The following is a 480,289-nucleotide window of genomic DNA, read 5'->3' as shown; positions in this document are numbered from 1 at the left end:
CCCGTTGACGGCAAGTTGAAGTCCCCCATGACCAAAAGTCTGGGAGTCTCAACTGCCGTCGCTGAGATTAGCTCGAGGAGCTCGGGCAGGGCTGCTGATGCATAGCGAGGAGCCAAGTATACAATCAGCAAGCCCCACTGCCTCCCTGGGCCCCAGTTCACACCAAGGGACTCACACCCGGGTATCTGAGGGACAGTGAACTCCCTCGGCTCTAAACATTCCCACATAACCACCGCCACCCCACCACCCTTGCCCAGGGCCCGGGGCTAATGGAATGCCCGGAAACCTGGTGGGCACATTTCCACGAGGGGTAAACCACCCTCGTGGCCCAACCAGAGTATGTCTGTGCGTCACCTGTCTTTATTCCCACATCTGGTTCTGCTAATTAGGTGAGCTTGTAGGGATCCAAGATAACCAGCTACTGAGATCATGGTAATTTCCTACACATGTCTTTACATAGCCTTACCTCTCATTCCTACAAATATCTGAATAATGGAGCTTTCGGTTAGCATTTTTAATTGATTAAACAGTGCAGTTCTACTTCAACTGGGCCTCCTTCCAATAATGAGGATAGGATAGGATAGACAATAGCACTTAAGACTTATATACCACTCAGTGGTGGGTTTCAAATTTTTTTAGAACCTCTTCTGTAGGTGTGGCCTGCTTTGTGGGAATGGCATGCCGACCATGTGACCGGGTGAGAGTGGCTTGGCAGTCATGTGACTGGGTGGGCGTGGCCAACTTGTAAAATGTGGTGAAACTCACTTAACAATGCTCTTGCTTAGCAACCAAAATGTTGGCTCAGAAACTCTGGCATTTGAAGCACACAAGTCTTAAAGCTGTCAAGTTACAAGACCCCTAACCCTTTAAAAAAAACCCCACAGGGGTGTTCAAACCTGACAGGTTTAAGACTTGTGGACTTCAACTCCCCGAATTCCTCCTCCAGTCATGTTGGCTCAGGAACTCTGGCATTGAAGTGTGCAAGTCTTAAAGCTGTCAAGTTACAAGACCCTTGCACCCCTAACCCTTTAGGAAAAAAAACCCCAGGGGTGTTCAAACTTGACAGCTTTATGACTGTAAGGTTTAGATAGGACTCTTAGAGGCGTGCGGGGCGATTGGTGAGCCAGCCAATCAGTGAGCAGTGGGCGGGGCAAGCATGGTGCGGACGGCGGGGGGAGGGAGCTGGCACAGTAGATTTGTGGAACCTCTTCTATAGAAGAGGTTAGAACTGGTAGGAACCCACCCCTGATACCACTTCACAATGCTTAACAGCCCTCTCTAAGCAGGGGGTCGCAGGGTCGCAGCCCACTAGTGAGCCATGAACTATTTGCAACCAAGCTGCAGAAATGGTGGGCGTGCACATGCATGCTCATCCCCACTTGTGTGAGCAATGGGCAAGCATATGCACGCACACTCCATTTGCGTGATCAACGGGCATGCATGCACACCACTTGCGCAAATTCAGCTGCATGTGCATGTGCTTGTTGACTATCCCCTCTCCCCGGTTTTTTTTTTCCCCAGTATCTTCCCAGGTATTGATGTTAGGCTGATTGATCTATAGTTTCCTAGGTCTGGGTTGTTGTTGTTGTTGAAGATGGGAACCATATCAGCTGTTTTCCAATCCTCTGGTAGTTCCCTGGTGCTCCAGGATTTTTTAAAGATATGGTACAGTGGTTCTGAGATAACATCTGCCAGCTCCTTCAGAACTCTGGGAAGTAATCCATCAGGTCCCAATTATTTATATTAATCAAGATCAGCTTGGTATTCTCTTACTATTCTCTTATTTTAATTTTTACTTCTATTCTTATTTTAATTTTTATTTCTAGTTTGTAATTACAGAAATTACAATTTTTTTTGTAAAAGATAAGGCAATTTTTTAATTTCTTTTACAGTTACGTTTTGGTAGGTTGGGTTATAGAGTTTCTTTGCATGAAGACTGATGCAAAGAATGTGTTAAGCTGCTCTGCTTTCTCTCTAGTGCCCGTTACTTCCTTGCCATCTTCTCTCTTTAGTGGACCGACTGGTTTGTTCCCTTATATGTGAAAAGAAACTTTCAACATATAGTTTTCATCAGTTCAATTTGATTAGAAAATATTTTTGAAAATATCTCCTGAAACCAAAGATGGAGGGGAAAAAACATAGAAAAAGACTGGAGTATATATTCTAAAAAAATAATATTTCCACTCAGTTTCTTACATCATCTGAGAATATTTATTCCATTGCTTTCACAATCTTCTTTAGTTGTCTCTTATATCTTCTGAACAGGAATTACCACTCAAGCCAGCTTAGCCTAGTGGTTCCTTCACAGCCTATTGATTGTTGTTCAACTACTATCTTATAGCAGTTTGAGTCCCAGGGGCGCTGTCTGGCTTTTTGGTCTCATCTTAATCAAAATAGATTTTTGAAAATATCTCCTGAAACCTAAAACCAAGAAAAAATATTTTTTAAAAAATATTCCAATCTTACCTGATCTGAGAAAATTTATCCCGTAGTCTGTACAATACTTGCTAAGTCATCTCTTATATCTTTTGAAATTGCCACCTGAGTCAGCTTAGCCTAGAGGTTCCTTTGCAATGTGGATAATTTTTTTTTATCAATTTCTAATTCTTAGCAGATCAAATCCTGTGGCTGCTGCTCTGCCTGGCTTTTGATTGTAATACATTTTTGAAAATATCTCCTAAAACCAGAAAAAGAATAAATATCAGAATGGAAAAGGGCTGAAACATATACTCTGAAAATAAAATTTCCAGTCCAGCTTTTCCATTGTTTGTGAATCTCTACATTTTTATTAGCTTACAAGCCTTGTTGAGTTGTCTCTTATATCTTCTGAACAGGAAGTAACACTTGAGCCAGCTTAGCCTAGCGGTTCCTTCGCAATCTGAGTAATTGTCATACAACTGCTACACAGCAGTTCGAGTCCCGCGGGCGCTGCCTGGCTTTTTGATTCTAACACATTTTTGAAAATTCCTTCTAAACCTAAAGAGAATAAAAATCAGGATGGAGAAGTGCTGGAGCATACACTAAAATAAATTTTCTGGTCCAGCTTTTAAATCATTTGTGAATCTTCGCTTCTTTACACTATTGTCTGTATGAACTTTGTTGAGTCAGCTCATATATCTTCTGAACAGGAAGTGCTCCTCGAGCCAGCTTAGCCCAGCGGTTCCTTCACAATTCTGTGATTTGTATTCATCTACTAGTTCCTAGCAGTTCAAGTCTCGCAAGGGTCTAGCTTTTTAATCTGCTCAATTTGAAGAAACTACATTTTAATATACCTCCGAAAAATCTGAGACAGCTTTAAAATCAGAATGAAAATGGGCTGAAGCAGACTCTCAAAAACTAGAATTTCCAGTTCAGTATTTACATTCTTCCAGAACAGAGTCTTTGTGCAATCAGTTCCTCTGTCTTTTGAATCGACCATTGAAGCAGCACAACCTAGTGGTTTCTTTGCATTTCTACTGTGTATTTAACTTGCATTCAGGCAATAAAAAAAGATGCAAATCCTAATTTTTTTTAATGGTTCATTTTCTAGGGCTTTGACGCCTCTACTTGATTAATGAACATTCAAAAATATACCCATTAAAGTCCAAGAAAGCATAAAAATTCAATTGGTATATAAAGAACCATACTTTAAAGATAAAATTAATGATTGTCCAACTGCTACACTATCTCACAATGTTCATCTCCTGTTTTCACACTTCTCAGTCATCTTTTGTACCTTTTAAAGAGATAGTATGTCGGAGGCTACAGTATTTATTTCTTTTGCAGGAAAATGAAGTTTCTTTGTTTAGTCGAAATGGGTTTAAAATACTAACAATTAATAATTCAAGTCTGGGGAGTGCTATCTGTAGTTTTTAATACCCACAACCTTATTAGATTTTTTTTTCTATCCTCTAAACCTCTATCTATTGGATTCCAATGCTAAAATGAGTACGTTTCTTCATTTCAAAGACAAAGAATCAAGAGTGCTTTCATTTTTTAGCCAAAGCAAAGGACTTTTTTTTTTTAAAAAGCGGAAGATGGGGGCGTGTTCCATACAACCTTCCTAAACTTTGTGGATGGGAACTGATGCAACTCTGCAGGAAGCTTTTGTTTGTGCATGTTTTTTGGTCACTATCTGTAGTTTTTAATACCCACAACCTTATTAGATTTTTTTTTCCTAAGCAAAGGACTTTTTAAAAAAAAAAAAGCGGAAGGGGGGGCGTGTTCCATACAACCTTCCTAAACTTTGTGGATGGGAACTGATGCAACTCTGCAGGAAGCTTTTGTTTGTGCATGTTTTTTGGTCACTACTACAGTGCACCCATCACAATGTATTTGCAGGATTCCAAACAGCTGCTCTTCCACTATTTTTGCTGACCACCTCCTTCCTCCTCCCACTGCCAAGATCTAGCAGAGAGGGTGTGCGCCGAGCCCCTTCTATTAAACAATGTGGGTTGAACTCAAGAGCTACACCATGTTTATGGCAGTGCATTCCCTGAGAACCAGCCCCCACCCCAGCCCATTTTCTCATACCTATTGACAGGTAACAAAAGGAGTCACAACCTTGCATTGGAGAGATCTGTTTGAATATGCTTATAATCCCTTGAAAACAGGGACTCATAATTTTCTTTTATTTTTAAATATTTTTTTTTATTTTCAAACAAACATAAACACACAAAACATATAACATAAAAACCTCTTCAACTACATACAGTGTGTCGATTGGTTATCTTTCTGCGTCCTTTCCATAGTCATGACTTGAGCTTTATCAAAAATCACATATTGTCAATCAAATATCTTTGTATACATTATTATTGCACTTCATTTGTTTAATTATCACTATTGTTTCACCATTTTAAACAAGACATTCTAAATATGTATCCATTTGTGTTTTAATGATTCATTATATCATCTTCAATATATCCAATAATAAAGATTTTTTTTGTATCCTATTCTAAATCATTCTATTATTTTAGCATTAATAATCATTCTCTAATAGTTTTCAATTCCATGTTTTTTCCATTATTAGTATCATCAATCTAAGATACATTTATACAAATTATTATAATTGTTAAACATCCATTAAGCATAGCTATTATTGCATCCTTTTTATATGAGGCATATTAAATTTGAGGTAAATTTATATTATGACTCCTAATTTTCTTGCCATCGCTCTTCCCTTTGGTGTAACCTCAATGCACTTACCTGCCCTAAGCATCCAAATCCACCAACATGAACACAATGCAAACTATAAATTAAAATCATTGCAACAATATAACTAAAAGGTTGAATGTGGACTTTGTCTGTACCTCCTCAAGGGCGGCAATGCAGGAACCCTACTTTAACAAAGAGATCGCTGCAATTTCAAAAATTGAGACAGCAATTCCACACACTCAGTTCTCGACACGGAGCTGGAGCTCTCATGCACTCGTGACACAGAGCGGCGGTGTCACTTCTCAAGTTTTGCCCCCCCTCCTCCGATTCCCACAAATACACTCAAACACCACACTTCCACTAAAGTTCCACCTTTTATTTAAAAATGTATAATTTCTGTACCCCATTTGAAGCTACCTTTCAGGAGCAGATTCCTTGCTCCTCAATGCACTAACTCCTTTCCATGCAGGGACACCCCGACTCGGATCGGAACTCTCATATTCTTTGCACGCTTACCATACTGCAACGAGCAGCTGGGAATTTTAAAAGAACCACTTATTTGTGTGAAAGACAATGGGTGTGTTCATGCTACATGCATGCTAAATCCTGGTTTGTCTTGTCTATTCAGTACTGAATAAAATACAATTGGCTAAGCTTCAAATAATAAAATAAGCTATAAACACAAGTATATTGGATGGGCAGTAACAGATTCAAACTCAACCCCTCCAAGACGGAGTGGCTGTGGTTACCGGCACCCCGGTTCAACCAGTGGGTTCCATCACTGGCCATTGGGGGCGAACAGCTGGCCCCCGTGGAGCGGGCGTGCAATTTCGGCGTCCTCCTGGATGCCCGGCTGTCAATGGATGACCATGTGACGGCCGTGGCAAAGGGGGCGTTCCACCAGGTTCGCTTGGTGCGCCAATTGCGCCCCCTATTGGACCGGGGCGCCCTGCGCACAGTCACCCATGCACTGGTGACGTCCCGACTGGACTATTGCAATGCTCTCTACATGGCGCTTCCCTTGAGATGCACCCGAAGGCTGCAGTTGGTCCAGAACGCGGCCGCACGGGCAATTATGGGAGGTACCAGATACTCCCATGTAACACCTCTCCTGCGCGGGCTGCACTGGCTACCTGTGGCTTTTCGGGTGCGTTTCAAGGTATTGACTATCATCTTTAAAGCGCTCCATGGCTCAGGACCTAGCTGCCTGCGGGATCGCATCCTGCCCCATACATCCCTGCGGCCGATTCGCTCTCACAGGGAGGGACTCCTCCGGGTGCCATCCACTAGGCAGTGCCAGCGGGTGACGCCCAGGAGTAGGGCCTTCTCTGTGATGGGCCCAACCCTCTGGAATGACCTCCCCCCGAGATTAGAATAACGACCGATCTCGGCTCCTTCCGTAACAAACTAAAGACCCACCTGTTTAATTTAGCTGGCCTGGCCTAACTGTAGCTTTTGTGTCCCTCTAGCCTGTATTTTAAATTTTAAATGTTTAGGGATAGATTTTATAGGTTGTTTTAATTTTTAACTATAATGTACAGCCTATCATATAATTTGTTTTAATGGGTATTTATAATTATTTAAGTTTGTATATTGTTTTATTGTGGTCTGTACACCGCCCCGAGTCCCTTTGGGGAGAGGGGGCGGTCTATAAATTAAATAAAATTAAAATTAATTAAATTAAATATTGGTTGGATTTGTATAGTGTGTGAAGCCATAGCCATCCAAACAAACCACATTATGGTTTCGTGATTATAGCTTTCATGAAGACATTGTTTGATTCTGCATTTTTAATATAGAATTGACAAAAAATAAAATATCTGTAGGTTTTAGAAATCAATCATGGCAGTTTGTGTCCAAAAAATCTGTCTGCTCTCGCAGAGTTTATTTGGCTTTTTCATATAGTTTTTACAAGCAAAGCACAGAGCAACAACACATTGTTTTGGTTTACTCCCCCAAATCTTCCCTAGTGAATCAAGAATGCTGTTCAGGCCAAGGTTAACTCCTGCCTATGCTCTGGTGAGATAGTGGGCTAAAAGATAACAGACTACTCGAGACCATAGCTGAAATGAGTATGTCTGTGTGTCACCTGTCTTTATTCCCACATCTGGTTCTGCTAATTAGGTGAGCTTGTAGGTATCCAAGATAACCAGCTACTGAGATCATGGTAATTTCCTACACATGTCTTTACATAGCCTTACCTCTCATTCCTACAAATATCTGAATAATGGAGCTTTCGGTTAGCATTTTTAATTGATTAAACAGTGCAGTTCTACTTCAACTGGGCCTCCTTCCAATAATGAGGATAGGATAGGATAGGATAGACAATAGCCCTTAAGACTTAGATACCACTCAGTGGTGGGTTTCAAATTTTTTTAGAACCTCTTCTGTAGGTGTGGCCTGCTTTGTGGGAATGGCATGCCGACCATGTGACCGGGTGAGAGTGGCTTGGCAGTCATGTGACTGGGTGGGCATGGCCAACTTATAAAATGTGGTGAAACTCACTTAACAATGCTCTTGCTTAGCAACCAAAATGTTGGCTCAGAAACTCTGGCATTTGAAGCACGCAAGTCTTAAAGCTGTCAAGTTACAAGACCCCTAACCCTTTAGAAAAACCCCCGCAGGGGTGTTCAAACCTGACAGGTTTAAGACTTGTGGACTTCAACTCCCAGAATTCCTCCTCCAGTCATGTTGACTCAGGAACTCTGGCATTGAAGTGTGCAAGTCTTAAAGCTGTCAAGTTACAAGACCCTTGCACCCCTAACCCTTTAGGAAAAAAAAACCCAGGGGTGTTCAAACGTGACAGCTTTATGACTTTAAGGTTTAGATAGGACTCTTAGAGGCAGGTGGCGCGATTGGTGAGCCAGCCAATCAGTGAGCAGTGGGCGGGGCAAGCATGGTGCGGACAGCAGGGGGAGGGAGCTGGCACAGTAGATTTGTGGAACCTCTTCTATAGAAGAGGTTAGAACTGGCAGGAACCCACCCCTGATACCACTTCACAATGCTTAACAGCCCTCTCTAAGCAGGGGGTCGCAGGGTCGCAGCCCACTAGTGAGCCATGAACTATTTGCAACCAAGCTGCAGAAATGGTGGGCATGCACATGCATGCTCATCCCCACTTGTGTGAGCAATGGGCAAGCATATGCACGCACACTCCATTTGCGTGATCAACGGGCATGCATGCGCACCACTTGCGCAAATTCAGCTGCATGTGCACGTGCTTGTTGACTATCCCCTCTCCCCGTTTTTCCCCCCCCCAGTATCTTCCCAGATATTGATGTTAGGCTGATTGATCTATAGTTTCCTAGGTCTGGGTTGCTGTTGTTTTTGAAGATGGGAACCATATCAGCTGTTTTCCAATCCTCTGGTAGTTCCCTGGTACTCCAGGATTTTTTAAAGATATGGTACAATGGTTCTGAGATAACATCTGCCAGCTCCTTCAGAACTCTGGGAAGTAATCCATCAGGTCCCAATTATTTATGTTAATCAAGATCAGCTTGGTATTCTCTTACTATTCTCTTATTTTAATTTTTACTTCTATTCTTATTTTAATTTTTATTTCTAGTTTGTAATTACAGAAATTACAAAATTTCTGTAAAAGATAAGGCAATGTTTTATTTCTTTTACAGTTAAGTTTTGGTAGGTTGGCTTATAGAGTTTCTTTGCATGAAGACTGATGCAAAGAATGTGTTAAGCAGCTCTGCTTTCTCTCTGGTGCCTGTTACTTCCTTGCCATCTTCTCTCTTTAGTGGACCAACTAGTTTGTTCCCTTTTTTCTTGTTATTTATATGTGAAAAGAAACTTTCAACATATATTTTTCATCAGTTCAATTTGATTAGAAAATATTTTTGAAAATATCTCCTGAAACCGAAGATGGAGGGGAAAAAACCTTGAAAAAGACTGGAGTATATATTCTAAAAAAATAATATTTCCACTCAGTTTCTTACATCATCTGAGAATATTTATTCCATTGCTTTCACAATCTTCTTTAGTTGTCTCTTATATCTTCTGAACAGGAATTACCACTCAAGCCAGCTTAGCCTAGTGGTTCCTTCACGGCCTATTGATTGTTGTTCAACTACTATCTTATAGCAGTTTGAGTCCCAGGGGCGCTGTCTGGCTTTTTGGTCTCATCTTAATCAAAATAGATTTTTGAAAATATCTCCTGAAACCTAAACCCAAGAAAAAATATTTTTTTAAAATATTCCAATCTTACATCATCTGAGAAAATTTATCCCGTAGTCTGTACAATACTTACTAAGTCATCTCTTATATCTTTTGAAATTGCCACCTGAGTCAGCTTAGCCTAGAGCAGTGGTGGGCAACCCGTGGCTCGGGAGCCACATGCGGCTCTTTACACCCTTTAATGCGGCTCTTCTGTGTGCCGGGTGCCCACTCCCTTCCCTCCTCTCGGGCTTCGGAGGGAAGCTTCTGCAAAAGCCCGGGCGAGTGACAACCAATTTTGGTCCTATGACTGCAGAATGCTGCAAAATACCATAAATGCAGGCCAGTTGTTGAGTGTTTCAAATGTGATTGGAACACTCAACAAGGTGACCACAGTGTGTGTGTGTGTGTGTGTGTGTGAGTGAGAAAGACAGAGAGAGAGAGGAACAGAGAGAGGGAGTGAGGGAGGGAATCAGAGAGAGACTGACAGACAGACACACACACAGACAGACAGAGAGAGACAGAGAGGGGGAGGGAGGGAGAGAAAGATAGACAGACAGAGAGACACACACAAAGTGAGTGATTAAGTGAATGAGTGAGAGACAGACACACCCACATACACAGAGTGACAGAGAGAGAGGAAGGGAGGGGAGAGAGACAGAGGGAGAGACAGAGACAGACACACACACACACAGAGTGAGTGAGAGACAGACAGACACACACACACACAGAGTGACAGAGATGGGGGAGGGAGGGAGAGAGAGACAAAGAGCCAGAGAGAGAGAGAGAAAGAAAAAGAAAAAAAGAAAGAAAGTGGGAGAGAGAGATGAAATTAAAAACAACAACATACAAACCTGACTTACTCAAACTATCCAAGGAAATGCAAGGCCAATGTTCACATTAGTGGTTATGACTTTGTCAGTCAATGTCAGGATGTAATTTTCTCTACATTGTAAGGCAAATTTTACGGAATTTAACGTTATCGATAAATAATATCGTTCTAAAGTTTTTGTTTTATTAGTTGTGTTATTTGTATCCTCCCGACCTATGTGGATACTTGCATGCAGAATATTCTCAATAAAAACTTATTGAAACTAAAAACAGTGTACCATCCTATGTATTTTCGGTTTTAAAAATGTGGCTCTCAAAGTAAATTTCAATCGTGGTTTTGGCGAGATTTGGCTCAGTTGAAAAAAAAGGTTGCCCACCACTGGCCTAGAGGTTCCTTTGCAATGTGGATAATTTTTTTTTTATCAATTTCTAATTCTTAGCAGATCAAATCCTGTGGCTGCTGTGCCTGGGTTTTGATTGTAATACATTTTTGAAAATATCTCCTATAACCAGAAAAAGAATAAATATCAGAATGGAAAAGGGCTGAAACATATACTCTGAAAATATTAGTTTATTAGCTTACAATCCTTGTTGTGTCGTCTCTTATATATTCTGAACAGGAAGTAACACTTGAGCCAGCTTAGCCTAGCAGTTCCTTCGCAATCTGGGTAATTGTCATACAACTGCTACACAGCAGTTCGAGTCCTGCGGGTGCTGCCTGGCTTTTTTCCCCCCAATTTTTTTTATTTTTTATTTACAAAACAAACATAACACATAACAATCTTCCTTCTTTACATACTGTAGAAAGTGTATCAGTTGGTTACAAAAGGCTGTCGTGCATCTCTTCCACCGTCATCAAATATAGTTCATATTAACTCTAATATTTTAACTCAAATGTTTATACATATTACCATCATCATACCTCCACTTTTATTTAACTATAATTGTTTAAACATCCTCCATCATAAAATATACCAAAATTTAGTACATAACCACATATTGGCATTTCATTTACTATTTCTAAAATCCTCCATTAACACTGAATCCTTATATCCTATTCTAGCTCAACATCCATAATATTTAATAACAAAGTTTTCTAATCCTTCTTTCCAAATCACTGTTTACAATTTACATCCAGTTTCCTTATATTATACCCATACATATATATAGATTATCATTATCCTTTCTTTATTTGGCTATGTCCTGTATCATAACATTTCCCCCCTAATAATCAAAACGTAACTGTGTCTAATTTAGTTTTTATTTTTATTTTTATTATTACTACTACTACTACTACTACTACTACTACTATTATTATTATTATTATTATTATTATTATTATTATTATTATTATTATTATTATTATTATTATTATTATTAACCTTTATATATAATCAAAAATGATTTCTGACCTTCCCTTCATGGGTATCATTCAATATTCATATCCAATTATTGCCTATCATAATACTACACATTGTATACATTATCATCATTATTGATTTTTTATTTAACTATACCTATTGTCACTGAATTTCACTAAGTTTAGCTAGTCTGAAATCCTCCATTAACACTAAGTTATATCCTATTCTAGCTAAACATTTGTTATCCATTAATAACAAAATTTTCTAATCCTCCTGCCTGGCTTTTTGATTCTAACACATTTTTGAAAATTCTTTCTAAAACTAAAGAGAATAAAAATCAGGATGGAGAAGTGCTGGAGCATACACTAAATTCTAACACACTTTTGAAAATGCCTCCTAAATCCAGAAAGAATTTAAAAATCAGAATGGAAAAGGGCTGAAACATATACTCTGAAAATAAAATTTCCAGTCCAGCTTTTCCGTCGTTTGTGAATCTCTACATGTTTATTAGTTTACAATCCTTGTTGAGTCGTCTCTTATATCTTCTGAACAGGAAGTAATACTCGAGCCAGCTTAGCCTAGCGGTTCCTTCGCAATCTGAGTAATTGTCATACAACTGCTACACAGCAGTTCGAGTCCCGCGGGCGCTGCCTGGCTTTTTGATTCTAACACGTTTTTGAAAATTCCTTCCAAAACTAAAGAGAATAAAAATCAGGATGGAGAAGTGCTGGAGCATACACTAAAATAAATTTTCTGGTCCAGCTTTTAAATCATTTGTGAATCTTCGCTTCTTTACACTATTGTCTGTATGAACTTTGTTGAGTCAGCTCATATATCTTCTGAACAGGAAGTGCTCCTCGAGCCAGCTTAGCCCAGCGGTTCCTTCACAATTCTGTGATTTGTATTCATCTACTAGTTCCTAGCAGTTCAAGTCTCGCAAGGGTCTAGCTTTTTAATCTGCTCAATTTGAAGAAACTACATTTTAATATACCTCCGAAAAATCTGAGACAGCTTTAAAATCAGAATGAAAATGGGCTGAAGCAGACTCTCAAAAACTAGAATTTCCAGTTCAGTATTTACATTCTTCCAGAACAGAGTCTTTGTGCAATCAGTTCCTCTGTCTTTTGAATCGACCATTGAAGCAGCACAACCTAGTGGTTTCTTTGCATTTCTACTGTGTATTTAACTTGCATTCAGGCAATAAAAAAAGATGCAAATCCTAATTTTTTTTAATGGTTCATTTTCCAGGGCTTTGACGCCTCTACTTGATTAATGAACATTCAAAAATATACCCATTAAAGTCCAAGAAAGCATAAAAATTCAATTGGTATATAAAGAACCATACTTTAAAGATAAAATTAATGATTGTCCAACTGCTACACTATCTCACAATGTTCATCTCCTGTTTTCACACTTCTCGGTCATCTTTTGTACCTTTTAAAGAGATAGTATGTCGGAGGCTACAGTATTTATTTCTTTTGCAGGAAAATGAAGTTTCTTTGTTTAGTCGAAATGGGTTTAAAATACTAACAATTAATAATTCAAGTCTGGGGAGTGCTATCTGTAGTTTTTAATACCCACAACCTTATTAGATTTTTTTTTCTATCCTCTAAACCTCTATCTATTGGATTCCAATGCTAAAATGAATACGTTTCTTCATTTCAAAGACAAAGAATCAAGAGTGCTTTCATTTTTTAGCCAAAGCAAAGGACTTTTTTTTTTTAAAAAGCGGAAGATGGGGGCGTGTTCCATACAACCTTCCTAAACTTTGTGGATGGGAACTGATGCAACTCTGCAGGAAGCTTTTGTTTGTGCATGTTTTTTGATCACTACTACAGTGCACCCATCACAATGTATTTGCAGGATTCCAAACAGCTGCTCTTCCACTATTTTTGCTGACCACCTCCTTCCTCCTCCCACTGCCAAGATCTAGCAGAGAGGGTGTGCACTGAGCCCCTTCTATTAAACAATGTGGGTTGAACTCAAGAGCTACACCATGTTTATGGCAGTGCATTCCCTGAGAACCAGCCCCCACCCCAGCCCATTTTCTCATACCTATTGACAGGTAACAAAAGGAGTCACAACCTTGCATTGGAGAGATCTGTTTGAATATGCTTATAATCCCTTGAAAACAGGGACTCATAATTTTCTTTTTTTTAAAATATTTTTTTTTATTTTCGAACAAACAAACACACAAATCATATAACATAAAAACCTCTTCAACTACATACAGTGTGTCGATTGGTTATCTTTCTGCGTCCTTTCCATAGTCATGACTTGAGCTTTATCAAAAATCACATATTGTCAATCAAATATCTTTGTATACATTATTATTGCACTTCATTTGTTTAATTATCACTATTGTTTCACCATTTTAAACAAGACATTCTAAATATGTATCCATTTGTGTTTTAATGATTCATTATATCATCTTCAATATATCCAATAATAAAGAATTTTTTTTGTATCCTATTCTAAATCATTCTATTATTTTAGCATTAATAATCATTCTCTAATAGTTTTCAATTCCATGTTTTTTCCATTAGTATCATCAATCTAAGATACATTTATACAAATTATTATAATTGTTAAACATCCATTAAGCATAGCTATTATTGCATCCTTTTTATATGAGGCATATTAAATTTGAGGTAAATTTATATTATGACTCCTAATTTTCTTGCCATCGCTCTTCCCTTTGGTGTAACCTCAATGTACTTAACTGCCCTAAGCATCCAAATCCACCAACATGAACACAATGCAAACTATAAACTAAAATCATTGCAACAATATAACTAAAAGGTTGAATGTGGACTTTGTCTGTACCTCCTCAAGGGCGGCAATGCAGGAACCCTACTTTAACAAAGAGATCGCTGCAATTTCAAAAATTGAGACAGCAATTCCACACACTCAGTTCTCGACACGGAGCTGGAGCTCTCATGCACTCGTGACACAGAGCGGCGGTGTCACTTCGCAAGTTTTGCCCCCCTCCTCCGATTCCCACAATTCCGCCCACAGTTAAGATGGCGGCGGGAATCCCGGGCTGCGTGAGACGCTTTCTCCGGATGCCCTGCAACCGGCATTGGAGCGCTTTCCAAGCTCGCTCGGCCGCCTCCTTGTCCTCCGCGCACGTGCGCCAGATGTTCCTCCAGTTCTTCCAGGAGCGGCACGGGCATCAAATCGTTCCCTCGGCTTCTGTGAGGCCGCGAAACGATCCCGGGCTGCTGTTCGTGAACGCGGGAATGAACCAGGTACGTTCCCAAAACAGGGCGCGGAACCAACAGGCTTCGCAGAAGGGTTCCGCCGTTGACGGCTCTGATCGGATGCTATCTCCTTCCCTTTTTCCCGGAATTTCTTTTCTTTTCTTTTTTCTTGGTGTAAATGCCGCTGCTACGGTGCCGTCGTTTTACATCTTTCTCGCTGCTAAAAGAAAAAAGAAAAAGAAATGCGTATTTGCTCATAAAGCTGCATTGCATTTTACAACATTTTAGACTTCTATAATGTTTTTTCTGGAAATGTAAAAAGGAGAAAAAAATGTTCAGCTGAAGGAAATATGCAGTGGGAATAAGAAGCATCCTAATGCAACTGAGAACTGCAGTTGGGATATTTCCAAAAGAACTTCTATGTTCTTTTCTCTAGCACCCTTTGTCTTGAGAACTTGATTTAAAATGTTTTTAGATAAAAATAAAGTAAGCTTCATATACCATTATGCATGATATTGTGATTCATATTATCTAACATTATTTAATATAAATTTGCTTTTCAAGAGCACCACTGGAACCAGCATGATGGGTAGCTAGGTTAATGGACTGGATTCAGAGAGTTGTTGCTTCAAGTCACCATTTGATTAGATCAGTGTTAAACTAAAATAATGCCCTGCTCTCAGATATTCTGAGCACACTGTGTGCGTATGTGAGACTGACAATACATACTTGCATGACATGTTATGTTGCACTTTGGCTTTCAGTGTCATTCAGACATATACTATAAGCTAAAATGCGGTTGAGAAATTTACCAAATGGCCCAGTGTATATCCACATCTGAACTAATGATGGATCTATAAGTAAGGAGCCGTTGCTGCTCTAAAAAATGTAGTGTCAGAGAATAAACAGAGAGCAGCATCTTTCAATTTATTTTTCTGCATTCATGGGTTTGGAGGAACATTATTATTTTGAAAGAAAGGGATGGGAAAAGAGTGACCTTCTTACATCCTATGCATGGTGACTGTTTCTTATTTGATCATTGCAAACATTGTTTAAATTATAACAACATGATTCCAGGAAGTCACAGATTCCACAAAAGAAAGAGTATCTGGAATAGTAAAACTATTAAAATGTGGCTCGCTGAGTTTGCTGTACTTAACTAGGAAATGTTTGCTAGCTGATTCCCTTAATCATGGTTAGTACTAAGGTTGGTTTATTGGGTGATAAGATAATGTTCCTTCCCACTAAAGCAGTGTTTCTCAACCTGAGGTTTGGGACCCCTTTGGGGGTCGAACGACCCTTTCACAGGGGTCGCCTAAGACCATTGGAAAACACATATTTTCGATGGTCTTAGGAACCAAGACACCAATTTTATGGTTGGGGGTCACCACAACATGAGGAACTGTATTAAAGGGTTGCGGCATTGGGAAAGTTGAGAAGCACTGCACTAGAGCAATCCTTCTCTTAGTGTGAGCCGAATAACTTGTGAAGTTTCCTTTCTAATTTGTCTTTTAATTTCCAGTTCAAACCAATCTTCCTGGGCACAGCAGATCCTCGAAGTGAGCTTAAATGTTACCGCCGAATTGTGAACACCCAGAAGTGTGTGCGGGCAGGTGGAAAGCACAATGATTTGGAGGACGTGGGTCGAGATGTTTATCATCATACTTTCTTTGAAATGCTCGGGAACTGGTCCTTTGGTGATTATTTCAAAGTAAGGCATTGTTACACTTGCTTTCAAAAATGGCCTATTTGTAATTAATTTAATTTGTAACTAAATGAGACCTAAGCATGATCCAGAGTTATCTTTTTTTCTTTGTGACATATTTGTTTCTAAACTGCGCCATAAATTGGAACAGTAAAACAATTATAATCTCTATGGCTTCTCAGTGCAAAGGATTTTCTGCATGTGGAAATAGTATTTTTTGAGAAAGAACTTAGTTGATCACGCTATTCTGATTTGTCCACTTTACACAAATATGATACTTTACACAAACATGAGGCATAAGTCATGTCAAGGAAACCATTTAATTTGCTGTTTGCACTCATATTGACTTGATGAGACTTCTGTACTCCCACTTCTGATCTAAATACTTTAAATCAGTTGTCTTCTGTCTGTGGATTACAGTGTGTTGGAGTGTAGCATCCATCATTTTTAGATAGCATGGCTTCGCTGATGACACATGCTGAAGGTTGTAATCCACCACATCCAGAGGACACTAGTCTGGCAAAACATTATTTAAATAACTATAGAAATAAACAGCCAAAAGGACCTTACAGAATTCTAATCTGCCATTAATGACGCTAATTGTTTATCTGTCTATATTGTATCTTCAAAGAATTTAGAGTATCCTGCCCAATATCTTAGAGAAGAGAGTAATCTATCTGAGGTTATCCAGTTGCAAGACACTGGGAAAAGATCTCACCAAATCACTTTGGTCCCATATTTTCATTTTATTTGCTCACCAAGTTGGCCTTGATTTGTGCTACATGCAGTTAATATCACACTTTATAGTCTGTTCCCTCCGGAGCATCTGGAGTTGTTTTCTTACCCAAACACTTAACTATTATTTTTCATTGCTTCCATACTTTTTTATTTTAGGAGGAAGCATGTAAGATGGCATGGGAGCTCCTGACACAAGTCTATGAAATTCCAAAGGATCAGCTTTATGTCACTTATTTTGGAGGTGATGTCTCACTTGGTCTAAGTGCCGATGAAGAGTGTAGGGATATATGGCTTACACTTGGGTAAGTAATTTTTTTTTAAAAAATGAATGTAAATAAATTTTAGAAACTTTGCGTTTTTCTTATCATGGTCCAAAAGCAAACAACATATACTTTCAAATGATATAAATCATATAAATAACCTAAACAATAGTTTATATTAAGTGGTAACTAAATGACTTTTAAAAGCTATTTCCATGATAGATATTTTGCCAATGTCTTAAAAGAATTAACAGATGGATCATTAATAGCGCAAGCAGCTAAAGCATGACCTGATGAATACTATTAATTCTATACACCAGTGAGTATGCAGTTGACACTGAAGAAACACAAATAAAATTCAGTTTGCGAGTTCAAACGTAAGCATGTATGGCATTCATATGGGGGTGGGGGTGGAATATATAGTCATTGTCATCTTAATGGATAATATCACTTTGCATCATTGTGAAGAGTCTTTTTTGTGATGCATGCACACTATACAAATATTGGGGAATTGTATCTTGACGAGGAATAAGGATTTCAACAATTTTGTTCTCATAGCCTATAGGTTAAATTTGTATTTGTATAAATGCAGCTGGGTACCATATAACAACTGGCTCAAAACTTTGGCCTTAAAAGGTTTGATCACTGCTGGGACAATGTAATGAGCATTAGAGGTTACATACATAATCATGGGATTTGTATTCATTTCTCATATTTCGTTAGTTCTGCAGGTAGAAGATTGAAAGCAGATATCCAATAACCTACTCTATGAATCTTCTATTAATGTTCCATCTGGAAGCAATCTTAAAGTATTCACCAGAACCTTCATTTTTGAGTAATTAATTCCCAGGAATTCTTTAGAATAATAGAGTGAAAAGACTTGGAGGCATGTTTGTAAACCTACTGCAGTATGGAAATAATGGTAGCAACAGTTATAATATGGTAACGACAATGGGCTAGGAAAGAGACTTTGGTCAGTGCAGTACCTGAAATAGTTTATAGCCTTGTTTTATGCCTCACATGGTTTTATCTTATTTTTTTACCCCCAATTTGCTCAAGCATTGCATAATCCTGATCTTTAGTCATGCCAAGAAGACCAAAGCCACTGCGTGCAGCAAGCATGAACTGAATACCATAATATTTTTTATCTTGTTCAGTAGCATTGATCACTACAGGCCATGATTGTAACATGGGAGGAGGAATGGATTGTATGTATCATATTGTGCCATACAATGGTTTATTTGGCTTAACATGTGTTGGGAAACCAGCCTCTGATTTGTAAAGATGATGTGTGATTTAGCAGAATGAGTGAACCATGCCTAAGTTACTAGTAGAGTTCACCTACTCACAGCAAAGAGGCAGGTTGGAAACAAAGATTTCCCATTTTGAAATTGCTGAGTTCCAGCCCATGAAGTTCATAGTTCCAGGCATTTGGAGAAAAGAAGGAAAATAGGAATTTACTGTTTCCGCTCACCAGCTGCTCTGATTGTTTGTTTGTTCTTTTTTTATCGTTGTTCTTTGTTTGTTTTTCAGTATACCCCCTAGCCACGTTCTTCCTTTTCACCTGAAAGATAACTTCTGGGAGATGGGTGACACTGGACCCTGTGGGCCCTGCACAGAAATCCATTATGATCATATAGGTGGTGGAAGAAATGCAGCAGCGCTCGTGAATCAGGGCAGTCCTGATGTGGTGGAGATCTGGAACCTCGTTTTCATACAGTACAACAGGTATATTATCGTGTTACTGTTAAGCGTTTTATATAAATGCCATAGCTTGACTTCTTAGCAAAAAACATTTTGGATATGCAGATTTGGTTAAGTTGGGTAGCTGTATAATTTTTTAAACAAATATTCACAGGTTTTACACCAATCAGTACTGTTTTATCAGTCCAATTAATTATATTACATATGTATTTCCTCCCTGTCATTCCCCCCAATTATATTGTAATTTATCAGCTGAATGACTGCACTGATTTTATGTGGATTGGCAAGGTCTCTGCAAGTCTTCAAGTACCCATTTTGCCCCATCATCTACAAAATAATTTTAAAAGCCTTTTTCTTTTTTACCCTACCGCTCTGTGTACTGTCCCTGGTGAGTGAACTTTCTGCATTAATATTTTGATACTGTCAGAGCGAGCAACCTTCAGCTCAAAGCCCCCGTCACAGCTTGTGTCCTTACTCATTTACTCATGCTACTTGCTCTGGCTTTGGTTTTGCTCACCTAACAGATTATTTCTATAGAATGATAGTAAAGGGTTATCCTAATCTATGATAATTTTGCATAATCTCCCACTAATCTTGGTCATCTAGTCTGTCCTTATCAGTTTTCCTGATGCGTTTCTCCAATTACAGTTCAATCACTTGCAGCATTGCCATTCCCCACCCTTTAGCAAAACAAGTCTTGGCCTCTAATTAATGTTTACCATTTTTCCTTGGTTGGTTAACTGATACAATTCTAGAGAGGCCAATGGGATTTTACGCCATCTGCCTCAGCATCATGTGGACACCGGAATGGGCTTAGAAAGGTTGATGACAATTCTTCAGAACAAACGCTCCAATTATGACACTGACCTCTTCACCCCAATCCTGGATGCTATCCATAAGGTGATGATCATCTTGGTGTAGTTCTAATGAGACTTTGAAGTTTTGTATGTACAGTCAATCTAGTAGGCTCCAGTTAGGAACTAGGAAGGACTATGATTGCATTGACTTACATTGATTTGAAATGTATCTAAAGAGCATCTTCATGGACCTTGCTACTCCACTTCACACCCCTTTCCCAACCCAGATCATGCCTATCATACACAATTGTGCTCCTGTCTGGACCTGTGCTATGCTTCTTGCACACTTTCTGAGCCATGTTGTGCTCCTTGCGCTCCTTATGCACATCCCTCGTGCAGGGGTGTGCAAAAAGCACACTGCTTTTTGCACACCCCTACCACATCTCTTGTGCACCCCCTTACATTCCATCCTCAACCCTTTTGTGTATCTTCCCCAACCCTCCTCTATACTCCCACATACTCCCTTGTTCCCTCCCCCACTGGCAGCAGCCACTTTCCTGCCTATCACTCTGGACTTAAAACTTCCTACCGATTTCCTCACTGGCTTTGATTGTGAGAAGCCAGTTGGAAGCTTTCTCACATAACAACCCTTCAGTTAACAAAGCAACTGGGACTGCTGTCACTAAGCAATGCAATTGTCCTTTACAATCATATTGTTTAGCAACAGCCATTCTGGTCCCAACTGCTGTCATAATCCTCAAGTGAGAGAAAGACAGATGTGACAGAATCACCCTGGTACAACCCTGTCTTCTTGGAGTAAGAACAGGAATCTCGGGTCCACTAGATTTTAGATGTCTGTGATCACTAGGCAGTGTTTATGGGATTTAGAATTCAACAAAATCATGAGGCTCACCAATATGAATATTGTGGATATGCTAGAATATTTATTTCTCAAGAGATTAAAAATTGCTGCATCTCCTTTTTTGGCAGTAGCCTTAAAAGAGCCAGAAGAATGACTTAAATAGTTTGCTGGCTGTTCAAACTGAGAGACCAGCTCTGATAGCAGTAGAATCTTTCTTTTCTGAGTGGAAAAGTGCAGCTTTCAAGGACTATAAAAAAAATCCTAATGTGGCTCTTATTATATTTAGGAATAGCTTTCCTATCCCCCTCTTATCTCTCAGTTCTACTTTTCTGCAGTAGTCATTTACATGTCTACACAGAAGTAAATGCCACTGAATTTAGTAAGGCCTAAAACTGCAACATTAAACCCCAGGAAACTTAGGCATTGTTGCTGTGTGTGCAGTGTTTCAAAGTTGGTTCAGAAGAAGTTCAAACATAACACCCCTCTGTAAACTATTAAAATAGGCAAATATTTTCTCAGGATCTTTTCAGAAGATAGGTGATAGAATGTTAAAAGACACAGAGGCTGTTGAATGAACTTACAAATGCATTAGACTTCCCAAATACGTTTTGTGCGTTGTATGGGGATGGGGGAATAGGCCCATGTTAGTTTGGTGAAATATTTTTGGTCTGCCCTTTTTAAAAAAAATATCCCATAAACATTTAAAGAACATTCTGTTTAAACTTTTAAGGAGAAAAAAATAAGGAAAAATAAGAAAATAAGTGAAACTTAAGAGTAATTAAATAGAACGTGCATATTCTTGTGTGACTTTTTCAGTGCCTTCTATTACCTTTCAGGGCTGCGGTGGACCTGGTTACCAAGGCTTGGTTGGTGACATTGACCCAGGGGGAGTGAACATGGCATACAGAGTGATGGCAGATCACGTGCGGGCCCTGTCTGTGTGCATTGCGGATGGGATATTCCCAGGGATGGCTGGTGCCGAGTAAGGAGAAAGTCCAATGAGGGGAAGAACAGTTGGGAGTGAGTGATTAGAGAATATTTGGGTTGATGTTGTCAGAGAGAAAGTTACACAGAGAGAGGAAGCAGGGCGGGACAAATGGAAACTAAAATTTTGAATGATTTCAAAAGATTAGTGGAGGAAAGAGTGACTGCAGCACATATGAAATGCATGCATAAAGTATATTATATGGAGCATACCAAGGACATAGCTGTAAAACCAACAAGATAAATACTAAGAGAATCTTGGTGGGAATTTTAAGCAAGTATTCAGATGTTTTTCTGGAAAAGTAAAATTGCCTACTCACTCAAAATGCTAATTTCTTTTTGAAACATTTGTTCCCTGCAGGCTTGTTCTACGTCAGATTTTGCGCAGGGCTGTACGGTTTTCTTCTGAGGTTCTCCATGCTTCACCTGGGTTCTTGGCGAGTTTGGTTCCTGTCGTAGTAGAAATTCTGGTAACTTAGAATTTGATTTCTTATGTCAAGACACTTTTCTAACGCTGCATTGGTTGCCTTATCAGATGGTACTACCTTAGTTGCTAGAAATATGGGAGATATAACAAAGTCAAAGAGCAGATTTTTTTAATGCAGGTGTTAAAACTACCTAATTGTCCTACACATGAATTTCAATATTAGAAGAAATAGTACGTGATCCAGCAGTTCTTCTATTCCAGTGAGACATATCACACCACTTCTGCTATCTAGAAAATGTGCAGAAGTAACTGGATTATCAAAGGATTTGGAATCAGGAAAGAGCTACGTTTGCAGAATTTCATGTTTCTTGACTGAAAGGCAGCTCTTATGGAAATGTTTCTGTCCAATAATAGAAAGGGCCTGAAAGGCCTTTTGGGATATTTGTGTTAAGTCAACACAATGCTTTAGTGCTGCTTATCACTCACGTTTATCCTATTCAGAAATTTTATTTTTGCATATAATTGGGGGGGGGGGATCTAAATTATATAATTCCTGACATGAGACTAACAAAACAAAATTCCTAATTTCAGAAGCAAAGAATTTCATATAATGTATATTAGGGATGGGGAGAAGTGGGAGTTGCACTAGTAATGACTTATAATGAGTTGATGTTTCCTTTGCAGGGAGACGCTTATCCAGAACTAAAGAGGGATCCAGAGAAGGTAATCAACTACTGCTGCTGCATTCAAAGTTGTGTTGATCTCTAAATTATTACACATTGCTTGAAATAGTGGAATTATTTCCTTAGCCATTCCCTCTTAATGAGCATACTATACCAGCTTCCAGTTTTCGATGCATTTTCCCCCATCTTATTTTGAATAGTGGAAGAATGGAGGTGAGATTGGGCTTCACTGCTGACTCCTGAGCAATTAAGCTGATACAGCATGCACTTTAAAGGTCAATCCAACAGTTGAGCTCTGTGCCACACATGAGCAAATGCAAGCGGGAGACTTGCCCTTATGACATGAATTAAGTTATAAGCCAGCGGCCCATCTAGAGCCAGAGATCTGAGGCAAAATGTGCTGTCTCTGTTTTTGCTTTGAAAGATGTACTCCGCTTTTCCAGTACTTTTTTTTTACCCAGTGAATAGTGCAAGCAATAACTGACATGTACTGTATACTATCTGAAGAAAGAAAGTTTCAGTTAATTTTGTAAAACCTTTTCTGAGAAGAAACCTTCATTTAAAAACCATTAAAATATTTGATATATAACCCTATGCATTTTTCTTACACTGCTTACTAAGCATCTATGTATGTTAAAGAAAAACATATAAATAAAAGTAAAAACATTTTTGATATATAACTTGGATTGCACAAAGTTTGTTCATAAAAAAGCAGTAGAAAATATGTCTAAACTTTACAAAATTATCCTTTTGAATGCAAAGAACATTCCTCGTTAAAAGGATGTTGCTGCCGCTAACAGATTGGGAATTATGTGTTATGTCAGATTGAAAGTTGGGCGTAGGGGTTCAACCTATCCCTAAAACTACTGTGTCAAAAATATTTCACCAAATGTGACACTAAGAACATAAGTGCAAAGAAAAATGGGTATGTATATTGTAATGATGTCCATTCTATCTTCAAGTAAGAATTGCATCCTACTTTGTGGCCTCAGTTCCAAAAATATTCCCATGGCATACCTATGTTGCCATAGTTAATTATGGTTGATGGTGGTCTTTTGTGGACTAGTTGCATCTAAAAACCTAGACCAATGTCAACTGGGTGTGCAATCTGGATTTCATTTTCTAAAGCAGGTGCCTTTTTTCTTCTACGTATTTCTTACTCTTTCCTTTTGGATCTTAGGATTGCAGGGAGAGTAGAATTCTACAAAAGTGAGGAGCATGTACTACGTTGTCTTAGTGAGCAAGATACCTTGGAAGAGCTTGGCTATTCAAATTTTTAATTTGCCTCTTCATCTTTTATTCAACACTTGTAATAAATTGCTTTCTAAGCGATTGGTTCATTTATTTTTTGTGCCTCTTCTTTATCTCCCTGCAGATTATGAATATTATCAATGAAAACGAGGCAGCATTTTTCTCTTCTCTCTTGCAAGGACGCCGAGTTATAAACCGAACTCTCCAGAAATTGAATCATTCCAAAGTCTTCCCAGGCAAGGATCTCATTTCCCCACAAACAACCACTTCTAGCTGCCAAAGTACAACATATAGTGTAATGCGATAAATGCCTTGTTTGTAGAGCCTCCCTCCCTGGCTTTGACCTATCCCTTGCTTTTGACCATGTTTGCATGAAAGAGTGATATTCTGGCTGGTCAATGGGAATTAATGTGCAACTTTCTGATGTCTTATCTCCGTAATCACAGTCCATGGTTATCCTATGGTTGAGGGTTTTTTTTACGGTTTCAAGTTAGGACGCATTAAAAATGGCAGATGCTGCATTATAGTATGACATGCTTAAACATAGGAAAGTTGCTGAAGTTGCTCATATTTTTCCTGCAGGCGAGGTAGCCTGGTCTCTCTATAGAAATTTGGGTTTCCCCCAGGATCTCATTAAATTGATGCTTGAAGAAAAAGGAGTACAGCTAGACATTGCTACTTTTGATCGTCTGGCTCAGGAACATGCCAAAGTAAGGCCCACATACGGCTTTTTATGAATTATCCTAATTGATCACCTTTTTTTCTCAGACCAATGCCTTAAAATGGTACTTTTAGAGAAATCTAAGGCAAGAATAGGCAACCCATGGCTATTCCCAACAGCCCCTATGGTGGATGGCGAAGAATATTGGGAATTTAGCAACATCTGGAAGACTACAAGGAGTTCACTCCAGTTGTTTGAGGTTCACTGAAGATGCCCCTCTGTTAGCTGAAACCATAATGCATAATAAGAGATTAAGTATATTGTTGACATCTGTTTTTATTTTGATCTGTTTTTTCCCGAATGGAATAGCCTTATTTTTTTTTCTCTAAAAGGTGTGTAGGCGCAAACTGAATTGGACTGAAATTTCATAGTAACCATTTAATTCCACCTCCCCAGCACTTGATTTAAAAGGGAGCAAAGTTTCTCAAAAACCTAAACTTGATCCTAGATTGGGATAGTCTTCTAAAAATGCTACAGTCTTCAGAATTCTGTGAACAGATTTTATTAAAATGATATGTCTCATTCTTTTGTTTATTCTCTCTGTGTTTTTCCTCCCATCTCCATCTCTGCAGCTCAATGCTAAGTTTCAACAGCAACAGCAGCCCCAGAGTGCTGAGAAGCAGCTGGATGTGCTTTCATTGGCCCACTTGCAACAGCGGAATGTGCCTATTACTGATGATTCCCCCAAATATGACTATAAACGTGTACAAGATGGGAAATATGGTAAGGCTTAACCCTCCTTGGTGAAGACCAGACATACTTTATTTTCCAGTAAGGAGATAAATGTTTTTGTTAGAGTAGGATAACTGGGCTCATTACCTGATTTGAAAAGTCAATAACAGCATAATTGTGAGTTTTACAAAAACACACTCAGGCAGCCATTTCTTATTTATTATTGCATCTATATAGCGATCTTGGATAATGAGGAGGGGGAGAGTTCTCTTTGAGGGGTCAGGTGGCTACATCTTTGCTACCTGAACTTCAAAGGTCAGTAGATCTGTTGTCATGGTGATTTCATCAAAACAACGAGGGTGACATTTTTTTTTCCTTTTTATTTCCTTTTTATATTTATTTTTTCTCCCACGTGGTATAAGTGGGAGAATGGCAACAGCAGACTTTAAGGAAACAAATTGTTCTATTTCCACCCTTAAAACCTGCCTCAGATCATGGAGTAAAAATAATTGTTTTTGAGGCTAATTTCAGCATTTCTTTCTGGTTTTGTGAGGTAGTAAGGATGGAAAGGGGGATGATTTGCATCCCTAAGACTTCCTAGCTGTGTTCCATCCGAAATCTGCGTCACAGTGAAAAAAGAATCCCAGCCACCTGTCCCTCTGACAACAATTTGAAGCCATTTGGAAGCAGGCAGGGCCTTCAGAAACTTTGAAGTCCCTGGTTGCCTCCAAATGAATATAGGCTATGTGAATCTCATACAAGAGAATCACATAGTCTATATTTTGGTACTGGCTTCCGGCAGTTGATGCCAAGACAGTAAGAGGCTCTGCTTTGTCCACTCCTCATATTAGGAAGCATCTCCTCTCTAATCAGGTGAGCTCTATATACCCAAATCCCACTTGTTGCCTTTGGAAACCATGGAGAATATTAACCTCCTTCCTCCAGGTTGTTTTTTGCATGTAGGATTCTCTGAGGGAAGAGAGGAGGAGAACCATTTTGGCCTTTTAGTTAAGAACCAAAATATTTTCAATCAGGTCTTATTCGCCAATCACTATGAGAGTTGTCTGATGGAGGAATGAGACAATTGGATTCCAGTGTAGGAAAGGAGCCTATTTTTAGCAACTTGCAGCAAGTTCCATGCTGTCACTAAATCATTCATAACAGTAAAAACTTTGAAGAAGTATTGCCAGCCAGAATAGACTAAATAATCTAAATAATAGAATAATTAGGCTAAATAATCCAGTAATCCCCAAATTTGTCTAATCTCCAAGTTTTCCTATATGCTGTCCTCTTTTGTAGAACAATGAGAGTTTAACTCTCCTGAATTTGGAGTTGGGGAATTGAACTTGAAGGAAGAAAATCTATCATAGCACATGCATTGAATGGATGCATATTTAAATCCATGTAATACAGTTAAAGCCAGTAATATATCCTTGTCATTACCTATGTAGGGAACTGTGAGTGGTATCTCCACACCCATTAATCTTTGTACTTCTTAGATTTTTCACATACCCAACTTCAAGTATTTGGTGGAAGCTGCAATTTTTTGTGAAGTCTCCAGCAGTACATTACACAACATGGCAAGATCTTTCATGAGAACATGCTATTGTTATTCGGTTGCTAAGTTGTATTTGACTCTTCAAGACCCTGTGGATCACAGCATGCCAGACCCCTTGTCCTCCAAAGTTTGCCCAAAGAGAAGTAACTTGTCCCATATATAACAATATCATTTTAATATGTTTGTGTTCTTGGATGCCGCCCTGTGTCTATCCAAAATACTTGGCTTTAAAATAATTTAGTTGAGCATTAGTCAGATCAGTGCTACATGATTGGTTGATTGTCTTGTTGTTCAGGTGGCTGCACTGAATAGGCCAACTTGTAGAAATGGAGTCTAGGACCTTTTTCTTGCTCTTTGCAGTGTTCAAGCCATGCCAAGCCACTGTCTTAGCATTATACAGAGATCAGACTCTTCAAGAGGAAGTTTCAGGAAAACAGCACTGTGGGGTCCTGCTAGACAGGACTTGCTTCTACGCTGAGCAGGGTGGCCAGGCGTCTGATCAAGGCTATATGACGAGTGGCAGACAGCAGGTAAGCTTTTTCCCAGGCAGAGCTGAAATTATTCCCTGATAACTGTGGGAATGAGCTTCCTTGAAATGTATTAACCATCTTGGTTGCTGTCTCCAAGCTACAACACTAGTTTATTCCTTATCCACATCTTCTTGCTTCTCTTTCAGTCTTTTACTGTAGCAAATATAAGCAAAAGGGAAGAAAAAATCTCACGACTTATTTGTATTAAATGCAGAAGGTTTACCTCTACTGATCTTAATCTGTACTTTTCCCACTGTTAATTTAGGAGCTTAGTTGATTGATAAATAGCATTTGTTAACAACTAAGATACTTGAATGTCCTGTAGAAGAATGGACGAACCTGCTGCACAAAATCATGAAGTGTCTATGTTAACAGTTGTGTCTTTTTCCTACTTTTGAGGATGTACTTTTCCCTGTTGAAACAGTACAAGTATTTGGTGGCTATGTGATCCATGAAGTCTTCGTTTCAGAAAGCCTGAAGGTTGGGGACCAAGTACACCTCTTTGTGGATGAGGTAACAATCTTTGCTGGGCAATTCCCATAAAACACTTGGGTCAACAGGGTCTTTATAAACATACCATACTAACAGCTTCTATTGGGTGGGAAGTTAGAAAAACACATTGCACCCTGGGCATGACCAACATTTCAACAGACTAAGATATAGGATATTCTATGTTAGTTTTTACCATTGTTGATTTTGCCTTAACTGTCATCCTTCCAAGTAATCAACTCAAGACAGTCAAGACTCTGTTTGCTCAGGTTCAAGAAGCCCTTTATTGAGTGCATCATATCGAGATTTAGAAAGGTGAAGCTAGCTCTGAATGATTCCAGCACTTAGGGATAATTAAAATAATAAAATTTCCCCACATACACCCTGTATCTTTTAGATCACCAATCAATTCAGCCAGAGGTTCCCACTCAGTTCCAACAGGTATCCGTTCATACCCCGGCTGGTAGATGTTTTGACTAGAAGCTGAGGCACTACATTCCTAAGCTCCCCCATCCCTCCTCCTGTGAATGGCAACCAAGAAACGAAGCAGGAATCAGCATGATAAAGAATGGCTTCAGCTGAAGTCGTTTTGCAGGTTGACATTAACACTATATTCCTTTCAACCAACTCACAAAGATTAACAAATGCAGATGTTTTTACAGAATCCACAACCCTGTGGGTTCCCTAATGATTCTCAAATATGTGACCTATTTAAATAAGCAAGGCTAAGATATGCAAATTTTAAAAAAATCAGCGGAGTAAGTTTGTTATAGTAAGGCAAATTCCATTGTTTTGGCTGCTTAGGCCAGGAGTGTCCAAACTTGGGAACTTTAAGACTTGTGGACTGGCTGGCTGGGGAATTCTGGGAGTTGAAGTCCACAAGTCTTAAATTTCCCAAGTTTGGACACCCCTGGCTTAGGCAGTTCTTTGAGAGACTTTAGCAAATTATTTAATAACTGTTTAATTATCAGGAGCATTATTTGGAGCATCAAAGAGTTTAATCACTATCCTGCAGTGAATATCTTAGAAAACAAGTATGGTGACCTTCTGATATTGGGTGAATTTATATACGAATAATACACAGTCTCTTTTGGACAAAAAGAACAGCTATGAAGTTGGTGTTTTAGTACAAACAGTATAAAAGAACATAGAGATGACCTTGGTGAAGGAGTGGGTGAACCTGTTAAGGGAGGAGAAATGGCAATTCATTCCTGAGGAGGTGAAGGGCATAGAAACTAAAAAACAATCATGCATTGATTTTTTTTGGTACAGGACAAACAGACAGACCCAAACTAATAGTGTAGCTTTCAGGATTCTGTCATCATGTCTATAATAGAGTAGCATTCCCGGTATCCCTGCAGTATCTGTTTCTTGACCTCACCTTACCTCAAAAGAACTAACAAACAAGTATGTTTCTTTGGGTATGGGGGGTCTTCAGATATTGCTGAACTATCAGTTTCAGCATCCTTCATTGCCCTTTAATTGGAGCTGCTAGGGCTTCTTGCTCAACAACATCTGTAAGGCCAGAAGTTCTTGACTAGTTCATTCAAGAACATTAGTGAAGGAAGGGCTATAGAAGTTATAAACAGCGAAATTATAATCATACACTTAATTTGTATCTCCAGAGGAAATAGATATTGGATAACAAAACGGGGGGGGGGGGGGAACCTGCTGAGAACATTCCTAGACAGTATGGTTCAGGGGTGTCAAACTTGCATCGTCACGGCGGTATCACGTGACATATCGGGACTTTTTTCCTCTCCGCTAAACCGGGCAGGGGCAGAGCCAGCACATGACGCATCTGACCCGCAGGCCATGAGTTTGACACCCCTGGTATAGTTAGTGCTTTGGTAGGTAAATTAAGAATCTGCATAGCTTTGTATATACAGTCATGTGTTCAAAATGATTTCATTATGCGTTAAAAACTTTTTTTCTTTTTCATTGCCAATATGTTCAGTTTTATTATAATGTTTTGCAATACGAGCGCCCTGCATTGCTTTTGTTTTCAGGCCCAGAGGCTGGCTTCCATGAGGAACCACACAGCTACCCACTTGTTAAATTTTGCACTCCGCCAAGTCTTGGGAGACTGCACAGAACAGCAGGGATCCAGTGTGACTGCTGAGCATCTGCGATTTTTTGTCAACACCAAGGTGCCTGGTATCCCCAAAGTACTCCACATTTAGAGCAGGGAAGATAAGAAAACTTGGAACATACCTAGAGATGAGCTGCAAAAGTTAGTTCAACACCTACTATCTTGTTCCCTAACACAGGGATTCCCAACCCCCAGACTGTAGCCAGTTCAGAACTGGGCCATGCAAGTGGCGGGTGGGTGAGCACGCACACCGAAAGCGTGAGCAGTGGGTCCATATGCCCACTGCTCGTGTAGATGGAGCTGCATAAATGCACACATCTGCCACTCACACGGAACAATCCCCTCTCCCCCTCCCCACCAGTCCACCAAGCTGAAAAGGTTGGGGATTGCTGTCCTAGCATATGAGGAGTGAGGCAGCCTTTGGACTTCCATCATTGTTAGCAATCCTGGTATTGAAACAGTGTTTTTATTTAAAAATGTGTTTGCTGGCCATCTCGCCACACGTATTCTCCTCCTTCCTGCAACACTGACTTAATGGCTGCCACAAGCTATATAAATTCTGTTAGACTTTGTCATTCTTTACCATGACAAAATACGTTTCCTGCCCAGGCAGGGGGTTGGACTAGAAGACCTCCAAGATCCCTTCCAACTCTGCTATTGTATTGTATTGTACCATGGAGGAAAATTTGATTAATGAGTAATTTGATATAGACAATAAAGGAGAGATAGGATCAGCAATGGGAAGAGTGAATGTCTTGTAATACGGGTTTTTGCCAGTTCAAGGATGGATAGGCCCCAGCATTGAGGAAAGGCCCTAAAATAACAGTGTGAGGGAATTGTGAGCTATACAGGACCAAATTCAATGTATAAATGGAGGCAATTTAGTTTTGGAGCATTTAAATATAGACTAATGTCTTAATGTGTAACATGCACAACATACCATATTTTTCAGAGTATAAGGCGCACCTTTTTTCTTCAAAAAAGAGGCTGAAAATCTGGATGCATCTTACACATCGAATACAGCATTTTTTGCCTCCCGAAGCCTGCCCCTTCACCAAAATGGCCGTGCATACCCTTATGGAGGCTTTCAGAGATCTCCTGGGTGCTGGGGAGGGCAGAAATGAGCACAAAATGGGCCGATTTTTGCCCCCCCCCCAGCCCCCAGAAGCATTCTATAAGCCTCAATAAGGGTATGCATGCAATTTTTTTGACAAAAAACAGGCCCATTTTCGCAAAAACCAGGCCATTCCCCCAAGAGCACTCTGCAAGCCCCCCCAGGCTATTCATGCCCTTTATTTGAAAAAAATGGGCCAGTTTTTCGGAGGTTTGCAGAGTGCAAAAACTTTTTTTCCTTTTGTCTTAAGGTTTGTCAGCGATTTCCTTCTCCAGCACATGGATAAGTACACCTGGAAACATCTACCTACCTACCTACTCTCTCTCTCTCCCTACTGTATTTCTCTCTCTCTCTCTATCCCCCTCTATCTATCTACTCTCTCTCTCTCCCTATCTACCTACTGTATTTCTCTCTTTCTCTCTATCCCTTTATCTACCTACCTACCTAACTACTCTCTCTCTCTCCCTACCTATCTACTGTATTTCTATCCCTCTACCTACCTACCTACCTACCTACTGTATTTCTCTTTCTTTCTCTTCCTCTCTATCCCTCTATCTACCTACCTACCTTTTTTTTTTTAATTTGCCTCTTCAAAACCTTGGTGCGTCTTATACTCTGAAAAATAATATAACCCATCAGTTGACATCTAATCCTAATTGCTATTGTGAATACTTGGTGTTTTCACACTAAAAGCCTAATAATGTAAGTTTTGTTAGCATTCTCTTACACAGAATTTGTGTACATTGGCAAACAAATCTTGTATGTAGTTTGATTCAAGAACTATTGATTCCAGTTTTTAGATGAGAACTCTGAGGCTTAAAAATCTAGCAAGTGTTAACACCTAAACTGAATCTTGGAAACTAATCATCCACTCTTTTGGATTCTACAATACATTAATCTTCATGCTGTGTAATTCTGCATCTTTTTGATGAAGTATATTTTTTTCACCAGCTCCCCATAAAAACAGAGACTCTGCAAGAGGTAGAAAGTTTGGTCCAAGAGATGATCAAAAGGAATGAAACTGTTTATACAGGGAAAGCTCCTCTCAATCAGACCAGTGATGTTCTAGGACTCCGGAAACTGGATACGGTAATTTGACAATGACTAACACAAAAAGTCTTAAATAGCTAAAAGCAGACCCAAAGTGGTCTCAGCCAGGGTAGGCATTTTGTTCTGGAGACATTTGGAATCATTCCTGGGCAAAAACTTACGTTCTTGAATGTATTTTGAATCAAAATGTCTAACAATTATAAATATATGCATTTTAAAAGTGGGTCCAAAATTACAAAGTATTCTCTCCGTTTGTATTGCATTTAATGCATATAATTTCTCCAATAACTTTTTACTAAATTCTACTGTGGGTTAACATACAAGATGGTCCTTTGAAATTAAAATCCTGACCTATAAAGAACTGTTAGATGGTTTTTATCTCTAATTTAACAAGGTTTTTTTTTACCTCGGGATAGATCAAAGGATGTGTCTGTGAGTGTTAGTAATTAATTTTTTGGTACATTTGAAATAAAATGTTAATAAAAACCCTAGAAAAACATGGAATACATTTTAGAACATTATATCATACTCTTCAATGATTAAACTAGGTTTGTACAGAGAATATAATCATATTCATCTGAAGTTGTATTTCCTGCATGATCAGGACTTGCAGTTACGCAGAATTCCCATTTATGCCTTGCCTGTAACTGTTTTCAGCCAAACACATTCATTGTCTTCTTATGCAAAGTTGGGAGAAGCATGTGTGAGTGACCCCTCTATGTCTGTTAGTCTATAACTCCCAAATAGGCCTTAGGGAGCATAAGTGCTGCAAAATATAAAATAGCCAGTATTGTTCAAATAGCCAGTATTGTGTAGTTATTTATGCTTTCTCTATAGGTTCCTGCTTCGGAATCCTATTTCCATCTAGTACTTGTTCCTTCCCTCTTTGGTTTAGTTCCCAGCCACAAAATACTGAGCATTCTGAAAAATAGAACATTTGAAATCGGTGGAATTTGAGAATCTCAGAAACCGGTAGCCAAACATTTGGCTGTTACTGAAAATATATCAGGTTCAACCATTTTCCACTTGTTAGTAATATCTTTCCCATCCAGCATCAATTGTTCAGGAGCATTAGTGGCCACAGCACATGATCTAAACCCTGTCCTTTGGTATATGCATGTGATGCTGGCACAAACAAAGGTGGCAGGGCTCAGATTGTGCTGATATACTGTCTGTTTAAGAAATATGGGCAAATGAGTGGAGATAGTGCGTGCAGACCTTCCCACCGATTGGTCTTTGCCACGTTCTCAAGGGTGCTGCCATCTTCCACATAATTATGTCCATGTAATAGTTGCACTCACCAGTTGCACGGCCAATATTGCCATGTCATGTAGTCTTCTCCGAAATCTTTCAGGTGTATCCCGATCTGGTTCGTGTAGTGTCAGTAGGTATCCCAGTTGAAAAGGTCTTGGCTGAGGATTCTGAACATGCAATGAATACCTCGGTGGAGCTGTGCTGTGGAGCGTAAGTATTTTTGTCCCATTTCTTTTAAATTGAGATGCTCTGCACATGCCTTGACGTTGTGCGTGTAAAATGGGTTTCCTCAAAAATTCCAGTCCGCTTCCCAGTTTCAGTGGGAAGACCAATGTCTCTATAATTTTTGCAGTCTGCCACAGCGCTCTGCTTCATCTTAAACTGCCAGGGGTCTTGGTTGGCAGCTCCCGCGTGCGTTTTGGTAGTGAGACTCTTACCTGGGGAACCATCATTAGCAATATAACATTGTAACTTATTGCCAAAGAGACGGGTAGTTTAAAAATTCTGTCAAAATACAGATTTTAGTTTTTGTTTTTCTTCTTCCTTCTTGGTTATTTATTGCAAGCACTTGAAGTTCAGCACAGATGAACTATTTATTGACCAAATCTGATAGGGTGGTTTGGCTTTAGAAGTTGGGAGCAATGTTCTATCTAAGCGCACGTGGCAGGAAAACACCGCACAGCAGTTTCTAACTGTCACGCAGTGCCGTGTATTTGCCGGACATGGACTGCAAAGCGGCCGCAGAATCGAGATTGAAACCCCCTCCAGCTAAACCTTTCCTACAGCACGTACCTTGCCTTTTGTTGTTTTGATCATGAACGGTCTGTACACCGCCCCGAGTCCCTACGGGGAGAGGGGGCGGTCTATAAATTAAATAAACCTGAAACCTGAAACCTGCCGACTTCAGGATTCTCCCTAATCAGTGTGGGTCAAAAAGAAAATTTTTGCTGGGGGGGGGGAGCTCCTTGGCCTCCGTCTCTTTTTCTCCCTCCTCGTTTCTCGGGGCTCCACCAGTGGGGGAGCAGAGCCCAGCACCAGGCTTTGGGCCAACATGATTGATGCCCTCTTTCCCTGTTCCTCTTAGTTTTGGTGGGTGAGTCTTGGGGAGGGAGGAGGAAAAGTGACTCCGGAAAGGGATAATACCGGTATGCACTGAGAGGGAGGGGGAGATTTTAGTGGGTGCAAGATTGTGCTTTTTGCAAGACGGAGGGTGACGGTTTGGAGCCCTCAATAAACTAATTTCTCTGCGCTCATTAAGCCGATACAGGTATTGTGACGAGACGTGTGTGGTGCCAAAAAAAGGAAGGTGGAATGAGCTGGGGGGAGAGAGAATGAGTGCCAGTCTTGCTCGCGAGCCATATTGTCTTTGATAGGAGTCTCTCTCTCTTTAATCCCTACTGGGACCAGATAAGTCATGATTTTGTACTGGGCATAGCACACTTCACGCTCAGAAACCCTTTTTTCCTTTTTAATGATGGCACAGTTGCTTTTTTTTTTTTAAAGGAATCGACCCTATACACCTTAAGACTCGTGCATTATGGGCACATGGTTTTTCTAACACGAGAATGTAGGAAATCCTTAGGGAAAAAAAATGTTGTGCTAAGTGCCAGGACCGTCCTTTCTCTTACTCTGAATTTAAAAATCGGATCTAGATCTTTGCTTTGTGTGTGTGTTGAAAGAGAGACCTTTGTTTTCTTAAGCTGTTTTTCCCAACTGTCGAAGAGGTAGATTATAGAATTCTTTGGATAGCTTATTACCCCCTGCCCTGTCCCTCCTTAGTAATGAATTAAAAACATTTACCTTGAGTTTTCACATTTCAGTAAAACAGTAAAAAAAGGGGTATTTGCAACGGCTCCTTTAAGAGGTTAGAGTATATAAATATTGTGAACTTTCCAGTTGAAAGATTTTTAGGAGTGGGGGAGGGAATGTTATCTTTTTTGTTCCTGCTGTGTTTTGGGAAGTGTCTCCCCCAGTATGGAATACTCAGTTTTTCTGCACAACATGCAAAATACTAATTACTATCAATTACTTAAATGTCTTTAAAAAGCATAACCACATATTTATTTGCCAACTGCAAATAATTGCAAGATGTACTGAGTGTCAAGACAAATATTGAAATTAGGAGATACAAGCAACAGTAATAGCTTTAGAATAATTGGTCATCCTCTGCTGAAGCTAGCAGATATAAATATGAACTATTATTCATAGATACTAGGAAAATGTCCCTTCATGAAAAATTACTTTTTCAGTCAACTCTGCCTGGCATTAGTTGGGGGAACAGAAATATTAGTTGGCCAACTCTAAAAGAGAGCACCACAAAGAATTTAAAAGATTTTTAAGAGAGCTGGGTTTTTCATTTATATTACATGTATGAACAGAATTAATACAAATTGCAGATACCAATCAAAAGTAAAGAAAAAAAGGATGAAATAAGGCTCATTTTAAAAAACTCTTATGAAAATAAAAGCAATATACCAAGAAGGTGGCATACTGGTTGTGATTTGATCTCTTGGGGGGATCCAGCGGATCCCCTATACAAGTATTTTAATATTGCAAACTTGCAGTATTATAAGTGATACTGATATTATATAACACTTTTTAATTAAGCGGGTACCTTGAATAAACATAACTTTGAGTTTCAAATAACACTGATTTCGTTGTTGTCTTGGGTGACATCTATGAAAAAAATCCAGGTGCTCAGGCATTAAAATGTGCCGCTCAAACACTATACTTTTCCACTCACACTGAAAAAAAATTAAAGGGAACATTGGTTGGGAGATGTCCTTCTTTTAGCCATGGCTCACATGAGGGGGAACATTGGAGGCTATCTTGTCTCTACCATTTACTGTTCCTTTAATAGGCTTATACCAGGGGTGTCCAAACTTGGCAACTTTAAGACTTGTGGACTTCAACTCCCAGAATTCCCCAGCCAGCTGGCTTCCAACCCGGGCACAGCACGGAGACGGCCTTGGTCGCATTGGTTGATGATCTCTGGAGGGCCAGAGATAGGGGCTGTTCCTCTATCCTGGTCCTATTAGATCTCTCGGCGGCGTTCGATACCATCGACCATGGTATCCTGTTGCACCGGCTAGAGGGGCTGGGAGTCAGGGGCACCGTTCTATGGTGGTTTGGCTCCTACCTCTCTGACCGGACGCAACGTGTGTTGGCAGGGGAGCAGAGATCGACCCGGAGGCCACTCACATGTGGGGTCCCACAGGGGTCGGTGCTCTCGCCTCTCCTGTTCAACACTTACATGAAACCCCTGGGCGAGATCATCCGTGGTTTTGGGGTGGGATATCATCTGTATGCTGATGATACTCAGCTATACATTTCCACCCCGAACCACCCCAATGAGGCCGTCGAAATGATGTCCCGGTGTTTGGAGGCCGTACGGGTCTGGATGGATGACAACCGACTAAAACTCAACCCTTCCAAGACGGAGTGGCTGTGGCTTCCGGCCTCCCGGTTCAACCAGTTGCTTCCATCTCTGGCCATTGGGGGCGTGCAACCGGCCCCCATGGAACAGGTGCGCAATTTGGGCGTCCTCCTAGATGCCCGGCTGTCCATGGATGAGCATGTAACAGCCGTGGCAAGGGGGGCGTTCCATCAGGTTCGCCTGATGCGCCAATTGCGCCCCTTATTGGACCGGGATGCCCTACGCACAGTCACCCATGCGCTAGTGACGTCTCGCCTGGACTACTGCAATGCTCTCTACATGGGGCTTCCCTTGAGATGCACTCGGAGACTGCAGTTGGTCCAGAACGCGGCCGCGCGGGTGATTATGGGGAGGACTAGATACTCCCCTGTAACACCTCTCCTGCGCGAGCTGCACTGGCTTCCTGTAGTCTTCCGAGTGCGTTTCAAGGTTTTGATTATGATCTTTAAAGCGCTTCATGGCACAGGACCTAGTTACATGCAGGATCGCATCCTGCCCCATACATCCCTACGACCAATCCGCTCACACAGAGAGGGACTTCTTCGGGTGCCGTCCGCCAAACAGTGTCGGGGGGCGACACCCAGGAGCAGAGCCTTCTCTGTGATGGGCCCAGCCCTATGGAATGACCTCCCCCGTGACATCAGGACTACTTCCGATCTCCACTCCTTCCGTGTACAGTTGAAGACCCACCTCTTTCAATTATCTGGCCTGGCTCAACCGTAAATTTTTCTTACTCCTCCTGACAGTTCTTTTAAATTTTTAAATTTTAAATTGTGTTTTTACAATCGGGGTATTTTAATGGTGACTTTTAATTGTCCAATGTGATGTAATTTGTTACCTCCTCCGTGCATGTATGTCCTGTATATATGTATGTTTATGTGTTTGTATACATGTTTTATGTTCTATATACTCCATTGTACGCCGCCCCGAGTCCTGTCTGGAAAGGGAGCGGCTAATAAATTTAAATTTATTTATTTATTTATTATTGAAGTCCACAAGTCTTAAAGTTGCCAAGTTTGGACACCCCTGGCTTATACCAAGGGCCTTTATATGTACTGAGATGGGTTTTGGATTTCTGACTCCTTCCAAAAAACATAGCCTGTTTGCCGGTCTTTCTCTCCTCTCCAGACACCTTCTGCAAACAGGAGATGTACAAGATTTCACCATCATTTCGGAGCGGCAGATGGTTAAAGGAATCAGCCATATTGTTGCAGTGACAGGAGAGCAAGCCAGACAAGTAAGACCTCAGTGAAATAGCTGCGGGACTTTCACAAAAGATAAGAGATGCTGATACTGTTTAAACTGGCCCCAGGATCTGCTGTCTTCCTTTTCTCTCCCTTTGATCTGAAACATTTGTATTGTCTGGAGAGGGGTGGCTGGAGGAGGCCCTTTCCAATGCTCATGGTATCTACTCATCTGTTCTCCAGCCCCTTAGCTAGAAGTGCTGCTGAGGCCTCTGCATTTGACTTAGGAGACCTTATTTATTATTATTATTATTATTATTATTATTATTATTATTATTATTATTATTATTATTATTAGATTAGATTTGTTAGCCGCTCCCTCTCCTCGAAGGGACTCGGGGCGGCGTACAATCAAAGATATATATTTTATGTTACATGGAGGAGGTATAAAAACTCATAACACAATATTACATTTCATAAAATAATACAATAATAATAGAATTAAAATAACCTCAAAAACTACCTTAAGATTTAAAAAATTGCCAGGAGGATTAGAGAATAGAGTTGTAGTTAAGCCAGGCCAGCTAGTTGGAACAGGTGGGTCTTGAGTTTCTTGCGGAAGGAGCGGAGATCAGTTGTAGTCCTAATGTCGGGGGGGAGGTCATTCCAGAGGGCTGGCCCCATCACAGAGAAGGCCCTACTCCTGGGCGCCGCCCGCTGGCATTGCTTAGTGGACGGCACTCGGAGGAGTCCCTCTCTGTGGGAGTGAATTGGCCGCAGGGATGTATGGGGTAGGATGCAACCTCTCTGCAAACCCTCACCAATTCCATTCCCTTTCCTCAAATGCAGAAGGGTGGAATTGCAAGGTGAATTGACTCAATTGGTGCACAATTGGAAGACTGGAAGAGCAGGTTTGGCATAAATCATCCCTGAGAAGGTCCCTTTGTGTGTGATTGTGAATAGTCAGCACTGACTTGATGGCACACAATTCAACCAAAGCTAATATCAAAGGAAACTACCAGGAGAAGTCTCTAACTAACTTTCCACAGCTTGTTTTAGACTTTTCCCCAACACTTCATCCACATATCAAAGGAAGATGCAAAGGCCAAAGTAGGAACGTACTGTGTGTAGGCAGACAATCTTTCTCGGTGTCTCTTTCCAAGTTAGAAAAGATTCCACGTTATAAACCAGTATTTGGAATTGGGTTACAAAACGGACAGGGAGTCAAAAGAGTTTGTTAATCACAATCATGATATGCAGATGCAACCCAATTCCAGATAGCAATATTGCAGTTGAACTAATTAAACTGTCCACATCCATGGCCTTTGATTTGATTTGTCCTCCACTGCTCTCTTGTAATCTACTGGGAAACCTGCAATTGGTGTTTGGAGAAATCTAACTAGATTTGTTTCAAATTCGAGATGGAATAAGATTTCTTAATACGATATTAATGTCATAACCATTCTAAGCAGATAGAATAATAGCTAGGGCCAGTTCCTCTCCTCTTTGCCCATGCTTTGTCTTTCTCCATACTTAAGCAGGGGAAGAACAAAATACACATGAAGTGGAGCTGTTTAAGGAACACCTTCTGCCCAGTGGTGGGATTCAGCCAGTTCACCCCTATTCGGGAGAACCGGTTGTTAACTTTCTAAGCAGTTCGGAGAACCGGTTGTTGGAAGAAACCTCATTTTGTTTTTTTCCCACTTTACAGCGCTAATCCTGTAAGGAAGGCATGAAGGAAACATTCTGGTGTTGTTTCAAGCCTAATCTTTATTTTCCTGCTTACAGAAACTGCCTCTCCGGTTAACCCTCATTACATTGTAACAGCTAAGGAGAAGCGCCCATCGACGTGAGTGATGTTGAGTTGGCCACGCCCACCCAGTCACATGACCACTGAGCCACGCCTGCCCAGCTGGTCATTAGGGCAGAGAATGACCATTGTCTTACCTGAAGGGTCCTTTTCAGGGCGCTGCAACGGAGAGTCCAAAGAAGGGGTTAAACACAGCCAATCTGCCCAGAACTGAATTGAAACTTTAAGCCACGCCTCTGGTGCCGACTCTCCCCAGATTTATTCAATGAAGACGTGGAACAGTTGCGCGCTGAAACTTCAACTGGAAGTCTAATATGGAACAAGTCAAAAATAGTCCAACAACAATAACAGAAACAACAAACAACACTGTGACTTCACAAACACCAGCGGAGAATAGACCCCAGGGCGGGGTGGACTCTCCGTTGCAGCGCCCTGAAAAGGACCCTTCAGGTAAGACAATGGTCATTTTCCAGGGCGCTGCTCTGGAGAGTCCAAAGAAGGGACATGCCCAAGCTAACTGTCACTAGGGCGGGAAGGCTCAGCCATCAGGGTCGCTCCGCTGGTATGGATGCCCTGAAGAACACGCCTCCCAAAGGCCCCTTCCGCCGATGCAAAACTGTCCAGTTTGTAATTTCGGACAAATGGAGACAGAGAAGTCCAGGTGGCCGCCTTGCAGATCTCTTCAATCGGTGCCTGTGTAGACCAGGCAGCTGTGGTGGCGGCGCTTCTAGTCGAATGTGCTGTGATATTGCGAGGCACAGGAACGGACTGTAAAACGTGGGCAAGCGCAATGCAGGCTCGCAGCCATCCGCCGATGGTAGATGAAGAGACCTTCTTGCCTTGAGAAGCTGGTTGAAAGGAGACGAATAGAGATTCGGATTTCCGAAAACTGGCTGTGCGCTTGATGTATCTGCGAATAGTCCTGCGCACATCCAGCATGTGCCAGCGCTTTTCCCTCGGGTGCCGAGGATGCGGACAAAAATCCGGAAGGACCACCTCCTGCGCCCGATGAAACCAGGAATTGACCTTCGGAATGAAGGAAGGGTCCAGCCTCAGGATTACTCTGTCGTTACGAATGAGACACAAGTCCTCTCTGACTGACAAGGCAGCCAGTTCCGATATGCGACGAGCAGACGTGATAGCGACCAGAAAAACCATCTTGAATGTGAGGTGTCTGAGACTGGCCGTCTTAATGGGCTCAAACGGGGGCCCGATGAGGGACCGCAACACTACATTGAGATCCCAAGATGGGTATCTGTGGACCACTGGGGGTCTCAGGTTGGTCGCTCCCGAGGAAACTGCGGATGGTCGGATTCCGGCCAAGAGATGCGTAGCCCTCAACTGAGAGGATGGTTGACAGGGCTGCCGCCTGGCGCCTCAGGGTGTTAGGTGCCAGGCCCTTGTCCAAACCTTCCTGCAGGAAGTCCAGGATGACAGGAACCGAAGCAAGGGGCGCAGACGTACCATGAGCCGTGCACCAGCTGGCGAAGGATTTCCAAGTGGCGTCGTAGATGCGCGTCGTGGACTGCCGTCGTGACGCTTGGATGGTGCCAATCACCTTGTCTGACAACTTGCCTCTGCTTAGGAGATCCCTCTCAAGTGCCAGACGGCCAGCTGCAGCCACTGGGGTTCTGGATGTTGAAGGGGCCCCTGGCTGAGAGAGATGTCCTGTGGAGGAATCCGCCACGGTGGTGTGATCGAAAGACTCACCAAGTCTGCAAACCAGGTTCTCCTGGGCCAGTACGGTGCTACCAGCAGCACCTCCGCCTCCTCTGCTAGGATCTTCCTGATGACTCTGGGAAGAAGAGGTAGCGGGGGAAAAGCATAAAGCAGACCTTTCGGCCACGGGCCGTGCAGCGCGTTGACTCCTTCCGCCCTCGGGTCGTGGAACCTTGTGAAGAACTGCGGAAGATGCGCGTTGGCCGCGGTGGCGAACAGGTCCACCAGCGGGAGGCCGAACCTCTGGGACAGTTGCTGGAACAGCAGCGGATGTAGACGCCACTCCGAGTGGTCGACTGTGGATCTGCTCAGCCAGTCCGCCTGGGTGTTGCTCGTGCCCGAGATGTGCTCCGCCTGAAGAGAAAGGAGATACCTCTCCGCCCATCGACCCAAGAGCTCCGCCTCCTTCATCAGGGATCTGGAGCGCGTTCCCCCCTGTCGATTGATGTGCGCCTTGGTGGCGACATTGTCTGTCATGATGCGCACGTGGTGGCCCTGAACGGTGCTCTGGAAGCGCTTCAGCGCAAGCCTGACTGCCCTCAGCTCCAGCCAGTTGATGCTGTGAGCGGCTTCGGAAGGGGACCACCTGCCCTGTGCGAGCTGGTTGTGGCAGTGGGCCCCCCAACCGAACAGGCTGGCATCCGTTGTGATGGTGAGCCTGACTGGCTCCTTGAATGGCGACCCCTTTAACAGGGCCGGAGACAACCACCACTTTAGAGAGCGACGTACCTCTGCTGGAACTGGAATCAGTCTTGTTGAGCTGCTTTCGTTTGTTCTTTGATATGGGAGCAGGAGCCACTGAAGGGGACGGGAGTGAAGTCTCGCCCAAGGCACGATTGACAGGCAGTGGAGTCTGACCGGACGTGACCGTAGAAAAGCCGCCATGGCTGCGAGAACCTTTGTGAATGTCCTGGGTGCTGATGACAGGCCGAATGGCATTGCCCGGTACTGGTAATGGAGGCCCGCGTAAGAGAACCTCGGGAACTTGCGGTGGGCTTTGCGGATAGGGATGTGGAGGTAGGCCTCTTTGAGGTCTATGGACGTTAGTATATCGCCTGGCCTGATGCACCCCAAGATGGACTGGAGGGACTGCATCTTGAACCTGCGATATGTCACGTGGTGATTGAACCTCTTTAGATCTAATATCCCCCTCCACCCTCCTGAGTTTTTGGGGACCAGAAACAGGATGGAGTAAAACCCTCTTCCTTCCTGGCCTGCTGGGACAGGTTCTATGGCCCTGATCTCCTTGAGGTGCCTTATCTCCTGTTCCGTGAGGGATCTTTTGACTAACCCTGAGGGAACTGGACACCGGAAGAAGTGGCGGGGAGGGGGGGACCAGAATTCTAAAGTGAGACCCATGCGGACCGTTTGAAGAACCCACTGGTCCGACGTGGTCTGCTCCCATTTGGCGTGGAACAACTGCAACCGCCCTCCTATGGGAGCTGACCTGTGATGGTCATTTATACCTCCTAAAGGGTCGGGAGCCGGAGCCCCCCCGAAATGGCCGCTTGGAGAAGGGCTGCTGGCGACCTCTGTCTCGAAAGGACTGACGGTCCTGAGACCGCTCACCCTGCTGGGGATACGCCCGATGATAGGGGGCGGAGCTGGTGGAGGGCTCATTGTTCCGAAAGGCCTGCCTCCTGTAAGAGCCAGGACCTTTACGATCAGGCTTTTTGGTGACTGATGGCATCACTTTCTTTTTGTCCTTCTTTTCCACAAGGACTGGATCAAGGACCTCACCAAACAGCTTGTCCCCTTTAAAGGGGGCAGTAACAAGCTTCCATTTGGAGCGCATATCCACATTCCAGTGCCTAAGCCACAGGAGGCGTCTGGAAGTAACATTAGACGCTAGGGCACGCGAGGCAAACTTAGCAGCATTCAGAGTGGCATCAGCAGTGTACTCTGTGACTGCCATGATTTTATTGATATCCTGCCTGACTTTAACGTCCTTGGCAGGTATCTTCCTCAACAACTGCCTCAGCCACAGGAGAGCCGCCCTGGAGAAAAAGGAGGCTGAAGCGGAGGACTTAATGGCCCATGCAGCTGTCTGATGGGTCTTGTGACAAGCAGTTTCGGTTCTCTTGTCCTCAGCCTTGAGCCCCTCCAACAGGTCAGGAGGGAGCACAGGAGAGGAGGTAAGAGCCGCTACAGGGGGATCGATAGGAGGGAGCTTGAGCAGCTCCTCCAGGCTGGCATCCACCGTATATAGCTTCTTGTCATGGCTGCTGGGGGTAGCCATGGTAGCTGGCTGCGCCCACTGTCTTTGAACTAAATTGAGGAACATCTTGGGTACAGGAACTATTTCCTGGACCGAAATGGGTTCCTCAAAGAGATCCCCAGATAGATCATCAGGGTCTACAACCACCTGAGCTGGGGGGGTGGACCCCATGTGAGTTGAGATCTTAGCCTTATCTAAAATGGTTTTGAAATTATCCAAATTAAATAAGCCTGAAAAGGCCGGCTTTTTGGCGGGGCTTGCCTCATCCCCAGAGAATTCAGCTTCCTGCCTAGGAAGAAATTCCTCTTCTTCCTCCCAGTCTGACTCATCGGAGGCCACTGAAGAATGCAGGGACGGAGGTGGAAGGCTAGGAGTCATCTCTCTGGAATCCTCCTGGGGTTGCAAATGGTGGGTCTTGCGAGTGCGCTTGCCACCTTTTCGCATGCCTGCCTCAATGCCCTGGGAAATGGCCCTGTTAATTATTTCCTGCATTTCAGTGGATAGGTTAGGCCCTTGGGCCTCAATGGGGCGAACCCTTTGAGTGGGCCCGGGGATCGGCTGTTGAGGGGCTAAGGGCCCCATTGGAGCTGGTCCCTCCTCCATATCAGAGGGACAGGCAAAGAGATCAGCCTGATCAGCCATGGAATGGCCTGGAGAAGTTGCCATGGCCAGGGAATCCCCTTCCTCTTCACTATCAGAATGGGGCCTCCCTGGGCTGGAGGAATTTCCCTGGAGGGCTCCCCAGGAGACACCGAAAGGGAAGATTGGGCCTGCTGTTGGGCTTGGAAGACTGTTTTTCTAAGGCCTTCTGTCGCCTTAATGCATCTTTGTCTAGGCCTGAGCCCTGCTTGGGGCCATGCCTGGAGTAAGGCTTACTCCCTCTAATGGCCTCCCTGGCAGCTTTCCCGGCCTGTCTTACAGGGGCTCTGGAAGAGACACCCTCAGAAGTCTCAGGGGCCTGATCTGCCATGGTAACAATCACTGGTTGGGACAGTAGGGGGATGGGAAAACCACCACTCACCACCTCCAGAAAGCCCACCGCAGCACGATGCTCCTGAGGAGACAGAGAAACTGCAAGGCCTGAAGTAGCTTGGAATCTTTTAGGCGCGAGCAGAATTCGCTCCCAGCACCTGCAGGAGAGTAAAGGAGGCGACCCAGCAGGCCACGATCCCACGCCGCTATCCCTTGCTTGGATTGGGGCCCAGGTCGCCGGTCACACCGGGCAAGTCTGACTCCACGCGGCTCCTGCAAAGAGCCAGGCACCAGGCAGCTGCGGCAAAAAACTTTTAAAAGTAAAGCCGGAAGATTGCGCAATCCAAAATGGCGGCCGGAACTCACCGGAGCTTTTCGCACCAAATTTAAAGAGGGAAGAAGCCAAAATGGCTGCCCTGGAAGCCCACGCAGCAATTTGACTTGCTAGAAGCACAAATTGCAACGGAGGGCTTCCAGTGGGAATCGGCCCCCAGTAGGGGTGTCCCAACAGCGCTGGTGTCGGCACTCCGACCCACACGCTTCCCCCAACAGCTGCCTGCGGCTTCTAGGAGCCAGAGCAAAGCCCCGGACTCCAGGAGAGCCAAAAGGGTGAGAAAAACCCAATTAAAAAGGGAAAAAAACAAACTTAAATTTAAACTCACCAGCCTGCTCTAAAAATCCTTAAATATGCTGTTTTAAAAATTATTCCTCCTCTGGAGAGTCCAAGGAATCAATCTTAGAACTGGATAAATCTTAAAGCACGTCTACTGGGCTAGCTGAATTGAAAAAATCTGGGGAGAGTCGGCACCAGAGGCGTGGCTTAAAGTTTCAATTCAGTTCTGGGCAGATTGGCTGTGTTTAACCCCTTCTTTGGACTCTCCAGAGCAGCGCCCTGGAAAACCGATTGTTAAATTACTTGAATCCCACCACTACTTCTGCTCCTTTTTTCCGTCATGCGGTAGATTTTTATAGACGAGATGGTAGAAATTGGACAAGAGTAGCTTTTAAAAATAAAGACTATTTCTTTTCTTCAGTTGTCATCTCCCCCATTCAGCTTTATCCAGAACTCCTGAGGCTTTTAGTCTGTGCAAGTGCTTACTTTAGTTTAACTATAACTGTCCCACCAACATACATACCTCTGAGAGCAATCTCCTTTCCTCCTCTCATTACTTTCACCTCCCCCTCTCCTTGGAATGCATCATATCTGTTAATGAGATTTATGGCTTTTTTTTCTCATCACCAGCAACCCACTTTATGCTCTCCTGAACAAGCAGCCCTTTCCAGGGGTCCAGCAAACAAATAAGGCACCATTGATACAGTACCTCTGTTTTTATAGGCTCAGGATATTGGCCAGTTCTTGGACAAAGAAGTGGATTCACTTGCTAGCCAAGTGAAATTGGGAGGAGCCTCTGTTAATGAAGCGTGGCAAATCCGCAAGGACGTTGGTCATCTGACTGATGTGAGTAGTACCTGCCTCAGAATTCATGGGAGGTTTTTTTCAGTACTGTCACATGACCTTATTCTCACATTCTTCTTATTCTCTCATTCTCCTAGTCGTCAAGTAAGCTTATATTATCTGATACTTGTTGAATGAATGGAAATATTAGTATTAGTCTTTGACAGTGCAAATGTTTACTGAAGATTGGCCTTCCCCCCTATTTGAGGTCAATATGTTCAGCATAGATACACATGTCATTAATCTGGAAGAGCCCTGGTGGTGCAGTAAAGTGTAGCACTGCAGGCAAATTCTGCCGACAGCCTGAAGTTCAATCCTGACAAGGTTCAAGGTTGATTCAACTTTCCATCCTTCCAAGAACAGTAAAATGAGGAGCCAAATTGTTTGGGGTAATCAAATAACCCTTACATTGCAAATTGCCCAGAGTGCTGTAAAGTGCTTTGAGGCGGAATATAAGTGTAAATTTTATTGCTATTGCTAACCTGCTTGAAGGGCTTCATTTTTTCTCTCTAATTGACCATCATCCTATTTCCCTTCCTTTGATTTCAGTAAAATGACTGGCCAGTAATATAAGCATGGAGCAGCATGCGGGAACTCTTGACACAAACAGCCGACAGCTTTATAGGATCCACTAAAGACATTTTTATATCAATGTACATCAGGCTGGCTGGGGAATTCTGGGAGTTGAAGTCCATAAGTCTTAAAGTTCCCAAGTTTGGACACCCCTGATGTACATCATGCCAAAATATCTGTTTGAGAGCAAAATCAGGGTTCACTCAAACAAATTCTGTCCTTTTAACTACAGAATTTAAAAAAAAAAAACAAATCTCCTGCCTTCAGTTGCATTACTAGAAAATTCTTTCCTTCTCCCATCTGAAAAAGAATCGAAGAAATGGAAAGGCATAATGGAATTGATTTGTTTTACAGAGGGTGGATACTACAAAGATGCCTCAGTGGCAGAAAAGGAAATTGCAGGCTACTCTCAAAACACTGCAGCAAGCAGCCAACAACGCCCATAGGAAAATGGAAATCAGACTGGTAAGGATCTAGCAGTTCTTCATTTTACCAGGCATGACAGAATTTCATAGTAAGCTATAAAAAATTAAATAAGCAAAGAGCCATAATCAGCTATGAGGCCCAATATGCTCAATAAAAACTGAATGTTAAACCCAATTGTGACAAATTCTGAGCTGGAGGTTTATTATGTTGACTTCAGATTGACAAATATTGTAATTACACATATGTATAGAAATACATTTTTAATAAATGAGTAAGAAGTGTAGCAAGTGACACCATTCCTAAATGAAGCCACATCCTTCCATGATATATAAACTATCATACTTTGAATAACTCAGGGGACTGATCCAAGAGAAAGTCCATGGCAGAATGCATAGCATTCTCCACCATTGATCAGGTTGGCTGGAACGTCTGAGAATTGCAGTTAACCAACAGGTAGCTTCAGCTACTATATAGAAACAGAAGGAAAAATGTTGATGAGATACTTGTTGTGGGGGAAGGTGAGTAATCTACTAGAATGAATTCTGAGCCTGGTTTATCAGGATTCAGCTTGTGACAGTTTTGTGAGAAAGAAAACAAGAGCTCAAGAACAGATTAATAGTTTTTTTTAATAAAGCATCCTCTAGAGATGAGGAGTCCTTTTTTATACTTAATTTCATGATTAGTTTGTAAAGAAAAAACAACTGCTTTCCATGATTATCCAACTTTAAAAATATTAGTGAGGAAATAGATCACTGGTGCACTACACTACTCTATTCTGGTGTAATATGGCACTGTTAATTATATATATATATATATACGCATATGTATACATATGTGTTATATGTATATAAAAACCAGAAAATATGGATGTTTTATAGCAACTGTTTTATTTTATACATAACATAAATTCAAAGGCGTATGCTCTTGCAGCGCGGTTTCCTGTTTGTTTGTTTTTTAATTGCTATTTTTAAAGTAGTAATTAATACAGATGTCACTGTGATATTTCATTGTCAGCATCACCTCTCTTATGATATGCATGTTATGTCTGTTACCCAACCATTGTTAATGCATTTTGTACATTCATTACTAGGCTGCAGAGAAGGTGCAAGGCTTGCTGACAAAGTATTCCAATGAGCCAGTCATCATTGATACTATTTCTGCTGAGTCACCCTATGTAAGTTTTAACAACTGTGGATTTCTCTTAGAAAGCAGCATACCATGCTGAAGTTGTTTTGGCAATCAGCAGATTAAACTGGCTTCCTCAAGTGTTAAGCAGCTTAGAGCAGAGGAAGGATCACATCTGAACTGCTCAAATAGTTTGAGTGGGCTGGTTGGTTCTGAACCCTTTAATGATTAGTTTCCTCCTACTTTTACAATTCTAGAGTGATGTAAACTGAAAATCTTCCTTTTGCACCTAACTGTTGTTAATTTCTCCTCCGTCCAGGGTATCTCGCACTGCTTTATAACATGATACAATTTAAAATATTGAAGATTTCTTCTGCTTCTTAAATTCCCTGATTAAAACAAGTAAGGTTTTGAAAGTGGAGTTTATTTTTATCTCTTGATTCTGTCCTAGATCTTGATGAAAGCAGTCAATCAATTGTGTAACAAAGTACCAGGGGCTTCTGTGATGTTGCTTAGCTCACAAGCAGCAGGCCAGGTGTGCTGCGCTTGTCAGGTATCCAAGGTAGGTGGAATTTCCTGTGATTCTGCAGTTTCCATTATTCTGAAATGATACAAGCAAAATCTTCACATTCTTTGAATGAGAACAAATTTTGAAATTTGTTTTTTCATTAGAACGCTTTTTCAAAATTTTCTCTTAATGTCCCTTTTTTTAACTGGTCATTAGGGTCAGTAAAAATCATGACACAGAGAAATTTTTAATTTTCATTTTTTTAAATGGCCCTAGTAAAGTACTAGAATGATGGTTTGGTGTAGAGCAGGGGTGTCCAAACTTGGCAACTTTAAGACTTGTGGACTTCAACTCCCAGAATTCCCCAGCCAGCAGAGCTGGTGTAGACACCCCTGGTGTAGAGGTTAACACATCAGGCTAGAAACCATGAGGCTGTGTATTCTAGTCCTACCCTAGGCACAAAGGATGACCTGGCCTGAAGGTACACAAACACACAGTAAAAATAGTTCATTTTTCTCTCTTTTGAACAAAAAGTAACATCTCTCAGTAGAATTACATCACCATCATGCCTAAACAATTTTATAAAAATGAATTAGTAGCTGTGCAACATTTTATATACGAGGTTAAGTGGTAGACAAACATTTCAGCTTATCATTCCATTTCAGACTTTCACTTTTGGTTACATGTAGGAATCACATGTTGGAGATTATTGTTGTTTTGAACTTACATGGTGATGGAATTTGGCCAAACAAGTCGGAGATGCTAATTAAGGCAGGACTAACATAAGAAAAGATGATCAGAAGAAATGATATTAAAAGAATGGTGGGCACTCTCAATATCCTGTCACTAATAATGAATTAATGAATTATTTCTTAATTAGCTTCTCTTTTGCTCATCTAAAATAATTATCCAAAGGATGTCCTCTTCTAAACAACCGTATTAATTTACAATATTTTAGTTATCAATGGGTACTGCTTTCAGAAATACGTGAAATCTGATCGTTGAACGAACTAATATGTGAAAAAATATCAGTGGTAGTTGATTTATATCAGAGTTTTTCTCTTAGTGATTACCGTATTTTTAGTAGTATAAGACGCACCAAGATTTTGAAGAGGCAAATTAAAGTTTTTTGCACTCTGCAGACCTCCCCAAAATGGTCCATTTTTCGCGAAAATGAGCCCGTTTTTTGTAAAAAAAAAAAGGGGGGGGCACGCATAGCCTTTAGGAGGCTTGTAGAGTGTTCCTGGGGGCTGGGGGGGGGAACGAGCAAAAAAGGCCCATTTTCACTCATTTTTGCCCTCCCTAGCCCCCAGGAGTACTCTGGAAGTCTCCTAAAGGCTATGCATGGCTATTTTTGCAAAGGGGGCAGGGTTTCAGGAGGCAAAAAATGCTGTATTCAGTGTATAAGACGCACCCAGATTTTCACCATCTTTTTTTAGGGAAAAAGGTGCGTCTTATACTTTAAAAAATATGGTAATTAGATTGCCTTTATATACCAATAGTCCTTGACGTACTACCATTTGTTTAACAACTGTTCAAAGGTACGACGGTGCTGAAAAAAGCAACTTATGAGAGTCACAGCATCCCTGGGGTCACATGATCAAATTCATGCATTTGGCAATTAGCATGCATTTATGAAGATTGCAGCATCCCAGAGTCACATGATCATCATTTATAGTCTTCCTAGGGGGCTTCCAACATAATATATGGGGAAAGTCGAATTTGCTTAAAGACCCCACGATTAATAACCATGGCAATAAAATAATAAAAAGTGACTCAATGACATCATTTAGCGACAGAAATTCTGTTCCCAAATGTGGGCATAAGCTACCTTAAATCAATCCACGCTTGATTTCCCTTAATGTCTAACAAAGATTGCAAATTATCAAATTGTTGTCATTTCTATATAAAATGGACAAAAGTTGTTTTTTAATGCAGTCTCCATTTAATTCAACAATATTTTCTTGCCACCGACCATATACTACCAATACCCCCCCCTTCTATTTTTAGATATAGGCAGGATATATAGATTAGGCAGGATGGATAGGCAGACAGACAGACATCCTACATATCCTGCCTAATATATCTATATCTTGCCTAAGGCTGAGTGAGTGAAATTGGCCCAAATACTTAGTTTTCCAGTCAAACCCACACATATACTTCCTCTACTTTTCTACCATGTAGATATACAGTGGGGCAAAAAAGTATTTAGTCAGCCATCAATTGTGCAAGTTCTCCCACTTAAAAAGATGAGAGAGGCCTGTAATTGGCATCATAGGTAGACCTATGAGAGACAAAATGTAAAACAATCAATCACATTGGCTGATTTGGAAAGAATTTATTTGCAAATTATGGTGGAAAATAAGTATTTGGTCACCTACAAACAAACAAGATTTCTGGGTCTCACAGACCTGTACCTTCTTCTTTAAGAGGCTCCTCTGTCCTGCACTCATTACCTATATCAATGGCACCTGTTTGAACTTGTTATCAGCATAAAAGACACCTGTCCACAACCTCAGTCACACTCCAAACTCCACTATGGTGAAGACCAAAGAGCTGTTGAAGGACACCAGAAACAAAATTGTAGACCTGCACCAGGCTGGAAGACTGAATCTGCAATAGGCAAGCAGCTTGGTGTGCACAAATCAACTGTGGGAGCAATAATTAGGAAATGGAAGACATACAAGACCATTGATAATCTCCCTCGATCTAGGGCTCCACGCAAGATCTCACCCCGTGGGGTCAAAATGAACACAAGAACGGTGAGCAAAAATCCCAGGACCACACGGGGGGGACCTAGTGAATGACCTGCAGAGAGCTGGGACCAACGTAACAAAGGCTACCATCAGTAACACACTACGCCGCTAGAGACTCAGATCCTGCAGTGCCAGACGTGTCCCCCTGCTTAAGCCAGTACATGTCCGGGCCCGTCTGAAGTTTGCTAGAGCACATTTGGATGATCCAGAAGAGGATTGGGAGAATGTCATATGGTCAGATGAAACCAAAATAGAACTATTTGGTAGAAACACAACTTGTCGTGTTTGGAGGACAGAGAATGCTGAGTTGCATCCACTGTGAAGCATGGGGTTGGCAACATCATGCTTGGGGGCTGTTTCTCTGCAAAGGGACCAGGACGACTGATCCGTGTACAGGACAGAATGAATGGGGCCATGTATCGTGAGATTTTGAGTGCAAACCTCCTTCCATCAGCAAGGGCATTGAAGATGAAACGTGGCTGGGTCTTTCAACATGACAATGATCCCAAACATACCACCTGGGCAACGGAGTGGCTTCGTAAGAAGCATTTCAAGGTCCTGGAGTGGCCTAGCCAGTCTCCAGATCTCAACCCCATAGAAACCTTTGGAGGAAGTTGAAAGTCCGTGTTACCCAGCGACAGCCCCAAAACATCACTGCTCTAGAGGAGATCTGCATGGAGGAATGGGCTAACATACCAGCAACAGTGTGTGCCAACCTTGTGAAGACTTACAGGAAACGTTTGACCTCTGTCATTGCCAACAAAGGATATATAACAAAGTATTGAGATGAACTTTTGATACTGACCAAATACTTATTTTCCACCATAATTTGCAAATAAATTCTTTCCAAATCAGCCAATGTGATTGTTTGGTTTTTTTTTTAATATTTTGTCTCATAGTTGGTGTCTACCTATGATGCCAATTACAGGCCTCTCTCATCTTTTTAAATGAGAGAACTTGCATAATTAGTGGCTGACTAAATACTTTTTTGCCCCACTGTAATTTGCAATTATTCACTCCATTTTTCCATATTCCTGACTAACAGCTCTATTTTGGTTTTTATTACCTTAATTTTCAGAATTTTATTCCTTGTTCCCTCATACAACCTAATATTCATAAGAAATCATGTAGGCTCTCAACTGACAACAAAATATCATCTACATACAAAAGTACATGTAGTCCATAATTCAGGACTATTCATATTATCATACACTTTCTCTAAATCAGTTAATGCACCGCGCAGTTCTTTTTTCACATGAATACATTTCTCAATTACCTGCTGCAGAGCAAAAACCCAGTCTTCATTCTTGGCAGTTCATCTATCTATGTTCTATTAATTTGTTCCCCTTCTCATAGAGTTCATTATCAAAGGCTTCTGCAGCTGACTGGGCTCTCGCTGTCTGCACTCAAATGGGAGGCAAAGCAGAAGGTTCTGGAGTTGTAGCGAAAGGCATGGGGAAGACCGATGATGTACAGATGGTACTGGCGGCAGCCCGGGAATATGCAAAGAATGTATTTTGATGCTTGGTTGTGAGGAACTTGGATGTTTGCTTGAATGACAGTGAACCCTAATGAGATTTGTACATTATGGTCCTGCAACCTTTTGGATTCTTCTGTACTACTGGACTGGTAGAATGAGCTGCTTTGGCTAGCCAATAACTTCTTTCATGAAATACAATTTACACATGATGTAAAGAACAACAACAGAGTATCCTTTGACCAGTCATGTGAGGACAAGGCAAGTCAACCATACATGTAAATATAATCAACCTCTCAGAATAGCTGCTAAGAAAGAAATAACTATATTTCTTTGACAATAAAAGATATAAGTTGGTTGGCTGTAAGAGCATGTATTTTTTTTATTCAATAGAACAAAAAGTTAGTATGCTGTCTCATTGGAACCATTTTCCTGACTATGCAATGGAACAAATTATTTCCAGGCAAGTATGCTATCTAGCCTTTCTCTGGCTGGTTGTACAAATTTTGCAAGTAAGAATTACTTTGAAGGGAGCTTTTGCTGTTTAAAGCGCTTCACACAAATAATTCTGACGCAAACCACTCTGAACTTCTTATATCCAGATTCATCCTGCCAGGGTTTGCTAATCATGCCTGGTTTAATTTTAAGTAGGTCACATTTACCACTTTTTTTCAACTCATTTTTTTACCCTATCCTTATCCTTTTTATATTGCTCCAAAATCAAGACAATTTGTTAACCTTACAATATTTTTTGGGTACAGAGGGTGGAGAACTTGTGGTTTTCAGAAAAACACTTGTAACAGACCAATTGATGAACAAAAATATCAAATTTGAGCTCACCCTTCATGAAGTCTCGTAGTACGAAACCCTTTAAAGCCTCAATTGAAGAACTGCTCTCTTGCCATTTGATGGAAAGTATCAGCTGAGGCTTTCCTATAGACTCAGGGTCTAGCCATGAAATGTTTTTAATAAGAAAAGACTGATGCTGCAAATTCATAATGGGAGTTAATGAATCCTTCCTGGAAAAACCACAACCTCTTATTTTCAGTTTCCAATCTTCCTAAAAGCGTTCCTGGTGATATTTTGGCAATCAGAGGATTTTGAGTTTTCTTAACTAAATGGTACATTTCTGTTAAATTACCCCTATCAACAACAGAGAAGGAAAATACATACATGTATGTGTGTCCTTAATTGCAATCAAGCACTGTCCCAATACATGTTTAACTAGCAAACCTATAGAATGTTTTACAATGTAGAGTCTTGGGAACTATATGAAGGCACCTTTCTTCCTTGCATCAATCAGCACTGGTACATTGGAAGTGAAGGTAACTCAAACCCATTGGGTTTGTTCATACTTCTGAAAACAGCAGAGCTAATGTTCAGGATGTCTTTGTTTGGATTCTGTAAAGCAAAACAAAAAAAAATGTTTGCATTAGTGTAACCTTCCATCAGTGTCATCAATAAAGGTAAAGGTTCCCCTTGCACGTATGTGCTAGTCATTACCGACTCTATGGGGCGGTGCTCATCTCCGTTTCAAAGCTGAAGAGCCAGCACTGTCCGAAGACATCTCTTTGGTCATGTGGCCGGCATGACTAAACGCCAAAGGCGCATGGAGCGCTGTTACCTTCCCACCAAAAGTGGTCCCTATTTTTCTACTTGCCTTTTTACATTCTTTCGAACTGCTAGGTTTGCAGAAATTGGGACAATAATGGGAGCTCACTCTAATATGCAGTGTAGGTATTCTAACCGCCAAACTGCCAACCTTTCTGATCGACAAGCTCAACGTCTTAGCCACTGAGGCCATCACGTCCCTCTATAGCAGTGTTTCTCAAACTTTTTTTAACCATGCCCCCTTAAGACACAATTTGATTTGCCACTGCCCCCTAAAGATTATTTAATTGTATAATATACAAAATTTGCGCCTACTTGCAAATGCTTGTAACATAAAGCTTCTTGCTTTGTTTTGTAAAGTGCCTCCAGCTGCATGCAAATTTGTGAACGGCTTTGCAAGCGGATTGGAGGTTTATGTTACATTGCCAAAAGCAAGTGGTTGCATTTTTTTATGTTTGCGTGTGGCTATGCAAGCAGTTGCAAGAAAAGACGTTTTATGTTACAGGAATGTTTGCAAGTGCTTGCTATATCCTAGTTTGCAAGCAGCTTAGCTTTTATGTTACGAGCCCCAGAAACAATAGGCCAGCTTTATGACTGAACTCTATTAATTTATAACAAGATATTGAAGCACGGATGTTGTAATCTTGTACATCGACTTATACGAAATATTTATTTTAATTCTATATCAATAACAATAGTTCTAATGGTTAGAACGACCATAGAGGTGGTCAAACACTCACCTTATGTTAGGATGGCTGATAGTACTATTAATTTGAAAATCCGTCGATTAACAACATCATCCTGGTGGAAAAAGCCATAGAGTTATCAATAGAATTTTACAATATTTCTATGGAAATCTATTCATAACTCTATGACTTTTTTCCACCGGGTATATGACTCAAATTTCTGAAAAATCCCAGTAAAAATATATTCATAGAAATATCAATAGAATACCACAGAAATTTGATGAAATTCTATTCATAACTCTATGGTAGTAATTACTGGGCATCTCCGACGTCTGACACACAAATGACGATCTGTAACGTGATTGGCTGTTCAGACAGAAGGGGAGGACGTATCCGAAACTGGCATTTTCGCTCGTCAGATGTGCCAAGGACGCCTAAACTCAGACCCAGCAACCCCAACAGCACAGCCATAGAAATTTAAATAGAATACCGTAGAAATTTGATCACCTTTCTATGAGATTCTATTGAAATTTCTATTCCTTGTGCTACTGGGGAAGCCTCCATTCCTGGCGCAGTGAAAGGAGGCTGACTCACACAGCAGTCACTGCGCGCGGCAAACACTAGACCCCCAGTAGCACAGCCATAGAAATTTGAATAGGATATCATAGAAATTTGATCAGCATTCTATGGGATTTTATTGAATTTTCTATTCCTTGCGCTACTGGGGACGCAATGTTAGACCCAAGACTGACTAAGGAAGTGCACATTCGCTCGTATGAAAGCCATGTTTCCAACAGCAACAATCGGTGTTGCAGGTTTGCCCGCGTGCTGCGCGCAATGACTGCTGTGTGAGTCCGCCTAGCCACAGAACAAGTAATAAATAGAATTTGTTCAACGCCTCCTTCTGTACGTTCAACGCCCCCATGTAAGGCGGAACTTCCTACCGCCCCCTTGCACTTCTTTAACGCCCCCCAAGGTGGCAGTACGGACCACTTTGAGAAACACTGCTCTATAGTATCATCAATATGATACTATTAAAAAAGAAAACAATTTTCACATAAAAGCTGTGTCTATCTTGTCTATTATGTCCCTAAGTACCGTATTTTCTGGAGTACAAGATGCACCGGAGTATAAAACGCACCAAGATTTTGAAGACGCAAATTTAAAAAAAAAGTTTTTGCCTTCTGCAGACATCCCAAGAACGACCCTTTTTTGGGAAACCCCCCCCCCTTTTAAAGGGCATGTATAGCCTTTAGGAGGTTTGCACTGTGTTCCTGGGGGGTGGAGGTGGGCAAAAACAAGCAAAAAATGGCCTGTTTTTCACTCATTTCTGCCCTGCCCAGCCCCCAGGAGCACTCTGAAAGACTCCTAAAGGCTATGCACGGCCATTTTGGTGAAGGGGCGGAGTTTCGGGAGACAAAAAAATGCTGCATTCAGTGTATAAGATGCACCAGATTTTCAGCCTCTTTTTTGAGGGAAAAAGTTGTGTCTTGTACTCCGAAAAATATGGTATTTATTGAATTTATTTGCTCCCCATCTTGTAACAAAATGACTCACGTGCATCATTTAGATGTACATTTATACGCCATAATGCTAGTTTAACATTTTCTATTTATGTTCCAGCTAAACAGTATGTCAATAGTGTTTTGCTGATTTTTCAATTAAACCATGGTCCAGAATTTCAAGAAATTACCGTTAGCATTAGAAATCCTTTACAGTATATTATTTCATACTTTTTAAAGACTTCCATGAAATCTAATAATAACAACAACTTCTTGACTAAATAATAGTGGTATGCTATTAACAACAAACATTTTGCAATAGGCCTTAAGCTACCTACAGGTAAAATAAAAACTTAATGTAATTATCAGTAGAGGAACATGTTAATTTGGATTGTGGTTCAATTTGCTGGTACTTTTTCCATGGTACCTAGCCATTTCCGTGGAATTTTTTTCCGGTGATGCACTTAATAGTTTTATTTTAGACAAGCAGTACTTTGAACACTGCCCTCATTGGCCGGGAAATCATCTCTTGCCAAATATTAGAGAAAATGCAATGTTCAAATCACTTTAGTAATGAGAAAACCCTGTTCCTGTAGATGTGATAAAACTACTTTCATCATCTCTAACCTAGTTTTTTAAGGGAGTTGGAATCCATCAACTTTAGAGGATATATTCCATAACTTTATGTCAGCCAAAAATTTATATAAGATGGACGGCTATATAAATATTTTAAATAAATAAACAAACCTGTTTTAAAGCTCCACCACCACAGATTCTAAATTATTTAAGTCTATGTAGCAGCAAAGAGTACCATGCCCCATACACACCTGTACTATAAGGCCTTCACTGATGGAGAAAGAGTATATAAAACCATCCTGCGACTTGCTTTCGTTGTCGTCTTTGGGCTGCTGGAGTGGTGGCAGCCGAAGAGAACATGGCGATTCATTAAGCTTGGCCTGTCTCTTCTGCAGCAACAGCTGATTTCTCAGCACTAGACGAAATAAAAAATATCAGTTACAAAGCTATTTTTGTTTAACCTACACGGAAAGCATTGTACCCATGTTGCACCAAGTTTCAATGAGGGGACCTGAAATGTACCATCAGAATGCTGACGGAAACACTAAAAGGGAGTGAACATGGGTAAAAGTTGTAAAGTCCAATATGACTTTATCCTGTACAAGGGATTGTGGAAACTGATTTTTTGCTGTTTGGTAGGTTATTGAGAAATTTAAATATAGGCAAGTTTACTGGGCATTTCTTGATTTAGAGAAAGTATGCGGAAAATTGAATCGGCCTGAATTGTGCAATACTTTGCATGTTTATGTAGCTGGGTGCTACTACAGGACAGAGCAGCAGATAATGGAAATAAAGCATATGTGACAATAAATGCAACCCCTAATGAATTGTTCAGCATTGTCTCCTGGGTTGTTCAGTATATTTATGGATTTGTTTGTAAGGTATACTTGTGGCGAAGATAGATGTTACGTAGGTTGGGGATGTAAATATCAGACCGGACCAGGTGAACCGGTAGTGGCGGCAGCGGCAGGCTCCACTCACCCGCCCAGATGCTTCTGCGCATGTGCAGAAGTGCCGCTGGTGCCCAAGCATGAGCAAACCGGTAGCACTAGGATTTGCAACCTACCTCTGGTAAATATATGTGTATTCTTACTTGCAGATAAAGCTCACATTGATTTGCAGTGAATGTTAACTTCTACAATTCAAGAAGGACTATGGATTTTAAGGTTAATGTGATGCTTTAGTTGTGGTGAGGAAAATGGAGACGAATTCTAATTTAAACATACTGTAATATGGTTTATTTAGGAAGGAGACAGCACCATCGCTATGTGTTTATGCTTTTTTCCTTGATTTCCACATGACAACAGACCTACCTGGAACTCTTTGTGCACTTGCCACAGATCTCTTGAGCCAGTGTTTTTGAAAGGCAGCCCAATATGGCATTAGCATGCTGGAGACTGAATCCTTCAGGCTGTCAAATAAACTTGGAGGTGGAATCTCCTTTTGGAGGGCCTGCTCAGCTGCCCGGATAGCTTTGCCCAGTCTCTTATTATCTACAGCCTCCTGCAGGGCAAGTCACAGACATTTAGCATTCTGCATGACAAGATTATCCCTGGAACTATAGCTCTTTCTTCCTTCTTTTCCTCTCCAGTCACACAGTCAGACACAGATCTAATTATTTGGAGGTCAACTGTATGATCTCCTATTATTTTCCTGCAATTTTGACCTCTGTTGGGATGGAATCTGGTTTCCCTGCTAGAATTACTAAAGCAGCAGTAAATGATCAGCCAGGACATTCTCTAGATAAAAGAAGCTGAAATAAATTTAGCTAGTGGGAGGCAGATGATGGCATTTCATTATTTTGGAATTGCTTCTTTGGCAATTCCAGGAATACTGACTGCTAGATTGTTAGGCTTCTCTGCATCTTGGAATATTTTCTCTGAAACTTTTGGTGCTATTGTTTTAACTCCTAGTCTCTTTTGGCTTTGTACAGACTCCTGGGCAGTATCCGTGATGCTAATTCCTTTCACAAATACTTATGTGATTAACATTTATGTGTAAAAAAATATATTACCTCCATTCCTTTAACCCCTCAGAGCAGCCTGCAAGCAACAGTTAAATATCATAATATGTCAAACATTAAAAGGTCTAGTGAATAGATCTGTTTTGCAGGATGGCTTCCCCTGTTTCAATTAAATACCAAGGAAAATAGAATGAAATCTATTTTCCAGTGAAGCATTTTCTGTATTGGTGTACTATTCTCTGCTCTTGAGAAATTGTTGGACAATTTCATTTCTTTTGGAAACCTTTGAAGAAAATATTCTCTGCCAGAAATTTTGGCGGAGTGTTTTAAAGATCATAATGTCCGTCCATGGGTATTTCTCTTTAATACCAACAGTGTAGCAATCAAGACAATTTGTCCTTTATCATAGATCAGGGGTGTCAAAGTGGTGCCCCACAGGCCAGATGCGTCAAGCTTAGACCACACCCATCCCAGCTCCGCAAATGGGAAAAAATGTCGTGAAACATCATGTGATCACATCACGCCGCAAGTTTGACACCCAAGCCATAGATAGTATGAGCACTTTTACATGGAAGTGAGATAATCATTTACATCCATGGTGGTAAGAAATGATTGGCAAAAATACAAAGAAACTATTTTAAATTTGCTTCCCTATACTAATCAATTCTTACCAACCAACCTATTAAATAGGTCACTCGACCTGGCGAATAAAAATACCATTGACATTATGGGCTCTTACCTGTAGCCGAGGCTCAATCTGAGACGCAAGGAAACACCCACGTATCACAAGAACCTTTTTCTTCAGAAGAGTCATGTCAGGCCGGTCATGATGAGCATTTTTAAATTTCTGCACTTCCAGTAGAAAATGCAAGCCACTCTCCAGCACAGGTGTGCCATATACCTGGAGGTGTTTAATGAAATGGAGCATCTCCACAGTGGGCCAGCCTTCGGCAGCCTCTTTTAGAGACTGCCAAAAAGAGTCTTTGTCTTCCCTTGTAGGTTTTGCTGTGGCTGCTGATGCATCTTGTGCTTCCCTGTTCCTTATATGCCTAAGAGCTACTTTTCCAGCTATCACATTTAGGAATGGTTCCAGCTTGCACCAACGTTCTTCTGTAATCTGAGATGGCACCAGTCCATATTTCTTCAACCCTTCACTCATTTCATCCCAAAACTGCTCAAAAGTAGGAACAACCAGGGAACGTAATAAGAGTTGGATTTCATTCCAGTTGGCATCAGTAATTTCTCCCTGGGCCACTTCTTCCTTTATTCTTTTCTTCAGTTCTTTGGGGAAGGGCATACTAGATCTCAAAACCCCCAGCTTGTTCCACATATCTAGAAATTTGGCTGCACAATTCACTTTTTTTTCAGGTGCTGGGACTTCCAAACAGGCCTCCATTTCCTGTAGCAGTCCTAAAACCATCTGAAGCTCTACATTCTGCATTTTGCAAGCTGCCTTCTTGTACACATTTAAGATAACTGGGTTGCTAAGAAAATCTGGCACATTTTGAGGGGTGGGTGAGTCCTGAAGAACTGGCGATTTTTCCCTACTTCCCTGGTCTGTACTGCTTATGCTGGGGGATTTGGAAACCACCCCTGTGGGAGATTTGGAAAGCACCTTCTTTTTACCCCCTTTCCTATGTAACCCTCTTTCTTTTGAGCCATGAATATAGGTGTTTGGTTTCTGCTTCTTTAACCTGTAGGCAGAATGGCATATAAATAAAAGCTAGTACACCACTTCTCACAGAATTTCCTCTTACAGAAAGAGATACAAATATTCAGTTAAAATATTGCCATTGAATGAAACCATATTATTGATGTACAAAGAAAACATTCATGTTTAAGAATAAATAACACAAATGTCCTAAATGCAATGACTTCTGGCTTTTGCAAAATAAATTCTGGCTTAAAAACTTTTAAATTTTATGTATTATTTGGTAAAGGGTGAAACAGCAGCAGAAGGCAAAGGACAAAAGAAAACACGTCTGAGAAATCAGTCTGGGCAGAGAGGCAGAAGCTGGGATGTATGTAAGCCCTATTCTTTCAACTCTAGAAGTCGCCAAGGTCAAAACCAATTTCATTTGCAGATTCCTTTCCTCTATAACCACGAGGGCTAGAAATTAAAACTCATTATTTCAAAACTGGAACAATTAAATTCTGAATTGTGCTAATTGTTTGTTGTACTTTAGTTTCGACTTGGTAGTACCAATTGAGTTATTGCAAAGAACTAACCTCTGAACTTCCAAATCTTGTTCCAATTGCTGACTGTCCACTTCCTTCAACATCCTAGTCATACCTTTAGAAATTAACTCCAACTACTAATTTACTTTTGAAATAACAGTACAATCTTATGGCCATCTCCGTAGAAATCCTCCTGAGTTAAATTACATATTCAAGTGCTACACAATAAACCACAATATATAAAATATGTTTTAAAACTTTGATATAATTTGAAGATATGCCACCATATGGGCTACCCAAGGCTACCAAAGTAACCTTTCATTTCCACAAAGGTTTTGAATACCTCCCAATTCTGTCCTGATTGCTTCTATGGTCTTTGCTTTCAGAATTTTTGACATCCGAATGAGATATTGGTACACAGTATCTGTAAGAAAGAAAAATAGTTAAGAATATATTTAAGTTATTATTGGAGGGTTTACAAATTATTTGTAATGAGTTTTCTTTCTTGACCAAGTTATGTCTCATGTAATTTGTGAGATTAAAGAACTCTTAAAATCTCCATTAACATAACAAACATCACTACCAACCTGCCTTCCATCGAGGACCTGTTCACTGCACAAGTCAAAAAAAGGGCTGTGAAAATATTTACAGACCCCTCGCATCTTGGCCATAAATTGTTTCAACTCCTACCCTCAAAACAACGCTATAGAGCACTGCACACCAAGACAACTTGACACAAGAACAGTTTTTTCACGAACAATATCACTCTGCCAAACAAATAATTCCCTCAACATTGTCAAACTATTCACCAAGGCTGCATTACTATTACGATTAGTCTTCTCATTGTTCCTATCACCCATCTCCTCCCACTTATGACTGTATGACTGTAGCTTTGTTGCTTGTATCCTTGCGATTTATATTGATATTGTTTCCTGATTGCTTATTTGTATCCTATGACTCATTAAGTGTTGTACCTTATGATTCTTGACAAATGTATCTTGTCTTTTTATGTACACAGAGAGCATATGCACCAAAGACAAATTCCTTCTATGTCCAATCACACTTGGCCAATAAAGAATTCCATTCTATTCCATTCCATTCCATTCTGTTCTATTCTAAAAAAAACATTTGGACTTGGCCATTGTCTGCACAATATTACATAAAGATTCAATTTATAATGTTGCAGGTGCATAATCTTTGAAATATTTGCCATCAGAAAATGCATACAATTTTCAGAAAATTCAGAATAGGACATCTTGGCACTCACTCAAGGAAAGTTGTGACTTCATGGCGAACATAATGGAGCCACATTTCACCCAGAATAGGCAGCACATATTGAATCATGGGTTGAAAAGCAGAAAATGTCAAGTCTCCATTGCCGGTGGAAAGAATTTTCTCAAGATGTTGGATGTAGTCTAGCATACTGGAACTAAGCTCTGCAGAGAAAGGAGATTCAGAGCACAAGACTCCACCTTCAAAGAGTTTGTTCATAGGCCAAGTGCCCCCAAATAATTAGTAAATGAATAAATCTAATAAATGCTGAAAATAAAAAGTGAGCAAAACGTTTGTTATGAAATAGGATATTTATGTATACAGCATGATTCACACCATAGCAGCTTACAAGTAGGCTTTAATGGTGTTTCCAAACACAAAACAATCTGTTTAATCAATAGGACAGAATTAAGGTTACCAAGAATAACAATCGATTACTGTAGAACTAATATCAGTCTCTACAGCCAGGATATCCTGTACCCAACCTACAGAAAGGGTGTTCCAACAATATATTATATATCTTACTTTCTCCAGTCATAAAAGACTCATACTACTATCACTGAAACTCATTTTTTTATTCTAATCTAGTGTAGGAACAACATATTTAAATCAACGTTGCCCATCTATCTGTTTCTCTTTCTGTCTCAGCTTCAAAAATACTAGATGACATGGCATTAAGAACATCGATTTCACATTCTAAAGACATCTGCCCCCATAGTCAAGCACCTACATTCTGGGTAGTGATTGTAGGCTTTTTGCAAAGGGGACTAGTATGATTAAATCAGATTCCTTCACATTCGCCCTTCCAATACAGCTCACCTGAATTGCATTCTGTGTAAGTGGCCAGAAACATATGAAAAATCTGCCATGCTAAATTCTGTACTTCAGATGGGTTTGCTTGGTTCTCCTGTGCATTTTCATAACATTTTAGCTTCTTCCACAGCAACAGATGATTAATCTTTTGTGGATCCTCAAACCTGGAGAGGTAATATGAAAGGTATCTACTTCAGCATAAAGTGAACTGTAAGACTTCTGACTAACCAAAAAAGGGATGTAAAAGCCAGCCGATCAGCATAAGCATCATACTTTTTTCAGAAGATTTTCACAATCAAATACCCACCTATGGGTTACAAATAAAGCACAATAATGAAATATGGGACACCAAAAGCAGCTGAGAAACTCACCGGGTCAAGTAGTGAAGGAAACCATCCCCATCTCCCAGATCGCACATCAATGCCTCAAGAAATCGAATGGTTGTCAGTGTTTCAAAGGAGTCTTTAAGAGAGCCTAACAGTCTGTTTGACCCAGTTCCTTTTCTGCTTTTCCTAAATGATGAAACCAAAGTTGAATTTTCAGGCTCTTTCTGCTATAGAGGACACGAGATCAGAACTGCATTCAGATTTTCCTAAACTATTCTAAGACCTGTTTAAGAATAAAGCAGAATTACCAATCTGTGTCATTAAAACCAAAAGGTTTGCTATCATTTCCCAAAAGAAGCAACCTTGATCCTCTAGAGCAGTGATGGTGAACTTTTTTGGCTCACGTGCCAAAAGCAGAGGGAGCTCAGGGGGGTCGTGCGTGGGGGTTCCACACTCATAATGCTATGCACACTTCCCACCCTGCATGCATGTGTGCACTCCCAGTGCTCCCCCTGCTTTTGGCGCACTTTTTTCACCCTCCCCGTGCTCCAGAGGCTTTCTAGGAGCCTGGGGAGGGCGAAAACAGCCTCCCACACACACACCCGGAGGCCCTCGGGAGGCTTCAGGAGCTTCCTTGAAGCCTCGAGCGTGAAAAACAGCCTTACGAGTCAATCAGAAGTCCGTTCCCAAACTTCTGGTTTGCCCATAGGGCCAGTTTTTTGCACCTCAAAAACGGCCTCAAAAGAAGGCCAAAGTGAGCTGGTCAGCAAGCGCATGCGCGCTGGAACTGACAGGGCAACGCCTTGCGTGCCCTAACAAATGGCTCTGCGTGCCACCTGTGGCACACGTGTCATAGGTTCGCCATCACGGCTCTAGAGCAAGTGTGTCCAACCTTGGCAACTTTAAAGACTTCTGGATTTCAACACCCCAAATTCCCCAGCTAGCATGGGATTTGAATTCCGCAAGTGTTAAAGTTGCCAAGGATAGATACCCCTGCTCTAGAGTATTTCTTTCTTCTTGGTTTATTTCTATACTGATTTTCCTCCTGGAGAAATGGTTGACAAGAAACAGCTACAGGTGAAACCATCATGCCACTATCAAAGTTTAGGGAAACATAAATTTTCTTGACAGCTGCCACAGCATTGTAATAGAAATTTAAACAGTGCCTATATAGCCTCCTTTCGGCATTTCTACTAACAATTGGAGAGGACAGAGCAAGCTTTTCATTTGTCAGTTACTGAATATTGTTAAGTTTTTCTGCCAAGAAGTTGGCCATTGTGATATTATTTTCATTTGCACTGAATATTATTATGTATTCATTAGATTTACATTCCAAATTTGCACAAAGCAGCATAGATAGCACTTTTGCGGTTGTTGTTCTTTTGTACAGCATCAACCTTTTGAGGCAGGCTTCACTAAGAAATAATGATCAGCGCAAAATTAGCAAGTGAGTTTCCTCAGGATAGGATGCTTAAGGATAAACTACATCATACTACAACAAAGACTTTGTAATGTGCACACACCCACACCCAGATCATTTAAATAAGCACACAAATGTAGACATTAACTACAGATCCTGAGCAGTTATAATAATAATAATAATAATAAATTTGGATTTATTAGCCGCTCCCTTTCCAAGTAGGACTCGGGGCGGCGTACAATGGAGCATAAAACATAAAGAATATATAACAGCACCAAACGTACATACATACACAACACACATACATACACGGAGGAGGAAGCAAATTACATCAATAGACAGTTAAAAATCAGCTTTAAAATACCCCAATTGTAAAAACCCAATAAAAATTAATATTTAAGAACAATTTAAAAAACAGTTTGGAGGAATGGGAAAATTACGATTGCGATTGAGCCAGGCCGGATAATTGAAAGAGGTGGGTCTTCAGCTGTACACGGAAGGAGCGGAGATCGGAAGTAATCCTGATGTCACGGGGGAGGTCATTCCATAGGGCTGGGCCCATCACAGAGAAGGCTCTGCTCCTGGGTGTCGCCCCCCGGCACTGTTTGGCGGACGGCACCCGGAGAAGTCCCTCTCTGTGTGAGCGAATTGGTCGTAGGGATGTGTGGGGCAGGATGCGATCCTGCATATAACTAGGCCCTGTGCCATGGAGCGCTTTAAAGATCATAATCAAAACCTTGAAACGCACTCGGTAGACCACAGGCAGCCAGTGCAGCTCGCGCAGGAGAGGTGTTACAGGGGAGTATCTAGTCCTCCCCATAATCACCCGCGCGGCCGCGTTCTGGACCAACTGTAGTCTCCGAGTGCATCTCAAGGGAAGCCCCATGTAGAGAGCATTGCAGTAATCCAGGCGAGACGTCACTAGCGCATGGGTGACTGTGCGTAGGGCATCCCGGTCCAATAAGGGGCGCAATTGGCGCATCAGGCGGACCTGATGGAACGCCCCCCTTGCCACGGCTGTTACATGGTTATCCATGGACAGCCGGGTATCTAGGAGGACGCCCAAATTGCGCACCTGTTCCATGGGGGCTAGTTGGACGCCCCCGATGGCCAGAGATGGAAGCACCTGGTTGAACCGGGAGGCCGGAAGCCACAGCCACTCCGTCTTGGAAGGGTTGAGTTTTAGTCGGTTGCCATCCATCCAGACCCGTACGGCCTCCAGACACCGGGACATCATTTCGACGGCCTCATTGGGGTGGTTCGGAGTGGAAATGTATAGCTGAGTATCATCAGCATACAGATGATATCCCACTCCAAAACCACGGATGATCTCGCCCAGCGGTTTCATATATGTGTTGAACAGGAGAGGCGAGAGCACCGATCCCTGTGGCACTCCACATGTGAGTGGCCTCCGGGTCGAACTCTGCTCCCCTGTCAACACACGTTGCGTCCGACCAGAGAGGTAGGAGCCAAACCACCGTAAAACGGTGCCCCTGACTCTCAGCCCCTCTAGCCGGTGCAACAGGATACCATGGTCGATGGTATCGAACGCCGCCGAGAGATCTAATAGGACCAGGATAGAGGAACAACCCCTATCTCTGGCCCTCCAGAGATCATCGACCAATGCGACCAAGGCCGTCTCCGTGCTGTGCCTGGGTCGGAAGCCGGACTGGCGCGGGTCTAGATAATCATTTTCCTCCAGGTGACGTGGGAACTGCTGTGCTACCACACTCTCTACAACCTTCGCTAAAAAAGGAAGGTTGGAGACTGGACGATAATTGACTAGGTCCGTTGGGTCCAGGGAAGGCTTCTTGAGCAGGGGCCTCACCACCGCCTCTTTCAAGGCGGCCGGTAGAGACCCCTCACCCAACGAGGCGTTCACCAGGCCCAGGAGCCAGTCGCGCGTAACCTCCCAGGATGCCAGTACAAGCCAGGAGGGACACGGGTCCAATAAACATGTGGTGGGTCGCAGACGTCCACGCAACCTGTCCAAATCCTCGATGGCAACCGAGTCAAACTCCTCCCAAAGCGGTCCCTCAAGACTCGCAACGGGCGTCTCTACTGAACCACTGAAAGGGGTCCATCCCATCCGGATTTGAGCGACTTTGTCCTGTAGATAATTCCCAAACTCCTCTGCTCTGCCCTGTAGAGGGGCTTCCCGTGGTCTCTCAAACAAGAGGGAACGGGTCACCCGAAACAGGGCGGCAGGGCGGTTATCTGCAGACGCAATAAGAGCGGCGCAATGTTGACGTTTGGCCGCTCTTAATGCCACAAGGTACGTCTTCAAATAGGCTCGTGCCTGTGCTCGGTCAAATTCGGAGCGGGAGGATCTCCAACGACTCTCTAGGCGTCTCTTGTGGCGTTTCATCACCCTTAGCTCCTCGGTAAACCAAGGTGCCAGGGTGGTTCGTCGCCGCAGGAGAGGCCGCAAAGGCGCCACCCGGTCTAGGGCCCCGGTAGCCGCACTATTCCATGTGACTACCAGGTCCTCCACTCGGGGGCGGGTCAGGTCCACAGGAGGTGGCCCAAGTTCCGTCTGGAACCTATCTGGTTCCATCAGGCGCTTGGGGCGGAACCATCTAATACCTTCCAGTTCCGCCTTCCGTTAAGGGCAATTAGTTGATTATTTATTTTAGCAATAGCATTTAGATTTGTATACCACTTCATGGTGCTTTACAGCCCTTTCTAAGCAGTTTACAGAGTCAGCCTATTGCTCCAACAATCTGGGTCCTCATTTTACTGACCTCGGAAGGATGCACTCAACCTACAGCTGGTGTGAGAATCGAACTGCTGATCTGCTATCAGCCGGCAGTCAGCAGGAGTAGCCTGCAATACTGCATTCTAACCACTGTGCCACCACAGCTCTAATTTTAATTTTATTACAAATTTAATATATAATGATATACTAAATTAAACGATTAGGCTGCAAGGGGAAGAAAGCCATTGGCATGATCACAATAAAATAACCATCATTATTAAAAAAATAACACAAACTAGCACTTCTGTTTTATGGACCGGTGCTCACATCGTTCTCCACTCTTTGTTTCTTTTCATGTAGTTCACCATGTCCTTTTGGTCGCCTATAGCAGGAAGCACTGTGGCCATAGGCAAAGAAAACGGGAAACCGCCACTCCAGAGAAGCTCCTCTTCAATAGGCACCTCTGACCTGGGTTCAAACCTATAAAAGTACTAAATTGAACTAACAAGGTATTTTAGATTAAATCAATATTTATAATGTTGGTTGAATGAAGAAAATTGGGGGAGGGGGGGGTTACTGAACTCCACGACAGAGTAAGCAAGAACAAAACATGGGACCAACTGTGTATTACACAGTTAATGCTTTAAGGCCATTTTAAAATGTTCTGTTTAGGTCATAATGTTTTTATTTATGCCTATAGCCCAACTCCAAAAGCAAAGTGATCCATCTTAGCACAAACCTTAACTGCCTGATTCTCTGATAGTGAATTAGAAATCGGGAAACCCAGTAAGAACGCAATCGTCTTAAGGCATCATATTGTTTCCTGCTCAAGGAAGCAAAAGCTGTCTCCTCTTCCCCTATACTTTCCTCGAGGTGTTCCTGGAGATGAAGAGAAAACATGTAGTATGCATAAAATAGAAACTAAGGCCACTTTACACATACATATATATATATTGTGCGATTGTGATTGCTGCCACTTCTGAAATTACTGCAGTAAAGTATCTGGCACATACAACTTTGTAAAAGAAGAATCCAGAACAAACTGGATGGACCCTCTCTTATTTAAAAAGTAAGCCTAATCTACTACTACATCATGGGATTAATATTTATCTTCTTAAATATGCCAGATTAAAAAGAAAATGAAAACAATAGCTACATGTTAACTATCTTCTAAATACTGTATTAAATTGATTCCCAGTGTAATCCTTTCATAATTGTTGGAAGTCCCTATTGTAAAGTGAAAAACAAGTCCTTTGACAGCCATGTAGCAAAGTACTAGGATGGAAGACATTCCCAAGAAACCTAGGCAATAGAAGGATTCCATGATTATTCTGATTCATGGGGGGGGGGGGGGATATCACAGGACAGAACCTACAATTCAATTATGCAAGAGATTTCTGCACAGGAAAGCTACAGGAGGAAAAGAACAAAACTCTGAGCCCTGCTTTCTTAGCTGGCTTAGCTAGGTTTCTGATTACTTAAGCTATAACCTGGACAAAGGGACTTGCATTCCAACTGTATTACTCACTTGAAAAGCAGGAGGGACGGCCAGCCTATACTTGGCTTGAATATCCCTGCCAAAAGAAGAGCAGCAGCATAAACTCCACTTGCATTGGACTATTTCCCTGCTTGCTACTGTATAAAAATATATTTATATTTTAGTTTATTTATTTATTTTAAAAAAAGAGGACGGGCAGTATTTCATACATGATGCTAGCACTGCACCTTACATTCTGATCATGTAACATAGTTTATAAGATTATTCCCTCTACTCTTAAAAGAAGGTAAGAATCTGCCAGAACAAGCCCACAAGTTTGCAATTCATGAAGATCAGTTAGTGCACCTCACCCTCCACCATCTCCTCCAAATTATTTGTCCCCATATTTCAGGCTTCTCAAATATCCCAAGGAATAAAAGAACAAGCTGGATGTTTTGTATTGTACAGCATACATAGCCGCAGTATATCACCCAGTTATATATATATATATAAAAGTGAACTCTAGATTGTACAGATTGCAGCTATCCTCTTCTTAGAAGCTCAAATCAACAGAACCAGAGAGAAGGAATAATATTTCTCCTCTTTGTGCCTTATTACCGTTTCACATGGAGAAAGCAAATGAATAAGCAGCAGCAACCAGGAGCTACAGCAAGGCCAGAATGAAGTAATGAAGGAGGCATTAATTAATAGATACTCATCAATGACATGATGCTGGCATCTGTGCAGGAACTAGATTGAACAAGTGCTTATAAAAACCCATGTCTCTTGTTTTTAGTCCATTAATTAGTTTAAATCATGATAAAAGTAACCTCTGAGGACTGAGAAAGATATTCAAGATGACATTGCTGGGCTTCCAAATGGTCTCCTATTTACTTCCTCATAATTAAGAAAAACAGACAAAATTATGCAATCAGGGTTTCTTTTTCTTCCTCTAAAATTTTAATGGAATGAAGTTTTGCTTTTAGGTCTATACCAGGGGTTGGCAAAAGGTGACTTACAAGTTCACTCATGACAATGCATGGTATTTGCAAACTTCAGACTAGAGTTTAAATGATAAAATTTTGAAACGGCAGTCTTCTTAGACTTGCTTAATCTTTATTTAAATTAAAATCCTGCAAGACCTCACAAAGTTGCTGTTAGGGTCCTGAATAACAACCCCATGGCAATCAAAACTCTGAGGCATAGAGCTTCCTCAAAGCATAATTTTATTTGGGGTGTCATATTGGCACAGCTGGTGAAAACCTGACTCTGAAGGACCCAGGGTTTTCCTCACCCAAATCAAAACCCAATGTTCTTGTCCCCCCCAAGGTCACATGTCCATCACATGGTCCAATCAGGTCACAGTCCCAACTCCGGCTGGCTTTGGTCCACTCCCTTCCAACACCTGGTAGAGCATCCTTGGCTCCCATGGGAAAGAATGCTACTTTGGCTACACATCACCAAAGCTATCTCTATCTCCCCCCACCCTCGCATTCCCACAGCTCCACCAGGCCTTGCTGTGGCAGCCCTGAAGATGTTCCCAAAATGGTTTCAGGGCTGACAGTTGCAAGAATTGGCTTATATTTAAGAAAACTCATTGGTGTGTCGACCTAAAAGGTTTGCCTTCCTACTATCAAATGTTGCCATGAAGATAATTTGCTTTCCATACATACATATACACACACATACACACACACACACACACACACCTTACTGGTATGGCTGAAGAGAGCTAAATAGCTTGAAATAGATCTATATTAGTCTCCCTTTATTTATTTATCAGCACAAATACAACACAAATATAAAAAGGCAACATTAAAAATATGGTTTTCTGCCTGGATGGTCTCCTGTAGTGAGCCGATAGACAAAAAGGGGAAGTAGTGAGTTCCCTCCCATATTTGGGCATACCAGGAGTTGTAACACACACACACACACACACACACACACACACAATTACTGCAACTCCATAAGCTTTGATTAGCTCTGCAGATAAATTACAGGTATGATCTGTGGTTCGCCCTAACATTCTATTAGCATTTTTGGAAGTAATTCAAAAGGTTTAAATACTCCCCTCTTTAATCCACTATTTCTGATCAGATAAAACATGTTCAAAATTAATGAGGTTTTTATTTCACTTTATTTCAAATCAAAAGCATTATCACATAACACCACCATTCCAAACTAGGGCCCAGTAATAAATCTCAGCACATTACTTTGCACATCTTAATTAAGTAGCTAAGCTCAGATTTAGCTAAAATCTCCCAAGCATGAGAGGTACTGCAGCTAAATGAGAATCTTTACTGCAGTTAGAATGGAATTGTTAAGCCACCGATTTCCTTCTGTCAATATAGGGTACAATTCTTTTTTTTTTATCCATGGCAGTTTAAGGCTATTGCTGCTTTTCATCACCCTTCTCACATTTCAAAGAAATCTTTACCCTACATTTCATGGCCTTAAATGGTTATTGATTGTTGACATAACTGATATTTCTGCTACCATTGATAGATCTTTCCTTATGTCCATGATTAACATTAATCCATCACTATTAGTTTGAGAAATACACTACAATGGCATTCTCACCGAAAGGCACTGGAAAAGAACAGCTGTGTTTCATGTGATGAAACTGTGGCCTCCAAGTGCCTGGTGCAATCCATGATATCTTCACAATCAATCCAGAAGTTTAACAGATGGCTTCCTAATGTGTTATGGAGGAATTCCATAAAGTCCTCCATACCAGCTCTCTGCATTGTAAAAAATAGAGGAAGAATAAAAACAATGCGAATGGAGGTACTTGAACAAGGAAATCTCAGCAACGGCTATAGTACATATCTGAAGATAGGCAAAATAGTTTAAACATGCTTTTAAAAACCTCCTGTAGGGCCTTTATTGATTGAATGATATTTTTATCCTACCTTTATTATGTTTTATAAATAATTTGAGGTGGCAAAAATACATAATACACTTTCCTCCTCTTATTTTCCACACAACTACTTCATGAGGTAGAGTAGACAAAGAATGCTTTAAGGACTGAGTACTAAAGACATGTTCACATGGATACAGCAACTTTCAAGGCCTAGGACTGTGATGGCGAACCTATGGCACGTGTGCCGAAAGTGCCACGCGAACCCATGTCGCCTGGCATGCAGGGCCTTGTCTATTTGTCTTCCGGGTTTCTGGTGTGCATGTGAGCCCGACAATCAGCTGTCCTTTGTGCATGTGGCAGTGCCAAAAGTGGTGTGCACATGCGCACCGTCCAGCTGTTTGTCAGGGGCGCATTTGTGCCAGAACCCGGACGTTCGGCTTTTCCAGAGTGCGATCCCTTCACGCACGTCACAATGCTGAAAACCGGCCTGCGCATGTGCGCTGGCCAGCTGATCATTGGGCACGCATGCACACTAGAACCCAGAAGTTTGGCTTTTCTGGAGCGCAGCCCCAACATTTCCATGCAATGTTTTTGGTGGTGCCGAAAAAGTTCCCCATCACTGACCTAGGAGATTGGAGTTAATCCAGAGCAATTGCTTGTTGTTGGGAAAGATGTGTGCTACAATAAAGCATTGTGTAGTTATCTGCTACACCAGACATCCAGCACCAGTCCACGGCATGCCAGAAATTGGGCTACGCAAACAAGCAAAGCCCCATCCACGGGATGCAGGTAGCACACAAAACTATGTCCCCACTGGTCTGTGGAAAAACCTGTTTGCACAGAACCAGTCCCTGGTGCCCAAAAGGTTGGGGCCACTGTGCTACACTGCGGTATATCAAATCCTCAGAAAGCAAAGAATTCTCAAAAGCATAGAAACCATTTAAAGTAAATATTTCTTTAGTTAAGTATTTCAGCAGGATGCAATGTTACCCACAGTTCCTAAGACATCTTCTTTAAGTTGCTGCAAAGCAGCACTTCCAGAACCCGAAGGAAAACACTTGTCCTGTTGCTCTTCCTTTGAAATAATTGTTTCTGTCAGGTCAAATTGTAAAACCTGCCGGCGTCCTGAGAATGGCTTCTCATAATTACTGGAGGAAAATATAAATCAGGAAGTCAAAAATACATAACTGATAGGGAAAACTTTTTTTTTTTTTTTGCAGATTATAATGATGACGTATTACTGTTTCTATGGACCTGCAGCACTGTCATGCTTGAACTCTGATCTTGGTCATCTCCCAGTTGGATTTCTGCAATATGCTCTACCTGCGTGTGCCCTTGAAGTCTACTTGGAAATTTCAACTGTTCCAGAATGTGGCAGTGCGCACAGTAACGGCAACACCTATGTAACACTTCCATTGCATGAGCTTGTAGTTACTTTCCGGGGATAGTGCAAGGTACTGTCATCGTTTTAAAAAGCTCTATATGGCTCAGAGCCAAGCCACTTATGAGGCCACCTTTCCCTAAGGACATCTACTTGTCCTACCAGGGAAGAGAGGAAGTTCAGCACTCCCCCACTCTTTTATCCTTACGGACTTAGCACTTCCAAGAGTTGGTAGATTAGATAATGGTATGTTTGCACGGACTGGTGCCAGGTTTTTTTTTAATGTTTTATGCTTTAATTGTGTTTTATGGTTTTTAAAATGATTTTATCGGGAGCCATCCAATGTTGTCTCAAAGATGGGTGGCTATGTTTTCCAAAGGAGATGGGTGATTAATAAATATGATAGAGAGACAGAGAGACAGACGGACGGACGGACGGGCGGGCGGGCGGGCGGGCGGGCAGGCAGGCAGGCAGGATAGATAGCAGGCAGGTAGGCAGAGGTAATTTCCTACAAAACCGAAAATTGATGCTTTTTTCCAGATTGTGTATTTATATTGTCTCCCATTAAAGTCACCAATTACATAGATGGTGAGAGCATATTAGTGAAGTCAGATAAATATAAACATAAACCAAAAGGCAGCAGTCTGTTATTTCTAGTTACATAGCAAAATCAATACTCTTAAAATCATTTAGCAGTCTTAAGAAAGATGAGTCGTAAAACCATTTAACATGTCCACATTCACATATATTAAATTTTAAGTAGCAATCACGAGATAAGAAAATATAAGTATCTTATCGTGGCATCTTTAGCAATCAGACTCACCTATTGTTATGAAACTCAATGACCTCTTGATTAGATTCAGTTTTGCTCTGATGAACTGGAGATATCACTTTTTCACCAGCATTTGTCCAACTACTTCCTACAATACAGACACATATTAGAACCAAGATCAAACGTTTGATCTACGAAAAGGAAAAAGAGATTCCAGTTCTTTACAAAGAGGTAGAAGTTAACCCTGAATTCTATATAATTGAAAATGACTTTATAGACTTTGGGAGTTTTGTTGTCAAGCAACACTAGCTCTCCCACAAAGCTATGCTTATGTATTTGGAAACATGTAAGACTGCAATGTACACCACAGCAATAAAAAATAGTAAGACAAACAAATTAAAGGCAAGGGATTAGAAAAACGAAGCTAAAACTAAGTTACTCCAATACAATTCACTAAATCTCTCTCCCTACCTTTCTATACTTCCAATCCTTTATTCTATTAACTCTAACTCATACATTGTCTTTTGTTCTTTAAACTTTTCACCTCTCTCTTTTGGAGGATTTCATCAACTCTGTCCAACTATGATTTTCTTGATCTTCTCCTTTCTTTAATCTCATTAACTTCCTTCATGGATTTATTTTGGTATTTGATCCTAATTCATTCTATTTGACCAAACCTTTCTTAATATACCAGTATTTCTTTCATACAGATCATTTACTATTGTACAGTACAATTGTTTGAAACACTGCTGATAATTCAGTGTTTCTCAGGAAAACACATTGAGATATCAACAGTACCTCATAATACAAATCCTATCCTGATAAGTGCTCTCCTTAGAACCTATAATTATTGTATTCTGGGAGCACCTAATTCTGGAACTCAATAAAATGAGAGTAAACTTGCTGGATCAGACTAGGGAGTTATCTAGATCTGTATCCTTTTCTCTATATGGGAAGCCCATAAACTGGCTGTGAACACAATACAATACAATAGTAGAGTTGGAAGGGACCTTGGAGGTCTTCTAGTCCAACCCCCTGCCTAGGCAGGAAACCCTATACCGTTTCAGACAGATGGCTATCCAACATCTTCTTAAAGACTTCCAGTGATGGGGCATTCACAACTTCTGGTGGCAAGCTGTTCCACTGATTAATTAGCATCAATAGCATCTGGCTGCCCATTATTCATGGCAACATGGTCTGTTTTAAGAAGAGCCTCCAATACTTTCAAACTTGCTATAGCATTCTTACCATTTCTCTTTTCTATACCAGTGTCTGGCCTGAGTCTTGAGAGCTGGAGTCTGTTTGGATGTTCTTCAAACTGGGATTGGCCAAAGCTCAAAATGTCAGAGAGCTCCAAGAAAACATCAAGGGACATTTGGCCAGATGATTTTGCAAAACGGCCTGCAGGAAAGGATAAAAGATCAGAGTCTCCAAAGTTCTTTTAAGAGTAAATTATTGGATAATCTATATAAAACAGAAAGGAATGTAAAAAAATTAATGAGGTGGCAGAAAGGTTGCAGCTTTCCATGTCCTCCCAAAATATGTTTTGGAATGTCCTACAGTTACTTAGATCATATTTTGCATTGAAAGTAATAGTGAAGAAATCTGCATTCTTTTTGTATTAATGAAACTTTGCTTACTTAATAGTTTCCATTATATTTTAGCAAAATATCTTGAACTAGCTGAAGTGTAACTTTTAGCTTTTAATTAGAATAAGCCATTTCACAAACCATCATCCAACTCTTTAACTAGCATGGACAATTAACAATAAACTAAATGGGCCCCGCCTCTACTGCATTTTGCATTTTCTCCATTTTCCAGTTTTCTTCAGGATTTGAGCTAATTTACTACAAACAATAAGGCTGAAAGCACATTTATCACCCCATTGGCTTCAATTAACTTGGTGTTTTGACACATGACATAATCATTCCTGCTCTGAAAAAGGTGTATTCATATTAGAATGTCAACATTTATTAATAAACCTGGTGTCAGTATAATAACAATATATTTTAAATGGGGGGCACAGTGACCTCACAGTTAAGATGCAGAACTTTTTGACTTGAAGGTTGGATGTTCAAGACATAGGTATGACGTGAAGGGGTGAGCTCTCGTTACTTGCCCCAGCTTCTGCCTACCTAGCAGTTCAAAAGCATGCAAATACAAGTAGATAAATAGGTATCACTTCAGTGGGAAAGTAACACCATTCTGTGCACCTTGGCATGTGGGTGTGCACACATACACACATGCATAGATGCATAGATACACAGTATATTTCTAATTAGTACATAATGCCATAATCGTCACTGTGTCTGTGAATGGACATGTATGAAAGATGGAGTAAGAGAGTTGAACTTAGGTCAAAGATGCTTGCTCAGGAAGACTTCCGTATGCAGCATGTGGAAAAGTATCACTATGAAGAGTTCAAGGTCACAGGTTGTAGTATCCCAGAGAATTGATCTTCCCATATGAAGTGAATGAAGCAATGACAATGAAGTACTGAAAAGTACCAAGGTCTGACCAGCAAAGAAAAGACCAAGGTAGGACCAGTGAGGTTTTGATGTTGGTCATACCTTTTTGGAGAGTATAAACCTGGCTGGGAACTGGCTCCTTCACGTGGAATAAAAAATTCCAAGTGGACTTTCCTACACCTTTCTTTTGGAATTCAAACACAGCATGGTCATCTAGATTTTCAATTAGGAAAATATGTATAGGTATATAAATATGAGAGAGAGTGGCTTTTAGAAAGCGAGAAAGTAAATAAAAGGCTAAACTTTAATTTGATTTCATATGCCCGAAAGCTGGGACAAAAAATAACCCTAAGTGCTGAGTGTGACAATCAGGTGTCTTTAGCCCAAGACTATCCATAGCACTATGCATGCAAAGGAACTAGGAAGTAATTTAGATAGGTTGGCAAGATCCCCTTTAGATGATGCAGGGTTAGTTTACAGGTAGACTTACCTAGATAGGCTGGGGTGCTACGTGTTTGACTAGGACATCTGAGCAAGTCATCCCTCTGCATACCAGGTGATGCCTGATTTGTTGATGGAAAACTCGGGATGCTGGAAACGGCGGTACTATCAGACTGACGACTGTAACCACGAATGGCATAGCGATTCACTGGGTAGTTCTCATCCAGCGGACATACCAGCAGCTTTGCTAATTTGTATTCCAAATAATAGACAGTCCTAGCAAGAGATTCAAAGTGAAGAGTCTGGGTCCTGAGGCATCCTTCTCAGTCCTCTTTTACAAAATTCAGACTGCAAAATTCAGTCCTGAAAATTTCTGTTTATATACAGCTGCACTCCCTGACTTTCCATCCCAGATGTTTCAGAAAAAGTTGTGATTACTCATAGCAACAAAGATTTGAATTGCAGAGTCTAATACTTTTCTGAAACCAATAATGCTGCCCATTAAGTGAGTGTTTAGTTTCAACACTAGTCATTTTTATTGTTCAATAATCTGAATAAGCTATGGCTAAATAAATAGCTGCCATTGTTGTTTCTCTGAGAAACAACTGATCAGTAAAATAAGTAGATTACCTACCCAATAATATTTAACAATCTCAAGGTTTCTTATTCACTCCATTTTTGTTGTGTGTAAAGATTTGTCCTCATACACAAAGGAATTTAACTAATCCACAAATACTCTGAGACTTAAGAACTCAACAGAAAGTCAGTAACAGATACTCTGACCCAGGAGGCTAAGACATGCGTAAAGGTCTAGTACTCAACCTTTGAAATGGGAGAAAGCGCTCCTGAGCTAACCAGCTTAGGGCCCTTTCTCTCTCTACATCCGTTGCTCCATAACATGAAGAACTTGGTTCATCTGGCAAATGACTGGGAGATTCCAAGAGGAAGCCATCTAGCTCCTGCAGCCTTCCTGTAAGTCGGTCATATTGCAATCTAAGAGGAAAAGCCTATGTAAAACACAGTTTAAAAAATTAGTTTGAAAGGCACATTTCAGATACAAAAGATAGGTAGAAAAAAAAGTATTCTGCTATATGATCTAAGACAAGTATAAATGAGAACATAGTCACAGGAATTCCAGTTTATATATCTGGAAAATGTTTTCAGAAAATACATTCTTTGTTTAGAAAATTTCTATGTTCTTTGATTCCAAGAACGTCTTCACAAAAAATGCAATTAATAAGGGAGAATTAGGTTTTCCCAATTAGAAACTGTATCATCAAGCTTACCTACTGTCAAGCATTAAATATTGGCAGCCAATTATTAGTGTTAATTTTCCAATTTGGGCAACTTTGAAATATACATATAGCAACTTTATTTGGATGGACAGTATTAAGATTTAAATAGACTAAAGCTCTAGTATCTCTAGAAACAATTACATCAGTTAGAAAACTAAAAAATGGAATCTCTTAAAAAAAATTCCCCATGCTAAGTTGACTCCATGGGGAAATCCAAGTTTAAAAACGGGGGGAAAGGATAATATGGAAAAATTGGATATAAGTGATTACGTTGACTGTGGACCAACTAATAGGAGAAAAAATGATTTTAAACACACTTTGTGTTAAAGAGATAATATCATCTGTCAGATATAACCCAATGGCAATATTTACAGTCATAACATTTGTTAACAACATTGTTTAAACCAGCAGTCTTTTCAACTTCTAAGACATTTGAAGATAGTTGAAAAACTTATTGAATCCTTTAAAACTAAAAAACGCTACCATTACTTTTTATAGATATATGTTATCAATAAATCAATTTAATATGCAGATACTAAGAAACACCTTGTGGTAAGATGGGTGGCCAATGAATTTTAATAAATAAATAAATAAATAATATAAATGAGTGAGTGAGTGGAAGAATTAGAAGTTCCCATATTGTCTAGACCAGGAGTGTCAAACTCGTGTCATCACATTGTTGTCAGGTGACACATCATTTTTCCCCTTTCTCTAAAATGGGGGTGGGGATGGCCAGCATGTGACGCATCCGGTCTGCAGACCGCAAGTTTGACACCTCTGGTCTCTAGACAATGGGAAAGTGTTCTAACTTCTATAACAGTGATGGCGAACCTTTTTGGCACCGAGGGCCAAAAAAAGAGAGAGTGCATGCATGCATAGCACCGAGTGCCGAAAAGGGAGCACTTCACACGCACTTGTCTAGGCTGCAACAAGGAAGAGGAGCTGTCCAGGGGGCATGTGTGTGCCAGATAATGAACTTCCAGTTTCTGGCACGCAGATGTGTGCCAGCCAGCCAGCAAATCTTCTAGTTACTGCCGGAAGCATTGATCAGCTGGCCAGCGTGCATGCTCACACTGGAAAATTCCAGCATGTTTCCGGTTTCCGGCACTGCTGCACACACAAAGGCCAGCTGATTGTCACATGCACATGCACACCAAAAAACCAGGAGAGGAATGGGCAACGCCATGCGTGCCAAGCAACATGGTTCCACGTGCCACTTTGGACACACGTGCCATAGGTTCGCCATCACGGTTCTATAGCAACAAGATCAATGGATTTTACATTATGACTTATACAATAAAAATACTTAAAATTTATCGGTATGTCCTTCTGACCAAAAACAATATTCTAAGCCCAGATAGCAGCAGGCAAAATAGTGAATTCTACTCACAGGCAGAGCTAGGAAAGCATTAAAAAAATCCAAAAAGATGTCATCATAAGTCAACCGTTCTTCTAGAAGCTCATATTCTAAAATAAACAAATCAAAGTCTTATGAACAGTAAATTTAAGTTTACAGCCTGCAAAGATTTCCGCAACTTTGCAAGTATTATTGATGTCCGTAAGAAATATCACATCTCAAAAGTTGCAGAGATAATTTAATCAAAGCTCGTTCTAGCCAATGTTCAGGGCACTTTAAACCTAAAAATTAAGCATTCTCAAATATCAATTTGCAGGAACAGATTAAGTATTTATCAGCTTTAAATGGCAAAAACTACTTGGAAGGATTGATAGCTGTTTGTAGGATCCATCCATCTATCCAGAATCAACTCAACCATAATTTACAGTTAAATTAACCCAATTATATCAGTTTACACAACACTCTGAGGCATAAACTAACCACATGACCTGATTACTACAGTAGTTTAAAATGTAATTGTTAGGTATGTGTGGTCTTTTGAAAATCAGGAAGTTTGCAGGTATTATGTAGAATAAATAACCTCTTTGCTGCCTTTGGGGGCCAACTGGAACGACCTTCCTGCAGGAACTGAAGAATCTGGACATGAGGATTTTGTTCAAGCACCACCAAGCGCATAAAGTTGTGTGTGGTTAAAATTACATTTTAAGCACATTACAGTCTTTCCAATATTTTTAAGGCGGTTCTAGTATTCGTTAAGAAATTTTAACAGAGTAACTTCAAAAAAAAAAGAGATTCTTTTTATAAAAAATTGAGATAAACATTTTGAATACTCCCACGAAGAAAGTGAGAATAGAGCAATCCATCCGTCTCGCTAAGCAAAAAAAATAAAAAATCCAGTAAAAGTAAATAGTAACAAGCGCTGCAGCAATGCACGGGGAAAGCGATGATTCTTCTCTATAGCAACAGAATTTATTCGCTTTCAAATAGCAGGGCGGATTTGGCCAGGCGTCTGTTTCGTGCCTTCCCTCGTCCAAGATTATTCACTGAATTTCATGCCTGAGCCAAGATTTAAAAAGAAAACTTTTCCCGCGTCTAAGCAGCTGACCGCGCTGGTTCACTTTAACACACTAGCAGACAGGTCAATTCCTCCCATTTGCTTGTATACCACCTTTGGTCTGCAGGGGTTAAACTGAGAGTGTGTCTAGCTACGGTAGAAAAAGTTGGGGATATTTTTTTTTTCGGCTTGAGTTTTCTTTCCGTTCCTTTCCCGCGCAACTCGAGAATCGGCCCCGCGTCCCGTTCTCCCGCCTGGAGCGAAGGTCGCCTTTCCGGACGGCCACGCGAAAACTCCGGTCCAGGGCGAACCCCGCCAGCGCGCTTTGGTAGTCAAGGGCCCGCAGGTGAGGGGAGGGCGAAAAGACCCCGGATGAAGACGCTTCGCAGCGTCCAAGAACGCAGCCGAGGGAAAGGGCTTGGCTGTTGCCTTGCGAGGCAAAATGGGGGCGGGGGGATTTAATAGCATCTGGGGTCTTCCCTTCCCCTCCGCGAATCGAGGAATTCGCCAACGGAGCTATGTCCCGGGATCTAGAAGAGAACGCTTTTCTTTTGGATTTCCCTAGTTTTCTTCAAAGTCAACCCCCCCCCCCCAATACACGCACCTCCCGCCAGAACCCATTTGCAAACCAGAACCTCTTTCGCAAGCGATTTCTTTTGCATAATAAGAATACTGGAATTATAGAAGGGTGTAATCCGCTTTTATGATGCAGCTCCCTATTTGCTTGCTTAAGAAATTATGGAGAGAAATATCCAATCTCCTGCCCATCCAGGTAATAAATAAGGTCAGAGGGAGTCCCAACTCAGAAGAGTCAAAAAGGAAGACCTGAATCTTTTTTTTAATTTTTTTGTTAAGATTCTCCCACTGCTGTGGAAGAAAGAGCTGGAGCATGCAAATCCCCAAGAGTTTGCATTTGGAGTTAAAGAATAAATAAGAGAAGTTTAAGACCGATGGGACAACTTAGTTTGGGGTGTTGTGTGAACCTTGCTCCTGTACTAGCTTATAATTCAGTGGCCAAGCAGGATGCGCACATACAGCCAATAATACAGAAAGAACTTCAGCAGTAATGCCATGAAGCCTGATCATAGCAGTGTGCCTTTTAATGTATTAATTTTTGGTCCTGGAAATACCACATTTTTGGAAGTAACCACCTTCTACCCAGAAGCAGCAGGAAAATATGGACAGAGCACTCTCCATTTGACAGAGTATCTGTGACTATTTGCTGTTGATAAATGGTCATCCAAGAAGACCCTAAGTCATCTGTATTGTGGTAACCTGGCTAAACAGTTCAGTAGGAAATAAAAACAATTGCAGTTCCTAAAAACATGCATGTCCTCTTCTTTTGATCAAAGGGCTCTTCTGCACAGCAACCTTAAGCTATTTGTCTCCTGTGCTGAAAATGAATATTAAAGATGAAATTAACTAGCTGGAAATGAATTAAGAAATTGCTCTTAAATTTTTTCTCCATTTGTCAAAGATGCTGGTCAAGTATTCTGTTCAGATGGCAAGTTACTGTGAAATAAGTACCAACTTCTTTTCTTTCTATGGTTTTCTTTGAGGAGGTTATATATGTGGCCCTCTCTGTTGACTCCCCTTTGTACTTGATACTTATATATCCAACACATCCACCACAGATCTGGTGGAAAACACACAAAAAAGGAACGGTTTTATTTTCTTCCTTTGACTTGAATTACAAAGGGACACTGGCAGGTCTTTTTCAAGTTCACCTAATTAAAAAAGAAAGAGGTCCAAGTCTCAGGGTCCACTGATGAACTTGTAAACAACAACCAAATATAGTAGCTTTACACCATTCAGATGGAGCCTCTGTTCAGGATGGACTGAGGCAAGTTGAAGACAGCATCATATACCCTGGTCTTGAGAAATAGTTAGTGGGCTGTCCTTACACTGGAGCAAGTAGGACATGTGGATGAGCCCCGAAATAGATGATAAACAAGCATGTATGAGTTAATGGTTGGAGCTCAAGATGTGTTAGCCTCAGATCACACAGATCAGGCTGAAAATGTATATTTATGGTGTTCATTAAGGACCCTTCCTGTGTTTTTCTCTATAGTAAGAACTGTGGGAGTGATTTCAAGAAGAGTATTAAGGAGCATGATGGATCACTCAGGTCCATGGAAAAGAGATGCTGTAGTAAAAGCAGAGACAGCTTTGACAGGAGTGCTCAACCATAGACAAATTTCACACATTATAGTAAAAGAAGAATGTGTTTCTTTTTCGTTTAACCTTAATATGAACAATCCTGAACTCTAATATGTAAACCAGAATTTATGGTAGGAATGACATTTCATAGCATTCTTAAATCCTCCCAGTGACTACTGTTAATGTTACACAGGATGTCTTGAACAGATATGGATTGCTTTAATGTTATATGAATTTTTCTAAAACCTATAGTTGCAAATAAATGTTTCAATGTAATAAAAATACCCATGTATGTGTGTGAGAGAAAAAAGAGTGTCAGATCAGTGAAGTAGGGATTAAGGGCAGGCACACTCAAAAAAAATGGAAAAGATGCTTTGGATTTTGCACATTGCCCTTACTATATATTAAAGCAATTTTTACAGATGCCAGGCTTACCATATTTATTGTCCAAATATATAAATAATCTCTTTAAGCAATAGGCAACAGGGAATCGTGTCAACTCATGATTTTACCACACCGCCCCTTACAACTCTTGGAAGGCCACTCATAAACAGCAGCTGCAGCTTTAATAAGGTTGCCTATCCCTGATTTGTGACTTACCATAGTAAGAAACAAAGTATGACATAGTGGTTGTTTTGTTATTGGAGTGATGCTATAACTTTGTTTTTAATTCGGGTGAAAGCTTCAGAACAATTACTTGCTCTTTCTACAGGGGGGGGGGACACAGTTGTTGCCTGGAAAAATAGCCATTTTTGTAGATTCACTGCTTAGAGTATTGCAGTTCAAGAATGTGATAGTTCATTCACTGATTTAGTGCCGCGACTTCAGCAGTCATTAAAATTGGAAGTAGAGCAAGAAAATCTTCACTGTATTAAAGAAAGGAAAGCAAGATTCAACTGACCCTGAAATAGGAAAAAGACCCGAGGCTGTGAATAATAGCAAATGAAGCAATTCATACTATTCTGGCTGCAGAGGACATTATCAGCTCAGATATTTAGTGCCAGTATTTTAGGTTGTTTGGCTATCAAGGAGCAGAGAGTTCACAGGAGGCTTGCAGTTGACTTCATGACCTTTGCTGCCAGGAACAAAAAGAGCAATATACAAACATCAAATTCTGCTGGTGTTCTGGAAGCAAATACTCAGCTAATTTGCCACTAAATGTTAACTAGGTATAGGAAGTTAAAACCCACCCTAGAACAATGAAATATCCTGGGAAATATTGAAAAGGCAGAATATTATATTTCCCTGGATAAAAAATGGAGAAACGTGTTTTAGGCAGGAAACGACTCTCTCTTAATAGCCCCCACCTTTGTCAATGGGCCATTAGAATGCCTGAGCCAGTTTATTCTACATAATAAAGATTTCCCCCTTCAGCTCCAGGGTGATGGAATTAAGGCATGATAGTATTAGCCCCTTACCCACCTCACCACGGCAATGCTCAACCAAACTTGGACTCAAAACACAGCCTAGAAAGTTGCCCCTGCATGGTCCCATGAGAGTCTGACAACCAATAAGAATACAAGCTCAATATCAAAGGCCAGAGAGGGTATAAAGCCAGGAACGATTTTTTCTTCTTCACCTAACATCTGGAAGCATGTGATCCCCCTTTTCTGTTCAGGAGCTTAAGCCATGTGATCCGGTCCACCATTAAACCATCTTTTCAAGCAGCCTCCATGTTTCCAGTGTCTTTTTTCCCACTTGGAACTGAACCCAGAAGGACATCTCTTCCAACATAGGTTGTGGAATATGGACCAGAGATCACTTTGTAGGTGGTATCTGAAGCAGAGGTTCTGCATACTAAATCAGACAAATACTTTTTTAAGGCACTTGGCAAATTGTTGTGCAGGTAAGTTATGAACACTATTTTTGACAGTATGAATCCTGCAGGATGACACCTAGATGCACTTTAGAATTGTACTGAAAGGTGAAGAACCATGCCATGATGCAGGAGAGGAAATGGGGTGTTTTTTCAGCTTTTGCTGTCATTTGAGGAGATGGTTGTGTATTTCACTGAACACGAATTCATTATTTTAGATTCTCACCAAATAACCCTTTGTGGCCTTCACTGATACAAACACCTATTTTGTAAAGCTGTGCTGTTGAGGTCAGTGTTCAACCCTCTATGCCAGTGGTGGGTTACAACCGGTATGCTCCGGTACAGCCTGCCCGCCTGCGCTCCTTACCAGTATTTGAGCTCTTCCGCGCTTCCTCACACGAAGCGTACAGTGCCTGCTCTACACTCCGCTGAGCAGCTGGAGCATCGCGGAGGTGCCGGGGAGCATCGCAGGAGGTAAGGACGCATGTGTGCACTGCACACGTGCTGCACGCTTTCATGTGATGGATGCGGGGCCCCGTTGCACCGTACCAGTTGCACTAGGATCCGAATCCACCACTGCTCTATGCTATACAGCAATGACTGTCAATTACAGTAAGTCAGCTAATCTAACACAGGAGTCCCTAATTCTTTTCAAGTCATTTTGGGGATATTGAGAACTTCCATTTAGCATTTCATAAAATGGCTTCCACAATAAGCATGAGGGTCATTCAGCAGGTATCTTATTGCTACCAGTATATTCCTTGATTTTCAAGTTTCATTTCTGCTTCTTTTGTAATTTCTTAGAAATCTTCTAATTTTCTAAATATGTGGGAAAAGTAAAAGTTTGTGCAATGTTGCTGGAAAAATCCAAATGTGAAGAGGAAATAGAGAGGAAAAGCTGAAATAGAAACAAAACTAATAAGTAGAAATCAGTTTCTTTTCAAGACAATGGCTTCCAAAAAAAATCCCAATTCAAGAAAAAAGCACAAATAAAAGCAAGACCAAGACCAGGTACACAGTCTATGGAGAACATTTTACATGGGAAGTAAAATAATACATGTTGGAAATCTCACACCATAAACAAACGTGATACAGTTGTAGAATGTAGAAATGCTTAGAATCTGGAAAGAGTTTCAATCAAAAATAATCTGTTATAAAACATCAAAGAATCCTCTACACATTCAGACTGAATGGAGGATACCTTATGAAATAATGGGAAACCTTAAGCAAAAACTAATTCACAGAAAAGAAAATCCATATAAGCACCTGGGATATGGAAGGATTGTGCATCACAGAATTGACACATAAGAGGCCATATAAATGCATGGAAGGGACAGTTTCAATCAGAGCACAACACTCGGTAGGCATCAAGGAAGTCAGAGTGAGAGACCATATGAGTGCTCAGAATGGGAAACAGATTGTGGCAGAGCTTAAAATTCATCTTCGGATTCATTTATTCAGGGAAGCCACACTGGATGCTTGCAGCGTAAATACAGTTTAGATGGAATGTGTTATTTGTAAGACAGAGAACTCACATAGGAGAAAAATTGTGTAAGCGCTCAAATTATGGCAAGGATTTGTGTATCATAACTGAAAAAAATATGATTGATCTTATTGAACAAAGAAAGTACCGTATATAGAAGTTTAGAATGTGAACAGAATTTGTTTCTATGTGTGAGAGTGCCTTAACCATCATGACTTAATGATGGAAATTTCTGGCCCTGTTACATTTGTAATTCAAGGACTACCTTTATTGTTGCCAAGAAAATTGCATGGATGAGTCCATATAAATTGACTCAGGAACTGAGTTGAATGACAAGAATGTAGTAATTACTTTGACCTTTATGTAACTAATATTCAATGAGTCAAAATAGAATATGGAATTTTGTTATATTCTTCGTTACTCTTGTTTATTCAAGTGCATCCTTATTTTCATCTCAGAAGCAGGCAACCTTTTTGCACCCTCGAGCAGCGCATCATTTTTGAGGCAAAAATATCTGAAGGGCAAGTAAATAAGGCCCACATCATGCCTAAGGACCCTGTGGTGATTTTCCTTTTTTTCATTTTTCATTTAAGTGGAAACGTAAGTTATTCTTTGTTTTTAAACTATTGTCAGGTTATTCATTTGTTATGATTTTCCTCTGATTCCATCTCAAACTGGCAGGAAACTGCCAATAGTTTTCAATATTTCATCCCCTCTGTCATTCAGTAGCAGTCAAAAGTTTGCAAAAAAAAAGGGGGGGGGATGAAGCATACTGAAGACTATATCAGAAGATGTAGCTGCCATGGGCTTTTAAAAGGGAAATAACATGGGCAATTGCTCAACAGCTATCCACTGGGATTGACTTTTCCCCCAAAGGGGCATCCCTTTTGGGTATCCAAAATTAGAGTATATCGGAAGATGTCTACACCTCCAGCAACAACCAGCAAACCATGGCTGTTCTATGCAAGGCTAAGCAGAGTCAACTAACACTTGGATAATAGACCACCAGGACAACTCAAAGCCATTAGCTAAATTGGAAAGGCAAAAGGAAAGTCACAGAAGGCTGTCAGCAATTCCATATTGCTGCCAAGAAACGAACATGAATATGTCCACGTAGATACAGGAGCTATGAGGAATGTAACTTTTATGTACACTGACAGCCTATGTACCAAGACAAATTCCTGGTGCATCCAATCACACTTGGCCAATAAAGAATTCTATTCTAAGCTCCGTTAGAAAGTTCTTACTGTTATATCAAACAATATTGAAAAGAGAAACTGCAACAGATACCTTTGGGCTACAGGTCATGTGTCTTGCATTTTGAAGATCTGTAGGTACATTATTGAGACAAAATTATGCTAACCTGTCCCTGGAGACTTTGCTCTGGAACTTTCTTCTGTTTTGTGCATTTCCAGGAGGATGGTATCCACAATTTCTTAACCGTGTTTCTTCCTCTCCTGTTTCCTTCCTTACTCCTAACAGAAGCTTAGTTTACTGGCTAAGTATATACAGTTGGCTACAACTGAGTCACTGGGTGGGGCAAGTTTCTCAATCTCACCTGGCACTTATTTGTCCCCAGGTAGAAAATAAGTTCCTCCTCCTATCAAACAGCAATTGTAAACTAAGTGACAGCTTAATGGATGGCAGAGCTCCACTTACTTCTTACTTCTGGGTATTATTTAACAAGTCTACAAAATACTCTTAAGAGTACAATGATTCTAGGCAGATCTACACAGAAAGGTAATCTGCTTTTATTTCAAACATAAGTCATCAATATTGCTCATGATAACTAGAGTTTCTAGGTTTGTTGCCTAGAATACCTTTATGTAAGTTGGTTGGATGTGGTGCAGTTGTTTCCACAATAATAACTGTATTGAATGTTGGGTTCATAACAGATTTTATCTTAAGAGCCTGTTAATAGAGTGTCTTGGCAAACATTTGTAAGGACATTTTTTTATCAGCCATATCAAAGCAGCTTTTCAGAATTATGACTTCCTTGTGGAACAACTATTAAGTTATTTTTGGGAGCATCCCTATATGAGTATAGGATTACAATTTAGGAAGTAAACTCTCTTTCTTTTTGATTTTGTATTTTAAGTTTGAAATTAAAATAACAATTTTATTTTTTTTAAAAAACAGTCAAGCCATATTGTGGCTTATTGTGATACTACAAACATAATAGTGTAAAGGACTTTGAAAAGACAGCTATCCCACTAGAACAGCGATGGCGAACCTTTTTTGACTCGCGTGCCACAAGTGGTGGGAGCGCAGGGGGGTCGTGTGTGGGCGTGCCGCACCCATAATGCAATGCGCGACCTCCCAGTGTGCATGCGCACACAACAGGCGCTTCCCCCCATTTTTACATGCTTTTTTCACCCACCCCAGGCTCCAGAGGCTTTATAGGAGCCTGGGGAGGGCGAAAAGAGCCTCCCCTGCCCCCCGGAGGCCCTCCGGAGGCTTCAGGGACTGTCCACAGGCTTCCCTGAAGCCTTCGGAACGCTTAAAACGACCCTCCGAGCAAACCGGAAGTGACTTCCGGTTTGCTCGGAGGGTCGTTTTGAGCGCTCTGAAGGCTTCAGAGACCGTCCAGAGGCTTCCTTGAAGCCTTCGAAATGCTTAAAACGACCCTTCTGGTTTGCTCGGAGGGTCGTTTTAAGCGTTCCGAAGGCTTCAGGGAAGCCTCCGGATGGTCCCTGAAGCATCCGGAGGATCTCCAGTGGGGGGAGGCTCTTTTCGCCCTCCGCAGGCTCCTATAAAGCCTCTGGAGCCTGGGGAGGGCGAAAAATGGTGAACTCAGCTGGCCAGCACGTGCATGCACGCTGGCCAGCTGACAGGGCAGCAACTCGCGTGCCCTGACAAGTGGCTCCGTGTGCCACCTGTGGCACGTGTGCCATAGGTTCGCCATCACTGCACTAGAACAACCTAGATCAGCGGTCACCAACTGGTGGTCCATGAGAAAATTTTGGTGGTCTGCAGAAAAATTATTTGCATTTTTTATATTGCATTAAATTGGGGGTCCTCAAACTACAGCCCCTGGGCAAGATATGTGCAATGAATGTTTGTGTTGCTGCAGAGAGTCTCCCCCTTTGTTTTTTTTTTTTATGTGGGTCAGAGGGAGGAAGAAATTCCGACTTCGGCTCTGCTTCAAACTCCTGGTGCGGGGCTTTGGGCAAAGGCTACAAGGAAGTGCCGCTGGTGGCGAAGAGCCGGAGGGCCTTGTTCCAGTAGGACGGCATCATGGCCTAGAACTGGCTGACCATCTCAGTCCGCTGAGCCTCCAGGCACCGGTATCTGGCCTTGCACTCCGGCAGGTCTTCCCTCTGCTTGAAAAGCCTATGCTCATAGTTCTTCTGCTGAGCCTCCTTCTCGGTCAGATCCAATTTGAACTGAACTGTTTTGCCAACTCTTTCTCATAATGGCTGCTTAACTCCAACAACTGCTTCCTGTTGGGGCCCTAAAGAGCCCTGGTGGGAAGGCGAGGAGTGGCTGGGAGATGAGGGGCAAGTAGAGGCTGGCGAGGCGCCCCTCGATGTGAGTGACATTGAGTTGGCCATGCCTACCCAGTCACATGACCACCTAGCCACGCCCACCCACCCAGTCATTAGGCAGATCATATTAATGGTCCATGGGATTTAAAATTATGAATTTAGTGGTCCCTGAGGTCCGAAAGGTTGGTGACCCCTGACCTAGATAATCTTCTTTGAACCAGTAAGAAAGAACAGGGCAAGAAACTGAAACACCAAACACCAAAAGGTACCACTATCTATCGAGTTTGCATGTAGTAAATCTTGTCCATAAATGACTGTTTTTCAAGGAAATTTCACCTACTGCAGACTCCAATAAAATAACCAGTAAATTTAATTTTTACATTAGCTGTAGAAGAAACATAATGATGATATTGTGCTATTTTTATTAGCTTAAAGAAACAAAAAAATATTTTTGTTACCCTGTTCTTATAAAAGAAGTATTTTACTCCAGAATTAGATTATCTATCTATGAAACATCTCCTTATTCTGCTTTGGCAAAACACATATTGAAACACCACCAGTAGGTGGCATTCTTGAAGTCTCAGTGTAAGGTTTTCTCTTGTCACGTCCTTTATTAATTTACAAACTCGCTTTAAAAGTGCCTTTTGTCCTGAATATTACAATTTGATAGGTAATACTGATTTTCAAACAAGCAGTTTCCTGAAACTTTGGGCACAGTCCACAATGCCTCACTATATCTGTCACTGAAAGCTATATTTCAATGTGACTCAAATGCAAGGAATAGTCCAAAGATGCTCATTTTAGTTGATCATTCGGTTTTAAAAATGGCTTTTGATGCCAATCTTAAAAAATACCAATGTGTGATGTGTCATTTACATTCATTTTTCCCGGTCCATTTTTTCCTTAAGATTATATTCAGAATTTCTCCTTACCCTTTATCCATTGAGTCTCTGAATAGTTTATCCTAAACCAATAATATTTTAGATTTATTGTCTTATGCATAAGCATGTTTAACCAAAATATACATATTGTTTTTAAGCATATCATCATTCTCATCCATTTTTGAATCATAAAACAGCTATAACTTGGACCATTTAGTACATCATAGCATGCAGCCATCACCAAACAATGAATTTCCTATTTTCATACACACCCACAACAGTCTAAATAAGATGTAACATACATTTTAGCCTTCACATTCACAATTACTCCTTCAGTTTCTGAATGTATTCACCAACTCTACAAAATCAGATCACCTTTGTTTTGATCTATTACATTCTTTTTTAACTTTAATTTTACATACACCCAACATAATTACTTTTTTCATTTCATTTGTTAATTCATACTATTTATAATTTACTTCTTTTATATTCCTTTTTTCAATTTTCCATAATTCTAAGAGAAATCAGTTGTTTCAAATAAAAACAAATCCAGTTCAATAACAAAATTGAGACATTTCTTATGGCATTTCTGCCAAATCATACTAAAACTAAAACTGATTCAAAATAATATTTACTTCAATGTCTATGGAGATTCTCAGTCATCCAGGTCATGGTTGTCCCAAAGGTGTTTTTTCAAGAGGCAACTGAACTTTCTGGTTTTTCTTTGAAGACGTTTCGCTTCTCATCCAAGAAGCTTCAGAGCTTCTTGGATGATTGGTGAAATGTCTTCAAAGAAAAACCAGAAAGTCCAGTTGCTTCCTGAAAAAACATCTTTGGGACAATCTTTACCTAAAATACAAGAAAGCTCGAACAGAAAAGGTAATGACATAAATTGTATCAATCCTACATACTGTATTTTGATGCTTCCACAATGAATTAAATATGTGAATTTCATATTCCTAGGATAAAAAAATTCTGAAGAATTTCACACAGGAAAATGGATCTAACAATATAGTAAGAAGAACAAAAGACACGTGTTTGGTGTTAGAAATTAAGGTTGTACTTTATTGAAGAAGAGTAACTTAATGGGCAAAACAAACACAGTTTGTTCACCAGATTATGCAAAATATGTATACTGACAGTGTAACTGTTACATAATTAGGTACCACTAATTCGCATATCCCAAACTCTTCTCAAGTACTTTGACCATCTAATGAGAAGGAAGGACTCACTGGAGAAGAGCCCAATGCTGGGAAAGATTGAATGCAAAAGAAAAAGGGATGACAGAGAATGAGGTGGCTGGATGGAGTCACCGAAGCAGTAGGTGTGAGTTTAAATGGACTCCAGAGGATGGTAGAGGAAAGGAAGGCCTGGAGGAACATTGTCCATAGGGTCACAATGGGTCGGACACAACTTCACAACTAACAACAAAGCTCTTCATCTCTTCTAACAATCTGATGATTTGCACTTTATGCTCAGTTATGCTTTATGCTTTAGTATATTTTGTCATCTTAGCAAATTGGGTTTTTTCAATAAACTGTGGTTAACAACCCATGGTGTATGATATACAAGTTCCATCAGTGCATCACATATAGTAACTGTACTGGGAAGGGTACTACATTTCTCTAGTTTCCTGCTTCAACAAGGTCTGACATTTGTTTTACCACAGCAATAACACTTATATACTGTTTCATAATGCTTTATAGTACTCTCTTAGCGGTTTACAATATCAGCATATTGTAAACCAGCAATCTGGATCCTCATTTTACTGACCTCGGAAGGATGGAAAGATTGAGTCAACCATGAGTGGGTCAGGATCGAAGTCCTGGGAGTGGGCAGTTTGTCTGAAATACAGTGTTCTAACCACTGCACCACCACAGGTCGTATATAAGTTTTACAATACTTATATATTGCCCAGCTCATATGACTCCAAATGATAAGAATATAGAAAATGGCATTAAGAAATCTACAAACTCTTTGTGAAAAACAAAGGTTGGGAACCATCTAAGATCAGAACTTGCCAAGCTATTTTCCCTTTTGTTTACAAAGATAAAATGTCTTTTGGACAAATCTTCAAAACCTCTTAATAATTATTTTAGCAATGATTTCATGCAGCTCCACCTGATTGGTTAAAAAGCAAGTTAGGTAAGGTGATGAGAAACTAACTTTAGGAGAATAAACAACTGGGTAATAATTGTCATTTGTAACTAAGGATAAAGCCAAGCAGATTATTTGGAATTCTTTCAGCCTATGTGCCATTCTAAGCCTTTCAGCATCAAAATATATCTGAGTCACAAGGCTGGTGGTTATATTTAAGGTTACACATATCTCATATATATGAATTATTTCCACCAGGCTTGAAAATGCTTTCCACTAAATATGTTGCCTTAATTGCCCATTTCCTCATATTTCAAATGGCCCTTTCTCCCCCTTCTCTTCTCTCAGACCATTCACTTGGGATCCCAACAGCTAACTCATCAACTCAAATATCATTGAATCTTACAAAAAAAAGGAGGGGGGAAGACTGGGGAGCTCCTTGAACTTTAGAACAGGCAAGCACTCAGATTCCCTTTCTTGGCTTGAGGATGCTTTCTCTCTCACCCTACTCTGTAACCCTTCTTTCTGTCCCTGCGTTTATTTATAAACTTCATCAATAATTGAGAGACTGCCTGCATGTGCATCTCTTGATGTGGTCCCTGACATTTCCCCATCTTAAGATGCTTATTTGGGTTAGCAAAGCATTTAATTTTCTCCCTTTGACTTGTAAGGAACATTAGAATCAACAGCCTGGAATAAATCAAGAAGTCATCCATAATCGTACTGGAAAGCAACTTATTCTCTGTGGCTCACTGACCCACCTTTCTCAGAACATTGAACAAACAGGTTAAAAGTTCAGCATTGTTTCCAGATCTCTGCTGCAGGAAAATATATTGTTATACTTTATTCCTCTCTGACTTAGCTGAGTATTTCCAATTTTATGAAATACATTTAATACCAAGTACTTCTGATTATGTAAAATGAATCTAATAGCAACACATACTTAACATGAAATCCATTTTATGGAATAACAGGTAAAGCTTTGAAATTGTTCACTGCAAGAAATGCCCCTTAATTCACTTCTTAGTAGCCATTCAGTGTTCTTGCACTCGGATGGGTCATAATAATTTTCATAGGGTATTTTCAGAAAACACTTTTAACAAATCTGTCTATCCCTTGGTCTGCCCGATACCACTTTTCTGCCAAAGCAGTCAAGGAAGTTTATTGGCGTTAAAAAAAAAAATTCTCTGATAAACTTCTTCGGAAGCAGAGATATTGCTTCTGATCTTCTGACCGTCTTCCATAAGAGCAACAAGCAGCAGGAGAAAGGCTCTAGAGAGGCTGAAGCAAATAACAAGCTGGGTGATGATATCATAATAAGAACATGCTCAGGGGAATGGAAAACCAGTTCACTGAACATTACATGAATTATCAAAACAGCTTTGCAAAGCCTTGGACAAGGAAGGCTGAAGATGATCTGGGACACTTGCTGCCTCTTGTTTGCCTAAGGATTTGAGACTAAGAGGCAACGGATGGATGAATAATACTGATTTGTATCTTTTGGGCTGCCCTCAATATCTGGGCAGACTTTCTAAAGATTTTGAATCCTTAACAAAACACTCCAAGTTGCCTGTCAAGGAAAAAAAAGGAGTAGGAATGTTCTGTAAAGCAAATATGCAGAATGTAGAGATATTAAATTTCAGTTCCTATAATCAGATCAGATGGGAATTATATGAGTCAAAGAACATCCCATTTGAGGGCATTAGATGAAATAACAGAGTTGGAAGGGCCCTCGGGGATCTTCTAGCCCAACCTTCCTGCTCCAGCAGGAGACCTTGTGCCATTTCAGGCAAATGGTTGTTCAATCTCTTCTTTAAAATCCTCCGTGTTGGAGCACCCACATTAGCCATGAAACAATTTCTGGAGGCAAGTCATTCCACTGATTACTTGTTCTAATTGTTAGGAAAGTTCTCCTTAATTCTAGGTTGGTTTCTCCTTGATTAGTTTCTATCCGTTGCTTCTTGTCCTGCTTTCAGGTGCTTTGGAAAATAGGTTGATCCCCTCTTCTTTGTGGCAGCCCCTTAGATATTGGAATCCTGTTGCCCCAGGGAGAGATGGAGAGAAGGCTTTCTTGCCAAATCAACTATATTCAGAGATAGGATTGTGAATCCTATGCTTTTTGCACCTGAGATGCCAAGCTAAAACTCCATTCACATGTACAATTGGATTTACTATCCAATACTTGTTAAAAGGTGGACAATTTGTAATACCACAGTCCCGATTTTGGGTTTTTTTTTTCTTTCATTTTGCCTATCCTCAGAAAGGAGATGAGTTTTTTTTCAGGGCTTATTTCCTTTGTTGGAGATTGCATTATTTCTCTGCACATATAAGCAGTTTTGACCTTGGATCAATAGTGAGACAGAAAAGGGAGAAAGTCTTTACATCCATCCCATAGGAGCCATGGTGGTGCAGTGGTTAGAATGCAGTAGCATTGCATGCTAATTCTGCTGATTGCCAGAAGTTTGATTCTCACCTGCTCAAGGTTGATTCAGCATTCCATCCTTCAGCTGCACTAGGCTAGAAAGCAAGAAAATGTTGGGTTCTAGTCCAGTGGTGGATTCCGCTCCCTGTCACTAGTGATACGCTACACATGGGACCGGGAGTCCTAGTCATGCACATACATGCACACGCCAGTGCCCCTGCAACACCCAACTGCTCGGTGGAGATTGCGCAGGCATTGCACGCTGTACGCATGTGCGCAATCGGTTGGTTTCATTAGAAACAGGTATGGAACGCAGGCGGGCGGGTGGGCCAAACGAGCCACCGTACTGGTATGGTGGCCGCTGCTCTTGGCTACTACCGGTACAGCTGTACCGGGCCATACCAACCGGAACCCACCACTGTTCTAGTCCCACGTTAGCCATAAAATAGCACTATAGCACTTAGCAATAGGACTTATTGTTAGATCTGGGCAACGAGAGAACAGACTGCGGACACGAAGTGACTTAACAGCTCTTTATTAGTAGTAGTAGTGATCCAGCTTGCTCTGTGGTCGGAGGGTTCCCCTTTTATAGGACTCGGGTACGCCTCTCGACCAATCAGGGCGATACCTGTTTCCCGCTGTAGCAGCGGACCAGAGAGGAGACTTTCCACGATATATGTTAATATCTAACACCCCTCCCCTCTTAGACGGAACATTGCAGTTAGTTATGTAGTCCTTAAGGTATGTTGGCGTTTGCCTTACTCGGGTGGAGCGTCTCAGTTCGGGTTGGTCAGAAGTAGTTGCAGGATTGGTTTCTTTCTCTGTTTCGGGTTCGGGGGTTTTCAGGCTTTCGTTACTTGGGCGTTCGGGGGTCTGCTCGCTTACGTTGCTTGGGAGTTGTTCCGTTTCGCGCTCGGCCTCTTGTTCTGTCCTGGGTTCGCAGGTGTCGTAGTTCTCTGTGTTGGGGCTCTCGAGTGGCTGACTTTGCATAGGTGGGTAGCTCTCGTTCTCGGTTCGTAGATCTGAGTGTGCCAGGCGACCCCGAAGTTGATCGATGTGCCTTTTCCAGTTCCGCCCATCTTCCAGTTCTAACAGATACGATCGTGGACCCGTGATGCCAATTACCCTTGCCGGCATCCACAATGTCCCCCCTGCATAGTTGTGGGCGTATACTGAATCCCCTATGCTAAAGCTCCGAATTTTGCTTGTGGAGTCTGGGGGCGTTGTGGCAGAGTAATTTGGGTGAAGACGGTCCAGGTGAGACCGTAGACGGCGGCCCATGAGTAGCTCAGCGGGGCTCCTACCCGTCGTTGCGCTGGGGGTAATGTGTTGGATTAATAGGTAATGGTCAATGCGTGTTTGCCAATCACCTGGACCCATCCTAGCGAGGGCCTCTTTTGCGGATCGCACCATTCTCTCCGCCTGTCCGTTTGATGCCGGATGGAATGGCGCGACGAGGGCATGCCGAATTCCCTGACCTGCTAAGTATGTTTCGAATTGCATGGCCGTGAACTGAGGCCCGTTATCGGAGACCAGGAGGTCGGGCAGGCCATGAGTGGCGAAAAGTCGCCGTAGAACCTTAATGACTGCCTCTGCCGTGGTTGAAGTCATTAGGACTACTTCTAGCCATTTGGAGTATGCATCCACAACTATAAGGAACGTCTGACCCTGAACTGGCCCTGCGAAGTCGATGTGTATTCTCGACCAGGGTGCTTTAGGTTTTTCCCATTCTGTGGCGGGCGCTTCCGGGGGTGCTGATCTCGATTCTTGGCATGGATCGCAAGTGGCCACCCACTCCTCTATCTCTTTGTCCATGTTTGGCCACCAAACGTAACTTCTTGCTAATGCCTTCATCCTAACGATCCCCGGATGCCCAACATGTAATGCATCTAACACATTTCTACGTAAAGCATAAGGAATAACAACTCGATCCCCCCACAATAAACAACCTTGTAACACTGAGAGTTCGTCCCGTTTCGACCAAAACACTTTGAATTCCGGGCCCACGTTTCCCTTCGGCCACCCCCTCCAAACCCAAGTTTGAACTTGCTTTATTAAATTGTCTTTAGAGGAGAACCTTGCAACGTCGCAGGAAGAAACCGGTCCTGAGTCCAAACAGTCAATGAGCAACACCGGTATTTCAGGAGTGGGGTCTGGTAAGAGGTCCGGTAGTGGGCAATGGCTGAGTGCGTCTGCGTGTCCTAGAGTGGAGCCCGGTCGATGAATTAACTTGTAGGAGTACGCAGCCAGGAAAACAGTCCACCTGGTCATGCATGGAGAAAGGGAGACTGGAGTGGGGCGGTTTCCCGCCAAAAGTCCCAACAGCGGTTTGTGATCTGTAATCAGTTCAAAATCGCGGCCGTAGAGGTATTCGTGGAAACGTTTTACTCCAGCTACAGCAGCTAACGCTTCCCTGTCCATCTGGCTGTAGTTCCTCTCGGCCGACGAAAGAGTCCTGGAGTAGAAGGCGATGGGTGCTTCGTTTCCGTTCGGCATCCTGTGGCTAAGGACTGCGCCGACTCCAAAAGGTGATGCGTCGCAGGTCAATACCAGCGGTAGTGTCTGGCTGTATTGGACTAACAGCGAGTCAGTGGTGAGCAGGCACTTTACTGCGGCAAAAGCTGCTGCTTCGGATCGTCCCCATCTCCATGGTGCGTTCCTCTGGAGTAGTCGGTGTAATGGCTCAGCAACGGTCGCCTTCTGTCTCAGAAAAACGCTGTAGAAGTTAAGTAGTCCGAGGAAGGCCTGCAACTCGGTCTGATTTCGTGGTGTGGGGGCATCCTGGATCGCCTTAATTTTCTTTGAAGTTGGGTGTATTCCCTGACCATCGATTCTATAACCCAGGAATTCTACGCTAGGCATGTTAATTTGGCATTTTTCCTTTTTAAGGTGGAGACCCTTCTCTCTGATTCTGGCCAAAACAGTTCTGACTCTTTTATTTAATTGCTCCTCGTTTGCAGCGGACACCAAGATGTCGTCGAAATAGGGGACAACTCCCGGTATCCCTTGCAAAAGTCGTTCCATGACGCTCTGGAACAAACCTGGAGCAATACTCACACCGAATTGTAGCCGGTTGCATTTGAATGCTCCTCTATGCGTCACTATAGTTTGGGCCTCCGCTGTGGCGCTATCTACGGGCAACTGCTGGTAAGCTTGTGCCATGTCTAATTTAGCAAATATCTTTCCTGGCCCCAACGAGTGCAATAAGTGCTGTACTACTGGCACAGGATATGCGCTTTGTTGTAGCGCGACATTAATTGTGCATTTATAGTCCGCGCAGATGCGGACTGACCCATCTGGCTTGACTGGGGTCACAATGGGAGTTTCCCAGCGCGCGTGATCCACCGGCTCAAGGATTCCTTGCTCCACTAACTTATCTATCTCCTTATCTATTTTTGGGCAGAGTGCAAAAGGCATTCGTCTCGGTTTAAGTTGGATTGGCGCCACTTTGGGGTCTAAATTGAATGAAATTGGTTTACCCACATACTTACCAAGACCGGGGCTGAACACATCCTCGAACTCCTTAAATATCTGCTCAGCGCTGCTGTAGACCTGGGGTGATTCCCTCCGCAGCTTGCGCATGGCGGCAAACGGAATCCGGGTCTCCCCCCAGGCCTCAAGTGACTGCTCCGCATCAGGTGACTGTCCTCGAACTCGGGATCCTCGTAGTCGGGGTTTGTGTCCTCATAGTGAACTCTGGTTTGCCTGGGTGCTGGCTGGCTTACGCTGAAACCGCGTTGTATGGTTACCGATGACTTCTCCGCTGACTCTGATGCCCTTGCTTCGTTTAGAGCTATCTGTAGGGTTAAATTTGGGTTTGCCAACAGCTTCTTTTGTAGTGAAATGTCTCTTAACCCACAGACAAATTGTGCCAGGATATGCTCGTCCAGATCCCTGAACTCGCAGTGAGTTGCTGCTTTACGCAAGGCTGCAACATATTGGTTGATTGATTCTCCTGCCTTCTGGTTCCGCGTGTTGAATTCCTGGCAGCAAACGTGGCGGGAAGGTTTTGGCGCGTAATGAGTCTGTAGAGCCTGTTGCAACGCCGTCCATGATACTGCTTGTATCGGAGTAGGCGCGGTGAGGTCTCTGGCCGTGTTGAAGACTTCTTTTCCACAGTAGCCGAGGAAGATGTTTTTCTTCCGGGCGTCGGTTATCCCCGTTTATTCGTTCGCTTCGAGAAAACACTCGAAACGAATCATGAAGGCTTCCCATTCGTCGTTCGCTGGGTCGAATGGAGCGGGGGGAGTGTGCATCGCCATCTTCTCTTGTTTGAATTTGCCGCACTGCGGTGTCCTGAGATGGCTGCCGGAATTTCTGCCGAATTCCTAGGCTGGATCAAATCCGGAGATTCTGAAGTAGCGTTCTTCGTCCTATCTGTCTCTCGATCCCACCCTCGTCGCCAATGTTAGATCTGGGCAACGAGAGAACAGACTGCAGACACGAAGTGACTTAACAGCTCTTTATTAGTAGTAGTAGTGATCCAGCTTGCTCTGTGGTCGGAGGGTTCCCCTTTTATAGGACTCGGGTACGCCTCTCGACCAATCAGGGCGATACCTGTTTCCCGCTGTAGCAGCGGACCAGAGAGGAGACTTTCCACAATATATGTTAATATCTAACACTTATATACTGCTTCATATTGCTTTTACAGCCCTCTCTAAGCGGTTTACAGAGTCAACATATTGCCCCCAACAATCTGGGTCCTCATTTTACCCACCTCGGAAAGATGGAAGGCTGAGTCAACCTTGAAAGCCAGTTGGATGATCTTTGGGCTAGTCACTCTCAGCCAAACTCACCTCACAAGGGTGTTGTCATGGAGAAAATAGGAGAAGGAAAGTTTGTTGGATATGTTCGTCCACTTGATTTATTTGTAAAATTAATAAAGGCAGAGTAGAAATAAATAAAATACATGCATTTTTCTTCAGAATTCACTGATAGCTGAGCTAAACCCATGTTCTGCATCTAGGACAATTATAACTATTTTTACTCTCATTATGTTCTGGAGCATATCCTCTAATGAGGGCTTCTGCTGTATTCAAGCCTCCCATACCATTGCTAGTGTTAATGCCTAACCGTTGGCTCGGCAAAGGGCAGAAGCAGAGATCAGGTTAAAACTGCTGCAGAAAATGAATCCATCAGAATGAGTCACTTTGTCATGATAATAGTGAGAGGTTGTAGGGATCATCATTCTTTGCTATTGCTGGCTATTATGGGTGAAAGGGCACCAAAGGTCAGGTCAACCTAGCAATCCTCTTTGTATAAATATACAGGCTGTTGTTTCCTATCTATTTTATAATTAGATCTGCTGATTGGGAAGTTCATGGGCTGGAGCAAATATAGTTAGCAGCATGAAGAGGAAAATCCACCAAACTGCCTTCTTTTTCTGCAGAAAGTATATATCCAAAAATTAGTTACTTCTAAAACTATAACTTGTTCTTACAGATATACAAGAGATGATACCTATTTCTAATTTCCCTGAAACTATATTTCTCCAAACGATGTGCACATATATTTGGTACTGGAGGCTTTTTTTTCCAAAGATGACATCTAATGGATTTGAGACTTGGCATTTCTTTATCTGACAAATGAATAGTCCATGTTGTATTGAGCTAGGCTACTGTTAGTCAATGGAGAAATAACCTGAAGGATACCGTATATTGCAATTCTACACAGAGAATAAATTCAAGATACACTCTAACTGCTCACCAATTTAAGTCAAGAAGCCCCCGTGGTAATGAGACAACTGATAGACTATATTAACTTCTCTATCAGCTTGAAACACCAGAACTGACTGGAACTGAAGCAAAATAAGATGAAGAGGCATTGATATCCTTACACATATTTTGCCTTGAAATAATATAATAGTAGGAATGTAAGTTAGATAATTATTTTTCTTTTGCATTATTGTTGGAATAAATATTCAATCCCAAGCAGAAGATTGGATATTTTATCTGATGAAGCAGATATTCTGTTTGGATAGATTTTGGTAGGTTGAATGAAAACAACCCCCAAATTTATAATCCTCCATTGTTATAAATCCAGTTTACAAAACTGATGGATGTTGGAATGGAAGGGCCTTTCCACTGTGCAGGAATGTGGTGGATTTAGATCAGGATTGGTAGCAATCAATTTATAATAATTCATTAACAGCATTATTCTAGGCCACTAGAAGGCAGGATAGGAAGGGGGTGAATGTAAGATCAGCTAGTAGGTATCATAGCTACCAGTATCATCTTCTTAGTCTTCCTTTAATTTTCTAACCACTATAGTGCAATGGCACTCCTTGCTTAATGGCAAAATCATGGTACCATCTTCCTCTCATATTTACTTGTAGAGGATATTGAACGCCACTCTTTAAAGAAGAACTGGATGGAGGGGAAATTGAAGTAATTGTTATTGCAGCTATCTTAATTACACTGTAACCCGGATCCATGTTGTGTTTTTCTCCTTGAAAACTCTTTCATTTTAGCTCTGCTACTTACCCCATATGATTTCTTTTCAGACAGTTTCTCACTCTTCCCATCCCAGGCTTTTTTGTCCTGGGCTTAATATTCAAGTTAGCTTGTAGTCATTTCACCATCTTCTCAGGTTTTCAGTAATATGAAACTGGATAAGCATTAAGAAGATGTTGGATGCCATCTGTCTGAAACGGTATAGGGTTTCCTGCCTAGGCAGGGGGTTGGACTAGAAGACCTCCAAGGTCCCTTCCAACTCTACTATTGTATTGTATTGTATTGTATTGTATTGTATTGTATGTGTTTGAATCTTCATTTTAAAAACCAATGTTTTGATCAGTATTTTTGCAAGCCTGGTAATGAGGAGCTCATCTCTAAATGTCTGAAATAACCACAACAGTTCTGGAAAACATATGGTATATTCTTAACTCTTTACACTTGTATTTCTTTTTTAAAACAATTTTTATTTCTTTTTGAACAAGGACAAATAAACATAGAAATAAAAAAAAACCATCTTCCATTACAAATTGTGGAAAGTGTGTCAGTTGGTTACAGTATTTCCATGCATCACCACATAGTCACCACCTGCTTTTCATATCAAATCGCATATTTTAAATTCACCTATATTCATTTATATCACAATTATTATATCTCAACCTTAATTTGACTATAATTGTTTTTACATCCTTTTATATATAATATTCAAAATCTAGAATAGGATTATATGATAACATTCCATTAAATCATCCTAAAATCATCCAATCACAATACAACTTTATAGCATATTCTAGATAAAACTTTTAAACCTCTCATAATCTCCATGTGTTGTTTATATAAATTTTCATATTATCAAACTAATATATATGTATTGTTATCATTATTAATCATTATTTAACTATAGCTATTGTCGCTTCATTTTATACATACTACTAGTAAACTAAATTTAGCTTGATTTTTTATTATACATTTTCATTGCATCAACCTGTATCTTTCCACTAATAGTATGTTTTATATCTCTTGCCATTTGTAGCATTAATGTTCTAGTTACTTTCTTAATAAATCTTGTATAAACTTCTCTTGGCAACCTGTTATTCCTTTCATATCTCATAAAAGCTTGAAACCCAACATCTGTTCTTTCCATCAGCTTATCTTTGGTTATCGCTAGTGCTTCTGTCAAGATTTTTCTCCTTATCTCTGTCAATTTTTCTCTCTTTTCTTCTTCTGTGCTTTGAAGTCTGGGGTAGAGTGCCAATCCATCTATCTCCCCTTTCCATATTCCGCTCTTGCCATTACCAACCACATTCACTTTGTTGTCAGTATCCACAGTTTTCTTATCTCTTTGCTCATTTTTTTCTTCCATTCTTTGAACTCTATCCTCCACTTTCTTCATTTGGTAAACATCCTCAGTTTCTCCATCAGATTTTTCTGTTTTGTGTTCCATATTCGCCAATCTCTTTTCAATTCTCTCCATCACAACTAATTGATTTTGAATTTCAAACATAATCATTTGCAATGTTACAGTTTCTTTTTCCTGTGAGCCATTCTTTCAATTTTGCAGACACTGCCACTATAGGGTTCAAGGCTATTTTAATAAACTTCAAACAGGTTCATTTATTATCTTCCAAGTCAAAATGTTGTCTTCCCTCCAATAGCTAGTGATAGAATTTCCAAAAGGCACCAGTATAAACAACTTGTGCTCTTCCTACTATCACTGTCAGTAAACAAACTGAAAGAACCTTGAATCTCAAGTGATCAAGGAGAAAGAAGAAAAAACAATGTATCCAGCCTCCAGCCTCTAAGTGGCAGTGTAACTGCTTTTCCTCCTGTTGTTACAACCCTCTTTATAATCCTTCTTATTATCTTCTTTATATTCCAAGTTTAAGAAAGAAAGAAAGAAAAAAAATCCTTAAATGGAGATCAAAAACAATCCAATCAATCAAATCAAGCATTATAAAAAAAGGAGAATTTTAATCCATAGGTATAAGCAAAAGTGAAAAAAGAAGAAGAAATAATTAATCCATTCAGTTTAAAAAATTGGGAGCCCCTGCAAAAGTTCCATTCATAAAGAAAAAAAAATTAGAAACTGGATAACACATTAAGTTCAATGCAGATCTATCTTGCCGCCTATAGTCTTCTGTCTTCAATCTTAACTTAACTTACATTTTTTTTCTTGGGTAGTCTCTTCCTCTAATAATAAAATTTCCTCACCAATTTGACACACTTTCTCTTTCCGCTTTCTTCCCGTTCCGGAGCTGTCTCAACTTCAGCAGCTTCATTAGCTGCATTTCTGTCGCCGGAAAAAAGGGCTATTCCTGGATCTTTCAGGGACTTTGCGGTGTCCTTGAGATCAGCAGGAGGTTCCCTTCTCAATCACCACCTCTGCGGGACGGTTTAAGTCCAAATGGACCATCCAGCAGCAGAAATTCAACTGCGATCTCAGAGTACCAAGATCGCACATCATGCTGTCACAATGTCAGCTCTCCTTTCACACTTGCATTTCTTATACTTAGCCTTGAAAGGAACTCCTATATAGTATGCATGTAATTTAGGCTGCAAGAAAGATATGGCCATGTTTGTTCAGACATGTTCTTTAACCTTACTGATATATAAATAAACCCTTCAGCGGCATTCATCACCAGGTATTTGGGTTGGGGGGATTAAGGATTCAACTTGTCACAGTGATGGTGGACTTTTCTATTTTTTTTCTTTTTAAACTGGAGATGACCTGTTTTACAAGGGTGGCAATCCATCTATCCTTGCTCTTCTTAACCTCTCAATGGCTTTTGATACCATCAATCATGATATATACTTTAGGTCAACCTTTAGGGAGCTGGGGGTGGGTGTCAGAGTTCTGTGCTGGTTCACCTCCTTCATCTGAAGTTGGTCCCATTTGGTGTTGATAGGGAGTGAGAGGTACAGCTCTCAGCCTTGCTTTGTGGGGTGCCATAGGGCAAGGTGTTTTCTCAGCTCCTTTTTAACATCTACATGCAACTGGGTGAGATGATCCATCACCATGGGATGAGTGTGGGATGAGGTATCACCAGAATGCTGATAATACCCAGTTATACATCTCTATTCTGGCGAAGTGAATGATGCTGTTAACATGAAGGATGTGGGTGATGGAGGACAACAGACTTCAAATGAACCCTGGAGCGGCTGTGGGTAAGGGGCCCCTTTGTATCTGGAGGTTTGTCATCTTTAGTCTTCGATGGGGTTGCACTACCTCAGACAAATCCAGTACATAATCTGCGGAGTCTCATAAACTCTTGCTTGAAGAGCAATTGACAGTCATGGCTTTGCTTAACTTTGTGTTATGCACCAATTACATCCTTTCCTTGATGGGGAGGCTCTTTACTCAGTCACTCATGCCCTACTCATTGCCTGTTTGAACTATAGCAATGTGCTCTACATGAGGCTACCCTTGAAAAGTATCTGGAAGCTTCAGTTGATACAAAATATGCAGGCAATCTTGGGCGCCCAAAGAATGGAACATGTAACACCACTGCTGTATGAGTTGCATTTGGTGCCGGTCTGCTTCTCCAAGGAAGCCACCCCTGAATCTTTCTTCTCTCTTTACGACCAGGAATTGAGAACTGCCACACACACTTAACTTCTCCAGCCATTCTGTTCACTCTGTGCACAAATTTTTTCCCCTCTTTTCTTTCTCTCACCAATTTCCAGTCAAACTGGCCACATCTCTCTCAGCATCTTAGCAGGTGGGTATCCCCTACAAGACTATAGTTGTCAGGTGTGAAAGACAAAGACCATGTGTGAAGTTCCAATTAAACTGATTTAGTACTACTCACATCTATGAAACAGAAATTTACTCAACTAACGGTTAGCACTATTTTGGCACTAGATAAGGGGTGACTGAATTTAACAGAGATCGGACTTAGTCCATTTGTGGCTACGTAGAGATTCCAATGCTGGTCATCAGTTTTTTAAAACCTTTCTGGATTCTGAGAGGTGTGTGAATTGCCATTGTGTGTCCTCTACTTTCAAGCTCATTCTTGCTGGTTTCTCCGCATTTCACCTCCTAATGCAGCTGAACATTTAAAGGGCACCTTGACACCTCCTCTGGTGTAATTAGAAGTGCCAGCAAGGGGTCCCAGTGAGATAAACCCCTTCCTGAGCCAGAAAGTGTATGTGCAAACTATATTGGAAGCAGACGAAATGGTTTCTCTGCTGTCATCTCACTGCTTTGCTAAACAGACAGAGGGAGATGGAACCAAGTCCAACCTAATTAAAGGTAATTACCAGTCATCCTCAGGAACTGTTTCTTCTTCATTAATAGTCATCAGGTGACATACATACTCCGCTGGCATCTAAGCAGCGTGTAAAAGGCTTGACTGCATAAATGCCAAGACAGATTGGTGCCTGTGATGGCTTTTAAACAGTGCCAGGACAAGCTTCATCAGTTTAATCTATATTTTTCTCTTCCCAAGATACAATTTGGTATTAAGGGGTTCTTAAATACTTGCTTTCTTATAACTATGCAGCTTCATTTTAAAAAAAAAATCAATATAAATTCCCACAGGGATTCAGAAACTGCCATTGATATCATTAACATTATTTTCAGAAGGAATAGTTAAAGTTGCCTATACATTTCAATACGTAAAAATATTTTCTTAAAGGAGAGCTTATCAAAACAATCTGGCCAAAAATGATGTCTTTTATATTTTCAAAGTGCTCTGTCTTTCTAGGATTTGTTTTTCATTTCTTCATTTCATTTCCATTTCTTTTCCTCTTTTGTAGGTTTTTTTTTTTAAAAAATTGCATTGTATGCAATTTAAATTCTTACTTATTGAAACTGCTCTGTTCACTTCTCTCAACACCCAAAGTGGCAAGAGAAAGTAAAGAAGCAGCTCTGTTCACTTCTTAAGAAGAAACTGGGAATAATAAATGCATTTGTACATGATGAAATTCAGACGTGCAACTGTCTTGTTCTTGCTAAATTTAACTAGCCAAATCATGTCATTGATCTAAATTAAGTCTCAGTGAGCCAGAGTTAAATGTACATTTTGGATCCTTTCATCAGACTGTGGCTTCTTCAACCAACTGTCCTCTGGATGTGCTGACCCATAGTTCCCATTATCTTCAGCCAATATGAGGGACCAGGTTGCAGAGGAAAATATGCCAACCTATGCCAGTTAAGTGTGCTGAATCCATATGTAAGCATGGTGAAATCTAAAATGTGACAACTTACCAATGAGTCGGTCACTTGTGTGACACAACATTTAAGCAGGTAGATAGATAGGTAGATAGATAGATAGATAGATGGATGGATGGATGGATGGATGGATGGATGGATGGATGGATGGATGGATGGATGGATAGATAGATAGATAGATAGATAGATGGATAGATGATAGATAGATAGATAGATAGATAGATAGATAGATAGATAGATGATAGATAGATAGATAGATGATAGATAGATAGATAGATAGATGATAGATAGATAGATAGATAGATAGATAGATAGATAGATAGATAGATAGATAAAGATAAAGATAAAGATAAAGATTAGATTAGATAAGAAGATAAGATAAGATATAGATATATAAACAGCCATGCCAATCTTGGATCTATCTTGCCCTTTCCATCCCGTTTTTTTTTGGGGGGGGGCGGATTAATGTGGAGTATTTCTCGTTTATAACGTGGATTACTGGACAGGAAAGTGCCATGACGCTGGCTATGAAATTCATTGTAAAATGTATGTAAATGTTAGCTTGAAGGATACCGGGTTAAAAAAAAAGGCTGGGAGAGACGGGTAAGTGATTCTGACATTCCCACTGGAAGAGATCGCCAGCTCTCTATTTTAAGGAAGAATCAAAAGAGCCAGCGATAAGAAGAGTTCCACGTTCAACCCTCAGAAGGTTGGTTCGAGTGTGAGCGGCGACTGCCGTAAGCCCCGCCCCTTTCCTCCCGGGAAAAGGAGGCTCCTATCAGCTGAGATGAAACCCGAGATCAAATCCTGCCCCTCCGGACTCTTCGTTCCATTCCGTAGCAACGCTTCTTGTTATCCTAGCAACGGGCTGGGCGGCCCTGCAACCCCGTGGGCTGGTGCAGTCGGAGGCACCTGGATCGGACCTGCTCGGAGAGAAGGAGCTTTCGCGATTTGGGGGGTCCTTGAGTGTTCGCTTGTAAGAAATCTTTCAAATTTAGCTCACCATCCATGAAAGGGAAATATAACTGAATAGGATGCTGTAGGCAGCCAGAAGGAATTGGAAACGTTTTTATTACTATTAAGAATCGTGGTTGCTCTTTTTAGATCATAAGCAAATAGGCGTCACAGACAATTCTTTTAGCACAGACACAAGATCAAAACTTTGCAGCCAGTGGTTATGTGTACCCACGCCTGAATTTACTGAATTAATACCATGTTAGGAATTCTTACTCTCCCCCCCCCCCCCCCTTAAACTAACCATACACTTCAAGTCAAATTTTAAGCTAAAGTATGGCTGGCTGTTTTGTGGTTCAATGTCTCCTAGCAACATTATCAGCAGAAGATTTGATGACAATCGTCAACTTCTAAAATAGTTTGTACTCACAATTATTACAGGGCCAGGCACCTTCTTAGAAGCAAGCGTTCATTTGAAGCCCCGAAGTTCATTTGGCTTCCTAATATAGCGGAATGGTTATATGTATAAATAGCTAACTGAAAGTGCCAGCTAGTATCCTTCTTCAGAATTACTTTTACTTTGATGCTTTTTTGGTATGTGCATTTAGTGCTGGAATTGTGGTTGAATCATCAGAAAGCTCCTAACTAGATCCTTACTCTTACTCCTTACTCTTCTGAATCTACTCTTCCTTGAATGATGCTGACCCCAATATCAACTTACCACTTATTTGTCAAACATGACTTGTATTTGTTTTGTAGCTACAAAATGGTGTAGTGATGTGCAGCATGAATAATTTTAAAAAGTAACAGCATGCAGTTATTGAATGTTGGAATTCATATGGAATTCATTTAGTCAACTGTTTTGGGCAACTATAAGATCTGTGGACTTCAATTCCCAGAATTCCCCAGCCAGCAGAGGTCTGAAAGTGAAATCCACACATCTTAAAGTTACCAATTTTTAAAAACGTTGATTCTAGTCCAACATCTTGTCCAGTGCAGTAATTTATTACTTAAAAACAAAATTTATTATCTCTCATTACACTTCTGAAAACTATTATTTTGATGCTGTTTCATAAAATTGATGAAATTCTCCGAACTATGTTGTGGATTAATTGTAATGGATTTCTGGTTTCTTTTCAGAAGTTGTCTCTAAAGCTACTGGATGAAATGCTTCAAGAAAATAGTCTTGACATGTAGAAGTTTAATTTTTTTGTTAGTTTAATTATTAAATCAATATTATATGTGTTTATTTATTGTCTATCTCAGCATAATTATCTTGAGACCCTGATTGTACTTATGTTAGGCTATTTATTAAGTAGCAATATAATGTGGAGGGTTAGTAGCTGATTAGTAAGCTGTTCAACTCTATTACCCTTTGAAGATATGAGAATATTTTTTTTGCATTTCCATACCTGAATCTAAAGACTGGAATAACAGGGTTATTCTCTGTAATCACTTTTTCCACACTTTGGCGGGACCATAGTTTATGTGCAATGTGGAAGTCAGCACATAATTTTCTGTCTATTTATGAATGTAGATGAATTTGAACCAAAGAAAAGTGCAAAAATCTTTACTTCCCTATTTAACGAATATGGAAACCAAAGAAATAGAACTCCAGTGATAATATATAATTGCCACATTCTGAATTTCTGCGAATTAGTTCAGCATCATAAATGATTCACCACAAAACTGGCACATTTCAGTTCCCTCAACATTTGATCATAGAATTGATTCAAACAAGAGCAACTTTGTTCTGTTACATTTATGATCACACTGAATATTTTCTCAGGATAGAATGACACATATGTGATTTCTAAAAACAAAGATACATTTTAAAAGTCTGTGCCCCTAAATTTCAATAGCTCTATGATTTTACTGCCTACTCGAATCATTGGTTCTTTGAAAAATTTTAGTGAGTTTTTGACACTTGGCTATATTTTCTTTTAGTTTTAACTTTTAATGTAGCACAGCAGGACCATAAATTGTGAAATGATATTTTTAATATTAATCATCAAATGAATGCACAATATTTAACAGGATATTCTAGTAAGCAAATTCTTTACAAATTCTGCTTTTTTTGTCAGAACTGTATGCCCTTGTCTACGATCCACATAGTAGCAGTTCAAATCTCCTGCTTTCCTATCTTTCAAACTCTGACACAAACTCAATATGGCAGTAGTGTAGGAAAAAACCCATACTTGCCTTTACCATGTCATCTTCCTGACAAGGACAAGATGCTCTCTTGCCGAACGCTGTTATATTTTTATGACAACTGACTCTCTTCTTGGCTATTCAAATCTATGTTGTGGAGCAAAAAAAAACCTCCTAAGAGTGGAAGGTACATTTAATTAAGAAATTTCTTCAGTGCCTGTCTCAGATTGCCAGACTGGAAGGTGTCACAAACAGAAAGCAGGAAAACTTGTGTTGTTTCATCAAACATGCATGCCTTACTCTCTTTTGAATGATTATTCAGCAAGATCATAATGAATAATAAGATACCTACAGACCAAATTGTTTCATTGAAGCAAGTGAATTTACAGTATCCATTTTATGCATGGGGTTTTAATCTAATTTTAAAATAATCCATTTATCCATATTTGTTTGTTCGTTAACTGATTCCAAGCCAATCAGCATTCTAGAGCAATACTGTATTGTTATTATTGTTATAGCAATACTGTATATATATATTGTTGTTTGAATTATCTTAACTCCTGGAATTTACATACACAGGTCCATGTGAGTTTTTTGCCAAATTTTCAGAATGGTTCACTAATACCTCTTTAGGGATAAGAGAAAGTGATTGTTTCCAAGTCATCCAATGGCCTTTATGGAGGAAATAAAACCATTTAATCACTACACCAGACTGGCTCAAATAGCTGGTTATTATACTATTTGGATTGCATATTGATTTTTTTATTATTGGTCCCCAGTTCTCACAGCTAATCTCTGCCTCCATTCCCAATGCCAGAGATTTCTGGAACGTGGAACCCAATAATATTGTGTGTAGAAGGTCTTTGACAATATTAGACAAGTGTGTGTGCAGCATCTGAGCTTGGTGTATGTTATTGAAATAGTGTATCACAACAGTGATGGTACCTAGTCTGGTAACCAAATGTCGGTAAGCATACAACCAAGCTAAGAGAACACAAAGGACTCCACAATTGTAGTTCTATTCATTTGTAACCAGTCCATGATAACAGCAAGTTATTAGGTGAAATACTAGAGACATTTATTTTCCACTGATAAGGTTCTGTTGGAATTTTGCAAGAATTACTTCTATTTGCAAAGGCTGTCAATATGTGCTGGGGAGGAGAAAGAGGTTCTAAAATTGCAGAATGAATAGAATTCATAATTACAGCATATGTTGCAAATTGCGTACAGTGAGGCATACTGTATAATAGTATGTGTGTGTGTACTGTATATATAAAAGTAGCTCCCACTGCAATGACTGGAGGTTATTTTAAAATTCAGAGGAAATCATTGAATCAGAAATTTAAAATGACGCATTAATTAGTATGATGGATTATATCCTAGGGTTCTGAAGGAGCTGGCAGATGTTATCTCAGAACCATTGTACTAAATCTTTTTTAAAAGGGGGGGGGGGGACAAACTCAGGATACTACAGACTAATCAGCCTAACATCAATACCTGGGAAAATACCGGAAATAATAATAATTTTAAAAAACCCAGATCTGTGAACATCTAGAAACAAAGTTATAACTAATAGCCAGCACAGGTTTGTTAAAAACAGATCATGCCAAACCAATCTTATTTTATTATTTGACAGAGTGACTAAGTTAGTAGACCAGTGAAATGCTGTGGACATAGTACACTTAGACTTCAGCAAAGCATTCAACAAAGTAGACCATAACCTACTTCTTGGTAAGCTAGAAAAATGTGGGCTAGACAGCATTATCACATAATGGATTTGTAACTGACTGACAAACCGTACTCAACCAGTAGTCCTTAATAGTACTATATCTGCATAGAGAGAAGTAAGCAGTAGGGTACCATAAGGTTCCGTCTTAGGCCCAGTACTCTTCAATATTTTCATAAATGACTTAGATGAGGGAAGAGAAGGGGAACTCATCAAATTTGCAGATGATACTAAGTTGGCAGGAATATACCTCAAAAGGCAAGCTCAGGATCCAAAAGGATCTTGACAGACTTAAACAATGGGCCCTATCCAACAATATGAAATTTAATGTAGGGGGAAAGGAAGGTTTTACACCTAGGCAGGACAAACCAAAGATACAAGTGTAGATTATGCACACATGGCTCAAAAACAGTAACTGTGAGAGGGACCTTGGAATCCTAGTGGATGATCAGTTATGAACCAGCAGTGCACAGCAGCAGTCAGAAAAACTAATACAATCCTTGGTTTTATAAACAGAAGCATAGAATCAAAATCATGTGACATATGATGAATAAACTATTTCTTTTGAAATAATTCTCTATACTATATAGTATCTTTCCATCATAAACTTACATTGTTGTATTGATGTTTTAATTTATATATAATTTAATTTTTTAATTTTAATAATTTTACATTCTTGCCTTTCATAAACTGCTAGCAGATAGTGGGTTTTTTCCTCTCTTGTCTACAAACTTATTGAGATTTTGCTTCTCAAATGTTTAGATGATAAGTACTAGCTGTTCTCGATTTATCTGTCCACCCATACCAATGAGATTAGAGCAACAAAATGTCATTAGTGTAATGTTGATCACAGTGGCCAGATAAATGGAAGCAATAAAATGTTTAGTTGAGCAGTTAGATTTTAGGGGTTAGAAGTTTTCAAAAAGTCAATATGGCAATTGCAGCAATGGTATTCAAGCCCCTACTGTTTGTATATACTAGATATTCTAAGCATGTAGATCAGAGTTTAAATTGTGATGTCATGATCACCATCATGATTTTAGTGACATGTCCTCCCAGATGCCTTCAATTACCATCATATATCATTAGTTTGCTACAGCACCTACGGTCTGCTGAATGTGATCAAGGAAGTCTCTGCAACACCATTATAAGTAGTGAAGTAGGAATCATGTCTTTGTTATTTCTTGCAGGGTGGAGGGAGTAGCATTTTTTTAGATTTCCAATCTTCACATTTATTTTTGCTTTTGTTTTTCCCCCTCCTTTGGTGTCTTCTAGTTAGTCTTGACTCTTAGTGACTGCCTGTACTAGCTCTTGGTAAGATTTCACCTAGGCAGGATAAACCAAAGGCACAAGCACAGAGTAAGTGAAACCTGGCTCAAAAACAGTAACTGTGAGAGGAACCTTGGAATCCTGGTGGATGATCACTTAAACATGAGCCAACAGTGTGAGGCAGCAGCCAAAAAACAACCAACAATCCTTGGTTGTATAAACAGAGGCATAGAATCAAAAGCAAGTGAGTTGTCCTCTTCCTAGAGCTGAGAGAAAGTGACTGACCCAAGGTCACCTAGTGGGCTATCCTCATGGTATCCCCATTTCTAGCTTTGTGCTTCAACTACTACATCAGGTTGGTTCTTGTTCTTCAGTTTATACATGGAAATACAACAGCCAATTATGCTTGTGGTGTTGCGTGTAGCTATATGGATAGGGAAATAGATCAAATTTGTCTTGGGTGCATGAGAAGAGCAGTGTTCAGGCAATCAGAAGTCAGAAAATTCTGGCTCATTTGATTCAGATAGGGAGCAAGCTAAAGAACTCCCAAAGATGCTTTTTCAAGAGGCAATTGGACTTTCTGGTCCAGAAAGTCCATTTGCCTCTTGATAAAGCATCTTTGGGACAATCATGACCCGGATGACTGAGAATCTCCATAGACATTAAGCTGGAGAGCTGATTTAAAAAATGTTGATTGTAGTCTTTGAAAATCTTGAAGACGGTGTAGGGGACTGGAAAAGAGCCAATATAGTCATAGTATAAAACAAAGGGAAATTACCAACTAGTTTACTGCTCCTGAATAAGAAAATTACAGACTAGTTTACTGTCTCCTGAGTAAGTATTAGAACAGATGGTTGGGTGAAATGTTTGTGACTATTTAGAAAAGAATATCTGACATTACCAGGCGCAGCATTAGGATGTCTAAAAGAAGTCTTTTTATGACAGAGTAACTAGTTTAATTTATCAATGAAATGAAAAGAATATAGTAAGAATTGATCTTGGTGAAATATTTGACAAAATCTCTCATCACATTCTTGTGGACATGAGGAATTAGTATAACATAGGAAGTTCTAAATCTTAATAGGTCTACAACTGGTTGAACAACTGCACCTATGGGGTGTTAATAAATGATTCTGCACTAATCTGGAGAAAAATATAGAGTAGAATCTCCCAAAACTCTATATTTGGCTTTTGTTGTTTGCTATCTTTACAAGAAACCTAAAGAATGAAATGAAAGGGATGCTTTTTTTAAACTGGACAATGCCAAGCAAAGGGGATTGGTTAATATGACCAATTATTCAAAAAGAAAAAAAAATACATGGGAGAAAAGAATTTAGAGCTTCCGGGGAACTAACAGCTGGACATCAGCAAGCAGAGTGATACAGTAGCTTAAAACGACAGTAAAACCTGAGGCTACATTGGTAGAAGCATTCTGTCCAGTTTTGTGCGCAGATCTTCCAGATAATTTGCATTTTCAGATATGAGAGGTGTGTCATCTGCATAGTACAGGTTATTGATGTTTCTTTCTCCAATTTTGATGCCACATTTCTCTTCTTCCACTCCAGCTTCCTTCAATATATAAAGTATTCAGCACATAAGTAGAATAAATAGGAGAAGCCAAGGATTAAGGAGAGCGTATACAGCCTTGTCTAACCTGGAGCTAGTCTATTTGATATATTCTGTCCAGACAGAGGCTTTCATATATGGATTTTGCAGGGGACAACCAGTGGTTCTGGGATTCCTAGTTCTTCAAGGTCATTCCACAACTTGATATGATGACAGTATCAAAGGCTTTTCTATAATCAATAAAGCACCTACTTATTCCTTGTTTGCATATTTTTTTTAACTTGGGGCTTTATCAGTTACCCAGTGTAACTAGCAATTACAGGTTATCCTTGACTTATGACCACAATAGTCATGTCTATTTTGACTTGTTGGAAGAAATGTACTTCTGGGTTCAGTTCCAAGTGGGGAAAAAGACACTAGAAACATGGAGGCTGCTTGGAAAGATGGTTTAATGGTGAACAGAACCAGATGGCTTGAGCTTCTGAACAGAAATGGGGGATCACATGCTTCCAGATGTTGGGTGAAGAAGAAAAAGGGAGAGAGATGCTGAAAGTTCCTGGTTTTTATGCCCTCTCTGACCTTTGATCTTGATCTTGTATTCTTATTGGTTGTCAGACTCCATGGGCCCTCTCTGGCCTTTGATCTTGATCTTATATTCTTATTGGTTGTCAGAGTCCCATGGGGCCATGCAGGGCAACTCTGTAGGCTGTCTTGACTGCATGTTTGGTTGAGCATTGCTTCTTCCCACGTGTCCTGTGGTGAGATGGGTAAAGGGCTAATACTATCATGCCTTAATCCCATCACCCTGAAGTTGAAGGGGGGAGATCTTTGTTAAGTAGAATTGACTGGGCCAGGCTTTTTTAATGGCCCATTGACAAAGGTGGGGAACTATTAAGAGTGAGTCTGCTTCCTGCTTAAAAACATGTTTCTCCATTTCTTATCCAGGGAAATATAACATTCTGCCTTTTCTATATTTTCCAGGATATTTCATTTTTCTAGGAGAGGGGTGAGTTTTAACTTCCTATAGACTTTTATTTCTTTTTTTGTAAATATTTCTTCAGTGGATAGTAGCTGTAGAACTTTATTGTCTATCAAGTTTGCACATAATTTTCTTCCATTTTAATTAGGGGACAGAGAAACATTACAGCAGCCCAGCAGGATGCAGGAAAATGTACCTGCAGAGGTCAGTACAGTCCCTCCTCCAAGTCATGTAACAATAAAAAATCCAGCAGCTAATCCCCGACGAATGCGACGGCTTATTGCTGAAGATCCTGAATGGAATCTAGCCATAGTTCCACAGCTCACCGAGCTCTGCATCCAGCACATAATCAACAATTTTGAAAGTAAGTCACCCAGCTTTCCTATATAAATTGGGTTGCTGAAGAAGTATCATTTAATACCGCTTGGAAATATCTGTCATTGAGTGTCAATTGAGGAAAACGGAAATTAGATGGGATGACTTTTAAAAATCTGTTAAACAGTTGTGCCACAGACCAAATCCCTGCTAACTCTGCTAGTCAACTTGTTTAATTCAGAATTTTGCCTAATTTGAATAATTGCCATCTCTGCTATCATAGTATATGAAGCCTAATGATTTAAGATCTCTGCCTGAGAATGGCAGTTTTGTGAAGACAAGTAAATATTTTAAATAATGTTCTCATCATACTTGCCAAACTGGGAGGATTTTTTTTTTGATGGAAGACATACTAAAACAGCCTACTCTAAGCCTACTCTAAGTGACATACAGATAAATCTGTGAAAAGCTCTCTATAATCCCTTGAAATTTCTTTCCAACCAGGAAATCCTATATTGGAAAGGCTACTTCCAGATCACCAAAAGAAAGTGCTAGAAAAGATTTCCACAAGCCTACCCCTCACGGTGACTGCAAATTTGATCAGCGATGAAGGCTACTGGAAACGATGCTGTACTGAAAGATGGACAGTTTGCGATGTATCCACCTATGGAAACAGTTGGAAACGGATGTTTTTTGAACGCCATTTGGAAAACATTTTGAAGTTTTACATTCCAGATACTACTAGTCCCAACGAAGTTCGCGACCTCATTCCACTCTGCAAGGAATACGTGAAAAAGCTAGAGATTGACCAGTTCCTTCCACCAGTGAAGCTAGATCAAAAGAAGGACGACGAAGAAGTCTCTGATACTGAAAGTGATGCCGGACTAGACGAACCTTCCATGGACCATTTTGATTTGAGCCTACTTGTTCCTGCACTCCTTCATCTTGAGGAGCTGCATCTTTCATATGGTGTTAAAGACTGTGGCATGAATTTTGAATGGAATCTTTTCGAATTCACTTATCGAGATTGTTGCTCACTGGCCACTGCTATTAAGAAATGCCCAACTCTAAAAGTAATTTTTCTAATGCAGTATCATAGATGTTATATAAACATAACATGAGAACGCCTCAAAATCATAAACTAGCCTGAATCATGGTCTGATACAGTTCTTCCATGGTAAGATGCTGGGCTTGTCGGCTGGAAAGCCTACAGCCCAGGTTTGAGACCTGAGCATCATGTGATGGGATGAGTTCCAGACCTCGCCCCAGTTCCTGCCAACCCAACAATTTGAAAGTGTGCAAATGCGAATACATAAATAGGTATCACTTCGGTGGGAAGGTAACTGCGCTCCGTGATGACATGACCACAGAAACATCTTTGGACAGTGCTAACTAGATGGTCCTTGAAATGGAGATGAGCACCGTCCTCTATAGTCAGCAATGACTAGCGGAATAAAATCCGCAGGGACTCCTTTTACTTTTAAGATGAAAATTTAGGTTTGCTAAAAATTGCCTCAGAGTTCCAGTGCTGGCATAGGGCAACTTCTCCTGTTTACTTTATCTGTGCTATCATAAATCTTCCCAAATAAAATCTAGATTAAATTACAGAAAAGGAACTTTTAAACTTTTCTTCCATTAGAAGGCTGCCTCAATCCAATTTATGGACTAATACAACTTTTTTTTAATAAAAAAATAAAATAAAACCACAAGAAAATGATAAATTCAAATACTGATCTTAAAGGTTTCTTCTAAGGCTTGGCTCTAAGTATGTATATCTGTGGAATTTTTTAAAGTTGCTTTTCCCCCAAATACCTATTTATACTAAAGGCATCTACATTAAAAGAAAATAAGAAGTGTGGATAAGTAAAGGCAAAGCTGATGTTCTTGTAAACTTTCTAGTTCTACATCCCCAAACAATCATAAGCAGTTATGGACACTACACTTTGATTTATACCACTCCAAATGAATGGTAATTTTTCTAATCATTATCAATTTGCTCGGATGGATCACTATCATTTTAATCACAGCTTTGTTTAGAGGTAACAGAAAAAAAACTTTCAATAGAAATTATCTGAAGAAATACAAAGGCAAAGGAAATTACATAACTGCCTACATGCCAGGAACATTCAAGTAACATTATGTGGATGCCAATTGTTTTGAGTATCTAAGGCACAATCGCATTTTCTTTTTTATTGGTTATTTAAATGCCAATATAAATCTTGCTGTTCTGATGCTGCTTCACAATTGATAATGTGATTTCCTTCCTTCCACAAAATGTGGCTAAGGAAATGCAATAGAAACAAATACTTTTATAGGGTAGGATAGACTCCATCAAACTCAAAACTGCATGATTCAAATCCTCATTTTTCGGCCCAAAGCCCACCCCCTGAACCATAATTTTTAAAATTTATTCCACAGTTTCTCACCAGTTTTGCCACTTTATAAATAAGCATATCACAGGTGGGGGAAGGGATCCATTCCTTTCTCCTCCGAATCCACCCCGTTTCACAGGTGTACTTGACCTGGTCCTCAACTGTTCCAAAAAGATTAAGTTTTGCCCTTAGCCATCAAGCACCCTTCCTACCCTTGTTTTAGGCATCTAGAGGGGGGAGGGAGTGTCTTATTGGAAATATGTTAACATCTTTATAAATCCTTGTGACCGTATTGTGTTTTTGCAGGTGTTCAAGCTGACCCGAAGCAAAGTGGATGACGATAAAGCCAGGATACTGATCCAACACCTATTAGACCACCCTTCTTTGGAAGAATTAAACTTATCCCACAATTTGATTGCAGACAGAGGAGCACGAGCTATTGGCAAGCTAATCAACCACAGTAAGATGGTAACGCTTAACATCTGTGATAACAGGATTCGGGCTCAAGGAGCCCAGGCTATAGCTCATGCGCTGTCCAAGAATTCTATTTTGACATCCCTTGATTTCCGCCTCAACTGCATTGAGGATGAAGGAGGCCAAGCCATTTGCCATGCCCTGCTACTTAACAGCACACTGACAACTCTTCACTTGGGTAGCAATGAATTATCAGAGCCGACAGCTACCCTTTTCTCTCAAGTCTTGGCTCAGAACACTGCTTTGTCTCATATCAACCTCTCCTGCAATCACATTGGACTAGTAGGTAACCTTTCTGAAATGGGAGTATATGTTTCTTACACTGTGCTTGGATTCTTTTGAAGTATTGTCTTACAAGCTTGTCAGGAAATTAGATTTGGAGGATAAAACTGGGACATAATATTGGTTGAGAAGGATATTGGTCTGGCCTAGACATTCTGGAGAATTCCCAGACATAAAAGGCATTACAGAGTCAGGTTCTTAGCAGAGAGCAGTTGACTTTTCTTCCTGTAGAAAACAAGCCAATAGATAAAGCCTTACCTTCTTCTCATCAATCTTTGGCTGTCTTTAAAAAAAAATGCAGGATTTTTAATGCAACATCTGCCAGTGGGAAGCCCTGAGAAATAAGAATATTGATAAAGGTTATTCTGATAAAGAAAAAAGTAAGGTATGTTTTTTTTTTCCTGGAGTCCTTGAGTATTTCTTGGCCAGGACCTCTAAAACAGAGGTTGTAGACCACAACCCCTGATCCATGGACTGGCACTGGTCCATGGCATGCCCGAAACCAGGCTGCACAAACAAGCGAAGCCCCGTCCATGGGATGCAGGCAGCATGCAAAACCACAACCTCTCCCATCCGTGGAAAAACCTCTCTCCACGGAACCAGGGGTGGCTTCAAACATTTTAGCAAGGGATTCTATGCCTGGTTGCTGGGTGGGCGTGGCCATAGTGGGCGTGGCCTAGTCAGCCTTCTGCACCATGGCAGGGGAGCTGTTTTAGCCCTCCCCAGGCTCCAGAGGCTTTCCTCGAGCCTCTGGGAGGGTGAAAACGGCCTCCCCAGGCTCTGGAGGCCCTCTGGAGGCTGGAAATGGGCCTGTTTCTGGTCTTCCTGAACTTCCCATAGGCTCGCTTTTCATCCTCCCCCGAGCCTCCGTGAGCGCCCTGCACCTACCTGTATCCAAAACGGGCCACGTGGGGACTCCTGGGCAGAGTTAGGGTACTGTGCAGTGCTCCAAACTGCACAGAATCTTAGCTAGAGGTTTTTCTGAACCCCTGCGAACCCTCAGCAGTCCAGCCCTGCTGGGTGCCCAAAAGGTTGGGAGCCGTTACAATAAAACATCCCTTTCTACATTAGACAGTTATTTGGTAAAGTGCCTCAGGCCCAAAATAGGCAGCAAAGCAGAAAATGCCTCCGTGCTGGAAGCCACTTCCTATAGCACTTATGTAGAAAGCAGAGCAGATAGTTGAGCAACCAGCAATGTGAGGAGGAGGCAGGTGACCCAGCATTACTGTTCTCATTTGAGAAGTATATTTGAGAACACTCTCATTTGAGAAAGTTGAGAACTATTTGAGAACTATGTGACCCAATAAGGAGTCTTTTTGATCTGAATTTGGCTTTTGTTTTTAGAAAATAGTCCATTCAACTTGCAATTGTATCTGTAGATTAAAATACAATATATTCTATTCAGATGTAGTCAAATATCTTTATCATTTCTTTATCATTCTGTGGCAGATTAAATGTGGACCTAGAGAGCAAGCTTGGTGTAATAATGAAGGCCTCAGGCTGGGAAGCAGGTGACTTGGTTCTACTCCCTGGTTCTACTCCCTGGTTCTACTCCCAGCCTGGGCACAATGATTTTGGGCTGTCACTTTTTCTCAGTCCTAGGAAGGAGGCAATGGCAAACCACTTCTAAAAAAAACCTTTCTAAGAAAACTGCAGGGACTTTTCCAAGGAGTTTCTGAGAACCAGACATGATAAGAAAAAAGTGTTGACCTGGGTAGCTCCAGGCTTATAGGCTAAACCTATAGAACTGCAGAAGTTATCTTTGTTGCAAGAATCAAATTAGTGAACAAATCAGTCTGGTTTACTTCTGTAAATACATACTTTTGCAATTCAGCATTCCACACAACTTTACTTAGATTAAAAGATGTAACTTCCTTATTTCCATAATGCTTTCATTGTAACATTAAGTTGCATGCATTTGCCAAGCTTGGTTTTTCAACAGAAGCATTTTGCTGCTTGCCTTGGATTTCAGACATTGCTTGATTCTTAGTGCATGCCTCTTCCCTATTTTGGCAGTCAAACCAGTATTTAGACCAGTGGCCTCCAACCTTTTGGACCTCAGGGACCGGTTCCATGGAGAGATGTTTTTCCATGGACTGGAGGAAGTGTGGTTTCACATGTTGCCTGCGTGCCACAGGTGGAGCTTCGCTTGCACAGCCCAGTTGCTAGCATGCCACAGCCTAGTGCTGGCCCATGGACCAGGGGTTGGGGACCCCTGATTTAGCCTATCAGCATCCCAGTAACTTATACACCAAATACTTAATGCAACATTCGTTATAACATGAATATAATTTCATTATGCAACTAAAATATCAATAAGATACCTTCTTTGTGGCTATGCATTTAACTAGGTTTTCAAGAAACAGCAATACATCTTTTGATAGCCAATAAGATTTAGGGTAAAAAATACAAATATAAATACAAAGGAGAAGTATACTCCATTTCCAGATGACTATTTTATATATCAATTAATCTAACTTTGTGATTGATGTCTTTATTTTAAAAGCATAGAATTAAGAACAGTAATGGAATTCAGAACAGGGAATTAATGAAGACACGTCGGCTCCTGTCAAAGGATCACTGGCTTGATTTCATTCCTCAGTATCAATAATATTCCTGACTACTTGGTCACTGCCTTTAAAACCTGTCTAATGGCGCATGTGTCATGGTGTCATTTGATAATTCTCATTATGCCAATATTGTTTTTATGAACCGGCGTTAGATGCATTAGAATTGAAGGAGTTAATGGATTTTTTTACTCTTTCTTCTTGCATGTCAAAGCTTTGAAGAATTGCCTACCACATCCACCTAGTAATTTTTAAGTAAATCCCTTATTATCTTCTGACAACATAATGAAGCAATAGGAATATCTAGCTGTCGTTGCATCTTCACAACTGAGAGCATAATCCATAATCCATTATGTGAGCAGTTATCTTTAAGTTGCAGAAGGCTGGCAAAAGGGCAGCCTCATGGACACAGATTGGGGATCACAGTAATTCAGAATAAAAAAAAATACCCCAAATACTTTTTACTCTGTTCTTGACCTTAAAAACAATTCAGTGCAGCTGAGCCTGCCCTGAGAAATATTCTCGGCTGCTCTGATTCCCCACACAACAGAGTTTAAAGCCCCCGACCACCCCCAGGGGAAGGGAATAATTTCAGTCTGGGTTTTGGGAAATAATTTGAGTGCCCTGAAAGTTCAGAGAAACACTGGAAATGAGCTAGAATGAAGCCAGACCCATTTTTTTGCTAGCATAACATGCCAAGAAAAGAGTTCAGTTATAGAAACTTCTTAGAGGCATTAGGTGAAAATGAGTAATGGATTGGTGAAAAGTACGTTCACATTTTACAATATCTCAAAAGGAATGTCAAGAAAAATGCTCTTCGGGCTACTTTTGTACATTTTAAAATAACATTTAGGTTGTGAAAGGCTATTTTGATCTTCATCTTAAGTCTCTCTATTGGTTTCAGGATGGAGGGAAGCAATTGATGGAAGGCATGTCTGATAACAAGACAGTAGTGGAATTTGATCTCAGACTGGCAGAGGTGGGACAAGAGAGTGAATATCTTATTAACCAGACTATAAAGGCCAATCAGGAATTAGCCCGTCTCAAAAACCTGCACTATTCCACCACTTAACACGGACTACAAACTACTGAGGAAAAACATCTTGTGTACTATAGTTTTGGTGTTGCCTGTTCACTTACATTTGTTTAAGCATCTGTTTTTAGGTAATCGTAATCAAAGTTATTTGTTCTCAGATTATGATTGAATGGATGTAACTCCATATTCTCCTACTACTTTGGTGAAGTTTTTGCACATTTCTTGGATTCTTGCTCTTGGATAATTAAGCCTGTAACTAAGTCCAAGCGTGTAACTGAAATAACTATATACTGTATCCCTGTTTAGATTTGCTTCTTTGTTTTTTTCATTCCTCTGTTATTTTTCTTTGGTCAATTTTACATGGTAAATTTCTCATAATGTATAAAGCACACAGTGAATATTATTTATAACTTAACCATTCATTTTAAATAGCTTAGCTTGCCATTCTGGAAATCAAACATTATACACTGAATTTGTAATTACTGTTGTTAAACAATAAGGAAAAATTCCAGGTCAAATACTTCTTATCAATTATCAGATTTTATTTAAAAACTATTAGATTTGATAGAACTTAACTGTTTTCCTGTTCTTCATTTACTTCCTATCTCCCCTTTACTTATTTCTCTTCTCCCCTTTTTATTGGTATTTTCTACTAAATGAGGATATGATAAAGTAAGCAGTAAAACAGATTTTAAAAAACAAGTAAAAAGATTCAGCTTCTCCTTGGCTTTATTTTAAACCACCTCACTGTTTAAGGAATTGATAGGACAAGGCTCAGTGGAGGTTTTTAGTCTGCTTTCAGTCTTAATAAATATCAGCATTAATGCAAGGAAAGTTTCAATTTGAGCCCACAATGAATGATGCTTAATGTGAGATTTAGAAATTGTAAGATCAGAAGCAAAGGGCCTAAATCTAAATTGGTCTATTATACATACAGTACATGGCCCACAGCCAATTATTCTGGCACACAAGTAGGAAGAAGAGGCATAAGATTTGAATCTTGACTGTACTAGATGTGACACTATTGGTATGAGTCATGGAGTTGGTTTACTCGATACTAATAGCTTTATTAGTATCTATAATAAAACTGTCTTATCAAGAACTATGTCCTTGAATCTCTGCCTCTGAGCTTTCTAGTTCTATATCAGTCTAGGTACAGCCTAAAATTTAATCCTACAAGTGACCTTGAATTGCAGTATTACATAATACTGTAATTACGTAATATACAAATATGTATCAGCTTTAGCGATATCAAATTTCTATTTTTACTCAATTAAACTTGGGCAGAGAAATGTATTATACACATGATGATATGCTTCTTAATCACTGCCTGAAAACATTTTAGCACATATCTGGAGCCAGTATAACCTTTTAGCAGTTTAAATAAGGATTGGAGCAGCAAATGGTCAATTTCAGCTGCTGAGAGACAATGAAGTACCAGATCAGAAAAAGCAGGGACTACTCCAGAAACTGACATAATGGAGATAATCAGACAAAAGAGCAAGGCCAATAGATTACAGTGGCTGCCAGAAGTATGAGAAGTAGAAGATACTCTACATTACTGGATCACAAAAACAGTTTTCAGGTCCTCGAAGAAGAAACCAAGCTTGATGCTTCAAAGAAAGAAAAAAGAGACACTGAAACAAAAGACAGGCTGAAGAGCAGAGGGAATATAGCTGCGAAGAGTTACTGGGAGTTACTGATATATTATCAAGTGGAAGTGAAATACATCGCAATTGGACCTATCAGCTTATAGTAGATGCTGTATGTCAAGCATAAGTACTATCGATGTGATAAAAATCCTAAGGCTTATGAAATTGGTTAATCATTATCTTGCTAATCCAATGGAGAGAAATGTCACATAAAGAATAGCTGCAACTGCTTCTGATGCAATTTGACATCTCGGAAGTTGAGGTGCAGGCAATATTTGAGTCCACCCTTCCAGTTCAGGGAAGCAGAGCAGAAAGTGAAAAAGTATTTCAGATGAATAACTAGCTGCAGAAATAACGTTGATGAGAAAATTTGGTGTCGGGGATCATCGTATTTAAATGATGGACTGCTAGCATTAAATAAGTCATACTTCAAAAGAACCAGTAAAAATATGTTTGGCTGAAGTGTGACAAAAATTATTAGGAGAGCTTTAAATTGAATTTTTAGGAGTTCCTAAATGAAAATCCTAAGGGTGAAGTCCTCAGATACAAAACTATACTGGAAGAATATGTACTGCACTCCATTAAAACAATCAGTCAAAAACTACAGCATTAACTTATAAAGTTTGTGGCTTTTGTTTCTTGAAATGCAAAATTAACAAGGTTTATTTAGTATTTCACATAGAGAAAGGAGGAATAGTGAATCATCATCTGTAGGGGTCAAATATTGAAAACATGCTATTGTATCAGAAGCTCTGAATCTTTGATAGGAACTATGAAGAATATAAAGGACTTTCATTATTGCAACGTGATACTGCTTTGGGCATTTTGACAAAACATCAGATCTTACAGACACCTTTGGATTTAAAAGAAACAACACACTGCTGGAATGAGTCCCATGATTAGAATATAACAGTGGAAGCAGATAGTTTGTTCAAAAGATAGAATCATAGGGCTGGAAAGGACCTTGGAGGTCTTCTAGTCCAACCCTCCTCCCTCCACCCAAGGCAGAATTCCTTATATCATCCTGGACAAATAGAATGTCCAATCTTTTCTTGATAACCTTCAGCAATGAGCACCCAATGAGTAGTTGTTTCATTGGTTAATTGTTCTCACTGTCAGGAAATTTCTCCTTAGTTCCAGATACATAAAGTATATTTATTCAGAAATCTTGAGTAAATAAATTTGGCAATATTGTAAATGCCATCTAGGTTAAAATGTGAAGGAATTAATAAAAGCAATAATATCATTGGCATCCGCTATCAGCCATCCAATGAGGATGTGGATAATGCCTTTCAAAGGAAATTCTGGATCTTTCAAAGGGCCATGACTTTTGGGAAACTTTAATTACTGAAAGCTCATGGAATGACTAACAGGTCTTGGGAACATAGAGGAAGGAACAAGTCATTGGAGGAGAGAGTTAGACCATTAGAGAAAAGACTCTTTAGTCGGGGTGGAGATTGAGAGAAAGACTGTAAATACTCTTCCTTACACCAGCTAGGTAAAAGTGAATTTAGAAAATTGCTTTGACAGGCTTTCAAGTTTATATTATATTTATTCCACTAGCAATAAAATTCATTCTAGAAATCCAAGTGATTCTTGTTTTTTGGATTTCCCAGCCTTGAAGAATGTCTGGAGAGCTTTCACACACTCTCTGAGAGGCATCAGATCAAACATTCTGGGCCTAAACTATAGCTACAGATCACTGTCAGCAGAGCAAGTTGTGGATACATCGTTAGATAGAGAGATCATCTGCTTGTGATCTGTTGTGATTCAGAGACCACAGCATTTGGATCAACCTCAGCCTAAAAGCAATCCTACAGGTTGCTCTCTTGCTGGTGATATTTCATTGCCCTGGCAGTCTGCCAGGGAAGTTCAGGGGGCTCAGGATACTTTCCCAAGCTTCAATATTCAGTAATGAATACGTTTTCTTTTACAGCAGATCAACATAATTTTCTGCAGATCAGGTCAGAGTGGGACACATTCTTAGCCTTTTGAAAGAGAGGCCAGATAGCATGATGGGACAATGCCATCCTAGAAAACTATTAAGATTTAAGTAATTTAGAACTGTCTTTGGTGATTACCCAGAAGAGGAGCTGCTAATTGGGAGATTTATAAGTTGCATGCCAGGAATGTGTGCTGGAATGATTTTGCCTTCATCAACCAGTTTTGGGAAGGTCTTTCTGACTACTATGATCAATTAGCATGACAAGGCACACCAAGAACCTTGGAAGAGTTATTTCAATGTTGTGTGGTGATTGCTGGCATGCTAGAAGAATTGAGGCATGGAAGAGATTAAAGGGGGGCGGACAGTTCACAGCTTTACTTTTAGAGAATAGGAAGCTACGGTAGCTATTCTTTGCCTCTCATTGGGCATATAACTACACTATCAACTTGCTTTTTGCAGCCCAGATCACAGTTAGATGACAAAATCCTTTGTCAGTTTAAGGGTTAACAGTTTTAAAGAAGTTTCTGAACAGTCTGAAGAAAGAATTCATACCCTCATCATCTCCTGCATCTGCATTGCTATTTTTATAGAAAAGAAAAATAAGTCTTGAGACTAGTCCATGATGATAGATTTCCCAATTTGTGACAATTAGCAATCACTACTCACTGCCTATTCTTTCACATCTGCTGGACCATGTATCAGAAAGCATGTATTTTCAGTCAATCTGACTTGATTTGAGAGGAACTTTCCATTTGATTTGGATAAAGGATGATCACAAAGCCTTTGACATTTGTATGGAAAGTTTCAATACACTGTAGTGCTCTTTGGTCTATTGTCCAGCAGTCTCTTTTAAATTAATGAATGAGAGATTAATAGATATTCTGTACAAATATATCGCAGTTATCTCTGAATGTTTTGGTTTTTATCCCCAGAAACTGTTTTTACCCATTCTACTTAAGTCAGAAATGTGTAACTGCACCTCTGCAAATACAAACCCCACGCTAAGCTGTAAACAGTTCAAGACTGGAAAGTTAAATACATTTACAACTTACAGATTTTATTTGAAAATATAACCAAAAAATTGATGTCTCTATAATGGTTCTGCAAATCCAAGATGATATCCAAAATTAGGAAATAACAGTTGGACCTTATTTGCATTTTGAGGAATTAGAATTTGATTTTTCATTGTCAGAGATGAAGAAAAAAATGTTTGGCTCACCAGAAAAGATTGAAAGGAATACAAATATTAGAAAGTCCACGATAATAAATATGATGAAAGATGGTATGGAGTTTCTTGGCAAAAAGAATGCTGTGTTGTTAAGGAGAATTATTCAACAAGGGATTTTGCAGATATATGGTATTTACAACAGATTTATGACTTTTGGAAGTGAGATGCAATTGTTGGTAAAGTTTCCATTTAACAACCTAAATAAATGTTTTATTATTAAGAATCCAATGAGGGCATTTGACTCTGGAATCAGAGTTAATGATATAGGTGATTTGTAATAAGAAACAGTATAGATTTTCTACCAGTAGATCACAAAGCAGACTGTTAACAGAATGCTTTGAATTTTAACTTTGCTGTTGTTTAACCCGTTACCTGTTTTTTTTATTTCACATATGTAATGCATGGCAGGTCAGTTGGATTGCAAATAGATGTACAAACGTATAAATTTTGGATCTGCTCTGCAAAGGGGGAAGCTATTATTGTTGCCATAGATTTGTCAGTGTTCAACTAGGAGGAATAATATGTAGTTTTGTCCTTTTTAAAATCTCCCTCTAATGTTTTTTGTTTAGCTTTATTTTATCTCTGTCCAATTTGGGGGGGGGGGAGTTGCAATGGTGGAATTCAAAAATGTTTACTACTGGTTCTGTGGGTGTGGCTTGGTGGGGCATGGCTTGGTGGGTGTGGCAGGGTTGTGGTAAAATCTCCATTCCCACCCCATGCCAGGGGAAGGATACTGCAAAATCCCTATTCCCTCCCAACTCCATGGGAAGGTTACTGCAAAATCCCCATTCTCTTCCCATTCCTGGGGGAAGGATATTGCAAAATTTCTATTCCCACCCCACTCTGAGGCCAGCCAGAGGTGGTATTTACTGGTTCTCTGAACTACTCAAAATTTCTGCTACTGGTTCTCCAGAACCTGTCAGAACCTGCTGAATACCACCTCTGGGGGAAGGGGGTGTTGGATTTTAATCTTGTAAAAAAAAAAAAACCTCCCAAAAGACTCCCAGCATTTCTTTGTGGCACAAGCTGATGCTTTGAGATATGCACAGCCACTGTTCTTCAGGCTTCAGCAGAGGAAGAAGAGGATGTTTCCTTGCACATTTTATTCTAGATTCCTTCTAGACTCCTGGCTGAGTCTATTTGGTTTTTTTTTCCCAATGAAGAATTGCTAGCAATTATAGCAACATTTCAATAAAAGAGACATTTCTGAGACAGGTTTCTTAGCAGGTATGGGCAAATCACAGGAATTTGGAACCCATGCATAAGGTTAAGAATATCATCCAATGTCAGATCAGATGGCCATCATTTTAACCTCTATATTGCTTATGTTCCTAGCTCACACAATAAAGTGTCAGGTGCTCTCTTTCTCTCTCACACACACAATAATGGTATTCCGTGTCTGCTCCTCCTTGCCATAAACTAGAAACTTGACAATTCCCTGCTCACCTCTGCATGTCAAAGGGACACTTCCAAGATATTAGGGATATGGAAATAGAAGATCTGTTGGATTGGTTTTACTTACAATTACAGGACCCATGTGTCAGGGCTCAGACAAATGACTGACACGGAGACCCGCAGATTAATTCCCCCCCCAATAGCTGGAAAACACCTTTTAAACACAATGTGACTTTTATTCCTTTCAATCACATTATCTTTCTTTCAATTTCATCTTAAAGGCAACCAACTCACTTTTAACAGATTTGACAGATGCAAATGCCGGCTTCAAACAGATGGATGACCCCAGAGAGAGACTCTTCTCATTTTTCTGTAGCTGGGGAACAATATTTTCATAGTAGCCATTTATATATTACTTGTACTCTCCAAAAGAAGTGTTGCAACTTTGCCATGACAATAAGACTGAAGGGCATGAAGGAGTTTTTTATATGATGTATTTTATTTCAGAGTTTTCTGGTGGCCTCAGTTGAAAAAAGATTTCAAATATTATGTTTCTTTTATCTCTTAAGTTATGGCCATCCCTGCTAAGCTTTCTGGTTTGCTCCAGCCACATCATACATAATGGTGGATCTCAGAGTCATTTAGAATTTGTTAGACTTATAAATTTCTAAAATAAATAAAATAAATTTACATCTTGATTCCAAAACAACCTCTTTCAATTAGTGGATATTCATATTTGACATTCATCTGGAGCTGAATAGGTAGCAGGAAAAGACTTGCTATGCTAGAACAAGTTTACATATTTATTTACCAAATTTAAAGACCCCCATCTCACTCTCAGAGCAACCTTAAGCAGTGTAGAGTTATATTCCTCAAATTTATAAGCTACCCAGTGTCATGCTTGTGAGATGGGGAGTTATATAAATGTCATGAAGGGAGGGAGGGAGGAAGAAAGGAAGGAGGAAGGTGTTTATGTTGTTGTATATTCTAAGAACAGCAAAACCACCCTGACTTGTTATTTGCAGGATTGTCATATAATTCTGTACATTCCCCTATTAGAATAACTACCTCTACTGTTTGTGCATCAAAACCTCTGCAATTCTTCTAGCCTCTGATTTTCTCCAAAAGGCAAAGTGAACACAGCTCCTCTTAGATAAGCAATTGGATTTGCCCCAGGGCTGTGTATAAAACAGCAGCAGATTCTTTTAGGGAAGAGGATGCCAAAAGAGATTTGGTGTGCCTTTCAAGTTACCTTCCTCTGATCCATCCAAGAAACTGAACTCAGATTTTATTGATCCTTTTCCTATGGCTTTTCAGATTAGCCTAGCAACCTTTCATTTGTACTGGCCTGGTATTTCACTGCTCTTTCACCTGTTTCTTATATTCAGAGGCTGCCCCTTTTCTCTGTTCTGGTTGATGAGAAAGAGGAATGCAAGGTGGAGTGTATTCTGAATTTTAAATGCAGGAAGAGTAGATTGGGATATGAAGTTACAGGAAGGGTTATTCTGAGACCGTGAGATCATGATAAGGAGAGGTGAATGTACACAGCCCCAACGTGTTCACCAGTTTCATCTGAGCTTTCCACAAAAGTCTCATTCTTTTGAACTGCTCCCCAGGTGTAAGAAAAAAGTCTTTCTTTTAAATTATTTTTTAAAATCTCTTGATTTTTAAAAGATAGATTTTGCATCATTTATTTAAAAAGTGACACACACACACACAAACACATTAGACACTGGAATCATCTGGAACTTTTATTACATTAATTTGGTTTACAATCTTTGTACTTTGATATTTCCAACAAAAAGGCAGCAGTGTGATATACTGTTTGTACATACAGAGAAACAGACAGGCTAGGGCATACCAACATACTGACAAATAATGGCACTTCTCAGTGCTCACAGATAAAGTTTTGTCAGAATTGAATACATATTCTATGTTACTTCTTTCTCTGGGATTGATACCAGTCTCTAAACATTGGTCTTCTGCCTACGTGTTCCTTGGTCAATGGGGCTTTTAATGGCTTGATGTTGTAACCATTATCAGATCAGAAAGGATACTTTATGAAGTTATCTCAGGTAGCATCAGCAGTTTCATTAGAATTGTTAAGAACACTGCCCTTTAGTCCCTTTCCGTACCCATTCTAGGTCACATCTGTACACCCCAGTGCACCAAACTACAGGGGTTACACTAAAATCAGAAAGATGCCAATAGCAGCAAGTACAAAATATCCCCCTGAGACACATCTACAACATTAGGTATTCACCATCAATAACCTTTTTTTTTTTAATGCTGAGGCAGGCTGGCTAATTGAAAATGTAAAAGTATTTATTACTGAAATTACACACCTGACTAGGAGACCTTCTTAATCATTCAGAAAAAGGTCCAAGACTACAAACCACACAGACAGGGCAAGTGCAGCTCCTCACAATGTGGATGAAATCTGTGATTTAATAGTTTGGGAGTTAATCTGAATAAATTATATATACATATATATAAATTTTATATATATATATATATATATATATATATATATATATATATATATATATATATATATATATATATATATATATATATATATTCTCAGATTATTTTATATATATATATATATATATATATATATATATATATATATATATATATTAAAAACCCACAAAACAATCTACTTGTGAAAAGTAAAGAGTACAGACATGTGTTGAGTAAATACAGCCTTGTTTGTCCACATCTTAATAAGAATTGAGCTTGGTAACATTTTGGGCCCAAAAGGATTTGTGTGACTATATCTATACATAATATTCTTTAAAGGCAACAAACCAAAATAGATTGATTACAGAGAATATTACATTTCTCTTCCATACCAAGTCTGTGTATCAAAATGGCAGATCAGTATTAGCTGCAACTAGATTTTTTTACTTACATTTAGTTCAATTGTAAGTAAAAAATTTAGATCCATATTTTTTTACTTACAATCGAAATACAGCTTTTGGCTTCTGTTCAAATTCATACTTGGGAATAGCCTATGACTAAAATTATCTGTCTGAGATACCCCATTTGTAAATAGCAAGATTTACTTCCCAGGGCACTTATTTATTTAGAAGTTGGTTTACTTGAAGATACTAATTATCAACTTAAAAGTTTAAAAATCCAGTTTGGGAAAATTCAATGTGTCATTCAATAAACGCCACTAGTAATCATTTAATCCTTCATTTCTGCCAGCGTAGTCCTAACTGATGAAAAGTAGTTTAAGAAGATAACATTTAAATGAGACCCTCAGTGTTAAAGTACGGTTAATCTCAGATCAATCGTAACATAGACACTATAGATTAATATGGTGAAATTATTGACTGCCATATCAGCAATTATCTGCTTATTATACTGCTTCTAATAATGGGTGTTCTACAATAAGTGTAGGAAAACTGTTTAAAGCTATAAAATCTAGTTGACAATTCATTTTTTTCTAGTCACTTTATGATGCCAAAGAGTTTCAGCAGCAAATAGATTCTGATAATGTAGATCAACTGGCCACATACATTATCAAACTAAGAAGAAATATATATCAATTGCCAATTGGAATAGTGTATCTTTTTTTGTTTTTCCAGAATGTTTAACCTTTTTATTAGCCAAGGTTTGCTAATAATATTATTCCTTCTTTATAAGGGATACTTTAACACAGTAGCTAATAGATGTTTGAACCCTGAAGCGCAAAAGACAGAAAATATAAGAGTTAATTTCATTCTGATAAAAGCAGATTCTGGGTAAACTGCAAACCGATATTCTGCATTTATTGAATAGCACAGGAGTCGTTTTCTATGTAACTGCTATTTCAGCCTTAGTTTTTAAAATAAACTCTCACTGATTTGGGAAGTACAAGGATAAAAAAGCTTTTGCACACATTATATTTGGGGGGGGGGGTCCCCTCCAGTTTCCACATGGGCCGATTGCTTCCGTTCCCATAAAATATTAGAGGTAGATTATAACTTTCTTCAAACACATTATGTTTTCAGAGAGTCACTCAAGAGTAGGACCCAATTCAAACTAATAAAACAAAAAAGGGGCAGTGTGATTATATTAGGAAGAACTTCTCAATATTTCAAGTTGTTGAAAAGGAAGAAAAAATGCCTTGGAAAACTGAGCAGTTTACACAGAGGTAGCTTGTTAGTTTTTTACAGCAAAAAATCCTAAAACTCTTGTAGTATCTTAAAAGACTCACTCATTTGCATAAACATACTTTTAATAATAAATTAACCAGCCTAAAAGGTAACACAAGTCTCTTAGTTGCTTTTGAAAACTGATAGACCAGATAGTTACCATAGGAGAACTGAATTAGTAAGGGGATTCAGTTATTTCAGTGACCCTACAATTATCAATTGACTGATTTTATTCTTACCACTTCAGAAAGATTACTGAGGGTGTACATTACAATACCCATCAATACAAAAGCTATGCCATCAGGAAGGAAGAGCCTGGAAAAGAGTAGTAGCAAATCCTTTTTGTTTTGTTGGTAAGAGGCTACACCGTCCAGTACGATCCCACAGAGTTGGCCTCCTCAGGGTGCCATCGGCCAAGCAGTGTCGGCTGGTGACCCCCAGGGGGAGAGCCTTCTCTGTGGGAGCGCCTTCCCTCTGGAATGAGCTGCCCCCGGAGCTCCGCATAATCCCTGACCTCCGGTCCTTCCGACGTGCCCTAAAAAGTTGGCTTTTCCAGCAAGCCGGCCTGGCCTGTTAATGTTAATGTTAATTTATTTTAATTTATTTTAAATGTATTGTTTCTTTTAAAAAAATCGGTTTGGTCTTTTTGGAAATGGGTTTAATCTTTTTTTTAACTTTTGTGATGTGTGTTTTTAATGTTGTATGCCGCCCTGAGTCCTTTTGGAGAAGGGCGGCATATAAATCCAAATAAACCTAAACCTAAACCTAAAAAACTATATAGTTTGGGGCACCAGATTATGAAGTCAGAAGGTACTACACTAGTTATTGGAAAAGAATGTTGAACTTTCATGAATAGATCTGAAGACAATTTGAAGACAAGTCAAAATTGCAAGGAATTCTGATCAATTGGCAATACTGAGTAAAGGAGACATTAAATTGCAATGTGGAATGTGAGGAGACCAAACCAAGGAAGCCCTGAAACTTTTGAAGTAGAAATGAAGTGCATTAAATGGAACTTTTAAGGAATATGTGTACAGAACTAAACCAGAATTGGCCACTTCAAATCAGATATGAATCTGCATACATAATATACTTATTCAAGGCATGAGATCCTATAAAGGAGTGCAGTGGCAATGATACTTTAAAAGGCATTGTGTGCTCTGATATAATTCAATGAATGACAGGATCATATCAATCAGAAGTGAAAAGCACCCTATGAGCATCAATGTTATGCAAATGTATGTCCTTACTACTGTAGATGCTATGATAAGAAGGTATTGAAAAATTCCATTGCAAATTACAAGAAGTGCCAAATGCAACATTTAGAACAGACATAGTTCTACTAGCAATAGCAATAGCACTTAGACTTATATACCACCTCATAGTGCTTTACAGCCCTCTCTAAACGGTTTACAGAGTCAGCATATTGCCCTCAACAATCTGGGTTCTCATTTTACCCACCTCAGAAGGATGGAAGGCTGAGTCAACCTTGAGCCAGTGAGATATGAACTGCTGGACTGCAGCTAGCAGTCAGCTGAGGTATCCTGCAGTGCAGTACTGCACTCTTAACTGCTGCACCACCTCGGCTCTATACTAATAAATTATCAGAATGCAAAAGTTGGAGAATCTGGGCTTTTATCGGTCGGAACATAAACCTAACTGATAAATAAATGGAAGCATCAATTTGGATTGGGTAAATGCAGTAATGCAGAAGAAAATTTGAGTTTTTGTCTAATGTTATTTTTGTTTAGTGCCAGCATCTGCATCAAGAAATATAAATGTAGTCCCTGCACCTAGATATCACCAAATACATCAGTATCAAACCGAATAGATAATATGAAATAGATTATGAGCAAACCCTTTAGCCAGGTTACTTTTAGTTGCAGATTGTGGAACAGGCCATGAATTACTGGTGCCAAATATACAGGTTAAATTTAGAAAGGTAAAGAGGGTAGGAGTGCCCATAAGCTTTGACCGGCAGGACATATAATCAGAATTCATGAATAACTTAAGGAACTTCATTAGTCTTAAAATATGTGAATGCCAAGATTGAAGATGACAGGTTGATAATAACTAGCTAATGAATCAAAATTGGAGGATGAAACAACAATTTCATTAATGTTAAAAGAAAAGATTTTTTGAATAAATAGTTTTGTTTTCCTGAGCTCTAGAATACTACGTATAAGAGACAGTATATTGGAGAAATGGAGATTAATCTTAGGGAGCAAGGCCATGGCAAACTTAAATAAGACCATGAAGGGAAAGGATATTGCAGTGGCAACAGAGATCAAATCAATTTTTTTTTTAAAAAATTGAGGTTGTCAGTGTTGGAAACTGAAAAAAATGAAAAAGAAAAAAGATATGTTCAATCATGGCTATGGGAAACAAAAAATCAGTTCTGGCCCAAATAAAATCTGATTGCTGTTTAGAGGAAAATATTAGTTGATATAGAAATACATATTCTGATTCTTTGATGCAAACTAATGATGGAATAGAAACAACTATGTCTGGCAAAGTTCTGGGAAAGGGAAAACATTAGGTAAGATGAATGTGTTCAAAATCACTTGAGTCACCTTGAAAGAACTACAGATTATAAAGACAGAAATAATGAATGAGAGATCCAACCTAGAACTAAAGAGAAATTTCCTGACAGTTAGAACAATTAATCAATGGAACAGCTTGCCTTCAGAAGTTCCAGATGCTCTTATCACTGGAGGCTTTTAAGAAGAAATTGGACAGCCATTTCCCTGAAATGTTATAGGGTTTCCTACTTGAGCAGGGGGCTGGACTGGCAGACCTCCAAGGTCCCTTCCAACTCTCTTGTTCTGTATTCTATATGAAGGGCACTTGTCTCACCCCAAATCAGAGATACTTTAAGTAGTAGGCAACATTTAACAATTGGACTAAATGACCTTCACATTCATTCCAGTTATATTGTTTCAAGATGTTCCAACTAAGAGATAATATATAACAGAATTACAAGTCCAGGCAGATTAAGTTATTTTAATTGAATGCTGAATATCATTTTTCAAAAAGCATGCTCAAGCTAGGAAGCTCTGCACATACCTTACTTATTATGTCTGCCAGTGATTTTATTCTGGACCGTATAAAGGCATCTGTTTCCTTTACAGTGCTTCTTTTACAACCAGGAGGCGTATAAGAAAACCTAATTCTGCTGTTATGTGTTGACCCACCTTTTTGTTTGCAAGAAGGTGACACATAATAACCATCACAAGAAGACAAGTACCTTGTCATGCTTGCCTGCACATTTACAGGCAGCAAATCCCTGCCATTCATTTCCATACTACAAAAATTAAGTAAAGCTGCTGCTATATTTAAACGATTAGTGAAAACATGTACTCTTAATAAAATGAACAACACAATTATTTTAAAATAAGGTTTTGTATCTATGTGACATTTTCCTGTTCCTCTCAGATCAGATTCCCCCTTTTTGGTTGACCACTTCTTCCACCAGTACTGATTTTCTATCTGCAACTTTTCAGAACCATTTGTATATATTTTGTATGCACTATCATCTCTCCAACTAAGGAGTACTGTAAAAGAAAGGCCTATGATTCTACCACTGATGCTTAACTATACTGTCATTTTGGGAGATGTTCTGTAAAATGGCATATTATTCAATAACCTTAATAGTTATCTATAATCATCAAATGATTATCGTTCTCAGAAGATGTCTTCTTACTCTGTTTTTTCATAGGAAAGATCACTAATTATGTTACATGGCATATGTGCTGCTATGGTAACAACCCTCCAAATCCATCAAGCAGCAGTAAAGGAAAATGAGAAAGGCTGTTTAGCCTTGTAAGGATTGAAGGATATTCTTCAAATACTTGAAGAGGATGTAAGTAACAAGAAAGCATAGTCCAAATGAATGTTAGAAAAAGATGCCCAATAGAGGGAACAATCTGAAAGTGGAAAAAGTTATTTTGTGGGGGTCCCTTCCACTAGACTATTGAAGCAGAGGCAAGATAGAGGTCAAAAATGATTGTACTAGGATTTCTGTGCTAAGCAAAGAGTTGGAATCAATGTCTTCTTTCAATGCTATGGTTTTATGCATGATCATTCTTGTATGACTTGCTGACGGACAAATAATATTCACAAAATAAATGGAACCATTTGGAATCTAATTAGTTAATTAATTAATACTTCATTTTGCTACAAAAATCCCAAATTTCCAAATTATAAGCAAATAAATACTACCGTGTCAAAAACAAGGAATCAGGGGAATAGAAATTGTAAGAATTAAAGCTTATTGTAAAGCTTATAAAGTTTTGCCTTATTTCACAACCTTTTTTGCCACAATTGTTAAATGAATCACTGCAGTTGTTAGTAATACATGTGAATCTGGCTTCCCCATTAAGTTGGCTTGTCAAAGATCACAAAAGGTGATCACATGACCTGGGACACTGCAACCATCATAAATATGAACCAGTTGCCAAACTTCTGAATTTTGAACATGTCAACCTGGGGATGCTGCAACAATCGTATGTGTGAAAAAGTTGTAACTCACTTTTTTCAATGCCATTGTAACTCTGAGCAGTCACTAAATGAAGTCAAGGACTACCTGTACATGATTAACTCGTGATGTGTAAAGTACACCTTCTTCACTAGGAATTGCCATTTCATTATTGTTGCTAGTGACGCCACCTGAGCCAGATTAGCATATAAAGACATCTCTACTCAAATCCACTATTAGGAAGAGTGTAACCTGAAAGATCCACACAAAACTGATATTCTTACCTAGGTAGTTTATGCTGCATCCAGTGGAAGCTCTCCTTCAACCTTGAACAGATTTTTTCACACTAAAATGCCAGGCCTTCCCAATGAAAATCAATGTGTTGGGAAAGAAGGGTGATTGGGAATGTTGTTATTGATGCGAATTCATCTCCTACCTGAACTGTGCAAATGAGATTCTTCACCTATAATTCACTGGACCTGTTCCTCAAAGCTGCAAAGCAGCTGCAGTCTCAGATTGGACCCACCAGGCAGAAAACACCTTTGCCAGAAAAGGAGAAGCACCTCAAACGATTTGCAGACCTACATTTCTACTCTTTTTTCTGGATGAGTTAGTATGAATTAAATCAGGGTTGTCAAACTCAAGGCAGCAGGGTGCTTAGATCTGGCCCTCAGGGCTGCCCTGTAAACAACAAAGGACTTGGCCCATGGTGCTTCTGCCAGCGAAAATGGAGCTCGGTAGGGCTGTGCACAGACCTCCCAGGCTCCGTTTTCGGCTGTGACAGCCTCCTGCAGCCCTTTGCCAGCAGAAATGGAGCCTGGTGGGAGTTGCACAGCCCTCTGTGCAGCTGTGCAGCAGCCCTCCTCAGAGGGCTGCAGGAGGCCGTCACAGCCAAAAACAGAGCCTGGGAGCCTGTTTTTGCCGGCAAAGCGGTTGGGCCACCACAGGCACGGCGACACAAGTGATGTCAAGATGGCCACACCCACCCTGGTCATGCCCAGTCCCCCCCCGAGGTCAAACACAATCCTGATGCAGCACTCGATGAAATCGAGTTTGACACCCTGAACTAGATCAAATGATCCTGACAATTTGATCAGCCACATGGTTTCTTTTCTCAAATACCATTTATAACTGTATGTTGAACTTTTCAATAATATTGTTGGGAAGGATCTCTAATTTGCAGTCCAAGAAAATGTCTTGTAGAGAGAACTGCACTTTATATAGGGATCAATAAGCTGACTTGTTAAAGGCCCAATAAAAGGATGTAAAAGCAAATTTAAAGGAAAAACATGATTTGTTTTTCAAATTAAATGCATTGGAAAATAGAAGCATTAAATATTTAGACAACTTTACAGATATACTTACCTTGTTACTTACACTATAAAATGCATTATGAAATTTGCTTTGTTCATAAAAATACATTTGGTGCATCATGTTCGAAAAGTATAGTATTGCTTGATACTTGCATAAAAGTTCCCATATCAGATCAGAATTTGTGAAATATCAAACTCATTTTTGTGTGATGCCCATGATTGCATTTTAATCTTGATTCATAATGAGTTGTGGCTCTTTCTGATTTCTTCTGCTCACGTTTTTAAACACAAATCAGTCCTAAATAGCATTCAAATATAATGCTAATTTATAATTAGCAGAAATAATTTATGTTTTACCTTTTAATTTTGTCTATACAGGTTTACAAATTATGTCATTAAACATAATGATAGTATGGGGGGAACAGAAGGAATAAAGAATTAGGAACCCATCCCAAATCTAGGAATGGCTTACTATAGCACCAGGCTTCAGTATTAAAGGGACATTATGTATGAGAACAGAACATTTGTATTTGTTCTGACATATGAATCCTTGCCATTCTCCCATGAATTCAAGGCTGCATGAGATTATTTGAGTCTTGGTGCTTAAGACTTTATAGCTAAATAGGAATTCAAAGAATTCAGAAGATGTATCTATGTCCCAAGTTACTACGGTAATTCATGAACAGATCTGCAACTGCATCTTCTTATCAAAATCTTTCTTCAAAATCACTCAATTTGGTTCATTAAGATAGCTTCTAGAGTTATGTTCTTTTTCCTTCATCTGACTAATCATTTATCAGTTGCATCAATACACACCAAGCCATGGTGTTAACACACCAAGCCATGGTGTTAACACATCACAATTGGCTGGATTCAAACTGTCAGATTCCAAGCCTGACACACACACTATCCAGCTAAACCCAAATACCTTATTGTAGTTCATCATAATATATGAACCAGGACATTGATTGGACATGTCTGGATTTTTAAAAAGCAGTGTTGATAATCTCTAACCTCATAGTATTATAAAAACCAACTTTTTACTTTTCTGTTTAAAATTGAATATGAAATTAAGGAAACTTGCCTGCTGTCATCCCTCCTGTGACACTCAAAAGCTTCCACAGAACAGATGAGAGATTGGGCAAAATATGCTGGGTTGTTAGATGATCTGTAAATTAGAAATCCTATCTTGCACAGGATTGGGAGTGCGCTTGGAGAGCCCTGAAGTGGGACAAACTCCTCATGAAGGGCATGTCTGCAATTTGAGGCTGTCCTGGACTCACAGATTCTATTTCAGCATCAAGTAAAGGCTGTGACCAGCGCATCCTTTGCCAAGCTTTGGCTCTGCACCAATTTTGGTCCTTTCTGATAAGGAGGCAATAGTAACTCACACCCTCATTATTATGTGATTAGAATACTGTAACACACTCTGCTTGGTGTTACTTTTGATTATCCATTTAGCAACGTAATATTAGAACAAAGTTTGCTATATTGGTTGTTGATAGCTTTAGAGTCCAGTTCAAAATCTTTATTAAATCTTAATTAAGTCCTACGTCTTGTCTTAAATTGTCCAAGCACTTCATGGTTCAGCTTCTGGTTATCTTTAGTACTTTCTTTTCCCAATTGATCCAGTTGGTGGTAGAAAGGCAGGAACTAGAACACAAAGCTTTCTATTGCTTTGTCCTCATCCTATGGAACACTTTTATCTCCCAAGGTGAGATGGGCCTCCATAGAAGCTTTCCAGAGTTCCAGGAAAAGCATTTCATTTAGATGGGCATTTGATCACTAACACAAACTGTGAGTACCTACTTGTTGATCTTTACGATGTTTTTAATGTTTATGAATTAAGACTGTTATCTTGTTTAGGGTTGCTAAATTTTGTGATTTCACTTTTTCCTCATTTAATAATAAATCTGCCTTAATTTTTTTAAAATAGATGGTATGTAAGCGATTTAAATAATTAAAGAAATCAACAGCTTCAGTGGCACTTTTAACATACTGACCAGAAGCACCCAAATTACCCTTCTCACAAGCATGGACTATTGCATGTTGTATAACTAGGTCTTTTCACCTGGTTTCATCATATCTGTTATTAAAAAGCATTATGTAAAAGTCATAAATCACCACATTAATGATAAGAGAAATAAATCAATATATATGGGCACATTTTGTAACAACAGCTTATGAAATATTGTAACTTGGAACGTAAGAGTAGTAAATGATAAAAAGAAACCAATGAAGTGAAAAGAAAGTTGCATGTTACATTCCAGGGAATATGGGAAAAATAGAGGAAGGTTCTAAGGAAATTGTGTAATATTCTGAATAAATACAACCCAAGGGGGTAATTATTCTGCTAGGTGACATAAGGAAACAGGATGTGAAAGCTGCTTGGAACAATGACAATTATTTCACATTTTTATCCTTTTGCAATCAAAAATTTCTTGGCAGCTTAATTACAGAGTGCTACAGAGATGTGTGGAATTATACTAATGGGAAGTGTGAAAAAAGATGCTTGATAAAATGATCAACTGAAAAGAGAGAGGCTGTGGCTGGCGGCGGGAAGGGGGGGAAGCATGTAAAAGAATGGGAATGAGAAAAGATATAGTACAATGTATATATTTTAGTCAAAAGCCAGTTGGTGATTAAAGCACCAGGTTACAAACCAAGAGTCCACAAGTCAATTCCTGTCACAACCAATGAATCAACACACAGCTGGTCTGAAAAAAAATGACCTGCACTTAAGGGGAAATGCTAGGAAAAAAAAAGAACAATTAAGAGAAAATGCAGAGCAATTTTGATGGACATTAGATTGCTTTGAAAATGTGTAAGAAGGCAAAAAAAGAACAAAAGGCGAAAGTGGTAAAATGACATTGAATGAAACTAAAGTGGGGGGATGCTGGAAGGAGTATTTCAGAGCATTTGGAATCATAATGGTATATCAGAAATACAAATGAAATGAAAGCTACATACTGTATGTAAATGACTTAGAACAAATTGAAGCTAAGGAATGATAATGCTGTTAAGAATGCTGAAAAATGTAAAGATGTAAGTGAAATATGGACGTGGTTTGCTTACCTAGGGGCTGTGCAACTCTGTGAAGAATATCAAAGATTGTTGTAAAAATACCATTATTGTTTCCCTTTACAAAAGGAAAAGTTACAAGAGTGAATGTAAAAACTATACAAATATTGGTGATTAAATGTACCTCAGAAGATCTTTTATAAAATAATCAAAAGGATACAAGAGGTGACAATATCCTAAAATTAATAAATGCAATGCAGCATTATGCTAGGCAATGGATACACAAACATTTTTACTCTTCAGCAAGTCACTGAGAAATGTTACATGTCTGTGACACTGAATATATTGGTTGCGGAATACAATAACAGCAGCTATAATGGAAACAAAACATGCATAGGGAGAAATGGAATAAAGTTAGTCCTCAACTTATGACCACAATGGAGCCCAAAATTTACATTGCTAAGTGAGACATTTGTTAAGTGAGTTCTGCATCCATTTTACAGCTTTTCTTGCCATGGTTGTTAAGTGAATCACTGCAGTTGTTAAATTAATAACACAGTTGTTAAGTGAATCTGGCTTCCCCATTGTCTTTGCTTGTCAGAAGGTCGCAAAAGGGGACTGAGACACCACAACCATCATAAGTATGAGTCAGTTGCCAGGCATCTGAATTTTGAACACCTGACCATGGGGATGCTGCAACAGCCATAAGTATGAAAATGGTCCTAAATCACTTTTTTCAGTGCCATTGTAACTTTGAATGGTCACTAAGCAAATTGTTATAAGTTGAGAACTTCCTATACCTGGCAAGTTCAATGGTTCAATATTAGGAATTAGGAATAGGATAAGAATGTGTGAAGTCGGTTTGAAGTGTATTCATAAATAAAAGTATACAGAAAACTAGTTCTAATAGCAGGTGTGTTTGTTGTAGATGTGACTGTACATATACTTTATATATAATTTATATGCAGAAGATGCCTTGTGGCTTTTTGAGAACCCAGACAATTTGCAAAAAATATTAGATCAATTGTATGATGTTACAAGACATATGGATCTTATAATAATGTATCAAATATCAAAGTTGTTACGTTTGACAGGGGAAACAGATTGAATTATTGCAGGTTATGTATAAATAGGGGGGGGGGGGGAAACAATACAAATCCTCCAACAGTGATGATATGTTTGCTGTCACCTTTTGGAAGAAGTGTTTCAAACATGAGTACAATGTCTCTATGCTATTCATTAGTCCTTTTTTTCAGGCTTCCACATGAACTAGGATAAAAGGGTGATGATGCTTTAAGAGTTGCATTAACTTTTATTGAGTAGATTCTTTAAAGCAGCTTCATCATTGTGGGGGGAACCATACAGAAGTTTTAAAAAGTTGGGATGCTTTAATGAATAGCATAAAGTGCTGCACTCATACTTTGTAAGTTCCATAGCACTTTATACAAAAAAAAATGTCAGTGTGCTCTAATGTACGGTATATGCTGTTTTGTCTACAATAATCTTCTAACAGTATAGCATAGCACAGCAGTTGTCAAATAGTGACAGAAGTGCAAAGTTTTGGGAAGGGAGAAGGGAAAACTTCACTAGAAAATTAAGACACGATGGTTCCATCAAATAGAGAAGTCAAAGGAGGAGCTGAGTTAATTGTTCTTCACTTTAATCAATGAAGGAGAAATAATGAGATTAAGATGCAGCTGAAAGAACTCATCTTAGAAATGAAGAAAACTAACTGTCACTATAGGAGGCCATCAAATCTGTTCCCAAAGGAGTAATCATTTCAGACATAAATAATTTGAAATACTAGCAATGTGCTACAGACTGGGCTAGATGTAAAGCTGAGTCCTATTATTTAAGAGACAAAATCTATTATTCGTACCAACTGTGATATGTAATACTGGTTCTCATAATAAAACCTCAAACTTAGTATGTGTAAGATAGATAACATCCCTGAAAAAATTAGCATAGCATCCTAGTTATAATGTCCAGCTTTCTTTTTCCTTCTACTCTCATTACTTAACATCCAGATTGGAAAATAGTTGTGAATAATTTGAATGTTTATTATTTTCCCACATTTTAATTAGTCCTCGGAAAAATATTACTCTACTATGAATTAAGGTTCCTGAAACTTTGATTCTTAGAGAAAAGTATTGTTTCCAATACTAAAATCCAATGTTTGGATTTTAGACTAGTATTCTAAGCCACAGCAACAGTGGTTTAGAATCCTAAACCAGGATTTCAGCTAACATGGCCATTGGAAGTTCTGGGATTTGTAGCTGAATGTCACCCATAGGAAAAGCTGATCTGTTCTGAGAAAGTGAGATTTTGCAGAGAAATGTGTTGATTATTGAATTTAGTAAAATATAGAGCACTTATGACTAAGACCACATGCGTTGTTGTCCATCTTTCTTCCATAAGTTTTTTTTACCCAAAGAATAAATCACACACAATAAAATCGAAGAAAGATGGTTATAGTGTGGATTTTGACTTCCCAAGTTTCCTACGTATCATAACCATTATTGGAACTCTTGTTTTTGGGGTCCCCAATATATGGAGAACATCAAAGTTGAGGAAAACTGCATTAATCAAGTCTTAGGTATCACATTTTGTGGTGTCTAAACTGCAAGGTGAGGAGTTGCAGTTTGCAAGATCAAAAACAAAAACAGGCATGTCAGAATAGACATTCGGACCACAAACTCCTACGTAGCTCTGAAAAATCATCAGACTGGATGAAAGGAGAAATCCTACATATGATGCTCTATCCTATTATGGCACAAGTCAAACACGTATATCCAATAGACTGGGAGTATATATGTTTGACACTCCACCAAGATATGTACTTGGGAATGGATGAAGTGAGGGGGTCTATAATAGGCCAATGACCGTGTGCTCTTCACAAAGGAGCAGAAACCTGCTGGGCCCAACTGTTGGAATATCACTTACGTGTGGATTACCTCCTTTCATATTCCAAAGAACATCAGGAAGCAGAAAATTGATTTGATTTGCAGTAAAATTTACACAAATATCCATCAGTGTCACACTAATGAGTTTATCATTAAAAAAAACCTGCAGCTGAATCTCTTAGATCCTTCCTCATCATCAAATTTCTTACCTGAGAAACTTCATGACAACTAATTTCCTCTCATTTAGGATCTCCTAGGACTCCCAGTCATCTCCACAACTTCTTAGCATGCTTAAAATATACAGGTAGTTTCAGTGCCTTATTTAAAATATTGGGGCTTCTCTTGGATTTGAATTCAACACTGCATTATATCAAAGCCCAGGTTTTCCTTGGTAATTTTCTTTTCTTTCTATTACCAGAAAAGAGCAAGTATTGTGAACATTTTAAACTTTACCCATAAATTGCCCAATTCTGACATGTGAAACATCAGAAATTCTTAAGAACCCATGGCCCCCAGTGCTGAGGACAATGTAACAGTCGAGGCATGGTCTGGAAAAAAGGAAGGACTGGCTTGTAGCTTTTCTTTCAGGTTCCTTTGCCTGGAGAATCAGTGCAGTTACTTGCCTTGCTTGAGAGGAAAAGCTACACAGTCATGGATTGTTCTGATGAAATACAACCCTAAAAAAGTGAGTCAGGGATTGATCCAGGTAGATACTGTCAAGTTGACCAGGGCATTTGAAGGTGGAACAGGAAAGAAAAAGCCCTAGTATCTCCTCCCCACCCTTTATTTATTTTATTTTTTTGCTTGTGGTTGTCAGTCTGCAATTATGTGCCATGGATTTGATGACGGTGCTGATTGCTCCATATCAAGTTTATTACATGGAGTCAAAAGCTGTGGAGTTGTTCGAGGGAAGATGTGAGGGAGGAATACTTTCAGACTCACAAAGATAGGTTGATACTGGTATTTGTCTGCTAAACAGTCTCCTGCCTAACCCATCATATCTGTGAGTCAGGGCACTTCCCTTAAGTGGTTTTCACACTTTTAGAGGGAGGTCTCCACACAGGATCCATTCCGATGGAGGTGGCGGTGATCATGGTTGAGACAGCCCTCGTTTCGATGTACAATAAGGACGGGGAAATAGAGGGCATCTTGGTAAGGAGGAGGTTCCTCCTCCTCCATGGTGACTTGGCTGGAGAGGCGAGTCTGCTCAGTTGGACAGCTTTGCTCATTTAAGCTCTCACTCCGACTTTGCCAAAGGCAGCTGCGCCGGGAGCCATACAGGCGGCCCAAAGAGAAGCGACTGCTGCTAAAGGGGATTCTGGGGCTGCCGTTGCAGATGCTGAGAGCACTACGGGAGAAGATGGAAGAGCTACTTATAGTCCTATGGCATTGCTCACAGTTTTGCCTATAACTGCCATAATGGCAGGAGGAGTAAGTAGTGCAACCAGACAGGCCTACCAAATCCATGAGGACAGCCTCTGAGTAGCTAGGCACCAATTGCTGGTTGGAGCGGATATGCCATTCTAGTTCTGTACTATCCACTGTGTTGACTCGAGGCATACGTCGGCAGAAAGGACGCTCTTCAGCTGGTGTTACTGCCACAGAGTCAAATCCAAAGAGTTTTTCTACATGGTAGTGAACATAAGACGTGCGATACTCATTCAAGACTCTCAAGGGCCAGGACAAAGTCAAGAGAGCAGCCGCCCAGAAAACATAGTGAGAAATATACCAAGGTAAATTTTCTGGGTCTGAGAAAGCCACCATGTACTCTTTGAAGTCCACATTCTTCAGATGCATGCCTTCCCTTGCCTCCATATAGTCATCTAGTCCCTCGTTCTCTGTGAAGAAACGGGCCCTCTGAGTCAGATAGGAGTTCTCCGATTCTACATTGGCAAAGCTGAAGCACTTGGTGAAGCGAAGCCGAGTAGCTGGGAAACTCTCCAAGTCAATTAGATCCTTTGAAATGTCCTTTGCCCCACAGTTAGAATAATCAAATTCTGCTTCTGCCACATGGGTGTTGACTCTCTCATGGTAGACTTGGGTGGTAGTATAAGCGTCCCCATTCCGATAGCGGGTGACCTGACGTGTCCTTCTGACATAATGATAGCTGATGGCTTTCCACCAGATGCATGGGGTGGCCTGCTGCATCCTTTGGACACGCTCATGCACACTGTCCACATCCACTTTGTACTGGAGCTCATTGCGAGTGTAGCAGTGCCAACACTCTACCAGGTAGATCACATAAAGCATCACCAAGAAGGCCAAAGGAATATAGATATAGCCATTAGAGCAAGGGCTATCATGGTACATCATGGACTTTCCCTTATAAGCACTATCAAATGTCAACCGTGTCACCTTCGTTACGTGGCACCAAGTCATTGCTCCCATGCAGCCGTACATTAAGAAGGAGAGCACCAGGCACTTCCAGTGTGACTCTCTACAGAGCGACTTGCTGAGCGACTGCTTCACTGGCCGTTGCTGCTTTGCATGATGAGGAGACATCGTGGATATTGTGGATTTGAAGGGGGAAGAGAGCAGAGAGAAAACAGAAAAAAATAATTACTATATAGTGAAAGAAAGGGAAACCGAGAGAGTTGCATAACTGTCTAAATTAGCATTAGCATTAACTACCGAATTAGTCACAGATGGGCATTTTCAGAGTCATGAATAGTGGTACTCAGGATAGATACTCTCAGCTTGTAGGCATGAGGAACAGGAGAACTGAAGTTATATTATGCATAATTGTTTCCCAGAACTCACATTCGAATTACTATAGCATCCTCAAATTACTACAGTAGAAGATTGCAACAATCCTTTCCCAAGCTCTGAGGAAATGAATTATTGGTGCATGTTGATATGATCTTCCAGGTCTGCCATCACCCTCTTTGAGTCTAAATGGAGACATTTTGTGATTCATTTCTTAAATATATTGCCTCTTACAGGAAGATGGAAAGGACTGCCCCATTCTTCCTCTTTCCTAGTCACATTTCTGCCTTTACAGAAATTTTTTCCTACCATTTTATTTCTAAAATATGAATATGCTCTGACAATTTACAGTCATTTTTTCTATAATTATGAAACAATGGACCTTTCTCTTGTCCAACTATTTTCTGTCTTCACATTGAAAAGGTTCAATAGAGGTTCAATACCAACTATTGGTATTTATCAAATAGGTTTATGGAGCAAGCCTAATTAAAGTCTTTTGCCTTTCTAGGTTAATGTATCGCCGAGGAATATAAAGAAATAAATGTAAAGAAACAGTAAAGGCTCAACTACTTCTAAGGGAAAGATTGCAGATTTCAATCCTTCTTAATTTCCATTGGTAAATAGGCAAGAAATTGTATAATTCTGTTCCACTGAGGACTACACTAATCTTTACAGGAGTAACCTGTCCAGGGCCACTTCTAGCACCTGATTTTCTCTCTCTTATTCTAAAGCAGGAGTGAGTAATCCTGACCCATGGAGCTGCATGCAGCTTATAAACCTCTTTTTGAAGTTCTGATGCAGAGGTGGTATGCTGCCAGTTTGCACTGGTTTGGGTGAACCAGTAGTGGCGGTAGTGCAAGGCTCCGCCCACCCACCCACCCGTCATCACAGACCTTCTGCACATGCCTATAGCGTGTGCTCCCGCTACCAAACTAGTAGTAAAGATAATAAGATACCATTACTGTTCTGATGGTGCTATAAAAAATCTGGGGATGAAGCACCAAGTACAGAAATTGGGTTTTGTGCAATATAGTAGTTTATGTAGCTACTACACTCGGCTTGTTTAGCCTCACAAAACTTTAAAAACTTAGAAATTTATAACCTTATGTCCTTATATGATATAAATAATTACTGTACATATGGCTAGGAAATCTTGGCCACCCATGAAGTGTTGTTTTTACTGTTGCATTTATGGAAAAACATGATTTTCTTTTGTCTGACACAATTATTTGGGCTTCCTGGTTATAAACTGAATTTCTAATTCTTTTTTGCAGTAGGTTCAGAGATGAGTGAATGTAATTTATGGCTATACCGTCAGAAGTAACAATAAAAAAGCAAGACAGGTTTAGAAACTATTTCTGTCTATTTCTATGTCTCATTTATAGGAATGTGGATGGCAAATACAAGAAAATGGTTTTTGCAGTCTTTGTCCATAGATCCATAAACACACATGTTTAAACAAATAGACCTTTTACTGTAAACAACTCTTCTTTGTTAAAGGTAATAATCCTGCCCTATCTTTCTAGGATTCAATATATGGCAGCAATGTAAAACAGTAAGGGGTTTATAATAAGCAAAATAACATTTGTTAAAATAGTCCCAGACAAAAAGGGTTAAAACAAAGGGGAGAGTTGAGAAGATTGTACTCTGAGGCTGAACATCGATGGGAGCTTCCCATCTTCCCAGTTTAGAAATCTAGATAAAAGGAAGCAGAGGTCTCAACTCCAGTAGGATTCAACTTCTATAGAAAGAGGTGAATCTACCTAGGCAGGAAATCAGCAATAGGTTAATTGCTTTCTGTATGGTGTTAAGTCTACTTTTATTTTTGTACAAGCTAGAAAAATCGGGGTTTATAGTGACCTTGAATCATAGCTCAAGCAAGTGCAAGATTATTTTTTTTTACAATCTCCTTGCAATCACTAAAATTAATTTGGAATGCTCTATCTCATCTCTTTATAGATCAGAGTAGCACCATCTTTTGATCTACCCAGAACTTTGTATTTTCTTTTGAAATTCTTATTCTTCAATTCCTTTGCAGTTGCTGTTTTACATGATCACTTACTTAAATTACCTCTTCCAATATTGAAAGCTTTTTTACTATTTAAGGTTTTAAAAAACATTTACACTCGGTTTTTTAAAAATAATTTGATTGGGTTTATTATTTCGGAACTTACGTTACCTTAAGGTGGCAGAAAAGCTGAATTATCTAGTTACATGCCTTTATGTTACAGATTATTATCTCATTTTTCCATTTTTTGTGTTTGAAACTCCTAATTATAAATATGGCAGCACAGGTTATGAGAACCCCATCTCTCAAAAACACTGGGATCAGGGGTTGGATGCCAAGTGAGATGGTGGCAGAATGGGACAATTCCCCATGGTCAAGTCTGCATAGCCAACTCACCACGGCCAACTCATCACAGCCAATTCACCATGGGACAACATGACATGGCCAACTTGCCACTGGATAACTTCCTGCAAGATAATTCAACAATTCAATTCAATTATTTAAAATTATTTTAAAAATATTTTATTTTTTGTCATTCACATTTGTCTATTCTTTCTTTAATGATTCTATTCCACTATTTTTTTATATTAGTGTAATTTTTGTCCCACAGTGAGTTGGCCACAGCAGGAAGTGGAAGCTGGGTGTGAAGAGTATTTGGGGAGAGGATGCCTGAAACCCTTAGTCCTCCACCCTAGAGGCTCAAGTGTCCACTATGAAGACATTTATAGAAAACATTTTCTATCTATTCCCCTGTCTTATTTCTAATAAGGGGGTGGCAAATATTGTAAGAAAAATACAACTTTAGGGTCTTTCTCATATTTCCAGTTTGTCCATAGGGCTGTTTTTAGTCCTCCGGAGCCTTCAGTGGCCTTCTGGAGGCTTCTCTGAAGGCTCCGGAGGACGAAAAACAGCCTTACAGACAAACCGGAAGTGGCTTCTGGTTTGCTCGTAGGGTCGTTTTTTTGCTCTCCAGAGCCTTCAGGGAAGCTCCAGTGGGCTAAAACTGGCCCTACAAGCAAACCAGAAGTCTGTTCCCGAACTTCTGGTTTGCCCATAGGGCCAGTTTTTTGCACTCCGGAGGCTTCAGCGAAGCTCTCTGTGCGCTGGCCAGCTGACAAATGGCTCCATGTGCCACCTCTGGCATGCGTGCCATAGGTTCGCCATCCCGGCCTTACAAAGTCATATCCTAAAATCTTTCATTTAAACTTAATGATCTTCTTGATTTACAATGACTCCTCCATATTTCACTGTCCATATAGATCTAGGATTAATATGCAATATGAATGTACAACAATTAGGAAAATGCTTAAAAGTAAGCATCATAACAGTCATTCAAGTAGTTTATATGCACTGATAACAACATTGCAGATTACTAAAATGGAAATGAATTACAAGCTACAGTTTTTCTTTGGCTTGGATGGTGCTAGTTCTATTTTTGTATTTCTCACATTTTCTGAGTGTGATTATAGACATGGGAACATTGCTTTATAAATCTGCACATTACCAGTTTGCAAGATGCAGCATCCTGGTCTAGTTGTTAACCACAAGATTTTTTAACAAGATTCCTCCACAAGCTATTTGCCTTCAATTCTTAAGTAAAAAGGTTCAAAACATAATTTATATATTTGCTTTTACAGCCATCACTTCCCATCAAATGTGTGAAGTGTCACAAGACCTTTTAAACTGCGATCTTACAAACCAAGCAGTGTCACTAAATCAGCCTCAAGTGTTTATAGGAAAAAGAATTAAAATAACTCTGAAAGCATAAGGCCATGTTTGACACCAGAAAGGGATGAAGTAAGGATGAAGCCCTCTTAAAACGTAGGTCTGCAGTACCATAATCCAGTGAAAAGAATGACAATAATCTGAACAGATAAAGTGGAATGAGAAAAATGCACTTCAGTTTGTGAAATGCATTTCTATCTCTTGGTTCAAACTGAGGATGGTAGAAACCTTATAAGACAAATGGGGACACATGTTTTCAGATTGAATGCAAGACAGAAGATTGCTAATGCAGGGCCTGAACGATAATTGGAGTTTCTTCATTAAGACAATTTTTGTCTTTCCCTAGCTAAAAGTAATTTAGATATTTATGAAAATGAACTAAGAGAAGGTTGCTGTTTTCCAGAAGTACCCGAGACTCTCAGGTTTGAGTCTCTGTAGTTCAAAATATCTTAGAGACACGTTCTCCTTCTGTTGATCAAGTGATACTTCACCTAGGCCCAAATTATGAATCTGTAAGGACATTTAAGTGCTATAAAGTTTCAGTAACCATCTAAAAAACACATTTGTGCTTGGAGGATTGGAGACTATGGATTGCTTTGTAAGATTGGCTTAATTCAAATGTATCATGTACTAACCGGGCTATTATATTGCTAGATTTGGATTAGGGAAGCTGAGGGTCCAATCATCACTCAGTGATGAAGTTTAAAGGCTTATCTTGGACTAGTAAATATTTTTTATCAATATAAATACATTATAATACATGCAGGGGTGGGCTGCTGTGGGTTCGTAAGGGTTCTGGAGAATGATAAGATTCTGTGCAGTTCAGAGAATCTCCAAATCTCACTCTTGACTGGCCCAACTCCCCTCCCAGGTGTCCCCATGTGGCCCGTTCTGGATGCAGGTAAGTGCAGGGCGCGCATGGAGTTTGGGGGAGGGTGAAAAACGGGCCTACTGGAAGTTTGGGATGGCCAGAAAGGGCCCATTTCTGGCCTCCAGAGGGCCTCCGGAGCCTGGGGATGGCAAAAACGCCAACCCCCACTGTGGTGCAGAAGACTGACAAGTCCACGCCCACTATGGTCACGCCCACCCAGCAACCAGGCAGAGAACCCTTGCTAAAATTGAATACATGCAAGTAAATTTGAAGAATGATCAACTACCGTATTTTTCAGAGTATAAGATGCACCTTCCCCCCCTCCCTAAAAGAGCATGGAAATGTTGATGCATCTTATACACCAAATACAGCCATTTTTGGCCTCCCGAAGCCCCCCCTGCATCCCATTTTTGCAAAAAACAGGCTGTTTTTTGCAAAAACAGAGGCATTTTTGCCTTCCCTCAGCCCCCAGAATCACTCGGCAAGCTTCAGCAGGGCTGGGGAAAGGCAAAAATGCCCCTGTTTTTGCAAACAATGGGCCATTTTTCACAAAAAATGGAGCATTTTTTACTTCCCCCAGCCCTGCTGAAGCCTGCAGAGTGCTCCTGGGGGCCAGGGAGGACAAAATCATTTTTTTCTTACTTACCTCTTTGAAATCTTGGTGCATCTTATAACCGATGTATCTTATAGTCTGAAAAATACGGTAAATATGTTACCTTGAAAAAAGCAGAACTCCTGTACATATATAAAAATTAAAAAAGACTTTAAGATATCACATAACTTTGTTTTGACTTGTCCCCAGTATATTATTCAGAACTGAGCCACTGCATCACCTTGTAGCCAATACTAAATAGCCTAATATCTATATATATATAGTTTTAATATATAAGCTGACCCCAGACACAGCACTTCAACTCAAAACCAAATCATAGCATCCAATGGAAACCATGGAAAGAGTCTTGGCTGGACAAAAATACTGCCAGCTTCCCACTAGCTTCATTTCTTCTAATGTGGAAGGTATCTAGCACATTTTAACCAGCCAAATTATCAGGTATCAGGGCTATCTTTAATCCTTTAAAAATGGCATCTTGGGCTGAGTTAATTATGTCTCTAAGCAACATCATTTTTTAAAGGAAGCAAGCGTCTATCTCCGTGGTTGATGGAGACTTGTGTCACATCAGAAAGTATTCTGAGGGAGAATGAAACAAATGGGGAAGGCTAGATAACACTTTACATGAGTGGTGGCTGAACAAATCTTTGCTCAGCATTGAGGTCTAGATCAGGCTACCATCAGCAGCACCTCTATCCTTTTTTAAATACCTAGGGAGGCTCTCCCCCTGTCTTTTGTTTCATTATAGTGGGGTTCTAAAATAGTGGTGCAGACTTCTTTCAATACAATGAGATTGTATCATTTGGTTTTTCTGTCCTTCATTCTCTTTTCCTGCATTTCTGAGACTGTTACCGACTCTTTAATTTTGGATTCCCAGTTGAATTCCAAGAAAAGTATGGGAGAACATGCAGATGTGCATACATTGTGGTTAAGAGAGGCAGCTGCATATTTCTCAGAACTTTGGTAACAATCATTATTATCCTTGTTCACCCAGCCAGCAATATTGAAGATATTTTCTTACGTTTTAGTTTTCTTATTATTTTAAGTATGTGCATTTGTTCATCACATTCTTGCGTTCATATTTGTAGTTTTCTTTGAAGCAACAACCAACTCAGTTTAAAAAAGAACCTTTAGAATCAGCTCACTTGTAAATCTCAATATCTAGAAGACAAAAGTGATGTTCTTTACATATAAGCAAACTTTTGGTTGCAATGAGATAAATGGCAATCATGACTAGTATTTTCCAAAAACAACAACAACAACAACATTATTATTATTATTATTATTATTATTATTATTATTATTATTATTAATAATAGCAGCAAGCAAGACTACTTTATGTATTACATAGTGACAGACAGTATGGTAGTTTCCACTCAGGTCCTCTGTTCTGGCGGGAACAATACTTGAATGTGATTGGATGAGAGTTCTGACAGCTCCCTATAAAAGAGCTGCTGCCAGACAGAGTCTTTGCTGGATTGTACATAGTTGTCACTTAATAAAGAGCTGTTGTTGCTGAAGCCTGAGTCTGCCTCATCCTTTCACCCTATCTAACATTATGAGATTATAAAATAGGGAAAGCAATAAAAAACGAAGAAGCTAAAGTGCTCTGGGACTTTAGAATTGAAATAGACGGGCACCTGCCACATAACAGACTTAAGAATTGTCAACAAGATGAACAAAAAAAAATCTGGATTGTGGATGTGGCAGTAGAAGAGAAGAGAAAGAACTGGAGACGACAACATAATACAAACAGCTGTAAAACAGAAATAGAACTGTAGCAAAATAAAGCAAAGGTAGCACCAATAATAATAGGTGACTTGGGTGCAATTCCAAAACTACGGGAATACCACTTGATATATATGGTCATGTTGCTCCAGTCATTAAGCAGGTAACCATGTGGGTGGGGCCTAATTTTACAACCTTTTTTGCAGTGTTGGTTAAAGAAATCCATTATCCGCAATGTAAGTTTTTGTTGGAAGTTGGAAGCACCAGTTTCCAGCAAAAAAAAAAACCTCCATCATAAACTGCAGTCATGTGACTGTAAGATGCTGCAAATGGCCATAAATGTGAGCTGTTTGCCAAGCATCCAAAGTGAAACCATGTCACCATTGCAGAGCTGGCTGTCACAACTCTGAATCTGAGTTGTAAATAGCCCTAGGGAAGTCTGCCATAACTTTGAACGGTCTCTAACTGACCAGTCATAAGTTGAGGACTATTTATGCAGCTCTCGAAAGTAAAATTGGAACCTACTTTATCCTCAACAATAATGACTTATGTTCTGAGAAGCAAGTTTAATACTGCTACAGGTAATTAGGAAATAAAACCATGCCTGTGGAAAGTACTTTTCATTTATCTGAACTTTATCCAACAGTATTTCTCTACTTTATGACTGGATCTCTATTTTGTCCTAGGGATGTGCAGGTTAAGTATTAAGAATCACACTCATTACCCAATTATTTGATTCATTAAATAAGAACTTTGATTTCATCTCAGCACCTACTTTAACTTTTGCAGATTCCATCAACAACCCCGAGCAGTAATCTAACTCTAACCTGGACATAATTAGCATAATCATGAAGACATTAAATCTCCAATGGATGCTTAAATTAAGTAGATCAATCAAGACTTGGTCTCTTGCTTTCACACATTGCAGCATCCCCATGGTCACGTGATCAAAATCTGGATGCTTGGCAACTGGCTGATATTTATGACAGCTGCCATGCCCCAAAATCATATGATATAATTACCACTTGTTGGGTGGTAATCTTTTGTTTGCTCAGTGGTCAGAATGTAGTATTGCAGGCTAACTCTGCCTATTGCCGGGAGTTTGATCCTGACCAGCTCAAGGTTGACTCAGCCTTCCATCCTTCCAGGGTTGATAAAATGAGGACCCAGATTGCTAGGGGCAACATGCTGATATTGTAAACCACTGAGGAGAGTGCTTTAAAACACAATGGAGTGGGAAATAGGTTTTAGTGCTATTGTCAGGCCTGTAATTATATTCTTTTTAGGATCTTTGGCCTGCCACACTTTTTAATAATTTTCTATGCTGTTTCAATAGTGTAGTAGTTGGGAGGGGGGAATAGAAAGGAGTAGAATTGTAGAATGGATTGTTGACATTCTTTTGTAGAAGCCAAGGTCATCTTTTGTCTCCGCACATCGACACCTGGCCGGAAGAAGATGGGTGTACATGCCAGCGTGGAAGATGATGATTGGAACATGTGATGGATTTGTGGGTGTGGGGAGAGATCATGAACTTTAAACTGGGTGAACTTACAGGATGTAATTCAGAGTTGAAATTTCCATAGCAGTACTAACATGCCTGCGGAATAAATTGCACCTTAAAGAATGTTTTGCCTTGGACAATGATTTATTTCTGCATGGTATTTAGAACCCTAACAGCTATTGCAATTTGCTGTTATACATCATTCAAAGACTTTTAGGATCAAAGCAGATAATATGATTAAACAAATCAATCACTCAATAAACAAATAATAAAGCTATCTGTCTCATTAAAACACCAAGATCTCTTACTCTAAGCATAGAAACAACTTAAAGGTATGAAGAACCCAAATTAATGAAGTCTATCTAGAGAGAGCAGCTTCACTAGGTAAATAGCAAAGAACAGGGCTTAGTGGCAGAACAAGTGCTTTGCATGCATAAATCCCCAGGTATTCTCTGCTGTTCTTAGATATGGTTAGGAGATTTATGAGATTTTATGTCTTTCCTAACCATATCTAAGAGAGCCACTACCAATAAGGCAAACAAATGATTCTCAACCTCATATCACAGGTCTATACATAGCATCAAAAGCCATGCCTGCAATTCTCAAGAATTTGAGTCATTCATCATTAGATACATGACTGAAGACTAATTAACTATACTTAATTTAAACTGCATTTAAATGTTAGTTTTCAACGTAAATAAATTATAACATTTCAATTCTTGTTCTGTCTCCTTCCTCCAATTGCTTTTAAAATATACTGCCTAGCACAGCGATGGCGAACCTTTTTTGGCTCGCGTGCCACAAGTGGGGGGAGCGCAGGGGGGTCGTGTGCGGGCGTGCCGCACCCATAATGCAATGCGCGACCCCCCCAGTGTGCATGCGTGCACAACAGGCGCGACCCCCCCCCATTTGTACATGCTTTTTTCACCCTCCCCAGGCTCCAGAGGCTTTATAGGAGCCTGGGGAGGGCGAAAAGAGCCTCCCCCCCGGAGGCCCTCCAGAGGCTTCAGGGACCATCCGGAGGCTTCCCTGACGCTTTCGGAGCATTTAAAACGACCATCCGAGCAAACCGGAAGTGACTTCCGGTTTGCTCGGAGGGTCGTTTTAAGCGCTCCAAAAGCTTCAGGGACCGTCCGGAGGCTTCCCTGACGCCTTCGGAGCACTCAAAACGACCAGATGGTCCTTGAAGCCTCCGGAGGGCCTCCGGGGGGGCAGGGGAGGCTCTTTTCGCCCTCCCCAGGCTCCTATAAAGCCTCTAGAGCCTGGGTAGCGTGAAAAATGGCTTTTAAAAACGGTGAACTCAGCCGGCCAGCGCGCGCATGAGCGGTGGCCAGCTGACAGGGCAGCGCCTCACGTGCCCTGACAAATGGCTCCGCGTGCCACCTGTGGCACGCGTGCCATAGGTTCGCCATCACTGGCCTAGCATGTCACTGAAAGTCAGGTATGGGCTTTGACATGAACAGTACTGAGTGATATGAATCAAGCTTGCAATTTAATATGTAAAAACTATTTTTTAATGCGGTGAAGATGAAGTCTGACTTATTTTTCAAAAAGCTACTTTAATAGAAATTTTACACCCACCCACAAACCCAAACCACTATCCAGCAACCTTTGCACTGAGATGTTTTTTTCTAGAATTTTCTTCTTTTCTTGCTGGAACTAACCCATTTCCAATCTCAAACTTTCTTTTCCTGGCTTTTCTCATCAAACTTGATTAGGTCCCCTACTGTTTTGGAGAGCTATTCCTACCGACAGAGAAACAGATTCTAACCCTTTTTCACATACTTAATTTCTAATATTTTGTTCAGTTAGAAACATTTCATTTGCACTATTTGTTGGCATTCCAGTATAATGTTTCTACATTTTTAAGGTGTCATGAAAAGGAGCTTTATCAGATATAGTCTATAGTAGTAAGCAATTTCTTTCAAATAGCCCTGTTTGTTCACTCTAGGCTGAAATGGCGAAGTCAAACAGAAAAAAGATTCTGTCTAAATATGATTAAGAACTAGAACAATATATTTTAGAGTCCCTGGAGTTGGGCAGTAAAGAACTGGGAGCTGTGATTTCATATTGTTGTGTATAATAAACATCAAATAATAACAGATGCCTCTCCTAGGTCCTTGGGAAGGATTTGATATGCGGATAAAAATGTCAGTCTAGCTACCTGACTGACTGTGTGACCAACTATAATTCCAAAGAAAACCAAGAATACAAAGAGTATCTGGTCAAGAAATATCCAGAAACAAAGAAGATCAGGAAGCCCTGAATGTAATAAAGCAGCAAATAACAGCTACAGCCAAGAAGTTCATTTGAGACACAAAGCTCAAATTGCACACTATAGGCAGAATCTTCCATTTCAGTTGAATCAGAAACATTTCTAATGATCCATCAAGAATTTTGTCAGGTGTGTTCTGAGCTCAGTTATGGAACAACCCACAGAAGTATAACAAGTATAGCAATAGCACTTAGACTTATGTATCACTTTGTAGTGCTTTACAATCCTCTCTAAGCATTTTACAGGGTCAGCATATTGCCCCCAACAATCTGGGCCCTCATTTTACTGACCTTAGAAGGATGGAAGGCTGAGTCAACCTTCAGCCAGTGTGGATCGAACTCCTGGCAGTCAGCAGAATTAGCCTCCAATACTGCCACCAGAGCTCTAGAATCCAGCTGGGTTAAAATAGGTTGGTAAGATTAAAAATAATAAGCTGAAATAATTTGTAATAACAGCAGAAATGGTGGGAAAAAGTCGAGAAACATCAGGAATTGGTCAGCTCCAAGCATTGCATGGTTTTAGATTGGAATATCTGACTGGTTGGCACCCATTCATTGCCAAGCAGTTTACAACATGCTGCAAGATTAATTAACATCTAGCAAAATCTACCTGATACTAAAAGAGAAAAGGGGCAGCACCAGGCATCTCCAGGCCAATTAACTGCTTACCAACAACTTTCAAATTGCTAACTGGTGTAAGAGTTGGTGCAGTCCAGCAGCATCTAATTGAAAACAAGTTCTTTTACCTGTGCAGAAAGAAAACTACCTAAATACCGGTAAGCAGAGGAGCAAAAGATTAGCTCCTAATTGACAAAATGTGTTTGGAAAACTGCAAGAGAAGAAAGATCAATTTGAATATGAGCTTGGATTGATTACAAGAAGGCATTTGACTCCTGCCACATGATTGAATAAAGTACCTAGAAATAACAGGAGTCAGTAGAAACATCAGAAGCTTTGTGCAAAGATCAATGGCACAATGGAAGATATAGTTGTCAGTCAATGGTGATAGCCTGGGAAAGATTAATATCAAGAGATGACTCTTTCAAGGAGGCTCACTATGGCCATTACTGTTTGTCATTGCACTGATTCCTCCATCAACAATATTGAAGAAGTCAGGCCATGGCTATCAAACATCAAAAACATCTGGCAGGCTATCCCACCATGTTTACATGGACAATCTGAAGCTGTATGTAAGAACAGCATCTGAAATTTACTTACCAAATAGTATAGGTGGGTGTGAAATGTTGCAAATACACCAAACAGTTGAAGAAGAAGAAAAGAGGGAATTTGAAGAATATCTGGAGTAGAGTGAAGAAGATGCACTGAAGCTAGTACACCATGAAAGCTGACTGAGTAGCAAAGAGGCCAAACCGCCTATAAGACAGACCAAATGACGAATAGAAGAGACACAGCAAGACAAAATATTACATGGCAATACAGAAAAAAAAACCATCAGGCAAAGCAGATAACAAGATCTGGCAAAGTCTTACAGCAGGAAAATTGAAGAAGGAGACAGAGGGACGAATTCTGGCTACACAAGACCAAATCTTAAGAACAAATGCATACAAAGCCAGAATTGAGAAGACAGCATGGCAAATTAGCAATGATATCGCATTGGAATATCAGCAAGAAATGCCCTCTGCCTGGAAGCAAGCACTGGCAGGACCACAAAGTAGACAAAGTAACAGAAAATAAAGCAGCTAGGATACCCTGGGACTCTGGAATTCAAACAGACTCTTGCCACATAACATCCCAGGCTTAACAATTGTCGATAAGAAAAAAGTCTGGATAGTGGCCATGGCAGAACCTAAAGACAGCAGAATAGGAGAGAAAGAATTGGAGAAGGTAACAAAATACATCTGCAAATAGAAGTAGAATGACTGCAGCAAAAGAAAGCAAATATAGTACCAAAGATAATAGATGTCTTGGGTGTAATCCCAAAACAACTGGAGCACCATCTGAACATCACTGGCATTGACAAAATCACCATTAGTCAGTTGCAAAAGGCAGCTTTATTTGGAACAGCTTATATTCTGCCAGGATATCTTTACCACCATTAAACAACATCTGCCTATCCCAGATGCTTGGGAAGGACTCGATAGGTGGAGAAAAAGGTCAGATGCAGTTTAAACATCTGGCTGACCAACAACAACAATAATAAAGCTATGTTTTTGATCCTTATACCCTATTCCTTCCTTCCTAGATGATCAAACGTGCTACTTTTAAACTACTACTCTCTGAATTATATAAGATTATAAAGTATTTCTTTACTGCCACCTATTGTCCATTCAGATTTCTGCAAATTAGTCCAAAATTTTGCAATACAGGACAAAATCATTCATTTTGTATGAAATAAAAAAATCTGGAAAGAGAAAAAATGTATATACACACACAGATACATAGCTTGGACTTTCCCTCCTCTATAATTTCTGGCCAGTGGCCCAATCTTAATGCCTACTCAGAGATTGCGTTCTTAAAACAGATATATTTCCCAAGTCTAAGCTTGTTCACAAAGGGAACAAGAATCCCTAGTCTGGAAAAACTCCCAAATCAAAGCATATTCGTTTTATGAACAAAGCATGAATGTGAACCATAAGAAACGTTCATTCTTTCCTCAATGGTCACATCTCCAGGAATTTATGTCTATTACATAATACTTGAAAGTATCACTTTATGATACTTTATGAAATTTGGGGCTCAATTGTGGTCATAAGTCAAAGACTACTTGTACATGCAAGTTGTATTGCATATTACATAGTCTCAAATAGTGCTAACTTACTACAAAGTGATTAGTGCTTCTAACTGCAGAAGACATGAGTTTCTAAGCATCTGTTGAGACAGTAACATATGCTTCTCTCAAAGATTGTCAGTTCTATTCATGGCATAATTTGCACTGGAGAAATTAAAAGTGCACCAGGAGAGATACAATATTGGTGAATTCATTATAGACACAGCATGTGGAACTGCTTTTCTTAAGTGGCATTTGATGTTATTCTCATTTTCTTATCTGTAAATGTTGCCAATGAAATTTTTATCTAGGCAGCCATCTAGCATCAAATCTTACTCAAAGACCCAAGAAAAGGGGTGGAAGAATAATGATAATCTGTTTATTAAACAGGACAAAATCATGCAAAAAGTATTACAAGAGAATTAAAAACATTGCTAAAGGAAACCAATAGGCTCTATTACAGAACCCGTGCGAAAGTCCAACTTCATTCTTTGGCAACTCCAGAACAGGCATAGTATAGATCCGTGATGGTGAACCTATGGCACACAGAGCCATCTCTCTGGGCATGCTATCCGCCGCCCATTGCTCTTCTGGGTTCCAGCGCACTGGCCAGCTGGTCTTCACATGCGTGGGAGTGCCGTAAACCAGAAGAGCAGCCGCCTGGAGTGCATGCACGTGCCGGGAAGTTGATCTTCTGGTTTCCAGCACGCAACTGGTCTTCCAGTTTCTAGTGGGTGCACGAAGAGCAGCTGGCATGTGCCCTGGCAGCTGCTCTTCCGGTTTATGGGACCTGGTGTGCACTCATGCACAGACTTCCATTTCAGCACCCAGTGCTGAAAAAGTTCACCAACATTGGTATAGATAATACAGCGCCAAGTAGACTAATATACCTTGATTTGGTATTAGGTGGTTTTCTAAATTCCAATTTTAAAATCATAACTCATTCCAATTTGCAGCTCTAGGTTTTACCTTGATAACATCTGAGCACTAGAAGGAATTTCGGGGAAAAAAGCTGAATTTCTTATTAGCCTAAGGAAAGATTTACAAAAAAGCAAAATCAGTGTCATCACTGTACAGTATGAAGTTTGTTAATCACTATGTAAAGGATATAATGGACTAGCAATTTGAGCTTATTTGTTTTGATCTGGTGTGTGCAAATAATATGATTAAGATACACCAGTAATCCTTCTGCAGTATTTATCTGGCTTAAATAACAACAACATGGAGGTTCCTTAAAAAATCAGTGTCATTTATAACAATTGGCAATACAAAGTATGTATCTCCAGAGGCAGGCAAAGTGACAGGAGCTACTTGTCAGGTTCATTTTCCCAGTTTCCTGAAATTATTTTTCTCCTTCAGTTTTTTCTCACAAGAGACTACAAGTCCTAGTTACTTTCTACATCGAGTTAAGCAGGTTCCTCCATAATGTCTAATGAAAATGAGAACACTTATAAACAGAAGATCAGTTTTCTCTTTGTGCAGTATGGAAACAATACAAGTGAGTGTAACAGTAACTCCTCAACTTATTTATTATTCTTAGCCTTCTGTATATAATCATGAACTCAATATAGCTTTAATTCTAATATTATTATGGTTTCTACCCCCATGTTCCTTCAACTAGAAGACAGGGCTAAAGAACTCAAAGGTGTAGGAGCATGATATAAAAGAGCAAGTATGCCACTATACCTGGATAAATGATTGACTTGATAAAGCAAGGCTAAACATAAAGTTGACATGGTTACATTAAGACAGGGGTGTCCAAACTTGGGAACTTTAAGACTTGTGGACTTCAACTCCCAGAATTCCCCAGCCAGAATTCCCCAGCCACCCCTGCATTAAGAACAACCATATTTTTATTATAGTTTCCTTTGCATAGGCTGGCTTAAAAAATCTGGGGAAAACACACACATACCACAAGGACACAAACAATAAAAAAAGCATTGGTCCTGTCTGGCTCAGACTCACTATAGATGGGTTGGTGGGAGTTTTATCTGTGTGGGAGGGGGATAAGATGAAGAGAGAGAGAGAGAAAGGCCTGCCCATAGAAGCCTTGTTTAGGCTAACCACAATCACAATATGGTTGATTGGAAGACGACAGTTTTACCCCAAATAGTTGCAGGGCTCTTAAAACTCATCTACCCAAATGCTGAGTTGGTTTTTGTGTCTGCACGTTAACTCCACCCTTAGCCAGCTGTGTTATATGTGGTAATAAAGCTCTGACCTCATCCTAATGCAGGGGTGTCCAAACCTGGGAACTTTAAGACTTGTGGACTTCAACTCCCAGTTGAATTCTGGGAGTTGAAGTCCACAAGTCTTAAAGTTCCCAAGTTTGGACACCCCTGTCCTAATGCCTCCATACCAAGATAATTATTTTCTGTCCCAAAATCCATTCTCAGTATAATGGGAGCCAATCAGCACTTCAGATATATATATGTATGTATGTATGTATGTATGTATGTATGTATGTATGTATGTATGTATGTATGTATGTATGTATATATATATATATATATATATATATATATATATATATATATATATATATATATATATATATATATATATATATATATATATTGTGCTATTTTACATTTAAGTAAGCACACATTCCTTTTCTCCTCTTTATAGGAACTGACACTGGTGCCTTTGAAGCCTAGCTCTTTCTCCTAAACAAATTCTTTTCTTTTATATGAGCATGACCCAAATTTATATCCATGCTGTCAGACTATATGCTGTTTTCCACAGGGAAAACATGACAAAATGAAACATTATACTATTTTCTAATAGTCCAACCATGATTCCAGTTTGAAATACACTAAGAATTATAAACCTGCTGTATGTTGTCCATAAACTGCAAATCCAGAGAGGTTTAAATCCAAAACTTCACCAGTCATTGAATTCCTATAGAACATGAAATACATTCCACTAGGTATCTTACCATGGGTGGGTGGAGTTTGTGGTGGTAGAATAAGTCAAAAAGAAGTTGGCTATAATAGTTAAATATAATTAAGGCATCAAGCTAGAAGCCCGGAGACTGTGAATTGTAGTCCTGCCTTGGTCTTTCTATTAAGCATAGGAAACAGGAAAACACAAACCACTTCTGATATCTTGCCAAGAAGCCTGTAAGGGCTCATCTAGACAATTGCCAGGAATCAACACTGGACTCAAAAGTAGCCCTCCCAAAATGGGCAATTTTCTCCTTTGAAGATTTGATAGTCACATATTTTTGGCCAAGAGCTTGCTTCAGCCCAGCGTAAGCATTAATGTACCATTACAAAATGATCCCACAATTCGAAATTGGTTTTCCTTAGACATTTTTTGGTCTGAATTAATTTTCACACACACACAAATGTATTTAAATATAATTTTATGGTGAAAAGGAAGCACTGTTCTTATCTGCAGGGTCTCATAACTTCTAGCCCAATCCTATGCAAAATACATGGACACATAAATTAATTAAATGGACTTAATGACACCCAAGTCTACAAGAAATCATAATATTAAAATGAAAGGATGAAAAAGAAATAGTCAACTTCTAGTGGCTACTTCTCATCTTAACTAATGCAATATTTTTCCTCTTTTTTCTTCCTTCTATGCAATCATGTCCAATTGTTTAAGACTACTTAGAAAAATCCCAGCAATTTTTTGGCAAGGTTTTTCAGAAGTAATTGCCATTGTCTTCTGCCTATGGCTGAGAAAAAGTGAACATCCAGCTGGCCTTGTGCCTAAGGTGGGACTAGAACTTATGGCCTCCTGGTTTTTAGTCTGATGCCTTACATGCCAAACTCATTCATTTCTCTCATTACTCAAATCACATGCTATTTTGTCTAATTTTCTAAATTGGTTTTCTATCTTTCCAAGAACTCAGCACATCCTTATTGGAAAACCCCCCAGAACATTATTCCACTTTATCTTTCTGTTCGCTTTTATGATGTTATGCTCTTGCCAGTAACTATCATTCTCTAATTCTGTCACTGCAGATAATGTGAAATCCCTTGCTTTACCATTCATTCATTTTTCCCAACTTCCCCCTTTTCCTTAAATGGCATGCTAGGACACCTACTCATATGCTTATTTTTTGAATCCCAACTCAAAATGTTTAATTCTTGTGAAGATTCTGACTGGCTTCACACAATGCATTACGGTAAGCTAGAACTTGTATTTTTTAAAAATCATTTCTGCTTATCTTTTTTTTCTTGATATTTTATCTGTCAATGCCTTACGGAGCTTACTGCTTAAGTTATATTGAAAAGATACTCATTGATGCTACTGAATAAATAATAACCATTACTACAACAGCCACTCCTAATTAGGAGTTAGGAGCAAAATTATGTAGGAAAGTTATCTGAGCGGAAGACTTTGTTCAATTCTTGATCTTTGTTCTGAGGGATGAATAAGTAAGGAAGCTGAGACTCTTATGCATGAAACAGCAACACATACAGGTAGTCCTCAATTTAGAACAGTTCATCGAGTGACTGTTCAAAGTTACAAAAGCACTGAAAAAAGTGACTTATGACTATTTTTCACATTCTCAACCATGGTCACACAATCAAAATTAAGACACTTGAGAACCATTTCATATTTATGGTGGTTGCAGTGTCACAAGTGATGTGATAACCTTTGGCGATCTTCTGACAACAAAGTCAATGGGGAAGCCAGATTCCCTTAACAATCATGTGACTAATAACTGCAGTGATTCATTTAACAACTATGGCAAGAAAAGTCGTAAAATGGGGCAAAACTCACTTAACATATGTTTTGGTTAGCAACAAAAAATTGGGTTCAATTGTGGTCGTAAGTTAAGAGCCACTTGTACATGTATACCTAAATGAAAGATTTTAGATTTTGAAATCAGAATTCAAAAATTCAAGAAAAGAACATCATACAGAAAAAAAAGTCACAAAGACTGGTGAGGGGGAGATGGGATAAATCATTATTCCAGCAGGAGATGCTTTGGGACTGTAACTCTGAGATTATCCAACTAATAGGGATGAAAAAATGATCTGAAAACCAATCTTTATTAACTAAATGATTACTTATACAATCTGGACTTTTATTCTGATTTTTCCTAGGTGGGAGCTAGGAAAGCTCAAGGGAGCTAAATTCTAAAACATCTGATCAGCATAGATTGGGGATTATATGAAAAAATCCTTTGATAATTTATGTTCAAAATTCTCATACAATTGAATTTATATAAATAAGGACAACCAACTTCCACTCACAGAATTCTCTTGTGCCGTGAGAAGATGCTTTCCAGATAATCCCTCAACGTTCTTTATTCTTTTTCATTTTTAGAGTGAAATCTGGAGTATTTTGTTTTGGTCACAGGAGTAGAAAGCTATTTAGAATTATCCATTAATGTATAAGGGATTGTAAGACAACAAGAGAGTCATAAGAACGTTGGAAGTCAATGGAGAATGTCACTTTTCTTTACCCCACTTTACCCAATGAGGTGACCAATCATCAGTAAACTACATAGTGCTAACTAGACCCATGTACAAGTGGATGTACCTAAGTATGTGTACAGACATACAAGAGATGCCACAACTAACTGTGCTATAGAGAAAAGCATATCCCAAAGATAGCTTCTGTATTTGCCTCTTTCCTATACTTCACTAAATGAAGGAATGTTGAAATTTATGACATTTGGAGCTGATCCCTTGCAGTCGGATTCTGTGTCAGGTTTGCCAAAAAGCATCCGCTGCATCTGCTATTTCCATCTGCAACCTATCTTGTTACAACCTTATCCCGATGCTCTGAAATAAAGGAAAAGTTCAGGACAAAAAAAATAAGAAAGAGGCTCAATGCCAGAGCACATGCCTTGCACGTAAAAAGTCCCGGATGCAACCCAATTGCCTCAGAACATGTAATCAGAAAAGCGTCTTGCCTTTATCCAAAACTAGTGCATGGATCCCTTCAAGACAGCCATCTCCTTTTGTACTTTCTAGCTACTCATTCTTCTTCTTGGGTTTATCTTATCCTCAAGGTTTATTCATCCTATAATGAATGTTGTGGTTTCCATTTGGCATTTGTATTAACCCTGAGCTTTTGCTGAAAAAGTATCACATCTTGCTGAAAGATCGTTAGGAGTTGGGCACTGCAGTCGGCATTGACTGAAGGGAGTCACCAATATCTGCCTCAAAATTAACGGAGCAGCAAAATGCCTTAATTCCTTCCACATGTAAATGTGAAACTACTGGTATAAACAACAGTGAAATACGTGAAGCCATTTTCCACTGTCTGCCTCCTCTACTTTGTTTTGTTGCCATGAAACTCACTATACTTGGATGCTTCATTTGTCCTCAGGAAGAAACCATTACCTCACAGCCGATTTTAGATGTTTACTCCTTTAAACGAATTTCAGCCCCCTTTTCTAGACAGAATATGTAACGCTGGAACTGCACTGTTTTACCCCAAATCACACCATTTTCCCTTAGACGAATTCTTCTAAGCCTCGTTAAATCTTATTACTTGGTTCAAGAACAATCCGATGAAAATATCCGGCTTCCTCCTAGGGATGCGTTGTAGATATGGAAACCTCCCTTTCAGCTCACAGAAAGATAACTTAATCGGTGATGCCATTCTTAAAAGACACAAAGGATTCTACGCTCATTGGTTTATAGATGACACGAATAGTTTGGTCCATAAGTAGAGGACACCCCCCACCCCCCCGGGGCATAACATTCAAGGCAACTTACAACAGGATTTGAGAGAAAGGCGAGAAGAACCACCTTGTTTCTCCCGGGCGCTTTCAGGGTCTACATGGGGAAACCGAGACGTCCCGCTGCGGTCGCAGGTATGTCCGCTCTGCAGAAGGAGCGGACCGGGAGGCACGGAGGGCAACAGTGCAAGCGGTCAGATTGCGTACCTGGGTGTGCGCAAAACACCCGGCCCAGTTACCGGCGGGGTTGCAAAGCAACCCCTCTGTCGGAGCGGAGGGAAGCACACAACGCGATGCAACGAGCGTGTCATGCAAAACCGTCACATGCAAATGGTTAACAGCGTGTTTTGCTCCGGGCCGCCCGGCGAGAGCAGGCACCTCCGCTCCGTCCTCACCTCCTCTCGGACTCCCTCCGCCTCCTCCTGAGGCACTGAGGTGCTGCTGCCTCTTTCGCTGTTGTTGGCCGCGGCCGCCGAGGCTGGGGGGGACATGGCGCCGACCGGGGGGCCTCTCGGATGGGCGACCAGCAGGCGCGGCGGCGGCGGCGCATTATCCCGCCAAGGCGAGCCGACGAGCGCCACCCGAACGGCTGCGTCGGGGCCGGCAGCCCGGCGGCGAAAAGGCGGCAGCCTTGGGCGCTTCCATCAATCCGGGAGCTCTCCGGCCGCTGCGGCGAGGGCTGCCCGCACCGCGAGGAGAAGCGGCGCGGGTCCAAGATCAGCGCCTGCCCCGCGTACTCGTCGGCTTCGCGCCTGAGGGACTCTCGGCGGAGCCTAAAGCAAAGCTCACGCAGCCCGCCGGCCGTGCACGCACCGCACGGGGATGGGCAAAGGGCGGGAAAAGGGGCGGGAAATGAAGGCGCTGGTGCGGGGCTCGGCAGCTGCTCAGGTGAAACCGGGGGTCGCGAGGTGGGAGGGGGCGGGAAGGCAGAGGGCCGGGGGGAGGGGGAAAGTGGCGAGGAAGGGGCTCCTCAGCGTCCGCGCGCCTCTCTTCCTCTCCTAATCCAGCCGCGAGTGACCTTGAGGCTCCGGAGCTCCAGTCTCAGCTTGCCGCTCTCGCCGCCTTTGTCTGCCCGGCTCTCTGGGCGGTAGGCGAGGAGAGAAGCAGCCACAGCCAGTCGTTCGCACTCTCTTCTTCAGCTCCCTCCTCCTCCTCCTCGGCCCTCGCACCTCCTTCTCTCCTCATTCACAGCCTGTGAAGAGTCGAGCCTCTTTCCCGGGGCGCCAAAGCACTGAAAGGCTTTTCACGCGGGGCGAGGCGTGAGGGGGGGGGGCAGTCCAGATTATTTTGCGAGACCACAAAGCCTCTCAGGAAGGGAAACAGCGTGGGAACAAGCCTGAGTGGGCTCGATAGATCTTGGCGCATCCCTGTTTTCTTCAGTTCGCCTTCACTGCAGCCAAGTTTTAAATAATGGGTGGCTCCGATTTTAAAAAGTGGGCAACCCGATTTCCTGCACACAGGCACGCAAATATTTCCGGAAGACTTTCCGAAGGAGTTTTATGGATGGGTACCAAAACCCCATAACTAATGCATGGCCTGTCTTATAGAATTAACTCACTTGCTAAATCGGCTAGCCAACTGGCTGCGGACAATTACGGTTCTTGTCAAAATAGATGGAAGGATTAGTCCCAAAGGCTCCATTAGTGGCCAAAATGAATAGCCACCCTGCCAGAGGTATGTTTAAACACCGAAATGGAATCTAGTTCTGTAAACAGTGAATTTCAGACATCAGAGATTGTGCTTCGAAGATGCATGTAAAATGCCAGCAAAATTTTCTTTTCAGCTGAAAGGGGGGAAAAACAACCCCCGGCTCTTTCTGCATAGTTTTGAATCAGTATAGAAAAAGTATACATTTTTATTTTAAAAGTAAGATGTGTAGCTTTTACAATTCCAGCATTACGCTTGTACGCTATGAGCAGGAAAACATTTTTGGAGGTGAAGTTGCATTTAGTGGTATGTAGCATGGCAGAAAAACCAGAAAGTGCATATGTGGAACACTAATCAAAGAAATGCGTATTTAATTGGCAATTCAACATATATTCTGCCTTCAGTAGTGATCAGCCAGATGTTTCTAAATCATAACAAAACATAGAAATCTTACTGGCCAGGACAATACACTTAATCTCCCTCCCTCTCCTCCTCCTCCTCCTCCTCCTCCTCCTCCTCATTGTCATCATTATCATTATCCAACATTACTTATGAACCTTAATATATGGTATGTAAGCTTATGATATGTATTTGGTCTATTTCATTATGGATGTTTTCCTTTGTTCATTTAAACATTGACGCTATCGGCAGTCATATACAACTGAAGAAATTAAAATATTTTTTTCAAATTGTTTTTCTAAATTTTCATGAAACTAGAACACATGCCTCCAGTATCAGTGGCAAGTAAAGAGCAATTTGCACAGGTTAAAACTGAAAGATACAGGAACAGGAACACAATCCCCTGAGGACGATATTGAAACAAACCATCCAAACAAAAGGGAATCTACAGCAGATCTTTCCAGGCTGGAGAGATCTCAGCCAGAAAAAATACTCAGAGGGAGCAATAACTTACTGAATACAAAAACAGAGTAGCATGCAACATGGTTCTGTTCTATTCAGAAAAAGCATTGGGTGTAGACTGTGCTTATGCTCTGCCAACAGGAAAATAGAAAGGCAGCACTCTAGGGAACTCCCAGAAGTGAGATGATTCAGTTCAGGGCACTTGGGAGAAAGAGCATGTGAGGAAAGATGCAGAAAAACAGATGGGCCACAGCTCACAGCATGATGCAGACAGAATTTTCTACTTGAATTTAAGATTAGCACTAAATCCTCAGAGCTCCCAGGATCTGATGCATCCACACCTGGACTCCCTTGCTGGAAGTCTGAAAGAAAGGTATTAGCTTAGTCCTGCCTGCAAAATGCCTGGTTTTCTGCTAGGTAATTCCATCAGGAATATGCCAGACCTAGAGTCAGTTGGCTGGGGAATTCTGGGAGTTGAAGTCTTTTTTTTTTTTTTTCAAAAAGTTTTATTGGTTTTTTTTAAAGACATTTATGTGGAAAAGGGTAAGTGGAATTACAAATTTTGGCAGTTGCAAATGTGGCAGACGCCCCCTCCCTCCAAACTCCTAGGTTACATCAAAATATCAAATCTTAATACATGATCATAAAAAATCAGCATATTAATTCTAGAAAGAATAATTTTCAATCAATTTATATAGTTATGATATATAGTCTAGTTATAAATTCATTTTTACTTTCGGTCTGTTTATAACATTGTGATTTTCTTATTTATTTTTGTGATCTGAGCTTTCTTGGTGTTGACCCTTCAGCCCCCGCTGGCAGAGCTCCGGCCCCTCCCGTGTCCTGTATGACCGTTGTAGTGTCTTCTGTTTTTTCTAGGTTGGCTTTATTTTTTTCCATAAAGGCCTGTGCCTCTATGGGTGTATTAATTCTGATTCTTGTCTCCTCCCAGAATATCAGCATACCTTCAGGCATCAACCATCTAAACCACACCCCCTTCTGGTATAATTTATTCGCCAATTGCGAATAGCTTTTCCTTTTTTCCCTAATTTTTTTGGGAATCTGCTTTAGAATGGTTATCTCCCTGTCACAGTATGTCAATGTTTGCCCCCTTTGTACACCCAGAATTTCATCTCTTGTGGTTTTCCTAAGGAATTTAATGTGGACCTCCCTGGGTACATTATGTGTTCTGGCATATGCTGAATTCACTCTATAAGCTAGGTCTATCTCCCATTCCATCTGCTGTTTATCTTTGTGTATGTATTCAGCTAAAATATTAGTCATAATGTCCCTTATGTTTTCCCCATCTGCTTCTATTACATTTTGAAATCTAAGATAAAAGGACATTCTCTCAAACTCTATTTTCATTTGTTGGATGTCAAGTTCTTTGTTCCCCTTCTGTAAAGCCTCTACCCCCCCCCTCGCCTCCGCCACCCCACCCTCCACAGGGTCCAGTCTCTGTGAGTTCTTAAAAATTTGGGCTTGGTTCTGTTTAATTTCATCTTTCATTTCCCTTAGCTGTTTCTTAATTTCCTCCTGGCCCTGTAGAATTTGTTGAAGCATTTGTTGAAAGTCTATCTCTGTAGTCTTGGGTTGCATCAGTTCTGTTATCTTTGACTGTATAGCTGGGCTAGACGTTGCAGACGTTGGGGCAGAAGTAGCAAATCCAGGCTTTCCAGGAGGTGGTCTTTTTGGAGACATGGTTTTTAAAGCAAGGAAATCAGTCAAAGTAGAGACTGGGCAGCTGGAGAAGTAGAGCAGGCAGGCGAATCCAGAAGGCAGAGGATCCAAACAGATGGGGATTTCTTTAGTCAGTCTAGCAATAGATGAAAGTTTTTTCCCCAAAGAGTTCAGAAAAGAACAATCCACAAGAGATTCCTCTGGGTGACTCGGAGACAAAGACCGGAAGCCTGAGTTTTAAAGGTGGGGTCAGGTTTCACAGTTCATGAAGACAACGGAAGTGTGCCATCTTGCCCTGCCAGCTTTGGGCTCAGAGGCATAATAAAATTTTAAAAGTTCAGAAAGTTCTCAGTTCACCCATAAGTTCTGGAGCTAAGTCCAATGAAAGTCACTTTTATGAGGGTGAGGCATCATTAGTTGGCTCTCCCCCCTCCTCCTTCCCCTGAGGGCGAAAGCAAAATCTTCTCAAGCCGCTTGTCCAAGGGAGGGGGGAAATCCCCCTCCCTCTAGCCGCACCTCTAGCAGAAATCCGAAAGTTTAACTTTTTTTAAAAAAAAAATGCTGAAAGGTCCATAAATTCAAGATAGAGGGAATGGAGAAGGGAAGCCTCTCACCACATTGCCGCTGCTTCGTTCAAGAGCGCGTTCTCCGATCGGCATGGGGCGAGGCGCGCGCACACGGGCGCCCTCCGAGACTGCTCCCCGGTGCCTAGAACGAAGCGGAGAAGCCCCCGCCAGCCGCCGCCGACGCCAGGACCCTCCGCGAGCCGTTCCCTCGGCAGGACACCTCTCCGGGGCGTCCTGTGCCCCCCCAGAGACGGGGGAAGCCCACCGGGAGAGCGGGAGCAGGCAAAGGCTTGCCTGTCGCCGTAGCCGCCGGAACCGGAAGTCTCGGGAGTTGAAGTCTTGTTGTTAGTTGCGAAGTGATGTACAACCCATTGCGACCCCATGGACAACACTCCTCCAGGCCTTCCTGTCCTCTACCATCCTCTAGAGTACATTTAAACACATGCCTACTGCTTCAGTGACTCCATCCAGCCACCTCATTTGGCTGGAATGAGGATTTGATGTCTACACCTCTTAAAGTTGTCAGGTTGAGATACTGCTCCAAACTCTTGTAGTTGAACTGTGGGTAATCAGCTGCTTGGGTATTGTCTTTCAGCTGTTTTGAGAGTAGTCACCAGGTTCTGGTATAAATGTTAATGTTATTTGCATTTGGGGAAAGGAGGAGGCATGATTTATCTCCTTGATGCATTTCTACATGTCGATTTAAATGGAATTAGAATATGCTACATCTACTTCTTTACAGGAAGGCCATATCAGTGAGTTTTGTGAATTTGAATGCCTCCGTTAGGCTCTCCTTAAAATTCCCTATTCAGCCCTCCTGTATTCTAATTCTATTCAAAATTTCAAGAATGGGGCATTTTCTAAGTCAGTAAAACAGTTTCATGTGTCTTTTTTTTCTGCAGCTGTGAAGCCTCATTTCCAGAATAATACTTTTCAATATATTCTGTGGCTGCTCAGCATTTGATTTTTCATTGTAAGATTATATCCCAAAATGAGTAAGAATTGACTAGAACATTACTTCTTTGTTTTCATTTGTAATGGTTTGGCCCTCATATGTTGACAAATAACAGTTATGTGTCTGCAGAGGTTAGAAGTAGTTTAGTCATGTCCCATTGAATACAAGAGGTGAGTAGAAATTAAGTGGAGATATTCTGTTTCAGAACTCCACTTAACCCTGGAATATATTTGAATTCTGGATGACAATGTATTTGTTGAAGTTTCTCATTCAATCCTAGGGCAAATCTAAATAGTCAATCTAATCTGCTGTACTCTATGAGGCAGCACAAAGATACCAGCATAAATATCCTCTGTGTACACAACCAATCTCAACTCAGCTTTGTTAAGGAGGCTGGTGAGTAGTGCTGTCTTAATAGTTTACTACAGGGCAAGATAAGGTGCAGCACTTTCCTAGATTTTGCCACTTTCTGCCAATGAGAAAAGTACCCACCAATTGTTCTCCCTGATTTGAAATGGGGCTGTGATTTACTCATCTGTTAGCTCCTGTTGGTGATACGGGAATTCAAGTAATGTTGGAATAGCAACATGGGATTTAGGTGGAGAAATTACTTTGAAATAATCACAACTGTGAAATTCAATTTGATTAGAGTGACTTAGGACAGGGGCCTCTAACATTGACAACTTTAAGACTTGTGGACTTCAACTCTCAGAGTTGAATTCTGGGAATTGAAGTCCACAAGTCTTAAAGTTGCCAAGGTTGGAGACCCTTGACTTAGGATGTGAGGATACCTTCCAAGAAAAATGTTTTTTTTTTAAATGTACTGTTCAGCTTGCCCATTTCTCTTAAAAGGGATGCAAAGACAGTATTTCCTCCCATTTCTCTAACTCCAACTCTCTAACAAGTTGGTGTCTTTATTTCTCCCTGCTTTCACACCTCTATAGTAGAATATTTCTTTCAAAAGACTCTTTCATGAAAGAGAATTGTGAATCACAAGGACTCCCAGATAAGGAGCTCTTAGTGCTATGGGTCAAAAGGCCTTATGAGCAGTTTTTTTCCATTCTCAACGGATTTTCCAAGGTGAGTACATAATAGAGAAGAAGGAATGAATGGAAAACAGCAACCTCTAACTGTCTTGTAATAATAAGTGAGTGAGGTTAGGTAATTTCACAACAAAAGCTTTTTATGGTTGTGAGTTCCCTCCCTTTTCATATTTCAAGTTCAACAGCATCAGCCACAAATTAGCACAAGCTGTTTGTAAGGAGCACTCTGAATTATCATTTCAAGCTGACATATTCTCCTTCTCCCCTCCAATCAGTATTTTCACAGAAACGCAAGGAGGAATTTTATAATTGCCAAATACCAGCTCATTTTATGAGATTCTTAGCTGGTTCTAACAAACACATCCTTCTTGCTTTTCCTCATTGGCCAAAAGGACTGTCGGCATTTTTACTGTGATCTACTTTATAAGAAATCTCACCATTAAAAGGAAGGTGGAGCTGGATTTCATTCTCAGTGTTTCCATGGGAACAATGGCAAGCTGGAGACGCTTGTAGCAGATTTCTCCTTTTGCCACAGTGCCCCTTTCCTTCACCTCCTAGAGAGACATAGCCTGTGTCCTCTTGGGGTTGAGAGAAAGAGGGAGAGGCTCTCTCCTTAAATGAAATGCATGCAACTTGAACTTGAAACACAAGAAGAATGTGGAAGATTATTTTGGTTCAGTTCCCTAGAACAAACACATTTTAAATTACATAAATATATGATGAAGTGATTTTTGCGGAAGTGTTTTACTTTGGAAAGGCAATGTCTTTCAGTGCCTACGCTGAAAGCAAAGACAAATATATATTTTTATAGGTACTTGATATGTGAATATTGTTCTACTATGAGGAAAGTGCTCATTCCTTTCTTTTGCTTCCTGTGGCTGGGCATTCTCTACATTGCAAACACTACAACTGTAGTATTGAACTCATTTTCCCAGAGGCACATCCCATGGCACTGCTTTGAGCAACAGAATATAGAAACAGCCCAGAGAAAAGCAGCTCCTGCATTGACACAACACCTAAATGACAGAATAAAATATCTTTCAATATCCAAGTGTCTTTGTTTCCCGTCTATTACAGCAATGGGATCTGTGAGCCATATGCAGACCAGCAGATTCACTTTTGCTGTTCCAGACCTCCCAATAGAATTATATTCCTGAAATGCAAAACGGTTATTTTAATAACTATTTAAATTTACAATTTAATCTGCAAAAAAAAATGTGGTCAGCCTCTAGGTAATGGGAAAAGCTGTATTCCCTGGTGGGCCCAGTGCCACCCTTTTTGTAAAAAGTAAATTTCAGAGTTTCCTATATCGTAGTTCATTGTGTCCACATATTTACATTTTGTTTTGATCCTTCAGACACATTGTCTTTCTTAGAGGTGGGGCAGCAGTGACTCTGGCTCCAGTATTGTGTAAATGTTTATTAAGATAGTAATAAAATGTTGATATTCATGATAAGAAACATAATCAGATGCAACAGGAATGCCACTTAGCAAATAAATCTTACTATTGTTTTCCTACCTTTGTGTGTCTCAGGTTTTATACTAAGATTGTTGCATGGTTTCCTTAGTAACCATCTCATACATGTTATAGAGTTACATGTTCAAGTGCCTACTTTAATTGAAGCATTATTTCTGAACCGAATTTGCCAGTCTGAAGCCATTTGTTAGATCATTATGCAAACAAGCACTCAAAATATAATTGCAACTTGAGTTTTGTAGATATGGATCTTTATTTGTTGGCAGCAATAATTTTATAATAGCTAGTCAACTTCCCGAGTTGCAGGTCAGGGCATACCCAGCATTTAAGATTGTCTGACTTTCCTAAGGGGTGTATGTAATAGAATCTACACAATTAAAGCTACAGGGAAATCACATCATTGCTGTTACTGCTGGTTCCAAGTAATAATTAATGCTAGCAGGGGAATAACAAAAATGGAGAGCCAAATTACACTGCACACTGCAAGCACCAAGTACTAGAAGGGCTGCTCTGTTTCAAATCTGTCATCAGTGACTGGTACCTTAGCCTGGGGATGCGGGATGGGGGCAGGAGAGGGAGAGAACTTGGAGCTTAGATTCAGAGCTCCAGACTTTCCTCTTCAACATTGTGGTAGAGGAGCTCTAATTGGACTGCCAAATGTGTTCAGTCCTATTTAGCCCAAGATCTCCTCTACTTGAACCCAACCTATGATCCTTTCTACCTCATCTTATACTTAAACCGGGAGGACTGCTGGAAAGATGAGGAAATTAGGAGGGATACTTTCTACCTCTTGGGTCATTTTCATATTTTATACAGCTTTCATAATTAATCAAAGCTACAATAATGTCACCAAAATGGGAGGAAGAAAAAAAAATCTCCAAACATTTTATTGCCAGCCAGGGATGGTGGATCATTTATAACTTTTATGGATTCTCCTGGAAAAGTTCCATTAGGCTGCCACCTGTCAATCTAGCTCTCCTAACACATCCTAATATATTACCCTTCTACCAATGATTTCTTCCTCTAGCTCAGCTCTGAGAAAACTAGAAAGGGAGGTTGGAACTTCTTGCCCCAAAATCCTGAAATACACAACTTAACAAACTTAATGCCAATCCTGAAACAAGGGGGGAAATTGTGCAAGTATAAAGACTTACACAGAGAGAAAGTTTTAAGGAAAAACTTCTTTATTAAACCAATAGAGCCAAATAGGTAAATATAAAAAGGAATAGGAGCTTATAGGGAAAGGGGAAAGCAGAAAACCAAGAAGGACAACAGTGATAGATACATAATTACAAATGAAACCAATGCAGCTATGCCTCTTGTCTAATATTTGGGGCTTTGGCGCATGTTCAAAGTTGAGGACAGCAGGAGAAAAATAATCTAGTCTCCTGCTTGGAAATTGCTAAGCAGATCTTTTATGGTGTCCTCTTCTGTACTCTCCTCAATTTTATAGGATACAAATAATAAATAAAACCCAGCTTCTTTGAGGAAATTATGTACTCCTTTGTTCAATCAAGCAAAGTGTTGTATTTATTATAACATTTATAGTCCACCCTAATTCATGAGACTATAGCTAGCAAATCAGAAAATTATTTAGTGGCTGGATCCATTTTCCTAATGATCCTTGGTTTGATGGTAAAAAAATGTCTAGCTTCATAAATTATGCTGTTATATTGGAATGGATAATGGAAGAAGTTTATTTGGGAATCAGAATATTAATTTCTTCAATAAGGCTAAGGTTGGTGAGGCTGGAACACGTTGTTTAAATATATATCAGCTTCCCAAGTGACCCATTAAGCATCCATTAATTCAGAAAGATAGTATCCTAGAGTTTAAGCCCTAGAATTCAGTTATATAAGTCTGTGGCATGTTGGCATGGTAGTGGGAAATCAATTGTTGTATTTCAGGCTTCATTCTTATATACAATAAAGTTTCTACTCTTTCCAAGTTGTATATAGAAGTTTTCAAGAGCACAACTAAGTGTATGGAGACCTGTAATTTACTTCTTAACCTGGGTATGATGCTTGATATTTCTATTCTGAACTTTCAGTAACCTGGCTCTTTCTGATAACTCTAATTATTGGCTGGATCAAATATATAGTAAATAAACATAGTATCATTTCTCATGGACTAATCAAAGTCTATCAATTAAAACCAAATGCATTTCCAGATGGTATGTAGTCCCAGGGCTTTTATAGGCCATCATGTTGGGGAAGATAGCTCTAAATTCATTCTTTTTTCCTTAGGAAATGAAGCCAATGCCAAATCCTTCAAGTGTGCTTAATCCAACTTTAAAGAAAAAAATAACCTTTTGCAAAGCCTGTAAAACTGTTCCAGTTTACAAAAATGCTTTCTGTTTGTCAAGGCATACCTGCAGCCTTCCAGAGACAAATGGACAATATTTATCCAGGCAGAGAAAGTTTACTCTGAAACTTTTCATGTGTGACTTCAAATCAGTCTTGATTTCTGACAACTACATGAACAAGTGGAAGTGGTTTATTTATTTATCACATTTGTTGATTTTAAAAGTTTTACAGGGAAAAAGGGGTTAAAAGGTTATAGAACATTTTGACAACTACATCGTGCGGGGGGGAGAAGCCCCCCCAGATCTCGCAACTTTTACAAAAAAAATAGAAAATTATCAACATTTACATAGATATTAGCAGTTTTAAGTTTAACACAAAATCATCAGTGTGTTTAAATCATTTTGTTTTTTATCACTTCCATAAAGGTACATTGTAACAACATTTGCAGAGCACTGTGTTTTTTGGTGAAAGCCTCTGCTTCCACAACTGTGTTGATTCTAATTCTACTGCCCTCCCAAAAAATCAACATGCCTTCTGGTAACAACCACCTAAACCAAACCCCATTATTGTATAATTTTTTTGCTAAGAAGGAATATTTCCTTCTCTTATCTCTTACTTTCTTTGGGATCTGTTTAAGAATGGTTATTTCTTTATCCTTATATTTTAATGGTCCTCCCCTTTGAGCTCCTAGAACCTCATCTCTTGTGGTTTTTCTAAGAAATTTAACATGAACTTCCCTTGGAACATTGTGTGTTCTTGCATAGGCTGAATTAATCCTATAGATCAGGTCAATATCCCACCAAAGCTGTTGTTTGTCTCTGTTAATATATTCTGCTAACATTGTGGTCATAATCTTCTTAAGATCTTCATTCTCAACTTCTGGCAAGTTTTGGAACCTAAGGAAAAAAGACATCCTTTCAAATTCCATTTTTATCACATGATTCTCAAATTCTACATTCCCCCTTTGGATTGTCTTCAGGTCGTCTCTCATCCCAACCGCACCCTCCTCCAGTACACCTATCCTCTGTTCATTCCGTGTGGTTTCTTGTTTTGTCTCTCTGAGCTGATCATTTAAGTCCTGCAATTGTTTTATCATTTCGTCCTGTCCCTTTAAGATGGATTGAAGCATCTGATGAATGGACAAATCCTTTGAACTCTCTTCAGGGGCTTTAGGTTGTAAAAAAGATCCCAGTTGTGACTGGTGAGCAATGGGGCTGGACGTAGAAGATGTCGCGGCCGATGAGGCCTTTCCAGGCGGTAACTTCTTTGGACCCATCATGAAACTCGGAGATAGTTATTGTTCTGTACAGAGAAATGGTGTCTGTGAGAAAGCACAGCTGATGTTCCGGTTCCGGCGGCTGACGGCGACGGGCAACTTGTTGCTCGCTCCGGCTCCCCGGTGGGCTTCCCCACTTCTTGGGGGGCACAGGATGCCCCGCAGAGGTGTCCTGCCGGAGGGGCGGCACCACAGGGGATCCCTGGATCGGCGGCGGCCAGTGGGAGGTCCCCCGCCTCGCCCAAGGCACCGGGGAGCAGATCGGAGGACACGTGGGCGTCTTCGCTGAGAGGCTGTGCAGAGAAAAAGAAAACTGAAGGATGCAGCGGCGGAGCGGTGAGGTGTAGACTCCCTCCATCCCCATTACTAATTTAAAAACTCGTCAGTTGTGCAAACTTCTTTTTCGGTTTGACTTGGAGAGGCGCGGCTGGAGGGGAGGGGGATTTCACCCCCCCCTCGGACAAGCAGCTGGAAACAAGTGTGCTCTCAGCCCGAAGGGAAGGAGGAGGGGGAGAGCCAAACCAAAGATGCTACACCCTAACTAAGTGGATTTTCGGACTTAAACCTATAAAATAATGAGATCTGGAAGCTTTGGGGATTTTTGAACTTTGAAAACTTTATTTGTTGCCTCGAAACCTGAAGCTGGCAGGGCAAGATGGCACACTTCCGTTGTCTTTATGAAATGTGAAACTTGACTCCACCTTCCAAACTTCAGGCTTCTGGTCTTTGTCTCCGTGCTACCTGGATAACTCTCTTGTGGATTGTTTGCCTTTGAACTCCTTGGAGTGAAAAACTTTTGCTCATCTGCCAGGGTGATTAGAAAATTCCCCTCTGCCTGGACTCTCTGTCTCCTGGACTCCCTTGGCTGTTCTACTCTTCTGACTGATCCTTCTTTATACTGACTGGACTCTTTACTTTATAAACAATGGCATCTAAAAGACCACCTCCTGGAAAGTCAGGCTTTGCTGCCTCTGCCCCAACATCTGCAACCTCCAGTCCTAGCACACAATCAACGTTAACAGCCTTCAAGCAACCTAAATCTACGGACCTGGAGTTTCATCAAATGTTTCAACAAATTCTACAGGGACAAGAGGAAATAAAGAGACAACTGAAGGAGATGAAAGAAGAAATTAAAGAGAACCAGGATAAAATTAATAAGAACTCACAGAGACTGGATCTTTTGGAGGATGGGGCGGCTGAGATGAGGGGGGGGGGATAGAGGGTGTGCAGAAGGGAAACAAAGAACGTGACACCCAACAAATGAAAATAGAGTTTGAGAGAATGTCTTTTTATCTTAGATTTCAAAACGTGGTGGAGGCAGATGATGAAAACATAAGGGACATCATGACAAACATTTTGGCTGAGTATATTCAGAAGGAGAAACAACAGATGGGGTGGGAAATAGACCTGGCTTATAGAGTAAACTCAGCTTATGCTAGAACACACAATGTTCCCAGGGAGGTACACATTAAATTTCTTAGAAAAAGTACAAGAGATGAAATCCTGAATGCACAAAGTGGGCAAGCCTTGACATATAAAGATGAGATAACCATTCTGAAACAGATCCCCAAGAAAGTGAGGGAAAAAAGAAAACACTATTCGCAATTGGTGAATAAATTATACCAGAAGGGGGTGTGGTTTAGATGGTTGATGCCTGAAGGTATGTTAATATTCTGGGAGGAGACAAGAGTTAGGATTAATACACCCATAGAGACGCAGGCCTTTATGGAGAAAAATAAACTGCTCCTAGAAAAACCAGATGACTCTCCAACAGACATACAAGACACGGGAGGGGCCGGAGCTCTGCCAGCGGGGGGAGATGGGGCGACAACAAGAAAGCTCAGATCACACAAATGAGTAAGAAAAGTCACCTGATATAAATTGATCGAAATTACCAATTGAATTTACCACACTGACTACATGTTATTACTTAATATTGAATTTTATGCAAATGTATACTATGAGTTTGGAGGGGGGGTGCATCTACCGTATTTCGCAGCTGCCAAAATTTGTAACTTTTCCCTTACCTTTCCCCTTTGTAAAATATAAAAAAAACCAATAAACCAATAAAACTTTGTCTAAAAAAAAAAAAGAAGAAGAAAGCACAGCCGATAGGGATCACCAGACAGGCAAGTCCAAAGGAGAATAAATTGTTTAATACAAAACTAGAGCAGATAGGTGGATCAAAATATTCCAAATCCAGGGGAAAACGTATTTGAAGAGGCTCCTGGAGGTCTCTGGGGTGGAAATTAGTTCAAAGCCATAAAGTTTTTCAAGGGAGGAGTCTCATTCACAAAGACAAAGAAGAAGGACGAAGTTGGCCATATTGGCTCAGCCAGTACAGGTGGTCAGGAAACAACAAAATCAAAGTTCCCATGCATAGTTTAGAGAAGAATCAGTTCAACCATCCTTTCTCTCGCAGTTGTGGTCAAAAGAGAAAAAAGAAATTTTTTCCCCATTATTTAAGGGAAGTGAAAGTAGATTTTAAACTTTCTCTCTCTCCCATACCAGGGAGAGATTTTCCAAGTGCCGCTTTTCCAAGGGGTGGTGGTGGAAATTCCCCCCCCTCCAATCTTAACTCCTCCAAGGGTTGAAACAAAGTCTCAAAAAAAACCCTGCAGATCAGTCAATAGAGTAAAAACAGTAAAAGACCTGGGGAGACCCCCCACCTCACCGTACTTCAGCTGTTTCATTCAAATTGATCATTTCCTTCCAGGCTGCGTTCGGCGAAGCACGCAGTGGCATTCCACGTGCTCCCTATGCTTTCTGGCTCCTGGGGCAAAGCTGGAGACCCCCCTGTGGCTGCCACTGCTCCAGGGGATCCAAGCAAGCCCCCCTACGGCAGGGCGCCCCTCCAAGGCACCTTGTGCTCCCCCTAGGATTCAGGGGAGCCCACCGAAACAGCGAGAAGGCGGACGCACACGACCGTCGCCTTCGGCTGCCGGAAGTCGTCTCCATTTATCACATTTGTTTAACCGTCCATCTCATATAGTGATTTTGGGTGGCATACCTAATAAAACAATAAAAACAACCATTAAAAACAAGCAATTTAAATTGAAAAGTTACAAATAACATTTTTAAAAATGGTGGAAAAACATATAAGAGTGCATTCAATTAAATATCATCTAGCTAGCTAGCAGACGCCACTCTATTCATGAGATACCCAGGCCAGTTGACAGAACCATATTTGAAGGGCCTTCTGGAAGGCTAACAAGAACTAGCCTCATCTCAGGGGAAATGAAGTTTCATAGGATTGGGGCCAGGGGTGAAATCAACTTACCTTCTCTACTGGTTCACAAATGTGAGTGTGTGTAAGTGCTCACTTTGCTCGCACGTGCCACCTCCGCGCATAAGCAGAGTGTCAAAAACGGGACTTGACATCCAGCCAGGTGGGCGGAGCCTCCCGTTGCCACCGCTACCAGTTCACCCGAACCGGATAGAAACGGCTGAATTGCACTACTGGTTGGGGCTAAGGCAGAAAAGGCATTTCTCTTAGGTCCCATCTGAGACCAGATTCCCTGACCAATGGCATGTGCAACATGCTCCCTTTGCTGGACCTAACTGGACAGATAGATATAACTGGGAAGAGACAGTTCCTCAAATAACCTGGTCCCATACCATCTAGAGCTTTAAAGGTCATAATCAATATACTGAATTGCACCTGGAAGCAAACTGGGTATAAACTGTTGCAGTCTGTGAAGCAGAAGTCCAGCATGTGCAGTTCTTGGAGCACAGATAACTGCCTCATCAATCCATTTTGCACTGCTGAAGCTTCCAGATACTCTTTAAGGGCATCCCCTAATAAAGCACATTTCAGTAGTTCATTCAGGAGGGGACTAGGGCATGAGTGACAGGGTTGCCATTGCCTTCTTCCTAGCATTAAGGGAGAGTGACTGAACCAAAATCACCCACATGGCTTCATGCCTACGGCAGGACTGGAATCAGTCCTATATCTAGGATCTAGACCAGAGGCTTTAACCACAACTTCAAGCTTATTAGGATGATATTTTGGTTTACAAAACTATTTGGAACATACACAGTGGTTAAAGAATATTATTTCCAGTCTTGAAGAAACTGATTTAACCATTAATCCAGCCAAGAATCATCTGGGTTATTCTTATTTGAGTTACATAGTTTGTCAACTAGGAGTTAAGACAGAAGAGAAGGTGTAATAATTCAGGAAAAGCAACTTTGAACTAATAAGAAAAAAAGAAAATTGCGCCTGTACATTGTGGGGAACTATGGACCATTTATACTTAACTTTTCCTCAAAAACAAAAGCTTTGAAATATACAATGGAGAGACTCAAGATTTATCTTGGACATCATGAATTCACTGCAAACACAGACCCCCAAGTATTACAATAGTTTGGCTACAAAATATGGAGGACACTAACGAGATCTCTTGAAACCTTACACTTACACTATGGCCATACTGTATAAGGTTCTTATTTACTGTCTTGAAATGAAACAGCCTAAAGACAATACAATATTCTGAATTTGATATCAGTAAATTCAGTAGATGGCTTGGGGAACACACCCCAACTATCCAACAGGATAAAGAATGTAAATACTGTCTGCTATCCCATTATGTAATTTTGCAGTCATACAAGTTAATGATAATCTGAGCCTGGCAAATAATTTGAAGGAAATATCTCACAGGCAGAGGGAACTGAAATGGAGTAAGAAATTTATAGCATTACAGTTGCAACTCAGAGTGGGAAGAAAATGCCTAACAAGCAAAGATGGGTTTAGAAAATCTCAGATTATTAAAAAAAAAATCAGGTTCCAGTATGATTTATTATCCAATTTGTTCACCTGCCTTGCCTATGATGCTATTCTTAATCTATTAGAAGACATACATGGAAGAAGGAAGAAAGTCCTTTAAAGTAACCAGGTTCTAGCTTTTAACATCATCTATATCGTACTTGACTGTCCCCTCAAATTTTTAAGATTAATTTAAAAAATCAAATGGGAACTTGCTGTTTTAAATGTAGGCTGTAACATTTATTTTCAGGAATGTCTTTGGGTTGAAGCTTCTTTGGAGGCTAGTTTATCTTCTGAGAAATGGGTTATTTGTGAATAATCAATAGCAATTTGTGATAAACAATAGCAACTATTTTATAAACAAGCACATTTCCCATACCATCCATTTTGTGGGTGAGTTTACTACATGCTTCAACATCAAAATGTGTCATCAGCTCCATTGCTTACCTTTGGACTAGGCCAACTAGAATAATATTTACTTATCATAGTCTACTTGCAATTAAATAAAATCAAGTAAAAGTCCTAAAAGATTATTTCAGACAACAGTATAAAGAAGAGAGGGAGGGAGGGAAGAAGGGAGGAGGGAAGGGAGGAAGGGAAGGGGAGGGAGGGAGGGAGGAAGGAAGGAGGGAAGGAAGGAAGGAGGGAAGGAAGGAAGGAAGGAAGGAAGGAAGGAAGGAAGGAAGGAAGGAAGGAAGGAAGGAAGGAGATAGTGAACAGAATCCATTGAAGCAAGGGCCTCCTTCCACTTCCCAATGGGGCCAATTCATAAATATTCCATGATATTGTGGTCAGCAAAGAAGATACAATTTGGAGAATACAAACTGATAGTTTAAATGGCATCAGCTCCAGGAATAGCTGGTTACCTGGGTAACATAATCCAATGCATTATTAATTCATGGATCTTAATGCGAGGTTCAGCTTTGGAGCTTCTGTCCAACCCAATCTCTTCTACACCTCTAGAGTTAGCAGCTTGTCCTCTTCACAGCTTCTAATTCCATGTCAACTATTATTGTAAGAAGCAGATGTGCTTCTCCCTGTTTTTCCCCTCTGAAACGGTTTCTTGATCCATTTATGAATGTTTTATACTTCCCAAACCTTTACTGACATTCAGAACCAGTACTAAAGACTCCCTATTTGATTTTGGAAAGAAGAAACCATATGAAACATTTGGGAACAGCAGCTGAAGATGGGGCATAACTTCTAAAAAATGAAATTATCAAGGGGTAAATCCACAGCTGTGTCATAATGATGACTTTGCTTTCAGAGAACGGTAAATATAGTGCACACACAAAAAAATAAGGGTAGAGTTCAGGAACCCCTGTTTTGTTAGCTGCATTGGTTGCCACTGTGCTTTCGGGTGCAATTCAAGAACTCCTCTTCCTCTTCCCAATTACCTCTACCAACTCATTAGGTTCAGCAAGAAGGGTCCACTTCAAGTCTCAACTATTACAGAGTGCCATCTGGTGGTGCCCAAAAAAGAGCCTTTCTATCATGACATACACCTTTGGAACATAATTCCCTCAAGGATTAAATTGGCCTCAATCCTATTGGGCCTCTTTAAGGCCCTGGGTAAAAGTAAAGATCCCCCCTCACCCGTCCAGTCATATCCAACTCTAGAGAGCAGTATTCACATCCGTGTTTTAGCTGAGAGAGCCAGCATTGTCTAAAGATACCTCCATGGTCATATGGCCAGCATGTTTCTACACCAAGGTGTATGGAATGCTGTTACTTTCCCACCCAAGTGGTACCTATTTATCTACTTGCATTTACATGCTTTCAAACTGCTAGGTTAGCAGGAGCTGTGACAAGTAACAGGAGCTCACTACAGATGTCAATCCAGTTGACAAACTCAATGTCTTTAACCCCATAACCATCAAAATATTGTTTTGCCATCTGGCCTGGGGATCCATGTGTGTACCTAACCCTTTGCCACAGTTGCACTGATGTGTGTTGGTGATTTTCTATTTCAACTGTGAATTATGTTTGTTTTTTATGCTATCTTAATTATTATTAGATGATCGGTGTCCAGATTTTGAGATGGGTGGCCATATAAATTGAAATAATAATGAAATAGCTCCTCTTCTACTTCACACATCCAGAATAGCTTTTTGGCTAATGCAGAAAAAAAACATGTTTTTCAGGTGATGCACTGCTTTATTGGCAGCTTTTCCGTGCATGCTGAATCATGTAAGGAACTTTGGCATATTCTGTAACATCACCAAGAAATGAGGACTACCTCTTTTGGTTGACATATGTCATCTACTTCCTTCAACTCGTAAAGGAAATTCAAAATCCACAGCCATCTGAGTACCGGTAATATTTTTACAGAATTATCATCCTGGCAGGGTAATGTGAACTAATTCAAAACTATCAGTCTAGGCTAAAAGTAAAATACTGACAGTCCCATTATGCTTAAGGCATATCTCGCTGCTAACCTTATTCACACAGTGAGATCCCAAGTCAGTTAAAGTTAATGAACTGCACCAAGCTGTAGGGCTATGATGCCAGTTCCTGTTATTGTAGCTGTACAGATATGTACCGAGACAGCTGTGGACTAAATGAAACATCCTGGCCCAATTCTTTATGAGATTAGGAATGCAGAAGGAGCATGTCTGATTGGTGGAATCAGAATTCTTCATAGGTCATCCAATACGTACAAGGGAAAGGGTAAAAGAATTATGGCACCCACTCCATTTTAGCACCAAAGACACAGGAACTATAGACATATCTCATCTATTCCTCCCAGGAAGAACAACAACAAGAAGAATATTTTGCAGTTCTCGGCTATTGAATAAAACAAGAGTGATGAACTATGTTATCTTAGGAAAGGCATTGATCAGTTGGAAACAACTTGATGCTCTCATTCATTTTCACCAAGAAGGATCAGCATTATTAAAATATGCTACAATTGCTCTCCAGAAGCTTAGTAGTAGACAAGTAGTACAGTTCATGTGTATATGGGGTGTGTGTGTGTGCACCCTCCTTCATGTGTGTAGACAGAGAAAGAGAAATTTCCAAGTCATCTAACTACAAAATAAAAGCCACTTTTAATTTATGGACTGCAATCTACCATGCTGATTTTTGACTTCCAAACTTAATTCAGTCAGCTACTTATTTGGCATATGTTGTAACAGAATTTAGCTGCATTTGACTAACAGAATCATGGACATCTGAGAATAAAAAAAAACACCTATAAATAAAATTGATTGGAATGATCAGAACATTTGCTAAATTCAGAAACATCAACTCTGACCATTTGCTAGCATAAAATGGGCAATATAATAAAATGTTTTTAACAGTTTCAATAATTCCTTTGCCACATCGGGTACCACATTTATATCCATTGATATAGACAAACACAACTCTGCATGCAACAGTAATGACCACACAAACAATATTTGTTCTTGTTGACAACTAGATATATTCTTCATGTAAAAGTTGATGGGATTTTTTTCCTGCTTTCCTGGCTTAGTGTGGATTGCCATCTGCTGGTAGGCTCTATGACTTAAATTATTATAGTTTTTATTCAAAGAAACAATAATAAAATTATGGAATTTGAAGGGACCACAAGAACCTTATACTTCAACTTTCTGAAAAAAAGCTATTTTGAACCATTTTAAGAGGTGATTTATCCATCCTCTCTAAAACTCTCTAAAGACGAAGAACCCACCACCATTAGACTGCCCCACTGTGCAGCAGATTGCACTGACAGGGTGTTCTTCCTTATATTTAAATGAAGTATAAACAATTTCAATTTATACGTGTTATTTCTGATCCTAGTTTTTGTGGCAACAGAAAAAAGAAATCCTGATTATTTTCCCTATTGCACCTTTTTATGTTCCTGAATACTGTACTACGACTCTCCTGCTCTCTAAATTATTGTCCTCAATTCCCTTCGGGCTGTTTTTAGACACTTTCAAATTTCTGTGTCATCTTTGTGGTCCTTTTATGAAACTATAATAACTTGTCAGTATCCTTCTGGAAATGTGCCCAGAATTACATACAATACTCTTTGTCTGATCCACCAGTTTCAGTTAGAGCAGAATGCTGTAAGCCAGGGGTGTCCAAACTTGGGAACTTTAAGACTTGTGGACTTCAACTCCCAGAATTCCCCAGCCAGCCATGCTGGCTGGGGAATTCTGGGAGTTGAAGTCCACAAGTCTTAAAGTTCCCAAGTTTGGACATCCCTGCTGTAAGCATTTCATACATCTTTGATTTTCTGATGTAGCTAACAACTGCTTTAGCTAAAAGTCTGTAGAGATTCTCAGTCATTCAGGTCATGATTATCCCAAAGGTTCTTTTTCAGGAGGCAACTGGACTTTCTTGTTTTTTCTTTTGAAGACATTTTGCTTCTCATCCAAGAAGCTTCTTCAGCTCTCTTCAGAAGAAGCTTCTTGGATGAGAAGTGAAATATCTTCAAAGAAAAAAGAAAGTAAGTCCAGTTGCCTCCTGAAAAAGCACCTTTGGGTCAACTGCATTAGCTCTTCTAACAACTGTCTCATACCATGACCTCATGTGTAGCTGTTCGTCAGTAATTACACCCTAAGTAGTGGCTTGTGGAGGAGGTATTTTTTAATAGCCACAAAATGATTCACAAAAGGAAGAATGGGGGTGAGTGCTGGCTAGCTAGCTATGTTGTTTCTTTGTTTGTTTATTAACATCCAAGGTGCTGCTAGAGATTTTTTTGCACATCTAAGAAGCAACTAACAGGAACAGTGGTCGGAAGAATTGAAAGTACCTATAATGGGATCTAGCTACTCAAAATAAAAAAACTTGTCAAATTGGGGAGTGGCTCTACCCGTTACAGCATCTGGAAAGAGAAATCTGTACTTTCTCTAGTAGCTTGCTGAGTGAAGAGTTGGGGAAGGGGGAAAGGGAGAGGGAGAGGGAAAGAAAAAAATGATAGAAGGAAGAAAGTAGAGTTGGTGGCCCCCTGTCTTTAGGGAATTTAACTCCCCATAGTAAATACTGCCCTAAAGAGAAGCGATAGGAAAATAAAATACCTTAAGTCACCAGAAGGAAAATGTATGACTCAGAATCCGCAGAGTTGTGTTCTTTGTGCCAATCAGCATCTCTCCCTTTCTCTCTCTCTCTCTCTCTCTCTCTCTCTCTCTCTCTCTCTCTCTCTCTCTCTCTCTCTCTCTCTCTCTCTCTCTCTCTCCCCACTCTAGTTTGATGTGAGTGACTACAGAATGAACACATCCTCTTCCCGTGAGGTAATACTTGAAAATATGTAGGCAAATATCTGTTTTACTCTGATATTGGCCTGTTTTTAGTATATAATTCTCTAGCTGCCTAGAATGATGACATTGTGAGTCAACTACACTCCCCACATGCCATTTTTACTGCAAAAAGTGTTGGTTTAAAGACAAGCTGCCCCAAACAAAAACTGAGATCATCCCCCAGGAGCTGAACAGGAGAGACATCAGGATCCCTGGTAGAAGTCACCCTCTCTTTGCTGTAGCTTTGCATCTCCTGCTTCTGGCATTTCATTTGTATTTGAGATCAAGACAGATTACAAAGGGGGCCAATCTATTTCTGCATAACTTTAGCACTATGGGATAGGTTACACTGCATGGTGGCACAGTGGTTAGAATGCAGTACTGCAGGCTACTTCTGCTGCCTGCTGGCTGCCTGCAGTTCAGCAATTCGATTCTCACCAGCTCAAGGTTGACTCAGCCTTCCAAGGTCGGTAAAATGAACCAGATTGTTGGAGGCAATATGCTGACTCTGTAAACCACTTAGAGAAGGCTGTAAAGCACTGTAAAGTCATATCTACGGTAAGTCTAAGGGCCATTGCTATTGGGAGAGAATGAGAAGTCCAAACTCCTCCACTATCTGATGGGACTTGAACCCGACTCTCCTAGATTTCAGTCAAACATCTTTCAAGAACATCAGATTTGCTCTCCATGAGAGAGAAGATTTTTGAGAATTTAGGAAATGAACATGGGCTATAGGAATCTTTATGCCTAACATCAAAATGGGAAAGACTCAGACAGAGGAAATTGCATTTCTTTGAATATTGCGGATGAATAGTAGGAAATAAAATTAACTAAATTATGGGAAAGATTAGAAGTTTCTTAGCAGACACAATGGAGCTTGCAAAGATATCAGAAATGAAGGCTACCCAAAGGGTGGGGAGATTATTCCCAAAGAACTGACAGAGAATTGAGGAAAGGGTTCAAAACTTGTGAAGCTGTGCATAGAAGGTACCTCCATCACCAGGCACAGACAATCCACAGGAAGAGAAAGGAGAGAAGCTAACCTAGAAATGATGGAAAGGAAGAAAGGGATTAGCCCAGAAGAAGAAGCAATCTGAGAAGATAAAACGGGAAACAAAGATTTACTCAAGAGCAACAAATAGCAAAACTGTCAATTTATGAGAGCTAGAAAGCTTACTTATAGAAAGAGGTAGGCTAAGAAGATAAAGAAAAATAAAGGGCAAGATGAAAAGAATACATGTGACAAAACGATAAAAGAGAGAAGGCACATGGCTTTGGTAGCTTGGCCAAAGTGTAACTTCAGGAACAAAACTTTTAATCTGTTTTCATCTGTGAATTTTTGATTTGATGGCTGGTAGAAGATCAAGGAAGAGACATGCCCCAGTGTGTGTCACCTGGGGGTGGATCATGCCTGACAGTACTGAAGAGGAAGAAGAGCCAACAGAATTGCATGCGCCGTCAAAGAGGTCATTGAAGAGGAATCAAGCAACCAAGTTTGAGACAACTTGCTATGACAACTATGGCCAGGAACATATTTGCCAAGGTAAGAGTTGAACTCTTTGACTATGTACTGTATGTTTGAAATGTGTGCTTCTTTAAAGAACCTTTCCCTGCTGTTGGGAATCTGCTGGATCAAATTACCACAATATCCTATGCTCACATGGCAATGGGAGTTCACAAATCCTGTATGTATAGCAGAGGTGGTATTCAACAGGTTCTGACCAGTTCTGGAGAACCAGTAGCGGAAATTTTGAGTAGTTCAGAGAACGGGTAAATAACAACTTTGACTGGCCCCGCCTTCATCTATTCTCTGCCTCCCGAGTCCCAGCTGATCAGGAGGGAATGGGGATTTGCAGTATCTTTTCCCTAGCCATAAAAAGAAAATAGGCATTAGAATAAATGACTTCCAAAGTCTCTTCCAACTTTATGATTCTATTATTCTTGTTCTATTCAATGATTGCTAGCTCAGAATCCAATCATTCTCTACTTTTCACATAAGGACAGATAAATAAAAAAGTTTTAATGCAGTTCAGGCCTAACAAATTTCATCATTCCCTTCAAGTATTCATTTCAATTGGCTAACATGACTAATGAGCCTGTGAGACTAATTCTAGTCCTGAATTTCTTCTGATTTATCTGCTAATTAAAGAAATCTTAACGAACAAGTTATTTGAAGCCATATTTCTTATTTGGGAAATTTCTACAGTATACTTAGATTAATGGTTAGTAACAGCCCCGAGAAAGACCAAGAAAGAACCAATGATCTATGAATTTTATGTTAGCTAATATACTGTGGTCTGTTTGACTTCCACTTAGCATGTTATATGAGCAGAAAACTGGTGCTGTTTAAAACAATGATTTATGGCTTAACAAATTGTGATTCCAAAACATTCAAAAGTCATGTTTAAGTAGACCTAATATATGGCATTATGTGAACCTAAATCTTTTTGTAATTTAAAAAAAAATCATATATTCTTCTCCTGCTTACCTATGTTTCCCCACTTTCCTGGAATCTACCCATAGGCAGCACCATAAGTAGGACATGTATCGATAATCTAAACTGGTACACACAGACATGCAATAAATACAAGCCTATGGGGATTCATTGTTCAATGTCATTTATTGGACTTTGTATTAAAAACAAGCAATTGGAATAAATTGGTTATAATATGGCTCTGGCTCTGTTTGTCATTCAGCAACTGAGGAGCTGCACTCTGCAGGAAGGGAAACTTGTAAACAAGGCTTAGAGAACATTATAACAATTCAAATGGGAAATCAATAAGACAAATTGCCCAAAGAAAAATATAGCAAAAGAATCAGCTGGAGCTACAAGTAGTCACTCTTGGCCACTGTGTCTATCTATGCCTCCAGTGAAAAAGCTAATTGTGTGAGTCCCCTCCCCGCAAGGACTGATGATGATTGCTTCTTCCTGACACTGGAACCCTACCCCAAACAAACTGTCTTTTGACTTTCTGGATACAGAAACTACCTACAGTTTGTCTTCTCAACAGTCAGTCTCACTACACTGGCCTTCATGGTGTGTATTACTCACTCCAGCCAAGCCCTAGTCCAGTATGTGTCTCATTCCACTTGGTTTAGCTGAGAAGCGATATTGGGTCTAACTGCATAAAGCTTACAAGGAGGCTTTGTAAACTAGAGCTGTATCAATCAAGTGGGTCTTATTTATTTATCATATTTAAATGTAGCTCATCTCACTCTCAGAGGGACTCTGAGTCTTGGTATGGATGTCAAAGTTCTCCATAGATTTCATGGGATCATGAATATCTTGCAATTAAACCAGCCAAAACCCTAGATCTGTGATGGCGAACCTGTGGCATGTGTGCCAGAAGTGGCACGCAGAATCCTCTCTGCTGGCACGCATGCTATTCGCCCCAGGTCAGATCTCCGTGGAGTTTCTTCATGAGCTTCTGTTTCCCTGCAAATGACGAAACAGAAGCTCACAAAAGAAAAAAATATCTTACCTTTTGCCATGCTGCTGGTGTTGGGATGCCCTGCCTCTCACCGACCAGCTTTGGGTCTCTGCTGCACATGTGTGCATGTTTGCACATGCGTGTGTGCATGAGAGTGCATGAGCACGTGCGTATGTTGGCACTTGCGTACATTCAGTGGTGGGTTTCAAAATTCTTTAGAACCTCTTCTGTAGGTGTAGCCTGCTTTGTGGGAGTGGCTTGCTGGCCATGTGACCGGGTGGGAGTGGCTTGCCAGCCATGTGACCAAGTGGGAGTGGCTTGGCAGTCATGTGACTGGGTGGCCGTGGCCAACTTGTAAAATGTGGTGAAACTCACTTAACAACGCTCTTGCTTAGCAACCAAAATGTTGGCTCAGAAACTCTGGCATTTGAAGCACGCAAGGTTTTTCCCCCACATTTTCTTTTATTTTTAAACATAAAAGACAACATTAAAAAAATTTCATCCATTATATACAGCATGTCGTTTGGTTACAAGTGTTTTTGCATCTGTATTTTCGATTACATATACAATCACAGATTTTCCATCCGATACAACCAAAAACCTCACTTTCATTGTGCAGCATATGTTCAATTACGATTAATATTTCTTTCTTTTCAATAAATTTAATTCTCTTACATTCTTGATTGTCTGCTTAACAACAACGTACCTTTATGCAATCATTGTCTCATTTTAAATATTTTTACAGTATAAAAGAATTTACCAAGTGTTTCTGTTTATATATCTATCACTATTTTCAACCGGATAGCTTTATAGTATGCACTTAGTATATTATATTACCAATCCTCTATAAAATGTACATTAGTTCATTTATTATCTTTGTCCTTCATTTTATAACAAAAAATTCTAAATTATTCATATATATTGCAGTGTTTCATTGTATTATTATTAGTCTAACAACATTATTATATTTTTGCTTTTCTCGTTCAATTAAAACATTGTATCATTATTAGTCTATTTAACAACATTATTGTATTCTCACTTTTCTCCTTCAATTAAAACATAAGTAAAACATTTTGCATGTCCAGCTTCTTTTTTCCAGCCACTGATTAAACAAATCCCATATCTTATAAAATTGCTCGTCTTCTTGTTCTCTAATTTCAAATGTCAATTTGCTCATTTCAGCGCACTTCATTATCTTTCGAATAACTTCTTCGTGCTTTGGTATCATTTTGTTTTTCCAGTTTTTTGCAAATACAATTCTAGCTGCTGTTAAAACGTTTACAATCAAATATTTTAAGTGTTTGTTGTAAATTTCTGGTATAATTCCTAGTAAAAAGATCTCTGGTTTATGGTCTATGTATTTATGTATCATTTTCTCCAACCACATGTGGATTTTAGTCCAGTATCTTTTAGCTTCAATACAAGTCCACCACATGTGGTAGTATGAACCCGGTATCTGATGACATTTCCAACACTTTTCCGATTTATTCTTGGACATTCTTGCAATTCTCGTTGGGGATAGATGCCACCTGTAAAACATCTTATACAAATTTTCTCTATATGCAGTTGACATTGTCATTTTATAATTTTGAGACCACAGTTTCTGCCATTTTTCTAAATCTATCCCATACCCAAAGTTTCCCCCCCAAGCTATCATAGTTTCTTTAACTTGTTCCACTTGTAATTTAGTCTCTAATAAATATCCATATAGTTTTTTAATTACTTTTTCATCAGTACCTATTAAAATTTTATCTAACTCAGTCATTTCATTGTAAAGACCTATTGATTTTCTATCTTCATTATATCTAGATTGTATCTGTAAGTATGAATACCAATTCATTTCTATTCCTTCTTGTTTCAACTCTTGAATAGATTTGAGTTCACCCTCTGTATTCAATATTTCAACATATCTTACTGTTTGTTCCTTTTTATATATTATTGGATATGAAAATGCTTCAATAGTTGATATCCAGACTGGAGTTTTTAAGTAGTGTAATCTTTTAACCTTTTCCCAGATAATAACAAGGCCTCCCTTATATAATGTCTTCTAAAATAACCATGTGCTTTAGTTCCCTTATACCATAAAAAAGCATGCCAACCCAACAATAAATCATGACCCTCTACATTCAATAATCTGGAATTTTTTAGTGTTACCCACTCCTTAATCCACATCAGGTGTGCTGCTTGATAATATAACTCCCAATCAGGTAGGCCCAGTCCTCCTCTTATTCTAGCATCTTGTAGCAATTTAAGTTTTATTCTTGCTTTTTTCCCTTGCCAAATAAACTTCAAGACTATTTTATTTAGATCTTCAAAAAAGTCCTTGCCCAATTTAATTGGAATTGTCTGGAACAGATATAAAATTCTGGGTAAAATGTTCATTTTAATTGTAGAGATTCTTCCTAACATTGATAGTTGCAGGTTTTGCCATTTCATCAAATTAGTCGCAATTTGTTGTTTTAATCTAGTATAATTATCCTTCTTAAGAGTGCTACATCTAGCTGATAAATATATTCCCAAATATTTAACCTTACTTGTGATTTGAATCTGCAAAGCTTCTTCCAACTCTTCCTTTCATCTTAATGGTATGTTCTTTGTCAAAATCTTTGTTTTGTCTTTATTTATTTTCAAGCCTGCTACTTTTCCATACTCCTCTATTCTTTCCAACAATTTGGGTGCTGTCTCAAATTGGTCTTCAAGAATAAATACCAAATCATCTGCAAATGCTTGTAGCTTGTATTCTTCTTTTTTAATTTTCATTCCGTTTATTTCTTCTTCTTCTCTAATCTTTCTATTTAAGACTTCTAATGTTAAGACAAAAAGTAACGGTGATAATGGGCAACCTTGTCTCGTACCTTTCTTTATTTTAATAGAATCTGTCAATTCTCCATTTACCATTATCTTTGCGGTTTGTTTATGATATACCATTTGTATAGTTTGGATAAATCTGTTACCAAAATTCATCTGTTCCAATTGTAAAAACATGAATTGCCAATTCATGTTGTCAAAAGCCTTCTGTGCATCAAGAAACTTCAAAGCCAATTTGTTTTTCAGGATGGGCCTCGTAGTATTCCAAAGTATTCAAAATCATTCTCATATTATCTTTAATTTATCTCTTTGGTAAAAAAAAACATTTTGATCAGAGTGGATAAAGCTGTTTAAATACTTCTTCAGTCTGTCTGCTAATATAGATGCAAATAACTTGTAATCTGAATTTAATAAAGATATTGGTCTATAATTCTTGGTTTGTGTTAGATCTGTCTCCTCTTTGGGTAGCAATACAATATATGCTTCTGACCATGATTTAGGTATTCTGCTCTCTGATATCACTTCATTCATGACTTCTAAAAGAGGGAGAGACAAGATTTCTTCAAATGTTTTGTAAAATTCCACTGGTAATCCATCTGGACCTGGGGCTTTTCCATTGTTTTGTTTTTTGAGTGCTTCCATTAGCTCCATCATTGTTATTTTACTTTCCAACATTATTCTAGTTTCATCTGGTATCTGGGGAAGATTAGCATCCTGTAAATATTTTTAACTCCCCCCTCTTCCATATTTTCTTGTTGATACAGCTTAGCATAGTAGTCTTGTATAATTTTCTTTTTCTCAGCATTTCCATAATGAATTTGTCCTTGCTCGTCTCTTAATTGGAATATTTTCTTTGACTCTCTCTCCTTTTTCAATTTATATGCCAACCATCTGCCTGGTTTATTTGCATTTTCAAAGTAATTCTGTTTAGTGCCTCTGATTTTTTGTGCCAGTTCTTCCTTTTCCAGTAGATCTATTTTATGTTTGATTGTATCCATTTTTATTTTAACATCTTTTTTGTGGCGATCTCTGTAACTCTTTTTCATGTTTTTTATAGTCATTGTCTAGAGCTTTATGTGTTTGTCTTTTCTTTAAGTTTCTCTTCCTTGTATAGTCTATTATCAGGCCTCTAATAACAGATTTCATTGTGTCCCAAAGATTCTGCATTGATGTATCTTCTTTTCTATTTTCTTTAAAGAAGAAAGCCAATTCTTTTTCCATTTTCTGTATAAAATCTTTTTCTTTCAATATAATATTATTTAATGTCCATCTAGATCTTATCCTTTGGCCTTTCCATTTAATTGTAATTGGATTATGATCCGCCCATGTGCTTGCTTCAATCTCAATTTCTTGTACATTACAAATCAATTCTGTTGAAGCCCATATCATATCAATTCTGGAAAATGATGAATATCTATTTGAATAAAAAGTATATTGTTCTTTTGTAGTATTTCTTTCTCTCCATATGTCTTTTAAGTTTATTTCGTCTATCATTCTAAAGAAGGATTTCGAAAGCAGTTTTCTATTTAACTTTGTTGTTTTATGTGTTTTATAGTCCATGTTCTGGTTTACAATGCCATTAAAGTCTCCCATCATACAAATATCAACATAGTCCAAGTCCGAAATTTTTTTGTGCAGTTTTTTATAAAAATCATCTTGCTTTTCATTGGGAGCGTAAATTCCAATTAAAAGTATTTTTTTTAATATTATCCATAATTTCCACCATCAAAATTCTTCCCTCTTCATCTGCATAAATTAATTTCGCTGGAATGTTATCTTTAATATAGAAGATCACTCCTCTTTTCTTGCAGTTCGCCAGTGTGGTAAATGTGTTCCCAAGCTTTGGTTGTATTAGTAAGTGTTCATGTCTCTTTTGAAGCACGCAAGTCTTAAAGCTGTCAAGTTACAAGATCCTTGCACCCCCTAACCCTTTAGAAAAAAAACCCCAGGGGTGTTCAAACTTGACAGCTTTCAGACTTGTGGACTTCAACTCCCAGATTTCCTCCTCCAGTCATGTTGGCTCAGGAACTCTGGCATTGAAGTGTGCAAGTCTTAAAGCTGTCAAGTTACAAGATCCTTGCACCCCTAACCCTTTAGAAAAAAACCCCAGGGGTGTTCAAACTTGACAGCTTTCAGATTTGTGGACTTCAACTCCCAGAATTCCTCCTCCAGTCATGTTGGCTCAGGAACTCTGGCATTGAAGTGTGCAAGTCTTAAAGCTGTCAAGTTACAAGATCCTTGCACCCCTAACCCTTTAGAAAAAAAAATCCCAGGGGTGTTCAAACTTGACAGCTTTCAGACTTGTGGACTTCAACTCCCAGAATTCCTCCTGTAGTCATGTTGGCTCAGGAACTTTGGCATTGAAGTGTGCAAGTCGTAAAGCTGTCAAGTTACAAAACCCTTGCACCCCTAACCCTTTAGAAAAAAAACCGCAGGGGTGTTCAAACGTGACAGCTTTTAAGACTTTAAGGTTTAGATAGGACTCTTAGAGGCGGGCGGGGTGATTGGTGAGCCAGCCAATCAGTGAGCAGCGGGCAGGGCAAGCGTGGTGCAGACGGACCAGTTCTAAACGGCATGGTAGATTTGTGGAACCTCTTCTATAGAAGAGGTTAGAACTGGCAGGAACCCACCCCTGGTACATTCATGCATGTGAACATACCTTTCAGTTTGGGCACGAGCGACAGTACCTTTCAGTTCATGCACGAGCGCACAGTTTGGGCACTCAGTGTCTAAAAGGTTCGCCATCACTGCCCTAGATTCTATTGGCAATGTTTGATTGAAAGAAATTATTTTAAGTATTCAAACCTGTGTCCATTTTCAAGATACCAGGAATTAAATCCAAGAAGTTCTGCTTTCTCTGCCACTGAGATTCAGTCTTCTACCTACACATCAATTTTATAACTTCAATTATAACACAGTGGAGAGGTTCCAAGAAAAAAAGTTTATACTGTTTTGGGTTTTTTTGCAGTTCAGCACTATTGTAGCAACAGGTCAGAGGATAAAAACTGAAGCCACTGTACTCTTTAAAAGCAGATTTTATGATGCCAATCTGTTAAACAGGGTCAAGCAATTTGTTTGTACTAGCTTTATAATTCACATTATTGCTTTGGTGGTATGTAATTTTTCTTGCTGTAGTTGACAATATTGTGATGACTTTGATCATACAGACACTGATGTCACCCTTCCTCATGGTTCACTGAATCATGCTTACTCAATTCACACAATTTCCTGGATTTATGTAACAGTGAAAATAGTATGTGGACCAGGTTCATTCTACACTCATGAAGTTAAAATATAGTTGTTTAGTTTAATTTATTTTGCTGGAGCAGCCTGCTGATAAGTCCTGGAGCAATAGTGAATTTCCTGTAGCTCCTAAGGCAGTGAAAAAATTCTTTGCTGCAAGTTATTGTTGCCTATAGTTCCTGGCTGTATGAGTTATTGGGCTTTCTTTTAAAATATGAAAAGAAAGGTAAAGAATGTTTCTAAATGTTCATGCAAGTTATAGATCTCTTAATTTTCATAAATTAGATCCTATAGAAGAGTACATATGAGAACATATATGTTAGGAATGTAAGCCAACAGTTGGGTTAGTAATATATAAACCAGGATGGTAGTACTGTAGCTTTAAGTACTGCTGTAATGTGATTGGTTGCTGTTACCTCAAGCAGCCATAAGAGGGAGCCAGAATGACTGTTAGTTCTCTGTTTGTTAGACGCTGATCGTTGGATGTATTGTGAGGTATTGTGTTTATGCTACTGTTAGCTACTTTGTGTGCTGAACTGATTATATGATACTGGACTGTGTTCGAAGGATCATTCCTTAACTGAGAACATTGCTAGATGACAGACTGAACCGTGTATGACTTGGACTGTAAATTGAACTCTGAATACATCTATATTTCCACATAGTTAACTACTATATTTTATACTATTCAGTGTCCCTGTATGCTGGTTTGTGCATGTTCTTCCATACCACTCTCATTACGCTTCTCTGCACACACACTCTCCTAACGGGGAGCTTACTTACTTAACAATATCCAGTGCACATACTCCTGTAATTCATTTACAGTGATGTTAGTCTTGCTATGGCTAAAATGCAATACATAAAACTCAACAGCTATTACATATGTAACCCAATAATTCACATCAAACTTGGCTAAATTCATATATGTGCACAAAGTGTAAATAATGAGCAGTTAAAAAAAGCATTGTAATAAATTTTTGCCTGCAAATCTGTTGTTGTGACTTTAGCTTTACTCTGCCTTTTGTACAAATACGGTAGTCCTCAACTTGAGCCCAAAAATTTGGTTGCAAAGTGTGAGAGTTAAGTGAGTTTTGCTCCATTTTATAATCTTTCTTGCCACGGTTGTTAAGTGAATCACTGCAGTTGTTAAAATTAATAACACAGTTGCTAAGTGAATCTGGCTTCCCCACTGACTTTGATTGTCAGGAGGTTGCAAAAAATGATCACCTGACTCCCAGACACTGCAATCGTCATAAATGCAAGTCAGTTGCCAAGCACCTGAATTTTGATCACATGACCGGGAGGGGGGATTGCTGCAACCATCGTTAAGTGTGAAAAATGGTCTTGAGTTACTTTTTTCAGGGCCGTTGTAACTTCTAACGGTCACTGAATGAACTGTTGTGAGTTGGACACTGCATGCAGCATTGAACACATGAAACGGGTGGGAAGAGAAATTATTCCTGAATGTGCATGCATTTTCACATGTACATTTGTATAAAGATCACAAGAACTCAGGCTCTCTTTATGCTCTGGAATGCAGGTGGCAGGGCCGGAAAAATCCTTCTTTTCCTCTAAACAGGAATTGTCTGTTGTTTGCGACCCTATTGTGTCTGAGGACAGATTGGCTGAGGATCATACGGATTTATTAAGTTCAGCATCTAAAAACTGCTGAGCTGGGTTGCTTTCTAACGTCTGCCCTTGCCCCACATTTATTCATTCCGTTTAGTTAGAGCTGTATGCATAGAGCTGTGTCTGTAGAGATTCTCAGTCATCCAGGTCATGGTTGTCCCAAAGGTGCTTTTTCAGGAGGCAACTGGACTTTCTTGTTTTTTTCCTTTGAAGACCTTTCGCTTCTCATCCAAGAAGCTTCTTCAGCTCTGAAAGGATAGTGGGGAACGGAAGGATTTATATTCCTTGCAGACAGCTGATAATCCTGTCACAGCCTGCCTCCTGAAAAAGCACCTTTAGGAGAGAGCTGTGTATGCAACGAAATTCCATTTTAATGTATGCCGATTAGTGTACATTCAAAGTGACAATAAAGTTATTCTAACTCTGTAATTCAGCCAAGATGTTCCCACAACCTTAAGACATCCACCATAAATGAAAACGATAAAACGGCGACAGTACATTATTAAATCAGGGAGGAAAAAATGAAATAAATTCACACCCAACCTCAAATTCAATACATTCAACCTTGATGATGTCGTCTCAATGCACAAATGCTATTAGGAAGAGTTCCATTTTGGCATCTTCCTAACCCTACTTCAGCTTCAACCACAATACTACACGAGCACATAATAGATACAAACTTAAGGTAAACCGCTCCAAACTCAATTGCAGAAAATACGACTTCAGCAACAAAGTGGTCAATGCCTGGAATGCTCTGCCTGACTCTGTGATTACATCCTAAAACTCCCATAATTTTAACCTTAAACTGCCTACTGTTGACTTCACCCCATTCCTAAGAGGTCTGTAGGGGCGTGCATAAGTGCACCAGCGTGCCTAACATCCCTGTCCTACTGTCCCCATTTATTTGTACCCATTTCCTGCATTTTTATTCATGTTTATTCATATTCCTGTTATATTGTACATGAGTGGCAAATTAAATTTAAAAAGAAAGAAAGAAAGAAGAAAGAAAGAAAGAAAGAAAGAAAGAGAGAGAGAAAGAAAGAAAGAAAGAAAGAAAGAAAGAAAGAAAGAAAGAAAGAAAGAAAGAAAGAAAAGAGGGCAAGTGTGACCCAGTGGTGAAATTCAATTTTTTTTACTACAGATTCTGTGAGCGTGGCTTGGCGGGTGTGGCAGGTGAAGGACCCTGTTCCCTCTAAGGTGCGCGGCTGCGCGGCCGCGCAGGTGGCAAGAAAACACCGCACAGCAGTTTCGAACTGCCGCGCAGTGATTTCCACTGTCACAGGCGCCGGAGGCTGGGGAGATCCTTTGCAGGCAGCTAGAACTGGCCGCCCGGAAAGGACCTCCCCGGACTTGTTTTGATGAGTGCGGGGGACTGAGTTCAGGAAAGCAAGCCCGGGGAGGTCTTTTGTGGGCGGCCAATCCTAGCTGCTTGCGCCTGGCGCTGCGGCTAAAATAAAACCCCAAAGCCCCTGCCGCTACCGGAATATCTGCTGCCGCCTCCTCCTCCTCTAACAGCACCACCACATTTGCTGCCCGACGCTGCGGCCGAGGTGAAGCCGCCAAAGCTCCCGCCGGTGCCCCCGCCCGTGGCAGCGGCACCTCCCCCTCCGTTCGGAGCACCTGAGCTGGGCCCCACGTTACCCCTGCCCTCTCCTCCTCTGCTGTGCTTTTGAGGAGCCATGAGGCCGCAGGAGCCAGTAGGAAGGCGGCGGAGGGGGCGGGAGCAGGGGAAAAAGGCTTCATGGCTTCTCAAAAGTACGGCGGCGGCGGCGAAGGCAGCAGGGGTAACGCGGTGCCCAGCTCAGGTGCTCCGAGTGGAGGGGGACACGCCGCTGCCGCTGCCACGGGCGGGGGCACCAGCGGGAGCTTTGCCGGCTTCACCTCAGCCGCAGCACTGGGCAGCAAATGTGGTGGTGCTGTTGGAGGAGGAGGAGGAGGAAGAGGAGGCAGCTGCTATTCTGGTGGCGGCAGGGGCTCGTCGGCATCTTCAGCGGCAGCCCTGCCCCCTGTGAAAAAAACCGAAGATGGATCCACACAGATGACATCGCCGCAACATGACTGGAGGAGGAATTCTGGGAGTTGAAGTCCACAAGTCTTCAAGCTGTCAAGTTTGAAGACCCCTTGGGGGTTTTTTCCCCTAAAGGGTTAGGGGTGCAAGGATCTTGTAACTTGACAGCTTTAAGACTTGCGTGCTTCAAATGCCAGAGTTTCTGACCCAACATTTTGGTTGCTAAGCAGGAGCGTTGTTAAGTGATACTATATAACACTTTTAATTAAGCGGATACCTTGAATAAACATAACTTTGAGTTTCAAATAATACTGATTTCGTTGTCTTAGGTGACACCTGTGAAAAAAATTCAGGTGCTGCTCAGGCATAAAAATGTGCCGCTCAAACACTATACTTTTCTGCTCACACTGAAAAAAAATTAGAGGGAACATTGGTGAAGGATACTGCAAAACTTCCATTCCCACCCCACTCTGGGGCCAGTCAGAGGTGGTATTTGCCAGTTCTCCGAACTACTCAAAATTTCCACTAGGGGTTCTCCAGAACCTGTCAGAACCTGCTGAATTTCACCCCAGTGTGACCTCAGTGCGGAAAACTTATATACAGAGCAAAGAGTCGGGGTCCCAAGGCCAGCGGAGGAGGAAGTCGTTTTCATTCACGCCGCCAGGTGGCGCCCTCCCATGAGGGCGGGAGGGAGAAGAGGCGGATTTTATTGCAGCTGGGAGGAACCCGGGCGGAGCAGCCAGTTCTGCTTGCTGTTTCTTTTACACAGATTTTTGGTTTGCTGTGTTCTGGGCATGAGCTTTCCGGGGTTTTCAGCTTCTCCTCGTTTTCGGACTTTGCGTGTGCCGGTCTTCTAAACGCCCGGGGCCCCGCGTCTTTCCTGGGGGAGAGCCTCGCCGGCTTCCTGCGCTGGGGACTATGTCGGAGATTCGGAGCTACGGGGAGAAAAAAGAGATGCTGCTGGAAGGCGGCGGCGGCGCGTACCTGGAAGAAGGACAGTGCGACTCGGGTATCGATTTTATCCGTTCCCTGTCTGGCCAACCTGGGGAAGCGGAGCCCCAGTCCCCGGCTGCTGCCGGAAGGATCCCGCTGGATAAAATCCCTGGAACTCCCAGTCCAGGCAAAGAAGAGCCGGCAGACGAGAGGCTTGATTCGAGTTACGGCTCTTCCTCTATTGTGGAGTCCTTAACTGGGCTGCAAGGGGAGCCGAACCTTGAGAAGGAGGAGGAGGAGGAGGAGAGGCTGAGGCAGCAGCTGCTGAAGACCCTTGATTTCCTATCCGAGGACGGAGACACGTGAGTAACCCCGATGCATCCCCTATGCGCGGTTGACAGCCGGACGGTGCTATGTTACGCGTTGCTGAAGGATTCTTGCACCCGCGTCTGCTTATTTGGCGTAACAAATCCTTATTACTGAAACCTGGAAGTTTAAGGGAGGGAGAAATCATTTGCGGTTTTATTGGGGGAGGGGGAAGGGGAGGGGAAGGGTTGCTTCCCGCACCACATTTGTGAGTTGGACATACAAACAGGGACCCTGCCTGCAGTCACCCATGCACGTGTTATCTGCAAGATGGAGAATACAGGAAAGACACAGGCAGGGTTACAATATATTATGAGTTGGGTGCACTCCTCTGTTTTTTTAAGGTGACCCAATGTAGAACTATTTATTAAGAACTATTGTGTCTGCCTGGGAGGGGGGGGGGAGATAATAAGTTACGGTTTTTCACCCTGCATATCAACATATGTATTTGGTCACTTTCTCATCATACAGTAAGAAGCCTACTCAATATGTGCATAACTGTATTGAAACCACGCTCACACAATGAAGCTGAGGTTTGGAACAGATAATAGGAAGAGAAAAAAATTATGAAACCCTGTTCCTCCTCTCACAACCTGCCAAGTATTTATTAAATTTCTTGAGTCAGTGTTGGCTTGTGCTTCTAATAGGAATTTGCCTATATGTTGTTAACCTGTCTGTATAGCTTGAAGTGGCTCTTGGGGAGACAACAGTCTATAGAAGAGAGAGGTAGTAAGAGGCAAGAGGCTCTGGGAAAGTTGCTGAGGAACTCTATACAGGGTTTGTTGTTGTTAGTTGCAAAGTCGTGTCCGACCCATCATGACCCCATGGACAACGTTCCTCCAGGCCTTCCTGTCCTCTACCATCCTCTGGAGTCCATTTAAGCTCACTCCAACTGCTTTGGTGACTCCATCCAGCTACCTCATTCTCTGTCATCCCTTTCTTCTTTTGCCCTCAATCTTTCCCAGCATTAGCCTCCAGTGAGTCCTTCCTTCTCATTGGATGGCCAAAGTATTTGAGTTTCATCTTCAGGGTCTGGCCTTCTAAAGAGCAGTCAGAGTTGATCTCCTCTAGGACTGACCGGTTTGATTGTCTTGCAGTTCAAGGGACTCACAGGAGTCTTCTCCAACATCATAGTTCAAAGGCCTCAATTCTTTGGGCTCAGCCTTTCTTATGGTCCAACTTTCAGAGCCATACATCGCAACTGGGATAACCACACAGGGTTATCTGACCCAAAACTCTCTCCTAGTTAGGCATCCTTTGGAGAGATGAATGTTCTTCTAGCAATAGTGAATTGGGGCTATGATTGCAAGTTCTTCTGACATGTTACTCCACTTCCATTCTCTTAATGTGAAGAGTGAAACACATTCACTTTAATGATAATTGCCATTTATCCACTCATATTTTTACAGCCTTTTTGTAGGTGAAGACCTGGGATTTTATAATTAGATCCCCTTCTCTGTTGCGATCCTGCAGATTTGGTTAACCTCCTCCCCTCCCCAATGGGCCTGTTACATGTATTGCTAGTCTTCCATAACTAGAAGATAGGGGTTTTGTTCCTTAGCACATGGAAAATGAAACATGAACTTCATTTTTTGTTTCTATAAACAGAGCAAATAATGTGGTGAAGAATGGTATATTAGTAAATAGCTTTTTATGTTGCTTCCTATCCAAAAGCATTTGCACAGTAACAATACATTAAACTAATGTATAAACTACATGCAGTTAAATAGAAAAGAGAAACAAACATTTCAGAGAAGAACTGAATGGAGAAAGAGCATGACAACTGGGGCTGGCACATAAAAGATAATCCCACACATCCGGAGGGCACCACATGGGGAAGATTGTAATACTTTCTTACTTGCTTCTGCCTCAAGTATCTTATCCTTTCCTTTGCCTGCTTAGTTTCCCCTTCCTTCCCCAGCATTGCTAATGCCATAAGTGGGGTGGGGTGGGAGCTGAGTGAATCACAAATCATGAGTGGAGAAAGGTGTTGAGGGAAGAAAAAGCAGCTGCTGTGGCTTCCATGGTTCATTCTTACTTTATTTTCTCTGCCAAGAAGGGGATCAAAAAAGGGAAAAAAAGCAAGCAAGCGAATTCCTTCCAGGAGTAAAAGCAATGGGAACAGGGTGCAATTGAGGCTAGGCAAAAATCAGTCCTGTGAGTCCCTTGGACGATCAAATGGGTCACTTGAAGAGGAGATCAACCCTGACTGCTCTTTAGAAGGTCAGATCCTGAAGATGAAACTCAAATACGTTGGCCCCCTAATGAGAAGGAAGAAGGACTCCCTGGAGAAGAGCCTAATGCTGGGAATGATGGAGGGCAAAAGAAGAAGGAGACAGAGATTGAGGTGGCTGGATGGAGTCACTGAAGCAGTCGGCACAAACTTCAATGTACTCCAGAGAGGACAGGAAGGCCTGGAGGAATGTTATCCATGGGGTCACGATGGGTCGGACACGCCTTTGCAACTAACAACAAAAATCATGTATCATAAGAGCTTCAGGCTCTTGTCCTCATGTCCTTTCTGCCTGAAATTCTTCCTAGGCTTCCTCCCTCTGCTTTAGACTTTTTCAGTGGTAATCTGTGTCCCGAAATTCAAAACTAACTTTACTTATTGCTCTGGGCATCTCTAGTTTTCCTGGTGGTGCTAACCTTCTGCTGTGCTTTTTATCTAGCTATGCAGAGTTTTTTTTTTTAATTGTGGCTGAACTGGGTGGTTACAAGAAGCCTGTTAGCCAGCATCTCAGAAGGAGATCAGGTTGGGGAAGGCTAATGGAAGAAATGGAAACGATGGGGATGATGAATGCTTCTAGTCTGATCTGATATTTGCTCACGATGGGGAAACGTGGGGGGAATTTGCACTTTCCCTTCCTGTGGTCTTTCCTCATTTAAGGAACTGGGACAGCTGACTTACAGGAGTAAATATAAAAGATATTCTCATTATAAAAGATAAATGCAAAACGTGAGTTACCTAAAGTTGTGGGTTGCAAGGTGAGAGTTTGGGGCAGGCTGGGCTTTCTCTCTTCCCAGCCCAATGCAAGGGATTTCATTACCCCTTTCTTTGTTAAACTTTTAAAAATCTGTATGTATGTTAAAGAAGCATGGAGTGTGTATCTTATTCCTCCCTGTCCCATTGAAAAGAGTAGCTGCTAGTTTGCTGGGTCTTTGGGCATCCAGCCTAGGAAAGCTAAAATTCTTTTTATTCACTATTTCACAGCAATGGACAATCATCACTTCCTCATGACAGTTCTAATGATGAAAGAACAGGAGTTTGTGGCTTCAGATTTCTACTTCCTGTTTTTTTTTTAATAGTTCCATAATGAAGCTGGTTCATGAAAACTAGTGTTTGCAGATGATCTCTCTGGAAGAGGACAGCTAAATAGCATAGCTGGCTGGGGAATTGTGGGAGCTGAAGTCCACAAGTCATGAAGTTGCCAAAGTTGGATGCCTTTACTTTAAATAGCATTTTTGTATACATATGTGAATCAATCCGATTCTCACACATGTGTAAATGTCAGATGATGATCTTTACGTATGAATGACAGATAGAAACACAGAAACTATTTAGTATAGGTTTATATTTACTTTATTTTACTATTTATTCCATTGCCCTTTCAAAAGACTGTGAAAAGGTTGGGAAATGAAATATGTGCATTCTTATTCCCTAGTGTTCTTCTGCCAGCACCCCACCCCACCCCTACCCTATAAACCCACGGTGTCCCCCCCCCCAATTCTGTATTTGTGTTGCAATTAATTTATTTAAATGAGAAATTCATTGCTTCTTTCTAGTTTAAGGGTTATTAAATAGTTCCTGTGGAAAAGTGAGGAACTGCAATGTCAAGTCAAGGAGGCAAGTGAGTACAGGTAGTCCTCGACTTACAACAGTTCGTTTAGTGACCGTTTGAAGTTACAACAGCACTGAAAAAAATGACTTATGACCATTTTTCACACTTACGCCCTTTGCAGCATGCCGATGGTCACATGATCAAAATTCAGATGCCCGGCGACGGATTCGTATTTATGACTGTTGCAGTGTCATGTGATCATCTTTTGCTACCCTCTGACATGCAAAATCAACGGGGAAGCCAGAGTCACTTAACAACCGTGTTACTAATTTAACAACGGCAACGATTCGCTTAACATATGAGTCAAGAAAAGTTGTAAAATGGGACAAAACTCATTTTACAAATTTCTCACTCAGCAACATCAATTCTGGGCTCAATTGTGGTTGCAAGTCAAGGACTATCTGCATAGTCAAAGATCGCCTTTTCAGGAACCATCTCACCTAGTTTGTAGTAAGTTGATTTCTCCCACAGACTTACCCCTTCCTATTAAAACCACACAATTTTAATTTAAGGTGTGCTAAGAGTTGATCCCTGATACGTGGCTGATCACAAATTATTCTGAGCATAGAACCTAGAGGTCATCTGGCAAGCTGTTTGGGCAACACGACCCCAAGGCCACTAAACCAGTTTGCCAGCAGCCATGTTCTATTTACAGCTAATAGTAGAGATGTGTTCTTGTCTTAACACACTAAAATTACTAAGGTAGCAGCAATTGAAAACATTGGGGGGGGGGGAGAGGGGGGAATGGAAAGGCAGACTGCCATGCAGATATCTGCACAGGCAGCACTTTTGCAGACTATTGCAAATTGGTGACAATTGTGGAAAAACACAAGAATTAAGGTGTTCTTCAACAACAAGCTATGCTACTATGATTCAAATCTTGAAAGGAGACAACCAATTATAATTCTAATTGTAATTACAATGCCAGAAATCAGTGCCTGGCTAGGTGGCTCAGGGGCTAAGATGTTGAGCCTATCGATCAGAAAAGTCAGCAGTTTGGCGGTTCAAATCCCTAGTAAATCCCTTTTGTGAGCAGGGAGTTGGACTAGATGACCTCCCCAAGGTCCCCTCCAACTCTGTTACTGTTAAATTATTAATTTCTCTTTCAACTGGATATCCAGTGCTTGTTGACCAAAGAGGTAGAAGACCACTTGCTTTTCTCCCTCGGAAATTTAAAGTCTTGGATCAACTCCAGGATGGAGAAGAAAATCACGGACAGTTATCCCAATGGCAGGGACTAACAATGGAATTGGATATTCTCCCCTTCCTAAAGAGAGACCCAGAGGGCCATCTTAGTGTGGCTCTTTGCTTTGCTTCAGAGAGAGGATTAGTCCATGCAGCCCCCACTGAACAAAACATGGGATTCCCCCAAATAAGTAGCAATCTGAGAAACTGCATGGAAACTGTTGTAGCTATTTTGAATACGGCTTGAACTCTAGTGAGAGGAGGAGGTGTCAGGGAAGCCTAACACTGTAGCGTGGGGTTTTTGTCCTATGCTTTACTGACTAGTAGGAAATCACATGACAGCCGCTCTAGAATAAAGGTGGAGTAGAAAATGGGAAGGTGACAGAGTTTATTTAAATCTCCCTTCAGGGGCTTTTTTTCAGTTTTCATGTGGTACTTCCTATACATAACAGTACTTAAGGTTGCTTTGACTTCTGTGCACCAAGTGGAACATATGGTTGGGAGAGCTATGCACGGTTTTACTTAGCCTTATGGTAAGCACATATTCTGGTTAAATACTTGTTTCCATGATATGTTTGTGACCGAAATAATCTTGACTACCTTCAATGAATCCCTTCGTTTTTCTAACATAAGCGAAGTATGCTACTTCTGGGGGAAAAATAGTAATCTTCTTACCGTAGTTGAGATAGGATTTTGTCATCTGGCCTTAAGCTGAGCAAGCAGATAGAAACCATGATGTGTGACAATCAGGTGATACCTGGAAGTTTCGAAACATGACTGAAAGTTATGTGTGGGTGATTGTACCATTCATACTCAAATTCTGACCATGAATGTGAAGAAGGGATAATTTTGGGTAGCCATCCCCATCCCCCCCACTGCATGTTTGACTCAAGGAATCCTTCACATTACTGTCAATCAGAATATGCTCTTCTGTGGAGAATACTAATATGCTAGTATTTACATGCATATTTTGGTACATATATAGTCTCTTCACATGGCTAATACATGTGTAGGTGGTAAGAGTAAAACAAAGCTAACCTCACTATATTTTCAGTGTATGAAGAATTCATGTAAAATCCTTTAGAAATTCTCAGTCATGTATATGATATGTTTTCTTGACTGTGCAGAAAACTGAGCAAAATTGCATAGTACTGTAAACATTACAACTGGTTGGAGGAGATTAGTCTGTGGGGCAAAAAAATCAGAAAACTAGCGTTGATTTTCTAACTACCAAGTGCTATTAAATGAAATAAAGTTTCATGATTTACAGGTTACTTCATCAGATGTACAGAGTGGCTACACTAATGTAGGATTTAAATTGGGTTGTGATAGGGAAGAAAAGAGGGGAAGACAGGATGAGTATGCAGAGGCAGGTTATATGTGGTATTCCAGTCCTTATCGATCAACATCTGTAATGAATTAAACTTAAAATTGTTGGACTGCTGGCTGTGGAATGACCAGACCCATTGATTAATTGATTGATTGATTGATTTAGCATATGGCATATCATACATGGACTAGCAATATGAATTAACATTTCAATTAGATGAGTAGATCCCAATAAAATATAAATGTTAAAAAGATCTATGTTCAAATACCAATGTCTAGGCCATCTAACCCTTACTGGGATTTGAACCTGGGATGTGTTACATATTAGGCAGATTTGTTAGCCACTACACCACAGGCTCTCCTCCTTTATCAGCTAAGCCAGGGAAATAGGTATGTATTTGTGTTACAACCCCTGGTATGCCCATATATGGGAGGGAGCTCACTCCTCCCTCTTTCTGTCCTTCGGCTCATCACAGAAAACCATCCAGGCAGAAACCTATATATATATATATATATATATATATATATATATATATATATATATATATATATATATATATATATATATATATATATATATATATATATATATATGTTTTCTGAGGTTTTCGCGGGTGTTTGTATGTACGTCTTTGGTTGTTACTTACAATTCTACGCGGGAGAAAACCCGAACTTCCAATTACTTCCAATTCTATGCGGGATAGATACTTACAATTCTACGCGGGAGAAAACCCGAACAACCAAAGACGTACATATATATATGTGTGTGTGTGTGTGTGTGTATTGTGTATATACACATAAACACATATTGTGTACATATACATATATATGTATATATATATGGTATTTGTGCTGATAAATAAATAAAGGGAGACTAGTTATTTATTTATCAGCACAAATACAACACAAATGTAACAAAGGCAACATTAAAAATATGGTTTTCTGCCTGAATGGTCTTCTGGAGTGAGCTGAAAGACAGAAAAGGGAAGCATACCAGGGGTTGTGACACAATACATATACACTTCAACAAGAGAATAATTATGGAAGCTATCGAAATAGAGAAACACCTCCACAACATGAATAAACGTGACGATACCTCCCACCTACCAGACATCTGGAAACCAGCCTTAGTCAACAAACAAGCCCCACCCACCACCCAGGCCGTTACAACACGAAAACAACAACGGACACACAGCCAGCACCAATCAGCACCAATCTACCAATCATGATACAACCACACGACCAATCATTCCACTTACTGAAACAAAGCCAGCACTCCACACCCACCCACCAAGATTTATAGAAAGATGGCAGCTCCGACCATGCTTTAAGCCCAAAACCCAGCCTGAAGATGGCGAGTAAGACCTCGCCGAAACATTGCCAAGACAATCTCAATCTTACACAGGAAAAGACCCGAATACAACAAGACCAGCATACCTACACCTGTGAAAATCTACGAACACACACACACACACACACACACACACACACATTGACATGAGACCCCATAGTCACTCTGAGGGAAGGACACACTGCCCCATTTATAGAGAGAGTCCCAGCAGGCGCCATGTGAGATGTGAATCCTGTTCAGGGTTGTCCATTGCTAACTTGGTAGTTCAAAGCCTGGCATCTTTTTGGTGGGGTCATTTATATGTCTTCCAAACCAGATTGGTGTGGTCAGAAGAAGAAAAAAAAGAGATGCTATGTGGAACATCCCTAGGAGAAATGTTTTGCAGATCTGTTATATACCTTGTTACATGAGCAAGATACCTTAAATAACAAATGCTAGGGTCTAGAAATATACTAAATAAAGAAATAAAGAACCAATAAACAAATGAATTAGTAACTGCTAGTATGGAGCATTGTGGAAGATACTATTATCCTTTTGTTTATACTTGGGAACTTCCAGAGTACATCTGGTGGTCAACTACTATACAGGATTTAATTTGCTGGATAAGATCGGCTGTTTTAGTTTTTTTATCTGCAGTAGCTTTTGCCTGTTGCAGATTTTCTAATTCCATTTCAATCTATCTTAGAATTTCAAAGATCCTGGTTGATGGATGATCCTTACCTGGCGGAAGATGGGAATGTAACTTTGCTCTGTGTTATATTGCTAGATGACAAATGTGGGATGGCATGGCGACATAATAATTTTGTTTCTATGTGAAAGGTTAGTTTCAAGAAAAAAGAAAATATGATGTGGCTAGTAGCTTATAAGGCTCCATTAAGTTCATTTTATTCTTGATAACCTAAATAGCACTGCATGTAATCACCGTTTTCCAGCATATAATAAAACTAAAATTTTGCAGTGAGATATTAGCAGATGATATTTAGCTATTTCTATGTATGTTAGTTAGGCTATGCAAGTGCCTAGATTTCAGTTTGATTAGGATCATAAACATTAATTGAACAAATGCAACAAGACATGCATTATATATGTCTATGGAGATTCTCAACCATCCAGGTTATTGTTGTCCCAAAGGCGCTTTGCAAAAGACAACTGGGCTTCCTTAGTTTTTTCTTGAAAATGTTTCGTTTCTCATTCAAAAAGTTTCTTTAGTTCTGACTGAATGATGGCGAATGGAAGGATTTATATTATTTGCAGTCATCTGGTCATTAGCACTTTGAATGGTCAACTGGTGGTCAGCTCTCTGAGAGTTGTTGAGGCAACTTGGGGGTTTTATCTGTACCCTCAGGGTCACTGAGGCTGAGTGCAAATGGGTGTGGAAGTTTCGTGGTACTGCATTAAGGACTGTGTTGTAGACAGGGAATAGGTGGTGTCATATCCTTCCCACTCTGTTGAGGGAGGACTATTCATGGATGGTCTCCTTTATCTCTCTTTTAAACTAGTGGTCCTCTCTGTCCATAACGTGGACTGTGCTGTCTTCAAAAGACCTTTGTCTTTCAAATGCTTTGTTTTTCAAGAAAAAGGCTAAGAAAGTCTAGTCGCCTTTTGAAAAGTACCTTTGGGATTTGCATTATAGTTAGCTTATCCTTGAAAGAACAAGGGACTACCTGATCAGCCTTGAGCTCCAAGTAATAACTGTGGCTTATTGTGTGTTCTATCAGGTAAACTGATTATAACCATAACTGCAAAAGGACAGTCTGACTGGACTGTTCCAAAGCTTAGTGACCTCTTGAGTGGATTACTTTAGTGAATGGTCACCTGCAGCCTGGAAGATGCATGTAATTCTTGAGACATGTTTTTAGCATCCAATCCAGGAGTGAAATACTACTCGTTCGGATCGGTTCGTCCGAACCAATAGTAAAAAAAAGCTGCTGGTTCAGGCGAACCAGTATTTCTGACAATCAGCTGTGACAAGTGATTTATATTAGTTATAAACCAGGATTTCCTGCTTTTTAGCTAATCTAAATTGCATGGCACAGCCGATTCCTTCCCCCGCTGTTCTACTTACCTTTTCAGGCGCGCCCGGTAGCAGGCTCCACCCACCCACTTGAATGTCATCATGTCCATTTTTGACGCTCTGCGCATGTGCAGAAAGGTCCTGCACATGCATGGAGGTGGCGCGTGTGCTCACATTTGCAAACCAGTAGCGAAGGTAAGTACAATATTTTTCAGAATATAAGACGCACCTTTTTCCCTCAAAAAAGAGGGTGAAAATCTGGGTGCATTTTATACATTGAATACAGCATTTTTGGCCTCCCGAAACCCTGCCCCGTTTGCAAAAATGGCCATGCATAGCTCTTAGGAGACTTCCAGAGTGCTCCTGGAGGCTGTGGAGGGCAAAAATGAGTGAAACATGGGCCGTTTTTTGCTCATTTTCCCCCCAAGCCCCCAGGAGCACTCTACAAACCTCCTAAAGGCTATCCATGCCCTTTTTTTTGACAAAAAACGGACCCATTTTCGTGAAAAACGGGTAGTTTTTGAGAGTTTTGCAGAGTGCATAACCTTTTCTTTTAAATTTGCCTCTTCAAAATCTTGGTGCGTCTTATACTCTGAAAAATACGGTAGATTTCACCTCTGATCCAATCCCTTTATAGTCTACCCTTGCAGATCAGTCTGGAAACTACTAGAGAGGATGGCTGCCAGGATTTTAACTGGAAGCTGAACTGGAGCTGGTGCTAGTTTCTAAAGCCTAGTTGGTTTATGGCATCATTATCTGTAAGTGCTGGAGTCTTCGTGTCCACCTGGAGTCACTTTTGACCAGATGGCTGGGCATATAAGTTTAATAAAAAATTAAATAAGTGCTCAATTCTTAAGAACATCTGGTGATGATGACCTCCATTGATGCCAAAAGGAGCCTAATAGCAGCTTTTTGGACTAAAAACATTTACTAAAAGGGGAAAGCTTTTATGAGCTGCAGCTCACTTCATCAAATGCAGCAAAAGTTACATTTGTTAATAAACTATATTAGTTGGAAAAGGTTCTATCAAGTTCCTCCCGTGTTTTTGGTCACCATAGACTAGCACATATTTCCATCTACAAAATATTGCTATTGACCAAGGGTGGAAGATTCTTTTTTGGGCCTCTCACATGGTAGAACATCCTTCCCATATAAATATGACTTGACTATGCAATCTTTTTAGTGCCAGATTTATATTTTTACATTAAAAGCTCAGTGGTCTAGGCTAGGGGTCCCCAACCTTGGCAACTTTCTGGGAGTTGAAGTCCACAAATCTTAAAGTTGCCAAGGTTGGAGACCCGTGGTCTAAGCTACATTAGATTTACTTGCACAGTATGTTAAATTGGGTTATATTGATTAGACTATACAACCATCTTTAAAATTCTCAAGTAATCCTTGCATGAAGAGTGTGTAAATGCTTTTAGCTTACATTATGTTTTAGTACACTTAACTATAGCCATGAGAACTAGTTTGGTGTAGTGGTTAAGGCACTGAGCTAGAAACCAGGAAACTTAAACACAAAGTGAGGTGGGTGATCTTGGGCCAGCACCTCTCCCTCAGCCCTAGGTAGATAGCAATGGCAAACCACTTCTGAAATGTTGCCAAGAAAACTTTTAGGGACTTATCACCAAAAGTCAACACTGACTCTTAAGCAAAACACAAACAAACACTTTACACTCTCCTGCTATTTACAGGGCTGGTAGAACAACCATTACCACCATCTGCTACTTTTATAGGCCTGCTGCATATACCCCTTCATCTCTTGTTATACAATTGGCAGTGAGTCAGTGAGAAAACTTATTAAATTCTCACTATTCCCCATAAGCCTAGAGAGTTATTCATTGTTGACAATAATCAGTAGTCTGATTGCATGTATAGCAGTTTCCCAGAATTTAATGTGTAGTATGGTAATATATAGTGATATAAGCCACCCAGGGTTATTCTGTATAGTGAGACAGGCGCCACATAAATTTAATAAATAAATAAACAAACAAAATATGAAAAAGTAGGATACTCCTGAAAACAACAACAATAAATCAAATATGATGCTGTTCCTAAACCTTCTAATGTTATTGCATTTTATTTCAAGTTCCTTCTTTTCACATTATCCAACAAAGATGAAGGCACTTTTCATAAATATTTATTTCTCTGTTTAGCCTGACTAGAACTTCACACCAATGTGTTCTTTGCTAAATTGAATGTAAGTTTCTAGAATATGAGAAGGATATTGGATATAATGAAGAGAAACTTCTTGAAATAGTTTTGACATTTGAAGAACATAAATACGTTGGTGAAATGTACTGTTGATCCTAAAGTAAAAGTAATTTTTTGATGTCTTCACCTTCAGATGCCTGTATTCTAAAATGCTATACATCTCTTTCTATTATGAGACTCTACTTATTTATTTATTTAGAAAGGTGTGTAAAACTCTAGGAATGCTGCAAAACTTAAATATCAGGGAGCAGTCTGTTGATTAGGATATAAGAATTTCTAAATACTAAAATATTGCAAATGTTGTTACTGAAAAATATCATTCCTTTGCAGAAGAGGTCAGAATGATGATCTTAAAAAATTAACACAAAGGAAGCATGGAATTCCCCTTCTGCCTTTTTTTTTGAGACAGAGATGGTTGTTGAAACAACAAATTCAATATTTCCTTCCTTTTGTTTTCTTACTCTTATTGTTAACAGCTCAAATGTTAGCATGGTCCACGTTGGGGAGAATCACATAATGTATTCTGCTTTTAGTAGTGTGGTTTCTTGTATTTTTTAAAGCTTCTGATGAGGCAAGAATATGATTTCCAACATGAATCCCTCCAGATTGTTTATCCTACATCTTCCATCATCCTTGACCACTGGCCAAGCTGGCTAACGACAATGAGAATTGGAGGCTAAAACAATTAGGGACATATATGTCAGGAAGGCTTGTATGTACTTCTAATCTCACATATATTATTAAGACAACAGAATTCAGTCAATTCAGAAGTGAGCAGTAGAACATATGTCTTGCATTCAAAACAATCTGAATTAAATGCTCAATTATTCTAGTTAGGGTGAAATAGTACCCTGTTTCCCTGAAAATAAGACCTCCCCGGATAATAAGCCCAATCGAGCTTTTGCGCGCATGCGCTAAAATAATGCCTCTCCTGAAAATAAGCCCTCCCTGAAAATATTACGACACAGTAGCAGCCATGAGGTGACCATGCTCACCACCTTCTGCACCTCAAAAATAATAAGACCTCCCTGAAAATAAGGCCAAGCACTTCTTTCAGGGGTCAAAAGAAAATAAGACCCTGTCTTATTTTTGGGGAAACACAGAAGGTGATGTGTCTGAGATCCTAGAAACCAGTCAGAATCAATAATACTTCACTTACTATAATATTATTTTGTAAGTTTTTAACAGAATAAGAGAGAGCGCCTGATTAATCTCTCCCAATGCAGCACACATTACTCTAGTAATCTCTAATATGCCAATCTCCAAATGTGTTGGAATTATTGCTCTCAACATTTTAATCCCTATGTTGTAGCCCAGACAATAGGCAGTTCTGCATGATTAATCCTTTTTGCCTTAAGGCTGCCTTCCTTTAACCCCAGTTCTATTACAAAGAAGTTGACATTTCTTGCAGACTATTCAGTTGTGAAATACACCATGCTGTACAAAGAATTGCTGAGCTACTGTCTGAATGTCAATACTAAAGGCACCTCTGCTATTTGATAATCTGAATATTAGTGAGATGCATGTTGGTAGATTGTCTTAGAAAGGAAGGGTACAGAGGAATACATGAGATTTGGAATCCAGCCTCAGTTGAATTCCAATAACCTTTCATAAATGTGGAGGCTTCTATTTTTGCCAGCTTTTTGATCTCTGAGTGATAATATTGTATCTGATCTACAGAAAGCCTCTGGAAATTGATTGAAATTACGATGGATGCCGTCCTACTTTGCTTGTTTCATTTAGATGTTGTTCTTGGATTCATCAATATGGATTCCATACCACTAGGCTAAGGAAATGGAAAGCGATGAGAAAATTACATGAACAGCTTTGCATAGCAAAGAGGAGCTAATAGTAGAACTGGGCTCCTCTTCTGTTCTCTCACCTCACGCAGCCAATTTGGAAGGGCAGAATTACAGCTTCAACCTTGGCTCGGCAACTGGATTATTCCCTAGCCTAGCAGGTGTACAATCGGCAGTTCCGCTTTCTTCCCACTTCACGGTATAATATCCAGGGCAAGGTCAAGTAAACAGCAGCTGCTGAAACTTCACTCCCACCCTTTCTTGCCTCATGACATGTTTGATCAGGGGCTTCCCGTTTAGACACGGGAACATTTCCACTCACTGTCTTAGTGTAAATTTGCGAATTTTCCACAGATGCACTTTCCCCATGAATTTTACTCGGGCAACAAATGTCCTCTGTTTTGGATGGTAACTAGAGTTGTTCTCCTAGAAACTAAAAGTATTTTGAAATTAGGTAATTGCACACACGAGATATTTATGTGCTTTTAGCCAGCTTAACATTTTTGTTGAGTTATAAAATATTGTAAAATACAAAATTAAATAGAAAAGCAGTAGGGAGGAAAAGGGGGAAGAGAAGTGAGGAAAGATAAGAAAAAAGAAAAAAAGAGAAGCATTGACTTCCAACTCTCTGTTACAGTAAAATAAGGCATTAACATCAAATTATAACTTTTTGCTTTTTCATAATAATATGAGCAAGCCATTTCTGCATAGATCTATCAATCTAATCGGTAAAACCCAAAATCAACGTTTCATTCTTTTCCACATCAAGCACAAAGTTCAGAAGCGGTCTCCATGTGGAAACAAAAGTACTTATGTTCTTTTCTTTAATCAAAGTAGTCAGTTTTGTCATTTCGGGCAACTCCATCAACTTCTGCAACCATTCATTCATAGTAGGAATCAAAATGTCCTTCCATTTTTGTGCATACAATAGTTTTGCTGCTGTCAATATATATAATAACAAGTTATTATATAACAAAATAATAATAATAGTAATAATTATTATTAATAATAATAACCAAAAAAATCTCCAGTTCTTTTTCCATTAGCCCAAAAGGAAAAGTTTATGTGTGTGTGTGTTTTTAAATGTATCTTTTGCTTTTGCAAATCACAGAGCGAAGTAAGCAGCTGAGTAGTGCAGCTGCTTTTCTAGTGTATTGGTGCAGAGTGCGACCATGCCAGGGATGGGTTCCTGCCAGTTCTAACCTCTTCTAAAGAAGAGGTTCCACAAATCTTTTCAGAAGAAGTCTGATGCTTTAGTGGACAGTGAGTATTCTAATGCCTTGCAAATGTGGATTTCATAGGGCTGAGAGACACATTGTCAAATGATAAAGTGGAATCTTAAGATGGTAGAATAGCGTTTCATGAAAGGAGAAGGCATTTCCCTGTAAGATGAAGGTAGCATATTGGATGGATCATACAGTATATGATATTGGTATAGATACATATTCTAGATTTCTTGTTCTGCTTTTTGGTTAAATAAAGAAAACATTATTGATTGCTCATTTTCAGAGTTTGAATATAGATTATTTCAGTATTTCTCATCCCTGGAAACTTGAAGATGTATGGACTACAATTCCCAGAATTCCCCAGTCAGCAAGGCTGGCTGAGAATTGAAGTCCACACATTTTCAAGTTGTGCTGTGCTGTGTAGAAGTTGTAGGGCAACTTATTTTTAAAGAACATGTTAGGAAAACCATTTGTTAGAGTTGCATGAGATGGGCTTCTGTTCCAGAAAGACCTGTAATTTAACTAGATGCTTGGATCTCATCTTTTCCACTCATCCTGAAGTTTGAGAAAGAGCAAACGTGGAACCTATGCATCTGCATGGATTTCCATATTTCTCAATTACTTGTGTAATGAGAGAGAGAGAGAGAGACGGAGGGAGGGAGGAATGGGGAGAGAGTGAATGTGTGAGTGTGCGCGCACACGCGCGCGAGAATATGCTATCAGTGACTTTCAAGGATGAAGAGTCTCCAACTTTAAGATTTAACTTATAGATTTAGCTACTTGTAGTCTTAACTACTATAGCATCACATTGGCTTGTTCCTAACCTGCTTTCCCTTTAAATCTCCCTAAGCTTGCAATGGGCCAAGTCTTTTAAAACAGAGCTGGCCAGTCTTGCTAATTGAGTGAGTATGCTTGGAGAAGTCATAGAATCCTGTTTTTCTTGCATTGCATTGTCAGATAAAGGAGGCAGTGGTTAAAGTTCACTTCAAATTGCTTTGGAAATTCCCTGCTCTAATGGACATGCAGTACAATCAGAAAAAAGTCACGGGAACTTTGTTTTTATACAACTCAGGTGTAGCAAGATTATTATTTGCTTAAGCGTGAAAAGGCTCAACACTATCTACAAGGGAATGGTTGGTGAAGATGATAGAACTTGCACAGATGGATAAATTAACTTCTTTGGTTAGAGAAGAGACAACATTTATCTTTACTGCTGACTGAAAATGCCTCATAGACTTCTCTCGTGAAATAAAAAAAATGAACTCATGGTTTATGGTTCTGATGATTAGGCAAGATAGATAATCAAAAGAAGAGAGTTATGTTGTAATCATAGAGTAAGAGGTAAATTTACAACTGTACTTGCAACTTCCATTAGTTAGAAACCCCAAAACAACTAATTGGTATATTCTTTCTTTCTTTTCTATTTTTCTTTCTTTCTTGCACTTTTAAATTTCTCTTTGATTTTTCTCTCTTTTCTTTCTCTTAGTTTCTATCAGCTTTTACTTTACTTCCAAAATGTTAATAAAAATAGCTATCTAAAAAGGAACATCCATATCTAGTATAATTTTAGCTTTGAATCGGTTTGAGAATATTTTAATGCAAAGCACAGAGTCCTTTTTTTAATGGTTCCTTAAACTCCCACAAACAGCACTGCTGAATATTAGTGGTACAATTACTGAAAACCCAAGATCATTTTGTTTTACCATTGTGGGATGGGAGACATAAGTACACTTAAAATAGGCTTGGAACAAGCAAACCAATGAACTAAAGTTTTCCTTCCCCTAAACCCCAGAAAACCCCCTTTTCAAGCCTGTGCATAATTTAACCCTGCTAACTTTGCATAACTGCTCTGTCCATTTCTGTCCTTGCCTCCTCCTAAATAAGAATGTGCGCTCACCAGTCACCCTTGTTCTGACTAATTTAGTTTCCTAGGCTGTTTTTAGCTCTGATAAGTCTCTGATTGATACAATATGCTGTAGGGGTATTAAAACTTCTCATGTCAATTTTGGTCCTATTTTTTTTTCTGAAAAAGCTGCTCAGGGACATTGTTGAAAATGAGTTATTGCTGTTTTAAAATTTTCTGTTTCATATTAGTTTTTCCTCTATCTATAGTTTTCCTTGGATCGTATGATGGTGAACCAAATGATTCCTGTCATGATAATGGAACATTGTATTACAAAAAACTCAATTAGGTCAGTTCACGAGACTTGAAGATGATCTAAAACTAGGGTCTTCAACCTTGGCAACTTTAAGACTTGGGATTTCAACTCTCAGAATTCCTCAGCCAGCAAAGCTTTGCTGGCTGAGGAATTCTGGGAGTTGAAGTCCACAAGTCTTTGCCAAGGTTGGAGACCCCTGATCTAAAAGATGAGTCCCCATTCATAGAGATATACACTTATGTCACCTTGCCTCTGGTTTCCCAAAACATTGATTTTGGAACTTCTTTCCTTTTTCTTTTCCAATAAGCTGCCAAAGCTGTTTGATTAGACTCAATGGAAGAATTCACTCTGCCTATCTGTCTGCATTATTTGAAAGACAGGACCTGCTCAAATTATATTTACTACTTGGACAAATAATAAATGCATATCATACAAGAATAAGAGACATAATAATTGTTCTTGGTCCTCTCCACCCCCATCCCCATCCCACTATTACTTCCCTATTTAGCCCTACAATTTTTGGGTGAAGTCTACTAAGTTGGGAGAATGATTGATCCCCATCACCTGGAGACTTTATAACTAAGAAGGGATTTGACCCTGAGTTTTCTCAGTTAGAGCAAGTTTATCTCAACCATTGTCTTCCTGTTTCCGGTGTCATTTCTATCCCTGTACTGCTTCTGCAATGAATAATAATGATAAAAGCATAGTGCGATGTTGTAAACTATATCCCTACGTCTATTCTGCATGTCACCCTGCTTTTCAGATAAACAACAAATTAGAAAAAAATCGTCTGTAAATTTAACCTGTGTGCCTCTTTGCTATATTTATTTAAGGTGTTATGTATCATGTTTGAGAAGTTAGTAGTTCACATAAAGGGCTTGTTGATGTGGAAAGCAGTTTCAAAACTTGCAGATGGCATATGTGAGTGAAGCTGAGCTGTGGTTTTAAAAATGTTTTCCTTTTGGCAATTTCTTTCAGCCAAGCTTGCAAATGGCTACCTGTTCCATTGCCTAGTAGTCACAAGAAGTGTAAGGATGGACTCTTTTCTTTTTTTCTTCCTTCCAAGTTTTCAAATGATAACATAGTAGAATGCAATTATGTTAAATATTCCTATTATGTAGTAAATTAACTTTAAAGCAAATTTGGGAAGGTGTTCTTAAAACCAAAAACTTCTCTGGATGGGAGTGGTGGACTCCATGTCTGTATGGTTAGTGATGACCGAAGAGCAGAGCAACGATGGCCACGAAGAGCCCAGATCATATCCAGCCCAGATTCCTTCAAATATGTTGGACTACAATTACCATGCAGCATAGGAGAGACGAATGCTGGCAGGGAATTCTGGGAATTATTGTCCATGTCCTGGAAAACTCCAGATTGAAGTGGGTTCATTTCGCTAGAAAAGTAATGCATAGAAGCTTCTCTTTTACTATCCTGTTTTTTTAATTTTATTTTCTTAACTAGTTTTCCATTGATCATCTGCTTTGCATGCACCTGAGAAGATCACTGAGAGGACTGGCAGACCAGTCCTAACACATTGCAGGGGTGGTATTCATTTACCTTCCCTACTGGTTTGTAGATGTGAGTGCATGTGCATGGGTTCAGCCTTCCCCGCATGTGCTTTTGGCAAAAAAGGGGCCTAAATGGGATGCCATAGAGCAGGGGTGTCCAAACTTGGGAACTTTAAGACTTGTGGACTTCAACTCCCAGAATTCCCCAGCCAGCCATGCTGGCTGGGGAATTCTGGGAGTTGAAGTCCACAAGTCTTAAAGTTCCCAAGTTTGGACACCCCTGCCATAGAGCCAAAGCGGTTGGTCAGGGCTGCCTGCGATTTCTGCTACCGGTTCGCTCAAACCGGTCCGAACCGATAGAATACCACCTCTGAAATTGACAGAACAATCGGAATTGCCAACTATTAATTTTTAAAAAAGGTTTTGGTTTTTATTCCTTTAACCCCAGAGAGGCTGTCCTAGAGACATGTGTAGCTGTGTGGCAAACACCACAAGCTTCAAAGGCAGCAGCTATGCAATTAAAAAACAAAACCCCAAGCCATTGTCTATGAAGTGAGGATTAAATTTTCAATGCAGTCTTGTAAAACCTCAACAGCGCCAAAGTAGATGCCACTGACAGAGCAAAGTAACCTGTCTCTTCCCCCAGCAATTTGTGTCGGCTGGAAAAAGCAAGCCGTGCATTGGCTGCTGTTTGGCCTCCTTCCCTCCTCATCTTGTTGCTGAGGCAACCGTGTGGGCAAGGAAATTCCCCACACCATGTGACCTTGGGCTTCCCCCAGGCTGGTTGCCTGAACGGCAGCCACTCTATTTATGGAGCAGAGCATTCATGCTTTTGTGCACAGCTCAGAAAGAAAGGAAAAAAGCCCATACTATGGCCACACAGCGGATTGCTTGTGAGGCTGACCCTCCTTCTTCTTTTCAGCAACTGCAAATAAAGCTGCTTAGCTCCTTCCACTGGCTTCTATGGACCCCCCCCTTTTTTTTTTAAACATGCCTTGGACACCAAAGGGCTTAAAAACGTACAGTAAAAACGAATCTTTGATTTTAAGTACCCGCTTGCAAGTGCATCGTGATCTTTGTAAAGTTGGTTAACTTCCAGGAGAAAACGTTGTATGAAACAAATTAATATTAGTGTCCTTTTTTTAAAAAGATGGCATACATACATTGGCACACATATTAATATGCTAATATTGCATCTTGCATTGATTCTGAAATTATTCCTGGAGATAGGAAACAATTGTGATTTTTTTAAAAATAACCATTGGGTTTTTTTAAACCAACTCATTTTATTTACCCACTTTAGCTAATATTTGGTATAACTTCTATATTAAAAAGATTACAGTTTCCCCCCCTCCCTCTAGAATATTTGATTAGGCAGTAATTTAGTTCTGTTTCAGTTGTAGTCATTTATTATTTCTTCTGCTACTAGCTAAATACTCAGTTTCGAAAAACTGAAAATATTAGACATCACATAGATTTATTAGCCATATTAGGTCCTTCTGAATCTTGTACAACAAGTCTTGTGCAGTGTGCATCCCTATTTGCTTTTCATTTTCTTATTCAAATAACTATCTTCTAATCTGCAGGTGTTGTTCATGTTTTTTTATTCTTTTAATAGCAACTGTCTCAATTTGTGGCATTATATATATAGGATTCAGCTGAGTTTTCATGAGTTCAGTTTCATGTTAAATATTGGAAAAGTGTGTTTATAAAAGAATATTAGTATTCAATATCTACAATTATTATAATGACTATTGGTACCTTATGCTAAGAAAATTAACAGAATTGGCTTTAAATGGTAAAATATGCATATAAAATGGAAATTTCTCTCTCTGTGTGTATGTATGTATGTATGTGTATGTAATAATATACATATAATTATATATATATATAATGTTTTGGCGAGGTCTCACTCACCATCTTCAGGCTGGGTTTTGGGCTTAAAGTGTGGTCGGAGCTGCCGTCTTTCTATAAATCTTGTTTGGGGGGTGGTGGAGTGCTGGCATTGTTTCAGTAAGTGGATCATTGGTTGTGTGGTTGTATCATGATTGGTAGATTGGCGCTGATTGGTGCTGGCTGTGTATCCATTGTTGTTTCGTGTTGTAACGGCCTGGGTGGTGGGTGGAGCTCGTTTGTTGATTAGGGCTGATTTCCAGATGTCTGATAGGCGGGAGGTATTGTTACGTTTATTCATGTTGTGGGAGTGTTTCTCTATTTCGATAGCTTCCATAATTATTCCCTCGTTGAAGTGTTCAATTTTGGAGATTAACCTGATTCCTTCAAAATTAATTTCATGTCCTATAGCTTTAAAGTGCTGGAAAAGGGAGGAAGTTTTTTCTTTTTTTCTTATGCGGTTTCTTACACCTTTTCCCTTACTCTGGAGTCTCCTGGGTGGCTGCTCAATCAATTTCCCAATCTGAATAAAAGACTATTCATCGTGATATTTTTCTGTTAAAATATAATAACTAAACAGTAATCAGGAAAGCTGCAGATCACTGTAAAGAGGATTTACTATGAAGAATTGGATATTCAAAAATACTCCTTAGCCATGAGGTTATTCCATAAGTGCAAGAATACCAATCTTCAGTGATGGAACCTGTACTAAACTTTTTTTCTCCTTTGAAATAAAATTCTCTTTTATATCAGATTGATTGAGATCTAGTTGAAAGAACATAAGGCATTACTTAATTTTGCTGCCTGTCTTTGAACTCGCCCAACCCGACCTCTTTATCTGTTTGTGTGCTTTAAAATCAAACACATATTTGGCTTGCATTTGAATATTGATAGCCCAGTATTTATTTTATGGCAATTTCGATTAAGTTGGTGGGACAGTTGTTAAGAATGTGTGCCTCACTTTTTGATGGATTCAAAAAGTGAGGCACACTTTTGGTGTAGTCCTTAGTTTATGACAGGGGTGTCCAAACTTGGGAACTTTAAGACTTGTGGACTTCAACTCCCAGAATTCCCCAGCCAGCATGGCTGGCTGGGGAATTCTGGGAGTTGAAGTCCACAAGTCTTAAAGTTCCCAAGTTTGGACACCCTTGGTTTATGACAACAATTGAGCCCAACATTTATGTTGCTAAGTGAAAAATTTGTTAAGTAAGTTTGTCCCATTTTACGACTTTTCTTGCCACATTTATTAAGTGAGTCACTGCAGCTGTTAAATTAGCAACATGACTGTTAAGTGAATCTAGTTTCCCCATTGACTTCGCTCGTCAGAAGGTTGGAAAAAGGGATTGCATGTCTCTGGGACACTGCAACCGTCATAAATATGAATCAGCTGTCAAGCATCCAAATGTAATTCATGTGACCATGGGGACGCTGCAAGAGTCATAAATGCGAAAAATGGTCATTAGTTACTTTTTTTAGTGCAGTTGTAACTTTGAACTCAATTTTCCAATAAGCAAGTTACTTCTAAGAGCTAAACATAAACGAGCAATTGTGGCTTGGCTACATAGGAATGCTTTCTTTGCTTGAAGGGAAGTCATTCTTTATTTTTACAGGTTGGCATGACTAATCTTTTTCCCTCTCAGGTTACTGCACCTGGCAATCATCCACTGTGTGCCATCTATTGCGTCCTTCTGCACTGCCCAAATGCCTGTGGAGGTTTTGGAATTCCAGAATGATTTATTTCAAGTAGGTGGTAAGAGACACGAAGAAGGATCAGGGTTTCTTCTATTCTAGCTGGAGGAGAGCGAGTTGCAGTGTGGTAATAATCTAAAGCTGGGAGTTAAAGTGCTCTTAATGATAAATATTTTTGCATATACTCTAAAAGCGATTTAAGCATAAAGATCTATTTTGCTTCACTGTAACATTCTGGGATTTTGTTATATTATTTCTTATGCCAGGAAGCTAACGATCTCCTTCGCAGACAAAAACATTGTCTGTTTTGATTGTTTTAAAATGTTTTTAGCATTTTGAGTGAAGCGTATTTTTTTAATTGTAAGCCCCCCAAAATCATTGGAAGCAGGGAAAATTAAATAAATAAATAACACAACAACTTGTGTATCTTCAAGGAGGGCTACAAGATCAAAACTCAGGTCTAATTAAGGAGGGGAAATCCAGATAAGAACTGGGATACTGGTTGGTAGGACTCAAAAATAATGACTTGATGGCACATAATCAATCATCAAAATATACAGATATGCATTGCATCAGTAAAGTGTATAGCACCCCCAAAAAAACATCCCTCCAATGTAAGACATAATTGAAAGCTTGTATAGGTCCTTCATTTTCCTCCAGGATTTTGTACCTTCTGAAATTTAAACCAATTAATAAATTTTTTCACCAGGATACTCCAAATTATTTAACCTATATTATTTAAGATGGTACTGGCTCCTTATTTTTCTTCTTAAAATAGAATATCTAAAATAGCAAAAATATGTGGCTATATCGTAATTGGAATTTTATGATTTCTTAGTTAATAACCCTTTTGTTTAAATGTATCATTATTATCTGAGCTATGCTGACCACTGACCACTGGATAAATAAATTAATTGTAAAACCAGTGCTAAATCTCATAGTTTCCTTCATTAATCCATCTACGAATTGCTTATATTGATTTCTAGTATTGTACAAGTATATTTATTTTAGCAGCTACTAAATAACCTGAGTATACATTACAAATACACAGATTCTAAATTTCTTGAAATAGCACAAAAAATAACTTTACAGATCTCAGGTGTCTGATAACCTCTCGTTTGTTGACAATTACATAGCACATCAGTGTAGAATATAATTTAATATGCAAACAGAACCAAAAATGATAAAGAAAATCTGCTTTAGATCTCTGGCGCGTCCAAAAAAAATCTTGATCGTCAGTGCCTCATATTACAGAAGATAATCATTTTTTATTGTGATTTTGTTTAAATTATCAGCTTTATTCATTATTTGGATATTTAAAAGATTCTTATTCTGAATAGATTTTTCTGTCCTTTGCCAATCAGAGGAAAGAATAAAGAACCAATTATGAGCATGGACACCTTCTAACCACTAGATATTCTATTAAGGGCCAAGTTCTGTATTTAGAGGATTGTCTCCTAGGCATTGTCCACTTGCTCTCCTTCCTTATTTTCAGCATGCTAAACCTTGCATCACTGCTGAATTTTTTATTTCTTGTGATGCAGTTAAAATCCAAGTGAATCCAAATTTGCTTGTTTGTTAGATTTATTTGCACACCTACCTTGCCTCTTCACTCTTCTCCAGCCCACATTCCTCTTTTTTCTTTTTCTTTTTGCCATTTGCAGACTCCGCTTCACTTGTCTGTGTATTTGGAGCAGTTCAAAGTGGTGGAAGCACTAATTCTGAAAGGGGTGAACACAGCACTGCAAGACCGCAATGGAAATACTGCTCTGCACTTGGCCTGTGAGCGGCAGAGTCTGGAATGTGTTGAGCTGTTGCTGCTTCTGAAGAAACCAGTCTCTGAGATGCGGACGAGAAAAACTGTACAAGATCTGCAGCTCCAGAATTGGCAAGGTAATGGGAGTGTGTGGTGTGATTGTGTCTGATGAGTGTTAAAAGCCAGTGCTTCATTTGCAACAGGTTTCTTGAGCTATTTGGGTTTTATTTTTCTCCCTCCAGGCTTAACGTGTCTTCACATCAGCACCTTGAAAGGGAACCTTCAACTGATGGCGTTGCTGGTGCAAAATGGAGCTGACATTAATGTGCAGGTAAGTTAGGGACATTGAGAAGAGCTCCAGCTCTCATATACTGTATGTCAATTCTGAAAATTTCTTACTTAGCAGAAAATTTGGCAGGCTGCAGAATTTAAAAATTGGCTTTATAAGAAGTAGATGTAGGAGATCACCCAGCTGAACCCAACACGTCAAAAGTGTCATAAGTCACAAGTCCCTATGTACTCCCAAGCGATCTAAGTCCAGCCCACCTTCAAATGCCTTTCTTATCTCCCATTCATTTCTCTTGGCCATTAGTTGGTCACATTCCTGCAGCGAATTTAAGCTTGCAATAAATCTTTATAGTCATTTGAATTGTCCTGATTTCCAGGGTGCTTGACAGTATTGGAATGGCTAAATCTAATACTAAAAATATAGGGAGTGCTATTCCAAAATCTCCAAAAGTGGGGAGAGGGGATACAAGAAAGCTAATGTACCTATGTGAGAGCCAGTTTGATATAGTAGTTAAAATATCAGGCTAAGAAACTAGGAAACCATGAATTTTTAGTTTTGCCTTGGGCACAAAACCAGCTGAGTGATTTGGGGCCCAAGTCACTTTCTCTCAGCCCTAGGAAGGAGGCAATGGCAAACCATTTTTAAAATTCCTCGCCAATTAAATTTCAGGAATTTATTCAGGAGACACTGAGAATTGGACATAACTGAACAAAAGAGAAAAAAAATGAGCTGTAGCTTTGCCTATCTTCTCTTCCTTTCCGTTGTGCAAATGAAACAGGATAACTTTTAAACTTACATGATAAAACCTTTAGAATGAAATTTGGATTTAGTTAGTGATTATGTGCCATCAACAGAATATTGATTTTAGAAAGCTAAACAGGGTCAGAGCAGGCTGGGAGGTTGCCTGGCTGTGGAGAGGATTGGGAAACCAACCAACATATCAACAAGAAGAAAGAAACATCCTGGAACAAAGCAATAAAAAAAAATCAGCTCTGAATTGCTGCTAACCAAATGACGATCATCCAACACGATCGTACTTCCCAGGAGTCAATATCGATTCCAAGGAGTCATGACCATTTCAGAATTATGTACAACCCTGATTACTTCAGAGCTCCTTGTTCAGTTTTTGCATCTTCAGGAAGAGAATGCTCAGACTCTGACTTAGGAACTGCTACGCCAGTGGGATCCCCACCCTAGGCTCTTCTAGGTTTCAGCACACTGCTTGTATCTCAGGTGCACCATGGCCCAGAAAAGAACTTTCTCTTTCTCTTATTTTGTTTGAATCACTCAGGTGCACCATGGCCCAGAAAAGAACTTTCCCTCCTCTTATTTGTGTTTGGAACTGGCTTTCGCTGCTAGCCTTTTTACTCAAAGGCCAAGGAGTGTCAGGCTTTTGCAATAGGATTTTGCAATTGGTTTCTTATTGTATTTGCACAGAAAGAGGTATGTCCTATGGAATTTTGCTCATGAGATCTCGTGAAATAATTCACCCCGTCTCTTGCTCTCTCAGGATGGCACGAGTGGAAAGACACCCCTACATCTGGCAGTGGAGAATCATGACGAGATGGCTGTGAGGCACCTCCTGCGATGGGGGGCCCAGGTGGATTCGCAGATGTACAATGGCTGCACCCCACTGCACCTGGCTGTAGGCAGGAACGATGCTGCCATTGCTGCAATCCTGTGCCATTCGGGAGCAGATACCTTATTGCGGAATATGGAAAATGAGACAGCTCAAGATCTGGCAGATGGCAATGATGATGTGAGAGTTTTTCTGGAATGATTTGCAATAGATCAGGCTCTATAGGCAAGAGCGAAGTAATCTGAATCAGGTGCCAAATAAGGATGGGCATCATTTTGAGAGTCTGGAAGCCAACTTCAGTCTATCCATTTTCTAGTAGGCAAGAAGCCACCCAGTGACAACACAAAATGGAATATTTAAATATTTGGCCTGATGAAAGGGATGTTAAAAATTGGAAAGAGGAACTGGTCGTTTTTTAGAAAGTAATTTGGAGGCTAAAGGGTTTAAAAGCAAGGGATAGCACCACCTAACTCTGAGAGGCTTTCTATTCTCGCATTAAACACCAACCCCAAGGCCAAAAAATGGGAAGATTAAAAAAAAAGTCAATTTTGAATTGTATTTGAATGGTTTTCAGAAAGAAAATAGAAGCAGTATCCTTCCTAGAAAGTTCTCAGTCCCAATGTTAATTGCAAAACCTCTCACCTTTAGAATGGGGCCATTTTGCCCCTGAATTTCATCTGCACATTCCCAGGATGCTGGGAAGCTAATTAGATGTAGGTTGCCTACTCCCGATCTGAAGGTAAGGCAGAGATACAAGTTGTCTTGTGCAATTCTTAAGTTTCAGCACATAATGTTTAGCGAAAAGGCAAGAATTGGGAGTTCTGGTAACTGCACTTGTCTCTGTTTCCATGATGCTCCTTGTATCTTTGATTTGCCAAATTGCAGTTCACATCCATCTGATCTTAATCTTAAAGGCTACGTGCAGGGAGGAGCTGCTAAACTGGCTAATCTGCCTTGGGGTTGTTACTGCTTTGGCATCATTGCAAAGTCTTTCAATTCCAAGCAAGGCAGGATAGGCAGACTTCATCAATTATGCTGCAATGAATCAGGATGATAACTGATGTCCTTTCTACATCAGAAAGATGAGGATCTAAGCAAACCAGAACTCCATGTAGGTCAAATTGAGTACCAGATTTTACTCTGAAGCTGAATAGTGTTTGTCTTCATTATTAATACGTAGACAATGGATAGAAATGGAAATCAAAGGCCATTGGGCACCCTTAGTCTACATGCGCAGATTCCTGCTATGAATCCCAACCTACTGCAGAGACCAGAGCCATTCTGGTGTCTTCTATGGTAGAATGGATAGACTTCTGCATTGTACTTAAAGAGAGATGGATTCCTGTTACTTCCAATGGTGACCTTTAGCTATTTGCTGGCATATTGCCTGCCTTACGTCACCTCTTAGGTAGTTTAGGGAAATAAAACATTAAAGCCTAGTCTCCTTTAGGAAAGAAAGGATATCAATGTGTAATATCTTATGTCCCTGACATCTTAGAACAATATTATTCTTTCTTTGTAGAATAAAACTCATGGTCTTGATGTGGAGCAAATTGCTAGATTTATCATGAAAAAAATATTTTTTTAAAAAAAATAGAATCTTTTTATATATTAGGATAGAATTCAAACCAGTGTCCTAGTAACATGTCTCACTTAATAACTGCCCCAAACTAACATTTTTCAGGCTCTGTTGTGGGCAAAAGTTGAGGACCATCAAAGTACCTATGGTGATAAATCTAGCCTTGTTTAGGAAAGCTTGGAATGTTCACAGGTGATCTGTTTTCTTCCATGAACATGTTAGTCCCCAAAACACATAGAAAGGGATCATATGTAGTAAATTAACTGTGAATATCCTGCTCTTCATAGGAAAAATATCACAAATTATCTTCTTGCATAATGGGTAGAAGGGTTTAACCATAGAGTTTATTGCTCTTTCTGACCACCCTAGATAGCTGACAATCTTTGCAAACTGTTTGTGCTTTGTGTTTCTATCACTGATTGAAGTGATGATTAATAACACACTGTCAAGTTATTGAGTCAATGTCGACTCTTAGCAACTGCAAGGATGGATTTTCTCCATGATAAATTGGCAATGCTGGGTTTTTTGTATGCAACCTTCTTGACTCGCCACTGTACCATTATTTGTTGACAGATCCTTACACTTTTGCCTTTTGATGACCTGAAGATCTCTGGAAAGCCCGTGATGTGCTCCAGCCGAACATCCTAACGTCCATATGGGAAAGTTAACCTTGTGAGGAGTATAACATTGCTGCTTGAGTCTGACAAGTGACACCGCTGGCCACCAAAGAATCATTCTCTTTGTTGAAATATGAGCCTTGGGACAACCACGGTTGCTTTTTTTGAGACTATAGAGCCAGTATGGGAAAGGAAAACTTTGATTGTTGACTTTAAATCCTGAATAAGAATGTGGAAATGCTGCCTGTTTGAAGAGACACGGGTTTGGATAGACTGGCCCCATGCTTGCTCTTTCTTATCTAAATTTGGACAAAGTCCTTAAGAATTGTGTTCCAGATCATATTGTGAATACATATTTCAGATTTCACTTTTTCCTTTTCTTCTGTTGCCTAGTCTATGATGAAACACGCCAGGAGCTCCTTTTGTGTCTACCAAAATAATTTCTTTTAAAGGTATTTTTTCCTGAACAAAATGGATTTTTTTTACTCCTTAGCCTGATCTGCTTCCCCCCGCCCAGCTAATTCAGCCTCCACTGTTGCTCAGGATCCTAGTTTCAGTGTCTAGACTCCAGATTGCCCCCCTTCTCCCTTTAGCTCTAATTTTGCCTCCCATGAAGGCAGGACAGAGTTGTCAAGACCAGAATGTTGTGTTGTTCCAGCCAGCAGCTTCTGGGACTGACAAAACATGAAAACTAAGCTCATAGGGACAAGTAGAGTCTTAATCACCTTTTTTCCTTGGAATAATTGATGTTGTCAGAGCAGGGACGTGCGGGCAGGGGAGGCAGGGGAGGCAGAGCCTCACCGCTCTCATCATGAAAAAAAAAGGGAAAAGGGAAAAGGCGCTGAGGAGCCTCGGGGAATGTGACTGCGCGAGCCATGGTCCCCTTCATGTTGACTCAGGAAGGCGGTGTGCAGAACAGAGGGAGGTGCAAGAGGCTCCTCTAGCCTCAGCCTCCCTCCTGCACACGTGGTCCTATTCCCCACCTTCTATCGGGCTCTGACGCCGGAGCTCATGGTTCCAGGGTGAATACGCATGCGCAAGTGGCTCCCTTCCTCGCACTGAGCAATGGCAGGTTTGCGGGAAGTTGCTCGCGAAAGGGCGGACTTTTCGGACCGTCGGCTACCGTTTCCCTGCCAGCTCGCTCACGAAAGAACCCTGGAAAGCGAGTCGTGGCCGGCGCCTTGCTAAGAATTCCCCACCTTCCTGATGACGTCATCAGCCTCATCAGCCATAAACCTCACCGCACGTCACTGTCTCAGAGTGAGATCAAAGGTCAGTTTTTGTTCTTCTCAATTTGCAAGCATTACTGTAAAGGGAAGTGCCAACTTCTTAGATTTTTACTTAGGTAGCTTTATGCTGGACACATGACCTTGCAACTTTGGAACTGAGTCTATAGTTAAACTTACTGAGTAAGGGAGGGTCTGCCACCCTTCCTTAGAGACTGAAAGTTTCCATATATCTCCTTCTTTCTTTGGAACATAAACTGCAAAAGAGATGATAATGACTGGTGTTTGGTCATATTTTTCCAGTTTTAATTGATGGGAAAAGGATGATCATAAATCAGAATCGTTTCCCACATTCTTAAACTTAGCATTTAGTTGTGTTCAGTTTATGACTGGATATGCTAGCATCAATCCATGGGTGCTTAAGATTTCTTCTGCATTTTAAATGGGCAGCTAAGGTATCACGATCATGAAAGGACTGCAGAAACACTGGGAATCGGAAAGGCACGGCCTAAAAGATCTAAGCATTTGTTGGGAGACAGCACTGCCTTTGCTGAGTGTGGTCTCCCAATCTCATAACAATTATTTTACATAGATCATGCATTTGGTAGGAAAATCATCGGGGCCATCAAATCAAAGAGTTTCTAATATATAAACTTTAATCTGGAGCAGGGAAATTCCCAGGTCCCTCCCTCCTACTGTTCGCTGCTTGGGTGTGGCTATCTGCAACTGTGGCAAATCCTGGATGGTGCAATGAACTGGGATGTCCCAGGGAGAGGCTTTGGGTTTTCCTCCCCCCACCCCCAGTTTTCCAGAGAAGAAACTACTTCCAAAAAGAAACTGCAGTTTTGGAAAATATTTTCTACCAGAGAGATCCTTGGTTTTTATATCTTCTAACTTGAGATCCTTTTGCTTCTTACTTTCTTTTCCAGTTTTTTTTTCTTTTTCACTTTTGCTTTTTAATGACAAAATAAAGTTCTTAAAGTGAATAAATATCTTGCTTTTATGTGTTGGTCTAGATGCATTTATGTGTTTTTTTTCTTTTTCACTTTTGTTTTTCACTGACAAAATAAGGTTCTTAAATGAATAAATATCCTGCTTTTATACATTGGTCTGGAAGATGCATTTTCTTCATGTTGTATATTCTCCACCCGGGAAAATCTTTCAGCTGGAAATGCAAGGAAAAGTACAAGTCAGATTTAAACCAAAGTGCATGAAGAATCCCCCGCCATGAATTTCAGGGTCAGTTGGGCTGGTGAAGGAAAAGTATGCAACAGAAATAAATTGTTTTTCAAATACGTTTCTGTAAGTTCCTTAGATCTAAGATATGCTACCACCTTGTGGTTGATTGTAAGGCTAGCTTCCTCTTGTGCTTGTCTCCTGACCACAAGTTGCAAGATCATACTATAAATGCACTTCAGCTTTTGTATGAGTAGAACAGACAACATTAGAATGTTTGAGGAATATAAAATCTGGGTCCCCCTGTAAATGCTAATGGTTTAGCTCTCTGGATGAAGCAGCAGTTCAGCATGTACTTATATTGAGTAAATTTATATTCACAGAAATGAACGTCTATGTGGATTTTGAGATCTGAATAGTTGAGAGTAAATGACAGTTTATACATTGCATAAGTTATTTGCCTGATGCAATGAAATTGTGTTCAGGAATACTCAAAATATAAATTGGATCTCATTGATAATGTCTAGGTATTTTGTGATAGATTGGCAGAGAACCAATGCTGGTGTACTAGTTAAGGCATTGGGCTACAACCTGGGAGACTGTACATTGTAGTCCAGCCTTGGGTACAACCTTGAGCCGTTTGGAAGGAGGTAATAGCAAACCACTTCTGGAAAACCTTGCCAAGAAATCTGCAAGGATTTGTCCAGGCAGGAGAGTTTGTGTTCCTTAACTTTTAAATTAAGTTATAACTTATGGCATGGAACAGGGCTCTTTGCAGAATCCCACTTTCCCTGGTTGTTTCTACCCTTCCTGTAGGATCTGAAAGTCAAAGCATGCTCTGAGTCCTCTCAATGAAACAAGGCCATCAAATGGGGTGCAGGAAGCAGGCCATTTTGACACAGCACTTGCCCTTTGAACTCCATATCCCCCACCCCACCCCACCCAGTGCCAAGATTAGATTGGCTCCAATCCTTCCAGCCTTTCACAAAACACTGAACACATGAATGTGCTCCAAGGCAGAGCAGAAATGTTAGGTGGCCTGTGAAATCAGGTGTCATTGTGTTGTTGAGTGCTTATAAGGTTCACTCTTGATCACCATTGTAGAGGTTTCGTTGTGTTTTGTTGATATTGGGGCAATTTTTTTTGTATTGTTTAATGTATTAGTATTACCCAGCATCCCATCTGTGAGAAGGGCAGTTGTATACTTTGATTTAATAAATACATTATTAAATTGCTTGTGTCTTTATTTTGCATGTCTGCTCTGACTTGTAGATTCCTGAGGTCAACTTAAAAACAAATTATATCCTGCAAAACCTGGATTTTCTCTGCTTTTTTAAAACCATCTTTTTCCACAACATTTTTGAAGGTGAAGGAGGACAAATAAATAAATAATTCATATTGCTTCTTATTTTTATATTTTTAAATTCTTCATATGATCTTCTTTACGGCATTAGTTCCTCTGATAAATAGCTACGGGGGTGGGGGTGGGGAGCTAACTAAACTCAAAGAGTCAGAGCAGAAAGTAATAAGTAGAGTTCTGCAGCTACCTAAATTTCACTTAAATGTAGAGAACTTCATGAGAATAAGTTTTGTACCACAATGGAATAGCTGTGGAGTCTCCATCTCTGGACATTTTTAAGAGGAAGCTAATAGCCACCTCTCGTTGATAATTCAATTGATTTTCCTGCATAATGCAGAAAGTTGTAGGATGCTTCACTCACAGCAATGCATTTTGCAGGACATTTTCTCTATAATTTGCCCTATTATGCCACCATATAAATCACTTTTATACTGCATTTTTCATTTGTTTTACTTGTTAGATATGACCCACAATATATGATAGCAGTCTCCAATTAATGATGATGATAGATCCCTAAGCAAACCAAGATTTCAAAAATCTTATTAACTCCAGATTCTTGGTAAAGACTCTACTCTCTCTACTACATTAGAACATCTTTGGTGTAAATCTGACTCTGGGTGACTGTGACCTTTCATCCTGCGCACCAAACTGGAGGTGGAATATATAATAACCTACTCATTTTGGGAAATTCTTTCAGCCTCCACATAAGCTTACTAGTAGAATGTCATTGCAAACATTTAGATTCCATTGTGACTCCCAAGAGATTGCCCACGTCTTATATCAGAAACTGCCCACACATTTTCACATGCCTACACGCATTGTTTTCTGGAAGAGGAGAGACACATCACCTTTTAACAGTAAGAACAGAAAAGTTCTTTTGTCCAGGCATAGCCGCAGTAAAATATATTCTTTCATGCATCCCAATAACTCTTCTGCAGATGACTGCTGGGGAAATCAACAGTCAGCTACCAAAGTAAAGATTGCATTCCCACACACATTTTGTTCTGACTTAGGCCATTATAATGCAGTGAAAATTTTATTAGGCATATAATGGCAGCCAGAGAAGGCTGATGGATGCTAGAAACTAGCTTTGCTACAATGAATTCTTCCTGTATGGGTTAATTTACATTATTAGGTAGTATATGCCAGGGGTCCCCAATCCTCAGGCCGTGGACTGGCATTGGTCTGTGGAATGCCAGAAACCTGGCCATGCAAACAAGCGAAGCCCCATCCACAGGATGCAGGCAGCATGCGAAACCAGGGCCTCCTCCAACCTGTGGAAAAATTTCAATGAAACCGGTCCCTGGTGCACAAAAGGTTGGGGGCTGCTGCCGTCAGGTTCCAAAGGGTTAATGAAACCAGCCAAACACAGAAATGGTTTGTAAATGCAGTTTGTATTCTTCCTTCGGCACGAACTGACCAACAAAGCACTAAGGCAATGAATAAATTGTCAGAGCTGCCACCCTGTGCTTCCCACCACCATTTATAGCTACATTGGTAATTAAGATAAACCACGCCCCCTGCATGCGCACACCCATCACACCCAGAGCAAAAATCACCCAGCAATTAATCATGGATTGTTAGCAGGAGTTTCTTCAGCTTGTGGAGGTGAGACAGTGAGTCTTGGAGTTGGCCCAGTCTTCTTCTCTGAATGGCAGCTCCAGGCCTCTGGCTGGGCTGGCTGGAGCTGAAATGCGTCCCCCTACCATGGAGACAGCATCTGGGGAGCTACGAATTACAGTTAGTTAGGAGTTGAAGAACCCATTTTCCCCAGTTTTGTGGGATGTCTGTGGTGGAATCTTGCTACCAGGTGGGGTGCCCTACAGTCCTTGCTATGATCCCGAGATGCCTTCGACGGGATAACCTTTCCATAAAATAAGGTATTGTAACCATCCCCTGCGCCACCTGGAATTTAGTATATCTTGCACTATATAGTGCTGTTCCCCATCTACAGTAACAAGGGCTGTTGGCCTTAGCGGGTCTCCTCTGATATCAGAGGCCTGAATTGATGAGAGCAGGCTGCAGTGGAAGACTGGATGTGCTTTCCCCAGTAGAGAGGGGAATCTTAGCTGCACTGTGACTGGGTTAATAACTCGCACGATTGGGAAAGGCCCAATAAATTTGGGCCCGAGTTTCTTACATGGCAATGGTAGCCTGAGATATTAAGTGGAGAGGTATACCTTTTGGCCTACATGGAAAGGTCCTTGCGCCTTCCTCCTTTTATCAGCACTCTTTTTATATGTGGCAAAAGAGTGACATAACACATCCCTCACCACTTTCCAAACTTTTTGCATCCGGGCTATCCACTCCTGCGAGGTTGTGTCATCTGGGCGCACTTGAGGACACTCTGGAATTGAGACGAACTCCTGCCCTGTAGCCAGATGAAATGGGGTAAACCCCGTACTTTTGTGCACTGCATTGTTATATGCAACTTCTGCAAAGGGGAGGAGTTCAGCCCAATTGGTGTTTGGTCCTGGACATAACATCTCAAGTAGCGCTCCATCGCGGCTAGAGGGGAGGGGGATTTCCCCTCCCTTGGACAAGCGGCTTGTAAAAATTCTGCTCTTGCCCCCAGGGGAAGGAGGAGGGGGGAGAGCCAACTAATGATGCCTCACCCCAGTAAAAGTGTTTTTCATGGGACTTAGTTCCAGAACTTATTGATGACCTGAGAACTTTCTGAACTTTTAAAATTTTTCCTATGCCTCTGAGCCCAAAGCTGGCAGGGCAAGATGGCACACTTCCGTTGTCTTCATGAACTGTGAAACCTGACTCCACCTTTAAAATTCAGGCTTCCGGTCTTTGTCTCCGTGTCACCCAGAGGAATCTCTTGTGGATTGTTATTTCCTGAACTCTTTGGAGAAAAAACTTTCATCTATTGCTAGATTGACTTAAGAAACTCCCACCTGTTTGGATCCTCTGCCTTCTGGACTCATCTGCCTGCTCTACTTCTCCAGCTGCCCAGTCTCTACACTGACTGATCTCTTTGTTTTATAAACCATGTCTCCAAAAAGACCACCCCCTGGAAAACTTGGCTTTGCTACTTCTGCACCGACATCTGCAACATCCAGTCCTGCCACACAGTCAAAGATTACAGAACTGATGCAACCTAAGAGTACAGAGATGGATTTGCAACAAATGCTCCAGCAACTCATACAGGGCCAGGAAGAAATTAAGAAACAATTAAAAGAAATGAAGGAAGAAATTAAAGAGAATCAAGTCCAAATTTATAAGAACTCACAGAGACTGGACCTTGTGGAGGGTGGGGTGGCGGAGGTGAGAGGCGGGGTAGAGGCTTTACAGAAGGGAAACAAAGAACTTGATATCCAACAAATGAAAACAGAGTTCGAGAGAATGTCCTTTTATCTTAGATTTCAAAATGTAATAGAAGCAGATGGGGAAAATATAAGGGACATTATGACTAATATTTTAGCTGAATACATACACAAAGATAAACAGCAGATGGAATGGGAGATAGATCTGGTCTATAGAGTGAATTCAGCATATGCCAGAACACACAATGTACCCAGGGAGGTTCATATTAAATTCCTTAGGAAAAGCACAAGAGATGAAATTCTGGGTGTACAAAGGGGGCAAACATTGACATATCATGACAGGGAGATAACCATCCTGAAGCAGATCCCAAAAAAAATTAGGGAGAAAAGGAAAAACTATTCGCAATTGGCGAATAAACTATACCAGAAGGGGGTGTGGTTTAGATGGTTGATGCCTGAAGGTATGCTGATATTCTGGGAGGAGACAAGAATCAGAATCAATACACCCATAGAGGCACAGGCCTTTATGGAAAAAAATAAAGCGAACCTAGAAAAAACAGAAGACACCACAATGGTCACACAGGACACGGGAGGGGCCGGAGCTCTGCCAGTGGGGGGTGAAGGGGCAACACCAAGAAAGCTCAGATCACAAAAATGAATAAGAAAACCACAATGTTATAAACAGACCGAAAGTAATAATGAAATTATATCTAGACTATATATCATAACTATATAAACTGATTGAAAACTATTTTTTCTAGAATTAATATGCTGATTTTTTATGATTATGTATTAATGTTTTATATTTAGATGTATCCTATGAGTTTGGAGGGAGGGGGCGTCTGCCACACTTGCAACTGCCAAAATTTGTAACCATTCCACTTACCCTTTTCCTTATAAATGTTTTAAAAAACCAATAAAACTTTTTGAAAAAAAAAAAAGTAGCGCTCCACCATCATGTTTGCCCTCTCCGCTGCACCATTTGTCGTGGGGTGGAAGGCTGTACTAAGTCCCTGTGAAGACCCCACCACTGCCAAGAATCTACGCCAAACTGGGCAGTGAATTGTACTCTCCAGTCTGAAATTATCCTTTTGGGGATGCCATAGAGTCTATAGACATGGGCAATAAACAGTTTGACCAGCTTCCTAGGAGATGCTACAAAATGAGCCTGCTTGGAAAACAGGTCTATTATTATCCAAATGACCTTGTTCCCTTGGCTGTCCAATAAATCAACAATGAAGTCCATGGCTATCTGTTCCCATGGCCGAATTGGATCTGCCACCTGCTGTAAAAGACCAGGAGGCCAGCCAGGTCGGGGCTTCATGGTAATGCAAACAACACAACTCCTTATATATTCCTCTATGTCCCTCTTCATGTGGGGCACCAGAACTGGCAATTTACTAAATGCAGAGTCTTGAGGAACCCAAAATGTACAGCTGAGCGAACGTTGTGGCAGCGCCGCATCACGGCCACCCGTACCACACTTGGTACATATTACTTCGACCCCTTCCAGGCAAAGCCCTCTCACTGTATTAATAAAGTTTGATTTTCTTGAAACCACTGGTCCATTGGGAGTGCTGCTTTGATTGCTCTGCAGAGGTCCTCCCCCTGGGCATACAGGTTTGGTGCTGATGGGGCCTGTTGAGTGGCTAACACCCTAGGCTGTGAGGTCGGGATGATAGCTTGTACTAGATTCTCCCTTTTATTGTGGTTTGCGGGAGAGGGCATCAGCTAAGAAGTTCTTGCCCCCTGGTATATATTTTAATTTGAAGTTGAATTGCCGAAAATACAAGGCCTATCTAACTTGTTTTGGCTACAATCTTCGTGTGGTCTGGAGGGCCTCCAAATTCTTGTGGTCTGTCCAGACCTCAAAGGGTATCCCTCCCCGTTCTAGTAAATGCCGCCACGTCAACAGGGCCCACCGGACCGCACCGGACCGCAAACGCCTCCTTCTCCCAAAAGGGCCAGTTGTGTTTGGTCCCTGTCAACTTCCTGGAGGTATAGGCACACAGCTGTAGGATTCCTTCATTGTTCTTTTGTAAGAGGACTGCAGCCACCGCCACATCACTGGTGTCTGCCTGAACCACAGGCTTAGTGGGCTCTGGATGTTTCAATACCGGCTCTTGTGCAAACAAGGACTTCAGACACTCAAACGCTTGCTGACACGCTGTTGTCCACACAACTGGGCTTCCCGGTCGAGGGTTTGTCATGAGATGTTTGGTGCATAAGAGGTTGGTTAGTGGAAGGGCCACTTGGGCAAAGGATGGGATGAACTGGCGATAGAAATTGGCAAACCCTATAAAACTCTGTAACTGCTTGCGGGTTTTAGGAGCCTGCCAGTCCAATACTGCCTTTACCTTCGCGAGGTACATCTCCACACCTTTAGATGAAATACGGAACCCAAAGTAATCCAATTGTGTCCTGTGGAATTCACACTTAGATAATTTAATGCATAAATGTGTGTCTAGCAATCCATGATTAATTGCTGGGTGGTTTTCACTCTGGGTCACAAGGTGATAGGTGTGCGCACGCGTGGGGTGCAGTTTATCTTAATTACCAATGTATCTATAAAAGGTGGTGGGAAGCACAGGGTGGCAGCTCTGACAAACCTGTCAGGTTCCAAAGGGTTAATGAAACCAGCCAAATACAGAAACGGTTTGTACATGCAGTTTGTATTCTTCCTTCGCACGAACTGACCAACAAAGCACTAAGGCAATGAATAAATTGTCAGAGCTGCCACCCTGTGCTTCCCACCACCATTTATAGCTACATTGGTAATTAAGATAAACCGCCCCCCCCCACCGCGTGCACACACCCATCACACCCAGAGCAAAAACCACCCGCTAATTAATTATGGATTGTTAGCAGGAGTTTCTTCAGCTTGTGGAGGTGGGACGGTGAGTCTTGGAGCCTGCCCAGTCTTCTCCTCTGAATGGTAGCTCCAGGCCTCTTGGCTGGCCAGAGCTGATAGCTGCTATGTGCCATTTTTAAGATACAGAAAGTTTTGATCAATTTCAACAATTAATTGGCTTAGGCAGTGATCTGACGATTGATTGATTGATCTAGGTACCACATATTCTCATATTAAAGGTAAAGAACAAGTTGAGGAAGTTAATACATCTTATCTTCCTGGGCTTTGCAGCCATGAAATAAAGGATTACTTGGGGAAAAACAAAACTGCCTAGACCAAATCTTAAAATTGCACTGACAAGAAAGATACATATTGTCAAGGCCTTGCTTTTCTCAATTGTAACCTACCCCTGTGAAAGCTAGATCACCAGAAAGGCTTCAAAAAGACAAATTGTGGAGCTGGAAAAAGTATTGAGAATAAATAGCTTGAAACAAATTATTCAGGGCAACATGAAGTAAAACCAGCCTGCTCACTGGAAGCACCCTAAAAATGAAGCTTTATTTTGGAGACATAACAAGAATCCAGGAGTAAGTGAAGAAGATCTGAAGCCATAGGTATTTGGAGTGAGAAGAGAGGGTAAATAATTAAATGTGATATAAATATCTGTCCTTTACATGGCTCCCTGTGGCATTACCATGCAAGTAGGAAAGGGTGTGAATCCTAATTTATGTTCTGTCCTTTTGGACTCCTTGTAGTTAGGAAAGGATGGTTATGCCTGCCCTGTGGCAAATCCAAGACCATTAAAAAAGAGGTAGGGGAGACTAAATACAGTAATCAGATAGTCTCACTGAAGACACAAGCAGAAGTTTACAGGAGTTCAGGAATACAATTATTGACCTACAGTACTGATGAAATGGATGCTTTTGGCCACCACATAGTCTGGAGCTACTGAAAAAAATTCCAATAATAGTCAGGCTAAGCAGAATAGGAGAGTATTGTACAGCAATAGCACTTCAATTTCCTCTGGGGGAAAAAAAGCAAGAGAAGGCCATAGCTATTAGGCAAAATAATAGTGCCTTTACTCTCACGGGTACCAGAAATGCTAAATATAACACAAAACGAATTTAGGAGCCATAGCATAGGGGCAGATTGAAAAGACTGAACCTCTGTCTACCAGGGGCAACGTCAGCCGGCCTTTCAAACCTGGACGGACGACGTTGTTTTCCAGCTCAGGGCTGCTTGCTTCGCCCGCCGTCTTGGCGCCTTTTGTGGGCATCCTTGGAGCGAAGCAGCGCTTGCTTCCTGCGGCGAGAGGGCTCCCCCACCCACTGCTCGCGGGAACCCTCATTCACTTTCCGTCCCAGTCTTGCCCGGCCTTTCCCATCCGCTTGCGGGTCTCCCTTTCCCCTTCGGAACCGCGCTTCGGCCTCCGGGCCTGCAGGGGACGCTGTGGGGCGCCCCACTTGAGGCGCGACCAACCGGCCGGCCGGAGCGCCGGTTCTTGCGGCCTGTGGCGTGAGGGACGGAGGCGCGGCCGTTTTTGAAGGACCCAAAGCGCTGGGAGCATCGCGGAAAGCGGCCCCGCGGGCATCATGGGCCGCAGGTGAGCTGCTTTGGCGGGCGAGGGAGGAAGAAGGCCTCGGCCGGGGATGGAGGCTGCTGTGCCCAGCTGGCGGCGCGCGGGGAGGCGCCAACCCACGCCGGCATCTGGAAGGCTGGGATGCGGCCGAGCAAAGAAGCCGGTGCTGGGGGGGCTGCAAAGAGGGGCGGAGGTGCCTTTGGGGAGCAAAACCGGCGGCTTTTTTTTAACCTACGGCGAGGTGGCTGCCGCTCCCTCAGGCCTCGGGCAAACGCGGGATGCTGATCCTAGGCGAATGTAACGGGGACCCGGTCAACTGGGGAACCGGGACAGAGGAAAGCGGAGGGCAGTTCTGGTTATGCGTGTGCGGTGTGGAGACATTTCCATGGAAATCGGGCGCTTTGGGTCGCATTTTTTTCTTCCTTTCCTCGTTTCGGCGGCATCGGGAGGTGGGCGATAGTCACGGCTTTTACAGATTAACTTTTTCAGGCTGGAAGCGGGATGAAATGAACCCTCAGCGGTCAATAGGAGTGAATGGAGACTACAAAGCAGCATTTGCCTAAGGTTGGCCTTTCCGTGTGGTTTGATGAAGAGCTGGGTTGATAATTGTACTGTTAAACTATATTGATTTGAAGGGACCCAGGCTGCATTTTAATAGGATAGGATAGGATAAGATAAGGAATAGAATAGGAATGAGCTGGAAGGGATCCCTGAAGGTCTTCTAGTCCAGCCCAGTGCTCAAACAAGAGATCCTATCCCATTTCAGACAAGTGGCTGTCCAGTCTCTTCTTAAAAACCTCCAGTGATGAAGCACCCACAACTTTTGACAGCAAGCTGTTCCACTGGTTAATTGTCTTCAATGTTAGGATGTTTCTCCTTAATTCCAGGAGAATTAATATTTCATGTAATTGCAAATTGCATATTGTTCCTAAGTCTATAGAGATTCTCGGTTATCCAGATCATAGCTGTCCCAAAGGTGCTTTTTCAAGAGTCAATTGAGCTTTCCTGTTTTTATTTGAAAACGTTTTACTTTTCATCCAAGGAGCTTCTTCAGTTCTGCCTGGATGGTGGGGAATGGAAAGATTCCTTTCAGAGCTGAAGAAGCTCCTTGGATGAGAAGTGAACCGTCTTCAAAGAAAAACAAGAAAGTCCAGTTGCCTCTTGAAAAGGCATCTTAGGGACAATATTGTTCCTAACACCTTCTTCTACCGTGTTTCCCCGAAAATATGACCTGTCCTGAAACTAAAGCCTTGTCACATTTTTTGTGTGGGCAAAAATATAAGCCCACCCCCAAAAATAACCCCCCTGGCCATGCCCCCCCCTCCGGCCAGACAGAGCACCACTCACCAACATAATGGTATCCTGAAGGCGTCAAGCCACAGGAGCCGGGGGGGGGGGAGAAAGGTGCTCCCATTGCTTGGCACCTTCAGGATACCGCTAGGTTGGGGAGTGGCGTTCTGCCTGGCCAGAGGGGGGAGTTGCCGGGCGGCTGCTCCCTTGCAAACTGGCTCCTGAAGAGCCGGGCATAGCCTCAGGGGCGAAGCAGCCATGAGGTGACCAAGCTCACGAGCAACCACCAATGAATGTGAATGGCGCTCTGCCCGGCTGAAGAGGGGGGGTTTCGGGTGGTTGCTCATGAGCTTGGTCACCTCATGGCTGCTTTGCCCCTGAGGCTGTGCCCAGTTCTTCAGGAGCCAGTTGCAAGGGAGCAGCCGCCTGGCAACCCAAAAACAATAAGCCTCCCCTATAATAAGCCCAAGGCCATATTTTGTAAGTGAAAATAAAATATGACCCTGTCGTATTTTCGGGGAAACATGGTAAAAGCACAAATGGTAAATGAGAAACAGAATGGATGGGCTGTAGCATTTGAATAGAATAGTGCTTTGGATCCACATTAAGTAATTGCAAATATAGCCTGTGGAACAAGAGTTTTAAATCTAGATAAATTATGAATTACCCATTTGTCACATAGCTGAAAATTTCAGCTCTGCTGGAAAAAATATATTCTGCTAATTTGAGTGTGCAAAGATGTGATTAAAGTGTATTCACTATGCCTGTATAATTTGATGCAGGATTACTAGCAAATTTATTCATTGAGGCCTCATTGTTAGACTTACATATTAAATCTTACTTCAAAAAGTTTTCCTGATGCTCAAAGTTGATGATGTAGTTTTTATATTGCATATATTCTGAGACTTGATCACTAATTTTCATTCTGTCCTCTTTTTATTAGAGGAAGATCCCCTTTTCGGGAGGGGAGGGGGCTTGGTTTATAAAACTTGAATCCAGTTTATCCCATCAAGGACTATAGTTTGATTGGATCACACAAGCCTTATTTATATGTCATGGCTAACCTAGTGATCCTGTCCTCCAGTGAATTCAGTCACTTTTGATTAGTATCATACTGTGTGCAACAATGGATTTAATTGACTGGCAGCCAAATTTTTAGTCCTTCTAGCCAAAGACAAAGAGAGTTGAGAGACAGTTACAACCCTTACCACTTCCTGTCTCTCTTTCTCTCCTCTGGATGGGGGTTGAGGAACTTCTGTTGGCAATAGCAAGATCTGTGCTATTATTTAACCGGTTTTGGAATACCAATTTCTGCTCCCTTTTTACCTTCCCCCTTACAAGTGGATACTGGAATGAAATGGTTACAGAATTACATTGTTGTATAGAAAAAGGTCTGTTTTTATAAGATCTCTCTTTGTTGTGATCATGAATGTTAGAAGGGACAGTTAATTCTCATGTTAAACCCTGAAGTTTACTAACTTCTCCAGGTAGTTGGAAGCAATCAAGAATAACTGAAAGGCAGAGATAAAAACAGTTTTTACATTGTGGGGAGGTCTGATGGGAATTAGTTTATCTTCAAACAAGAATTGCTCTAGTTAAGAAAAAATCTAACCTTAGCTGCGTTTATTGGCTTTGGATTTTATATAACATACCATATTTACCCTACTCCCTTTCCCATCAGCAGTTACGCCTGTTGTGCAAATGACACTTAATGCCTTAGCACAACATTAGATCTCAAATATGTATTTTTATAGAAAAATAGAAACAGTCTCCAACTAGATTTAACCATATTTAAATCTTACTTTCTTTACACAAACAAGACTGGAAAGCTGTTGACAAAACCCCCAGTAAGAAACAGATGAAAAGCAAAAAATAATTTGTCCTGTGAAATTATATAAACACAAGATAGGACTAGAATCTGTGTTCCATTGTTCCTAGTCCAGAAACTTAACCACTGTACTACACACTTTACACACCCACACGTACACACACATAAAATAAGCACACAGTTAATTGGCATGATTTATTAATATCAAAGTTTAATTTGACATGAATAGTTCTAGATTTAGTAGTTAGTATTTAAAATACTTGATACCCTGAATCAATCAATCATGTTAAAGTTAACCTTCCAAATGTTATCCTTCCCTCTAATCTGAATCTTCAGCATAATTCCTCCCATCATACATGCTACCGATTACCGTATTTTTCGCCCTATAAGACGCACTTTTTTACTCCAAAAAAGAGGGTGAAAATCTGAGTGCGTCTTATAAGCCAAATGTAGCCACCTGGGTCCACTGTTCCCTCTAAGGTGCACGGCAACAAAACACCGTGCAGCAGTTTCCAACTGCCGTGCGGTGTTTTGTACTGTCACAGGCGCCGGAGGCTGGGGAGGTCCTTTGCAGATGGCTAGAACTTTCCGCCCGCAAAGGACCTCCCCGGACTTGTTTTGGTGAGCGCGGGGTGACTGACTCTAGTTCAGCAAAGCAAGCCCGGGGAGGTCCTTTGTGGGCGGCCAATCCTAGCTGCTTGCGCCCGGCGCTGCGGCTAAAATAAACCCTCAAAGCCCCTGCCGCTACTGGAATATCTGCTGCCGCCTCCTTCTCCTCTAACAGCACCACATTTGCTGCCCGACGCTGCGGCAGATTTCCTGACAGTGAGAAGTGAAGCCGCCAAAGCTCCCGCCAAAGCTCCTGCCCATGGCAGCGGCAGCACATTTGGAGTGAAGCCGCCAAAGTTCCCGCTGGTGCCCCTGCCCATGACAGCAGCGGCGGCGCGTCCCCCTCCACTCGGAGCATCTGAGCTGGGCAGCGCGTTACCCTGATGCCCCCTCCTCCTCCGCCGTGCTTTTGAGAAGCCATGAGGCTTTTTTCCCCCTGCTGCACTCCACCACCTTCCTACTGGCTCCCGCCCATGGCAGCGGCGGCGGCGCGTCCCCCTCCACTCGGAGCATCTGAGCTGGGCAGCGCGTTACCCTGCTGCCCCCTCCTCCTCCGCCGTGCTTTTGAGAACAGCAGAGGAGGAGGGGGCAGGGGTAACGGGGCTCAGCTCAGATGCTCTGAACAGAGGGGGAGGCGCCGCCACCGCTGCCATGGGCGGGAGCCAGTAGGAAGGCGGAGGAGGGCAGCAGGGGGAAAAAGTCTCATGGGGGAACGCGCCGCCGCTGCTGCCATGGGCGGGGGCGCCAGCGGGAGCTTTGGCGGCTTCACTCCAAGTGTGGTGGTGCTGTTGGAGGAGGAAGAGGAGGCAGCTGTTATTCTGGTGGCAGCAAGGGCTCGTCGTTGGCATCTTCAGCAGCAGCCCTGCCCCCTGTGAAAAAAACCGAAGATGGAGCAGATCCACGCAGATGACGTCGCCGCAACATGACTGGAGGAGGAATTCTGGGAGTTGAAGTCCACAAGTCTTCAAGCTGTCAGGTTTGAAGACCCTGGGTTTTTTTTTTAAGGGTTAAGGGTGCAAGGGTCTTGCAACTTGACAGCTTTAAGACTTTCATGCTTCAATGCCAGAGTTCCTGAGCCAACATGACTGGAGGAGGAATTCTGGGAGTTGAAGTCCACAAGTCTTCAAGCTTTCAGGTTTGAAGACCCCTTGGGGTTTTTTTTTCCTAAAGGGTTAGGGATGCAAGGATCTTGTAACTTGACAGCTTTAAGACTTGCATGCTTCAATGCCAGAGTTCCTGACCCAACATTTTGGTTACTAAGCAGGAGCGTTGTTAAGTGATACTATATAACACTTTTAATTAAGCGGGTACCTTGAATAAACATAACTTTGAGTTTCAAATAATACTGATTTTGTTGTTGTCTTAGGTGACACCTGTGAAAAAAATTCAGGTGCTGCTCAGGCATAAAAATGTGCCGCTCAAATACTATACTTTTCTGCTCACACTGAAAAAAAATTAGAGGGAACATTGCCTGGGTCATCTAAAAATGGGGGACATAAAATTGTTCTCAAACTGCTGTTAACTTTATACAGTTGATATAAAATATTTTACTACAGTATTTGGTTCAGAATCTTTTTTTTCTAGATTTTCCTCCTTTAAAATTGGGTGCGTCTTATATTCCGGAGCGTCTTATAGGGCGAAAAATACGGTAATATTTCATGATCTCCATGCTACGTATACTGTACCGACATCTAAAATACTCCTTACACACTCAGGACAAACTTGTGCTAGTGGGCTTTAGCAATTATTTTCATTGCAGCACATCAAGAAAGAAAACTTTCTGAAGAAGAATTTTGCTTAATATTGCTAGGCTTTGCACTGGTGTTGCACATGTATATGTAAATTTGTAGAACTATTCATGTTTGCTCTTGTTCACAGTATTCTCCTTTTTATTGGCTCAGACACCATTTACTTTATTCCATAAATAGTGCATTGGAATCTCTGGATTTCTCTAGAGTTATAAGAAATAATGCAAAAGGAATATTGCCTAATAAACTATCAATCCATTGTCACATTAAATCTACTTGTGTATATATTCACATGAACTTTTGTTGTCAACAATGGCTTTTTATGTTATGAGTCTTATCTCGGTAAAACTGGTGATTTTGGGGCAGAAAACCTTGCATTGCAGAAGGATGCCCAATTGCTGCAATTGCCAATCATAGGAAGGCCCAGCTTTCTGTGGGTTTTTATTTTAGAATTTCTTTGGTTTTTAAATTATCCTTTGCTGGTGATTTCAGCTTGCTATGATTAACTAGTAATTTGGGACCACAAGTAATGATTGCCTCCTGATAACCAGGTCTGACTATACTGAACCTATGGCACGTATGCCACGGGTGGTATGTGGAGCCCTCTCTGTGGGCATGCAATCCGTCGCCTAGCTCAGCTCCACCGCACATGCCAGCCAGCTGATTTTAGCGTCTCTGCCATGCATGCGGTGTGTGTGTGTGTGTGTATACAATTCCCCCTCTCTGCAGCACGTTTTTGATCCCAGAAGGCTTCAGGGAGGCCTGCTAGGCCCAAAAGGGGGCGTGGGAGTGTGTGAGATCATGTACGTATATGCAGGGGGGCGCATTGCATTATGGGTGTGGGCACATGTGCAGGTGATTTCGGCATGAGAGGACAAAAAGGTTAGCCATCATTGAACTACACTATAAAAATAAGCATTACTAAGTAGGCAACTGCGCCTACTATTGCTAGCTTTTTATTGCAACAATAAGGAGCTTATGAAATTTTGTGCTGTATTTTTAATATCTCACTAGTAGAGACTGATTTAATTCAACTAGGAATCTCAAATCAAATTTAAGCTATATTTTGGAACTGGTCTTGGAAGTCAAATAAAAATTACACAACATATTTCTTTAATTCAGAGTCAATGAATTCTCTGGGTTCATGATGAAGTAAATAGCTAACTCTTTTAGCTTGATTGGAAACACTTTAAAGAAACACATACAAGTTCCTATATTCATAGTCTGCATTAATAAATCTAGAGAGCAATAATTATAATCTATTTCACATCGAACCTAGTTAGACTGTAGAATTTGCTTTCAGTTAGTGATATCTGTGTACTTGTATGACTTTAATAATGGGGACCAGGCAAATTGATGGCTTCTATAATTGAGGAGAGTTGGGTATTAGATCCTGGCTCTGAATTCTTTTCTGGAGAATGAGAGGATTTTTTAAAATTTATTTGCCAAATTTAGGCACCATCCATCTCACTCTCAGAAATAGCATAATGTTCAGGTCCTTTTTGTGAGTGTCCCTGAAGCATATCTGTATAATAATGTCACACTAAATAGCTTTCAGTTTGATCAAATCAGATTCTGATGTTTTTAATGTTTGGCACCTGAATTCTTTAATGAAAACCAGGCTTTATCTTTCATTAATACGTGTGTATTAATAAAGAATTTATAAATCTTTTGCTAGTCCTAAACTACCCTGACTCTTGTTCAAATTTGTTACATAAGAGTCTAATAAGTAGAACTATGGTTACAGAGTGGCTACTTAAGGACAAGGGGTAATTTGCAGGATATTTCTTTTCTTTGCTGTTCATTGCCATTGGCGTTTGGAATTGGAGTCTATGAGGATTTGTTATCTCCTACATCAACAACTGCCTGGAGGGCTAAAATGGAAAGAACTGCCAGCTTGTTGCAAATATCCTTTGCCCTTAACTACTGGGGCATGAAAAGTATGCATGTCCAATTAGATGGGAAACAGTACATGAATGTAGGAGCTCAAGTTTCCTGCTAAGTTGGTGGGTTAGAAATTTTGAAAGGTTCTTTCATGTCTAGTGCTGAAGCTGATGTTGCCAGCCAGGCAGAAGTAAGAGCTTGCCATACCTGTAATACTAGCTGCTCTGTTGCAGAAAGCTGGAAGAGAAAATCCAGGAAAAACCCCAGATTGTGTGCCAGACATGGATGTGAAAGTCTTATTGCATCTAGGATTAAAAAAAGGAGAAACCCTGGGTCGGGTAGCACCAGTTGTGCCCGTTCCTGGATTGATAGGGTCTGCTCATGGTTACTCATAAATGAGTCTGTTTCTCCCCAGTCAGAGTCTGCAGATACGGAGCTGAATGGTATTCCAGCTTGATGAATAAACCCTATCCTTAACGTTTGTCTGAACATCAGACTGTGAAGTTTGTTGCCATAAGACAGAGTAACAGCCAATAATTTTAATGGCATTAAAAGACAAAATGCATGGAAAGCAAAACCACCAATTACAGCTAGTTATAAGGTTTCTGTATGGCGTCCAATATCAGCTACTAATAAGTGTTCATGTTGGTTTTTTGAATAGCCTGAGTGGAGGGATGTTATCTTGTGCTTGTGAGCTTCCCATAAATATGTGGCTGGCCAGTACTGGAGCATATTGTTTTTGTTTGATGCACTGCAGTTCTTGGATGTTTATATTATGTTCTTTCAACTTAATGTGTCCAATATGCAATATCTTACAATTGTAAATTCAATACAGTGTTACAAACCTAAGACCGCCTATTTAAGTTCAGTGTCAAATAGGAAATTTAAATCATAGCAGGCCCAGCACTTTATCAAGTAGACATTGATCCAAACTAGACTAATTTTAATACACTCTTAATATTAGGCTCAAGTCTTATGCAATGTATCACAAAGGACAAGAAATAATGTGATGAATTATTTGAGTTTCACAGAGCTACAAACACAGATACTATTCCTTTTTGATCCCTGTGTGCCGAAAGCATGCGGCATGCATGACAATGTGTATGTGTGCCTACACCCTTAATGCAATGTGCGCATGACACCCCCCCGCCCACCCCATCCCGTGCATGTGCGTGCAAGCTCCTGCGTACGCCCCATCCCCAGCGCATGTGAGTGCAACCTCCCAGGCATGCGTGCTGGATCTCCCACTTGCCCCCCACGCATGCACCCCACCTCCCACCCATTTTTGGCTTCCAGGTTGGTGCAAGAGGCTTTCCAGGTCCAAAATGTGGTGCAGGAGTTCTGCACGAGGCCCCAAAATGCAATGCGAGCACAATTACCCCGTGGATGCACAAATAATACAAGAGGTGTTACAACTAACCTCATAGTGAAATGGGATATAAATTCCTGGTGAGACTTTCTCAAAACCAAAACCATGTTTTTGTTGTTTCATATCTTGCAAAAAGTCTTGCAATGAAATACTTTCTGCCCATAATGGTTAATGGGAAGGAAAGGGAAGTGCTGTTAGAACAGTTGAAGGCTTGGGTTTTCATTAGGAAACATAGCTTGCTTTGAAAGCTTTGGTACTGTAGTGGACTAACTATTAATTAGGCAGAAATTCTGTACATGCTCAGAAATAAGCTGTTTCATTGTGAGAAATTGTTTCTGGATGGTTGTTTATTCTGAACATTTATATTCCTGAAAACAGAAGGCGAGGCAATCCACAGCTCCAGGCATTACTTCCTCTTGCATGGGGGTGGGGTGGGGATGTATAGAGTTCAGAAGGAGGCTCAAACTGACATCTGCAGCATTTTATCAATCATTAACCTTAACTTTGCTGTAAAATTCCACCAGGACATGATCTAGTCAGTGAATAGGATGAACAAACAATAGGGGGTATCGTAGGGCGTTTATGTACTTACCCCTTTTGACTACTGTAATATTTCTTTTGGCTGTCCACTCTGCAGTTGCACAACAGAAAGACGTTACTCCCCTGCTGCACATATCTTAATTTCATTCTGACCTCTGAAAATATGTCATTATGATTTCCTCCAGCACTTATGCACAAATGGCTGAGTCATAAGCCCCAGAAGTCCAGATCAATATGCTCAATGGGTGAGAGGCGGTATGGGTTTAGGAGGATCTATACAGTGTTGCATGAAAGAACCTCTCCTATTTTTCACTGTCCTCGAGAGGTAGCTCTTAATACTGCCCTCCCTCTGTTCATTGACCTCCCTGGAAATGGTGAGTTTTATTGTGAGGATGGTACTTTTTTTATTGTGATTCTCTACAGCTACTAATATTTGCTTTGTGGGACAGTCTTCTTACTTCTGCTTGTTCCAGTATGCACTGTTTAATGTGCAAACATGACAGACATGTGTGGCTGGAAGCTGCCAGCCGTTATGAAATACTTATTTTGAAACTGTTGAAAAAAATGCCTACAGGTAGTCCTCCACTTGCGATCACAATTGACCCCAAGAGTTCTGTTGCTAAGCGAGACATTTGTTAAGTGAGTTTTGCCTCATTTTACGACTTTATCTATCACCGTTGCTAAGTGAATCACTGCCGTTCTTAATTTAGTAACATGGCTGTTAAGTGAATCTGGCTTCCCCATTGCCTTTGCTTGTCAGAAGGTTGCAAAAGGTGACTCTGGGACACTGCAACTGTCTTAAATATGGGTCAGTTGCCAAGTGTCTGAATTATGATGACATGACCATGAGGATACTACTACGGTCATAAGTGTGAAAAACAGTCTTAAGTCATCCCCTCCACCCCCAGTACCATTGTAAGTTTGAACAGCCACTAAATGAACTGTTATAAATTGGGGACCACCTGTAATTGCTTTCCTAGTTTTGCCTAGTAAAAGAGGAGCCGGGTGTGGGCGAAGAAGCATTTTGCATGTTCTTCCCTCATGTTCTTAGGGAGATATGTGGATTTCCTTGGCCTTATTCCTAAATGTTTCTTCTTAGCAGGTTGTGCCTGTCTCTTGCGCTAACTTCTCTTCATGCGGTGACTGCAGATGAAGGTGCACCCCTTGTTCACCAGGACTCTTGGGGAGACTTTTGGCTGTTACGGTTTTTGGTCAATGCGGCAGGCTATGCAAGCATTCTTGTGCCAGGTTTCTTGCTCATACAGTATTTTAAGAGGAAGAATTACCTTGAAACAGGTAAGTACCTATAGAGCGTGTCTCCTTTTATCTTTTTGTCAGCTAATTATATCAAGCTGTCCAGGTATTGAACTGGTGTTTGGAATTGTTAGTGGGCAAGATAAGATCAATAAACTGAAAATGACTTGCAGGAAGACGGAAGCTCTTCCATGCCCAGGAGGCATAAGTGTACTCAGTCCTCTCAAAGATCAAGCCTCTCTCTCTGAGCCTGCACTGTCCTAGGTGACCTTAGTTAGATATTATAGAAGTACCTTTTACTGCCTCCAGCTGGTTCGCATATTATACTGTTTCTGGGTAAGAGTTGGTGTGGTGGCAGGATTCTATGCATGGATAGCCTCCCCATTGGATTGGTAGTGCAAAATGTCAATGCTAGCTTGCCAAAATGGGCAAAATTCAACCAGATGGAACCCCCATTATACAAGTAGTAAAGCTTTGGTTACCTGGTTTTATTCCCCCCCCCCCCCAGTTCTGTTAAGATGCACCTTACACATTTAAATTCCTGTGCAAGAAAGTCCCAACCAAATGCGTACTGTCTTTAGTGCCCAATGAAAATTTTATTGTCCAGTAATTTTAGTTGTATATTTTAATATTTTTCAAAGGTTTTATTATTATACTCTATTCTGATTCTGTTACCAGTTTGAATTTTGGGTATTTGAGTGAAAACTATGTTTATTAAAATAAAAATTGTTAATACTACTACTGAAGTGCTTTTCTTTAATCACTCAGCTGTGTTGTTCTCTCCCCAAAAGCACTCCTGTTGTTCAATTATATCTGTAATAAAATGTATCCTCTGGGCCTGTCTTTCATTAGCTTAGCAAACTCTGAGTGCAATGTTATGAATAAGAGACATGGAATGTGAATCTGCTTTTCTGTATGGCCAGAAATACAAAAAATATATCTTAGCACGAACAAGTAACATGAGAAAATGAAAATGAAATTGGATTAACAGGGATGATAATGGTAGGAATAAGCTTGTAATTAGCATTAATGAACAGGGGCACGATGGCTCAGTGATTAAAGATGCTGAGCTGCCAGCTGGAAAGATAACAGCCAGGATTCGAGATCTGAGCACTACGCAGTGGGGTAAGCTCTCATTATTTGCCCCAGCTCTTGTCCTCTTAGCGGTTTGAACGTATGTAAATGCAAGTAGATAAATAGGTACCACTTTGGCAGTTAAAGTAACAGTGTTCCTATGTGACTATGGAAATGTCTTTAGACAATGCTGACTCCCTCAGCTGAGAAATGAAGATGAGCATCGCCCCTCTAGTGTTGGACAGGACCAGAAAGGGGAAATCTTTGCCTTGAGCCATGGAGATAATTGATTGCTGTAGATAATATTCTTTTTTTTCTTTTTCTTTCTTAGGCCGTGGAATTTGTTTTCCAGTAATCAAATCCTGTGTTTTTGGCAATGAGGCCAAGTCAGGGCATCAGGATGATGCCATTTCGGCAGCTCGAAATGAGACTGTAGAGTCATCTACAGCCCGTCAGATTTTTAAGCTGCTATTCTGTGCAACTGGCTTACAGGTAAAGAACAGGCTCTAGATCACTCGGTTTTAAAAGACCCAATTTTGAGACTGACAGGTAGCTCTCAAGAAGTGCCCCTGGGGAGTTTACAGAGAGAGTGAGCCAAGAAGGCACGGAGGGCACAGTGTGAGTGAGCAAAGGAAAGGAGGCCATGGTGTGTGTGGGAGTGAAGGAGGGTGCAGTGAAGGTGAGCGACAAAAGTGGAGTGTATGAACGACAGAATGTAGCGTATTTGCAAGAAGGCTGCAGTTTGTGCAAAATGAAAGAAAGAGGGAGGATGGCTGAGGCTTCCAGAGTTTGCACCATACCCTCAATTCATGCATGGCCTGGATCAGGCCATCCCCACCCCGAGGCATCCTGTGCTTCTTTCCTGGGACTGTCTGCTTAATGAACCATGATTCTCTCTCATCAATGGTAGGCAGAAGTGCTGGGGTTGTGGTTGCTAAGCAAAGGGGTCACATCTTATTTGATGACTAACTTGCTTAGCAACAAAGTTTCTAGTCCCAATTGCGGCCCTAAATTAAGATTTACCTTTATGAGAAAGCAAAGTACCAATTTTGTAATAACAGAAGTTGGGAAGAAGTTTTTTTATATTGATTTGGTTAGTCCAGTTACAGGAAAATAATTTGTAAGATTGGTGTATGTTGCATGAAATAAATGTGTGTGTTTGTATGTGTGTGTGTGTGTGTGTGTGTGTGTGTATATACATACACACACATGCACACACATGCACACACACATACATACATACATACAGGGCATTATGGTGTATATGTATATGTGTTGTGTATGTATGTACGTTTGGTGTTGTTATGTATTTTATGTTATATGCTCCATTGTACGCCGCCCCGAGTCCTACTTGGAAAGGGAGCGGCTAATAAATCCAAATTTATTATTATTATTATTATTTATTCTACAAACTAGTTAAAATAATCAATTAACATGATGTGTACTAACCAAATTTTGCTTGGGTCAGGGAAATGCTAGGAAAACATGTAGAAATTTGCAGGTTTGGCTCACATTGGTAAACAATTGATTTTTTAAAAATAAAGTTTCCCTAATTTTCTATTAGGAGTTTGCTGGGTTTCCTTTCATTACTGCAGTTTCTTATGGCCTCTCTCTAACAAGCAGGCTATTAGGTGTTGATAACTTTTTTAAAACTTGAGTTGTCTAATTGCCAACTCTTTTCTTTCCACTCCAATCAGGACCCACTGATAATATCATACCTGCCATGCTCTTGTCAGAGGAGAAATTATTTTTTTTCATGAACATTTTAAATAAAATTAACAAAGCATATGATAATTTGCTTATGAGGTCTAACTTTTGGTACACCCTGTATCTCTTCTCTACAGGACCAGTTTGTTTCTTTGCTATATAAGGACCAGTAACATCTTCAACTGTTTTGAGGTTAAACTAGACTTGATTTTTGCAACATTAAAACTTTGGTGGTGCCATAATTTAACAATCTCCATTTGACTTTGTCAGATTTTTGGGGGGTGGTAGACTAGGTCCTACTTGTAAGGGTTAAGGGGATATCTGACTTTTAACTTTCAGTTAGTGTTGATAAAGTGTTTACAAGCATTTAGATTACCCTGGATAGATAAAGAGCTAGAAGATTCCCCTCAGACTGTCAGATGGTGACCATGTGTCACTTCCTCCCTGATAACTGCCCTCCTAATCTCCCTTCTTCTCTCTTCCTTTGTAGATCTCCTATTTGACATGGGGTGTCCTCCAGGAGCGTGTCATGACCAGGTCCTACGGAGCAAGTGAGTCAGAGCCCGGAGAGAAGTTCAAAGATTCTCAGTTCCTCGTCTTCATGAACCGGATCCTGGCCTGTACTGTGGCTGGCCTCTGTTGTGCTCTGATCAAACAGCCCCGTCATGGCGCTCCCATGTACAAGTATTCTTTTGCTTCCCTCTCCAACATTCTCAGCAGCTGGTGCCAATATGAAGCTCTCAAGTATATTAGTTTCCCCACCCAAGTGCTGGCCAAAGCCTCCAAGGTGATTCCGGTCATGCTGATGGGAAAGCTGGTGTCCCGCAAAAGCTATGAGTACTGGGAATATTTAACAGCAGCTCTCATTTCAGTAGGGGTTAGCATGTTCCTGCTCTCTAGTACTCAAGACAAGCATCTCTCCACTGTCACTACCTTCTCTGGCGTGGTTCTCCTTGGGGGCTACATTGCTTTTGACAGTTTCACTTCCAACTGGCAGGATGCCCTCTTCACCTACAAGATGTCCTCAGTGCAAATGATGTTTGGAGTGAATGTCTTTTCCTGCCTCTTCACCGTGGGTTCACTGTTGGAGCAGGGGGCCTTGATAGAATCAATAAACTTTATGGCACGGCATTCAGAGTTTGCTGCCCACGCCGTGCTTTTGTCCGTGTGTTCCGCTTTTGGACAGCTTTTCATTTTCTACACCATCAACCAATTTGGAGCAGCTGTCTTCACCATTATTATGACTCTACGCCAAGCCTTTGCCATCCTGCTTTCTTGTCTCATCTATGGCCACGCAGTCACCGTGATGGGTGGGCTGGGAGTAGCTGTGGTCTTCATAGCACTTTTCCTTCGTGTCTATGCCCGCAGTCGCATGAAGAAGCGAGCAAAAAAAGTGCCCGCGGGCGAGGTCGCAGTACAAAAGGTTTAGGACTGCAGGAAAAGCTGTGTCCTCCCCAACAGATCCAAAGCATTTGCTTAATCCTGGTCATGAACTTAGTAGAGCTGGAAAAGAGGTGAACCTTGATTATTTTTTCCCAGATGATTTTTTTGGGGGAGGAAAAATACTGGGTTGACCTGAAGGAGTGCTTCTTTTCACTGTTAATGTCTGAACAGACTTCTCAAAACAAGTGGTACCAAGATCCTTTTCTCCGTGAACAGATGGAGGCGAGCCTAATAGGCTTACCCTGACTTTTGTGGTTTTATAAGAGATGGCTTATTTATGATCAGGGCAAAGTGAAGTTGTTTTTGTACAGTTCCCATCCTACTGCTGTGTGAAAGGGAATACCAAGAATAAAACTTTGAAAAGTTCTAATCAGAACAAAATATCCAGACTTCACTATTGGAAGACCAACCTAGCCCAGCTCCCACAGGAAACCTGGGACTTTTCTTACTGCGGGTAATCTTTTTTATAACTGGCGGGGGGGGGGGGGGGGGAGGATTGCACTTAAAAAAAATATTTCAGCCTGTAAGAGCCATAGGGACATGGCAATATTTTGGTACATTAATGCCAGATGTTCACCTCCCTTTTATCTTTCAGCAAGATTTGAAGTAATGCTGAAGTACAAAATCAGCATTTAAAGCTTTCAGATGCCTAACAAGCCTGCTTTTTATCTTTTTTGTATAATTAGATCAATTTAGTTGTGGTTGCACAAGGGCAGCGTGGGCCATTTGCAGCCCCACTTACTCCTGCCCTACAGAATTTGATTTGCTAAATAGTGAGTGCTTTCCAATTATTGCTTATGCGTTTCCTAGTTTGGTGTGCTCATAATTTTGCTGAAAAGTTTAGATAGTGCACCATTTTTGCTTCTGTTGATTTTTGCTAGCTGACCGTCAGCCATTCACCCATTTTTCTTGAACCTTGAGCCAAATCTCAGAACATTTTCCTGGGATTTATAATTGTAGCAAGCAGTTCAGAAAAGCACATCCATTATCTTTTTAACGGTTGAACTTTTTGGAAGAGGCTCAAGTTTTTTTCATTGTCCTTGACAAGGTGGTACAGCAGTACATCTTGACTTCTTTTGCCTCATCCCTCCCCTAATGGATTGGCAGAAGTTGCTACAACTTCTCAGTTTACATAAGGAACCAGCAGTACAAGACAAACAGGCCTTGTATTTTTCCAGCAAGATGGCTTCCCTTGAAAACTTGAGTATTGCAGAGCTCTGGCATATACACTCTCATTTTACATGTGTGCTCAGCATGTTGTAACTGTTGAGGGTGAGGAGAATTTGGAATGTTTTTGCTCAAAGCAATTGCCTGGTCTGTTATAATTTTTGGAACTAAGAAACAGTAGCTCTCAGTTGTACAGGAGTGATAGATATGTCGAAACACAATTGCTCTGAAACTTTATAGCATTGGAGTTACTTTTTGCCAGTTCCACCCAGAATGTCTGGATTTTACCAATTTTAAACTGCCAAGCTGAAATTGTGCAGGGCAAATATTTCTTGAAATACAACTATCTTATTTTATTAAATTTAAAATATGCAGCAAAGAAATGGCTCAGGTTGTTTTGTAATCTTATGTTGAGCATAGGGTAAAGCAAACTAATCACTTGCTGGGAATTTCCTTACATCCTAAAATTATTGTGTTGTGGACTAGTCCCTTAATCCAAGGATAAATAAGGACAGAGAACTTCACACAGAACAGAATTGTGATAAGCAGTTATTCTTATTTACTTGGATCTTCATGCACCCATTTGGGTGGAAGTTATTGCTGTATGATGGGTAAGCCAGTACAGAAATTGACAGTGGTAGGGCTACAACCCCTATTCCATTTATTTTGTATTGAGAGTCTTAGATCAATAGATCAGTCTGTAAGATTTTGAGGTATCAATAACTTCTTGTGGAAGCGACACCTCTCCTCAAAGCCTAAAAAGAACGGTTACAATATTGGACCAGGAAACTGTCTAGAGATCCAAAAGTGGGACTTTATGAGTAAAAGAAGTAGGTTGAATGCCCTCAAAGAAAAGAAGTAACAGTTGGTGCTGTTTCTTGATGTATACCATTCCATTTTCATCCAAAACTCCATGTTTAGCAAGATATACAGATCTCTTAGTAAAGGGTAAATAGGAAGTGAGGTACCCTTGCAGTGGTGAGATACAACCGGTACACCCAGTTTGGTACGGTGCTCCAGAGGGCCCACCCGCCCGCTCTCCTTACCTCTATTTGAGCTGACCGGGCCATTTGCCCCTGCAGTATATATAGAAAATAATATAGAAAATATTACGAACGAATGTGACTTGCAGGTCAAAGTTTAATGCTTGTGGAATTGTGATTGTAGCCTTTGGAGTAATATCTAAAGGACTCCCTCAAGATCCAAAAGTATTGAATTTATTGGACCTGAACATTCTAATTTTACTCAAAGCCCCATTCTGCTTGGAACTATCTATATTCTTAGGCCCTCATCTTAATAATTCTTAGGTCCTTAAGTTTTCATCTGTCTTAGACTACCCACATATAGTGAAAACTGAAGAATCAAGATGCCCCATGGAAATAAAATAGGTCAAAAATATGGGTGAAGATCACTACATTACAAATATCTTGAGTATTCTTCAAACTGACAAACATTAAGCATACTGAAGTCAAGAAGAAGGTTACAAGTGAATTCATCATGAGAATCCAAACTCATTGGAGGAAATACCATTAAGGCAATTATCACCTGGACAATTCCAGTCATTAGAAAAAAATCAGCTGGAATAATAGATTGGACACAAGCAGAACTAAAAGCCCTGAATAGGAAGACAAGAAAAATAATGCGAATAAATTATGCCCTTCATCCATGCAGTGAAGTTAGATTACTTGCCAAGGACAATAGTTGGGCATGGAATGTTGCAAGTACACCAGATGGTTGAAAAAGAAAGTAGTGCATTGGAAGAAAATTTGAACACTGAAAAAGATGCATTGAAGCTAGTACACCATGAAGGCTGACTGAATACCAAAGAGACTAAACTAGATTAGAAGAAAGATCAAATTAAGAATAGTGAAAGAGACATGGTAAGGTAAAGTATTACATGGCCAATACATTTAAAAAGTAGCAAAGCAAATGACAAGACCAGGTAATGGCTAAAAGCAGTTATGATGAAGAAACAGGCTAATTAATTCTGGCTTTACAAAACCAAGCCTTAAGCAGAAATGCATGCAATGCCAGAATTAAGAAGACACCAATGCTACCTCCACAAAAATGCTGAAGAAATAGTGCACCACCTAGTGAGCTGCTACAAGAAAATCACACAAGCTGGCTATAAATAATGGCACGCCAAAGTAGCAACTCCGGTGCATTGGAATGTCTGCAAGAAATCTTATTTTCCTGCAAGGTAGAACTGGTGGGTGCACAAAATAGAAAATGGAAGAAACTATAGTGCTCTGGAATAGAATTCAAGCAGACAAGCATCTGCCACATAACACCCGGGACTTAACAAGCGTTGATAAGGAAAGACACAAAAGTCTTGATAGTGGACAGTGGAGTGGTAATAGGGAACACTGACCTGGAGACAACAAAATAGATCAGAAAGAACTGGAGACAACCATAACAAAGACCTGCAAATAGAAGTAGAAGGACTGGCAAAGCAAAGATTGTACAAAAAGTAATAGATGTCTTGGGTGAAATCACAGAGAGTCTGGAGCAACACATGAACACCATTAGCACTAACAAATCACCATCCATCAACTGCAAAAGGCATCTTTACTTGGAACAGTTTACATCCTGCCACACTACCTTCCAATACCATCAAACAGCATCTGCCCTTCCTAAATTCCTTGGTAACAGTGCCAAATCCAGTCTAAACATCTGGCTGACTGTGCGACTGACCATAATAATGAAATCAACAAGCCCATTTCATTGTAAACCATATTCTTTTTTATTTTAATTCCAGTAGAACAAAACCATACACAATGAACAAGATTGCAAGTCCCTGCTTTCTCAAGACAACAGGCAGCAGCGAGAGATTTAGGGGTGGGGGTGTCTCACTGCTATATTTGAGGGAAGGACATTCTCTGGTGTTTATTTCAGCTATAGTGGGATGGATGTTTGGCGGTCAAGCTAAAACTAGAACAAAATCTTCATGGACAGGGGAGCAAAAACCCTTTGAACAATTACTGACCCTTTCCCCCTAAAGCAGCATTTTTGAACAAGCAGGCAGACCAAATAAATGTGGAAGGCTGCCTGCCATGTTAGTTACCATTTATAAAAGACACAGAGACCATCTTGAGGGTGCAGTTAGCACTGCCAGGGTTCCTGAGCAAGGTGATGGCACAGGGAAAGAGGGAGGCAGGAAAGAGGGAAGATCAGCTCCTCTTTAATCCACCTCCTCCATGCGTGAGGCATCCTCCTCTCCTTCCAGGGGAGGGATCTCTTCAGATACAGTAGAAATGGATTCTTCAACAGGAGCTTCTTCTTCGTCAATTCCTAGGAGAAAAGGATTAAGTATTTTAGGCCATGCCCAATTAGAAATAGTGCTACACATCCATGACCTTAGTATACAAATATACTAAAACTCTAAAGCCCACTATGAATATCTATATGGTTATACAGATATGTTAAGAGATGTGAGTAAACCATATTTACGCATCAGAGTTTATTCTACAATTTAAGCATGAAGGTGGGCAAATGTTTTCTCCTTATTGTAGGTAAGTGCTTTTGTATGTACAGCAATGTGTGTGCATGTGTAATGAATCTGAGGCAGGGCGCTTACTCTTACTGAGTATGTGAACATCTGATATTTCAAACTGCCAGTTTGCATCAGGGCTACAAATATTTTCTTGGTCCTTCAGAGTTTGGTATCTGATTCCAGGCAGTGCTTCATATCTTTAGCCAGCCAACGTGAAAGAATGCAGTGTTATGTGGACCACCCCATGTAGTTTATACTTTACCCTTTCAGGACACATTTCTTCTTGTTTAAAGGTTAATACAAACTTATGGGAAGATTTCCAGGAATACTGTTATCCAAATCAAAAAGGTATGTTTTTGCTGAAGCCAAATATCCACTATTTATTTTGCCAAATATCCACTATTCTGAGGTGAAAACATCAGGGCAAAACACTAATATCGTGAAGCGGTCACTAGGCAAGTTTTCCCTCTTCAGATAAGTATCAAATTCCTGAGGAAATTTTAGCAACTCACCTAATCCCAGCTTGATCATTCTATAGATTCGATTAGAGTGGGTCTGTGGATCATCCAGGGAGAAACCCGAAGAAAGTAATGCTGTCTCAAAGAGAAGTACCACTAGATCCTTGACAGCCTTGTCATTTTTGTCTGCTTCAGCCTTTTGACGCAAAGTCTCTACAATGGGGTGATCAGGATTTATCTCCAGGTGCTTCTTGGCCATCATGTAGCCCATAGTAGAGTTATCTCGTAAAGCCTGGGCCTTCATGATACGTTCCATGTTGGCTGTCCAACCATAGGTGCTGGTAACAATGCAACAGGGGGAAGAGACTAGCCGGTTTGAAACCGTCACCTAGAAAGATAAGCCAAATTGTAAGCCATGGTACTTCAACAATATATGCTGGGGCAACCATAATGACATCAATGCTCTCAACAATAAAAGGCAACAATAACATGATAATCTCACCTTTTCAACCTTCTTCTCCAGTATTTCCTTCATTAATTTGCAAAGATTCTCAAATTTAGATTTGTTCTCTTCCATCTTTTTCTTTTCATCTTCATCTTCTGGCAGTTCCAGGCCTTCCTTGGTGACTGATACTAATGTCTTCCCATCAAACTCCTTCAGTTGTTGAACACTATATTCATCAATGGGCTCCGTCATGTATATCACCTCAAAACCACGCTTTCTCACACGTTCCACAAAGGCAGAATTGGCCACTTGTTCTTTGCTCTCTCCTGCAGTACCAGAGAGGTGGAAGTGGTAAATTTCCAGTTACACATGTGGACCTCCAATAATATCACAGCACAGTTCCCTTTTAGATAATAGCTTCCATAAAAGGGCACACTGTAAGTGTATTGGTTCTCTGGTTATTAAAACCCCCAAATCCTTTGATATTGTAATCAACTGTTCCTATCCTACTATCAGGCAAGGGGGCATTCCAGCTCTTTAATGATGTCAAAGGGTGCATTTCCAAAACTGGTGGTACCAGAAAGCTATGCCAAAAGTATTTCATTTACTTCGCTATTTACTATTTTAACGTATTTCTGTAATATTTATTTGAAATACCCATAGAATCAATAATTCATAATAAAACTGGATGCTGTAGAAGTTTAAAAGGTACTTGTAACTTTAAGCAATACACTGAAACTGTGTGTTCCACTATTGAATAGTGTGAAGACAATATTTCAGCAGAGTAAACCAACTGCAGAAAACCTTAGGATTTCAGAATGCAAATTTCATTTTCTATTAGGTGCATTAATATTGCATTTTTTAATTTGCATGTATTATGTAACATAATTTAAGGAGATTCTGGCAGTGAATCACCATTTTTAAAAATGCATTGAAAACGGAGGTGGTTTTGGAACTTGAATATGGCATATAGAATTTGTAGGAGGATGAAAATATGAATATTCACAAGCCCTTCTCAAAAGCCTACTTCTTTAAACACTTAAATTAAAACTGCTTAGAGATTCAGGTTTCTGCAATCCTACAGTTGATAGAATGAGCCCAGCCCTCCCACGCCACTCCATAAGAGCTAGGGAAGGCAATATTTCAGTAGAGAGGATAATACAATACAGGGTTCCAAAGAACCTAGAAAATTCAATGTAAGTCTTGAAGCTAAGATCAAGAATACGAAGATGGCTGTTCAGGGCAAACAGCTTTCCTGTCATGTGAGATGCTTAGTCAGGGCCAGTGAACTGTCACTCACCTGTGATGTAATAAATGTTCTTCTGATTCTCCTTCATTCGGGACACATACTCTGTGAGAGAATTCATCTCATCTCCAGAGTGAGACGTGTGATAGCGCAAGAGCTCTGAGAGACGTTTCCTGTTGGCAGAATCTTCATGGATCCCCAGCTGAAAGTGAATGAGTTTTTATGTATTTATATATCAGGATTTATACACTCTCCGCCCCCATTTCAACAGGGCAATTTAAACTAAAAAGACAAATCTTGATACCATGCATATCAAAATTTTCATTTAAGTATGGAAATGAACCAAAAACGGTAGGTAGAGATGATTATAAATCATTTTCTTTTTATGGAAGAAACAAAAGGATATTTTTAAAAAACCAATATACCTACCTAAATAGCTTAGCAGTGTGTATGTTTCACAGCTAGCATAGTTCAATAACTAGTTACATTAGGAAACAAACTAAATATATATACTCTCACCTTCAGATTTTTGGAAAAGGCCTCATAGAATTTTTTGTAATTCTCTTTGTCTTCAGCCAACTCTGCAAATAGTTCCAGGCATTTCTTGACAATGTTCTTGCGAATCACTTTGAGAATCTTGCTTTGCTGTAGCATTTCACGAGAGATGTTCAAGGGCAGATCCTCAGAATCTACTACACCTCGAATAAAGTCTATGTTTAGAAGAGAAGTAAATAAAATCAGGGGGTTGGGGAAACAGCTGTGGCAGTGATATAATCTAGATAAGAACAGACTGATTAACATTTTTTACTCATCCTACAATGATTGCAGGATGAAAGAGGATGTGTATAAATACCATGCATATATTTATTATCCCTCCTTCTAAAGTGCACTTTGTTCTTATTTCATGTCTGATCGAGTTGTTAATGCACTGAAGAGCTCTTTCGCATCCAACAATGATGTGCTATAGAAACTTGCAAAGACTTTTTGCTTTGTTCCACCTGGATTTATTGTCAGCTTTCATTCTCCTAGATCCATTCACCTGGACCTATTTCTTCCCAAGGCATTTCCGATATCCTTACAGAGGAAGCCATGCAATGCATTCTGATTGTTCTAAATAACTCCCAGTCTTTCCGATTGGTGGAAGTTTAAAAACATCCTGAATACCCCAACATGTCTTCCTTTCTCCTATAGAGCAAAGCTACTTATGACATTTGTTGCACAGACACGGATACTGGGAAAGGGGTTAGGCCAGACAATTCATCTATCCCATCTCACTAAACATGTTTTTAAACAAAAGGAATTCAGGGATATGAGCCACGGTGGCGCAGTGGTTAGAGTGCAGTACTGCAGGCTACTTCTGCTGATCACTGGCTGCCAGCAGTTTGGCAGATCGAATCTCACCAGGCTCAAGGTTGACTCAGTCTTCGATCCTTCCAAGATGGGTAAAATGAGGACCCAGATTGTTGGGAGCAAATATGCTGACTCTGTAAACCACTTAGAGAGGGCTGTAAAAGCACGGTGAAGCAGTATATAAGTCTAAGTGCTATTGCTATTTATGCTTCACTTTTTTGGAAGAAATAGTGGATAAACAGGAATGTGCAAAGAAAACCAATCTCCTTTTTGTCTCCCTTCAGCTATTGTATTTTTCGGAGTATAAGATGGACATTTTTTCCTCAAAAAAGAGGCTGAAAATCTGGGTGCGTCTTATACATCGAATACAGCATTTTTTGCCTCCCGAAGTCCCGCCCCTTCACCAAAATGGCCGTACAAAGCCTAATGGAGGCTTTCAGAGAGTTCCTGGGGGCTGGGGAGGGAAGAAATGAGCAAAAAATGGGCCATTTTTTACCCCCCAGTAGCACTCTATAAGCCTCCATAAGGCAATGCATGCAATTTTTTTGACAAAAACCAGGCCCGTTTTCATGAAAAACATGCTGTTTTTTGCTCGTTTATGCCTCCCCATCCCCCCAGGAGCACTCTGCAAGCCCCCCCAAGGCTATTTCATGCCTTTTTTAAAAAAAAGAAACGGACCCATTTGCAGAGCGCAACCCCCCTCCCTTTGGAAAGCTCTTTAACTGATTGATGAGAATTACATTGATCAAGTGCTGTGCCAGCAGAAACAAAGTATTAGATGCTGCAGATTGTCAGCAATTTCTTTCTACAGCACATGGATACACCTGGAAACATCTGCTTACCTATCTACTGTATTTCTCTGTCTATCCCTCACCAACTACCTACTTTCTCTCTCTCCCTACCTATCTACTGTATTTCTCTCTATATATATATATGTCTCTCTCTCTATCCCTCTACCTACCTACCTACCTAATGTATTTCTCTCTCTCTCTCTCATCAACCTACCTCCTTTTTTTAAAAAATTGCCTCTTCAAAACCTTGGTACGTCTTATACTCCGAAAAATATGGTAATCAGCCCTCTCCTTGCTCTTGTCAGTTTTATCAGAGGAAAACATGATATATTATAGAGAACTCTGGGCTGGCAGAAGAAGGGAATGCAGTTGAATAGTAGGACATTGGCATTGCTAAACCCAGTTTTTGGATGAACTATCACTGTTACTAAGATGGTCTCCATTTCAGAGTAAAGATGATCCCACAGGTCAAACACAAACGTAACTGCCCAACCTTGTACAGTACAGGTGGTCCTCGACGTACAACTATAATTGAGCCCAAAATTTCTGTTGAGTTTTGCCCCATTTTACGACCTTTCTTATCAGTTGTTCAGTTGTTTAGGGAATTACTGCTGTTGTTAAGTTAGTAACACGGTTGTTAAGTGAATCTGATTTGTTTCCCCACTGATTTGGTTTGCCAGAAGGCCGCAAAAAGTGATCACACGTCCCCGAGTCACTGCAACTGTCACAAATCTGAGTCAAGCATTTGAATTTTGATCACTTGACCATCCACAACATTCATAAGTGTGAAAAATGGACGTCAATTTTTTCAGTGCCATTGTAACTTTGAAGTCATTTAAATGTAAGTTGAGGACTACCTGTAATTGTTTGACAGTTGAGGTGCCTAGTTCTAGTTCTAATCTACTGGGATTACCCAGGTGTAAACCCTATTACCACAAGATGATTTGAGGTGGGGAAGAGGGTTAGTGTGTCATGGGAACTGCAAAAAAAAAAGGGATTAACTGACCTAGGTAATGAACACTTGGGGAAGCTAAACACAGCCCCAAATAGCCACAATGGGTCAAATATTTGAACGCAGTCCAAAGACCAGTTTTCATACCTAGTTCTCCAAGTAAATGAAAAACTTGAGAAAGAATGACTGAAAAAGCAAGCCTTCCTATTATCCCAGGGATCTCCAACCTTGGCAACTTTAAGCCTGGAGGACTCCCAGAATTTCCCAGCCAGCAATGCTCCAGGCTTAAAGTTGCCAAGGTTGGAGACCCTTGTATTACATAACTCATTGCCAGGGCACAATTCCCCAACACACTTTCTGCTGCTCCCGTGGCTGATGTGAAAGTAGGCAGTGATGCCATTAAGTGTCACCAGTGCTTTCTTGGAGCAAAGTCCCACTAGGCCTAGAAAAAATAGAACCTGTGTACGGTTCATTTAATGACCATTCAAAGTTACAATGGCACTGAAAAAAAGCAACTTATGAAATGTTTCACCCCCACAGCCATTTTGTAGCACCCCCATGGCCACCTGATCAAAATTCAGACACTTGGCAACTGGTTCATCTTTATGATGATTATAGTGTCTCAGGGGTCATGTGATCAACTTTTGTGACCTTCAGACAAGAGAAGTCAATGGAAAAGCCAGATTCACTTAGGAATCCTGTTCCTAACTTAACAACAGCAGTGGTTCACTTAACTGTGGCAAGAAAGGAGGTAAAATGGAGCAAAAGTCACTTAGCCACTGTCTCACTTAGCAACAGAAATTTCGAGCTTCATTGTTGTCACAAGTCCTACCTGTATTCCCAAAATGGTGATTTTGAGTCTGATTACTGTCATTGTCTGTTGCCAAAACCAGTTCAGATTGGATTAGTGGGTGACTGAATGAAGCATGTTGTGGAAACAGGAGGATTGTAAATGCAGACTAGTCAGCCAAAGGCTAATTAAGCAGCTTGTCATTCTAGCTGGAAAAAAAAATGCAGGAAGGCTGCAGGACTTACTCAAATATTCTGGGATGAGTTCATCACAGCTGTCCATGATAAAGACCCTCCTGACGTAGAGTTTGATGTTGTTCTTTTTCTTCTTGTTTTCAAAAAGGTCAAATGGGGCCCGACGGGGGATGAAGAGAAGCGCCCGGAACTCCAACTGCCCCTCCACAGAGAAATGCTGGGAAGATTGGGAAGAACCCGTGAGCCCCTGACTAATTTCCAATTGACTAACATCCGCTAAGAAGTGAGCCATCCTTGACCATACAAAAAAACTGTTCTTCCCTTTCTGCAATGTATTTGCTGCTCTGTTCCAAAAATGGTTTTAAGTGGCTTATTAATACCGCAAACATCAGCAAACCACTCATTACCGCAAACATCAGCAAACCATCCCATCCATTAACACCCTCTACGCAATGCAATTATGACAATTACCACCATCATTTCCCAAAGGCTTTCTAGAACAGCCAGCTCTTGGCAGCTTTTTCCTGGATGCCAGCAGGGTTGCTATTGACTTAACCTCGGGCTGGGCGTTCCTCCAAAAGACAGGGGCGCCACTAGAAACAGCATGTGTGTCCCCCCCCCCAATTATGGAAATATGAAGAGACTTGAATGGGGCTCTCCCCAGATCTTGGCAGAAACTGATTCCACAGATATGCAGGTCCTGCATCATGTAAGGTTTTAAAGAACCTGGACTTTGAATTACCCAAAGCTAAATGGAAACCAGCATAGCTCTCTCAATCCAGCCATTAATTGGGCAAATTGAGAAATGACTTCAGCTGTTGCATTCTGGCCTTTGCCCTAAAGTGGGAAGATATTTGTGGGAAAATCTCCTGAAATTATGAGTTTTGAAATGAACTTGTGTCAGAAAAAAAATCCTTGTACGCTAGCAGAAAACTCCCAACTCTTCCTGAAGGTCAGAAAAGGACAGAATCTTGTTCAAATACAGAAAGTGACAGACCTCATTTTCAATATTATCTTCTAAATTTGACTTTAACGGGGCAAAGCAAGCAAAAGAAAGAGGAAGTCTCATTCTCTCCTCCGCCCACACTTGCTAAATATGCTAAATATCACCTTACGGAAAAACTGACACGAGGGACAATAACGTGCACGGTGTGGTGCAGTTCCCATTATTTCCATTTACCTAATCTTGAGCCAGGGTCTTATATTTATTGGTTATTTTTCATGCCAGGTGTGAACAGAAGTACTGGGGCGGGGGGTTCCCTTCGCAGGGTGAACTGTCTTTAACAGTTTCATCACGAAACAACTAGCCAGCAGTTAAGGAACACCTTGAAATATTCTCTGCTGCAAGAGTCAGAGAAAGCAGATGCAAGAAAAAAAGAAGCTAAAAGTTGTGTATTGGTGAGAGCTGCCTTAATGGGGAAAAAATGTGAAAGATATTCTGTAACAAGCAAAACAATGTATTCAGGGCTCTAACCAGGCAATTGTAAACAGTAACATTAAGCATGGTCAGTTCTAAAGAAGCCCAGCAGCTGCCATTTGGACCTCTTTCTGCTGACTGCAAAAGTCAGACGGATCTCCAGATCAGTTCTCCCTCTCATCGCCCCAGTCACTCACTCACCTTGACTGCCAAGTGGTCTTCCCAGTCATTAGTGAGGCTCTTGTAGAACTCGCCGTATTCCTCCTGGGTGATATCATCAGGATTGCGGGTCCAGATGGGCTTGGTCTTGTTCAGCTCTTCTTGGTCAATATACTTCTCTTTGATCTTCTTGGTCTTCTTTTTGCTCTTGCCGCTTTCCTCCTCCTCCTCATCTGAACCCACATCCTCAATCTTGGGCTTCTCTTCATCTTTGGGGGCTTCTTCTTCCTCCTCCTTCTCAGCTTTCTTCTCCTCTTCCTCCTCAGCCTCATCGTCGCTGATCTCCTTGTCCCGCTCCTTTTCCAGCTACAAAGGCAAGGAAAGGCGTTACTAAGGTCTGCCGGATAACATAAAGGACTGGCAGATACAGCCTCCTTCCCATCAAGTCTACTGCAAGCGCTCAGAAAATGAGGCAAGTCCTTTCCTTAGGACAGTTCAGGAGCTCCAAGCTTGTTTTCTAAGAGATCTTTGAGGATTTCTGCTGCCTGTTTTAAAGTGTGCGAGTCCAACTTTGGATTAAAGACAAAAAAAAAAAAAAAAAACCAATGCTTTTGAGCGCTTGAGTGTTAACACCTGTCTGCAACTTCATGAAGTAGCATACCTTTTACCCTTCTTTATTTGCCATTAAACCCAAGCACAGTTTTTAATACATTTCTACTGTAGCTTTTCAGAACAATTGGGAATGGATAACGTATAAGTAGTCCTCGACTTACAACAATTCAGTGACTATATAAAGTTACAACGGCACGGAAAGAAAATGACTTTTGACCATTGTTCCCACTTATGACTGTGGCCACCTGATTTACATTCGGATGCTTGACAACTGACTCACATTTACGACCATTGCTGTATCCCAAGGTCATGTGATCGACCTTTTGCGACCTTCTGACAAGCAAAGTCAATGGGGAAACCAGATTCACTTAACAACCGGGTTACTAATTTAAGAACTGCAGTGATTCACTTACAAATCTGGTGAGAAGTCAGAAAATGGAGCAAACTCACTTAAGAAATTTCTCACTTAACAACATATATTTTGAGCTTAATTGTGGTTGTAAGTAGAGGACCAGGGTGATTCTGAGTCATCCAGGTCATGGTTGTCCCAAAGGTGCTTTTATGATGCATTAATTCTATTTATGGTGTATTAATTAAAATAAAAGACTTCATCACAGGCAAAATAATTCTGTTACAAAATCAGGCAAGATGCTCTGGAAAGAGTATGTGTGGGATGACAACACATGCATGATGACATCACTGTGTGTATGCCATCGTTTTGACTTCATCGGGTTTGTTATAATGTTGGCCATATTTGAGTAAATCTGGAAATGTCACATTTACCCACCAGGTATCAGAGTTAAACCTGTCCAAGCTCAAAAAACATATCTTATACTTGTCTGAATCCATTTGCTTGTTAGAAACAGGCAAGCTAAGTGCCGATCAAATGATTGTTAAGTCAAGGACTACCTGTAACTCTTTGCATTAGCATTAGGATGCCTCTTCAAACTTTAGCCAAAACCTCTCTCTCTCCAATTCTCACCCATTGTTTCTACTTCTGTTTTTTTTAGAAAAAGAGTGACTAAATCTGCTTGCTCTGTGTGCAGGACAACCCTTCAGATATTTAAAGACCATTACCCCCCTTTCCTCCAGGCAAAACTCTTCAACTGTTTTTCAAAAAACATGGTTGAAAAGACCTTTCACAATTCTGATCACCCTCCCCAAGATTAATCAATGTTCTTCTTGTACTGACTTACTTTCAAAACATGTTTTGGGAATGTGGTGAAACCCAAATGCTACCAGGGGAAAAAAGAGATTCCCAACCTTGGGAGTATTCAGAAAGTTATTTCCCCAGAAGCAGGAATGTGAAATTGGCTGTAGTTAAAGAGCTAAAAGCAGCAATTATTATTTATTATCAGACCTGTTGCTCCCCAATACGTACATAGAGGGTGATGGGGTATCCGATGAACTGTGAGTGCTTCTTCACAACTTCCTTGATACGGCGTTCCTCCAGATATTCTGTCTGATCATCCTTTAGGTACAAGATCACTTTGGTGCCTCGGCCAATTGGTTCACCTAGAACAGGGGCAGAGAGCCATTTTACTAGGGCTAGATACTGCATTGAGTTTTGAGGCCTGTGCTATTTCCTCTGAATCTAAATTGAAAAATCCAGGTCAGAACTTAAAAAATGGGAGTGTTTCTAACAAAAGTCAACATTACAATTTGCACCAAAGTTTCCCCTCCTGTCAAATATATGCACTGCCAAGTATAACCTTCTAGAAATATAGTCTGTATTTTAAAAGAAATCTTCCTAAAAAGCACAATATTGCCTAGGGGAGAAAATGCTGCTGCTGCAAAAAAAGAAATTAACATTGGAAATGTAAAAGAAAAAAGAGGAGTAAAGGTATCCAATGAAATGTATGGTAATTTCTGGGGGAGATTTGAAGATTTCAGTTACAGGTATGTCCCGCCATGCTAATAAGCAAGGCATGGTGTCACCGCATCGTATCCAATAAGATACAGGAAAAAGTTGTGTCTTCAGTTCAGGTATACCCATTTTAATCTAGTAATGATGTGGAATCATGAATATCACTTTATGCATTAAGTTTGTCTTAAGGACAATAAAAATGTAGCTCGACCATTTTTTAAAATATTAAAAATATCCCACCATCTAATGTTGACCACTCCATCCCTGTTCCTTAGCGGTCCTGGAACCAGAATGAATGGTGCAGCAAGTAATGAACAGGCTGCCATAATCTGCCTGCTACTTTGGAGCAACTAAAAACCCTGGTTCAACCTCCTCCTCCTCCCGCATCACTCTTTATATACATGGCAAATGTTTGGCAAAAGCACTACGTACCATGATCAACCCGGACAGTGAAGGAGCCTCCTGCAGATGACTCCCAAGCATATTGCTCATCATCATTGTGCTTGGAGATGACCACAACCTTCTCGGCCACAAGGTAAGCAGAGTAAAATCCCACACCAAACTGCCCAATCATGGAGATGTCTGCGCCAGCCTAAAAAACAAGGGATGCAACATGTATAACAGGCAACAGTAACTTCTACCATACCAGATTACAAACATGGGCTTTGATATAGCAGCAAAAGCATGTTTTATCCATAGGAAATTCAGCTCAGCTACACCTTATGGTAAATTTAGCATCGCCAAGTAAGAGTGGGGTATAATTCCAACTACATCTTATGCATATAGAAAGTACATCTTGGACATAGGATTCCATATCCTGTAATGTTTGGTTTTGATTTTATTTATTCAATTTGCATAGCCACCTTCTTCACATACATGACCCTGGGCAGCTGATACCCCTATAACTATTTCACAGACTCCATGCCACTACTAAATTCTTAGGTCATGCCTTATTTATTTTTAAGGCAAGTTTCCTGGAAATGCCTTGGTCAGGTTTTCAAGTACACGGACAAGACAAGCAGTGTCTCAGTCAGTCAAAGGGATCCAAGAACGCCTTTCCAGTAGAATAAATCAGGTCCATGATGTTATTTTGCTTAAGGTGAATTAGCTTATTCACTTTTTTTTGTTAGTATTCAAGACTCCTATTTTGATGCTCCTGCTAGTTTCAGCAAATGCCCTTCTCCACATAGTCAGTTCCTATCTACAGAAGATACATCCATCACCAAAGGAATTCAGCTGATCACCAAGTTTGAAGTTATACATTTTAAAACTCCAATTCCTTTTATCAGGTTGGAATCAGGGCAACTAAATGAAGCTGAGCATTTATTGGCCCTTCCTCACACCTATGCAGAGTTTGCAGCAGATATTTTCTCTTTGTGCCTGATAGAGAAACATCTGTCACTGCTAGGATTGGACTCTCAACCTTCCATGTGGGAGGCATCTTCACCTCTAGATCAAGTGCTACTCAATTTTGAGGATATACATATTTATGACAAATTGACCACATTATGAAAGAACTTTGATGTCAGAACTTCATAGCCAAGAGAAGACCCTAAGCATTACCAATTGAACCCACTCACCTGCAATGCTTCCATGAAGGCTTTTGTGCCAGACTTGGCAATAGTGCCCAGATTGTTAACAAGGTCTGCCTTTGTCATTCCAATGCCAGTGTCCACCAGCGTAAGGGTACGGTCATGAGGATTGGGGATGATATCTATTTTCAACTCCTTGCCACTTTCCAGCTTTGAAGGATCTGTTAGGCTCTCATAACGGATCTTGTCCAAAGCCTAGAAGGTTAAAAATTGTATGTTTTGTGGATTTGTCAAGCTTCAATCATAATTCAAGAATCTATATTACCTCTAGTTTTAAAGAAATGAAGTCCAGGAAACAAAAGATTGGTTTGAAACCTTAAAAAGAAAAAAAAAACCACAAACCTACTCCAAAGCATATGTCTGTTGCGAAGGGCAAAAGGACTCATGTGCATACTCTAGAGAAACTTTCCTGTGAGTAAAAGACATATTTCTTAGTACAATTTTAATTCCCAGTCATAAAGGCAACCCTCTGGATTTAATGGTGCTCATTCTTAGTCGCTGAATATATAATCATAATCTAACTCAGCTTTATTAGGCTCTAGAAACAAAGGGGGAGACCATATTGTTGCTTTCTTGAAAGTAAGACTGATATTCTCCTGTACTTCATAATTTAATCAAAGAATTGATATTTTGCTTTGGTATAACATGGCAAATGCCTCACCTCCTCTTGTATAGTAGAACGGATTAGATGAGCTCAGTGTCAAACAAACAAAAAACATGCATGGACTTGAAATTGTGAAATCTGCAACCATAAAAATGAAGTGATGACCTTGGCTTAAAGGAATTTACCAGGGTTCACCGGTAATTACCACTCAATAAAGCCAGGTTCACATTTACAGGAGCATGGCAGGGAGGGCAGTTAATACACAGCTACTTATAAATCAAAAATAGGAAAGATAGAGGGCAGTCTTAGGTAATATGCGCCTAATGAGCTTGACTTTATATTAAAAGTTGGAAATCGTATTTCAAACAGGAAGGGCTAGAGTAGGCAAGTGGTTACAGCCAAGGTAAAAGTATGCTGACTTAAACGAAAAAGTATTTTAATTAAAATAGGAATATTAAGATTACTCTCCCTGCATTTAATATGGTCGACATTGTAATTCAATAGCAAGCTTTTGAAGCATTCCAGGAACTGCATTCAAGACTTTCAGAGTTCAGATGGGGCATTGATCCTGAAGTTATACAACCTGAGATAAATCAGGGAGGACTAAAATTGAGCCGCCTTGTGGGATTCTTAAGCACATAGCTAGCTACTAATAGGAACAGAACACAGAGACAGATGGACCATTTGTATGATCTTAGCTTTGATTGTATGCCCAGTGGCAGACATTCAGCAACACAGTTGTTCTGTCTTCCATTATACTAAAGCCATGTTTCCTTATGCCTTCACATTACAAAGCATGGAACATTAGGGGGCTCAATTCCGTTACTAAAAGTAACACACCAAATAATTTTTGCAATTATTGTACCTACTATTAACTCTCTTTTCTAGTACTACCAAAGCAAAAACAAATATTAGTGTGCTTACGTTTTAGAAAAAAGTATACAAGAATATGAAACAGCCATGCAAAAGAACTCACAAGAATGACTAACCTATGGCAGAGGAGCAACAGGGAATTCTACTTTCCCTTCTAACATTTGCTTGGTCATTAAGCTGAGCCCAATTGAGGACTAGAACTCTGCACCTTTTCTTACCAAAACCATCATTTGTTTACCTGTAATTTTTTCTACTAATGCCAATTTTTTAGCAATAGTATTGAAATAGAACATGCTTTAAAGAACTAGATTTACTCCTTACATCTGAAGTAATGTTCTTTAATCACATTCACTAATCATTATTTTAAAAAAACTGTTTTGAATTCCATTAATCAAAATATAATATCATGCTATTACAGTTGGGCTTTATACTACGATGTTATCCAGATCACTTGTCATATTTTTTTTCAAACTGGTGTCTTCTACATGGGTTGGATTTAACTCCTATCTCTTGGGACTTCAGGGCAAAGGACTACAAGGAGATGTGATTTAAATTTTAGTTTTACTCAATCCACTCCAAATATTACCAATTTCCCTGCACTCTTGCCTTCTACTTTTCCTCTGCCCTAGCTCCAAGTCTCTATACTCACATCAGAGGCATTGGAAATTATCTCCCGCATAAAGATTTCCTTGTTGGAGTAGAAAGTATTGATGATCAGGGACATAAGCTGGGCGATCTCTGCCTGGAAGGCAAATGTTTCCACATCCTCTTCACCATGCTGGATTTCTTCAGGCATCTGGAAAACAACTCAAGAGTTCACATCCTTTGTAATAGGCATATACCTTTTTACAGAATGCTCAAAGTTGCATCTTATATCGTGGAATTTAACAGCCAACTACCTTGCAAGAGAAATATCTAGCATTGCCTGCCTTTAAGGATGGAGGACTGAAATTAGATAGGCTTGTATCTCAGCCTTAGCTTAATAGCCACAGGTTGCTGAAAATAAAGAAGTGAATGGCTGGGAAGGAGTGGGGCAAACGGCATGCCTTCTTCCTCCTTACCGGGTATACCTATTAAAAAATGAATCCTACTACTAGATGGCAGCAGCTCTCTCCAGCCCAAAACATAACCCTGCTCATTCTCCCATCTCCTCCAGGTCTCTAGAAAATTACTTCTAGTAATGAGCATAGTGCATTTTTAGCTCTGTTACATCTTTACTAAGCCAGAACATCAGAAATCTGAAGTTCCAGATAAAATGTCAGCCCTCCCAGGTAAAACAGAAGGTAATGGGATTAGATAAACTAATTCTACTTTATTGTAAGGCCATATGAACATAATCTGAAAGTACAAACTTCCCACAACCACCTTTTAATTGCTTGAACCTAGGACAATCCTTACTAAATTTCTTTCTGACCATTAAACTACTAAGTTTTATTTTATAACATTTATTTTATTTCCTGCCTCTCTTGTCGGCTTGTTTCCCAATAAGCAGCATCTCTCCCACTCTTTCCCCAAGGTCATCCACACATTCCATTACATCAGCACAGCTTAAATCTAGATTTAGGTTGACTGGCTTCCAATGCATTGTGATTCCTTCATCCTAAATTCCCCCCTCCCCCCCCAAAAAAACCCCAAGGATTTATAGCCAGGATTATTTCCTGGTTTAAAGAGATCAAGGTTCTGAAATGAAGCCTCATAACACGTGTTGCAACGCTACCCTGAGATCCACCTCCGCTTTCTTTTTCCTTTGTTCGTTTGACTCCAATTCTAATCCCGCTGAAATTTCCATGGATATGAACGAAAACAGCAACAATCCCAGCCGTTAGACCCAGATCAAAAATAGATAGATAAATAAAATATACCATCTATCTATCTAATCTATCATTTTTTTGGTCTTATCTATTTTTTGATATCCATCCATCCATCCATGTTGGCATCCAACCTTAATTCAGAGATGCTGCTGTAATGCCAGAAACACACACACACACACACACGTATGTATGTATGTATGTATGTATGTATGTATGTATGGGGCATTAGAGGGGAGTTAAGGCTGGATGCCAACCTATTTGCAACTCGCGTGGGGCAGAAACGAAAGCGGCCCTTTTGCAACGCCGAGGAACGCGGGGTACTCGAGGAAGGCGCAGCGCCAGACGCGGGTTTGGCCCTGCTCGCCAGAAGGCGGATAATCGTAAAGCAAGCAGGTGAGCGGAAGCTAATCCGAGGCTCGACACTCAAGCATGGCAGGCTAGCGCGGTGTGTGCGCGTGTGGAGGTGGGGGGGGGAGCGGGCAGGCAGGCCTGGCGCAGTGCACGCACCGCCACAGCGCTTTGCCCGCCTGGCTAGGCCTCATCCCCCCCCCCCCTCCGCGGCCAGGCCGTGAATTAACCCCAATCGGGCACCCAGGCGAGCCCCGCGAACTGAGAGCCGGGCGTTGGTAAGAGACCCGGAGGCCCATGCGCTCGGCTCGCCCGGGAAGCACGTGGCCCGGGGGACTTGGCCTCCTCGTCGTCGGTTCTTTACTGCGCCAGAGGCGGCAGCGAAGCAGAGAGGAGAGAGAGAGGAGACGAGACTTTCCCAGCCCTTTTCCATGTAGAAACGGGAAGAGAATATTCGACTTTCCATTTCTGGCTGGAGAAGGCCCCTTACTTTGATCGACGGCGGGAGAGACGAGCCTGGAGCACGGCGTGACCTTCCGACAGGGAGAGCGGCGCAGCCCGGAGAGGAACTGTCGTCGTTTCCCTCGGCCCTTTATAGAGGCTGATGCCGAAACCCTTCGGGCCTTTGCTCCATCCGCCTTAAAAGGGCCTCTTCCGAGATCGACAGCACCCTCTGATGGCGCTGTTGCTGTGGGTTGCCTTTGTTCTTCTCGGCTTTGAAATGATGCCATCCCTTATCTAATAATGGAAGAAATCCTTTCATTGGATTGTTAAGGGTTCTTCTAATCTCTTTTGACGACTCTCCCTAGTCGTTTTATACGCTGAAAAGCAAATGTTTCCAAAGCCCACAAAGCATGAATCCATTTGCATCCAAGTATGAAATCTCTATTTATTTATTTTTTCTCTGTTTGGGTGAGTGGTGGATGTATCTGGTGCAAATGCTGGTTTTTTCTGTTGGCACACACTATCCCCACTTTTTATAAGGGCTCGCATTAATAGCTTTTTAAAGTCTAATTTTTATTCTCCTTCAAGTTGCTTTGATTGATGGATTAATAGGTTAACAACACATGTTTTTATTTGAAAATAATATTTAATACATGGGGATGCTTTCCCAGAAAACAAGGCACTTAAAAGCTAGGTTTGTACAACATGCATGCTTACTGGTGTTTAACCCAAATGTTTCAGTTTACATAAATACACTGAACTATAAACTGATTTAATGGACTGGGTTTACCTAAAATACTAAGCTGAAATGTAAGTGACTAGCTTGCATATCCTATGCAAACCCTGTCTTAAGTATTGCAATATATTTTTAAATAATGCCCAAAATGAAATTATAGTGTATTCTTCCTTTATTCTATCCCCCCCAAATGTCTTACATACCACAGAATGTCTCTACAGTATGATTACATGAACAATTCTATGATCTATAATATATAAAATCTACCTGGTATAAAAACATTTGAATTAAAGGGGGGTTATAAATGGAAGCTTTGTTCTAATTTAAGGCAAAAAAATTATGAACCCAACACTGAAGGGATATATGTGGGTTTATTTGTTGCTAAGTAGACTTGGTTGGCAATTTAAAGGCTTAGAAACCTGGATGTCAGAATTGAGCATTTTGTGATAGTGTTTCAAACATCCAGAGTCAACCTATTTTTTAAAAGAAATTTTAAGGGCAAAGGTGGTTTCTTAAACCTTATAGATGCATAAATACACTTAAAAATCTCAACCCACCTTCTTTGGGTTGGTTTTTGACATCAGAGCAGGAGTTACGGGCCACAATGGGACCCCAGTTACATTGTTTCAACCCAACCCTCTTAAATCTCTTCCCACAAACAAAAACAGACCAGAAAATCTCAGCCACCATCATTCCAAGTTTCCAATAGCCTTCAGCCTTTCTGCAGGCAGGCCAGAAAGATTAAATGTGCCGCACTTGAAGATCTGTCCCATTCCTCAGCTAATTTTATGATTTGTAACATTAAACCCCAATTTTTCTCCAGTGTTTGTAACCAGCTGTAACAATTCATGATAGATATAATTGCCCTTCCTAACAATGTTACATTATAGATCGGTATCCTGTCTACCAGCAGAATAGCAGCAGGAAATCAATAAGCCATTCCTGGTTAGCAAATGATGGTGGAGATCTGCTCAGCAATAACTTAAATTTCCAATAAAAGAGACTATTCTATAGCTCAGGGCTTTTGCTTGCCGATATTTCATTGTTAATCTAGATAATATCAGTCTTCAATGATGTTATGCAGTTATTAATGAAACATCTGCAAGAAAACAACCAAACTCAAGAGAGCACCAAGTATCCCACAGTAGCAAAAATGTATGAACATATTCCCAAGTCTCTAAAACGAGTAATAAAATAGAGCTTTTATACAAGCACCTTGCCTATTAGATGCTCCTTACCAGCTCCTTTGATATTTATTTTTAAAAAATCTAAAAGAAATGGTTGGGGAAGGAATATTGAAATATGAACATTTGTTTCTCTTCAAAAGTCCAGAACTTGGAAGATCTGAAAGGCTGAAACGTTTACAGAATTTCTCTTTTTAATCACCAATAGTTCTACAGTTGTATCATAAATTGGATTAGGAATAATAAAGCAGCTTGAAAATGTTTAGGACGGGGTCCATGGAATGCCTCCGAGTCTGTGTTCAATGCTCGCAATTGTAATCTAAAGGTGGGTTTTTTAAAAATCGCGTGGTGCGTATTGTGGGATCCTCCGATCTTTCCCTTTTAAGTGAAAGCGAGTGGGCGGAGGGCGGAGACGCTCAGGTTCAGCGCTTTCTCCTGTCTCCTCTTCGTCATGTTCTGCAGTGATGGCGACTTGGCGGGGGTTGAACTGGGTTCTAAAGTGGGGTTTGCATGATAAAATGGAGCTTGCGTCGCTCAAGAGGCGATGGAAGACAATCTTTCGCTCTTCAATCCCAACCGTTTTGATTTGAAAAACCTGGCCCCCGAGCACTTCCAGAGGTCAGAGATCTCGCTGGAGAAAGCGCTTGTGCCCATTCAGAGACGTTCGCTCGTTCTTTGGCTTTCCGCGCAAACTTTCTCTGCAAAGCTCTCGGCTCTTCCCACGGCGCGGTTGGTTCCCTCCGGGAGGGTCGCTCAAACTGCTTTGATTGACGTGTTTCAGCCCAGGGAGGCCGTCGAGGACTATTTTCGCAGAGCCTTCCCACGGTAGCGCAGGGAGACAGTATGGTGGCTGGTCGGTGATGAGACCGTAGTTTCTGCGCTAAGTCTCCCGCCTTGCTGGTTTCGACAGTCGGCTTCTTTTCCCTTCCCGCCCTTTCCCCCGCCCTTCCCTCGAGAGCCTGAAAGTCTCGTTATTGCCACCAGAGGGCGCTCTAACTTCATCTGTTTTCCTCTTTTGATGCCTAGGTGGATGCATAGGGAGCTTTCCATTTGCATCGCCCGTCCAGCTGATGTTGCAAAAGCCAGAAGGGCGTCAACGGTCGGCAGGGCAAGAGATCCCCCTGCATCCTAGGGAAAGAGGCGCTTCATTTCCCAACCTCGCCTGTCTTGAGGTTCAATGGGATGCTGCCGTCTGCCCTCCCTTTATCTTGTAGCCCCGCCAGTAACAACTGGATGTCAACCCGAGCCATAAAATAAAGGGACAAAAGTGAGGAACAATAACCTCACTTCTTGTTCCTGTCTCTTAAATAGGGAATTGCATTGCAACTCCTAAGTCAATGAGGGCAAACCTTTTCTGCATTGAGTGCCCAAACTGGAACCCTCGTGCATGTGCGCCGGAGCACTGGAAAACCAAAGACCAGCTGGCCAGTGTGTGCACCCTGGTTTTTTGGCTGTTTTCAGGCAGTTTTGGGGGGCCATTTTCAGGCCATTTTCTGGCACTCCAATGCCCACGAAGACCAGCTGGCTAAAAGAGCAGCTGGCAACAGCACGCATGCCCACAGAGAGGGTTCTGCGTGCCACCTCTGGCACATGTGCCATAGATTTGCCATCACAGTCCTAAGTGCTTGGAGAAGGTTATTAGGCAGGCCCTAATATCAGGCTGGCTCAGGAGCTTCCAAAGCTTGGAAAAAGTAGGTAGGAAATCACAGCACTCTGGCCTTTCCCTCTGAACCCCAAGAGGTTGCTCTGCCTCCCCTGAGATGCCACATGTCCTGGAAGTGAAAATATGCCCATTAAATTCTGCTTGTAACTGTGGTGGTTGGCAACGGTTGCATCCCTAGTTGTTAAGTATCCTGGATTATCTTCATTGCATGCTTCATTAGTGTGGCCAGATGCCCAAAGGAACAGGGCTCTTTGTTGCAATTTAACCATAGCAGGAAAAGCAATTTCAGTAGGCAAAGCAAACTACTCTGGCTGAGCTGCTGGGTTAAAAATTAAAGCTGGGTGAAATCCACTCTCCAAGGCAAAGGCAAGAACATCTCACCTGTTGAAGCAGAAGAAATAATCACCCTATTATAAAGGGAAAAGATACTCGGGACTAGAAGACAACAGATAGTGTATACGTTTGTGGCCACGCATCGTTCTCCTTCTTTGCTAATTGCCTTCCATTGGCGCTGGACTCCTTCAGACAATGCCTTCTCATGCTTTGCAAGATGTCTCAGGCCTCTCAGGATCTCTACAACATGTATCTTGGAAACTGCTTCCTATATGGGCATGGTATCACCATGACACTGAATAGTTCCCAGAAATTCATCTATTATAGCAGATAATCTGATAGCAGCTTGGAACTGCTTGTCATGTAAAGGCAGTGAAGAGCTGGCATTTTGAATAGGTAAAGGTAAAGATTCCCCTCGCACATATGTGCTACTTGTTCCCAACTCTAGGGGGCTGTGCTCATCTCTGTTTCAAAGCAGAAGAGCCAGCGCTGTCCGAAGACGTCTCCATGGTCATGAGTAAATGCCGAAGGCGCACAGAGCGGTTACCTTCCCACCAAAGGTAGTTCCTATTTTTCTACTTGCATTTTTACGTGCTTTCGAACTGCTAGGTTGGCAGAAGTTGGGACAAGTAACGGGAGCTCACTCCATTACACAGCACTAGGGATTTGAACCACCGAACTGCCGACCATTCTGATCGACTAGCCACTGAGCCACTGCATCTCCTTGGAATTTTGCCTACCTGATGCTATTTTGCTTACTCCTTGAGATACTACTATATGCTGCAACCACATGTGGTTGATTACCCCCTTGGAAGGTTACGGTGAGGATAGAATAAACCCTTTAAGCCCAGTAAAGCTATCCAAAAGTGCTCTGTAGGCTGCTTGGTGGGTGGACTGTTAGGAGCTTCATTCAACACCCTGCCTCTATTCCACCAGCCAGGCAGCTTCTGGGCCTAGGTGTACTAGTCCTCTGGACATTTGGGCTTTCAGAAGACCAGGAGACCCAGGTCCAGAAATAGCTCAAGCAACAAGTTAACCCCCTGTGGAGTATTTCTGCAGTAGCAACCTGTCATTTGGGCAACTTGAATGTGTTGAAAGACTGTCTGCCACACCACACTTTTAAGGAGAGGAATGATTGCATTTTCCACTGCTGACACCTAGTGGAAGGTTGCGATGATGAGCATGAAAAGAGGTAGGGAACAGTTTTTCTCCCCCTTTCTCTCTTGCCAGGAAATGACAGGAAAAGGAGCTGGTGAAAAGGACTTTGTGCCAGTTTTCTGATTTCAGCATTAACAGACGTGTAGCTTGTGAAATAGCAATAGCCTCAGGATCAATACTCTAAATTTCAAATATTTTGGTTGGATAAACAGAAAATGGTTAAACCAAACTCACATTTAAGTTCACTGTCACACAATGGTGGAGCTTTATGGCCCAAAAGACCAACATATTTGCAGCCATTTTTTCTTTATATATCATGCTTATGTGAGGTACTGCCTCTTCCTGGTTTTATCTGCCCATCCCACCAGATCCAACCCAATAGGCATGTTACAGCTTCCATCGTCTCTGGCGAGCTGCATTGGGCAGGCCCAATGAAACAAGCCTCTCCTGCTGGGGGGCCCACATTGTGGAATCTTTTCTCCCCAAAGATTAGTTTCCATTATCTCCTGGGCTTTCAAAGGTCCCTCAAGATCTGGCTATGACAGTGGTCGGCAAGCCGCGGCTCGCGAGCCACATGCGGCTCTTTACACCCTTTAATGCGGCTCTTCTGTGTGCCGGGCGCCCGCTCCCCTCCCTCCTCTCGGGCTTCGGAGGGAAGCTTCTGCAAAAGCCCAGGCGAGTGACAACAAGTTCCCGCCGTTACGAAGTCTCCGAGGCTGTAATTTTCTGAGCTGTGCGCGCGTACCTGTTTTCCATGGCGTGGAGCAGCGGCGAGCGATGATTCCGGAGGCCATCAGTGGGGGGGGCAGGGTCCCCCCTCGCGTTCCTCATCTTCCCGGATGGCCCCCGGAATCATCGCTCGCCGCGCAGAATCTCGCCACTGCTCCACACCGTGGAAAATTTTGGTCCTATGATTGCAGAATGCTGCAAAATACCATAAATGCAGGCCAGTTGTTGAGTGTTTCAAATGTGATTGGAACACTCAACAAGGTGACCACAGTGTGTGTGTGTGTGTGAGTGAGACAGACAGACAGAGAGAGGAACAGAGAGAGGGAGGGAGGGAGGGAATCAGAGAGAGACTGACAGACACACACACACACACACACACACACAGACAGAGAGAGACAGAGAGGGGGAGGGAGGGAGAGAAAGATAGACAGACAGAGAGAGAGACACACACAGAGTGAGTGATTAAGTGAATGAGTGAGAGACAGACACACCCACATACACAGAGTGACAGAGAGAGAGGAAGGGAGGGGAGAGAGACAGAGGGAGAGACAGAGACAGACAGACACACACACAGAGTGAGTGAGACAGACAGACAGACACACACACACAGAGTGACAGAGATGGGGGAAGGAGGAGAGAGAGACAGAGATACAGAGAGAGAGAGACAGACAGATAGACACCCAGAGAAAATGACAGAGGGAGACAGAGAGGGAGGGAGGGAGAGAGAGACAAAGAGCCAGAGAGAGAGAAAGAAAGAAAAAGAAAAAAAGAAAGAAAGTGGGAGAGAGAGATGAAATTAAAAACAACAACATACAAACCTGACTTACTCAAACTATCCAAGGAAATGCAAGGCCAATGTTCACATTAGTGGTTGTGACTTTGTCAGTCATTGTCAGGATGTAATTTTCTCTACATTGTAAGGCAAATTTTACGGAATTTAACGTTATCGATAAATAATATCGTTCTAAAGTTTTTGTTTTATTAGTTGTGTTATTTGTATCCTCCCGACCTATGTGGATACTTGCATGCAGAATATTCTCAATAAAAACTTATTGAAACTAAAAACAGTGTACCATCCTATGTATTTTCGGTTTTAAAAATGTGGCTCTCAAAATAAATTTCAATCATGGTTTTGGCGAGATTTGGCTCAGTTGAAAAAAAAGGTTGCCCACCACTGGGCTATGACAACAGCTGTGTGACAGTGGTGGGTTTCCATTTTTTTTACTACCGGTTCTCTCGTGAGTGTGCAACACTTCTGCGCATGCGCAGAAGTATCCGGGTGGGTGGGTGGAGCCTCCCACCGCTAATACCGTAGTAGTGGTGGGAGGCTCTGCCCACTCACCCAGATACTTCACCTGATCCGGGCTGAACTGGGAGCAACCCACCTCTGGTGTGTGAAATTGTGAGGTTAACTGTTATCACGGACATCCTTCAATTTATTATATTCTTGTTTATATCAATATAACCCCCCCACCCAAATTAAGCCAAAAAAACTTGCATTAAAGAAATTCATAGGGCTCCAACTAGCTACCTTATTTTCATTGGTATCGTGTTATTGCAGAGACAATGGCCTTTATATGCTATGTAGGAAAAGCAATAAATGCTTGGGGTCAATAAAATAATCAAAGGACCAGGCATTGTTACGTGAACACCTTTCCTCTGTGAGGCAAATAATACTGCAAGATGTAATTGCTTCCTAAGTATTCCATTAAATGCTTTAAAAAGATTAAGACAATACTGCTGCCCTACAAAGCGACCTTAACTAGTTGTCAGAATGGTTGAACAACTGACAACTCCAAATCTCAACTAACAAATGCTCCATCTTATACATTGGCAACAAAAGTCAGAACACCAAATACAAGCTGGGGGGGATATGACCTCATAGATGACCCTCACAATTTCAAAGACCTTGGAATACTCATCTCTAACGATCTAAGCCCCAGAGCTCACTGTAATTTTTATGTGCTTTACCAGCGTGCCTACCATCCCTGTCCTACTGTCCCCATTTATTTGTATTCATTTCATGCGCTCATGTTTATGTTTATACTTATACCTGTTATCTAAGCCCCAGAGCTCACTGTAACAGCATTGCCAAAAAGGCATTAAGAGTTGTTAACCTAATTTTGCGAAGCTTCTTCTCTGGTAACACTGTACTGCTAACTAGGGCATACAAAACCTTTGCCAGACCAATCCTCAAATACAGCTTGTCTGCCTGGAATCCACGCTGTATATCGGACATTAATACAATTGAGCGGGTCCAGAAGTATTTCATGAGTACTCCACTCCTCTACTCAAAACAGAATTCCTTATGCCACCAGGCTTGAAATTTTGGGCTTAGACAACCATGACAACCACTTAGACAAGCATAGACAACTATGCTGCTTTGGGTCTGACCTAAGCATAGTACACAAAATTGTCTGCTACAGCGTCCTACCTGTCAACAACTACTTCAGCTTCCACCACAATAATACAATAGATACAAACTCAAGGTAAACTGCTCCAAGCTCAATTGCAGAAAATACGACTTCAGCAACAGAGTGGTCAATGCCTGGAACGCTCTACTTGACTCAATTGTTACTTCTTCAAACCCCATAGTTTCAACCTTAAACTGTCTACTGTGGACCTCACACCATTCCTAAGAAGTGAGGTAAGGTGGCGGGCATAAGCGCACCAGAGTGCCTACCATCCCTGTCCTACTGTCCCCATTTATTTGTATTCATTTCATGTGCTCATGTTTATGTTTATACTTATACCTGTTATCTCGTACATCTTTGACAAACTAAATAAATAAATTAAATGTTCCAACATTTAAGAAGTGGAAAAGATCCATGCTTCCAACAATTGATGTCATTCTACACTTTTAGTGTCATGTTTAGAAAAGGTGACTGTCAGCCTATCAGAAATATTCTGCACTTTACTTGAAATGTCCCACTTTCTGCTGAGCTGTAAATACTTCAGAACCCAATAATAAAACTGCTGTCTTAATTTAAACCACTGAAGGAGCATTCTACACCTTGCTATTTGGGGATATCACACAATTTAAATGCCTTAAAGGCGGCCTGGTGTATTTTGGCTTTATTAAATATATACTGTTAATATGCAGATAGTCCCTGATTTACAATCACAATTAGGGCCTGAATTTTGGTTGCTAAGCAATGCAGTCCTTAAGTGAGTCATGTGGTTGGACTTAATTTTATGACCCTTTTTATGTGGTTATTGAGTGACTCACATGGTCTTTAAACAAATTTGGATTTCCCAATTGACTTTGCTTGTTAGAAGCTAGCTGAGAAGGTTACATAATTGCAAGACACTGCAACTGTCATAAATGCAAGCCAGTTGCCAATTGCTTGAATTGTGACTGCAGGGGTGTGTGTGTGTGCATGTGCAATAGTCTTAATTTTGCGGACCAGTCATCAGTCTCTTTTTCCAAGGCCACCATAACTTCAAATCATTGTTAAACTAACATTCCTAGATTGAGACTATCTGTATCATTATGATTCACAGATGGCAATATATAAAGGTTGACCAATAGATGGCGCTCTAGTTCCATTTTTCCTTCACACAAAAAAAAGACCAACTGTACCATATTAAGGCCAGGCCATTGATTTTAGGTTGTTGAAAATGACTACTTTCCAATATGATTGGCCTTTGTTGTATTCCCATATGAAATGGACTTCTATAATTAACAATACTAAATAATTTAAATACAAGGCAACATTACAGCTTCAAACTTTACAAAAAAAAAACCACCCTTATTTTTTATTTGTTACAGCTGTTCTCTTAGAAAAAAAAAAGCCATTTTTAAACAGAGTTCAAATACGCAAATCCTGAGTTTGATAAATTCATGAAGAAGCACAGAAAACTGCAGGGGCTCTGATGATCAGCCGGGTTTGGGAATGATCCGTTTGCATCATTTGCACTATGCTGAAGAGTTCATGACCTCATTTATTCCTGCTCCCTAGAGCCAGATCATGCAAAATCTTGGAAAAGAGACAAGGTGAGCCTTCAGAAGAAAGGGCGTACTCAGTTTGTATACAAAATAACCAGTACTTCATGGCCCCGAAGTTGTTGTTGTCCAAAGTACTTAAAACTGTGGAAATAGCCAAGGTCTACTTTCCATCACCCGTCCCCAAGTAATAGCTGTTGAGGTTCTTGCATAATTCTGAATGTCCACAAACCACGGATCTTATAAGCTTGAACACGCAGCTGAAGAAGAGGACTCCTTTTCCATGGAGCCATTTAGTGAAGAGCATTTTGGGGGTGCAGCAAGTTGTTACTGCTGTCTTTTGTGGGTAGAGCAGACACTAATGAATTGTGAGCACATTTCAATAAATTCACAGGAGCAACTCAAAAGCTGGAAGGTGGATTGGGAACAATTCTCTTGCCACAGATAGTAAAGCAGAGCACAACACATCGAGACAATGTAAATAATTAACAGCTGGTGCTGGTAAAGGGTGTGTGTGCGTGTGCGTGTGCGTGTGCGTGTGTGTGTGTGTGTGTGTGTGAAAGGGGAGGTCTTATACCCAGGGAGAAGCCAGGCCATCTGGTCAGTAAGAGAGAAGCCCTCTTCCAAGCCAAGAGGTATTAAGGCAACAAGTCTCCCAGCCAAGAAAGGCTCCATGGTAATATAACTCTACTGCTCTTCTGCTCAGAGATGCCCCATGGTATCTTCATTAGATTGCGGATCTGAGTGGAAAAGATAAGATGGCTCCTAAAGCCAGACCCAAGGAGAGAAAGAAGGCCATGATGGCTCCAGCAGTTTCCGCTTCATGAGACAGCACCTTCCTAGAAGGAAAAACAAAAACTCGTCAGCACAACATCCAGCCACCCAAAAACCAGTTGTTTTTCCTTCCTTACAATTCATTCATCTCAAGCCACGCTTACTTGGGTCCAAAGCACATGCAGAGGCTGGCCAAGTAACCATTGGAGATGGAGAATAACAGCATGAAGGTGAGGTACCAGGCATCATGAGCAAAGATGACAGGCAGGTTACGGCGGGTCTGCACGTTACACAGCATGAAGAGGGGGATGAAAATCAGACGGATAATCACCAGGAAGGGTAGCAGGCGGCTCTCTTTTCCAGGCTGTGGGAAGGGAAGAATAATATATTATGATATCAAAATTAGTCATCACTGTGATAAATAGAAAACTGGAAAATTATGTCATAAAGAAATTTGTGCCTATTGCTTAATGCCTTCTCTGCCCCAGTGTAACAAAAAAATGCTAAAAAGATATATATTGACAATTCATTGCAGTAGATCAAATGTAGATTTCCCCTTTCAGTGTTATGTAATTAATAACTTTGTTATGTTCAAAAGATCCATAATTCTTATTGTCTTAATGATAAGGGGTACAGCTAAGATTTTATCTTTAACAGGTGATAAAGCCAGAGTCATATTAATGCTTACCAAGAATGTGGCATGTTCTAACACCTAAACTGCATTGTCAAAAACAAAGCAACTCTAAGTAACTCTTAACCATTTTTATGTGAGATATCCAGTATATATAAAATATTTTTTTCTTCTTAGACTCCTTTAAATATCATAGCTGATTATTTTCACAAGATTTAGAGCAGTTCTCCAATAACTAATCTGGATCGAACATTCAAGCTTTGTATTCAAAGGATGCAGAAGTAACTACCTCCTTTTATCTTCCTATAAAAAGATTCCCTTGGCAGGGAATTTTCAGTAACAAATTACAATTACCTATTTGGAAAGGTTTATCACTCAGCATTTATTGTAGCTGCCATTAGCCATGGCACTAAGAGACTTTCAGAATTTACTTTCTCTACGCAGTTGACTTGAGCATGATAACTTGATCCATTACTACTTTCTCCAAATCCCTGCAAATTATTGGAATCACTTGGAATCCTGCATGTAATGCCACAAGCTGTAGACACCGAGTTGCTTTAGCCAGGAAAAAACTTTCACAATGGGAAATGTTTTCTGAATAAGTTGGGCTTCTTGTAATATTATTTACATTTGAGCAATGCAATTCTGAGGAAGCGGTTTCTCATAACCGAAAAGCCAGTTTGGTTTACCTCAGACTGCTGGTTAGCAGTTTACTCAAGTTAGGCATTTTTTACTTAATAAAACAGATTAGGGAAAGGGCTCCCGAGCTGTTTTCACTGGCAGAGGGTTGCACGAGGCCATAGCCACTCGGGAGCTTTCGCTGGCTGAGCTCTCAGGCCACCAAAGGCCCACCTGATATGAGTGATGTCAAGCTGGCCATACCCACCCTGTCCCGTCCCCCCCAGGTCAAACACAACCGTGATGTGGCCCTCAATGAAATCGAGTTTGACACCCCTGTCTTAGGCCATAAGATGCCTTGAATTGGTGGATGTAGGTAGACATCACTTATGATTGGCTGTTCAACAACCCTTTGAAGTTATGATGGATCCCATCAAATGTACTTACGATGCCTGCCTCTCCACCCATGGTCACGTGAGCGCATTGAAGATGCTTGGAAACAGCATTCAGAGCTGTTTACAATGTCCCACGGTAACATGAATGTGATTTATGATGCTTTTGCCAAAAAATAATGTTTACTTCCAGTTTTCAGCAAGAACACTTCGTAGAGAACAGTGGGTTTCATTTAATGACCACCATGCTTGGTTTATGACCACTGTATTTGCTACAACAAAGATTTTAAAATCAGGTTCTGTCACAAGGTGATCCATTTTATGACCATGATTTACAACCATAATGGGCAGGCCCCATTTGGGTTGTACGTCAAGGACTACTTGTAATGCTGGTTTTTACACCAACTGGAGATTGTGTGGAATTGTTTAGCTTCACATGCTATATACTTTTTTTTATGACAGTGATCGTAACTTTAGGAAATATCTAAACTAGGAGAACAGAAGCTAATATTTTAAATATTAGGGGACATGTTTTCACTGATCTCCACACAATCAATACTTATTTACTTTGATCTCAATCCTTCCATATTTCTGTCTTGGGAATATTTTTTCTATCTGGAGTGAGATGGATCTTGTGTTTACCTGTGTGTAGAAAGGTAAGACCAAGTAGAGTTTTTTTATGCTAGGGCAACAACAGAATTGGAAAGGAAGTATCCTGTGGATGGAGGCCATTATTTTGAATGCTTCTCCAGATTTTATTCTGCAATTACATGTGCATTAAGGGGAGAGGCTATAGCTTAATATATTCCCTATTATTTTGGCTACTTTTTACACTGAATTCTTCCCGGGTTGGCATTCAAATGATAAAACACATCACATTGAAAGTGGTGAGTTATCATCTTTGATCAGAAAGAAAAACAAAATATATGGCCCATGCAGTTTTATTTATTTATCTAAGTATCAGGAACTAACAATAAGGAAAATAATAACATTCAGAGTGAAAATAGGATGAAGGATTTTCTCTGACTAGAGACATGGAAGGACATATCTGTTCTATTTATATGATGTCATGGTTACATTTTATTATTATTCTATTAACTAGATTTGGAAGCCTGCCTAACCCACGTTATTATATTTAGGGGAAAATATTTTTAAATTCTCCTAAACTGCAATATTTTATTACTCTTTGTGAGAAATAATCTGAAAGTTCCATTTGCACAAGGTTTCACTCTTTCTCAACTGTGTGCGTGCGAAGGAAAAATTTTGAACAATTTTTGCAATACTAATATTTATTGTATTTCGTTTATTAATCTGTTTTTACTGATTTACGGTGTTACGTTTCATGAAGTACTTTTAGTAGTATATAATTCAGATTATAAATCAGAAAAACAGTTTGTTCCTCATACATTCTTGGGCTTTGGAGGGCTCCAGAGCTGGGTCTGCCAGCCAAAATACCATTGGCCACATCCTATAATCATAGAGGCCTTGTAGGAGGATCTGTGATGGGTGCTGAGCAGAGCTTAGATCAGGGAGTTGGAGATTGTGGCTTTCTTGTTTTCTTTGCTTCCTTCAGATCTACTTCCTTCATAGTCACTCTCCTATATATTTGAACAAAAATTACTGATTGAAAGGACAGCTGTTCCTTGTTTCTGGGTCACTGTCAGGGACAAAACATTGAGTAATCATTCCACAAAACCAGTAATGAACCAATCGGAAGGGGAAAAATAATTCAAAAAAAAAAAACCAGCTGTAAACAAATGGGCTACTCTAAAAAACATGTCCCTTCATCAACTCTGGCAAGTGGACAGTGCAACCATCTGCAGCATGAAAGTCTGGCCCAACGCCGATCCACTGGGGCCCTCCCCAGATCTCCAGCAGAGTACAGGCCCAAGTAAGCCTTCCTGGGCACTGGCGATGGTCCTGAGTGCCTGGGGCCTCTGAAACCGGAGCACCGATCCCTGTGCTCCGCCATGTGCGCCTCTCCACAAAGGCCGCTGTCCAAGATGGCGACCGCCGATCATGCGGTCCGATCATCTGAGCTGGCTCCAACTGAGCCGCTCTCTTCAAATTTGTCTCCGTGCTCTCCTCCACTGAAAGGGAATGCACGGTGCAGCGCCCTGCAGCACATGGCCTAGGGCTCCCCCCCCCAACTGGCCAGCGCTCGGGAGCCCCCTGCTAATGCAGAAAGACCAGCTTGTGCAATAAAGGCAATTAGCCGAGGCGCAGATGAGCGAGGTGGAAGGAATCAAGAATCAGGAAAAAACGAATTAGACAAGATGATTATCTCGTACCAAATGGAGAGCCAAAAAAGTACTCCTTCTGGGCCGAAGACTGAGGTTAATCTGGGGAGTCAAGAGAAGGAGTAGAGGAAGTGGCCTCAAATTCTACCTCGGTCTCTGGGCAAATGGGCCATGTTAATACTCATTGGTGACTCCTCCCACGCCCCACTTCGGAGACCTTCAGAGGACTTGTTAACCCGTCTCCTTGTCCGTATCTAGATCGCATTACAGCTCGTTCTGCCAAAGAAAGCATTTCTGTGGTTAGCATCAAATTAATCTGCAGTTTAAATCTGAACATTAAATCTGAATTTAGAAAATCCTCTTCAGGGTATGTCAGAACTGGAGCCCTTTCTAAATTCAGATCCCCTGCTTCATCAGTAAGCTGTTGGAAAAGGCCACAGTTTACTGATAAAACACGGGAGTTAGATTTTGAAAGTTCCCATTTTACTTGAAGCCTTGGAAACTCATAGACAGTCAAAGTAGATATGTTAACAACTGCTATGAATCTCTAGGATCACAAAGATATAATTTAACATCTTTTGGGATAGCGGGGGTTACAGAATAATGGCGTTGACCTCATGGGGTAGATGGTCTGATTCAGGCCAAAGGTAACTTTTAATCAACAAGAGAATTTATGTCAACCTCATCATTTCATGCAAGATTGTAAATAAAGGTTATATGTTTTATTTTAAATCAACCATTCACATTTGCTTTCTAAGCAGGACATGTTTTGCCATCTTCTATAACATACCATTTGGCTTTCTTACTAGGGTCATCTATCAAGACTAATGGCATCTTTCTGTGGGTGCAAACCAAATTATGTTACACTACCTTATTCAGTATATGTTTAAAGGTAAAGGTTCCCCTTGCACATATGCGCTAATTGTTCCCAACTCTAGTGAGCGGTGCTCCTCTCCATTTCAAAGCCGAAGAGCCAGGCAGCTTCCGGCTCAGACTAAGATAATAAATTAGAGGAAAGCTAGCAGCAAACTCTGATTAAAGAGGCCAACTTTCCCTCCTGCTGTATTCTAGGTTTTTAGTTTTTGTCTAGGTAAAAGCAGCTTGCTTAGGATTGTTGACTTCTCAGTTTTTTGGAACAGAAAATAACACTTTACAGGCTTCCTGATTAAAAGGAACTTGATTCTGGAGGTTAGAGCTTGGTTCTTGTTATTTTTTTGCCCACCGAAAGATTTTCTGCCTACCAATCAGTTTCACACAATAGTTGATTATATTCATTTATTTTGTCTGTCTCATTCTTTTCCTGCTGAATAGCTTAGGGTTATTGATAGATGGTTGTAAATGTACGTACCTATGTCACTGCAAAGATACTGCACTATTTGATTATGTCTGTAGAGAGCAAACATTTTTTGGACATGAGTTTTTAACTTTAACTTTAACTTTTATTTAATTTCTAGACCGCCCCTCTCCCAGAAGGGACTCGGGGCGGTGTACAGTCATATAATATGTACAGTCATATTAAAAACAGTAAATATACATAATATAAATATAAAATAAATATAAATGTGGCTGGAGGAGGTAGCAATAGTTTACTGTACAATAGTTAAAGTTAGATTTAAAATTTTAAAAATTTAAAAATACATTAGAAACACCCCTAAAAACTATCCCAGGGTAAAATATTTGCCAGGAGGTATAAATGGGACTATAAATGGGCCAGGCCAGCTAAGGTAAAGGTAAAGGTAAAGGTTCCCCTTGCACATATGTGCTAGTCATTCCTGACTCTAGGGGGCGGTGCTCATCCCCGTTTCAAAGCCCAAGAACCAGCACTGTCCAAAGACATCTCCATGGTCATGTGGCTGGCATGACTAAATGCCGAAGGTGCACAGAACACTGTTACCTTCCCTTCAAAGATGGTCCCTATTTTTCTACTTGCATTTTTACATGCTTTCGAACTGCTAGGTTGGCAGAAGCTGGGACAAGTAATGGGAGCTTATTCTGTTATGCGGCGCTAGGCATTCGAACTGCTGAACTGCTGACCTTTCTGATCGACAAGCTCGGCATCTTAGCCACTTGAGTCCCTGGTACAGTATATGTTTATCTGAAGGGTAATTACTTAAATGGAGTAGAAATAAAATGATTCTTATCATGTCACTGAAATGTCCCAACGTCTCCCCCCCCAAAAAAAAATGGAAAAAGAAGATTCTCCAAAAACAGAGTGACATAGCCAAACATATCCCAGATTGTTAGTTCCAATTTAACATATAAATGTTCGCTGGCAGGGCATTGAGACTTCTGGGAATAGAATGAGACTTTCTGAGGTTTTGCTGGGTTGCAAAAATAGTCCTATTCCCCTTTGGAGCTGGATAATCAGGGACTCACTTTAGATGTTAAAGTGGATGAAAAGCCCTCTCTTCCCCTCCTTCCTTTCCTATGTGTGTTGTGGCAGACATACAAAATAAGACTTTTTGCCAAGGAAAGAAAGCAGCAGGAAGAAGTGCCAGACTGAGGAAAGGAAGGATCTGTGTGGCTCATCAGCCTCAAACCACCCACCCGTCATCTCTGTGGAGTCAAACTTTCCACAAAGAAAATTCAGTAAACATATTTTCGGCACACCCACCCATCTTTCTCGTTGGGATAAGCCTGAGAGGCTGGGCAGGAGGGAAGACAGCCAACATAACCTATCCCAATACAAAAGGTGAAACTGGGACTGGGATGGGTTTACAGCTGAGGTTTACTGACTTAAACAAGTTGCCCTGTTGCTGCACACTGGCAAACTTAATCAATCTATCTTATTAGTATTATGCTGAAGCTATTGGCCTGAAAGGTAAGGGCTGGCATAATGTTTCAATTGCTGAGGTGAAGTGACAGTGGGGAAATGTATTTCTCCCAGCCCCCATGAAAAAGGTTTTCGGCTTCTTTATACTCATTCAAGATCTTGGGTGGTTCTGTAATATTTCTTTTTCCTTCAACCATACACTACTCCTATGCTGTGCCAGGTGGACTGCAAATTGTAAATAGTGAGTGCGGGATTACTGATTAGACAACTTAAAGTGCCCTCATCGAATAGGAGGGTAATAGATGGCAGGAAAAAAAACAGGCCACATTATTTGGACAAAGCAAACTAGTGTGTCATCCCTGTATTTTTCCCCTTTCTCTCATTGTTACTCATGTGTCTAGTGCAGGGGTGTCCAAACTTGGCAACTTTAAGAGCTGGCTGGGGAATTCTGGGAGTTGAAGTCCACAAGTCTTAAAGTTGCCAAGTTTGGACACCCCTGGTCTAGTGAATTAGACTAACAGATTTACTTTTTCCATTAATCATTTTTCTTGCTTGAAGTATTTTCCCTTCTCTCTCATCCCTTCTTAGGTTCCCCTTTTATAATTCCCAGCAGCGGTGGGTTCCTACTGATTCAGCCGAACCGGTACTGCTTTGGCAGCCTGGGTCACTGCAATCGGCAGTGACCCAGGCCTGCCATGCTCCCGAACCGGTGCCGTAGGTGCCGCCATCTTGTTTTTGGCTTCTGCACATGCACAGAACAATTTTTATTGAACTGCGGACGTGCATGCAGTGTGTATCAAGCGTATGCGCACGAGGCGCAGCCATGAGTAAACCCGGCAGTAGTACCTGCCGGAAACCACCCCTGATTCCCAGTGATTTTTCAGCTTAAGACTTCTCTCCACAGTTAAGGTAACTTTTTGTGGCACCTTTGCTGTAGAAAAATTACCTGTGTGATATTCACTCATTATTCAGATTTTTTTTATTTACTAGTAAGCAACTTGAAAGTCTGCCTCCTGCCTCTTCTTACTTCTTTGCTGCTGTGTTGCCATATGAGTATATAATGACCATTAGCATCTGTCATTCAAAGGTAAGCTCAGAATATTCTATCATCTTTTTTTATGGAGCTTCTATGCCATTGTCAGATCAGTCTTCTTTTCTTTATATCCCATATACAAACAATAATCACCATTAAGCAACTTAGTCAAGCTTCTCTAAAATGGCTTCAGCAGGATCAGTGTCTTTAATATTTTTCCTTTTTCAGTGTATATAATTGTGACATCAATTGCCTCAATTTAATACATGATAAACTGCTGTTAATTAAACTCTTACAGCATTTCTGGTCCTTTGCACAAGTGGATTGCTGCTTTCTTGTCCAATTAGCTGCTGAAAGTCAAAATAGGGAACTCGCTGTCCAATTCTGCTTCAGTTAACAGTGGTGTTCGGCAAGGCAGCGTTTTAGGTCCCCCACTCTTCTTGCTCTATATCAACAATTTATGTGATCAACTTAAAAGCAATTGCGTCATTTTTGCCAATGACATAAAATTATTCAATGCTACAGATAATTTTGTTGTTTTGCAAAATGATCTCGACTGTGTGTCTGAATGGTCATCTATTTGGCAACTTCAAATTTCGATCAATAAATGCTCTGTCTTACATATTCGTAAATGTAATCAGAATGTCAAGTATGAGCTAGGTGGCATTGAACTAACTGATAACCCTTACTTTGTCAAGGACCTATGTGTACTTGACGATCTATGCTCCAAAGTTCACTGTAACAGCATTGCTAAAAAAGCATTAAGAGTTGTAAATTCAATTTTGCACAGGTTTTTTTTCTGGAAACATTGTATTGCTAATTAGAGCTTATAAAATTTATGCTAGACCAATCTTAAGAGTATGGTTCAACTGTTTGGAATCCCCACCATATATCTGACATCAGTACAATTGAACGGGTTCAGAAGTATTTCACGAAAAGAGTCTTGCATTCTTCTGTACACAATAGAATTCCCTATGCTACTAGACTCGAAATTCTCAGTCTGGATAACTTAGAACTGTGTCGCTTGCGGTCAGACCTAGGTATTGCATACAAAATTATACACAGTAATATTTTACCTGTAAATGACTTTTTTTAAAAATTGCAATAATACACGCACGAACAACTGCTTTAAACTTAATGTAAATCGTTCTAAACTTGACGGTAAAAAATATGATTTCTGTAATAGAGTTTCAAAGTCTGTTATGCTCTACCTGATTAGTTGTTTCAGCTACAAATTTTCAGTTTCAGTAACAAATTGACTTCTGCGGACCCTACATCATACTTAAATGGTTAGAAGAGGGGGCTTGTATAAGTGCACTAACGTGCCTATTGTCCCTAACACTGTATTTTTATTCTTTTATTCTTGTTCTCGTTTGACAAATTCTAATGAATAAATAAAATAAGTAAATTGTGGAAAAACGGAACAAAAAATACCATTCTTTCTCAGATACTTCTGTATTTTTTCCTCAGAACTGTTTCACAAAAGTACCTTTTTTTCTTGATCCTAGCTCAGAAGACACATCTGAACTTTAAGAAAGGTGCATTAGTGAAATACCATAAATGCCCAGTTTCCCTATACTCACCCAAACACAGACAGCTGTGAGGCTCCTTCCTGCCCAGTCAAAGATGTTAAACATCAGGAAACAAGCAACTGGGCTGAAGTAGAAAACTGAAGAGAGAGTAATAAAGAAGCATGGTCAGTCTCAGGACAAGGACTCTGTCTGCCACAGTGTCCAAGAGGGCAATATTGATATGACTTTAGCTAGGCAAATAGTACATAGTCCTCTTTTCCATCTTCATCAAACAGATAATAATAATGACACAGGAAGCTGTGAGGGATTTTTACCAAGTCATTATTGATGCACTTGTGAATCTATTTCTCTAAGTAAACATAACAGAATCCTAAAATCTGAGTTTGCAGTTTAGGTCTGATGAAGGAGAGGACTCTAAGGACAAACATGAGACTAAAACGGCACCTTATCTACAGATCTGGGTAGTCTTAACAATTCCTTTTAAACTTTTCTTTTGGTCTGATCTATTCTAGAAAGTCAACCTCCGAGCCTGCTGTTTTCAGAAAGAAGTGTGACCCCATAGTTTCTCAACATTGATTTTTTTCCGCCAACAGCTTTGTACCAATCTTAATTCTTCTTCAATTCTAGTCTTGATTGTTATTACTTCTCTAGTCTATTTGGGTCTATCATCACACTGTTCAATTAATGTAATACAGTGATAATGATTTTTAATTCTTTTTTAAACCCTTCCTTATTATTAAGGACTAGAACACTAAAATATGTGGAACTGGACAGTGCAAAAATAAAATAAAATAAACAATAAAGTATCTATATAGTCTGTTGTGGGATAATAAATGACATAAATGTACATGGATGTGGGAAGAGCAACACCTCCAAAACAGGAAAACAAACAAATTGTGTCTTAATCGGATAAGGAAAAGTAAATAGAGTCTATTTGGGTTTCAGTATTTCCCTAACTACTTTGTCTCACACCCTATCCTTCTCTTTCAGGTCTTCCCACTCTCCAGGCTAAATTCGCCCACACTTCATCATCTTTACTCATAGTGAGGCTCCTTCAAAATCAGATGGCAAATAAAGCTAAGGCTAAGCAGACTGCCAGGCGACATTCTGTAAACTGATCTAGGCTTTCCAGAGGAAGTTTGGGTTACAAGAGAAACTGTTTGTGAACTCTTGGTACATCTCTGTAATCTTGCCATACCTTGACTTAGAATGTGATCTGAACTTCATATAGCTTCTATTAACAGATTCTAAGATTCTACTTAAATTAAGAAACAGTGGTATAAATACCAAGACTACCTGGATAAGTCAGCTGGGTATTGGAATGATACGCTGGGGCACATGAGATGGAAAGTGGAATTTTCATTATTTAGACACATGGCAAGTTAGCAAAAACGAAAATAAAAGTACTTCTTCTCAACTGCGAAGGAAGCCATGAGAGTATCATGGTTGGGTCCAACTTTGCAGCCTCAGGATCTAGATGGATCACAATGAGAGATCCCAACAATGGATTTTGGATTGTATTAACAAATTGCACAGGAAATATCAGAATGCCTGTACAGGAACTGAAGCTTAAATAAATGTGGGCCTTGCATCACAATATTAACCTTAAGCAACACACAAATGTATCTAGAACAGAATGGCCAGTCGAAGCAGAAGAAATTTCACGTTTTGGAATGGATTAGTCAAAACCCTGACATGACCCAACTGAAATGGTGTGATGTGAAATGTCGTGAGAATTCAACCCCCAACTATCAATGAACCATAAATGTCTCCCTTTGTCTGTTCTTTGTTTTGTGGGATTTAGGTAGAGTTCAGATTACATAAAATTGCAGGATTGCAGATAGTTCTGAAAGATTCACAAACGGTCTCATCATTGCACACCTTAATCAGTTTTAAGACCCAAGTTTAACTTACCCCAAGGTGTATCTTTTCCAATAGTTGGCTTTACTTCAACAGTGACAGCTGGGAAGACTCCAATTGTAACAGTAAAAACTAAGCAGACAGAAGCAGCCATAACCCATATCTAGGAAAGAGAATATATATGCAAAGGCAAATTGATAAAGGCAAAGGTTTCCCTACCAGTCGTGTCTGACTCTGGGGCATGGCACTCATCTCTGTTTCTTGGCCGAGGCAGCCAACATTGTCCAAAGACATGTTTAGTGGTAATGTAGCCAGCATGGCTATATGCCTTTGGTGTAGTGAACACTTTTATCTTCCCACCAGAATGATACCTATTAATCTACCTGCATTTACATGTGTTCAAACTGCTAGGTGGGCAGAAACCGGGGCAGGAACGAGAGCTCACCCTGTTGTGTGATGCTAGGGTCTCAAAACCAAGCAGCCATTTTTCCAGCCCAACTGACAAGCTCAGCATCTTTAACCGCTGAGCCATCATGCTCCCTATCCTCCCTATGATGATATTTGCAAAGGCAAATACAATCATAGAATTCCAGATAACAGTTTTAAACAAACACAGAAGCAGAATATTAGGGTGTGAAAAGAAAACCCACACCTAGGCCCAATCCATAGGTCAAGTACCTTTTTGAAGATGCCAAGGACCGAAGATCTGTCGCTGGAGGCAAGGGACTCTCCATTCCCAGAGTGGTTTCGTTCAACACCATTAACCACATCTGTGGACCAATGAAAAGAACAAGTTGGACAAAATGAACGTTTAATACATATATTTTGAAGAAATTAGGACTGCACACTATTATTGAACCAGTACTGTATCTTTTCCCTGGCCCCATTCCACTCCTGTACCTGATTTAAAAGGCCAATTTTATGCTGTAACGCTTCATAATTCAGGGCCACGGTATCTGACGAATGGGGCGTTGGTTCTTACCTGATACGCCCCTTCTCGAGGCAGGTGGAGACAGCAGTCATGCACGGGTTAACTCAGTCAGTAACCAATAGAACTGAGTCTACCAAAGTGATGTCATCGCCTCAGAGGAGTGTCCTCCCGCTTTTGTGACGAAGGAGATAAGTAGACTGCTGTGCGTTAGTCGACTGCTTTCAATCCTCTGAAACTCTAGCCTAGCTCCAGAACTCTCTCTGCGAACTAGGCCAGGAACCATAGGGTGGGGATGACCGCTGTCTCCACCTGCCTCGAGAAGGGGTGCATCAGGTAAGAACCAATGCCCCGTTCTCCAACATTGGTGGAGACAGCGGCCATGCATGGGACGTACCAAAACTGGGCGTGTCCCCGGGTGGGAATGAGACTGGGTTAGGTGCTTGAAGAGGGAAGAACTTGTTGAAGCACCTGCCGGCCAAATGCCGCATCCACCGACGCATCTCTGTCCATCTTATAATAGCAGATAAAGGATTTGGGATCACCCAGGTGGCTGCCTTGCAGATCTCTTCCACTGAGGCCTGCCTTGTCCACGCTGCTGATGTAGCCATGCTGCGTGTGGAATGCTCTGTGATGTTGGATGGAGGCTTGAGGTGACTTGCCAGGTAAGCTCTAGTTATGGTTGATCATATCCAGTGTCCAACCATAGATGGAAAAGCCTTTAGACCTTTGTTTGTGCGATGGAAAGACACAAAGAGTGCTTCGGTGTGCCTAAAGATGGCCGTCTTGACAATATAGATCTTAAGAGCCCTTCTTACGTCTAACCTGTGCCATTTGCGCTTGAGACTGTGAGAAGGATTAGGGCAAAAGTTCAGTAGCGTGAGATCCAGAGACCGATGAAAGGCCGAATTGACCTTTGGGACAAAGGTGGGATCAAGTCGAAGGACCACGCAGTCTGAGTGAAAAGTACACAAGTCGGAACGGATGGAAAGGGTCGCCAATTCTGAGACGCGTTGTGCAGACGTGATAGCCACCAGAAAGGTTGTTTTCAATGTGAGGTGATGCAGGGAGGCCAACCTGAGAGGCTTGAAGAGTGGTCCAGTGAGGGAGTCAAGGACTTTGGTTAGATCCCACGAGGGAAGCGGTGAATGACAGGAGGGCAGAGATTAGACACGCCCTTAATGAAGCAGCGTACATGAGGGTGCAAGGAGAGATGCTCATTTTGATGAAGAGAGAGAGAGGCAAAAGTCCTTTATCTAGTCCGTTGCAGGAACTCCAAAACCTGGGGAACCGAAGCCTGCAGGGGCGAAACCTCTTTAGAAAGGCACAATGTGCTGAAAGTCTGCCACGTTGATTCGTAGATTCTATTAGTGGCCGGGCGTCGAGAAGCCTGAATAGTTAGAATTATAGTCTCAGAGAGGTTTGCCGCCCTCAAGACCTCCCGCTCAGCCTCCATGCGGTTAGGTGGAGCCAAGAAAGGTCGGGATGGTGGATGGATCCCTGGTGAAGAAGGGATGGTATCAGGGGAAGACACCACTCTGATATTGAAAGTGACGGCCCGCATAGACAAACCAGAGGAACCGTCTGTGTTGTTTGTGAATGGGTACGTGGAGGTAAGCCTCTGTGAGGTCCACTGATGAGACAGCAGGTTTGAACAAACCGACAAATGCAGGTGTGTCAGGAGGAAGACCCTCGTCTTCCGAGAGATCTGAATCTCTTGCCAGACGTTCCTCTTCGCCAAAAACCGAAGGGTGACTGGACGTGCCAGGGAGCTCATGTGATGACGAAGCCGAGAGATCACCATCCCTGCGTCTGGAACCAGAAGAAGAAGAAGCAGACCTGCACGGAGTAGAGTGGTTAGAAGACCTACGTTTAAGGGCAGCTGCTACGCCACATTCAATGGCCTCAGATATCATGTCTGCCATACCAGGTAAGTAAGAACGGCGGTGGTGGCGGGGGGGAGGGAAAATTTCCTCCACGTAGAGGGGCTCCTCATCCGGAGTGATGCTCCTGCAACCTTCAGATTCATCCCCACTGCAGGCGAGATTGCCTGAGCCCCTGGCATCCTTAGGTTGAATGATGGATGCAGCAGGGGAGAGGTCATCCTCTGAATCAGAGGATAAGTCAGGAGAAGGACTAGGCTGAGAAGACCTTTGGGCCTGAAATAGATGGGATTCAGTGTGGTTGGTCTTGGCCTTGGCCTTGCTGGGAAGAACCTGGGTGGCACTGTCCTTTGCCTGTGGCTTGGCTACACCCCTATGTGACTCCCTGGGGGCCTTGGGAGAGAGCTCCGTGGGGGAGGTTTCTGGGGCAGGCTTGCGTTTGCGGGTCCCAGCAGAAGGGATCTTGTTGGTGGGGAGAGGCATTTGTGGCTCAGGGGCAGGAGACGAGGCCATGGTCTGTACTCATGACTACTTGAACTCCCAAAATGGCCACCAGAGATCTTTGCGCCCAAACAAAATGGCCACTGAGGCTACAGAACCTATGGGCCAGGCGCCACGAGGTAGCTGAGGCCACAGAACAAGGGAGGGCGTCAAAGGCCCTGCGGAGAGGCTGCGGAGGCTGAGAGGAGCAGTAGCGGCAGTCCAATGAGGCGGGAGTGCTAAGGGGAGGTGGCAGCGGCGCTTCCCGGCGGCTGCAGTGGCTGCTGGCGGCTTTTTTTGGCTGCTGGTGGCCCTTAGTGGCTGCTGGCGGCCTTGGCGGTGCTTGGAAGCGGCTGCAGGCTTGGCAGCATGAGGGAGAGGCCCGGAGTCCAGTGGAGTCAGCAGCGTTGAATGGGGCCTCCAACGGCCGTTGCTAAGAGGTGCTGCTTGCAGGAGAGCCTCTGAATTGCCGGTAAGCTCAGGAGGCAGAAGCCTCGAAGAAGCCCTGGTGAGTCTCTCCAAAAAGCCCGGGGCTAACTGAGAGACCTAGCTCTAAGGAGCTATTTCCTGATCCCTTCCAATTTGGATGTAATTTGGACGAAATTTAGAAAAATATCCAATTAAAGGTAATTAAAATATCTACTAAAGTTGAGGAGAAAGCAGTTAGCACAGCCAGTTCGCATCGAACTGAGTCTAAAAAAGGGGGAGGACACTCCTCTGAGGCGATGACATCACTTTGGTAGACTCAGTTCTGTTGGTTACTGACTGAGTTAACCAGTGCATGACCGCTTTCTCCACCAACGTTGGAGAAGAGCCTCTTATCCTTCATTCCTGCCCACGTCTTAGGTGTCAATGAGGTCTTTGCTCCAAGCACCTTTACATTCTGAACTGCAAGTGACTTTGTCTGAATAGTCCTCAGTCATGAAATGTTCTTTCCAGAGACACTGGCCAAGAATCACTTTGGTGAAAGGCCAAGATGTTTTCTGCCCAGAGGTTTCTTAAAAGCTTCTACAGTAATTGCTATTTCAAAGTGGTTTTATCTTTATGGAACTGTTTTAGTCACTGCTGCCTGTGACATTTTAGTCCTTGCTATTTTGCCTATGAATGCTTATGAAAAAAATATTTTGAGTTGTTGACAGCAGAAATCAGAATGAAATGTTTAGTTCAGTGGAGAATATAAGGGAAATCTATTGAGAACAGACAGATTGTAAAACCTATTATGGCATTTCAATAAGTTGTTTTTCTCAAAATGTGTTTTTGAGAGATTGCCTGAATAAACAAGAGTTCATTTTTTTCATCACCGGCCTTCTAAACTGATGGGTATTCAAAAGTCGGTATATTTCTTCTCACATACAATTTTTGAAAGACAATAGCAAAGGCTAGAAAATTTAAAAAAAACTGCTCAGTGGCTGCTGGCAGCTGGTTATTCTGGAGAGCCTTAGATGAAACTATTACTGGTAGAAAATGTATAAGAAATCTCATGCTAAGCCATCAATATGTATTGATGTGATGACGAACATGGGTTTTATTGTAACTTGCTAACTTGGGAAGAAATTAGAAGGCAATAAGTGAATAAACAGAATAAAAATAGGCTGCGTTTTTTTAATTGCCTTGAGATTCTGATGAGGACTCTACATGTGTTAAATTAGAGATTTGCTGCCTTTAAGCCTCAATAGATGACTGATTTACAGTTTCCTGCATCCCTTACCATTGGTTGCAATATTATTTGTAACCCGGGAATGTCTGGTATACCACTTACTGTATTTTCACCCTGCATTTATGGGCATGAAAACAAACCCCTCCTTCTTTCCATGCTCTAGTTTTTACCTTTCCTGATGAGATCAACTTTTGTTTCCATCTCAGCCTGAGCACCAGAAGTTGCATATTCTCTCTTATTCTTCATCGAATAAAAGCAGAAAAAATCCTGGGGAAATATTGAAGTATTATTTAGGTGGTGTAGAAGGAAAATGAAGCAGGGGTCAAAAAAAAAAAAAACAGGTTGTGGCTGGACAAGGGGAATTCTTCTGAAACAAGCTGGGCACCTTCCCAATTATTCGTGGACTGAACGAAGAGCCCGGCAAACGTTGCACAAAGGTGCTTGCATGTCAGAACACTCCCACACTTTCCCACTCTCACAGCATACTCAGGGCTGTTTTCAGAAAAAAAGCAACCTTACCAGACGAGGCAACATGATATAGGAGCCAATAGCTATCATGATCACAACACAGGCAGTGATGAAGTAACCAAAGGCACTTTCTTTTAGTTCGGAACCAGCTGAAAAAGATTTAGAGAAAAGTGGCAATTCTTTCCTTAATGATAGGTGGCTTCTGAACAAAACTCTCGCTCTCTGAAATATCAGAGGAGGCCTGTAGGTGATGTACAACTCTACATCAATATTACAGAGAGAGATAATGTATACCCCGCCTTGGTTGCTTTATGGGTTGAAAGATGTAGCATTAACCAAAACAATAAAGCAATACTTAATACTCACTGGCAATAGTGCAGATCATAGCTACTGCTGCGAATGTCCCTGCGAGGCCCTGACCGCTCATAATAGGAGCTGTGTAACTGGCAGGAAGGAGCCCTGCCAATCCAAAAAGGCTGCCTTGGAGAATGGCCCCAAAGGCTGTCAAAAAAGAAGAAGAAGAAGAAGAAGAAGAAGAAGAAGAAGAAGAAGAAGAAGAAGAAGAAGAAGAAGAAGAAGAAGAAGAAGAAGAAGGAAAAGGAGAAGGAGAAGACAAAACAATTTAAAGGGGAATCGCAAAGAGATCTTATCCACAGAAAGTAAACACTATAAAATGAATCCAAGGCCAAAGGGCAGGATGTAACTTACATCGCCATAGTGTGCATGCTATGTTGATCATTGATGGGAAATGTTTCTATCTGCTCTTGCCTATCCTCCCACTGCCAAAAATTGGATCTGCAAGAATTACATTCCACCCACTTCAATATCCTAACAAAGAGCTCAATGCTAAAAAAAAAGTTTATATTCTCAAACACAGGTAAGGGTGAAGTATTGCACATCAGAATGTGTTTATCCGTAAATGTATATATAAACCTGTGAGAATGGAAAAGGTGTGGTCGCTTTAATAATTCATAAATGTGTTACAGATACACACACACATAAACACCACTTACAATTGATGAGGACTATCTTGACCATAGTAACGATGAAAAAAGTCAAAGGCTCCATTGGGACCTTGACTAGGATCGCTGTTACCACGAAGACCAAGAAGATGGCAACCAAACTAGATCCAATCCGTATTTGCTGAGGGATCCTAACAAATGGAAAAAGATAAAGATAAAAAACCCTTGCCTTTCTAAAATCATAATAATTGTTCTAATTGTCAGGAAATTTCTTCTTAATTTTAGATTGCTTCTCTCCTTGATTAGTTTCCATCCATTGCTTCTTATTCTTACCTTATGTGCTTTGGAGAATAGCTTGACTCCTCTTCTTAGTTCTATTGAGATATAACTTCAACCATTGAATAACCTCTTTTTAGATGTATAATCACAATCTGAAATAGCTTTTTCCAGTCCTTCAAATGTGTGCTCTTCAGACTGCTCAACAATGATTATGCTTCAAGGAGTTAAAGTTCACACATCTAGAAACACTCAGATTGGGGAGCTATATAGACCGACTATGTTGAATTTGTGAACATAAATGAAGACATTATAGGCACCTATAAATTATCTGTTGTATTATGGTTCAGCTATGATATAAGCAGTTGTTCCATGTATGTAAAACAAAAATAACATGTTGCTAAACTGAAATAATTATGTACTTCAAAAAAAAACAACAACTAAAGACAATACAGCAAAATGAAACTTTTTTTTTTGCTTTTTGGCACTGTGCTCCTAAGACTGTTCTGGATCACTGTATGGAAAAAACTCAAATGCTTGGAGTATCATCATAAATATCTAAAACCAATTTGTCTTTGCAGAATAGAAAATAAAGTTCTTTTCCTACTGAGAATGACCTGGTCCGAATGGTGCCTTTATGCTGGGAATCAAAGGACTCAGAACAATTGAAGTCTGGAATTTTCATTTTGGAATATCTATAAAGATCATACCTCTGGTGGAGTAAAGAGTTAAGGCAGGTGAAGATGAGTAGAGGCAACATGGCACACAATGTCATCACATTGTTAAATATGGACTGCAAGTATGATGGAGGTTCCTTCTTCCCTGTGCCAGTCACGTTAGCATGACTGTAATAGTCCTGCAAGTGAATAGAAAGGGGGTTATTATCATTATTATTATGGTTAGTTGCATAGTTAACCGATTAGATGAGATTTGGCATTTCTGTCTATCTACTGAGTCCTTCCCAAGGACCTAAGATGGGGAAATGTTGTAGGCAGTATTGTTGCAAGGTGTACGCTGTTCCAAGCAAAGCGGCCTTTTGCAATTATTGACTGTTGGCAATTTTGTCAATGCTGATGGTCTTTAAGTGGTGCTCCAGATGTTTGGGGATTGCACCCAAGGCACCTATTGGTACCTATATTTGCCTTCTTTTGCCACAGTCATTCTACTTCTATTTGCAGGTCTTTTTCTTCTGTGATTTCTGACAGTTATTTCTCTTGTATTCTGCTGTCTCCAGGTACTGCAACGTCTCCTTTCCAGATTGCCTTTCTTTTTATTGACAATTTAATTTAACTATTATTATTATTATTTTAAAATGTATATGACTGCACATCTCAGATAGTAACTCTAAGAGTCCAACACTATATGAACGTCAAAGTGGGAATAATCAAAACAATAAAAAATGAAAAGCAGAGAATCATCAAGGGTAAATCCACGAACAAGAAGTTTATGCATTTCATGAGTTCTATTACCTTCCGACTAGGAAAACTCCAAGGTCTTAAGAGTTTTACAGAAAGGCAGCAGGATCAAGGCCAATCTAATCTCAGGTGGCATGATGTTCTAAAGGGGAGGCATTGCAACTAAGAAGGCACAGCATCCTCTTTAATGATCAGGGTGTATATCCTTCTGCCGGATTTGATGGAGTGGGTAAAAACAACCAGTTAGAGATAGGTGCCGTCCACTAAGCAATGCCAACGGGCGGCGCCCAGGAGTAGAGCCTTCTCTGTGATGGGCCCAACCCTCTGGAATGACCTCCCCCCCCCCCGATATCAGAACTACTACCGACCTCCGCTCCTTCCGACAGAAACTCAAGACCCACCTGTTCCAATTAGCTGGCCTGGCCCATTTATAGTCCCATTTATACCTCCTGGCAAACATTTTATCCTGGGATAGTTTTTTAGGGGTAGTTTTTAATGCATTTTTAAATTTTTAAATTTTTAAATTTTAAATTTGAACTTTAACTATTATTGTACAGTAAATTATATGTTACCTCCTCCAGCCACACCTATATCTATTGCTATATTTATATTTATGTATATTTATTGTGTTTTTAATATGACTGTACACCGCCCCGAGTCCCTTCTGGGAGAGGGCGCGGTTTAGAAATCAAATAAAAGTTAAAGTTAAGTTAAAGTTCTTCAAATATAGCGCAGCTTGGGCAGCAAAGGTGTAATGTGGGTATACCGATATGCCCTAACAATTTGCACTGCTGCATTCTGGACCAATTGCAGCTTCTGGAACAGAGGTGGGTTTTAGTGGCAGTGGCGGGAAGCTCCGCCCACCCACCTGGATGCTTCTGCTCATACACAGAAGTGTTGCGCGCATGAGCGAACTGGTAGTAAAAAAAATGGAAACCCATCACTGTTCTGGATGTTTTTCAAATTTACCACCATGTAAAGCATAGTGCAGTATCCACTGAGGGGGGGGGGGAGCGGCTAGAGGGCAGAGCACGAGTGACCATGTACGATGCCACTGTATCTAGGAAGAGGCACAACTGGTAACAACATGAAGTTGTGCAAAAACTCTCCAGCCATGTCTGCCAGCAACTCCTGCCATGAATCCAGAAGGACTCCCAGAGTGCACACCAGTTCTGTCCGGGGTAATGCAATCCTATCTAGAACTAAAGATGGAAAATCACCAGATCCAGAGTGCCCTAAAACCCAAAGCCATTCAGTCTTTCAAGGGTTTGGATGAAGCTTCTTGTTCCCCCATTCAGAAGCCTCCCCCCCCCTTTACAACTTCCAGACATGAGACAGAATCTCCACAGCATCATTTGGTTGGCCAGGACAGAGATTTACAACTAGGCATCATTAGCATACTCATCCTGGTAGTTTCATGTAGATGTTAAATAAGAGTGAGGAGTGAGTGCATTGGGCCCTAAGGAAATGCACAAAGGAGGAGGAATAGGTTCAACCTCCCCAACCCACATCAACACCAATGGAATCTGATCCCAGAGGAAGGAGGGGGACCATCCCAAGCCTGTGCCCGCAGCTCCCTACCCCAGAACGAATCCAGAAGGCTACCATGATTAATGGCATTAAAAGTTGATGAAAGAGCAAGAGGATCAATATAGATATTATCTCTATTTGCACCTGGCCAGGCCATCACAAGCATGATCAATGCTACGTTGGTTCCAAATGTATCCTTGAAACCCGGCTGAAAGGGTGCCAGATAATCCATTTCCTGCAGAGCTTTCTGAACCTGCAGCATGAGCCCTGTGGCAAACATGTGTAAACTAAAGAAAGATGCTTGTACCAATCTCACGAACAAAAGGAAAAAACCAACGTAGGACCTTGTTTTTACTCTACATTTTAACTGAATCTTTCCCAAGCATTTTGGAATGTTTTCCAAGAATCTTCCGTCACACTTTTTTCCTACTTAAAAGTTAAAGGGATCTTTTTCCATTACGTTCAAAACAGTTTTATGTGTATTTATTGACTCTCCTATTCCTCAGCCTCATAAATGGAAGTAAGTAACTTTTTGACACAGCGGTGTTACACTTTGGCAAAGCGTAGCTGGGCAGGGATAGAACTTCTGGAATTCTTCCATATCTCAAATGCAGTGTGGTAGAGTAGCAGCAGAGAATTCAAGAGCAATTTTACTCTTAGCCTCATGAGGGAAGAGGATGCAAATCATATATGGGCAAAAAATTAAGGAGCCAAATCTCCCTCACTTAATAGTAATGCTAGATACAGGGGTGGGTTCCGGCAGGTACTATTGCTGGTTCGCTTGTATGTGCGCTTTGTGCACGCGCTTGAACTGCGCATGCACAGTGCAATTAAATTTGTTCTGTGCATGCGCAGAACTGAAAAACAAGATGGCACCGCCAAAGGCGCCGCCCGGGAAATCAGTTTGGGGCATGACATGCCTGAGTCGCTGCCGGTTTGCTGCGGAGTCACTGCGGAGCGCAAACAACCGGCCCTACGGGCAAACCAGAGGTTCGGGAACGGACTTCTTGTTTGCTCAGAGGGTCGTTTTGACTGCTCCGGAGGCTTCAGGGAAGCCTCTTGAAGGTCCCTGAAGCCTTCGGAGCGCTTAAAGCGACCCTCCGAGCAAACCGGAAGTGACTTCCGGTTTGCTCAGAGGATCGTTTGGACTGCTTCAGATGCTTCAGGGAAGCCTCCTGAAGGTCCCTGAAGCCTCCGGAGGGCTTCCGGGGGGGCGGGGAAGGCTGTTTTCGCCCTCCCCATGCTCCTATAAAGCCTTTGGAGCCTAGGGAGGGCGCAAGAAACATGCAAAAATGGGGGTCGTGCCTGTAGTGCGCGCATGCGCACTGGGGGGGCACATAGTGCATTATGGTTGCGGCACGCCATGACCCCCCTGCACTCCCCCCACTTATGGCATGCGAGCCAAAAAAGGTTCTCCATCGCTGGTCTAGTCCCTCTTGTAACTACCAAAGTGTACAGCTTGAAACCATTGACCCATTCCAATCACCTGCCCTAATGGAGGAATTCAAGATCAAGCACAGCTGCTTTGCACAATTCCCCCTTGAATTCACTTGTTTGAATGCAAATGTTTGAGAGAAACTACCTCTTTTCCTGTGACATTCACATTGTCATGGGAATCCAATGATGATATGTTGCTGTGAGAATCCTTCAGGCGGTCGATAAAGTACTACAGGAAACAAATAAAGAATTTGTCAGGCAAACCAATGAAGGAAACCAATTCCAATACCCAGCACCTTTCTTTTATTTCCCAAGTAGTTCACACAGAAGAATTCTGCCTTTCATGTGCAAGTATAAAAGAGTCACATTTCTCCAGTACTTTTAATTGTTATGAGGATAGAAAATGGGCTAAAAATGATCAGTTACCTACCGTACATTGCATAGAGCAGGGGTATCAAACTCAAGGCCCGGGGCCTGGATCTGGCCCACGGGGTGTTTAGGTGTGGCCCACAGGGCTGCCCTGGAAACAGCGAAGGACCGGCCACAGTGCCTCTGCCAGCAAAAACAGAGCTTGGGAGGGCTGTGTGTGTGGCACTCCCGACCTCCATTTTCACTGGCAGAGGGTTGCAGGAGGACATTGCAGCCGAAAATGGAGCTTGGGGCCGTTTTCGCTGGCAGAGTGGTCGGGCCCCCATAGACACCTCCCAACATGAGTGACATTGAGCTGGCCATGCCCCCCCACCCCAGCCCCCAAGGTCAAACACAACTCTGATGCAGCTTTCAATAAAAATGAGTTTGACACCCTGGCATAGAGTAACAGAGAGTGGGTTAGCTGCACTGAACTCCCATTAAAATAGAAAGGATTACGGGGCAGCCCTTTGATTTAACAACCACAATTTAGCCCAACGTTTCTGTTGCTAAGACAGTTGTTAAGTGAGTTTTGCCCCATTTTATGTCCTTTCTTGCCACAGTGGTTAAGCGGATCGCTGCAGTTGGTAAGTGAACTTGGCTTCCCGATTGACTTTGCTTGTCAGACGTTTGCAAAAGGTGAGTCGCATGATCCCAGGACACTGCAATCGTCATAAATACGAACCAATTGCACAAGCAACTGAATTTCGATCCCATGACCCTGGAGATGCTGCAATGCTCATAAGTGTGAAAAACGATCATAGGAAGCTTTTTTCAGTGCCATTTTAACTTCAAATGGTCATTAAACGGAAAGTTGTTACGTCAAGAAGTATCTGTACTGTGTTTTCAACAAAGGTCAGTGGAAGGTTTTCCATCTTATAATATAATCTTAGTGGAACCATACAATCTGGGAATCAGTGGTATGGGCAATTCCTTGGTCTGGAATCTGGTAGAAATTATGCACACATACGCCCTTATCTTACCTCTGAAGCTGTCATGAAAAAATTCCATGGCAAGAGTGTCCCAAGACCAAGTATGAAAAAGATGAGCCAAACAGACTTATATCTATAAGAAACAAGGTTGATTAATGAACACTAAACATGACAGAGAAAGGTGATTCATCTCTGTCTCCAATAGAAGGGAATACATATAGCTCAGGGTTGAACTGTGGAATTCTTGCTGCTCTCTGAGCTTAGCTGTTTTCTCGCAGGCGTTTCATTACCCACGTAGGTAACGTAATCATCATCCATACTGATGATTCTATCTAACTGAGTAACGAAACATCTGCAAACAAACCACCAAGCTCAGAGAGCACCAATAACTCTACAATGCCTATGTGTCACATCATCCTTACATCATACACATCCCTGAGCGGTGTAAAATAGAAATTAAAAATAAAGACACAGTGAATTCAAAAGCAGTCTTAAAATATTATTTAAGTTATTAAGTAAATGCCGTCAACTAAAAATATTTCACAGTAACAGAATAAACCACATAGGGAAACTACAAATACTTAGAAGGGTTATGCAAGTTCATAAAAGCCTCAGAGAAAAACAATGAACAAGAAAAGAGAACTCATATGTGCTTCTTGAAAAAAGGTCTAGTACCAAACTGACAAGGTAAAAAAACTTTTCCCAGATTGTCAAATATTTGCTAAATTTGCAGCAACTCCAAGGTTTAGATATCTGCTTCTATCCAATGCTAGGGGGAAAAATCAAATAGGTGACCCATAGCAGATACCAAAAATGTCAGGAGAGTAGGGTACCAACAGATGCCCACGACTGCAATTTAGTGACACCTGACTTAGTGTTTAGCAAACAGTATGCTCTGCATTCACCCATGACATGGGTGTACTTGTTTATAAGTGAAACAACACCATTTCATCTCACTGTAGAATTACTGTACCTGTCTTGGGGAATACTGCCTGTCATAACGGCACTTGTTTTACGTCACTGTTGGTCACCTGAAAAGGAAGCAAAGGGGAAGAGAAAAATAAGTCATTTAAGAGGAAGAAATAGGATAATTCATGGAGCCAAGAAATAAGACTAAGAAATAATCAGAATGGAAATTATCTACAGAAGTACAATAAATACAATATATGTTGTTTTAAAGGGATGTGGAGGAAAACCAAGATTTCTCAGTAATACTCTTAGATATTCTCTGCTAACTTTCTTCCCTTTAAGTAGTTTGGCAAACTTACACCCAAGACTGTAAATATTTACCATTCTATTTCTAAGAAAGTTTCTGGGATATAAGTCAGACTCAGAGGCTGTGTAAGAAAAGGGAGGTTATGCTTAGGAGCCGTGCTTTGCATTAGACAACAAAGTTTTCAAAAGTAATAAAAAATAAAATGAATCAGGTGGCTCAAACCCTGACAAGTTCCAAAAGAATTATGGTATTGATGATCACAAACAAAGGCTGTAATGTACTGATTGTTTATGTGCTGAAAAATTCTTTGGAAATACCCACAATAATACATACTTCACTGTGTATATTTTGATGTCAAAAAAAAAATGTAGCATGGACCTAATTTTTGCTTAAACCTTCAGTGGTTAATAAATTGCTTACAATATATTATCATTTATACCATGAGATGGAGAGGGGGGAACTTTCCATTTTAAGAAAATGAAACTAATTTAATTCGTCTAAACTTCTCCCAAATTAGTTCAATTGCTCTGTCTCAATACCTGATTTTAATGTTCTAGAACTGTCTGATTTTGGTACTGAGCAGAATTTGTCAGTTTTATTAACTAGTTGAAAAGGCTTCACTATTGGAACCCCAAACTGTGTAAAGGTTATTTACACAAAAAAACACGACATCAAAACCTAGGATCTGGGACCTTGTAAACATAGTAACATTGAACAACAATTAATATTGTCAGAGTTTGCTAGAAATATGACAAAATGTACCACACAGAAAAATATCTAGGCTATACTGCTTGTGTGAACAGGTTGGGGCCGCATCATCCTGGAGATTATCGATCTATGTGGTTACTAAGAATTATGTGACGACACATAATCCTGCTTATATCCCGGTTGTATATTGAAGGAAGCAAATGCTAAATATTCTTGACATTACACTATGTTTTGGATTGTTGCATTTATTTGAGGCAGAGGATTACCCATGAGAAGGAAAAAGAACCAAGTAGTACTATCTATGTTTCAGAATAAAGCTTGGAGAGCTGATCTAGAGCAGGGTCTGAAACAGTGGTGGGTTACAACTGGTACGCCCCTGTATGGGCATACTGATGCCTGCCAGGAGCACCAAGTACCATTTCAGTACAGTGCTCCGGAGGGCCCACCTGCCCACCCATGCTCCTTACCTGTATTTGAGCTGTTCAGGGCTTCCGCGCATGCACACGGAGCGTACGGCGCCTGTGCGATGCTCCGCCGAGCAGCTGGAGCATTGCAGAGGCATTGCAGAGCATCGCGGGTGGTAAGTACGCGTGTGTGTGCTGCATGTGTGTGCACGCGTTCATGTGGTGGACGCCCGGCCCCATTGCACCATACTGGTTGCAACGGGATCCGGAACCCACCACTGGTCTGAAGTATCATATCTAGTAGGACATTCAGTAAGTAAATATGGATTTCCCTACTCCCATATAGGACTGAAAGTTCAGCACCATAAAAGTTGCTGAGTCTAGCATTAGATGGGATAGAGAAAGCTCATCAATGTCAGGATCATAGGAAGAATTAGCAAGACTACGACACCATCTGTTCTGAAATTAAAAACCATTATTTCTGCCTCTTTCTTCCTATTTGAGAAGACGGAATCTACGGTTACTAAGTCCCCTCTATTATTTCAATTAAGAATTCCTTTCCATCAAAGCTTTCCAGGATAAAACAAAAAAGAGGGCCTAAAATGCAGGGGGGGAAAGAAAAATGCAAAAAAGTACATTTTTAATAAGCAATCAAGCCAATTTTGCAATCCTGTGCCAATAAATGTGACTGTCCTTATTTAAATTCACTGTATCCTATATTTATCCCTACTGAACATCATCTTGCTGAATCTGGCCTATTATTCAGAATTACTGAAGTCATTTAAAATGACAGCTTTTTCCTTTAAGATATTAGTCAATCCTCTCGTACGTGTTATATCTAGAATTTTTTTTAAAAGCACCCCTTCATTCCATCCTGTAGTTGAGATTAGTTAGAATAACATAGAGTCATTCTTTTCTAAGAATTGGGAGACACATTGTTTGACAATCTTTTGTTGCACTAGAATGTAAGCAAGCAAAAAAGGGGGAAAGTTATTTAACTCTAAAAGAGTGATAATAAAGGAAGATGAAAGGGAAGCTAATCAAGAACAGATAAATAAGAAACATTTAACAGTTAAGAATATCTCTCCAATAAATCTTACCCAAATCTTGTTTTTCTCTCTTCTAACAATGCTTCAACTTACACAACTTTATTTGGAATGAATTTTTAAAAGTGCCAAAAACAACCAGGAAATCCATTGTCACCAGTTTCCACAAGCATCCTTCCCTAACTGTGCAGGGTTCTGGATATATATCCATAACAACCTGTCACTCTGTATAATGGATAGTTTAAATATTTATTGTCTATTATGTAGCTAAACTCTGCTTACAACATTTGCTGACATATTTTTATCAAATCATTATCTCATTTATTTTTGAGACGCCAGCAGAACTATGGCAGTTTCTGCAAAAACAGCTTCCAATAATTACTGCCAACTATTTTCTCTGGACTGGAAAGTAGTAGTTATGAAAAAATAACCTCAAAAATAGCTGAGGTGCATCCTACGAAATTCTTTGGTAAATGTGAGTTTGGGCATTTTGTCCCCTTCTTTATACATTGCAAATGTGTTCCATATGTATCAACTCTTTTACATATCTCATCCATATCCTTTCTCAAATATTTATTCTACCCCGTGTGTCATTTCAAAGAAGAAAAAATTAACCCAGAGCATAGCTTATCCAATTGTGAATGTAACATCACTACAAATGTGAAGCATTTGGATAACACTGAGTTATGTTACAAACAACTGTGGTGATTCACTTAATGATTACCACAAACATGTTATAAAATTGGGTCCAATACTTCAACTTATGATTATAACTACTTACAAGCAGAAATCTGATCCCAACTGTGGTTATAAGTCAAGGATTACCTGGAGAATTGAAGGGGTTGGAAAATGTGGAAGAAGATTATAATCCATCAGAGAATTAGAAATGCAAATAAGAGACCCAAAGCAAACAGATGCCCTTGCACAATAAAACATAAGGGTATTAGATAAATGGCTGGAATAATGGACTGAACGCAAGCGGAATTAAAAACCCTGGATAAGAATACCAGAAAAGCAATGACAATGAATGATGCACTTCATCAATGCAGCAATGGTGACAGATTCTACTTGCCTAGGAAAACAGGTGGGCATGGAATGTTGCAAGTAGACCAGACAGTTGAAAAAGAAAAGAAGGGCATTGGAAGAATATCTGAAGGTTAGTGAAGAAGATGCACAGAAGCTAATGCAGTACTCAAGGATAACTTACTAAATGCTGGAGAGCATTTAGTTACTAAACTGGCCAACAAGAAAAACCAAATGTAAAATAGAAAAGAGATTATTTATTTATTTATTTATTTGGATTTCTAAACCGCCCCCTCTCCCAAAAAGGGACTCGGGGCGGTGTACAGTCAGATAAAATGCAGATAAAATACATGAATAACAATATAAATAGTATAAAAACAATTAAATACTAAACATTTAGATGGAGGAGAAGAGACTGTACAAGAAATAAATATGCTATGGAAACCCTAAAAAACATTCCCAATTAAAATACCCAAACCCAGTTAAAATATATCCCCGGGAGACAAAACTAAGAGAGTGCCAGGCCAGCTGATTGAAACAGGTGAGTTTTTAATTTTTGACGGAAGGAGCGGAGGTTGGTGGTGGTTCTGATGTCGGGGGGGAGGTCATTCCAGAGGGTTGGGCCCATCACAGAGAAGGACCTACTCCTAGGTGTCGCCCGCTGGCATTGCCTAGCGGACGGCACCAGGAGGAGTCCCTCCCTGTGTGAGCGGATTGGTCGTAGGGACGTGTGTGGTAGGATGCGATGTGGCAAATGTGGCAAGGCAAAGTATTGCATGGCCAGTACATTTAAAAAATAGCATGTAAAATGGATAACAAGACTTGGGAATGCATAAGGGCAGGAATGTTGAAAAAAGAGTCAGAGAGAATAATTCTGAATTCACAAGACCAGCCTTTAGGAACAAATGCATAAAAAGCCAGAATTGGGAAGAAAGTAACAGGCTGCAATTGCAATTTTTGCAAAGAAGCCGAAGAAACAGTGGACCACCTAATTAGCTGCTGCAAGAAGATTTGCACAAACCGATTGCAAACAATGGCATGGCAAAGTAGTATCAATGGTGTATTGGAATATCTGCAAGAAATACCGTTTACCTGAAAGCAAGAATTAGTGGAACCACAAAATAGATGAAGTAATCAAAAATGAAGAAGATAAAGTGCTTTTGGACTTTAGAATTTAAAAAAAAACAAGTATCTGTCACATACCACCCAGGTTTAACTATTGTCAATAAGACAGACAAGAAAGTTTCTACTACAGCAGTACCTGGGGACAGTAGAATACAACAAAAAGAACGGATAAAGATCACAAAATATAAGGACCTATGTTCTATTCTATAAATAGAATGACTGTGGGAAAAGAAAGACATAGTTATTAGGCACCTCGGATGCAATCCCAAAACATCAAGGGCTTTGAATTTCATCATCATTGACAACATTACCATTGGTCAATTGCAAAAGGCAGCTTTACCTGGAACAGCTTACATCCTGCAATATTTTTGACATTATCTAACAGCAACATTTGCTATCCAAGATCCTTGGGAAGGACTCGAAGAGTGGATAAAAGTGCCAAATCCAGTCTAAAGCATCTCGCTGACTGTGCAACCAACTATAATTATAAATGATCTTGATTCCTAAGAATATGCAGAACTGCAGAAAAAACAATTACTGCCAATCTGCCTTCCATTGAGGGACCTGTACAACTCCTACCCTCAAAACGACATTATAAAGCACTGCACACCAAAACAACTAGACACAAGAACAGTTTTTTCCTGAACGCCATCACTCTGCTAAACAAATAATTCCCTCACCACTGTCAAACTATTCACTAAGGCTGCAATTACTATTACTATTAGTCTTCTCATTGTTCCTATCTTCCATCTCCTCCCACTTATGACTGCAGGACTGTAAATTTGTTGCTTGTATCCTTACGATTTATATTGATATTGATTGTTTCCTGATTGCTTATTTGTACCCTATGACTATCATTAAGTGTTGTACCTTATGATTCTTGACGAATGTATCTTGTCTTTTTATGTATACTGAGAGCATATGCAGCAAAGACAAATTCCTTGTGCGTCCAATCACTCTTGGCCAATAAAGAATTCTATTCTATTCTATTCTATTCTATTCTATTCTATTCTATATTCTTAGTCAGAAGATGGAACTGCAGATTACAAAACCAGCCAAGATAATCACAGATGATCACAGAAATGGCACAGTTTATTTCAGATATCAATTAGACATAATTTAGCAGGGTGAAATTTATTAAAAATATTTATAAAATGTCCATAAAATGTATAGGAAACCTAAGTTTTCTTTTCTGAATTGAAGATATTATGAAAAAGATTGGCTTAAAATAAGTTATAATCATAATTAAAAATGATAGTGCAAATACACACACACACACACACAAAGAGAGATCACATATTTGAATTAAGACTGCGAAAAGTATCTGCCATATGTCACTTCTTAAAGTTTTTAAAAATTTCTCACTGTTTTTTTAAAAAGAATTTTATTGGTTTTTAAACATTTATGGGAAAAGGTAAGGGGATACATAGAAAATTTTGGCAGCTCCCACGCTAGTGGTAGAAGTCCATCCAAATCTCTCAATTTTACAATATTAAAAACAAGATATAAAAGATAAGCAAAAAACAGAATCCTATTCTATATTGTGTCAACCATGTGTTCAATCATTTTTCCTTTGTCACTTTCTAGAATATCAACAATTACTAATGTTTCAAATATTTTTATTTTTGTGACCTGAGCCTTTTCGATATTGCTCCTTCCACCCTGTCCCAAGAAGGAGCCACAGGCCCCCCCTTTCATATCTTGTGTCTTGCTACCCTTTTCACTACCTTCGCTGTGTTCGTCCTCTAGGAGGGAGAAATGCTTTTTAATGAAGGCTTCAGCCTCCTGCACTGTATTAATTCTAATCCTATTTCCCCCCCCAGAAGATCAACATTCCCTCTGGAAAATTTCTCACTGTTTTGAAGCATATAAATATCAAATATATCAATAATGGAAATCCAATTAGTTGTTTGGATTCTAAATCAATATATAAACTATAATAACTCAAATAAAACAAGTTGGATATGGGCTGACTCTAAATGCATGAATTTCAAAATTCAGTACTGCACAATTTCATCGTTTGTCTTAGTCTGAAACATTTACAGAGCAGTTTGAATACATGAGATGCAAGCTACTTTATATAACTACTCATTACTGGTCATTACTTATCAATAAAGCCATCATTACACAAGCATAAGAGTGACTTGATGAATCTTACATATAATTTATGTAAGTGAATCTTACTTATAATTTATCTGGGATCAAGTTCCAGTGAAAACAACTAGGACTTACGTTCAGCAGACACGGGTGAGATTCTGTTATGGAAAACTTTTGTACCATTTTAAAACACTTCGTCCTTTGATAAACATTTATCTACCTTAACACATTGCAAACCCCAACCAACAACATTAGACAAGCAGTTCAATCAGCAGCTGCACACTAAGGAAACTTCTTTGCCCTTTCACTTTTATGCTCCTGCTTCACTTTTTTTAACCGTGTTCCTGAAATATGGAGATACCATCATTTTGTCTGAAAGTATCTCAAAAGGATCCCCATTTTGTCTGAAAGGCACCCCAAAGGATCTTCAAAGATCTTGGAACTTGGTTTCCCTGTCTTCCTCCCTTTTCCTGTATTTTGTAAGATGATATTCTCTGCTCTAGAGCTATCATAGTTGCCTTCATTGATATCATTCTAAACTTTGTTGGGGAAACGCACAATAAAAGTAAAGAAAAACAGTATAGGAAGTATTTTATAACAGTTGCTTTGTTTGACAATCGGGAGCCTTCTTCATTTTGGGTAAATTGACGTATAACATACATTGTGTCAAGACACTCCCTTGTGGTTGGTTGATATTCAAACACACACACACACACACACACACACACACACACACACCTCTATCAAAGGATAGTTGCTTCACGAAGAGCTTAACCCTGTACCTATCAAGCTCAAATTTAGCCTTTCAAATCTATTGTGGAAGGTGACTGAATCCCAAACTAACCATCTGTAGCATACCCATCATAACATACCTTTGGGAAGTCATGGATATGTCAGGCTTTAATTTCTGTAAGTTTCCAGCTTGCATGTAGGTGAAAGAGCCGCTGTGGTGCAGTAGTTAAGAGTGCAGTATTGCAGGCTACTTTTGCTGCCTGCTGGCTGCCTGCAATTTGGCAGTTCAAATCTCACCAGGCTCAAGACTGACTCAGCCTTCCATCCTTCTGAGGTGGGTAAAACGAGGACCCAAATTGTTGGGGGCAATATGCTGACTCTGTAAAACCATTCAGAGGGCTATAAAGCACTGTAAAGCGGTATATAAGTCCAAGTGCTATTGCTAATTGCATTATAATCCAACAAATGAGGGAGAACTATTTGGCTAAAGCTCAAACTGTTCAGCTTTTTTTTTTTCTTGACAGCCTCCAGTTATTACCTTCTGAAGTGTGAACACTGGAGCAACCAGTGATAACAGCTTCTGAGTGAAATGGATGTAAAAGGAGGGTACTGTTTTGTTACATTTTATTCTGCATTATAACTGATATATGAAATTGGGGGAAGTTATCTAAAGCAGGGGGTCCCCAACTCCTGGGCCACGACCCAGTATCACAGCCCATTTGGAGCCAGGCTGTGGAAATGACAGGCACGCACAGCTCTACTTGTATGAGTTGTGACTGCACATGCAACTCCATGTATACAAGGGGAGGGCAAGTGCAGCTCTATTTATGCGAATGGTGTGCGTGTGTGTGTGCGTGCGCTTGTGCAAATGGAGCTGCATGCGTGCGTGCTTGCTCACCGCTCACATGGAATCATCCCTTCCCTACCGGGAGTCCATAAAGCTGGAAAGGTTTTTTTTGGGGGGGGGGAGGGGGACACTGGTCTACAGCATGATTCAAATGAAGCTTGGATATAATTGAATTTATTTAGTGCCTAATAATTGCAAGCATAGACAAATTGATGAAAGAGTAAATCAGAAACTCAGGGCAATTTGTACTTAAACTGTTTAGATTTAAGCATAACTAAAAGGGAAAAAAATACAACAACATACTATTCAAATTAATCAAATAATGCTCAGAGGGAAAGAGATTTAGCCTTTCTGCTGATATAAACTGTGGGTGCCACACTGAAAATATCAAAGTTGTTACACCAACTGCCAGGCTGGCCCATTTATCATTATATGTTATTCTTTGGAGGGCAAAACTGGGCCAGTTTGCCTGGGCTCATTACCTTTACACCTACATACAATATCAACATTCAGAACAGGCCTTTGGTATTTACATTATTTCCCTTAGAATGGCATAAACTTAAGAGCCTCTGGACATTATAATCATGTTGACATTATAATCATATTATAAACATTATAATCAAGTCAACACCCAATTTTTCAGGAAGCGGCTATTCCTCAACCTTCAAAAGATCTCTGCCACACCAAATATCAACCGGAGCCAGATTTCCCTTAGAAACAACAGCCAATATCCAAAAGACTAATTGGTTGATTGTACCCTTCTCCCCAACCTCTAGTTCTATATACACTCATCCATCAGAGAAGTAATTCTACCCAAAGACAGTTCTATACAAGATAATTCAGTATCTGAAATTAATAACATCCATAATTAGACCTTACTAGCCAAGCAAACAGTAAGGGTCTTTTTTTCACGTTGTCTAACTTTTTATCATCTAAAGTAATCCCATTTCTAATTCTGCTTCTTTCAGACACTACACAAAGGAGTCCAATAATACCTTCAAATCCCAGAGATGGTGAACAGGATTAGGCATAAATATCGGTAGGTACAACTCTACCCCTCTGACCTTAGCCCTTCTAATCTTAAAATAACACTGAAATAAAACCTATGCAGAGTTCAGGGAAGTTTGTCGCCTCTGCACAGGCTACATGTGCTGAGAGCTACTGCAGAATGCCTCTGAGGATTCAACAGATTTGGTATCTAAGCTGAACCACCTGCTCTTGACAGGGTCCATGGGATAGATCACTAACAAGTGCCCCTTTGAGAAGACGGCAGAACCCAGAAAAGCCTGATAATTCTAGGCATCACGTAATACCTTCTCTGCTATATTGTCAGAAAGAACCATGACTTCCTAAAAATTACTTAGTGTAGATCAGAAATCCCATTAATCACCCTGTAAAATTAATTTTTAATTAAGGTCTCAAATAGAAGCATGTATATTTCTATGGGTGGCAATTCTAAACCATGCTGGTACTCTTGAATATACAGTCTTCCCCCAGGTGGTACACACCAGTCATTGGTACTATAAAATACACTTTACAAAATCAAAGAATAATTTATTTATTTATTTATTTATTTATTTATTTATTTATTTATTTATTTATTTATTTATTTATTTATTTATTTATTTATTTATTTATTTATCTAATTTATATGCCGCACCCTCTCCACCAAGGGACTCGGGGCGGCGTACAATTTATTACACAACAAATAAATAACAAGGAGGAGATATAAAAAGCAATGTACAACACATAATAAATAAATAATCAATTAATTAAAAACAGCAAAATGCAATTAAAAACAATAAAATTACCCAGAGTCAAACTTAATTTAAAATTTTATCCAGAGGGATTAGAAGATAGCTATAATTCAGGCCAGGCCTGCTAGTTGGAACAGGTGGGTAATAATAGATTTGAAAAGGTTTTTAAGGTTATCTAGTCCAGCTCCCTGCTCAGTGCAGGGTCCATATCTCACAGAAGGTGACCCAGTCTCTGAAGAGCTCTACTAAAGGCAAATTCACCTCATCATGTGGCAGCCTGTTTCACCGGCTCATAGGACGACAGTTTTAAGGCACCGATTCAGCTTCTTTGCAGTTTTAAGGCACTGATTCAGGTCTTCCTTTGGCACAATAGAAACTGTTCCTTCGCCCATGTGACAACACTTCAGATGTCTGAAGATTGTTATATATTTCTCCCTAGTCAGCTTTTTTGTAGTAGGGGGATCAAGTAAGAGAGAAGTTGTTGTTTTTTAAAGTGCAACCATTTTGGAGGCTGTAGTAAGCTAAGAGCATTTTCCTGAAATCATTAGCTCTAATAGGGGATGTGGTTTTTTATGCAGAAATATGAGGGCTTGAAAAGCAAAAATGAAAATGGTAAGTTGATCTTTACATTATCACTTTCCATGAGCTTATAAAATAATTTATGTATCAAGACTTTGTTTTTACCTTTCCATTTTCTCTTTTTTCAGAAATCATGATTTTCCAGAACAATAATGGATGGGTAAAACTAATATATCCATCCTTATCCTCACCCATCATGTGTTGATATGTGAAAAGGGAGAGCCCTGAATAGGCTAATTAATATTTTCTCTCTCACGCACACATCTAGGCATGTGTGTTGCTTGCCAAATATTATAGCTTCTTTTCCTGTCATCTTCTGGTTTTTACTTAAATTAGAAACAACGTATATACTGCTAAACAGTAAGCACAAAGAGCAGCATTGTCATATGACAGCCTTGTGGTTATAAATAAGTCTCTCCAGTGTCTTTAATGATGTCCTGCTCAATTAGTTTTCAGCAAAATCAAACAGCTCAAGTCACATTTTCTTACTGGCATTTGGTGGCTTGAAAGGAAAAAGTGGTTTGCAATGCTGGATATTTACCTACAAATTTTTTTTGTTACTTTTTAAAAAGTAAATTAAGCATATTGTTATCACACTGTCAATATTATTATTAACCTTTAATGAGATGAGAGTCATGTTTAATGATTACATTCTTTTTTTAAAAAATAGGACACTTTTATTTTACATGGTCCTCTGTTCGATCGTTTTTTAATTGACACATGGAAGAGAGGCTGCTTAAACAAGTTAGCTCTTCCAATTTACTCTCACATATTGTGAGATAACAAACTCCACATTCCGACCCGAATTAAATAATTATTTCCCTCCTTTGTCTTAACAGGCATCCAATGCCCACTAGACCAGTGTTTCTCATCCTCAGCAATTTTAAGTTGTGTGGGCTGCTCCCATGATGGCTGGCTGAGATTTTTGGGATGTTGAAGTCCACACATCTCAAAAGTTGCTTAGATCGAGAAACACTGTATTAGACACTCTTTTTCTTTTGTTCAATCATGTCTGATTCTCAGAGACTTCTTGTCCCTGCAGTTTCCTTGACAAAGTTTTTCAGAAGTACCTTAATTTGTCACTTCTTATTCCTAGGGCTAAGAGAAAGTAACTGGCCCAAGGTTACCCAGCTGGTTGTGTGCCTAAGGCAAAATTAGAATTCACTTCTCCTGGTTTCTGCTCTGATTTTGGCTCTCAAATAACTCAAATCCTCACTAATATATAAGCTTCTTTTGCAGGCACCTAAAGCAAATCTTGGGAGGATGGGTAGGCATTCATTATCCACTTATGGCCTTACTCCCAAGTCGACCCCTGTTCGTTAGCTCTTCTGTTTGTCTGGCAACTCTGTGCATGCCCACACTGGGAAGAGGCTCCAGCTGTTCATCTGCCTCACTGTTGTCTGACTCTGAAGGCAGCTGATAACTGGCATACAGCTTTGGCTCCCTCTCTGTCTCCGACGCCTTCCCCAGACTCCAGGACTGGCCCATGTTTCTCCCCAATCCCTTCAACGTCTGAATCTGCACAACAGATGTCTTCCACATAACTCACTGGTTGCTCATTCATGATGGTGATCTGTTAAGCTTATGGCTAAATGAAATCTGAGTGCATATTTTCTTAGTTTATTAAGCTTCTTCTCCAGACTCTGCCTTTCTTCCTAGTTCTCACAAGTTTCTCTTATTCTAGCATTAGAATAAGTTCCATCTAAATAAATAGTTCTCAACCTACCACCACAATTGAGCCCAAAATTTCTATTGTTAAGCAAGGCAGGTTTTAAGAGAGTTGTGCTTCGTTTTATGACCTTTTTGCTACAGTTAAGCAAATCACTGTGATTGTTAACTGAAACATATGTTGTTAAGCAAATCTGGCTTTCCCCCCATTGACTTTGCTTGTTGGAGGTCAGCTGGGAAGGTTACAAATGCTGATTACATGACTCTGGAACAGTGCAATTATCATAAATATACACCAGTTGTCAAATGCCCAAATTTTGATCACGTGACTAAGGGGATGCTGCATAAATGTGTAAAACAGTCATACGTCACTTTTTTAGTGCTGTTGTAACTTTGAACAGTCATTAAATGATTGGTTATAAATAGAGAACTGTATAGGTTAGGGCAATCATATCTTGTATCTCCAGCATTCCTTCCCAGTGCTCAGAGAGGCAAACTCTCTACCATCCCAGCCTAATAAACATTTTCCCACGAAGCCCAGGATTTCTCAGTGGAAGGCAGTCCTTCTGGGCACAAAGAATGATGACTTCTGTCATTTTTCTTTTATGTACATATAGTTTCCAAATGAATTTACCAATTATAATTGTAGTTCTAAATATACAAAGCCTAGAAGTAAATTCCACTTGAGGATCAAGTATTAAAATGTTACTGAAATGATGAGCAAAAATAGCCATGGCTCCACCTAATTCCATTGGGCCATTGCCTTTCCCCTTGGCCTGTGTTACCCCAATTCTTGCCAAAATACTCATTATATTGCACAATATATTATACTCAGAAAAAAAAAGTGCAAAGTTCATTCTGAATATTTTAAGCAATTTTGTAGATGGATATAATTCAAAGTAACTCCTTAAGTTCTAGCATAGAGTATCCCTTTTCTGGATACAGAGAGACTGATGCCCCCTTCATTTCTTCTTGAGATATAAATTCATATAGAAATTTGCTGTTTGATGCCGGACCATCATTTTGTTTAAAGGCAAATGTCTATTCTGTGGGCACATAGAGATTTTGTAATCAGAGATTACAAAAGCCCAGTCGAGATTACAAAAGCCCAGTCTGAGATTACAAAAGCCCAGTCTAGCACAATACCAATGAAGAAGAAAAATAACAGCTCCCCAAAGAAACCAGCATGGCTGCATAAAGACAAACTGAAAGACAAAAAAGGTAAGTATAAAAAGTGGAAGGAGGGGGACATAACTAAGGCAGAATATCAGCAAATAGCCCGAGCCTGTAAAGATGAAGTGAGGAAAGCTAAGGCTCACAATGAAGAAAGGCTTGCCACAAAAGTAAAAATTAACAAAAAAAGCTTCTTCCAACATGTTAAAAACAAGAAAAAAGTTAAGGAAACAATTGATCCATTGCTAGGAGAAAGTGGCAAGAAGGTGACAAGCAACAGGGAGAAAGCAGAACTATTTAACTCATGTTTTGCATCTGTCTTTACACAAAGGGATAAAACAGTCCAACCTATCAAAAGCAGCACCACAAAAATCAGATTAGGAACACAAATTGAAATAGGGAAGAAAATGGTAAGTGAGCACCTGTCACCCTAGACGAGTTCAAATCACCAGGACCGGATGGATTACACCCCAGGGTTCTGAAGGAACTAGCAGACGAGATCTCAGAACCACTGAATTATATCTTTCAGAGATCCTGGAACACCGGGGAACTACCAGAGGACTGGAAAAGAGCTGATGTGGTTCCCATCTTCAAAAAAGGGAAAAAATTAGATCCAGGAAACTACAGACCTATCAGCCTGACCTCAATACCAGGAAAGATTATGGAAAAAATAATAAAGCAACGAATTTGCGAACACCTAGAAGCAAACAAAGTAATAGCCAAAAGCCAACATGGATTTGTCAAAAACAGATCATGCCAGACTAATCTTATTGCATTCTTTGATAATGTGACAAAATTAGTGGACCAGAGGAATGCCGTTGATATAGTTTACTTGGACTTCAGTAAGGCTTTTGATAAGGTAGACCATAACCTACTACTAGATAAAGTAGAAAAAAGTGGGTTAGACAGCATCACCACCAGATGGATTCGTAACTGGCTGACCAACCGCACTCAACGGGTAGTCCTCAATGGAACTGCATCTACATGGAGGGAAGTATGCAGTGGAGTACCCCAAGGCTCTGTTTTAGGCCCAGTACTCTTCAACATCTTCATCAATGATTTGGATGAGGGAATAAATGGGGAACTCATCAAATTTGCAGATAACACCAAGCTGGCAGGAATAGCCAACACTCCAGAAGATAGGCTTAAGATACAGAAGGATCTTGACAAACTTGAACATTGGGCACTATCTAATAAAATGAAATTCAATGGTGAAAAGAGTAAGGTTCTACATTTAGGCAACAAAAATGGAATGCACAGGTACAGTATAGGTGGTACCTTGCTCAGTAGTAGTAACTGTGAAAGGGATCTTGGAGTCCTAGTGGACAACCATTTAAATATGAGCCAGCAGTGTGCAGCAGCTGCCAAAAAAGCCAACGCAGTCCTAGGCTGCATCAACAGAGGGATAGAATCAAGATCACGTGAAGTATTGATGCCGCTTTATAATGCCTTGGTAAGGCCACACTTGGAATACTGCATTCAGTTCTGGTCGCCACGATGTAAAAAAGATGTGGAGACTCTAGAAAGAGTGCAGAGAAGAGCAACAAAGATGATTAGGGGACTGGAGACTAAAACATATGAAGAACGGTTGCAGGAACTGGGTATGTTTAGCTTAAGAGAAAGAAGGACTAGGGGAGACATGATAGCAGTGTTCCAATATCTCAGGGGTTGCCACAAAGAAGAGGGAGTCAAACTATTTTCCAAGGCACCTGAGGGTAGAACAAGAAGCAATGGGTGGAAACTAATCAAGGAGAGAAGCAACTTAGAACTGAGGAGAAGCTTCCTGACAGTTAGAACAATTAATCAGTGGAACAGCTTGCCTCCAGAAGTTGTGAATGCCCCAACACTGGAAGTCTTTAAGAAGATGTTGGATAGCCATTTGCCTGAAATGGTATAGGGTTTCCTGCCTAGGCAGGGGTTGGACTAGAAGACCTCCAAGGTCCCTTCCAACTCTACTATTGTATTATTATATAAAAGATAACACAGTATATTATAACCAGTATCCTCAAGCTAGGAGGACGATCCCAACAGATCTAATGTTAACTGATCATGTCATTCTACAAATTTCTGGAAAAGGCCTTCTCGTCATATGTTGAAAAGAAATTTTATTTCGATTTCTTTTCCAACCTACCTTTTAAAAATAATTACTCATATTATTCTTGAGATTATGGAACAGCAAATTTCCTAGGAAAATGTAATAGCAAATCATACTATTTTATTTATACAGAATATGCTGGCTGGGTAATCCTGGGAGATGAACTTCATACATCTTAAAGTCACCAAGGTTGAGAAACGCTACATTATCCAGCTGTCATCTGGCATCATGCTGTAGCAGAGATAAACATGGAAATCAGGCCAGCCTTTGGACTGCAGAGAAGGTGATTTCATTGTATTTTTCCCACGAGGTTCATCAGGACTCATTTCAACAGGCTGGAGCAAAGAGGCAGCAGCCAGCAAGGCTACAGCTAGGGACAAATAATCACTTGACCTCCTTATTTTGCATTGTTACTATTCCAACACATCATGATAAGATTAACAATTTTTGGCTGCAAGGTTACCATCTGAACAATACTTACAAGATAAATTGCAGCCATCTCTAAGTAATTGAAGTACCCTCGTCTAGATATCAGGACCGAAAAGAGGGGGGGTGTAGGATTAGCTTTTCTTGTCCTGTCAAACATTCTCTTCTTCTTTAGGAAATAAGAGAGATAAGACAGGGCCACTCTCAATGGAAAGATAGTACTTCCTCTATGTGCCCCTATTTTTTTTCTGGATAAAAAATAAAAGGAAGCAGAAAAATGATTTAAAAACTGTTAAGTAGTAGGCTGCTGGTGTAGTATATGAGATGTACAGAAAAAGCTCCATAATCCCATGGAACCTTTTTTTTTGACAGTTTAATAGTACCATTTATTTTGGCTTCAATATAATACCTTTTTGGTGATATCTATTTCTCCTCTGGATAGCTTTAAAAAATTATCTTAGCTGTTTTCTCATTTTAATTTTATACTGTTAAGTTTCATCTGATCTTTTCACATGTTCTGTTATATTGACTCAGGTTGACTCAGCCTTCCATCCTTCCGAGGTGGGTAAAATGAGGACCCAGATTGTTGGGGGCAATATGCTGACTCTGTAAACCGCTTAGAGAGGGTTGGAAAGCACTGTGAAGCGGTATATAAGTCTAAGTGCTATTGCTATATTGGTTTGGATAGTTGTTTTTAATTACTATGGGTGGGCTTCACTGGGAGTGACCAGAATGCAGATTTTGTAAATGATGAACAACAATGTCCTATTGTGTTAAACTTGGCCACATGCTTTGGATTTGCATTGCAAAATCTGATGTGACAGCAACATTTCCATATTCCCAAAGATGGTCACTAACATATTAGCTGTAAAAATGAGTCAAGGGAGGTTTGAGTCAGATGGCTGGATTAATTAAAGAAATGGAAATAAACAAATTAAAGTATTTAATTTTTTAATTGTTTTGTTTTTGTTCCCTAGATTGAACAAAAAGTTATATTTGGAAAGCACACATGGCTAATTTATTGCTAGTTCACAGGGTTTCTTTGCAATAGTCTTTTGCACAATTCTCCTCATTGCTCCAGTTAGGGGCTTGGCCAAAATGGGAAGGCTGATATACAGTTGTGTTATCCAAAGGAGGCCTCAATTTGTGCTCTTAATACAGCTGTTTATTCTGATTGGAAATATTATTGCCTAGAAAAGTTATTTCTTCACATTAGATTACTGAATACTTTGCGTGGCCCAAAAACACAGAGGTCATGCTGTTTCATCATCTTTATTTGACGAGCAGTTTGGTATAGTGGTTAAAACATCAGGCTAGAAACCAGAAGATTGTAGACGATAACCTTGGGCCAGTCACTCTTTCTTAGCCCTGGGAACAAGGCAATGGCAAACTAGTCCTGAAATCTTACTAAGAAAATTGCAGGGACTTGTCCAGGTACCAATTACCAAGAGTCAAGACTCACTCAAAAACACAACACACAAAAACCACCAAATAAGGTCAAAACAAAAACAGCAAAGCAGAACAGCATTTTACAACAATCGAATGTAGTTAGCAGAATTGTCAAAGTACCATTTTGTCAAAGGCATCTTCAGCCAGTACTTACTCTTAAGTGCTTTCCTCCCACAATAATATCCCAATTGCTTGTTCCTACAGTTCTAACCATTCCCAATTCATTCTTCAGACTGTTGCTATCTGTATATTCGATTCTCCCCCTCCAGGATTTTTAAGATAGATTTTTTGCAGTGATTAAAATTTCCTAATTAGTTTTAACTGCTCTACAGTAGTGATATAGCACAATTATAATTTTTATCAGTGGAAATAATCTTTAGAACCACAGTTGGAATGCAACTTAATAGTTCATACTAAACACATAAAGCACCTATGATTTTTCCCAATTCCATGTCCTTCTCTAACCATTAGAACAATAAGCAGTCTCTTTTGACACCAGATTATCTCATTAATATATTGTACGGTATGACATTCATTATTAGTTCCAGTTTGTCTCCCTTCTGAAAACAGCTCTTCCAGAGATTTGATTGGGTTTGTAGATTGGTTTTGATGATGTGATTTGTATCCAGGTGTAATTCAATTAGCTTGTGGATGTTTCAATTGTGTATTTTACTTTTGTGTGTTGCCAAGAGTCCCTTGGAATTGTGACAGATTACAAATACAGAAATGAGATGCTGTCCACTAAATTACGTATACATTTTGTAACGAATGGCACAGCCGTGGCCTCCAATATAAATGTTTGTTTTATTTTTGTAAAATGGCCGCCCGTCTTATTTATTTATTGATTTCAAAAAAACTCTGGTGGCTTACAAGATACTGCCTTTTGTATTGTATTGTAGTGTGTACTTTATGCTATTGTTTAATCAAAAGAAAAAGCTACTTATATGAAAGATTCAAAATACTCTAACACCTTCCTAAATGTACACTATTTCTGAATTTTTCTTATATTAAAGTGAGGAACTCTGAGGTAATTTAAGAGCTTTCCTCAAGGCCGTAGCTCTGTAAGGTCCTAGGCTGGGGCAGGTTGCTGTATAGGACTTCAGCCTACATTACTAGAGTGACCCATGTCTTAATGTATTTCAGTTTGGAAATAATGAAGTGAGGAATGGCCTCATATACAACAAGACAACCACTTGTCCTGGATGAAATCAGAGAAAAAGTATAATGAGATGAAACTGTTTTTTAATTTAGTCCTACATAATAATAGCACTATAGCAGCATTAAAAGGACTTCACAAATTGCCTGTCCAACACCCTGTTCAATGTGGAACCTGCTAAACCATTTTAGTCAGAAGGTTAACTAGCCTCTATTTGAAGACCTCAAATGAAGCAGAATATCGTGTTTCATTGTGCAACTTATCACACTAGTTGAATTACCCTCTTAAGAAATCTCTTTGAATGTTTAACCTAACTCTAATTCCATGTAGTTTCTGGTCTTGCCATCTGAGCAAAACAGAACAAATCTATGCCCTCTATGTGGTTTCTATAATTCTATGAGAACTCTAGACATCTAAAGACTGCTACCATTATTCCCCCTTATTCTTCTCTTCTGCATGCTAAATATATTTATTCAATAATATTCTTAAAGCTGATATGGAATCATTAATGCATACTTTGGGGATGTGGTCATTCATCCTATTATGACGATATCTAACAATTATATTATCAAGCCTATATTTTATCATTTTATTTTATTAATGAAGCGATGAGATTTTGTCAAATCTTTAGGTTGCTTAGGTCAAAGTATACTATATTCACGACTTTCCCCATCTATTAATCTAATAACTCTGCAAAAGAGAGAGAGAGAGAGAGAGAGAGAGAGAGAGAGAGAGAGAGAGAGAGAGAGAGAGATGAGGTTAGTTTGACATGACTTGTGGCAACAAGCCCATACTGATTCTTGTTAATTGTTCCATATGCCCAAAAAACATACTGTTTAATAATCTGTTCAAGGACCTTGTACAGTGGATATTAAAATTCTCCTGGGCCTTCTTCTTCCCCATTGAAAGCAAGGACAATATTTTCTCCTCCATTCTTTTGGGGTCATGACATTTTTCCAGTTCTCAAACTCTACAACTAGTGGCTCCAGAATCACCTTCTGCTAACCTAGGATAAAATTCATCTGACCCTGAGCAAAAATTTTGTATTAATGTGCAAGGTCAGGGTGCCCGAGTGCCATGTAGATCCTTTGGCAGGGCCATGAGAAGGTTTTAACCAAGATTGGCAGGGAGGTGGCATCTGGAAGCTCACCTTAGTTCAACCTACTAGATCACCCAGAAACAGTTCAGCCTTGTTTAGCAGGCAGGGCAGGTGGCATGCCAAGTTTTCTCATGCTGAACCGCATTCCCATCTAGAAACTACTGAGTAATTTTGCACTCAGAACCATGTAATTGAGTGGAGTGTTGCAGAGATGCAACTGAGACGCTTACTGGGCATGTAAGGGATGATAGAATAGTGACCAAACAGCTGTTGGTCATACGTGAACTGCACAGAAGCAATCCTTTAGAAAAGTCTACATATCGGTTTTCTCCTATGTTCATTTCCAGCAAAACAGATTTGATAGTTTTTTAAATATACAATAGAATAATAATCTACACTGCTTGCCTGGGAACAAGACTTTCAAAACAGTATTGCCTGTCCTAAATGTATGGCAGCTTCCAAGTGTAGCCTTTATTGTGCAATTGCCTAGTGTCATCAGAGGATGCTGACCTCAAAGACCTTCAAGGTCTCTTCCAACTGTTGTTTTGTTAAATAATCAGATATCACCTTCCATTTGTAATCCATGTTTTCTTATCTCTTCCTCTATCCTTTTTCTTAACAGAAGTGGAGCAAAAATAGCTATACTGTGTAATATCTTCACTAAAAGTACACTAAGCCATTTGTATGATAACATCTCAAGTTTCCATTCATTCTTCTTGAATTTTTACATATAAAGCACAGTTCTCTCCCTACAAAGTGTTTATATTAACTGAAATATAACACTGTTATCGGAGCACGAGGGATGAAACTTAATATTTCAGGTAGAACAGGTCAGGTCTTAAGCTTTGATCCGTATCTTTATGCTACATTAACCACTGGCATTTATGCTGAAACGCCAGACATCTCTGCTATATAATTTTCTGCAGGAAGTTATGGTTTTTCTTCTTTCTCGGCTATTATCTTAATCCTTGCAAAAATCCCACATAGAAAGCAGAATGGTGCAAGGATATTGTTGCGGCCCGCCAGCAGCCAGCGGAGCTGGCAGCAGATTCAGACAGTGAGGAGGTTGGGGAAAAACATGGAGCAGTCCTGGAGTCTGGGGAAGGCTCTGATGAGGGCTCTGCGTTGGAGGCAGAGATGGGGCCAGGGCCATCTGACATTTATTGGTGCCTTCAGAGTCAGACATCAGTGAGGCAGACAAACAGCTGGAGCCTGTTCCCAGTGTGCGCATCGACAGAGTTGCCAGGCGAAGGGAAGAGCTAAGGACCCAGGGTCGACTTGGGAGTAAAGCCAAAGATGGACAGTAAATGGCCCCTCCCATAGGGAATAAAAGAGGAGAGAAAGGGGAGTGGAGTTTGCAGGAGACAATTAGTTCGCTTAATTGATTCGAGACTCTCTGAGACTCCTTGCCAAGTTTTGAAGATATCGGCCTCGCAGCTCTCCAAGCCACATAAGGTCTGTGGTCTGTGACTGCAAATCCTTCCTTGAAAGACTTTTCTGGATGTGAATGAGAGAAATTCACAGTAACTTAATAAAAAGGGTTTTTTGCCAGAAGGAGGAGTCTGCTTCATGGTTTGGGGAAGCCTATGTCAGAACAGATACTGGCATTTAGGCAAAAATCACAAATGCATACTCCAGAAGCATATAAATTTGCACTAACACTCCAGCAGATTACATTCAAACCAGTTCTATGGCATATGGATAATCACTATTCCTTCATTCCATTACTGAAATTAATACAACCCAACCAAACAGCTGATTAATAACACAATCTGGAATGTACTACAGAACAAATATAATTCCGAATGTCTCACATTGGCAAAGCTGTGAGGTAAAACAAAGGTCTGCTATGATACGGCAAAAGAGGCACCCTCTTCCATCTTCATAAAGGCCCAGGTTTTCATTATTTATGCCTAGCTGTTCCCTTCCAGATTTATGGGGCTTCTGCTCTTCTCCAAATTCAACATTGGTGCCAATTAAAAACCTTGCAGCTGGTTCTAATTCAGAGATAATGTAGCTGAAACCAAAATTCAGAACAACATGTTCTACATGCTAAAAATAATTTCTTCAAAAAAGAAATTCAAGCTGAGAGTGGCAGACGTAGCCCTTGTGGTCATGATTGACAGTTTGGAAGGCAATGATTACTGGATGAACTTCATATTTATGGTTTTCTTTCAGTTTACTTCATGAGATAAAACAAAGACTAAAAAGTTGAATCCATTTAAAGCCAAGCTTCTAGGTATCCATTCACATCACGTTAAACCAATATTCAAAGATAAAAAAGTGATGGAATGAATGCAAAAGCAAATATTGCACAGCATCATGAATTCTAAGGTGAAATCCATGGACAGGAATGGCATTTTATCAAGGGGAAGAAAAGGACAAAAGAAGAACAAGCATGCAAATGGATTCAGAAGGGCTGCCAAACATCCAATAAACAACCCTACTGACTGCCAATATCTCTAAACAGTAAAAACAGAGAGGTTCTGGTTCCATAGGCCTCTCAACAACTTTAATACAGAAATAACTCTTTTCAAGCCTCACCTTTGTGTATCACCTCATCTATTTCTCCAAACTAAGCTGATGTGTTTGCCGATGTACATATTTTCCTCAGACAGTTCAAGAATAATGATGGCTGACTGGATCGTGGCAACAATAGCAGACCAAGCAGAACTTAGGACTTCTTAGTATTTTGTCCCACTTGGATGCACTGTGCTTGCCTAGTTCACACAGCAATGCCATCAGTAAAACATGTGACAAAGAGTTGGTTCCACAACCTGATGCTGATTTGAGGCTGAGAGAAATTGACTGGTTGAAGGTCACGTTGGTTTTTGTCCCTAAGGGATAGCAATAGCACTTATATACCGCTTTATAGTGCTTTACAGCCCTCTCTAAGTTGTTTACAGAGTCAGCATATTGCCCCCAACAATCTAGATTCTCATTTTACCAACCTCAGAAGGATGGCAGGCTAAGTCAACCTTTAGCCTGCTGGGATTTGAACTGCCAAATTGCAGGCAGCCAATGATTCTGATCATCCAATTTCTAATCCAGTGCCTTAACCAACCATAACATACTCTCAGAACTATCACCCTATATGAGTTGCAAAATTCTATTAAATGGCATGAAATCACCACTAAAGAGTAGGAAATGCAGGATTTTATATACTTTGGCTGCCACAGTGATACGCCAGTTTTAAGCAGCCCATATATATATAGATGGGTGGAAGAGGGGAGACCCCTTGATAGATCTACATGCTCACTACTATCAACACAAGGCGCATATGGGCACACAGCAGCAGCTTAGCATAGACAGAAGTAATGAGAGAATGCTTGAAGAACAGTGGATTTTATCTGGAGGCCCTTTAGGGGTGTAGCACTGCATCTAGGCGTGGACAAAATGGACAGTATTGGAAGAGCAGTTTTCTAGCAGTGCCTGCTTTATCTCAATCTAAGCTGTGTACATTGATATATGAAAGAGTATTAAAGTTGTTTAAATCTGCCATTCTCTTTCACAAATGAAGCAACATGTAGTTATAGGGTGCATGTTGAAGGAGAGTCCTCAATAGCCAGACTCTAATATATTCTCTTTTATATCACTAGAACCACGTTGGCAGTTATTCAATCTGCGAACCTTGATGGGTGCCAGCTGGCTGCAAATAAAATCCCAAGAATCAATCCAACTCTCTCAATTTATAAAAGTCAGAATCTTATGGTAAGATGTTAGCTTGACCTCATTTTGGTGCAAGGAGATTTTGACAAAATACAAGTTTATTCCTTCACTTACCTTGGATGAAGCAATCCTCCCTTTTAGTTGTTGCTTTTGGAATTAGACTTGTGCCTGCCTTGAAATATGTTTATTCAGCCCTGATTATCACTGAACTGAAAAGCACTTTGACCTGGACACCTAAACTGATTGCTTGCAGCCTGCCCCCCCTCCCCCGTGGGCTCTGACACTCACCTTCATGCAGTATCAACAATGATACAATAAATAAAAGCTGTGTAACTATAACAAGTATTGGCTGAGTGTACTGAATTTTGTGGTTTTTTTCGACCAGTAGAACTGGAAAAATTTCAGAACAATTGATACAAAGATCCCACACACACACAAAAAGGCTGTGAACTACTGCCTCGTGCATTATGGAGGCTGAACAGTTATTGCCCTGATTTCACATCATCTAGAATAACTTGTCAAGGTGAGAGAGAGCACATGCAATGGAAGATATATAGACTGGAGTAGGGCTCAATCAGTGATACAAAATCAGTTGTTTTTAGCTACCATAGACTACCAAGGCTCTCCTCCTACAATGTCAATAATTAGTGCTCTTTTTAGTTTTACTAATAGAAACCTCTTCTGAATGACCTACCTAAGTTGAAATTCAAACTGGAAATTCTATTACAGATTTAAATAGTGCCCTTTGTAAAATACGAACTCATGGGAGAGACATCCACTCACAGCAAGTCACACTACTAGAATGTGAATTGGCACTTAAGCGGCTTTAAAATTTATGCTACCATATTATTTTATTTCCCTCTCCTATACTTTTCTACTTTACTGTAATATCTTCTCTCCCTCTCTCTCTTTTTAGGGCCTTTCTAAATATGTTTTGCTGAGATTTTATGTAAGCTACATTGAAGATCATCTGATCAAGAAATATCACTGGAATGAAAAAATATGGCTTAATAATGACCATGGTGTCTCTAAGGAATCTTATGTAGGAGGACTGGGGAAAAGGCTTGCTAGATTTTTTTTTAAAAAAAACCTACTTCTAACTAGAAAAATGGAATCTATTAGATACCCACAAGTGTCTATGGAGATTCTCAATCATCTATGTCAGAGGTCCACAATGACTTGGCTGAGGGCCACTAGATTTCTTTATAGGCCAAGTGTGATTGGACACACAAGGAATTTGTCTGGTGCATATGCTCTCAGTGTACATAAAACGACAAGATACATGTCTTTTGGAACCAGGCTGAAAAGAACTGCATTCTTTTCCCTTTCTCAAAACCATCTTTAGTCCCCTCAGATAATATCTAGACATCTGTTTTCTTTCTATGTTCTCTTGATCTCCTCTCACAAATCTGTTGGGAACTTTTAGTAAGCTCCTTTTGTAGATTCAGTATGAAGAGGTTATCCATATCATTCTTTTTATTCTTAGTGTCTCTTCTCCCAAAATCATTGACAACTTTATGAAAACCGAGATGGTTGGTTATACATGCTGTTGATATTAATTACACTTTGCTGGGATGGGGGATAGTTTCTCCCCCCACAACTTTTTAACTTTTTAAATCTTTTTTTATATCTTTTATATTTTGTAGTTTGTATTAGTTTTAGAATGAAGCTGTTAATAACATAGTTATAAAAAAGGGTCTTATAGTGGAATTTCTCTCAATATCCCATACATATTTTTCCTATAAACCTTAGGCGATAGTACGGGTGCAATACTTCTGCCTAACTATAATATTTATTTCCTTTAAAAGATCATTTTTAAGCAAATGGTTCTCACGAGGCATTACCCATACAATGTACAAACGGTTGCTTTACTAAAGAAAACAGCATAGGCTTTTCCACCCAAGTAAATGTATATACAAATTTGGAATAATTAAATAGACTTTATCATTATTTGTGTACATTTCACTGTTTATTTTGAGTGCACTATTTACATATACAGCTATAAATCTGTTTAACACACCACATTCATTACTCACATCGTATTAGGCAGTAAGGCTTAGCAACAACATTTGGGACTCTAAAAGGGATTTTATTCTCAATTTGAAAGCATGATTGGGAACAATGGATTCCAGTTTCCAGATCTGGACACGCTGAAAGTGGTCTCAGAAAGAGTAAATATTTGGAGTTTTGAATCAGAATACATGAATTATTAATAGATTTATTAGAGAGAAAAAATAACCACACAAAAAGCACATGAATACAATAGTACTCTCTAATTTATGATCCTAGCAGCTAGCAGGAGGACAAACATATTGCCTCAGATGCTGGAGTTATATATAGCTATCATACCTAGAAACCATCAATAGCATTGTACTCTGTTCACTAATCTAATACTTGTTTTTACAGATTGTCTCAGTACAACCAAAACCAATTATATTTCCCCTGAACATTGTGCTTCTTTTATATGGAAGGTGGCATAAATTAGCTACACATCACACAGCTGAAAATTTCACTCTTAGCAAATTGTGTGCCAAGTAACTAAGCTGTGGTTAGTATGAACGTGACAAGACGCAGGGAAACCTAATAATTGAATCAGGTGTATCTCATAGATCAACAAATGATTTTCAGAGATCAAGTTGAAGGTTCAGAATTACTATCAAGCTAGTACTAGACAATCTGTACTCCAGTGAGTGGCAGACTGAAATTCTCTTTTTTATATTCATGGCCTTAGTGAATGTAAATTCAATATAGCCATTCCTTACCACTGGGTAGTTTTAAGAAAAGCATAATTAAAGCTCAGCTGCCACACAAATTATTTAACTGCCAGTTTTCTTCTTGAAATTAACCCCCTGGGAGTTCTCTGGCACCTGGTACATAGTTTGGGAACCACAGTAATAACTGAATCCTTCTCATCCCACTTGAAATAATCGGGCTTCAGTTTAAATAGATTCTACATGAGCAATCTTTTAAAAAAGGTTCTGGCTAATCCAGCAATTCTCTTCCAGAAATATAAATTATGTCTGAATTCTTAGAAGTCTGTATCACTCATGCACTTGCCATTATCTCCAGTTGCACTTTGTATAGTGCAGAGGTGGTGATCAAACAGAAGAGCTCAAAGCTTAGTTTTGTTTCCACTGTCAACTGAAAAAGGCCTTGTTCTCCATGGATAATCATGCTGAAACTGCAAAATAGCCATGTCCATGGTATCCTGGCATTTTCCCATGATCAGAGACATCCTAGAACCTTGCCCCAACAAGCTGTGTTTAAAAGTATTTCCACCATTAGGGTGGAGGTCTTGCAGGCTCTTCAAACTTGGCGATGTCTTAGTGTGGACTTCAAGTCCCAGACTTCCCCAGCCAGCATGGCTGTCTGAGAAATTTGGGGAGTTGAAGTCCACAGATCTTAAAGTTGCCAATTTTGGAGGCCCCTGTCCTAATATGATCTTGCCAAATCACTGCAGACCACATATTCCATACCAAGAAACAATCCAGCTCAACCTGCTTCTATAGCCAACTCCTAAAACAATGTCCTGACTTTCAGCATATGCCAGCCTTCTCCAACTTGACAGTACTTAAATACAGGATAACAGAGTTGAAACTGACCTTGGAGATCTTCTAGTCCAACCTTCTGCTCAGGTAGGAGACCCTTCATCATTTCAGACAAATGGCTGTCCAATCTCTTCTTTAAAAGCCTCCAGTGATGGAGCACGCATGACTTCTGAAGGCAAGCCATTCCACTAATTAATTGTTCTAACCATCAGGATATTTCTCTTTAGTTCTAGATTGGATCTCTTTTTGATAAGTTTCCAGTTCTTATTTCTTATCCAACACTCAGGTGCATTGAATATGTTGACCTCCTCTTCTCTATGGCAGCACCTCAAATATTGGAAAACTGCCATCATATCACCTCTAGTCTTTTCCCCCCCCATAGACTAATAATGCCTTGGTGCTGACAATGCTAGAATTCCCAATTAGTGGTTGAGAATTCTGAATTGCAGTTCCAACAAACTTGGATGGCATCTTGTTTGGAAAGTCTGCTCTGTATTTACTATGTCTTCTGTTTCTGAGTTAGATTAAAAGTGAGTCACTATACAAACCATTAGAAAACATTCCCAGGAAATGAAAGGGAGTGGGAGTAAGCTTCCACAGAAAAATGTCATATAACTGACCAAGAATTCAGGCTATTCAGTTGGAAACAACAAGACTGTAATAACTATTGTGGTTTCTAATAATTCTAAGCTAATACAAATGAATTTCTGACACTGATATAATCTGTTTTTAGAATCGATGCTGGAAGGCAATCAGTTCAGCCTAGTGTTGGAAACAATTGTCTCCACCCAAAATAATTGCAAGTATGTGTTAAATATAATCACATTTTTAAATTTAAAATATTCATACCCTTGCAAGGCATTTTCCAGTTTTTTTCAAAAGAAATATTTTATTTCTTGCAAGCCTTCTTTAAAAGGGCAATAAAAATACAGCACAATATTATTTGAAGATAGTTAAAAAACACAGCTACTAAAATGTCTTTCTAATGCTAACATGAATTGCTGAATTGATCCCCTAAGCATCATAGAATCTTCACAACAGTCTAATCCAAACAGAATCTGCCCTTTCAAATGAGCAAATAAAAAGTGCCGATTAGGGAATCTTGGGGAAGGAAATGGGCAATTTTCGGTGAGGACTCCTTTTCTGGAAAATAGCTTGCATTGGAGGTAGGAGGAACCTCTCCCGTCATGACTTAACAGAGGTTTATGAAGATCTATGTTTTCAGAGTCTTCTGGGATTGACTAAAGATGAATCACTAGTTATTTCCTTGGTTGAGATGTGTTGTCAAGAGTATGTTTCAATGTATTAAATTGGTTGTTACTGTTTTATTTTGGGTAATACAGACTGCGTGTCAACCAGATCGAAGTGGCATGGAAATTGTTACAGTGTAATAAATAGTAACTAAAAGGCCCCCAGGGTTGATTACAGACAGCTTCAGATTTGATGGCTTTCCCATTTGTGAAGTCCAGGAATATAGGCCAACTTTCCCTTTCACAAATCTGAAAGGCAAAGCTTGCTGAAACAAGAATACATTGCTACATACATTTTTTGAAGGCACCTCCTCCCTGAAACTTCAGTGTAGTATAGATTCTACCTATAATCCTAAAGGCTAATGAGGTGTGATTAATAAAACTTTTGCAATAAAAATACCTTTAATAGGTCACTGCACCACAATCATATTGGTGAAGAAAACCTTCCCTATCCTGCCTCTTTCCAAATGTCCTGAGAACTGCTAAGAACTCAGGTCCCATTGTTGAAGGACCATCCCAGATGGAGAGTCCAAGTGACAGATTCTATCCAACTCAAAGTTTGCATTTTAAGAACATTAGCTTAGATAATATTGGAAAAGAATAAATGTTAATGTTCCATCCAGTTTTCTGGCAGCTAAGTTTATTTTCCAGTCCTATTATGTAATACACGAATGTATCTAATAGATTCCAATTTGCAGTCAATAGGAAATATTTTTCTACTTCTGTTCTTCCATAAATCAGATGAGTCTCTCTACAGAAGATTGTTCCATCATGCCTATTAATTTTAAGTAAGCAGATGAAGAGCATGGAACTGTGCAGGCTAACTTAGCTCCCTATTTATTTCAACACCTGATCCATTCACAGAGCTTGTCCTTATTAATAAGCTAAAAATTTAGCCATGCTCATGCTTGTGTGAAGGTTTAATCAGTACAACCCCTTTACATGTTATATTAACTATATGGATACATGAACCCACTCAAATAAGCAAGGTTTGAAAGAGGTCTAGGTAGCTTCTTCATGAAACCATATTTACAACTATCGAGATCATAAAAGTATCTCTACAACTATTGATATCTGTGATATTATGTATGAATGTAATTTTACAAATATTATAGTGGGATAAAACCAAGTTTTCCTTTTTGACTGGATCAAAAAGGGTTGTGTACAATATTAGAACAATGCAAAACAAATATTTGCCCAACCTTTCAAAAGTAATAGCACAACACAGCATAATAAGCCAATGTACATTTTCTTTGTTGAGAATTATATTAACTTGCTAAAATATGTTGACCGAAGAACACACATATCAATAGTGCACAAGGACAGAATCAAATACAACTGTGTCATCACAATTTTGTGGCATCTTTTTCATGCAACTTTGCTGGGGACAGGAAAGGTTGCCTTTAAGAAAAATCCCAACAAATTTATTTGCAGAGACAAATGGAGTCCCAAATACAAACCAATGCTATTTTCTATATATTGAATTGAAAGTAATAGTAATACATTTTCCCTGGGATTTCCTGTTTTCTTTCACTTTTCCATAATCTTAGGGATTTATAATTACCGCAGAGAAGGAAATTACAAGTTTCTCCAGGACTCCTGGTCCTTGGGATATAATGAACTTAGAAGAATCTTATTGAATGTCCCAAAGGTGCTTTTTCAGGAGACAACTGGACTGTCTTGTTTTTTTCTTTTTCTTTTCAAGGTGGTTAGCTTCTCATCTAAGAAGCTTGGAGAAGCGAAAAGTCTTCAAAAGAAAAAGGAAGGAAGTGCAGTTGCCTCCTGAAAAAAACAATCAGGGACAATCAGGACTTGGATGACTGATAATCTCTACAGATCTTATTGAACGTTTTAAGATGGTTAATCAACTGCCATATGATAAATTTAGGAGGAAGCTCATCAGTACAGCAGTCCTTGACTTATAACCATTCATTTAGTGACTGTTCAAAGTTACAACGGCACTGAAAAATGTGACTTGCAAGAATTTTTCACATTACTACTGCAGCATCCCCGTGGTCGAATGATCAAACTTTGGGCCCTTGGAAACTGGCATGTATTTATGACAGTTGCACCGTCCTGGGTGTGAGAACAATCACCCTTTGTAAACCTTCCCAGGTGCCTTCTGAAAAGCAACAGGGGGAGCCAGATTTGCTTAACAATCATATGATTTACTTAAAAACTGCAGTAACTCATTTAAAAACTGTGGTAAAAAAAAAGGTAATAAAATGAGGCAAAACTCACTTAAACTGTTATCTTGTTTAGCAATGGAAACTGTGGTTATAAATTGAGGACTTCCTGTAATTACATGGAAGGATTTGTTCCAGTTGTGTTGATGAAACTCACTGTTTCATTCACCATCTTGTTTTTTTATCTACCCACCAACCTTCTGTACTTGTTGTTCCCAAGATTGGCTGGGATCTGTTTGGTACACTGGTAGCAGAATTCCTACAGGGAAAATAGAAGGCGACAATGACTCATTAGTGGCATAAAATAAAGTAAAAATATAAAATAAAGGAAGCTCAATATAAAAAAAACAAAGGTTCTTGTCCACTAAGACAGGGGTGTCCAAACTTGGGAACTTTAAGACTTGTGGACTTCAACTCCCAGAATTCCCCAGCCAGCCATGCTGGCTGGGGAATTCTGGGAGTTGAAGTCCACAAGTCTTAAAGTTCCCAAGTTTGGACACCCCTGACTAAGGAGTATAATGGCAGGCAGCCTTTAAAAAAAAAAAAGGGGGGGGGAACCCAGGGAAAAATCTACTTGTTCCCATTGCAATTATATATAACAATATTTGAAGTAATTACATTTTCTCCCAGCTTGATTCCTTATATAAACATACACTGGGCAGCTAGACTGGGAAACAGAAAACATTACTCCAGGGAAAAAATCTGGGTAAGACCTCCATTTGGCCATAAGACTGACAAAAACGATTTTAGCTCATACACTTTCTCAGCCTTACCAAAGTGAATTGCTATGAAAAGTAATGTAACAATGTATTACACTGTCCAGGGCACTCTGTAAAGATGGCAAATAAAAGTAGTTTTCCATGTACTGTTATTCATTCTCTCACGTGCAAGCATTTCACAAGAAAACTTAAATAACTCAAGATTATAAAATAAAGCATTGTCTCCTTGGTGCCTTCAGATATTCTGGGGAAAGCAGTACTGATCTATTTCTTCATTTATACCTGTCCCTTTCCTCAAGAATGATTTGAAAAGAAATACCTTAAAAATTCTAATTTTTAATAGCACATGTTAAGAACTCTCTGAAGATTGTTTCCAAGGGACCCTGCTGCTGAGTTAAATCTAGCATTCTTTTACACAGGGTGCAGCTTTATTATATTTGGAGAAAGCCCAGAATTCAATACCCATCATTTGATTTCTTGCAGAGTTGGGAAGGATTTAGAGTTTATATAATTTTTTATACTGCCTATGAAAATACACGCCATAGTCCTGGAGGAAGCAGATCTGGCAGGATTGTATGTGCATGTAAGTTGTATTTAAAAGGATAAAGGGTTATTACTAACAGTTAGATCGAATCAATTTCTGTTAACAGTGCAAGTTCTGTCAATATTTCCACACATATTCAATAAGTAAACATTATTCTGTTTCCCCTGAAGATGTAAGTTACTTTTTTCTAATTTTCATCTATTATTTCATTTTTATTTACTGCCAAAGGTTCTAGGTCGGGATTCTGGGAAATATAACTTTAACATATTTTGAAGACGCTGAGTTGAACAAAGTAGGGATTTTCTAATATTTTCATGTCACAGAACCCATTTGTTAAAAAAATATTTTCCCAGAATCTCTGATTAAGATGCCATGCTATATAGTGATAGAAAGTTGGCTGCTTTCAAGTAATACTTTTCCCCCCTGTCTCTCATTGAACCCCATCAAATTAGTTAGAAAAACCCTGGATTGGAGACTTTTTATTCATAATTTTAATCCATGTACCCCTAAGCACATAGCAGTCCCCACTAAACATGCAAAACATTAATCTATTTTTGCACAGCTCTCTGTGAGCTTCTAAATCAATCAAGGTAATCCTCAATTTACGACCACAATTGAACCCAAAATTTATGTTGCTAAGCAAAACATTTGTTAAGTGATCTTTGTCCCATTTTACAATCTTTCTTGCCACAGTTGTTAAGTGAATCACCAGCTGCTTTCCCCATTGACTCTGCTGGTCAGAAGGCTACAAAAAGGTGATCACATGACCCTGGGACACTGCAACCATAATAAATATGAGTCAGTTGCCAAGCGGCTGAATTTTGATCACATGACCACGGGATGCTGCAACAGTCATAAGTGTGAAAAACAGTAATAAGTCCCTTTTTCAGTGTTGTAAATTTGAGCGGTCACTAAATGAACTACTGTAATTCAAGGACTACTTGTAATCTTCTAAATTTGCAAGTAAATAGAAAAAGGGAAAGATTTTTCAAGAAAATGCTGTAAACGAACATTCCTGCTTGAATGTTAGAAATTTAGCAACGTCCTTTCCCATTCTTCTCAATTTTCCATCCACTGCTCACCTGCAACCAAGTAACAAAGCATGCTGTCTTTACAGTATTAGCTCCCCCCACCCCCCACTCCATATTACTTTGTACCTGTATGAAGCTTGTTTTTTCAAGTCTGCTTTTGAGCATGCATCACCTGCTTTTGCACTGTTCCATAGTGATTAAATTTACTATTAGCACATTAATGTCACCTTCCCAGCGTTAGCTTAGCTTACAGGGATGCTCTGAATCCACACCAAATTGTATCACAACTAGCTACAGCTCACCAGATTTCCCTTTCCACTAGCACTACCTGCAGTTGCCAAGGACTAAATGTGGCACTTCTCACAATTGGAACTTTAAGGATAGCTCTGCCTTGGACTCTGATTTAATTCTGCATGATATTTGGAACGCTGACATTATCCCAAATCTAAAAGCTTCATGAACTTTCAACTGGGTGGAATCCCAGCAAGCTTTTAGATTTGGGATAATGTCAGCGTTCCAAATATCTGCATGAGCTCTTTCCCTTCCTTCCCCTCGCCGATGCTTTTCCCTGGAGCTCATTCACACATTCTGCTATTGACACCCAAGGCATTATACCAACCATGTCTGACCTGGATCCCCCTCCCAAAAAAGTGGGAACAAGCCTCTTTTCTTGTCTACCGCAAAACAGGTGATCTGCAGGTTTACAGCTATTACTCCGTACTTTCCCTCCCCAACCACCATTAAACGTATTAATTACGCTTCCTGCGCTAGATTCATTAAGGCACATTGTTCAAAGACAGCTAAACTTCCGAGAACGTGAGTGGGTGTGGGGGGGGGGGGCGAGGGGGGAAAATCAGAAGAGTTAGCTTGCACATTCCCCTTCCACCCCGTCTGAATCGCCCCCGTTTCCCGGGCACAAGGCAGACACAAGAAGCGCCTCTTTCCTTCCCGCCAATTTTAACGCCGCTGCTGAAAACTGCACCCCGCGGAAAAAAGAAGCCGGGTGCGGAATGCCAATATTTGAGGAGCTGCCACAAAGAGGAGGAGCGGGGTTAAGCTATTCTCCAAAGCGCCGGAAGGTCGGACAAGGAATAATGGATGGAAACTGACCAAGGAGAGATTCAAGCTAGAAATAAGGAGCAAATTTCTGACCCCGAGAGCAATCAACCCATGGGACAGCTTTGCCTTCGGAAGTTGCGGGAGCTTCAGCACTGGAGGCTTTCAAGAAGAGACTGGACTGTCACTTGTCTGAAATAGCGTAGTCTCCCGCCTGGGGGCGGGGGGTTGGACTAGATGACCTACAAGGTCCCAACTCTGTTAAATCTGCTCCTTGGCAGACCAAAGGCGATGTTTTCCAGCTCTTTTTCGGGGTAAATTATCTGCATTTAGCAGCAGTGAAATCATTCAACCGCCGACGCGGAGAATTACGCCCCGCACTAAGGGGAAGGAGATGATGAGAGGCGAAATTCGTGGTGCTGGGACCGCTATTCTCAGGGGCGGCCGGGAAACCCATCGCCGTCCACTCCCGGGCGAGAAGCCCAAGAAGCGACAGGTGCCTGCACTCCGTCCTGGCCCCCTTCCACCAAGTCCGAAAGCGGCGCTCTTTTGCCATGAAAGGAAAGCATTTCGCGGGAACGACCTGCCGCGAACCCGCCGCTCTGCGCTGGAAGGCGGCCTTTCCTCTTCCCCCGAAAGCACCGGCAATGGAAAGGGGCAAAGAGCGGGACCAACCGCGTGGAGAAACCTACCGGCCGCTCAGATCCTGTTGCGCTGCTCTCGCTCAGCAGCGTGTCTTTGCCATTAGAAAGGGGCGGGTCACTCCACGCGGCCCCGCCCTCAGTGACCCTCCCACTGCCCTCCCTTTCTCCGTCCTTCTCGCCAGAGGCGTTATGGCGGAGGAGGCTGAACGCTCGTGTGACGGGGGTCCGGAAGGATCCGGGAGAGCCCCGCAATCAAGCCCAGAGAGGAACGGAGACCATTCGCAGGTGGTGGTTCTTTTGCACCCCCTCAGGGCTCAGCTACTCCAGGGTTAAGGCTTTTTTTTTTAAGGGGCTGGGACCCAAACGAAAGGATGGGTCTCCAACGCGGAAAGCCGGCGTGTTTTGTGCAGGTAGTCCTCGATTTACGACCACAACCAAGCCCAAAATGTCTGTGGTTAAGTGAGACGTTTGTTCAGGGAGTCTCTTGCCCTATTTTGCGACCTTCCTTGCCGCAGTTGTTAAGTGAATCATTGCAGTTGATAAAGTGAGTAACCCGGTTGTTAAGTGAATCTGGCTTCCCCATTGACTTTGCTTGTGGCCAAAGGGCATCCCAAAAGGGACGCTTCAAAGGTCGTCACTGAAAAATGGTCATAGGTCACTCCTTCCAGGGCTGTTGTAAATTTGAACCGTCACTAAGTGAACTGTTGTAATTCGAGGATTTTAATGAATATGCCATAAATGAATATTCCTGCTTGAATTTGAGGCATTTATAGGACTACCTGTATGAGTCTCTTTTTTCGGGGAGCCTTTTCGTTCTTCATAATCTCATGCTGTGGTTATGAGTGCATCAGGTCATGAGCCAAAAGCAGTTGGCCAGACTTATTGTGGATCAAACAATATGCTCTGGGTGCCTTTCTCCTACCTCCCAGGCTCAACTACAAATGAGCAAAACCGTAGTTTTATCCTGGTGCAGGAATTCTTAAACTTTGCCATCGTAACTGATCAATTTGCTGCAAACCTCCCATGATTGTGGTTAGGGCTGGGCAAAGTGTGAAATACTGTTATACTACTACTTTTCCATAATTCAGTACAGGTAGCCCTCGACTTATGACCACAATTTGAGCCCAACATTTCTGTTGCTAAACAAAGGAGTTGTTACGTGAGTTTTGCCTCATTTTGCAATGTTTTGGCCACAGTTGCTAAGTGAATCACAGCAATTGCTAAGTGAATCTGGCTTCCCTCCTTGATTTTGCTTGTCAAAAGCTGGCTGGGAAGGTTACAAATGCTAATCGCATGACTCTGGGACAGTGAAACTGTCATAAATACATGCCAGTTGCCAAGCACCTGGATTTTGATCACATGACCATGGGGATGATGTAATGTGAAAGCCGGTCATAAGCCACTTTTTTCAGTGTCATTTAACTTCAGTCACTAAACGAATGCTTGTAAGTCAAGGACTATCTGGCATACATGCACTCATATCGCCTGACTGCGTTATAAAACAAATACAACATGTTTAATATGTTCCTTATATGCATAGATATGCTGTGTAATGCCTCAAATAAAAATTCAGTCTTTGGTATTTACACCCCACTGTAAGTCACGGGATTTCTATTGGAACACCACAATGCATGACTCAATAATGACAAATTTTACTAGATACCTTCATACAGTTGCTAGTATAGATAAGCAAGTATAAAAGTTAACTTCAAACTAATGTTCTAGATCAAACTAATGATCGCTTAAAATGTGTAGTGCTGTTAGTGGTTCATAAAAAACAGAAGCTGGTAGAACCTGATCTGTAAGCTTGACTATTGTTGATGCCTCTATGCTCAATCAAAATGCTTAAGGCACAATTTAAAAAAAAAAATGTTTTGCAATCCACTCTAAATCCCCAGGAAAACACAATACGGAGTTTGAGAACCTCTCACTGGTGTTATATAAACCCAGGCCTGTATGACTAGTTTATGATTTAGTAAATCGACTATAAATCAAGAACATTGGCTTGAGAAAGCCATGGTTTTAGTTTTACTTTTTTTTTTTTTTTGCAAATGAATTCTGAGAATTGAAGAGTTTCCATGAAAGATTAATGGCCAATAAAAACTTCACACAAATGCAGTCCATTTTTATCACTAGAGTTCTTATTCTTGGACAGAAGTTCTGGGAGCATTTTTTTTAAAGAACAGGATCTGAAGCCTGAAAAAGTTTGAAAACTGGTCTAGGTGACCATGTCCTGTGAAGCCTACTGTAGGAGTGTGCCCTATAAAAATGAGAAACGTAAAACTGCTCTAATATGCAGCTAAGAAGACCAAATCTGCACCTTTATTTTTTGCTCCAGACCTAAATTTGTTTTTTTTAATTAAACCTATTCATTTGGGTGCATTGTAAGTCTTCTTAATAGACATACATTGTCTGGAATAGGAAGACTATCTTTTCTATCACCTCTCATACACCACTGTTTTTATTTTTGTGGATTGACACTGAATCTACTTTGACTACTCATTCTCCTTCCTGGCATGAATTTTACTCATGCAGATAGCTAGACCCCACCCCCTGTCTGGGTCCCTAATGCTTTTACTTCTACTCAAAGGTCTCCACATTTGGCTACCCTTCACGCTACTGAGGAATAGCTTCCTCTCCTTTAGGAGCCTAGACAGCAAAATGGGTCACCATGATTTCCTACTTAACATAGGGATGGATCTGAATCTTAAACAGACTACAGTCTCTTTTCCTATATACAAAAGCCTCATCTTTGTTTTTATCTTGGTAAACCACACACTTTGCATAGTGTGCTTGTTAAACAAGCAAAGGGAGATGCCAGGATATATTTACTTTTTGAGATTTACAGAGTATTAACAGTATCTTCACAGAGTCGCCGAAAAACCAATTGCCTTCTGTTTTTTTTCTTCTCACCGAATGTCTGGCACCAAACTACAGCTGTGTGATAGGGCACCAAGCTCTAACTTCAGAACCAGAATTCTTAGGATTTAGCCCTGGAACTAATGAAGGGTTCCCTGAATATGTGGAAAATGTTGTATCTTCACTATCTCAAAGAAGTGGCAAAAGTTAACAACTTCTCTGAAAAGCAAGGCTCAGCCAGAAAGTGCTAAATTAACACATCCATTACCTTGTCTTCTTGCCTGATTACTATAATTGGTTAATATGGGATGCTTCTCACAAACCCATACTACGAGTTTGTGATTCTAACATCATCTGACAAATCCACAACAGTAGGACTAGATATCAAACTATAATTTCATTCTATGTTCCTCATGAGTATTCCATAGCAAGAGGAATACAGGGAAAAAAGCTAAACAGAACCAGGAGTATAGTTAATTTTAGATTCTTTATCCTGGAGGCCACGGATTTCTATTCCAACATCTTATTCTGATGGCATCTCTTAACAGTGTTTCTACTGAATCTCCTAGATGATCCATACAAGAGTTATTTTTTAAGCAGAAACTATGCTGTGGACCAAAGAAATGTCAGACCAAATGGTTTCAAGTCGCAGAACAAATCGCTTCTGAACACCACCAATGTTAAGGATTATCTATCTCTAACACAATGAATGTAGTTACTAATACAGTATTAGCAAATATGTTAAGGAACTACAAAGTCCTCCTTATTACCCATGGAATGGCTCTTTAGATCTCAGGTTACATCAATCAGCCATGGGCATACTCATATTTGTCTAAGCATTTGCCAAAAAAGATTACATTTGCCCTGTTGCTTAACACATATATAGTGTTAACATTTTGAGGATTAATGTTATTGTCTCATTTGCAAAATCCACAAAGGCTTCCAATTAAAGAAAATAATGCATTAACAGTCAAATCCTTGACATTCATTCATTACTGCCAAATTAATCAGTGATAGTAGTAGCTCTCCATACCTTATAAAATGTATTTAAACATAATATTTTAAATGATGATTTAAAAATGGGGAGGGGGGGCAGTTTCACATGGGATGGCAAAGTAATATTGTTGCAATATATTTATTGGTATTCTCACCTGGGGGGATAATATGTTTATAATGTATTTGTATCTTTTTAAATGCACTTTAGGTTTTTTTTGTCTGAAATTTTTTTTTCTTGAAATTTTGTATTTTAACTTTTTTTGGAATAAGATAAGAATTATTTAAGAAAAAAATGATATATGTACTATCAATCCCTTCCTTTCCTAAAACATTTAATTCATACTAATAATGGGGAAAATTGAGCAATCTGTCCAATTCAACAGTGTTGCGGGTACAAACCTGGTACAAGAATCTGGGACTAAGGGTAGTCCTTGACTTATGACCAGTCACTTAGTGACAGTTCAAAGTTACAATGGGCCCACAAAACCTACTTAGGACACGTTTGTGAAGTTATGATGCCTGCACAAACACACCCCTGCAGTCACATGACCTTGATTTGGGCACTGGGCAACTGGTTCATCTTTATGGCTCATTCTGTCCTCCATCACTGTATCTTTTAATATAACCAATTTCATGACTCCTCCAGATATCTTGATGAAGGAAGGAAGAGGGTAGAGATAATGGTGTGAAAGATAGAAGATTCACTACTGAATCTTCTGAACAGATAAATGTAGGTTAGGTCCATACAAAGAAAAAGAAAGGGAAAAAAACCATCTAAGAGAGGTGCCTCCTAATTCACTTGAAGATAAAAGAGGAAGGAGGAGAACCACATTGAGACTTGCAAGATTCTCTTACCATAGCCATTTTAATTAGTTTTAGGCTACACAGTGTAAGTTTCTTGATTCTGCCTTGCTAGATTACATAACCTCTTGCAGACTTTACCTAGTATGATGATGAGAAAACCCATCACTTAACATTCGATTTGACAAGAGGTGGGATGAAGATACCGAATTTATATATACTGCCTTATTGCTGCTTTGGTGAAACAAACCAGAAAAAGAGGCTTGGATCTCTATTTAAAGCAATTCTAGCCCTTTTATTTTAAGAAGTCTCTTCTGAGCCAAGTCATTCGGAGAAGAAAAAGACTATTAATAAAAGCCTAAACAAGCAGTTCCATCAACATCCTCTGGATGACTTGTTCTGTAAAGAGTTCCAGCAGTGTCAATATAAAAATGTCGGTGACCATCTGGTGCTTCAGTGAGCCATCTGTAGGAACACTCTTTTGGGCATGTTTTGCAAACCTTCCACAGTGCTTAAGCCAAGACCAAACCACATTTCTCGGAGGATCAAAATAATTCACTTTACCCAAAGGTGCAAGTTTTCTTCAGCTGTAAGTCATGTTTAATAACATTAGTTAATCTGAAAAGGTACCACCTGACTCCTCTTGGTAACACTTAACTATCTGTATGTCTTTTCTCCCTAAACCAAGATGCTCTCTTGCTGCTTGTCCTTCCTGTGTCACAAAGTGATAATTTCTAGAAAAGAGCTTCTGAAAATGAAGAGTGTGGGCTTTGTGTGGGAATAAGCAGCTCTTCCGATGCCACAAACCATGTGTCAGTAATAAAGAGGACGCTAAAGATGAAAAGTTACCCTTGCTTGAGAGAATGAAGGAAAACAGGAGAACAAAGGCTGAGGTTCTTGATGCCAACGTAACCTGTTCCAGAGGAATAAAAAAAAACATTCCAGATGTGGAATGGCAGGCTTTTTCTGCTTGTGGGCCTCAGGAGTAAAGCTTGGTGGCACAGTGATAAGAACAAAGAACCCTGATTTCTTCCTACAACTTTAAACCTAAAGAATATTTTAGTAGGGCCAACACAAAGCAGTAAGGAGCAATCTGGGGAAGGAAAACTACAAAAGAGAAGGATCACAAAGTTGAAGAGAAAGGTTGACTTATCCCAAATTTCAGAGTCTTTGATCTTGGGAGATGTATTGTTATTTCTTTTTCCTAAAACATATGTAAACTGGGGTCCTGAGGATGTAGCAAAGTGCATTTTCCAGCAAATTCCATTCCCTCCCCAATGTTCTTCAGTGCAGAGGTGAGTGCAATATGTAAAAAAAAGATAAAAGCCTTACTGTGAAGTTTCAGGGCAGTGTCTAACCTTAATGGGGCGTTTAATGGTCAGTGTCATGTAAATGTTTACTAATGTGTTGATGGTGTGGAGCTTTTCAATCCACAGAGACCTTAGCTGGCTAATCAGTGAGTTCATCTTAATGACATTTAGAAAGTAGGCAAGTAGGATTTTGCAGTGGTGAAACCAACTGTGGACAAACTCAGGCTATTTCTGAGCTGAAACACAAGCTTTTTTGTCTCATCTGTCCTTGTAGGTCTTTGCTTAATTGACTGTCCCAAATAAAGTAAAATAAATATACCGGGAAATGCATGTAAAATACTTGTCTTAAAGTACCAACAAGATGAGTTCTTTGGTAAATATTTAAACACACCTCCGCTTAGTTGAAGATTTACAGGAATCCACAAATTTGTCAAGAACAGAATCTCTCTATCAAAGACAGAAGAAACAGGAAGCAAATAGCAACTGACTAACACAATAGCATTTCCATAATGTATTTGTTTGTAGCTATTGCAACATATAAATTCAGTTAAATATTACTGCTATTAGACCAATCTAAAATGACACAGTAGCTGTTTAAAGTTTTGGAGAGAAGGTCTTTTCTAGCCTTAACAAAAGACACAACTATACCTACATTTTAATTCATTTTAAGGATCTAGAAGGAAATAAAAGTATATTTGTTGTGGTATGATTGAATGACAGTAACAGTTAAGAGCCTGCTTTTTACCACCTGCTAGGTAAGCTAAAATGTTTTTTTAAAAGCTAGTAAATGTTGGAAATATAATTTAAAAATGGGCACATTTTATCATATGGGGTGGACTTGTGTTAAAGCTAAAAAAAATGGGCAAAAATACACAGATGGATAGAAAAGATAATGAGACATGTAGATTTCAAACCTGAAATGTTTTTATTAGAGATGATATGAGAAACATTTGATAGGAAAAGTATGTGTTTTATGTTACATGTCTTAACAGCAGCAAGGATTATTTTTGCACAATATTGGAAAAATGAAGAAATACTGCAAGATGAAGAGATAATTAAAAAGATATTAGATTGTGCAGAAATGGGTAGACTTACATTGAAAATCAAACACAGAAGACACAGAATATTATTAACATGGAACATATTTTACCAATGACTGGGAAAAAGGAGTGGAGAATAAGAAGAGAATTTGTATTGTTAAGCAATTTAAATACCCAGACAACACAATGTTTATTAAGCACTAAGAAATGTAATAAATAGAAAATTAGTAAAAATTATTTTTTTTAAAAAGAACCTGAAGCACACTTACCTGGATAATCTGGTTACAGGATTACTATAGTTAAAATTAAGATCAATGATTGCCTGCTTCTCCAGAGTCTAATTTTTATAATTCCCAATCTTCCGTATTCTAACATTCAACAGATAGCTACGAAAGAATTACTGGGTTAGATGGCTGACCAGATATGGATAAGAATTGTCTCTGATCTCTGTTTGCGTAGAAGGGTATATTTGAATTAAAGTAAATGCAAGTTCCTCAGGTGCTAGTAAGAAAGTTAATAAAACTATGTAAGTTACTGAAGTAAGTACCAAAGCAACATACTCTCCTAAAAAAAAACCAATTTACATTCCTGAACTACAGCTAATTAGGCCTGGGAGAATTAATGTTCAACCCCTGGAGAAATCAACCATTGAAACAAAGCAAGGCATAAAGAAATAATTAAACAGCAATTCCAAACATATTCGCTTTATGGTAATTATTTAAAAATCTCAAGACTTGATTCTAGTCACGATAGGTGTAGGTCAGTTCAACATATGCATCATATCAAATCCAATCTAGAATCAGTGCTTGCAACCAACAGGCAAAATACTTCATAATCATTTTGCTTCATTGAGTAAGCTTCCTTCAAGGAGAACCATATTAATCATAGGGAGGGAGAGATCTAAATTAGAGGCATATTTTTTCCCCTGATTGCCCTAATAAGGTCATTATCCGAAAACCAATTTCAAATTAAATTGTACTTAATCCTAGTTTTATATTTTAGTTCAATACCTCCACATTGGTGAAGATGTCATTAAAATGTACTGCATTAATATAGGTTAACTGAAAACACAAGAGGTTGCTATTAAAAATGAATCCTTCTGCACAGAAATTTTGAGTTGTTGTAGTTACATCTATAATGGTTGTAAGTTCCCAAGCAATTATTTGCTTTGTATTGCTGTGAGATGAACAGATGGACAATCCACAACCCAATCACAAGAGGGCAAGTAAAGATTGAAGATGCATATATATAATGGAGAATGCTTAAAAATAAAATGACACATTGGGGATAATGAGAATTTACAAATTTAAATTTTGGGTGATGTGGGATATCAATGCAATACAATACATGGAATGACTGCCCTCTGCTGGAGAAACCTGTGTGGCTTGGAAGGCATCTCATTCTAACCTCCTGGATGATAAATGGTAGACCAGATGTAATCATCCAAGCCTGAACTGAGGCAACTGCAGAAGCCCATAAGATTTCAAATACACCAGCATCCAAAGGGGTCATTATGCCCAATGACTCGTGATGGCATGCAAATATATGCCCACCATTTGGCCATCTGCCACCAGTTTGAGGTGGTGATATTTTCCACCCAGCAACGTGGCTATCTGGGGGAACTATTAATTGTCCCGGAATTAATAGCATTGCCCTTCTGCCTCAATAAGCAGAAACAAACTTGTACTGTCTTTAGCTCTGGCTTCAACCCAGCTTTGGGGAAGATTCTCAGCTGTGCACATTCCATACAATTGCACTGCAAGATTCTCTACCTGAGCTGTGTGTGAGTACAGAACAGACATAAATAACTCACATTGGATTTTAAAACAGCCCCTTGCTGGTGGTATTGTTATTAGGAAACCAATAGCTTTAAGGACCCAAAATTCTAAATTCCAAGACTTGAACAGTTTGGTAACCCTGACCTCTTAATTTAGGACAAGTAAACAGTCAGCCTCATCACCAAGAAGTGACTTATTTTGCTATTTTCTTAGGAGGGTAAAGGGGCACTCATTGAGCTACCAGCTTCCTTTTCCAAATTTTTACTCATTGTGTACAGTTGTTTGACTCTAAGTCACATTTTTTAATAAGAGCTTTAAGTGTGGAAACCCAACAGGTTGACTCATTAGGCAGAATGAGGCAGCTGCCAATGCAGGGAATGCCATAAGCTGGAGAGAGACAGCCAGGGGTTAAAAACAGAGCTGTAAATTCCCTTTATTGGTGGTTTTCTCAGGTGCAATCTTCTCTCAGGAAGGGGAGGGGTTAATAGGCTTCCATTGATTTTTCTATTTTGTACCAAATTAATGCAGGAAAATAAGAAAAGTTTAGGTTGAAACACTAATATTAAAAAAACCAACTGCTCAGCATCTGATTTAGTCTTTTTCCTGTACTACAACTCAGTGGCTATGTTTGCTCAAAATACTGTCTGATTCCTGAATTCACCATTGTGTGGGATGCATGCAAGACGTTGCCCTACTAAGCATATGAGTTTGACGTACAACACAAAATAACTTAACCCAAATAAAAGCTAACCAACCTTTCCATGCTGTGCAAATGCAGCTGCAAAATGTTTGACTGACATTGTTGAGCATTGAGAAAACAATAACCAATGTTTTTTCACACATGTTCTCCTTTCTCAGCTCTTTCCCCTTATTTCCTCATTAACCTATCCTCTGAGTTTTCCTTCTGCTTAATGACTCTACTTACTGCCCTGTATCGTTGGCAAGTAGTTATTGAATAACAGCCTCTTTGCCACTGAAATTATCTCCAGATAGGATGCAGAACATCTAAGTGGATTTAACACCTGTTGCATCAAAACAGCTAGTTGTATAAGAGCACCGGGAGCCAAAAATCAGCAGTCTGACACACACTATAAAGAATGTTTGTGCAATACTATTATGCTGACCAAGATCGTGTTCCAACTGGTTGTCATTAAAATAATCCAGAAACCAATCTGATATTATAATGCTTCCATCCATGACATGTGCATTGATATTCATATAATATTAGAACAAGATTGCATAACACTATTAATCAAATATACGCTGTTCCAATATCCATATTTATGGCTCTTTCCCATGATGTTATAGCAAAATAAGATCTACTAAAAGGGGATGGGTTTCTAATATGGAGCCAGTCAGCAGTAGTTTTTCCAACTTGTAATCTTCAAGCAAACACACTGCATAACTAATGAAAGACATTTATGCTGTTGCCATCAATCTGACTGAGTTCACTGATACATGCAAGAAAATAGTTCATCCTATGGAGAGGAAAGCAGCAAAGGAAAGAGAGAGGGGGGAGGGAGGGAGAAACAAAGACTAAAAATGTATTTTTCAGTTCAGTAATAGAAGGGGGGTATTCAAATGGGGTTATTCATCGTGTTGATGGAATTGAAAAATTCCAAAGCTAACAACATTACAACTGCCAAGGACAAAGCATTAATTTCATAGAGAAAAGCAAACAAGGTAAAAGTTGTATACAAGAAGTTGTAAAATAAGACGTTACTATTTTTCCAATTCTGTTATACTTCTCTCAAAAGGATTTCTGTACTGTAACCCTTGTTCTAGTATCTAGATTAAAAAAAACAATGAAGCAACTTACACAAGCTATACTCTAGGCCCCTCCTTTATTCAGAGATATTGAAATGCACCATTTTAGTAAACAGGCTAATGGGATATTCACAGAACTTCTATAATCATAGTTTACAGTGCAACAGATTAATATTTAGCAGTTATTTCCAGCCTGATGCTTTTCAGATTTTGGAAACTGCAATATCATATTTTGGGACTAGATTGGGGAAAAAACTGCTTGAAGGCATATCTTCGAATTTAGTCTGGTGTATTTTTTTTTCTATATTCCTACGTAAATCCATCAAAATATTTAAGAGAGACGGGAATGCAAATCTCCCATGTAGACAAAGCATTTATGGTTTAATATGCAAAACAAACAAAATAGAAGAAAGTCAGTAATGATAAGTCCACACAAAATGGCAACCTTCTCTAGCCTGTGTTGTTTTGGGAAATGAATGACTTATTTCCTATGGCTTGATAAGTCCTCTTTGTCAGTGAAAGCAACTATGACCCACAAGTATATGTACATTGTCTGCTATATAACTATACTTGGGAATCAACTGGAGTTGGGGCCATTTTTATCACTTCCTCATCATATGCTGTGATCTGTACTTGATTAGCTCTTTCAAGAACTAGTTGCAAACTCGTGCCCAATATAGCAACGATGGGAGAAAAACATACTTTTCACCCAGAAATTCCATTTGGTTTCACTGTAGTATATTAAAGGCCATTCTGATATAAAAGCTACTATCTTTACAATGTACAGTATTTCCTGTCACGATGTTAAAAAGTTTGCTAGGCATGAACTGACATTCAGGAGTTAAACTAAGAAAGCTTTATTGCGCAGGTCATAAAACAAACAAAAAAAAAGTTCTTATCTGAAAGTGATTTATTGCGCATGCGTTACACATTCCAAAATCTTTTCTTCTTTGTTCGGCAGCCAACTTGGCAGACGTAGCTTTCATTATCAAAATGTAAGCATTAGTTATTTTCTGTTTCATTTACTTTTATTATTTTATTATTAAAGTTTGTTTATTAATTAGAATACTTTTAAAGACTTTTATTTTTCTCAATATCTCAAAAGATATGCGGAAGGGAATCAGCCATGGTCCATTGATCTCAGATATCAGGCGTTTTTTCCCCTGACAACTTGGTATGCAGAGTTTGGTCCGATGATACAAGCTGAGATGGCTACAATTTATGGCTGTATTTTCTCTTCATGCTATCTAAAGATAACCGACTAAGCCTAATTAGCAATGTCGGAGAAAAAGGAAAAAAAAGAAAAGGAAAGATGGGGCGAGCACAGATGAATCAGCTTCCTCTGACAAGGAGGCTCCCTCGGACACAGAGAAGCAAAAACCTTCAAACGTATTCCAGGAGCAACAAAGTGCCGAGCCAGATATGGGGGAAGGAGCTACAGGACGCGACATCCACAAAACGAGGTCAGTGGTTCCTCCTTCTAAAATATCTCCAGGAGATTATGAATTTTTGGGGGCCAAGCCAAAACTTCCCACTCTGCCAGAGCCACTCCATTCCCAGACCCTCGCAGATTATCAAACAATTGATGAATGGCCGGCAGAAAAAAAATCCTCCCACGCAGAAAGCAAAGTCTATGAAATCTCCCCAGATGATGAGCAAGAAATGCAAAGCTATCTTGATCAAATAGAACGTTTCGAAAAATATGCTAGGGACGCGAGAGTGTGCTTTGAGGAGATAAGGCGAAGTAGGAGAAGCTCCCCCATTCCCAAAATGTCTGAGGACGCCATCTTGTCTTCAAAACAACAGCCTAAGACACACCCCACAGAGTTCATTGGTCAATTAGAACAAAGAGACATGTACACGTCACCGAGGTCACGTGGTCCCTTTGAGTCAACTGAACTTCCGCATACGTATAGAAAGGTGAGGCAGCCAAAAAGTGAAGCTGCACTGCCATCTGCTGGCGGAGAAAAATTATTACAGCAAAAGATGAAGCAGTTGGACCAGATTTTTAGAGATCTGTCTATGAGTTTTACAGAAGCCCAAACTTTGCCCTCAAAGGTTAAGTCTTCAACACCTCCTGGCGGTGTCGAATCCTCCCTAGATGGAAAATTATTACAGCAAAAGATGAAGCAGTTGGACCAGATTTTTAGAGATCTGTGTATGAGTTTTACAGAAGCCCAAACTTTGCCCTCAAAGGTTAAGTCTTCAACACCTCCTGGCGGTGTCGAATCCTCCCTAGATGGAAAAAGGCAAAGCCAAAGGCGAATTCGAGGAAGCCAATTTGATGTTGCCACGCAAAGGCCAATGATGCAACCCCAGCATCCCCTGGTTCAACAACCAGATTTGCAACCAGAGCAACAAATTGTTCCTCAGCAGGTATTCACAGTCACCCCCTTGACTGGTGAGTCCAAATTAAAGGAGTCAGGAGAGAATTATAAAGCCTGGGTCAGTGAAATTGCGCTCTTGCTTCGAAGAGAAGGCACACATTCCATGGTTTTTGATCCTCCCCCTCAGCCCTGGACACCTGCGATAAGAGACCTCGAAAACAGAGCAATCACGACTTTACTCATGTCAATGGAAATTGAGATCCAAGGTATCTTTCCACCTGATGCAACTGCCCAAGAAATTTGGGCTATTTTGGAAGATTGCTACAGGCCTGTTTCAATTGAATCCTCATGTTTGCTCATGTCTGAGTTCCATGGTTCGAAGTTGAAACCTGGTGAACGAATTGGTGGACATTTGACCAAACTGAAAAGAATGAGAAGTGAATTGAGACAAAATGGCCATGTAATCGATGATATCCAAATGATTAGCATCATCATTAACTCATTGAATTATGAATGGAAAGATGCTGTTGCAAAGATTAACTACGTGCCTATTGCTCAACGCACAGTTAACCACGTTTGCAGACTTTTAGTGGAAGACGAAGCTATCAGGTTAGCTACACCACATCTGCAACGGCCTCCAGCATCAAAGGCTCCAACCAGACGTCCCTTCCGAGGAAGAGGCTACGCTCCAAGGATGCCAAAATGCTACACCTGCAACCGTGTGGGACATGACACCCGGGATTGTCCCCAACGAGTTCCAGCTCCCGTCACGTACCAGCCCAGAGGAACAGATTCCAGAGGCAGAGGTAGAGGCGGAAGACAAGGTCGTCGTGGTCCAAGGCGAGATCCACAAACTCCACTTGTGACACTGGCCATAACCAACGTTCCACAACCTGATCCAAAGTTCGACAGACGTCTTTTGTGGACTTTAGATAGTGGAGCAGCTGTGCACATTACCCACAGAAGGGAACTTTTCACAGAGATGGGCGAACCAGAGCCCGAGTATCGAGAACTGTATTCCTTCACCAACCACACTTGCAAGGTTATGGGAAAAGGAACTGTTTACATTGAAGAGCTCGATACACACATCCCTGATGTTTATTACATACCTTCAGCAACCAGTAATTTGCTTAGTCAAAGTCACTTGTCTAGAGATTTAAAGTTCCAGGTTCACCACCTCGAAAAAGCAAGTTACTTAGTTAAAGATGGTGATATTATTGCTGAAACTATGCTGATTGGTGGTGTTTATTACTTAAAGCCAAAGCCTAAAGGGCAAGCACAGGCAAGTATGCAAACTCCAAAAAGGCACAACGCAGACCCAGAGAGAGTTGTCCCAGAGAGAGAAAGCGTTACTATGCCAAAGGCTCCTAAAGCCAACAAACAGAGAAAACAAAAACAGATTGCTCAGAGCAAGCCTGAGGGTCCTCATGAAACTGTTAATGTTGAGAATTCACTAACTGGTAAACCTTTGCATTCCAGGTGTATTCACAAGTGGCACAGACGATTGGGGCATGCCAGTTTCCGTGTTCTTAGAAAGATGCTGGAGTTCGCAAAAGGTTTGGATCTAAAGGGGTGTAAGGTGTTTTTGGATTGTGCGGTTTGCAAAAAGGCTAAATCCAAGGCGGCTGCAATTCCCAAACACGCTACACGCCTGTCAACACGCATTTTTGATTTGGTACACACTGACATAGTGGGTCCTTTCCCACCAACACTTGGTGGCAGAAAGTATTTTTTAACAATTGTAGATAATCATTCTAGATATGGATTTGTATATCCTATGAAAGAGAAATCTGAGACCTTTCAGATCTTTAAAGACTTTGCAGCATTTGTTTCTACACAATACCAAGTTCGCATCGCCAGAATCCAGAGTGACCGTGGTGCAGAATTCATGTCTCAGCGTTTCCAGGACTGGATGCGTAAGAATGGAATTCTTCATCAGACATCTGCTCCATATACACCGGCTCATAACGGAATCGTAGAAAGAAGACAAGGGGTTCTACAAACCATGATGCGTTGTCTTCTAGAAGATGCCAATCTCAGTAACGCATACTGGGGTGAAGCAATCAAATATGCAAATTACATTGTCAACCGTACTTGGAGCAGTGTAATCAATCAAACTCCTTTCTACATGCTGTATGGCTACAAGCCTGATCTCAAGAACCTCCACATTTTTGGTTCATATGCTATGGTGAACACTCCCTTAAGTCAAAGAAGAAAGGGAGGTATAGTAGCAAAGAGACTAAGATTTATGGGTATTGATGATAATTCAAAATGGTTCAAATTCATTGATACTAAACATGTGATTGTCATTTCACAATCTGCTAATTTTGAGGAAGATATTGACTGGTCCAGGATTCATTCCAATGATCCTGAAGTTTATTTTCCTAGAGATGGTGTTCCAGATGCCACGCAGCCTAATGACAATTCGCAGGCAGATATTCCTTCTACCAGTTCTTCACAACCTGATGTTCCGTCTTCGCAAGCCGCGGATGCTGATGCTAGCGACGAACGTGAGGACGAGGATGATGATGATGATGAAGAAGAAGACTGGTCTGTTGCTCCTAGACGCTCCAAGAGGGCCACAAAAGGAATCCCTCCACAACGTTATTCATGGCAACTGACAAAAACACCAGTACCTTTGATTTGCAACGTTACTCTTCCTCCTGAGACATTCACACAAATCAAGCAGCTTCCTGATTCAGAACAAGACAAGTGGTATGATGCAATGCAGGATGAAATGGACAGTTTAAAGAAACTTAATGTATTCACACCTGCAAAACCTCCAGCAAACAAGAAAGTCATTGGCACCCGATGGGTCTACAGAATCAAGAAGAAACCAAATGGTGAGTCTTTATACAAAGCCAGACTTGTAGCTCAGGGTTTCGCTCAACGTTATCCTGAGGACTACACAAACACTTACTCACCAACAGTCAGAACTGAAAGTGTAAAAATTGCTTTAACCACTGCAACTATTCTTGGTTTAGAAGTTTTCCAATTTGATGTGGACACAGCTTATCTACATGCAGACCTAGATGAAGAGATCTACGTGAGAAGCCCTCCAGGATTCCGAAAGCAAGAAGGGGATACCTGGTTCCTGAACAAAAGTCTTTATGGTCTGAAACAGTCAGGTTTAATGTGGTATTTATGTCTTACTGACAAACTAAATTCAATGGGCTTTATTAAGTCCGAAACTGATGAATGCGTGTTCACAAAAAGATCTAACAATGCATATGAGATAATTCTTGTTTATGTTGATGATATTGTTTATATTGGTCCAAATAAGAAAATGAGTGAGATTTTTGCCAAAAGTTTGCAGAGATACTTCACACTAAAATCTTTAGGACACATTAGCACTTATTTAGGTGTTCAAATTGAAAAGACACAGAAGGGGTTTAGTCTTTCACAAGAAGAGAAAATTGACCACATTCTACATCATTGCAACATGAAAGATGCTAGCACAACAAAGACACCCATGCAAACAGATTTTCACAACTTAACACATGAACCAAGTCCTGAGTTCGAGGATCAAACACTTTATCGTTCAGTCATTGGTTCACTATTATATATTAGTAGTTGGACCAGACCTGACATCGCACTTAGTGTTAATCTTTTATCACGACACGTAGGTAAGGCAACACAATTTCATTGGTCATGCATTAAGAAGTTATTGAAATACCTAAAACACACTAAGCACATGAAGTTATTGCTAGAACCAACACACACTGATCAACCAAAGCTGATTTGTTTTGCTGACGCCGACTGGGCGAGCGACAAGAAGTCACGCAAAAGCACTTCTGGTTACATGATGTTCCTAAATGGTTGTCCTGTTTACTGGCAAGTGAGAAAACAGAGTTTTGTTTCATGTTCATCTACTGAAGCTGAATATGCTTGTGTTTCAGATGCTTGTAATTCTCTAACGTGGTTTGATGCTTTGATCACAGATATCTGGACACGTCCGATTCGACCAATCACCGTGATGGAAGATAATGTATCTGTTGTTTATATTTCTGAGTCACATTTCACAGGTTCTAGGTCCAGACACATTGACATTCGTTATCAAAACACAAAGCAATTAGTTAAGCAAGGTTTTGTTAAATTGCAATATGTTTCTACACATGATCAGATCGCAGACATGCTTAACAAACCACTTGCCGCAAATCAACACGAGTATCTGCGAAAGAAGATGTGCCTTAATTGATGATTTGATGACGTCAGCCCAGACTAGCAAAAGAAGGGGTGTCACGATGTTAAAAAGTTTGCTAGGCATGAACTGACATTCAGGAGTTAAACTAAGAAAGCTTTATTGCGCAGGTCATAAAACAACAAAAAAAAAAGTTCTTATCTGAAAGTGATTTATTGCGCATGCGTTACACATTCCAAAATCTTTTCTTCTTTGTTCGGCAGCCAACTTGGCAGACGTAGCTTTCATTATCAAAATGTAAGCATTAGTTATTTTCTGTTTCATTTACTTTTATTATTTTATTATTAAAGTTTGTTTATTAATTAGAATACTTTTAAAGACTTTTATTTTTCTCAATATCTCAAAAGATATGCGGAAGGGAATCAGCCACGGTCCATTGATCTCAGATATCAGGCGTTTTTTCCCCTGACATTTCCAAAAGGGGCTCTAAAGAGTAAGAGCTAAGCCACAAAGTTCAAAATATTAGGGTGAGGGCAGAAATCTTCTAATGTCTCTAGAGTTAAATCTTATAGCATTCAGGGTGTGTTTACTGCTTAGATCTTAGAAAGTAATTCAGAACAGCCGATGTTCAGATGAATGAACTGGGCAGGAGTCTGATAGGGAAGGAATGATGATGGTGTGGGCAGCAGGGTGGAGAGCCCTAACTAAAGAAAGACCATCTAATTATTAGAAGTCATCTGAAAACTTCAGCTATGTCACCTTTCCTGTGACTGGCTTGCCAGACTGGTAGAGATCCTAGAATTCCTCTATCTGCACCTAAATTAATTGCAGCAATGAAAAAGGCACATTCTTCAATTTCCCCTTGGCTGCATTGTGTTATCTTGTGTAGGAAAGTAAAGCCAACAAGCTCTTTCCTAGTGCTCCAGAGATTCCACACTCTAAATAGGAGGTTTTGCAATCTGAATCTTAGCTCAAAGTTGGGCTTCAGAGATCTCCGACCCACTTTCCCAAAGATAAAAGTCTGTGATCACTATGTTACTGAAAGACTGAAAACATACACAGATAAAACTGGGGTCTCTGTTGATGATTGGGGAAATGACCTTTAATCAGCGCACAGACCGTCTTGGAAAAGTTGTTGAAGGAAAGTTTGTCTCTTCATCTTGGTTAGCAAATTTCACCTTGGATCATTATCACCATCATCATCAGGACAGGACTTTTAGCATTCAGGATCTTTTTAGATGCACAGTTAAATGATAATCCTTACAATAGTCTTACCAAAATATTCATTATTCACAATTCCAGTGACAGGGATCACAGGTTTAGAATATGGGTAAAAGTCACCTACAACATTCATGGTATAGTAGGAGCAAGATGAAATTTAGAGGCCATGTTCCACAGCCAGTCTGGACAATTGCATCAATGATCTATCCTCCTTGCAATGCTTAAGCTCAAGTCAAGTCTGGAACATCACATGAATTGGCAAAATCACGTGCCAATAATGACATTAAGATCCCATTCTGACAATTAACAGCTCAGATCCTATTTAGGACTCTATTTCTTGATGAAAATTCTTTCTGAAAAACTAAATTGGCCTGCCTTAAATGACAGACCTTGAGAACATTTATGAACAACAGGTGGTTCAGCTTTAAGGTTTACTGTTGCATAGTTTTACTGTCACAGTGAATGTTCTTTGGATGTTATATCTCAGGCATCCAAATGACTTCTGACTTCTTCAATTAGTGTAATATCTTGTCACAATCATCATCCTGCCTGTTGGTCATTATCTTCTGTATCATTTGGGGCCAGCCCTATTTACCCTTACCGTGGACAGTGTCTAAAGAAAATATGAGTACTGTTGATTCTTCAGGATTTAGCTGGTTGACCCGTGGCTACAATTTCCTTGCTTTTATTTGACCAACTTCTACCAAAGTTAGCAGTGTGGTTTATAAAAGTAGCAACAATATCTTGAGAGAATTGGGAAAAATAATTCAAATGTGGTCCTATAATACAATCTTATTTGCATAGAAAGTTTAAATAATAATAAGCTATAATAAGCTATATGAGATCAAGTTTAAATAATAATAATAGAGTTTAAATAATCCGTCATTTAAAAAGGAGAGACAACCTTTGGCTAAAGCATGAGATAAAATTATGCTGACATTTGCTGCCAATTAAAAATAAAATATAATAAATGCAACATCCGTAAATAGTTATTGGAGAGAGATCAGTTACACATGAATATATTATGTACAACTCCAGGCATATTCTGCTTAACATATTTAATTGCCAGCATACATGAATTACAAAAACAATTATAGCAAAACAAAAGCTGTAATTTAATTGTACCTCCCTATAGCTTCCTGCCTCCACCCACTTTATCAATGGGCCATTAAGGTGGCCAGACCAGCCCCTTTACATAATAAAGAGTTCTCCCCTTCAGCTCCAGGGGGATGGGATTAAGGCATGATAATATTGGCCCTTTACCCAATTCGCCACACGGCATCTGAGAACTCAACCAAACCTGGATTCAAAACGCAGCCTAGAGAGTTGCCCCTGCATGGCCCCATGGGAGTCTGACAACCAATCAGAATACCAGCTCAAGATCAAAGGCCAGAGAGGGCATAAAACTAGGGACTCAGCATCTCAGTCCTCCCTTCTCTTCTTTCCAACATTGAAGCATGTGATCACCTTTTCTGTTCAGGACTCAAGCCATGTGGTCCTGTCCACCATTAAACCATCTTTCCAAGCAGCCCCCATGTCTCCAGTGTCTTTTTTTCCCCACTTGGAGCCGAACCCAGAAGGACATTTCTTTCATCACTGGGTTATTCAAAGAGTCAAGAGTTTTATACTCAAGGTTTTTCTTTCTTTAAAAAGTGGAGAAGATAAAATCTGGGGGGAAAAATCACATACATATTTCTTTTCATTAAGTTACTCAAATACTTGATTCGAGTCATGACATTTGATTTCAGCTCTCAAGAAAGATTTGGTAATGTGGCAGATTGAGTTGTCCTATGGACATCGGAAGATTCAACAAGCAGAATCAGACAGAGAGACCTGTTGAACTGGTTGGCTTTTTCTCCACTTTTTGGAGAAAAAGACCAGAAGACAGCAAGGACACCTTGAGGAAGGTGGTAGAATCCAAAACGCCCAGAAAAGTTATTCTTCCATCCTCCCAAAATAGAAAACTCTCCAGCCCAGAAAGAAAACCTATACTTCAAATTTTGGTGTGGTTTGTTAAGCTAAAGCCACTGTTTATATGAAATATCAATATAGATAGAAAAGAAATGCCTCTGTGCCTCTGGGAAATTCTTGTCCCTTTTATCACCCTGCTACAGGTAACTACAGTTTTGCACAGAGCCACTAAATTCATTGACCTTTGGAAATGAGGCAAATGGAATGAGGACTGTTACTGTACAAGCAGGAAAGGAACTAGATTAGGTGAGAGATTCCATGAAACAACCAGCCTAGACAGAAATGACCAGCAAGGCGTTTTGTGATGACCTCAGTTGGAGCAGGGGGGAGTGGATGCAGTGATGTGGCTCTTCCTCTTGCCAATGTTACAAAATCAGAATTCTGCCTTTGGAAGCCATAGAATCCTCCAAACCAGTGGTGGGTTCCTACTGGTTCGGCTGAACCGGTAGCGGTATGGCAGCCTGGGTCGCTGGAACCGGCAGCGACCCAGGTCTGCCATGCCCCTGAAATGGTTCCCCGGTGTCTTCTGCCATCGCCGGCATGTTTCTGCACATGCGCAGAACAGTTTTCAGTCAACTGCGCATGCGCAGCAACGCACGGCAGGCGCAAAACATCCTCTCAGCTAACCAGTAGTAAACCAATTAGGAACCCTCCACTGCTCCAAACATTATTATGACTGAACTGCATTTTTAATGTGACCGAGGTAATTATTAAACATATAACCGAAATAATCATATAACCTACACTTAATACAATAATTAAATGTAGAAATCAGTTACGTGAGGTGAACTTCAGTTGTTACCTTGATTCCACCCACAATTTCTTGAGTCCAGGTAGTTCTCAAGTCACAACCACAACTGAGCCCAAAATTTCTGTTTCTAAATAATTTGCCCCATTTTACAACCTTGCCACAGTTGTTAAGTGAAACACCTCAGCTGTTAAGTTAGTAACATGGTTGTTAAGTGAATCTGACTTCTCTGTTAACTTTGTCAGACAATCGCGAAACTGACCCCAGCACACTACAATGGTCATAAGTATGAGCCAGCTGCCAAGCAGCCAAAATTTGATCAGATCACCATGGGGATGCTGCAATGGTCATAAGTGACAAAAATGGTCATAAGTCACTTTTTCAGTATTGTTGTAACTTTGAACGGTCACTAAATGAAGTGTTGTAAGCCAAGGACAACCTGTATACTCTTCAAAGCAGCGGTCACCAACTGGTGGTCCATAGACCACTGGTGGTCTGGGGGAAAATTATGGTGGTCTACATAAATATTATTTGCATTTTTTACATTGCACTAAATCAGGGGTGCTCACACTATGGCCCCTGGGCCAGATACATGCAATGAATGTATTGTTGCAGAGGGTCCCCCCCTTCTGGGTCTTTTTGTGCGGGTGTAGGAAGTTATCACCCAGCCCTCTCCCAGAAAAATGAAATATCCTAGGAAATATTGAAAAGGCAGAATATTATATTTTCCTGGATGTGAAAAAGGGAGAAACACATTTTAAAAACTAAGTAAATTCCTGCAGCTTCCTGCCCATCCTCACTTTATCAATGGGCCATGAAGAAGGCCAAGCTAGTCCACTTTACATAATAAAGAGTTCTCCCCTTCAGCTCCAGGGGGATGGGAATGAAGGCATGATAATATAAGCCTTTACTCAACTGACCACATGGCATCTGAGAATTCAACCAAACCTGGATTCAAAACTCAGCCTAGAGAGTTGCCCTTGCATGGGCCCATGTGAGTCTGACAGCCAATCAGAATACATTTCTTACACAGGAACAGGAAACAGATAGGTGGGCCGAACAGATTATAAAAATCCCTGCAAGCCCTTCTTCAGCCCTTCCTTTGTCTTATCTTTTCTCCACCAACATTGAAGCGTGTGATCACCTTTTCTGTTCAGGACTCAAGCCATGCGGTCCTGTCCACTATTAAAACCATCTTTCCAAGCAACCTCCAGTGTCTTTCCCCCCACTTGGAGCCGAACCCAGAAGGACATTTCTTCCAACACAGGTTAGAGGGGGGCAGAAATTCCAACTTGGGGTCTGCTTCAACCTCCTAGTGTGGGGCTTTGAGCGAAGGCTGGAGGGAAGTGTCGCTGGTGGCAAATAGCCAGAGGGCCTTGTTCTAGTGAGACTGCATCACGGCCTGGAAGTGGCTGACCATCTCAGCCCGCTGAGCCTCCAGGTGCCAGTACCTGGTCTTGCACTTCCGCAGGTCTTCCCTCTGCTTGGAAAGCCTAGGCTCGTAGTCCTCAGTGAGGTGCTTCTGCTGAGCCTCCTTCTTGGTCAGATCCAATTTGAACTGAGCCAGCTGTTTTGCCAACTGCTCCAACAACTGTTTCCTGTTGGGGCCTTAAGGAGTCCAGGCGGGCAGGCGAGGCACCCCTTGATGTGAGTGACCATGCCCACCCATTCACATGACCACCTAGCCACACCCACCCAGACAGTCATTAGGTAGATCATATTAGTGGTCCGCAGGATTTAAAATTATGAATTTAGTGGTCCAAAAGGTTGGTGACCCCTGCTTCAAAGTGTCACTGAAAGTGCCAGTGCAAACCTCAATCAGCCTTCAAAACTTGCTCACCTGGCCCTAACCACACCTGATCTGCTACTGGTCTTTGTAATCTACATAATCGACTCAAGACTCAACAGGCGTTAAAAAGAATATCATCATTGCTCTGGATGACCTTAACTGCTTTGGATGCAATAGTTGCTCAATTATGAAATGTGCTATGCTGCTGTATTTACAGAAATCAACAAAAAGTTGATTCAACTTTTGAACCAGTATTATCATGACTTGTTTCACTGGGGATCTACAGGCAGCAGTGACAGCTGATAAGTCTTCCAAAGGTATTATTTAATGGAACTAAATTATGCTGACATCTGAGACATCTGGCTAATTTATAACCTGGAGCTTTCTGACTTTAATTCATGGAAATAAAAGAGGATACTCTTCAGCTGGAACAAACTAGAGCTCTGACACTAACTATGGGGAACAGATCATATTAATGTACAGGCAAAGTAAGGATAGAGAAAGGAAATATGCTTAGACCAAGTGAAGATCAGGAAATCACATGAAGCTCATGAGGAATTAGATATAGTGGTTTATAGAATTAAATAATTTCCAATACTTGATTAACCCAGAAAGAATGGGAAATTCTTAGCCTGTCCACCCTTTTCTACTATGCTGCCTTCCAGAAGTCTGGAACTATAATTCTCAAAGGCTGAGCAGGGTTGAAAATTTGGGAGCTGAGGTTCTAATCTAACACATCTGCTGGAACTGACATAGAATACTTAAGCACACTATCCATTCTCACTGCTTCTGCTTATAGCACATCGTTCATGCACTTTTGCTACTGTACTCAAGAGTTAAATGTGGCACGGCTAGAGCCCACCACAATATCGGTATGCCAGAAATCAAATTATAGTATTACAATATGGCATTCCACCTTAATCCTTTAGCACAATGTGAGAAAGCCCTTCTCTCATAAAAACAAACATCTATTAAGATTTGAGGGCAGGGCCAATCCAAGCTTATGCTTGCAGTGGCATGAATGGCTAAGCCATAACTTCAGAAGAAACAATACAAAAACTTTGCAGCATCCTTTGGAGATAGGAGGTCTTCCTGTCACTCCAAGGAGAAACTCCCATATAGTGACAAGGAAGAAACACAATGGGTTAGGTTACAGGGCTGCTAAAAGTCAAATATTCTCATTATAGCCTCACATTTGGGAGGGAAAAACCCAGAAGAATCTAACAATAGACATTAGAAGAAAGAGAACAAGAATGAAAATATAAATTCCATCCATAAACCCAATTGTTCCCCCTGGACATTCCTGTTCAACTAAGAGCCCTCGAATTATTCTGTTAGTGTAGAAGAAGAGCTCATAGAGAGTTTATTGCTAGGAATTTTGGCCAACATGCAGAAAATATACACCCCATTATGGTCAGACATTTACAATCTTATAGAGTACGGCAGTCACAGGTGATAATTTAGGATGTTTTATCCTCACAAAGTGGCATCACACCTTCAGAAATAAATAACCTTGAATGAATAACCAGGTGTCGATAATACAGGTAGTCCTCGACCAGTGGTGGGTTCCGGATTCCTTTCCAACCGGCACGCGCATGCGTTGTAGCTGGAAATGACGCTTCCGCAAGCCTCCGCGATGCTTCAGCTGCTCAGCGGAGTGTCGCACAGGTGCTGTACGTGCCATGCACATGCGCAGAAACACCGACAGCTTTAAAACATGGTAAAGAGCACGGACGGGCAGGTGGGCCCTCCGGAGCACCATACCGGAACGGTATCCAGTGCTCCGGGCTGGCTCCAGTACGCCTGTACCGGGGCGTACCTCCTGCAACCCACCACTGTCCTCGACCTACAACCACAACTGAGCCCAAAATTTCCATTGCTAAGTGAGACAGCTGTCAAGTAAGATTTGGCCCATGTTACGACCTTTCTTGCCACAATTGTTAAGTGAATCATTGCTTTGTCAAGTTAGTAACATGGCTGTTAAATGATTTTGGCTTCTCCGTTGACTTTGTCACAAGGTCACAAAAGGTGATCATATTACCCTGGGACACTGCCACTATCATAAAGATGAGTCAGTTGCCAAACATGAATTTTGATCACATGACCATGGGGATGCTGCAATGGTCATAAGTCACCTTTTTCAGTGTGTTGTAATTTCGAATGATTGCTAAACAGATGCTTGTACAAATGGTTGTTTACAAGAATTACTTGTAAACCAAAATGGCATTCTTAAATGAATGGCTTGCTGCAGTAATCTGAGAACAGTTTGTTTTTTAAAATAAGATTGGAAAAGAGCTACCGAGGAACACATGTAGAGGGGGGCATCAGTATTCTGTTATGACAACCATATCAGCGCTTCAACTGCAGGGAATAGCAAGGATATATTGGGAAGTAAAGAATAACCCTCTTGCGTGCACCAGTCACTCATCTAGTCTTTGTTCCAAAGATTTTCTTCCCTATAACCCGCTTTCCTCCACAGAATCATAGAACTGAATGGGACCCTTTGAGCTGGGGAATCCCCACTTGCTGCAGAAATCCAATTAAAACATGTCCAATAGATGGTTTTCGGGTGTCCATTGGAATATATCTGGTAAAGGGAAAAGTAGCCTAAAAGTAAGGACTGTGTTAGTTCCTTTATTAAATCAACATTTGCCTTTTTCTAATAAGAAACCATATTTTAGTGCCCTAGCTCTGGAATAGTGGAAAATAGATCTTGATCTTCTGAGTGACATTCTTCCAGATAAAGAATGGCATGGAATAGAAAAGAAGAGTTGGAAGGGACCTTGGAGATCTTTTAGTCCAGGGCTGTCAAATTCCCTGCCCACGGGCCGGATGTTTCATGTGTTGGCCATGTCCACGCCCAGTTTAGCAAAGGGGAAAAAGTCATGTGACACCACCATGATGATGTGAGTTTGACACCCCTGTTTTAGTCTAACCTGTTCATTTGAAGAGGTCTATCACATACCTCCTTAATCTTCTCAAGGCTGACAATTCCCAATTCTCCTTTTCTCCTTTCAGAGGAGTTACTCTTCTTTGACTCAGTTACACTTGGTCTGAATCCTTCTTAAAATGTAGTCCCAGCTATGAACCCAATATCTAAGGTGGAATTATTGCCATTATATCCTATGCTTTGGAAACTATATTTGTTAATACAGATTGCTGTATATCTTTTGTATTTTTGTCAGCTATATCATGCAGCTGACGCATATTCAATTTGCAATCAGCCATTATTACCAGACGTTTCACAAGCATTATTAAACAAAGCAAGTCTCCGTCATCCTGTACAACTGAATTCTGATTTCTTTTGAAGAACTGCCACATACATTTATAATATAATAAGTCTGCTACTCTGTATGGAATCATCAAATTGATGGTTGGCATGGGCATCCATCAACACTGTACCAAAAAAAGCCCCATAGCAAGAACAATCAACTCTGTTCTAAAAATATTGTAGTTCACGTTTCGCCTTTTGTTTTGTTCTATGGAACCTGTTTTGTCGTTATTTATTTTTATAGCATTTTTTTTTTGGTAGAGGCTGGGCTCTTTCAGGAGAAAAAAAGCAGTATAAAATAAAAATGGAGTATTAATAACAAATAATACAGAAGCTAACACTCCTGTTTTTATTTTCTCCCATCTGGCATTTTGTCCCATCTGGCTTAAAATATTAGATGTGTGTATATTCATTAATCTAGCCCGAAAACAAAATAGGGTTGTTATTGATTTTGCTTAGCATTAAAAAAATCAGAAAGTTTTCAAGTTAAATCTAATAGTTCTCAAATAAAAGAGAGGTATTAGTTATGTAATTTTGAATTCTGGCTACTTAAACTTCATAAGAAAAAACAGATACACTTTCTCAAAAGATTGTTATGATTACTGTCCCCTTCGCTCCCCCCTCGCAGTTTTCATAAATTTCTCAAATTTCTTAAGGGAGGTCTCCTAACAAAAATAAAATGGAAACGAGGACTCATAGAACTTTTCAGCAAAAAGCAAATCCCTACATTTTTCCAAACAGAGCTGAACAAAGTTATTTCCTTTATGTACCTCCCAATCCAGTTGCCTGCTGTAGCAAGTGCAAGATGAGGCTGAGAAAATTATCAAAGACTGTTCCAAGGTCATGTAGAAAACCAGCTTCTGTGCTTTCCTTGCAGTCTTTTAAGAGCTAATAGTGGCAAATTCTTTGTTGTGGTTGTTGAAGTGTCTAAGTTTTTTTTTTTAAAGAAAAGCAGCTTGAAGGTGAAGAGGATGCCTTTCAACATATGATAGGCGAAGAGATCTAAAGAGCATTCTGCCACACTCACACTTTCCAAAATATATACATATTTGCATCACAAGCAACCTTCCAGCTTCTCCCAGTCTCTGAATTTCCTGCCCCAATCAACAAATGCAGCATGCTCTCACCTCCAGATGGATATTTACCACCATTGATCTTCCAATCCAAAACCAGTTTGAATTTGGTGGAGGGCTGCTCTGGAAGCAATGAAAGGAAAGGAGCCTTTGCTGTGTACTTCACAAGCCTGTAACCTTGAGAAACTGGAGTCAGATATTCTGGTCCGGGTAGTAAACATCAAGGACAACACAAACCAGAGTTCCCGTCCCTGCTTGACCTGATATTCAAACACATTCTAATCTTGTTTTGACTCAGCAAAAAGATTCATTCAAAACACACGCAGGAGAAAAACACACCCAAACTTACATGCAAAGGTCCACTTTTTAATCAATATTAAAATGTGCGATCAGGCCAACTTATCAACAGTTCCTTTGGACCTTACTCCACAGATGGTTATGGGCTCCCTATCAGAAACATGCTACGCCTAGCAGTATAATTCTCTCATTTGCTGGCATCCTGCATTGTCCACAGCAACAGGTCAACTTGTTCCCGAGAACTGGATAGCATACAAGTTGAAAAAAATCATCGCTATCAACTGGTATTCAGAGTGCTGTGTCCAAGTTTTTGTATGGCAGCAGAGAATACCTTCTAAAGCCAAGCATGGGAGTGGGAATTTTGCATTATTATTTTTTTGCTAAAGGTCAAGAACAAATCAAAAGTGCTCCTCTTAGCCTTTCCAATTTGGTTTCTTCCCCAAGCTATTGCATTTTAACGCCCATCATCTTCACTCAGCCTGGCGATTATTATTATTACCATTAACTAGAAGACATGAGAAGGAAGGACCCACTGGGGAAGAGCCTAATGCTGGGAAAGATTGAGGGCAAAAGAAGAAGGGGACGACAGAGAATGAGGTGGCTGGATGAAGTCACTGAAACAGGAAGGCCTGGAGGAACATTGTCCATGGGATCGCAATGGGTCAGATATGACTTTGCAACTAACAATAACAAAACTAGAAGACCCAACAAGACATCACACCTAGGATTCGACCATAAGCAAGTAGTAAGGTCCAAAGCAGCCACGCAGACACACCTTTCTCACCTCAGGAAAGGCTTGGAAATCTAAGATGACTGAGAGGCTGCCTTCACATTATCTGCTAATCCCTAAACCTAGGTTGCATCAAACAAATATGCTACATTACAGACTAGCTTCGAATTCCAATACAGGTACTCCTTCACTTGACCCCAATATTTCTGTTGCTAAGTGAGACATTTGTTAAGTGAGTTTTGCCCCATTTTACAGCATTTCTTGCCACAGCTGTTAAGTGAATCACTGCAGTTGTTACAGTTAGTAACACGGTTATTAAGTGAAACTGGCTTCCCCTTTGTCAGAAGGTTGCAAAAGGTGATCACATGACCACAGGGCACTGCGGCTGTCATAAATATGAACCCGTTGCCAAACACCTGCATTTTGACTGCGTGGCCATGGGGAATGCTGCAATCGGCGTAAGTGTGAAAAAAGGAAGGCATTTCCCCCTACCCTTGTAACATTAGTCACTAAACGAACCGTTGCCAATCGAGGACCACCTGTATATAAGCAGACCATAGCTAACTTTCCCCAAATACAAGGAACCCAGACGCACCAACTGTGCAAGCGCGGCAAGAGGGCACCAACTGTACGCTCCTTCACCAAGCGGCTCCGCCTCCAGGGCTTGTGCCAAAGCACGTGCAGCCCACTGGGGCCTGGCTCTCGGAGCAGATGACTTTCCAGAGGGAGCAACGTGTGCCAAGTGCAAATACTGGCAGGCAGGCAGGCAATGCCCCAGGACTAAGCTCTACCTTGGAACTGGCCCTCCTTACGGGCAAATGAGAACTGCTGCTGGTCAGCGAAAACGTGTCCGCCCCCCTGCAGTCAGCACCGAATCGAGCCCATCGGGGGGGGGGTTGGGGGGGAGGCGGAAGGATCTAAGGATTTAAAAGGACTCCGCTTCCCTCTCCGCGAAGAAAGAAAGACGGAAGCAGCGTTGTCCGCTTCCTTACATGTGGCTGCAGGTCTTCCTCTCCCGGATGTCCACCTCTGAGTCCCGGCGTTTTCTCTGCTCAAAACCTCGCTGCTCGCTTTCCTTTCATCGCTCTCTTCGAGGTCCCCCCAAAAGACTCCCGGCTGCCCGCTAAGGATTTGTAGCGGCTGAGGGCGATCACCAGGTCCTAGTGCTCTCAGGAGACTGGCGCTCCCCGAACCAACTTCAGAGGCAGGAATCGGCGCCAGGACACTGACGGGAGGGCGGGAGTGTTGTACCCCAAGCACGTGCAGGTTGCCTTCCCATCCAGCCCCGTCTTCTTAGCTTCCTGGGCATTTGAAACCAGGAGCGAACAACTTAAGATCCTGCACGTATTTTGGACTACAATGCCCACAATTGCTTGCTGCTTATAGCTGCCCTTCAAAAAATTTATTCTGGCATAAATAATCCTTAAGAGTGGCAGAAGATAGTGGGTTTTACGTTTTCTCATTTGGGCACCAGAATTGAATATGCTGACACCATCTGTAATATAACGAACAAACAAGCAGCTTAAAAATTAACATTGTGCCATGAACTTAAATGGTGAAATGGTGTAGGTTCTCCTGCTTGAGCAGGGGGCTGGACTATAAGACCTCCAAGGTCCCTTCCAGCTCCTATTCTATTCTAAAACTTTATAATAAATTAGCCAATAAATTAAAGGGATTTTTTTAAATAACAAGTTTCTTGTGTTCTGTATTCAACTCCAATCAGTATTTAGGAAATTGGCCTCAAGGGGAATGAAAATGTGCTCTGGATCCAGCAACAGGTAGATACATTATTTATGCCAAATGCTACCAGTAGGTGAAACACTAAGCTCTCCCTAAAGTAAACTCAGGTTTTCCCTGCACCATTTTATTAAAGCAAAAGTTGTATAAAGAGGCAGATTAATATTTTTTTGAATATTGATATTGGAGAAGAGTCATGAGAATACTATAGATAGCTAAAAAAACAAATGGATCATTGGACAAGTCAAGCTAGAGTGTTCCCATGATTTACAAATGACCAGCCTCATATTATTATATTTTGGACATATTTAAGACTTAGTTTTCTTGAGAAGTGCTGGGAAAGAGGGAAAGAAAAAAGAATGGCCAGCAGCAAGGTTAGTTGTTATTGCAAAGTCATGCCCGACTCATCGTGACCCCCTGGACAATGTTCCTCCAGACCTTCCTGTTTTCTACCAGCTTCTGGAGTCCATTTAAGCTCACAGGATTGCTTCAGTGACTTCATCCAGCCACCTCATTCTCTGTCATCCCCTTCTTCTTTTGCCCTCAATTTTTCCCGGCATTAGGCTCTTAATCCTTCCTTCTCCTTAGGTGGCCAAAGTATTTGAGTTTCATCTTCAGGATCTGGCCTTCTAAAGAGCAGTCAGGGTTGATCTCCTCTAGGACTGACCAGTTTGCTCGCCTTGCAATTCAAGGGACTCACAAGAGTCTTCTCCAGCACTATAGTTCAAAGACTTCAATTCTTTGGCAATCAGCCTTTCTTATGGTCCATCTTTCACAGCCATACATTGCAACTGGGAAAACCAGCAAGGTAGATCTGTTCAAATATGATGTTGCACCATTGGAAAAACTGAAGGGCCAGATCAAAAAATGATCATTCTGGAGAAGATCTGTCAACACTATATTCTGTGGCAGCTTCTGCCTCAGACTAAGATAATAAATTAGAGGAAAGCTAGCAGCAAAATCTGATCAAAAAGGCCAACTTCCCCTCCTGCTGTATTCTAGGCTTTTAGTTTCTTTCTGGGTAAAAACAGCTTGCTTAGGATCGTTGACCTCTCAGTTTTTAGGAACAGAAAATAACACTTTACAGGCTTCCTGATTAAAAGGGACTTGATTCTGGAGATTAGAGCTTGGTTCTTGTTCCTTTTTTGCCCACCAAAAGATTTTCTGCCTACCAATCAGTTTCACACAATAGTTGATTATATTCATTTATTTTGTCTTTCTCACTCTTTTCCTGCTGAATAGCTTAGGGCTATTGATAGATGGTTGTGAATGTACATACCTATGTTACAGCAAAGATATTGTGCTATTTGATTGTGTCTGTAGTGAGCGAACATTTTTTGGACATGAGTTTTTAACACTAGTGGCAGGCAAAAAAGGAACTTGAGCCAAGAGCTTTGAATGATACTATTGAATGAACAAAGTCCCAGGCCTGGCCAGATGCTTATGTTTTGGAAGACTTTTTCCCTAATTCCTGCTATGTGGAAACAGATCTTGGGGAAGGAAAGGCAGTTTGCATAATTTCTTGATTATATTAAATATTTCAGTCCACACAGATGATACTGAAAGATGTCAGGGCTGAATTCTAGCACAAACTTATTTTGGCAAAGAAGACAGATTGCCCTATTTTTCAGAGTAATTTTTCAGAGCACCAGCGTATAAGACGCACCAAGATTTTGAAGAGGCAAATTAAAAAAAAGTTTTTGCACTCTGCAGACCTCGTAAAAAAGGCCCCGTTTTTTTTCTTTTAAAAGGGCACAAATAGCCTTTAGGAAGCTTGTAGAGTGCTCCTGGGGGCTGGGGGGGAGGAAATTGAGCAAATAAAATGGCCCATTTCTCATTTCTACCCTCCCCAGCTCCCCAGGAGCACTCTGGAAGTCTCCTAAATGTACAGCCATTTTGGTGAAGGGCAGGGTTTCAGGAGGCAAAAAATGCTGTATTCAGTGTATAAGACGCCCCCAGATTTTCAGCCTCTTGTTTGAGGGAAACAGGTGCATCTTATACTCTGAAAAATACGGTACTTAGGATAATATGCTATCACTAATCAAACAACTTGAAAGGATTGGAGTTTCGGTTTGATTGCTCCATATGGCAGCAGCTCTGCAGGTTCTCTGTGGGAAAAGTAGACCTATGCATCTTCTGTATCCTTGGTTGCTGAATCTAGAGGTACCGAGAATTGGATCGGAAGTCTTCTTCTGCGCATATTGAGATAAAGTTTGTTCACCCTTTAAAAGTTCATGAACTTTATATCTCACCACTATACTTCTTGTATACAGAGATGTGTAAAATGTGATCTGTGCTTTGTCTAAATCCAAGTAATAAGTAGATGCTAGCAAAATTAACAACATACAAAATTTGTGCTGTGCTATATCTTTATGAACCAACGTCCAGTGTTTTTAATGGAAAAGGGATGTGAAGCTTTACATTTGTAACAAGTGGGATATCCTTTAGCAAGAGTGACTTCAACCAAATGTTTTCTGTACCTTTTAATCAATCCTGAACATTAGCTTGGAGGCATTTGGCCCAATCATCTTTACTAAACTGCTTCAGTGGATTGATATTTTTGGATGAACTTCAGACCTTACCACTATTTCATGTGAATTAAAAGGAGGGCTTGGATCCAGCCATTTCAAAACAAAAGATTCTTCTGCTTCAGCCAGCTTCTTGTAAATATAATACTTGTGTGTATTGAATCATGCTACCTGACCCACACTCATTTAAGTTTCAGATAACTGACAAAACTCTGATATTTTTCCAAACTATTGCAGAATTTATGCTCCCTAAATGATTGCACTGCTCCCACTGCTATGTTACAAAGTTGGGATGAGGTTGTTTTGCTGGATTATAGTTTTGTTTTCTCCAAACAGAACATTCCTCACGAAAGCCAGAAACTTCCACTTTAGCCTCATCAATCCAGAGAACATTCTGCATCCACGTGGTCTTTGTCAAACCTGATAAACAGCAATATGCTTTTTGAAAGGCTGTAGTTTCTTCCCTTTCGCCTTCCTTGCATGCCACTCTTGTTCAGTATATTTCTTATGATGGATTCCTAAAAACCTAACATCAACAACACAAGAGTAGATTGCAGATCCTCTGCTGTTTCTCTGAGCTTCTTTGTTCCCTGCTGAAATGTTATGAAGAACAGAATCAAATGATGGCAACTAACATCTTTTTAAATAAGTGAGGGTCCCTCAAATATACAGTACATCTGATTGTCACCTTGTTGATTGTAAATAACAGTGATTCAACTTAGGAAAGCCAATTATTCTCACAGCTTCATATACTTTTTACAACAAATGAACAAGTGAAAAGGATGTTCAGTAACATGATACAATATATTGTTGGTTACTGTTTATTCAGAATCTTTTTTATTAACTGGACAGATAAAATACTGATCTCCTAGTTCTAATGGCTAATAACATTTTGTGTGATCCAATGTTGACACCTGCCAATTACCTGGACTAATCCCTGCAGTTTTCTTGGCAAGATGTCATAAATGGTTTGTCATTGTCTTCTTAGGGCTTAGAGGGAATGACTGGCCCAAGAACATTTAGCTACTTTCATGTCCAAGACAGGATTAGAATTCAGTCTCTTGTGTTCTAGCCTGGTGCCTTAACTACTACCCTATACTAAAGTGAATCTAATATAGAGCTGTGGAGAATTTAAAGAGTTAACTGATTTTCTCTCATGACTATTTATACGTGCTCTGTGGGGAAAGAAAACCTCCTTGCAGTGCCTCTATTTCTAAAACCAACCACTATGGTGGCAAACTTGATGTTTGTGTTGGAGCCTTTTTTTCCCCTAAGTGGGCCTTATTTAAAGTACTGTGTAGCATATACTATTTTTAAGGAAGCACAAGGAGAAGTAAAACTATAGAAAAATAACAAAACCACTATTCAGGATCTGAATCAAATTTTTGGTTGACTGAATCAGAATTGTCAATCTTGAAGTTGCTTGAACATTTCCTTTGGGAGTTTTTCAGTGTCAGTCTGAATACCAGGAACTGAATGAAGAATATTTTCCAGACTAAGCAGACACTTTGATTACTATGCTATAATAACCCAGAGTTCTCACACAAACTTTGTACTCAAGACAAAAAGAAAGGCAAAAAAAAAGGAGAAATAATCTGATGAATCCTGCAGTTTTTGTGCCTGGCTGTAGTTTCTTGGAATCAGAAGTTTTGTTTCTTCTTTGCTAGTAATCATAGTTTTATTATAGATGCTAGGACTGAATCTAAGATTTTATACATGAAGCTTGCAGGTAGTTCTCAATTTATAACCATAATTGGCACTGGAAGGTAGTTAAACAAGTGTGCCTGATTATACAAATTATTTTGTCACGGTCATTAAGTGTAACACCATTGTTGTTAAGTAAATCCAGTTTCCCCATTGACTTAGCCTGTTGGAAGCACCCCGAAAAGCATGATCACATCACCATCATAAATAAATACCAGTTACAAAGTTCCTGAATTTGAATCTCATGACCAGGGAGATGCTGCTACGGGCATAAGTGCAAAGATCAGTTTTAAGTCAATTTGTCAGCCTTGTTGTAACTTAGGACAGTCACTAAACAAATGGTTGTAAGTCAAGAATTACCTGTCGATGTGTTTTCTTTTGAAATTTAGAATCCTGGAAGAACCAGTTAAGCCAACAGAATAATTTTGAGAATCAAAGTCATGGTCCATGTAAATATGTAGCTGCAACATTTTTTCCAAAGACATAACAATAAATGCCTGTGGAATTTGTCATGCCGGCCTTCATAGCTACAGCATAATGGAATTGTATTGTTTGAAATGCTGAACCCATACGTAAATCTACATTTGAATTTTTTTCATTGTGCCCCAGAAGCCTGATTTGGAGGAGGGAAATAATGAACAAAATAAAATTTAAAAGAATTGCTGCTCTTTGTCTGCTTTCACTTACCTTCTTCAGAGCAGTTTCTGAAAGCTAAAGCCTAAGGCTAAGCCATAAATACAATGGCTGTGTTCACACATTCAAGCATACGTGTGTGTTTTTTTAAATTCCAGTTTAGGATACTTATATGAAAAGCTATCCAAAGAGGGGTTTATAATCTGCAGGTAGAGTCTAGTTTGATTCTTGATATTTCAGAAAGAAAGAAAGGAAGGAAAGAAAGAAAGAAAGAAAGAAAGAAAGAAAGAAAGAAAGAGAAAGAAAGAAAGAAAGAAAGAAAGAAAGAAAGAAAGAAAGAAAGAAAGAAAGAAGCGAGCCAGGTTTGAAAGCAGTCTCAATAGAAGAGAATATATGTAGGCTCAGGGTTAAACTGTGGAGTCCTTGGTGGTCTCTGAGCTTGGTTATTTACTTACAGACATTTCGTTACCCAAATAGGTAACAACATCAGTGCTAGTGAGTGTGGGGTTTGCTCTCTTTATATTCAATAGCTTGCTCTGCCAGTATTGGTGGTGATATGATTTCCCCCCCTTGATAGTACCTTGATTAAGGTATTGTTTTTTGCTTGTTTGTTTGTCTGGTGTTAATCCCTGCTTCTCCAGGTATTGGTTGCTGGAAATGATGTATTCTAGTCTTTTGTTTCCTTCTTAGTTTTTTTTTTAAATTGTCTGTTTTGAGTGATGTATAAATGTGGTTTATCTTTATATTGTTGGCTGATTTGCCAAGCTTCCAGGAATTCCCTAGCATGTTTGCATTTAGTTTGGTCTAGGATGCTCACAATGTCTCTGTTGAAACTGCTGTGTTGGGTCCGTCCATGTGTTGTGAGATTGTGGCATGTCCATGGTGTCTTGTAACTTCTAGTTGATATTCATGAAAATGCTGGTTAATTTTCTGCTTGTCTTTACCACACAGTGACTGTTACAGTCCTTACGCTGCAGGTGACTCTTTTTTTCTTCTTGGACTATTGGGTGTTTGGTTTATTTAAACCTTAAGATGTAAGGTCTTGGTGGGCTTTAACCTTGTGTGCCATGGTGATGAAATGGGGTTGTAATAGTACGTTATTTGTTTCTGATATGTTTTTGATGTATGGCAGTGCTATCCTTTTCATATCTTGTGTTAGTTGCATTGAAATGGGTTGAGTGGTCAGGAACTTTTTGATAAAATTACATGGGTCTCCATGGAAATTATGGGATAGGCAATCTATTTCCTTTTTCGATGTTCCGGGTTGCTGCAGAATGTTGGTACGAATTTGAATAAGGTAGAGGCGGCATAGGGTTGCATATATCAAAGTGCTAGAATGTATAGCCTCATTTGCATACGGAAGCAGGTGGCAATGTGTTGCAATTATTAATCAGCCTGGTGCCTTGTGAAGGCTGATACAATAGACTTCAAAGAAACACATTTCTCTCTGGCTGTCCTTCAGCAGAAGGGAGTCTATTGCAGATAATATTTTGACATTCCTTTCCTGGCCGTAATGAAGAGGAGGTATTCATCTCTATCTCTGGCTGTGTAACTAATTTTTATAATCACGTGTAGTGTTGCTATGTATGAAATCATAATTTTCCCTTTTGCTATTCCTTTGTTTGCTTTCTGTAACCACCCACTTTTGTAACCAATAAAAGGGGCACATAGGCAAAAGTCTGTGTGCTTCCATCCCGAGAAAACTTCTCAGAATTGGTTTGTTTCATGGAAGACCCTCCGGTGAATCTTACAGCAATGAGCTATATATATCAAAAATCCAGATTGCACCAGAATGATATTTTTTTTACCAGCTATCCTAGCACTGGTTTTGTACATACAAGAACCTGTAACACTTCTGTATTGCCTCTTTACAGGCAAAAGAGCAACTTGTAGACAGGAATTTACTGACTGAGCAGGGTTTTTTTTTTTTGTTTATTTAATCCTGGGAAGAATTCAATTAATCTTTTGGCAGAAAGGCCAAACTGAAATCCCTTACCTGCTCAGATGCCAGCTTTCCAGACTGATCTAGTTCTCCAGTAATCCTATTTCCAGGGCCAATTTTAGTATCTTTGTAGTATGCCTCCGACACCATTTCACAGCCTTTTCATCTTGGGAGAGCAGCTGAACAAGATGTCACTGCCAACGTAAGTAAACGAGGCCGGCATGGTTGCTCAAGGCTTGTTCATCTGAGGCTTTCATATTTAATCTTCACACGTTGTTCTATCTGCCTTAATTCATCAATCTTAGCAATTTACTTTGCTTGACATGCTTGTTTCACTGTTCTAAAAAAATGGACTCATTGGCAGCATTAATTCATCAGTTGGTTTAGCCATGGGTTTAGTAAACAAATCACAATAGTTGAGTTCATCCAACAGAGTCATAACCTAACCTTTTAGTACATGGTGTGACCCAGTTCAGTATGTACTATGTATGTATGTATACAAGGGTGTGGGACTGAAAAATGTTAGCAATCGGTTCTCTGCCTGGTTGCTGGGTGGGTGTAGCCATCGTGGGCATGGCCTACTTGGCCTCCTGCACCATGGGGCGGGGGTTCACCCTCCCCAGGCTCCAGAGTGGTCCTTTGAGCCTCTGGGTGGGCGAAAACCACCTCCCCCTGGGCTCCCGAGGCCCTCCACGGGCTGGAAACAGGCCCATTTCCAGACTTCCAGAACTTCTGGGAGGTCTGTTTTTCACCCTCCCAGAGCCTCCGCTTGGGCCTTGCACTTACCGGTCATGACGAACGGGCCGTGTGGAAACTCCTGGGAGGGGTGGGGTGGGCGGAGCCAACCAGTCCTTGCAACAACCAGTTCAGCGAACCAGATGTAAAATTAACATCTGGTCCGGTCCAAACTGGCTGAATCCCACCCCTGTATGTATGTGTATATGTAGTTGTGGTAAATTCTGAGTTCAATTATTTCAGTTCTAATGTAATTCTGGGATAGTTGTTCTGTGTGAAGTGTGAAAGAGGGAGGTCTCAGAATTCTTAGGATTCAAGATCTTCTTTGGCACTGATCTTTATTCCAACAATAGGGATGTCTACTTTTTTAAACTCTTCGCTAAAAAGGCAAAAGTGCAACGAGTGCATGAGTCCAAGAGTTAGATTAGACCATGTTCAGAAGTGATTATGATAGTGTTTATTTGGTTAGTGACAAAATAAAATCCACAGGTGAAAAGTGTGGCTTAACAACTTCGCAGGTCCTGGATAACCAAGCACAATTAACTGTCCTTGTGAAACAGAGATCTATTTGGGGTTGCAATTTCTTGTTTATTAATTCCTGTTAACACACAAGCTGTGGGACAGGGTCTTTTTAGCTTTTTGAATGAACCAGAGTTTCACAATTGAAATACAGGTAGTCCTTGACTAAGGACCACAATGGAGGCCAAATTTTCTGTTGCTAAGTGAGACTTTGTTATGCGAATTTTGCCCCATTTTACCACCTTTATCTCCACATTTGTTAAGTGAATCATGGTAGTTGTTAAGATAGGAAACATGGCTTGTAAGTGTATGGGGGCTTCCTCATTGACTTTGTCAGAAAGTTGCAAAAGTTGCAGAAAGACTGCAGGGACAAGGCAAATATCATAAATATGAACCAGTTGTCCACTGTCGGAATTTTGTCCACATGACCATGGAGATGCTGCAATGGTCTCAAGTGTGAAAAACGGTCAAAAGTCACTTTTTTCAGTGCCGTTGTAACTTTGAACAGTCACTAAATGAACTGTTGTAAATCAAGGACTACCTGTATCGATAACTGCATGGTTATTTGTGGCCATTTTTCTTGGTGTCTGGTATTCACTGTTTTCATTTGAACAGATGATGCGTTTGATTGTTGCCAAAACAGAGGATACAAATAAAAGATGGTGCTAATGAATTGTGCAAAAGGAAAGGGAGAGTTAAAGAAATGGAATCTATCATTCCCAATTCAAGTCCCTATTATTTGAAGTGCAGTCTTGGGCAGGCAGATACACATGCTTGGATCATGGGATGTAATAAGCAGATTTTCTCCTTGAATCAGCATTCTTTTTCCACCCACAGAAATAGAAACCCTGTTATCTGGATTTGCAGGCCCATTGGTCCAATTTGCAGGACATGCTTTAACACTCTGTTGTGCACACTTAACCAAGCCAACTAATTCCAGAAATTAACCTAGAGGGATTAATTTAGTTTGAACGACACCCCCCCCACACACACACACAGTGGAAGGCATTTCCTTAGAAAAATCAGTAGGTGTGAAAAAAAGGTTAAGTCTTCACTGAGCTCTAATTTTCAAATGAAAATCCCTGCAGTTATCTGAGCAAATTTACATTTTGGAACCAGTAGATGCTGAGTGTTCTACCTGCTCTTGGATTTTAGCAAGGGCTGTATTTCAAGTTATTGCACAGAGTGCCGTTTGGGCTACAAAATACATCTGGGAATTTGTCCATAACTTTCATTCTTTTAAACGGAGTGCAGCTTGTGTTTGGGTATCTTAAGTGCAGTAGCAACCTGGCTGTTAAAAGCATAACTCAGTTAACTCTTAATGCATTTTGAATGAAAGCACACAGACTAACTGGTGTTTTAATACGGTGTTAATATTTCTCCAGGAGATGCAATTTGCTATTAAACCAACCTTAAGAGTTGCTGAAGGAAGGAAAACTAAGTGACAAGGAACTTCTTGGCATCGCACTCCACATTGAACAGTAAAAGGCAAATGGCTCTCTTCAATATCTGGGGGGGGGGGGGGGAAACACCTTGCAGGGGTTTTCGCCAGCCTCAGTGTAACTGTAGTTCACATATATGCCGATTCTAAATTGGTGTTGTAAGTGCTTTGTGTTTTTTTTTCTTCCTATAAAAGATCAGGCTTCCATTGTATTGTTTGGGCCTCATTCAATGTTGCCAACTGACCAGGAAAAAATCTTGCTGTGACCTATTTTGGAGTGTCTGTGTTTACAGCAGCTTAATTGATAAAGAAGAACAATAAAAACAGAAAGGAAAAGATGAATCTTCTCTCTGCATCAAGCACATTATGATTACTGGCTAATGTCTATGGACTGGTTAAAGGCACAAAAAAAGTAGCAGTCAGGTGAAAAAGCTGGGCAGCCTTCAGCCTGGATAAATTCCATGGCTTGGATAATTGGATCTAAGAACTGCTTTGCTTTTTGATCCCATCATGAATTATGCACAGATTTGTTAGGAAGGAATTGAAGGAACATCATTTCTTCCTCCATCCCCAGGCTGAATACAAATATAGTATTAATAACATTTGTGTCTTGGAATGTACTACCTGATTGTATCTGTGTCAAAGAAAGGCGGTATACTGCCATTTCAGAGAAAGACCCCGTAATAATTGAAATTACATAGCATTCTGCCTCAAAATGAATGAAGGTACTTGTTGTTTTGCTGCCTGTCCCTCCACTCTGTCAGCTGATTTCTTTTGGGGTGAATAGAGAGCTGAGTATTTCACTGAGCAAAGCCTATCCCCTCTTCTTCGATTTCTGCCCTCTTGGGAAAGAGCTAATGACAAGGGCTGGTGCAGAGTAGCAGAACCTCTTGGACCAGTCAGGACCCTCAACCCATCCAGCAAAGGACAGTTTACTGCCAGCGTTCAGTACCACAGTCCCCATTTCTTGAAAATTCAATCTTTCTTCCCAAAGAATTTCCTGAAGACGGATTTGTTCTTCTGGCTAGGTGAAGCACCTTGGTTTTGCTCACCTACCATTTCTCTGGCTCCAACCGGAGTGGCTATGAAGGAATGGCAGCGCGGCCGGGGAGGAGTGGTTGGAGCCTGCTCACCAATGTACAGAGTAACAGAGTAGTTGTTGGGTTCTTTAGACTTCGATAAAGGTGTGATCTTCTGATATGTAGCTGAAAGAGAGAAAGGTGTGTGTGTCTTTTATTATAGTTTTATAATATCAGTGAAATCATCTGGTAACTCCAATTTTAGTCTCTGTGCCTCATCTCCAGGCCATGGATTATAAAAATTATACATACTCAGGGGTGCACTGCTACGGGTTCAGCCGGGTTCGGGAGAACCCGAAACTAACTTTATGGCCGGTTTAGAGAACCTCCAAATCCCACCCCTGATTGGCCCCTCCCACCCTCCCCTCTCAGGAGTCTCCACGCGGCCCGTTTTGGATGTGAGGTAAGTGCAGGGTCCATGCGGAGGCTCAGGGAGGGGGAAAAACAGAACTCCTGGAAGTTCCGGAAGGGAAGAAATAGGCCCATTTCTGGCTTCCGGAGGGCCTCTGGATCCCGGGGAGGCAGTTTTCGCCCTCCCATAGGCTCGAGGAAAGCCTCCGGTGAAAACGCCCCTCCTCCCTGCCATGGTGCAGGAGGCTGATTAGCTACACCCACCATGGCCACGCCCACCCAGCAACTGGGCAGATAACTTGTTGCTGAAATTTTTGAAGCCCACCCCTGTACATACAGTACTCACTTCTTTACTAGCAGGTACAAAGCACAGGACATTTGCATGTGGCACTGTTTCAATTCCCTTTCTAAAGCATTTCGGACATATGATCCCTCCTTGACATTGATAGATGAAGTAGAGGTTGGACCAATCAGTACTCCCCCCAAACTGATTGGGGAGAGAGTGGGAAAGATCACCTTTCACTGCCCCACCCATTAAAGTCAAGCGTCTTTTCCAACAGGTTGAGTGCAGGACTGGTATATGTGTGTGTGTGGGGAAACATGTAGTGGCTTGCTTGATCGCAGAGGCTGGGAGGCAGAGTGAAGCAAGGCTTGTGTGTGAACCACTGATAGAATCAGAGAAAATCAAGTGGGGTAGTTTTATTTTCAGAGGTAGTGAAACTGATTAGAAAGATTGGCTTGGCTGATAAGGTTGCCTGTGAAATCTACTAGGTAATGCTTGTCCGGATGGTAAACCAGCCAAGACTTATACTGAGTGAATGAGAAGTGTCTCCAATAGCCTGTCCTCAAACCATGTGGAGTTCTGTGATGAAAGTTGTGTAGATGCCAACTGCCTTGAAGCCAACTTGGAAGAAAATTGTCTTGGCTGCCCTAGTAGGATGACATTGATGGAGGTGGCAATATAGTAAAATGTTGGCTCAGAGCAAATGCCCAAAGAGCAGAGCGAAGGGACACAGCAACTCTTCCTCTCATTACAGCAAGGACCAGGTTCTGTTAAGGATGGAGGGAGGAAGCTTAAAGAGGGAGAAGCAGCTGGCTGGGATCATAAGGAGAAAACAACAGCCTTTTCCACTGCACTAAGGATGTTACCTAGCTTGGGTAATGAAAGGCCTGCAAGAAAACAACCAAGCTCAGAGAACACCAAGGACCAGGAGTGGGATTTAACCGGTTCAGACCGGTTCATGTGAACTGGATGCTAATTTTACATCACCAGTTCACCCAAACTGGTAGTTGCAAGAACTGGCTCCACCCCTCCCAGGAGTCTCCACGGGGACCATTTTGGATGCCAGATAAGTGTAGGGCCCTTGGGAAGGCGAAAAATGGTCCTCCTGGAAGTTCCAGAAGTCCGGAAGTGGGCCCATTTCCAGCCGGAGGGCCTCCAGAGCCCGGGGGAGGTCATTTTCACCCTCCCCGAAGCTTGAGGAAAGCTTCCAGAGCCTGGGGAGGGTGAAAACATCCCCCGCTGCCATGGTGGAGGAGGCCGAGGAGGCCACACCTACCCAGCAACTGGGCAGAGAACCGGTTGCTAAAAATTTTTGAATCCCACCCCTGCAAAAGACCCCTCATTTTAACCCTAAGCTAAAATGTTCTCCTTTATTGGAGCCTTCCCTAGCCCTGGAGCTCTCACTAATAGCTTGAGGACCATTATTCCCCAAAATTCTCAGCCATCACAGACTGTACCCAATCAGGAAAGGCCAACAAATATGGTGCTACTTCCTTCTTCTCTTGACATCTGGAATATTTCTAGTCTTCAAATTCAGCTCTGGGATCAGTGAAAAAGGCATGAATATGTGGCCTCTGAGGAACTTCAAGGGAGCATTTGGGCCTGCTGACACCTCCTTCAGACTTAGGATAGTCACTTGTTGATGAGCATTTTGCTCTTCCATTACCATTAATCAGTTTTCAAAAATCTTTCTTCTTCAAAATTGCCTCTGACAGTTGCTTCTGGAAAACATTTGTCAAGGTATAAGCACGCCTTTGCCATTCAGGAATAGTCATGATTCCTTTTATCAGAGGCAAATGCATATCTTGAAAATTGAGTGATTGAGCATATCGTCATTCTGAAATGACCTTTATATGCATCTCAACCAAGTTAAGATAGATCTGGATTTATTGGTAAATCTCTAGAGCAGTGTTTTTCAACCTTGACAACTTGAAGATGTCTGGACTTCAACTCCCAGAATTCCCCAGCCAGCATTCGCTGGCTGGGGAATTCTGGGACTTGAAGTCCAGACATCTTCAAGTTGCCAAGGTTGAAAAACACTGCTCTAGAGATCTGCAATTTTATCAACAATATTTTTAATGTATTTCTTTTTCTGACTTAAAAAAACCCCCATTTACTTTTGGTTCTCTGCTTACAACCAACTGCTGAGACAGAATTATTTAATTTTAAAGATATGTTTTCCATGCTAGGCCCCAGTAGATGGAATGTGTAAATTCCACCTGTATAGTCAAAGTCTGCTCCACCCTGTTTAAAGCACATTCAAGTGAGAAGTGCATTTCAAAAATCAAACAAATGGATCTGACTCCCAAAGGGTGCTCCTGGCACCTAGTGGAGAGTTTAAGCAATACAGTTGTTACTTGAAAATAACCTTGACTTCTAACTGAAATGATAGTCTGAAAATAGCATATGATGTCATGTTAGTCACTGTAGACACATTTTAAAGGCAGAGAGCTCTGAGCTGTATTTGAATATAAGGACATGGATTTAATAGCTTATTAGCTGTACAAACATTTAGAAAGCCAGGGGAAAAATTAATAGTCTTAAACAAGAGTTATTTATTTCTTTGACAATACCTACAGACATTCAGTTGCAATGTATGGCTGTGAAAGTTGGACCATAAGAAAGGCTGACTGCCAAAGAATTGAGGCCTGTGGACTATGGTGCTGGAGGAGACTCCTGCGAGTCCCTTGGACTGCAAAGCGATCAAACCGGTCAGTTCTAGAGGAGATCAACCCTGACTGCTCTTTGGGCCAGACTCTGAAGATGAAACTCAAATACTTTGGCCACCTAATGAGAAGGAAGGACTCACTGGAGAAGAGCCCAATGCTGGGAAAGATTGAATGCAAAAGAAAAAGGGACAACAGAGAATGAGGTGGCTGGATGGAGTCACCAAAGCAGTAGGCATGAGCTTAAATGGACTCCAGAGGATGGTAGAGGACAGGAAGACCTGGAGGAATATTGTCCATAGGGTTGCGATGGGGCAGACACAAATTCGCAACTAACAACAATAATAACAGGCATTCTAGAAAACCCTGGGTGCTATACAAGACCAAATCAAAAATTACATCTAATAATTTTGATTCTTTTTCCTTTATAGATATGCATGTCATACCTGAAGTGAATGAATATGATCGCCTTTTGCTTGTCACCAGTCCACAGTCATCTTCCTGGTAGAACTGAGGGTCTTGTGACCTCGCAGACTCCAAAGGAGAACACTGCTTTAGATTCTGCTCTGTGGTATAAATAGGTGCCGCTCTGAGGCCATTTCCTAGAAGGAGAGGCACACTGCATTAAGGCTAAATATTTCAGCAGTGTATCACAGAGTGCTAGTTGTAGCCTTTTTAAAAGCACTGCCACGGTTGGATCAGATAACTTGCTTATGGGACCAATGTCAGCATATTAGCTTTAACACAGATTATGTAACCTTTGCTGGGATGGAGACTACGAAATAAGCTTAGAACATGTGTGTGTGTGGGGGGGGGTTGAGTGTGTATGAGAGGAAAAGACTGTGATAAGCCACGATTTGGTTAAATCTGATTAGCTAGCTTCACACAACATATAAAAACAAATAAAAATGATCCATATTATGACTTAGGACAGAGGTCCCCATCCCCCTGTGGACTGGCACCAGTCTGTGGCATGCCAGAAACCAGGCAGCACAAACAAGCAACGCTCCATCCACAGGATGCAGGCAGCACACAAAACTACACACCCTTCTCTGGTTCATGGAAAACCTCTCTTCACAAAACTGGTCCCTAGTTCCCAAAAGGCTGACTTAGTATGTTAAGTAAACCAAGAGAATACACAATTTAGGATCAGGGAGGGATGGTAGAACTAATTTCAAAAATAGAAGGAAAAGAACCATGGTTGTGTATTGTTCAGTGTGTACGCGTGTGGTACATTAGATAGAATAGAATTCTTTATTGGCCAAGTGTGATTGGACACACAAGGAATTTGTCTTTGGTGCTTATGCTCTCAGTGTACCTAAAAAGACAAGATACACTCATCAAGAATCATAAGGTACAACACTTAATGATAGTAATAGGGTACAAATAAGCAATCAGGAAACAATATCAATATAAATCGTAAGGATACAAGCAACAAAGTTACACTCCTGCAGTCCTAAGTGGGAGGAGAGGGGTGATAGGAACGATGAGAGGACTAATAGTAATAGTAATGCAGCCTTAGGGGATGGTTTGACAGTGGTGAGGGAATTATTTGTTTAGCAGAGTGATGGCATTAGGGAAAAAACTGTTCTTGTGTCTAGTTGTTCTGGTGTGCAGTGCTCTATAGCGTCGTTTTGAGTGTAGGAGTTGAAACAATTTATGTTCAGGATGCGAGGGGTCTGTAAATATTTTCACAGCCCTCCTTTTGACTCGTGCAGTGTACAGGTCATCAATGGAAGGCAGGTTGGTAGTAATAGTTTTTTTTCCTGCAGTTCTACCTAGTACATAGTACAATACATTGGTTGTTTTGCAGAAGAGCCGTGATGGCACTGTGGTTAGAATGCAGTACTGCAGGCTAATTCTGCTGACTGCCAACTGTCAACAGATTGGCAGTTCAATTCTCACCAGCTCAAGGTTGACTCAGCCTTCCATCTTTCCGAGGTTGGTAAAATGAGGATCCAGATTGTTGGGGCAATATGCTGATTCTGTAAACCGCTTACGGAGGGCTTAAAGCACTGTGAAGTGGTATATAAGTCTAAGTGCTATTGCTATTGCAGATATTCCAGCTGTCAGCAATCACATTTAGAGGTTTGTTCATATCCCATAGATAACTCTTCCTTGGAGGAAAATATTTTGTCTCAATATGTTCCTTTTAACCATTTAGCTCAACCCAGCAAAGGATTGTGTAAAATGGCCATTTCCACTGCCTTGGCCAGTTTCTCCAAGACTTCAAAAGTCCAAAATAAATTAAGAAGATGCTTGAATGGATTCTATGTTATTAGTTCTTATCTGCCCTCTACAGCAGTAATTTTTGAAGGATGCTCTCTTATGGTACTTCAATTGAGATGACAGGAACATTTTACTACATATTATTTAAAAAGTTTATATCACTGGGTAGTATAGCAGTATTACTATACTAAAGGCAAAGGTAACTTCTTTCAGATCAAGATTGACTTCCAGTTACTGTATGGATTTCTGGCAGCAACCCAGAAGTAGTTCATTACTATTTCCTTTAGTCATATTTTGGGGGATTCCCAATCAGGCTTTGTTCTGTAGGGAGAACGAGGCAGGCAGGAACTGAGGCAAGGCAGGTTGAAGCTAACACAACCTTTATTAACAGTTTAACATGGCAAAATGTAAGGCAAACCTCGAACCGGCAAACAGCAACATTTGACAGCTGACAGTCCTTTTATACTAGAGCTGTCAGACACTGTACCAATAGAATGGCTGCATTCTCCCACCAGTTGGCTCTGCTCGCGTCTCAACCAATCAGGATCCGGCAATGATAGTCAATGGCGTCATAGCCTCAAGGACTTAACAGGCCTGCACTTGTATTCTCCCATCCAATTATTTACTAGACCCAACCTTGTTTAGTTCAGGGTCTAGAGAAGCCCAAGTTCTCTATCTGCTGATACTACAATAATAAGCTACTGAGGTGAAGTCAGGAAAATGCTCTTGAAAATCTGCAATCAGCTCCATACACTTACCTGTTGTATCCAGTGGTTCACTACGAGTACTATAAGGCAACTGCAGCTTTACACTTGGCTTGGGCAGAAATCTGATTTCTTGACTCTTAGTTGGAAGCTTTTTCTGAAAGCTCTGGAAGTGGGGAACTCCTTGTCCAGGAATTTCACTAAAAAAAAAAAAAGGGTAGTGGTGGTGGAGATAGGAAAGGGGATTCAAATCCAAATTTGCACAACACTGCTGCATATTTCAGGCAGTGTTTAGTTGTAGATTGTCTTTTCCATAAAGCAAACAGAGATGTTTTATTCATAGGCACCACTTAAGTAAAGGTAAAGGTTCCCCTCACACATATGTGCTAGTCATTCCCAACTCTAGGGGGCGGTACTCATCTCCATTTCAATGTCGAAGAGAACACATGTCTAAAGACATTTCCATGGTCATGTGGCCGGCATGACTAAATGCCGAAGGCACACGAAATGGCACACTTCCCACCAAAGTGGTCCCTAATTTTCTACTTTTTACATGCTTTCGAATTGCTAGGTTGGCAGAAGCTGGGACAAGTAACAGGAACTCACTCCGTTACACAGCGCTAGGGATTCGAACCACCAAACTGCCGACCTTTCTGATCAACAAGCTCAGTGTCTTAGCCACTGAGCCACCGTGTCCCTTAGGCACCACTTTAGGATATCTCAATTAATTTCATTTGGTCCACTGGTAGCTTCTGTGTGGCTGAAAATAAACCAGCACACTGCATGTTAATAAGAAGTGGGCATCAGGGATGCCTCTAATAATGTAGAGGCTAGAGAATCATACAGGAAGAAAAAGCAAGAGAACCACAGTAATAATCTTAACTTGAACAAGATGCATTTCCAAATATTAAACTGCTGTTAATCTAGTCTCTCCAGATGTGATAGACTGCAATCTCCATCAGTTCAGCTGGCATCGCCATAATTTTACATTTAGGAATCCCAGAGTCTGGATATTTTCAGTATCTTGATGCAGTATTGCATTTTTAAAAACCGCAAAAATATTTATAGGAATATCAGTCTGTGAATTCTCAAAAAACTTTCTGCATGCTTCTCTGCAAATCTATAGTGTGGCTGAGTTGCTTGATCTCCTTACCTAACCACAGAGGTCATTCCTTGAACAGGCTGGGAAGATGATGGGAAGAAATCCACTTCCCGTAAACCTTGGAACAGATCAAAGCAGTCATTTCAGACATCATATTTTAAAATAAAACCATTCAAGTAGTTTAAGAAGTGGTCTCATAGTCAAGCAAACCTATGAGAAAAGTCAACTTCATACACTTCAGAGGAACAGAGAAAAGCAAGAAAGAACGGAGTGCTATAGCCTCTCTGATGAACAGAGAGGAATGATAACATGAATTTTAAAGCACTTTCATTCATCTTTACTTGTATCTTTCAGCTCAAATGTGGAATGTGCACAGTAGCCCCTGTACAAGCCACTGTTGTTGTACTGTTACACACAAGGAACTGAGACTAGGAGATCATTTTGTTTTAGGTCCACTTTCCCACAAATAAATCCCAATATTTTAGTCAATCTTCCTTAATATATTACGATTAAAACCCATTTTATGATCCTAGGTTTGACCCAGTTTCAATGCGATACATGGTGACGGAAGATAAAAGTTGCTGTAAAATTAAAAACGTTTCCCCGCTTAGGCCTAACCTGAGTTTTGCTGTAATTTGGTAACCCATTCTTTCATGAGTGGTTCAGTTGGAGCTCTGAGAAGATACTTGGAGCCATCATTCAACCTAGATGTGTGTGAGAGAAAAAGTACTATGGGATCAGACTTCAAGGTAGCCCAGATTAAGAATTCATTGTTAAGCAAGTCAGTACTACTTATTGTAAAGCTGCAGTAACAAAATCTTACAATTCTGAACATGCTTTCTCCTCTGTCACTTCATGAGATCTAGCAAGGATCTTGTCTGAGATGCTTACTTAGGATACTTTCCTGCCCCGAACTCAATCCCCTTTTATCTGACCATTGTCTTGGTAGTGGCTCTTCCTCCTGTCTGTCAAGGCCACTCCCATTCCCTCTACATATGGTGGCATAAAGAATACTGTATAATTTTGGAAACCGGTCTAGAAAACTCCATAGAATACTTTCCAAGACTTCCTAATCCTAGGATACCTGCCAATAGAACTATTAGATGATAGCTGGCCACATTCCAGTGTTGTACTTCAGTGGGAATTAAGACATAAGTAACAGGTAGAAATATCTACCTTAAACATTACTACAAGTTAAGAGATGGGAATTGTTAGGTAAGCTCTCCGTTAGGAGAGCGAGTGTGCAGAGAAGTGTAAGGAGAGTGGTGTGGAAGAACACACACACCAGCATACAGAGACACTGCAGTTTAAGTAGGGTTTTACTTTTGTGGAAAATAGAGGTATTCAGAGTTCAATTTACACACGGTTCAGTCAGTCAGTTATCCATCGAACACAGTCCAGTATCATATAATCAGTACAGCACACAAAGTCGCTAACAGTAGCAAAACGCACAGTAACTCACGATACATCTACAAGCAGTCAGCACCGATCAGCATCTAACAAAGTCATTCTAGCTCCATCTTGTGGCTGCTTGAGGTAACAGCAACCAATCACATTTTACAGCAGTACTTAAAACTACAGTACTACCATCATGGTTTATATATTGCTGATCCAACTGTTAGCTTACATTCCTAACTGAAAATTGTAAGTGAAGAGGAAACAGTTAGTGCTGGAATTCTGAAAAGAAGTTGATTCTGTTCTCTTCAGGAAATTCATTGGCACTATGTATTGTACTAGAAATCTGATTGGGAGCAGAGATATGACAAACTGCCTGTGTCCTTCCTCAGCAACTGAATACAGTGAATGTGTTTCACTGTTGGCATATTGGGATATCTACAAAAATTGTACAAAGGACAGCACTTGTTCCAAATGCCCAGTCAGAGAATGACAATTTCCAAATTCTAACAGCACCTATACCTTAAAGTGCCAAATGCATCCAGGTACCTCATAAAAAATCAATGCTACTCACTGTAATGTGAAACAATTGCTCTTTTTGGTATATTCTGTTTCCAGGGTGCAAACAGCTCCAGACAGGTTCAATGGTAAGGCCATCACAGAGCTCTGTTATGCAAAGAAGGCAAACATAAAATCCCCACAATTGAAAATATTGCTTCTAACTAAGCCACTATGAAACAGTATTTTTAGGTAAACAAATATTCTTCTTCCTGGAATAGGGTAAGCATTATGAAGGTTTAGCTATGGCTATCAAAGAAGTAAACTAGTACATATTTAACCAAGAAAAAGCTTGAGAAAGGGACTATCTTAAATGGCAAACTGAAGAAAGGAACGATCCAGGATTCTGTTTCTGCATTTCTGTTGATTTAGGTCAGGGGTCTGCAACCTTTGCAGCTTTAAGACTTGTGGACTTCAACTTCCAGAATTCTTCAGTCGGCCATCCTGGCTGGGGAATTCTGGGAGTTGAAGTCCACAAGTCTTAAAGGGGCCTCTGATAGACACAATGTAAAATGCAAGGATCTCTTTGTGATCATGCTCACTCTTCTTGCTTGATGGATCAATGTCATTATACTAAGAGAGACTATGCAGATGCTTCTATTCTATGAAAGTTTTATAAGTTTTAATCAGTGCCATTTATAATTACCATTTAAGCTCAGTTTCAATGCACCTATGGGTAATTTATATTCTGTTACGCTTTATGACTGTTCTATCTAGGATACATGACATTTTAAGTTTTATTTTGGCAAAAATGCAGTTTATGTCTAAAACTCAGGCAACAAAAACAGTATAAAGTGTTTTCAAGTAAATATACTTAATGACCTCGTTCATGCAGAAGTCATTGGATTATATAGGATATAGAAGGGGTGGAGAACAAATTTCTCCATTTCTCATGGAGGAGATATATCAATGTGATTGCTGGAGGTAGAAAAAGATTTGATGGCATATAATCAATCAATCAAACATTCCATTTTGTGTTTTTTCCCTCTCTCTTTCACCGGCCATTACCTTGAGGGTATCTTTCTTGTCCTGGTAAAAACACAAAGTTTGCCTCATCAGAACTGTATGAAATGTGTTCCAGGACCGACTATTTGCCTGAAAGAATACAAATACAAGGTCAGATCTAAAACAGGTAAGGATTGATCTGAACATGAAGTAGCACAAGTAGGAATCTTATTTTGTCCACACTTGCTTTTAGAATACAGGTCATCCTTGGCTTACAACTATTGATTTAGTGCAGGGGTGTCCAAACTTGGGAACTTTAAGACTTGTGGACTTCAACTTCCAGAATTCCCCAGCCAGCCTGGCTGGGGAATTCTGGGAGTTGAAGTCCACAAGTCTTAAAGTTCCCAAGTTTGGACACCCCTGATTTAGTGACCAAAGTTACAAGGCACTGAAAAAAATGAGTTATAACCTGTCCTGGCACTTATAACCTTCACAGCATTCCCACAGTCATGTAACCATAATTTGGGTGCTTGGCTATCATATATTTGTGATGGTTGCAGCACCCCACGGTAATGAAATAATCCTTTGTGACTTTCCCAGCTGGCATTTAACATGCAAAGTCAAGGGGGGAAGTTGGATTTACTCAATGACCACGTGATTCACTGAACAATTACAGTGATTCGCTTAAAAACCATGGCAAAAAATGTCATAAAATCAGGAGCTTAGCAATGGAAATTGTAGTCGTAAATTGAGGACTACCTATAAACCTTTTCTTAAAACATGGGCCAAGAAAAACAACTAATGTCCAAAAGTTCCTTCAGGACATGAAAAACTACATAATTGGCACCAAGCAAATACAATATGAGTGATTCCCTGGTAATAATCCCCTCCCCCCCCCAATGACTGCCTCAAATCAAACTAGTTTTTAACTTTATTTTAGCTGACAAACTGTGGATTGTACTTATCCTGAAAACTCAGATCATCTATTACTTTAGCTTATATTCGAATCATCTCGCTGAAATTTTTTTGGAGCTGCATCAATGTTAGTTACTGACAACCAGGGCTGGATTCAGCAGGTTCGGGCTGGTTTGGGCAAACCGGATGCTAATTTTACATCTGGTTTTCTGAACCAGTAGTTGCCGGGACTGTCTGACCCCTCCCACCCCTCCCAGTAGTCTCCATGCAGCCTATTCTGGATGCCAGATAAGTGCAGGGCCTGCTTGGAGGCTCTTGGAGGGCGAAAAATGGGCCTCCCGGAATTTTTGGAAGTCCAGAAACAGGTCCATTACGGGCCTCCAGAGGGCCTTTGGAGCCCATGGGAGACTGTTTTCAATCTCTTGGAGGCGTGAGGAAAGCCTCCGGAGCGTGGGGAGGGCGAACCCCCCCCTCTCATGGTGGTGCAGGAGGCTGAGTAGCCACACCCACCCAGCAACCAGGCAGAGAACTGGTTTCTAAAATAATAATAATAACAATAATATTTAATGCTTCTAGACCGCCCCCTCTCCCGCAAGGGACTCGGGGCGGTGTACAGTTCATACAAAATATAACAGGATACAATAAAATTAAATTAAATATGTACAGTTGACAATTGACATGGAGGAGGTTAAAATGTAGTTAAAAGAACTGTACAAAGCAGATATAAAATAAATTCAAACCCCTAAAAACAAATACAGTAAATTAAAAAGCCCCTAAAATAACCAGATATAATACATTTGCCAGGAGGGACAGTTGAATTATGCCAGGCCTGCTAATCGGAACAGGTGGGTCTTCAGTTTTTGCCGGAAGGAGCGGAGGTCAGAAGTGGTTCTAATGTCGGGGGGGAGGTCATTCCAGAGGGTTGGGCCCATCACAGAGAAGGCCCTACTCCTCGGTGTCGCCCGCTGGCATTGCCTAGTGGACGGCACCAGGAGAAGTCCCTCCCTGTGTGAGCGTATTGGCAGCAGGGATGTATGTGGGAGGATGCGATCCCGCAAGTAACTAGGTCCCGTGCCATGGAGCGCTTTAAAGATGGTATTTGAAAATATTTGAATCCCACCCCTGCTGACAACATACCACCATAACACTAGTTTAATTTGTTTCAATGTGGCAATTTATGGATAACCAGTAGTTGTTTGGATCTGTAGACAAGCATTAGCAAGAAGTAAAAGCAAATTAACGTATTTTTATTTCCCCCCCCCATATAAATACCTTTCTGCCCCCTGCCTGCAACAGGTTCTTTCTTTCCAGAGGCCCTTCCATCATCTGAAGTTCCAATTTACTTGGAAGAGTCTAGAAAAAGACATATGATAATATAAAGTCTCCTGAAAACATTAAAAAAGATCTCTTGTGGAGGAACATGTGTCACTTTTGTAGCAAAAAGTAGCACAAGGGTGGGAGAATGTTCTGTGGCCAAACTTGCATCAACACTAACTTTAGCTTAGTTCAGGGGTGTCCAAACTTGGGAACTTTAAGACTTGTGGACTTCAACTCCCAGAATTCCCCAGCCAGCTGGCTGGGGAATTCTGGGAGTTGAAGTCCACAAGTCTTAAAGTTCCCAAGTTTGGACACCCCTGGCTTAGTTTTTTGAAGTAAGCAAATTCCAGATCCCAAAGGTGCTTTTTCAGGAGGCAACTGGAATATAAATCCTTCCATTCTCCACCATCCTGTCAAGAGTTGAAGAAGCTTCTTGGATGAGAAATGAAACATCTTCAAAGAAAAACAAGGAAGTCCAGTTGCCTACTGAAAAAAGTACCTTTGTGACAACCATGGCCTGCATGACTGAGAATCTCTACAGACTTTTAACTATACAAATTCCAGATGTGCTTGTCTACCAACACTGCTATCTTCCAGCCACACGGAATTGGCCAAATTGACTGATGTTGATGAGTATCACACTCACACACCCCTGGCAGGGCTCAGTATTGATAGCAATCTACATGAAAAAGTGTGAGTTTTGCATTAGCGGGAAGAGAAATCTTATCAATTCTTTGGAAGACCGCAAAAATTTAAATGGTAGATAAAATGATTTTTTTCTAATACAGTTTTTCCTATCCCTCCCCTTGAAAGCCAATCATTCTAACCTTGCTAACACTTTTGCTTTCTTCTTGGGATTTCTGTTGATCTGCTGGATATATTTTTTGCAGTGACAATTCTCCAGGTGAAGATGCTGCCTCTTTATTAAGCTCCTGGCAAGAAGATATATCTGCTTTGCTGCACTGATTTGGTCTGCTTTTCCTCTTGTCAACGCCAAGACTGGCCCCTCTTCCTCCTTCTGAATTCTGCAACATTTCAGCAGAAGTGGGAAGCTTGAATTTGGCTATCAACCAATTATCTGCAGATGTCAGGAGAAGTTTTCCACCTGAGCTGGGCAGATTTTGTTCTTTTTCCATCTTTCTTTCTGGGTCGCTGGGGATGTCTGACCCTTTTTTATGCTTCTCCATATTATTCCATATGGCCTGCAGCTCTTCTTCCTCTTCTTCAAACATCTCATGAGCAGGGTGACGAACGTCTGCTGCCATGCCTTGCACCTTTGTTCCTTTGGTTACCTCTGCCCATGGAGTCAAATTAAAAGGGCAGAGATCTGGGCCACTTAGAGTATTTTCCACATAGCCCAACTCACAATCAAGCTTAGAAGGTTGGGTGGGGGATTTATGCCCCAAGTGTAGAAATGAACGTGGGTGTCTTGAAATGCCTTCTCCAGGGCACTGAGTTTTTTCTTTTTCTGATGTCTCCTTCACTAAAGGATCTTTAATTCTGGTTAGACGAGAAACTAAATCAGGGATGCTTGGAGATTCAGCAGAGGAAGTCTTCAGTTTCAACCTCAAAGCTTCTTGAACTTTGGCTCTCTTATCATCTACATCTTTTACTTGCTTCTCTTTGGGGCTACCCATTCTACCTAGTGAAGCAGCTAGTTTATCCCACTCTAAGCCTATCTGCTCATGCAATACACTGGTATGAGAGGGCTTATTCTGCTTGAAATCAAAAAGTCCATCACTGGAATGTTTTTGACTTGTGGGATGCAGCTTTACCTCTTCACTGGAAGCAACAGAGTAAGTTTTCTGCCTGCCATAGATTGGGTTGGGGTTCACTTCTTCAAACCAAGCGCCCTTCTTAGACTTGGGGAACTTATGAGGAACATCTGCTCTCATGGGCTTTGCGTGCATTACTCTCTGTCCTCTTATGGTTTCCTTTTCCAGGCTGATACCAGTTTCGCGTGTCTTTGTCTCGTCTGTATTCCTTTGGGCCACTTGGTTCACCGGCTTTGCTCCCTTCCTTTCTGCTATTTCTTCCCTTGCTACCTTGACAACATCGTGGACATTTCTAAGAGCACTGAGGTCCTTGGGAAGTTCCAGGCTCAAAACAGATCCCAGGGAAAGATGCTGACATGTGTTCATCTTTTCTGTGGATGAATGGTGGCCATGGAGACTTGTGCTTTGTTTCAGGAATATGCACTTTCCAGACGTTTCTCTAGGTAAATCACATTCCTCATCAATAGCCCATTCTAGTGGATTTTTAACATAATCCATCAGCTCTTTTTGTGGTAAGGACAATGCCTGCAGCACTTGCACCCTCTGGGCGCATCTAGGCGGCCAAGTGTTACTCATACTATGCTTCCCTTCTTGCAGATAATTTGTTTTTGTTCCCATAATCCTTTGCAAAGAGAGCTGCTGAATATCCCCTGCCATTGCTTTAGTTTTTCCCTTTGGGCAGCTGGAATACATCTTGGGGAAAGTATGAGAGGCCGCTTTGCTCCATTCTACCCTGGAAAATGGAGAAGAAGGAACTCTGGGAGACCCTCGCTTAACAGATTCTGACATGAGGGCTGAATTTCCAAAGTCGGGATCCTGATTTCTACATCCATCTTTCTCCTTTACATGTAGATAGGTGCTCACCTGTAAAACATGGTAAGAAAAGTAAAGAACATCTGTGAAATGCATGAAGCTGCTAGAGTCTAAGCCAAATATTTAGGATAGCACAGTAGCAAATGTTGCAATCGTAAGACCTTATTTAAAGGCATGCACTGAGACATGCTATCTTCTGCCAAATGTTTATTCACTCTTCATTTGAAAGACCCGTTCATGCAACCCCCCCCCCCCCCCAAATGGACAATGCACTTCAACTTTATTTATTTCTTGCCAACTGAAACTCTAGCTATTCTAGTTTACTTCATTTTATTATTCCTGGCTTTTTGGGAAGGGAGACAATATTAATCTGAACTTAAATATAGAGAAATATTACTAAATACATCTCAAAGCATTTCAGTATACAGTATATATATCACCGAAGTGAGTACCCCCACGCACATTTTGTAAATATTTAAGTGTATCTTTTCATGTGACAACACTGAAGAAATGACAATTGGCTACAATGTAAAGTAGTGAGCATACAGTTTGTACAACTCAAAATAACGCAACACACAGCCATTAATGTCTAAACTGTAGGTGATGTACTACCCATTCTCAATTCATTTCAACATTCAAACTATCAACAGAGTATTAGAAACATCTCATGGGTGTTAAGATCAGCTGAAAGAGGTTTGGCCATTTCCCAAAAATAACATATTTTCTCCTGTCCATATCTTAGCTCAAAATTCAGTAGATTGCAGGACTCATTTCTTGATTCTTTTTCCTTTGCAAATTCATTTCCTCCTTCACAGTGGAATCTAAATTACATACTGTTCCTTATCCTAGTATATCTTCCATGAATTTGTATGGTAAGTCTGCATAAATGACACCAGTCCAGCATCTTCAATAGTTACACAGAACAGAGAACCTTCATAAATGTAGAGACTAACAGCACAAACTGTTTAGGCTTCAATTCTATCCTTTGGTCAATTATTAAAGATGCAAGATGTGGAGGAGAACATATATAGCATATAGAGAAAGCTTGGATAAAATACAACATATTTAAGAGCCATGGTGGCATAGTGGTTAGAATGCAGTATTGCAGGCTAATTCTGCTCACACTGTCAGGAGTTTAATTCCTTCGATCCTCACCGGCTTAAGGTTGACTCAGCCTTCCATCCTTCCGAGGTCGGTAAAATGAGGACCCAGAATGTTGGGGGCAATATGCTGACACTGTAAACTGCTTAAGGAGGGCTGTAAAGCATGGTGAAGTGGCATATAAGTGCTATTGCTATTTAAAGGTCTATGGGAGCAGTTTTCATAGGACATATTAGGATATGAGATGGAAATTTTAATGCAGCTGTAATGTATTCATGCCTTCATACACTGTACCCTCGCTAAAGGTGTCTCCCTGATTCCTAACAAGGATGTGATAATTGTAAATCAATGCAGAAGTTAACTATGAGGAATAGCAAAGGGCTAGTTAGTAAAGGACCTTGCAACATGCAGCCATGTGCTGTAACATGCATCCCTGGTCCTCACTCCCTCATTCCTACATCACAGCAATTTTACCTCTTTTGCATGCTGATGGCACAGCCTTTTCTTTCTCTTTAAACTACCCAAAGTATTTTCTAAAAGTCCCTGGCAACGTTTCCAAAATGTTTTACAGGCTGAGGGTTTAATTTCAGAGCGCTGGATATCAGGAAAGAAACAAAAATGGAAAGTGAAGGAGTAGTCATGACAAGCTACAACAGCCAGCAAAGAAATGAAGGTGCAGAAAGTCAGTTGGTGCCACATAAAAAGATTGTGCTGGATGCATAAATGGCAGCTGTTTATGTAAGAAGCAGAAAACAATACTAGCTTCCTTGATCCACACTGCATATTAATATACTATTGCTTAGTTATGAACTTCCAAATTTCCCACTGATGTTAGGTGCTCCCCTACTTGACATTCTTAGTTTGGAATTTCTTGCCTCCCATTGCTCTATAACAGTACATCTCGGATTGAGGAACTTTTAAGATGTGTGGACTTCAGCTCCCAAAATTCATGCTGGTTAGGGAATTCTGGGAATTGAAGTCCCCACATCTTAAAGTTGCCAAGGTCGAGAAACCCTGTGTTAGTTTTGGGAGCCATTTTTCTTATTTTTTGCTTCCTGACTGCCACATATTTTAGCCTGGGAAATTGGGAGGGGTTTTTTTGTTGGAGTGGTAGAAACGTAGCCATAACAACATTCCTTGCACTGGGAGTCAAGGACATTTGCTTGCTTGGGAGTGACTGGGGATTGTCTTCAGTCTCCAGTCGAACTGGAGAACGGATTGGACCCAGGGATGGGTTCTGGCTGCTGCTGTTACTGCCAGTTCGCTCAGGGACGCGCTGTGGGCGCGCCCATGCTTCGCATGAAGTTGCGCTTGATGCACGCTATGTGCGCACGCACAGTACTTTAAAAAATGCTTCTGCACAGAAGCAAAAAACAAAATAGCACCACCGAGAGAACTGGTTCGGGGGCATGGCAAGCCGAGTTACTACCTACTCGTCCAAACTGCTCCAAACCGGTAGGAACCCACCTGTGGGTGTGGAGCATGGTTGTGAACTTTCAACCGGGCAGGGAAAACCTGGAAGCTTTCATATTTGGGTTTTCCCAGATGTGCCAACATGACATCTCTAATAAATTGGAACTTTGAGGAACTTCAAGCCTTGGATTTTATTTTGTTGAGGGTGTTTCTTGGAACCCTGACACATATGATATAGCATTGCATTTGGCAATTATGTTTGTGTATGTAATATCTATCTATCTATCTATCTATCTATCTATCTATCTATCTATCTATCTATCATCTATCAATCATCTATCTATCTATCTATCTATCTATCTATCTATCTATCTATCCATCCAGCCATCCAGCCATCAATCATCTATCTATCATCTATCTATCTATCTATCTATCCATCCATCCATCCATCCATCCATCCATCTATCTATCATCTATCTATCTATCATCTATCTATCTATCTATCTATCTATCTATCTATCTATCTATCATCATCTATCAATCATCTATCTATCATCTATCTATCTATCTATCTATCTATCTATCCATCCATCTATTTATCTATCTATCTATCTATCTATCTATCTATCTATCTATCTATCTATCTATCTATCATCTATCTATCTATCTATCTATCTATTATCTATCTATCTATCTATCTATCTATCTATCTATCATCTATCATCATCTATCAATCATCTATCTATCATCTATCTATCTATCTATCTATCTATCTATCTATCTATCTATCATCTATCTATCTATCCATCCATCCATCCATCCATCTATCTATCATCTATCTATCATCTATCTATCTATCTATCTATCTATCTATCTATCTATCTATTCATCTATTTATCTATCTATCTATCTATCATCTATCTATCTATCTATCATCATCTATCAATCATCTATCTATCTATTATCTATCTATCTATCTATCTATCTATCTATCTATCTATCTATCTATCTATCTATCTATCATCATCTATCTATCTATCTATCTATCTATCTATCTATCTATCATCTATCTATCTATCTATCTATCTATCTATCATCTATCTATCTATCTATCTATCTATCTATCTATCTATCTATCTATCTATCATCATCTATCAATCATCTATCTATCTATCTATCTATCTATCTATCTATCTATCTATCTATCTATCTATCTATCTATTATCTATCTATCTATCTATCTATCTATCTATCTATCTATCTATCATCTATCTATCTATCTATCATCTATCTATCTATCTATCATCTATCTATCTATCTATCTATCTATCTATCTATCTATCTATCTATCTATCTATCTATCTATCCATCCATCCATCCATCCATCCATCCATCCATCCATCCATCTATCTATCTTTGGCAAGGAAATGCCTTACCTTGTGCGAAGTGTCTTGTCCTACAGTTGGTGAAGATGCAGTCAGGCTCCCTGCAGCTTTTTTCTCCCCTTCCTTTTCAATGTTCAGGATCAAACTCACTGTGCTACCCAAACTGCCAGGGGATGCCTGTGGCACAAGTAACACTGGGGTCTCTGTGGGTTCTAGAACTAGAGTTCCCTTAGGGACCTCCACCTCAAAGGGCAAACCATTTCCTGATTCTTCCAAGCTCTGTTTGTACCCTGGAAGAACATTTAGTGCAAATGCAGTGGAGACTGGTTCATTCTGTTGTTTATGGTAATCTCCTGCTGAACATTTCATCAACACCTTAGAGTTCAGGATGCCATCTGTCTCAGTCACATCAACTCCAGAATCGAGTTCAATCTAGGGAGTAAGAAAACACAATAAATAAGCTGCAGTGGGTAATTTGTTCATTTTCTTCCTTCAGCTTGATGTGTAAGAGCCGAGGTGGCCCAGTGTTTAGAGTGAAGTACTGCAAGCTACTTCAGCTGACTGCTAGCTGCAGTTCAGCAATTCAAATATCAAGGTTGACTCAGCCTTCCATCCTGCCAAGGTGGGTAAAATGAGGACCCAAATTGTTGGGGGCAATATGCTGACTCTGTAAACCGCTTAGAGAGAGCTGTAAAAGCACTATGAAGCAATATACAAGTCTAAGTGCTATTGCTATTGCTATAGCATTGTAATTTCTTCTGAACTGGGATCTACTTCCTTCTGGACTATACAGGCTTCTGTACTATAACTGGACATAAGATCATGACATATTCAGAAAATTAGAGATTATCTGGGGAAAGATCAGTATTTGGTTCTTCATTCTATATTGTGGTTGATTCACACAAGAAGGCCGAAGACCGGCAGGGCAAGTCTGCTACAAATTTGGGGACACGGCACTCAAGTGAACAAGTGCTTTATATATGAAACTAGGCTTTTTGCCTCAATCTCCTGTGCTAGAGTTTTTCAGGAGGAAAAAACCCCAGCAACTGAAAATCGATTCTGATGGTAAGTATTTTAGCTAAATATAATATAAATGAGACCATACAGAAAAGTTCCACTGCTGTATTGAACTCTTGGACAGTTTTAACTTGGATGTACAAAAATATACTTAAAATAATGATACCAAATCTTAAATGGGAAAACTACAACATTGGTGAAAAACAGCAACTAGATATAGGGCTTAGTTGTTGTTATTCTTATTATTGGAAAGGAATCAGATTAAGAAATGGAAGAATGGGAACCAAGATGATGGTTATTTAAAAATCTTAATATAGTCATAAATATACTTCTTCAATGATGTTTTGACAACTTCTCAGTCTAATCCTCAAGTCTCAACCTTTCAATGGGGCTATCCAAGGCTGTTCCAGACAGCTTTCTTCCTTAAAACAAGAAACATTATCTCCTCCTAAGTCTTTAAAAGAACAGGCAAGCTAAGGACCCTGAAAAAAAGGTGAGAGATCCACAGTCCTTCCAGTTTCTTAAAGACTTTAAGAGACCAGAATAAATTAAGCTGCAAGGGGAAGAAGGCAATAACACCAGATCCTAGTGATTAGCTCCTGCACTTTTTCTACAGCAGCAATTTTTAAAAGGATGAAAGTACAGCCATGAGACGTAGAATATCCATATTCTATATTTAGTAACCAAATGTTCACAGAGCTACGCATCTCCTTTGGGCAGATGTCCTTATCTTTAGCAAAATAGAGTGGACTGGTACTTTATAATTCCAAGAATGAGAAGCTGTTGCCAAAGCAACAGAATTGGGTTATTTAAGAATCCTGAGCCCTGCTGGTGCTACACTTGACTTTCCAGATGCATACTGCATAGGTTGATTCACTGCACGCTATGAGCCCATTATACTGATCCACACACAAGCCTATGTAGGTGGGGCAATATTCTAAATCCAGATTCTTCTCCTGTTATCTCACCCCTTTGCCTAGATAGGTGCTTTGATTGGTGGAGCCCATCAAAAGGAATATTGAATCAAATCATGCATTTTAGCGAACAGTAAATTGCTGGTCTAGACAATGATTTTGCAGTTAAATCATAAGCACTTTTATGCCGCCATTGTTTTCATTGTCAGTGTTCTCAAAAGTTTGAAGGTGATCCATCTTTGCTTTTGCCAATTTGAAAGGCTGAGGACAAGAAGTGAAAATTGTTTCCTCATCTTGAGCTGTTCTATGTCCTCATGTTTAAGCAGTCAGCTGATTGTTGATGGACAACAATCATATATTAACTGCAGATTCAATATTGATGGCAGAATTTACAAAAGCAAACAATACACAAATACTTCTCTAATTCACGCACATAACCACCCAGAGATACAAATCAGTGAAAAAGATAATGAAGGTAAATAATAAGGAAATTTCCATCCTCCCCCTTGGTTGTGCAATACTGTCTTCTTCTTTTCCCGAGGCCAGGGGTCAGCAACCCACGGCTCTGGAGCCACATGTGGATCTTTCATCCCTGCTGCAGCTCCCTGTCGCTGGTCAGCAGCACAATTTTGAGAGGACCTTCCGGTTGGGGAGAGGGAGAAGCATGGCACGCCAGGAGGAGACTCTATGGCAAGGAGCGGGTTTTCTGGTCAGCTCCACAATTGATAGGGCTTTCAGTTAGGACAGGTAGAGGAAAAAGGATGCCACATTAGGAGGAGACTCTTTGGTAGGGGAACTGGATTTCCGGTTAGCTCCAGAATTGAATGGGGGCTTCTGGTTAGGATCTTTGTGGCTCCTGATGTTTTCTTTTCTGTGGGAAACTGGTCCAAATGGCTCTTTGAGTGTTTAAAGTTGCTGACCCCTGCCCCAGGCCATGAATAAAAGTTCCTATTTGTAATAAAGGCACACTAGAGGCATACTAACCTGGAGGTTCTGAGGCAAGTTTAGAGTGCTATGCTCTCGCTCATCATTCTTGTTTCCAGGGACCTTTGGGGAACACTGTGCTTGATATCGTACCATCACCCATCCCAGCATGTTCTGTAGTTCCTCCATTCGCTCCTTTATCTAAAGGCAGAACAAGAAGGGGGGAAAGCCCACCTGAAATGCCATTTTACAATGTCTCTGAAACTATTTCCATTTTCATTCAAAGAGTTGAACAATTATATCCTACTTATTTGTCCAGTTACTCTAATAAGGCTTGCTGAGAGAATCTATCATTTTGTCAAAAAAACACTGGCACCTTAATGATGAACACCTATTGGTAATTCAAAGATAACTCTGAAAGTTTTATAGATCACAGACAGAACCATGGAACTATGTTTCATATATTGTATGCATTAAATTATTAAGGAAAGAAAAGAAGGTATCAGGTAATGAGGATTTAATAGCTGCCAGCTGATGTAAGGTTGTAATCTGTAATCTATAGGCTGATTGAATGATGATTCAGCAATATATGGTATCACCTCTTTAAGACTCTGATGGGTCCACACAAGTCATTTACCCCTTTAAGAGGTGTCTATATATAGGTGATCATTAGAGGGGGTCTCCCTCCCTCTCTCTTTCTCTCCCTCCCTCCCTCCCTCCCTCTCTCGTCATGTATCTCATTTCTCTCCTTGTGTCTGTAGCTGAGTGGTAAGGAATTTATCTACCATGTATATGTCTGTATATATTTGTATATAAACTACTATTAACTGTACAAAGGCTCTGTGTGCTGTGTGCTCTGTTTTGCTCCTGGGTTTATCTCATAATAATAGTCACGCTGCCAAAACTCTGACATAAGATTATTAAATAAACTATTAGAGAGAGAGAAAAGACTCCTCAAATGTTCCCAAGAGAGAAACCCCTCTTTCATCTTTTGCAGTCCTCTTGCACTTATTTTAGCAGGCAAGAAGAGATATTCCTTACAGTTAATCTCACTTTTCGTTCTAACTGGAATTATCCCCTTTCAATATTTCCTGTAATGTTGCTCCCTGTTCTCAGCAGCTACACTGTGTGTGATATTCTTTACTTGCTTCTTCCTGTTTTAGATTTTTCTATGTGAGTCTATTCCCAAACTGTTCCCGTGTAGTGCTACTCTCCTGATTTTCTGATGCTGTTTTCCCTTGCAATCTGATTTGTGACCAGCTCTGAAACCTGTTCAGTGGTGGGTTTGTAACAGTTTTACTACCAGTTCACTCGTGCACATGGCCAGGTGGGTGGCCAGAGCCTCCCTCCACCGCCACTACCGGTTCAGCCAAACTGGGCCGAACCGGGAGCAACCCACCTCTGAATCTGTCCATTTGCTTTCCTCTCAAACCTTTGAATTAATTTCACTCTACCAATAAAAGAGAATATTTGTAGCTCAGGGTTGAATTGTGGGGTCCTCTGAGCTTGGTTATTGCTCTCAATATTAAATTCTCTCAATATTAAAAATGAATATATCTTTGATACCCTTTATGATCCAAACCATTGCTCTGAAACCATTTCTTTCTTCTACTTCTCCAAAATAACCTGTAGCAAAACTTGAACTGTCTTAAGAAATCAAAGCAATTAAAACATCTATTTGAAACTTAGCACGTTGGTCCAGGGCAATAATAATTACAAATCACACTGAGGATTGTGATTACATTTGTCTGCTTGTACCATGGACTGTTTACTGCTTTCACTTCTGTAGAGGACAACATATATTTACAGAATTGAATTTTATCTCTCATTTTAAGGTCTAAGTTTAAATGCTAGGTGTGTCTATTTTACCCTACGTTTGTGCATTTCATCACAGTTTCTCCTCACTGGTTCAAAATAGCAGAAATAATTTTTGTAATTACTACCATATTATTTTCTGATCATTTTAGTGATAACTAAATGAATAACTCACTCATAAGATCATGTTACTGGACCTCTCTAAATCAGAGATAGCAAATACTGTGGGTGCTTTAGGCAACACTATGAGGTTTAAAATATTGCATATGTATAAATTTGCTCACTGGATTTCTTTATTTGAAAAAATGCTTTCAAGGATGTGAATTGGATATAATCTATAATGATATATTATCTCTCTTTCTCAAGGATTTTAACCCATCTGTGCCTATGAATACATGCTATTTAACTGAAAAGCATTTGCTGCTGGATGAAGCTAATGCCCAGGAGAAGGCTGTTTAATGGTGCAAAAGATATCTGTAATTAAGAGCAGTCCTGACAAATCTATGAAAACCATTATCTACAGAAATCCATTAGCTGCTCTGAGCCACTATTCATAAAGACAGGCATATTTGAAAAAGTACCATGATCTTCTTCTGCACTTAAATACCAATTCCTAAATTATCTAAATGATATCCCCATTGACAGCCTGTGGAATATTTATAATCCCTAGCCCAGCGATGGTGAACCTTTTTTGGCTCGTATGCCATAAGTGGGGGGAGTGCAGGGGGGTCGTGTGCAGGCGTGCTGCACCCATAATGCAATGCGAGACACCCCCGAGTGTGCATGCGAGCACTACAGGCGCGACCCACCATTTTTTCATGCTTTTTTCGCCCTCCCCAGTCTCCAGAGGCTTTATAGGAGCATGGGGAGGGCGAAAACAGCCTCCCCTGCCCCCCCGGAAAGCCCTCCGGAGGCTTCAAGGACCTTCAGGAGGCTTTCCCTGAAGCCTCCGAAGCAGTCAAAACGACCCTCCGAGCAAACAGGAAGTCACTTCCGGTTGGCTTGGAGGGTCGTTTTAAGCGCTCCGAAGGCTTCAGGGACCTTAAAGAGGCTTCCTTGAAGCCTCCGAAGCAGTCAAAACGACCCTCCGAGCAAACAGGAAGTCCGTTCCTGAACTTCCGGTTTGCCCATAGGGCCTGTTTTTTGCGCTCCGGAGGCTTCAAGGAAGCTCATGAAGCCTCCGGAGGCCCTCCAGGGGGTGTGGGGGAGGCTCTTTTCGCCCTCCCCAAGCTCCTATAAAGCCTCTGGAGCCTGGGGAGGGCGAAAAATGGCTTTAAAAAAGGGTGAACTCAGCTGGCCAGTGTGCGCATGCATGCTGGCCAGCTGATAGGGCAGCGCTCGCGTGCCCTGACAAATGGCTCCGCGTGCCACCTGTGGCACGCGTGTCATAGGTTCGCCATCACTGCCCTAGCCTTTCACACTTACCGTTTTACTCAAATAATGCTCTTCAGTTATCAGCTCCCACCCGGATGCTGCCAATTCTTCAAACTCCTTGAATTTAGCCTCCATGCTATTCTTCAGATTCTCCCAGGGGGCTTCGGAAAGACCCTGGGCATTCAGATTCTCTGAGAAAATTTGTGCCCGGGTGTCCTCTGTCCAAGAGCTAGAAAATCAAGGGTGAGAGGACAGCTGTGAATGCAACCAGAAGAAACAGGTCTTTATACCTGCCTAAATATATAGCCAATTTAACTTTCCATTGCAAAAGTAGACCAAAAAGTAGATGAAAACAAAAAGGTAGATTTTTGGATGATGTTAGGATAGCGGCAGCAACAATAACAAAAACCCTCCATGACTTTGTGCATCAAAATTTGTCTGCTGAATGAGATAACCTGGAAGTAATAGGGAGTGCATTTAGTGGACATGAAATGCTGCATGCTTAATGCAATCCTGGTACTCAAAATATACTCTTAGGCTTAAGATGCTTAAAGGTAAAGGTTCCCCCACATATGCGTGATAGTCGTTTCCAGCTCTAAGGAGGGTGCTCAACTCCATTTCAAAGCCAAAGAGCCAGCGCTCTCTGAAGACATCTCCATGATCATGTGGCTGGCATGACTAAACGCTGAAGGTGCATGGAGCGCTGTTACCTTCCCACCAAAGTGGTCCCTATTTTTCTACTTGCATTTTTTACGTGCTTTCAAACTGCTAGGTTGACAGAAGCTGGGGCAAGTAATGGGAGCTCACGCTGTTATGTGGTGCTAGGGATTCAAACCTCTGAACTGCCGACCTTCTGATCAACAAGCTCAGCCACTGAGTCACGGTGTCAGAAGATGCTGATGGGAAACGTATTCCTTAATTCTAAATTAATATCTTTTACGCCAGGGTTTGGTTGGTGGGTCTTCAGGTTTTGATTTAAAAAATTGAAACACACCAGACTGATCTGAAGCCCACCCATCCTTGTTCTGCACTACCAACAAAGCCACAGTATATTCACCTAAACTACAGGCAGAACATTAGCTATTAGGAACCAAGAATCACCCTGGATGTCTATTCTGCATCTGGGTCACTAGATGGCAGAATTTATCCGACTATAGTTCATAATTAAGACAGCAAGCACTTCCCTCAAGCCTTTTAAAAACATCAAATCACCTTCAAGCTGTGCTGGACACCTACTGACTTACATGGACATTTCCATTCAGTTTTCTTGGCAAGACATGGAAACACTTTCCATTACCTTGTCTCAAAGTCTACTCAGGAAATATTAAAGATGTGAAAACAATCTCCCACTATTGTTTAAAAGTTAGCAAGGAACTCACACATAGGTCATCATACTTGACAACACTAAAATATTTGCATGTGTATTTTGCTCAATAAAGGTGTATAAAGCAAGGAAATATGTAGCCAACGGCAACTTCCCAGTATGTTTGTCAACTGTGACAATTTACATTCAGATTGCACACAATTTGACCTCAAGAAATACCTGCTGTAGAGAACTGTGCCTAGGACTGAAATAGATTTAAGAAGCTAATTGAATTGTCTTCAAAACAAAAACATCTCACAGACATGATTAGTAACAAAACAGTTTGAAGTCTAAGGAAGGTTTAATTTTTTTAAATAAAAAGACTATTTCCTGATTCTGATCTTTAGTTAATTTTAAAATGTCAAGCCGTTCCCAACATTTCTCTAGGACAGGGGTTGGCAACATGTGGCTCTGGAGCCGCGTGTGGCTCTGCTGTGGCTCCCTGTCACTGGTCGGCTCCACAATTGATAGGGCTTTCAGTTACGGCAGGTAGAGGAAAAAGGACGCCGTACTAGGAGACTCTATGGTGGGGGGAACCGGACTTCCGGTCAGCAGGGGAAAAAGGATGCTGTGCTAGGAGACTCTATGGTGGGGGAACTGGACTCTTGGTTGGCTCCAGAATTAAACAGGGGGCTTCCAATTATGACCTTTGTCGCTCTGAGTGTTTAAGGTTGCCAACCCCTGCTCTAGCAGCAAGACTCATTCTTGCTGAAGTATAAAAATTACGAAGAAAATAAGACTATCTAGAAAGCTATATGGTATGAATTGTAAGGAAATTGCAAGAAGCCACCCCCATTCTAGAGAATGAAATATTTTGGGAATATCAAAAGAAGTAGAATATTATATTTTTCCAAAGGAGATACCTGTTTTTAGACTTTTTAGTCTTTCCCAGTCTTTCTTAATAGCCTCCAATGCTCATTAAGAAAGACTGAGCCAGCCTATTCACAAACAAAAGACCTTCAGTTCCAAATGATGGGATTAAAATTTGCATTTCCCCACCCACATTCTAAGGACAGGGTGTGGCCTTTTAGGACATAATAGGATTAGCCCACCACTATTAGAATAGTAAAAGATACCAGGCTCACTACATTGCACAATCCCCTGAAGCATTTCAAACACAAAGCCCCAGAAACCTATAAAGATCCATCCACATGGTCAGCTGCCCCAGAACCACAGGCTGTTGGTGGCTCTGCTCATCAATAAACAGAGTCCTTCTTTCCACTAAGCCTCCATTTTATCTCCTGTGCTTTTCTACCAGCTTGGAACTGAACCAGATGGATTTTTCCTCCAACAAAATGTCGGTATGCTGTCTGAAAAACAATCTTTTTTTTTGTAATTTAAGACAGTTCTTAATTCTGGGCATCTTGCATCCCAAGATTTTAAGGAGAATAAGAGAAAGAGAAATTAACTTACATAATGGCCAGATAGCCTTTAAAGAATTGCCATAAGCGCACAGTCTGTTGCCCATGAACTGAATTTTCTAGCACCAGTTTTTGGAGATCTTTCCAAGCCTCTAATATTTCAAGAATTGGTTTGGAGTCATCAGATACTTGAACCAGGTGAGTAGCTGTTCTTTCCAGTTCCTCTATATTTCCCTCCAGCGGAGTCATATCAATCTATGGGACACAGAACAGCAGGATTCACAGTGGTGAAGACACTTTCTTGGTTCCTTCTGGATAGCAAATTCTTGTTGCTATCCCAGAAAGGATAGGTTTCTTGCTATTGATTTTTTTTTTGGGGGGGGGGGAAGCTAAAAAAAAGCAGAAATGGTCAGAACCAATAAACATCATACCTCTTTAAAAAGTACTGCTCAAAATTATAGTCAAACTTAAACTTGTGAGATAATCTTCTATGATTTGCAATGGTAACTAGGCAGAATAGATTAAAAAAACTTATGCATAATGTCTCCTTTAAAATCTATAGCCCCCCACATCTGCTATGAGATAATGAAACTTATTTGGGGGAGTGGCTACTGAGCCCAGAAACTTTGTGGACAGTGGGCTAATAGTTGCTGCATTTACATCTGTGTAAACATGAGAGGCACTTCACACCACTTAACCCTTGGAATATGTTCAGCTATTTCCAACTATTAACCCTCAAATCTTCAACCTACAAAGTCCAGGAATGTATTTAAGCATCCAGTATGTGTCATTTGGGACATTCTGACTACAGCAAAATAAATTTGTTCTTATATACCAGAGACAATCTAATTCTAAATCCCAGGACATTCCTCACCCACATACATCTGAGATTAGCCCAAGGCCAAACTTGTAAAAAAAAATAACAGAATGAGCTAAACAAGTAAAGTTAGCTCTCATTGCAGACAAGATTACAGGCGATGGAATGGTTCCCGACAGAACAGTTATTAAACAATTTCCTTACCTCATTCCTGGATTTTTACAAGGGATCCAGATGATATTACCCTCCACTTGTAACTCTTCCATTTCCTACCAGTTGCTCCATTTATATTTACAAATGGAAGCATGAAGGAGGAAAACACAGAATTGTTGTTCGGTGCATTTTAATTAATTTTAATTTAAAAAACCAGTGCTATCCGAAAACTTTCTGAAGTGGGGAAAACCAACTCAGTTTCAACATTCTTCAAGATAGAAAAGTCAGAACCAAAGCTCTGGATCTCACCTCTATCTCTTCTTGTCTTTTCTGTAGGCTCTGCACATCAAGCAGATCCATCTCGCTTTTTACTGTGGTAAAACTCTTCTCTGCTTGGATGAGGTCCCGAGCTAGTATTTCTGCTCTTTCCTGGATTGTTTCAATCTGTGAGGTCACCCAGCTCAGCTGAGAAGGGAAAGAACAAACAGGAAGTTTAGCAATGGCATTCAGTGCTCGACATTTCTTGATATGTGGTGGCATAGTGGTTAGAATGCAATGTTTCAGGCTAACTCTGGCGACTGCCAGATGTTCGATCCTGGCCAGCTCAAGATTGACTCAACCTTCCATCCTTCTGAGGTCAATAAAATGAGGACCTTCCATCCTTCTGAGGTCAATAAAATGAGGACCCAGATTGTTGGGGGCAATATACTGATTCTGTAAAACGCTTAGAAAGGGCTATAAAGCACTATGAAGTGATATATAAGTCTAAGTGCTATTGCTATTCCTATCTGTCGAATACCCAAGCCCTGAAATTGCACTTGTCTAGACGCAGAACGCTTTGGTTTAGCCCAGACTGAATTCTTGATTTCTGAGTTTGGCTCATCCTTCCATCATTTAAGGACATTTTTTTTGTCCAAGCTGATTTTATATTGGTTTTTTTTTTCTAAAAGGGCTGCATGTTGGTCTTAATTTGCACCTTATTGCAGATTTGTTAATATGAAAACTAGGATATTCATACCAGCTGTTTTTTTTAGACAAAATATTGTCTTATGCATTTTTGAAATGTGCCACTTTCCCTGAGGATTCTTAGATTTGGAGATCTATTTCTGAGATTTGTTGAAGGATTTCATAATATCCACTGTAGTGTTAGTTTGGACCACTTACATGTTTGATGCAATATTTGAATATTTGCTTCCAAGGAATTCCCATAATTTCTATATGGATGGATGAGAGTGTGTGGAAAGCCATGTAGGGATAGAGTGAAAAGGCATGAGACAGAATGTGGCGTAAACAGAGTCAGTAATATAAGAACATCTGGAAGGAAACGCGAGGAGCAACTCATTTACTTTGGGGAACTCATCACAGGTGAAGATTTACATGCAAAAGGATCTCAGGTTCAACCCCCAGGATCTCTAAATCTCTGAGAAATTCTCCTTTCCAAAGCACTGTTGGCATCAGAGTAGACAATGTATAATTAAATGGACCATAGCAGTCTGACTTGATATAAATCAGCTTCCTCTAAATACCTTTCAATATTTTACTGTATTTTTTGGAGCATAAGACACACTTTCCCTCCCTAAAGGAAGCTGAAAATTGGGGTGCGTCTTATACTCAGAATGTAGCTTTTCGGAAGCTTTTTTTCAGCCCTAATGAAGTGCTAAGGAGTGAAGCTTTGCCTTCAGAAGACTGAAGACTCATTAAGCAACTCATTAGGGCTGAAAAAAATGTCAAATATTTTTACTTCAGCATACTGTTGAAAAAAAATCCTTCCAGCTGGGAGAAGCCAAGGACAAAAGATTTGAAGAATGCCTTAAGAGGTACTTCTTTTGTCCAGTTTCTATTTTTGGGAGATAATTCTCTCAAGGGCAAGGCAGAGAGTTCCTGTGACTATGTAATTTCTATTCTTTTGGGGATAATCCCTTTAAGGGCAAGGCAGGGATTTTTCCTATCAGCTATCTGAGTTTTCCCAGTGGTTTCCTTGAGGCAAGCTCTGAGCTGGTTTGTTGATTCAACTTTGTTACATTTTTACCAGGTGAGAAGTGCTTTTGGCTGAATGCCCAGACATCTAGTTAAGCTTATTAAGAGATTCCCTGGCCACCTGGGGAAAGAAAAAAAGTGGAGAAAAGTGTCATTTTATTATACTATTGTGTTTGCTTGCTTTTCTAGTGTTATGGGAATAAAAATGAATACCTGGTAGGCAGAAACTTTCCCCTATTTTCCTCCCCAAAAACTAAGGTGCGTCTTATATTCCGAAAAATATGTTAGTCTGCATGAAGAGTTGCACTGGATTAAAGCAAGCCAACAATATGACAACCTGCAAAAGATTCTGTATTGCTGGTATAGACATATCTTTAACAGATAGTCAGGAAAAACTACTGATCGGTATGCGTCAGATTCGTGTTTCAATACCAGAAACATTACAACAAGAAACAATGAGTTGGGGCAGGGTAAAAACTGTAGGTGTTCTCTCTTTAATCATTAGAGACGTCTGCTTATGTGTGGCACCTCTTAGACTCCTCTTACCCCAATTTCTTCCTTGTCTTTCATGACTTGAGGAAAGTACTCCAGGTTCTCAGTTTCAGTCGCCCCCTTCAAGATCTGCTCTCGTTCCTTCACTACATTGTTCAGCATTTCCACTGCTTCTTGTAATTCCTTTAGTGGTCTACTCATGTCCTTACTCTTTCCCTGTTGAGCACTTTGGGATAAAACAAGGTGCAAAGTTTCTGGGGAACTGAACTGGTTTGGTGCACCCTGAAGCAAAATAAGTATACAAGCAATATTGATATTAAAATACATAGATCATTGTATTCATTATCACAGTGATTTTGGAACTAAATTATCGTTATTTCAATTCTACAAAGGAGGAATTTAAAACAGAAAGGTAGTAAAACAATAACATCGCACTCAAGATTAATCATTTGTTATTTAAACTGTTAATCAAGAAGTTTGTGTATTTCCCTGTTCTTCTTGCCTTGGAGCAGGGCTGTCAAACTTGTGTTACATGCTGGCCACACCCATGCCCAGTTTAACAAAGTCCCGATACGTCACATGATGCAACCATGATGACATGAGTTTGACACCCCTGCCTTAGAGTTATATATCTCCTTAATTGAGACCCAGTTTTGTGCAGTGATCAAGACATCAGGCTAGAAATTGGAAGATCCAGCACAAAGCCAACTGGGTACGGAATGGGACTGTTCTCCTCATACCTTCGCCGCTCCTTTTTTGCCCCCAGAGTTCCATCCCGTCATTCACCTCTACCATTTTGCCTCTGCTGTTAGGACCCTAGATGTCTCCACATGGAACACTTTCTCTCTCTCTCTCTCTCTCTCTCTCTCTCTCTCTCTCTCTCTCTCTCTCTCTCTCTCTTTCATCCTTCTCTTCCTCCGATTGGCTGGTGGTGAACTGTCACCTAAGCCCAAAAGCCTGGGGTGAACAGTATTTCTCCGAATGGCCCCTGATGAAGGGTCTGGTACTAAAGAAGCTGAATCCCATTGGCTGGCATGAACAGCTAGGGTCCTAACAGCGGAGGTGAAATGGTAGAGGTGAATGGTTGGGGGCGGAACCCTGGGGGTGAAAAAGAGGTGGCAAAGGGTACGAGGAGAATAGTCCTAGACCCAACTGGGTGACCTTGGACCAGTCACTCTCTCTTAGCTTTAGGAGGCAATGGCAAACCACTTCTGCAAAACCTTGCCAAGAAAACCTCAGGGACTTGTCTAGGCAGTATCCAAGAATCACACATGATTGAATGGAACAAAAAAGAAATCTCCTTATTTAGAATTGTTAAACAAATGCCCAATCTATGTTTCTTGGTCTAAATAACATATACTGCCTAGATATCTTCAAAAGGCAGGCTCTAAACTGAGGCTCTAAATTGTGCTAAAATGATATACAATGCTACAGCACCAGCTGTGCATGAAAATATCCACTGAAAAAATTGAAAGTGTGATGTCCTCTCTTAAAGAAATTTAAGTTTAGGGAAATACAAGATTCAATGGATATATTGCAAACATCTTTTGATACAATTACAGATAAAATTCATATAAGAGGAAACATGATTTCCCAGTTAGTCAAACGATTTCTAAACCTGCTATAACAACTTAGAAAAAGCTAATAAAATACTACAAACCAGGTTAAATATCTGGAGACACAGTGACATAGAAAAAACACAAACCGTTGCTAAGGATAGAGGAAAAAGGATAATAAAGAATACTTTATTGAGACTTCAGTTATGAAATGTCATGTTTTACCAATGGACTTTTAATTAGAAACAGAGTGTGCTCATCAGATTCTGATGAAAATACTTGAACACAAAGAGCTTATACAGGTAGTCCCTGACTTATAAGGCCAACATTTCTGTCGCTAAGCGAGACAGTTGTTAAGTTAATTTTGATCCATTTTATGACCTTTCTAGTCAGAGTTATTATGTGGATCATTGCAGTTGTTAAGTTAATAACACGGTGAATCTAGCTTCCCCATTGACTTTACTTTTGCGGTTGTCAGAACACCGCAAAATTAGATCACAAGACAACAGGACACTGCAACCGTCATCAATATGAACCAGCTGCCAAGCATTCAATTTTTGATCATGTGACCATGGGAACGCTGCAACGGTTGTAAGTGTGAAAAACAGTCATAAATCAAGATCAAATGTGGGTAAGTCACCAGGAGTAGGAATTCACTTTTCTGAGTTTTCGGACTCATGCTGGAGCCTATCTTCAGGGAACTTCTCTCTATTAGAATATTCATTTTTCATACCATTGTAATTTTGAAAGGTCACGAAATGAACTGTTATAAGTCGAGGACTGTCTTTATAGGGTCAGGGAAAAATCTTCTATTTCATGGACTAGTGAGGCAGTATGTTATCATCATCCTTATTGGATCTTGTTAAGATGTGTTTAGTCAGATCTACCTTATTGGGTTCAAATTCAGGAATTGAACTCATAAACTATGATGGCGAACCTATGGTATGCGGGCCACAGGTGGCACACAGAGCCCTCTCTGCAGGCATGCGAGCCTGATTTGCATTTGTTATCCAAATATCCTGAAAAAAGTTCAAAGTCACAGAATATTTTTTATCCACCATAAATCCTGCTCCATTTAAAACTCAGGGGGGAAAATCCTTTAGATTTAAGTTTATATCATACAGTTTTCTTTACACTCATAAATGGTAAATTTTGCTTCCTGGGTTTTTGCCTTTGTAGGTAATTCAGAAACAGGTCTATTTAACATGTTTGGCTGTTAGGTAAGTATGGATTTCCCATTCTAACTTATTAAATGATGTGAAGAGTTAGCATTTGATAGCATTCCAACTGTTTTATTCTGTATGGGCATGTTGCATGAACGTTATAGGGAAATCTAAACTTGAAAATAGCAAGATAATCCTTTCATAAGAACTTGGACAGAGTTTGGAGATTATATCTTAAACCAAGTAATTGGGGTAATAACTAATTGTTGCTCAATGAGCTTTCTCTTCCCACGAAAAGCAGAATCATTGTACATTCAGTTAAAACTTTGTTTGAAGTCTACACAGGGGCTGGTAACTTTAAGTGCTTGAGAGTCTCCTAAGTACCAGAAGGTTTTTCATGCTATTTACAAAAATTACAAGCCTGGGATTGGTTCTTATGATGTGGTCTTTCATAGTGATTCTCTTTAGGACAAAATTTGCTTCACATATTAATTTTGTTTTGGAAGACTTACTGTTTTTCTTGATGCTCATTTTCTTTTGAATTATATGCCAACATTTGGGAACTGAAGAAAATGGGTACTGAATGTTTTTATGATCACACAACAGAGTATATGACAAGCATAAAATGGTACCAGTTATAAAATGATATGAAAAACTCATCTCATCTCTCTCTTTATATTTAGACCAGTGTTTCTCAAACTTGGCGACTTTAAGTCCTGTGGACTTCAACTCCCAGAATCCCCCAGCCAGCATAGCTGGCTGGGGAATTCTGGGAGTTGAAGTCCACAGGACTTAAAGTCGCCAAGTTTGAGAAACACTGATTTAGACAAATGTTTGATCCGTAATGTCTATGGAGCTTCTCAGTCATCCAAGCTATGGTTGAAGAAGTTTCTTGGATGAGAAGCAAAATGTCTTCCAAGAAAACTAAGAAAGTCCAGTTGCCTTTTGAAAAAAACCTTTGAGATTTTATCCATAATTGGAAGGATTAATTAGATATGAGCTGCATATACAATATTAGTTGATATGTCTTGCTTCATATTTCTTTGCTATTGTAAATAAACTCATTTAAATGTCAATGGCATATAAAAATTAGCAGTAACAAGACATCCATACACAGAATAGTTTTGCAATACATGAAAATTTTAAGACTTTGAGCTTTCTTTCTATTTTTTAATACAAAAATGATAAAAAGCTAAATCCCACTCTTCGTCTATATTAAGCATTATCTTAAAATAAGGGCAACAGCAATAACAATATTTTAAACAATCTTGTAAAAATCTGTCTTAACCTTAAAAAAGTAACCTGTTACCTTTTTAAATAAATAAAATAACAAAGCAGTAACAAAATAGACTCTAAATATTTGAAAGTAATAGATTATAAAAGTAATTGGTAAACATTTAAAATAAAAGTTTCTTCAATCAATGGGAAATGAGACACTGTGACAGATTTAAATTTGCAGTTTACTACAGGGGCACGGTACTGCTACAGAAAAGGCTTCCCCTGGACTTATTCAGTGGTGGCATTCCATTTTTTTTACTATTGGTTCTGTGGGTGTGGCTTTGTGGGTGTGGCATGGCTTTGTAGGAGTGGCTTTGTGGGTGTGGCAGGGGAAGGATACTGCAAAATCCCCATTCCCTCCCCACCCCACTAACTTGTTTTTCAGCTCTGTTCTCCTGTTCAGGGCAACAAATAAGATCAACTAGGAAGATGGGAGGCAGCAGGAGGGGTGACCAGCCTATTTGCCAGCTCTCCAAACTACTCAAACTTTCCGCTAACAGTTCTCCAGAACCTGTTGGAACTGGCTGAATACCACCTCTGGACTTATTTATTAGATATGCTCACAAAACATTAACCACAATGTTGCTAATATCAATTTATCACTCAGCGCATAAGGGAAATTGATATCTACCATATTTTTAAATGCTAGTTCTTTCTCATGAACTTCAAGAGATTAGTTCAGTAAACCACCGGGCAGGTTATTGTGACAGTTCAACTCTAGTGTCAGTTGTTGCAGTTAGTGGATTATAGCCAATGCTTTCACAATTGGAGATGATCAGAACTAAAATGAGGTTAAAATTCAACAATAAAAAGTCTTTACCAATTGTAATTTAATTGCCATATTTCTCTTGAGTTTCAATGAATCCTGAAAAAAAGAACAATAACTACTCTCGGTCACCAAATGATCTCTTTAGAGACAATATACCAGTGATGGCTGACCTTTTCTGGACCGAGTGCCCAATGCGCATGTGTGCCCCCAAACTCCCAAAATGCAATGAGCACATGGCCCCCACACTTGTGCCTCTCCTCTGTGCATGCAACCCCTCCCGGACATCCCCTGTGCATGCGTGGCAGGGACCCAATGACCAGTTGGCCAGTGGGAGGCACACACGCATGCATGGTGGAGCTGAACTGGGGTGGCAGCTCGCGTGCCCACAGAGAGTGCTGCATGCCACCTGTGGCACGTGTGCCATTGATTCACCATCGTGGCAATATAACATCCCAGAACTAAGTTATATCCAAGCAAGGACTGAATTTCTGACCCTTAATAGCAAAAGCCTTATTTTGGTGAGTTAACTCTGAACTGAGATATCAGATGATATCCTGCTGTCCAAACGAAACAATAAAGAGAAGTCTCTCATAATGTATACTTCCCACTGACTGGAAGCTATTGAGATCACATTTCCGTCACAGTTTAGAGGGGGACTGATCTATTCTCCATAGCACCTCAGAGCAAGATAAGAAGTAACAGATGGAAGCTGATCAAAGAGAGGTTCAACCTAATTTCCTATCAATGAGAACAATAAATGAGTGGAATGGTTTGCCTTCAAAAGTTGTGAGTGCTCCATCACTGGAGGTTTTTAAGAAGAGATTTGACAGCCATTGGTCTGCAATGATATAGGGTCTCTTGCTTCAGTAGGGATTTGGGCTAAAAAACCTAAAAAGTCCTTCCCACTCCTGTTATTCCACAATTCTGTAATTCATTTCTCCCACTTTTCTTTGCTTCTCACCTTTATTTGGCTTTCTTGGTTTAACGTCTGATCCATTTGGACATTCTGTAAGAACTCCATTAAAATCAGGGAATCGTGTAAATCGGATGCTTGGCGCTGGAGGGCTTCCTGTACACAGGCCAGCCTGGTGAGAAAATGTAAACTATTTAGCAATATATGGATAATTAGAACTGCAGGGGAAAAAAAACCAATTGCTACCAATCTGCCTTCCACCAAGGACCTGTATACTGCATGAGTCAAAAAGAGGGCTGAGGAAATATCCCTCACATCCTGGACATAAATTGTTTCAACTTCTACCCTCAAAACAATGCTATAGGGCACTGCACACCAGAACAACTAGACACAAGGATAGTTTTTCCCTGAATGCCATCACTCTGCTAAACAACTAATTCCCACAACACATCAAATTGTTTACTAAGACTGTATTACTATTCTTCTTCTCTTCCTTCCTAGTATCTATCTCTTCCCACTTATGACTATAACCATGTTGCTTGTATCTTTACAATTTATACTGTTTTATTTGTTTCCTAGTATGATTTGATTGCTTATAAGTAACCTATGACTATCACTAAGTGTTGTATCTTATGATTCTTGATGAATGTATTCTATTTTATTTTTCTTACACTGAGAGCCTATGTACCAAAGACAAATTCCTTGTGTGTCCAATCACACTTGGCCAATAAAGAATTCTATTCTATTCTGTTCTGTTCTGTTCTATTCTGTTCTATTCTATTCCATTTTATTCTTCTATTCAAGGCACAGAGAAATTTACTCTGCTTTATCAAGTAGAAACAACTGGTTAGCTCAGGAGATAAACCTCTAGCAACAAGAAAGACCTTATTAAACAGCCCTATTTCTTTAAGTCAACTTTTCTTGCTTAGCTGGCTTTTAAATAAGGCCTCCCTGAAGAAATGTGGTCTCTTTGTATTACCTTCTGAAAAGCCCAGCTGTTATATTACTTCCGCCCAGAAAACATTACAGTATTTTGATCCTTAGGAACTTACTTTTCCTTTACTCGTTTCATTTTTCTCTGAATCATTGCAGCTGCTGTGTGTTCTGAGGAGGAGACCATCTGCATTTCTTTCTGCAGAGTGTGAATCTTAGCAGCCCATGCTCCAGCTTTGTTCTTCAAGGTGCCAACTTTTTGCAGATCTCTCTGGAGGTCATCAAGGTTCTTTGTTGCTCTTGGCTCAGCCAGCAAGCCTGCCACAGTTTCTAGCCAACACTCAGCTGCTTCTAGCTCTCCAACCAGCTGCAAAGCCTGTAAAGTGAAAGGAATAACATACATGAGCTACATCTAGCCCATGATATAAAGCACCCGAGAAGTCTTCTTTGGAGGAGAGAAGAGTTCACACAAATCCCCGGGGTCAACTTTCTAACAGTAGGAAAAATTGTGTATGAACACTCCACCAAAAAGAAGCACATCCAGATGCTTGTAAAAAAAATTCACAGCAAATGAGCCGCTTGGAGAGAGAACAACAATGTAAGTTATCTTGGGATTAGAACTTGCAATGAGTAAGATACACGTTTTAGAAGGGACTTGTTTTCTTAATTCCCGTTTCCCATTGTAGGAAGATAGCACCCACCTCTCTCCTAGAAAATGAAATATTTTTGGAGATATTAAAAGGGCAGAATATTTCCCCCTAAAAGGAAGGCAGAAACTCATCCTTCCACCTTTGTCAATGGGCCATTAAGGTCTGGGCCAGCCTATTCTACATAACCAAATCTACACCATCTCATTGCCCTTCATTGTACCACGGACCAAGTTTCAACCAAACTTAGCACACAACCTACAAAGTTAGCTAAGACCTCCCACCCCTGGGAGTCTGACGGCCAATGGGATACATTTCTTACACAGGAACAGGAAACAGAGAGGTGGGACCCAACCGAGATGATAAAACTCAGGCTCTCTCGGCATCTCGGCCTTTTTTTCTGCTCAGGAGCTCAAGCCATGTGGTCCTGTCCACCATTAAACCATCTTTCCAAACAGCCTCCATGTTTCCAGTGTCTTTTTCCCCACTTGGAACTGAACCCAGATGGAGATTTCTTCCAACACCATTCCACCAGAGCTCATCTGGTAGTGTTTTCCCCCAATGTAACATGGTACATTTCCCCTGCTTCCATTTCCACATCCAGGACTGCAAGGGAAACATACCCAATACTTGCTGAACTATTGCAAATGAGAAAGGAAGAATAAAATATTGCTTCCAGGGATGGCTACTACTCACTGTGTCAATTTCCTGTAACGCCTTGCCATTTTCCTGATGCCTTTTTTTTAATTCAGCCCATAATTCTCCTAGTTCCTCAAGGGCATCTTCCATTTCTGGACTCCACCTGTGATCGGTATGTAGCAACTGCTGTATTTCCTAAGTGGTGCAAAATATATACATTCTTAATATGGACTAAAATAAAAAATCTGCCATTTGCTTTATGTCATATCACTTACTCATGGATTTTATTCTCTATCACCAATGCTCTTGAAGGTCTGAAGTAAAGAGCTTTCATTTCCTAATCTTTTAAGTAGGAGATGCAATAGTTTTAACCTAAGATCTTCAGAATGCAAGACCTCTGTCTCTTTTATTTCCTCTTCAGACAGAGCCTGAATAGAGAACATTATTATTCACAAAGATCTGCTTTTCTCTGGTATTAATTGGCTGAGCATCAACTTCTTTTTATGTTGTTTTCCCTTTTATCTAACCAAAAGAATTCTGTAAAGAAAAGGTGATAGTGTGATAAAATTAGCTGCAGATGGGGAAGGCCAAGTGTCTAAATTCCTTCTGTATTGTATTTTATTTAATTTATTATATTTATTAAACCCACCCAACTCCAAGGTGCTAATAGTCTTTGAGCTTCTTACTCTATGCAGTGGGAACTAATCAGTGTTTAAGAACTACAAAGTTCTATGTAAACTGTTTAGAGTAAAACTTCCTGGGAAATGATATATAATAATCAGAAATGATCACATCAACTTTGATATTGACAGAGATTTTACTCATAGAACAGGCAAGTGGTAAAGAGGCGACAGAGTTCTGAAAAAGTTACAACCGGTTGGACCACTTGAAGATAACTAGCCTGAGAGCAGGATTATCCTTTAACATTGACAAGATTATAGCTTCTCTTCTATTTATGTATTTATTTATTAATCAAATGTATATAGCTACCCTATTTCTCTAGAGGAGACTCTGGGTAGTGTACAACATTGAAGATCTTTTATTGAAACTTATTGGTTGTACTCAAGATTGAATGAAGAACCATCCAGAAGTTCAGAAGGAACATTCTACTGCCCGATTTCATATTTTCTAGCATCCATCCCCTAAGGTAGATGGCTTACTCTGACTAATAGTACAACACATTTCTGAAGCTCATATTTTTAAAGATTCCTTGAAGAAAAAATCTCTTCCTGGAAATATCCCAAAGGTGTTTCCCCCCCAAAAGGCAACTGTTTTTTCCCCTTGAAGATATTTCACTTCTCATCCAAAAAGCTTCTTCAGTTCTGACTCCTTCAATCAGAACTGAAGAAACTTCTTGGATGAGAGGTGAAACGTCTTCAAAGAAAAACAAAGGAAGTCCAGTTGCCTTTTGAAAAAGCACTTTTGGGACAACCAGGACCTGGATGACTGAGAACTTCGAAGGACTTCCTGGAAATACAAAAATCTAGGGGAGCAAGGAAAATTTTTTAGAAAGAACATTCTCCCTTGTTTGTTTTATCTGAATAGCAGTAGGTTTGCGGAATTGATTTTCCCTGTTTATAGTCCCGATATTCTACCACCTCATCCCGCTGCATGTGTAGACCAGATCTGCTACTCATGCCAGGGCCTGTTCTCCATCCAAGTGGCAACTAACCAGCAGCCTAAGGAAAGCAAGCATTATTGCTACAATAAGGGAATCCATGTGGGCTGCAACATGAAAAGGCCTTGGAAAAATCTAGGAAACTTCGATAGAGACATTACCCGATCAGCATCCTGGCAGATGTCCTGAAGGTGTGCCTCTTGCTGAGGCAGATCCTTTAAAGACTTTGGCTGTCTGAGAAACTTCCTCCTCCTGCAGGAGATGGAGAAGTAGGCTGAGGTCATGCATTCCAATTCATCCGTTGATTACTGCCATATCAAGTGCACATGTGCGAAACAGCTATTGTATATTAAACCCACAGATAAAGAAGAGCATGTATTCATTTTATTTATGAGCACTTTGAACTGCAACACATTTTAATGGAGGCTATTAATATTTAGGTGCCACGTTCATATTCTGTGTATTAGCAAACAGAGGGATAAGATTGTCAGGTCGCCAAATAGCATCATCTCTACACCGAGGAAAGTATTCGTGAGTTAGGAGAACTCCAACATTAGAAAACAGAAACCAACTTCCCCAAACCCCAGAATATTCTCAGTGGTCAATATTGAGCAACTTTGAGACAACTCGAAACAGAAAACCAAGGGGAATGGAATGGAATTAAACAGAAGTATTCTGTACTCCAATTTGCCTACCTTGTTTGATCTAAAATGCAACTTTTCCATGAAGCTCACAGAATAAACCTGTAAACATTTCCCTGGTCCATTCTACCCTGTTTCCCCCAAAATAAGCCCTCCTCTGAAAATAAGCCCTTCCCAAAAATATTGCAACCCAGCAGCAGCCAAGAGGTGATCACGCTTGCTGCCTCAAAAATAATAAGACCTCCCCGAAAATAAGGCCAGGTGCTTATTTCAGGGGTCAAAAGAAAATAAGACCCTGTCTTGTTTTGGGGAAAATACGGTATATGCAAGGAACCATTCTTTAGTAGATGTAATGGAAAGCATGGATGACCTTGGGAAAATGGGGGGAGGAGATGCAGCCTAGGAGACAACAAGGCAAGAGTAACAGAAGCCCCCAAGGACTTTAAGACAGAGGAAGAAACTTAGGAAGGATCCTTCCTAATGTATCAAGCATTTAAAAGTAGCAATGGGAAGTTTGTACTTTCAGACTTTCAGGATAAATCAGCTTTCCCGAGTAAACCAGACAGGAAACATGGCAAGATAAACTAATTTTCCTTTATTGTAAGGCTACATTAAACAAAACTTGCAACACAAGTTTCTCATCACTACATTTAACTGCTTGATCCATTAGGGCAGGTCCTTCCTAAGTTTCTCTCTCTGACAGTTAAGTCACTGGGGGCTCTTCTCAGATTGTTTCCTAGGTAGCATCTCTTCTATTTTTTTTCCTCAAGATCATCCACACATTCCATTACAGCGGGCTGTGAAAAATATATTATTGCTAAACAATAAAGCAGATCAAAACAAATTCCCTGCCTGGATATTCCCACAGCTTCATTTTTCATCGTTTTCCAGAACACTTTCCCTAGGGCAGCACTGTGTATGCCAATACCTCCTGCTATCACTGTTGATGGCTTCTCTTCCTAAGAAATCTGAGTTGTTCTCTTGGCTTCTTACACCTTGTCCTGTGATTTGCGGAGTGTTTTTTTGCACCTAGGAAAATATGATTAGAGAGTTACTAAATAGATTGTCATTGGCCCTACGATAACTATTGAACAAATATCCTGTTTTTTAATCTCAAGTCTCCTTCCTTCCTTCCTTTATTATCCAAAAAATTATTGTGCCAGAATTTCATTTAACCAAAAATCCCAAAATGCGATACTTGTTATGTAGGACTAGTAAAGGACCATCACTTAATAATGGACCATAGTCTTCTCTACTGTTTCACCCCAAAGCCATTCAAGGAGAAAAAGATACTTTCACCTACATTCTCAGAAAGAAATAATCCTAACTCTGTCCCACAAATCTATGAACAGAAAGTTGCTGCAAGAGGGCCTCTTTTACCAGTAGTAGCTTAATCACGGGCTTAAGCCAACAAACTGAAGATCAATGCGTTCATCTGGAATCAATATCAAAGATTCAGATGTCATCACAGATTCATGGGTTTAGTAGAGTATTAATTGTGATTTCTGTGATGTAACAAGATGTGGGGCAAAGGAAATTTGATTAGGTTCATTTTTTATATGGATGAAGAAATCCGATTGTGACCCTAAATGCAACACTTACCTCCCATACTAGCTTTTCTTCTGGATCCTCTTCTGGTCTCTTTGTAGTTGTAGTCAGTACCTGATTAGGACTTGAATCTATAAATTCCTTTGTTAAAGCCAATTGGGGGGGATTATCACTCCTAAAATGTGGGAAAGTAGAAAAACGGGGAAAAGGAAAATAAAAGAAAATGATTCCAATGAGAATGGGAAAGGAGAGGCAGAAAGCCAACATGAAAACCACTGACGAATAAATCTAGCCCTGTCTCAGAGCAATCTTAGTTCTGTTCATTACAGCAGCATTATGTAAATCATTTTATCCTTTTTTGTTACTAGGGAGGGTGGAAGTTTGTTCTCAGAGCTTATGGTTTGATTTCTGAAAGTTTTGTTACCAGGCTAGGTAACATCTTCAGTGGTGTAAGTAATATTCTACACCCTAGCTACATATATTCACCACCATCACACCAGGACTAGTTTTTAAGGAGAAGAACTCTTATAATTTAAGAGTAATTAACCTATGTAATGTGGCCATAGGGATGCATTGGCTCAGTGGCTAGACACTAAGCTTGTCGATCAGAAGGTTGGCAGTTCAGCGGCTTGAATCCCTAGTGCCGCATAACTGAGTGAGCTCCCGTTACTTGTCCCAGCTTCTGCCAACCTAGCAGTTTGAAAGCATGTAAAAATGCAAGTAGAAAAATAGGGACCGCCTTGGTGGGAAGGTTACAGCGTTCCATGCGCCTTTGCATTTAGTCATGACGGCCACATGACTACGAATATGTCTTTGGATAACGCTGGCTCTTTGGCTTTGAAACAGAGATGAACACCGCCCCCTAGAGTCGGGAATGAGTAGTACATATGTGCAAGGGGAACCTTTACCTTTTTAATGTGACTATGTAATTAACCTGTTATCCTCTAGATATATAAAACTATCCACACAGAATAATCATTTAAGTTGATTCTGAATTAAAGTTTATAGATCACAAACCAAGCCTTTTCCTTTTTCCTTTTACCCATAAACTCCTTGGGGCTCCTTTTATTCCAGCCTTACTCTGCACTTAATCCAGGTTTGCTCAGCCACAGGAACTTTAAAGGGGTGCACACTTCAACTCTTAGAATTTTCCAGTCAGCATGGAATTCTGGGAGTTGAAGTCCGTGGATCTTAAAATGGTTGAGGCTGACAAACTGGTTTACTTACTTAAATCTTTTGCTTAAAAAGGTGGTGTTTTGTGCAAAGCCTGAACAAACTAGAGTGATTGCTAAACTCTTAATTTTGCTTTGCTGCTGAAGCAGAGACCATTATAGTTCCTGAGTCTTTGTGAACTTTTGCTGAATGCCTTCTTCGATCATTCACAACAAAAAACACAGGTAAAACATGTGCTGATGGTAACTCTATTTTTTTTAAAAAAATAACTATCAATTCCAAAATTAGATGCTTCATAAATAAAGTACTTAGCTAAAGCTATGAAAAGAGTTACAGATCAAATATTCAGCAAATACCTCAACAGTTGCTGTAACCGGGCCCAGCTCTCCTTGGTATCCTGGTGTTTGAGGGTCACTTGTGCTGCCAGACTTGGGTGAAGGCTTATAAGCTGTGACATGGTCACATCTAGCATCTAAAGGTATGGAAAAGGTACAGCGTGAATAATTGGGAGTGGTAACTGGCCATCTGCCATTGGCTGGGCCCGTGCAACATGACCCACCAAACCAAAGACATCAGACTTGGCATGCGCTTTGTGGCCAGGCAAGCGTTTGCCAAGCTCTGTTTTTCAGTTACGGGCTAGAGAAAGCTCTATTGAGCTCTTCATGAGCCAAATACAGCTTGATGAGTCACATTGTGCACATCTAACTTATAACGTCCCCAAAGAAATGTTTTGGATTAGCTCTTCAGATTCAAATGCATATCAACAAGGACATTTTTTTAGGAACTAGGGCTTCTGCTGAAAAGTCAGCTTCCTAACTTTTTAACACTGTACAACCCCTAGTATGATGGACCACTGACTCTGGATATAGTTCAGGAGCTGAACTGCAGGACCAATGACAGAACCTAGCATGGCTAGGGATTTGGGCTTTGAATTTAACAGATTTGCAAGCGGCCAGATTGGAGAAAATAGGTCAAAACTGAGAAATAGGACAGAGAGACAGTTCTAAGCAACAGTGATAGTAAGGCTAAATCCTATCAAGACCGTTTAAAGGAACTTGGTGTTTCACTTAAAGAAGAAAAAGGTAAGGAGAGACATGATAGCAATCTTCCAATACATGAAGGGATGTCACAGTAGAGAGGGCATAGATTTATTTTCTTTTAACACCTGAGGCAATATAAGAAACAACTGATAGAAATCTGTTGGGAGTACTTTAACTTGGGTTCTTACACTGAGTAGCAGGTTGGATCTAATGACCTAAATGGGTCCTCTATGATCTAAAAATAACTTTCTTTCTCGGCTTAAGCATTCCAGATAATAATTCCATTTCTTACCATGACCTGGCTGGCAATATCCCGGATATCCATGTCTGGACTCGACTCAGATTCATTCTGTTTTCTTTCTCCATAAAGATGCCTCAACTGTAACAGAAAGGATAGAACTTTAAACCTAGAGAGACAGCTAGCAATCTAATCCCGGTTTGGGAGGGATCCACTACTCACTTTTAAAAATATATGAATCCGTGCTCAGAATATCTATTAATTTTACTTAATAAAAACCAATAACCTTACTTTTAAAAAAATTAAATTCTTTAAGTTGGAACTTTTTGTATGATCCAAGCCAAGATTTCTGAGCTTCAAGGACAACTTCTCAATCTAACTGGGTGAATAACATCAATTATAAATCTTCATATTGTAAAGTTAGAAATTGTACAGCAGCTTTACCCAACCTTGTTAGAAGCTGAAATACAGGACATCTGTTAAGGAGGGCAAAATTACAGCATCAAACCATTCCTTATTACACTACCCTTTATAAAGTAAGATAGTATAGCTAGAACTGTATACTGTGAAATATTTCAGGCAAGGGAGCAGTATTCCTTCTTGGCTACAGGGTTGACTATCCAATTTTGCCACAATCAGTTTGCTGCATATAGCATAGTTGAAGTCTGGATTAAACTCCACATAATTGAGGGCTTGGGTAAAAGTGATGCATCCTGCTGAATCAAATACATACTTCTAGATCTGTGTTTCTCAACCTTGGCAACTTGAAGATGTCCGGACTTCAACTCCCAGAATTCCCCAGCCAGCATTCTGGGAGTTGAAGTCCAGACATCTTCAAGTTGCCAAGGTTGAGAAACACTGTTCTAGATAATTCAATGACCCAGATCTATTTTTATGGTGCAGTTGCCTGGAATGTCATCTCATCCCTTAGTACCTTTGCATGGATGACTGAAAGGAGCATGTCTGCTTGCTGGAGAAAAGAAGCTGCTTCTAGTGCCTGCTGCAGGGTTTCATGATGTTCCTTTAATGTCCTCTGGAGCTGAAGCCACCTGAAAGAATGGAAGGAAAACAACAGGTAAACAGTTTAGCTCTCTCTCCTTCTTGAAAAAGCTGCCTTGATTATTGAATTTTAATAGAAAGATACCAAGTATGGAAACTTAAGAGAAATGTGATCAGATGATACTCTAGCTTGTCCTAACATTGTCTCTGCACCAGTGGTGGGATTCAAAATTGTTTACTACTGGTTCAGTGGGTGTGGCTTGGTGGGTGTGTTAGGGGAAGGATACTGTAAAATCTCAATTTCCTCCCGATCAACTGGGACTCGGGAGGCAGAGAACAGATGGGGTGAGGCCAGTCAGAGGTGGTATTTACCCGTTCTCTGAACTACTCAGAATTTGTGCTACTGGTTCTACAGAACTGGTCAGAATCTGCTGAGCGCCACCTCCGCTCTGCACCATGCTGTACATCCTGTCTACCAGCTGCTGCCTGGGCTTACATTTTATTCAGGTACTTGCGTCGCGCCATGATACTTTTGCTTTCACTCTTCCCTTGTTTCTCAAGCTTCTGAGCCAGGCTATTCAATTCCTCATGCACAGCTTGGAATTGCAGCTCCTCCTAAGTTCAGTGTAGGGGAAAAACAGAAGAGAGGAGACAATAAAGAAACGTAAACTTAGTTTTCATTAAAATATCTCTCTCTTTGCTCCAAATGAAATTAAACTGGCAACAAGTACAGTGCAGAGAATAGTCAGTTTATGTGCGCATATTGAGATGTGCTGTTACTATTCACATTCAGTGGCTGTCTGAATAACTTACTAATCTAGGAACAGATAGATATGTGCAAAGGTCCTCCTGGCCACCCCCAACTCTTCTAGCAGGAGTTGTGTGTCCAGAAAATGCCCATATTGCATACCAGTCCTGAATGGGAAAGTGCTATTCCATCCAGGACTAAAGATGGAAACTTTCCAGGATCAAGAACCCAAACACCCGCAGCCACTAATTCTCCCTTAGATGAAGCATGAGTCTATTCATCCCCATCTGAATCCTCACAGCTGTGGACTTTAACATAAGATACTGGCAACATCATTTGGGCAGTTTGTGATGTGCAACTGGGTATCAACTAGTAACCTTAAGTAAATTTTAAGGACAAGACTTGTAAGTATTGAGTCTTGAAACACCACGTAAGTGAAGAACCTCAGGCTTAAACTCTTCCTCCTGCCAACACTTACTGGAACCACCCAGAATGAGAAAAACCACAACAACAAGTTTTCTCTAGCCTCCATAGGATACCATGATCAATAATACTGAAAGCCACTCAAAGGTCAAACAGAATCAGAGCACCCCTGCCAGACTCTACCAGAGGTCATCAACAAGTACAAGCAATGTTGTTTTAGTCTTATGCTCCTGTCTGAAACCCAACTGAAAAAGGTCCAGATAATCCTTCTCTATACCTCTACCTCCTGGCATACACATTCTTACTGGTTTTTAGAGGGATATTGTTTTAAATTTAACTTGATATTTTAAACGTTTGTATTGATTTATTTATTAGCTGTACAGTTTGGCATATTTTACCCTCCTCTTATACATGTATTTATATAGTTATTTCTACGTTTTAATCTGTTGTATTTTAATACGGACTGTACACTGCCCCGAGTCCCTTTCGGGAGAGGGGGCGGTATATAAACGCTAATAATAAATAAATAAAATAAAATAAATATAGCCTACTGAAGCCACAGTCCAAACAACCTTCTCAACAAATGTTCTTTTAAAAAAAAGGAAAGTTGGAGACTAGAGAAAAATTGTCCAAGGCACTTGGGTCAAGCAATGATACGCCACTACTTCCTTCAAGATAGAAGAACCACTCCTTCCCTCATGGAAATGGACATTCCTGCATAGATTCTACCACATCACTTCTTAAGCCTTTACAAACGAAGGAGGGCATAAATCTAATAAACTAATGGCAAAGTTTGCAGTCCAAAGAATTGTCTCCACTTCCTTGGGAATGAAACTCTTCCCAGTTAAACTGAAAAACAACACTTTGGGTCCCTTAAGAGGACTTGCTCAGTCTGAGTCCAACTCTGAGGAGGTCTGCAGAGCTCTTCTAAGACAGAATCTTTTTGCAAATACATCAGACCCAAAAAATAAAATGAAAGTAGAAACATCCTTCAAATGCCATTCACAACACAAATCCCCATAAGAAATGTCAGGAAGATTACCTGCTTTAAGTCAAGGATCTGCCGGGTAATTTGTACCTTATCTGCCTTCTCTTGCAATAAAATAGCTAGCAAAGGCTTCTCTTCCTAGAGAGGAAAAGATGAGAGATTTGGGAAAACACAGTGACCATAATATTTACAGGAAGTTTTAAAAGATGGAAATATTTCTTCAGGATACACACAGGAATTGTGTTTGTAAATGTGCATGCCAGAGAAACTTGAATATTAAGATCTGTGTAAATTGTTTAAAATTAAATAAGGCTGCTAATACTTATGATGGGGTAAGATTTTCTTCATTCTTTTCAAGTTTAGGAAAGAAACTCTAGAAATTTTTAAATTTATGTGAAGAAATGGAATGTAAGTGAAGGACAGAAGTCATGGATACTGAAATTAAAATGCCTAATAGAATTCAAAGCAAAAAACAAACAAACCCAAACCCTTTGAAGACTGAAGGGTACTGAAGATAAACTCTGACCATCATAAGGTTTGTCTGGTTTTCTCTCTGTTTTGAGCTTTCAAGAGAAATGGCCAAAACCTTTTCTGTATATAAAACCTTAAAAACACTTTAATTAAAGGTAACAGCTAAAAAGTAAAGTTTGGGTTTACTACAGGAACTGAAATCCACCACATCTGAGTAACACTAGCTTGAGGAAGAAAATAAAAAAGGGAAGGGGAAGAAATATTTTCTCAATCCCAAATTAGATTATTGAGGAAAATTAATCCACTTACAAAAGAAATCAGAACCAATGAACTCATAGACTTAAAGCGAATAGCCCTCAGATCTCTATTTGCAATTTCTGGAGATGCCTCCTAGAGTAAGCAGGAGTAAAATTTTGGGAGTTTTTTTTTCTTAGCTAGGGCGTCTCCTCCCCAAAAGCAGTAGCCATTTTTGAGGTTGTTAAGGGCAAAATGGATATTTAGGCATATGCAAGGCTTGAGCAGCTACTTCAATCCTAACCACCACAAAATAAAGTTTAAAAAGAAGTTTTCAGTGCTGCCCACTCCGGAGAGATTATCACTGGACCCATCCTTATTCAAAAATGATGTTGAGAATGATGATGCAGAAGAAAAATTAATGGGTTATATTTCAGCCACCAGAACAAAATTCACATCTCTGAAAAGAAAATGTATCTGGGACTCATTTTTTTAACCTTGTTCCTACTTATCCTAAGTAATTACCTTCTGCCTGATCCAGGCTTCTAGTTGTTCAGTTTTCTGGTTGAACTCTTGTAGGCTCTTGAACCCAACTACTGTTTTAGTCTGATTTGTTGCCATGTGCTTCAGCAGTTGCCATTGTTCTTGCAGGGTCTGAAGTCGTCTCTCTATCTCTGTGCCAGATTTTGGTTGGATCATCAGTTGTTCACCCATCTGCAGGAAAGATGGGAAAAATATGCTAACAAAAGTTGAAACTACAACCCTATTATCTTGTAAATGCATTTAGCCAATGAAAAAAGTATAGAAAATGAGGTTAGCAATCAAAAAATAAAATTTCCACAGCATATTCTATTTGGCCCAGTTTGATTTGTCTTTTTTTTTAAAAAAGTTTGACAATTAAGCCCTGTAAGAAATCAACTGGCAAGGTTGCAAGGTTGCTTTCAAATGTCAGTCATGAAAGTAGGTTGTTAATAGAATGCAGCAGATGAGGAACTTCTCACAAATTGAGGATCAAAATCTACTAATTTGGGGGCAATGGGAAAGTATTACAAAAAAAAAAAGATTGTATGTACACCAGTATCTTAATTAGACCTAAAAATTAATCTAATGTGGATACTAAGACTGTTGAATTCTGTAACCATTGAACCGATCAGGTGAGAATTGAATAGTATATATAAGAATGGCAACTGAGGAAACTCTATATTTCATGCAAATATATTTCCAATTCCTGGAATCTTAAGGTGGCATGCAGAGGAATGGCAAACTTGGCCTTGTTCCTGAGAAAATGGCACAGAAAAAGTTCTGATAAAGTAGTTGTGAGAAAGAGAAGGGAAGCCTATTTGCTCACACTACTTTTCTTGTCAGGAAGAAAATCTGCTTTAATAGAAACTTCTGTAAAGGTTCATCTTCATTTGATTTTAAATTAACCGTGGAATAGGTAAGAAGGAAACAATTAAGCATTAAAAACGTCAAGTTGAGCTTGACGTGATGATTTCACGGACATATCCATGTTATTTTCTTGGCAACAATACTGCAGCAGTTTGATGTTGCTTTCTTCCGGGACTTTATTCTTTACTTAGCTGGGAGGTATTTGGTGGAAAATTCCACAGAGGGAGAAAAAGTTGGCCTTTAAGCAGGGACTGGAACAATTCCAGCAGCCCACTATCTCATGAACATCTGCACTAGCATTTTGTAACAAAATGTGATAGTTTAATTTTTGAATACAATTAAGCAATATTTATTCTTATGTCTATTAACATGCTACACCGAAGTAAAAGAATACATGCTTTGTTTCTTTTCCAGAAAAACATGAAAAAGGTTGCTTAATTTTTTAAACTGGCATTTTCTCCCCTCTCTGGATCTTGTAGATAGGAGGTTTAAGCCATTCTGACCTACTGAAAAATTGGATGCAGGTGTCTTTTTTCATGCAGATGCAAAGTAAGAGGAAGCAGCCCACAGACCACATTTTACCTGGTTCAGTTTGATGATGGTATTCTCAAAATCCTTCATCTCTCTCTGTAATATTTGAGCTATCCGTTCCCATTCCTGAAATCTGCAACCATCCTTCATGTCATGGAGTTTTCCTTGCATCCATTTTTCAGCCTGAAAGGGATGAAAAATAATATAGATGGTTTACTATTCTTTGCTATACTTCCTTCAGGAAGTTCAAAAGTCAGCTCTTATGTGGGAAAAGAGAAAGGATATAGGGCACCATAAATAGGACATCTTCTAGTATAGCAATAAAGAACTTAAACAAGATTATATACCCATAATATTTATTTCAGTAGATGTTCCAGAACTATAATGTTGCAGTGGGGCTTCCAGCAAAACTGAAATGAAGCAGCTCACATGGTTTTGTGCAGCCCTAGATGTGCACATGTGTCATCTCTCCTGTGGGAGTTGCATTGGTTGCTCATTTGCTTCTGGGTCCAGTTCATGGTGCTGGTTCTCACCTTCAGAGACCTACATGGCTTGGGACCAGGTTATTTGAAGGACCATCTTCTCCTGCTTACATCTACCCAACCTACCAGAGCAGGAAAGCAAGGAGGTACATCTAGTCTAGTGGGGCCAAGAAGAAGGGCCTTCTCTGTGATGGATCCCTTCCTGTGGAACATCATCCCTGCAGAAATAAGATCTCCCCCAACTCCAATCCTCTTTGGAAGGCCCTGAAGAACTGGTTTTGCCAATGGGCCTGTGGAACCCAGAGTGGGAGAGAGCCCTTCAAGTGGCTTATTTGATTAACTGTTGTCACCAGGAGGGTGAGGGATTATTGCTTTTTATTGTTTTACATTAGGTTTTTATCTTTGTAAACTGCCCGGAGTCATTGAGAGTAAATTGGGCAACCGTATACATTTTCTTAAATAAAGAAAACTTTCTAAGACAATGTAAATAGCTATAACTGGACTGCAGAAAACCAAAGATTTACAGATGTATTGCAATGTTAAAGCATGTGGACATTAATTCCCAGAATTCCTCAACCAGCATGGGAATAAACATATCTTGAAGTTGCTGAGGTTGAGAAACACTGGATTAGAGAATGAGGCATAAGAGAGAAGTGTGTTGGACAAGCATGCAGGTAATCTGAGTAATGCTTTTTGATACTAAAAGAATAGAAAAACAATATTGTTCCATAGTGGAAGACCCACAGTATAAATCCTAATTAAATAATCTGATTGCAAGCACTAGAGAAAAATGCTGCCTAATCACAGGAGCTGCTGCCAGAATAAAGACTAGCAGGATGATTGCACAATCTAACTTGGAGGAAGATAATTTCCTATTTACAACACATGTATGTATTTTCTTTCCTCTGGAGTGGCTATAGGTTTGGGGACTGCAAGCTCACATCCACTGACTAGCTTCATACATGTAGGTGTAATGACGTTTGCTTAGGTTTTGCACAATGTACGAACCCATTCATTGTGAGTTACTCAACAGACAGCTCATGGCTTGGATGAAATGAATAAGCTGTAGGAGAAGAACAGGCTGAGATGCAAGGTGGAATTAAACATGTCATCAGTTTGGAATCACTGCGTTGCCACAACAGCCCCAAGTCTAGCCTCCAGTGAATTCCACTGACCCTTATTATCGAGTGCCAATTTAGCTTTGACCATTAATTGATTTGATTCTTGTGTATAGGTAGCGATAATAAACTCTCCCATGCTTTGAATTCAATGACTGCTCCTGATTATTTGCACCTGACATTAGCCCAATTACTGTTGCTATGTGAAACCCAGTCATTCCATCTTTCTCACTTACACACAGACCTGCCCTAAAAGTTGAGACATGCATTTAGATCCTTCAAGTAATAAAATATTCATTATTCCAACAGCTTTTCATCTTCACTAAGGACTACTAAATCTATCAGCGTTCAGTTATTAAACTCATAACTATATGACTCACTTTGATAACTACACAATATCCACGTTCTTGCTTTGTGCTTCGTAAACCAAGAAATATTGAGATTAACAAGATCTAAAAAGGAGGCAGTCAAAGAAATTGCACAATCTGAGCTTCTGTCTTGGACTGCCTACACCCAAGAACTAAGCAAGCATTAGCAGCTTCCAAGAACAGGTGGGACACCATTAAATCTTTGTGTCATCTGACTCTTTCTAAAATATCAGCAGAAATTAATGGAGCAATTTCTTTCATGGCCAATGAAATGATAATTAAATGATGACAATAAACCAGGGACTTTCCTTAAAAGGTAACGGTTCCCCTCACACATATGTGCTAGTTGTTCCCCATTCTAGGGGGCAGTGGTCATCTCCATTTCAAAGCTGAAGAGCCAGCGCCGTCCAAAGACGTCTCTGTGGTCATGTGGCCAGCATGACTAAACACCAAAGGCGCACAGAATGCTGTTACCTTCCCACCAAAGGTGGTTCCTATTTTTTCTACTTGCATTTTTACATGCTTTCAAACTGCTAGGTTGGCAGAAGTTGGGACAAGTAACGGGAGCTCACTCCGTTATGCGGCACTAGGGATTTGAACTGCCGAACTGCCTACCTTTCTGAATGAGAAGCTCAGTGTCTTAGGCACTGAGCCACCACGTTCTTACTGGAGTCCATATTCAAGACTTTCAGAACCTTCTAAAAACAACCATTTATTTCACTGTTTTATTTGAAGGCACATGTTCACAGCCCATTCTGTGTTTGCAGACGTACACCAACACATTTAGCAGCCCTGCCTGCACAAAAGTGAGATGTCTATGTCATGCCCTTTCCTTAAAAAAAAATGGAGGAAAAAAAATATCAACATTTCTGTGGACTGACCTACTGTCCTCTGTCCTTTGCCTTAAAGAGAGGCTGCCAAGGATGACCTCATGCCATAGCAACAGCTTCCCTCCCGCTAGCCAAAGAACCTTGCTTCTTTCCATCTGCACGTCCTCTCACTCTAATAAAGGAAAGTCCTTTGGCAGCAAAACACTGCGCTCTCTTCCTTTCTACTGCAGTTTTGAAAAGAAGAGCAGAAGACAGCCTTTTGATTGTCCTCTTTTGTGGTGGTTGTTAAGCCAATTTCTTCCTTTGCAAATTTTCTGCCTTTACCTGCACCATGTCACAGTTGAACTGGGCTAGGAGGAGGCTCCACTTGGACAGGTCTTCCACTCCTGTGCTGCTTTCTGCGCAGGGCTTCAGCTGCACTACTGTGCCTGGTTTGGTGTTTTTGGTACTCTCTTTCCAAGGAGATGCTGCAGCAGAACTTGCAGTCTAGGAAGGAGAGAGACAGAGACAGAGAGAGAAGACAGAATGAGAAAGTGAGCTTTCTTGGATTTGGCTGGAATCAGATAGAAGAGAAGTAATTATGACTTAACTGACCTTTGGTTCCAAAACCAACATTGGTTTGGGTACGAAATGGCAATGCTGAGCTTTAATTGCCCCACCCTAAAAGTGAGAATTGCTGAAAAGATGCTCAGCTTCGTATTAAGTCTTCTTTACCACCCGCTTGAAGTTTGTTCCATTCCTTCGAATGTGCAGCTGATCCAACATGGTGCGTGTGTGAGACTTGAAGGCAGTTCGCATGGCCCTGTTTTCTTTACGCAATCCCTCTCAAAGATGCTTTTTAGAAGGCAACTGGACTTTTTTCTTTTTCTTCGATGACATTTCGCTTCTCATCCAAGAAGCTTCTTCAGCTCTGACTGGATGGTGGGGAATGGAAGGATTTATACTCCTTGCAGACAGCTGGTCATTTGCATTCTTTTAGAGAGTATTTGAGGCCACCTGGAGGTTCATAGGTGTCCTCACCTGAGTAGTGCAAATGGGTGTGGAGCCTTCTTGGAACTGCTGAAAGGATTGTGTTGTTGACTGGAGATAGGTGAAGTTGCTTTCCTCCCCTTGTCTTTTAAAAGACAAAGGCCACCCTTTTAAAGACAGCAAAGCCCACATTTTGGACAGAGAGGACTGCTGGTTTGAAAGTGGGGTGAAAAAGACCATCTATGCCAAAATTGAACAGCCCTCTCTCAATAGAGTGGGAGAGATACAATATCAGAATCAAGATCACGTGAAGTGTTAATATCACTTTATAATGCCTTGGTAAGGCCACACTTGGAATACTGTATTCAGTTTTGATCGCCACGATGTAGAAAAGATGTGGAGACTCTAGAAAGAGTGCAGAGAAGAGCAACAAAGATGATTAGGGGACTGGAGGCTAAAACACAAGAAGAACGGTTGCAGGAACTGGGTATGTCTAGTTTAATAGAAAGAAGGACTAGGGGAGACATGATAGCAGTGTTCCAATATCTCAGGGGTTGCCACAAAGAAGAGGGAGTCAAACTATTATCAAAGGCACCTGAGGGTAGAATAAGAAGCAATGGGTGGAAACTAATCCAGGAGAGAAGCAACTTAGAACTGAAGAGAAATTTCCTGACAGTTAGAACAATTAATCAGTGGAACAGCTTGCCTCCAGAAGTTGTGAATGCCCCAACACTGGAAGTCTTTAAGAAGATGCTGGATAGCCATTTGCCTGAAATGGTATAGGGTTTCCTGCCTAGGCAGGGGTTGGACTAGAAGACCTCCAAGGTCCCTTCCAACTCTGCTATTGTATTGTATTGTATCATCTATCTCTAACCTACAACGCAGTCCTTTCAGCAGTTCCAAGAAGGCTCCACACCCATTTGCACTATGCAGGTAACCCTGAGGACACAGATAGAACTCCAAGTAGCCTCAAGGACTCCCTAAAAGAATACAAATGACCAGCTGTCTGCAAGGAATATAAATACTTCCATTTCCCACCATCCAGTGAGAACTGAAGAAGCTTCTTGGATGAGAAACGAAGCGTCTTCAAAGAGAATCAAGAAAGTCTAGTTGTCACTTGAAAAAGCACCTTTGAGACAACCGTAATCTGGATGACTGAGAATCCCCATGGACATTTTACCCAATCCCTCCAAAACTGTTCAACGTTTTGCCAACCATCTTCACTCTTGCTGACTTAAGCACACCAAGAAGGTGCTGAGAAGACAATGAGCCAATCAGTGCTTCCTCCAACTAACTAGCAGAAGACTAAAAAAACCACCTAAACCCCAAAGTCATTCAATCAGAGGCCCAATTAAGTTACTTCCTGCTCATGAACAAATACGGGATTGCATTCTACCCCATACAGCCCTGCGACCAATCCGCTCTCACAGAGAGGGTCTCCTCCGGGTACCTTCCGCTAAACAGTGCGGGCGGGCGGTGCCTAGGAATAGGGCCTTCTCTGTGATGGGCCCAACCCTCTGGAACGACCTCCCCCCCGATATTAGAACCACCTCGGATCTCCGCTCCTTCCGCAAGAAACTCAAGACCCACCTGTTTCGATTAGCCGGCCTGGCCTAATTGTAATTGTATTTACAGGGAACATCTATTACTAACCTTCCTGGATGGCTTTTTAAATTTTAAATTGGGGTTTTAAACGGGTTTTTAAAATTGTTTTAATTATTTAAATTGGTTTTGGGTTTTATACACAGACGGTATGTGTGCGTTGTTTTGTTTGATGTCTTATGTTATGTTTTGTTGTCTTGAACATGAACGGTCTGTACACCGCCCCGAGTCCCTACGGGGAGAGGGGGCGGTCTATAAATTTAATAAACCTTAAACCTACAACAAAATCTCATTTCCACCCAAATAATTAAATTGATAGTCCTCCCTGCCACCCTAGATCTTTAATATATATATATATATCTATACTTTTTCTTATGTAAATATGTGAGAATTTGTAACGAAGTGAAGTTACCATTCCTCTTATACGAAAAAATCTCTCTTGTTGCAAGGGTAGCATATCTAATCATAACTTTTGCAACTTTTCCTAATGTCTCCTATTGCAGATGTTAGGTGCAAGAATACCCTGAAAATTCTAAAGAAAATTCTTAATTTTTAGGCAATTTGAACAAGAACTCCTTGTAAGGGGCTTTTTTCCTCTGCCTTGGGAGTAATCAAAATCTCATCTCCCTATTCCACATAAAAGGGAAAGAGGAAAAAAAAAGTTTTTAAAAAGTTGGGTATTTTCCAAGTCCTGGTCCACTGGAAAGAGAAAGGGAAATTGTCAAAATCTTGACAATTTCACAATGGAATCACGGACATATTCCTTTTAAAAGACCTCGGTGGTGGCTGAGGCTCAGAAAACAAGGGTTTTGCTCCAGGGAGGAAATGGAATACCCATAAATTATGTGGAATGTCATATTTAGGGGGAAAAAAGCAAGCATTTATGTGGTTAGGGTTATTTTAGAGCTAAAAAGAAATAAATCAGGTAAGCTGCCAATTTAGCCAAAGCGGTAGGATTATAAAGGCCTGTAGCTGCTTTTGAATTGGGACAGAAGCTTTGTATGAATGTGTCCCAAATACAGGTAGTCATTGACTTACAACAGTTCATTTAGTGCAGGGGTGTCCAAACTTGGGAACTTTAAGACTTGTGGACTTCAACTCCCAGAATTCCCCAGCCAGCATGGCTGGCTGGGGAATTCTGGGAGTTGAAGTCCACAAGTCTTAAAGTTCCCAAGTTTGGACACCCCTGATTTCGAGTTTACAACACCACTGAAAAAAATGACTTCGGATGACCATTTTTGACACTTACGACCATTGCAACATCCATCTGGTCACTTGATCAAAATTCAGATCAGTGGCAAGATTCAAATAATTTAACAACCGGTTCTCTGCCCTAATGACCAGCTGGGTAGTTGTGGCTCGGTGGTAATGTGACTGGATGGGCGTGGCTACCTCAACGTCACTCAGGTTGATGGGTGCTTCGCCTTAGCTGTTACAATGTAATACGGGTTAAACGGAGAGGCAGTTTCTGTAAGCAGGGCAATAAAGATGAGGCTAGAAACAACACCAGAATATTTCCTGCCTTCCTTACAGGATTAGCCCTGTAAAGTGGGAAAAAACAAAATGAGGTTTCTTCCAACAACTGGTTCTCCAAGCTGCTTGAAACTTAACAACCGGTTCTCCCAAATAGGTGTGAACTGGCTGAATCCCACCACTGATTCAGATGCATGGCAACTGACTCGTATTTATGACGATTGCAATGTCCCAGGATCATGTAAGCCCCTTTTGTGACCTTCTAACAAGCAAAGTCAGGTGGGAAAGATTCATGTAACCACCTCGTGACTAACTTCAGAACTGCAGTGATTCACTTAACAAGTGTGGCAAGGAAGGTCATAAAATGGGGCAAAACTCAGTTAACAAATGTCTCACTTAGCAACAGAAATTCTGGCTCAATTACGATTGTTAAGTTGAGGACTACCTGTACACTTCATTCATTTTTTGCATGAGGCAGCCATTTTAGATGGCAGGAAAGAGATATGCAAAACCAACTCTTTGCTACTATCTAGTGCTAATCTGAATTTTGGCAGCTCAAATCAGGTAATCCCAGGTTTAGGCTTTCTACAGTAATATTACCATACTTGATGGCATCAGATGCTAATAATGACTGACATTACAGCCATGCTGCTTTATCCTCATGCTTATGTTGGCTTGAAAGAACAATAAAATAGTTCTGGTCATAAAGCTGTAATTGCTCAGCAGTTAATTGTATCTTCATTGATACACACTACATTATGAAGTAGGGGGGTGACAAATTTAATGTTTGTTGATTTATTATTTTTTAAAAAAAGTTTTTTTTTATAAAATATGTCCATTTTGCATCTGAAATTGTGTGTGTTTGCATCAGTAAAAGAATTAACTGAATTCTGAAACTAGAAATGTGACCAGGGTTTTTAAAAAAATGAAAATTATGGCAAGAGTCTTAGGTGGAAACCTGAGGAGAATTTAGTACACTGTTCACTCTATACATGTTTTGATATTAGATGTAGGCTTCCCCCATCTCACTCTTTGTACCCATAGCTGAAAAATACTTAAACACTACTACAGGTAGTGTCAGCCTCTGCTTTGCTACTTGCTTTCGGCTGCCATTGAAACGGGGAGGGGGGTGATGTGGTATTTGGGAGGGGAAGCTTTCAGTACAGGAGTGAGTGGAAAAGGGAGGTTTGTTCTCACCATCTACTGCGCATGCTGCAGATAGTGGATTTGCCGCCAAGGCCAACTGGCCACCATACCAACCTGATGATGCTTTTTGAAGATGAAACCCATATGACACCGGTGGGGTGTGCGGATTGGACTGTGGGATGGGGTTGCCAGGGGGAGGGAGTTGGGTCACATATTGATATTTATGATTACGTATGTTTTTGCCTCAGATCTTGCTTTGCTTAGCTGCTATCTACTCATAACCAGTAAAAGTACTCTTAATTCTAAAAAATGGAGTTGAGTGGTTTCTTTCTTGGTTGCTGAGGGAGGCTGCCTTGACAGGTAGTGCTCGACTTATGACTACCGTTGAGCCCAAAATTTCTGTTGTTACGTGAGACATTTGTTAAGTACATTTTGCCCCATTTTACGACCCTTCTTGCCACAGTTGTTAAGTGAATCACCACAGTGGATAAATTAATGACATGGTTGTTAAGGGAATCTGGATTCCCCATTGACTTTGTTTGTCAGAAGATTCCAAAAGGTGATCACATGATCTTAGGCTACAGCAACAGTCATAAGGTTAAATAAGTTGCCAAACAGTTGAATTTTGATCACGTGACCGGGGGATGCTGGAAAGGTTGCAATTGTGGAAAACGGTCCTAAGTCACTTTTTTCACTGCCATTGAACGATCGCTAAATGGACTGTTTGTAAGTTGAGGACTACCTTTATTTAGTTTCAGGAATTATATTTTGAACACAAACGTTTTAAGCTGTCCTTACCTTCCTGAAAGCTGGCTTGGTTATTAATTTGCTTGATATCCTGCTTCTCAGCAGATTTCTGTTCCGCTGTAGTATTTGTCCTTTACATAATGGCATAAGAATGCAGCCCATACAAGCTCCCTGAGCAGTTTTGAGCCCACTGCAGCTTGCATCAGAGTGTCCATTGAATTACTTTGGTTCATTGAAATCCATCAGAGTGTTTGCATTTCCACTGAATACAAGAATCTGGTTTATAAGGAGAGGACTGTTCATTTGGCTCAGCCTTATCCCATTGACTGTGGAGCATTTCTCCAAAAGCCATTCCGAAGACTGCAAACGATGAGGTTGTTACATAAGCAACATCTCCCAAAATTGTTATGTTTAAATTTTATGTTAAATTTCTCCTAATTCCACTATCCTAGCTTTCTTTCCCTCAGGCTCCAAGAGAAGCTAAAGCAATTTCTCCTGAATTTCTAAAACAAAAGCATGACTTCATGCCTGCCTGCTTTACAAATGAGCTTTAGACTCGGCTCCTGAAAGGCTGACTAAAGACACTTATTTTAAGCAACTCATCGAATGGCAGCCCTGAATAGCTTCCAAGCTTTGTTCTTGAGCTCTGCAATGACACAATGTTTTGTCCCTGCTCCAAGACGGCTAGGGGACTGGCAAGTATAAAAGTGACCTCTATGGAGACTCAGCCAAAACTCCAGCAACAAAATACTAGGGAGGTCTAACATTGCAAATACTCTACCTCAAGTCCCATTGGTGGTAAGAGATCAATAGGGCTTTAAAGATAAAACACAGACCAACAAGGCTTTAAAGCCACTTTTGTAAAATAAGACCTAAAAGGATCCCGAAGCGAAAGCGGAGCGGGTGGGAGGAAATAACATTCCTATAAGGGGAATTCCAATCACGACGGTCGTAGGGAGGGGCAGGCGCAAGGACACCAGAAGAACGTATAGTCGGTTGGGAGACCGGGGCCACTGGATACGCCCGGTCGCTTGTACCAACCCCCGCAGACTAGGTGGACAGGATCAGCAGAGCCTGGGCCTTAGGCTGATGTTATGTAACGCGAGGTCCGTGGTTAACAAGGCCCCCCTCATCAGTGACTTGATCACAGAGGGGGAGCCGGACCTCGCAGGAATAGCGGAAACCTGGTTGGGCCCAGAGGGGGGGTTGCCCCTCAGGGAAATGTGCCCTCCAGGTTACCGTGTATTCCACCAGCCACGGGCCCAAGGCAGGGGTGGGGGGGTAGCAATTATCATCCGGGACGATCTGGCGCCGAGAGAATTCACTGTGTCGCAGACATCTGGTTGTGAGTCTCTAGGCGTAAAGTGGGGCCCAGGGAGTCAGTTGGGCCTGTTGATAGTATACCTGGCTCCCTGCCATACATCAACGGCCCTGCCCGAGCTCCTTGAGCGGATCGCGGAGATGGCGGTTGAGACCCCCAAACTACTAGTGATGGGGGATTTCAACTTGCCGTCAACGGGAAAGGCATCCGAGGTAGCCCGGGAATTCATGGCTTCCATGACAGCCATGGGTCTGACTCAAGTAATTCAGGACCCCACTCACGAGCGAGGCCACATTCTGGATCTTGTGTTTGTCTCCGACCAGTGGACGAGTGATCTGGGAAGAGGGCATTTAGTCATCACGCCCCTGTCATGGTCAGATCACTCACTTCTCCAGCTGGACTTCCCTGGCGCTACTCCCCACCGCGGGGAGGCGGAACCAGATTATCCCAGATGGTTCCGCCCCAGGCGCCTGATGGAACCGGATAGGTTCCAGGCGGAGCTTGGGCCAATTCCTGCTGACCTGTCCCGCCCCCGGGCTGAGGACCTGGTAGCTGCATGGAATAGTGCGGCTGTCGGTGCCTTGGACCGGGTGGCGCCTTTGCGGCCTCTCCGACGGCCACGATCGACCCGGGCCCCCTGGTTTAACGGGGAGCTAAGGGCGATGAAACGCCTTAGGAGACGCCTGGAGAGTAAGTGGAGATCCTCCCGCTCCGAAGCTGACCGAACACAGGTAAGAGCCTACATAAGGACCTACCTTGTGGCAATAAGAGTGGCCAAACGTCTGTATTGTGCCACTCTTATAGCGTCCGCAGAGAACCGCCCTGCTGCCCTGTTTCGGGTGACCCGCTCCCTTCTGTCACAGGAGCAGCGGGACCCCCCATTGCAGGGCAGGGCAGAGGAATTTGGAGAGTTCCTGCAGGATAAAATCGATCATATCCGGAGAGGTTGGACCCACTCCAGTGCTCCAGTGGGGACGTCCGAGACTAGTCTTGAGAGACCATGCTGGGAGGAGTTTGACCCTGTTGTCATCGAAGATTTGGACAGGTTGCGCGGGCGACTGCGGGCCACCACATGTTTACTGGACCCGTGTCCCTCCTGGTTGGTGCTGGCCTCCTGGGAGGGCTCACGAGGCTGGCTACTGGGACTGGTGAACGCTTCGTTGGGGGAGGGCCGGATGCCGGCCGCCTTGAAAGAGGCGGTGGTCAGGCCCCTGCTCAAGAAGCCTTCTCTGGACCCAAAGGAGCTAGCAAATTATCGTCCTGTCTCCAACCTTCCTTTTTTAGCAAAGGTTGTTGAGAGTGTGGTGGCTCAGCAGTTTCCGCGTCACCTGGAGGAAGCTGATTATCTAGACTCGCGCCAGTCCGGCTTCCGACCCGGTCACAGCACGGAGACGGCCTTGGTCGCGTTGGTGGATGATCTCTGGAGGGCAAAGGATGGAGGTTGTTCCTCCATCCTTGTCCTATTAGATCTCTCGGCGGCCTTCGATACCATCGACCATGGTATCCTATTGCGCCGGCTGGAGGGGTTGGGGGTTGGAGGCACCGTGCTACGGTGGTTCCACTCCTACCTCTCTGGCCGGACGCAATGTGTGTTGACGGGGGAGCAGAGGTCGACCGCAAGGCCCCTCATTTGTGGTGTCCCACAGGGGTCGATCCTCTCGCCTCTCCTGTTCAACATATATATGAAGCCGCTGGGCGAGATCATCCGTGGTTTTGGGGTGAGTTACCATCTGTACGCTGATGATACTCAGTTGTACATTTCCACCCCAAACCACCCCAACGAGGCTGTCGAAGTGATGACCCGATGTCTGGAAGCCGTACGGGTCTGGATGGATGACAGCAGGCTCAGGCTCAACCCCTCCAAGACAGAGTGGCTGTGGTTCCCGGCTTCCCGATTCAATCAGCATACTCCATCGCTGACCATTGGGGATGAGCAATTAGCCCCGGTGGAAGGGGCGCGCAACTTGGGCGTCCTCCTTGACGATCGGCTGACCTTAGAAGATCACGTGGCGACCGTGGCAAGGGGGGCGTTCCACCAGGTTCGCCTCGTGCGCCAGTTGCGGCCCCTTTTGGACCGGGAGGTCTTGCGCACAGTCACTCACGCGCTGGTGACGTCCCGCCTGGACTACTGTAACGCTCTCTACATGGGGCTCCCCTTGAGGTGCGCCCGGAGACTGCAGTTGGTCCAGAATGCAGCCGCGCGGGTTATTATGGGGAGATCGAGATTCTCCCATATAACACCTATCCTGCGCGAGCTGCACTGGCTTCCTGTGGCCTACCGGGTGCGCTTCAAGGTACTGGTTACCATCTTCAAAGCGCTCCATGGCACAGGGCCTAGTTACCTGCGGGATCGCGTCCTGCCCCATACATCCCTGCGACCCACCCGCTCACACAGGGAGGGGTTGCTCCGGGTGCCGTCCTCTAGAGAGTGCCAGGGGGCGGTGCCCAGGAGTAGGGCCTTCTCTGTGGTTGGCCCTACCCTTTGGAATGACCTCCCCCCAGACATCCGGACAACAACCGATCTTCGCTCCTTCCGTATGAAGCTGAAGACCTACCTGTTTTGTCAAGCCGGCCTGGCATAACGTTACAATCTTGCCACCCCAGGTCTTTTTATAATGGGAAATATTGTTTTTAATATTTTTGGGTTTTAAACTTTGTAAGTATGCTTATTTATGGACTTATTTTTACCTCCTCTGCACGATATATGGTGCTATCTTGATTATTGCTCTGTACGTCGCCCCGAGTCCCTGTGGGGAGAGGGGGCGACTAATAAGTTCAATAAAATAAATAAATAAATAAATCCCCAACTACAGCACAGGAAATAGAAGTCAGTGATGATGGGAAAATAGTCACCATACACGTGGAACAGAGATAGGCAGCTCAAAGCCCACTCAATATTTTGGCTTTTTTTGTTCTTTTGTTTAACTCCGGGCATCTTAAAATCATGAGTACTGACAGTAAATTGTAGAAACTTTCATTGAAAACATTTGTAGATCAACAAATGACACATAAAACAACTGAGGAATATGATACATCTGAGTATATACAGTATCTCCTCTATAGAGAAAATGTGATCCTGTGGCTACACCGCAAAAGGCAACAATGTAATGTTGTACAATGCAATGTTTAGTTAAAATTCTCCCCATAATATATGAAATGTTCAGTTTTTTTTCAATCATACATATCTGAGTTTAAGCCCCAAAAGCAACAGCATTCTCATATCTTTGCAAAGTAATTAAAGAACTTTGTAAATAAAGTACTTTATTAAAAGTAAAGATTTAATAATGCCTAACACCATGAGGCCCATTATAGTACAGAGATGTTTTGAATCAGAATAGAAGAGAATGAACAAAGCTAATTCCCAGTGAATAGCAAGCTGCACTGGGTGGTAAATCAGGCTAATTTTATGCAACTGCTTAGGCAATCTGGAAGCACATTGCAAAAGGCCACCATTAAAGAAATGCCATCGGCAAAAGAGTCCTTCATTATAACCTTTCCATGATTGAATATTCCTACCATTGGGCAGGACTTAGTGTGATAACTGGAAGTTATGCTCTCCCACTGTATATTGAGATGTGTTGAATGATTGACTCTATCGAAGCAAACTTTAATATTAGTCATCTTCTATGAAATATACCCTCCCTAAAGGGCCCCAGCTATTCTGCTTCATATTCAGCACCACATAAATATATGTTTATTTTTTTCCAGGGCTTTACATTTTCTGCAATGTTACTACTATGAGTTCATTTTAAATAGAAATGTTTTCAGGAGACGCTTTAATGTTTTATGGACTTGGAGTTATTTTTAATTGTATTTATTGTGATTTTATATTTTAGCATGCATTTTGTCCTGTGGACCATCGCTAAAGGTAAAGATTCCCCTTGCACATATGTGCTGGTTGTTCCTGACACTAGGGGGTGGTGCTCACCTCCATTTCAAAGCCAAAGAGCCAGCGCTGTCCGAAGACTTCTCTGTGGTCATGTGGCCAGCATGACTAAATGCCGAAGGTGCACGGAACGCTGTTACCTTCCCACCAAAGGTGGTTCCTATTTTTCTACTTGCATTTTTACATGCTTTCAAACGGCTAGGTTAGCAGATGCCGGGACAAGTAACGGGAGCTCACTCTGTTATGTGGCGCTAGAGATTTGGACCGCTGAACTGCCGACACTTCTGATTGACAAGCTCAGCGTCTTAGCCACTGAGCCACCGCATCCCATGCACCATCGCTACCATGTAACTAATAATTTTAGAAATCAATAGAATAAAACTTGCTGAACGATGACTGTCATTCTTCCCCGTCAGCATGACATTTGACCAACTGGCTAAAATAACGAGAAGCAATCCAACACATCTGGAGGGCAACAAGTCACAGAGAGTCCTAGTTGTCATTCCCCATGCTGCGTGTCCTGCTCAATTTTCCACTGAGATAAGCTTATGGATTTGCTTAGTAACTTAATTCATTTCCTCCCATGAAAGTTTCCCCAGAAATGAGTTTCTGTCTGGCAGGAAAGAAGGAGGGAGGTTGAAAAGGAACAAGAAGGCCACTCTGCGCAGAAACACAAAAAAGGGACTGTCATGGGCAAAAGCCTTTGAGACAGTAGAGGGTCAGCAGACGGCAACTGTGTCCCGACATCTGGCATCAGCTTATGGTTCCAGACTAAGTTGTTTGTCACGTCCTCTTGGAATCAGCAGTGTGTAATATTAATAAGACAATACCCTGCTCACTTATGTTGGCTGCAGATACTTGGACATCATGTGTTGTTTTGCAACAGGTCTTCTAGATTGTATCACTAGATACACCTGCTCACAAATGAGATGGGACAATGCTGTATTCAGATGTCAGAAAGGCAGTTGGCAAATTAGTTTTGGCAACGTGTATCCAACCAATTCTACAACTTGATACATGCTGTTTATCAAGCACGCAGGTTTTTTTTTTAAAGTCTTTTATAAGAAACCACAATGCTACTTGGTTTAATACTAAGTTATGGAGTTTGAGGAGGTGCATTTTAAAAAAAAAAAAGCAATCAAAAACTGCAAAGTCATTATTGAAATTTAACAGAACAGAGACTGTTTGGGTGGATGAGATAGACAGCTTGGTGCTTTAAGTTAACAGGAGGATTGTATACCATTTTAAATGTTTTGTTTTTACCCCCTGCTGAAAAAAATGGTTGGAAAATGTACCTTTATTACTTGGCTAGCACAATCAGAGGTTCAGATCGATATTTCCTAAAAGCTGTATGAGCTGCATGTGGTAGAAGGCACGTGGGTGGCCCGTTTCTGTTTTTCAAGATTGATTGTATTTATTTCACTTTCATTTGATCAGCATACATGAGCCCATACCTTCCTGAAAGCCCGTCACCAATTCATGCAAGCATCTAAAACAGATACTCTTTTGTTTTGTGGTTGGAAAGTAAAAGGAATGATAGCTTGGTGTTCCAAAAGACGTTTCCCATAGGAGAAGGGTGGGGCAGATACCGAGTTGGCAGAGAAAAGAAGACTTAAGAAAATAAAAAAGTCTGCTGGAAAAGAGAACTTGTAGAATTGGAAGGAGGACTAATGGCTGGCAACCTGAGGAGGTAGTTTGTTGGTTGTTGAGAAGAGTCGATCCAAAGAGGAGAAGGTGCTGTGAGTTCCTTTCTAGCCACTGCAGAGGCTGAAGTAATGGAAGATGTGAAGCTATATCGACCAGAAAGCTTATGCCAGCCTAAAAGGGTATGTTGGCCAGTACATTTAGCTCCTTACTTTTTTCCCAAATAAAAAGTGGGAAGAATATTTAGAAATAGTGAAGTGTATATGTGCGGGTACACATTGTTAAACCAATACTGTAGAATGCATACAAATTACACACAGGCTGCATAATATCTAGTGCAGTAAAGGAAAAGGTCCATTTTACAATGCATTTTAAATCTTGAACCATGATGGCCGTAAGCCAAGCAAAGAATGGAATGTAGTTACCAAGTTGTAAATAACTCTTGCAAAGAAAAGCTATAAACGCCAAGGTTAATGCTGCTTTCTGTCGTAATGAAAAGAGGGGAAATCGTGAGTTTTGCACTATGTCAAATCCTGTGAACCCACAGCAGTCCCTGAGACAATCAGATTGTTCCACAGAGACTAAATGAGACCGTGTTAATTATCTTCTCCAATGGAGATTTTCTCAGTGATTCTCTTTAGAACTACACCTCCTTGTAACTTAAAGTGGCTTATAAAAACGGAGAATCTATACCTAGCAAACAACCTGATGCATCATAGTCTATCCAATTCTAAGAAGCAGACTTCATGATCAGATTATGAATGTTTGTATTTTCTCTGTTGTGAGAATCTGTAAATCTTCCCTCTTCACCACTTTTGTACATAACATACTGCACACTGATTCCTCTTTTCAAGTAATACTTTCCCATTCAACAATAGAAAATAGAGCACACTTTTAGTTAATATTGAACAAATTTCTATTTTAGTTTTAGATAAAGTAGCTTTGCAGGGGCATAATGATTCTGAAAGAATTTAAGAAAGTCACAGAGGAAGAAGCTGGTCATCTGATTTACTGATGTTGATGCTGCCAAGTTGTTTCAACCTGCAGACCAACACACAATATACAGTGTATTACTAATGGAAACAGAATGCTGTCAGTGTGTGGATCACTAGGGCAAAAATGATTTCTGTGCAGATAAGGTGACAACTGTAACTCCTAACTAAAGTAGGTTCAACACCAGTTCGCCAGACTTCAGAAGAACTATCTACCTACGGTGCCTCTATCTTTGGTTTAGCTTTAGCACCTTGACAGCCTCACCTGATAACAAAGAGAGATACTGCTAGGGGAAAGCCTTAAAATTCAGAAGAATATGGATACATTGAGAGTTATATACTTCCTGATTTTATTTCTAGGTCAGAATGGGAATCTTGCACTTCCTTCCTTTACTTCCTGTACTTCCTATACTTTTCCAGTACAAAGCATCAGTTATAGAAGAAACGGAGAAGTCCCCACCACACTCTAAATCTTCTATAGAAGCCTCTTTAGTTACTAATGAAAAAGGATATGGAGAATAGTTTGGTTACAGTTTGGGAGGATATGGATATGATTTACAGACTTCTTCAATGGATTGTCATCTTTTTCCTCCAAAATTTAACATCTTGGGTGGAAAGGCAAGACTTCAACGGATGAAGACACAAAAATAATTTCCACAAAAGGACTAGCAGAACTTATAACAAGATTTTAAATATGAAGATGGTAATTGCATCAAAAGATTTGTGTATTTATTGACTACTATCTAGCAAGATGTTAGCCATTATACGAGGAAAAAAGTCTTTCTCAGAAGCATTACAAAAAGCATCAGCTGAAAGCTAAAATCAAACATAAGCTATATATATAAGAAGAGGTGCCTCTTTGTTTATAGATAAATCTCATGCAAGCCAGCATCCAAAGATAATGTCAATAAACAAGGATTTGAATATCTAATGGAATTTATGGATGCTGGAAATGTTCACCAAGCTAGGCAATCTTTTGTTACTTAGGAGACTAGCAAGGATTAGATTAAGTACCTGCTTCAGGTAAGGATAGGCTCAAATCCACACTGATGTTCAAGAATTCCAATCCTTCATGTACAAAGTCCAGTGTTTTCTGAGTCAAGCTCCACTCCTAATCATCAACTGAATCCAACAATATACAGTAATGTTCTTTAACTTGGCAGGATGTAAAAGAAACCTACCACAAAAGGTGCAACTCTGCCAGCTAGAGAATAGTCACCAGCCTGGGGGCTTCTCACATTCTGTTTTTCTTCCTTGGGTTCCACTTCTTTTCTGAGAAACACCTGTAGGAAAAATTAGCATAGTGAAGATTTATTATGTCCAGTGGTGGGATTCAATTTTTTTTTACTACTGGTTCTATGGGCATGGCTTGGTGGGCATGGTGTGGCTTGATGGGTGTGACTTGGTGGGTATGGCAGGGGAAGGATATTATAAAATCTCCATTCCCTCCCCACTCCAGGGGAAGGTTACTGCAAAATCCCCATTGCCTTCCAATCAGCTGGGACTTGGGAGGCAGAGAATGGGGGTGGGGCGAGTCAGAGGTGGTATTTATTGGTTCTCTGAACTATTCAACATTTTTGCTAACGGTTCTCCAGAACGGGTCAGAACCAGCTGAATACCACCTCTGATTATGTCCCAATTATAGAAAATCACTGGAGAATAAGTAGCTAGTAGCTACTTAGCTAGGCACTAAGCTGCTACGGTTCAATGGGAAAATTCAGACTTTTCAATTTTACTGTTTTATCAAATCCTCATCCTGATTATGCTTTAAGACACAGATGTCAAACTCAATCGCGTCATGTGATGTATCAGGACTTTTTTTGCCTTTGCAGAGCCAGGGCGTGGCCTCTGTGTAACACTTCTGGCCCATGGGCTGCCAGTTTGACACCCCTGCTTCAAGATGAGCATTGCACCCCAATGATGGTCAATGAAAGATGATTTTTAACAAGGTTTCCTCCCATTAACTGTTGCTATGTTGCAAGCCCATGGGTGATCATGAGAAAATGAAATACACATTGCTTAAATTTTTCTTTCACTCATTTTCATAAGAAATGATCAGTATTTTTTTTAAATTATTGATTTTTTTTAAAAAAATACAGTTTGAACACAGTTCTTCATTCTTACACAAAGATTTAGCATGTGGATATGGAAAGAGAAGAATAAATAAATCAGACACAATAACCAATGGTCAAATGTAGCCAGGACAAATTAGAACACCAGTATCCTAAAACAAATCCCAAAGAAAGTTAGAGATAAAAGAAAAAAATATGCGCTATTAGCGAAAAAAACTATTTGAAAAAGGGGTTTGGTTCTGGTGGCTTTTGCCAGAAGGTATGCTGATATTCTGGGAGGGCAGTAGAGTCAGAATTAATACAACTACGGAGGCGGAGGCCTTCATAGAAAAAAACAAAGCTCTCCTAGATAAAGCTGATGATACTACACGAGACACACAAGACACGGGAGGTGCCGAAGCTTCGCTGGCGGGGGGCGGGGGAGGGTGAAGAGGCAACATTGAGAAAACTTAGATCACAGAAGTGAGCTAGAAAAATAATGCAATTGCTGATACAGGGAATTTTTTTTTCTGTTAGATATAAAATAGATTGAAATTATTGGAAGATATAAGGTAAAAACAAGCTGTCAAAATATAGCTAAGTAATAATTATCTTGTTTAGTAATATGTGAAATTTATGAGAACTGGGGGGAGTACCATTTCCTGTATAATGTAGCTGTCAAAATTTGTAACCATACCCATTACCCTTTTCCTCAAAACTTTGTAAAACTAATAAAAAAATTTATTCAAAAGAACACCAGTATCTCAGAACATTTTATTCTCGGCAACATCTATCTTCTATTAGCAGTGAAGATATAAAGGACCTTCATAATTCTCATATGAACAGAAAATCTATTAAAGTAATGGTGACTTCACAACAGATGAAGCATCACATACTGTTTATCCGTGAGAAAACAATAAATTACAATACTTATTCCACAAGTATGTATTCTAAACATTGGAAATTGTTGCCTTTCCTTTATTGCTGAACTCCTATAAACTCCTCTCAGCATATCCAATACTGAAATATCCTGTGATCCACCACTACTATCTGAAGTAGAAGTGACAAGATGTGTGTGTGTGTGTTTGTACACACACACACACACACACACACACACACACCTGTGCATATTATATTCAGGACAGTGGGGAAGAGATAGCAGAGAAATTTCAGTGAATGGGAGGGACATGTAGATGTCAAAGTTTCTCAGGCTACTAGTGTGAGATAAAGAGGTTTCTTTGCAATAAACCATAAAATAATGACATTGCAAATCTGCAAGCAACAAATAATAGGACAGTAATTGCATGATTTATAGCAAAGATGGGGAATTGCTATTGTCATAGGATATTTAATGAAAATGGACTCATACATAAATAGGACATGGATAAAAGTAGAAGATAGAATTAGAGCTATGTATGTATGTTATGTATATAATCCTGATGCTTAATAACTTTTGGGTACAACAGCAATTTAATAGAAGCTAGGAATTAGAACAAAAATACATTGAAAATACTACTTAATATCTCTGATATCTGAAGCTACACTTTAATATTCAAATATTTAGTTACCTTATTACTATTTTTTCTGAATATGTAGCTTTTTAAGGTTTTTAAAAAATCTAACTTTTTAATATTAGGGTCTATCTATAACCCAGTGAGCTCAGTTTTCAGTATTTCTCTGCTGCCATCTAGGGCTCATCCAGATTTTTGCAAACTGCAGTTGGTAGCTCCACCTAAATAAATATTTGCTTTGTTAACAACTTTGGAGTTTTCAACAGTACAAACCTAAGAAACTTGTCTTATATTTATGTAGTGTGAAATAAATTGCTTGGTCCTTAAATACCTTCTCCCTATGAAGGTTTGATTAGGTAAACTAAAGTGTCCGTAGGCACCTGGAGAGTGGCGGTGCAAGGAACTATTTGCATCATGAGGCAACTGATGTAAATTGAATAATTGTATTGTTTGCACAATGGCATACTAATGTACATATTTACATGACTTTGGTATCATTGCAAAGACACTCATGAAATTGTCTTAAAAGTCTTGGTCCCAAAGTCGGGAGGTTTCTAATGAACTTCATGAGTTTGGTGCTCAATTTCACTTTACAAAATGGTAGCCAATCTCTTTGATTATTAGAAGAATACATGGGGGAATGTTCTTTACTGTTTCAATATTTCTAGCAGTAACTGTGAGAGGGATATTGGAGTTTTAATGGATAACCAGTTAAATATGGGCCAGCAATGTGTGGTGGCAGCCAAAAAAAGCCAATGCAATCCTACAATCAAGATCAGGTGAGGTATTAATACCACTCTATAAAGTCCTAGTAAGACTACACTTAGAATATTGCATCCAGTTTTGGTCACCACGCTATAAAAAAGATGTTGAGTCTGTAGAAAAAGTGCAGGGAAGAGCAACCAGGATGATTAGGGAATTGGAGACTAAAACATATTTATTTATTTTATTTATTATTTTGACTTCTTAGTCACCCCCTCTCCCCCAAGGGACAAGGGGCGACGTACGCCAGCAGCGGTTACAACGATACAATATGGAGGAGGTGGAACAATAAATAAATAAATTACAATAATTTAAAACAATTAAAAACCCCAATGATAGTTAAAGTTAAAAATTAAAATTAAAAATTAAAAATTAAAAATGCCCAAGAGGTGGAGAAGCTCTAAATTAAGCCAGGCCGGCTAGTCGGAACAGGTGGGTCTTAAGTTTCGTGCGGAAGGAGCGGAGGTCAGTCGTTGTCCTAATGTCTGGGGGGAGGTCATTCCAAAGGGTAGGGCCCATCACAGAGAAGGCCCTACTCCTGGGCGCCGCCCTCTGACACTCTCTGGAGGACGGCACCCGGAGAAGTCCCTCCCTGTGCGAGCGAATAGGTCGCAGGGATGTGTGGGGCAGAACGCAATCCCGCAGGTAGCTAGGCCCTGTGCCATGGAGCGCTTTAAAGATGGTAACTAACACCTTGAAGCGCACCAGATAGGCCACAGGAAACCAGTGCAGCTCGCGCAGGAGAGGTGTTATATGGGAGAACCTCGTTCTCCCCATAATTGCCCGCGCGGCTGCATTCTGGACCAACTGCAATCTCCGGGCGCACCTCAAGGGGAGCCCCATGTAGAAAGCATTGCAGTAGTCCAGGCGGGACGTCACCAGTGCGTGTGTGACTGTGCGCAGGGCATCACGGTCCAAAAGGGGTCGCAATTGGTGCACCAGGCGAACCTGGTGGAACGCCCCCCTCGCCACGGCTGCCACATGGTCATCCATAGCCAGCCGGGCATCTAGGAGGACGCCCAAATTGCGCGCCCGTTCCACCGGGGCTAATTGCTCGTCCCCGATGGCCAGAGATGGAATATACTGGTTGAACCGGGAAGTCGGAAGCCACAGCCACTCTGTCTTGGAGGGGTTGAGCTTGAGCCTGTTGTCCCCCATCCAGACCCGCACGGCTTCCATACACCGGGACATCACTTCGACGGCCTCGTTGGGGTGGTTTGGGGTGGAAATGTACAGCTGCGTGTCGTCAGCGTACAGATGGTATCCCACCCCAAAACCACGGATGATCTCGCCCAGCGGCTTCATATATGTGTTGAACAGGAGAGGCGAGAGGACCGACCCCTGCGGGACCCCACAAGTGAAGGGCCTCGGGGTCGACCTCTGCTCCCCTGCCAACACGCATTGCGTCCGGCCAGAGAGGTAGGAGCAGAACCACCGCAGCACGGTGCCTCCTACCCCCAACCCCTCCAGACGGCGCAATAGGATACCATGGTCGATGGTATCGAAAGCCGCCGAGAGGTCTAATAGGACAAGGACAGAGGAGCAACCCCTATCCTTTGCCCTCCAGAGATCATCCACCAACGCGACCAAGGCCGTCTCCGTGCTGTGTCCGGGTCGGAAGCCGGACTGGCGCGGGTCTAATCAGATTCCTCCAGGTGACGCGGGAACTGCTGAGCCACCACACTCTCAACAACCTTCGCTAAAAAAGGAAGGTTGGAGACAGGACGATAATTTGCTAGCTCCGTTGGGTCCAGAGAAGGCTTCTAAAGAATGGTTACAGGAACTGGGCATGGCTAGTCTAGTGAAGAGAAGGACCAGGGGAGATATGATAGCAGTGTTTCAGTATTTGAGGGGCTGCCACAGAGGAAGGGGGTCAAACTATTTTTCAAAGCACCTGAAGGCCAGACAAGGAAAACTGGAAACTAATCAAGGAGAGATTCAACGTAGAAATAAGGATAATTTTTCTGACAGTGAGGACAATCAACCAATGGAACATCCTGCTGTCAGAAGTTGTGGCAGCCCCATCACTGGAGGCTTTCAAGGGGAAACTGGACTGCCATTTGTGAGAAATGGTGTAGGGTCTTCTGCTTGGGCAGGGGGTTGGACTAGGTGATCTACAAGGTCCCTCCCAACTCTGTTGATCTGTTAATATCTATTTCACTGAAAGAGTTTGATCTCTGGGATCTCAGAAAATAGAAAATTCTCTCACAAGACCACATAACTCTCTTAAGTACATAAATGCTAACTATTCCATCATCTCCAAAGTAATTTGGAAGAAATGCCTCAGACTAATTGGAAGCATGAGCACATCTCTCTTCTATGGAAGCCTGAAAAAAAGCATGTTGCTGTTTTAGGAGTCACGTCAAAGTTACAATGGTTAATTATAGGATTCCTCAGCTGCACTCGAGTTTCTTTTTTCAGAATTGCTCAAGATGTCTGAAAACAGCAGCTTGGGTGAGGCCCACGGCATTTTTCTAAATCAGTTTTGAAAGGTGCACCCCTTTCCATTTCCATGCTTATTTAAATAGAAATAGTCTTCCCTGGGACTGAAGGTCAAGGCATGTGCACTAAAAGGGAAAGTCTAGAATATTGTCTGCAAAAGATACAAAAGATTTAGAACACTTTGGCATGTAAATAATAGGCAGTTCAGCCACGGAGTAAATTTCTCTGCTTTATGTGGTGAAAGCCTGACTAGATGATCCTTTATTTCTATTGTTTACAGGTTGTTTTTTTTGTAAACGTTTAATAGTTATTAATTCCATAATGTATGGTTTATTAATTCCATAATGTATGGCAATGAGAAATGTTCAAAGAAGTCAATATCTATTTCCCCCAGCTGGGACCAGCTTGGCCTCTCCCCGACCAGAGTTGGGGGAGATAAGCTTGCAGGTGACCTAAGTGCTTTATTTACATGCGAAGCTCCCTCAATCCATCATCTGCATGCAAACAAGGCTGTCAGCACAAGGATGATCTCATCCTTCCTGCAGTTCTGCTCCACTTGGATTGCAGAGGTAGGGCTCCCTCCCCCACCATCTGATCCTATCCAACAAGCAGCAGCAGCCTGGAGCACATGTGAAAACAAGAACCGAGTCAGTCTTTCTTTGACTTTGGAATGTGGAGACTGCAACCAAGGAATGAACTGGCAAAGGAGAATCTTCTACGGCTGGAGAAGATACAAACGGTATCAAACTATCAAACCAATCATCCCATAGGATGAGAAGCACTCACCTATCTCTTATAAGGCACAATGCTGGAGAAACACATACAGGCTTTCAGAATGAATCTTGGTCAAGGTCAGTTTGGGCAACACTTTCCTTGGGGCTGATATAACACGATTAGTCATGCCTGCAGAGAAACTTTTTAAAAATCCCATCTTCCTTATTAAAACCAAAACAGAATGACGTGGCCTCAACTTATCCCATTGGAACATGTTTCATTATTTCACAGAACTGATATCACATGTTATCACATAGCAGGCCTCAATATTTTTTTCTTCCATGTATACTTACAGTTCATTTAGGAAAGTAGCTACAAAACAACTGAAGTGTTAAAACTAGTGATCCTAGACATCTTTCTGACAAGAGGTTTTGCCGAACAGCACACCTTTTCTGAGATTTCCAAATCTCTCTCATAACCCTTTCTCTGAATAAACATCAACACAATCTTGTAAAATACAATCTTGTAGAAACATAAAAGCCAACTTTAGCATGGATCTGTTTATATTCAAGTCCTAGTACGATTACGACACACAGGTTATTTTCTAAGCCTTTCCTGGCATTACTTGGCGTGATGCTTTCTTATAATACATATCCAGAAATGACATAATCTTGTGTTTTAAAAAGTGCTGGAAGACGGATATTTAAATGCTTACGAATTGTATGAGTAACCTTTCCTAGACTTGTCCCACCATGTTCAGAAGTAATATAGTCTCATTACACCATCCACAGATTATCTCCACAACAAAACCAAACAGAAACAAAATGAGAATAAGCCAACGCATGAGATAAGAAATGGAAGAAATAAATGGAACTAGAAAAAATAATAACATGGAACCAGAAATCTCAAGGTCCTACTACTAGTTTTGAGAGGAGTTCTATGGAAAGATAATTATGTAAAAGTAGGCTACCATGTCTGGCTCAGAGGGATGCTCACTATGCAGTTGCTTGCAGATAAATGCTATCAGAGGCAAAGTACTTTAAATAATAGTGACTAAAAATCAGGTAGAACTCAAGCAGCACATGTGTCTCACCCCACCCCCAGGAAAAAGCATTATTCTTTGTTCATGTTTGATTATGTCAGACAGTGGGAAGAATTAAACTGTACCCCCATGTGATCAAGTTCTGCAGAAAATTGTCTCCCTCCTCCAACACTGGGGGGGGGGGATCCTAAATTTCAGATCTCCATCAGCCTTAATCCAGCTACTTGCGATTCCTTATCACACAATGGCTTGCACAAAGATCTTAAAGCCAGGTGTAATCCGGCACTGTAGAAAGATGTGAAGTGCAGAACGGAGAACATAGGAAAAATAAGAGGAGATAAATGAACGGCTTACCTTGAATTGTGCTTTTCCTGCTTTGCAGTTGTTGTTGTTGTAGTTTTTCTCCGCACTGGTGTGGGAAGGGCCTCTGAATATCCCTTCTTCCCCTAAACCACCTTTTCCATGCCAGTTGGACAAAGTAATCTTCTTAATGGAACGGGACAGCGAATTGCTATTGATGCAATCATCATTGGTGACCACTTCTTCAATAGGACTAGCACTTTTAAATCTTTCTCCAGCAGGCTCCAGAGACGTCTGAGCCAGATACAGGGAAACACACTCATTGAGGTTTTGGTGCAAGTCATGGTTATTCAGAGCATCGAGAGGAATGTCAGTACAGCTGTCTCTTGGAAATTCCAGGGAACACTTGGGTAGAGATAATTTGGTGCTAATCGTGAACGGTTGGACCTTCCTTGCCGTGCTACCGGACATTGTCTCCCAAGCACAAGCCTTACAGGGGCCCTAGAAAAATGCTAGGACACAAGTCTTGATAAACTCCCACTGCTTTCGGTAGGAGAACATAGAAAGAAAGGCAAAATCAGAAGTGACAAGGTTTGTCTTGGCTTCTTCCATCCCATGCAAAAAAACTCAGAGGTGGAGACTATGTCCCATTGGATCCGTTCTGCTCTTCTTTTCCCTCAGGCGTCCAGTTTGTGAGCTCCCTCACAAGTGAAACTTCTCCTTCAAATGTTCAGAGGGGACTTCAAACCTCCTTTGGTTTTCTAGCAGAAGTTACACAGCTGCCACCGAGCCAAGGTCTCTGGGCAGTGGTACTTAGCTCTGTGAGGAAGTCACTCACTCATCGATCAGTTTTTGCCGGAAAACAAAGGCGGGGAGAAAGAGAGGGTAGAATCGAGGGAGGGAACTTGGCCTTGGCTTACTGAGCAAAGAGGAGAAAAATTATTCAGAGTGCCTGGAAGTTGGGAGGAATGGGTTTTTTTTGGAGGGCGGGCGGATCTTAAGAAATGAGATCAAAAAATTTAATCTTCTCCTTAAGAGGAGTGCAGTTGGTAAATACTTCTTGAGTTCGCCTTCTCTCTTGGCTTGGAAGAGCGCCCTCTTTCCCACGAGAAGCCAAACGCCGCTTCTGATGAGAGAACCGGGCGCTGGGAGGATACGTCTCGCCTTCCTCCGAACCAGGCTCCGCTCCGGGGTTGTGACAGGTGGGTGCCGGGATTGCCACTTCCGAGCCCCGAAAATTTGGGGGGAAAGGGGTGCCGGCGACTCCCTCCCTCTCACCCTCCCTGAGTCCGTTTCAGGCGCCGTCCACCTTCTTGCGCAGGTTGAGGAGGCAGAGCAGGCAGGTGAGGATGGCCTCGCGGGACTGCTGAGAAGTCAGGCGGGCCCCCAGGCGCCGGAGCAGCGGCAGGAGGCGCTTGCGAGCCAGCAGCAACAGGCGAGTCAGAAGGGTGCGCAGAAGCAGGAGGGCGAGCAGCGGGGCGGGCATGCTGCGCTCAGGGCGCGGGCCTGGGATCTGCGGGGGGGGGAGGTGGAGGGAGAGAGGCACAGATAGATGGACCCAGGTTAGAAAGGAGCGGGGGGAAAGGGGGCGCATCCTGAATCAGCCCAGCATTCGGGGGGAGGGGGCTGAGGGGGGGGCAGAAGGAGAGGAGGAGCGCTCCCCTCGTTGAAAAGCCCTCCCTTCCCTCCTTGCCCAAGCCTTCACTCTCTCTTCCACTCGCTATATTTAGCCCGGCTCTTCAGACAGGGAGTTCTTTAGCATGAGGTAATGTGGCTTGGACTCAGGGGAGAAGACGGCTTCCAAAAAACCTACGGGCTACTTCTACCATCTCCCGGGAAGATGGGGAAATTGGCTGGTCCGCTCGCTCGCTCGCTCTGGGACTGCTACCACCTACTGGAGTTCGGAGTTGTTTGGAAGAGAAAAACGGGCAGGCGACCCTGGAAGTTTTAAAAAAGAGCATTTGTCTGCAATGGTATAGGCCTGAGCTGGGGGTTGGACTAGAAGACCTCTGAGGTCCCTTCCCACTCTTGTTATTCTGAAATCGAGCCAAAAGGGAGAAAGGGGTGAACAAAGGCATTTTGACACCGCGGGCGAGGGAATGCTGGCGGTGGCAGCAGAAGCAGCAGCAGCAGCTGGCATTAACAGCTGCGCGGAATTCAACAGGTGAAGCGCTTCTCCACATTTGTCCCTTGCCGAAAAACGCTTCCCCTGCAAGCATTCTCAGCTGTCCGTGGGGCCGGCAGCCAAAACGCCGGAGGCCCCCGTAGCGGGCGCAGCTTTGCATTCCAGGCGCCGAGGGTTTCATTTAAAAAAAAGTGCCAGAGGGAGGCACCTGTAGCCCCAGGCGAGGAAAAGTGAAGCAACAAACTTTTGCCCCTCGCGAGTTCAAGTCTTGCAAGATGGATGCGTGTGTGTGTTCAAAACGAGGGAAAGGCAGGCGGGAATCAAGGCTGCACCCGGTACCCTCGCTGCAGCTCGTCGCCGGAGGACGCAAGGCCGAGAGCAAGGCTGCATTATTGGAGCGGAGCGGAGGCGGCTTCGCTTGCTTACAAGCTAGTTCCTGCAGCTAAGCGCGCGGGCCGTTTTATTTCTGGGAAGGGAAATTGAGGGTGGGAGGAGGGCAGGGTGGAACCTTCTGCTTAGTGCCCAGAGTAGTCATAGCAACAGAGCGCGTCGGAGGCGATGATGCAATTGAATTCCACAAGGATAGGCTCAAAGCACGGGGACTCGGAGAGGAAAGTTCTCTGGGCGCTATGGCAACGGACAATACGGACTTCTCATCTCTGGAAGGCACGGGAGAAACCCCCGCGCTGTGCGGCCAAGGGTTGCAAATCAGAATGGAGCCTCTATAGCACAGGTCTCCATACTTGGCAACTTTAAGACTGGTGGACTTCAACGCCCAGAATTCTCCAGCCACTTGGCTGGAGAATTCTGGGAGTTGAAGTCCACCAGTCTTAAAAGTTGCCAAGTTTGGGGACCTCTGCTCTATAGTCGATATATTATATATAAACCCTCGTGATTCAAGCAATGCAGCCCCTCATCTCCGTTTTCTCCCTCTTTTGGCCCTTGTTGTGCTACGGAGCCCCAAAAGGCCCAGTTCTGAATTAGCTCCCCAGAGTGCTCCATGATTAGAAAATACTTATGGCTGAGTCTCTCAACTGGAGACTCTTAGAAGGGTCTCCGCACGTTTGAAGGAACAGGTAGGGTGCCTTGGAGAGGCAATGCACTTGCGGGAGACGAAAGTAAGAGGCGCATGCTTGCGCTCTTCTACCACGCTCTGCCCTTAATGTTAAGTTGCATGTCTGATTGCCCGCAAGGGTAAAAACATGTATGCCCAATGACTTCTTACCATTAAGCCAATGAGGGAGAGAATCAGAATAGAGCTGGAAGGGGCCTTGGAGGTCTTCTAGTCCAGCCCCCTGCTGAAGCAGGAGATCTTATATACTTACACCATTCCAGACAAGTGACTGTCCAGTCTCTTCTTTAACACATTCAGACATAGAAGCTAATCAAGTTTGTACTTACGCATTGTTTCAAAGGCTGAACGCAGAATCCTAACAAGATCCAACTCCCCCCTCCCTTACTTTTCTATGCCAGTAGTGAAATTCAATTTTTTTTACGACCGGTTCTGTGGGCATGGTTTGGTGGGCGTGGCAGGAGAAGGATACTGCAAAATCTCCATTTCCACCCCATTCTGGGGCCAGCCAGAAGTGGTATTTGCCGGTTCTCCGAACTACTCAAAACTTCCGCTGCTGGTTCTCCAGAACCTGTCAGAACCTGCTAGATTTCACCCCTGCTCTATGTACATTCCCTGTAATGCCCAAATTGATAGTGTAAGGAAAGGGGCAAATGGCAGCAGTTACATACCTGCGTAGTAAACAGCATTTGGCTGCAACATACGTATACTCCTAGCAAAAAAACAAAACAAAAACCAAGTTATCTTATTCACATATTACACTGTAAGCTCATTCAGGTATCTGGGACCTGCATTTTGCATCTGCCATCCTGTTTTGTCTCAGAATACACTACAGTGCGCAGATATATATATATATATATAAACTTGTTAGCCTTTGTGGTAGCAGTGAGAATTATTTAAACATTCCCAGATACAAACTCTTTCGTCAAACTGAGGCTGTTTCCCACACTATGTCCAACGAGCTTGATATACAGAAGAAGAGCTGTTTGATAACATTCCTGCTTCCCCTTGCATATTCTATGCAATGTATGATGTCATCTGTAGGCAAGCTGCCTGCCCACACCAATGCTTAAGTTGCCTGCAGATAGGAAGATGCTGCTGCATTGACAACACAGAAAAATAAAAGAAACCAGTATTATTTTGTGCTAAGGGTGGGTTTGATTGCAGCTGCCATTTGATCTGCAGAAATTTTACTCCAGTTGCCCATAGAAGATGAGATCAGATATACATTAATTACTAGGTCCTTAAAATGTGCTTTTCCATAATTTTTCACCCCCTTCTTTGAAGAACAGCATTTGAATTTGGAATAGCCAGTTAAGAAGATAGTGTTGAGAAGAAAATAAAGCATACAAGGTCTTTTTATGCACAATACAATATTAGAATAGATCTAGGCTTACACACATATTTTCTCATAGCATGCTTCTGTTCAGAGGCAAACATCAGGCATGCCCTTTGGCATCCGGATCATAGATATAATTATGTTGAACAAAAGTGCTCTCTTTTTGGGGTCAGGTTCTGCAATTTAGGTTCTGTATTTGTTTGCGTAATGAGTGACCTCAAGGGACTTGCTTACACAAAACAATAAGTCTTTTGCTCTCGCTTACTTGGTTAATTAACTGTAATAATTGGAGGGGGGGATATCACATGCAGTCTTGTTGCCAGAACAGCCACACTTAGAGCGGAAGGGTTACCATTTTTATTTGCAATCAGAAGAAACCTAGAACACAAGATGAATGTTTTCATAAAAACATCGTCCGGTACAGATGATAAGAGAGTGATGCTAAATCCTGTTTTATTATTATTAATGGAATTCAATATAATTGGTGAGGTCCTTGATGCTCCCTGGGCTTGAATATTTGTTTGTAGACATTAAATTACTAGGTAATGAAGTGCATCTACTGGATGTACTGATCATATTACCTAGTTGGATAATTGAATGTCCATAAGCAATAACTAAGCTCAGATAGCACCAAGGACTTCACAATTCAACTTTAAGCTAATATATTCCCTATCACTGGAATTATAACTTACTGTGCTTGATGGTGTGTGTGTACATGTGCGTTTGTTTGTGCGCACGCGTGCACACACACACTTTCTGCTAATTTGTTGGGATTATTCATTGCCAGCAGAGACAAAAATTTCGCAAACTTTTTCATCCATCACCAATCCAAAACCAGTAATTTTAGCTATAGGATCCAAGGTTTAAAAGTCATATCTAAGGATAAACTTTTTTAAAAACTACAACAATCTCTCAGGTTATCTCCATGTACACATTTTGTGAACATTTTTAATGATGATTTTCTTTGAAGGAATAACTTTTTAATATACTCTGGAGTTAGAAGTTGTTTTTCAATAATTTAGAGTCAATAATTTAGACATCGGCTTCAATTATCTTTTTTTATAAAGCACATTTTGAAGTTAAATATGATTAACACTACCTTTGTAATGTAAATGCAGTTTAAGAAGTGACTAATCAATAGACTGCTTATTTATTAACTTATTTTCTTTAAACTCTGCAATTTGTATACAAAAATATATACTATTTTATACTACCGTACTTTCCATGTTAAGTATTTCTTTTCATCATTTCCTTTATTCTATATCAAACATATCCTTTAACACAGCAGAAACAATTATAGATGCATATTACATTAAAAATATAAAGTTAAGAGAAAGCAAATAAATGATATATCTTAACTTACCCTTCACTCAAAATCTTTTTCCCCAAAGACCCACATATTCATATTATTTTTTATCATAGATGTATGTCTGGAATCAGATATAGCTTAAAATTCTGTTAAAAATTAATTGTTACAATTGGTCATAATTCTTTCTTCATATATGATGACATAACTCTATCTCATGACATCTCAGAAAAAAACAACAAGCACTTTAAAAGGTCCACTACAAACAATAGGAAGTTATTACTAAGCAAGTTAAATCCCATTGAGTTGCATGGTTTACCCTAAGTTTACCCTTCACATAACCCTTTATATATGAGCTGACCTTAGAAACCATAGTAAAAAGCCATTTCAGTTTTCAGCTGGAGCAGCCAATATACACTGCAGAGGCATGTGATTAATCTCCCCCTCCCCTCCTATTACTATATTTTTCATAGTTTCTTATAATAGGAAATTCAGATCCTTTGGGAGATGTCTACAAGAAATCCTTCCATAGTACTTGTCTCTGACTAATACAGTTCTCAGAAAAGTGTGTGCAACAGAGTAGCTCTTACTGTCTTTCTTTCGTTTCCTCCCTTGGTCTCCTCTTCCAAAGGTGCAGAAGCGTTCTTCTCTGAATTACCATTGACGATATCACTTGCCTATACCATAACAGCTACCATATGACTTGATACTAAGGGACACTTCCTCTCCCGCCCCCACACACACACCATAGGGTCACTCCTTATCAGCTGTCCTTGCTCGCACCTGGCTTTCCCTCGCCAATAGAAAGGGGTGGAGAACAGACACATGCTTCGTGTCAGTGATCATTGGCAGCCTTGAAATGGTCTGTTGGGAGGGCAATCCTAGCTCTTGTAAAGTTTATAGGGTGCGAGGAAGATAAGAAATCCTTGATTCCATACTGTCCAGTTACATCATCTGGTATGGGCAACATCTGTTGAAAAGACATATGGAAGTCCTGCTCAGGCACCCTTCTTAACAATACTCTATTACTTCTGCTAATGGCCATCATTTGTTTGCACAAGAAAATAAGTCTTGGGAATATATGTTGCTTTTCTAATTGCAGGTATTAATCTAGTAAATATTTTTGTAAAAATTACAGATCTCATAAGATAAAAGGTGAATTTCTAAAATAGATACCCAACCATGCCTAAAATACTGCATCCAGTTTTGGCCACCACACTATAAAAAAAGATGTTGAGACTCTAATAAGAGTCCAGAGAAGAGCAACGAAGATGATTAGGGGAGGTTAAGACATGTGAAAAATGGTTGCAAGAACCGGGCATGGCTAGTCTAGTGAAGAGAAGGACCAGGGGAGACATGATAGCAGTGTTCCAAAATTTGAGGGGCTGCCACAGAGAGGAAGGGGTCAATTTATTTTCCAAGGCACCTGATGGCCAGACAAGGAACAATGGAAATTGGCCAACGAGAGATTCAACCTAGAAAAAAGGAGAAATTTTCTGACAGTGAGAACAATCAACCAATGGAACAACTTGCATTCAGAAGTTGTGGGAGCTTCATTTCTAGAAGCTTTCAAGAAGAGACTGGACTGCCATCTGTCAGAAATGGTGTAGGGTCTCCTGCTTGGGCAGGGGGTTGGACTACAAGGTCCCTTCCAACTCTATTATTCTAGCACTAAAATAATATTTTTTTTTTAATTATCAGAACTAAATTTGAAACTCCTTTTCAAAATCCTGCTTTGAAGGGATCATTCATCTTTGACTCACAAAACCTTACATCATAGCTGAAGATAAATTTCCAAAGGAAAGTTATACTCAATTATCCTGCATTTTATGTATTGTACCTGTGAAGGTTTTTTTTTAATGAAAACTACTTATAATGAATTGAAATAATAATATTCCAATTATTTGAGATATTAAAGTTGGAATACTACTTCTTGCAACCAGCATAAATCTGATATCTTTATTTTTATGGTTTTTATTCTCTCCCTCTCCCTTGAGAGTATCATAATAAAAGTGAACTTATGGAGCAAGCCCCAAAGGGCATAGTGGAATTTGTAGATATGGATGGATAGGAATAAATAGGTCTTTGAAATGTGTCAATTTAAAATCATGGAATAAAAACCACAAAGGCTGTTGTTCTTTTTATTTACTTCTTCATGTAGCTGGTTCATAATGTTTAAACATACTTTTATATTTCGTATCCATTTTCAAGATAAAAACCTTTTGCCACTGTTGCTCTACAAGAGTCCTGTGAGGCAATCTTTGCTGAAGACCGGATTTATGGATAAGAAGGTTTAGAATCTAGGCAGTTTTTGTGCATCTAAATCTAAACCTGATTTCATTGAGGGCCACATCAGGGTTGTGTTTGACCTTGGGTGGGGGGGCAGGGTAGGTGTGGCTAGGATGGGTGTGGCCAGCTTGACGTCACTCGTGTCAGTAGCGCCTGTGGTGGCCCAAGTGCTCTACCAGTGAAAACGGGCTCCCAATCTCCATTTTTGGCTGGGATGCAGAGAGTTGCAGGAGGCCATCCCAGCCAAAAATGGAGACTGGGAGCCTGTTTTCACTGGCACAGACACCACGGGTTGGTTCTTCGCTGTTTTCAGGGCAGCGCTGTGGGCCAGATCTAAGTACTCTGTGGGCCGAATCCAGCCCCTGGGCCTTGACTTTGACACGTCTGGTCGAGTATATAATACTGTCTGTCTGTAATCCCAGAGTCTTTAAGTGATACAGGTTTAGGTTTTTTGAAGAAGAGCCCAGAATTTTGCTTTTGCTGCACGGCAGATAATGAGATGAAATGAACAATATATCGCCTATAGTTGGACGTTATTATGTCAGACGGTCAAGGGGATGAATTGGTTCCCAGAGCTGGGAAATGGGTCTTCTGGATGATGACTTGCAGCTTACTCACACAAGATTTCACTGAAGAATAATGAAGGAAATGGGAAAGGGTAGCAATAGAGTTCAGTCAGTTTGGTTCTGTGAGGAGAAATTTGTGCCTGAGATCAAAGATGACCCTTTCTCCATTCCTCCCTCCCCCTCTTTTGCTTTCCAGCTTCCAGATAAATCTTCACGATATGACCTATCCTTTGCCCTTTGAAGGCTGTGGCAATGAGCTCAGCCAGAATGACCTTTCCCAGCCTCCGAAACTTTCTCACAGGGAAGCAGAAATCAACCCAAGGGACCATCTTAGCCCCAGCGTAGCAACTTTCATGGTCCAAATCAGAAACAATCACTCAACAGCTCACTTATTAGCAGGAGAGCACTAGGGGTCAACAGTGATGTAAGACTCCTGGGGCTTCCTTCCTCCTCCTCCTCAAACCCCTCCTCCCCCTTTTGCCTCATTCTTTTAAGCAGCTCAAGAACTCTCAGTTCCATTATTTACTTTCCACATACTTATATATGGTCAGGGACAGGCAGGATCCTTTGTAAAATGGTGCGACCTAACTGGGGATTCATGGCTTTTAAGCGAAGAACTACAACAATACTGCAGGGATCAAGGGAAGCTTCTAAAAACTGTAGAAGGGAACTCACATCATGCAACAGCTGTGTTATTCAGCAACAAGAACATATTAGGAGCAAACATAGTAGTGGTAACAGTCCAAATTGTTCATAGCATATCATTGACGGCTCATCCCTCCAATTTCTTGCTAGAGGAGATGTTGTACTTATAGAACAGCTGGTCTTGCTGTGTGCAGGCACAATGGAGGCAGAGAGAAATAAGGGATTTGGAGTTCAGATAGTCTTTCAAAAAGGCCCCATTCTATATATGACCTGAAGAAGAACCACAAAGGGCAAAATTTAGTTGAGGAAAACAAAAAAAAAAGGAAAAGCTAAAAGTAGAGGTGTGTTTAGCCTAGGACAGCGATGTCTAACCTTTTTTGGCTCGCGTGCCATAAGGGGGGGAGCGCAGGGTGTGTGTCATGTGCAGGTGTGCCGCACCCATAATGCAACGTGTGACCGCCCCCAGTACACATGCATGCATGAGAGGCACTCCCCCCGTTTTTTGCATACTTTTGTCACCCTCCCCAGGCTCCAAAGGCTTTATAGGAGCCTGGGGAAGGCAAAAACAGCCTCCCCCCTGGCCCGGAGGCCTTCCGGAGACTTCAGGCACCTTCAGGAGGCTTCCCTGAAGCCTCCATAGGGCAAAAAATGACCCTACGAGCAAACTGGAACCGGAACTTACCACCCATTCTTCTCCTAGAAAAATGAAATATTCTAGGGAATATTAAAAAGGCAGAATATTATATTCCCCTGGCTGAGAAATGGAGCAACATGTTTTTAGGCAGGAAGCAGACTCACCCTTAATAGCCCCACCATCCTCGATAGTCCACAGCAGATGTCTTACACCAGGGTGTCCAAACCTGGGAACTTTAAGACTTGTGGACTTCAACTCCCAGAATTCCCTAGCCAGCATGGCTGGCTGGGGAATTCTGGGAGTTGAAGTCCACAAGTCTTAAAGTTCCCAAGTTTGGACACCCCTGTCTTACACTTAAGAGATAAAGAGATAGCTAGGTCTATTCATAGGCAAATGCCCTCACCCAAGATCCAGCAAAGGTAGGATTAGCCCTCTACCCATCTCACCACAAGGCACCTTGGAAAATTATATTACCCAGCAAGACTCAACCAAGCCTGGGATTCAGGACAGCCTACAGAGTTGCCCCTGCATGGCGCCATGGGAGTCTGACATCCAATCAGAATACAAGCTCAAATTCAAAAGCCCAGAGTGGATATAAAACTCAGGCACTCCCAGCACTTCGCCCTTTTTCTTCTTCACCTAACATCTTCAAGGCATGTGATCTTGTCCACCATTAAAACCATTTTTCCGAGCAAACTCCATGAATCCAGTGTCTTTTTTGCCCACTTGGAATTGAACCCAGATGGACATTTCTTCCAACAGTACTGAGAAGTTTAAAATGCAAAAACGTCTTTACTATTGAACGTTATTTGGTTTGTTTCCGCTGCTTCATACATTACATTTCCTTCCTGAAGATATTAACCTGATCTTTAGATACAGAAATTAAGATATACGGTAAATAAATACCTTTTATCCTCAATGTAAATACCTCTTGAACATCTAATATAACACATGCATAAGTTGCATACAGTTTACTTACATGCCATTTGCACAGGGTGTGCAAATCAAGGTAGTTACAATACAATACAATACAATACAATAGTAGAGTTGGAAGGGACCTTGGAGGCCTTCTAGTCCAACCCCCTGCCTAGGCAGGAAACCCTATACCGTTTCAGACAAATAGCTATCCAACATCTTCTTAAAGACTTCCAGTGTTGGGACATTCACAACTTCTGGAGGCAAGCTGTTCCACTGATTAATTGTTCTAACTTGCGGTGGTTCGGCTCCTACCTCTCCGACCGGAAGCAATGTGTGTTGACAGGGGGGCAGAGATCGTCCCTGAGGCCACTCACTTGTGGGGTGCCACAGGGGTCGGTCCTCTCGCCTCTCCTGTTCAACGCATATGTGAAGCCGCTGGGTGAGATCATCCGTGGTTTTGGGGTTGAGTACCATCTTTACGCTGATGATACTCAGCTGTATATTTCAACCCCAAACCACCCCAACGAGGCTGTCGAAGTGATGTCCCGGTGTTTGGAAGCCGTCGGGGTCTGGATGGGGGACAACAGACTTAAACTCAACCCCTCCAAGACCGAGTGGCTGTGGTTACCGGCGCCTTGGTTCAGCCAGCTGACTCCATCGCTGGCCATAGGGGGCGAACAATTGTCCCCTGTGGAGCGGGCGCGCAATTTGGGTGTCCTCCTTGATGCCCGGCTGTCAATGGAGGACCATGTGGCAGCCGTGGCAAGGGGGGCGTTCCACCAGGTTCGCCTGGTGCGCCAATTGCGCCCCCTACTGGACCGGAGTGCCCTGCGCACGGTCACTCATGCGCTGGTGACGTCTCGCCTGGACTACTGCAATGCTCTCTACATGGGGCTTCCCTTGGGACGCGTCCGGAGACTGCAGCTAGTTCAGAACGCAGCTGCGCGGGTTATTATGGGAAGTACACGTTACTCCCACGTAACACCTCTCCTGCGCGAGCTGCACTGGCTACCTGTGGCCTTTCGGGTGCGTTTCAAGGTATTGATCACCATCTTTAAAGCGCTCCATGGCAGTGGACCTAGTTACCTGCAGGATCGCATCCTACCACACACGTCCCTGCGACCTATCCGCTCACACAGAGAGGGGCTCCTCCTGGTGCCGTCTGCTAGTCAATGCCAGCGGGCGACACCTAGGAGTAGATCCTTCTCTGTGATGGGCCCAACCCTCTGGAATGACCTCCCCCCTGACATTCGAACTACCACCGACCTCCGTTCCTTCCGGCAAAAGTTAAAGACTCACCTATTTCAATCAGCTGGCCTGGCACTTTCTTAGTTCTACCTCCCGGGGATTTATTCATTTTAATTGGGTTTGGGGTTTTAAAAAGTTTTTAATACACTATATACTATATTTAATATTTATTATTCTATGTACAGTCTTGCAACCTCCTCCACCTACGTATTTAATTATTTAACTGTTTTGTATGTATTTTATAACGTATTTTAGTGACTGTACACCGCCCCGAGTCCCTTTCGGGAGAGGGGGCGGTCTATAAATATGAATAATAAATAAATAAAAATAAATAAATAAACACTGTAAATTTTTCTGAATCAAGTCTGTTGTTAATCAAAACCATTCATTACATATTTATTTAAATAAATAATTCATCAAGTAAAAGCTAATATTAAGAAATTTCAAAAGCCTATGCGATCAAGCTTAATTATGTTCATCATTTTTAAATGAAAAAACGGGCTAAAATGGGATTTACACACTTTATTAGCACGTATAAATCATATTGGGGTTTTTGAGAGCATATTTCTTGTTCTACAGCAGTGAGGAGGATAATTTCTTTTTTTGTCTAATCGTGGCAAAGCTCAACAAAATCAGAAACCTCCCACATGCGGAAATATCCTTTTTCCCACCAAGGGATTTAGCTGGATTCAATCCCAAAAGATTAACTACACAATAGCCAGTTATGGAAATGGCTCACATACGACCCAAAGATGGAATTGTTTAATCCTTTGACTTGTGATTAATTAGAATGGGTAGGTCAGGGGTCCTCAAACTATGGCCCACAGGGTGGATACAGCCTGCCGAAGCTCTTAATCTGGCCCACATCGGACCATGAGGCTGTCCTGCCCATATCACTCCACCTACCTGCCAGCCGCCACCTGCCTTCTGGAGGCCGAGGAGGCCAAAAACGGGATGCACGGAGGCCTCAGGCAGCCAAAAACGGGTCCTCACACCCCCTTAAGGCAACCACATCCCTTCACTAACCTGCTTTCCACCCCCAGGAGCATAACAAATTAAAGCTTAATTTGTGTGCATTGTTTAATGGACTGTTAAATTGGCCACACTCACCCAGTCACATGACCACCTAGCCATACCCACCCAGCCGGTCCAGCCCCTCAACAGTCAGAGGGACTGTGAATTGGGCCCCTGTTTAAAAAGTTTGAGGACCCCTGGGCTAGGTTCACCCAATATATAAGGCTACACGCTAGATTACAGATAACAATGGTCTTCTTCTCTACAGCTGGGTTCTAGAAAGGTGTGACAGTACTATCCCTGGCATAGGAATTGTTTTGAGAAAAGAAATAAATACTTTTCTCTGCACTGCCTGTTTCAAGGAGACCCACTTAAGAGCAACTGGTTGATTAGAGTCGCCACTAGAAGACGTGCAGCAGGGAATAAAGAAATGGATGGAGAGAATTTAGGAATTTAGGCCTCTCCCAATACTGCACTTTCAGGCAGACCTACAAAGCTTGTTATTAGGATCTTGCTGATACGGCAGAAAGGGAATGCAATGTAAGTAATGAGATTAATGATTTAACTTCATGAGCCCTTGAGATGAAAGGCAGTTGGGAAAAATCTGACCATTTCAAGGAAAACAGCATGGCCCCTGTCTTTTGTCAAGCAGCTAGTTCTCATCATTCCATCATTTACTACAGTACTAACGTAATAGTAAACATGGTTCTATTTAACAAACCTATTTTCATATATTTGATAGGGCATGAGCAAGCACAGAGAACTCTGCAGAACTGATGAATTTTCAAGCAAAACATTGTCTTGTTTTTCTGTGGTGCATCCCTAGGATACTATAGGAGGAGAAAGCTGCAGCAATAAGTGAATGGCTTTTCATGCACAAGATCTCAAGTTTCTTCATTAATGTTAATTCTCAAAATTACTGATCAAGACATGGGACTTCTTCAAATATGAATGGAGAGCATGCACCAAGCAAGGAGAAAGTAAGCTTAACAGAGAGCACTACTCTTTGTGATTAAAGCAATGACTCTTCCTACGGTCACGTATATCTGTTTGACAACTTCTGAAGTAAACCTTTGGGAAACAGTTGAAGAAGTTACTGGATTCAGGAAGTAGCCATATTTCACCAACCAAAAGAAGGAACAGCTTGAATAGGCCTGCTGAGACCAGCTGCACCCAAAACACCAGCAATTCTGTGGTCAGGGTAGGACAGCATGGCAGACGCATGACAACTGAAATTCCCTTCCTACCGAATCTGAAGATAGGACAGTTGGCCTGCTGGTCATTCTTTGGGGAATATAAATAAGCCTGATTCTTGGCTCACTCTGCCAGTTCTGAGACATCAGTTGTTCAAAGCAGGTGGCATGGGACACCTGCTTTCCATTTTGGCATTTTCATATTTATAGAGACTGGCTTCAAAATCTGATGTTCCAGAACAGACCAGTGTTTCTCAACCTGGGCCATTTTGAGATGGGTGGCGAATTCTGGGAGTAGAAGTCCACCCATCTTAAAATGGCCCCAGTTGAGAACCACTGGAATACACTATTCTTTTTCTTTTCTCATCTGCTCTTAATATAATTGATTCTAGTCTAGCCTTTTGCTAAGTAGCTAGTTCTCACCTTTCCACTATACACAGTGCTATACTTATATTCCAAAATCAGAGCTAATACACTACTTTGCCTACAGTTACATGTCATTTGTGCTCTGAAATGTTTAAAAAAATGATTCATTTAAATATATTTTGCTTGATTGATTAATTCCAATTGGAGGGCTAGATAACTTCATATTGTGATTCATTGAAATCTAAACCTTGACAGTTTGCTATCAAGTTAAATATTCCAGACACTAGTCAGACAACAGATACGAGTTTCTTAATATTCCTCTGCAAGCAATGATTTTGATTGAGTAATGGAATCAAATGAAATAGTTCATTTCAGCACTGTAATTTTAAA

At 40.7% G+C, this 480,289-nt stretch overlaps 9 protein-coding genes and 1 long non-coding RNA gene across 22 annotated transcripts; 4 read left to right on the top strand and 6 right to left on the bottom strand.

Annotated features, from left to right (window-relative positions):
* Positions 1-14,474: 14,474 nt before the first annotated feature.
* AARS2 (alanyl-tRNA synthetase 2, mitochondrial) lies at positions 14,475-53,610 on the top strand. Of its 2 annotated transcripts, XM_081940623.1 has the most exons (22): positions 14,484-14,740; positions 16,215-16,403; positions 17,292-17,437; positions 18,929-19,123; positions 19,855-19,999; positions 21,595-21,740; positions 22,104-22,212; positions 22,854-22,892; positions 24,228-24,339; positions 24,686-24,813; positions 25,397-25,547; positions 27,415-27,584; positions 27,984-28,097; positions 30,083-30,223; positions 32,231-32,368; positions 33,684-33,793; positions 38,148-38,256; positions 46,259-46,381; positions 47,306-47,416; positions 48,468-48,551; positions 48,954-49,064; positions 53,123-53,610. In XM_081940623.1, the coding sequence occupies exons 1-22, from the start codon at positions 14,513-14,515 to the stop codon at positions 53,285-53,287; spliced, it is 2,964 nt and encodes a 987-aa protein (XP_081796749.1). In that variant the 5' UTR covers positions 14,484-14,512; the 3' UTR covers positions 53,288-53,610. The 2 variants fall into 2 exon arrangements, with proteins under 2 accessions (XP_081796750.1, XP_081796749.1); XM_081940624.1 differs by lacking the exons at positions 47,306-47,416; positions 48,468-48,551; positions 48,954-49,064; positions 53,123-53,610 and having other exon boundaries at positions 14,475-14,740; positions 46,166-46,300.
* On the bottom strand, positions 48,993-88,382 carry LOC309385854 (uncharacterized protein). 2 transcript variants are annotated; one of them, XM_081940622.1, is made up of 20 exons: positions 88,219-88,382; positions 80,376-80,452; positions 78,513-78,697; positions 77,740-77,966; positions 76,030-76,182; positions 74,833-74,929; positions 73,623-73,776; positions 72,346-72,506; positions 69,817-69,862; positions 69,028-69,167; positions 68,616-68,768; positions 64,216-64,356; positions 63,851-64,008; positions 63,027-63,195; positions 62,103-62,183; positions 60,321-61,275; positions 58,932-59,121; positions 57,870-58,033; positions 54,525-54,644; positions 48,993-49,103 (listed from the first exon to the last, which is right to left on the bottom strand). In XM_081940622.1, exons 1-19 carry the CDS (start codon positions 88,262-88,264, stop codon positions 54,543-54,545), a joined length of 3,399 nt encoding a protein of 1,132 aa, XP_081796748.1. In that variant the 5' UTR covers positions 88,265-88,382; the 3' UTR covers positions 48,993-49,103; positions 54,525-54,542. The 2 variants fall into 2 exon arrangements, with proteins under 2 accessions (XP_081796748.1, XP_081796747.1); XM_081940621.1 differs by lacking the exon at positions 48,993-49,103 and having other exon boundaries at positions 53,766-54,644.
* Positions 88,383-108,238: 19,856 nt separating this feature from the next.
* On the top strand, positions 108,239-124,071 carry DRC5 (dynein regulatory complex subunit 5). Of its 3 annotated transcripts, none has more exons than XM_081944894.1 (5): positions 108,239-108,344; positions 116,162-116,377; positions 116,833-117,401; positions 119,007-119,456; positions 122,928-124,071. In XM_081944894.1, exons 2-5 carry the CDS (start codon positions 116,194-116,196, stop codon positions 123,093-123,095), a joined length of 1,371 nt encoding a protein of 456 aa, XP_081801020.1. In that variant the 5' UTR covers positions 108,239-108,344; positions 116,162-116,193; the 3' UTR covers positions 123,096-124,071. The 3 variants fall into 3 exon arrangements, with proteins under 3 accessions (XP_081801020.1, XP_081801019.1, XP_081801021.1); XM_081944893.1 differs by lacking the exon at positions 108,239-108,344 and adding an exon at positions 115,728-116,040; XM_081944895.1 differs by lacking the exon at positions 108,239-108,344 and adding an exon at positions 115,728-116,040 and having other exon boundaries at positions 119,007-119,460; positions 122,928-123,096.
* A 19,510-nt stretch (positions 124,072-143,581) lies between these two features.
* On the bottom strand, positions 143,582-168,846 carry TMEM151B (transmembrane protein 151B). Its single transcript, XM_081945020.1, has 2 exons — positions 168,349-168,846; positions 143,582-147,619 (listed from the first exon to the last, which is right to left on the bottom strand). The coding sequence occupies exons 1-2, from the start codon at positions 168,442-168,444 to the stop codon at positions 146,183-146,185; spliced, it is 1,533 nt and encodes a 510-aa protein (XP_081801146.1). The 5' UTR covers positions 168,445-168,846; the 3' UTR covers positions 143,582-146,182.
* Positions 168,847-203,597: 34,751 nt separating this feature from the next.
* NFKBIE (NFKB inhibitor epsilon) lies at positions 203,598-234,439 on the top strand. Its single transcript, XM_081941933.1, has 6 exons — positions 203,598-204,168; positions 226,333-226,435; positions 228,046-228,274; positions 228,380-228,468; positions 229,937-230,185; positions 232,158-234,439. Exons 1-6 carry the CDS (start codon positions 203,792-203,794, stop codon positions 232,230-232,232), a joined length of 1,122 nt encoding a protein of 373 aa, XP_081798059.1. The 5' UTR covers positions 203,598-203,791; the 3' UTR covers positions 232,233-234,439.
* Positions 234,316-243,479, bottom strand: LOC309386497. Its single transcript, XR_014174424.1, has 2 exons — positions 243,290-243,479; positions 234,316-234,592 (listed from the first exon to the last, which is right to left on the bottom strand). It is a non-coding gene; the product is annotated as an uncharacterized lncRNA (long non-coding RNA).
* An 81-nt stretch (positions 243,480-243,560) lies between these two features.
* SLC35B2 (solute carrier family 35 member B2) lies at positions 243,561-259,961 on the top strand. 2 transcript variants are annotated; one of them, XM_081943566.1, is made up of 4 exons: positions 243,561-243,689; positions 254,036-254,229; positions 255,593-255,753; positions 257,459-259,961. In XM_081943566.1, exons 1-4 carry the CDS (start codon positions 243,679-243,681, stop codon positions 258,395-258,397), a joined length of 1,305 nt encoding a protein of 434 aa, XP_081799692.1. In that variant the 5' UTR covers positions 243,561-243,678; the 3' UTR covers positions 258,398-259,961. The 2 variants fall into 2 exon arrangements, with proteins under 2 accessions (XP_081799692.1, XP_081799691.1); XM_081943565.1 differs by having other exon boundaries at positions 243,566-243,689; positions 254,033-254,229.
* A 2,336-nt stretch (positions 259,962-262,297) lies between these two features.
* Positions 262,298-279,229, bottom strand: HSP90AB1 (heat shock protein 90 alpha family class B member 1). The gene is made up of 12 exons (XM_081943564.1): positions 279,071-279,229; positions 277,071-277,217; positions 274,933-275,139; positions 273,785-273,944; positions 272,867-273,000; positions 270,916-271,239; positions 269,349-269,514; positions 265,740-265,930; positions 265,275-265,422; positions 264,032-264,300; positions 263,584-263,917; positions 262,298-262,869 (listed from the first exon to the last, which is right to left on the bottom strand). Exons 2-12 carry the CDS (start codon positions 277,215-277,217, stop codon positions 262,760-262,762), a joined length of 2,190 nt encoding a protein of 729 aa, XP_081799690.1. The 5' UTR covers positions 279,071-279,229; the 3' UTR covers positions 262,298-262,759.
* Positions 279,230-288,555: 9,326 nt separating this feature from the next.
* On the bottom strand, positions 288,556-377,813 carry SLC29A1 (solute carrier family 29 member 1 (Augustine blood group)). 7 transcript variants are annotated; one of them, XM_081942238.1, is made up of 15 exons: positions 377,361-377,813; positions 344,311-344,514; positions 313,976-314,033; positions 313,054-313,135; positions 311,808-311,891; positions 307,991-308,136; positions 307,056-307,195; positions 306,409-306,543; positions 306,094-306,191; positions 305,745-305,841; positions 301,305-301,396; positions 300,681-300,789; positions 298,818-298,903; positions 289,712-289,911; positions 288,556-289,612 (listed from the first exon to the last, which is right to left on the bottom strand). In XM_081942238.1, exons 3-15 carry the CDS (start codon positions 313,999-314,001, stop codon positions 289,501-289,503), a joined length of 1,407 nt encoding a protein of 468 aa, XP_081798364.1. In that variant the 5' UTR covers positions 314,002-314,033; positions 344,311-344,514; positions 377,361-377,813; the 3' UTR covers positions 288,556-289,500. The 7 variants fall into 7 exon arrangements, with proteins under 7 accessions (XP_081798364.1, XP_081798366.1, XP_081798362.1 ...); XM_081942240.1 differs by having other exon boundaries at positions 344,453-344,514; XM_081942236.1 differs by lacking the exon at positions 377,361-377,813 and adding an exon at positions 348,298-348,348.
* Positions 377,814-386,081: 8,268 nt separating this feature from the next.
* LOC309386354 (uncharacterized protein) lies at positions 386,082-466,006 on the bottom strand. 2 transcript variants are annotated; one of them, XM_081941623.1, is made up of 31 exons: positions 465,239-466,006; positions 457,544-457,645; positions 442,907-443,068; positions 439,836-439,967; positions 438,390-438,578; positions 437,214-437,297; positions 435,497-435,615; positions 434,936-435,050; positions 434,056-434,142; positions 433,080-433,195; positions 431,605-431,725; positions 430,931-431,031; positions 429,523-429,613; positions 427,801-427,938; positions 426,577-426,833; positions 425,573-425,696; positions 419,900-420,127; positions 417,686-417,841; positions 416,459-416,661; positions 413,734-413,911; positions 410,554-410,694; positions 407,690-408,070; positions 401,979-403,790; positions 401,107-401,187; positions 398,983-399,069; positions 397,991-398,082; positions 396,640-396,725; positions 396,073-396,139; positions 394,974-395,119; positions 392,433-392,588; positions 386,082-388,812 (listed from the first exon to the last, which is right to left on the bottom strand). In XM_081941623.1, exons 1-31 carry the CDS (start codon positions 465,653-465,655, stop codon positions 388,583-388,585), a joined length of 6,399 nt encoding a protein of 2,132 aa, XP_081797749.1. In that variant the 5' UTR covers positions 465,656-466,006; the 3' UTR covers positions 386,082-388,582. The 2 variants fall into 2 exon arrangements, with proteins under 2 accessions (XP_081797749.1, XP_081797750.1); XM_081941624.1 differs by lacking the exon at positions 442,907-443,068.
* Between the last annotated feature and the right edge of the window lie 14,283 nt (positions 466,007-480,289).

Source organism: Natrix helvetica, assembly GCF_964273705.1.
Source record: "Natrix helvetica genome assembly, chromosome: 2".
In the NCBI taxonomy this organism is placed as follows: domain Eukaryota; kingdom Metazoa; phylum Chordata; class Lepidosauria; order Squamata; family Natricidae; genus Natrix; species Natrix helvetica.
Note: the sequence above shows the minus strand (reverse complement) of the source record. Positions and strands in the feature narration are given on the sequence as shown.

Coding starts and splice junctions, on each gene's coding strand:
- SLC35B2 (XM_081943565.1), top strand. Junction 254,230..255,592: donor GAAGAATTACCTTGAAACAG/GTAAGTACCTAT, acceptor TTTCTTTCTTAG/GCCGTGGAATTTGTTTTCCA. Junction 255,754..257,458: donor TCTGTGCAACTGGCTTACAG/GTAAAGAACAGG, acceptor CTTCCTTTGTAG/ATCTCCTATTTGACATGGGG.
- LOC309385854 (XM_081940622.1), bottom strand. CDS start 88,264: ATGCACAAAACAGAAGAAAGTTCCAGAGCAAAGTCTCCAGGGACAG. Junction 68,769..69,027: donor CAGAGAATCAGGCAGTTAAG/GTTTGTGCTAAG, acceptor GTACTTTTATAG/GTTTGAACCCAGGTCAGAGG. Junction 59,122..60,320: donor AGATTGAGCCTCGGCTACAG/GTAAGAGCCCAT, acceptor CTTGCCCTGCAG/GAGGCTGTAGATAATAAGAG.
- AARS2 (XM_081940623.1), top strand. CDS start 14,513: ATGGCGGCGGGAATCCCGGGCTGCGTGAGACGCTTTCTCCGGATGCCC. Junction 20,000..21,594: donor TCCTGGATGCTATCCATAAG/GTGATGATCATC, acceptor ATTACCTTTCAG/GGCTGCGGTGGACCTGGTTA. Junction 27,585..27,983: donor TGACGAGTGGCAGACAGCAG/GTAAGCTTTTTC, acceptor CCTACTTTTGAG/GATGTACTTTTCCCTGTTGA.
- TMEM151B (XM_081945020.1), bottom strand. CDS start 168,444: ATGTCCCCCCCAGCCTCGGCGGCCGCGGCCAACAACAGCGAAAGAGGC. Junction 147,620..168,348: donor CGGAGGGAGTCCGAGAGGAG/GTGAGGACGGAG, acceptor CATGCAAAGCAG/CAACGGCCAGTGAAGCAGTC.
- DRC5 (XM_081944894.1), top strand. CDS start 116,194: ATGCAGGAAAATGTACCTGCAGAGGTCAGTACAGTCCCTCCTCCAAGT. Junction 116,378..116,832: donor CATAATCAACAATTTTGAAA/GTAAGTCACCCA, acceptor CTTTCCAACCAG/GAAATCCTATATTGGAAAGG. Junction 119,457..122,927: donor CCTGCAATCACATTGGACTA/GTAGGTAACCTT, acceptor TATTGGTTTCAG/GATGGAGGGAAGCAATTGAT.
- HSP90AB1 (XM_081943564.1), bottom strand. CDS start 277,217: ATGCCTGAAGAAATCCAGCATGGTGAAGAGGATGTGGAAACATTTGCC. Junction 273,945..274,932: donor CCTTCATGGAAGCATTGCAG/GTGAGTGGGTTC, acceptor CTTGTTTTTTAG/GCTGGCGCAGACATCTCCAT. Junction 262,870..263,583: donor AATGATCAAGCTGGGATTAG/GTGAGTTGCTAA, acceptor CTTTTCTCCTAG/GAATTGACGAAGAAGAAGCT.
- SLC29A1 (XM_081942238.1), bottom strand. CDS start 314,001: ATGACAGGCAGTATTCCCCAAGACAG. Junction 307,196..307,990: donor AACTCTTTACTCCACCAGAG/GTATGATCTTTA, acceptor TCCATTTGTTAG/GATCCCTCAGCAAATACGGA. Junction 298,904..300,680: donor TGGAAAAGATACACCTTGGG/GTAAGTTAAACT, acceptor CTCTCTCTTCAG/TTTTCTACTTCAGCCCAGTT.
- LOC309386354 (XM_081941623.1), bottom strand. CDS start 465,655: ATGTCCGGTAGCACGGCAAGGAAGGTCCAACCGTTCACGATTAGCACC. Junction 433,196..434,055: donor ATATTGCCAGCCAGGTCATG/GTAAGAAATGGA, acceptor CCATACCTTTAG/ATGCTAGATGTGACCATGTC. Junction 401,188..401,978: donor AAAGCAAAAGTGTTAGCAAG/GTTAGAATGATT, acceptor GTCTTTTTCTAG/ACTCTTCCAAGTAAATTGGA.
- NFKBIE (XM_081941933.1), top strand. CDS start 203,792: ATGTCGGAGATTCGGAGCTACGGGGAGAAAAAAGAGATGCTGCTGGAA. Junction 226,436..228,045: donor TCCAGAATGATTTATTTCAA/GTAGGTGGTAAG, acceptor TGCCATTTGCAG/ACTCCGCTTCACTTGTCTGT. Junction 228,469..229,936: donor GAGCTGACATTAATGTGCAG/GTAAGTTAGGGA, acceptor TTGCTCTCTCAG/GATGGCACGAGTGGAAAGAC.